Source organism: Rhinopithecus roxellana, chromosome 3 (genome assembly GCF_007565055.1).
Source record: "Rhinopithecus roxellana isolate Shanxi Qingling chromosome 3, ASM756505v1, whole genome shotgun sequence".
Classification (NCBI taxonomy): domain Eukaryota; kingdom Metazoa; phylum Chordata; class Mammalia; order Primates; family Cercopithecidae; genus Rhinopithecus; species Rhinopithecus roxellana.
In genome coordinates, this window is record NC_044551.1 from 146,756,667 (window position 1) to 147,333,382 (window position 576,716).

General features: G+C 41.2%; 7 protein-coding genes, 1 non-coding gene and 3 pseudogenes across 14 annotated transcripts; 5 read left to right on the forward strand and 6 right to left on the reverse strand.

Annotated features, from left to right (window-relative positions):
- Positions 1 to 11,830: 11,830 nt before the first annotated feature.
- LOC104662968 lies at positions 11,831 to 13,983 on the reverse strand (annotated as a pseudogene). The gene is made up of 2 exons (XR_748066.2): positions 13,727 to 13,983; positions 11,831 to 13,422 (listed from the first exon to the last, which is right to left on the reverse strand). The product of XR_748066.2 is annotated as a methionine adenosyltransferase 2 subunit beta-like (transcript).
- A 15,978-nt stretch (positions 13,984 to 29,961) lies between these two features.
- On the reverse strand, positions 29,962 to 118,232 carry JMY (junction mediating and regulatory protein, p53 cofactor). Of its 2 annotated transcripts, none has more exons than XM_030927534.1 (11): positions 117,171 to 118,232; positions 77,764 to 77,937; positions 66,317 to 66,467; positions 65,001 to 65,170; positions 57,846 to 58,011; positions 57,303 to 57,490; positions 51,753 to 51,839; positions 44,458 to 44,553; positions 42,150 to 42,747; positions 40,696 to 41,006; positions 29,962 to 34,542 (listed from the first exon to the last, which is right to left on the reverse strand). In XM_030927534.1, exons 1-10 carry the CDS (start codon positions 118,197 to 118,199, stop codon positions 40,699 to 40,701), a joined length of 2,967 nt encoding a protein of 988 aa, XP_030783394.1. In that variant the 5' UTR covers positions 118,200 to 118,232; the 3' UTR covers positions 29,962 to 34,542; positions 40,696 to 40,698. The 2 variants fall into 2 exon arrangements, with proteins under 2 accessions (XP_030783394.1, XP_010362402.2); XM_010364100.2 differs by having other exon boundaries at positions 29,962 to 35,463.
- Positions 44,695 to 45,881, forward strand: LOC104671931 (prothymosin alpha). The gene has a single exon (XM_010375572.2). It carries the CDS (start codon positions 44,869 to 44,871, stop codon positions 45,199 to 45,201), a length of 333 nt encoding a protein of 110 aa, XP_010373874.2. The 5' UTR covers positions 44,695 to 44,868; the 3' UTR covers positions 45,202 to 45,881.
- Positions 118,233 to 118,416: 184 nt separating the features above from the next.
- LOC115896493 lies at positions 118,417 to 271,003 on the forward strand. 5 transcript variants are annotated; one of them, XM_030927536.1, is made up of 4 exons: positions 118,417 to 119,060; positions 162,489 to 162,608; positions 164,033 to 164,091; positions 167,464 to 167,485. In XM_030927536.1, exons 1-2 carry the CDS (start codon positions 118,452 to 118,454, stop codon positions 162,519 to 162,521), a joined length of 642 nt encoding a protein of 213 aa, XP_030783396.1. In that variant the 5' UTR covers positions 118,417 to 118,451; the 3' UTR covers positions 162,522 to 162,608; positions 164,033 to 164,091; positions 167,464 to 167,485. The 5 variants fall into 5 exon arrangements, 4 of the variants coding, with proteins under 4 accessions (XP_030783396.1, XP_030783397.1, XP_030783398.1 ...); XM_030927537.1 differs by lacking the exons at positions 162,489 to 162,608; positions 164,033 to 164,091; positions 167,464 to 167,485 and adding exons at positions 228,752 to 228,864; positions 233,852 to 234,223; XM_030927538.1 differs by lacking the exons at positions 162,489 to 162,608; positions 164,033 to 164,091 and adding an exon at positions 227,877 to 227,991 and having other exon boundaries at positions 167,464 to 167,550.
- On the reverse strand, positions 124,245 to 133,499 carry LOC115896471 (annotated as a pseudogene).
- On the reverse strand, positions 141,246 to 141,377 carry LOC115896695. The gene has a single exon (XR_004056599.1). It is a non-coding gene; the product is annotated as a small nucleolar RNA SNORA18 (small nucleolar RNA).
- Positions 216,928 to 237,559, reverse strand: BHMT (betaine--homocysteine S-methyltransferase). Its single transcript, XM_010364101.2, has 8 exons — positions 237,427 to 237,559; positions 233,254 to 233,386; positions 229,821 to 229,939; positions 228,664 to 228,855; positions 227,864 to 228,011; positions 223,210 to 223,392; positions 221,451 to 221,679; positions 216,928 to 218,283 (listed from the first exon to the last, which is right to left on the reverse strand). Exons 1-8 carry the CDS (start codon positions 237,457 to 237,459, stop codon positions 218,100 to 218,102), a joined length of 1,221 nt encoding a protein of 406 aa, XP_010362403.1. The 5' UTR covers positions 237,460 to 237,559; the 3' UTR covers positions 216,928 to 218,099.
- BHMT2 (betaine--homocysteine S-methyltransferase 2) lies at positions 261,851 to 282,037 on the reverse strand. The gene is made up of 8 exons (XM_010364102.2): positions 281,945 to 282,037; positions 273,723 to 273,855; positions 271,838 to 271,929; positions 270,007 to 270,198; positions 267,906 to 268,053; positions 267,484 to 267,666; positions 266,999 to 267,227; positions 261,851 to 262,462 (listed from the first exon to the last, which is right to left on the reverse strand). Exons 1-8 carry the CDS (start codon positions 281,975 to 281,977, stop codon positions 262,381 to 262,383), a joined length of 1,092 nt encoding a protein of 363 aa, XP_010362404.2. The 5' UTR covers positions 281,978 to 282,037; the 3' UTR covers positions 261,851 to 262,380.
- A 78-nt stretch (positions 282,038 to 282,115) lies between these two features.
- DMGDH (dimethylglycine dehydrogenase) lies at positions 282,116 to 359,374 on the forward strand. Its single transcript, XM_010364103.2, is given in 17 exon segments — positions 282,116 to 282,245; positions 287,522 to 287,696; positions 295,601 to 295,699; positions 297,181 to 297,345; positions 299,982 to 300,186; positions 307,236 to 307,484; positions 309,334 to 309,532; positions 317,135 to 317,304; positions 317,712 to 317,865; positions 319,549 to 319,714; positions 320,533 to 320,663; positions 321,907 to 322,124; positions 323,969 to 324,126; positions 326,525 to 326,584; positions 351,902 to 352,036; positions 358,687 to 358,875; positions 358,877 to 359,374. Coding segments are annotated over 17 exon segments (2,601 nt in total). The 5' UTR covers positions 282,116 to 282,144; the 3' UTR covers positions 358,904 to 359,374.
- On the forward strand, positions 356,230 to 358,133 carry LOC104662972 (annotated as a pseudogene).
- Positions 359,375 to 377,837: 18,463 nt separating the features above from the next.
- Positions 377,838 to 576,289, forward strand: ARSB (arylsulfatase B). Its single transcript, XM_010364104.2, has 8 exons — positions 377,838 to 379,406; positions 394,777 to 394,963; positions 402,960 to 403,150; positions 413,136 to 413,343; positions 481,196 to 481,439; positions 513,780 to 513,850; positions 571,527 to 571,649; positions 572,818 to 576,289. The coding sequence occupies exons 1-8, from the start codon at positions 379,101 to 379,103 to the stop codon at positions 573,081 to 573,083; spliced, it is 1,596 nt and encodes a 531-aa protein (XP_010362406.1). The 5' UTR covers positions 377,838 to 379,100; the 3' UTR covers positions 573,084 to 576,289.
- The last annotated feature ends 427 nt before the right edge of the window (positions 576,290 to 576,716 follow it).

Consider the following 576,716-nt stretch of genomic DNA (forward strand, 5'->3'; position numbering starts at 1 on the left):
TACTTTTTTATTTTTTGTAGAGATGGGATCTCTCTATATTGCCCAGGCTAGTCTCAAACTCCTGGCCTCAAATGATCCTCCCACTTTGGCCTCCCAAAGTACTGGGGTTACAGGCATGAGCCACTGCATCCAACCAGCTTTTCTTCATGTGTCTGAATTGTTTCATATAACCAGGAAACTTCACATGCTTTTACTTTTTCTAAGAGCCATGTGTTCCCCTGCTAAATGGTGGTGTGCGCCTGTAATCTCAGCTGCTCGGGAGGCTGAGGCAGGAGAATTGTTTGAACCAGGGAGGCGAAGGTTGCAGTGAGCTGAGATCATGCCACTGCACTCCAGTCTGGGCAACAGAGCAAGAATCCATCCCAGGAAAAAAAAAAAAGAAACTTGTTAAATTTTTGTGGGCGTAGAAACTCAGAAGAACGCTGACCCAACACTTTGAGATGACAGCAAAAAACTACACAACAGACAAAATTGAACTTCATAATGGAGTGCAGGCAGACTTAGCCTGAGAACCAGTCCCTTCCGACCTCCCTTTTGTGCAAAGGTGTTTAAAAGAGTTTTGACAATGACTCCTACTTGCCATTCACTTTTTCCATTGTGGGATGGGACCAGCAACCTGGGACATGTCTATCCCAGCACCAAGGGACACCAAAACCCATCTACAGGGTGACTGACTAGTGACACTTTTGGAGAAAAATCTTGATCAAAAGAGGGAATGTTTTGCTTATGGGAACTAACAATAAAGTATAATAAAGATACAAAACAAACAAACAAAAGAGGGAATGTGAAAATTAGCAGAATCAAAATGGAGTCACTTGTGTTAAAAAGAAAAAAAATAAAGCCTAAAAATAGAGCGAGGGTAGGCTGTGAAGAGAGGGTTCTCATTTATACGTCTAATAACAAAAGCTATCACAAAAGACTACAAAAACCACAGCCTTGCACAAAGGCCATTTTAGCATTACACGAAAAATACTTCTGTGTAGACATCCACCCAGCAACTGCCTGTCCAACCTCCGACTGGCCTCATCCTTGTTATTGATCTTTGTAGCCAAGGATAATAATTTCAGAATCATTATGTAATCCTCCTCATTTCTCCTTTAAAAGCTTTTGTCTTCATTTTTACGTCCCTGAGTACACACACACAGTTTACTGTGGCATGCATATTCCCATTGCAATGCCCTATTCCCAAACAAATATATGTTTGTTTCTTTTTGAGAGCCTCCCTCTGTTCTTTAGAATGACAAACTCAACAAAAATAAATAATAAAACATGTTCCTCTGTGCTGTGTTATATTCATAACTTTGGACTTTCATTCATCCTATGTCTTAGACTGTCATCTTTTTTTTAGGTGCTGGGATCTATTTTTGTCATCATCAGCCAGGAAGATACAAGGCCTCTTCCAAGATGAAGACGAAACTATTGACAGATATTTTGTCAAGACTAAATTTTCCCTAAGAGCCCTGTCATAGATTGCTCCCTGGGCAGGATGCAGCCTCCTTCACAGAGTGAAGAATACACCAAAAGATCCTCTACTAAATTAATCATGAAGCTGCACGAGCCAGGCTGGAATACAGTTACCAATCTGCTTTAATTCTCCCACTTAGATGGCCCAAAGCCGCCTGAACTGAAAGTTGGATGAAGCTCTGCTTTGGGTTTCATCGTGGAGCATCGTGTGGCCTAGGTCCTTAGCCAATGCCTGCTAAATATTAGCTTGAGTCGCAATAAAGAGAAAAGGTCCAAACACTCCCCTTGGCTAATGATTTATTCATCAAACCAACATGTCTCAAACCTGTAATTCTAGTTTTGTTTTCTGAAAAGATATCATTCTATTTGAAAGAGAAATAGCTGTAGGGAAGGAGAATAAGAACTTTCATGGAACACCCAGTGTGTGTTGCGCACTTGGCATGTAAATTCACTCAGCCCTTACTCCAGCCCTGGGGAGGTGAGCAGTGGCTCTGCTTCACAGACAAGCACCCTAACACTCCAGGAAATCGGTCATCACCCAACACCCTGTAACTAGTGAAGGATGGAATCTGATTTGAACTCAGGTGTGCTTTTTTCCTCCAGGAAGCATACTTTCCTTTGCCAGCCTCAGCGATGAGAGTAACAGAGACAGAAAGATAAGATAAAAGGAGTTGGCCGGGCGCGGTGGCTCAAGCCTGTAATCCCAGCACTTTGGGAGGCCGAGACGGGCGGATCATGAGGTCAGGAGATCGAGACCATCCTGGCTAATACGGTGAAACCCCGTCTCTACTAAAAAAATACAAAAAACTAGCCGGGCGACGAGGCGGGCGCCTGTAGTCCCAGCTACTCGGGAGGCTGAGACAGGAGAATGGCGTGAACCCGGGAGGCGGAGCTTGCAGTGAGCTGAGAGCCGGCCACTGCACTCCAGCCTGGGTGGCAGAGCAAGACTCCGTCTCAAAAAAAAAAAAAAAAAAAAAAAAAAAAGGAGTTGACTGCTCACTTACGAGGCTGTTGCTGGACTTTTTAGGTCAGTCACTGGAAGATTCTAGTGTGTCTTCTGAATTACTGACCATAATTCATTCTCTTCCCTCTTTTGCCTGGTTTGTTATTTGATCCCAAGACTGTGCTATAAGTTTTGGGTTGATAAAAGAGAGCTAAGAGTCCATGAAGCACTCACACCTCCCATCGAATACCTGATTCCTACGACACCTGCTTCAAACATAATGGAGAAAATATTTGCAAGGAAGTTTCATGGAATGATTAAACTGCATTCCAAATATAATTTTCCTCTTGTGCCAGAGGAGATTAATTCACATGGACTCAAAAGAGCCTTGGGGACAGGTTTTTTGGAAAACCAGGCCCCGGCATTCCGGATGCTAAAATGCTGTCAGTAATACGAAGAGTGCTTAGGCCTCCTGTCTCCTCAGCCCTCTGGAAAGAGCCCCAGGGTTATTCGAGTTGGGATCAAATAAAGGGGGGGTCATTATGATAAAAAGTGGGTGACACACCCCCATTCCTCACCTAGAGAACTTTCTTAGCCTTCCCATACACCTTCAGTAAAAAGCTCTCTTCAACTTAGATTTCAATGTGAAGATTTTGGTTCCACCTTGACTGAATACTGGAATAGTTTTTATTGCAGATTGGGAGTCAACAGTTTACCTTCAGAGTGAGAATATGTATGGGTTCCTTAAAAACATGCAGTAAAGCCAGGCAGCGTGGCTCATGCCTATGATCCCAGGACTTTGAGAGGCCAAGGCGGGCAGATCACTTGAGGTCAGGAGCTTTAGAGCAGCATGGCCAACATGGTGAAACCTGGTTTCTACTAAAAATACAAAAATTAACTTGCCACGATGGCGGGTGCCAGTAATCCCAGCTACTTAGGGGGCTGAGGCAGGAGAATCACTTGAACCTGGGAGGCAGAGGTTACAGTGAGCTGAGATGGCGCCACTGCACTCCAGCCTAAGCGACAGAGCAAGACTCCGTCTCCAAAAAAAAAAAAAAAAAGCAACATGGAGTAGCATGAAAAACACAAAAATGCCTTTGGGATTCAGTGTAATCTTCAGGCTATAAAAGCAACAGCAATGATGATGGGGGCTTTTTTCACCACAGAGCCTAGGATGCCTTTGAGAAAACCGACAAATTTGAAAACGTGATAAAGATAACATCTCTCAGTAAGTTGTTATTTATTCCTCTTTATTATTTGGGTCAAACAATTTTGGCATTTCATTTCAATTCCTTTCACTTTGTGAAGAGAAACAGTCATTCCAGGAAACCAATTCTAAGTCATTCCGTTCTAACCGATATATTCTTTTCATATCATGAATTCTCTTCTCAATGTTGTGTTTCCTAAAGGAATGAAGTAATTTTATTTGCTGTTGAGGTTATGGTCAAATACTTCCAAGTGACATGTTTCTTCCTCAAAATATGCATTTTTTAATCTACCTGTTTGTAACACTTAAAATATCATGCATCAATCAGCGTCCCATCTAAAATAAGATTTGCTATTTTATTGTTAAAAGTGATCTTATCAATATCCCTCCAGGAATCACGCATGCTATTAACAATAGACAGCAAACATGAATTAATTTTTTTTTTTTTTTTTTGAGACGGAGTTTCACTCTTGTTGCTCAGGCTGGAGTGCAATGGTGCCATCTTAGCTCACCGCAACCTCCACCTCTCGGGTTCAAGCGATTCTCCTGCCTCAGCCTCCTGAGTAGCTGGGATTATAGGCACGCAACACCACAGCCGGCTAATTTTGTATTTTTAGTAAAGACGGGATTTCTCCATGTTGGTCAGGCTGGTCTCAAACTCCTGACCCTAGGTGATCCACTTGCCTTGGCCTCCCAAAGTGCTAGGATTACAGGCGTGAGCCACCATGCCTAGCCAAATTGATTTTTATAATTAGAATTTTATGAGGCTTATGTTTCAGATTAGGAAAGAGATGTGGTCAATTAAAGAGTTCATTCCATTTTTATTGCAAACGAGGATGAAAAAGGAACAACTATTTCCACTGGATTCTACTTGAAGGAATTCAAAGTTCACTACTGGCAGTTTCACATTTGGCAAAGCTGTGAGGTGTTTCCACAGAGGTGCTGACCTCCTGGAACTGCAAAGGCCTAGCTGTTTGAGTGAGCAGCGCTGGCCTGGGACAAAGTGACGGTGGTCTTTCCACTTGTCTGTTAAGTCTCAGGGCTGGGGTTCTGTCAGAAACTCATGCTGAAAACTGCTTTTCCTCATCAGATTCGAAGTTGAGATGATGTGATATCCAATATAAATGATGACTAAGGCCACTCCCCGCTGTGACAGTGCACAACTGTAATAGTGTGAGCCAGCTCCCAGAGCCATGGGGCTCTTCTTGCATTTCCTTCCATCAAGAACTCCGCACATTGGCCGGGCGCGGTGGCTCAAGCCTGTAATCCCAGCACTTTGGGAGGCCGAGACGGGCGGATCACGAGGTCAGGAGATCGAGACCATCCTGGCGAACACGGTGAAACCCCGTCTCTACTAAAAAAAATACAAAAATCTAGCCGGGCGAGGTGGCGGGCGCCTGTAGTCCCAGCTACTCGGGAGGCTGAGGCAGGAGAATGGCGTGAACCCGGGAGGCGGAGCTTGCAGTGAGCTGAGATCCGGCCACTGCACTCCAGCCTGGGCGACAGAGCGAGACTCCGCCTCAAAAAAAAAAAAAAAAAAAAAAAAAAAAAAAAGAACTCCGCACACATGTATTTGCCACGCGGTGTTCTTCACACATGTTCTTCACCTGCCACAATCTTCCATACAGCCTGTAACTCTTTGTTGTTATTGTTTTTGGGGTTATTTTTATTTTTTAATCAAGCATGATTATTGTTTTTGTTTTTGAGACAGGGTTTCACTCTGTTGCCCAGGCTGCAGTGAAATGGCATGATCTTGGCTGCCAAGGAACAGGTGATCCTCCTGCTGCAGCCTCCTGAGTAGCTGGGATTACAGGTATGCACCACCACACCCAGCTAATTTTTGTATTTTTGGTAAAGACGGGGTCTCACCATGTTGACCAGGCTAGTCTCAAACTCCTGATCTCAAATGATCCACCCACCTTGGCCTCCCAAAGTGCTGGGATTACAGGTATGAGCCACCACGCTGGCCTTGTTGGTTTTTTTTAGACAAGGTCTCATTCCCATCACTCAGGCTGGAGTGTGGCTCACTGCAGCCCCGACTTCCTGGAATCAGGTGATCCTCCCATCTCAGCCTTCCAAGTAGCTGGGACTCAAGGCGTGTGCCACCATGCCCAGCTCATTTTTGTATTTTTTGTAGAGACACGGTTTCACCATGTTGGCCAGGCTGATCTCGAACTTCTGGGCTCAAGTGACCTCAGCCTCCCAAAGTATTGGGATTACAGGCATGAACCACTGTGCCAGGCCTGTATGTAACTTCATTTTTGACAGGTACCTTCATCTTACCAGGCCCTAATTTCCTCCTCTGCAAATGAGGGAAATGATGTATAACTTGTTAAAAGCTCTTCTTCCATCCCTGTTATATTCAAAACATTCAGAGAAAAAGAATGTTAAAAATCAATGCCTCCAAAGAAACTCTAACCTTTTCTTCATTGAGAGCAAAGGTGTGCCTGGCAATCATTTATTGTTTGCCTCAGGATTTTGTGAACTTTCTTTTTTTTTGAGATGGAGTCTGGCTCTGTCACCCAGGCTGGAGTGCAGTGGCCGGATCTCAGCTCACTGCAAGCTCCGCCTCCCGGGTTCACGCCATTCTCCTGCCTCAGCCTCCCGAGTAGCTGGGACTACAGACGCCCGCCACCTCGCCCGGGTAGTTTTTTGTATTTTTTAGTTGAGACGGGGTTTCACCGTGTTAGCCAGGATGGTCTTGATCTCCTGACCTCATGATCTGCCCATCTTGGCCTCCCAAAGTGCTGGGATTACAGGCTTGAGCCAGTGTGCCCGGCCTGTGAACTTTCTTTAAACATACACCTACCATATGATCCAGCCATTCTACTCCTATTTACTCAAGAAAAATAAAAATACACATCCACACGAAGACTTGCACATGAATCTTTATTCATAGCAGGCCCTGGAAACAACCCAAATGCCCTCCAAGGGGTAAATGGATAAATAAAACATAGTACATCCGTACAATGGGTTACTATTTAGCGATGAAAAGAAACACATATTGGTACAAGCAACATGAACAGATCTCATTATGCTGAGTGGAAGAAGCCAGACACAAAAGGACATACTGTTTGATTCTATTTATGTAAAATTCTAGAGACTCAAACTGATCTGTGTAGTGACAAAAAGCAGGTTGGTGGTTGCCTGTAGGAGGGGATGGAAGACAGGACTGCAGAAAAGCACAGGAATCTTTTGGTGGCAATGGCAGTGTTGTAATATTGGTGGCGATGGTAGTTTCATGGTGTATACAACTGTCCAGACTCATCCAGTTGTATACTTTAAGTCAATACAACTTGTATGTAACTTATGTCTCAATAAAGTTACTAGGGGAATCTTTTTTGTAAGCTGCTGACTGTTGAATCTGGGGCTAGGAGAAAGGTGTCATGGGCAGCTGAGAAGTTGTGTGGAACCACGTCATCCAAAAAGCATTGATGAACCCCTGCTTGATGAGTCAGTGGGTTTTTTTTGGGTTTTTTTGTTGTTGTTGTTTTGTTTTGTTTTGTTTGAGACGGAGTCTCGCTCTGTCCCCCAGGCTAGAGTGCAGTGGCATGATCTGGGCTCACTGCAAGCTCTGCCTCCTGGGTTCAGGCCATTCTCCTGCCTCAGCCTCCTAAGTAGCTGGGACTATAGGAGCCCGCCACCAAGCCCAGCTAATTTTTTTTTTTCGTATTTTTAGTAGAGACGGGGTTTCACCGTGTTAGCCAGGATGGTCTCGATCTCCTGACCTCGTGATCCGCCCACCTCAGCCTCCCACAGTGCTGGGATTACAGGCATGAGCCGCCGCGCCCGGCCTGAGCCAGTGTTTAAGAGTCATGTGAAACATTGTGGAAAGCCCTTTGGTTTCTGGGAAGCCTATGTGGATTTGTAGGAAAGGAGTTTATCTTATGAATTGGGGTAAAGCCCCTGAGCAAAGAACTAGCTGGGGACTGAACAGGGTCTTGGGCTCATGGAGCCCTTCTCTTTCTCCAGTCCCCTGTGCAGCCCTGAGTGCCAGCTGCCGGCGGCGGGCATCCTTTGGGTTTAGTGTGTCAGGCCTCTAGAGATTTATTTCTTCCTGCGCCCTGCCCGGCAGTGGTGTGACTTCCGCAGGGGTAGATTCCATACTACTTCTTCAACGTCATATTCAGAAACTAGAAGGCTGGGAGCGTGTTCTTGTTTTATTGCCCGTTGGAGTAACCTAGTTCAGTCGGAGTGGCTCAAAGAATCATAGGTTGTGGTTTTTGGAAGAAATCTCAGAGAGTCTACTATCCGACCTCCTCATGTCCTGAAGGAGGAGACTGAGGCCCCGAGAAGCTAAGTGACTGGCCTCAGCTCACACAGGACGAAAAGCCACTGCCCTCCAGGAGTTGCCCCTTCACCATGCTCTCTCCACGACAGGCTGAAAAAGTGCAAGTCAAAATCTTTCACTGTCTAAACCCAGATCCTAAGCTGCATAGCTTGCTGCATTTGTACAAAACAGAAGCTGGAAAATGGCAGGCTTCTAGCTGAGAGAAAGACACCAAAGTCTCAGATGTGCTGCGAGGACGCGTGAGGGTCAGGCTTAGCATGTGAGTGAATGAGAGGCATTTATGATTATTGTGGAATTTGGCAGCAATTATAAAAGCCTGCTCCACAGTGGAAGTGACCATGTTAAATTTCCATTCTTATTTGCATTTGCAAAATAGAATAAAATTATTTCTTGGGTGGAAACATTTTCTGTGACTGAGCAGTGCTTCTAACTCATTGCTGCTCCTTTTACTTTTCATAGATTTTTTTTTTCCCATGACGGCTGTTGAAATAGGAGATACTTTATACAGAGAGAACATTCATCACAGCACATTCTGGATCGACATTGAATCAGATTCTTCCAGTGCCAGGGAGTAACCTAGGCCTTTCTGGAAACTGCACTAACACTCAGTCCAACAAGGCTTGAATTTTCAAAGTGCAGTTTAGCAGGCTGAGGTCTTAGTGGTGTTCCTAACCCTCTCCACTCACCTGGCTCTATAATACCTGGGCAGGAGTGCTGAGTTCCCAGGGCAGAGACACTCCCCTGGCAGGTCACGATGTTCTCTCCCGGTGAAAGCCACACAGTGAGGCAGTGCTGGGACAGGGGAGGCAGAAATGACAGTTGTGTAAGTGAGCAGTGGGCTCCCCCCTGGGGTTGACCTACTGTGCTGGTAACATGTTTTGCTCTTCACACAGATTTCCCGGAAATCAGTTGCAGAGTTTGGCAGAAGACTTCAGGTTGTAAGAGAGTCAACCCCCACACAAAAGCGGCACCAGCCTTTCCTAATCCTCTGGGGGGACTCCTAGGTTCCTGAGGGACAGCACTTCCCCAGGTGCTGCAGGGCTGAGGCTACAGCCTCTTCCCAGTGGATCCCTCTTTGCTTTCTATGCCACACTGTCCTCTCCTGATGGCCCTGCTGTGTTGTGGCTGCAGCAGATACCTCTTGCGTTTCAGCCATGGGAGGTGCCTTGCATGGTTCTCACACAGGTGTCCAGCACTTCCCACCTTACTGAGCATGGTGAGGGCAGAGGCCTGGCCCTTGCAGCTTGTCTCTATCACCTAGCATTGTAGATGCGTGTACCCTGCCATATTGTAGGGGCTGAATGAATCCTGTTGAATGATTAAATTACTTGTTGAGCAAATGGATAATAAAATTACTGATCTGGCCGGGTGTGGTGGCTCACCCCCGTAATCCCAGCACTTTGGGAGGCCGAGGCAGGCAGATCACGAGGTCAGGAGTTCGAGACCAGCCTGTCCTATATGGTGAAACCCCGTCTTTACTAAAAATACAAAAATTAGCCAGGGGTTAGTTTCTAGAAAAAGTCTAGAAACTTTTTCTAGAAAATCAGTGACCAGACTAGATCTATGGTTATTTTCATATGTACTGTGTAATTATGGAGAACTGAGGCAGGTATATGGGGGGAAAAAGTCATATCCTTCCTCATCTCTTATAATCCCTTGAATTTAAATCTTCCCCATCATTGAGGTCAAAGGTGTTTAGGCACCAGAATTCCTGAATTGGAAATTTTCTTTTCCATTTTCTTTTTATTTTCTTTCTTTTTTTAGAGACAAGGTCTTGCTTGGTCACCCAGGCTGGAGTGCAGTGGCATGATCATAGTTCACTGTAGCCTGGAATTCCTGGGTTCAAGTGATCCTCCCATCTCAGCCTCCTGAGTAGCTGGGATGATGGGTGCATACCTTTTTTTGCAGAGACAGGGCCTTGCTATGTTGTCCGGGCTGGTCTCCAACTCTTGGCCTCAAGCGATCCTCCTGCATTGGCCTCCCATAATGCTGAGATTACAGGCATGGGCCACCACTCCCAGCCCTCTATTTTCTTTATTATTTATAAATGTGAGACAGGCATGGTGGCTCACCCCTGTAATTCCAGCACTTTGGGAGACTGAGATGGGCAGATCCCTTGAGGTCAGGAGTTTGAGACCAGCCTAGCCCAGCATGGCAAAACCTTGCCTCCACTAAAAAATACACAAATTAAGCTGGGCACAGCAGCTCATGCCTGTAATCCCAGCAGTTTGGGAGGCTGAGGTGGGTGGATCACCTGAGGTCAGGAGTTCCAGACCAACCTGGCCAATATGGTGAAACCCTATCTCTACTAAAAATACAAAAATTAGCTGGACATGGTGGCACATGCCTGTAATCCCAGCTACTCGGGAGGCTGAGGCAGAAGAATCACTTGAACCAGGGAGGCAGAGGTTGCAGTTAGCTGAGATCACACCATTGCACTCCAGCCTGGATGACAAGAGTGAAATTCCATCTAAAAAAAAAATACAAAATACAAAAATTAGCCAGGTGTGGTGGCGTGCACCTGTAATCCCAGCTACTTGGAAGGCTGAGGCACAAGAATCGCTTGAACCTGGGAGGTGGAGGTTGCAGTGAGCTGAGATCGCACCACTGCACTCCAGCCTGGGAGACAGTGAGACTGTCTCAAAACAAACAAACAAACAAACATATATATACACATATATATAAATATTTACACACACACATATATATATGGTCTTCTTTACCTCAGAAACAGGAATACAATTGCTATTTCAAGCTACTTTTACTATTTATTTTTAAAATCATCATAGAAGCATGTCCTAATGGCTCTTACCTTTAAAAAAAAATCCTCCTCGAGATCAGGCAGCAATATTTGCTGTTCTGCAATATTTGCTGTTCTGCAGCCTCTGCTGGTGATACTTAGGCAAACAGGGTCTGGAGTGGACCTCCAGCAAACTCCAATAGGCCTGCAGCCGAGGGAACTGACTCTTAGAAGGAAAACTAACAAACGGAAAGGAATAGCATCAACATCAACTAAAAGGACATCCACACCAAAACCCCATCTGTAGGTCACCCGCATCAAAGGTCAAAGGTAGATAAAACCCCAAAGATGGGGAGAAACCGAGCAAAAAAGCTGAAAGTTCTAAAAACCAGAGCGCCTTTTCTCCTCCAAAGGATTGCAGCTCCTTGCCAGCAACCAAACAAAGCTGGACGGAGAATGACTTCGACGAGTTGACAGAAGTAGGCTTCAGAAGGTCGGTAATAATAAACTTCTCCAAGCTAAAGGAGGATGTTCGAACCCATCGCAAGGAAGCTAAAAACCTTGAAAAGAGATGAGACGAATGGCTAACTAGAATAAATAGTGTAGAGACAACCTTAAATGACCTGTTGAAGCTGAAAACCATGGCACGAGAACTGCGTGACGCATGCACAAGCTACAATAGACGATTCAATCAAGTGGAAGAAAGGGTATCCGTGATTGAAGATCAAATTAATGAAATAAAGCAAGAGGAGAAGTTTAGAGAAAAAAGAGTAAAAAGAAACGAACAAAGCCTCCAAAAAATATGGGACTATGTGAAAAGACCAAATCTATGTCTGATTGGTGTACCTGAAAGTGACAGGGAGAATGGAACCAAGTTGGAAAACACTCTTCAGGATATTATCCAGGAGACTTTCCCCAACCTAACAAGGCAGGCCAACATTCAAATTCAGGAAATACAGAGAACACCACAAAGATACTCCTCGAGAAGAGCAACCCCAAGACACATAATTGTCAGATTCACCAAAGTTGAAATGAAGGAAAAAATGTTAAGGGCAGCCAGAGAGAAAGGTCAGGTTACCCACAAAGGGAAGCCCATCAGACTAACAGTGGATCTCTCAGCAGAAACTCTACAAGCCAGAAGAGAGTGGGGGCCAATATTCAACATTCTTTTTTTTTTTTTTATATGCCAGCAGTACATATTTATTATTATTCATGAATGGTGAAAAGACTTACAAGGCCCATTATTATGAGTATAACCACACATATGAAATATCACTTACTGGTGACATGGGATGAAAAGGACAGTTATATATTTATATTAAAAAATACACATTTGCATTCAATGTTTACCTAGGAAAAATATACATGTACACACGCTCTTTCAAGTGCTCCCCTAAACTGCTATAAAAGCAGGAAGCATCAAGCTGTAGAAGCTCCAATATACATAACATGTTGAAATATCTCAAGCATAAAAACTGTACGTAACTTGCAAAAATAAAGTTCCTTTCTTCAAACATTTTGATCTGAGCTCAAGCAAAGCAAATAATGAACACCAATGATTTTTATACCATTTCACACAGTTTAAAATAATGAACATGAAAAGGTCAACAGCTTCAAAAATCCTGAAAATATGGAGGTTATGAGAATGAACAATGCATTTCATCTGAAAAGTCTACAGCAGATCTGCTTCATCCTGGCTCTCAAATATTTAAGGATCTAATTTACTGTACTCAAACTCCAAGTTTAGCCAGGACAAACAAAATGACAAAAAGAAAAATTACTGCAAACAGGGCAACATTGTCCTTTAGTTTCTTTAGACAATTTCACTAGTGCAAGAGCATCATTTACCTGAAAGATCCTAAGAGTCACAATTAAAGTACTCATACAAAACTATTTCGTTTGTTCTTTAAAAAGTGCCACACACTATACTTTTCATTTAAAAAAAAAAAAAACCCAACACAAATAAACTAATGAAAGACCATTTGTCTCCATCTCTTGTCAATGAGGAAAGGCCAAAGTGATTCTTTGATTCCAATTCGAAATGGTGTTCGTTGGCCAATGCCCAAGGTCTCCAATTTGGAGCAGTCAAGCTGAGCATTTCTTGGACGCTGTGCTCCTAGGACAGGGCTGTCAGTAATAGGTCTTAAGTGACTGCTGGGGAGGTTGAAGACATCTGCAATTGCACATGCCATTTCATACTTAGTCATCTGTTCATTGCCAGACCAGTGAAAGGTTCCCTTAATTGATGTATCCAGCATTGTCTTCTCTGCTAGCTGCCGGCACACAGTGGCCACCTCTTTGACATGTGTGAGGAACCTCTGCTGCCAGTGATCCATGTTTGCTGACTTGTTGCTGCACTGCACTTTATCAAACACAACAGTCACAGCACATTCTTCAAGCTTTTCAACTTCCCCATACAGAATAGGAATCCTCAAAACAGCAGCTCCTAAAGTGTTCTCCAGGACAGCCTTTTCTCCATCTAATTTTGTTTTGCCATACAAATTTAGGGGAGCTGGTATGTCTTCCTCTCTTTAAGGTGGATTTGTTCCATCAAATACATAATCTGAGCTAATGTAGATGAGAAATGCCCCAACAGCAGCTGCTTCCTTTGCTAAATTCCCAGAAGCATCCACATTAAGTTGAAAGGCAGCATCTGGCTGATTTTCTACAACATCTGGTCTTCTCTCTGCTGCACAATGCACTATAACATGGGGCTGAAAATCATCAATGATGTGATGAACTGCATTAGAATCCAACAGATTGGCCGGGCGCGGTGGCTCAAGCCTGTAATCCCAGCACTTTGGGAGGCTGAGACGGGCGGATCACAAGGTCAGGAGATCGAGACCATCCTGGCTAACACGGTGAAACCCCGTCTCTACTAAAAAATACAAAAAACTAGCCGGGCGAAGTGGTGGGCGCCTGTAGTCCCAGCTACTCGGGAGGCTGAGGCAGGAGAATGGCATAAACCCAGGAGGCGGAGCTTGCAGTGAGCTGAGATCCGGCCACTGTACTCCAGCCTGGGCGACAGAGCGAGACTCGGTCTCAAAAAAAAAAAAAAAAAATAGAATCCAACAGATTAACCTGTTCAAATTTTGGTCTTGCTCTTCTAAAACCACAGCCAACAGCATGCCAATTATTCTGCTGAAATTATTTGTGTACAGCTCTGCCAAGAAGCCCAGTGGCACCAGTAACCAGAACCCTCTTATTAGGGATGTTAACTTCCTCCTCCACCAGCCGGCAGCTCCCGGGAACAAAGTGTATAGAGAGCTCTTTCTCCCGCCCCACCATGCCCGCTGTCTTCACGCTGCAGCCTCACTGGCCGCCACCTCCTCCAACCCAGGATCAATGCAGGCCTCCTCAACATTCTTAAAGGAAAGAATTTTCAACCCAGAATTTCATATCCAGCCAAACTAAGCTTCATAAGTGAAGGAGAAATAAAATCCTTTACAGACAAGCAAATGTTGAGAGATTTTGTCACCACCAGGCCTGCCTTACAAGAGCTCCTGAAGGAAGCACTAAACCTGGGAAGGAACAAACAGTACCAGCCACTGCAAAAACAGGCCAAATTGTAAAGACCATCAATTCTAGGAAGAAACTGCATCAACTAATGAGCAAAATAACCAGCTAACATCATAATGACAGGATCAAATTCACACATAACAATATTAACCTTAAATGTAAATGGGCTAAATGCATCAAGTAAAAGCCACAGACTGGCAAGTTGGATAAAGAGTCAAGACCCATCAGTGTGCTGTATTCAGGAGACCCATCTCATATGCAGATACATATAGGCTCAAAATAAAGGGATGGAGGAAGATCTACCAAGCAAATGGAAAACAAAAAAAAAAAAGCAGGGATTACAATCCTAGTCTCTGATAAAACAGACTTTAAACCAACAAAGATCAGAAGAGACAAAGAAGGCCATTACATAATGGTAACGGGATCAACTCAACAAGAAGAACTAACTATCCTAAATATATATACACCCAATATAGGAGCACCCAGATTCATAAGGCAAGTCCTTAGAGACCTACAAAGAGACTTAGACTCCCACACAATAATAATGGGAGACTTTAACACCCCACTGTCAAAATTAGACAGATCAATGAGACAGAAAGTTAACAAGGATATCCAGGAATTGAACTCATCTCTGCACCAAGCGGACCTAATAGGCATTTATTAGGAACTCTCCACACCAAATCAACAGAATATACATTCTTCTCAGCACCACATCACACTTATTCCAAAATTGACCACACAGTTCGAAGTAAAGCACTCCTCAGCAAATGTACAAGAACAGAAATCACAACAAACTGCCTCTCAGACCACAGTGCAATCAAATTAGAACTCAGGGTTAAGAAACTCACTCAAAACCACACAACTACATGGAAACTGTACAGCCTGCTCCTGAATGACTACTGGATAAATAATGAAATGAAGGCAGAAGTAAAGATGTTCTTTGAAACCAATGAGAACAAAGATACAATGTACCAGAATCTCTGCTACACATTTAAAGCAGTGTGTAGCAGGAAATATCTAGCACTAAATGCCCACAAGAGGAAGCAGGAAAGATCCAAAATCAACACCCTAACATCACAATTAAAAGAACAAGAGAAGCAAGAGCAAACAAATTCAAAAGCTAGCAGAAGGCAAGAAATAACTAAGATCAGAGCAGAACTGAAGGAGATAGAGACACAAAAAATCCTTCAAAAAATAATGAATCCAGGAGTTGGTTTTTTGAAAAGATCAACAAAATTGATAGACCACTAGCAAGATTAATAAAGAAGAAAAGAGAGAAGAATCAAATAGATGCAATAAAAACTGATAAAAAGGATATCACCACCGATCCCACAGAAATACAAACTACCATCAGAGAATACTATAAACACCTCTACACAAATGAACTAGACAATCTAGAAGAAATAGATAAATTCCTGGACACGTACACCCTTGCAAGACTAAGCCACAAAGAAGTTAAACCTCTGAATATACTAATAACAGACTCTGAAACTGAGGCAATAATTAATAGCCTACCAACCAAAAAAAGTCCAGGACCAGATGGATTCACAGCCAAATTCTACCAGAGGTACAAAGAGGAGCTGGTACTATTCCTTCTGAAACTATTCCAATCCATAGGAAAAGAGGGACTCCTCCCTACCTCATTTTATTTTATTTTATTTATTATTATTATTTTTTGAGACAGAGTCTTGCTCTGTTGCCCAGGCTGGAGTGCAATGGCCGGATCTCAGCTCACTGCAAGCTCTGCCTCCTGGGTTCCCACCATTCTCCTGTCTCAGCCTCCCGAGTAGCTGGGATTACAGGCGCCCGCCACCTCGCCCGGCTAGTTTTTTGTATTTTTTATTAGAGACGGGGTTTCACCGTGTTAGCCAGGATGGTCTCGATCTCCTGACCTCGTGATCCGCCCGTCTCGGCCTCCCAAAGTGTTGGGATTACAGGCTTGAGCCACCGCGCCCGGCCGCTACCTCATTTTATGAGGCCAGCCTCATCCTGATATCAAAGCCTGGCAGAGACAAAAAAAGAGAATTTTAGACCAATATCCCTGATGAACATCGATGCAAAAATCTTCAATAAAATACTGGGAAACTGAATCCAGCATCACATCAAAAAGCTTATCCACCACAATCAAGTCAACTTCCTCCCTGGGATGCAAGTCTGGTTCAACATATGCAAATCAATAAACGCAATCCATCACATTAACAGAACCAATGAAAAAACATATTATTATCTCAACAGATGCAGAAAAGACCTTTGATAAAATTCAACATCCCTTCATGCTAAAAACTCAATAAACTAGGTATTGATGGAATGCATCTCAAAATAATAAGAACTATTTATGACAAACCCACAGCCAATATCATACTGAATGGGCAAAAACTGGAAGCATTCCCTTTGAAAGCTGGCACAAGACAGGGATGCCCTCTCTCACCACTCTTATTCAACATAGTGTTGGAAGTTCTGGCTAGGGCAATCAGGCAAGAGAAAGAAATAAAGGGTATTCAGGAAAAGAGGAAGTCAAATTGTCCCTGTTTGCAGATGACATGACTGTATATTTAGAAAACCCCATCGTCTCAGCCCAAAATTTCCTTAAGCTGATAAGCAACTTCAGCAAAGTCTCAGGATACAAAATTAATGTGCAAAAATCACAAGCATTCCTGTATACCAGTAACAGACAGAGAGCCAAACCATGAGTGAACTTCCATTCACAACTGCTACAAAGAGAATAAAATACCTAGGAATCCAGCTTACAAGGGATGTGAAGGACCTCTTCAAGGAGAACTACAAACCACTGCTCAGCAAAATAAAAGAGGACACAAACAAATGAAAGAACGTTCCATGCTCATGGATAGGAAGAATCAATATCATGAAAATGGCCATACTGCCCAAGGTAATTTATAGATTCAGTGCCATCCCCATCAAGCTACCAATGACTTTCTTCACAGAATTGGAAAAAACTACTTCAAAGTTCATATGGAACCAAAAAAGAGCCCTCATTGCCAAGACAATCCTAAGCAAAAAGAACAAAGCTGGAGACATCATGCTACCTGACTTCAAACTATACTACAAGGCTACAGTAACCAAAACAGCATGGTACTGGTACCAAACAGATATATAGACCAATGGAGCAGAACAGAGGCCTCAGAAATAACACCACACATCTACAACCATCTGATCTTTGAAAAACCTGAGAGAAAGAAGAAATGGGGAAAGGATTCCCTGTTTCATAAATGGTGCTGGGAAAACTGGCTAGGCATATGTGGAAAGCTGAAACTGGATCCTTTCCTTACACTTTATACAAAATTTAATTCAAGAAGGATTAAATACTTAAATGTTAGACCTAAAACCATAAAAACTCTAGAAGAAAACATAGGCAATACCATTCAGGACATAGGCATGGGCAAGGACTTCATGACTGAAACACCAAAAGCAATGGCAACAAAAGCTGAAATAGACAAATGGGATCTAATTAAACCAAAGAGTTTCTGCACAGAAAAAAGAAAAAAAAAAAAAAAAAACTACCATCAGAGTGAACAGACAATCTACAGAATGGGAGAAAATTTTTGCAGTCTACCCATCTGACAAAGGGCTAATATCCAGAATCTACAAAGAACTTAAACAAATTTACAAGAAAAAATCAACCCCATCAAAAAGTGAGCAAAGGATCTGAACAGACACTTCTCAAAAGAAGACATTTATGCAGCCAACAAACACATTAAAAAATAGTCATCACTAGTCATCAGAGAAATGCAAATCAAAAGCACAGTGAGATACCATCTCACACCAGTTAGAATGGTGATCATTAAAAAGTCAGGAAACAACAGATGCTGGAGAGGATGTGGAGAAATAGGAATGCTTTCACACTGTTGGCAGGAGTGTAAATTAGTTCAACCATTGTGGAAGACAGTGTGGCAATTCCTCAAGGATCTAGAACTAGAAATACCATTTGACCCAGCCATCCTGTTACTGAGTGTATACCCGAAGGATTATGAATCATGCTACTATAAAGATACATGCACATCTGTTTATTGTGTCACTATTTACAATAGCAAAAACTTGGAACTAACCCAAATGTCTGTCAATGATAGACTGGATTAAGAAAATGTGATACATATACACCATGGAATACTATGCAGCCATGAAAAAGGATAAGTTCATGTCCTTTGCAGGGACATGGATGAAACTGGAAACTATCATTCTGAGCAAACTATCACAAGGACAGAAAACCAAACACCGCATGTTCTCACTCGTAGATGGGAATTGAACAATGAGATCACTTGGACACAGGGCGGGGAACATCACACATGGGGGCCTGTCATGGGTTGGGGGCAGGGGGAGGGATAGCATTAGGAGAAATACCTAATGCAAATGATGAATTAATGGGTGCAGCACACCAACATGGCACATGTATATATATGTAACAAACCTGCACGTTGTGTACATGTACCCTAGAACTTAAAGTATAATACAAAAGAAAAAAGAAAAAAATCCTCCTAGAATCGCTTGAACCTGGGAGGCAGAGGTTGTGGTGAGCCAAGATTACACCACTGAACTCCAGCCTGGGCAACAAGAGCAAAACTCCGTCTCAAGAAAAAAAAAAAAAAAAAAAAAAAAAAAAAAAATCCTATGGCCAGGTGCGGTGGCTCACAGCTGTAATCCCAGCACTTTGAGAGGCGGAGGCAGGTGGATCATGAGGTCAGGAGATTGAGACCATCCTGGCTAACACGGTGAAACTCCATCTCCACTAAAAATACAAAAAATTAGCTGGGCGTGGTGGTAGGCACCTGTAGTCCCAGCTACTCAGGAGGCTGAGGCAGGAGAACGGTGTGAACCTGGGAGGCGGACCTTGCAGTGAGCCGAGATCGCACCACTGTACTCCAGCCTGGGCGACACAGCAAGACTCCGTCAAAAAAACAAATCCTTCTTGTAGCTGTCGGTTGATTTTTTTTCTCGCTGTAAAACTTGTGTGCGCTCACACATTGTCTCTGCTTCCTTCCATTCGCTCCTCAGACTTCCCTCTGGATTCAGCCCCACTACTCTGCCAAAATTGCTCTCACCAAGTTACTCAGTGACCTCCAAGTTGCCCACTCCAGGAGCACTCCTGAGTCCTCATCTTACTGGAGTGCTCCTCATGACCATCAGGGAATCTTCTGCTGAATCTTCTGCTGCCTGTGAAAGGAAGCCCAACTCCAACTGCTGCAAGCAGAACTGTGAGTTTCTCACATCATTTCTTTAATAATTTTCTCCCCTCTATTTTCCTCTCCCTGGGGCAGTAACCGGGTGTGGGTTTGGGAACTCATCCTCTGGTGGTCTTTTCTATTGTTCAGTTCTTTGGTTGCTTATTCGGCTTTAGGAATTTCTTGCTCTACTTTTAAACTTTGTGTTGAATTTGTAATTTTAGCTCTCATAGTTTTAGTTTCTAAGTGTGGTTCCTTGTTCTCAGAATATTCCTTTTTATTGCAACACATTCTTGTTTCATAGATACAGTATCTCACCTTATTTTTTTCTGATTAAAAAATAATTTTAATTAAACTTTTTTTCCCTAGTTTCTGAATGTCTTTGTTTTCTCAGAATTGCTTTCTTCAGACTGTTTGTGTCCATGCTATGGACACTTTCTGAAAATGCCGCTGTGACTGTAAGTGGTCTGTTTCTGTTCTACAGTGAGATGCTGGAGCTCTGGGGTGGGGACGCTGGCTGACTGGTGGCTTTGGGGATCAACATATTCAGGGAGATTGGGTGGGATGCCAGCTGTGTCATATGGCAAACCTTCCTCTCACCCCCAACACAAACAACATACGGAGGTCTCTTCTGGGGCCATTTAGTTTTTCCAGGGAGAGTCTTCCAGACCCACTGGGTGGTGTGTGCTTGGCTGACTGCCCTCCGAGAACCAGGCAGGAGAAGGCAGCCAGGAGTCTCACGGCTCTGGCAGCTGACTTTGTTAATAACGGAGTCCTCCAGTGTTCCGTGTTGCTTTCGACCTCCTCTTGTTCCTGCTGGTTGAGTCCAGATCTTCTCTGGCTCATTTTGTACAGAAAATGAACTCTAGTATCTTGCAGTGGGAAGGGAGGGCATGGAAGAGGGGAAGGGGCTAACTGCTCCTGCTTCAAACTTTCCGCCAGTCCCTTTTTTCAACTTTTTCCTTCAACCCCACCTTCCAAAGAACACAGTGCCTCTGAGTGCTGGGCTGCAGAGCTGCACTGCAGACCCTCAGGTCAGCCGCCTCCAGTCAGCTAAGTCATTTCCCCTTCGTGCATCTTTCAAGCATTTGTTGGCATTTCTCATCCGTCACTTTCTCCCCTTTGTTCTTTGTCTCTCTGCTGCCATGTTAGGGCCTTAGGAGAATCAAGAAAATCATGTTTCAATTCACTGTATTTAACTCCAAGTTCTTTTGTGTTCATTATATTTTTAGAATAGTTTGATTCTTTTTTTTTTTAAATAGAGATGGGGTCTCGCCACATTGCCCAGGCTGGTCTTGAACTCCTGGACTCAGGTGATCTACCTCGGCCTCTGGAAGTGCTGGGATCACAGGTGAGAACCATCGGTGAGGTTTAGGATCCAGTTCCACAGAAAGTCAGTCAGAAAATAGAAATTCCACATTCTTCAATTGCACCCAGTTCTACAAAGAGCAGACAAGAAGGTAGGGATATTTCTCTGTTTTTATTGTTGACTTAAAGTGTTCCCTATTAAATAACATTCATTTTGTGACATGTGAATGAAGCAATTCCCATTTCTCTTATATAAGGACATGTAGATGATTACTGATGCTTTTTCAGATCTGTCCAGGAGCATCTATTTTAGCCTCAGAGGTTTTTGCTTCTAAATTACTCAGATCTTTGTAAGTCGTTTGTGAATAATTTTGGCATCACATCTTCAGGAGAACAATAATAGCCAACACTTATATAATGTGCCAGGCACTCTTCTATGCACTTTAAATATACTCACTTAACCCATACAGCAACCATGAGGCAGATCTCATTACTGCCTTCAATTTACAGATGAATGAGAAGCAGAGAAGTGACTTGCCCAGCCTCATACAGCTAGTAGGCAGCACCAGAACCCTTGCTCTTAACCACTGTGCTATTTTGAAGCAGCTTTTTTCAAATTAACTTTAAAAAAAGCACACCCACTTCTTAAAGGAGAACATTTAAAATGTTAAAATACCTAGAGCAGGAGAGTTTACAAAACACACACACACACAGCCAATTAAAGGGAGCAGAGAACTGTGTAACCCAGAAGTCTGAGATGAGTTGGCTTTTCCATTGGAGCACTAAATTTAGCTCGTAATTCTTGCCAGCTAATAAAAAAAAAGTGAAGCATGTTAGATTATATGGTTCTCGTTGTTTTGTAGAGTAAGAACACTAATTATTTTGTGGAGAAAAAACTTTTTGGCAACTGAATTCTAGAAGTAATTTCTAGAATTTTAATAAAAAGCCCGGTGTTAGAGGTTTTGAAAAACTTTTTATATTGTGAAATGTAATACTTTAGAAAAATGTGTAAACATCAATGTACAGGTTACTGAATTATTGTAAATTAAACCTTACAACCGGCCGGGTGCAGTGGCTCACGCCTGTAATCCTAGCTCTTTGGAGGCCGAGGTGGGTGGATCATGAGGTCAGGTGTTCGAGACCAGCCTGGCCAACATAGAGAAACCCCGACTCTACTAAAAATACAAAAAATTAGCTGGACATGGTGGCAGGTGCCTGTAATCCCAGCTACTTGGGAGGCTGAGGCAGGAGAACTGCTTGAACCTGGGAGGCGGAGGTTGCGGTGAGCCAAGATCACGCCACTGCACTCCAGCCCGGGCGACAGTGCGAGACTCCGTCTCAAAACAAAACAAAACAAAACACCTCACCACCACCCTGGCCCAGAAGTAGAAACGTGACAGCCTCACAGCAGTCCTTGGTGTGTCTCAGTCATAAAGCTCTCCTCTCCTGCAAAGGTGACCACTGTTCTGATTTTTTTATGGTCATCACCCCCTTGCTTTTCTTTATAGTTTTATTGCCTGAATAATACCCCTAAAACACTACAGTTTAGTTTTGCCTATTTTGAAACTTTACATGACTAGAATCATATTTTATATATTCTCTTCAGCTCCTTTTGTTCAACTTTTTATCAGTGAGATTCATCCAAATTGTTGCATGTAGCTGTATTCGTTTTGCTCTATCTTACTCCATTGCATGACTAGATTACATTTTAGGAATATACCTCAATTTGCCCATTCACCTGTTGATGGACATTTGGGTTATTTTCAGGTGTTGGCTACTAAGAATCATGCTGTTATAAACATTCTTGTCTATGTCTCCCAGTTCAGACATCCACGTATTTCAGCTGCATAAAGATGTGTTGGGCCACAGAGTGAGCGTATATTGAACTTTTGTAGATAATGCCTACCAGCTTTCCAAATAGTTGTTCCACTGTACATGACCATCAGTAGTATATGAATGCTGTTTTCCAAATACTTGCCCATACTTAAAATTGTCAATTTTAAAAATTTTAACCAGTCTTGGGGTTAAATTTGGTTTTAATTATTTTTTGTTACTTTTTTTGTATGTACATTTGGCCATTTGTATTTCTTCTTTTATGAATTGCCTACTCAAGTCTCATGCCCGTGTTTCCACTGCATTGTCTGTCTTCTTTCCATTGATTTAACTTTTCAAAACAATGATACTAATATATAGAAATTCAGTTCATATATATATATATATATATTTATTTATTTATTTATTTATTTATTGACACAGAGTCTTGCTCTGTTCCCCAGGCTTAAGGGTAGTGGCATGATCTCTGCTCACTGCAACCTCCACCTCCTGGGTTCAAGCAGCTCTCCTGCCTCAGCCTCCCAAATAGCTGGGATTACAGTCAACTGCCACCACACCTGGCTAATTTTTGTATTTTTAGTAGAGACAGGGTTTCACCATGTTGGCCAGGCTGGTCTCAAACTCTTGATCTCAAGTGATCTGTCCGCCTTGACCTTCCAAAGTGCTGGGATTACAGGTGTGAGCCACTGTGCCCAGCCTCAGTTGATATTTACTTTTATTACATTTAAAAATAAAAAATAGTTTTATTAAGCAACCTTACTAAACCTCTTAGTCCTAGTAATTTATCTATTGATACTCTTGGATTTTCTACATACGTAACCATTATATATGCCCCCAAAATGTCCATTTCTCTGTCTTTCCCTCCAATTCTTCTTTTTTATATTTCTTGCCTAACTGCAATGTTAGTACCTCTAATACGATGGTGAAACAAAATAGTGACAGAGGGCACCCTTTGCTGCAATCTCAGAGGAGGCTATACTACCTGGTAGTGTACAAGCCCTCTTCATTTGCCACAAAAGAAGAGAAAGATTGGTGCAATCATGGACTTTCCTATCTCAGACTGAAAATGATGCACATGATCTGCTTTTTCATCTCACTGGGTAGAATTAGTTACAAGGCTCTTCTATCTGCAATGGTGCTAGCAGATGTAGGGGGCAGCTGATGGGATATCTGGTGAGCAGGCTCTGCCACACAAGGGGCCGACATAGCGGATAACGAGGGATGTACTTGAGGAAGAGCAGGAAGTCCTCTGTGAGGAGCTGGTATCTCAGAGGAAAGCTCAATGATGATGCATTAGCTTCCAGGGCTGCTGTAACACAGGGCACAGACTGGCTGGCTAACCAACAGGAATCCCTGTCTCACCGTTCTGGAACTCAGAAGTCCAAAATCAAGTTGTCAGCAGGATTGGTTCCTTCTAAGGGCTGTGAGGGAGGGATTTGTTCCAGGCCTCTCTCCTTGGCTTATGGATCGCCTCTTCTTGTGTCTCTTCCTTCTTCTATAAATGTCTGTGTCCAAATTTCCATTTTCATAAAGACATCAGTCATATTAGATTAGCGTCTACCCTAATGACCTCACTTTAGCTTGACTATCTCTGTAAAGACTCTGTATCTCCAAATAAGGACATGTTCTGAGGTACTAGGGGTTAGAACTTGAACATATGAATTTTGGGAGACACCAAGTTGGCCATACTTACAAAAGGGAAGGAGGTGAACAATTCTAGGGAGAGGGCAGAGTTTGCACACAGGTCCTAAGGTGAGAAAGAGATTACACATGTGACTGGAGCCCAGTAAGCAGTGGGGTGGATAGCAGGGGCCAAATCACATCTCCTTGTCGTTTATGGGAAGGACATTTATGACTTTATTCTAACTGCAGTGGAAATTGGAGAGCTTTATGCAGGGGAGAGACATGATCTCACCACGTTGTGGGTGTAGAATGAGTTGCAGGCAGACAAGAGTAGCAGTGGGAAGACAGGGTAGGAAGCCAGTGAAGCGTCTAGTGGATAGATGAAGTAGACTGGGACCCAAGGGTGGCAGGGGACAGAGAAAGAAGTGAGTGTGTGCCAGGTGTATATTAGAGTTAGGTATGACAGGACTTGGAGAATTGGATGGGGGCTGGGAAGTGAGGTTGAGAAAGGTATCAAGGATAACTTCTAAATTCTGAATGGCAGAACTGGAGGAATTGTGAAAGATGGGGAGAAGTGGGAAAATTTGGATTCGGGTTTTAGTGGTGATAGGGTCAAGGAAACTGGGGCATGTTATATTTCAGATATGTGTGAGACTTCCAAAGAAAGAGGTCACTAGGCAGCTGAACATATATGGACCTGCGTAGGTACAGTGAACTGAGAAGAGGCGAGGACATTATGAGAGAGAGAGTATCTGGAACCAATGGGAAAGAGTAACTAGGCAGGGAGGGAAAAGTTATGAAAGAAGCCTAGAAATACTTAGATATTTTTTGTTTCAACCATCCATGAAAGCCAAATCATCACGCTTCTGCGTAACAGTGTGAAACCATGACTGGGGTTGAGATAATGCTGAAGTACTGCCTTCTGATAAGTCAACTTGATGCAATGACAGAAGTTAGACAATGGCAGGCAAAGTTGGAATTGGCATTAGAAAACCTTTCAGCAAATGTTGGGTCACAATAAATGTTTGGTTGCATTTTCTGACAGTTGTTGGAAGTTCCAGAGTTAATCCTGTGTTTCAAAAAGTGTGGGATTGACCCGTGAGCTTGTTGCACAGGTAAGGCATCCTGTTTCTGAAAAGAGGTGGGTCACAAAGTGGCCTGTAGGGAAGACCAAATAATTCCTCTAAAAGGATATTTGAGCCACCAGAATAACTTGAATACCTATTCAAATAAGATCCCAGAAGTTAGGGTCTTTAAGCATGAAAAAGATCATTTTGGTCTAAAACATGGAATGTTGTTGCCACCTGGACTACTTCATCTCAGAGAACCATTGTGTGGCATCTGTATAATATAATTTTGAATACATATATAGATAATGTCACATGTCCTAGGCATATCACAAAATAATATGCCTAGGATGGCTAGATTATAAGTCCCCCTGCCTCCCCTTACTCCTCTCCCATGACTTTAGAGGTGATCTACTTAATGGCATTTATTCATCTGGCTTAAATATACGCTTACACACTGTACAATATCTGCAAAACAGTTCACAGTAGGGTTTCTTTTTTTTTTTTTAATTTTTTGAGACGGAGTCTCGCTCAGTTGCCCAGGCTGGAGTGCAGTGGTGTGATCTTGGCTTACTGCAACCTCCGCCTCCCAGGTTCAAGCGATTCTCCAGCTTCAGCCTCCTGAGTAGCTGGGATTACAGGCACACCACCACATCCAGCTGATTCTTACATTTTTTAGTAGAGATGGGGTTTCGCCATGTTGGCCAGGCTGGTCTCGAACTCCTGACCTCAGGTGATCGGCTCGCCTCAGCCTCCCAGAGTGCTGGGATTACAGGTGTAAGCCACCGCACCTGGCCTCTAAAAAGTTTTAAGAATAACCATATGATTAATTCCTGCTATACTTCCCTTCCATTGAAAAACGTTTACAAACAATATAAGGTTTCTTGTGGAGTTTTCCAATCTCTCGCCAGTCTTATTACACAAAACATCTGTTGATGCACTTGGGGATGAATAACCTTTCAGTTGTTCTTGGTATTAAACAGTTCTTTCTGACAGAAGTTGGCCAGTATATGTAATTGCTTAAGGCTTTTCCTTAAAACCATATTTTCCTCATAAACTTGCAATGACTTGGTAAAAGCATTATTTCCCATTTCAATATAAAGGGCTCCAGATCTCCGGAGGAATATGGCAAGACATTTACTGAGGATGGAAAGAGATCAAACTGACTGCGGTCACTGGAATGTTCTAGCTCTAGAAGCATGTAAATAGAAATTCCTAAGACTAAGGGAAAATTTCAGATACTACAGTTTTCAGAGGTATCACTGGAAGTGAGACAAATAACTGCTGAGGCATTGATGGGGATATATCCCTTCCCTTCCATTCCCTTCTCTTCTCCCTTCCCTTCTCCCTTCCCTTCTCCCTCCCCTCCTTTCCCCTCCCCTCTGTCCCTCCCCACCCCTACCCTTTTCTTTTCTTCTTTTTTTGAGATAGAGTCTTGCTCTGTCACCTAGGCTGGAGTACAGTGGTGCAATCTTGGCTCACTGCAACCTCCACCTCCCAGGTCCCAGCAATTCTCCTGCCTCAGCCTCCCAAATAGCTGGGATTACAGGCGTGCACCACCACACCTGGCTAATTTTTGTATTGTTAGTAGAGATGGGGTTTCACCATGTTGGCCGGGCTGGTCTCAAAACTCCTGACCTCGTGATCTGCCCGCCTTGACCTCCCAAAGTGCTGGGATTACAGGCGTGAGCCACCACACCTGGCTGGGATATATGTTTCTTACTCTCCCTGCAGAAATTACGTTGTGGGGACAGGATCTCAAATCTGGATGGGGGCCAATGGTTGAGCCCAAAACACTTCTAGTTGCCTCTGAAAAGATTTGGACTTAATTGCCTTTTTTCTGTGACTGAATTTAAATTTTACTTGAAGTCACATCTTGATGCCTTTTATCCTTTTGTTCTATCCTTCCTGAACATTTTTATTGACCAAGAGTTTCTATAATCCATCTCAAAAAACTCAAGTCAGGTTTTAGCCTAGAATCAAGAGCTCTTCTCAAAACAATCTGAACTTGGAAAGCTGAGCACTAGTTGGACCTTACAGGTTAAGAGTGAAGCTGACAATGCCATGGGAAGTCATGGAGAGGCTTTGAGGCATAGCTCTCTGCCATTTCATAGTTGTCTCCTTGGACAATTTCATCACCAACTGCTTTTCTCCTCCCTCAAATGAGGATTAGTAACATTTATAGAATTTTTGTGAAGATTAAAGAAGATGCTGTAATACTTCCTTTCCCATCTTAGCTCTTATTCTTATAATGTTCTCATTAAGAACATAGGGAGGGTCAGACACGCACTGCCCATGTGCTTTCCACATTAATACTCAATGGGTAGAAGTGAGACATTGTTGAGATAGGGAAGAGAGGCATTTCAGGCAGACATGTGCAGGTGGAAAGAATGGGATGAGCAAATGAAATGCAGATACTGGGGGGAAAGATTGGAAAGGAGACCAATGTATACCCACAAAAAGCCCTGTAGCATCAGCACATTTCTCTTAGCCAGTGTGGAGGCAGGAAGTCTAGGACACTACTGAATGCAGGGCAAGGACTAGCCATGGAAGTAGTGACAGGGAAGAGCTTGAAATCAGAAAGGTGCTCAGTGGACTGAGTATATGGAATCATTCACAGCAATAGTCAATAGCAGATTGAGGTGGCAGGAAAAAGGCAAGAGGAAGATGTGGTTAGATGATAGATATGTATGGCCAACGTAGATGAATTAATGGGCCAGGTTAAGCAGTTGACGATTAGCCAAGTTCAGAGAATCATGACAGCACACAACTCGTGAACAAAAGGATCTTGTGAATGGGCAAATTTATTGGTAGAGATTTGGAAATGTTAACAGTGAAGAACAAAGTTCCTGGTGAGCAAGTGTTGAGGTCTCTGTGGAAGGGTAGTCTCTTATGTATCCATGTAGTAACTTGGCAGAGGGATAGAGGGCTATGAAATATGGTTACACTTTTTTATCAATCCGTTTAACAGTGGGAATGTAATTGCATATTGGTATGTTTGCACCAAAGGATTTTAAACGTCTCCAAATAGCTTCCTGTGCCAAAGAATTCACAAGGATTGTACCCAGCTTATGGAACTCAGCAAGCTCAGGATAATGGACAGAGTCACAAAGAACTAAGAAATTTCAGCGAGGCCTGTTATTTCCAAAATAGGTTTTCACCTGTCTTAGTAAAGGTGAATAACCTGAGACATTTTGCAGAAAGTCCTTTCCTAAGCCAACTGTATCGTGGTTCCACAAAGATTATTCTACAGTCCTGTACCTAAGTTTAATTCAAGAGGTAGATGTTATTCTATCAGTTTGGCTAAAGTTCCTCTATTGAGCCCATTCTTCAGGCCGTCTAGTCATCAGAAACCTCTGGTTAATTTCAAATTTACATTTGTAGAGGGAATACACATCAGAAGGCCCTTCCTTGGAAGAAAGTTCTCATATCTTATTACCTAATCCAGGAGCTGGAAGAAAGTTTCAAAGCTCATCCTGTTAAACCCATCGTGTTTTTTCTTGAGACAGAGTCTCGCTCTGCCACCCAGGCTGGAGTGCAGTGGTGCAATCTTGGCTCACTCCAACCTGACTCCAGGGCTCAAGTAATCCTCCCACCTCAGCCTCCTTGAATAGCTGGGACCACAGGCATGCACCACCAGGGCCTGGCTAATTTTTGTGTTATTAGTAGTGTTGGGGTTTCACCATGTTGGCCAGGCTGATCTCAAACTCCTGAGCTCAGGTGATCAGCCCGCCTCAGCTCCCGAAGTGTTGGGATTACAGGCATGAGCCATCATGCCCGGCCAACCCATCATTTTGTAAATGACTACATCCAGGCACATACCTCCTTGGTTCATGGTACAGGCTGTTCAAGGGGCTTAGCTAATGTCAAAACGAAACAAATTAGTCATGTAGGGACTAGAGAGTCATGATAATTTTTAAATTGGCAACAAAAGTTTCATTAACTAAGGGGAAAAAACTGGCCAGGACTGCCCAGGGTAGAAACGGGAACTGGAGCCCTTCCAGATTCCCTTCCTTTGGGAACTAAGTCCCTTAAAGCAGTGGCCCCCAACCTTTTTGGCACCAGGGTCTGGTTTTGTGGAAGACAATTTGTCAACAGGACAAGGCTGGGGTGGGGAGTGGTTTTGGGATGAAAACTGTCCTACCTCAGATAATCAGGTGTTAGTCTCCTAAGGAGGACGCAACTTGGATGCCTCACGGGCACAGTTCACAAGAGGGTTCATGCTCCTCCGAGATTTTAATGCCCCTGCTGATGTGACAGGAGGTGAAGTTCAGGTGGTAATGCTCGCTAGCCGCTGCTCACCTCCTGCTGTGTGGCCCGGGTCCTAACAGGCCATGGACTGGTACAGGTCCGTGGCCCAGGGATTGAGGACCCTGACTTAAATGACTTGAATGTGTGTTTCTTGTGTGTTATGGGGGGTGTATCAAGTCAACATCAGGTAAGGCTATCTGCTGGGCTCTAGTTAATCTACTTCCATGTTTCAGTGTAAAGCCTAATCCCTGCCTCTCCCCACCCCCATTTAAAAATTTTCCAATTTGGAAGTCAGCACTTCCAAACTTTGTGAATATTTACAAACTGAGAAAGTTCATTAATAGCACAAAGAAGGTTGCCATCAAAATAACGTCATAACAAACAGCACTCAGGAAGCGGCAGAAATACAGGCATGGATAGTCTCTGGATCCTGTTCTCCATGTTATAACTTGTCATAACAGACATACAACTTGCTATGGTCCTTCTATTTCAAATGAAGTGAAAATATGTACCACTGAAATTTTAAACAAACAAAATCAGGTTTAATTCAAATAAATATCCTTTATTAAAGAAAAAGAGGAATATTGTTAAAAGCACCAAAACTGTAGGTTGTTACACTGCATGTACAAGAGAAAGGTGATTGCAATACTTGGTGTACAAGTACTTAACTCTGAAGTCGTGTAAAAAACATGAAATACAAAGCAATACAATTACAATGCAGAAAAGTTGCGCTAAAGAGCAAAAGGCAATGGTCAAAACAATTACTGGAGATTTCATGGTATTGCTATAAATGCTTGGTTTTTTCCTTTGTACTTTTAATACTTTAGAATGTTAATTGAACATATTTAAGTATTGTAAATTTGCAAGAGGTGGCATTTACAATACACTGTGCACACTGTCCATTTAATGTAATGGTATTAAAGCCATCCTTACAAGCCAAGCACAAGTGCTAGTGTTTTGCTTCTACCTTTTATTATATTGCACAAAGCTAGTAAATGTTGAATCAGTTTTCCATTAAAATTTTCATTTACCCAGAACCGATAAAAATCATGGCAGTCTCCTTAGCCCTAATGGACAATTAATTATTCATGCAAAATAATGTGCAGCCTTCCATTTTTCATTAACTACATAGTATGGTTTCATACTTGGAAAGACATACAATACAATAAGAACTTCAATGAGACAATGGAGATTCTGTCAAAGCTAAAAAAGTCAGAAGTCATTGTATGGGTTGCATCATTTACCCCTCTTGGTTCACAAATGAAGGAAAAATGCCACCTAGTGATTTTGCAGACTTCTTAAAACCAATATCATTAGTATTGGGAAAAGCTGGAATAACTTGTTACACCCTTTGATAGCTACCCATAGAACATGCAAGTAAAAAAAAAAAAAATCCCCAAATTTCCCTTTCAAGGTCTTTCCTACCCACCAACTCCCCCAAATTTAGCCACTCTTAGTGTACCTAATTAATTAAAAACAACAAAAAATACCAGCTAAAAACAAAACTTTCCCCTAACCCGCAAAACAAATGACTGCTTTGAGATTCAGTGTGAAATAACATTCATCAATTATTTAACAAGTCAACCTCAGAGGTATTTTCTGTACATGCCCCTTACAGTGGCATAATGTCTCTGCAGAAGAGGGAGACAGTATAAATTTGGAATTCAATCAATTAAATCCTACAATTGCCAAGTTGTACATTTACTGTGGGCAAAACATAGAAAACTTTACAATAAACACATCTTGAGAATAACCCAATGAGGAAACTTTTCATACATTCACACACACAAATGCACACACTCACCGAATCCAGACTCCCTCCCGCCTTTACAAACACTTTGCTTACATAACACAGTTTAGGCAGCAATATAAACTCACTTTGTAGGAAAACTTTTAAATTACACTATATCGGATAAAAAATACCATTGCTTCATTTTACAAAGCAATTAAGCAGTGACCCTTCTTAATGTGCTTTAACTAAAGAGCACTTTGCAGCAAAGTTCAGAAATTACTGAATTGTTCAGTAGCACTAATAGATGCAACATGCTCTAACAGTAAGGTGCTTCCACTTTCTCACCCCTCTTCCATCTGAAATAAATCTTGCTGGTCACTCCTCTAAGCATAGCTCTTTTTCTATGCTAAACAGTAAGTGGGAAATAGAATCTGTTTAAAATGCACACTTAGTTTTTTGTTACCATTTACATTTAGTGCAATAATTAGGTAAAACTTAAGGTTTCTGCTTTCATTATCAAATGGCTGCATTTTAACAATGTGCCTGCAACAGTTTTGAAATGTCTTACAGCTGTTCATTTTTTACAAGTAACCTGGTAAAGTGTATGAAATTTCAACTCCCTGATAGAGGCCTTAAGGACCCAATAGTACTTTTTACACATTGGTATGTGATGTTAAGTTTGTAATACTTCAATAATAAAGCTGAAAAAAGAAAACCCAAAAAACCTTGTATTTAGTGAACAAAAAGCTTTGCCTAGGCTAAAAGCATTGACTTAAATTTATACAAACACACTCATGTGACTGTAACTTAAAAATGGTGTCTTAGGGAATGTGTAAAATTAAATTGTATTAATTGTATACTGATCGCATCCCAGAGAATGCTGCCCATTAGTTTTTGTTTCACTGATTTAAGAATTTTAATTCTTAGTGTCTACAATGGACCAAGTATGCTTTGCAACTTGACACACATTCTGTGACAAAGTAGCCATGCCATGTGTTACCAAATATTACTACATAGTTCAACTTTGTGGAAACAATTGTTTTTCCTCATTACATAAAGTAAAAGTGCCGAAAATTATGTTCTGGTTTCGTGTTATGAGAAAAGCTCTATATTTCTATTCTCACTATTAGAGCTGTGTCTAGGAGTCTCCTTTTAAAAAATGCATTACAGAAATATTTCAGTTCCACAATGAAGAATTAAGGAATGATTGTTTTTATGCTGCTCACAAACTCAATAAGCCTATACAATACAAGCAAAACCATTATTCATCTTTTAAAAGATCCTTTTTAGCCAGGCATTCCTCATACTGCTGTAATCTACACAAGGATTTGCAATCATTAAGAATACCTTTCTTACACATGCTACATTGGTTATAATTTTGGGTGCATTAGGAGCCATTTGAAATTGACAGTCAAGTGGGCAGTAACAATCTCAAAACATCCCAAACTCATTTACTTGTTTTCCCTGTTTTAAATGCATTGCAGTTGAGACCAGATTGGCAAATTAACTTCTAAATTGATTCAGCATAAGCCAACAGCTGCTTGTGGATATAGAAATCATATATTAACAGAAATGTAAGTGTCAAATATTTTGAAGCACATAAAAAGTATGGACGAGTTTGGAACTGGAAATGTGAGCATCTAAAGTACCATCATAACTAAATATACACATATGTAGTATTAAGGCCAAAGATCCTCATTTTATTAGAGGCAAGAAAAAAGGGCATTTAACCAGGTTTACATAATTTTTGTTAGGTTCTGAAGCTACCTTAAGATTAACAGGAGGGTTCCACTGGTAATGTCATCTTGATGGACAAGTAGACTCTAGTTATTTGAAATTTTATTATCATTCGTAACTCCAAAGGTTTCTGACCTGCAATCATTTGAAATTGTGTAGAAGCAGGAACCTGCACCTTAAGGCAAGGAAATGGGTGTGTTGGAAAGTTATTTACAAGAGAATGGGCATAGCTGGCTGCCAACAATACTCTGCTTTAACCTCCTTCTCTTCCAAGTGTGAGGTGACTCTCATGGAGCACTGTAACAGGATGGGTTGAGAGAATTGTAGATGCATCCATGAGGCTGAGTGGAGTTCTGTACACCCTCCACCCTCCAGTCTTTGCTAGAGACCTACTATTACAGCACATTCTGGAAGACAGACCACAGGACACATGTATAAATGAGCCTATTTTATAATAGAATCCCAAAACTAAAAGGGTAGCAAATTCCCTCTCAAGATATGAACGTTCCAGGGTTTTTGGTTAAATTAACACTACATGTGTCTATATTTTTCTGAATTTGAATAAATGAAGAAAAGTAATGAACAAGCACCCAAAGAACTGGATATATGAAATGTTGACACATGGGTACATAAAAATTGGATAGCATAAAATTGATACATGATTTTGTAAAGGTTTGCAAATTTGCTTTAACTTTTTCAAATATATTAATATAACCAATCACTCTTTGGGTTAAGAAATATGCTTTAATATTTTACCAAGGGCAAACAGGACACTATCACCACTCCCATGATGTTGAAGTTTCCATATTACATCTGTATTTCTAATCTTTCCAGACAAGATGTGGGAGTAGTGTGGGAACTAAAACCAATGTATTACGAAGATGCTGCAGAGAAGCTCCCAGTCTCATCAATAAATGTATTACTAACATTTAAATAAAAGATTTTGTCAGGCTGGGCACAGAGGCTCACGCCTGTAATCCTAGCACTTTAGGAGGCCGAGGCCGGCAGCTTGATTTCAGAAGTTCAAGACCAGCGTGGGCAACGTGGCAAAACCCTGTCTCTACAAAAAATACAAAAATTAGCTGGGTCATGGTGGCATGTGCCTGTTTTGTTTTGAAATAATAAAAAAATTTTCTTACATAACCTGTTGCCAGAAAATTTTCTCCCTAATTATTTTCAAGAAAACACTTTAAAATAACAAAGTTGTGAGCATTTCTTTTTTCTCCAGGAATACCAATTCATATACAATCTGGGCTTTTGCTCCAGTACTGCTTTCTGGGTTTAGGCCCGAGAATTGTCTTAAAAGAAATAAAGTTATTTTTGGTATTTTATTTCTTAACTCCCTCCACAGACAGGCTAAGATCTGCTTATGCACAATTGTATGTACAGGGTACTGCACACTGAGTCCAACGATCTACATGTATTCAAGTCCACGACAATCCTGCTGACAATCCGGAACATATCAATGTGTCCTTCAGGACTCCATCGCAGCCAAAATCAGCACCTAAAGCTGTGTATAAGTGTAAAATTTTAGTGACAATAACAAAGGCATTCTCCCAAAATTCCATTCAGTGCATGTGAAGATGGTGAAATGCCAGCCATGGAGACTTGTCTGCTTGTCTACTTCTATCTTTGTAGAGCACATGCTTTTCACTGTGGAGCATAAAAATAAAAACTTAAAATGGTGGTTTGTAAAAAGAGTTAAGATCTGTATCCCTATTACTGAACCTTGATTTTTGATTCTCAATAGGAAAGTCATGTCAGTCATAGCAATCAAGCAATAGTTCACACAAAATAAAAATAATTTGAAATATTATCAAAGTATTGCCTCCCATAAGCAAGGATGCACATAAAATTCAAACTATTATAAATTCAGAAATATGAAGAGTGATTTAAAAGCATGGAAACTTCAAAACCTTACAAAGTATAAGACTCCTAAAAATATGCTATGTTAAATGTATCATGTTGTGAACATATTAATAGATGTATCTCCATGCAGCTTTTCAGATATTGCTGAACATCTTTATGAAAAATCCTTTGGAAATGAGTAATGTGGACATTTCAGGTGTATTTCCATCTGATTTTAATTCCTGACTTACAGCTATCATGATTAACTTTTTCAGAGTGTCACAGTATTTAACATAAGCTGATATGGAAGAAGCTATTTTTTCAGATGACTTTTCAGTGCACCGAAAGATGGTTCGCAAAGCAGTCCCAATACAGCTCACCGTAGATCTCAACCCAGTGTTCTTCCAACTAAGCCCTAGCTTAACTGGCCATTACATGGATGTAAATAGGTGGATGGAAGGAGAATGTGCTTAAAAAACAGAAATCTCCAGAAGGCCTTTTCTTCATTGCAGTCAGGAACATTGCACATGTAAAATTCATGTTAACCATCATCTATTGGAATGACTGGAAAGTGATAACCTGCCAATTGTGCTTCCTTTCTTCACACCACTGAACCAATGCACTTTGGATCTAATGTTATCCAACTGAGGAACCAAGTGCTTAAACTGTTATTTTCCAAAAGAATCAGAACCAATCTTGAATGATATTTTTCTTCTGTTATGTCACCTGTTTACAAACAAAATAATACAGACCATTAAAAAAAGATGACCCTTTAAAGATACAGTGTATTTATGTTCCCTCAAAAAGTATACAAAAGACATTTTTTACAAAAGGCCATGACTGTATTCCTAAAGCAGCAAAAATGAAAACAAAATAATCTAAATACAGATTTTGATCACGTTTAAAAGACTCTTAGATTTTCATTTTTATTCTTTTTACTCTAACACTGTATCAAAACTATATACTAAAAAGGTAAATTCAGTCTAAACTATTTGCCTCATAAACTGCTAGTAGAGTAAGAACAATTAAATGGTGTCTTTAAAATGCAGTGGAAACTGTTTTTGTTAGACTGACATTTAGAGGACAGGATTAATACCAGTCTTTAAATGGATACTTCACTTGGGCATTTTATTGAAAAGTGTTGTGCTTAAGATCTATGGGGCTTATCCACAGTACAGGAGCATTTATATAAAAGACACACTCATCAGATAAAAGCTGACAGGAACATGAATAAAGTACCAACTTAATACAGCTCTGCTTTTCTAATACTGTAGCTACATGTGGCTAATGAGCACTTGATATGTGTCTAGTGTGACTGATTTAGTTTGATTTAAATCCAGTTTGATTTAAAAATCTAAAACAGTAAATAGTATTTTTCCATTAAATACAATTGTACTGTTTTGGTAGGACATTTCTCGTTAAGAATCAAATACTTAGCATTCAAATTGAGATGTGCTACTAGTATATACAAAAACTACACTGAATTTTGAAGATTTAATATGAAAAAAAAGAAATAGAAAGCCATGTCCTAGGTTTTTAATGTTGATTGTGTGTTGAAGGATATTACTTTGGCTACATTGTGTCAAATAAAATATTACAAACATCAATTTCACATGTTCCTTTTCATTTTTGATGTGACTAGTGGACATTTTAAAATTACATGTCTCAAACTATATTTCTTTTGAACTGCACTGCTATAGTTACTTTAGAAGACTCCTACAGGGGCCCAGCACAGTGGCTCAGGCCTGTAATCCCAGCACTTTGGGAAGCTGAGGAGGGTGATCAGTTGAGGTCAGGAGTTCGAAACCAGTCTGGCCAACATGGTGAAACCCGTCTCTACTAAAACTTCAAAAAAATTAGCTGGGCACGGTGGTGCACCTGTAATCCCAGCTTGAACCTGGGAGATGGAGATTGCAGTGAGCCGATATGGCGCCACTGCACTCCAACCTGGCTGACACAGTGAGACTCCGTCTCGGAAAAAAAAAAAGAAGACTCTCACAGGAAACAAACTAGAAGCTTATTTATTTATTGAGACAGGTTTCCTCCTGCCTCATCCTCCCAAGTAGTTGGGACTACAGGTGTGAGCCACCATGCCCAGCTACTTTTTGTGTTTTTGGTGGAGATGTGTTTTGTCATGTTGCCAGGCTAGTCTTGAACTCCTGGGCTGAAATCATCCACCCACCCCCAGCCTCCCAAAGTGCTGCAGAATTACAGGCCTGCAACTTAAAAGTCCACACCCAGCCTGAAACTTATTTTAAATCTCTATGTAATTACACACATTTTAAGAAATTTCCTTGAACACGACTATGGCTATCTCTGGAAAGAGAAGAGTTTCAGAGAGGAATGAACAGGGCAAAACAAGGGACCTGTATTACCTACTTTATGAATATTCAAGAAATTACCTCTTAAAACAAAAGTATATAAGTACATTAATGACAAAATTACAATCAAGAAATCTGGCCAGGCACAGAAGCCTGTTAATCCCAGCACTTAGGGAGGCAGAAGCAGGCAGATCACCTGAGATCAGGAGTTCGAGACCAGCCTGGCCAACATGGTGAAACCCCGTCTCTACAAAAATATAAAAATTATCTGGGAGTAGTAACACACGCCTATAATCCCAGCTACTCAGGAGGTTGAGGCAGGAGAATTGCTTGAATCGTGAGGTGGAGGCTGCAGTGAGTTGAGATCACACCATTGCACTCCAGCTTGGGCAACAAGAGTAAAATTCCGTCTCAAAGAAAGAAAAAAAGAAAAAAAAAAAAAAAAGATCTAATAAATTAATGGGAAATACAAATTGCAGTAAAGCCTTTTTAGCCATTTATAGATAAAAAGTTCACAGCCTTTCAGTCTCCACGATCACAAAGTAGTAATACACAGCTACTTCATCACTGCCTAATCAGTTCATACTAGTCTATGGTTTGCTTCTGGGGTAGTACACATTTAGTAAAGGGTGACTTTGCAGATTTCCAAGCTCATATAAGTGTTTCATCACTGTTTCTCTCTCAACATTGTACCACATATTCCAGCCATCAACAGTCTCCCACATACCTGAAAAAAGTTTTAAGCAATTTTCAAAGTGGTATACACCATGCACCATGTTCTTAACATCTGATACTAAAGCTAAATTAGTAGCCAGAAGCTATGAGTAACATCCCAGTCACTTGAGTATACAAAATGCTGATGCAATGTCTAGGGTTAGGCAGGATATGGTGGAATGGGAGAAGACAGTCAAGGATAGGCTGACTTGAGCAGCTGCTGGTGTGCTGTGAATGGGCCACTGTGGACCATCTGTAATGAAACAGCTAAACACACATTTATGTGAAGGTCCAGCTGTGGAATTAGTGCAAAGATGGCAGTTTTAGGCACAAGCTTAAGCAGCTTCCTGAGAAGCTACAGCAGAAGAAGATAACACATAGTAGCAAGAACTGTAAAGTGGGAGACAACCTACAAATATCCACTATGGAAGAGATTCCCAGTCAGACATACCTGAGAGTCTAGACATTCACACACTTATATGTGTGTGTGTGTGTGTGTTTGTGTGTGTGTGTATGTCTATCTATCTATCTATCTATCCCTTTACAAAGCATAGTGGACATACGTATAAGCAAAAATAACTCGAAGTTACTTTGGGATCCAAAAACAGTAAGTCATACAAAGTGAGTGTTACATGTAACTATATACATAATGGAAAAAAGGCAGGATAATGCTACTACTGAATGTTGGCTGAATCATGGTAAATGTAATATTACCCTTTTTAAGTGATTGATTGATGCAGATGCTGATGGGGAGGGGTACAGTGTAGAGGTACTAGAGGAATGAACCCAAACCCAAAGGAACAGGTGAAACTGCTTTCAGTAATATTTTACCTAATATAACTAATAGAATTTTTCAATATGTAATCAATTGTTTAAAATATGACATACATTACATTTTTGTATTATGTCTTCAAAATCTAGATGTATACTTGCATATACATTAGATCTACTCAGAATTCTTTCTTTTGGGGCCAGGCATGGTGGCTCACACCTGTAATCCCAGCATTTTGGGAGGCTGAGGTGGGCAGATCATTTGAGGTCAGGAGTTTGAGACCAGCCTGGCTAAGATGGTGAAACCCTATCTCTACTAAAAATACAAAAAAAGAGTCGGGCGTCATGGCAGGCGCCTGTAATCCCAGCTACTCGGGAGGCTGAGGCACAAGATTCACTTGAACCCAGGAGGCGGAGCTTGCAGTGAGCCGAGACTGTGTCACTGCACTTTAGCCTGGGTGAGAGAGTGAGACCCTGTCAAAAAAAACATTTTTTTTCTTTGTTGTTCTATTCAGGATTCTTAAGGACAGAATGTCCATTTTTAATAAGCTCCCCAAGTTAATTCTTATGATCAAACATGTTTTTTTAAGAATTATTATGCTAATTGGGGCAACCATAGGGAGACCCTGTCTCTACAAAAAAATAAAAAAATTAGCTCAGCACAGTGGCATGTGTCAGCTACTTGGGATGCTGGAGCCCAGAAGGTTGAGGCTGCAGTGAGCCATGAACGTGCCACTGCACTCCAGCCTGAGCAACAGAGAGAGACTGTGTCCTTAAAATAAAAAAAGAAATTCAACAAAAAGAATTCACAGGGCTAACACATAAATTAATTATTCCTTTACTTATTCCCTTCTAGGACTCGTCTTCCCACTTTGGTGAATGTTTGAAGCCCAGAGAAACATATTCCATCAAGAAAGAATAATAATTAATAGAACATGTTTGTATACTCTATACATTTTATACAAATTACAACATTTCAGTTACCACCGTTATAAATTCGATATACTATTTAATTTATACCATGTTATCTTTACTGATTTATATATGTGGTATAATCTGTGCCATATTACCCTATAATTAGCTTATTAAAATGTAGTCGACTATAGCTCTCTATTATATTAGGAGAATGCTACAGGTGTAACCAAAGAGAATCTTAGTATGTACAGGAGTATTCATTAGATATGTAGGTAATTTTTATATAATGATACCTGCAAATTTATCTAGATAATACAGTAACTGTGACAGGTGTAAGTAGTTTTTTTAAGGGTTTAGAAAGTTAAATAATCAGACAATGCAACAATTTTTCCAGATTGATCTTAGAAAACTCCTTTGAGGTCAGCTAACATGACATCAAAATTGAGTATGCATAACAGTTTGTTACTGAAATACTTTGTCAGAAAAGCCTTTTCTTTAAAAAAAAAAAAAAAAAAAAGATTGATTTCTTTTTACAGACGGGTTATCGCTATATTGCCCAGGCTGGATTTGAACGCCTGGGCTCAAGAGATCCTCATGCCTCAGCCTCTGAGTAACTGGGACTACAGAAGCAAACCATTGAACCTGGAAAGCCTGTTCTTTGTTTTTTTCAGACTGAGTCTCACTTCTGTTGCCCAGGGCAGTGGTACGATCTCAGCTCACTGCAACCTCCACTTCCCGGGTTCAAGGGATTCTCTTGCCTCAGCCTCCCAAGTAGCTGGGATTACAGATTCCTGACACCACACCTGGCTAATTTTTGTATTTTTAGTAGAGAAGAGGTTTCACCATGTTGGCCAGGCTAGTCTTGAACTCCTGACCTCAAGTGATCTGCCTGCTTCGGCCTCCCAAAGTGCTAGGATTATAGGCGTGAGCCATCGTGCCAGGCCCTTTTCTGTTTTTTTTTTTTTTTTTTAGGGCAAGAATGAGACTGTCACTTTACTTGTAATTACAGCTGTATGGCAGAAATTTTTAATGAGGAGGACATTTTAAAAAATCGTATTTACATAGCAATAATCATTACGTTTCTAGAAACTACAGAATTAAGTAAAACCTGAAGTTCACAAATTTGGGCTATAAAACAAACAATATGCCTCAGGCTCAATAAAAAATACCCCAAACCTCATCATCCGATTTAAAACCTGTATTACTGAATGCTACTAAAGACAATAGGGTCATTTACTTGTTAGTTCTCCCAGTCTGTGCAAGGCAAAGCCTCCTCTTCGTCCTCTGACTCTGGGGATGCTTCTTTAATTCTTCTAAGAGCTTCATGGATGCTCCGTGTTAGAGGGTCTGTATCGGGTAGAAGTGTGAAGGATTCTCTCAAAACATCCTTCTGTACCTTCTTCAATTTTACCCCTTTCCTTATTTGTGCCAAGATATTATTACTATCATCTTCATCAGGAAAAGGAGGCAGAGTTCGCTGTTCAACCTTTTTCAGATGAAAACTACCACGCTTCAAGGAGGCTAGCACCTCATCCATTGGTGAGCTCACTTTGGAAAATGAAACAGAAGAGTATTACAGTTAGGATTGCACTTAATTAGAATGAAACTGTATAACCTCTACTGTTTGCAACTGTGAAAGCAAAGGACGCTGAAACACCATCTACAAAACGGATCGTGAAATGTGTGCAGAAGGTGACCAGAACACAAGGGATCTAATTAGCCTTCTTTTTAGAAAATCCCAAGACCCAATCCATGGTGGGTACTATTGGTATTCCTATCATTTCCTATATGAGAGAAGTGACCAGACTGGGAACTGGGAGGTGGTCTTAGTAGTATTATGGGTGCGATTCCCAAAGGATTTCCATATTGCAGTTGCTCCACCCAAATTCAGTTACACGTTTTACTTTTAAAAATTACATTTTTGTTCATTATGGAGACTGTGCTTTTTTCATTTAGTTGTTTTACATGTGAAATCCTACTCAGATTATATCAAGAAATGTTTTATAGAATGGTCCTTCAGATTAAAATGTAATAGACAAGTAATATGTAACATTTATATAATGTTCTCCCTGTGCAAAATGCAAATTCCTTAAAGGCAAAAGGCAAGGGTTATTCTCTGCTCTTTTTAGAAATAATTTTATTTGTGCTTGAATATCTCATAACAAAAAAAAAAGAAGAAAAAAAATAGTAACCTTATTGAGGTACATCTGTCACATTGTAAGCTGAACAGATCACTCCCTATTCTTCTCTGCTTCTTTATACAAATACACACAAGTCCTCAACAAATGTTACATGATCCTGCCAATGTCTTCCCTGTGGTGACAGTCCTGACCAGATAGCTTACCCTTTCTGATGAGTAATTTTTAAAAAATCTCAGGTTTAAATCAAATTTTTTTTCCCTAACACAAAAGGAGCCATCCATTATACATTACCAAACATGTATGTATCGCTTTAGAAGATGTTTTTAAAACATGCCTAACAGCTCAAGAAGGCATACATTTCTGTGTACTTTATGCATTTGTAGATGTGAGTTAATAAGAATTGTCCTCTAGTGTGACTTTGAAAACCTGTTTACTATCAAATAATGTTCAAAAATAAAATGTTTTAAGTTTTGCAACGTCAAAAAATACATAGTTTTTTACTATGCCTGATGTCATACAACAGATGGACCATGAAAATATCTTGCCGTACCTCTCCTCCTCTGCAAACCTTCAGCAGTCTTTCTGAGCTTCTTCCGTGCACTGACCAGCTGGCTGCTGTCAAAGAGGTGTGCTGAGGGGGCACTGGCTGACTTTGGGATCCTCTTTTCATTCCCCTCCTTTCTAGGCAGATCTTTCTCCAGTGTCTCTGGGCCATTGTCTTTAGCAATAGGCAGAGGTGGTGGTGGTGGGGGGGGAGGGGGAGGAGGTGGGGGAGGTGGTGGTGTTGGAGGAAGAGGGGGTGGGAGTGGATTTATGGTAACAGAACATGGTTCGAGGTTATTATTCAAAAGTGGAAGAGATATAGGGGGAGGCAGTTCAGAGGTAACACCACTGAGAGGTAATGAAGTGGCTTCAAGTTGTGTTAATGAAGTATCTTCAAGTTGTACAAGGCTCTGGGGTTCTGTTGTCTGTGATGGCCCAGGCTTGACTCTTCCTTCTCCCACCTCTTCAGTTTTCTCTTCTACCTGTAACACACTTGGTAGAGAGTCACACTGATCCTCTCGGAGAACAGGACTTGCTGCACCTTTTCTTCTTGCATGAGCTAGTCGTAATCTGGTTGATTTAAGTATGACTTGCCCAGGATACCTCTAAAATATCAGAAGTTATTGGAACTGGTTAAATGTTATCGAAACAATTTATGAGCACATGCCTATTTATCTTATCCTTCAAATAAAAGATATTATGTGGCCAGGCATGGTGGCTCACGCCTGTAATCCCAGCACTTTGGGAGGCCAAGGTGGGTGGATCCGACCAGCCTGGCCAACATGGCAAAACCCCATCTCTACTATAAATACAAAAATTAGCTGGGTGTGGTGGCAGGCACCTGTAGTCCCAGCTATTTGGGAGGCTGAGGCAGGAGAATTCCTTGAACCTGGGAGGCGGAAGTTTCAGTGAGCTGAGATTGTGCCACTGCACTCCAGTCTGAGTGACAGAGCAAGATTCCATCTCAAAAATGTTATGTTGCCTTATTGGTTATTTCACTCTTAAAGTTATACAGAAAATCCAAAAGTACCTAATAACTTACAAAAAATTATGAATTTATTATTTGCCTATCAAATCCATGATTAATTCAAATATTCAAAATTATCATGATTAAAAAAAGATTTTTAGTGAATAAAACTACTAAATGTATAAAACAAATAGCATGTAAAATGCAAAACATAAATTATGTCAAATGTATAAATGCTACTGGTATGCAAAAAGAAACTAGTTTCCTATGTTTTCAAATGCACACACATGAGAAAATTAAAATATTCTTTAACAGGTTACTTGGCATTTTTAAAAAGCTCCAACAACTATACATCCATTTTATGACAGAATGAAGAAGAGAGAATTACATTTTTTGAAGTACTTACTGGTAGAACTCTTATACATCTTTTACCATGGTAAAACCTTTTTTTTTTTTCTTTTTTGAGACAGGGTCTCACTCTATTGCCCAGACTGGAGTGCAGTAGTGCGATCACAGCTCACTGCAGCCATGAACTCCCTGGCTCAGGTAATCCTCCCACTTCAGCCACCCAAATGGCCAGAACCACAGGCGTGTTCCACCATGCCAGGCTAATTTGTATAGAGACAGGGTTTCGCCATGTTGCCCAGGCTGGTCTTGAACTCCCCGGCTCAAGCAATCTACCTGCCTCAGCCTCCTAAAGTGCTGAGATTACAGGCGTGGGCAACATTTACTTAATAACAAGGCTTATCCCCTGCCTCACCTCCTTTTTTTCCACTGTAACACTTGTTCAAAAGCCTACTTCACTTATAAAGTGATCCTTCAGCATGCACAACTGAAGTAAGGCTCCAGAGTACTTTAAAAATGAGGCTTCAGCAGAGTTCTGAGGAGATGTGTGGATACTGTGGTATCAGTGTGTGGTCATGGGTTACCCTGGCAAGAGAACTGCTGAAGCATTTCTCAAATATGCTACTCCCCCCACCTCTAATTCTGCCAATGACACAGGTTGATGTATGTGGAATAAATAACAAGTTGATGCTTGAGCTGGATAGTCAGTTGTGATTTAAGCAATTTTTTAAACTCAAGAGGAATCTAGGTTTCCCAGAGGCCTTGATCATTCCTCTTATACTACTGAAGCTGTGGGTCAAAGATCACAAGAATACTAATTCGGAAAACCACCAGAGGAAATGGAGCCATGCCATCAAAACAACTTTAAAAAGGACTTCCATGGTTATAATAGTTTATAAATAAGGGAAAACCAAGTTTTTCCCACAAAGAAATCCTACAGGTGTATATGTAGCTCTGTTTTAAAAACAATGAAAAACAATAAATGGACCATTACTTTTAATACCTGTTTAAATGTTCGAAGTCTATCCAGTGTTCTCTGTCTCTCTTGGCTAACCCAGGCACTTTTTCTTTCTTCTTCATCATGTAATTTTTCTCTCTTCTGGTAAAAAATTAATAATAATTCCATTATGCTGTGTCCCAATTTTTATCATTAATAGGAAAAAAGATGAGAAGTTATCCTAATATGGGCCCAAGGGGATGATTCATTGAACAAAATTTTTATAACATGAAACATAGACTGGCTGCTCTGAAAAGCCATCTTTGCATTGTTCCTCGTCCGCCTCCTTGCTCGCCGCAGCCGCCTCCGCCGCGCGCCTCCTCCGCCGCCGCGGACTCCGGCAGCTTTATCGCCAGAGTCCCTGAACTCTCGCTTTCTTTTTAAATCCCCTGCATCGGATCACCGGCGTGCCCCACCATGTCAGACGCAGCCGTAGACACCAGCTCCGAAATCACCACCAAGGACTTAAAGGAGAAGAAGGAAGTTGTGGAAGAGGCAGAAAATGGAAGAGACGCCCCTGCTAACGGGAATGCTAATGAGGAAAATGGGGAGCAAGAGGCTGACAATGAGGTAGACGAAGAAGAGGAAGAAGGTGGGGAAGAAGAGGAAGAGGAGGAAGAAGGTGATGGTGAGGAAGAGGATGGAGATGAAGATGAGGAAGCTGAGTCAGCTACGGGCAAGCGGGCAGCTGAAGATGATGAGGATGACGATGTTGATACCAAGAAGCAGAAGACCGACGAGGATGACTAGACAGCAAAAAAGGAAAAGTTAAACTAAAAAAAAAGGCCGCCGTGACCTATTCACCCTCCACTTCCCGTCTCAGAATCTAAACGTGGTCACCTTCGAGTAGAGAGGCCCGCCCGCCCACCGTGGGCAGTGCCACCCGCAGATGACACGCGCTCTCCACCACCCAACCCAAACCATGAGAATTTGCAACAGGGGAGGAAAAAAGAACCAAAACTTCCAAGGCCCTGCTTTTTTTCTTAAAAGTACTTTAAAAAGGAAATTTGTTTGTATTTTTTATTTACATTTTATATTTTTGTACATATTGTTAGGGTCAGCCATTTTTAATGATCTCGGATGACCAAACCAGCCTTCGGAGCGTTCTCTGTCCTACTTCTGACTTTACTTGTGGTGTGACCATGTTCATTATAATCTCAAAGGAGAAAAAAAACCTTGTAAAAAAAGCAAAAACGACAACAGAAAAACAATCTTATTCCGAGCATTCCAGTAACTTTTTTGTGTATGTACTTAGCTGTACTATAAGTAGTTGGTTTGTATGAGATGGTTAAAAAGGCCAAAGATAAAAGGTTTCTTTTTTTTCCTTTTTTGTCTATGAAGTTGCTGTTTATTTTTTTTGGCCTGTTTGATGTATGTGTGAAACAATGTTGTCCAACAATAAACAGGAATTTTATTTTGCTGAGTTGTTCTAAAAAAAAAAAAAAAAAAAAAAAAAAAAAAAAAAAAAAAAAAAAAAAAAAAAGAAACATAAAATATTTTTAATATACAATTTTAGTTAAAATACTTCTAGCTACTATATTATGCTAACTTCAATGTAGATGACTTTAAAAATAAAATCAGCAACCGGCCAGTCACTGTGGCTCACACCTATAATCCTAGCACTTTGGGAGGCCAAGGCAGGTGGATCACCTCAGGTCACGGGTTCGAGACCAGCCAGGTCAACATGGTAAAACCCCGTCTCTACCCAAAATACAAAAATTAGCTGGTCGTGGTGATGCACGCCTGTAATCCCAGCTACTTGGGAGGCTGAGGCAGGAGAATCGCTTGAATCTGGGAGGCGGAGGTTGCAGTTAGCTGAGATCATGCCACTGTACTCCAGCCTAGGCAACAGAGTAAGACTCTGTCTCAAAAAAACAAACAAATGAACAAAAGCAATCAAATCAACACTTGGTCAGTAATTTGGATAGTGTACATTATTCTAAATAATATAACCAGTAGTTAGAAAAATATACTTCAAGCATTATCCATGAATCATCTGGTTTACTATCACACCTTATTTCTGGCAGTTATCTAAACAAACTTAACCTTCCCTATAGAGTTGAATCATCTAAAAGCTATATAATAAAATCTCATTTGGTAAAATTAATGTTAGTTAAATAAATGAAAAGGCTTTCTATATAGGTAAATGGGTTATTTTCTTGCTTTGTTTTAAAAAACGAGAGATACCTCCCAGAAGACCAGACCAGATAATTTCATGTGGAAATTACCCTCTCTTCCATTGTTCTGTCCTTTTCAAATCCAACCCCCTATTCTATTCTTCTATCATTCTTCTCCTCTTTCCCATCAGCTTTCCCTAAACAATAAAATTTCTAATGAGAATTACAGTTGCATTTGCACTGGATGATTGTATCATAAACTCCAAGAAGAAGGTATGAGTGGGGAGATAAGAGTGACAGGGAGACAACAGGAAACTGGAAAATAAAGCCAAGTGTGGTGGCTCATGCCTGTAATACCAGCACTTTGGGAGGCTGAGGCAGAAGGACTGCTTGAGGCCAGGAGTTGAAGACCAACCTGAGTGAGACCCTATCTCTATTAAAAAAAAAAAAAAAAAAAGAGTGTGGTAGGCTAATTATTCTGAATAAAATGCAATCTAGTAATATACTACTAATTTACACAAAAGGACACAAAGGTACACCACACATGAACACAATTCAAAGGGGGCTCTTAGAGCCTGAAATAAGTGAGCATGTGCCCAAAAAGAGGCATAAGCCTCCCTGTATGTTGCACATGCTTATAGCCAAGACAAGCATATGCCACCATGCCCAGCTATTTCAAAAATTTTTTATAGAGATAGGGTCAGCCTGGTCTTGAACTCCTGGGCTCAAGCGATCCTCCTGCCTCGGCCTCCCAAAAGCTAGCATTACAGGCATGAGCCACCATGTATGTTTTCTTGGAATGAAAGCCTGGAGTTTTGAGTGTGCTTATAAAAAACAAGAGTTCATTCTTTAATGGGGAAAACAGAATTCTCTCATCCAATTTTTCTCTAGGCTAATAATAATTTAAAATAGTAGTATTAATAAGTAAATCCTCACATTTTATTTCAGAGAGCTTACTATCAAATATTAAAATAAACTTCCTTAGTCTTGCATATTTAATTCACAAGGATGTCCAGGGGAAACTGTTGCAATAATAAGGTTAACATCTAAGAATCTATATTTTAAACAATCCACCACGTAAAGAGGTTCTGACACTGGTGGTTTAAAACTAGCATTGAAAAACAATTACCTATTTTGAGCTAAGCTAACTTTCTTTGTGCTTTATCTGTATGTGTTAAAGATAACTAGTAATACTTAATGGATTCATTTTCTGACAATTATATATTCCAACCAAGGTATTAGGCAAAATTCTAAGGCAGATGACATTTATCTTTGGGATTCCCTTAAGAATCAATTTCTTGGCCAGGCATGGTGGCTCACACCTGTAATCCCAGCACTTTGTGAGGGCAAGGCGGGCAGATAACTCAAGGGCAGGAGTTTGAGACCAGCCTGGCTAATATTGTGAAACCCCGTCTACTAAAAATACAAAAATTAGCCAGGTGTGGTGGCACGTGCCTGTAATCCGAACTACACGGGAGGCTGAGGTGAGGCAGGAGAATGGCTCGAACCCGCGAGGCAGAGGTTGCAGTGAGCAGAGATGGAGCCACTGCACTTCAGCCTGGGCAGAGTGAGACTCCATCTCAAAAAAAAAAAAAAATAAAAATTTAAAAAAAAAAAAAGGAAAAGAAAAATAATCGATTTACTAATTTTTATTCCTGTTGCCCCAAAATAATAGATCTGGGAAAAAGATCTGATACTCATTCATTCTAAAAAGTTAATTAGTTATTCCCCTCCACCAAAATCTTATGTTTTATAAAAAGAAACATATTGGAAGTGTGGAACCTTCATAACTAAACTGATAATGCAAGTACAAATGGTTACAGCAGAGAGCAACTTACCTCAGTGTCATGCTGGTCCCCTGACTAATCTTACAAAGCAGTTTCTGACCCACAGAAATAGTAATGAAAAATAAAAGTACATTAATTAATTTGCTATTTCTAGATTCCAGGAGAAAGGTAATCTTACAGTTTATGGGTAGTTTGGGTAATTTTATGTGGCTAAAATGAAGAGTAAGGGGCAGCATTAGCTAAGAATGTGCCTTAAGGAGTAATGGAGACAAATTTAAGCCTTTTGGCCTTTAGTATGATGCTAAAGAAAGAAAATTTTAAAAATATCCAAATATAGCGATATGGTCATGTTGGCATTTCCGATGTTTAAGTACAAATCACTGGTGTTAAATAATTTAAGACACATCTGAAAAGATGACTGTCAGGACAATATATTGTGTGGGATGAGGCATAGCAATATGGGAGTAGGAGAAGGTTTCTAATGTAATTTTATATACAGTGAACTAATATTCTCAGCAAACTAGGAATAGAGGGAGAACTTCCTCTGCTTGATAAAGAGCATCCATCCCAAAACCTACAAGTAACATCACACTTACTGGTGAGAAACTACACAGCTTTCTTGCTAAGATCAGGAACAAGACAAAGATGTCTCCCTTACCACTCCTTTTCAACATTATACTGAAGTACTAGCTAATGCAATAAGAGAAATAAAAGCTATACAGATTGGGAAGGAAGAAATAAAACTGTCTTTGCGGACAGATGTAGAAAATCTGAAAGAAAACTGACAAATCTGGATTATAAGAAAAAGCTTGATTAACAAAAGTCAATTGTTCTGTAACACACCAGCAATGAACAATTGGAGTTTTCAATTAAAAACATAATACTATTTATATTACCACCTCCCCGACAAAGAAGAGGAAGAAAGACTTAGGTATCTTAGGTATAAATCTTACAAAAGGTGTACGAGATTTTTATGAGGAAAATTATAAAACTCTGATGAAAGAATCAAAGAATTAAATAGATGAAACATATTGTTTGTTCGTGGATAGGAATATTCAATACTAAGATGTTAGGTATAGGAGAAGGAGGTAGAGGTTAAAATAAAAATAATAATTAAAAAGCAAAAAAACCCAGAGGAAAAGTATTTTAAAATGAAAAAAACGAAAAACATATTAGGTCATCCCTACTTGACTTATAAATTCAACACTGTCACAATCAAAATCCCAGCTATTTTTTTGTGGCTACTGACAAGCTGATCCTTAAGCTCATATGGAGAGGCAAAAGATCTAGATGAACAAAACAAAATAGGACACCCAAAAATAGACTGAAGAGACAGAATCATTTGATCTTTGATAAAGGAACAAAGACAATTCAATGGAGAAAGGATAGTCTTTTAAACAGATGGTGCTGGAACAACAGGAAGTCCACATGCCAAAAAAAAATCTAGACACAAACCTTATATACCCTTCACAAAAATTACCTCAAAATGGATCACAGACTTAAATATAAAACGCAAAACTATAAAACTTCTAGAAGATAACATAGGAGCAAATCTAGCTGATTTGGGGACTGGCAATAACTTTTTAGATGCAACACTGAAGGTATGAACCACGATAGAAAGTGCTGGTAAACTGGATTTTGTTAGAAGTAAAACACTTCTGTTCTGCAACAGACACTGTCAAAAGAATGAGAAAACAAGCTACAGATCATAAGAAAATATTTGCAAAACAAAGGGACACATCTGATAAAGGAGTGTAAGTCAAAATAATGAAGAACTCCTAAAATTCAACAATAAGAAAGTAAAAATCCAATTTAAAAAATGAGCAAAAAGGCTGGGCATGGTGGCTCATGCCTGTAATCCCAGCACTTCTGGAGGCCAAGGAGGGCAGATCACTTGAGGTCAGGAGTTCAAGACCAGCCTGGCCAACATGGTGAAACCCTGTCTCTACTAAAAACAAAAATTAGCTGGGCGTGGTGATGCACATCTGTAGTCCTAGCTACACAGGAGGCTGAGACAGGAGAACTGCTTGAACACGGGAGATGGAAGTTGCAGTAAGCCGAGATCGTGCCACTGCACTCCAGCCTCGGCGACAGAATAAGACTCCAAAAAAAAAAAGAGCAAAAGATCTGAACAGACACCTCACTAGAGATATATACAGGGGCAAGTAAGCATTTGAACAGATGCACTCTTTCTCTCTCTGTATATGTATCTATATGTCTATATATCTGCATTAGAGATTTGCAAATTAAAACAACAGTAAAAGCCAGGCACAGCAGTCCATGCCAGTAGTCCCAGGAGGTTAAGCAGGAGAACTGCTTGAGCCCAGGAGTTTGAGGCTAACCTGGGCAACCTATCAAGACTCCATCTCTTAAACATACACACACCCACACACCCCAAAATATACCACTACACACCTGTCAGAATGGCTAAAAATCAAAAATGTGACAACAGTAAAATGCTAGAGAGGATGTGGAAAAACCTGAACTCTCATTCACTGCTGGTGGGAGTTCAAAATGGAACAGCCACTATGAAAGACAGTTTTGCAGTTTCTCACAAAACTAAATACACTTTTACCATACTCTCCAGCATTCATGCTCCTTGTTATTTACCCAAATTGGCTGAAATTTACGTGCACAAAAAGTCCTCCATGGATGTTTATAGCAGCTTTATTAATTGCTGCCAAAGCTTAGAAGCAACCAAGATGTCCTTCAATAGGCTCATGGATAAACAAAATGTGGGACATCCACACAGTGGAACATTATTTGGTGCTAAAATGAGCTATCAAGCCATGACATGGAGCAACCTTAAATGCACATTACTACGTTAAAGAGGCCAACTGAATAGGTTACATGCTGTATCATTCCAATTATACACTGGTAAAGGCAAAATATGAAGACTATAAAAAGAACAGTGTTTGCCAGGGGCTTGGGGAGAGAGAGGGATGAGTAGTGGAACAAAGGGATTTTTTGAGCAGTGAAATTATTCCATACGATACTATACTAGCAGATCCATGTCACTATACACTGTTAAAACCAACAGAACACAGAACACCAAGAAAGAACCCTAATGTAAGCAACAGACTTTGGGGAATGGTGATGTCCAATGTTTCACTGATTTTAACAAATATGCCACTCTGGGGGATGTCGACAGTAGAAAGGCTATCAAATGTGGGGACAGGAGTATATGAGATGCTACAGTAGGGGAGGCTACGTGTGAGGGTTGAGGGTACAGGAACTCTGTACTCTCCAATCAGTTTTGCCTAAAAACTTATCATTATATAAACTGAACTAATGTTAACGTCCAGTTATAAGCTTTTTATCATTCTCTACAGATTTTACCCACTCTAAAACATGTAAAAAATAAAGTTTTGTTCAAAATTTTCGAGTCCAAACTTACTAGCTGTACTGTGTGATGGGTTCTATATTCATCTTCAATCCGAGTGCGCTGTTGGATTTTTTCATTGTGTTTTGCAATACATATTTCCTGTAAATACATAAAATATGTTTTAATACAAGTAAAACTTGAAAGACTCTGAACACCACACCAAGGTTAAGTTTTGATCTTAATATATACCACCTACAGAACAAAGTATCACACTGACCACCTCTTGTTTCTTATCTGGACTACTGAAGCTGTAAAAGCCAAGTAATCAGGATCTTACAAAAAGACTCCTCTATTAAACTGTTACCTTCTATAGACCACCTGGTTTCTCTTTTTTGAAGAAGGAGAGGTGGGGCAACGTGGACTGAAGGGGGTTGTCCTGAAAGGTATCTTTTAGAAGATTCCATGTCTCATTATACTTTTTCTGAGAGACGGGGTCTCACTATGTTGCCCAGACTGGTCTTGAACTCTGAGCCTCAAGTAATCCCCTTGCCTCAGCCTCCTGAATTACTGGGATTACAGGTATGAGTCATGGCACCTGGCTTCATTATACTCTTTAAACATGTCTGGGCAAAAAAGAATAGGAAAGTATTTACTTATATAAAATATGTATTGTTAAGCTCTCTCTGACAAGTTAAAGACCATGAATTTTTTGTCCAGACTGGCTTAAACAGTATGGGATCTGAATCTTTTGGTCACAGACATAAGAGCTGTAAGAGACTTGGAAGACTAGAAAGTCAAAATTATCAAAATTATTTGGAAACTATTTTTAAAAAGCATATATTTTCCAATCACAATATAAAACAAGATTTTTACAATAACTATGAGATATGCACTACTTTATAAAATAATGCACTATATTCTGGCAACTTTTTACCAGCACCAAGCTAAATCTTCATTACCCTGTGTCCTTTCCTAAGTAAACGATTTGGAGAAGTTTTCCAGATAAAAGGGTTAGTCTCCAACATTCCAAAGCAATACTAAAATGATCTGTTTTTCTTTTTTTTTTTAAGATGGAGTCTCACTCTGTTGCCCAGGCTGGAGTGCGGTGGCATAATCTCTGGCTTACTGCAACCTCCGCTTCCCAGGTTCAAGAGATTCTCCCACTTCAGGCTCCCATGCCTGGCTAATTTTTGTATTTTTAGTAGAAATGGGGTTTCACCATGTTGGCCAGGTTGTTCTTGAACTCCTGACCTCAAGTGATTCGCCTACCTTGCCCTCCCAAAGTGCTGGGATTGCAGGCGTGAGCCACCATGCTCAGCCTAAAATGATCACTCTTTGAATCAGAGAAAGTCAAATGATAACCTTTGAAGTCATTAAACTGTATTTTAAAGCAAAATGTCATTTTTTACATCACGTTCTTTACTCACTCTGGTTCACTCTGCTGCCTAGCAAGAATCTATCCAGCGCAATAGGAAAACAAAGGGCGCATTAGATAGCATCATGACAAGGTGATACAGTAACTCAGGTCTCTGAGTGTCATGGACCTAGGACAGAATCTTACCCCTGCTCCATATTAGCTGCTTTTCCTTAGGTGATTTATGTCACTACTAGTAGCGTTGGTTCCCTTGCTTATAAATGAGGATACAGGTTCACAACCCCTTATCTAGAACAGAGGTCAGACATGTTTTGAAATTCAAAGTTTTTTGATAATTTACAGAATGGTGGTAAGTTGTACATACCATATATATCCAAGATCTGAAACCATATCCCATAATAAGTAATAATAGTGAAATGAATTGTCAAAGTGAAAAGAAGACAATAAATAACTTCATGATAGCACAGGTCTGGTTTTGCCACCAAGTGAAGTATGAAAATGATTCTAATTTTCTGAGCTCTCTAGATTTCATTTGACTACTGGGAGGATTAAAGAAGATAAAGAAAATCGTTATTTTTGTTACTCTTCTTGAAATGTTTAATCACAAAGCATTGACTTCACCAGCACAGCTGGAGCCCACCTATCTCCACTCTTTCAAGGGGTGAGGCAGGACATGAACTGTGTATGCAATCTTAGGATGAGTGCCAGAGAAACCAAGAAGCCAGTGCCCTTGGGCACGTCAACATGTAAACGAGGCAATATAGGATTATGTTACATGGGGAGGCATTTGTTTTTCCTTGTATATTTGATCTTCTCAGTAGCTTTTCTTTTAGGACTTAGTGTTTCTCATTCCCTATCTTTTCACCACCCTTCCTTATTTCACTCCTCCTTCCCTCTGCAGTTCTGCCACCTCAGTTGCTGGGCTTGGGGTACAAGCATACAAGTGTAAATGGAGAGATTCTCCAGTGCTGGGTTTCCCTACTTCAGATTTAGATTAACATAGAAATGAAGACTGAAGAATACTGATTAAATTGATATGAGCTAACACTTACCAACAAGGGAAGAGCTGGTATTAAGTTCAGCCTGAGGCTCTTAATGCTGCTAGAAGAGTACAACAGCTTTGTGGGACATGGTCACCAAGGTTGCTCCTCTTCACCCCTCACCTGTACAGTTTCCTTTGCTATTCCATCAGTCACTGCTCTAGCCCTCTGCTGCACTCCCTTCTCAGACCACTGAGATCTACTTCTTGCCCCCAACTTTTCTCAAAACTCTCAACATAAGGCCCCAACAGTCTACCAATATTAGATGTCATGGAGTCATTTCTTTCTCCCTTTACCTTTCTGGAACACCTAAGCCTGCTGACCACCCTGTTGTGTGGAATCATCATCTTCACTTCTGTGACTTCAAGCTCTCCTGCTTCTTCCAACTGCGATTATTTTCTCTTTGATCCCTTTCTTCTGCACACACTCTTAAATGTTCCCCAGCGTTCTTTCCTTAGAGCCTTTCACCTTGCACTACATCATAGCAGCTCAGTCTTTCATGACCTGTGCCCTTTACAATGTTTTCTCACCCCTAGCCAAGAACGTTTTGCTTCCTGAATTACAAATATTAAATATAATGAAGGTTTTTCTTCCTCAAACTATGTATCTTCCCTGCTCCACCACCTTCCCTTGCTCTTTCCTATCAGCCTCCCACCTCCACCCCATCATTCCTAAGAATATCCTTCTCAGGATGGGCACAGTGGCTCACACCTGCAATCCCAGCACTTTGGGAGGCTGAGGATTGCTTGAGCTCAGGAGTTTGAGACCAGCCTGGGCAACATAGTGAGCTCCTGTCTCTATAAAAACTAAGTAAAATATTTTTAAAAATCACCTGCTCACTGTGTTCTTCTGAGACCATCTCATACACTCTTATATTATAAGACCCAGGTGCCCAATTGTCTCAACTGTTTCACAGCCATCTCTACCTGGATGCCCAAGACCTCTTATATGCAAGTCTAAAACTCAGCTCATCACCTCCCACCCATATGTGCTCTTCCTCTGGGTTTTCCATCTTGGTTGGTGACACCACCATCTATCTCAATGTCCAATCCAGAAACCAGATAGCTGATAGAGAATGGCTCTTCCTCCCTCCTTCACCACATCACTAAATCCTACTAACTTTTTCTGCAAAGTGTCAGATCTAGACAGTTCAAGATCTGTCCATCTCTTAGCCTGCACAGGTACTCACTTACTTCACAGTCTTAACCTCTCAACGTTATTGAGGTGGAGGATAATGACACCTTCCAATCAGAACCTTTCCATGTCTTCTCCCTCTAACCTATTTTTCATGTTGCCTTATCTTGCTAAAATGTGAATCTGTTCATATTACCCCTATGCTTAACTTATACTACAGACAAAGCTCAGGCTTGTTAATGTGGTATGTAAAATTTCCTGTAACCTGGTCCCTGCCCTGCAGCATGTCTTACAATGTAGAATGCTCTGACAAACCATCCTGTTTTCCACTTCAGTGTCTTTGCTAAGCACTATTCTGTCCTGCTTGTAATTACCCCAACACCATCAATCTGGCCAATTTTTATTCAGATGTTAAAAGCCAATACAAGTGTCATCTCTTCAGAGAAGCCTTTCCTCACTCCCTGCTCTTGCTCTGTTTTTGGCCAGCAGAACACTCATCTGTTCACCTGGTTTGCCTTCTCTATAAGACTGGGAGGAGGAGGGACTACGCTATGCTCATCTTTGTATCCTAAGTCTAACAATGTGCCTAGCATACTGGTGAATTAAAATGAAATCAGACTTTCAATTAAGTCTGAATTGCATAGCATTTTCAAAAACTTGCAGGTTTGCAAATTCCGAATCTCAAAAGTACTGCATTATACACCTAAAAGTAATATATAAAATACTACTAATATTCCTAAAAAGTGTGCTCTTCTAAAATCTTATTTACTTTTCATTCTCCCCTAAAACTGTTCTATAGGACCTGCTGAAATCACTGCAATTTTTTTTATTTTAGACGGAGTTTCACTCTTGTTGCCCAGACTGGAGTGCAATGGTGCCATCTCAGCTCACTGCAACCTCTGTCTCCTGGGTTCAAGTGATTCTCCTGAGCCTCCCAAGTAGCTGGGATTACAGATGCATGCCACCATGCCTCGCTATTTTTTTGTATTTTTAGTAGAGATGGGGTTTCATCATGTTGGCTGGTCTCGAACTCCTGACCTCAGGTGATCCACCCGTCCCAGCCTCCCAAAGTGCTGAGATTACAGGCATGAGCCACCGTGCTCAGCCTGCAATGTTTACCTGGTTGGTGCAGACTGGAACATGAAATGAAGCTCACAACTAGGGCTGATACAGCAGTGGGTTTCAATTACCATTATCACGGGGAAATTATGTGCAAAGGCACATAATTATGTGAAAGTCATGGCTCTGGATGGCAAGGTAACTGTTCTGTTGATGGACAATGTGATAGAAGGTCCTGGGTTCCTGACTTACTATGGAGACATGCCTGCCTGAGTTTCTTTAATGTGCAAGAGCTATCTATTTCAAAAAGCAAAGGTATTGATTTTCTGTGGAATAAGGAAGTGGTAGCTGTGGAATAAGGAAGTGGTAGTCTTGGAATGCAGTGAAGAGCAGGAAGGTGGGTTCTCAGAGAACATGGCATATTTTATAATATTTGAGCTTAAAGCAAATCAGTACCACACAGTCATCAGTTTGGTCTAGGTTGGAGAGCTAGTTCCAGATTTCAACTCTGCACTTACAGTGACTAGAAACAGCTCCATGATAGTTAACATCTGGACTAGAGTGCAAAACATTTTTTAAGACACAGGAAGAATCACATTTACACAAAATGAGCTATTCCAAATATCAAGAATCAAACATTTTGAAATGTAATCAAAGTTAAATAAAGAAATAACAATCTATAAAACTCCTTTAAGATTAAGGTCAGAATTACAGCTTGTAAAAAACATCCCTGGGCCTCCTTAAACAGAAAGGGAGCCAGGAATCGCATTATTAGGGATCCTGTAGTCGTGCCCTTTAGCAGAGTCAGTGTTAGTGTTTCTTGAGGTAAAGAGAACACTATTGGCTGTTTCAATGTGTTTAAGAGGGCAATTCTCAGAGCACTATAAATGCATTGAGCCCTGATAAGAGATTGCGCTTAGTTTTAAAACATATGCACGTTTTAAGGACAAAACAGATGAGAATAGTAGATATGGATAAAAGAATAAGTAATGAACAAAAGCAATATTTAAATACCTTTTTATTTCTGAGGTAGGATTTCTTGGCGGAAACCCGTCCACGTCTTGCTTCCAGCTGGCGTGCTTTCTGCTGAAGTTTCTGCAGCTCTTCTCTCTGTAAGTATGCAGATGCTGCCATCTCTTCCTTCTCCAGCATGGCCTCCATGCTTTCGTAAGTGTCATAGTACACCACTTCATCTCTTTTTTCTGTTATAGAACAGCAAAAAAGAGTAGTGGTAAAGAATATGGGCTAGGGTTTGGACAGAACAGGGTTCTAATCTCATTACTGGCTCTGTAACCTCAGGCAAAGCCATTACCTCTTAAGCTTCTTTGTAAATGGTGACTATTTAATACACCTCATAGAGTGAATGTATGCAAAGTGTTCAGCAGTATCTGGTAAACAGTAAGTGCTCAATAAATGCTCGAAATCACCCCTCCAACACTATCCCTATAGAAAACAATTTTTAAAATGTCTTAACAGAAGAAACATACCTGGTGTCCATATGTATTTTCTCACATATTCAATCTTTTGTGAACTTAAGTGGTTAAATGCATGCCATACCTGATATAAGTCTTTTGATGCTTTCTAGCTGCGCTGTCAATAGTAACTCTTCACACTTCAAGATTTCAAACTGTACTTCATACAACTGAAGTTGCAGGTCATAATAGTCAGCTTCTAACTGATCCAATCGGGCTATGGCTTCTGTACCACCCCGCAAACTCTGCATCTGCATTGAAAATACAAATTAAAATATTTCTAGCTGGTGGGGACAAGAAAAAAAAATCAAGTTAGTATTAAAAATTAATACTAATCAGATAGCATAAACCTACTAAGTAACTGCTCTCAGAAAGAAACTTGTAGGCAGGCCGGGCGCGGTGGCTCAAGCCTGTAATCCAGCACTTTGGGAGGCCGAGATGGGTGGATCACGAGGTCAGGAGATCGAGACCATCCTGGCTAACACCGTGAAACCCTGTCTCTACTAAAAAATACAAAAAACTAACCGGGCGAGGTGGCGGGCGCCTGTAGTCCCAGCTACTCGGGAGGCTGAGGCAGGAGAATGGCGTAAACCCGGGAGGCGGAGCTTGCAGTGAGCTGAGATCCGGCCACTGCACTCCAGCCTGGGCAATACAGCGAGACTCCGTCTCAAAAAAAAAAAAAAAGAAAGAAACTTGTAGGCATGGAATCTAGACTTTAAAAAAAAAAAAAAAAAAATATATATATATATATATAACATTAATAATCAAGTCATTATATGGTGGAAGTAGGCAAATATGGTAAAAATAAGGTTTTAATATTTATGTTATACTTATGGATATTTATGGTGATAATACATGTATCATCTGGATATAAATGCTTTCCCTCTCAAAAGTGGATGCTAAGTTATGTAGTTGCTCTTTTCATAGAGATATATGAAAATGATGGGGCCATTCTCAGATATTTACAAGAATGGTAAAAGCTGGTTAATGCCACATTTCTGGGGTTTTGCTTTGTTCCATGGTCACAGACTGGTTGGGTTCTGGGATCTGTTGACTGTAGAGTGAGGTGAGAATACGTGAGTGGAACAGCAGAAGACAATTGCTTTAGACAGGAATCCTTGCAATCCGTAAGGTATCACTTTAGATAAATGTAATCAACATCCTAAGCTGAACTTAAAGTGAGATCCAGAAATTTCTGGGCATGGCTCATAAAGTGGTGGATGGTCTTCTGTGAGGTTTGCTTGGTTGGTCGGTTCTTGGTCCTGGAGAGGGAAAATTTTTGCCATGAATCTGAATGAAACCACCAAGGGGAAAGTGTACTTTAGGTAACAGGTTCCTAACCCTACTATTTCTATGGCTTTCTATTTGGCTCTATGGAGAAAGGCAGATAAAAGAAGCCAAAGGAATGGCTTTTCAGGAGTCAGTGAGATGTGAAGGACAAGCCTAGTTCTCTAGAGACAGTAAGCATTCTCCCAAGAACACAGCACCACTGCTTTGGTAGTTTAAAGGTTCATGCTTAGAAGCTCCAGGAAAGCCCCGACATGGGCATCAGTGTGCCCTCAGAGCCAACAGAGCAACGGTGAGGAGCCCTGGATTCAAGTGGTTTCCCAAGGAGTGACCTTCAAAGGAGGACACAGGAGGAACAAAAGGAAAAATTACTAAGATTATTGTTTACGAGCTCATGTGAGACATCACTGGGGTCCCAGAATACCAAAGAAATACTTGACTGACTGTCAGGGACAACCCGCAGGGAAAAAGACAGTGAATTCTTGTTTTCTTAAATGATCCCTTTTGTCTGGTGAGGTTGGTAAAATCTGTCGGCATATAAAAAGAATATGTTTTAAAGAAAATTCCAGCTTTTGCTTTACAGTCTAGGTATCTACACAGTCTTACCCAATAACTAGAATTTTTTTTCTTAAAATATAATTTCAAATCCCTTTCACAAGAATTTTGAACTGAAAAGCAATGGTTAGGCTCCAGTCTAAATGTGCAGTGGTAAAAACTGAAAAATAACCAGGTGAATTAAATACAGTGGTACTTTGTTTTATGAGTATTTTATAAACGGATACTTAATAGATTATCTAAGTGTAAGACTGTGAATGATCCTGCTGCGTTAGGGAATATTTTATGGGTGACAATGAATATAACACCACCAAAGTGGGTTTAATTATAGCGGTTAGGGAGAGGAATGTGAACAATATGAACTCTTGTTTTTGTCCTAAGTCATAAAATAACCAAGGAATAGTGTCTGCCCTGAGACTCGTGGACTTGCCACTTTAGATGATAAACATCCCTTTTCATACTCTGTTGGGCCTCTTGCCCAGCTCTGGAAACACAGCTGCAGGATATACATTGTTCCAATATCTGCGCCCACACTCTCTATAACCACAGCATACAAACAGGTAAGATATCTAATGTTAGAAGGTTTTATTCTCAAGTGGGGAATTGTTAGGTTAAAACCTTAGTGTAAACCAGTCTAAAAACCTTAATCTAAGATTACTTTCCAGTGATACTGTTCAGATTCCGGCTGTTAGTTCATTTTCATTACTCTGGTTTTACCCAACTAAGTGACCATTTTCTGCTACGCGCATGATGTTCTGCTAAGTTCTTCCCCTAGGACTCTGTAAATTTCTCTCTCCTGTCCAATCTCTTCGCTAAGGAAAAAGGTTGAAAGTCCCCCAGTGACATGCTTTTACACTATCAGCTGTGTCAACCACAAAGAGAACAGTACTTTGACTGCAGCCCAGGGCCAGGGTACTTTAAAAGCACTTGAGAAGCACAATGCTACTAGGACACATTCAATATCAAAAATCAAACTGAGAAAGGAAGTGGGTATTCTCTTACAAGAAGTGACCTCACCCTCAATTTTTTGGTTCAGTGAGTTCTTTCTAGACCAAGAGTCCAGAGGTGGATTTGCCAAGGGCTGTGGTCTAAAGACAATCAAAACCTCATCAGAGGCAGACAAGCAGCGAAGGAGTCTGTTAAATTCCAACCTCTGAAAGGACAAACAATAGGTCAGTGGTGGACTTTGGGAAAAGCTAAAGGGTTGTAGAACCAGAACATACAGGGGTTTTATGAGATCAGCAAAGGAGAAAGGGTGCTATGACTCAGAGGAATCTGTGAGGGCAAAATAATACTCTGAGGTCTATCTAATCTTCAACGTGGAGGCAAAATCTTTAGTATAAGAAATGAAGAGGTATGGAATAGGCGCCCTGCTCCAAATTTCCTGTTTTAACATCTGAAATTTCCAGACTGAGTTTTCCTGTCCTCAGCTGACAGCCACAGAACTAAGGGAAACAGAAACCAGAGTGAAAAGAGAACTAATTCCAGATAATGGAGCAGTGCAGGGAAGGTGGGTGCCACAATGTGGTGTCTTTTTTATACCCGAGAGCAGTGCTTCCCTGGGCAAGAAGAAAGAAGCCCTGAAAGTAGTTTAAATACTCAAAGGAAAAATTGGCTACCTTGAAATAGCTCAACTTTTACTCTCCTAAACATACTTCAAGTATCAGGATATCAGTACCCCAAACCAAATTGTAACCTCCCAATGTGATCCAGGTAATGACTAGCAAAGTTTGAGCTAGACTCAATTCTCCTGATTCCTACGAGAGTGCACCTTCCACTAGAAAAAATTAGGGATTATCAGCCAAAAAATAAGGAAAAATATCAAAGTGTTATTGTTATTATTTTACAGTAAATCTAGTAAGGGGATGAAGTACCAATTCATGTCCATACATCCAGGTAAGTACAACATACCCTGCTGACTCCACAATCATTCTCACCATGTGTAATAATGATAAAGTAGTTTTCATGTATACCTATTTTGACTGGTGGCACTTTTTGCAAACTATGCAAATGAATTATGCCCTTGTTGTGCCTTTCACCCTACTGTGCTAGAAAATTCCAAAGACATTCGAGGACTATTAAAAAAGCTACCTGTGGACTGAATCATTCATTCAAAAAATACTAAGCATCCACCACTGTTTGAGTTACAGAAAATATGCAGTCAAGAAATGAAATGAGGGTTTGAAAATAAGTCACAGCCGGGCATAGTGGCATGTGCCTGTAATCCTAGTGACTTAGGAGGCTGCGACAGTAGGGTCTCTGAGCCCCAGGAGTTTGAGCTTGCGGTGAGCTATGATTGTGCCACTGCACTCCAGCTTCGGGGACAGGGCAAGGCTCTATCTTCTTTTTAAAGGGTCATAAAATCCTTGGACAGCATAAGGGGAATGACATTAAGGGCAAGTTTTCAATTAAACCTAGCCCTATTATGTAGAAAGAACGAACATAAGACAAGCCCAGGGGACAGGGCAAGGCTCTATCTTCTTTTTAAAGGGTCATAAAATCCTTGGACAGCATAAGGGGAATGACATTAAGGGCAAGTTTTCAATTAAACCTAGCCCTATTATGTAGAAAGAACGAACATAAGACAAGCCCAAGTATAAATACAGGTTTCACCAGTAACAAATGCACAACTAAGGGTAACACAAGTTGACAGAATTATTTGAATTCCACATGTCAGAAATCCTGGAAAACTGAAAATTCCCATAATTTAATGCCAAACCAAATCTCACAATCCATTTGTGGAAAAACATGATCTGAATTTTTCATAAACTATTTTTAATCCTTATTCCATTTAATGTGACCATGTGTTTCATTAGTGGATTAATAACACTTGTCTGAAGTTATATGCTCTATCTTACCTTTCTAAAATCTAAAAAAAACCCCTAGGATTCTGAAATATATCTGTCTTCAGGGAATTCAGATAATGGTTTTGGGCTTATAGCATAAAAGGTTATGTTTGAGAATTTAACAAGATAATATACATAAAGCACTAAGGACAGGGACTAAAACATTTTAAACTTTTCTCTAACTGCTGCCAAAACAGAATTTATATGGTGAAAACAGAATTTAATATAAACTAAGGCCTTTACAGTGGAACCTACCTTTTTGTATTTAGACTCTTTGAAACACATAGTGTGCACCTATGGAATAATCTACTTATTGACAAATAAAATAAAAACTAAAAACCGATCTCCTTGCCTAGACAAAGACCTCAAAAACCCCACCTCAGCTCAGACTCAGGCTGTGTCTACCACATCACAGCTTCTTACTATTGGAACTTTCTGGCAAGGCCCATACAAAATGCCACATCACCTAGTCAACTGCACGCTTTGTGAACCCTGAAATGTTGGTTGAGGCAAGTAAACATCTTAAGCATGGAAATTATGTATCTTTTTCTTCTCTGTATTCCCTTCTGTGATACTGGCACAAAACATAACATAGAATTAAAGTAATAATCACTAATATTTATCCAGGTCTTACTCTATGTCAAGTGCTACAGCAAATGCTGTATATGCATTAACTCATGAAATCATAACACCCCTAGAAGGTATACAATATTCACATTTCATAGGTTAAGGAACTCACTGAAGCTTTCATAAGGAGTTAAGCTTGCAGAACCGAGATCTACAGAGGTGCTCTGTTCAGTAAGGTAGCCACAAGCCACATGTGGTTAAATTTAATTTAAAATGCTGTTCCTCCGTTGCATAAGCCTCATTTCAAAAGCTCATTAGCCACATATTGCTGAAAACTACCCTACTGGAGAGAGTAAACATAGAACATTTCCACGATTACAGGGCGTTCTGCTGGACAGTACTGTCCAAATCCTAAGCTCAAATCCACCATGGTATATAATCAATGCTCAATAAATACCTGATGAATTAAAACTGAAAGGGGGGAATATAACCTTAATCATAATTTAGCTATATGCTTGTAGGAGAAAGACAAAAATAAGTAGCTAATCTTTAAGACTATTATGTATTCAGCTCAATATTCTAGCAGATCATGTATGTTCACAGAAATTATCAAGGAATTATAAATAGATAGGGAATTGTAAAAATCCTCTGCCAGGGAAAGAAAGCACACTGACATATATATATATATATATAAAAATATATCAGACCTCATCTCTACAAAAAATAAGTAAATAAATAAAAATTTGCAAGGTGTGGGGGGGTGCATGCCTGCTACTTGGGAACCTGAAGTAGGAGGACTGCTTGAGCCCCAAGAGATCAGGGCTGCAGTGAGTTGTGATCGCACTCCAGCCTGGGTGACAGAACAAGACACTGTTTCAACAACAACAACAAAGATGAAGATAAAGGTGGTACTCTTTTTCAAGCAAAAAGAGGGACTTAAGTTTAAAAGTTCTAGAATTTAAGACAACTCCAGAGAGCTAGTAACATGAGAGGAACAAGCTAATTAGAAAAGGATATTACAGTAGAAATGCCTCAGGGGAACATGAGATGGGGATGAAATCCATGCACAGAGATTCTGAATATAAAGTGTGAACAATTTCCTGGATAAGCCTGGTTCCAATTTTACCTTCAAATAGCCAGTAAATAAAAATAAGGGGAAAATGAAATAATGATAAAAATCCATCAACAAAAAGATTTCTAGATTGCAGGCATGATATCTTATAGGTTACTTCATATACTATTTTTTAAACACATGTATATGAGCATAAGCACTTCAAAAATGTCAATGAGAACCATCTTGCTGTACAACCTAAGCCAAAAAAAAATACGTATTTTACATAAAGCTGTATTCTTATAACTAAAGCAGAGACGATGATTTATTTTTCTCTAGAGACTAAAATGTGCTACTTTAATAAATATGTACTCAGTGTTTTCAAGCCAATAGGGACAACCCGCAAAGTAAGTATGAATATTTATACCCAAGTCAATAGTAAAAAAGGATAGACAACGACTGTAGGGGGTAGAGAGGAGGTGTGAGATCGGAGAGACCGGTGTGTTCCAGTAGGAATAAAATGGGAAGTTCCAAAATGTAGTGGTATGAAAGCATTATATAATAAATCCTAACAAAATGCCACTGCCTAAGAAATTTTACTAAATTTCTCTGGTCAGTGAAACTTTTTAAATAATTGCTGGAAAGCTTTATGTTTTTACAGTACAAAAAACTTTACAGAAACTAAGACATTCTGATGCTGGCCCCTCTGATCAACAGTACAGTGCTGCCAACCATCACACTGGGATGCTGTGAAATATGATACGTCTAACTCTTCTAAAGACAACTTAAGTCACAGGACCTATTCTAAGTGTTTTCATCTCATGGAGATGGCATAAAAGTACTGCCTATGGAATAAAAAAAAAGTCTTGTACAAAGATTAAAATGACATATTGTTAACTTTTTCTGATTTTATTTTTCTGATGATTTTTGTTACCTCTTCCTTTAGTGCATGTTTCCGCTGTTCCAAGCATATCTCTTTAGCTCTCATCATCTGCAAAGTTTCCTTAGAAACTGCATACTGAAGTTTTTCCATCCGTTCAGCAGCCGCTGCCCATGATGCTTTACCAAATTTCTTCTGATCAGCTCGCATTCGATCGTACACAGCTATTAATAATTTTTAAAAGAGAAATTAAGACAACGACTTAATACTGAAGCATTTGAAAAAGTTTCACTGACCAAAGAAAAACAAATCCTGCTGTCATGATAAACTGCTTATAACTTTTTTTTTCTTTTTTGAGATGGAGTCTCACTCTGTTGCCCAGGCTGGAGTGCAGTGGCGTGATCTCGGCTCACTGCAATCTCTGCCTCCCGGGTTCAAGCAATTCTATGCCTCAGCCTTCCGAGTAGCTGGGATTATAGGCATCCGCCACTATGTCCGGCTAATTTTTGCGTTTTTAGTAGAGATGGGGTTTCACCATCTTGGCCAGGCTGGTCTTGAACTCTTGACCTCGTGATCCACCGCCTCAGCCTCCCAAAGTGCTGGGATTATAGGCATGAGCCACTGTGCCCAGCCAACATTTCTAAAATATAATTTGAAAGTATCTTAGATTCTAATGTCTTTGATTTGTCCTCAGAAATAACATTCTGCAGTTAAAACACTTGTAAAATTAGCTTTCAGAAACTTTAAAAATACTCTCACATGTCCAGTGTTATTCACTTTCAAAGTTTCGAGGAAAACATTAATTCTGTGAGGTTTTATGCTTTTTTCCTCAGTATCTTAGTAGAAACATATTCACTATTCATATTTAAATTATATATATTTAAATATATATATCTATGAAAAGACTGATAAGACGTGCCTTAATTTGCTAATAGTGGTTTTCTGTAACTGCTGGGATTATCAGTGATCTTTACATACTTTCCTTTTTTTTTTTTTTAGACGGAGTTTCACTCTTGTTTGCACAGGCTGGAGTGCAATGGCACAATCATGGTTCACCACAACCTCTGCCTCCCAGGTTCAAGCAATTCTCCTGCCTCAGCCTCCCTAGTAGCTGGGATTATAGGCATGTGCCACCACGCCTGGCCAATTTTGTGTTTTTAGTAGAGACGGGGTTTCTCCATGTTGGTCAGGCTGGCCTCGAACTCCCGACCTCAGGTGATCTGCCTGCCTCCACCTCCCAAAGTGCTGGGATTACAGGCGTGAGCCACCGCGCCTACCTACATACTTTTGTATGTAATTTTTCTGAACATAAAATACTTAACCACTCATTTTCAAAAATACCTGAAGGATAAATTTACTGAGAAACCTACCTTTTTGAGCTTTAGCTGTTATTTCAAAATACTTGACAGTAAGATCTTGAATAGACAGTACAGCCATGTGAGCTTTCCGCTGCCAGTCAGCATCTTCTTTTTGTAGACTCTCAATTCTTCGAGGTCCCAGATAATCGTTCTCCATGGAAATCTTCAGAGAGAAAAAGAAAAAATTAAGAAGTTCGCATCTTCTACTCATTCCTCAAACATTTAAAGTTTATATACCACAAAGAAAACATGTTCTTCCCTGCTCCAGAGGAGAAGCTATTAGTTTACAAAACAAGTGAATTAATAATAATACTGAAGATATTTGACACAGAAACTATTCCCCATTCTGCCCTTTCTTCCATCCCCCTCTCACTCCATACATAGGCAAAGGATATATACCAATATGTTAAGACTGATTGTTTTTAGGTGTCTCGATGAGGAATTTATTTCCTCCTCTATGATAAACTATCTTTTTTGGTTAAGACTTATTTATGTACCCCCAAAATTATTTAAATTGTTTATTTCCTTAACAGCCACTATATAAAACAATAGAAAACACTGACAATATAAAAACCAGCCTATATGCATACTGAAAAGGCTTTAGATAACGATAACAGAGGAAGGCCAGGCACGGTGGCTCAGATAGCTGAAAATCAAAGGATAGACAGGAATGAACCAGGTGAATGCTAAAACAAAATTTAAAGAAGTGATAATATTAAAAGTATATTTCAAAACACTACATATGTATGTTTTAACATGGAAGAAAGGTACAATCAAGAACTGCAATGGATCACTTATACATACAATCTTGCTTTACCACATATAGAGAAATGGCTATCAGCAAGTTATATATGAAGCCAATGACAACTTTATTAGGATAAATTAAAAAACAACAACAACAAAAAAACAGGCAAAATGTTAATCCACCCATGACACACTTAAAAAAACACTGACCAAGTATCCTTAAGTCACAAAAAAGCTAGTAATGAATTTTGAAGGTAGAAATAATACAACCCATATTCTCCCTGTCTGTTTTTTTTTTTTTTTGAGACGGAGTCTCGCTCTGTCGCCCGGGCTGGAGTGCAGTGGCCAGATCTCAGCTCACTGCAAGCTCCGCCTCCCGGGTTTACACCATTCTCCTGCCTCAGCCTCCCGAGTAACTGGGACTACAGGCACCCGCCACATCGCTCGGCTAGTTTTTTTGTATTCTTTTAGTAGAGACGGGGTTTTACCGTTTTAGCCAGGATGGTCTCGATCTCCTGACCACGTGATCCACCCGTCTCAGCCTCCCAAAGTGCTGGGATTACAGGCTTGAGCCACCGCGCCCGGCCTTGTTTTTTTTTTTTTTTGAGACAGAGTCTCGCTTTGTTGTCCAGGTTGGAGTACAGCAGTGCGATCTTGGCTTGCTACAACCTCCGCTTCCCAGGTTCAAGTGATTCTCCTGCCTCAGCTTCCTGAGTAGCTGGGATTACAGATGCCCACCACCACACTCAGCTAATTTTTGTATTTTTAGTACAGACTGGGTTTTGTCATGTTGGCCAGGCTGATCTCGAACTCCCGACCTCAAATGATCCGCCCACCACAGCCTCCCAAAGTGCTGGAATTACAGGCATAAGCCACCACACCCGGCCTACAACCCATACATAGTCTCTAAACAATGCTGTGAAAGGAAAATAAAATCTCAGGACCCCAAACTCACTGTATCAAAGGGCAAGATAAGCTTGGGAGCCGAGACATGCAAAAACTGCTTTCCTTTTGCTCCCAGACAGACAGGGGGGATTGCTTGCAACCAGGAGTTGGAGACTAGCATGGGTACCGTAGCAAGACCCCATCTCAACTAAAATTAAAAATTAAAAAAAAAAAAAAAAAAAAAGAGGCCGGGCACGGTGGCTCAAGCCTGTAATCCCAGCACTTTGGGAGGCCGAGACGGGCGGATCACGAGGTCAGGAGATCGAGACCCTCCTGGCTAACACGGTGAAACCCCGTCTCTACTAAAAAATACAAAAAACTAGCCGGGCGAGGTGGCGGGCGCCTGTAGCCCCAGCTACTCGGGAGGCTGAGGCAGGAGAATGGCTTAAACCCGGGAGGTGGAGCTTGCAGTGAGCTGAGATCCGGCCACTGCACTCCAGCCTGGGCGACAGAGCGAGACTCCGTCTCAAAAAAAAAAAAAAGAATTAGAATATGAAAAAAAGTCATGAGTGAGCATTCCTAAGACATCAAGGGGAGCATCAGGTGTAGATCTGGGTGCAAAGTCTCGGCAGACTTTTTAAAGGGAATAATGAGTAATATCTGGGAATAATGAGAATTTTATATTAACAGAATTTTAGCCAGATGGTTAAGTGTGTCTCTGGGTAAAACACCTTTGAGAAAAATAAATGGTACTGTGGGGAAAGAATATCAGTTGTGTAGATGAGGACAAACTTCGTTGAGGCTGATTAATTGCAGATGGCTTTGAAGAGGGGGTGGCATTTTGACAGGCACATAAGGAGAGAAAAACCACTGAAACGGCATGCCAGAGGCGAGGAGCAATCTGAGCTAAAGCCTAAAAATTTCTGTGCCTGCTAACGGATGGAAAGCAGTCCAGCCTGCTTGCTTTCAGGAGAGAAAAATGAAAGTCATGAGAGATATTAGGAAAGCAGGTTGTTATCATATGAGGTTGTCTTAAAAGGCATTTAAAATGTCAGGCTAAGGATTGTGTATTTAATTTGACAGGAAACCACTGTGGGATTCTACCCACTAAGTGACATATTTAGACTTCATCTTAGATTTACGGATTCTAGTGGAGTTGTTTGCTATAACAAAATCAGCATGTGTGCTTTCTTTTATTGCAATTACCTCTGAATTTAAAACATACAGGTTTAAAAGCACAGAATTAGGATTTACAAGTATGGGATAGAAATTTAATAATGCTACAAGTCAAAACTTAAATCCCTTACTCAGGATATTATAATAGAAGTTCTTTTCAACGACATGATTACACTTTATTTAACAATACAAATGGAAATTAGAGAAGTTATACCTTCTTTGAAAAGTCTAAATCCTTTGACAATTATGTGAAGATAACATAGTTTGCCACCTTAATATATTCAAATATACGGAATATGAAATACTCGAATGCCCAGTATGCTTTTCTTTTAAGCTGCTGTTTAACTAAGTTTTTCTTTTCTTTAGAGAGGGGGTCTCACTATGTTGTCCCGGCTGGAGTGCAGGGGCTAGTCACAGGCACAATCATTAGCGCACTGCAGCCTCAAACTCTCAGCCTCAAGTGTTCTCCTGCCTCAGTCTCCCAGCAAGCTGAGAGTACAAGGCACACCACCATACCCAGCCTTTAACTGACTTTTAAAACTCAGCAGCTACAACATCTGTCCAAAGGTTAAAGATCTGTAATTAGTCGATTGTACCTAAAACCTTAAGCTAGTTCTCCTTAACTTTCAAAGTCTGAAGATGTGTGTACATTCCTGTCTATTCATCTCCAAGTTCATCCTTCTGTCTTGTGATGCTAGGTTTGAGAATGCAAATCACATTTAGCCTTTGCCAATAGGAGAGTTTGGAAGAGGGAGGAGATATGCTTCTATCTGCATCCCTTGACTTCAACAGGTTGTTGTTCCTGTCAGCATCACCCCAGCCTTATTTCACCCCAGCCTCAGCAGTTCCTTTCTGAAGCAATAACAGAATCTAATTTGCAGTTTTTTCAACCCTAGGCTCATAGTACAACACCAAGACAAACCAACCCCTCAGTACTGAATCCTCTGAGAACTAGGTTTCTCCATTGAGCACCAGGCAAGCAATGCCCTGTTTTTCAGGTCAGCTCCACGGGGTTCCTCCTCTATGCTTCAGTTTTAATAATTCCAACCCCTTCTCTTTGTTTCTCCAACCCAAGGAGTGGTAGCTGTTTTTACAGCTGCTTGCTCTGAGGTACCTTAGAGTTACTTTCTTGCCTTCTCAATTATCTGGTTAACAACTTTATATCTAGTTAGCAAATTCTTTATATTAGATTCTCTCTGTTGAAATAACCAGTTTTTCTGATTAGCTTTCAACAGACACAACTATGGAACAGAAATTTAATAGTGTTCAGAATTCAAAAATCTTAATACAAAAATCATTCTTACTTGCATGGTTAAGTCCATGTACCATTTATTGATAGAGAAGAAAGAAAAAAAAAAGTGTAAAAACTTGCACTCTGGCTTCTTTTTTTTTTAGATGGAGTCTTGCTCTGTCGCCCATGTTGGAGTACAGTGGCGCAATCTCGGCTCACCGCAACCTCCACATCCCAGTCTCAAGCAATTCTCCTGCCTCAGCTTCCCAAGTAGTTGGGATTACAGGAGCATGCCACCACACCTGGCTAATTTATTATTTTTATTTTTATTTTTAGTAGAGATGGGGTTTCACGATGTTGGCCAGACTGGTCTTGAACTCCTGACCTCAGGCCCACCTCGGCTTCCCAAAGTGCTGGGATTACAGTAGTGAGCCACTGCGCCCAGCCTATTACGGCTTTTTGAAGAGGAAAAAAAATTTTCTTAAAAACCTGTGACAAGTTATTTGAAAGTGACTTGTACTTTGTTGTTGGATTAATGTCTTTACCTTTATAATATGAGTACAGCTACAAACACAAAGAACATAAACATGCTTTCTATGCTTTTAAATGCTGTCTTTTAACTGACTTTTCATAGCTTTAATGTTGCAGCCAATTGGTAAGGAACTTGTTTAATAGTTTATTGTACCTAAGACATTAAACAAGGGTACTAAGTACTTTTCCTAACTTGGCAAATCTGAAGATGTGCAGCACTGGGTAGCTGGATCATGTGCTAAAAACAATGACACCTCTGTTTTCAATTTCAGTGCTAGAAAGAAAACAGTGCCTGTTTTTAACATGGAAAAAGAGCGTGTGTCAGCTACGACAGTGAAACTAGTTTATAAATACAAATTTCCTGGCATGGAATTATTATGAAGCATAGTACTTGGATACTGGCTTTTACGTAAGAAACATAGTAGGGGGAAAATCCACCTTAGATTCTTTGGTAAAACAAATGCCAAGATAAATCTGTGAACGTACCATCACAAAGATGGGGGGAGAAAACTGAATATACTAACGTAACAGCACCCAAAATGCAAATTTTCCGGACCCTGGAGTTGCCTGAAGATAACTCTTGAATGATCTAACAACATGATTAGCTTAGTATCTATTCATGGGTTTTTATATTCAGAGCAAATATTAAGAGATTTTTATAGCCAAGACAAGTGTGAAACACTATGCTTTTTAAAAAAAAAAAAAATTAAAGAAATCGAAACTCAAGTGAACTAAAGGAAAATATAGCTCAGGTGAGATATGAGTATCTTAATGTACAATGGTGGCACCACCTAGTTCACAGTGTGCATGCAGTGGATGCATACAGTGGTAAAAACTGCACCCTGCACAATAAATAGCACCTGATCAAGGGGGCAGAGTAGATACTGAAATGCAGCCCATGTTTTGCAGGCCATGTGCATTTCTACACTTGATGAAAAAGGGCTCTTTCCTAATTTGTCTGATGGGCTAGTGGCAGTGGGCGGGTGGAGGTGGGGGAAGGGAGGGGGTGCAGTTTTCTGTTTCACAGAAAGGCACCTACAGACTTGCCCTGGGGGCTAGGATAAGAATGAAATGCACATTCAAGAATTCACTAGGAGACAACTGGCAAAATGAGGTGACTCACTACAAGAGAAAAAAATGCAAGTGCCTTCCAGTTTCTAGCTTATTTACTTTCAGGAAGTATTTAAAAATAAATTGGACAATCTGTTTGAAGTGCTTATGGTTGATCAAGATGATGGGTACAGGCCAACTGGCTCTGACCCACTAAAGACACTGGATTTAAAAATCTAAAGGTTCATCTAGTTCAACTTCATTTTACTTTCATTTGAAAGTAACTTGTACCTTGTTGTTGGATTAGTTTAATCTCTACCTTCACAATGTGTTTATAGCTACAAATACAAAGAACACAAACATGCTTTCTATGCTTTTTAATGCTATTTTTTAACTGACTTTTGAAGTTTCATAGATTTAATACTGCAGTCAATTGGTAAGACCCAGAAAAACTCACACCCAGAAAAATTGTAACCTTCAGTTCAGTATGCTAAATCCCTAAGTTGTTTCAAGTCCTATTTTATTAGGCTAGTGGTTCTCAAACTTAAGTGTGTATCATAATCACCTGGAAAGTCTGTCAGAACAAAGATTGCTGAGGTCCATTCCTAGAGTTTCAGTAGAGAAGATCTGAGGTGAAGCCCAAGAATCTGTATTTCTAACAGGGTTCCAGGTTATACTGATACTGCTAGTCAGGGGATCACATTTTTGAGACCCAATGTGGGAGACTTAGAATCTGTGAGCTCCCTAAAGGGGTGTCTATCTCAGAAAGACTTCAGGCCTAAAATAATGCTGGGTAGGCAGGAGCTGCTTAATGCTTAACAGGTGAGATATTATGTTAATATCATAAATATTAAATGTAAAAACAAATATAAATACATTATACACTTGGGATGTCAAGTTCTCTTCCTTCCTATCATAGTTTAATACCTAGGTTAATGAAGCCCTTGGAAATCAAGCTCTTCATAAAGAGAAAAGGTCAATGATTTGGTTAACAACTTTATACCTAGGTAACAAATTCTTTATATTAAATTCTCCTTGTTGACGGCTGGGTGCAGTGGCTCACACCTGTAATCCCAACACTTTGGGATGCAGAGGCGGGTGGATCACCTGAGGTCAGGAGTTCGAGACCAGCCTGACCAACATGGAGAAACCCACTCTCTACTAAAAAATACAAAATTAACCAGGCATAGTGGCACATGCCTGTAATCCCAGCAACTCGGGGAGGCTGAGGCAGGAGAATTGCTTGAACCCGGGAAGCGGAGGTTGCGGTGAGATCGCACCATTGCACTCCAGACTGGGCAACAAGAGTGAAACTCCATCTCAAAATAGTAATAGTCATTATTATTATTCTCTGTTGAAATAACCGGTTTGATATTTTGATTAGAACCCAACAGACACAACTGTCCATAGATATAACATTCCAACCGTCTTTCCTCTTATCTCCTATAAATCCTTGGACTAAAAGCATACCAAACAATTCACACCCTGTGGATAACAGCAGGTTTTGCTACCAAACACGTGTGTTCAATCCCAACCATGCTACTTTCTGGCAACCATCAATGGTGCTGGATTGGTGTGAAGATTCAATTCAGTTAGTGCCAATACCACATCGCCTGGTTAAAACACAAGCACTAAGTATAAGCACTAAACCATTCCTCTTTGTACATCTCTTCATTGGGAATATTCTCCATTCCAATCTCCGACAGAGATTGTAACATACCCACTTCCTACTGAAAATTCTTGTTCATTCTTCAATAGTGAAGCACTAGATAGTCCCTCTTCTTACTTATCTTTAATCACCCCATTTTGTGTGCTTCTTATTTAAGTGTGTACAGTCTTCACATTTAACTTTTTTTTTAAAAAAAACCACCTTTATTGAGATGTAAGCTGCACACAAAAGGCAACATTTTGAGTGTAAATTGTGATCGATTTTGACAAATTTATACATTCATTTTTCCCACTAAAATCTAGATTTAAAGAGTCACTCCAAAGAAGTCTGTGGTGCCTGCTCCCTGTTAATTTCCCCTAAACCCAGGCAACAATTATTTAGCTTTCTCTCAGTACAGATCAAAATGATCATTTCTAGAATTTATTTTTTTTTTTTTATTTTTATTTTTTGAGACGGTGTCTCACTCTGTCTCCCAAGTTGGAGTGCAGTGGCTTGATCTCGGCTCACTGCAAGCTCTGCCTCCCAGGTTCATGCCATTCTACCACTTCAGTCCCCGGGGTAGATGGGACTATAGGAGCCGCCACCATGCCTGGCTAATTTTTTTGTAGTTTTAGTAGAGACGGGGTTTCACCGTGTTAGCCAGGATGGTCTCCATCTCCTGACCTCGTGATCTGCCCGCCTCAGCCTCCCAAAGTGCTGTGATTACAGGCGTGAGCCACCATGCGCGGCCTAGAATTTCAAATAAAGGTATCACAAAGTTTATGCTCTTTGGGTTAGGCGTCTTTTCCTCAGCATATTTCCTGTAAGCAATTTTAATATCGCTTAATTTATATACAACCAAGTGAATCCATTTGGAGTGGTCAACTCAATGAGTTTTGACAGCTGTATACACCTCTGAAACAACATTAATCAAATACTGACCATTTCCATCAACTCCAAAAGATTCTTTGTGTCCCTTCTAAGTCCATCCCCCTTTATACATAATATATTCTTTTGTATTTGGCTTCTTTGACTTAGCATGATTTTAAGATTTACCCATGCTGTGTCTATCAGTTCACTCCTTTGCATTGCTGAAAATTATTCTATTGTAGTCACGTGCTGCGTAATGATGTTTCAGTCAACAATGAAAAACATATACAATGGGGGTTTGATAAAATTATCTTGGAGCTGAAAAATCTGTTTGATTGGTCTAGTGACAGCGCGATGATCCTGATCCTGGGTAGGCCCTAGGTTAATGTGTGATTGTGTTTCAGTTTTTAACAAAAAGGTTTTAAAGGTAAAAAAATAAAAATTATTTTCTTTTTTTTCTATTACTAAAGCAATTACTTTGCTAAATCAATTATAATTGCTTTTTTTTTAGCTCCTCCAGATCTAAAAAATCTGAGTAGATTTTTTTAACTTAAAAGTAACAAGTAACCAGTAATGCAGTTAAAAAAAAAAATCTTTGGAATCAGAAATGCCTGATTTGAGTACTGTATCAGTTCTACCACTTACAAATTAGCTGTGAACAAGTACATAATTATCCCAATATTAGTTTTCTTATCTATGAAGTAGGAAAATACAAATAATAAGAGTACCCAACTTGCAAGGTTGTGTGATAATTAAATTAGCGGATCTTTTTAAAAGCAACACAACACACTCAATCTAATGCAATGTACGAGCTGCTAACTAAATCTAGCTGTTGACTAACAAAAACTTAAATTTGCAATTCACAAGTAGGATCAAGAATAAAATAATAGTCATGATTGACGGGGCATTTTCTCAATGTCTTAGAAAAAGAAATGAAGTGAAATACCATTTTTACCATCAGAAAAGACACAAATTTTCAAAATATGTTTTCTGTTCCTCTTCACCTACACTCTACTTCCCAGGAAAAACGTAGCAGTTAAGTGATGCTAGTGGACAATACAGGCTGACAAGTAGGGTCAATCAATTTGCTAATATTAATACTCAATGCAAATCATGATATAATTATATAAAAGAATGCGTACAGGTTCTGAATAGTCACTGCTGTGCTATAGAGATTATGTCTGTTAAACAATGTAGCAGTCTAAAGTAGGTGGGTGTCCATATCATCCAGTTTATTCCTGGCCTTCTTCTAGTCAAGTTCTTAGCAGACAGCCATCTGTAATTCATTTAAAGAAACAGGAATTTCCAGGCTGGGCAGTAGCTCATGCCTATAATCCCAGCACTTTGGGCAGCCAAGGTGGGCAGACTGCTTGAGCTCAAGAGTTCAAGACCAGCCTGGGCAACACAGGGAGACCTCCATCTCTGCAAAAACTACGACAAAAAACAGCTGGGTGTGGTGGCATGCACCCATAGTCCCAGCTACTTGTGGGGCTGAGGTGGGAAGACTGCTTGAGCCCAGGACGTCGAGACTGCCGTGAGCTGACATCATGCCACTGTACTCCAGCCCGGGTGACAAAGACGCTATCTCAAAAAAAAAAAAAAAAAAAGAAACAGGAATTTCTGGCGTCTAAAAATGATTTGTTCCATGTTGCCGTTTTAACCCAAATGCCAAGTTTACGATAAAACTGACCAAAACAAACCACCCCCCCACCCTGCAAAAAGATGACAGCACAGTATTTTTCAAAGGTACTGATAAAGGAATACGTCTGAGTCGTGTGACTGTCCTACTCTCCACCCTGATACATTAGTAAAGAGAAAATAAGACACACAGAAAACCTTATTTTCTCATACATTCTCAAATATACTCATCCCTGTCCCCATGCATAAGGTTCTCAAAGGAACTGCTAATTTTCTCAAATGCTCAATCTTACATAATGATATTCCAATTTAACCTATTATGTAAAAAGACAATTTTAATGTTCTAGTCCAGCAACATTTATATGTGAATTACACATAACATTTAAGGTCAGCTATAAAATCAAACCCTTAAATGCTTGCCTCAGAAAATGCTTTTTCAGCCATGTTGTGGGGGAAAAAATTACTTTTATTTCTGAGACAGAGTCTTGCTCTGTCATCCAGGCTGGAGTGCAGTGGTGCAATCTCGGCTCACTGCAACCTCCACTTCCCAGGTTAAAGCGATTCTCCTGCCTCAGCCTCCCAAGTAGCTGGGACTACAGGCATGCATTACCACACCCAAATAATTTTTGTATTTTTAGTAGAGACAGGGTTTCACCATGTTGACTAGGCTGGTCTTGAACTCCTGACCTCAGGTGATCTGCCTGCCTCGGCCTTCCAAAGTGCTGGGATTATAGGCATGATCTGCAGCCGCTGAAAAAAATTTTTTGTAATGTACTTCTTCACATACTACTAAAAAATATCATGTATTTAAAGTTCTGTCATTAAAAATTTAAAACTTTCCTAACAAGTTCTTCTAAAAGAAATGTTCCCAAAACTAGATGGGTGTGGTGGCTCACACGCCTGTAGTCCCAGAACTTTGGAAGACCGAGGTGGGCAGATCACTTGAGCCCAGGAGTTAGAGACCAGCCTGGGCAACATGGCGAGATCCCATTTCAAAAAAAAATAAATGTTCCCAAAACTTTTTTTCCCCTTGGAGACGAGGTATTGCCCAATCATGGCTCACTGCAGCCTCGACCTCCTGGGTTCAAGCAATCTTCCGCCCACCTCAGCCTCCTGAGTAGCTGGGACTATAGGCATGCACCACCACATCCAGCTAGTTTCATTTTTTTTTTTTTTTTTGTAGAGACGGGTTCTCCCTATGTTGCCCAGGCTGGTCTCAAGCTCCGGAGCTCAACTGATCCCCCTGCCCCAGCATCCCAAAATGTTGAGACTATAGGTGTGAGGCACCATGCTCAGCCTGCCCAAAATTTCTGGTAATGAAGTCTAAGACTACAGAGTCTCCAAAACATTAAAGAGACACGACTAGAGAAGGAAGGAAACTGCAGGAAAGGGAGAAAATAGGGATCCTCCCAATGTATTTATAACTTTGTGCTAACTTGAACACATTACTTTCTGGGCTATCCTCAACCCTGGCTACTCAGCAGAATTGCCTTTTGAGGTGCTTTAGAATGGATGCTCAGGCTACAACCCTAATCTACCAAATAAGAAACTTCACAGAAATAGGACCAGGTACCTTTATTTTTTTTTTTTTTTTAAGTTCCTCTAGTGGATAACGCATGGCCTTTCAGGCTGAGAACTATGAAACAGGCAGGCTACTAGTTAGGATTAATTAAAAAAAAAAAATACCTTGATCTGCTGTCTTCGTAGCATGGCAAGTTCTCTCATGTCTCGGAATGGCTGTAGTAAATACTGATAGAGTTCAGTTGTAGCTTCTGCAAGGCTGCTGTAGGCTTCATCCTCCATCTGATACAAGTCCAGAAGCTCCACCATGCTCTCTGTATTCTTGTGCTTATCCAAGAGCTGTGGAACAAGACAGTTTCACAACAACTAAGAAAATCAATTCTAATAACCTATAAATACTTGCTCTGAATTCTCCCTATCATGTCAGGGCCTCGGAACCCTAAAACACAGAAGCAAGAGGGAATGAAAAGCATTGACTGCTTTTCATCACTATCTCCATACTTCAGGTGTCTCACTACTCAAGACCACTGCCTGAATATTTCTTTTGAGGCTCAAAGTATTGAGCTCATCAGCCTTAACTCTTCCAATTTTTTATTTTCCTTTTTTTGTTTTTTCAGACAGGATTTTACTCCTGTCACCCAGGCTGGAGTACAATGGTGCGATCTCAGCTCACTGCAACCTCCACCTCCTGGGCTCAAGTGATTCTCCTGCATTAGCCTCCCAAGTAGCTGGGACTACAGGCACACACCACCACACCTGGCTAGTTTTTGTATTTTTTTTTTTTCTTTTGTAGAGCCTGGGTGTCACCATGTTGCCCAGGCTGGTCTCAAACTCCTTGGCTCAAGAGATCCACCCGCCTCGGCCTCCCAAAGTGCTGGGATTAAAGGTGTGAGCCACTGTACCCAGTCCCAAAATGTTTCTACTATCTAGTAGAATGAAAATCATCTGAATATGGAACATTTCCAATAAATTTCTTTAATTTCTACCTGTCACCTCCTTCAAAATCATGTCAGGCACTGGCCTAGGAGCTGGACATACAAAAACATGGTCCTGGTCCTCAGAGCTTATAGTGTAGTGAATAAACAGAAAACAATTTTTAAATAATTTAAATTTTATAAAAAATTATTCTTTTCCCAATGGTTCTTTTAGAGACAAAGAATTCCAAACTGTGATAAACATTATTAAAATTATAAATAAAAGTTTTATAAAAGAATAAGGCCAGGTGCAGAGGCTCATGCCTGTAATCCCAACACTTTGGGAAGCCAAGGTAAGAGGATTGCTTGAGGCCAAGAGTTTGAGACAGGCCTGGGCAATGTAGTGAGACCTTGTATGTATGTATAATTGGTTGGGCGTGGTGGCTCATGCCTGTAATCCCAGCACTTTGGGAGGCCAAGGAGGGTAGATCACAAGGTCAAGTAATCTAAACGATCCTGGCCAGCGTGGTGAAACCCCGTCTCTACTAAAAATACAAAAACTAGCTGGGCGTAGTGGCATGTGCCTATAGTACCAGCTACTCGGGAGGCTGAGGCAAGAGAATCAATTGAGGCGGAGGTTGCAGTGAGCCGAGACTGCGCCACTACACTCTAGCCTGGCAACAGAGCGAGACTCCATCTCAAAAAAACAATAATTCAATCTTAGGCATGATTTCTTGGGAGAAAAAATGTAAAAATTAGCTCATAGTCCCAGCTATGGGAGGCTGAGGCATGAGAATTGAGCCCAGAAGGACAGATCTGCAGTGAGCCGTGATTGTGCCACAAAACTGCAGCCTAAGTGACAAAACGAGACCTTGTCTCAAAAAAAAAAAAAAAAAAAGAAAAAACAAAACCAAAAGCAGCTAGGCACAGTGGCTCACGCCTGTACTCCCAGCACTTTGGGAGGCTGAGGCAGGCAGATCACTTGAGGTCAGGAGTTTGAGAGCAGCCTGGTCAACATGGTAAAACCCCATCTCTACTAAAATTACAAAAATCAGCTGGGCGTGGTAGCACGCACCCATAATCCCAGCTCCTCAGGCGGCTGAGGCAGGAGAATCACTTGAACCAGTGAGGCGGAGGTTGCAGTGAGCCAAGATTGTGCCATTGCACTCCAGCCTGGATGACAGAGTGAGACTCCATCTCAAAAGGCAAGTAAATAAATGAAAATAACAAATGAAAAGAACTAATACAGAAAGACATTAATTTACATATGCATACATGGACATCATTTACCATCATCTCCCCAAAGGCACAAAATTCTTCTATTCCCTTTCATACCTATAGTTTGCACTGCTATCTTTCTCCCCACTTATTTGTGTTTTAGCTTCGTATCAGTTCATACGTGTAACCATGCTGAAGAGACTTCAGACTCATTTCCTGTTCAGATTTTTGGCACAACATGTAGCAGCACTGTATCATTAACAATTATGATAAATCAGACAATCTACATTAAAGTGCTTTTATAACAAAAAAAGTGCCAAATATTAGCTATCATTCTGTTTTTTTAAGGCTGCTGTTGAAGCTAATATGGAGAATTTCGACTTCTCTAGTATTAACTGAGCAGTTCTATCAGACCAACTTTTGTTATTGATAAAAATAACAAACCGTGGGGCAAAATATTACAAAACAACTGCCTGTAGGCACTACAAAGTGACCAAAATAGCTATAAAATGGAAGGGACATCAACAATACCTTGGAAGCAGGGAGGGCTCTAGGTGGTTTTTTGTTTGTTTGTTTGTTGTTTGTTTTTTTGAGATGGAGTCTTGCTCTGTCACCCAGGCTGCAGTGCAGTGGCGTGATCTCGGCTCACCGCAAGCTCCGCCTCCCAGGTTCATGCCATTCTCCTGCCTCAGCCTCCCAAGTAGCTGGGACTACAAGCGCCTGCCACCACACCTGGCTAACTTTTTGTATTTTTAGTAGAGACGGGGTTTCACCGTGTTAACCAGGATGGTCTCGATCTCCTGACCTCGTGATCTGCCCGCCTCGGCCTCCCAAAGTGCTGGGATTACAGGCGTGAGCCACCGTGCCTGGCTTGGGTGGTTTTTTCATTCATGCCTTTCAGCCTGAGGGTGTGCCCCAGTAGATGCCAAAAGGGGAGAGGTACAGCTAAAAACTCAGAAACCCACAGTCTTGCTGGCTTGAAGAATCTGAGGACAGAGTTCAGGACAACCACAGCAGCTAGAAAGCCAGAGGACAATGCTGAAAGGGACACAGCCTAAGAAGAAGGAACTCCAAATTCATATATAAACTCTACTCAAATTTCTGGCTGATCACTGGAACTATACATGCACAGGACAGGTACTAAGCAATCCAGATAAAACAATAAATATTTCATCTGCTGCCTTCTGTTGATTGACATCTGAATCCAATCAACTTGACTGCTGAAAATAAGACTGTAAAAATCAACATTCTGAGGGAACATAACAGAATCCAGAGGCTCTACAATGTATCATCCACAATATCTATTATATAATCCAAGATTAACAGACCTGCAAAGAAATAGGAAAACAAAACTCAGTCATCAAAAAGCAATCAATGGGGCAGGTGCGGTGGATTAAGCCTATAATCCCAGCACTTTGGGAGGCAAAGGAGGCAGATCACTTGAGGTCAGGAGTTCGAGACCAGCCTTGGCAACATGGTGAAACACCATTTCTACTAAACATACAAAAATTAGCCAGGTATGGCAGAGCATGCCTGTAGTCCCAGCTACTTGGGAGGCCAAGGCAGGAGAATCACTTGAACCCAGGAGGCAGAGGTTGCAATGAGTTGAGATTGAGATTGTGCCACTGCACTACAGCCTGGGGTGATAGAGCAACTCTGTCTCAAAAAAAATTAAGAAACTTTTTTTAAAAAAAGCAATCAATGAAGACCAATCACAAGATGAAACAGATATGGATTTAACAGACAAATATTTCAAAGAAGCTATTATAATGCTAACTGGACATAAAAGAAATACACTCATCAAGAATAAACAGGAAATCTCTAAAAATAGAAACTAATTCCAGAACAGAAAATTCACTATATGGGTATAAAGTATGGTTGTAATTACAGTCAATGAACTTGAAGATAAATAAAGATAAATTATCCAATCATAGAAAAAAAAGAAAGCCTCAGGGACTCATGAGGCAATATTAAAAGGTTTTCTCCCACAACCTGAGATGAGGTCTCACTATATTGCCCAGGCTGGTCTCAAACTCTTGGATTCAAGCAATCCTAGTGTCTCAGCCTCTCAAAGTGTTAGGATTACAGGCATAAGCCATTGTACCTGGCCAAAAGGTCTTAACATAATTGAAGTTCCAGAGAAGAGAAAATGACTCAGAACAAAATATTACAAGAAAAATCCCAAATTTGGTGAAAGAAGAATCTACATATGTATGAAGCTCTAATAGCCTCAAGGGGATAAACGCAGTTACCCACAAGTAGGTTTACCATATTACAGTCAAACAACTAGAAATCAAAAATAAAAGAGAAATTCCTGAAAACAGCCAGAGAAAAATAACACAGGAGGAACAAGTACACCTGTGAATGCTGACTTCAAACTAGAAACAACAGAGAACAGAAGAGAAAAAAAAAAAACACGACAAAACATCTGTCAACCCAGAATTCCATTTCCAAGAAAATATCCTTCCTGAACAAAGAAAAAGTAAACAGTTAAATTAAGAGAACTCATTACTAGCAGATGGACACCATAAGAAATGTTCTTTAAAATGTGTTCAGATTGAAGGAAAATGATACAAATTTTCATAAAGGTAGAAAGATTACTGGAAAGATTACAGGTGTATCTGACTATAATAAATATGAAACCAACAGCATAAAGAACAGGGATAGAGATGAATCTACACAGACACATATGAGTTCTTAAGTATAAGATGGGCCGGGCGCAGTGGCTCGTGCCTGTAATCCCAGCACTTTGGTAGGCCGAGGCAGGTGGAGGTGGATCACTTGAGGTTGGGAGTTTGAGACCAGCCTGGCCAACATGGCAAAACCCTGTCTCTACTAGAAATACAAAATTTAGCCAAGTGTGGCGGCACACGCCTGCAATCCCAGCTACTCGGGAAGCTGAGGCACAAGAATCACTTGAACTCAGGGAGTTTGAGGTTGTAGTGAGCTATGACTAAGTCACTGCACTCTAACCTGGGAGAAAGAGCAAAGCCCTGTCTCTTAAAAAGAGATGAAGTGGCATAATATTAACTTCAAGTATGGTTTAATCTCTATGGCAACCACTAAAAGAATAATAATTTAAGAAGGTATGCTATAAGCCCCAATATGTTCAAGTTATTAAATTAACCCAAAAGAAATCAGGAAAGGAAGAGGAGAAAAAAGAAGTAAAAACCACAGGCTATTTTCATATACATACTTCTATGTCAAAAAAAAAAAAAGAAAAGAAAAAATAAATAAATAAATAAAAGGAAACCAAAACAGAAGATATAAACAGAAAACAAGGAGACATAAATCCAACCTTGTCAAGAATTATATGAAATATAAATGGACTAAACTCTTTAATTTAAAGGTAGAGTTGTTGGAGTGGATAAAAAAGGAAGCCACAATTATATGTTGCCTAGAAGAGATGAATATTGAAAACAAAGACACAAATAAGTTGAAAGCAAACAGTAAAGCGTAAGAAGGGTAGAGGGACTATATTAATATCAAAGAGTAGACCGTAAGATATAGAGTATTACTGGAGATAATGCAGAACTTTTTTTTTTTTTTTTTTAAGACAGAGTCTCACTCTATGACGCAGGCTGGAGTGCAGTGGTGTGATCTCAGCTCACTGCAATCTCCACCCCCCGGGTTCAAGCAATTCTCCTGCCTCAGCCTCCCAAGCAGCTGCGATTACAGGTGTGCACCACCAAGTCTCACTAATTGTTTTGTATTTTAGTAGAGACAGGGTTTCACCATGTTGCCCCCAGGGTGGTCTTGGACTCCTGAGCTCAGACAATCCACCTGCCTCGGCCTCCCAAAGCACTTAGGATTACAGGCGTGAGCCACTGCGCCCAGCCCAGAACATTTTATAAAGACGAAAGAGTCAATTCATCAGGAAGGCACGACAATAATATGTGTACAACATACTTAACAGAACTTCAAAGTACATTAAGTTATAATGGAAAGAATTTTTAAAAAGAAGGAAGCAAGTTCACAGAGTTGGTGATTTTAACACTCCTCAGTCACAACATCCTCATTAGTATAATGGTGACTAAAAGAAAACGAAACACAAATGTACAAAAAAATTCAGTAGAAACAACAGGTAATCTGAACCGACCTATATCCACGCAAGCGATTTAATCAATTAATACTCTTCCAAAACAGAATGCATCAGGCCCAGATAGGTTCATGGGTAAATTCTACCAGATATTTAAGGGAGAAATTATGCCAGTTCTCTCAAATCTCTTCCAGAAAACAGAATTAGAGGGAATACTTCCTAACTCATTTTATGAGGCCAACTTTAGCCTAATAGCAAAAACAGACAAACATTACAAGAAAGAAAAAACTACAGGCTGAGCATGGTGGCTCGCACCTGTAACCCCAGCACTTTGGAAAGCCTAGGCGGGAGAATCACTTGAACTCAGGAATTCAAGACCAGCCTGAGCAACATAGTGAGACTCTCTTAAATACCCAGGTGTGGTGGGAGACTTGCTTGACCCTGTGAAGTCAAGGCTGCAGTGAGTCCTGATCGTGCCACTGCCCTCCAGCCTGGGCAACAGAGCGAGGCCCTGTCTTAAACTACAGACTGACATCTCCCATTAGCACCAACACAAAAATCCTCCACAAAATATTTAGCAAGTCCAACAATATGTAAAAAGAATTATATACCACAACTGAATGTGATTTATTCCAAGTATACAAAAGGCTAGTTCAACATTCAATAATCAATTAATGTCATCTATTACAAAAACAGGCTAAACAAGAAAAATCACATGATCATATCAACAGATGCAGAAAATGCATTTCACAAAATCCAACACTCAATTCATAAAACTCTCAGCAAACTAGGAATGGAAAACCTCCTTTACCTTGATAAAAAACCTTGAGCTAACATGATACCTAATGGTGAGAAAGTATTTATATATATATAAAATACATATGATATATATATATATAAGATATAAATATATATATAAAATACTATTTTTATATATAAATAGAAATATTTATATAAATGTATTTCTATAACTATATATAAGTTTATATATATATAGTGGTGTTCTCACTATGATGAGGCAAAAGGCAAGGATGTCCCCTTTACTACTCCTATTTAACACAGTACTGAAAGGCCTAACTAATACAATAACAAAAGAAAAGGAAATTCAAAATGTGTAGACTGGGAAGAAGGAAGTAAAACTGTCACTGCTTGCAGATTACATATTTGTCCACGTAGAAAATGAACTCACATACACACACCCACTCACCCCTCCAGGCCAGGTGCAGTGGCTCATGTCTGGCAATCTCAGCACTCTGGGAGGCAGAGGCAGGAGAATCACTTCAGCCCAGTAGTTCAAGACCAACCTGGGCAACATAATAGGACATCATGTATACAAAAAAAATTTTTTTTAATTAGCTGGACATGGTAGCACGTGCCTGCAGTCCTCATGGTAGCACATGCCTGCAGCCCTATCTACGGCAGAGGCTGAGGCAGGAATACTTGAACCTAGGAGTTCAAGGTTGCAGTGAGCTATGATTGGAACACTGCACTCCAGCCTGGGTGACAGGGCAATACTCTGTCTCTTGAAAAATAAATAAATAAATAATAAAACACATTAATTAATTTCAAAAAAAATTCCAAATGTTATTTCTATTAGCACACCAAAAATTAGGTATAAATCTAACAATATATCTACAAGATCTATACCAAGAAAGTTATAAAACTCTGATGAAGGAAATTGAAGTAGATCTAAGGAAATATTCCATGTGTATGCATAGGAAGACTCAATACTGACAAGGTATTAGTTTTTCCTAACTTGATCTATAAATTCAATGCAATCCTAATCAAAATCTCTGCAAGTTATTTTGTGGGAATCAAAAAATAAATTCTAAAGTTTATACAGAGGTGAAAAGACTCACAATAGCTAACACAAGATTGAAGAATGTTGAAGGTCTGACACTACTCAACCTCTTTTAGATACTATAAAGCTACAGTAGTCAAGACAGTAGGATATCTGTGAAAGAACAGGCAAGTAGACCAATGGAACAGAGTCCAAAAATAAATCCACACAAATACAGTTAACTGATCTTTTGACAGAGAGCAAAGACAATTCAATAGAAGAGTCTTAAAAAAGAATCTAGACACAGACCTTGCACTCTTCACAAAAATTAACTCAAAATTGATCATGGAATTAAATGTGAAACTCAAAACTATAAAACTTCTAGAAGATAACATGGAAGAAAATCCAGCTGACCCTGCCTTGGCACTGACTTTAGATATGACACCAAAAACACAATCCATTAAAAAATTGGTAAGTGGGACTTCATTTAACTTCTGCTCTGCACAAGACACTATTAAGAATGAAAAGACAGGCTACAGATGGAGAGAAAACATTTGCACAAGACATCTGATAAAAGACTGTTACCAAAAATATACAAAAGAGTTCCTGAAGCTCAACAGTAAAAAAAAGACCCAGTTTACAAATGGGAAAATATCTCATTGAAAATATACAGATGACAAATAAGCATATGAAAAGATGCTCAACATCATATAGCATTAGGGAATTATAAATTAAAATGAGATACCGGTCGGGCGCGGTGGCTCAAGCCTGTAATCCCAGCACTTTGGGAGGCCGAGATGGGCAGTTCACGAGGTCAGGAGATCGAGACCATCCTGGCTAACATGGTGAAACCCCGTCTCTACTAAAAATACAAAAAAAAAAAAATTAGCCGGGCGAGGTGGCAGGCGCCTGTAGTCCCAGCTACTCAGGAGGCTGAGGCAGGAGAATGGCGTGAACCCGGGAGGCGGAGCTTGCAGTGAGCTGAGATCCGGCCACTGCACTCCTCCAGCCCGGGCGACAGAGCAAGACTCCGTCTCAAAAAAAAAAAAAAAAAAAAAAAAAAAAAAAAAAAAATGAGATACCAATACATACCTATTAACATAGTGAAAATCCAAAACCCCGACATCAGAAAATGCTAGAGAGGATGGGGAACAACCAGAATTCATTCACTGTTGATGGAAATGAAAAATTGTACAGCTACATTGGGAGACACTGTAACAGTCTTATTTTTTATTTACTTTGATAAATGACTGAGAGACAGACAGTCAGGATCTCACTCTGTTGCCCAGGCTGGAGTGCAGTGGCACATTCATAACTCCCTGCAGCCTGCAACTCCTGGCTCTAGTGATCTTCCCACCGTAGCCTCCTGAGGCGCTGAAACTACAGGTGTGCACCACCACAATCATTAATTTTTTAAAGTTTTTATAGCGATGGGGTCTCACTATGTGCCTCAGGCTTATCTTGAACTCCTGGCTTCAATCAATCTTCCCACCTCAGTCTCTCCCAAAGTCTTTGTATTACAGGCATGAGCCACTATGTACAGTCCACTCTGACAGTTTCTTAGAAAACTACACATACCTTACCACCTAATCTAGCAATCATGGATCATTAATATTTATCCAAATGAGTTGGAAACCTTTTTTTTTTTTTTTTTTTTTTTGAGACAGAGTCTCACTCTGTCGCCCATCTGGAGTGCAGTGGCCGGATCTCAGCTCACTGCAAGCTCCGCCTCCTGGGTTCACGCCATTCTCCTGCCTCAGCCTCCTGAGTAGCTGGGACTATAGGAGCCCGCCACCTCGCCCGGCTAGTTTTCTTTTTTGTATTTTTTAGTAGAGACGATGTTTCACCGTGTTAGCCAGGATGGTCTCAATCTCCTGACCTCGTGAACTGCCCGTCTCGGCCTCCCAAAGTGCTGGGATGACAGGCTTGAGCCACCGTGCCTGGCTGGAAACCTTTATCCATACAAAAACCTGCACACTAAAGTTTATAGCATTAAACTGCCAAAACATGAATGCAACCAAGATGTCTTTCAACAGGTAAATGGATACGCAAATTGTAGTACATCCATACCATGAAATGTTCAGCAAGAAAAAGAAATGAGCCAGGTGGGCACTGTGGCCCAGGCCTGTAATTCCAGCACTTCATGAGGGCAAGGCATGAGGATTGCTTGACCCTGGGAGTTTGAGACCAGCCTAGGCAACACAAGGAGATACCATCTCTATAAATACTACTTTTTAAAAGGGAAAAGAAATGAACTATCAAGTCACAAAAAGATATGGAACACTTTATATGTATATTGCTAACTGAAGCAACTAATCTGAAAAGGCTATGTATTATACGATTCCAACTACATAACATCCTGGAAATGTCAAACTACACAGAGTAAAAAAATCACTGGTTGCCAGAGGCTGAGGAGAGATGGAGCACTCCAATGAACAGATGGAGCACTCCAATGAACAGATGGGGATTTTCAGAGCAGTTAAACTATTTTGTATGATATTATAATGGTGCATACAGGACAGCAGGACATTATGCATTTGTCAAAATGCAGAAACTCTAGGGTTCTACATTTTATAAAAAAGGAAAACAAACCCAGAACTGTACAAAAAATTAATTTTAATATAAACTATGGATTATTCAATAATGTATTGATACTGGTTCATAAATTATAATAAATGTACCACAGCAATGCAAAATGTTAATAATAGGGAAGACTGAGGGCAGGAGAGAGGGATTAAGTATGGAATCTCTGTACTATCTGCTCAGTTTTTCTGTAAACGTAAAACTGATGTAAAAACTCAAGTCTATTAATTTTTAAAAACAGATGACACAAGCCTAAAGACATGTTATAGTTCATAGTATGTGTTAAACTATTATAAAAGTAAAACAAAGAAATTATTCAAAATAAAGCCATAATAACCAATTAACACTGATTTTCATACCTGCTGACACCTATTTTTTATAACCTGATCAAAGCTATGTCTGTCTGTCCACTTTGTTAGCAGGTGGTTTTTTGGTTGGTTCTATTATTTGTTTTTAATAGAGTCACCTAGAGCAAAAAGAAGCAATTCAAACATCAGTCTGGGGTTTGGTGAAGAGAAGTTATTAATGGATACAAAAATACAGTTAAAAGGAATATATTCTGGTATTCAACAGTATAGTAGGAAAAATTATAGTTAACAGTAATTTATTGTTTATTTCAAAACAGTTGGAAGAACTGTAATGTACCCAACACAAAAAGATGATAAATGGTTGAGGTGATTGATATCGCAATTACCCTGACTTGATCATTACACACTGTATACGCATATCAAAATATCACATGTACCACCTAAATATGTACAACTATATCAATTAAGAATACAAAACGCCCCTTGAACACTGGTCATTTAACAAGTATTAATACATGATTTACATACTTAGCTAGTCAAGAAAGAACTATATTTGTGGACTGCCCACTCTGTGCCCAGCATTGATTTATCTGACAAAAACTTCTGTGATTCTACTACTAGGTAGACATTCTACCAGACACTAAGGACACAATGCAGCACATTCTAATAAGCAGTGAGCCCATCTACAGAGTGGGAAAATAGAACATTGCATGTGGTCAATCTGTCCTGTTTAGTCTACAGAGTTCAATTCATCTAACTAAACGACCATATCAAAGCAACGGTACCTTGCTACTCAAAGTACGGTCTGGGACCAGCAACACTGGTATCACCTAGGAACTTGTTACAAATGAAACCAGAACTTCACTTTTAGATCTACAGAATGGGAATCTGAATTGTAGTAAGACTGCCAAGTGGTAAGTGTACACATTAAACTTTGAGAAGCACTGCTATCATAAATATCTTAATATCCCCATATTAACCATCAGTTAGTGAGGCAAGTATCTCTGTGAAGTTACATAAATTATGTAGTCAATTTACTTATCTATAAAATTAAAACAGGTAACATTTTTCTTGAATCAAAAACAGCTTTTTGGCCAAGCACGGTTGCTCACGCCTGTAATCCCAGCACTTTCAGAGGCCGAGGCGGGAGGATCACAAGGTTAGGAGATCGAGACCATCCTGGTTAACACGGTGAAACAAAACTCTACTAAAAATACAAAAAATTAGCCGAGCGTGGTGGCAGGCGCCTGTAGTCCCAGCTACTCGGAGGCTGAGGCAGGAGAATGGTGTGAACCTGGGAGGTGGAGCTTGCAGTGAGCCGAGATTGCACCACTCACTCCAGCCTGGGTGACAGTGACAGTGCAAGACTCCATCTCAAATAAATAAATAAATAAATAAAATAAAACAAAACAATTTTTCCACTCTTTCTCTCACTGCATTTACTGTCATTCTGTGTTAGATCAATGACTACTATTTAAACTAAAATTGAGCCAAAACTCATTTCTTATGGTTCAGTTCCTCTACTGAAGCATTTTTAGTTATTCTAAGAAAAAACACTGTTATGACTGAATCACAGAATGATCTTCAGCATTAGAAGGCAGGCACAGAGTGACAGAATCAGTCTAGTCTCTTCTCCAGCACTGGCCAGGGTCTTATCTCCAGTGAATGGGTCATTCAACAAAGTTGGCCTTAATGCAATGGCCATTAAAATTGTATTAACTCTTTTCATTCTGAAGAGATACTATTTGCTTTTAAAAATCATGATTTATGCCACGTGCAGTGGCTCATACCTGTAATTCTAGCACTTTGGCAGGCTGAGGTGGGAGGATCACTTGAGCTCAGGAGTTCAAGACCAGCCTGGGCAATATAGTGAGACCTCATCTCTACAAAAAAAAATTAAAAATTATGGCCAGGTGAAGTGGCTCACACCTGTAATCCCAGCACTCTGGGAGGCTGAGGCCAGTGGATTGCTTAAGCCCAGGAGTTCGAAACCAGCCTGGGTAACACAGTGAAACCCCGTCTCTACTAAAAATACAAAAAATTAGCCACACATGGTGGCACACGGCTGTAGTCCCAGGTACTCAGGAGGCTGAGGTGAAAGAACGACCTGAGCCCGGGAGGGCCAGGCTGCAGTGAGCCAAGATCATGTCACTGGACTCCACCCTGGGCACCCAGAGTGAGACCCTGTCTTTAAAAAAAAAAACAAAAAGGCCAGGCACGGTGGCTCATGCTTGTAATCCCAGCACTTCGGGAGGCTGAGGCAGGCTGATTACCTGAGGTCGGCAGATTACCTGAGGTCAGGAGTTTGAGACCAGCCTGGCCAACATGGTGAAACCCCGTCTCTACTAATTAGCCGGGTGTAGTGGCAGGCACCTGTAATCCCAACTACTCAGAAGGCTGAGGAAGGAGAACTGCTTGAACCCAGGAGGTGGAGGTTGCAGTGAGCCCAGATCGTACCACTGCACTCCAGCCTGGGCGACGAGAGTGAAACTTTGTTTCAAAAAAAAAAAGACGCCCATGGTGGCACACATCCAGACGCCAAAGTAGGAGGTTGAGGCTGCAGTAAGCCATGATTACACCGGTCTAATCCAGTCCAGGCAAAAAGACCTCATCTCTATAAAACAAATTTAGTGGTCACAGGCAGTGGCTTACACCTGTAATCTCAGCACTTTGGATCACCTTGGGGTCAGGAGTTCAAGACCAGCCTGGGAAACATGGTGAAATCCCGTCTCCACAAAAAATTGAAAAATCAGCCAGGCATAGTGGCGCACACCTGTTGACCCAGCTACTCAGGAAGTTGAGGCTGGAGGATCACTTGAGCCCGGGAGATGGAGGTTGCAGTGAGCTGAGATCACGCTACTGCATTCTAGTCTGGGTGACAGAGCACATCCTGCCTGAAAAGGAAAAAAAAAAAAAAAATCAAAAAACCTGTTTGTAACAAAGACCGTGCATACTCAAGGATACCTGGGTCTGAGTCTTCTCAGCAGCTGTCCTTACTTTGGCCCAAGTAAACTCTTCAAATTATATTTTGTGCCTCAGCCTCTTCCTTTTAGGTCAACAAAGGCAACAATTCCCTCCTTCCAAGAATATGTACATACAAAGAAGCCCTTTATCTTATACTTCACTTGAAAACGAACACTTTCTTCCAGATAATGGTTTTCTACCAGGTTTCAGGAATAGCAAAATTGTTAAAAGAATGAAGGGGAAAAATGGTGCCAACATCTTTCAATAGTAAAATCCCCCTGAGTCATTTACAAGTGATCATATGCCACAATTCAACAGTAAGAGAACCCTCAAACACTAGGCTTCTTTGGGCTCTTCTTACAGGGTCAATAAAGTAAATGTAATACAAAGTTTAGATACTATTTTCTGCCAACACAAAAACATCAAATCATTATATGATTATTAATTAGTCACAATACCACTCTACACAAATATGTGCAATAACTGAGGACAGAAAATCAGTTATTCTATCCAAACATTAACATTTTTATCAATTATTTCCAAGATGCTTTTTGTCCTCAGACAGAATAATACTTTACAAAGCTACTATGCCACAACTAAACTTAATACTCTTGCAGAGAAGCCCAGGGCATCTCACCTAACACTATTAATTTATTAATCTGCCTTTTTTCCTATAAAGTTTCATGTCTTTCCAATACTAGATTACCTTAAAAACAATTATAATTTCAATTGGTCAATCTACTTTAATCTAAGTATTGGCAAATAATCTTAAAATACAGGGAATGCACTTTATAACTTCATTTCAAAAGACGCAATTTACTAAGCAGTAGACTTTACTGTAAACCATTTTCTATAATTCATGACAAAAGAATTCAACAGGTGAAAACATAATCACTAACCTGATATAATTATAAAACTTAATTTTTGATTTTGCTAACTAAAAACTGACAAAGTCCAGGGAATAAATAAACTGAGCTATGGGCATCTGCAGGTTATAAACTGCAAAATGTGCAAGGTGCTATAAATCATGCATATAAAAGACTAAAAGGATTGTAAAGAAAGTCGAATTATTTAGGATTAAGAATAGTCGGGATGAAGAGGGAAGACCTTAACTTAAAATGCAGACGATGCACCTAAAATGTGAAAGATGCAGGTTTGCTAAATTTGAGAAGATTCACTGAGAGCTACAATGAATAAGAATGCAGATGGAGAATACAACTGCAAAGGGTTTCAGAAGGCTGAAGCTTAACCAACACAACATAAAAACGGCCACAGCAGGATTCAGCAGAAAGGAAGGACAAAGAGCAGCGGCCTGGAAAGTAAAGCTTTGATAATTTCTGCTTCAAAATCTGACGTATCTCTTGTACGATTTTAGAAAATGATTTTGCTCTATTGATTCATTTAAGAGACATGAAGCAGAGGTCGGGTGTGGTGGCTCATGCCTGTAATCCCAGCACTTTGGGAGGTCTAGGTGGGCGGATCACTTGAGGCCAGGAGTTCAAGAGCAGCTTGGCCAACATGGTGAAACCCTGTCTCTACTAAAAATACAAAAATTAGCCAGGCGTGGTAGTGCACACCTGTAATCTCAGCAGGTTTATTTGCCAAAGTTAAGGAAATGTGCGCGGAAGACAGGTCTATGCCTTTCTCTGAAGATAATTTTGAGAGTTCCAAATGTAAAGGGGAAAGGGCAGGTTACTGAGAAGTACACAATTTTCATGTAAGGACGGTTAGGGAAAATAGTCATTCATGCCTTTGTCTGGCCCAGTGAATCTGCACTTTTTTTACTTTTTAAGGGAACATTTTATTTATTTATTTTTTTAGAGACAGCCTCTCGCTTTGTCACCTATGCTGGAGTACAGTGGCTCCATCATGGCTCATTATAACCTCAATCTCCTAGGTTTAAGTGATTTTCCTGCCTCAGTCTCCTGAGTAGCTGGGACTACAGGCATGTGCCACCACACCTGGCTAATTTATTATTATTATTATTATTATTATTTTTGTAGAGATGGCACTTTTACATAAGATAACACAGACGAAATGGGGCAGGAGAACAATCAGATATGCATTTGTGTCTGGTGGGCAGGGGGGTGACTGCACCTGTAAGGATATGCTATCAATTTACATTGCCATAGTGAAATTTTAGCAGAAAAACCTCAGGGTAAAGATCTTGGAGCTCACTACGAAATCTGCTTGTGGGCAAAATACAGGGACGCATGTAGCTTTTCATCTTGTAGCCATCTTATTTGGGAACCAAAAGGGACAGGTTTGTGTGACCCAGTTCCTAACTTAACTTTTCCCTTTGGCTTAATGAGTTTGGGGTACCTAGATTTCTTTTCCTGTCATAAAATCTCTAAGTAATATCTTCACCATTAATTATTAAAACATGCAAATAATTACTGTGAAAGGGAGTGACTTAGGATACTTGGATGGAGGGAGCCTACCCCAGCAATGATACTGCATCTGCGGCCCTGGGAACTGCCTTTAGGTCCATTTGGTCTGTTTCCCCTACTGACAAATAAGGACAAGTGCCTTACATTTCCACATTTACACTGCCCATCTCTGTTCTTGCTTTGTAAAACTACTGAATCATTTAAAAATTATTCCTGCTAATTATTACTTGTTAATACTAAAATCTGAGAAAAAAAATATGACTCAAGGGACATAAAATCAAAAAAGAAAAAAAATCTGGGGCCAGGTGTGGTCACTCACGCCTGTAATACCAGCACTTTGGGAGGCCAACGTGGGTGGATCACTTGAGCTCAAGAGTTTGAGACCAACCTGGGCAAAATGGCGAAAATCCATCTCTACAAAAAAACCCCACAAAAATCAGTTGGGTATGGTGATTCACGTCCATAGTCCCAGTTATTCAGGAGGCTGAGGTGGGAGGATCGCTTGCTCCCAGGAGGTTGAGGCTGCAGTGAGGCAAGATCAAGCCACTCATGGCAGTGGCGGTCCATCTAGAGTGACTGCTGCCATCACATCAGCTGCAGTGGAGAGGCATGAGCGTTAGTGGCAAAAGCGGCTGTGGGAGCAGCAGTGGTGGCAGTGGGTTCCCCGTGCCCCATGTCCCAGGGGCACCCGACTGAGCCACTCCTACCCTCACAGGGCCAGGCAGGAACCATTCCCAGGTCCGGAGTCTCCGCCACAGCCACAGCCTTGCTCCCTGCCCCATCTTAAGGGTCTGCAAGCACCTGGCTGAAGGGTACAGCTGGGACTTGTGAGGCCAACCCCGAGTGCATCAGGTTCATTTGTGTGGCGCTGGCCAGGGCCACCATGCCACCCGTACCTCGCCCATTGTCCTGGGAGCCACTGCAATGGGGCCAGGCTGAGTTGCCTGCCAGCAGGGTAGCAGTAAAGTCAGGCACTGAGGGGCAGGCAGAGAGGCGCCCTGAGGCAGAGGTGGGCCCACGGTGTGCATATGCCACGCTCCACGGAGCCAGTGGGAGCCAGGGGTATGCAGGAGTCTCACCCTCCCAGGGCCTATAGCTGCTCAAGTTACAGCTGCAGATCCAGGCATCTCCGCACTCTCGGGGGCCTGGGAAGGCCCCATTTTGCCCCTGCAGGCTCGGAGGTGTCTGCTCCCACTGCCTGGCCTCTCCTCACTGTCAGCACCTGTTCCACTCACAGGGCAAAGTTGAGGCCAACCCCAGGTCTGTCACAAACCGGCTGCGTGTGCGCACACTCGGGGCAGTGCTGACATACCAGCCCCCAGCCAACGAGCACAGAAGAGAGGCCAAGGGGGTGCTGGGGGCAGCTCAGCGCTGGCCCACAGACAATCCTTGGCACAAAAAGCCTGGGCACCATAAACGGCAGCAGGAGGCAGACAAGCTCCTAGGCATGAGTGGGTGAGTCCTTGGTGAAGCACCACCTTCAAGTCAAGGAGGGCCTGAAGCCTGGGTGTCAGACTGCTGATCCTGCCAACTGGGGTGGGAACTTGTGGTGCCTTTTCCAGGCACCCGCCATGTTTGCCCATGGACCATTCCACATGCACTTCCTCCCCTGAGGCCCATAAAAGCCTCAGATTCAGCCAGATGATGGGAGACCAGCTGCAGAGAGGAGCTGCCCACCCCAGGTCTCCTTTCTGCTGAGGGCTGAAGAGATGACCAGACAACCAGCTGCAGAGATGAACTACCCTCTCTGCTGAGAGCTGGACACTCATCGTGATAACCTCCCCAGCAGAGAAAAGCTACCCTCCCTACTGAGAGCTAAAGAACTGATGGGACAACCAGCTGCAGAGATGAGCTACCCTCTTTGCTGAAAGCTGAACACTCATCGGGACACGTTGGCTACAGAGAGGAGCTGGAGAGGAGCTGCCCACCCCAGGTCTCCTCTCTGCTGAGGGCTGAAGAGATGACCAGACAACCAGCTGCAGAGATGAACTACCCTCTCTGCTGAGAGCTGGACACTCATCGTGATAACCTCCCTAGCAGAGAAAAGCTACCCTCCCTACTGAGAGCTAAAGAACTGATGGGACAACCAGCTGCAGAGATGAGCTACCCTCTTTGCTGAAAGCTGAACACTCATCGGGACACGTTGGCTACAGAGAGGAGCTGCCCACTACAGGTCTCCTCTGAGTTCTTCTATTGCTCAATAAAGCTCCTCTTTGTCTTGCTCACTCTCCTCTTGTCTCTTATCTGTGTACTTCATTCTTACTGGACGCAGAACAAGAACTCAAGACCCAGTGAATAGCACAGCTAAAAGAGCTGTAACACAAACAGGGCTGAAACACCCTTGCCCACAATGTTACAGGCAACAAGAGAAGAGGATAGAAGAGCTGTGGCCCTTTGGGAACTCCAGACCTAGGAAATTCCCAAGCCAGAGCTGTGACACCCTTTTTAAGGCTCTGCAGTTCCTGGAGTCTCCAAGCTTCCAGGCACCACACTGCGTTCCCTGGTGTCAGCCGTGGAAGCTGCTTATTATATCCCTGGTTCAGTCGCAGCCTCACAGGAGCTGGTGCCAGTACTGGCACCTGGAGCTGCCCACCCCACCACAGCCAGAGTGCCTGGTTGTACGCAGTGGCCAGACCCCACGCTCACTAACACACCCCTCACGGTTCCATGACTGGCTCTCCCTTGGCAAGTGTGGGACTCAGACTGGTAGCAGGAGCCGAGCACAGCCTGCCAGGCTGAGCGGGTAGAATGAGCCCAGCAGGTCAGAGCAAAACTCAGGCAAAGGCACCACTGGTCACAGAAGTTTCCGGCTGGTGAGGTGACACCCCAAGGATCCCATAACACCACTGTACTCCAGCCAGAGGGAGACCCTGTCTAAAAAAAAAACAACGAAAAAGCCCTAATATCTGAATTTAGAAAGTAATGCTCCAAACTGGTATTTTTATTTCTTTTCGTTCAAAGACAAATATTGTACAAACTGATATTTAAAATGATTTTCAGATTCTTTGCTTTGTAGATAAGTAGTAAATTTGATTGACTGCATTCTACTCCTGGGAAAATACACACCTCTCATTAAAATGTACAAGCACACTCTGTACATACATGTTATATATAAAAACCAAACCAAAGGCAGGGCACAGCAGCTCATGCCTGTAATCCCAGCACTTTGGGAGGCTGAGGCGGGTGGATCACTTGAGGTTAGGAGTTCAAGACCAGCCTGGCCAAAGTGGTAAATCCCTGTCTCTACTAAAAATACAAAATTAGCCATGTGTTGGGGTGCATGCCTATAATCCCAGCTACTCAGAAGGCTGAGGCAGGAGAATTGTTTGAACCCAGGAGGCGGAAATTGCAGTGAGTTGAGATTGCACCACTGCACTCCAGCCTGGGCAACAAAAGTGAGACTCCGTCTCAAAAAAAAAAAGAAAGAAAATCTGTCTTCATCTCTTAGGGACTTACAATGCACTTTAAGGGGCACAAGTGGTCCATAAAGAGAAAAACCAGGGTGGCAGTTACGGATGATATCAGCTGCCAACATAAAGCCTCTTTGATTTCTGAATTTCTAACACAATTTCTGATTTTTCCTTGTTTCTTTGAGACAGGGTCACACTGCTGCCCACGCTACCATGCAGTGGTGCAATCATGGCCTACTGCAGCCTCAACTTTCTCAGTTTCAGGTGATCCTCCCACCCCAGCCTCACCACGCCCGGCAAATTTTTGTAGTTTTTGTAGAGACAGGGTTTCACCATGTTTACCACGCTGCTCTCGAACTCTTGGACTCAAGCAATCTGCTCACCTCAGCCTCCCAAAGTACCAGGATTACAGACATGAGCCACCATATCCAGCCACTGATTTCTTACAGTGGTCAGAAATGACTTTCTATAGGAGGGGGACCTAATCTGGCCCCACCTAGAAAGAAGTATGGAACTTAGCCAGGCATGGTAGCTCACACCTGTAATCACGGCTACTTGGGAGGCTGAGGTAGGAGAATTGCTTAAACCTGGGAGGTAAAGGTTGCAGTGAGCCGAGATCGCACCACTGCACTCCAGCCTGGGTGACAGAGTGAGTGAGACTCTATCTCAAATAATAATAATAATAATAATAATAATAATAATAATAATAAAATAAATGTGGAACTTAAGATACCCCCCCCCCACAAAAAAAAAAGGCAGTGCAGTGGTGATGGTGTGTATAATGGAGCAAAAATAGGACTGTGTATAGTGACTTCAGCAAATAATGGGATTTAAAAGGCTTGGCTATGGCTGGGCCTGGTGGCTCATGCCTGTAATCTCAGCTAGCTACTAGGGAGGCTGAGGTGGGAGGATGGCTTGAGCTCAAGAGTTTGAGACTACAGTGAACTACGATCGCAACCCTAGGTGATGGAGAACCTGTTGAGCAAGAAAGACATGAAAGGAAGGGTGGGGGAGGGAGGAAGGCAGGAAGGTCAGCACAATGGGAACAGGCACAGAAAGAAAGAAAAAAGGACAGGTGCAGTGGCTCAGGCCTGTAATCCCAGCACTTTTGGAAGTCAAAAAGGAACAAGCACTTGAGGCCAACAGTTCGAGACCAGCCTGGACAACATAGTTAGACTATATCCCTAAAAAAAATTTTTTAAGTTAGCTAAGGGGAGTAAGACAGAGCAAGATGACGCGAATTACCTTTTACGAGACTCAGCACATTCTCATCTGTGGTAGCTATGGGGCGGGGCAAAACTACTACTTCTGCTTGATTCCTGGTACCAGGTTAGCTACCAGGTCAGTCACGGGGGTGCATAGAACACCAAGAGGGCTCGTGGGGTCCCTGATTCCAGGACTTGACTCTTGGATGGCATTTCTGAACCTGCCCTGGGCTATAGGAGAAGCTACTGCCCTGAAGGGTGGTTGAAAGGTGAGTCCCAGGCCAGGCAACATTCACCACAAACTGACTTAAGAGCCCTTGGGCCCAAAGGGAACACCAGCAGCAGTCTGCCAGTACTCCCCCTGGGCTTGTTGCTCTGGGATTAGGTTCCTCTGCCATTGGGAAGGGGAGGGAAGAGTGGGAAGGACTCCACCTTGTGGCGTGAGTGTCAGCTCAGCGGCCATACAACAGAACACCAGGTAGACTTCTAAGGTTTCTGATTCTAGTCCCTGGCTTCCAGAAAGGATCCACCAGGGACCTGGGGGAATTCATCCCTCTGAAGGGAAGGGCAGAGGCCTGGCTGGCTGGCTTTGCCATTTGCTCATCGTAGAGCCCTAGGGCCTCGAATGAACGTAGGCGGTAGCCAGGGAGTGGTTATAGCAGGCCATGGGTGAGACCCAGTGCTGTGCTGGCTTCAGGTCTGACTCAGCACAGTTCCAGTGGTGGTGGCCACAGGAGTGCTTGTGTCCCTCCACTCCCAGGTCTAGATGGCTCAGAACAGAGAGAGAGACTCTGTTGTTAAGGAGAAAGTAAGGGAAGAGAACAAGAGTCTTTGCCTGGTAATCCAGTGAATTCTTTCACATCTTGACCAAGACCATCAAGGTGGTACCTCTATGAGTCTGCAACAACCACAGCAATATTGAGCTTGGGGTGTCCCCTAAAACAGATACAGCCTACATCACAACACCCGAGTCCTTTTGAATATGTGGAAAGCCTTTCCAAGAAGGACAGGTACAAACAAGCCCAGACAGTGCAGACCACAGTAAATACCTAACTCTTCAATGCTCAGACACAGATGAACATCTACAAGTACCAAGATGTTCTAGAAAAACACGACATCACTAAATAAACTAATAAATAAGCCACCAGGAACCAATCCTATAGAAACAGAGATATGTGGCCAGGTGCAGTGGCACACTCTTGTAATACCAGAACTTTGGGAGGCCGGGGGAGGCTGATCACTTGAGGTCAGGAGTTCCAGACCAGCCTGGCCAACATGGCAAAACCCGCCTCTACTAAAAATACAAAAATTAGCCAGGCGTGGTGGTGCGCGCCTGCAATCCCAGCTACTCAGGAGGCAGAGGCAGGAGAATCCCTTGAACCTAGGAGGTGGAAGTTGCAGTGAGCCGAGATGGCACCACTGCAAGACTGTCTCAAAAAAAAAAAAAAAAAAAAAAAGGGAGAGAGAGATATGTGACCTTTCAGACAAAGAATTCACAGTAGCTTTTTGGGGGGGGGAAACTCAAAGAATTTCAAGATAACACAGAGGAGGAATTCAGATTTCTGTCAGACAAACTTTTTAAAAGAGACTGTAATAAGAATCAAGCAGAAATTCCAGAGCTAAAAAACACAACTGGCATATTGAAGAATGCATCAGAGGCTTTTAATGGCAGAACTGATCAAGCAGAAGAAAGAAATAGTGAGCTTGAAGACAGGCTATTTGAAAATGCAGTAAAGAGGAAAAAAAAAAAAAAGAGAAAACAATGAAGCATGCCTGCAGGATTTAGAAAATAGCCTCAAAAGGGCAAATCTAAGAGCTATTGGCCTTCATGAGGAGGCAGAGAGAGAGAGATGGGGTAGAAAGTTTATTCAAAGGGATAATAACAGAGAACTTCCCAAACCTAGAGAAAGATACCAATATCCAAGTAAAAGAAGGTTATTATAGAACACCAAGAAAACTTAACTAAAGACTACAAGGCATTTAATAAGCAAACTTCCAACAGTCAAAGATAAAGAAAAGATCCTAAAAGAAGCGAGAGAAAAGAAACAACATACAATGGGGCTCTAATACATCTGGTACCAGACTTTTCAGTAGAAGCCTTATAGGCCAGGAGACAGTGGCATGACACAAAGTGCTGAAAGAAAAATCTTTTACCCTAGAATACCAGCAAAAATATCCTTTCAAACTTGAAGGAGAAATAAAGACTTTCCCAGACAAAAGCTGAGGAATTTCATTAACACTAGACCTGCTCTACAAGAAATGCTAAAGGAGTACTTCAATCAGAAAGAAAAGGCCATTAATGAGCAATAAAAAAGTCATCTACCAGGCCAGGCAAGATGGCTCATGCCATAATCCCTTTGGGAGGTTGAGTCGGTGGATCACGAGGTCAGGAGTTTGAGACAAGCCTTCCCAACATTGTGAAATCCTGTCTCAACTAAAAACACACACACACACACAAAATAGCTGGGCGTGGTGGTGGGCACCTGTAATCTCAGCTACTCAGGAAGCTGAGGCAGGAGAATCATCTGAACCCGGGAGGAGGAGGTTGCAGTGAGCCGAGATCAAGCCCCTGCACTCCAGCCTGTGCGACAGAGCAAGACTCTAAAAAAAAAAAGTCACCTACCAGCACTTTGAGGGGACAGGACGGGTGGATCACTTGAACCCAGTAGTTCAAGACCAGCCTGGGCAATTGGCAAAACCCCATCTCTACAAAAAAATAAAAATAAAGAGTGGTGGAACACACTTGTGTTCCCAGCTACTAGGGAGGTTGAGATGGGGGGACTGCTTGAGCCTGCAACTCCACTGCATGCCACAGCACTCCAGCCTAGACAAAGAGAGACCCTGAATTTAAAAAAAAAAAAAAAAAAAATCTGAAGGTACAAAACTCACTGGTAATAGTAAGTAAACAGAAAAACAGATTATAACACTGTAACTGTGGTGTGTAAGTTACTCTTATCTTAGAAAGATTAAATGATGAACCAGGCTGGGTGGTGGCTCACGCCTATAATCCCAGCACTTTGGGAGGCCAAGGTGGGCAGATCATGAGGTCAAGAGATCAAGGCCATCCTGGCTAACACGGTGAAACCTCATCTCTACTAAAAATACAAAAAATTGGCCAGGCTTGGTGACGGGTGCCTGTGATCCCAGCTACTCAGGAGGCTGAGGCAGGAGAATTGCTTGACCCTAGGAGGTGGAGGTTGCAGTGACCCAAGATTGCACCACTGCACTCCACCCTGGGCGACAGAGCAAGAAGCCATCTAAAAAAAATAAAAAAGAAAAAGAAAGAAAGATTAAATAATGATGAACCAATCAAAACAATAACTGTTAGACAACTTACAATAAGATATATAGAAACAACAAAAAGTTAAAAAGTGGGAAGACAAAGCTAAGATTAGAGTCTTTGTTAGTTTTCTTTTTGCTTGTGTGCTTACGCAATCAGTGGTAAGGTGTTGTCAGCTTAAAATAATGGGTCCTGAGATAGTATTTGCAAGCTTCATGGTAACCTCAAACCAAAAAACACACAATGGATTTGCAAAAAGAAAAAATCAAGTACCACCAAAGAAAATCTTCAATAAAAGACATGAAAAAAGAAGACAGAGAAGACCACAAAACAAACAGAAAACAACAAAATGGCAGGAATAAGGTACTTACCAATAACATTGACTGTAAATGGGCTAAACTCTCCAATTAACAGACACAGATGGACCAAATGAATTAAAAAACAAGACCTAATGATCTGTTACCTACAAGAAACACATTCACCTATAAAGACATACACAAAAAGATATTCCATGTCAATGTAAACAAAGCAGGAGTAGCTATACTTAAACAAAATAGATTTCAAGACAAAAACTAGAGACAAAGAAGGTCATTATATAATGATAAAGGAGTCAATTTAGCAAGAGGATATAGCAATTTTAAATATATATGTACCCAACACTGGAGCACCCAGATATATAAAGCAAATATTAGAGCTAAAGAGAGAGAGGCCCCAATACAATAATAGCTGGAGACTTCAACACCCCACTTTCAGCATGGGACAGATCTTCCAGACAGAAAATCAACAAGGAACACTGGACTTAATTGGCACCATAGGTCAAATGGACCTAACAAAAATTTACAGAACATTTCATCCAATGGCTACAGGATACATGTTCTTTGCCTCAGCATATGTATCACTCTCAAGGACAGGCCATGTTATGTCACAAAGCAAGCCCCAACACATAAAAAACAAACAAACAAGAAAAACCCCTGAATGTCAAGCATTTTCTCTGACCAAAATGGGATACTCTAGAAATCACTGACAAGAGGAATTATGGAAACTATACAAATACATGGAAATTAAACAATATGCTCCTGAGTGACCAGTGGGTCAATGAAGAAATTAAGAAGGAAACTGAAAAATTTCTTAAAACAAATCATAATGGAAACACAACACACCAAAACCTATGGGATACAGCAAAAGCAGTACTAAGAGGGAAACTTATAGCTAAAAGTGCCTATATCAAAAAGAAGAAAAGGCTGGGCATGGTGGCTCATGCCTGTAATCCCAGCACTTTGCGAGGCTGAGGCAGGTGGATCATTTGAGGTCAGGAGTTTGAGACCAGCCTGGCCAACATGGTGAAACCCCATCTCTACCAAAAATACAAAAAATCAGCTGGGTGTGGTGGCGCGTGCCTGTGATTCTAGCTACTAAGGAGGCTGAGGCAGGACAATCGCTTGAACCCAGGAGGTGGAGGCTGCAGGGAGCCAAGACTGTGCCACTGCACTCCAGTATGGGCAACAGAGTGAGACTGCCTCAAAAGAAAAAAAGAAGAAGAACTCCAAATAAACAACCTAATGATGCATCTTAAGGAACTAGAGGCCAGGCGCGGTGGCTTACGCCTATAATCCCAGCACTTTGGGAGGCCAAGGCTGGTGGATCACCTGAAGTTGGGAGTTCAAGACTTGCCTGACCAACATGGAGAAACCCCATCCCTACTAAAAACACAGAATCAGCCGGGTGTGGGGGCGCATGCCTATAATCCCAGCTACTTGAGAGGCTGAGGCAGGAGAATCACTTGAACCCGAGAGGAGGAGGTTGCGGTGAGCCAAGATTGTGCCACTGCATTCCAGCCTAGGCAACAAGAGCGAAACTCTGTCTCAAAAAAAAAAAAAAAAAAAAGGAACTAGAAAAGCAAGAGCAAACAAAACCCCAAATTCAAATTATTAGAAGAAAATATTAAAGATCAGAGCAAAAATAAATGAAAATAAAATGAAGAAAATAAAAAGATCAAGGAAACAAAATGTTGGTTTTTTGAAAAGTTAAAATTGATGAACCTTTAGCCAGACTAAAAACAGAGAAGAGCCAAATAAAATCAGAGATGAAAAAGGAGAGAATACAACTTATCCTGCAGAAATTCAAAGGATCATTAGTCGCTTATATGAGCAACTATGTGCCAATAAATTGGTCTAGAAGAAATGGACAAATTCCTACACACAACATACTACCTACCAAGATTGAACAATGAAGAAATCCAAATGTAAGCTCACCAATAACAAGTAATGAGATTGAAGCCATAATAAAAAGCCTGCCAGTAAAGAAAAGCCCGGGTCCTGATGGCGTTCACTGTTGAATTCCACCAAACATTTAAAGAAGAACAAACACCAATCCTACTCAAACTATTCTGAATAGAGGAGAAGGAATACTTCCAAATTCACTCTACAAAGTCAGTATTACACTGGTACCAAAATCAAAGACACATCAAAGAAAGAAAACTATAGGGCCAGTATCTCTGATAAATACGGCTGCAGGCTGGGCACAGTGGCTCACGCCTGTAATCCCAGCACTTTGGGAGGCCGAGGCGGGCGGATCACGAGGTCAGGAGATCAAGACCATCCTGGCTAATACGGTGAAACCCCGTCTCTACTAAAAATACAAAAAAATTAGCTGGGTGTGGTGGCGCGTGCCTGTAGTCCCAGCTACTCAGGAGGCTGAGGCAGGAGAATGGCGTGAACCCAGGAGGCAGAGCTTGCAGTGAGCTGAGATTGCGCCACTGCACTCCAGCCTGGGCGACAGAGCGAGACTCCGTCTCAAAAAAAAAAAAATATGAACGCAAAAATACTCAACAAAAAACTAGCGGGCGAAATTCAACAATACATTAAAGGTGGGGTGCAGTGGCTCACACCTGTAATACAATACTCTAGGAGGCCGAGGTGGGAGGATTTTGAGCTCAGGAGTTCAAAACCAACCCGGTCAACATAGTGAAACCTCATCTCTACTAAAAATAAAAAATTAGCTGGGTGTGGTGGTACATGCCTGTAATCCCAGCTGCTTGGGAGGGAAGGCAGAAGGACTGCTTGAGCCTAGGAGGTTGAGGTTGCAGTGAGCCAAGATCGCACCACTGCACTCCAGCCTGGGTGTCAGAGTGAGACTCTGTCTCAAAAAACAAAAAACAAAAAATAGGAGCCCAAACGACTCTTTAGGAAAAAAAACTTAATAATATGATTGAAAAATGGGCAAAGATTTGAATAGGTATTTCTCAAAAGACACACAAATGTCAAACAGTCATTTGAAAAGGTACTCAACATCATTAATCAGAGAAATGCAAGTCAAAAGTACAATGGGACATCATCTTACTCCCAATTAAAATGGCTTATATCCAGGCTGGGCACAGTGGCTCAAGCCTGTAATTCTAGCACTTTGGGAGGCCGAGGTGGGTGGATCACCCGAGATCAGGAGTTCAAGACCAGCCTGGCCAACATGGTGAAACTTCATCTCTACTAAAAATACAAAAATTAGCTGGGTGCAGTGGTACATGCACCCCAGCATGTACCTGCAATCCCAGCTACCCAGGAGGCTGAGGCACAAGAATCGCAACCCAGGAGGTGGATGGAGGTTGCAGAGAGCCAAGATCGCACCACTGCACTCCAGCCTGGGCAAGAGTGAGACTCTGTCTCAAAAAATAAAAAAAAAGACCGGCGCAGTGGCTCACACCTGTATTCCCAGCACTTTGGGAGGCCAAGGCAGGTGGATCACCTGAGGTTGGGAGTTCAAGACCAGCCTGACCAACATGGAGAAACCCCGTCTCTACTAAAAACACAAAAAGTAGCTGGGCGAGGTGGCGCGTGCCTGTAATCCCAGCTACTCGGGAGGCTGAGGCAGGAGAATCGCTTGAATCCGGGAGCCAGAGGTTACAGTGAGCTGAGATCTTGCCACTGTACTCCAGCTTGGGCAACAAGAGTGAAACTCTGTCTCAAAAAAATAAATAAATAAAAATAAAAATACAAAAATAAAAATCACAACAATTGAACTCATGGAAAGAGAGAGTAGAATGATGGTTACCAGAGTGTGGGAAGGGTAGGAAGGAAGTTGAGGGGAGGTAGGGGCGGTTAATGGGTTAAAAAAAAAAAATAGAATGAATGAGACCTAGTATTTGATAGCACAACAGGGTGACAACAGTCAATAATAATTTAATGGTGTAATTGGATTGTTTGTAAAACAAAGGACAAATGCTTGAGGGGATGGATTCCCTATGTTTCATGATTTGATTACTGCGCATTACATGTCTGTATCAAAACATCTTAAGTACTCCATAAATATATACACCTACTATGTACCCCCCAAAATTAAGTTAAAAATCAGCTGGGCATGGTGGCGCATGGCTGTAGTCCCAGTAACTCAGGAGGCTGAGATGGCAGGATCACTTGAGCCTAGGAGGTTGAGGTTGCAATGAGCCATAATTGTGCCACTGCACTCCAGCCTGGGTGATGGAGGAATATTCTGTCTCAAAGTATAATAAAATATATTTACAATAAATAACTATAAATATGCTCAGCTATCTTAAATCACATTCATTTTTCCCTCCTTCCCAACCAAACAGGAATGTGCCTTTTCAAATAAACTGACTTTTCCAATCTTCCTCCTCACCCTCCACAGTCAAATAAATTGACTTGTTAAAAAAAAAAAATCAGCATATACAAATACCTACACACTCTTCGTAAGAAATACAAATCTGGATCCTTTGAAAACCACACTAATGAAATAAAAGTGAAGAATTATATATAGGCAGTTCTCAATTATTAAATATATTGTACCCTAAAGGCACATTTAACTTTATTTTTTCCCATAGACAATATTTTAAGTTATGGTTAGACTTTACAAAGCTACCCCAAACCATGGTAAACATGTAAAAGTACAATGAAAGATATTAAAATACAACATCTTGCTAGAGTAAGTATGAAAATACTAATCAGAAATGCCAACATTAAAAAAAAAGTAGGTATAATTGGAAATAATTAACAGTTGGATAAAATTTGTAGTGAAGTGTAACGGGCTGTTAAAAGCACCTGGACAGACCTTACTTCAAAGGCCAAAAAAAAAAAAAAAGAAAAATAATCAAAAATTTAAAAATACCTAACAAGATCTATTTATTTATGTATTTATTTTTTTGAGATGGAATCTCACTGTCACCCAGGCTGGAGTGCAGTGGCACAATCTCGGCTCACTGAAAACTCCGCCTCCCAGGTTCACGCCATTCTCCTGCCTTAGCCTCCCAAGTAGCTGGGACTACAGGCGCCCGCCACCATGCCCAGCTAATTTTTTATATTTTTAGTAGAGACGGGGTTTCACCGCATTAACCAGGATGGTCTCGATCTCCTGACCTCATGATCCGTACACCTTGGCCTCCCAAAGTGCTGGGATTACAGGCGTGAGCCACCACACCCAGCCAAGATCTATTTATTAAATAACAATTGTTGAAGGAGATTTAAAGGTATTTTTAATGTTTCCAGAGGTTAACACTTACCATTTCTTTAATAGTCATTTCAACTGGAATATGTGCAAATCAATTGTGATCAGGGTTGTCTGGAACACTTACAAACAGTGAAGGGGAATACAGAAAAAAATGGGGAAAAGCTATCAAAAAAACTGACAAGAAAAAATACTAGAATCACCGTTTTAACTGACTGTATCAAAAGGACCACCTGTCCTGTGACGTCAACAAAAATAATAATGTGTACATGAAGCAGCAACAAGGGACTTGGGAAGCATGTACTAGGAATTCCTATGGAGGGTACAAGAGGCTGAAGATCAACCTGTAACATTTTTGTTGTTTTGACGTTGTATCAGCTTGGAAATATTTTACCTGTACAGCACCAGCTTCCATTACAAACATGGTTTTTAGTACAAACAAGTTTGGGTTTAGGAGGAACCCAGCATCAGTATGAGTTGCTTCAGGAAAAAGTAGATGAAAAAGTATCACAATAGCAGCTGACATTTATGACGGTTTCTATATCAGATACCATTCTAGGCACTTCACATATATTTTTGTTCTTCCTAACAATCTTATGATGTAGGTATATAGTTATTATGCCATTTTAGAGATGAGGAACCACGGGCAGAAAGCTCAGTTACTACCAAGAGTTAAGCTAGTGGAAAGTAGAAGTGAGGCACAATCATGGCTCACTGCAGCCTCCTGCCTAGGCTCCCAAAGTGCTGGGATTACAGGCGTGAGATACTGTGCCGGGTCAACATACCTATTTTTAAATCCCTCTATGAGGCAGCAGTATTAATCTCTCTACAGATGAAGAAGCTAAGGCACTGCATCAGGTAACTTGCCCAAAATCACAGCTATTAACATAGAGAAGTCAGGTCTCAATCTCACTTGCATCCTACCTCTTACTGTCTATCTATGTGTTAACTGAGATAATGTACACAAAGATCTCTGTAAAGTGCTTGGCCCACAGTAAGCATTCAATAAAGGTTAACTAACTATTGCTGCTATTTAAAACTTCTTATATACATCCTTATACACACTCCAGTTATGGCCCCATAGGTGTGGATAGAAACTCATCTAGATAGGATGGCAAGGAGAAAGACAGGCTTAAAGAAATAATTTTAATAAATAAGCATTCATTTTGCAAGTATAAGTTTCAGTTATCAAAAACTGATCGGAAAAGCAGTTTTAATACTAAAAACCACAGGGAGAAGTGAAAAAAGAACAGAAAATTTGAAGCATAGGTAATGAATGATGTAAGGATAAACACACACAAGAAGAAACACTATTGCCATATTCAAATGCCCTCTGTACTTCAAAGTGAATTTAGGCTTTCTCAAAGCCTAAAAACACAAGCAATATTAAAAGTGCTATGACTTCAACATTCATCTTACTGCAGGGAGATCTAAACCTGGATACAGGGCGGGCGCAGTGGCTCACACTTGTAATCCCAGAACTTTGGGAGGCCAAGGCAGGCAGATACCTGAGTTTAGGAGTTCGAGACCAGCCTGGTCAACATAGTAAAAACTCGTCTCTACTAAAAATACAAAAATTAGGCCGGGCGCGGTGGCTCACACCTGCAATCCCAGCACTTTGGGAGGTCGAGGAGGGCGGATCACGAGGTCAGGAGATCGAGACCATCCTGGCTAACACGGTGAAACCCCCATCTCTACTAAAAATACAAAAAATTAGCCAGGTGTGGTGGCGGGTGCCTGTAGTCCCAGCAACTTGGGAGGCTGAGGCAGGAGAACTGCATGAACCCAGGAGGTGGAGCTTGCAGTGAGCCGAGACTGTGCCACTGCACTCCAGTCTGGGCCACAGAGTGAGACTCCATCTCAAAAAAAAAAAAAAAAAAAAATTAGCTGGGTATGGTGGCAGACGCCTGTAATCCCAGCTACTCAGGAGACTTAGGCGGAAGAATCATTTGAACCTGGGAGGCAGAGGTTGCAGCCAGCCAAAATCACGCCACTGCACTCCAGCCTGAGTGACAGAGCGGGGCCTCGTCTCAAAAAAATAAAAAAACCAAGTTTCTCAGGTCCCAACCCTTGCCACACTGTGCCTGTCAACTACGGTGGGTCCTTTAAAAAGAGGCTATACTTACCTCACTTTACAAACAAAAAACTAAGGCCCAAAAAGGCCAGTTAACAGCCTAAGGTCAAGCAACTTGTATCACAATCAGGACAAAAATACAGATTTTTCCTGAGCCATATTAATTTAATTTTTTTTTCCACAAAGCACCTAAAGACAGTGTAGTGGGATGCTTCTGAAAAAGCACCCTGCCTCAACTAATTCCAAGCACCAGGATGACTTCGTAACCAATTTTATTTAAAATTTCTTCCCAAAGAAAGTGTTCATCACTACATTTTCCCAGTGCCTATATTACTATTTGTTGAGCAAACTAAGACCCTAGACACTACCCTCAAATCTGAAAGTTACAAATAAAACCCCAAGTAACTTCATACATTTATCCTTAAAAATTCTCCTCTGTGAAATGTCTAACCCATCAGCCCTATTTTTATTTCACAGCCCATTTTACAGAACCTTCGCTACAGTCTGAAAAAGAGTCTACTGTATAGAACTGTAAGTATATTTAATTTAAAATTCAAGGACAATCCCCCACATTTAGGAAAACAACTCAAAATTTTCTGGCCTTATGCTGAATAAGTTCTTCTCTGCCCCTATGCAGTTTAGTAACTTAGATATGCTATGTTAAGGCTATTTGGTATTATCAAGTCCCCTACAAGAAGCCTGAAAAACCAAGTGAACTTCACCATCTCTACCAAAAAAAACCAAATAGTTACAAGAACTATTATTTAGCCTTCAGTGCCTATGTCTCTTACCCTTAGAACTTAATAATTTTTCTCCTACCAAAAACTGAGTGAATCAGGCAGATTCAGAGGAAGCAGGTCCTGGCCTTTTAGACAGTGAAAAGAGCCACAGGAAACTTCTCGTTACAACAACAACAACAACAACAACAACAACAACAACAAAAAAAAAAAAGGTAGGCACAAATACATTTAACTATCAATGGAGCAACAGAGGGCTCATCTTGTGCTTTCAAGACCTACTGTCAAAAATATTTTACAGTTAATGAAAGGTCAAATAAAGCAGCAATGGAGAAGGTTAACAGATCTATTAAAATTACATGTGAGAATTTGCAAAGATAAGATGGCTATTTCAAATACAGCAGCTGCTATGTTTGATAAAACAATTTTCCCAACCATCTTCTCCTTTCTCTTCCCATCTCTCTCAGACACACATACACACTCCCTTATAATAACATTACTGAAGTGTTGTCTAAGTTAACCTCATTTTAGCAAGGAGGAAACGTCCCCAGACTTCATGTCTATGAAATATCTGGGCCAGGGGTGGTGGCTCAAGCTTGTAATCCCAGCACCGTGGGAGGCCGAGGCAGGTGGATCACCTGAGGTCAGAAGTTCGAGACCAGCCTGGCCAACATGGTGGCCCATTTCTACTAAAAATACAAAAGTTAGCCAGGTGTGGTGGCACATGCCTCTAATACCAGTTACTTGGGAGTCTGAGGCAGGAGAATCGCTGGAAGCCGGGCAGTGGAGGCTGCAGTGAGCCGAGATCGTATTACTGCACTCCAGCCTGGGTGACAGAGCATGACTGTCTCAAAAAAAAAAAAAGAAAAAGAAAAAACAAAGAAATACCTGGCGGACTGGGCATCTTGTGATGTTAACTGGCAAGCAGAGAAACCATCACACAAATTACCAAGAAGATTGACATCCTACTACCAGGCTCCATGTTTTTGTTTCATAGAAGCCCTAACCTAGGATATATTCATTTTTCTATACTTATATCTTTTTCAGTGATGCAAAAAACTGTCTAAAAGTACATTTTGGGTACAGGATTGAAGAAAATGATTAGCATCAAAATATTGTAAATGCTTCCAACTTTCGTCTTTCATCAATACTTTAAGAATCCCACAAATTCACTTAGTTTCATTATTCTTTAACTGTATTTTACAGTAAAAGAGCAGTCTGCAATATTTTCATGAGAGTATAACATGGTTAGACAAGGCATCAAGCTACAATGTTGACATATCCCCTGTCCTAAAAGTCTACAGCTCCCATATGTCCTCAACATGTAATATCCTATTTTTCAATACTTCCAGTCAATGCGGTCAAGAACTTCCCGACAGAACAGCCCTCTCCATTGCAATCATATTATAACCTTCCCTACAAACAGCAGACTGCTCCCACCATTTATTTATATGTAATCATGGGTCATAGCTTGCTGGCCCAGTGAAAGACAGATGGCGTCCCAAGACTCCTAAAGTACTGTCGTTTCTCTAATGTATATAGTTGGGGTTTCAGCAGGGCTTGAGTTTTATAACTAATCTAATTTTCAAGAAAATTAGAAAAGTTATTTTCTAAGGACCCAAAGGTATCCTTGGGAGGACACCTGTTAAACAAAACTTCCTCCTAGAGCTCCTTGCCCCTTCAGTTAAATAACCTCAGAAGTCAGGACCTGTTTTTCAGCTTAGCCATTAAGATATAAAAACAAAACAAACAAAAAACCCCCACACGATTGGTCACTCTTCTCTAACATAAACCTATCCTTGCACCACCAGGCAACCCCTTTCTCTAAAACACAACATTCAGACTTCAACATTCAGACTTCAACATTCAGACTTCAACATTCATGTTTGTCATAATTAATTTGAAATGAGTTATCCTAATTTAAAAGTAATTATTGAGTGGTGGCATGCACGTGTAATCCCAGCTACTTGGGAGGCTGAAGCAAAAGAATTGCTTGAACTTGGGAGGCAGAGGTTGCAGTGAGCTGAAATCGTGCCATTGTACTCCAGCCTGGGCAAGAGCGAGACACTGTCTTTAAAAAAAAAAAAAAAAAAAAAAAAAAAAAAGAGTCATTGAACTGACTGCATTTTCATATAATACCACTCCCCAATTCTCAAGAGTAGAGACTGATGTCCTTTCTCTTTAAGGAAGGAATATAGTCCTTTGGATCAAGAACTCCAACAGGCCATAGGCATGGCAGAAAAGGCACATATTTGGATTAAGACAAATCTAGGCTTTCATCGGAGGTTGGTTACTTAGCTTAGTTTAGCCTTTGTGAAGTCCACAGGACCTCTTTAAGTCTCAATTTCTGCTTCAGTAAAACAGGTATAAAACACCCACTGATCTCAACAGATAGTGAAGCAAATGGAAGGAGATAGCTAATGTAAAGAGCCCAATACCTAAACAGTGCTAATAAATATTAGTTACAATCCCCACAAAAAGGGCTAAATGGAAAACCGGATAATCCTTGTTACACGAAAAAAGGGAAAATAACACTTCCTGGAAGCCTCTTTTGTAAGTGCCAGGCACTTTGCTAGGCCCTTTCTCATACTGTCTTACTCAAATCTTAAGACATCCTTTATTTTCCCCCCTTTCCTTTTTAAAAGAGGTTAAATAACTAAGCAGGTCATCAGAAGTGGTGAGTCCTATTTTCAACCTAGGTCTTTCTGACTCCAAACACTCAATAGGCTATTTATTACGTGGCTTACACAGATAATTTTGAAAACACACGCTACATCCAAACCGTGGTTTCAACTGAAGAGAAGTTAGAATTGAGCACATCCTTATAAACATAATAAATTCCAAAATGAACACTGATGATTAGATCTTAATCAAGCCTACCGTCATAATTAAGGTTTACTATCTAAAGCATCACAGTTAATTATCTTGAGAATAGCTGTCCTTATACAGAAACCATTATTTATAAAATCCAGGTCAAACCTAAGCTGCAGTATGGACCACCAACGCACACACACTAATACAAACCTCAGCTCTGACCAACAACCAAGGCTACTGCTGAAAACTGTTCATAGAGGTCTTGGTGGCACCTGCATTCATTTAAGGACTGATTCAGTGCCTACTGTATAAATAGTGCTTCCAAAAGTAAACCCTTGTAAAAGTGCGAAGTCAAACACATCAGTAACAAATTTCACCTTTCATTTGGATTTAGCCCCTAAGTATAACGTACATTACAACATAAACATAACTTTTAAATGCAATGTGAAACCAAAACATTCCTGTGACTGACATTATTGCCTTTCTCTCTAAAATGTACACAGGCCCACACATATAAAACTCGGCAGGACACCCCATTAAAACCCATCCACAGCCCCTCTTACAGGGAATTCACCATTCCCAGGTAAAAACCTCTTATTGAGGAATTTATTTACGTTTTAAGAAATTTTCCTTTGAAGAACTATTGGGTACATTTAAAAAAAAAATTTCTCCTCGTTTTAAAAACACTGTCCTTTGAGAAATTTACACTTATCAATTTATAAAAATCCTACTTACAACTTCACATTAAAAGGACACATCTTCTAAGTCCTTTAAATTCTTGCAATAGTAAAAATAAATTAATTAATTTTAAAAACTTCTCTAGTTTCCTTTATCCACTAATTAAGAGTGCTCACAAGATGTGTGGTCCTGAACTAGGGGTGGCAAAGAAGAGAGTTCCAAGGTATTGTCAAAGCCAAGGACCTTGAAAAGTTTACAATCTAGTTGTACAGTGTGTTCTATTAAAAACAAACAAACCTTTCAACAATTTACTATTTTGAACAAAAACAGGTGGTTTTAAGTCGAAACCTTTAAATGGACAAGGAAAGGAATACTGTAGGAAAAAAGACCAAAAAATAGATTCATAGAAATTAAAGACGGAAAAGGACTAAGCATTCCAAGTGACCAAAGGACTAAGTATTCTAAGTAACATATCCTCAAGAATGTATTTGATTTATCAGATAAATCTAGCTTGAAAAGCCATAGCGAATTCCACAAAGTCAATAGAATAAAACAAACATGACACAACTTCTATAAAAATGTTACCTTAAAAAATGTTACTGCAAACTGTTAAGAAAGCAGTTAAATTTAATTAGCTAAAGACAAATACATGGCTAGCATCCTATACACTTTCATTATCATGTCCATGGCAGACATCACCAACCAATCACACCACACTTCCCTCCCTCCCCCCGCAACATAATCGAAGAACACAATCTTCCAGTATAAGTCAGAGTAGGCATTATTACCAAATCTATTTGTTGTCCTTGATAGCTATTTTTCAAATATTGAAGTTGCCGGGTACAGTGGTTCATGCCTGTAATCCTAGCACTTTGGGAGGCCGAGGCAGGCAAGATCACCTGAGGTCCGGAGTTCAAAACCAGCCTGGCCAACATTGGGAAATCCTGTCTCTACAAAAATACAAAAATTAGCCAGGCGTGGTGGCCGGCACCTGTAATCACAGCTACTTGGGAGGCTGAGCAAGGAGAAATGCTTGAACGCCAGAGGTGGACGCTGCAGTGAGCTGAGATTGCACCAGTACAGTCCAGCCTGGACAACAGTGTGAAACTCTGTTTCGAGAGGCAGTGGGGGAGAAAGGTCGGGCGGAGTGGCTCACACCTGTAATTCCAGCACTTTGGGAGGCCAAGGCAGGCGGATCACGAGGTCAGGAGTTTGAGACCAGCCTAACCAACATGGTAAAAACCCGTCTCTACTAAAAATACAAAATTAGCCAGGCAAAGTGGCACGCGCCTATAATTCCAGCTACTCAGGAGGCTGAGGCAGGAGAATCAGTAGAACCTGGGAGGCAAAGGTTGCAGTGAGCCAAGATCACACCACTGCACTCCAGCCTGGGCGACAGAGGGAGATTCCGTCTCAGAAAAAAAAAAAAAAAAAAAAAAGTATAATTTTCTGTTAAAGAAAACAAATCATTAGGGTCAAGAGAACCTTAATTAGGAACAGATTTTTTTTAAAATGTAATCCCCTTTTTAAAGAGTTCTAGAAAATTATATATTTTGAGAGCTTATTTTTGACTCATTTGAATTAAAAAACCAGAGACAGTCGCTATTTCTCTTTCTTTCTTTTTTTTTTGAGACAGAGTCTCGCTCTGTTGCCCAGGCTCGAGTGCACTGGCAGGATCTCATCTCACTGCACGCCCCGCCTCCCAGGTTCCCGCAATTCTCCTGCCTCAGCCTCCCCAGTAGCTGGGACTACAGGCGTCCGCCACCACACCCGGCTAAATTTTTTTTTGTATTTTTAGTACAGATGGGATTTCACCGTGTTAGCCAGGATGGTCTCCATCTCCTGAACTTGTGATCTGCCTGCCTCGGCCTCCCAAAGTTCTAGGATTACAAGCGTGAGCCACCGCTTCCGGCGTGACAGTCGCTTTTTCTGAGTATCCAAAAAGTCAAAACCAGACATGCCTACTCATTATGGGATTTTTAAAGAATATATAGTTTAAAAAATATATCTGTAAATCTAATAAATGAAAGAACCACTAACTTGGTTCTTGCAGTTTAAGAGAAATACAGGTCAATATTAACCAAACACTTCTGAGAATATATGTGGTCACTTAAGATTTGTCACTTCCTTCAAAAGAATTTAAGGTAGAACAGACTCCCGAAGTGAGGTGATAAAAAAGGGAAATATAAACAGATACCTGGAACTCTGGGATCATGTTATAGTGGGTGACATTTGGCATAGAGTAAACCAACAGGAAGGACTGAAAAACTGGATTCAGGAAGTTGTAAGACAGTACTATTGTATAAGAGAGAAACAAACATTTCTTAAATACTCAAGTCTAATAAAGAAAAAGATCTCATATTCTACAAAAAAAAAACAAGACACTCTAGCTCCCTAGTCTAACAGGGTTCAAGTATTATATATACATAGGCAGATAACAACACAATCTCAGGAATATAAACACCATAAAAAGGGGCATTTCAGGCCGGGCACAGTGGCTCACGCCTGTAATCCCAGCACTTTAGGAGACCGAGGCAGGCGGATCACGAGCAGGAGATAAAGACCATTCTGGCCAAGATGGTGAAACCCCATCTCTACTGAAAAAAAAAAGGAGCCGGGCTAACATGTGTGATGCGCACCTGTAGTCCCAGCTACTGAGGAGTCTGAGGCAGGAGAATCGCTTGAATCCAGGAGGTGGAGGTTGCAGTGAGCCGAGATGGTGCCACTGCAATTCAGCCTGGGAGACAGAGCGAAACAGTCTCCAAAAAAAAAGGTGGGGGTTGGTGCATTTCTCCACCAATCTCAATTGCATTAATAGTAAAAATAGTAACTTGCTTTGAGAAACTACGTGTAGTATCCGTTAGGGAAAACTAAGTATATTTTAAAAGACTTTTTTTAGTGAAGTTCCTCCAGCAGAAGCCAGTAAGCAGGCATGAATTACATATTTCTTACACATTCTAGAGCCCCGTATGTATATCCATTCAGACCCTTTTTTCCATTATTTTTTGTTACTTTAAGGATTAGTTTGAAAAGGCTTTTGTACTTCTACAGTAAGTAAAAAAATACAACGAACATTCCTGCCCAGAGCCTTTATTTCTCCCTAAAACAGGAGTGAAACCTGAGCCATCTGTAAAGATCTGAGGTAGTACAAAAAAGAAGAAACAAAACACTTCCAAAAAATATTTTAAAAATAAATTTGCATCCAATAGTCAGTAGGTGCTTTTTCACTTGGACAGGTCACCCGTTTAAAAATGAATTTAAAATTTGCGTAGGTTGCCACACTGCATAAAGAAGAATCAAAACAGAAGATCAACTTTGCTAGGTAAGACAAACTATTTTAAATAAAGGTGACACGGACAAAGAAGAGTTGATATCTGGGCAGTTATTGCTGGAAGAGCTTTAGGGGTAGAAAAATGCTCATGTAGCCTATGCTTACAGAACACTTTTCTGAGTGGCTTTAATTGCGCATTACCAGTACTGAGTAGTACACAGAGCGCATTTGATAAATGGGGGAGGAAATAAAGACGAAGGTCCTTCAGGGAGTCAATTAAGCAGCCACCGAGAGAGATGAAGGGGAAGGTATATCAGCAATCCCTGTTGGTTTCCGCTTGACCAGAAAAGCAACCGTACTACCTGCGCACACCCGAGACCGAGGCTCCAGCCTTTCGTTTGGCCAGTAAACCAAAAGCGACCAGTAGAGCCCAGACTAGAGGCTCACTCAACTCACCTCCTGGATGCGCTTCCTGGCCCGCTGAAGCACTTCTTCGTAGCCCTTCTGCCGCAGTTCGCTGAGGCTTTCGTAATACTCCTCGGGATCGTCGGTCTCGGTGAAGAGCACCTGGGAGAGGATCTTCCAGCCGCAGGTGTCCAGGCCGTGGCCCAGGTAGACCTGGAGCTGATAACACAGACTGTCGATTTCCTGCTCGGTCATCTCGGGGGCGCCCCCAAAGAGCACAGTCCACATGCCCGAAGGTTCCTCGGGGAACACCGGCAGGCACGACTCCAACTGCGAGTTCACCGAGCACAGCTGCTGGTGCACGGCGCGCAGGTCCTGGAAAGAGAAGAGTCCGGCCCAGCTGCACTCTTCGGCCGGAGACTCCAGCTCGGCGGCTGGCGGCGGCTGCTCCGCGTCCGACATCGCCAGAGGCGCCTCGTCCTCCTTCACCATTTCCAGCACCTCGATCTCCTCGGAGACCGTCCCAGAGGCGCTCACTATCCGTACAGAGGACACCGGGGCCTCTTTCGGCGCCTGTCTGGCTGCTGCAGCAGCAGCCCCCCCCGCCGCATCGTTGGCTTCAGATGCTCTCTGAACCGGGATGGGTTTGGCCCGCACTGGGCTCCTAAGACGACCCTCCGCCCCTTTGCTGCCAGGACTTCGCAGCCGCGGGTTCCCCAGAAGGCTGCCAGTGCTCCGAGGAGAACCGCCCTCCGCCCAGGCCGAGCTCCGTCGGGGCCCGGGGCTCCTAACCAGAGTTGCAGAGGCAGTGGCCTCGGGCCGGCCCCTGCCCGCCGGGCTGCCAGGCCCGCGGCTCCCGTCAGCTCCGCCGGCCTCGGCGCCCCCTCGCGCCCCCGCCTGCTCCCGGGAGCCGCTCCTCTGCCTCTGGGCCGTCCGGTTGTGGCAGGTTATGGCAAACTTGCCCTCAATCTCGTTCCAGGCTACAATAAAGACGAATTTGTGCTTCTCGCGCTCGTCGAACACATGGGGCCGCACAGCCACCCAGTCTGACTCGAGCGTCTCCTCCAGCGAGAACGACATGGTGGCTCCGACTTAACGCGGGGAAGGGCCGCCGGCCCGGCCCGCTCGAGGACTCCCCGCTGGCTGCGCCGCGCCCCCCGCTCACCCTCGCCGGGCGCTTTCAGCCATCTTAGTGCGCCGGCCGGCTCTCCTCGCTCGTTCGCCCGTCGCTCCGCGCCACGACCGCCAAGCTCCTTTGTGGCGCGGCTCGCGGGAAGGACAATACGCGTCCCGCGGGAAGGACAATACGCGTCCCGGGAGCAGGTAGTTCACATGGTCACGTGCGGCCGGATCTGTTTACAAGCCCCGCGCTGCCGCAGCGTCTCGCGGCCGCCCGCCGCCCCCAGCGCGAGGCCGTGGAGCTGCGTCTGCGGCGCTCCGGAGGTGAGGCGCGGGTCCCGCGGGGTCAGGCCGGCGCTGTGTGCGTCCCGGTCGCTCGCCCAGGTCAAGCTCCCCGCCCCCGCTCCTGCTGCTGCCGCAGAAAGCCGGCAGCGAGTCAGACTGATGAACCCTTCTCCTAAACTCTGCGCCTCAGCATCGCCACAATGTTGCCATTCGACTGCTGACGTCGGCGGCTCCACGAGGGACGTAAACACGGGCACGTGCCGCACGCTGGTGACGCGGCGGCGGCGGCGGCGCGCGCACCCCGCCAGCGCGCGCCGGCACCTCCCCTTGGCGTCCCCTGAGCCAGCCCGGGAGCGGCCGCGCTCCCGACTCTCCTTCCTTCCGCGCATCCTCCTGTTCCTCCGGGCTGGAGCTCGCTGCCGACGGGTTGCCGGCTCCGAGGGCGTTGAGAGTGGCAGGTGTGCCCTGCTGCATAGGTGGCTTCAGAACCCGGGAAAAGAGACTGAGGCGGAGGAACTGAGACGTTTCGCACTCCAGGTATTGAGCCCCTCGAATGTACGTTTGTCTCCATTCTCCCGGAGGAAGCCCGACGGGCAGTCGCTCTTGTGTTCAGAAGTAGCCTGTCGCCGCTGGGAACGGTGTGCTGAACTCTGTGGGGCTCGTCCCCAGCCTGTTAAGTTCTCCTGTAATGCCCTTGAGACCAAAATAAAAAACAAACAAAAAAAAATTCCAGAAGCTTTTCTGGAAAGACAAAGTTTAGGATATGAAAGGAAGGTGTCTGAGGACAGCTCAGTAACAGTCCAAAACAAAATGAAAAATGAAAATGCCATGTCCTAAGAGCAAGAATGTTTATATTTCAGTTCATTGGTGTTTTATTGCTTCAGGTTTCATCATTATGTACTTTTCTGTGAACCTCGTTTTGAGGTCACTGGGCTTTAGCCCTTTTGAAGTTGTGTTCAATTATGGGAGTTCCCAGAATGCATATACAAAAAAACTCATATCAATCTCTGCTATTCTTACTAAAGGATGATGAAACACATTCTTAAAATTAGTAGACTTTATAATCCAGTTTATATTACTGGCATTCTTTTTACGATTAGTGTACAAGTCACAGATATTGTGCACTGTAGTAAAGCACAATGGGAATTAGTTGTTCTTTTACATTTATTCACATTTCTAAACACAAAACCGTTCGGATTAGTCTTGTATTGTTAGGTTCAGTAATAAACAGCTGTTTATTCAGATGACAGAACAGTACTGAACTAAGCTTCAAACTTAGCTCAGTATTGTCTATCTTAAAACTCTAAGCTTCAACACTTGATTCAGTATTGTCCTGATATTTGAATAAACAACCCCCCAAAAAATTTTTGAGACAGAGTCTCACTCTGTGGCCCACGCTGGAGCACAGTGGCACGATGTCAGCTCACTGCACCTCCGCCTCCCAGGTTCAAGTGATTCTCCAGTCTCAGCCTCCCAAGTAGCTGTGATTACAGGCACACACCACCAAGCCCGACTAATTTTTGTATTTTTATTAGAGATGGTGTTTCCTCATGTTGACCAAGCTGGTCTGAAACTCCTGACCTCAGGTGATCCTCCTGCCTCGGCCTCCCAAACTGCTGGGATTACAGGCCTGAGCCACTGAGCCTGTTTGGTTTTTAACATTTTGTACAGTTTGTTATGTGGAACCACAGATTTTCAAAGTTTACAACTGTGAATTTGTGTCAAATCTCAAATGCAAGTCAGAGACATGTTTTGAAAGGCAAAAAGGAGAGAAAACCCGTTTCAAATCTGAATTAGGGGGCTGGGAATGGTGACTGACGTCTGTAATCCCAGCACTTTGGGAGGCTGAGGTGGGCGGATCACTTGAGGTCAGGAGTTCAAGACCAGCCTGCACAACATGGTGAAACCCCCAACTCTACTAAAAATACAAAAATTAGCTGGGTGTGGTGGCACATGCCTGTAATCCCAGCTACTTGGGAGGCTGAGGCAGGAGAATTGTTTGAACCCAGGAGGCAAAGGTTGCTGTGATCTGAGATCATGCCCTGCACTCCAGCCTGGGCGACAGAGTGAGACTCCACCTCAGAAAAGAAAAGAGAAAAGAAAAAAGGTTTGAATTACCAGCTAAGCAAACAGTAGCACATTATAGAAAACTTTCTCTTCTTTTTTGCTAAAAAGCAACCGCAAAAAGTTAGTTTTTCTGATAAGACATTACTGACACAAACCCTTTATGTATAATTGTGAATACAGAGAATGAATGTTAAAAGAATTTGTTTACAAGTTCTGTTCAGAGTAGAGGATGAGAAAAAGAAAAAAAATTATAATAAAAAAAATAGTCCGGGCACGGTGGTTCACACCTGTAATCCCAACACTTTGGGAGGCTGAGGTGGGCGGATCACAAGATCAGAAGTTCGAGACAAGCCTGGCTAACATGGTGAAACCCCATCTCTACTAAACATACAAAAATTAGCTAGGCGTTGTGGCAGGCACCTGTAATCCCAGCTACTTGGGAGGCTGAGGCAGGAGAATCATTTGAACCCGGGAGGCAGAGGTTGCGGTAAGCTGATATCGTGCTGTTGCACTATAGTGCCTCGGCAACAAGAGCGAAACTCTGTCTGAAAAAAATTTATAATAATAATAATAATAATAATAATAATATGTTGGCTGGATGGCTGGACACAGTGACTCATGCCTGTAATCCAAATGCTTTGGGTGAATTGCTTGAGCCCAAGAGTTTAAGACCAGCCTGGGCAACATGGAGAGACACTGTCTCTACAAAAAAATAAAATAGGCCAGGCACGGTGGCTCACGCCTGTAATCCCAGCACTTGGGAGGCTGAGGCAGGCGAATCACCTGAGGTCCAGAGTTCAAGACCAGCCTAATCAACATGGAGAAACCCCGTCCCTACTAAAAGTACAGAATTAGCCGGGTGTCGTGGTCCATGCCTGTAATCCCAGCTACTCGGGATACTGAGGCAGGAAAATCTCTTGAACCCAGGAGGCAGAGGTTGCGGTGAGCGAAGATTGCACAATTGCACTCCAGCCTGGGCGACAGAGCGAAACTGTGTCTCAAAAAAATAAAATAATAAAATAAAATAAAATAAATAGCTGTCCATGGCGGTATGCACCTGTGGTCCCAGCTATTTGGGAGGCTGAGGTGGGAGAATTGCTTGAGCCCAGGAGCTCAAGGCTGCAGTGAGCCATGATCGCACCACTGCAGTCCAGCCTGGGCAACAGAGTGAGACTCTGTTTCAAAATAAATAAATAGGCCAGGCGTGGTGGCTCACGTCTGTAATCCCAGCACTTTGGGAGGCTGAGGTGGGTGGATCGTTAAAGGTCAGCCATTCGAATCCAGCCTGGCCAACATGGTGAAACCCCATCTCTGCTAAAAATACAAAAAATTAGCCAGGCATGGTGGCAGGCACCGGTAATCCCAGCTACTCGGAAGGCTGAGGCAGGAGAATCACTTGAACCCGGGAGTCAGTGGTGGCAGTGAACCGAGATTGCACCACTTCACTCTAGCCTGGGCAACAGAGCGAGACTTCATCTCAAAAATAAATATATAAATAAATGTAAATAAACAATGTTAAATATTTTATGTACATGTATATTAAAATTATAATATTTTGTTAAGTGGTATTAGGAGTAAAACAACATGAAATTATATTTATTCATGGATATAAAATTTTATCTTATCAGAATAGTGCTAGAGAAAATTGGTTCACGGTTACACGGGTGTTAAGTATTTGCTCTCAATACACTGGCCACTGTGTTTTGTTGAACGAGATGTTTCAGTGTTTCTTGTTTGTGGTATCTTAGTAATTGTTATCCTAGAAATGAAAAGAAACAAACCAAAATTCCCATGATAGGTGACTATAGTACTCTACAATTCTTTATTTAGGTCTGTATCTGATTGCCAAGCAAGATCTCTCAGTGTATAAGTTACGCCCTGGGAATAAGCAAAGCTACAGAAAAACCCCACATGCACCATACCAGCCTTCAAATGGCTTAAAACTATTATCTGTTTGAAGTTTTTAGAACTATTGTGCATCGTTAGGTAATTCGGAAACGCTTTAACTCTTTAGTACTTTTCATAAAAACTATAATAGTTTATTTACATAGTGATTTTCAAATTATATAGCATTTTCTTACCTCATAATAGCCATGAAATGTAACTGTGAAAGGAATAAGCATCTTTAATTTATATAGGAGAAAACAGCAGTCCAGATTAGTTAGGTCACACATCCCAGGGTTGGGAGCAGGGAGCAACTTCAGTTCCCAGGTCCATTTGCGAATCCACTGATGTCTCAGTTAGATTCTCCCAGAAGCAGACAGAGAAGTCAGAAATGCAAAAAATGTATGGGGTGCTTGGCGCGGTGGCTCATGCCTGCAATCCCAGCAGTTTGGGAGGCTAAGGTGGGCGGTCGGTCACTTGAGGTCAGGAGTTTGAGACCAGCCTGGCCAATATGGTAAAACCCTGTCTCTACTAAAAATACAAAAATTAACCAGGCATAGTGGTGCACACCCGTAATCCCAACTACTTGGGAGGCTGAGGCACAAGAATCGCTTGAACCCGGGAGGTAGAGGTTGCAGTGAGCCGAGATCGTGCCACTGCACTGCAGCCTGGGCATCAGAGCGAGACTCTGTCTCAAAAAGAAAAAAAAAAAAGTATGGAGGTGACACCTGTGAAAGAGAAGGGGCAGAGGCAGAATCGGGCAGGCTAATCCAACAGGGATTAAACAAGTTCCTCATAGCTGGGCACAGTGGCTCATACCTGTAATCCCAGCACTTTGGGAGGCCAAGGCGAGTGGATCACCTGAGGTCAGGAGTTCGAGACCAGCCTGACCAACATGGAGAAAACCCATCTCTACTAAAAATACAAATTTAGCCAGGCGTAATCCCAGCTACTTGAGAGGCTGAGGCAGGAGAATCGCTTGAACCCAGGAGGAGGAGGTTGCAGTGAGCCAAGATCACACCATTGCATTCCAGCCTGGGCAACAAGAGCAAAACTCTGTCTCAAAAAAAAAGAAGTTCCTCATTGGGTGGATATAGCCAGGCCTTGCTCAGTCATTGGCTGGGGACCACCCTGAGAAAAGTACAGGATAAAAACCTGAAGCTGACGCTGAAGACACTAACAGGTGGGGACTGTCCACTTACCACACTCCTTGCAGCTGGGGGGTGGCTCCTTTCTAGAAGGGGGATCTAATTGATGCATCTCCACAACTGCCACAGTTTACCTTGTGTGCCACACGGATCCACTTCATAAAAACACGTGGGAACCATCTCCTCTAGGTCTCTGCTAGGCCTCTTTTCCTGAGGGAAAACAAAAGAGGGAGGTTATCGGGGCAGACTACAGCCTCCATAGCCATAGTTGATCTCACAGCCACAACTGGTACTGCTTTTTCTCTTTTCTTCTTAATTTTTGTTTGTTTGTTTGTTTAAGACAGAATCTTGCTCTGTCACCCAGGCTGGAGTGCAGTGGTGCAATCTCGGCTTACTGCAGCATCTTCCTTCTGGGCTCAAGCAATCCTCCCACCTCAACATCCTGAGTAGCTTGGGACCGTGGGTATGCACCACAACGCTCAACTAATTTTTTTTTTGTAGCGACGGCTGTCTCCTTATGTTGCCCAGGCTGATTCCGAACCCCTGAGTTCAAGCCGTCCTCCTGCCTTGGCTTACCAAGGTGCTAGGACATTTATAAGATACACAAGCAGTAAGGGTACACCTAGCCCAGCAATGGCCCTCGGAAACCAAAAGTGTTCTCCCCACTGGAGGCCACATACAAGATTCCATCTGTATCTTTTTCCTTCTAGTAAAACTCTCCTATAGTTAGGCTGGACTGTTTTTTGTTTGTTTGTTTATTTTTTGAGATGGAGTTCCGCTCTTGTTGCCCAGGCTGGAGTGCAATGGCACAATCTCGGCTCACTGCAACCTCTGCCTCCCAGGTTCAAGCGATTCTCATGCCTCAGCCTCCCGAGTAGCTGGGATTACAGGCATGTGCCACCACGCCCAGCCAATTTTTTGTATTTGTAGTAGAGACTGGGTTTCTCCATATTGGTCAGGCTGATCTCGAACTCCCGACCTCAGGGGATCCGGCTGCCTCAGCCTCCCAAAGTGCTGGGGTTACAGGCATGAGCCACCATATCCCGCCAGGCTGGACTGTTTTATCCACAAACAGAAGATGCCTTTTCAGAAGGAAGATGGATTCTTTTCCATCTTCATGATGATCCACATGAACTGAGCCACAGATGGAACTGAATGGCTGTCAGATGGAACCAAGTTCTTCTGTTTGTCAATGTCAACAATCTGAGAGCCTGAGACTTTTTTCTTCCACAATCACTGGAACCCGGTCAGGTTGTTTCACTCTGATCTTCAGGAACTGCATGCATCTGTTTTCTAGCGAGTGGTTCTTCTTGAACATCCACTTCAGGGTGGTGGCAGGGAGGGGACATAGCCGGCTCTAGAAACCACAGAGCTCAGCGCAACCACCATGACAACAATGGCAGTGGCAACAACACACAGGCCTGTTGTTTACTCTTAAGGGAATGTCCTGACCACAGGATGTGCAGAAACTTTACGGAGGTAGCAAGTACCTAATTTTTTTGCGGTTTATCTTGCTCTAGAGTGCATGTGCCTTACCGGCATTTCCAGCATGTTAGTAGTCTCTTACTTATCCTGGCCTCATCAGCATGATGTCATCATTGTAATGAATGAATCAACATGATATTCTGCAGTTTGTCCAGATGGTCCCAATGTCTTCAGGCTATATTATGACGGATGGTCGAAAGTTAACATAGCCCTGGAGCACATTGTTGCTGATCATCTTTCCTAACTGATAGAAAAGAACACATTTGCCAAATCAATGGCTGCATACTCTGTACCAGAGATTGTATTATCTGTTTTAGCAAAGATACCACATCTAGCCTAGCAGCTGTGATCAGGTCTATTTCTTGGTTGAACATTACTCTCCAGATCTGTCTGGTTTTTGCAAGGACCAGACCAGCAAGTTAAAGAGAGGTAGGACAGGGACCAGCATGCCTGCATCTTTAAGAGTGGCCCTAATTTCTGCCATCCCTCTCCAGGATTATACTGGTTTTGATTCACTATCTTGGTGGGAGGGAGGCAGTTTGGGAGGCTTCTACCAGACCTTCCCCACTATCATAGCCCCCACCAACAAGTACAGCCTGTGGGTTACTCTGCCACAGTGTCAATCCCAATGAGATATTTGGGGACCAGGGAAATATTCACCAGGTGATTTTCATAGACCACTGGACTCACTCTTGGGCCAGGGCTTCACTTACTGGCCCCTGTAGGCCCCCACTCTAACACAGCCCATGATGATGTTTCCAGTCATTGAGTATCTGTGTCAACTTGGACCCTGTCTCCAGAAGTCCTTGGAATGTTGGAGTAAATCCCTCACTCCAGTGAGCAGTCACTCATGTCTTCCACAGAAGAACTGGAAAAATCACTATGTATTGCAGGGTTCTTGGTACTGGGATCTGGCCATCTCTTAAAGCAATGAACATTAGATCTGAAAACTGATTTAGGTGCAGAAACTGGGCAAGAGAGATCCTTTTGGGTAACTGCCCTCAGCCTCCTGCTCATCTACTCTTGCTCTATTTTGATCAGTACATTAAGCTGTGCCTGTTGGCTGCCCAGCTATTCTGCTCCTAAGGATGTTGTTTTCCATTAACCATAACTGTGGACATTGTGACCCTCTGGATTTTGATGGTCAAGTGGTAACACCTGGCCTCTACTGCGGGTCTTTTCATCGTCGTTGCTATTTGTGAGCCAAATTATATGACTGCTTCACTGACCATTAACCCTGGCCTGTGGAGGAGAGCCACACTGAACTCATGACCATGCTGGGGCCCCTCCCACCATCACATTACTAGTGCTTTTGGTAAATAATGTGTCCTTTGAGCTTTCCTGGAGAACATTACTCTTTATTTTGCCCCGTGTAATTTATCCATTCCAGCATTCCCACTTCCTGAGCCTTTTACTCCCTTTCTCTTCCCTATACCATGGGAAGCATTTTAATAGTCTCTGTGAGGGCCATTGCTTTTTTCAGGTTTCTAGGAGTACCCTGGTAGCAAGTTTCATTATCCCCTGGATGCAACCTCACTCCTTGCAGTTCGGTAGCAAATACTTTCTTGAAAGGGGGTTTGAGCAGTTCATATCCTGATCTGCTATGAGTATGCTTTACATTATGTCAATTGTGGTCAGTTATCCTTATTTTCAACTCCCGAGTGGCTAGAGAGGAAAAGGAAAGAAATGATTTGAGGAAAGTTGGGAAGCTCTGGACAGTGATGCCCAAGAGACCTGGCACCACTTTGGGAGACATGGTAATTCACTCTGCACATGTTCTTCCTCAGCAAGGGGGGGTTTTCTCAGAAGGGACACAAGAGGAAATCGTACTCAGTGAAGTAAATGGAAAGAAGAGGGAGCGTGTCTGCCTGGCTCCTTCTCTCTGCTTTCCTCAGAGTCAAGTTTCACCCCACAGGGAGTTCACACTTCCATGTTTCCTCATCCAGCCTTTCAGGAAGCCAGAGTCTGTGGTCTAGTGTGGCATTTCAGCCAACCTAGAAATGGAGGGTGACTTAGCACAGAGAGGTTCGACAAAGTGGGGTATGCAGGCCACTGACCTCTGCAAGGGCAGCAGTTCTGGGGTGCTCTGGAATACAGGCAGTGCCTTCGGAAAGTAGAGCAATTGAAGACGGTTGAGAAGGTGAACAAAGTTTACATCTAACAAATTTTAAAGTGTTATTATTTTTATTTTTGTATTCTTGGGTCTCACTATTTTGCCCAGGCTGGAGTGCAGCAGCTATTTGCAGGTTGGATCCCACTACTGATCAGCACTGGAGTTTTATTTTATTTAATTAACTTATTTATTTTGAGACGGTCTTGCTCTATTGCTCAGGCTGGAGTGCAGTGGTGCAATCTCGGCTCACTGCAGTCACGCCCTCCCAGGCTCAATTGATTCTGCCACCTCCGCCTCTGGAGTATCTGGGACTACCTGTGGGTGCATGCCACCATACCCAGCTAATTTTTTATTTTTTGTAGATACAAGTTATCCTATGTTGCCCAGGCTGGTCTCTAACCCTGGGCTCCAGCAATCCTCCCACCTCAGCCTCCCTAAGTGCTGGGATTATAGGTGTGAGTCACTGTGCCCAGCCAATAGAATAAATTGGACTATTCTAAAGTTTAACAGTGCCTAAGAGCATTATGCTTAATTAAAGACTAGCTGGATGTGGTGGTTTACGCCTGTAATCCCAGCACTATGGGAGGCCGAGGTGGGCGGATCCCTTGAGTCCAGGAGTTCAAGTCCAACCTGGGCATCACGAAGAAACCTTCATCTCTACCAAAAATACAAAAATTAGCCAGGCATTATAGTGTATACCTTTAGTCCCAGCTGCTTGGGAGGATGAGGCAGGAGGATTGCTGGAGCCCGGGACGTGAAGGTTGCAAAAAAATAATGACTTTTAGTGTTATAACAGATACAACGCATGTTCACTGTAGACCAATTTAAAACTATAGATAAACCAAAGCAACAAACTTTTTTCTTTTTCTTTTTTTTTCTTTTTTAAGAGACAGAGTCTTGCTCTGTCGCCCAGTCTGGAGTGCAGTGGTGCAATCACGGCTCGCTGCAACCTCTGCCTCCCAGGTTCTAGCAATTCCTGCCTCAGCCTCCTAAGTAGCTGGGACTACAAGTGCACACTGCCGTGCCCATCTAATTTTTTGTATTTCAGTAGAGATGGGGTTTCACTGTGTTACCCAGTCTGGTCTCAAACTCCTAAGCTCAGGCAATCCATCCGCCTCACCTCCCAAAGCGCTAGGATTTTAGGTGTGAGCCACCGCACCAGGCCAAGAAACTTTAAATACTACCTAGAGACAACCACTTTTAAAACTTTAGTGTATGTCTTTTTATACCATTTTCTAGGCTTCTAGGCTCATTTGCAAAAATGAGATACCACTGTAAATACTTAGTCTGTAAATTATCTTTTTCAGGAGTCTCTCTGAACCTACTCTTCTGGCTCAGGGAGCTGTCTTATAACATAAATAAGTAAATAAACTATTTTTTTTACAATGGTTGTTGAAGATACTAACAAATATTCAGGGCTGGGCACAGTGGCTTATAGCTGTAATCCCAGCACTTCAGGAGGTCAAGGTGGGAGGATTGCTTTTGCCCAGGAGTTTGGCACCAGCTTGGGGAACATAATGAGACCATCTCTAGAAAAAGAAAATTAAATTCACCTTTGGTATTATATTATTAAAATTCCATTGGGCCAGGCGCGGTGGCTCACGCCTGTAATCCCAGCACTTTGGGAGGCTAAGGAGGGTGGATCACAAGGTCAGGAGATCGAGACCATCCTGGCTAACACGGTGAAACCCCATCTCTACTAAAAAAATAAAAAAAATTAACCAGGCATGGTAGCGGGCACCTGTAGTCCTAGCTAGTCGGGAGGCTGAGGCAGGAGAATGGCGTGAACCCAGGAGGCGGAGCTTGCAGTGAGCCATGATCACACCACTGCACTCCTGCTGGGTGACAGAGCGAGGCTCCTTCTTAAAAAAAAATGATAATAATAAATAAAAAATAAAATAAAATTCTGTTGTGCATTTACACAATAATTTACCTTATCAGTCCCTTCAGAAGAACATTTAAGTTGTTAGCACTTACATCCTTGCGGCTAAATCTTTGAGCATATCCTAATATCTCTCTGTTTTTAATGACCTATCTAAGGAATCCTTTGAAATCTATACATTTAACTGCTGTGTTAGCTAAGAGCCTCCAAAAAGGCTGGGTGTGGTGGCTCGTGCCTGTAATCCCAGCACCTTGGGAGTCCGAGGTGAGTGAATCACTTGAGGTCAGGAGTTCAAGACCAGCCAGGCCAACATGGTGAAACCATGTCTCTACAAAAAATACAAAAATTAGCTGGGCTTGGTGGCTCACTCCTGTAGTCCCAGCTACTCAGGAGGCTGAGGTGGAAGGATGGCTTAAGCCCAGGAGGTGGAGATTGCAATAAGCCAAGATTGTGCCACTGCACTACAACCTGGGCAACAGAGCCAGACCTTGTCTCAAAAAAAAAAAAAAAAAAATTGGCCAGGTGCAGTGGCTCGCGACCATAATCCCAGCACTTTGGGAGGCCGAGGTGGGCAGATCACCTGAGGTCAGGAGTTCGAGACCAGCCTCAACATGGAGAAACCCCATCTCTACTAAAAATACAAAATTTGCTAGGTGTGGTGCTGCATGCCTGTAATTCCAGCTACTTGGGAGGCTGAGGCAGGAGAATTGCTTGAACCTGGGAGGCGGAGGTTGCGGTGAGCCGAGATTGTGCCATTGCACTCCAGCCTGGGCAACAAGAGTGAAACTCCATCTCAAAAAAAAAAAAATCCTCCAAGAAGCAATTACAAAAATGGGATCAGATGTGCAAGCAATTTTGGGGGGAAATGCCTATGGAGGAAAATGAGAAGGAAGCTGGAGCAAGAACAGAGCAAAGATGATCCAGGTCAGACCCATATGAAGGAGAGGGAGAGGAAAGGAAATTTCAGTAAAAAGCATCTTAAGAGTAGAATCCGTCTAAGAAAGTTTTCACTAGGCCAATGGGGAATCCTCAAGGCAAAGTTACCTGACTTTTGAGTCTCACAGAAGCGGGCCTGCCTGTCTCCCTGCCACACTCAGTCATTGGCTGAGAGCAGCCTAGGGGGGTGTGGTGGATTCTGAATGTGTCAGTCAGGGCCCTCAGTCTATCATGCTGGGAGATCTGAAAGGAATGTTCTCGTGGCTGCCACAAACACCATCTGTGCTTTAAAAAGATTTGGTACTACTCATTCACTGATTCATGACACATTGAGAACACAAATATGAATAGGGATGTGGTGTTTACATTCTAGTAATTCACTTCAGTTTGAGTGGATTATCACAAATCATTTTTTTAGAAATAGACTTTCAGAATCTCCTAAGCAGATTTTCAGAGTATGGCTTTATTCCGTTGTTTGAAATAATTTTTCAAATTCTAAGCTAAATAATAAATGGAGTTTGAGTTCTTCCTCACTTTGTAGTACTCCTTTCTCTATTCATCTTACCTAATGTCAAAAATCTGAATATAACTTAATAAGGTTTAGAACCGAAAGCACCTTTGCAAAATTATGACAGTAAGAGGAATCTGACATAGTTGACTTCGTCTTGCTTCTGACCTCCAAGCTGTCCTTGGTCATTCTAGTGCATCGGCCAAGCTAACTTGGGGAGAAATTTGTAGTTTAACTTGAAAGCAAGGATGATAAATAGTCTCTCCCTCCCTTCTTGCTCAGGGACTGACAACTGCCTTTGTAAGACTAATGAAAGGCCACAAGAATAGGATTATGGGAGGGGTCTGAACTCTGATAAAATGTAGGTGTAGTTTCTATAATTTCTTACTGCTCAGGATTCATGTGGCCAGAGGTCACATGATAGGTATAGTCTCTATAGTCTCTTACAGCTCAGGAGTCATGTGGTCAGAGGGCACAAGATTTGTGACTTCCCCAGTTGCTCCTATAGATAACATCACTATTGTAATACCTAAGATGGGTTTTTTGAGAGATTTTTCAGACTCAATCCTACCTGGCCGGGTGACTCAACTGGTTCTGTGGCCCCATCCAGAAGCAACTCAGCACAAGGACCATTTTTCAAACCCCTGGGATTTCCATCCCCAACCAATCAGCAGCACCAATTCCCTAGCCCCCGTCACCAAATCGTCCATAAAAACTCTAACCTGCAAGCCTTCGGGGAGACTGATTTGAGTGATAACCTCAGTTCTCCCATGTGGTTGGTCTCATGTCAATTAAACACTTGCTCTACTGCAGTGAATTCATTTTATCTGTGCGGTGGGCAAGAAGAACCCATCTGGCAATTACAGAACCTAGAACAATAACTGCATTTCTAAAAAGTATTTTTGAGGAAAAGAATAATATACACATCCCCATATGCACATTTATCTTACTTTTTAATCATTATATGCCTTATATATATCATATTGCAATATATTTATGGTACTTTTTGTTTTTAAGATAGAGTCTCGCTCTGCTGCCCAGGCTGATGTGTAGTGGTGAGATCCCAGCTCACTGCAAGCTCCGCCTCCCGGGTTCAAATGGTTCTCCTGCCTCAGTTTCCCAAGTAGCTGGGATTACAGGCGCCCACCACCATGCCCAGCTAATTTTTGTATTTTTAGTAGACACAGGGTTTCACCATGTTAGTCAGGCTGGTTTTGAATTCCTGACCTCAAGTAATCTGCCCGCCTTGCCCTCCCAAAGTGCTGGGATTACAGGCATGAGTCATGGCACCTGACCAATATATACATACATGGTTTTGAGTTAGAGTTTTATAGCTGCTTTAACAAATTACCACAAACTTAAAGACTTAAAACTCAAACTTTTTAAAGTTCAAGAGGTCAGAAGTCTGAAATGAGCCTTACTGGGCTAAAACCAAAGTGTCTGAAGGGCTGCATTCCTTCTGGAGGCTCTAGAGCAGAATCCATTTCCATGCTCTCTCTAGCTTCGAGATGCTCCCCACATTTCCAGGCTGTGGCCTCCTTCCTTCATCTTATAAGCCAGCAACAGTGGGTGAAGTTCTTTTCTCAGTACATCAGTCTTTCTCAGGGACAGATCCTACTTCTATTACCAAATCTCTTTCTCTGACTCTTGACTTCTACCTCCCTATTCCATTTCTAAGGACCCTGTGATTACATTAGTCCCACCTGGATAGTCCAGGATGCTCTATTTTTGTTTGCCTTTATTTTTAATTTTTATTATTTTTTTAAACAGAGTCTCACTCCATCACCCAGGATGGAATGTGATGGTGCAGCCTTGGCTCACTGCAACCTCTGCCTCCTAGGTTCAAGTGATTCTCCTGCCTCAGCCTCCTGAGTAGCTGGGATTACAGGCATGCGCTACCACACCTGGATAATTTTTGTATTTTTAGTAGAGATGGGGTTTAGCCATGTTGGCCAGGTCTCTCTCAAACTCCTGACCTCAAGTGACCCACATAACAGCAGAGGTACTGCTCCTTGCAGAGAAGGGCTACCCCATAGGCAATGTGCCCAGAGTAGCCATGGATAATCTATTTTAAGATCAGATGATTAGCAATCTTAATGCCATCTGTAACCTTCATTCTCCTTTCTCCCTTTGCTAATTAACTTACATATTCACAGATATCAGCGATAAGCACATGTATAACTTGTGATGCGGGAGGTATTATTCTGCCCCCAGGTGTTATAACCAAAGCCTCCAATACAGTGTTGATTAGGAACACTTCTGGTGTTTATTAGTAATCTTCTGGACAGTCATGAAAATAATTCTACAAATTTATCATTCTTAAGGTACTTGGCATAGATAGCTTTTCGTAGCTATATGTTATTATATAAGTTTTCTACTTTTTTTTTTTTTTTTGTAGAGGCAGGTTTTCCCCATGTTGCCCAGGCTGGTGTGGAACTCTTGGCCTCAAGTGATCCACCCACCTCGGCCTCCCAACGTGTGGGATTACAGGCATGAGCCACCACACCTGGCCAGAAAGTTTTCTTCTATCCTTTTTTTGTTGTTGAGACAGTGTCTCACTCTGTCTTTCAGGCTGAAGTGCAATGGCGCAAGCACAGCCCACTGAAGCCTCAGCCTCCCGGGTCAAGCAGTCCTCCCACCTCAGCCTTCCTAGTAGCTGGGACTACAGGTGTGCACCACCACGCCTGGCTAATCTTTGTATTTTTTGTAGAGATGGGGTTTTGCCATAGGCTGTTTTCTTCTATTCTATGGTTCTCATACTACTACTTTGTAACAAGCCATTCTAAGATTTAAAGTGATGCAAAACAATAATTTATTATTATCTCTCTTGTCTCTATAGGGTTTACTTGGTGGTTCTGGGCTTGCTTGGGTGGTTCTCACTTGGGGCTTGACCAGACTGGATGTCCAATATGGCTTCTCCACTCACGTGTCTGGGGCTTCCGTGCTCCTCCATAGGGCCTCTCTCTCCCACAGAGTAACTTGTAGCATATATTGAGATAATCATATTTTTCTTCATTAATCTGTTAATGTTGATAGAATTTAATGCAAAGGTTGTTTACTAGGGTGTGCCCTTTGTGGAAAACAATGGGAGGGAGCGGAGAGGGAAGATGAACATGCCGTGATGGGGACCCAATAGCCCTGACTCCATGGGGAGCTATGGAGCTAAGTTGCTCCTACAGTGGATCAGCTGTTCATGCATTTGCCCAGTCATGGGATGTGGGTTGTCCTTGGAAGGGTCAACCTTGGGTGAAACTGAAGTGATTCTGTAAAGGGACTGAAAGCTGAATGAACGTTGTACACTGACAGCACTCTCAGCAGTTGAGGCAACAAACCTTTCCTTGAAAGAGGATCTGGGCTGTGCCTCTCCATGTCTGCCGTAAGGTTCATAATATTATTATTAAGTCAATAAATTTTTATTCAAGAAATTTCATGTTGAGATTCCTTCCACTATCCATCAAGTTCCCTTTAGTTGCTCTAAAGAGTTGGAGTCACTCAGGGGGCGGAGCAAGATGGCCGAATAGGAACAGCTCCAGTCTCCGACTCCCGGCGCGAGCGACACAGAAGACCGGTGATTTCTGCATTTTCTTTTTTTTTTTTTTTTTTTGAGACGGAGTCTCGCTCTGTCACCCAGGCTGGAGTGCAGTGGCCGAATCTCAGCTCACTGCAAGCTCTGCCTCCCGGGTTCACGCCATTCTCCTGCCTCAGCCTCCCGAGCAGCTGGGACTACAGGCACCCGCCACCTCGCCCGGCTAGTTTTTTTTTGTATTTTTTAGTAGAGACGGGGTTTCACCGTGTTAGCCAGGATGGTCTCGATCTCCTGACCTCGTGATCCGCCTGTCTTGGCCTCCCAAAGTGCTGGGATTACAGGCTTGAGCCACCGCACCCGGCCGATTTCTGCATTTTCAACTGAGGTACTGGGGTCATCTCACTGGGGAGTGCCGGACAATCGGTGCTGCTCAGCTGCTGCAGCCCGACCAGCGAGAGCTGAAGCAGGGCGAGGCATTGCCTCACCTGGGAAGCGCAAGGGGGAAGGGAATCCCTTTTCCTAGCCAGGCGAACTGAGACACACAACACCTGGAAAATCAGGTAATTCCCACCCCAATACTGCGCTTTAAGCAAACAGGCACACCAGGAGATTATACCTACACCTGGCCGGGAGGGTCCCACGGCCACGGAGCCTCCCTCATTGCTAGCACAGCAGTCTGCAATCTAACCGCAAGGCAGCAGCAAGACTGGGGGAGGGGCGCCCGCCATTGCTGAGGCTTAAGTAGGTAAACAAAGCCGCTGGGAAGCTCGAACTCGGTGGAGCTCACAGCAGCTCAAGGAAAACTGCCTGTCTCTGTAGACTCCACCTCTGGGGACAGGGCGCAGCTAAAAAAACAACAGGGAAAGCAGCAGAGGCCTGTGCAGACCCGAACGACTCTGTCTGACAGCTTTGAAGAGAGCAGTGGATCTCCCAACACGGAAGTTGAGATCTGAGAACGGACAGACTGCCTGCTCAAGTGGGTCCCTGACCCCTGAGTAGCCTAACTGGGAGACATCCCCCACTAGGGGCAGTCTGACACCCCACACCTCACAGGGTGGAGTACACCCCTGAGAGGAAGCTCCCAAAGTAAGAATCAGACAGGTACACTCGCTGTTCAGCAATATTCTATCTTCTGCAACCTCTGCTGCTGATACCCAGGCAAACAGGGTCTGGAGTGGACCTCAAGCAATCTCCAACAGACCTACAGCTGAGGGTCCTGACTATTAGAAGGAAAACTATCAAACAGGAAGAACACCTATACCAAAACCCCATCAGTACGTCACCATCATCAAAGACCAGAGGCAGATACAACCACAAAGATGGGGAAGAAGCAGGGCAGAAAAGCTGGAAATTCAAAAAATAAGAGCGCATCTCCCCCTGCAAAGGAGCGCAGCTCATCGCCAGCAACGGTTCAAAGCTGGTCAGAGAATGACTTTGACGAGATGAGAGAAGAAGGCTTCAGTCCATCAAACTTCTCAGAGCTAAAGGAGGAATTATGTACCCAGTGCAAAGAAACTAAAAATCTTGAAAAAAGAGTGGAAGAATTGATAGCTAGGATAATTAATGCAGAGAAGGTCATAAATGAAATGACAGAGATGAAAACCATGACACGAGAAATACGTGACAAATCCACAAGCTTCAGTAACTGACTTGATCAACTGGAAGAAAGAGTATCAGCGATTGAGGATCAAATGAATGAAATGAAGCGAGAAGAGAAACCAAAAGAAAAAAGAAGAAAAAGAAATGAACAAAGCCTGCAAGAAGTATGGGATTATGTAAAAAGACCAAATCTACGTCTGATTGGGGTTCCTGAAAGTGAGGGGGAAAATGGAACCAAGTTGGAAAACACTCTTCAGGATATCATCCAGGAGAACTTCCCCAACCTAGTAGGGCAGGCCAACATTCAAATTCAGGAAATACAGAGAACGCCACAAAGATACTCCTCGAGAAGAGCAACTCCAAGACACATAATTGCCAGATTCACCAAAGTTGAAATGAAGGAAAAAATCTTAAGGGCAGCCAGAGAGAAAGGTCGGGTTACCCACAAAGGGAAACCCATCAGACTAACAGCAGACCTCTCGGCAGAAACTCTACAAGCCAGAAGAGAGTGGGGGCCAATATTCAACATTCTTAAAGAAAAGAATTTTAAACCCAGAATTTCATATCCAGCCAAACTAAGTTTCATAAGTGAAGGAGAAATAAAATCCTTTACAGATAAGCAAATGCTTAGAGATTTTGTCACCACCAGGCCTGCTTTACAAGAGACCCTGAAGGAAGCTCTAAACATGGAAAGGAACAACCGGTACCAGCCATTGCAAAAACATGCCAAAATGTAAAGACCATCGAGGCTAGGAAGAAACTGCATCAACTAACAAGCAAAATAACCAGTTAATATCATAATGGCAGGATCAAGTTCACACATAACAATATTAACCTTAAATGTTAATGGACTAAATGCTCCAATTAAAAGACACAGACTGGCAAACTGGATAAAGAGTCAAGACCCATCAGTCTGCTGTATTCAGGAGACCCATATCACATGCAGAGTCATACATAGGCTCAAAATAAAGGGATGGAGGAAGATCTACCAAGCAAATGGAGAACAAAAAAAAGCAGGGGTTGCAATCCTAGTCTCTGATAAAATAGACTTTAAACCATCAAAGATCAAAAGAGACAAGGCCATTACATAATGGTAAAGGGATCAATTCAACAGGAAGAGCTAACTATCCTAAATATATATGCACCCAATACAGGAGCACCCAGATTCATAAAGCAAGTCCTTAGAGACTTACAAAGAGACTTAGACTCCCATACAATAATAATGGGAGACTTCAACACTCCACTGTCAACATTAGACAGATCAACGAGACAAAGTTAACAAGGATATCCAGGAATTGAACTCATCTCTGCACCAAGCGGACCTAATAGACATCTATAGAACTCTCCACCCCAAATCAACAGAATATACATTCTTCTCAGCACCACATCGCACTTATTCCAAAATTGACCACATAATTGGAAGTAAAGCACTCCTCAGCAAATGTAAAAGAACAGAAATTATAACAAACTGTCTCTCAGACCACAGTGCAATCAAACTAGAACTCAGGACTAAGAAACTCAATCAAAACCGCTCAACTACATGGAAACTGCACAACCTGCTCCTGAATGACTACTGGGTACATAACGAAATGAAGGCAGAAATAAAGATGTTCTTTGAAACCAATGAGAACAAAGATACAACATACCAGAATCTCTGGGACACATTTAAAGCAGTGTGTAGAGGGAAATTTATAGCACTAAATGCCCACAAGAGAAAGCTGGAAAGATCTAAAATTGGCACTCTAACATCACAATTAAAAGTACTGGAGAAGCAAGAGCAAACACATTCAAAAGCTAGCAGAAGGCAAGAAATAACTAAGATCAGAGCAGAACTGAAGGAGATACAGACACAAAAAACCCTCCAAAAAATCAATGAATCCAGGAGTTGGTTTTTTGAAAAGATCAACAAAATTGACAGACCGCTAGCAAGACTAATAAAAAAGAAAAGAGAGAAGAATCAAATAGACGCAATAAAAAATGATAAAGGGGATATCACCACGGACCCCACAGAAATACAAACTACCATCAGAGAATACTATAAACACCTCTATGCAAATCAACTAGAAAATCTAGAAGAAATGGATAATTTCCTGGACACTTACACTCTTCCAAGACTAAACCAGGAAGAAGTTGAATCCCTGAATAGACCAATAGCAGGCTCTGAAATTGAGGCAATAATTAATAGCCTACCAACCAAAAAAAGTCCAGGACCAGATGGATTCACAGCTGAATTCTACCAGAGGTACAAAGAGGAGCTGGTACCATTCCTTCTGAAACTATTCCAATCAGTTGAAAAAGAGGGAATCCTCCCTAACTCATTTTATGAGGCCAACATCATCCTGATACCAAAGCCTGGCAGAGACACAACAAAAAAAGAAAATTTTAGACCAATATCCCTGATGAACATTGATGCAAAAATCCTCAATAAAATACTGGCAAACTGGATTCAGCAGCACATCAAAAAGCTTATCCACCATGATCAAGTGGGCTTCATCCCTGGGATGCAAGGCTGGTTCAACATTCGCAAATCAATAAACGTAATCCAGCATATAAACAGAACCAAAGACAAGAACCATATGATTATCTCAATAGATGCAGAAAAGGCTTTTGACAAAATTCAACAGCCCTTCATGCTAAAAACGCTCAATAAATTCGGTATTGATGGAACGTACCTCAAAATAATAAGAGCTATTTATGACAAACCCACAGCCAATATCATACTGAATGGGCAAAAACTGGAAAAATTCCCTTTGAAAACTGGCACAAGACAGGGATGCCCTCTCTCACCACTCCTATTCAACATAGTGTTGGAAGTTCTGGCTAGGGCAATCAGGCAAGAGAAAGAAATCAAGGGTATCCAGTTAGGAAAAGAAGAAGTCAAATTGTCCCTGTTTGCAGATGACATGATTGTATATTTAGAAAACCCCATTGTCTCAGCCCAAAATCTCCTTAAGCTGATAAGCAACTTCAGCAAAGTCTCAGGATACAAAATCAATGTGCAAAAATCACAAGCATTCTTATACACCAGTAACAGACAAACAGAGAGCCAAATCATGAATGAACTTCCATTCACAATTGCTTCAAAGAGAATAAAATACCTAGGAATCCAACTTACAAGGGATGTAAAGGACCTCTTCAAGGAGAACTACAAACCACTGCTCAGTGAAATAAAAGAGGACACTAACAAATGGAAGAACATACCATGCTCATGGACAGGAAGAATCAATATCGTGAAAATGGCCATACTGCCCAAGGTTATTTATAGATTCAATGCCATTCCCATCAAGCTACCAATGAGTTTCTTCACAGAACTGGAAAAAACGGCTTTAAAGTTCATATGGAACCAAAAAAGAGCCCGCATTGCCAAGACAATTCTAAGTCAAAAGAACAAAGCTGGAGGCATCACGCTACCTGACTTCAAACTATACTACAAGGCCACAGTAACCAAAACAGCATGGTAGTGGTACCAAAACAGAGATATAGACCAATGGAACAGAACAGAGTCCTCAGAAATAATACCACACATCTACAGCCATCTGATCTTTGACAAACCTGAGAGAAACAAGAAATGGGGAAAGGACTCCCTATTTAATAAATGGTGCTGGGAAAATTGGCTAGCCATAAGTAGAAAGCTGAAACTGGATCCTTTCCTTACTTCTTATACGAAAATTAATTCAAGATGGATTAGAGACTTAAATATTAGACCTAATACCATAAAAACCCTAGAAGAAAACCTAGGTAGTACCATTCAGGACATAGGGATGGGCAAGGACTTCATGTCTAAAACACCAAAAGCAACGGCAGCAAAAGCCAAAATTGACAAATGGGATATGATTAAACTAAAGAGCTTCTGCACAGCAAAAGAAACTACCATCAGAGGCCGGGCACGGTGGCTCAAGCCTGTAATCCCAGCACTTTGGGAGGCTGAGGCGGGCGGATCACAAGGTCAGGAGATCGAGACCATCCTGGCTAACACGGTGAAACCCCATCTCTACTAAAAAATACAAAAAATTAGCCGGGCGAGGTGGCGGGCGCCTGTAGTCCCAGCTACTCAGGGAGGCTGAGGCAGGAGAATGGCGTGAACCCGGGAGGCGGAGCTTGCAGTGAGCTGAGATCTGGCCAGTGCACTCCAGCTTGGGTGACAGAGCGAGACTCCGTCTCAAAAAAAAAAAAAAAAAAGAAACTACCATCAGAGTGAACAGGCAACCTACAGAATGGGAGAAAATTTTTGCAATCTACTCATCTGACAAAGGGCTAATATCCGGAATCTACAAAGAACAAACAAATTTACAAGAATAAAACAACCCCATCAAAAAGTGGGCAAAGGATATGAACAGACATTTCTCAAAAGAAGACATTCATACAGCCAACAGACACATGAAAAAATGCTCATCATCACTGGCCATCAGAGAAATGCAAATCAAAACCACAATGAGATACCATCTCACACCAGTTAGAATGGCAATCATTAAGAAGTCAGGAAACAACAGGTGCTGGAGAGGATGTGGAGAAATAGGAACACTTTTACACTGTTGGTGGGATTGTAAACTAGTTCAACCATTATGGAAAACAGTATGGCGATTCCTCAAGGATCTAGAACTAGATGTACCATATGACCCAGCCATCCCACTACTGGGTATATACCCAAAGGATTATAAATCATGCTGCTATAAAGACACATGCATACTTATGTTTATTGCAGCACTATTCACAATAGCAAAGACTTGGAATCAACCCAAATGTCCATCTGTGACAGACTGGATTAAGAAAATGTGGCGCATATACACCATGGAATATTATGCAGCCATAAAAAAGGATGAGTTTGCGTCCTTTGTAGGGACATGGATGCAGCTGGAAACCATCATTCTTAGCAAACTATCACAAGAACAGAAAACCAAACACCGCATGTTCTCACTCATAGGTGGGAACTGAACAATGAGATCACTTGGACTCGGGAGGGGGAACATCACACACCGGGGCCTATCATGGCGGGGGGAGGGGGGAGGGATTGCACTGGGAGTTATACCTGATATAAATGACGAATTGAGGAGTGCTGACGAGTTGATGGGTGCAGCACACCAACATGGCACAAGTATACATATGTAACAAACCTGCACGTTATGCACATGTACCCTAGAACTTAAAGTATAATAAAAATATATATATATAAAAAAAAAAGAGTTGGAGTCAAAAGTTATCTTCAATAGATTTATCTTCAAATTAACCCTTTTTAATAGAACTGAGGCTTAATCCAGTTATCCTGTCAGCCCATAATTATTTTATTGTGGCTTCTTTCATCTCCTTTTAATATGGATATATTCACAAAGACTTCAAAATTCACCTATGGAAAAATCAATAATCTTTGGGATCTAATTTCTATAATCAATTTACTTTAGATTCATTTTTAGAGTAGGTGGATCTACCTGGTTCTCAATTTGATACCCTCTCTAAGCATGAATGTGTTCAATCATACTCATTTCTAAGCTATCACACTCAAGAATAATAGTACAGATCTGTGGAATATGCCAGTATCTACAGTAAAAGATAAATTATTAGGTCTTTCATAATTTTAGCAACTGTCTTGTAGTTCCTTCCTGCAGATCTAACAAGTAGTCCTGCGAGTAAAGCAAAAGCACAGAGTTAGTCTATGAGGAGTTTCCAATGACATGCAGCTACAGGAAAAGCCCCATTGGAATAGACTTCGACCAAGTAATATTATCTATGAGAGTAAAAATCTGGAAACAACCTCAATCTCCATCATACAGTAATCAATAAATGTATGTAGGATAGTCCCTACAATAAAAACAGAAATGAAAATGAATGAACTAATATAACATCTGTGAAAAACTAAATTTACCATCTTTCAACATGGCTAATTCTCAGAAACATGATGTTAAGTGACAAAAATAAAAAATAAACACAAACAGAAAAAAGCATGTAGGCCGGGCTTGGTGGCTCATGCCTGTAATCTCAACACTTTTGGGAGGCTGAGGAGGGAGGATCCCTTGAACTCAGGAGTTTGAGACCAGCCTGGGAAACACAGGGAGACCCCATCTCAAGAAAAAAAAGAGGTATATATATTATTTCTATAAAATTTTAAAACATTTGAAGCATAGCTATATATTGTTTACAGATCCAAAATATGTAGGAAAAGTATAAAAATATTCATAGAAATTTTAAACACTGAGGCTGGGCGTAGTGGCTCAAACCTGTAATCCCAGCACTTTGGGAGGCAGAGGTGGGCAGATCATGAGGTCAGGAGTTTGAGACCAACCCGGCCAACATGGTGAAACCCTATCTCTACTAAAAATACAAAAAAATTAGCCAGGCTTGTTGGTGTGTGCCTGTAATCCCAGCTACTTGGGAGGCTGAGGCAGGAGAATCATTTGAACCTGGGAGGTGAAGGTTGCAGTGAGCTGAGATCATGCCACTGTACTCCAACCTGGGCACCCGCCTCAGCCTCCCAAAGTGCTGAGATTACAGGTGTGAGCCACCATCCCCGGCCAAAAAGAAATTTTAAACACTGAATTCCTCATAGTGTCTACAAAGGAGGGGTGAGGACTAGGCTCAGGGTAAGGGATTCAGGAGGCCACAGCTGTATCTGTAAGTGTTGTTTCTTTAAAAGCAAAATCTGTATTCGGGGAAAGAGAAAGAAAAAAAACAATAAAGTCTGAATTAATATGGCACTACATAGCACAATGATAATAGATAATGAAGTTGGGTGTTGAGTACTTCAGTATTCATTATAATATTTTATTTATTGCATTTTAAAAGTACTCCATAATAGAATTATAATTAAAAAACAGGCCGGAGTGGTGGCTCACGCCTGTAATCCCAGCCCTTTGGTAGGCCGAGGAGGGCAGATCACCTGAGGTCAAGAGTTTGAGACCAGTCTAACCAATATGGCGAAACCCTGTCTCTGCTAAATAAATATTAGGCGTGTGTGGTGGCGGATGCCTGTAATCCCAGCTACTCGGGAGGCTGATGCAGGGAGAATTGCTTGAACCCAGGAGGAGGAGGTTGCAGTGAGCTAAGATCGCGCCACTGCACTCCAGCCAGGTGACAGAGCAAGACTCCGTCACAAAAAAACAAACAAAAAACCAACCAACCAACCAAACAACAACAACAAAAAAACGAGGCTGTGCTGTGGTGGGTCACACTCATAATCCTAGCACTTTGGGAGTCCAAGGCGAGCAAATTGCTTGAGCCCAGGTGTTTGAGACTAGCCTGGGCAACATGACGAAACTCAGTCCCTATTAAGAAAAAAAAATAACAAAAAAACCAAGAGGCCATTAAAACACAATTAATTACAACTACATTTGTTAACATGGACGTGGCCGGACATAGTGGCTCATGCCTGTAATCCCAGCACTTTGGGAGGCCGAGGCAGGCAGATCAGTGGAGGTCGGGAGTTCGAGACCAGCCTGACGAAAATGGAGAAACCCCTCTACTAAAAATACAAAATTAACCAGGTGTGGTGGTGCATGCCTGTAATCCCAGCTACTTGAGAGGCTGAGGCAGGAGAATCGCTTGAACCCGGGAGGCAAAAGTTGCGGTGAACTGAGATGGTGCCATTGCACTCCAGCCTGAACAACAAGAGTGAAATTCTGTCTCAAAACTAAAAACAAAAAACAAAACAAGAAAAACGCCTGGACATATTTCAAAAGCAATGTTACATGAAAAAAAAAGTTGCAGTATAGTATATACATTATGATGCTATTTCTTTCAGTTTTAAAAATAAAATGATGTTCGATATTATTTATGGATCTATACTTATATGGAGACTTACATGGTAAAAATATTTTTCTTTCTTTTTTTTATTTTTGAGACAGGGCCTCTGTCACCCAGGCTAGAGTATAGTGGACATGATCGTAGCTCACTGCAGCCTCAACCACCTGGCCTCAAACAGTCCTCCCGTCTCAGTCTCCTGGAGCAGCTGGGACTGCAGGCACACACCAGCATGCCTGGCTAATTTTTTTTTCTTTTCTTTTTCTTTTTTTTTTGAGATGGTGTCTTACTCTGTCATCCAGGCTGAGTGCAATGGCTCGATCTTGGCTCACTGCAACCTCTTCCTCCCAGGTTCAAGTGATTCTCCTGCCTCAGCCTCCCGAGTAGCTGAGACAACAGGCACCTACCACCACGCCTGACTAATTTGTTTATTTTTAGTAGAGATGGGGTTTCACCATGTTGGTCAGGTGCTATTTTTTTTTAATTTTTATTTTTATATAGACAGGGCTGTCATCATTTTGTCTAGGCTGGTCTCACTCTTGGGCTCAAGGGATTCTTCCACCTTGGCCTCCCAAAGTGCTGGGGTTACAGGCATGAGCCACCGTGCCCAGCACCCCCCCCCTCCTTTTTTTTTTTGGTGATTGCAAAAGAGTTAAGGGTTGCATGAATAAACTTTCTTTCTGGCAAAAATATTTCCAAACTAAAGGGCATGACACACACCAAGATCCAAATAGTTTTTCCTCTGAGAAGCAAGGGAAACGAATAGGATTGAGGAGGGATGCGAAAGAGATTTCCAAATATTTACATTAGTTAAATCTGGATATTAAGTATATGGGTGTTTATTATATTACCCTTTGTACTTCTTGGTATGTTTGAGATTGTTCTTACTTTTAAATAAATTAACCCTTCCATTCTGCATGGTATTTCCCTTTGGTGGTAATGCGAGTAACCACATAAGTATATCTCGCCACTTGGTTGGCATAAAAAGGGAAGGCCGGGCGCGGTGGATCACGCCTGTAATCCCAGCACTTTGGGAGGCCGAGGCAGGAGGATCTCGAGGTCAGGAGTTCAAGACCAGCCTGACCAACATAGTGAAATCCCATCTCTACTAAAAATACAAAAATTAGCCAGGCATGGTTGTGCCCGCCTGTAATCCAGCTGCTCAGGAGGCTGAGGTAGGAGAATCGCTTGAACCCGGGAGGCAGAGGTTGCAGTGCGCTGAGATCGTGCCACTGCACTCCATCCTGGGTGACAGAGCGAGACTCCATCTCAAAAAAAAAAAAAAAAAATGGAAAAGGTGTCCTCTATCAGTCTGTCATTTCCTTTTGTTCTGGTATACCCATTGCTGCATACATTTTTTTCAATGACTGATTTGATATCATTAGTTAAAAACTATTCCCAGAATGCTTATGCTTCCACTTATTTCTGTGGGTATGAAACTGCATTACTGTCTTGGGAGAACAGTGGAGTATTCAGGCACAGGCAATTAAGAGAATAAGCTCGATAGTTGATTCCACTATACCCGGGCCCTAGATGTTCCCTACAAAGGCCGAGGCGATGACAAGGTTTCTCTGGAGTGCAGTGGTACAATCACAGCTCACTGCAGCCTTGACCTCCTGGGCCTAAGTGATCCTCCTTGGGCCCAGGCATGCGCTACCATGCCAGGCGAATTTTTTTTTTTTTTTTTTTTTTAAAGACAGAGTCTCAAACTCTTGCGCTCAAGTGATCATACTGCCTTGACCTCCCAAAGTGCTGGAGTTACAGGTGTGAGCCACCTCGCCTGGCCAGTATTCCATATGTTATTCTCTGATCTTTCTTAATTCACATATCTGTTTTGCATAGCTGCCATATGTATGTGAAGGGCCAAGGGAAAACTTCCCCTTTGCTCTTGAAGGTTTGCTGAAATCAGCTGACAATAGTCAGATTAATAGGATAAAAGACATACACAATTTTATTTTAATGTGCATAGCATGGAATTGCAGATTGAGTACCCAGTAACCCAAACCCAAGTACCAAAGCTTAGATACTCTTTTTCAAAAAACATTAGAATAGAGGCAGAGTCTCGCTCTGTTGCCCATGCTAGTCTCGAACTCCTGGGCTCAGGATGCTTCCTCCTGTTCCTCCCAGAGTGCTCGGATTACAGGTGTCTGCCACTGGGCAGGCCTACATACTCTTTTTCAAAAGGGAGAGGGGAGATAGGGAATGTAGACAATTCATTTGAGAGACAGAAAATGATTTTTTTTATTATTTGTTGAGACAGAGTCTTGCTGTATTGCCCAGGCTGGAGTGCAGTGGCACCATCTTGGCTCACTGCCATCTCTACCTCCCCAGTTCAAGCGATTCTCATGTCTCAGCCTCCCAAGTAACTAGGATTATAGGCACATGCCATCACGCCTGGCTAATTTTTTTGTATTTTTAGTAGAGACAGGGTTTCATCATGTTGGCCAGACTGGTATCAAACTCTTGATCTCGGGTGATCCGTCCACTTGGCCTCCCAAAGTGCTGGGATTATAGGCATGAACCACCGTGCCTGGTCATGCCACTGAGGGTTTTTTTCTATTTTAATGTAATTTTTTGAGATGGGTGTCTCACTATGTTGCCCAGGCTAGTCTTGAACTCCTGAGATCAAGCGATCCACCCGCCTTGGCCTCCCAGTGTGCTGGGATTACAGACGTGAGCCACGGTGCCTGACCAAATGATTATTATGGAGAATAAATACACAGGAATTAACTTCTAATGATCCTGTTTGTGAAAATGTCCCTCCAGGTGTGGTTGAATTTCTTTCTTTTCTGAGATAGACAATGAGATTTCAGCAAGGGGAGGAAGGCAATTGTGTTTTTTGTTTGTTTGTTTTGAGACAGAGTTTCACTCTTGTCGCCCAGGCTGGAGTGCAGTGGTGCGATGGCTCAGTGCAACCTCCGCCTCCCGGGTTCAAGCGATTTTCCTGCCTCAGCCTCCTGGGTAGCTGGAATTACAGGCGCCCGCCATCACACCTGGCTAATTTACTTTTTTTTTTTTTTTTTTTTGTATTTTTAGTAGAGATGGGGTTTCACCACGTTGGCCAGGCTGATCTAGAACACCTGAGCTCAGGTGAGCCACCCACCTCGGCCTCCCAAAGTAATGGGATTACAGGTGTGAGCCACTGTGCCCAGCCTTTTTTTTATTTTTATTTTTATTTTTATTTTTTGAGATGGAGTCTCGCTCTGTCGCCCAGGCTGGAGTGCGGTGGCATGATCTCAGCTCACTGCAACCTCTGCCTCCTGGGTTCAAGTGATTCTCCTACCTCAGACTCCTGAGTAGCTGGGATTACAGGTGCATGCCATCACGCCCTGCTAATTTTTGTATTTTTAGTAGCGACAGGGTTTCAGCATGTTGGCCAGGCTGGTCTCAAACTTCTGACCTCAAGTGATCCACCTGCCTTGGCTTCCCAAAGTGCTGGTATTACAGGTGTGAGCCACCGCACCTGGCCCCCAATTGTGTTTCTTTTGGAAAGAAGCTCTCTTGATCAGATAGGGAAATTCCAGAGAGAGTCCCTCCCTGCACTTGGAGTGCAGGGGACAAGACAAGGTTTCAGGGACCTTGATTCTGAGGCAGCTTCTAAACCTTCTCAGCATGTCAAAGCACAGTCTTTAGGGTATCTCTTTCTGAGGATCACCACCTACGTAAGGATTTTGTTGTCTTTTTATTAAACTTCAGCTACCACTTTCGTGTGTCCACCTAGTTCATACACTAGTCAGTGTTTCATAGTTTTCTGTCTTGACAATATACCAGTTTGCTCAGCCTTACTTCTATTGTTGAACTTTTGAGATTTTTCCAATTTTCCAGTTTTATAAATAGCATTTCTGTGACCATCTTTGTACACACTACTTCTTTTCTTTCTGGTCATTTCCTTGAGCTTAATCCTGCAAGTAGAATTAGTGGGCTAAAGGGTATGAATAATTTTAGGACTCTAAATCCATATTCCAATATTATATCAACTTACCTTTGACCTAACAATATTGAGTTTACTCATTGTCATATATTTCAAAAAAATGTAATAGACATATAATAGTTATTAAAAGTTTCTTAATTCAAAATTTTCCCAGGCTGGAGTGCAGTCGCACCAATCTGGCTCACTGCAACTTCCGCCTCCTGGGTTCAAGCAGTTCTCCTTCCTCAGCCTCCCGAGTAGCTGGGACTATAGGCATGTGCCACCACACCTGGCTAATTTTTGTATTTTTAGTAGAGTCAGGGTTTCACCATGTTGGCCAGGCTGGTCTCGAACTCCTGATTCTCAGGTGATCTGCCTGCCTCGGCCTCCCAAAGTGCTGTGATGGCAGGCGTAAGCCACTGCACCCAGCCCTTTTTTTCTGATTATTGAAAATAATACTCATTGTGGAAAAAAAAAGTAAGTGAAAGTGCCCCAGAAACCTCCACCCCGCCAAAAGGTGACATGTTGCCATTTGGCTTACAATCTTTCTCTTATTTCATATACATGGGTAGTTTCATTCTTTTGTTGTCGTTTTTGTTTTGTTTTTTGAGACGGAATCTGGCTCTGTCACCCAGGTTGGAGTATAGTAACGTAATCTTGGCTCGCTGCAACCTCTGTTTCCCAGGTTCAAGCAATTCTCCTGCCTCAGCCTCCCCAGTAACTGGGATTACAGGTGCATGCCACCACGCCCAGCTGATTTTTTGTATTTTTAATAGAGGTAGGGTTTCACTATGTTGGCCAGGCTGGTCTTGAACTCCTGGCCTCAGGTGATCTACCTGCCTTGGCCTCCTAAAGTGCTGGAATTACAGGCATGAGCCACTGCACCCGACCAGAATACTTTCATTCTTGAAACATTTGGAAGTTCTTTAGAAACCCATCCAGTCGGCTGGGTGTGGTGGCTCACGCCTTTAATCCCAGCACTTTGGGAGGCCAATACGGGTGGATCACTTGAGGTCAGGAGTTTGAGACCAGCCTGACCAACATGGTGAAATCCCATCTCTGCTAAAAATGCAAAAATTAGCCAGCATCGTGGTGCACGTCTGTAGTCCCAGCTACTTGGGAGGCTGAGGCAGGAGAATCACTGAACCCAGGAGGCAGAGGTTGCAGTGAGCTGAGATCATGCCATTGCACTCCAACCTGGGCAACAGAGCGAGACTCTGTCTCAAAAAAAAAAAAAAAAAAAGAGGCCGGGCGCTGTGGCTTATGCCTGTAATCCCAGCACTTTGGGAGGCCAAGGTGGGTGGATCACGAGGTCAGGAGATTGAGACCATCCTGGCTAACACAGTGAAACCCATCTCTACCAAAAATACAAAAAATTAGCCAGGCATGGTGGCGGGCGCCTGTAGTCCCAGCTACTCAGGAGGCTGAGGCAGGAGAATCGCGTGAACCTGGGAAGCGGAGCTTGCAGTGAGCCGAGATGGCGCCACTGCACTCCAGCCTGGGCGACAGAGCGAGACTTTCAAAAAAAAAAAAAGCATGGGGCCCAGGTATCTACACTTTAAAAAGTGCTCTGAGTGATTCTAGTTTTAGGTAGGGTTGAAAAACCACAAGTTATTCTAATTTCTAGAATGACTGGTCTACACCTGCTTGTTTGTACTTTTTTACAAATCACTTTCTTCTTAATTCCCTACAAATTGGACTGTGATTCTTGTGATTTTTTTGAAACCCATGATTTCCCTTAGATCTAATTCAACAGTATTCAGTCCTAAGAGTGGGTGGTACATCTAGAAGCTGGCCTTTCTGCCTCTGATATACTTTCGGTATTAATTTACAAGTTTCATATTTGGTTATTTCAGAGTTTTATGTTTGCTAGTGTATGATTTTTCTTTTATTTATTTATTTTTTTGAGACAGAGTCTCACTCTGTCGCCCAGGCTGGAATACAGTGGCACCGTGTTGACTCACTGTAACCTCCGCCTCCTGAGCTCAAGCAATTCTCACCTCAGCCTCCCAAGTAACTGTGATTACAGGCACCCGCCACCATGCCTGGCTAATTTTTGTAGAGACGGGGTTTCACCATGTTGGCCAGGCTGGTCTCGAATTCCTGACCTCAGATGATCTGCCCGCCTCAGCCTCCCAAAGTGCTTGGATTACAGGCATGAGCCACCACGCTTGGCATCTTTTTTCTTTTCTTTTCTTTTCTTTTTTTGAGATGGAGTCTTGCTCTGTTACCCAAGCTGGAGTACAGTAGCACAATCTCGGCTCACTGCAACCTCTGCCTCCCAGGTTCAAGTGATTCTTTTGCCTCAGCCTCCTGAGTAGCTGGGACTACGGGTGCACACCACCATGCCTGGCTAATTTTTGTATTTTTAGTAGGGACAGGGTTTCACTATGTTGGCCAGGCTGGTCTTGAACTCCTGACCTCATGATCCACCCGCCTCAGCCTCCTATAGTGCTGGGATTACAGGCGTGAGCCAACGTGTCTGGCCTTTTTTTTTTTTAAACAGAGTCTTGCTCTGTCGCCCAGGCTGGAGGGCAGTGGTGCAACCTCTACTCACCGTGACCTCTGCCTCCCTAGCTTAAACTATCCTCCCACCTCAGCCTCCTAAGTAGGTAGGACTACAGGCGCATGCCACCATGCCCAGCTAATTTTTGTATTTTTAGTACAGACAAGGTCTTGCCACGTTGCCCAGGCTGGTCTCGAATTCCTGAGCTCAAGAGATCTGCCTGCCTCAGCCTCCAAAAGAGCTAGGTAGGATTACAGGCGTGAGCTACCACACCCAGCCTAGTGTATGATAATTATTTCTGTATTGCAAACTGCCCCCAAGATTTATCAGCTTAAAACAGTAAAAACCACTTATTTGTTCTGATGCTGCCATTCAAGCAGGCCTGGGTGGGGCCTGCTAGTCCCTGCTCCATATGATGTTGCCTGGACATGCTTTACTCACACATCTCCTGCCTCACTTGCCTTCAGTGCTCTAACAGAGTAGTTGGACTGATTTATACAGTGGCTCAAGGGCCCTTGAGACGGGGTAGAGACGGGGTTTCACTATGTTGAGAGGAAAAGTGAAAGCCACCAGGTTTCTTAATACCCAGGCCTGCAATGGGAATGGTGCCATTTTTGTCACATTCTGTGGATGAGAGCAAGCTCCAGGCCAGCCCAGATTAAAAGAGAGAAGAAATAGATTCCGCTCTGGATAGAGAACAACATATGTGAAGATGGATAGTAGGTTTCAGACAAGGAAAGTATACCAGCCACATGGAAGATAATATTTTGAATCATGGATTGAATAAATAGATTAATGGATAAAATAGGACAAAAATATTTAAAAATATACAAATAGTCCTTAGACAAATACAGATTTAAATCTTTTATATAAGGGAATGTATTATTTTTTATTTATTTATTTATTTAATACACAGTCTTGCTCTGTTGCCCAGGTTAGCATGCATTGGCGTGATCTTGGCTCACTGCAACCTCTGCCTCCCAGGCTCAAGTGAGGCTCATCCTCTCACCTCAGCATCTCCAGTAGCTGGGACCACAGGTGTACGCTGCCATGCCTGGCTAATGTGTGTGTGTTTTTTAAAAATTTTTTGTACCGACAGGATTCACCATGTTGCCCAGGCTGGACTCGAACTCCTGGGCTGAAGTGATTTGCCTTCCTCAACTTCCCAAAGTGCTGGGATTATAGGGGTAAGCCACTGCACCCCGCGAAGGGAATGTATTTAATAATAGAGACTGTATTTCATTTTGCACCAAAAGAGAGGCTGAGGGAAGCGATGGATATGTTACATCAAGACAGACTGTGTGAGGCCAGCCCAGATTGTGGAAGCTAGGGATACTTCAACTGGAACAGAAGGATGTATCCTTAGCAGGCCCCTAAGTGAGGTAGAACAGAGGTCAGGTCCAGTAAGGTCAGATCTGAGAGTGCAGAGCAGGGACTGGATGTGCTGCAGGTCCAGATAGCAAGTCTTCATCAGTGAAGTCAGACCCTTGCACTAGAAACCTGGAACAACTGAAGGATAATGATCTGGGGGCCCAGGCCAACAGGAGACAAGCACTAAGCATGGAGATTGACCCTGGGCACACTGCCCTCTGAGCTCCTTCTCCACCCCCAGCCCGGGGCAGCACTGGCCTTAGATGGTGTAGGGCCTCAGTCCGTAAAAGGAGACAGTATGGCTGGAGTACAGGACTGAAGAGGCCAGAGGCAGACAGTTCCCGACAGGTTGGGCCCAATGAAAGCCATTATCTTCCCTTTGATCAATAACTCCAGAAGGATGCCACAGTATTTAGACCATCCATTTCAGTGTTTTATCATGCTGCTACAAAGGGCCTTTTGTACAGCCGCATAGTCTTTGTCTTACAAAGCCCCAAAATATAGGAAATATGCTGAGTTTTCCTAACTGCCTAATGAATAACCATTTGTAATCAACTGTCCATACTGAAAACCCTTAAAGGTATTATGGAACACATTTTATTTCCTGCCAAATGTAACAATTCCATTTTGGAACTGAATCTGGCCAAAAGTATAAAGTAGGAAGAGTTTCCTGTGGTGCTCTTGGCATATCCTTTCTTAACCCTTCTCTCTCATTTCAGAATCTCTATTTTTGTTTGTTTTTTCTTTTAAAGACTGGTTCTTGCTCTGTCACCCAGGCTGCAGTGCAGTGCATGATCACCACTTAATGCAGCCTCGACTTCTGGGCTCAAGTGATCCTCCCATCTTAGTCACCTGAGTAACTGGGACTTCAGGTGCATGCTGCCATGCCTGGCTAAATTTTTTTGATTTTTTTGTAGAGACGGGGTTTCACTATGTTGCCCAGGCTGGTCTCAAACTCCTGGGTTCAAGTGATCCTCCTGCCTCAGCCTCCCAAAGTGCTGAGATTACAAACAAGAGTCACTGTGCCTGGACTCAGGACTTATGTTTCCTTGCTGGTTCATCTGTTCTCTCTACCCTCTTTTCCAGAAGAAGCAGCTCTTGGTATATGCTGGTGATAATTGTTTTTGCCAGAATAGCTCAAAGTGTGATGCCGTAGCCAGACTACCAGATGGCCCCCTGTGATCCCCACTTCCTGATATTCACAGCTTTGTCAAATTCCTTCCTACACTGTATGAGGGTTGGTCTTTGTGACCAATAGAATATGGCAAAACTATGTCCCTTCCAAGGTTATTAAAGACTAGGGCTTCCTTCCAAGGTTATTAAAGACTGGGGTTCTATCTTGGGTCTCTTTCATTCTATTTTTTTTTTTTTTTTTTTTTTAGAGATGGTGTCTTGCTATGTTACCCCAGCTGGATTTGAACTTCTAGGCTCAAGGGATCCTTCTTCCTCAGTCTCATGAGTAGTTGGAACTATAGGCACAAGCCACTATGCCCAGGCTTGCAATCTATATTCTTAAGATGCTTATGGGGCAGTCGTTGCAAACTCTTAAATTTGAGATGTACTGTCATCGTCGTCATCTTCTTCTCCTTCTCCTCCTCCTTCTCTTCCCTCCTCCTGCTCCTCCTTCTCTTCTCCTTCTTCCTCTCCTTCTCCTCCTCCTCCTTCCTCTTCCTCTTCTTCTTTTTTTTTGGGGGGGGGATAGAGTCTCACTCTGTTGCCCAGGCTGGAGTACAGTGGCACTATCTCAGCTCACTGCACCCTCCGCCCCCCACGGTTCAAGTGATTCTCCTGCCTCAGCCTCCCAAGTAGCTGAGACTACAGGCACGTGCCACCAAGCCCGGCTAATTTTTTGTGTTTTTAGTAGAGATGGGATTTCACCGTGTTAACCAGATGGTCTCAATCTCCTGACCTTGTGATGTGCCCACCTCAGCCTACCAAAGGGCTGGGATTACAGGTGTGAGTCACTGTGCCTGGCTTTTTTTTTTTTTTTTTTTAAGACAGAATCTTGCTCTGTTGCCCAGGCTGGAGTACAGTGGTGTGATCTCGGTTCACTGCACCCTCCGCCTCCTGGGCTCAAGTGATTCTCCTGCCTCAGCCTCCCAAGTATCTGGTGTTATAGGTGGGTACCACCACACCTGGCTAAGTTTTTGTATTTTTAATAAAGACGGGGTTTCACCATGTTGGCCAGGCTGATCTTGAACTCCTGACCTCAGGTGATCCACTTGTCTCAGCCTCCGAAAGTTCTGGGATTATGGGCCACTGCACTTGGCCTTACTGACTTATTTTAATTCATTAGTATTACTTCTTCCAAATGTGTTAGTATTTTAATTCTAATTTATAAGACGTAAAGCAACAAGTATTATCTGGGGCTTAAACACTAAGTCTAGAGATTCTTGATGCTTCTGAATTCTATACATTATTTTCTTTTGAGACAAGGTCACACTCTATTGCCCAGGCTGGAGTGTGGAGTGCAGTGGCACAATCTCTGGTGTACTGCAAACACAGCCTCCTGGGAGAATCAAGTGATTCTTGTGCTTCAGCCTCCTAAGTAGCTGGGACTACAGTCATGTGCTACCACGCCCAGCTAATTTTTGTATTTTTAGTAGAGACAGGGTTTCACCGTGTTGGCCAGGCTGGTCTTGAACTCCTGACCTCAAGCAATCTACCCGCCTTGGCCTCCCAAAGTGCTGGGATTACAAAACATTATTTCAAATACTGTTGGTGATATGCTTGAAGCAGTTAAAAACTAAATGAATACTAGGCAAGTCAGAAATGACTACGATTCAATTCAGTCACTCCTTTTTTTTTTTATTTTGAGACGTAGTCTTTCTCTGTCACCCAGGCTGGGGTGAGGTGGTGCAATCTTGGCTCATTGCAGCCTCTGCCTCCTGGGCTCAAGTGATCCTCTCACCTCAGCCTCCCGAACAACTGTGACTACAGGCACACATTACCACGCCCAGCTAATTATTGTATTTTTAGTAGAGACAGGGTTTTACCATGTTGCCCAGGCTGATCTCAAACTCTTAGACTCAAGCAATTCACCCGCATCTGCCTCTGAAAGTGCTGGGATTACAGATGTGAGCCACTGTGCTGGCCCCAGTCACTCATTTAGTGTATCCTTGTCTACAAAAGTGGATATCCACACAACACACTTCTCCCTTGGTTATACTTTAGCCCGGTGCTGCTGTTTGAACAGCACAATTTATTACTTTGTATGTGTTCACTCATAAACTAAAGGGGCCAAATTTATTCATACTTCAGCGAGATTATGCCAAGCTTTGTGCTGGACATGAGTTAGGTCTCACCATTATGCATTCTGTTATATGGTCTGTCTTATGTCAGGCTCTATGCAATGTTCCACTGGTAAAAGATTCAAACTGTTTAGAACCATAGCCCAAGCTCAGCATTAGAGATGGTTGTTATATTAGAGTTCTGACACGAAAAAGACTTCACATTCAAACTGTGATGCTTTAGGAATAGTTTAATGAAAGGACTAGAAACAAAGGTATGAGATAAGTGTAGGGAAACTGCAAGGCATAGTGCAGCACCCAGAGGCTAGTAACTGCACAGCGCTGTTACCACCCCTCATGGCAAAGGAAGGGATCACTTCCTGGAACTGGAGACAGAGACAGGGGCTGTGTGTAGAGTCACCTTAAAGGAGCTGAGATCTTTGGTAGAGAAAGGTATCCAGCATCCCAACCACACTCTTCCTTCCTCTCATCTCCTGCCACTGCTTTTCACTGGCCAAGCCCCAACAGGAAACCAGAGGGCAAGAGAGTCCCTTGAAGCACTTCATAGAGGTCAGCTTGCTGGAGAAGAGGGGAGAGTGGATCTAGGGGTGGGATGAAGGAAATAGAAGATACCTGGCACAGCCATCTATCCGTCCATGCATAAAGTTATCAGCATTTTTTAGTTCCAAAATCAACGACCAAAACTCACTAAGATACAGCTTACTTCATAATGGAGAATTTGATGAATGCTTGTTTGCTTTTCCAAACCTCATGATCACGAATATCACAGATATATCATCTTTCAGGCTCTATATTTTTCAGCAGAGTGTTAATTTTTTTATTGTTTTAATATGTGACTCTATCTCCTTATCTATTTTAATTAAAAGTATTAGAGGAAATGGGCTATTAAAAGCTGTATCTATATAAGTAGAGGGCAAACTACAGGAAGATGAAGGTATCCTAGACATATGGTGTTGAAGAAGGTTTAGAGGTAGAAGTGGGATAACTGGAATAAATGGTCCTCGAGTACACAGGCCTAAGGTGAGTGGAAGGAAAGAATGAACCAGGAGACAAGGAGATGGTAAATAGCTCAAGGTACATTTCTAAATATTTTTGAACACAAGAAACAAATGGTTTTATTAACTTACCAAATCTTCATAGTCACTAAACATGGTTAGTACATGTTTTTCTCTTCGCCAACTTTGGAGGTCGTCAGGGGCTTTATGAGTAAAATTTTAGTATCCAGTATTTCTTTACTTTTATGGACTTCAAACCTCTGAAATGTGGTATGGGTGGAGAGAAGGTACCTCTTTGAAATGAGAATAATAAAATCTGGGATTTGAAAGAGATCTTCCACTAGTATAAGAATCTAATTTACAACATTCTTGCTATATAACTTTCCAGTCATTTAAAGGAGGCCATTGCTAGGGAGCTCAATGTTTCCTTAGGCATCGTTTCAACTTTGCCTGCTCAAGCAAAGCATTTTCTCCTAGAAGCAGAGATACATTTTTACAGCTTCTGCCTATGGGTTCTGGAGAAGAGAAAAAGTAATATTTTCCCTCACCCATTGCCAGGTACATGGCTGAGGTACATATAACAAGAGACAAATTAACAATAGAGAAACATACTAATTTGTTTAATAAAAATTTTATGTGACATGGGAGCCTTCAGAAATGACCCAAACAAAAGGAAAAATCCGTATTTTTATACTTAGGTTTGATGAAGAGTAGACAGTCATGCGGAAATATAGTTGGATAAAGAAAGTATGACCTAATATTAATAAACTAAGGGAAATTTAGCAAGAGCTGTTGGTTGAAATTCTTCTTGACATCTCTGAGTCTTCGAAAATAAGGATGTTTCTTTCCTCTGAGTGTAGGGAAGCTACCTTTGTAATGAATAGTTTATGACCAGCTTCAGGCAGAGGAGAAGGACCATCAGAGACCTTCCTGCTTGTGCTATTTTCTCAAATACCACAGTGCCATATTTTGGGGTTAATGTTCTCCCCATCAGCTCTCCTGCCTTTGGATGGGTTTATCATAGTCTATTCCCTCTTCTATACAAAAAGCTCTCATGATACTCCTCTTCCTCTTTCTTCTAGCTTTCTTTTACCCTGGTGAAATAATTAACAATAATAAGAGAGATGCATAACGTTTTATTTGCACACGATGAACTAGACAATGGGCTAGATGTTTTATACATTCCATTGCCAATCTTTACAAAAACATTACAAGATTGGTATTTTTTTTTCTTTTTTTTTTTTGAGATGGAGTCTTACTCTGCCTCCCAGGCTGGAGTGCAGTGACGTGATCTTGGCTCACTGCAACCTCCGCCTCTCATGTTGAAGCTATTCTCTTGTCTCAGCCTCCTGAGTAGCTGGGACTACAGGTGCCCACCACCACACCCAGCTAATTTTTGTATTTTTAGTAGAGACAGGGTTTCACCATATTGGCCAGGCTGGTCTTGAACTCCTGACCTTGTCATTTGCCTGCCTCCGCCTCCCAAAGTGCTGGGATCACAGGCGTGAGCCACCATGCCTGGCCAAGATTGGTATTTTCATACCCATTTTACAGGTGAGAAAGGTCATGAAACTTCTAAGTGGCTGAGCTGGGATTAGAAAACAGATCTGAGACCTGGCAAGGTGGCTCACACCTGTAATCCCAGCACTTTGGGAGGCCGAGGTGGGCGGATCACCTGAAGTCAGGAGTTCGAGACCACCCTGGCCAACATGGTGATACCCTGTCTCTTCTAAAAATTAAAAAAAAAAAAAAATTAGCCAGGGGTGGTGGTGTGCACCCATAGTCCTGGCTACTTGGGAGGCTGAGGCAGGCGAATTGCTTGAATGATTCTCGGGAGGAGGAGGAGGTTGCTGTGAACCGACATCGGAGGTTGCAGTGAGCTGAGGTTGCAGCCTGCTGAGATCATGCCTCTGCACTCCAGCATGGGCGACAAGAGTGGAAACTCTATCCCAAAAAAGAAAAAAAAAAGAAAGAAAAGAAAACAGATCTGAGTTCAAGTGCACATTCTTTTCCCCAATCTCAGTTCCTTCATTTCCCAGACATCCTCAGCATCCTGGTCACTCTCTGGGTTAGTGTTTCTCAAACTGATGATTTTAAAAATCTGAATAGGGTACAGTGGCTCACGCCTGTTGTCCCAGCGCTCTAGGGGACTGAGGCCGAAGGATCACTTGATCCCAGGAGTTCGAGACCAGGCTGGTAACATGGCCAAATCCTGTTTCTACGAAAAATACAAAAATTAGCTGAGTATGGTGATATGTGCCTGTTGTCCCAGCTACTTAGGAGGCTGATGGGGGAGAATGGCTGTCCCTGGGAGGTGGAGGCTGCAGTGAGCTGTGATTGCACCCCTGCACCCCTGCACCCCCGCCTGGGTGACAGAGCAAGATCCTGTCTCAAAAACTAAAAATTCTGGTTGAGTAGGATCATCATTATGTTATTACAGAACTAAAAGAAAAAATATATTTGGAAAGTAGTGTGCTAAGCAAAATGAAAGAAGTTTCTATTTCTATTAGCACTTCCCAGAGCCTTGGATATGCTAAGTGCATTGTGAAGCTCTAGGAGGAATATAGAGGACTCAGGGTATTCTAATCCTATTTGACTCCAAGACTCTTTTTTTTTTTTTTGGTAGAATTATGGTCACCACTATTCTTTTTGGTGAGCACTGCTCTGAATTTATTTTTCTTTATCAGTATTGTTTTGAAAATGTGGGCTGGGCGCTGTGGCTCACGCCTGTAATCCCAGCACTTTGGGAGGCCGAGGCAGGCGGATCACAAGGTCAGGAGATTGAGACTATCCTGACTAACACGGTGAAACCCCATCTCTACTAAAAATACAAAAAATTAGCCTGGTGTGGTGGCAGGCAGCTGTAGTCCCAGCTACTCCGGAGGCTGAGGCAGGAGAATGGCGTGAACCCAGGAGGCGGAGCTTGGAGTGAGCCGAGATGGCGCCACTGCACTCCAGCCTGGGTGACAGAACAAGACTCGGTCCCAAAAAGAAAAAAAAAAGAAAATGTGGTATCTGCTGGTTGTGGTGGCTCATGCCTATAATCCCAGCACTTTGGGAGACCGAGGTGGGTGGATCACGAGGTCAGGAGTTCAAGACCAGCCTGGCCAAGATGGTGAAACCCTGTCTCTACAAAAAATACAAAAATTAGCCAGGCACAGTGGCGGGGGCCTGTAATCCCAGCTATTCAGGAGGGCGAGGCAGAGAATTGCTTGAACCCGGGAGGCAGAGGCTGCAGTGAGCCAACGGAGATCGCACCACTGCACTCCAGCCTGGGCGACAGAGCTCAACTTTCTGAAGACTATAGCTGTTTTCTTACTTGTATTAGTTTAAAAATTTTATTCCTTGTTGTATGTTTAAATCTTCTTTTTTCAAAGATGGGGTCTTGCTATGTTGCCCAGGCTGATCTTGGGTTCAAGCGATTCTCCTGCCTCAGCCTCCCGAGTAGCTGGGACTACAGGCATGTGCCACAATGCCCAGCTAATTTTTGTATTTTCAGTAGAAAAGGGGTTTCTCTATGTTGGCCAGGCTGGTCTCGAACTCCTGACCTCAAGTGACCTGCCTGCCTCGGCCTCCCAAAGTGCTGGGATTACAGGTGTGAGCCACAATATATATATTTTTTTAAATTTTTATATATATTGGCCTAAATATACATATTAATTAAATGATAATGTCAACTCATTAGATTTTTTTAAAAAAGAAAAAAATAAATGATGAGAAGTTTGAAATTGCCTATTAATGTAGATATAGTCTTCCATAGTTTTTGATAGATTGTTGTAAAATAATATAAATTACGCCCCTACTAAAAATACAAAAATTAGCTGGGCGTGGTGGTGCATGCCTGTAATCCCAGCTACTTACAAGGCTGAGGCAGGAGAATTACTTGAACCTGGGAGGCAGAGGTTGCAGTGAACAGAGATTGCGCTACTGCACTCCAGCCTGGGACAGAGTGAGACTGTCTCAAAAAAAAAAAAGAGAGAGACAAGGTCTCATTCTGTTACCCAGGCTGGAGTGCAGTGGTACAAACATGGCTCACTGCAGCCTCAACCACTTGGGCTTAATCAGTCCTCCTACCTCAGCCTCCTAGCAGCTGGAACTACAGGCAGATGCCACTACATCCAACTAATTTTTTATTTTTTGTACAGATGTGGTCTCACTGTGTTGCCCAGGTTGGTTTTCAACTCCTGGGCTCCAGCCATTCTCCCACCTCAGCCTCCCAAAGTGCTGGGATTACAGGCATGAGCCACCATATCCAGCTGCACTGCAATTTTCCCAGCTTGAATAGGGCCTGAGTTGATAGTATAACCACTTTTCTAGTACGTTGTTGTCTCCAGATTCAAACTTTAATGTCGCACCACTGCACTCCAGCCTCAGTGACAGTACGAGACTCTTTTTCACACACAAAAAAATAAAAATAAATAACATAAAATAAATTAGCTGGGGGTGGGGGCGCACGCTGGCCTCTCAATGTGCTGGAATTACAGGTGTGTGCCACCATGTCTGGCCTGAATCTTCAAGGATTGAACAGAAAACTCTAGTCTGAGACATTTTAGAAATTAATGACACAAAATTGAATCTTAGAAGATGGGAATTTTTTAGTATTAAGCTGTTTTGAAGGAAGAACAATGGACTATGATTCAACAGATTTTACAGCAACAACACCAACAAGAGTCATCAGGAAACTGTTTCTGAGACCCTGCTTCACTCAACCCAAGAGGTTTATGATTCTGAGTTGTTCAGTGACAAAAAATACCATTTTTCTTGAACAAAATGGGGCACTATTGAATTTGACCTGAGCCTTGTAATCCTGGAAAAAGGTTAAAGTTAATAAATTTTCCTACCTGGCTGGGCGGGGTGGCTCACACCTGTAATCCCGGCACTTTGGGAGGCCGAGGCTGGTGGATCACCTGATGTCAGGAGTTGGAGACCAGCCTGGCCAACGTGGTGAAACCCTGCCTCTACAAAAAATACAAAAATTAGCCGGGTGTGGTGGCACATGCCTGTGGCCTCAGCTACCCAGGAGGCTGAAGCATGAGGATTGGTTGAACCGGGGAGGCGGAGGTTGTAGTGAGCCAAGATTGCACTACTGCATTCCAGCCTGGGTGACAGAGCGAGACTCTGTCTCAAAAAAAAAAAAAAAAAAAGAAATTTCCCTACCCTTTGTGTACTGGAAATGGGCTTATTGCAAAGAATCACCCTTCCCCCTAGGATTTAGATAAGATTCACAGATGCCTCTCTTGTTCACCTATGCCAAGGCCAGATCCTCCAGGTTCCCATTCTCTGCCTCATAAAGCCTAGTTGAACCGCTTATGTCCATGGAATCAAAACTGGAACAGAGTGCTAGTTAATCCAACTTTGGTTAAGTTTCTCCCCTTCCCCCAGGCTCCTAAATTTTGGCTGCCCTTCAGTCTAAAAGTCCTTCCCTAAAAGGCTCTCCCAAAAATAGGCTCACCTCAGGGTAAAACATCCTCTGATCTACTAACCAGTCATGCTACCCGCATCCTTTAATCCCACTTCTCCACGCCTGGTCCTTTCTAGCCTTGTTTACTCCTCTCTAAAAAAGAAAATCCCTTTTTGCCTAACCTTTCTGACGCTTGCAGATGTTATTGTCAGAGAGTTCTCCCAGTTACCATTATCTTTCTCATACCCGCCACTTACATTAATCCTTTCGAATAAGTTGTCTCCTTGTCTTAATCGAATTTGTTTTCTAGTTGAATCAAACAACTATTTTATTCCCTTGAAAGCAATGAGTTAGGTGGACACAGATAACGTTTTAATGGAAACTTTTGAGGATACAAGAAGAAATAGTTTCAAAGATTTGTTTATGGTGGTAACGTTAATACCACAAACAAAAATAAGTAGTATAATAAAAATTCATTATAATAGGAATTTTCTGACAGAGTTGAAACTTAAAAGACTAGTCATAGTATAAATTAAATACTGACATTTTCAATTCCAGGACTTAACTCTTAAAAAACTTACTCTGAAAATATTTTAATTAAAAAAAAATTGAGGTCTAAGCTATTTTGAATGATAGTAAATGATGAATACATGTCACTATACATTTTTCAAAACTCATAGAACATTCAACATCAAGAGTGAATCCCTAATGTAAACTGTGGGCTTTAGTTGATAATGATGTGTTGGCGTTGGGCCACGGATTGTGACACATGTACAGAATGGCAATGGTGGGGGAGGCTGTGGGTGTCCAGTAGAGGGTGCCTGTGGGAACTCTCTGTACTTTCCCCTTCATTTTGCTATAAACCTAAAGCTGGTCTGAAAAATAGTCTATTCGTTAAAAAAAAAAGTTACAAAACTAAAGCTAAGAAAAACAAAGTTCAATTGATTTTCAAATTAATAACAAGCTCAAGCTCATTTTATACTGCCATATCAAAAGGATATAATGAAATGGAAAACTTCTGAACTGAGTTTTAAATCATTGTTTCTTAGGTATATAGCTCTCTCTCTCTCTCTCTCTCTCTCTATATATATATATATATAAAATATATGTAAAGAAAATCTTGTTTAAAGATTTTGCAAAACTTGGTCAGATTGAGGAGGAAGGAAGAGAATATCAGATATTTCTAGTATCTTGCTTTTCCTAGAAAACAAAGTAGAGGCCAGGCGCGGTGGCTTACACCTGTAATCCCAGCACTTTGGGAGGCCGAGGCGGGCAAATCACGAGGTCAGGAGTTCGAGACCAGCCTGGCCAATATGATGAAACCCCGTCTCTACTAAAAATACAAAAAGTAGCTGGGCATGGTGGCATGTGCCTGTAATCCCAGCTACTCAGGAGGCTGAGGCAGGAGAATCGCTTGAATCAGGGAGTCGGAGGTTGCTGTGAGCTGAGGTCGTGCCACGTCTCAGAAAAAAGTAGAGCAAGAATGAAGAAACAGAATTGCTAACCATTAGTAATATGATAATAACAACAAAACCACCCACAGTAATAATGTATTTAGAGAACACTTGCTAACTGGTCTAGCAGAAAATGAATTACCACAGTTTTGCAGAATTTATAGCCTCTTCCACCTAGAAATAAAGAACCATGTGTAACAGAATCGGGAACCTCCGGAGGGCTGGATCCATTAGGATGGAAGTAGAGCCCCTTGGCTGCTCTCTGTGTGCCAGCACAGGTGACCACAAACTCTGCTGACAGCAAGACAATAATTTTAGGAGGTAAGAATGTTTTCCTTCTGTTATTGCATCAACAATCCCTAAGGTTTGAGAAAAATGAAAAAGCAATTCAGTTCCTTTTTTACCCCCCTTAAATTGTAGACAGTAACTCTGGAGAACCTATCACTAGTTTGTCGAATATTTCTTCCAGTTTTTACTCCTCCCCACCTCCACTGGGAAGTATAGTAGAGTGGACAAAAGCCTGCAATTTGGGTGGATTCTAGCTTTTATTTACTTGGGTAAGTTATTTACATTCCTAGTACCTCTGGGCCTTCATTTGAAAATTGAGGATAATAAAATTCCCTCCCTAGGACCATTTATTAAATACTTAGGACACCCAGAGCTGTTTGGGAGCATTTCATGTGTATTAACTTGTTGAATCCTCACAACCGATCCTATGAGACCAGGACTATTAGTAATCTCCCTTTACCGAGGAAACTGAAGTTAAGTAGTTTGTCCAGGTTTGTCTTATTAACACTTCCTTAATCACTCTACTTATTCAAGTAACCTTTGAAGCTTTGTCACAAAATCAATGTTTCACAAATTTCTATAAAATCATGACATTGGAGAAGCACCTAATCCAGCGGTCCCCAAGCTTTTTGGCACCAGGGACTGGTTTCATGGAAGACAGTTTTTCCATGAACTGGGAGGGCAGTGGACAGGGGTTGGTTTCAGGATGAAACTGTTCCACTTCAGATCATCAGGCATTAGATTCTCATAAGGAGTACACAACCTAGATCCCTCACATGTGCAGTTTGCAATAGGGTTTGTGCTCCTATGAGAATCTAACGCTGCTGCTGTTCTGATAGGAGGCGGAGCTAGGGTAGTAATGCTCACTAGCCTTCGACTCACCTCCTGCTGTGCAACCCGGTTCCTAACAGGCCATGGACCAGTACTAGTCCGCAGCCTGAGGGTTGGGGACCCCTGACCTAATCCAGTTATTCTCAAACATTAATGTACATGAGGATCACCTACATGGCTTGTTAAAACTTAGGTTGCTGGTTCCCACCTTCAGAGTTTCTGTTGCCCTAAGTCTGGTATGGGGTTCAATAATTGCATTACTAACACATTCCCAGGTGATGCTGACGCTGCTGGTCCACACTTTCTTTGAGAAAGCTACAGCTCTAAACCAATTTCGTCAACTGACCAGTCTGCTTGTTATGACCCTTTCGTCGCGTCTGCTCTGAATGTTGTTGGCAAATGTGCAGAATGGCCTCAGGAGTGTGAGGCTGATTCATCTGGTTACTGTGACCTGTATTAGCTGCAGCTGGTGGCTGATTTCAAAATGGAGCAATTAAAGATTAAGACATCAAATTACAGGAAATTAAGATGAAGCACCACCAAGTATGAAACCCATAAAATCGCTAACATTCCCCTGTTTTTCTCACACACGTGCATCCTGTTTTGCTCTGTTACTCTGACATAAGACCACACCCAGAACAAACAAAAGACTGTCTCTGCCATCAGGGACTGATAAGGCTCACAGGTGGGCAAGAGAATCGATATATATTCAATGAAATATGATTCTGGTGCTGATAATTTTAAAAATGACATTATAAAAATGACTTTATATTACCCAAATTTTATAAATATCCATACTGTAACAGTGGCAGAGTTTGAATCTGAATTTCTGTTGCCTCCAAAGAGTGGCTTCTTTATGCCAAAATAATTTCTCTGCGTGTTTTCTGAGTTAGAACTTCATGTAACCATTTCATATGGATTCATTATTGACTTACATGATAATGGCTTCTTAGAATAAAAAACTGAAGCATATTTTAAGACAAATATATGAATTTGAAGTATAGGCTGAGATGGAAACAAGATGAAATTTCATAATGTTAATTAATAATTCATTTATATATACTTCATTTCTTAGAAGTTTATCTTCTGGGCCAGGCGCAGTGGTTTATGCCTGTAATCCCAGCACTTTGGGAGGCCAAGGCGGGAGGATCACCTCAGGTTGGGAGTTTGAGACCAGCCTGACCAACTTGGAGAAACCCCCGTCTCTACTAAAAATACAAAATTCGCTGGGCGTGGTGACATGCCTGTAATCGCAGCTACCTGGGAGGCTGAAGCAGGAGAATCACTTGTACCTGGGAGGCAGAGGTTGCGGTGAGCTAAGATTGTGCCATTGCACTCCAAAAAAAAAAAAAAAAAAAAAAGTAATGTATCTTTTGCATTTTTTCTTTTTTCTTTTTTTTTTCTTTTTCTTTTTCTTTTTTTCGCAGATCACAGAACTTTATTAAGATGGAATCACGGCTGGGAGCAGTGGCTCACACCTGTAATCCTAGCACTTTGGGAGGTCAAGCAGGCAGATCACCTGAGGTCAGGAGTTCAAGACCAGCCTGGCCAACTTGGTGAAACCCCATCTCTACTAAAAATACAAACAAACAAACAAAAAATTAGCCGAGCGTGGTGGTGGGTGCCTGTAGTCCTAGCTACTCAGGAGGCTGAGGCAGGAGAATTGCTTGAACCCGGGAGGTGGAGGTTGCAGTGAGCTGAGATCACACTACTGCACTCCAGCCTGGGTGACACAGCTAGACTCTGTCTCAAAAAAAAAAAAAAAAAAAAAAGGATGGAATTACTTTTAATTACATAGAAGCTATTTGCCTAACTCAAAACCCATGAGGTTCACATAAACTCATAGTTACAAAACTAGAAACAAATGTCATATTCAGAACCATAAGGAAATATGAGTCTGCCCATTTATTTTGAGCTGTTATTATCACCTGTCTTATCTGCTGGTGCCCATTTATTTTAAGCTGCTGTGGGCCATGCAGTAGTCGCTTGCATACAAGAAGTCTCATCACAGAGCTATAGCTGCTCTCAGGCCCTTGCTCTTTTCTCCACCTGCTGGCATTGCTCTCTCACTGTTGTTAGGAGATTCACTCATTCCTCTCCCTTGTCCTCTCCTTGGGATCCCTTGGCCAAGTCAGCATCTTTTGCTTGTCCTCCACTCCCATGTCCAGCTAAAGTTCTCAATTCGACAGCATCAGTGGCACCTAATCTACCTCAGGATCAACAGGCTGCATTTCTTTTTCTTTTCTTTTTTTTTTTTTTTGAGTCTGAGTCTCGCTCTGTTGCTCTGTTGTCCAGGTTGGAGTGCAGTGGCGTGATCTCGGCTCACTGCAAGCTCTGCCTCCCAGGTTCACACCATTCTCCTGCCTCAGCCTCCCAAGTAGCTGGGACTACAGGCTCCTACCACCACGCCCGGCTAATTTTTTGTGTTTTTAGTAGAGATGGGGTTTCACCGTGTTAGCCAGGATGGTCTCGATCTCCTGACCTTGTGATCCGCCTGCCTCGGCCTCCCAAAGTGCTGGGATTACAGGCGTGAGCCCCTGCGCCTGGCTGCATTTCTTTTTTTTTTTTTTGAGACGGAGTCTCGCTCTGTCGCACAGGCTGGAGTGCAGTGGCCGGATCTCAGCTCACTGCAAGCTCCGCCTCCCGGGTTCACGCCATTCTCCTGCCTCAGCCTCCCGAGTAGCTGGGACTACAGGCGCCCGCCACCTCGCCTGGCTAGTTTTTTGTATTTTTTAGTAGAGACGGGGTTTCACTGTGTTAGCCAGGATGGTCTCGATCTCCTGATCTCGTGATCCGCCCGTTTCGGCCTCCCAAAGTGCTGGGATTACAGGCTTGAGCCACCGCGCCCGGCGCATTTCTTCTTATATACACTCATTTAAAAAATTTAACTTGATTAGCACCAAGTAAAATGAATTCATATAAAGTTGATGAAACCTAGTTGGGTTGATTTGACAAAAATTAGTTTGAAGGATTTCTTCATATTATGTCCTTTCTGTGAGGTCACAGAGTTGGATTTCATATCACAGACTTCCCCAAATAGTTACTTCTTCCCTAATGTTTTTCCTAGAATTAGAACACTATGAGTTTTTATTTTTGTTTTTCTGTTTTTTTTTTTTTATGTGCTTTTTTTAAAAATCTTTTTTGAGACAGAGTCTCCCTCTGTTGCCCAGCCTGGCGTGCAGTGGTATGATCTTGGCTGGCTCACTGCAACCTCTGCCTCCTGGATTCAAGCAATTCTCCTTCTTCGGCCTCCCAAGTAGCTGGGATTTACCACGCCCAGCTAATTATTTTTATTTCTTTTTCTTTTTCTTTTTTCTTTTTGAGAAGGAGCCATCACGCTCAGTCCCTAGGTGAATTTTTAAATTTTTATTTTACTTTTTAAAAGAATTCCAAGGGGAATCAAGACAGTTTTATAAAAAATTCATTCTACTAATCTGTGAGTAGTACTTTTCTGAATCTGTTCAATCTACTATTTCAAATGACTGCAGTGATGCATATAATTTAGGATGGAATTGATTTAAATAAAATTCATCTAAAATTCATCTACATTTAGATTTAGATTACTACCCAGGAAGGTGAAATGTAATGTTTGCAGCTTCCTATCTTGTATTTGATTTAACCATAATATGATTCTCAACTCATAAATGTAGTTTCATTTTTGGAAGGCCTATACAATACATTTCAAGTGGTGATTAGTTTTAATAATTTCTCCAATAATTTTTCCTCTCTAATCAGGAAAATGAAGCATTTGAAACAAATAGTTGTGAATTCATTTGGGAGGTTTCATCACAGCTGAGTCAGTAGGCTTATCATGATTTTGTTTGGCATGTTTTACAATTACATTAATATATCAACCAACACCTGAAAAACCATGTACATGTAAATGTTTTGTTTGACTATAGCAAAAAATGCTGAAATTTTTCTGAAGACACACAAAAATGTTGTCTTTCATACAACTTGGAGAACAAATCTTTTGCCTCCACCCCCTGACTCCTTGGGCGCTGAGTATAGCACGGGAAGTTAGTAAATCCTCATATTTGCAATCATTCCTTTGCAGAAATTAACATAGGAGATGATAGATGTCTTGCTGCTGAAACTAATGCTGCTTAAAGAAAAAACACTGCAGTTTCAGCATTTTGGCTTGGTATGTATACAAGATAATAAGCTGTGTGAGTTTAGAAGCTTGGAACTAGTTCAACAAACAGATGCCAGTATGGCTCAACAGTAACGTGATGTGCCGTCTCCACTGTGATCTACATCTGTGTGCTGATCATCTTGTATTGAAAGGGCTACTTTTACTCTTGATATACCTTATTAGAAGTACACTACCTTTGGAAATTATTGTTTATCCTTAGAAGAACGTTGTGTGTGTGTGTGTGTGTGTGTGTGTGTGTGTATGTGTGTATGTGTTTCATTTAATACACAGCACCAGGATGCTCTAGCGTGAGGGGACATATCTTCAGATTACACTGACAGAAGGACTGCAGAGCCCTGGTTCCTGGAATACTGAAGCTCATGCTAGGCTGTCCTGGACTGTCTCAGACATTTAATTGCTACCCTGTGATTGGACTTGAGAGATTTTTCAAGTTTCCTCAGCAAAACATTTATAAATCATCTCTCAGGGTGAGTTAATTTTGCAGAACTAATGCTACCTATAACAAAAGCTAACATTAAATGCTTAGTATGGGCCGAGAACAGCCAAGCACAGCAGCTAACACCTATAATCCCAGCACTTTGGGAGGCTGAGGTGGGAGGATTACTTGAGCCCAGAAATTTGAGACCAGTCCTGGCAACATATAGAGACCCTGTCTCTACAAGAACAGCAACAACAAAATAAGTATGGTTTTTGTTTGTTTGTTTTGAGTTTCACTGTGTCACCCAGGCTGGAGTACAGTGGTATCATTATAGCTCACTGCAGCCTCGAACCTTGCAGGCTCAAAAGATCCCTGACATTAGCCTCCTGAGTAGCTGGGACTATAGGCATGTACCACCATGCTGGGCCAATTTTGAATTTATTTTTTTAAGAGACAGGGTCTTGCTGTGTTGCCTAGGCTGGTCATGGACTCCTGGCCTCAAGCCACATCGCTACAAAAAAATTTAAAAATTAGCTGGGCATGGTGGTGCATGCCTGTAGTCCTACCTACTAGAGAGGCTGAGGAGAAAGGATCACTTGAGCCAAAAAGTTTAAGGCTGCAGTGAGTCACGAGTGAGTCATTGCACTAGTAGGCTGCCCACTCCAGCCTGGGCAACAGAGTGAGACCCTGACTCTTAAAAAAAAAAGTTCCTATTGCACATGACTGTTGGGAAAGCAAAATTAGTTAGCATATATAAGCTCTTTAAAACAGTGCATAACACTTAGTAAGCACTCAGTAAATGTTAGCTTTTAATACTATGGGTATCTGTTGTAGTTTTGGGATCAAACTTTACATAACTGTGAATATTTAAAAATGTCAACACTTTGGATCCTTTTTCTTGGTCTTTCTTGGTTAGGAGCCTTAAGAAATCAGAATTCTCGGCCGGGCGCGGTGGCTCAAGCCTGTAATCCCAGCACTTTGGGAGGCCGAGACGGGTGGAGCACGAGGTCAGGAGATCGAGACCATCCTGGCTAATACGGTGAAACCCCGTCTCTACTAAAAATTACAAAAAACTAGCCAGGCGAGGTGGTGGGCGCCTGTAGTCCCAGCTACTTGGGAGGCTGAGGCAGGAGAATGGCTAAACCCGGGGGGCGGAGCTTGCAGTGAGCTGAGATCCGGCCACTGCACTCCAGCCTGTGCGACAGAGCGAGACTCCGTCTCAAAAAAAAAAAAAAAAAGAAATCAGAATTCTCATTTCATTCTGTCTCCACTCCTGCCCAAGCAGGAACTCCCAACTTTAAGATATTGCGTAGGCAGGGATTCAAACAGGTAAAGGCAAGAGTTTGAGCAAGAGGAGGAGGAGGGAGGACAATAAGCTCAGAAGAAGGGCTGAGTGCGTTAGTACAAGATGGGCATATCAAGGAACCAGTTACATACCAATACATTTGAAGCTTGTTTCCTATACACAAAGTCAACGCTAATAATGAGCTTGGCCAGCTGGAGGTGTCACTCTGTCAGTGGGTCCCACCCATTCCTCTGCTACCACCTGTTTTACTCCTACCTCCTGTCATTCTGATACTCTCCATTTCCCCGAAACACTGGCCATTGCCACCACCTTCATGTTACAATGTCAAGGAGGTGTCCTGATGCCACTGCAGAAAGTACCTATCTCTGTTCAGCCTCAGGAGAGGAACTTCATAAATCCAAGACATCGCCAGAGCTAGGCTCATCCTCCTGAAAAGGGTGACCAAAATGAGATATATATATTTTTTAGTAAGATGGGGGCTGGGCGCAGTGGCTCACTCCTGTAATCCCAGCACTTTGGGAGGCCAAGGTGGGCTGATCACTTGAGGTCAAGAGTTCAAGACCAGCCTGGCCAACATGGTGAAACCTTGTCTCTACTAAAAATACAAAAATTAGCCGGGTGTGGTGGCAGGCACTTGTAATCCCAGCTACTTGGGAGGCTGAGGCAGGAGAATTGCTTCAACCCGGGAGGTGCAGGTTTCAGTGAGCTGAGATCGTGCCACTGCACTCCAGCCTGGGTGACAGAGCAATATTCAGTCTAAAAAAAATAAAAATAAAAATAAAAATAAAGATGGAGTTTTGCTACATTGCCCCATGGTCTTGAACTCCTGGCCTCAAGTGATCCTTCTGCCTCAGCCTCCCAAAGTGTTGGGATTATTGACCTACCCAACCACACCCAGCCAGATAATTTTTTAAGTTGATTCATTTTATTAAAAGCCAATATTTAATTTAATATTTGTTTATCTTTTAAAGCCAGTATTTTAAAGCCCTCTATCAAACAAAAACTGTTGGGGTTTTCCTTTAAGGTATACTCATGTTCAAATACATCATTATAGACTAAGACATAATTTAAATTATGACATGTCCCATAATTTCAAATATATATTCCTTAATTTAGAATATATACTTTTTTTTTGAGATGAAGTCACGCTCTGTTGCCCAGGCTGGAGAGCAGTGGCACTATCTCAGTTCGCTGCAACTTCTGCCTCCTGGGTTCAAACCATTCTTGTGCCTCAGCCTCCTGAGTAGCTGGGATTACAGGCGTGTGCCACCACACCCGACTAATTTTTGTATTTTTAGTAGAGACGAGGTTTTACCGTGTTGGTCAGGCTGGTCTTGAACTCCTGAACTCAGGTGATCTGCCTGTCTCGGCCTCCCAAAGTGCTGGGATTACAGTCGTGAGCACCAGCGCACCCAGCGTGGAATATATCCTTCTTACACCTTTGAATTTTAGGAATAAAAGGTACTGTTGAGAGCATTCCATTTCATGTTAGCATTTTTTAGATGAGGAAACTGAGAGGTGGTGAGGTAAAGACATTTGTCTTTGTTCACAGGGCTAATTAGTAGAGCTGAGACAAGAACAGAATTATCAGTCAAGAGCAATTTTTATGACATCATAGAGGACCTGTCCTCCAAAGTAATTACTGTCATTTCGAAGGGTTCCAGAATGTGAGGATATGTGGAAAAGTAACATCAACAGTTCATGCAGAATGGGAGTTAGGGGTACTAGTGTGTGGTCTTGGGAAAGTTATTCCCACCTCTTTGCAAGTCACAGTTTACTTGATTGTAAATGTTTCAGTGTGTTTGTAGAGTGTCTGCTCTATATTAGGGACAGAATCAGTATTACATGCATGTATTTTGGCACCCAATAATTGTTAACTGTCATTTCTGAAAGGCATGTTGTGGAAATCTAATAAAGTAACACTTTCCATCTTTGCAAAATTGAGAATACCTAGGAACATCTACATCCTGGATCCTTTTCTAGGTCTTTCCCAACTGTGAGAAATAAGAATTCTCTTCCTAACTCCAGCCTGTCTCCACCTTAGCCCAAGCAGGCACCATCCAACCAGTGCTCAGTCCAGTGCCTAAAAAAGAAATGTTTGTAAAAAGGAAATGCAATGGTATCTCTGGAATTTTTTTTTTCTTTTTCTTTCTTTCTTTCTCTTTTCTTTTTTTTTTTTTTGAGACAGAGTTTTGTTCTTGTTGCCCAGGCTGGAGTGCAGTAGTGCAATCTTGGCTCACTGCAACCTCCACCTCCCAGGTTCATGTGATTTTCCTGCCTCAGCCTCCTGAGTAACTGGTATTACAGCCACTCACCATCATGCCCACCTAATTTTTTGTTATTTTTAGTAGAGACAGGGGTTTCACCATGTTGGCCAGGCTGTTCTCTAATTCCTGACCTCAGGTGATCCACTCACCTCGGCCTCCCAAAATGTTGGAATTACAACCATGAGTCACTGCGCCCGACCTAGAATTTTTTTTTCTTGGCTCACTGCCACTTTCGCCTCCTGGGTTCAAATGATTCTCCTGCCTCAGCCTCCTGAGTAGCTGGGATTACAGGTGTGTGCCACCACACCCAGCTAATTTTTGTATTTTTAGTAGAGACAGGATTTCACCATGTTGGCCAGGTTGGTCTTGAACTCCTGACTTCAGGTGATCTGCCCACCTTGGTGACATGAGCCACTGCGCTCTGTCTACAGTGTATATACTTTTTTCAAAAAATCTTTTCTTTGAGACAGGGTCTCTGTCACCAGGCTGGAGTGCAACGGTATGATCTCGGCCATGAACACTGCAGCCTCCGCCTCCAGGGTTCAAGTTATTCCCGTGCCTCAGCTTCCCAAGTAGCTGGGATTACAGGTGTGCACCACCATGCCAGGCTAATTTTGTATTTTTAGTAGAGATGGGGTTTTGCTTTGTTGGCCAGGGTGGTCTCGAACTCCATACCTCAGGTGATCTTTTCACTGACTGTAATGCACCCAAATGGTGGCTCAGCCTTAATCCAATGAGATGGTTAGCAATTTTTGAACTGGTAGTGCTGGCTTTAAATTCTTGTTTTACCACCTATTCTTCAAAGTGGTGTGAGATTAATGAGATAATTTCTCTGAACCGTTTTACATCTTGATGTGAAAGAAAATCATATGTATGAGCTATTATTGTTCTGTTTATAATCCAGAATGATCTGATGAGGTAGCATGTTTAGACACCTAAATGATAATGGAGAGTTTGCATTGCTTTTAATTCATTTGATTGATTTGTTGAGTTTTTAATTTGTATTATTATTAATTTTTTAAAATATTTTTAACCCAATGGTTCTTTCAGAGATATAATTTGAGTTTTTAATTGAACAGTGAGTTTTTAATTCACATGGAACCAAGAATTACTCATTTTCTCTTTGTTGGCAAGCTCTATCTTATCCATTTAATGCTGATCTCTTTTTTGTTTTTTGGTGGGTTTTTTTTTTATTTATTTTTATCTCTATCTGGAAACTTGTCTGACTGGTCTTTGCTTCTGAAGACATTAGGTTATTAAAAAGTCTTGGCGTTCCTTCCTTTATGATTGCCCAAATGACTAACTAAGTTTGAGGCAAATTCTTTTTCTTTGTTTTTTTTACTTTTTTAGTTCACTGCACAGATGTATGAGGCAAAGTCTTGTTACCTAACTTTGTCATATAATTCCAGAGAATCAACAGATATCGGTCATTAAAGTGGGTTTTTTTTTTTTTTAGTACAAAAGACCACTGTATTTATTAAAATTTATTAAATAGAATAAAGCAAGACTTTATTCTAGACTTTTAGTTTGTCTTCTTTGGTCTTCATGGTTAGACTTTCTTTAGAAGATTGAAAGCAATTTTTCCTCTGTTGCTGAGGCCTTTTCCATCTGGCAAATGCTGCCTTTTCAATGGAGCTGAAAAATGGCTTGATTTATTTTTGTTGTTTCTGAGTTTATTTATCAACGTAATTAATATTATCAAAACTGTTCTTGGAATACAGCTTAATCCCTCAGCTTTTGTTTTTGATGCTAGGATGATTAGCTCTGGAAGAAAAAAATTGTACACCAGGCATAATAGCAGCGGTAGCATTTCTTAATCTTTCTCCTTCTGCCCACGTTTGTTTACTCACACATCCATCTGTAATTTCTCAGAATTAATCACTGTTCCTTTAGTCTGAAGATAATTGAGAGGCCTCTTTTCTGAGACTTTACAATTGAATCTCTTCTGATAAATGGACCATAGGAACCATTCACTGACACAAATTCCCTCTTCTGAGAAAAGGAAGTCACTTTTTTGTTGTTTGTTTGTTTGTTTTTGAGACAGAGTTTCACTCTGTTGCCCCAAGCTGGAGTGCAATGACACAGTCTCAGTTCCCTGCAACCTCCAACTCCTGGGTTCAAGCAATTCTCCTGCCTCAGCTTCCTGAGGAGCTTGGACTACAGGCGTGTGCCACCACAACTGGCTAATTTTTGTATTTTTAGTAGAGACAGGGTTTCACCATGTTGGCCAGGCTGGTCTCAAACTGCTGACCTCAGGTAATCCATCCGCCCCAGCCTCCCAAAGTTCTGGGTTTACAGGCGTGAGCCACCGTTACCGACCAGAAGTCACTGTTTTTTAACACAGCACTCCTTAGCCCCTTTCAGCCTGAATATTTTATTGTCATATCCCCACTTAAAAATGTTGGGTTATTTAATAAAAATCAATTTCAGCAATGCTGTTTTCATTCCATGTGTCTTCCCTTCCTCTTTATTTTTTAGAGACGGGGGCTCACTGTGTTGCCCAGGCTGGGTTTGAACTCCCGAGCTCAAGGGACCCTTCTGAGTAGCTGGAATTACAGACGTGAGCCACTGTACCTGGCTGTCTTCCCTTTTCTTTTTAATTCCATGCATAACCCTTTGTGACCCTAGCAAAATTATTTCCATAGTCCAACAGGCTGGGATTCTGGACTAACAGGACCTAAAGTGCCAAATGTCCTGTGTTAACTTGTAAGTTCCATTGATAAATTGTGCAGTAAACAGTGCAATAGTGAGTTACTGATTTTTCTGCCAAAAGGAGGCATTTCTTTTCTCTATAAGAGCACCTGATTTTGAGTTGTTAAGAACCACAATTCAGTCCATAATGGCTATTTTCTTTATTTGACTCTTTCTCAATTATTCCTGTATTTCCTTTAGTTCATTGTTCTTTTCTGCCACTAAAGTAACTTTTTCATCTCTGCATAAGATCTTCTTTTTCATCCTCTCTACTTTGGTTTCTAAAGAAAACTTAGAAAAGGAAAGTGCAAAGATAGAAGTCCATGGTCAAGACAGTGAGAGAAAGAAATAGAGGAAGGACAGGCTGAGGAGGGCTGGTAGCTGGTGAGTGGGTGGAGTAGATTGTCATCAACACTTCGGGGCTCCTTCTTCCTCAGCTAGCTAATCTAATGCCAGGATTTAGCCACTACAACTCCCTAGGGCTTCTGCTCACAACTTCAAGACCATTTGCAAGGCAGCCTGCCTTAGAAGGCAGTCGGTTGGTTATCTCCCTTGTTGGCCCACAGTGTGATTTTGCCACAGTACCCGCTGGCCTGGCATGATGGAAATCTGACAGACCTGCCTCGTGGAGACCTAACAGACCAGCTTCTCTCTCTTTCCTTTATTACAGTCTGAGAGAGGCCCAGAGGAGGAGGAAGCTGCAGGCATAAATGTCTCCCTCTATGAGGGAACACTTGTGAAATTCACCGTGCAGAGAAAACAATGCTGTGGGGGTGTCATTTTCAGTTGTGCTATTGCTGGCATGGCAATTTAAACAGTACTATTTCCCTGATCTGTTTGGGCTTGGTTTCCACTCTTGCATAATGTACATGCCAGGTTCTTTATACTGTGGATAGCAGAGTGCCCACAGATATCTGGGCTTGGAGAGCTGTAGGGTTCTCTAATTTTATGAGTCAAGCAGAGAGAGAGAGAGATAAAATCTCATATTCTTATTTCTCAAACAATATATCAGCATCAAAGGCCAGTTTTAATTGTTCTTACATATTTTATTGATTTATTTACGTTTAGACTGGCTTATTTTCATCCATAATCTGTCAGCATATCAATAGTTGTTTCAGATATTTAGATACTTTGATAATGCATTATTTACATTTCTCTTGAATGACAAAAACAAAACATAACATACGGTGCTATTTTAATCACAGTAATGGCTCAAAGATTCTAAAAGGAAAAAAAAAGGAAGCTCTTAACACAAGGAAACAGTGTGCTGTGCTCTTGCTTATAGGAATTTATTGGAAAAAATGGAATCAGAGATATTTGCCCTTTTTATTAAAATCAGCTTAATAGTTCTTAGCACCACTTGCTAGCACATTGTGTAATTAATCTTGGGGTACTAGATTTTCTCCAGATGTGTAGCTTTTTGTTTTCCTGGGGATTGTGACTTTTTTAATTGTATTTTTTTTAAATTTAAGGTTTAGGGGTACATGTGCAGGTTTGTTATGTAGGTAAACTTGTGTCACGAGGGTTTGTTGTACAGATTATTTCATCACCCAGGTATTAAACTTACTAATCAATAGTTTTTTTTTATTTTTTCTGCCCCCCTCCTCGATCCCACCCTCCACCCTCAAGGAAGCCTCAGTGTCTGTTGCTGACTTATTTTCATGATTTGTCATCATTTAGCTCCCCCTTATAAATCAGAACATGTGGTAGTCGGTTTTCTTTTTTTTTTTTTTTTTTTTTTTTGAGACGGAGTCTCGCTCGGTCTCCCAGGCTGGAGTGCAGTGGCTGAGTCTTGGCTCACTGCAAGCTCCGCCTCCCGGGTTCACGCCATTCTCCTGGCTCAGCCTCCCAAGTAGCTGGGACTATAGATGCCCACCACCACACCCAGCTAATTTATTTATTTTTGAGACGGAGTCTCGCATTGTCTTCCAGGCTGGAGTGCAGTGGTGCAATCTCGGCTCACTGCAAGCTCCGCCTCCCAGGTTAACGCCATTCTCCTGCCTTAGCCTCCCGAGTAGCTGTGACTACAGGCGCCCGCCACCATGCCTGGCTAATTTTTTTGTGTTTTTAGTAGAGACGGGGTTTCACCATGTTAGCTAGGATGGTCTTGATCTCCTGACCGCGTGATCTGCCTGCCTGGGCCTCCTAAAGTGCTGGGATTGCAGGCGTGAGCCACTGCGCCCGGCAATTTTTTGTATTTTTATTAGAGACGGGGTTTCACCGTTTTAGCCAGGATGGTCTTGGTCTCCAGACCTCGTGATCCGCCCGCCTCGGCCTCCCAAAGTGCTGGAATTACAGGTGTGAGCCACCGCGCCCGGCCCCTTTTTTTGTTTTGAGACGGTTTCCCTCTTGTCGCCCAGGCCAGAGTGCAATGGCACAATCTCGGCTCACTGCAACCTCCGCCTCCCAGGTTCAAGCGATTCTCCTGCCTCAGCCTCCCGAGTAGCTGGGGTTACAGACTCCCACTAACATGCCCAGCTAATTTTTTTTTTTTGGTATTTTTAGTTTTTAGTAGAGTCAGGTTTTCTCCAGGTTAACCAGGCTGGTCTCGAACTCCTGCTCTGAGGTGTTCTGCCCCCCTCGGCCTCCCAAAGGGCTGTGCTGGGATTACAGGTGTGAGCCACCATGCCCAGCCCTGGGTTCTTTTTACATCTTTATTTATTTATTTCTTTGAGACAGTGTCACACTCTGTTTCCCAGACAGGAGTGCAGTGGTGTGATCACGGTTCACTGCAGTTTCAACCTCCTATTTTATATATAAATATAAAATATATGAATATAAATATATAAATTATATATAAAATAATATATACATATATACAATGTACGTACATATATATAAAACTTGTCCAAGTGAGCCACTGCACCCAGCCTATATATATGTTTTATATATATATTTTTTATATCTATATGTGTATATATATATTTTTGAGACAGAGTCTCGCTCTGTCGCCCAGGCTGGAGTGCAGTGTCATGATCTTGGCTCACTGCAACCTCCACCTACCAGGTTTCAAGCGATTCTCCTGCCTCAGCCTAAATAGCTGGGATTACAGGTGCATGCCAACACACCCAGCTAATTTTTTTGTAGTTTTAGTAGAGATGGGGTTTTACCATGTTGGCCAGGCTGGTCTCAAACTCCTGACCTTGTGATCCGCCCACCTCAGCCTCCCAAAGTGCTGGGATTACAGGCTTGAGCCACTGTGCCTGGCCATATATATATTTTTTTTAATTTTAACTTTAATTTTATTATTTTTTTTTTAGAGACAGTGTCTGACTCTGTTGCCCAGGCTGGCGTACAGTAGTGCCACCATAGGTCATTGCTGCCTCAAACTTTTGGGCTCAAGTGATCCTCCTGCCTCACATTCTCACAAGTATCTAGGACTACAGGTGTGGGGTACCACACTCAGCTTATTTTTGTGCTTTTTTTGGTAGAGATAGGGTCTCACTGTGCTGCCCAGGTCTTGAACTTCTGGCCTCAAGCAATCCTCCTGCCTTGGCCTTCCAAAATGCTGAGATTATATATGTGAGCCACCGTGCCTGGCCTTTTATTTAATATTATATCATGCATTTCTTTCCATGATTTTATATATCATAATGATTATATAATTTCTTTTTATGTTTATTTGTTATAATTTACCTAGCTATACCCCTAATATTTATCTTTAATATAGTTTGGGGAAATGGCGCTGGTAATGCTATAAGAAAAATTTTGGGGTATGTAGCTTTATTCATTTTGTTAAATGATTTCTGGAGGATAGCTTTTCATAAGAAAGATTATTGAATCTAAGACTTTGAGAGTGGGATGTGAAGGTGTGTGTGCCTGCAGTCCCAGCTACTTGGGTGACTGAGGCAGGATGATTGCTTGAGCACAGGAGCTCGAGGCTGTAGTGTGCAGTGATAGTGCCTGTGAATAGCTGTTGCACTCCAGTCAAGCCGAGGCAACACAGCAAGACTCAGTCTCAAAATAAAAATGCTTTGAACTATTTTATGATTCTTGATATATTTTGTAATATTGTTTTCCAAACACACCTTTACCATCTCTGGATTAATGCTAGATTGTTTTGTTTCATGGGAGAACAAACACTGGAAAGAGTTCCTGGAACTGAATCTGTTTAAAAATAGACTAAAGCCAGGCCTGGTTGCCTGCGCCTATAATCTCAGCTACTGGGAGGCTTTGAAGCTGGAGGATCACTTGAGCTCAGGAGTTTAAGACGAGCCTGGGCAATATAGTGGGAGCCTGTCTGAAAAAAAAAAAGAAAGAAAAGAAAATAGACTAATGTGCAAAGCTAAATAAAATAGCAAATGCACAATAAATAGCAAACACTTTGGGTAATAAACTGGTTTCAGATGTGATCTAACAAGGATAATTGAAAATCCCATCCTCAAGTTGCCTAACCTTTTTACTAAACCTCAATCTCTTTATCTGTAAAATGGGAGTAATAATAGGCCAGGCATAGTGGCTCACGCCTGTAATCCCAGCACTTTGGGAGACCAAGGCAGGCAAATCACCTGAGGTCAGGAGTTCAAGACCAGCCTGGTCAACATGGTGAAATCCCATCTCCACTAAAAATACAAAAATTAGCCAGGCGTGGTGGTGCATGCCTGTAATCCCAGCTACCCTGGAGGCTGAGGCAGGAGAACCGCTTGAACTCTGGAAGCAGGGGTTGCAGTGAGCTGAGATCACGCCACTGCACTCCAGTCTGGGTGACAGAGCAAGCCTCCGTCTCAAGTAATAATAATAACAATGAGCAACACAACAACATTTTTACAGTTTTTATCATATGCTAGGCACTGTTCTAAACACTTTACATACGCTGGCATTTAATTTTCATAATCCTACTAGGTAGACATTATTATTATGTTTATCCCTATTTTATATTGTTGAGGAACTGAGGCGTAGAGAGGTTAAATGACTTGTCCAATGATTACAGCTAATAAATGACAGAGTTGGAATTCTAACTCAGACAATCTGGCTCCAGAGTTTATGCTCATAATCGCTAAATAAATAAGATAGTTCGTATAAAAACACCTAGTCCAATTCCTAGCATATAGTAAGTATTCAATAAATGTTTGCTATTATTATTATAATGTATTTTTTAAAAACCCAACTAAACTAGTAAAGGGAGTGGCAGAATTGATTCAAAAGCTCTGCAAAACAGAGTCAATGAGTGCAAGTTTCGGCAAAGTAAATTTTGGCTCAGTGGCTGTAGTTTTGCTCTGGGACGCTGGATATAAACAAGGAGAGGCTGAATAACCACTTGTCAAGAATGTTGTAGAATAAATTTCTTCATCAAGTGGGTAGCTGAACTGGATGACCTCTAAGGCACTTTCCAACTTTGTATAGAGTTCTATGATTCTAGGCCAGAATCTTTTCTTTTTCCATACAGTAAAGCTTCATTTTTTTTTTTTTTTAACACAAGGTTTGGTTTACCAACTTTGTTGATGTTATTGCCATTTTAATTGTCTGAATCATTTGCCAAGGAGATTGTGACTTTGTAGCATGCGTAAGTCTTTGGCAGTCTCTCCTGTTGTAATATTTGATGTGTTACAACACCTGAACATTATAATGATAGGTGCTGGGGAAACTGACTTGTAAACATGTAAGTAACTATGCAGTGGTGGTCAGCCCTCCCAGGCAGGGATCTTCAGGATTACTGTCACTTGACTAAATATCATTTGGAGTCTGTCGTCTTTATCCAGATAACTTGTAGGCCCATGAAATAATCACAGGGGTCTTAAAATTGACATTAATAAATTATGGGATTATGATTGTGGATGAGAGTTCATGTCACATTTATAACAACGTTGTTTGCAAGTGACTCAGGGAAGTTTCGGTGAGTTTCCTGCTGGGAAGGGGAATTGCTCCCTTGACGGAAGTAATAGTTTTGCTCAAGTCATGGGAAGCTCCACTTGATCCCATAATTTGTCTTCCCTTTGGATTTTAGTCTAGGTAATTATTTGTCTTTGCCATTACATCTTGAGCAGTCCTTCAGGATAATGTACAATTTTACCATCAACTTTACGTCATTTCTCCAAGAGGGGTGATTTAAAGGGCATAGCTAATTCTATTACAAAAATGTTGATGATGGAATCTAGATCAAATGTACCAGACTGACTCAGAGTCGGTGCTTAGAAAATAATTTCTTTTTGGCTATGTTTTTGTCTTTGGTCTAATGCTTTACAGTGTTCTTAATGTAACTAAACCAATGTAACTAAACACTGGTTTTGTTACTATGGAGATGGATGAAAATAGACATGGAGCTTTAGGTATCAAACTGTCAATAAATTTACTATGTAAAAATAGAACGTAGAGTCAGAAGGAAGGCCAGACAAAGGTTTTCAAAACAATGTTAGGAGATTTAATCTATAATATAGTAGGAAATGAGAAGGCCAGGGAGCAGAGAGACCTTTAGACATTGGATCCTCAAAATGTTAAGCAGTTTGAAATGATCATTTTTGAATCACTATCACTGAGACACATAATCCGCCTTATAAGGAAAATAATCTTTTTATTTGGTGAGATTTGATTATTTTCAACATTAGTAATAATTATCCTAAAACAACAGTTGTTACATGCTAACTTTCATTAATAATGGTACTTTTAAGTTTATGTATCCATGCATATACACTGTGGTTTGTTTTTGGTTGTATTTTTTTTTTGAGACAGAGTCTCGCTCTGTCACCCAGGCTGGAGTGCATTGTTGTGATTCCGGTTCACTGCAACCTCCTGGTCTCCTGGGTTGAAGCGATTCACCTGCCTCAGCCTCCTGTGTAGCTGGGATTACAGGTGCCCACCACCACACCTGGCTAATTTTTGTGTTTTTAGTAGAGACGGTGTTTCGCCATGTTGGCCAAGCTGGTCTTGAATTCCTGACCTCAAGTGATCTGCCCCCTTGGCCTCCCAAAGTGCTAGGATTACAGGCATGAGCCACTGAGCCCAGCCTCCTGGGTTTAACTTAGAAACATTGTCACTCAAATTTTTAAAATGAACAAATGCCATTTAATTTTGAGGAAGCTAAAATTGGCTTTGTAAGCTGACCAACTAATAAACAATTGTGAGCACACATTTGGAGCATTTTGCTTTTGGGAACTTCAAAGAAGGTGGCAAATTGTCAGTAATTACAAGCATCATTATCCTTGTGTTATTCATAATGAATCAAATAGAATGAGGGTGGTGCCTCCAGTCACGCAGGAAACTTGAGCTGGAACCCTCAAGACGTGAATGACAACAGTAGGGTAATTAGAATCAAGGCTTTTTTAGAATGTAAGTAGCACTACTTACTGGAACATGTATTATTTACATACACAAAGTAAATATTGAAAGATTGGCTTAGGCTAAAAATACTCCAGGTGAGGTTGTAGGACTGGATACTGAAAGAATGAGCTCATATTGTGGGCTTTTTCTTTTTTTGAGACAGAGTCTCACACTGTCACCCAGGCTGGAGTGCAGTGGCGTGATCTCCACTCACTGCAACCTCCGCCTCCTGGATTCAAGTGATTCTCCTGCCTCAGCCTCCCAAGTAGCTGGGATTATAGGCGCCTGCCACCATGCCTGACCAATTTTTTGTATTTTTAGTAGAGACGGGGTTTCACTATATTGGCTAGACTGGTCTTGAACTCCTGATCTCGTGATCCACCCCCCTTGGCCTCCCAAAGTGCTGGCATTACAGACATGAGCCACCGCGCCTGGCCTTGTGGGCTTTCAAAATAGAAAAATACTTTTTTCTCATGTTTATTTAAGATTAAAACCATTTTTTAATTCAAGACACATAGGCAAATGTAATTTAGAAGAGAGTTGACAAAAAGTTTGTCCAAGAAATGACAAATGTAGATTATAGCCAAGTACATGTCTCAATTTATAATATTACAATCTTAGGCAAATTATACTTTGCTACATTTTAGACATCTTATCATTATAGGTATTATATTATTTTGACATGCTCTGTTTTGTGTAACATTTTTTTAAAAAGTATCCTGGGCAAGGCAATTTATATATCATCTATAAAGGAACGGTGAAGTAATTCAACAGAGTATTTTTCTGGTAGGTTAGTTGAACAGATAAAGATAAAACTTTCCTATAGATCGCGAAGTTGCCATTGGTCTTTCTGCCCATAGTAAAGCCTTGAATAGGAACAAGGTGCTTCATTTGGAAAGGAAAGAAGGAAGTGTCTCTCCTCTCTGCCAGGGAAGGAAGCACACAGTGATTGAGGCAGCTTGAATCCATGCTTTCTATTTTAAAAAGTTCTTCCTGTATAGGCATTTGTCTTTGCCTTTGACACTTTCTGTTGTGGGATAATCCTGCCAGAGTGTTACTTAAAAGAAGATAGATAGATAGATAGATAGATAGATTATATAGATATATCTGTGGGTTTTTTGTTTTGTTTTTTATAAAAAGCCTCCAGTGGGCTATATCTATATCTATATCTGTGTGTGTGTGTGTTTTAATGTAGGGAAAGCTGCTCTATAAACATGACAAACGTATGGCATCATTCATTCCATTAAAATAAAAAAGACAAGTGTGCTGTGAAAGTCTTGATATTCTTTGGTTGAGTCTTGAGGATTAAGGCTGAGGAAGGTGACACCTGTAAGCTCAGCAGCGTGCAGCAATAGTGAAGAGAAATCTGGCCAGTGCCATCTGGGGGTAAAACTTCCCTATCAACCTCATGGTGGTCTGACCCTGCAGACTCCTGTCTCCCAGCCCACCCCTCTAGTCAGCTGCCATTTCGGGGCTGCTTATGCACCTATGAGGAAATAACAGGTTTCCCCTCTGCTCATTTTATTAAGGTGGCATAAATTACTCCTATGAACAGACTCTTCCAAAGATTAGGGAAACTCTTCATTAAATACTCATGCAACTTGACAAACTGTGTAGGTGACTTGATACTCTAATCCACTGGCTGGAATTCAGGCCTGAATCAAAGGACTGGGAGCTGGAGGGAACTTTAAGGACTTAAAAAAATCCAATCTCAATTTACACATGAAGAACTGAGACCCTGTTACAGCCACAGAGTCAGTTAGTGGCAGAGAAATGGGACAGGAATGGAGTGTCTTGACCAGGATTCTTGTAAATAAAAGAGCAACTGAGTGTCTCAGAAGAACTGACAGTGCTGCCTCCAGGCCTATGCACTGTCCTATGTGTAGTAACTAAGCAATCTTGGTAGGAAACATAATTTTAGATGAGTTGATTTGGGGATTCATATTTAAAGAAATGAATTGTGAGCCTGTCATATGCAAACAGTGCCAAACAATTCTCTTCTCACTGTTTTATAAAACAATCATACGCCCCACAGCTTTTCCTTATTGGGATGTGTCCTTAAGTGAACTCACGCAGATTAAACACTTCATCTTCTATCCCTTTGAGTGTCTCACTCACACATCGAGGAAGCTAAACTTGAAATCCTGAGTTCTCTGGACTGTATTTAAAGATAATTCCCTTTCTAGAAGATATTCTTTTTTTTTTCTTTCTTTCTTTTTCTTTTTTTTTTTTAAGAGACTGAGTCTCTCTATGTTGCCCAGGCTGGTCTCAAACTCCTGAGCTAAAGTGATCCTCCTGCCTTGGCCTCCCAAAGTCCTAGGATCACAAGTATGAGCCATCATGCCCAGCTCCTAGAAGATATTACTTATCTTTGCCTTAAGACTAGACAGCTGATTATATATAGTGGGAAGCCCCACACTTTGTTTTCCAAGGCATCCTGCCCTACTAACAAGTTGGAAATTCTTGCAACTCTGTCTTTCATTTTGTCTGATATGTTTTTTGTGGTCATAGTAAATTTACACAAAGCAAAGTATGTTCAGGAAGCAGAAACAGACAAAAAGAAACACTTTAGTACTGGCATCCTAGCAGCAAATTACATTGCTTTGGTCCTGCTCTCCATAAATGCATAGAAAGGCAGGTTGCAGATATTGACTGTATGAAAATCATAAAGCAGATGAATTTTTATAAAATTGTGAACCTATTATGTGCCAGGCATTTCTCATATGTTCTTTCATTCTGGAAAATGTTTTATTTTTCTACTGGTTGATATCTGTCATAAAATCTTATTCTTGGAAAGGATTTTATATTGGTTATTTGTATTTTAACTTATGCATTTATTTACCCAGTAAATATTTCTTGACCACTTCTGTGTACCAGACACCATGCTAGGTGTTTGGATGTAGTGGGGAGAAAAAAAACTGGACATGATCTGTGACTTTATGGCTTAGACTAGTGAGGAAGACAATATAATAACACACACACACATATATATATATATGTCAGATTACAACTTGATGAGCACTATGAAGGACTATACAAAGTACTAGGAGATAGGAATTTGACCTGGTAATAAAAACCAATAAAAGTTTCTCTGGGAAACTGATGCTTGAGCAGAAAAGTGGAGGAGTTGGAGTTATTAAGGAGAGAAGAGTGTTTTAAGTCAAGAAAACAATATATAGCAAAGTTTCTGTGATAGTGGAGGTCAAGGGGTATAATATGTATTAAAAATTTTGCAGGCCGGGCAAGGTGGTTCACGCCTGTAATCCCAACACTTTGGGAGACTGAGGCGGGCGGATTGCTTGAGGTCAGGAGTTCAAGACCAGCCTGGCCAACATGGCGAAACCTCGTCTCTACTAAAATTACAAAAATTAGCCGGGCGTGGTGGCACATGCCTGTAATCCCAGCTACTTGGGAGGCTGAGGCAGGAGAATCTCTTGAACCCGGGAGGCGGAGCTTGCAGTGAGCCGAGATCTCTCCACTGCACTCCATCCTGGGCGACAGAACGAGACTCTGTCTCAAAAATAAAATAAATAAATAAAAATAATGCGAACAAATGAATTATACCTCAATAGTGTTTGTAACTTTTTTTTTTTTTTTTTGGAGATAGAGTCTCGCTGTGTCACCCAGACTGGAGTATAGTGGCACAATCTTGGCTCACTGCACTCTCCACCTCTTGGGTTCGAGCGATTCTCCTGCCTAAGCCTCTGGAATAGCTGGGATTATAGGCACCTCCCACCACACCTGGCTAATTTTTGGAATTTTTAGTAGAGACGGGGGTTTCGCCATGTTGGCCAGCCTGGTCTCCAACTCCTGATGTCAGGTGATCCACCTGTCTCAGCCTCCCAAGTAGGTGAGATTACAGACACCTGCCACCATGCCTGGCTAATTTTTTTTTTTTTGAGACAGAATCTAGCTCTGTGGCCAGGCTGGAGTGCAGGGGCACGATCTCTACTCACTGCAACCTCCACCTCCCAGGTTCAAGCAATTCTCCTGCCTCAGCCTCTGGAGTAGCTGGAACTACAGGCAGGTGCCACCAAGCCCAGCTAATTTTTGTATTTTTAGTAGATATGGGGTCACCTTGTTGGCCAGAATAGTCTCAATCTCTTGACTTCGTAAACCACCTGCCTCGGTCTCCCAAAGTTCTGGGATTACAGGCGTGATCCACCGCGTCCAGCTGCCTGGCTGATTTTTTGCGTTTTTAGTAGAGACGGGGTTTTGCCATGTTGGCCAGGCTGGTCTCGAACTCCTAACTTCGGGTGATCCGCCCGCCTTGGCCTCCCAAAGTGTTGGGATTACAGGTGTGAGCCACTCTGCCTGGCCATTATTTTAATTTTTAAGGAGTATATCAGGCTGGGCTCAGTGGCTTATGCATGTAATTTTAGCACTTTGTGAGGCTGCCAGGCTGATCACCTGAGGTCAGGAGTTTGAGACCAGCCTGGCCAACATGGCAAAACCCCATCTCTACTAAAAATACAAAAATTAGCCAGGCCTGGTGGTACATGCCTGTAGTCCCAGCAACTCTGGAGGCTGAGGCACAGGAATCACTTAAACCTGGGAGAGGAGGTTGCAGTGAGCTGAGATGTTGCTACTGCACTCCAGCCTGGGGCAACAGAGCCAGACTCTTGTCTCAAAAAAAAGAAAAAAACAAAAATTAGAAAAAATCAATAAGGATATTCACATTTAAAAATCATGAGCTGGACACATTACTAAATATTCCTCAAAATGTTGTTGTTACATAATATCATATGCAACAATTTAACCATTCGTTTGTTGTTCTAATTTTTCGTTATTTTTCATTACAATTACACACACAAACTTTTTTTTTTTTTTTTTTTTTTTTTTTTTTTTTTTTTGAGACGGAGTCTTGCTCTGCCGCCCAGGCTGGAGTGCAGTGGCCGGCTCTCAGCTCACTGCAAGCTCCGCCTCCCGGGTTGACGCCATTCTCCTGTCTCAGCCTCCCGAGTAGCTGGGACTACAGGCGCCCGCCTCGTCGCCCGGCTGGTTTTTTGTATTTTTTAGTAGAGACGGGGTTTCACCGTATTAGCCAGGATGGTCTCGATCTCCTGACCTCGTGATCCGCCCGTCTCGGCCTCCCAAAGTGCTGGGATTACAGGCTTGAGCCACCGCGCCCGGCACAAACTTTTAAAGTATAGATTACTAGAATAGAACTATTGGATTAGGCAGGCACCATGGTGCATGCCTGTAATCCCAGCTACTCAGAAGGCTGTGGCAGGAGGATCGCTTGAGACCAGGAGTTTGAGACCGGCCTGAGCAACATAGACCGTGTCTCAAACAAACAAACAGATAAAAACTATTGGGGTCAAATGAAATAAACACGTTTGAGGTTCTTGCCAAATTGCTTGCCAGAAATGCTGTCATAATTTTTCATTTCCACTAACAGTGCGTAATGGTATAGATCTCTTTGTATTTAAAATACTTTACCTTTTCAAAGTTAATGGAAGAAAAAGAACAACAACAAAAAAAATTGAAACACAAAAAAAGGGAAATAAATGTTAGTGGGCCAGGTGTGGTGGCCCACACCTGTAATCCCAGCAGTTTGGGAGGCTGAGGCAAGCGGATCACTTGAGGTCAGGAGTTTGAGACTGGCTTGGCCAACATGGTGAAACCCCATCTCTACTAAAAATACAAAAAAGCTGAGCATCGTGGCACCTGCCTGTAGTCCCAGCTACTCTGGAGGCTGAGGTGGGAGAACTGCTTGAACCCGGGAGGCAGAGGTTGCAGTGAGCTGAGATTGCGTCATTCCACTCCAACCTGGGCGACAGATCGAGACTCTGTCTCAAAAAAAAAAAAGAAAATAGTGGAAGAAATAGCTGGGCACAGTGGCTTGAGCCTGTTATTCCAGCACTTTGAGAGGCTGAGATGGGAGGATCACTTGAGCCCAGGAGTTAGAGACCAGCCTGGACAACATAGTGAGACCCTGTGTCTTAAAAAAAATTAAAAAAAAATTAATCCAGGTGTGGTGGTGCACCCCTGTAGTCTTAGCTAGTTGTGAGGCTGAGAAGGGAGGATTGCTTGGGGCCAGGAGTTTGAGACTGCAATGAGCTATGATCATGCCACTGCACTCTGGGCTGGGCCACAGCATGAGAACCCCTCCCCGTTCCAAAAGAATTTTCTGAGCTCGGCCTGGTGACATGTGCCTGTTGTCCTAGGAGGTTGAGGCAGGAGGATCACTTGAACCCAGGAGTTTGAGTCCAGCCTTATTTTCTAAGTTTTAATAAATTTGCTGCACCTGACAACATCAAATAGAACACAATTCACATTTTTCTGTGTTTGTTACGCAATAGTAAGATCTCTCACCAGTCAATTTTGCATGCAAGAATAATTCACTTGGGTGTGTAAAAAACTACAAAGACTTAGAGTGTGTTCTGCAGAGTTATTTTTAAGTTCATGCAAAATATTTTGTTAATATAATTTTCAGATTACCCATCTAAACATTCAAAAGAGACAATGAGGCCTTTAACATTGTCAGTGCAAGGCTCACCTGTGCCTTCTTTGACCTAGGAGCTAGAGGGACTCTTTTTTTTTTTTTTTTTTAGATGGAGTTTTGCTCTTGTTGCCCAGGCTGGAGTGCAATGGCACCATCTCGGCTCACTGCAACCTCCACCTTCCGGGTTCAAGCAATTCTCCTGCCTTAGCCTCCTGAGTAGCTGGGATTACAGGTATGCACTACCACACCTGGCTAATTTTGTATTTTTAGTAGAGATGGAGTTTCATTACGTTGGTCAGGCTGGTCTTGAACTCCTGCCCTCAGGTGATCCACCTGCCTCGGCCTTCCAAAGTGCTGGGATAACAGACATGAGCCACCGCACCCAGCCATAGAGGGACTCTTCAGATGCTTTTTAGTTCAACCATCAGCTTGACCCAATTTAAGCCATGTCCAGCAGATACCTTCTAGAATTGCCCATACCTTCTAGAATTCCAGATATTCTAGGCTTACTGAAGCAGAAAAGTTCCCAATTTTTTCTTTTTGAATATATTCTTTTTTAGGCCAAAACAAACTTCTTTATGTGAGTTAGAAAATTACCTTTGTGTTCTGTTTTAAAAACACCCATGAGCATTTCTCTAAAAATAATTTACATTCATGAAAACAGGTTCCCCTTTTCCCTTCACTTTAAAAATATTTAAATTTTTATTGATACATAATAAATGTACATATTTTCAGGGTATATATGATATTTTAATACTTTCATGTAATTTGTAAAGATTGAATCAGTGTAATTGGGACATCTATCATCTAGAACATTTGTCTTTTCTTTAGGCTGGAAACAATCCAATTAATCTCTTCTAAGCTATTTTGAAATATACAATAGAGACCGGGAGCGGTGGCTCATACCTGTAATCCTAGCACTTTTGGTAGGTTGAGGCGGGTGGCTCACCTGAGGTCAGGAGTCTGGCCAACATGGCCAAACTTCGTCTCTACTAAAACCACAACAATTAGCCAGGTGTGGTGGCAGGAGCCTATAATCCCAGCTACTCTGGAGGCTGAGGCAGGAGAATCGCTTGAACCCAGGGTGGAGGTTGCAGTGAGCTGAGATCATGCCACTTTACTCCAGTCTGGGTAACAGAGCGAAACTCTGTCTCAAAAAAAAAAGAAAAGAAAAGAAAAGAAATATACAATAGATAATTATAAACTGTAGCTATCCTACTGATCTATCAAACGCTAGGTCTTATTTCTTCAATCAGACTGTTTATTTGTATCCATTAATCAACTTCTCTTCATTCCCTCCTTCCACCTACTCTTCTTAGCCTCTGGTAAGCATCAGTCTACTCTCTATCCTCATGAGATCCACCTTGTTGTTTTTTTTTAAGCTCCTACATATAAGTAAGAACGTGTGATACATACCTTTCTGCCTTTCTGCGCTTGGCATATTTCACTTAACATAATGACCTCGTTCTTTTTTGTGTGTGTTTTTGGGACAGGGTCTCACTCTGTTGCCCAGGCTGGAATGTAGTGGCTTGATCAAGGCTTCTAGGTTCAAGTGATTCTCCCACCTCAGCCTCCCAAGTAGCTGGGACTACAGTGGTAACCCACCACACCTGGCTAATTTTCATATTTTTTTTTTTTTTTTTAAGAAATGGGGTTTCACCATGTTGCCCAGGCTGGTCTTGAACTCCTGGGCTCAAGCCATCCACCAGCCTCTGCCTCCCAAAGTGCTGGGATGACAGGCGTGAGCCACAGTACCCAGCCCTATTCTTTTTTATGGCAGAAAACTATTCCATTATGTATTTCTACCACGTTTTCTTTATGCAATCATCATTGATGGGTACTTAGATTCATTTCATATTTTGGCTACTGTGAATAATGCTGCAATAAAATATGGGAGTCCAGATATCTCTTCAGTATACATATATCCAGTAGTGGTATTGCTGGATCATACCATGGTTCTATTTTTGGTTTTTGAGGAACCTACATACAGTTTTCCATAATGGCTGTACTAATTTACATTCCCACCAACAGCATACAAGAATTCCCCTTTCTCCATATCCTTGCCAGCATTAATTATTTCCTGTCTTTTTGATAAAAGCCATTTTATCTGGGGTGAGATGATATCTTCTTGTGGTTTTGATTTGCATTTCTCTGATGCTTAGTGATGTTGAGCAGTTTTCCATATTCCTGTTAGCCATTTGTATGTCTTATGAAAAATATCTATTCAGATCTTTTGTCCATTTTTAAAGTGAAATTTTTCTTTTTTTGCTATTGAGTTGTTTGAGTTTCTCATATATTCTAGTTATTAATCCTTTGTTGGATGGGTAGTTTGCAAATATTTTCTCTCATTCTGCAGAACGTCTCTTCACTTTGTTGATTGTTTCCATTTCTACGCAGACACTTTTTAGCTTGATGTAACCATTTGTCTATTTTTGCTTGGATTGCCTGTGCTTTTGAAATCCTTTTTTTTTTTTTTTCTTTAATTTGAGACGGAGTTTCGCTCTTGCCTAGGTTGAAGTGCAATGGCATGATCTCTGCTCACTGCAACCTCCGCCTCCTGGGTTCAAGCGATTTTCCTGCCTTAGCCTTGCCTCCTGAGTAGCTGGGATTACAGGCATGCGTCACCATGCCTGGCTAATTTTGTATTTTTAGTAGAAATGGGGTTTCTTCATGTTGGGTCAGGCTGGTCTCGAACTCCCGACCTCAGGTGATTCGCCTGCCTCGGCCTCCCAAAGTGCTGGGATTAGAGGCATGAGCCACCGCACCTGGACGCTTTTGAAATCTTACACAAAAAAGTCTTTGCCCAGACCAATGTCCTATTTTGCCTATGTCTTCTAGCAGTTTTATAGTTTGTTTCTTACATTTAAGTCTTTAATCCATTTTGAGTTGATTTTTGTATATGGTGAGAGATAGGGGTCAAAGTTTCATTCTTCTGCACATGGATATCCAATTTCCCCAGTATATTTATTTATTTTTGAAAAATCCATACAAACACTTATTCTGTCACTGCCTGGGGGTCAGGGGACAAGGGGATACAGAGAACCTCCCAGAAGAGAATGAGCTTTTGGTGAAAAGACTTGTCCAGAGGCTGGTGGACCCAGTACCGTTTATTGAAGAGGGTGTCCTTTCCCCAGTGTATATTAGTGCCTTCGTTTAAAATCTGTTGGCTATAAATATGTGAATTTGTTTCTGGGTTCTCTATTTTATTCTATTGGTCTGTGTATCTATTTTTATACAAATACCATGCTGTTTTGGTTAATATAGCCTTGTATGTATACATATTACACATATATACATATATATGTATGTATGTTATATATATGTATACATATATATATATTTTTTGAGACAGGGTCTCACTCTGTTGCCCAGGCTGGAGTGCAGTGGCGCAATCTCAGCTCACTGCAGCCTCCACCTCCTGGGTTCAAGTGATTCTCGTGCCTCAGCCTCTTGAGTAGCTGGGATTACAGGTGTGCGCCACCACCACACCAGGCTAATTTTGTATTTTTAGTAGAGCTGTCTTGCCATCTTGGCCAAGCTGGTCTTGAACTCCTGGGCTCAAGCAATCCTTCTGCCTTGGCCTCCCAAACTGCTGGGATTATAGGCCTGAGCCACCATGTCCGGTCTATAGCCTTGTCATATATTTTGAAGTCAGGTGTTGTGATGCCTCCAAGCTTTGTTCTTTTTACTCAGGATTGCTTCAGGGTGTTTCACGGTTTCATATTAATTTTAGGAATTTTTTTCTATTTCTTTGAATAATGTCATTGGTAGTTTGATAGGGATCGCATTGAATCTGTAGATTGCTTTGGGTACTATTATCATTTTAACAGTATTAATTCTTCCAGTCCATGAGAATGGACTACCCTTTCATTTGTGTGTGTGTTCCTTTCAGTTTTCCTTGTATAGATTTTTTCTTTTTTTGAGATGGAGTCTCACTCTGTCACCCAGGTTGGAGTGCGGTGGCACAATCTCGCCTCACTGTAACCTCCACCTCCCAGATTCAGGCAGTTCTCCTGCCTCAGACTCCCAAGTAGCTGGGATTATAGGCGTGCATCACTACGCCCGGCCCCTTGTATAGATCTTTCACTTCTTTGGTTAAAATGATTCCTAGGTATTTTATATTCTTTGTAGCTATTGTAAATAGAATTGCTTTCTTGTTTTCTTTTCTACATTGTTTGCTGTCTGTGTTTACAATCAGTTGCTATTGACTTTTTGTATCCTGTAACTTTACTGAATTTGTTTATTAGTTCTAAAAGGTTTTTTTGGTGGAGTCTTTAGGCTTTTCTTTAAAAAAATTTTTTTTTCATTTCCACTTCAGGAGGCTTTTCTAAGTATGCGATCATGTTATTTGTGAACAAGTCTAATTTGTTTGTTTTTTTGTTTTGTTTTGTTTTTTTCCGAGACGGAATCTCCCTCTGTCGCCCAGGATAGAGTGCAGTGGTGCAATCTCGGCTCACCACAACCTCTGCCTCTTGGGTTCACGCCATTCTCCTGCCTCAGCCTCCTGAGCAGCTGGGACCACAGGCATCCGCCACTATGCCCGGCTAATTTTTTGTATTTTTAGTAGAGACGGGGTTTCACCATGTTAGCCAGGACGGTCTCGATTTCCTGACGTCGTGATCCGCTTGCCTTGTCCTCCCAAAGTGCTAGGATTGCAGGCATGAGCCACTGTGCGCGGCCAACAAGTTTAATTTGACTTCTGGCTTTCTAATCTGGATGTCCTTTATGTTTTTCTCTGGACTAATTGCTCTGGCCTCCCCTTGCCAGTATCTTTAAATGTTCCTTTGTATTTCTGGCCTTTTCTCTTATTCTTGAACATATATGCTTGCATCTTCCTAGATAATTCAATCAACATTTACAGAACACCTATCTGCCAGATGTTGGGCTAAGATCTGGGAATCCCTTCAATGAACCATCAAAGAGAGGAGTTGGCAAACTTACTGGACCAAGTGTTTTAAGCTTTGGGAGCTATGCCATTTCTGTCCCAACTATTCCACTCTGCTGTTGTCTGTGAAAGCAGCCATGGACAATATGAAAACAAATGGGTGTGGCTGTGTTCCAATAACATTTTATTAACAAAAGCAGGCCATGGGTCCCTGAACAAACTAGAATGTAACATAAAGAGTGCTCTATGTGGGTGTGGTGGTGCATGTCTGGGGTCCCAGCTACTCAGGAGGCTGATGTGGGAGAAGCATCTGAGCTCAGGAAGTCAAGGCAGCAGTGGAGCCAGTCATGCCACTGCACTCCAGCCTGGGTGATAGAGCAAGACTCTGTCTCAAAACAAAAACAAAAACAAAAAAACACACACAAAAAGAACGAACAAAAGGAGTGCTCTACACTAGCAGTACAGATGTGATGTGATAAGTAAATTATATTAGCAGTATGAATTACTTGCTATGAGTGAATGCTGCATAAGGAATAATTCATTTTGCCTGGGGGAGCTGAATCAGTTTTCCTTTAGAAGGTAAGTTTTAGGATTTAAACAATTTCAGGAGGAGGAAATAATTTCAAAAAGAGAGTTCCAAATCGTGTGATCAAAGGATGTGGGCATGAAATAACATGCCATGTTTGGGAAGTCTTGAGTTCTCCTTTTGTGGCTAAAACACAACATGTTTTATAGAAAGATTTTGGGGAAAGTGATGCTGGAGCCAGACTGCAAAAGGCCCAGATGAACTAGATTTTTGCTGTAGGTAGAGATTGGGACATAGCTCTGTTTAAAAACTAATTCTGAAGGTCCACACTACATGGAGGGCATTTTGGAGTGGGAGAGAGTAGAGATGGGGAAACGAGTTATAAATCTGTTTTCATTGTCTGGGTGAGAGAGGATAAGGGCTTGAATGGAGTTAGTAGCTATGGGATAGAGAAGTGACACAGTGGGAGGATGAATCGACAGGTTATAGTGACTGAATGATGGTTTCCAAAATTCTGAAAGGTCAACTGGCTGGCTAGCGTGCCAATTATTTAGCTCTCAGATTTGTTGCAGGCCCATTCCCTGCCCTTTCCCTGCTCTGCATCTTGGGGAGCAGATCCCTGCAAACTATATTTCCTAGCTCACTTGTCAACTGGCTTCTGGTTGGGAACAGCCAAAAAGGAGCTAGAAGAAGGAGAAGCCAAGGTGTCTCTTCCTGTCTCCCTGCACCAGTGTTACTACCAGCAGTGGTTGAGTCTCCTTTGTATGTTTAGCTGCCGTTGTGGTCTGAAATTCCAACTCCTTTGACTCAAGCAGTCTCACCACCTTGGCCTCCTAAAGTGCTGAGTTTACAGGCATGAGCTACCACATCCAGCCTCTACTGTCTTTTTTGATGGAAATCTTGCTGTAATTTCAGACATATTTTTAGTTGAAACACTTAAAAAGATCTTAGCTCTATTAAAGCAACTGTGAATATTTTTGCTAATGTACAGAGACAAGTTTTGAAAGAAACCTTAAAAGTAGGCCTTAAAAAAATTAAAAAGCATTAATCATCTGCTTCCCCCAACTCCCTGTCTTTTAAAAATTAGGTATTCTAAGAAAATTTATGTGAGTGTTTGGCACATTAGTTGCTCTTCTCTGTGCTCCCATGTTTCTGTGTTCCTTCTTGTTCTTCCTCTTTGTATGTATGTATGTATGTATGTATGTATGTATGTATTCATTTATTTTGAGATGGAGTCTTGCTGTGTCGCCCAGGCTGGAGTGCAGTGGCGTGATCTCGGCTCACTGCAGCCTCCATCTCCGGGGTTCAAGCGATTCTCCTGCCTCAGCCTCTGGGGATGCTGGGATTACAGGCCCCTGCCACCACACCCAGCTAATTTTTGTATTTTTAGTAGAGACGGGGTTTGACTATGTTGACCAGGCTGGTTTCGAACTCCTGACTACAAGTGATTTGCCCGCCTCAGCCTCCCAAAGTGCTAGGATTATAGGCGTGAGCCACCACACCTGGCCCATCTTGTTTTTTTAAAAATAGCGTATTGCATTTAATTGTACCTCCATCTCCCGCATTAGACGTGAGCTCCTCTGGGGCAGACTGGGTCTTAACTATCTGGATTTGTCAGTGCCTGATGCAGAGTTGTTTCTCAAAATTTGTTGAACGAATGAAATGTCATTTTCAGCTCCCAGCTGTTGCTTGGCTTTCAGCCTAATTATTTTTAATTCCTAACAAGCACTAATTCTTAATCAGATCAAATCTGCTCAGGCTCACTTTTACTAAAAGAAGTGCAAATTAAAACTCTACTGAGATACCAATTTTTTTAATCTGTCGCATCCTTGCTCTTGGTTATGTAAATTAATACCACTTCTAGGGAGGGCATTTTCACAGTATCTATCAGGTTTCCAAATGAGCATGCCATTTGACCTAGCAATCCCATTTCCTGTAATTTGATAGATATTCTCCCACATGTGCCAATGATATGTGTAAGAACATTCGCTATGGTATTTTTTGTAGTAGCAAAAGCCTGGAAATGACCTAAAGTCTATTAAATACTAGTTAAATAAATAATAGTATTTCCATACAATAGACAATCTAGTCCAGAGGAAGAGGAACGAGGCAGATCTGTATGCACGGATGTGGGATGATTGCTAGAATATATTAAGTTAAAAAAACAAGATTCAAGATAGTGTATACAATATGCTGCCATGTATTATTACAAGATGAAAAGATAACATACTTGCATGTGTATACATAGCTATCTCTGAACAGATTTATAAAACCCTAGTGATATTAGCTGCCTCTGCAACTAGGCAGATAGGTAACAGGGAGCATGGTTTTGGTCACTCACAAAACAAAAAGTCCTATTTGACCCACTTTTTAAACTATTTACCATTTTCCCATTGCTCTTAGGATGAAGTGCAAAATCCTTATGGCCTTACAAGGTGCTTTGTGAGAGAACCCTTGCCTACCTCTCCTGCCTCATCTTCAGTCCCTCTCTCTTTTGCCTTAATCTTCTTTAGTTCCTCAAAGGCCATTCTTTTTCCCATCTCATGGCCTTTGCAGATGCTGTTCCTCTACCTGGAATTAGTGGTCCTTGAGACAGCACCTTTGAGGCCACTTCCTGAAAGTGACTTTTCCTAATTGCCCAGAGTAGGCTAGTTCCCTGATAGATGCTCCTATGGCATCCCAAACTCCTTTTCCAGTAGCAAACACCACCGTTGCAGTCAGTAAATTATTTGCTTGATGTCTGTTTCCCTTGCTAGGCTGCAAGCTGATATCTGTCTTGGTTGCCTGTGTGCCTGTACCTAGCGCAAAGCAGGCACTCAATAAACATTTGTGGGAGTGAGAGAAGAAGAGAAGAAAGGAAGGGTGGAAAGAATGATGGTGGAAGGAAGGAAGTAGGGAAGGTATCTAGCTGGTAAGGGAGAAGGGAGGGAAGGAAATAACTACCAGGACCTTAGAGCCCATTGTACAGAGATAGCTCTGTGTGTTTTGTTCTTCATTAGTAATTAGTTTGTGGATTAGTATTCTCAGATTTACTTGAAAATTACATTGTTGGCCAAGTGAGGTGGCTCATGCCTGTAATCTCAGCACTTTGGAAGGCAGAGGTGGGCAGATTGTTTGAGTCCAGGAGCTTGAGACCAGCTTAGGCAACATGACAAAACTCCGTCTCTACTAGTAATACAAAAATTAGCTGAGCGTGGTGGCATGCACCTGCAGTCCCAACTACTTGGGAGGCTGAAGTGGGAGGATTGCTTGAACCCAGCAAGGTCAAGGCTGCAGTGAACTGTGATTGTGCCACTACACTCCAGTCTGGGTGACAGAATGAGACTCTGTCTCAAAAAAATACAATTACTTTGTTAAGTCTGTGACCTAGAATTTATACTTTACAGAAACTGAGTATTTTGGGCTTGTTGTTTAGTGAAAAAATTAGTTAAGCCCAATGGATTTTTGTTTTATTTTAGTTGAGAAATCATGTTATTCTATTTTTTTAAGGCACTGAGAGACAGTAACTTTTCACAAAGAAAACAATGATATTTATTTCTTAGGAGTGGGAAGATGGTTCAGTATATACATGTTAGGACTTTGGGCTGTTTTTAATATTCTGCAATTTTTACATCAATGCTGCTATGTTTAAATATGAATCAGAAGGTCACAGGTTGTGTTTGATGTGAGATTCAAGCTTCTCGCCCAGTTCCAAGGCTCTGAGTGAGCTGGCCGCTGTCCCTCTCCACTCCAGCCATGTTGGCTTCTCCAGCCAGGGGCGACAGCTTCTTGTCCCTCCAGACCCTGTCCCTTGTTATCTCTTCCTGGAATGTTCTGTTCATTTGGGTCAGCAACTCAAGAAGGGCTTTCCAGATCCTTCCTTCTAAAGTAGCTCTACCCAGGGACCAGACAGGTTTTGTAGAAGCTGAAGCTTATATAAATTATGAATATAAAATTATGAATATATAATACGAATACACATATAATTTGAATATATAATATGAATACATATATAAATTATGAATAAAAATTATGAATATAAAAATTTATACAAAAGTGAGCACTTATTTAAAATAATAAATCTCAACAAAGAACAAAATAAAAAAGCTGACAAATACCCCAAGTACCTGAAAGACTGTTAAAACAACATATATTTTTATTAATTAACTGCCTGACAGAATACTTTTTTACCTACAATTTTGGCTTCATTCTCTTTGATTACCTCTTCATTTGAAAATGATTGTGTGATATTTTCTATACAGCAAGTAGAGAGATAATTCAGTCTTCAGCATATTATCATTGATTGGAAAATGTTTGTTTTTGAGAGACAGAATTTCACTATGTCAACTTGCACAGGCACAGTCATAGCTCACTAAAGCCTTTAACTCCTGGGCTCAAGCAATCTTCCTGCCTTAGCCTCCCCAGTAGCTGGGACTACAGGCTGTGCTACTGTGTCTGGCTGAAGGGTGTGGTTTTTGTTTTTGTTTTGTTTTTTTTACGTTTTATTTTACTTTATTTTTTAGTGATGGGGTCTCATAGTTGCCCAGTCTGGTCCTGAACTCCTGGCTTCAAGCAATCCTCCTGCCTTGGCCTCCCAAAGTGTTGGTATTACAGGTGTGAGACACTGCACCTGGACTAAAAAGTGTTTTTGTGATTGATAGTTTAGAAAAGTTTCTTTGGTTTCATTACTCATTGTTGGTAATGTCATGTAAATTTTTAGGATTGTTGTAAAAATCTGAGAGATCTATTATGCTTTTTTCATATATGAGCTGTAAGACTTTAGAGTGTTTCAAGTGTGTTGGCTTTGGTTGTGTAGTGTGTGTTCTGTGTAGCTGTGTCTGTATGGTGGGTGTGTCTGTGTGGTGTGTGTGTGGCGTATGTGGTGTGTGATTGGGTGTGTGTGTGTGTGCATGTGGTATATGTGGAGGCATGTACACATGTGCCTTCATCCTGGGGTGCAAAGGTCCCTCTGGGGCCTCAGAAGGGGCCTGTGCAGATGAAGAGCTCTGAAACTGCAACTTCATTAGCTTCACAGGCGATCCCACTCCGTCTGTACTCCACAATTACTTGTTAGCACTCTGCCTGGTTTTCATTTTCTTCCGCACTTAACATAATCTGACGTTGTTTTACTGATGTGCTTGTCTGTTTACAGACTGCCTTCCCTGAACTGCTGGCAAGTAGCAAGGCCCTGATCTCTGTGGTTCAGGCTGCATTCCTGGGGCCTCCCACTGTGCTCCGCCTAGGAGAGGGGCTCAAAAATTTGTTGATTGAGTGAGTGAATGAATTTTAGAGGGATTTAATGTCAGACTCTAGAATTTGTTCTTGAAATTTATGAATGTTGATTTTTTGTAAGTGCTATTTTAATTAAACTTGATTGCATCTCAAGTGCTATGAGCATTAATTGGACTAATGGGATAATTTTCTGAAACGGTAGTTTTTACCTGATACCACAGTGTGTTCATTTCTTTGACTAGAAGTCTTGAAATAGTAAAGCCACAGATTATTTAAAGTTTGTATGAACCTCAGATCTTTGATAGCAGCAACTTTTAAATGTTTTTGCTCCCTTCGTCCTCCACATAATTTTAAAACAAAAAATTGAAACCCTCACATATTTTCAAGTTACTCATTTTTTTAAAGTCATAAGTTTAAATATTTGCAAAGACAGAATTTTATTTATTTATTTATTTATTTATTTATTTATTTATTTATTTATTTATTTTTGAGATGGAGTCTCACTCTGTCGCCAGGCTAGAGTGGAGTGGCATGATCTCGGCTCACTGCAACCTCCGCCTCCAGGGTTCAAGTGATTCTCCTGCCTCAGCCTCCCGAGTAGCTGGGACTACAGGCGCATGCCACCATGCCCAGCTAATTTTTGTGTTTTTAGTAGAGATGGAGTTTCACCATGTTGGCCAGGATGGTCTCAAGCTCTTGACCTCGTGATCTGCGTGCCTTGGCCTCCCAAAGTGCTGGGATTGCAGGCGTGAGCCACCACACCCAACTGCAAAGACAGAATTTCTAACAGTGTAAATCGATACCTAAAAAAATTTTATTAAATATCAAAATCAATTTGATTTCTGCTTTCATTCCTTTAAAAAATATACTAATGAGCTTATCTTTAACAATGGAAAATATTATAGTGTCCATTTTTTCTGCCTTAATCCTGTTTTGTGGTGGTGTTGTGTTTTGAGATGGGGCCTCACTATGTAACCCAGGCTGTGTGAGTAACTGGGACTACAGGCACGAGTAACTGCTTCTGGCTAAACCTGTGTTTTCATTCCACTTCTGCTCCCCCTCCCAATGTCATATATTTTTATGTCCAAGTGTTTTCTATGGGTAGACCTATCAAACTTTTCTACAACTAAAATATGTGTATACATTTAAATTTAAATGTTTGAAGTTTTTGATGCTGGGTGTGGTGGCTCACACCTGTAATCCCAGCACTTTGGGAGACTGAGGCGGGAGGATCACTTGAGGTCAGGAGTTTGAGACCAGCTTGGCCAACATAGTGAAACCCCATCTCTACTAAAAATACAAAAATTAGCCAGAGTGATGGCAGGCACCTGTAGTCCCAGCTACTCGAGGGGCTGAGGCAAGAGAATCGTTTGAACCCAGCTGGTGGAGGTTGCAGTGAGCTGAGATTGTGCCACTGCACTCCAGCCTGGGCAACAGAGCAAGATGCCATCTTAAATAAATAATGAAAAATTTTTGGTGATCGCAAGTCTCAAAGTGTTGAAAATTTCCTCTGGATTGAGTTATTATAATTATTAGTATATGGATGATCAAAAATACAAATACATGAAACATGTTTGTATGTAATTATAAAATGGACAGTAAAATTTTATTAGAAATACATTTTTTTTTGAGAGAGAGAGTTTCACTCTTGTTGCCAGGCTGGAGTGCAATGGCATGATCTTGGCTCACTGCAACTTCCGCCTCCCAGGTTCATGTGATTCTCCTGCCCCAGCCTCTCGAGTAGCTGGGATTACAAGCATATGCTACCACACCCTGCAAATTTTGTATTTTTAGTAGAGATGGGATTTCTCCATGTTGGTCAGGCTGGTCTCGAACTCCCGACCTCAGGTGATTCGCCTGCCTCAGCCTGCCAAAGTGCTGGGCTTACAGGCATGAGCCACCATGTCCGGTCAGAAATACATTTCTTAATTAGATGGGTGGAACTATTTTTTCAATTAACTGATGTATCCATGTTTGAATATTATTTGTTGTTAGAATGAAACAGTTTAGCATTGATTCTGTGCTTGCTTAGTATAGATGTAAGTTCTGAGAAACCTTGTGCACATAAATAAGCAGATGGGAAAAAAGAGTATTTTGTTATCATAACATCACTTAATTCTCTGAACTCATGCCAAAGTTTACATCAGAAATAATTCAATGATATATCACCAAGAATTATAACTAATGCTCTATCAGCTAACATGTTCTGCTTCAATTATATTGAGAGCAAATAATTGGGAAAAACCTGACTTGCAAAAAAATTATTTAACCAGCCTGGGCATCCTAGTGAGATCCTGTCTCTACAAAGAAAATTTAAAAATTAGTGTGCCATGGTTATGCATACCTGTAGTCCTAGCAGCTGGGGAGGCTGGGTGAGAGGATTGCTTGAGCCCTGGAGTTTGAGGTTATAGTGAGCTATGATTGTGCCACTGCAACAGAACGAGACCACATCTAAAAAAAAAAAGATTTCATCAATCCTTAAAGTCATTCACTTTCTCAGCACCAGTATTTAGGATTCTGCCCGTGTGTGTTACCTCAGGGTTTTTACCTCTCAAGGCAACCCCAGGTTTTACATTAAGGTGCCATAGAAAGATCTGGGGTGAGTGGAAGGTGTGTTTTTTTTGTGTTTGTGTTTGTGTGTATGTGTGTGTGTGTTTGTTTTTTAAGTGTTGGGCAGTGGTTCTTAAAGAAAAGGTGGGCGGGAGAACCCACACAACACCTGGACCGTAAGTGTGTTTTCAGGCAGATTAATTGTAGGAAACAGTCCTTCCAAATGGAAATAGATTCCCTTTCAATAACCTCTGTCTGTGTACCCCAGAGGAGAGTCTTAGAGTCACACAGGCAGCTGGAAGACTGTTCATTCTGAACCTATTTCAGAATCAGGTGCAGACGGGCACACACCACTAGCCCATCGCAGACCTGGAAAGGGACATAAGCGTCCCCAGGCCACAAACCTTTCCTAGCCCTTCACTCTGATAGAAATTAGTGTTTTTCTTTAAAATATATAAATAAATGAAATGCTTAATTTCAATCAGCTTGTATAGCTCCAGTAACTTCAGCCAAAGTAAAATATGAATAGTCTGTGAGGGAGAGGAGTGCTAAGCTCTGGAATCATACTACACACACTTCTAAATTCTGCAACTTACTCTTTAGACCTATTTAATCAGGAGCTTCAGGCCTGGCTTCTGTAGCAAGACTTTTACATGTGACCAACACAATATTTGCAAGCAGTTGGCAAGATTATAATTATTTACAATCACATCCACCAGAGTAAGTAGGTAACACATGGTTTTACACAAGCCAAAATTAAAATACAAATTTGGTGACTCAGTTTCCATTCATTTAGCAAATATTTATTGAATCTGCTATGTGCTGAGAATATATTGGCTCCTAGAGATTTTGAAATAAATTCTACACTAATTAGCTTCTTGCAGGAAGGTGTGCATGTGGTGCTTAAGAGCAGCAGGTCAGATGCGGTGGCTCATGCCTGTAATTCCAGCACTTTAGGAGGCGAAGGCAGGCAGATCACTTGAGATCAGGAGTTTGTGACCAACCTGGCCAACATGATGAAACCCTGTCTCTACTAAAAATACAAAACTTAGCCAGGTGTGGTGGCAGGTGCCTGTAATCCCAGCAACTTGGGAGGCTGAGGCAGGATAATTGCTTGAACCCAGGAGGTGGAGGTTGCAGTGAGCCAGGACCTCACCATTGCACTCCAGCCTGGGCGACAAGAGTGAAACTCCATCTCAAAAAAACAAAAAGGAACAGCAGATACTGGGCCCACCTCTGGCTTCACTTTTGCTCCATCTTCGGGTTTAAGTGGGTTCAGGCAGGTCTCAGTTTCCTCTTCTGGAAAATGTAAACAATAATATGTAGCTGTTTCTCTTGTTGTGAGGTTTGAGGAGATAGTCATGTAATAAGCATTCAGGAAGTGGTAGTTATTATTACCATTATTTTTATTCCTTCTTCCACCCCAGCGCCTGGCATAGTGTCTGCACATTGGAGTAGACATTCAATTAATGCTACTGAGTCAACGAATGGACAAATGACAACAACAAATATTTGAATGTGCCACTCCATTTGTAGACAAATTGTGTTGATAAATTGGGCACCATGACACATGCCTGTAATCTCAGTTACTTGGAAGGCTGAGGCAGGAGGATTGTTTGAACTTGGGAGTTTGAGAACAATCTGGGCAACATCACAGCAATATCCTTTCTCAAAAAAAAAAAAAAGAAATTACATTTTTGCCAAAACAAGTTAATTCTCAAAAGTACGGTTTTATTTACAACATTTAGGGCACTCTAATGCTAAATATCTTTAAAAATATTTCTTCCTTCCTTTTACTATTCAATGGAGTCATAGTTCTTACTTCCAGAAAGCTTTCTGTGTATTCAAACATTTTCCCATCTCTTTCATTAGTAGAATCTGTCATGTAAAATTTATTGTAGTTTTAAAAAAAATTATACAAAATAGTTCCAGGAAATCCAAAAGTTTCCTAGAAACATAATGATCTAGCAAGAAAAATATTTTAATATTTACTTTACATTGACTTGGATTCTGTTTTTTGCTCCTAATCATTAAGTAGGGTACTGGGTTATTAAAATTTGGAAACATAAATAAAGCCGAGGAACTGGAGAGCAGGCTTGTTAATCACTCTACCCGGTATTATGAATCCAGTCCTGAGTGTGCTTAAGGAAACAGTTTAAATTTATTTGAGCTTCGCTCAAAATAAATGTCATTAAGGCTGGGCACGGTGGCTCACGCCTGTAATCCCAACACTTTGGGAGGTCAAGGCAGGTGGATCACTTGAGGTAAGGAGTTCGAGACCAGCCTGACCAACATGGTGAAACCCCATCTCTACTAAAAATACAAAAATTAACTGAGTGTGGTGGTGCATGTCTGTAATCCCCAGCTACTTGGGAGGCTGAGGCAGGAGAATTGCATGAACCCAGGAGGCGAAGTTTGCAGTGAGCCGAGATCGTGCTACTGGCCTCCAACCCGGGCGACAGAGCAAAACTCTGTCTCGGAAAAAAAAAAAAAAAGCCATTGTTCCTGATTATACTTCCTTTCACATGCAAAAATATTTAAGCCATTCTTTAGGTTATGTTAGTACTGTAGGTGATGTTGTTACTTTCCATCTCTCATCCTGTTTGGAAACTTAAGCCCAGCTACTGAATTGCACAAGCAGTTGAAGAAAAGAATTAGGAATTTGTTTTGTTCTTTTTCCTAGTTCTGTTTTTCATTTTCTGCACGCCTACTCCTGCCCACAAATCCAAGGCTACAGCCTTTCTCTTTAAGACATATTTCTGCCTACAGTGTACCCACTGGTTAATTTACACAGCTCTGATTCATCTTGACAGTCATATGTTTCCGACAGGTGAATACCTCTGGGCAGTCACCTGGAGACACTTTTCTGTAATCATACATGTTTCATGTTGTGCTGTGTACCACCCTTATTTTGCAGGCATAGGTGTGACAGAATTCCCAGTTCTTGTCCTATACCCTTAAGATATTTGTGCTTTTTTCCCCTGTTTCTTATGTGTGCCTTGGCAATCATTTTTAGTTTTTCCAACCTTTGCAATGTTCTTCCAGATAGTTTATTGACCCTGTGTTGTTTTTTCTTTTAGCTTGTAATACAGTCATATGTTGCTCTAGTAATACGTTAGTCAAAGATGATTTCTGTGGGGCCATATAAAGTATATAATAAATGGAGAAACCTGCAGATAAAAATGTGGAAGTTACAGGAGGAAATCTGTTAACCAAGAAGGAATAAACTTGAGCTGGCTAAATTTAGATAAGTGAAGAGTATCTTTCAGCTTCCCTTTCTTTGTCTTGCTTCTTTATTCCTTTCTACCTGCAACAATACTTAGCTTATCAGAAGCTCAGCATTCCCAATTTGTCCCAATTTCCGATCAGGAAGAAAAGAAACTCCTGGAGAACCACCTCTAAGGTGGCTGCTATACTCACCATCTCTCTGCCTGTCTTGTAAGCCTGACTCCCTCCTTCATGGGGTGGCTACCTGGTAGCCATTTTGACACTAGATAACCCAGCCCTGGCCATGGTGGATTGTACTAGGAGTGAACATCTGACCCAAAGTGATTCTCAGATTCTTTCTCCACAAATCCTGATTCCATTTTAAACTTCAAGTTCATGTTTGATTCAAAGTTCTTCCCTTTCCCTCAGTACATACCAGGCTTGTAGCCTCGGTGACTATGTGTGATTTTGTGTGTGTGTGTGTGTGTGTGTGTGTGTGAGTGAGTGAGAGGGGGTAGGGTGTGTGCTGTTATTTCACAAGAGCCCACCCTTTTCCATCAGGTACACTTCTAGCATGGGGAGAGGGAGGAGGGAAAAGGAAAAGATACCTCCTGAGGTGAAGTTGCAGTCAGCATTGCTGTGGCGCTCATTGTCTCTGAGAGACAAGGATGGAAGCCCTAAAGGGAATCAAGCCCAAAAAGTACTGGAGGTAGACCTTTGAGAGACTACCTTTAGGGCTTCCACCTGGTGGAACCACCTTATTCTAAGGCCGGAGCCTCTTTGCCTCATGCTGTGATGGCTTTGACAAGGCCATGGCCTCCAATCTCACATACTTTCCAGGACTCCAACAATGGGGCTTCTGGGGAGGAAGCAGCCTCATGTTCTCTACTTTCAGGGAACTGGGAATTTGAGGGGATGTTATCTAGCCCCTTTTTCTGATCGTACCAGACCACTTTTGGCCTCAGTGTTCCTTCTCCTGCTGGTAGCTCGAGGTAGATCGGCAAGAACAGTGTTCACAGGTCGTGCAAGCAGGGACCAGAGGAAAGGCTTCCCTCTTCCCTGAAACCTGTAACCTTGGATTGGTTCCATCGAGTTCCTTTTGAAGAGGAGGCCAATCCAGGGACTGGGGTCTCTTATCAAACCTTATCTTTGCCCCCAAAGGGGAAAGTTCTCCTTTTAGACATTTTCATAATATTACCTGGCAAACCAGTCTAGTCTCTCCTAGAAGTACAGGAGTCTCTAGTTAGTGACTGGGCCCTCTTTATTTTAGCTCTGAGAATTTCATAATTTTTTCTCGATACGGAACTAACTGCACTATTCTGGTAACAATAGGGTAGGACTAGCTCTCAATCAGGAGCTAGATGTCAGTGTGTGTCCCAAAGGAATGATCTTGAATTGGTGGTATTCTTCAAATGCCACTATGTTAGCGCCTTATGTAAGACTCATTCTCATGAGAAAGCTAATGGTTTGGTGATTTTCCTCCATCAGAATTCAGCAGCTTCCTTATAGGAATGGAGAAAGTATGCAGCAGGATTGCTCCAAGGCTGAGGGGCTTTTGGGAAGTATGTGGCAGAGAAGAAAAGAATGAGGAAGTGAAGGTGCACTGGAAATCGGTTAAAGTGATGAACCATGGAATCCAGGTTGCAGGGCACTGAGTGGTTCTCCACCGTGGCTGCATGTTGGAATCAACTTGGGGGGAGCCTTAAAAGTCCTGCTGATTGAGCCCTTCCCCCAGAGTGTTTGATGTAATTGATTAAGCTGGTTTAGTCATCCTGAGTCATGAAAGCTCCCCAGGTGATCTAATATTTAGCTAAGGTTGCAAACCAACGCGGTACATCAGGAAAAGAAGAGAAGTTAGATTGGGGCTAATAGATTGAAAAAAGAATGAAAGGGCAAGGGATTGGGGTCCTGGATGTAGTAGGACTCATTGAGGCCCAGATTCAGGAGGGAGGCTGCCTCTGAGAGTGGGATGTCAGGGTGGAAGGTCATTATGAATTTCAGGTGTGGCCTAGCAGGGAGTGGAGGCAGTTGTGGTGAGCTGGGAGGGAGACAAAGTGGCTGCTAAGACAGCTTCAGGCTGGGTCACCTTCATGGGTGTTTGGAGTTCTCTGGGATGATGGCTGGGGCTGATGGAGTTCGTAAGGAGGTGTTCAAGCTCTTGCTGACTGTGATGGAGAGACATGGAGGCAGAAGGTTGAAAGAACAAGGATGGGAAGAAGGTGGGCTATTGGAAGAGATGATCCTCAGAGGAGAAGAGGCTTTTGATGGGGTGGTGCAGGCGGTGGGAGAGGAATGGTTGGAAGTTGCAGTGGGAGCGTGGAGGAGTTGCAACCAACTCCTTTGCCTGTGGGGAATTTTGCAGAAGGTAAGAAAATGAGCAGTTTGCCATAAAACAGAACCATAACAGAAGTGAGGTTCTGGAAATTAGAGGTACTCTTTACTATTATTATTATTTGCTTTTATTATTTTTATTATATTTTGAGACAGGGTCTTACTCAGTCACCCAGGCTGGAGTGCAGTGGTGCAATCTTGGCTTACTGTGACTTCTGCCTCCCAGGTTTAAGCAGTCCTCCTGAGTAGCTGGGACTACAGGCACATACCACCACACCCAGCTAATTTCAAATTTTTAATTTTTTTTTTTTTGGTAAAGACTGTGTTTCACCATGTTTCCCAGGCTGGTCTTGAACTGCTGGACTCAAGTGATCCACCCATCTTGGCCTCCCAGAATGCTGAGATTACAGGCTTGAGCTACTGCACCTGGCTATTATTTTAAATTGAGTCATAATTGTATATATTTATGGGGTACAGTGTGATATTTTGATACATATATGCAATGCATAAAGATCAAATCAGATTATTAATATACCCATCACCTCAAACATTTATTATTTCTTTGTATTGGGAACATTCAAAATCTGCCCTTGTAGCTATGTGAAAATATGTAATAAATTGTTTCTTCAATATTACTGAGGTTTGGTCTCCAGACGGTTGAGGATATCTGTGTAAATATTTTTCAGAATAGAGTGCATAGATTATTTGGGATCCATGTCTTAGCCTATGGGGTTCAGGGGTCACAAACTGACTGAATTCAGGCTCTGGTGTGTTTAGCTCACACCAGAGTTTGGGGAAAAAATAAAGTTAAGTATTTTTTATGCAGAGCCTGCAGTTTCCAGTTTATGCGGCTCCACCTTTGGGCTGAAAACAGAGCTATTTCATACATCTATATTACTTACTTGCCCCCAAGACTTTTGTTTCCTTAATTTTTTATCATGAAAAATTTCAAGATACAAAAGTTGAGAGAATGGTATAATGAATCCCCGTATCCCGTTACCCAGACCTGAAGACTTCTGATGTTGGGACTCCTGGGGAGATAAAAAAACAGTAGTGCATTCTGGAATCTTCACAGAAAGGGCAAGGTATTTTAAAAAGGAAAGAAAGAGAAAAGAACAGTGCAGGCCAGGCACAATGGTTCACACCTGTAATCCCAGCACTTTGGGAGGCTGAGGTGGGTGGATCATCTGAGGTCAGGAGTTCGAGACCAGCCTGGTCAACATAGTGAAACCCCATCTCTACTAAAAGTACAAAAAATTAGCTGGGCGTGGTGGCGGGTGTCTGTAACCCCCAACTACGCGGGAGGCTGAGGCAGGAGAATCACTTGAACCCAGGAGGCAGAGGTTGCCATGAGCCGAGATCACGCCACTGCACTCTAGCCTGGGCAAAAAGAGTGAAACTCTGTCCAAAAAAAAAGGCAGTGCAAACCATTTCTTTGCAGAAGCTTTTCCCTTAATGTGGAATGTGGAATGCTTTGCTCTCACACCCACCCTGACTTCCTAGTCACTTTTTTTTTTCCTTTTTTTGAGATGGGGTTTCGCTCTTGTTGCCTAGGCTGGAGTGCAATGGCATGATTTCGGCTCACTGCATCCTCCGCCTCCCAGGTTCAAGCAATTCTCTTGCCTCAGCCTCCCAAGCAGCTGGGATTACAGGCACCCACCACCACACCCAACTAATTTTTGTATTTTAAGTAGACATGGGGTTTCACCATGTTGGCCAGGCTGGTCTCGAACTCCTGACCTCCAGTGATCCACCTGCCTCAGTCTCCCAAAGTTCTGGGATTACAGGCATGAGTCACCAAGCCTGGCTGCTAATCTTTCTCTCTGTCTCTATAGGAGCATTATCTTTTTATTCATGTTTCCACACAGTCATTCAATAAATATTGTTAAGTCCCTTGTGTGTGTCAAGCCCTCTCTTGTAGGCATTGGAGTTGGGACAATAAGTAAGAAAAACAAGGTCCCTGTCCTCTTAGGACTTATAGCACAGGGAGGAAGAGACAGACAGTATACAATAATTAAATAACCAAATAGATCTTGTGAAGTGCTATGAAGAACAAAGGTACCTGGGTGCAGTGGCTCATACCTGTAATCCAGGCACTTTGGGAGGCCAGGGTGGGCAGATCACATAAGGCCAGTAGTTTGAGCCAGCCTGGCTAACATGGCAAAACCCTGTCTCTACTACAAATACAAAAAAAAATTTAGCTGAGCATGGTGGTGCGTGTCTGTAATCCCAGCTACTTGGGTGACTGAGGCACAATAATCATTTGAACCCAGGAGCCAGAGGTTGCACTGAGCCGAGATTGTGCCACTGCACTCCAGCCTGAGTGACAGAGCGAGACCCTGTCTCAAAAATGGAACAACAACAACAACACTAAAGCAAGGCTACTTGACAGAGTGACCAATCAAGGTTTAGGGGTTGAGGGGACTGGGGTGGATGGAGCACTTTAGGTATTCAAGAGGGCCTCCCTGAAAGGGTGACACTTGATCTGAGACATGAATAACAGGAAGGTACCACCACATGAAGATCAGGAGGCAGAGGGAACAACCAGTGCCAAGGCTCTGAGGTAGGAATGAGCTTAGGGGGTTTGAAGAACAGAAAGAGGTGAGCAGAATGGAGGTGTTTCTCTGGGCTTCCTCAGGCACCCCAGCCCTCTCTTACACAGAGAAAAGTGTAAGCAGCTTTTCTCTGTGCCTTCACAGCATCATTTGTGGCATTTATGGTCTTATTCTGTTTAGGTTGCTATAATGGAATACCTGAGACTGGGTAATTTATAAATAAAAGAGGTTTATTTGGCTCATGATTCTGGTGGCTGGAAGTCCAAGATCAGGCAGCTCATCTGGTGAGAGTCTCCTGCTGCTTCAACTACTGGCAGAAAGCAGAAGAAGGAAGTGCAGAAGAAGCAAAGAGACACATAGGAGAAGTTAGGCTCACTTATAACAACTTGCTTTCTTGAGAACTAATCCATTCTCATGAAACCAAGAACTCACTCACTCCCACCAGAAGGCGTTAATCTATTTATGACAGATCTGCCTCCATGACCAAATACCATCGCTAGACCCTACCTCCCATGACTGCAGCACTGGCAAGTAAACTTTAGCATGGGTTTTGGTGGGAGCAAACCACATCCAAATCATAGTGTCTATTAGAGCACTTAACTCCTTTAGTGAGGGCTTTTCTTCCTCACTGATCCAGGGACTGACAGAAGGCATCTTTGTACTTCTCAGCCCTTAAGTCCAGTGTCAGACCTCATAGAAGGTGCTCAGATATATGGAGCATAAATATGTGCATGTAGGAATGAAGAGGATGGGAGTCTGGGTTCAAATTTGGAAGTAAGTCAATCACAAACATTTTCAGCTCCTAATATTCTGATGTCTGAGAAAAGGTAATGAAATGTTTCTGTAACTTTCAAGTTTTCTTCTTTCTAGCAAGGGTCTCCCAAGTATGCATTCATGTTTTTTCATTCATCAAATATTTATTGAGCTCTTACTATACCCAAGGCATTATTCTAGGCACTCGTGTATGGAAGTGAACAAAGTCAAGTTCCTGCCTTTGAGGAGCTTATATTCTAATGTTTGGGGAAACAATGAGTGAGTGAATGAATAAAATATGACCAAAAATGCACAGCAAGTGGTAACAATCACTATGGAGAAGAATAAGCACACCAATGAAGACAGAGAATGTAGAAGAGGGGTGTGTTGATATTTCACATAGGGCAGTCAGGGAAAATGAGCCATTTTTGGTCCTCTGGGAATCACATGCTGAGAAGGACATAGAAATGCAAGATTTTGCTGGAGGGGCAGTGGAAATACTAGTGAAAATTAAAGGGAGAAGGCACAGGAGTAGGCAGAGACACCCTTCAGACTGCAGTGCAGTCTGACACCTGTGAAAAGAGAGGAAGAGGAGATAGGACTGCACAGAAGTAGAAGCTGAACTGCAATGCAGGTCAAAAAATGCCTTGGCCAACCTGGTGGTGAGTTCTGGAGAGAATATCTCCTGTCACAGTTGCCACTAGTCAGGCCAGAATGCCAGGGTTTTATGCCCTTGCTTCGCTCAGGCATCAGATGCAGGCTGGCCTGGGAAGGATGTGACTTTGAACAGAGTCTGCAGCTTTGACCTTGAAGGGGCTGGCAGCTGGGGGCTGGAGTCACATAACCCACAGATGGGCAGCCTGTCCTTCCTTGAAGGGACATCTGAGTGCATGACCCAAAACCTGTGACACAAGCAACTGGAGAGTTTGGAACTGATGAGTGACATGACATGACTTAGTTCTTCAAAGAATCATTTAGGACACTCTATGGAGAGTAGATCTGAGGGAGACTAGGGAGGAATTAAGGGGACTTGTAGAGACATTTATTGTGCAATATTCTAGGTGAGAGGTGATGGCAGCTTAGTCCATTACTCCCTAGGTAATGAGGAGGAAGTGGAATGTGGTCAAAGTTGGATATATTTTATAGGTAGATCTGACAAGCTTTGTTGATGTATTGAATGTGAGTATAAGAGGAAGAGAAGAGTCAAGGATGACTTCAAGATTTTGGCTTGAGCAACTAGAAGATTGGAACTTCCATTTTTCAAATATGAAAGATCCTGTGGGAGGGGCAAGTTTAAGTGGTCAAGGGAAGATCAGGACCTTGTTTTCAGAGTCCAGCTGGGCTGCTCCTTGGGTGTGGAGAGCTCTGGGAAAATATTTTTATGGGGCACCTATTTATCTATAATTACATTTTATTTTTAAATGTGTTTGATTTAAAAACATATCTAAACATTCATGGGCCTGTGTGAGGTATAGTGAGTGACATGTTCATGAGGATTTAGAATAATGGGTTGAGAAGAGGTAACTGCTTGTTGTCCAATTAGTGCACATAAAGATTCTTCATAGTATCCAGACACCATCTGTCCCTATTGAGGAACAGGGACAATCTCTTGTTCTTTATTGTCACGTGTGGTACTTTCATATCTCCCATTGTGAGAAAAACATAGCAATGCCATTATTACTCACAATGCCATGCTTCTTTGGAAACTGTATTGAGACAATATGGATCTTGTTTCTGCAGCTCCCCAACACCATTTGTTTAATACTGGTTACATCATTACTCCTGATGCTACATTAAGCATCACTGGATGCTTCTGAATACTGGCATTCATTAAATGACTCTCTGTGAGGTAGTTACTGTGCTTTGTTGATGATGACCACAAGTGCAAGTCTTACCAAGAATACATGGGAACAGGCCAGGCACAGTGGCTCATGCCTGTAATCCCAGCACTTTGGGAGATAGAGGTGGGCTGATCACTTGAGCCTAGAGTTTGAGACCAGTTTGGGCAACATGATGAATCCCCATCACTACAAAAATATAAAAATCAGCCCGACTTGGTTGTGTGCACTTGTAGTCCCAGCTACTTAGGAAGCTGAGGTGTGAGGATCTCTTGAACTCATACTACTGCACTCCAGCCTGGGTGACAGAATGACTGTGTCTCAAACAAATACACACACACGCATATATATGTATATACACACATACGTATATACATATATGCATATATATGTATATACACACATTATATATATATGAAGTATCAATAATTCGTTTTATGTTAGATTCCTGTTTTCCCTTGAGTGCTGCAGACCATAGGTATTGCTGCAGTCAGAACCCCCACAGGTGAGAGCCAATGAAGGCCTACGTTCACTGCTTAAGGCAAGGGCCAAGGGTCCTGAACTTGTCTGTGACTGATGTGAGTCATCCAAAATCAGAGTGTCAGCACCATACTGGGTAGCCCAATCTCACCAGATCTTGGGATAAAATAGAGTTCCTGCCAGCAGGAGCCATCCTGTCACCAGGGCCCCCTCCTGGAACCAGGACCAACATAAAGCCTTAGGCTTCTTAGGGCACTTGGTCACTCCAGGAGTGGGGTGGGTGTGAGGGACATGGTAAGGGGATGTAGAGGGTCACTGAACACCCAGAAGGAGACAAATGAGGACTGGGTCCCATGCTGACTGGTCCAGGCCTGGGGTTCCCTTTCCAGATGGCACAGCTGGCCCTAGCTGATCTCAACCACTGGAGGAGGATGTAAACAATTTTGAGGAAGGTGCCTCTGACAACCAGGACCCATGTGGGACTGGCTGCAGACCTGGGGCACCTGCCTGAATGGTCATGGGAAGGAGCTCAGGGCCTGAGGTACAGGGTCCGGGCCAGGGACCGCTGGCTTGGGTCTATAGGCCAGGCTGATATCACATGCCTGAATGCTGGGGAGTAGTCCAGGCTGGAGAGAGAAATCTGGGAGTCATCAAGCTGCTGAGAATGGCTTGATGGAAGGAAAAAAAAATCCTGAGATGTCTAGCTCCCAAATTCCACTCTCTTATTCTCAAAATGTGAGAAGCCAGCTCTCTGCCTTCCTAGATAGATGAAAGACTCTAAGCCAGAAATTACTCACTTGATGGTTTTTAGAATATTTAGCTTATGCAAATCTACAAAGAATTCTGAACCCTGAAAATAGAAACAGTTCATAATATGAAAAACCACAGACCAAAATCTCCTGAGGAAACAGTACCTGTGGGGATGAATGACATTTTCAGTTTTCAGCACCAGGCTGTGTCTAGGGTAATAACATTTTCCTTGCCCTCTGAACAGTGTTACTTGTTTTAGTCAGCTGTCTGTTTAGCCAGGGGAATAATTAATTAACAATTAAGTCTGCTGGAAGCATACCAGCAAGTGACACTCAGTAAATACTTATTGACAATGATGAGGCTATTATTTATTTATATCATCAAACCAGAAACAATTGTGGAGTTTTCCAGCAAGGCATTAGAAACTTGTCTTGCTACAGTTGAGAAAATTGAAGGCCAGAGAAGTAGAGTGATTTACCGAATGTTTTACAGGGAGATGGGGGCAAAGCTAGGACTTGCACCCCAAAGTCTTGATTCTAAATGTCTTCCTTGATTTTTCTGCTATGTGGCACTAGTGTTTTTGAGCCATAGGTGAATTCCGCTAAGTTACCTCAGATGCTTAGTACGTTAACCTTTGCAAAGAACAGTAAAATCTCATTAAGTCAGAATAATTGGAAGAATGACTAGGCTGACTTGAGAAAAAGTCTGAACTATTTAAAAAGATATTCAACTTTTTCCTTTCAAGGCCATGTAGTAAATTAGAACAAATAACCACAGAATGGGGCCAAGCAGAGGTCTTACTGAACCTACCCAAAGGAACAAACTGGAATAATTTCTGAATGGTACATTAACAGTTTGCATGCAAGTAATGACTGCTAAAGATAGTTCAGGCATTTAGAGAAATACCTTTTTATTAAAAATAAGGAAATGTTTCCCTTAATACATTTCACGTAAGTCTTTACATAGGAAACTTTCATAAATTTATTTATTTTTATTTATTTTTTTGAGATGGAGTTTCACTCTTGTTGCCCAAGCTGGAGTGCAGTGGTGCAATCTCGGCTCACTGCAACCTCCACCTCCCAAATTCAAGTGATTCTCCTGCCTCAGCCTCCCGAGTAGCTGGGATTACAGGCGCCTGCCACTACGCACAGCTAATTTTTGTATTTTTAGTAGAGCCAGGGTTTCACCATGTTGGCCAGGCTAGTCTTGAACTCCTGACCTCAAGTGATCTGCCCGCCTCGGCCTCCCAAAGTGCTGGGATTATAGGCATGAGTCACCGTGCCCGGCCTGGAGACTTTAATAAATATAAATGTAAACATCTAACCATCTAACCACAAGTTAAAATCATCATGTGTTTGATTTCATGACATATAAATTAACCTGTTTTTACTGTTTTGCTATACATGACTTGTTTCGTATTATTCCTGTAACTCACAGCAGCATAAATGATGGCAAATGTCTCTCTCACTTTCCATCATCTTAATTTATCTATCCAATCCAATGCCAGCAGAATGTCTCCAGCTACTTGAAAACTGCAAACATTTTCTGGCCATTCCTTTCTCTCACCATACTCCCACCAATTTTACCAAAGGATCCTACCCTTCCTGTTACCATTTTTGAGAATTATTTGCATTTGCCCGCCTTTCGTCATTTTCTGTTCAAACACTAAATATTCCTTCCTGAAGATGTTTAGAAATACTATACCTTGTTATCTCTAATTCTGTCTTTTAATGTCCCACCAGGCATACTATTTCTGAAGTCGTTCCTAAGGCCTATTTTTCGCTCTTGAAATTGACTTCTTCCTCCTTTGTTATCTAAGAGCCAGGGTCCTTGACCTGGCAGATAACATGTGGGAGGTTCCAGACTGACTGAGTGGATGTTATTGACTAACAGGGAGGCTATTTGGGAGAACACACTGTAATGCCCTCAAGCCCTTCAGTGTGCTCAAGACTGGAAAAAAAAGGTTTCTGGGGAAAATGGGGATCTAGTTGGAGATGCATAAAGCCTGCCTGCCCGCCTGCTCTCCCACAGTCCCTCCCCGCCCTCCTTCCTCCATCCCTCCGTCTCTCCTTTCTTTCCTTCCCTCCCTCCGTCTCTCCTTTCTTTCCTTCCCTCCCTCCCTTTCTCCCTCCCTTTCTCCCTCCCTTCCTCCCTTCCTTCCTTTTTTTTTTAATTCCTGACTCAAACTTGTTAAAGGCTTTTCTTGATGGGTGCTTTGTCTTGGATGTGATTCAGATCCACATGTCTTAAGAAAAAACTGACCAAAACCAAAAAGAGGGCTTCAGACATTTCTGTCATTTACTGTTACAGCTTAGCCTGATGAAATAACTTAAGTTCAAACAAAATAAGGCTACTCATGCATTTCCTGCTGACAACCTGCTGCCCCCATCTGGAGAAGTTGGGAACAGACGTTTTTGATCCATTCCTGCGCAGTTCTTGTTTCCTTTAGGGGTCTGCATTGGCTTGGCTATCTTATCAAAGGTGCTTTGCTACAGTGTGTAGAAGTGTCAGGGCATAAACTGCAAACAGTTTATTTAGTGAGTTTATGTTTACTCTGAGTAATGCCAGAAAACTTTATTTTATTCCTGGCTGGAGGATGACTCCTTAGTTTTGTGGACCATCTGTTGTGGTACTGCCCCCCAGCTCCCCCAACCCTTCCTACAAGAAGCCGTCTTTCTTGACAGCCTTGGACTAGCAAGAAGTGCTTCCTGACTTTGCATCCTGCCTTGGTAATCTTATCCTTGAAAGGATAGTTTGGACTTTTGATCTCTAAGGTCCCTCTGGCTTGGAGTCCATAAAAAATATTTACCAGTGAGAAATGTCTCTATTTAACATAAATCAACCCTTAGGTATTAAATGAGCATTCTCTCTTGAACAAGATTTCTGGACATAAAATTCACGTGCTTCGAGGAGGGACTGAAATTTTAAAAACCATTTCAAAATATGTACTATACCACTAGGAGGCAGTGTTGACATATAATTTAATTCAAGAATCTCTTCACCATAGCTTCTTTTCAGGGAAATATTTTAAAAAATCAATGGATATAAAAATGATTAAAGGTTATAATATTTTGGTGGCAATAAAATTCTGAAAAGAATATTAAAGGGACATGCATTTTACACAGTAATAGAACAGCAAGTCCAATAACATATCATCTGTGAGTGAAAGCTTTAAATACTGAGCTTGGTTTGAGAATATAAGAGAAATGATAGATAACAACTTTGCCAAAAGAAAAAAAAACAAAAATAAAAAGGGGAGTTCACTCTTGTTTCATCTTGGTCATATGCAGCCTCTGAAAGTTGTGCTGCTTTGGCTCTGTTTCTATGCATTGGGGGATTAGGGGTGGATTATTAACTCTTAGTAAGAAAATTCTGGCAATTTCTTTGCCTTTCCATTTATTTGTTTATTTGACAGAGTCTTGCTCTGTCTCCCAGGCTGGAGTGCAGTGGTGCAATCTCGGCTCACTGCAGCCTCCACCTCCCAGGTTCAAGTGATTCTCATGCCTCAGCCTCCCGAGTAGCTGGGACTACAGGCACATGCCACCACACCCGGCTAATTTTTGTATTTTTAGTAGACACAGGGTTTCACCATGTTGGCCAGGCTGGTCTTGAACTCCTAACCTCAAGTAATCCACCCACCTCCCAAAGTGCTGGGATTACAGGCGTGAGCCACCACACCTGGCCTATTTTTGTTTTCTAGAATTCCCTGTCTGGCTCTCCAGAAAGAGCCAGTAGGGCCTCTTTTCCTTTAAAATACTGCCAACCTGCTCCTTTAAAATTCCAGCCTACTTGTGAAGTAGGTTTTTCTTTTAAATAGGTGAAGAAATTGAGGTATAGAGGTTTCACGTAAGACTTAGCAAATTGTAGAACCAGGATAAGAATAAAATACAAGCAATATAGTCTCATTGCTCTTCTTTTTAATAGCTGAAAAGAATTACAATTTCAAAACAGTTCAAACAATTCAAGAATGTTTATGAAAGCAGCATGACCTCTTTTCTAATACACTGAGGGTAGCCATGTTTCTTCTAATAGTCTTGTATCTTCAGGCTTGAGCTTTTGTAGGAGAGTAGATATTAATTATCAGAGAAAAATATCGTAGTTCTCAATCTAGGAAACCAGGCTAGAGTTTGGAGAATCTCTACTTTTTTCTTATTATATTTTTTAAAAGCTACCAACTAACACAAGCTCACTCTGCTTAGCCTTATGGCCCAGAGGCATCCAGTGTTGACCAGGATGGAGAGGGCTGAAATATCCATCTCTCCTCCCTCCTCCCCATTGGTCTATGTCTTTTACTGGTAGAAAAGTGGGTCAGGAAACAGAAGAACTCTGGAACTCTGAGAGCAGGACTCTGGGTATTGGATATTTATTGATCAAGTCTCATGACTGACCTGCTTATAAGAATAAACTTAAACAGGATGGTCTCCTTATCTGAAGTGTCCTACAGCAATGTTTTTCAAACTGTGAATCCAAACCCAGTAGTGGGTCTTAAAAATCCATTTGAAAAGTCTCAACTAGTGTGTTTTGTAAATGAAATAGAATGAAAAGGAATGGAACAGAAAATGCTAAGATGGATCACACATTTAATTTTGACAGTAAGATGTGATGTGTTTTGTGGGTCATTATATAAATTGTGTTTCTTACTAAGGGTCATGTTCAAAAGAGCTTGGAAGTCCCTTTCCATAGCACTTTCTGTCCCTGGCTGGTTGCTGAGTTCTTTATGACAGTTCGTGTCTCATCCTCTTTGCTAGCCTACCAACTTCTTTAAGTGGGATTAACATCTGAATTACTTTTCCTGTGCTCCAGTGATTTCCATAATACCTTACACAGAGTGGGTGCTTAGTGAACCTGTTCAAGATTTACTTTGTACTTATTTTGCTCCTAAGAAAACTTCTAAAACATACTTTAAAATTGTCAAGTGCTATTTGTAATTCTATTTTGTTCAGGTAATAGCAATAATATGTGTAGGATGGCATTCATGAAAGTACTGCTTTTTAACCCTCTTTTCCTTATTTGTAGGAACTGTGGCTCAAACACCTAGAAATTTATCAAAAATAGCCTCCATTGAGGTTACTGTGATTTGAATTTTTGTTTTTCAAAGAGCTCTTTCAGCTGCTGCTCAGTTGTGGCTTCTTTCTGCTGCATCAGCTCGGCTGTTCCTTTGGTCACTCCCCAGCCATCTGGCTTTGACATTGAGGGGTTGTATGGCCGGCCCGAGGCTATCCGAAGATTCTCCCAGTATTCCTTCCTGGCCCTGTGTGAACAAAACACACGACATCAGACTCCTCCCCTAACTTTGGTCTTTATGTCATGGAACCATTTAAAAATTATATAATATTTTAAATAATTTCATGCAGCACACAAAGTTGCCTATCAGACATTAAAAAGCAAAGGTGTCAATCTCAGCCACCGGTGTGGACAGTCTGTGTTGTTTGGCTTCATCATGATTCCTGACTCCAAATTTATATGCTACTGATAAACAATCATTTGCTTACACTTATCCACACATTAATACTTAACAGGAAAAGTATGACATACCATTAACACAGTGAAAAAATTATGTGCTCAGGGTAACTAAGCAGCACAGTAGCATCACTAGAATACCTGTGGCAGCTGCTGAACAGCAACAACCAACAGCGGCAGGCTTTCTCTCCATCCGTGATGCCATGTTTTCATTAAAAGGTTACTGTACATTGTATTTTACTTCTATAGATGAGAAGAAACATCAGAAGCAGTGGAGGGACTGGGAAGCGGTCCACTCTGCTGGATGGCTTTTTACAGTGTTTCCTCTAGAGGCATCTGCCTCATTAACAACGGATTTGTTGGGAGGCCGAGATGGGAGGATCACAAGGTCAGGAGATTGAGACCATCCTGGCTAACCCGGTGAAACCCCGTCTCTACTAAAAAATACAAAAAAACTAGCCGGGCGAGGTGGCGGGTGCCTGTAGTCCCAGCTACTCGGGAGGTTGAGGCAGGAGAATGGCGTGAACCTGGGAGGCGGAGCTTGCAGTGAGCCAAGATCAGGCCACTGCACTCCAGCCTGGGCGACAGAGCGAGCCTACGTCTCAAAAAAAAAAAAAAAAAACCAACGGTTTTTGTCCTAGAAGGCGCCCTTTGATGTAAAAACTGACATGATTTCTTGTTCTGTTATAAATGCATATTGAGGGAGCTGTCTTTGGATTCTAAGAGTGCATCCATTAAAACACACATTAATCTGGACTAAAAAATCCACCCCCTCACCTCAATCTGTAAGTCTAAAATTACTTTGAATTTCCTTTTTGAGACAGGGTCTCACTCTGTCACCCTGGCTGGAGTGCAGTGGTACGATCTTGGCTCACTGCAACCCCTACCTCCCAGATTCAAGTGATTCTCCTGCCTCAGCCTTTTGAGTAGCTGGGATTGTAGGTCTACACCACCATACCCAGCTAATTTTTTATAGAGACAGGGTTTCACCCTGTTGCCCAGGCTGGTCTCAAACTCCTGAGCTCAAGTGATTCGCCCACCTTGGCTTCCCAAAGTGCTGGAATTACAGGTGTGAGTCACTATGTCCACTTCGAATTTCTTCTTTTAATATATGCACAGGAAAAATTTGGGATAGGAGTACTGTCTATTCCACTTACACTACCTCTCCTTCCTCACATCCTCATGAGCCAGCTGAGTTCACCTTGGTTGTTCCTCCCCAAACCCTGGATAACTTCTGCACCTCTCACTCTGCAGGTTCCACTTCTGCCCTTCGATTTCCTTTGCTTCCTTCTGGCTCAGGCCTCAACCTGTCTGCTGTCCCTCCTAGCAAGTCTTCTTCACATGGCAATTACAACTTGCTGACTTTCTAATCTAACCTTGCCCTGGATTACCTGAGACCCCACCCCAGGCTCCTCTTTGCCTTTGGGATGGGGTCCGACGTAACTCATGAGCACAAATAAAGAGGCTGCCTCCTCCTCCTTCTTCCAACAAATTCTGTCTCTGCTATTCTCAAATTTCTAGTTTCTCAATGTGTCATTCTCTTTCCACTTCTCAGTGCTTTCCTGAGGGTTGTTCCTCTAGCAATGTAATGCCTGTATCAGAATTCAACTCAGGCATCAGCTTTCTTATAAATCCTTCATGCACCCTCCCTCTGCCTTTTGCCCCATGGGACATTAGCTCAGGCCCTGCACACCTGTGCACATCTTCATCCTTGGACTTACTGTATTGGACATTACCTGTTTAGCATTCTGCCTGCTAGATTGCTAGCTCCTTGTTTAGCTTGCTACCTCAGCATCCACAACAGCATCTGACAGATAGTTGTGCTCTGTTAATAGCTGCTGAACAGAGTGAAACTGCTACCTTTGCTTGGAGCACCCGTCCTCTACCTGCTTCCTAGTTCTCTATATGGTAGAAGCCTATTGAGCCTTCAAAAGCCAGCCCCAAAACCCTTCTTTTAAAATATCTTTATGGTAGGCAAAGATAGTCATTCTCTTCTTTTGTTACTTTTCTATCCATACATCTACTAAAGCAGCTACCACAGTATAATACATTGGCTTTCGTATTCGTTTACCCAGTAGACTGTGAGTCTCTAAGCCACAGCTTTTCATTTCTGTATTCCTACTGCCCTGCCCAGTGCCTGACATAATTTTTTTACTAGTATATTATTCATCTTCCCCATTGGAATGTAAAATCTGAGGGCAAGGACCTTGCCTGTCTTATTTGCCACTGTATTCCCAGCTCTGAAAATCATGCTTGATATAGTATTAGCTTTACTTAAGTGATCCTTAACTCTTAAAAATCAATGCAATTTAAGATTATTGTGCACCACATTAATGGTAATTTACTAGAGCACGAAATCACATTTCATTGCCACTTACATTTATTTATATTCTATATATATATATATATATTTTTTTTTTTTTGAGACAGAGTCTCACTCTGTTGCCCAAACTGGAGTGCAGTGGCGTGATCTTGGCTCACTGCAACCTCTGCCTCCCGGGTTCAAGCAGTTCCTATGCCTCAGCCTCCCAAGTAGCTGGGATTACAGATGTGCACCACTATGCCCAGCTATTTTTCTTTTTGTATTTTTAGTAGAGATGGAGTTTTGCCATGTTGCCCATGCTGGTCTCAAACTCCCGAGATCAAGTGATCCGCCTACCTTGGCCTCCCAAAGTGCTAGGATTATAGGTGTGAGCCACCGCACCCAGCCTATATTTTTACATTTTTTTTTTAATTCTTTTTCTTTTCAAAATCCAAAATCAGGCCAAATACATTCTATATTCTTAAAACAATCTCCAGAAATCACCTAGTAAGGATGCTTTATAAACATCTCTGGGAGAGAATTTGGGGATGACTGATTCTTCATCATCACACAACAAATTCGCTGCACTCTTCTAAACGGCCCCACTTGAACATATTCATAATCTAAATTAGTTTGGGATAGTAAAAGACGCTTACCTTGCTCTAACCCAGGGTTTGGTGTGCATGTCCAAACCACTTCCCCAGCTGCCATGTTTTTCCGAAGCTGGTGGCAAAAAGCCCCTTTCTGGGGCCAGCTCCTCTGCAATTGCCCTGATGTGGTAGGGCTCAAATCCACAGCACCCGCCAATGTATCGGACCCCCAGGTTGTAGGCTTCTCTGGCGTATTTTTGAATATCCCATCTGGTGGCAACTCTGGGTTCCAGTCCTGTAATAAGTGGCATTATGCCATTAGGCATTATACATTCTTTTCATAAAAATTCAAGATAAGTAGTTACAAGTATGTAATTTTCAATAAATGAATTGTTTTCAATATTCAATTCTTGCATTTAAGAAAAACTTTGCTACTTTGTGTTATATGTTCACTTTTACATGCTGTGGTATCCAGTCTTCAGGAGAGTTCCAAATGACCCCTGCCTTTTGATGTTTTTCCCTTTGTGCAGTCCCCTCTTGCATTATAACAGGGCTGGTCTGTGAGATCCATAGAATATGGCAGAACAGGCATGTGACTTCAGAGGCTAGACTATACAAAAAATTATGGTTTCTACCTTGTACTTTCTTGGAGCACTCACCCTGGGGAAAGCCAGCTGCCATGTTGCAAGCATCACATGTTGCAAGCATGTTTTCCAGCATCACAGTGAAAAGGCCCATGAGCTGAGGAACTGAGGCCCCCAGTCAACAGACAGCAAGAAACTGACACTAACTCCCAAAAGCCAATTAAGTGAGCTTGGAAGTAGATCCCCCAGCTCCCATCAAGCCTTCAGATGATAATAGTCCTGGCCAATATCCGAACTCCAACCTCTTAGGAGACCCTGAACCAAAACCACCTAGTTATGCTATCCCTGAATTCTTGACCTGGAGAAACTGTGAGATAAGAAGTGGTTTTTCAAGCTACTACATTTTGCATTAATTTAATGTGTTATACAGCAGTAAGTAACACAAATGCCTTGCCTTTATTCCTTCGTGGTTCCTCCAAAGTGATTGTATTTTATAGTATCTTACTTGCCTAAGGGTCCCTGTAAAATATAGGATAGGGTGTAAAGACCTTAGAAGGAAGTAGGAGGCTGGGCATGCCCTGCCCCCATTGACCGCTCTGGCTTAATTTTTGACATCAACCCACCCCCTCTTCCCAAACCTGCTGGGAAACTTTTTCCTTCTGCCTGGACTGCAAGTATCCCCTCACTTCATCTGCTTGGTCTCTTCATTAAAACTTGTTATACAGTCACTCGATTATTGTATCTTGCCTGCAATCCCAAAACTCTGGAGTAGCTGAGCCATATTAAAAATTGGAGAAAAGGACCTTAGAGATAACTGGTCTAACTTTATTTTCCCAATAGGGAATTTGAGAGCTAGAGGAATTCAAAGATTTTCCTAAAGTGACGGGACTTAGCAACAGAGCTGGAACTAGAGCTAAATATCTGTTGATTCCCCCATGGGAGGGCATCCTCACCAACCCCAAAGTATGACTCATTGGTTGCCTATTTAGATACTGATTCACTTCAGGTTTTATATTTAAGTTGAAAGGTCTTTTTTGCTAGCCAGGACCATCCTTTCCTTCTGCTCTTCTCTAATACCCAAGGGGCTTTTGGCTGCAGGGACAGAAACCAGGGACAAGACATGAGGAGACACCAAGCCATCTCTTCACCATGACAAAAGATCTCTGGGTATAGATTTACTTGAGTTTTTACATGAATATCAAATGAAGATATTGAGATGATTTATCAAATGTTGGTCTTACCAAACGGGAATTCTGGGAGATCGATGAATCCCTGCTTGTTGCAGTCGGGAGTGTGATAAACCAAGGGCTGGCTCATCAGGTGAGCTTTCAGTCGGGCAGCCTCCAAGGCCTCTTTCATGAGCTTCACTGTTTGTAAACTAATGGTGGGGTCAAAGTGGCAGTTCACACCAATGATGGATGCTCCTGTGGGTGGGGAGAACATGATAGCCTTAGGGATGCACCACAAACCAGCAGGACCAGCTCTCCTCTCTTCATCAGGAATCAGGAAGCTTTTTTTATTTTTTAAGGCAAAGTCTTACTCTGTCGCCCAGGCTGGAGTACAGTGGTGTGATCTCAGCTCACTGCAGCCTCCACCTCAAGCGATCAAGCAATCCTCCCACCTCAGCCTCCCAAGTTGCTGTGACTACAGGTGTGTGCCAACACGTCTGGCTAATTTTTGTATTTTTTTTTTAAATAGATATGGGGTTTCACCATGTTGCCCAGGCTGATTTCGAGCCCCTGAGCTCAATTGATCCAATAGCCTCCTAGACTGTTGGGATTACAGGCATTAGCCACCATGCCCAGCAGGAAGATTTTAATTGGAACAATGAACTGGAAGCATAGCACTGGGTCCTCATTCCCCACAAACCTCTCTTACCTTTGAGTGAGAATGATTACTAGCAGGCAGGAAGTGCTTTCTGTGAAAAATGCTTTGAAGAGTCTGGTATAATTGAAGTGTCATCTTTTTTTTTTTTTTTTTGAGACAGAGTCTTGCTCTGTTGCCCAGGCTGGAGTGCAGTGGCGCGATCTCAGCTCACTGCAGCTTCCGCCTCCCGGGTTCAAGCAATTCTCCTGCCTCAGCCTTCTGAGTAGCTGGGACGACAGGCACGTGCCACCACGCCAGGCTAATTTTTGTATTTTTAGTAGACACAGGGTTTCACCATCTTGGTCAGGATGGTCTCCATCTCCTGACCTCATGATCTGCCCACCTCAGCCTCACAAAGTGCTGGAATTACAGTTGTGAGCCACCACGCCCAGCCCTGTCCATCTTTTTTCAAAACAAAAATTATTAGTTTTTTTAAACTTCAAATTTTAGTAGTCAAACTTTCAACGTTTGACATTATGTTGCAAGCACAATAATTTTTAAACACTCCCAGCTGCTAGATTACACCTGTGTTTATCATACTGCTTACTTGAGGTGTAAATAAATGTTCCTTTTCACCAGGCCAGCTTAATAAGTTCATTAGCCTTCTTGGGCACAGCAGCAGAATGTAATTTAGAAAAAAGTTTTTTAGACATGTGTTTTCTAGAAGGAATTTTGTGTCTAGGATTAATAGTTTGGGGAAAAAGAATCTTAAAAATCCTTTGACTTCAGCTACTCAATGTGGTTACTAGCCTATCAGTCATTTTGACAAGCTTTTAATTTACATTTCAGCCTCCCCAGACTCACAACTATATGGGATTGTCTTCCTATAGTATTCTTGTAAAATTTGGTGTTACGAAGTTTGATTTAGTGAGAACAAAATATGTTTTAGATATTTCATTTTCTTCAAAAACTTTCTTTATAGTCGTTATGTTCTTAACTATATTTGGACCAAAGATGATTTACCATGGCAATCACTAGACATGATTTTGGAAGTTTCCTCCTCCAGAAGATTTGAGAAGGCATCATGACATAATAATTCTTTTACTCTATCCTCTCAAAGTGGGAGGAATTCCCAAATAGGAGTTTTCTTTCTTTTCTTTCTTTTTTTTTTTTTTTTGAATTTTAAAAATTGTGGTAAAATATATATCATGTAAAACTGGGCATTTTAACCTTTTTTAAAAAATTTATTTTTGTAGATACAGGGCCTCATTATGTTGCCCAGGCTGGTCATGAAATTCTGGCCTCAAACGATCCTCACACCTTTACCTTCCAAAGTGCTGGGATTATAGGCATGAGCCCCTGCATCTGGCCCATTTTAGCCATTTGTAAGTGGCATTAATTAGGTTCACAATGTTGTGCAACTATTATCACTGTTTCCACATTTTTTCGATACCCCAAAGAGAAACTGCACCCATTAAGGACTAACTCCTTATTTTCCCCTTCTGCTAGCCCCTGGTAACCTCGAATCTACTTTCTGTCTCTGTGGATTTGCCCATTCTAGATATGTCATATAAACAGAATCATATGATATTTGTCATTTTGTGAGTGGCTTAGTTTACTTAGCATGATGTTTCCAAGGTTCATCCCTGTTGTGGCATGTTTGAGAACTTCATTTTTTCTTATAGCTGCATGATATTTCATTGTATGGATACACCACATTTTGTTTTATCCATTCACCTGTTGATGAACTCTGAGGTTGTTTCTAAAGGACTTTTTTGGGCCAGGTGTGGTGGCTCATGCCTGTAATCCTAGCACTTTTAAACTTCCTTTTCTGTTGTAGACTTTCAATACCATCTATACCCAGATCTCTCCCATATTTCTCTCTCTTACCCTGACCTTCCCATTGGGCTCCAGACTTGAATATTGTGGATATATACAAGTTTCCAGAAGTAAATATACTTGTATGTGTGTGTGTGTGTATACATATATATCCAGAATATGTGTGTGTATATATACATATACTTGTATGTATAGATATACTTGTATGCTTCATATATATTATATATATATTCATCAGATTGTGTATACATATACTCACAAGTATATATATCCACAATATCCAAGTCTGGAACCCAGTAGGAAGGTCACTGATATCAACTAAGCTATAAACTGTTGAAAACTTTTGACTACCTTTTTTTTTGGATGTTGTGCTGCCAGAGTTTCTCTTTCCTTGCTGAACTTCATTCTATTAATAAATTAATAATATGTTGGCTATTTATTGGATGTCTTTTAGGTGTAAGCCTCCTTGCAAGAGATTATAGAGAAGTAGAAATAGAGGACATTGTTCCTGACATCAACAATTTTATCATTTAGCACAGGGTTTTCCGAGGTTTGGTCCATGGAAATAATGTTCCACGATCAATTAAGTTAGGAAGTAGCTGTTCACTACATCACCTTCTTGAAGACTAGGAATATATGTGAACATACCAAAGATTTTGATAAGTTCCACAGTAAAGATATCTGCTTAAGGCTGGGCGCGGTGGCTCACACCTGTAATCCCAGCACTTTTGGGAGTCTGAGGCGGATGGATCATGAGGTCAGGAGTTCGAGACCAGCCTGGCCAACATAGTGAAACCCCATCTCTACTAAAAAATACAAAAAATTAGCTGGGCATGGTGGTGGGTGCCTGTAATCCCAGCTACTCGGGAGGCTGAGGCAGAAGAATCGCTTGAACCTGGGAGGCGGAGGTGGCAGTGAGCAGAGATCGCGCCATTGCACTCCAGCCTGGGCGACAGTGTGACAAGACTCCATCTCAAAAACAAAACAAAACAAGATATCTGCTTAATTCGGTTCAGCGCAGCCTTTTCTAAATGTATTTAACCCCAGAACCCTGTTAGCATTCTCGCTGACTGGAAACTAGACTGAGGCTATTCTTAATGAGTGGTATAAACAGCAGATGTTACAATTGCTGAGAGGAAAAAGTGATCACTTGGGGTAGGAAAAATTATGTAAGGATACATGGAAGTATAATTGGAACTAAACATTGGAAGATGGACTAGATTTACTAGACAGATTATTTGTTAAGGACCTATTATGTGCTACATGCTACGCTAGACACAGGATACTCAGTACTGAACTAAACAGTCTCTGTATTTATGGATCTTATAATCTAGTGAGGGAGTCAGCCATTAAACAGTTAAACAAATGAGATAAGTGAGAAGTGCTATGAAGAATACAGGATACAGTGATATAAAAAACTGTAGCCATCTACTCTGTACAGAATGAGGGAAGAATTAGATGCAGGCCATGCATTCATTCCAATTAACAATGGGGATAATGAAGGCCTCCTCTGATCTTTCTACAAAAAGTTAACTTGCCTCTCCCCTAGTTGTTGTATTTCCCCATGAAAAATTATGATTATACAATTTCGTCCCTAAATCTAAATATTTGTTATTATTAATGACAAGTATGAAAGTTATTTTCACGAAAAATCAGGAGTTAGGTAAAAATCAGAGATTAAACAAAATGCTAGTCAAAATTTCTCTATTATACAAAGTGAGTCAGGCTTTTTCCCTGACAATTATTTTCTGGGTTTAAAATGGGGCAGTTTTGAAAACAGTCTGTGGGTTTCTTCTAAATGAAATGAAACCCAATATTTGGAATGGATTTACAATTATACAAAAGATATACTGGGTTGTCAGTGTTTTATATCAAGGATTTTCTGATTTATTATACCAATGATAAAAAGCAAAATATACTAGTAATTTATGAGACTGAAAAACTTTGGCAAACAGGGCAACTAACTTAAAAGTTATTAATGTTTAAAGACCTTACTTGTAGATGTTAAACCTCCAGCTAGGGCTAGTTGCTCCTTTCAGAAGCCTAGTGTGTGTGTGCATGTGTGTGTGTGTATGTGTGTATTTTTAAAACTTTTTTCCATCTGGGATTCAATAATATCAATATTCTTACAAAAGTAAATTAATGGTTTTTATGTTAATGAAAGTAGTATACACTGATTTGTAGACAGATGTGCACTCGCGTGTTCTTTTAAGACTTACTAATCACAAACTGATTGAAATCTGTCATCACCTGCTTTCACCAGGCGCACTGCACACTCGCCGGGGGGCACACCATGCAAATCTCCTTCCGGGCCAATGCACATGGTTGCTGCCACAGGTTTACCAGATGCTATCAAGGTTTCAACTGCCCACACAGCTTCTTCAACATGTTCAAAATACTGGAATCAGTTAAGGTTAGAGTACTTTTAATATCGTTTCTTCCAAAACAATTTTTTTTTTTTTTTAAGACAGTTTCACTCTTTCACCCAAGCTGGAGTATAGCTCACTGCAACCTCCGCCTCCCATTTTCAAGCAATTCTCCTGCCTCAACCTCCCAAGTAGCTGGGATTACAGGCGCCCACCACCATGCCCAGCTAATTTTTGTATTTTTAGTAGAGATGGGGTTTCACCATGTTGGCCAGGCTGGTCTCAAACTCCTGACCTTGTGATCCACCTGCCTTGGTCTCCCAAAGTGCTGGGATTACAGGCGTGAGCCACCACGCCCAGCCTCTCCCAAAACAATTTGAAAACGTATTCTATTGCTTAAAAACTTCATTATTACTGTTTTCAAACTTTGAATTGTGACCCATTAGCATTTTTTAAATGAAATAGAATGATTTCTTACGGTAAATTGCAGTCAAAAAGTTGGAAAAACACCATATCAGATTAACTGAATCAAATTTATCAGAAGCCCTGAATTGGGAAACGATTTCAAAAACTATTACTATTACTAGTTATGATCGTCACCTAACCCCACACAGTACTCTTGAAAGCCAAAGGTAGAGAAAATGTACTAGGTGTATTTGTCTTATCTTCCACATTATTCTTTACCTCTGCAATCAAGAAGTCCACATTCTTCTTCATAAAGACCTCTAACTGTTGCAGAAATATTTTTTTGACTTCAGTTTCACTCTTGCAGCTAAGGTACGAAGGTGTCTGACTCACTCCTCCTGCTACCAAAGCATCTCCTTCATCAGCCACTTGTCGGGCAATGTCACAAGCAGCTTCACTGACTTTCTGCCCCTAAAATGGGTGAGTATATGAGACTTCTAAAATTTCATGTGAAATTGAAATAAAATTATTATTCAAACATTCACATCTTAGTTGTATATTTACAATAGTATCTTATTCCAGAAAATGACTGCTATGGAATAGTTCAAAGCTTTACCAAGCTGAACAGTTTGCAATAACAATAACACTAATAATAGTGATAGTAACAATAAATATATATTATATATGACATTACATTATACCAAAAATGTGTGAGATGGTAAAAGTGTTTACATTGAAGGATGTTATCTGGTATCTTCCAGTGCCTAAGATGCACTTAGAAGAGTACCTAACAAATAGTAGTGGTGGTGATGATGATTTGCTTTTATGAAATTAAATTTAAATAACTATAGAATTCAGGACATTTTTGTATATATATCCTCAATTAACAGATAAGTGCATAACTAACAAGGTCTTTTCTAATTATTTAGACTTTATAAGTTGTTTGTTATGCTCAACAAACAAAAAGCTCCCCAAACCTAGCACTGTATACTCATGGAATTTTGGAAACCTCAGCCTTGATGGGGTAAAGGGGTTGGTCCAACATCACAAAGTAGATGTGGTTGAGTCAGGCACTGTTCCAGGTTTACTGATTTATTATGCCTACGATCTTTCCTCTAGCCATGCTACATTTAAAAACGTTAAGGATGAAAGAATTTGTAAGGATGCCCAATTTACTCAGCAACTTAGTCAGGAGACTAGGAGAATCATAAATCATTAAATACCTCTTCTTTCATCTGCTTTGCTAAATGCCTCTTTGTTAATTTTGGGGATTACAGCTAAATAAAACCTAAGGCTGTTATTCATGCCTCTCATTTTTGTATTATTAGAAATAAAACAAAACTCTGAAGAGGCTGAACCCTTTTCTCTATGGGAGCTTTGTTGATGCAATGGGTCAACAATATCCTTCTAAAAGTTCCGCAGCTGGTTTTACTCACAGATATCTTCTCTAAGACATAGTTTCCCCTGTTCTCCAGCTTGTCTTCACTTGCATAGAAGGTGAAGGTCTGCATGACGTTTGAGCCAGCTCTGAGGAACTCTCGATGAAGCTGGCGAACTGGGAGAGTGAAAGAGGAAATGTATAATTTCTATCTGTTTATTAACCCACAGTGTTTTCAAATGGCTCTCAGATAAACAAGCAGGAAAATAACTGCTTGAATTTCTGGTTGCTTGACATTTACACATCTTAGGGGTAGATGAGAGGTAGATCTGAAGTCTCTTGGCAACTCCTGCAAAGGGTGGCCAGGGGGTGCTCATATTCCTGTATTTGCTCATCTTGTTCATTGTTTAACTTTGTTTATCATTCATTGACTGTATTTGTGGATGGCACCCATGGACACAAGGGTGAACAATCCATTATCCTGTCTTTGGACAACTTTACAGTCTGTCTAGAAATAACTAACTACAGCACTGCATGGTTGGGTTGTGCAGGAAGAAGGGATCATTTCTACCCAGGACATGGGGCAAGGAGGTTAAGGAGGTCCGAAGATGAGGAATCATTTGAGCTGCACTTGGAAGAATTCTGTGCTATTGCCAGGCAGAGAAGGTGGGGAAGGGAATTCCCTCCAGAGAGAATAGCCTGAGCAAAGATAATAAGGCAGGAACAGGCATGGCATTTGGGGGAATGACAAGTACTTTGAATGGCTGGAGTTGATGAATCAGGGAAATATTTAGTTTTTAAGCAACTAGATGATGTAATTAGTACAGTCTTTTCAAAAGATAATTCTGGTAGCGGGGTGAAATAAGAATTGGAGCAGGATTTCCAAGCACAGATCCATGGATGCATGCCAAATGGCAAAGTTTTTTTTTTTTTTTTTTCTGAGAGTTTCATTCTGTCTCCCAGGCTGGTGTGCAGTGATGTGATCTTGGCTCACTGCAACCTCTGCCTCCTGGGTTCAAGCAGTTCTCTTGCCTCAGCCTCCCGAGTAGCTGGGACTACAGGCGCCTGCCACCACACCTGGTAATTTTTTGTATTTTCAGTAGAGGCAGGGTTTTGCCATGTTGGCCAGGCTGATCTTGAACTCCTGACCTCAAGTGTTCTGCCCGCCTTAGCCTCCCAAAGTGCTAGGATTATGGGTGTGAGGCCTCTAAATGGCAAAGTTTTATCAGCTGGAGGAAATATGGTGGGATTTTTTTTTTCCCATATAGCTAAATGTATTCAGTTTAAGAAATTATCACTTGTTTTAAAATAGCTGTCCTAAGCTATGGTTGCCCATTAGATCCCCTGCAAACTTATTTTAAATTATGGATTGGAATGTCAAATCCATAGATTTTCTGATTTAATTGGTTTGGAGTAAGGCATAGGCATCTTCTTTTAAAAGTTTCCCCAACCCATCTTTGTTTTCAGCCTTGTCAAAAACTGCCATTGTAAGATTGTGGAAAAAAACTCCTTTTATAAAATGATAGTGAAACTTGGATGATGGTTGTTTTTGTTAGGAGAATTAACTGGGCAAAGTAAGAAATCAGCATGCTATTAATATATCAGCTCCTGAAAATTATTTTGAAATTTCAGAGGTTTATGAAATCCAAAGGTCCAGGAGCAACTATATGAGAGGGTAGGAAATTGCTAGGACGCTGAAGTTCTTAGCCCTTGGGACTAACACCGGAGATGAGTCTATACTCATCTCTTGTATCCCAGAGGACTAGTACAGTAGAGTGCCTGGAACATAGAAACCTTGGTTTTTGTTTGTAAATAGATGAATACATAAGTGAAAAAAGCTTTTAAATTTTAGAAAATGGATTTGTAAGCTTGTAGTCATTTTCCATGATTTTTTAAATCATAGAAAGTTCTCAGTGGGACCTCAAAAGCATCCCTAAATTAGTGGGCTGCAAACTTGTTTTATAATAACAGAACCAATTAAAAATGTAGGGAGTCCCATATATCAGTCAGATAAACCCAGAGCTGCTGTGGTTGGAGAGGACTGAAAGGCCTATATACTAGGTTTCTGGATGCTAGGAAGAAATGGTTTATAACTATGAAGTCCACTCACGTGGTCCTTGGGTGGATTTCCAGAGGTTTCATGGAAAAACCCTGGAAATGTGTGCAAATTGTTATGTGTAAATACATTTTACAGTGCAGAAGGTCTATAAACTTTTATCAGATTTTTCAATAGGGCAGTGATCTCAAACAGTTGAAGACAACTCCTCACTCTTGATTATTCATCATGCTTCTAAAACTGCAGTAATTCTCTAAGTATGATCCATCTTAGAGTCACCTGGGGGCAATTATCAGAAAGGCAGATTCCTCAAACTCTTCCAGACCCCAATAACCTGAATTCATTGCTGAATTAAAACTGCTTCCACTGGGTGCAAGAACTATAACTTTGGGCATAAACTTTAGCAAGAGAATGAGGCTGGTAATTTCTGAGTATCCTTTCACCTACATTTTCCTGATCACAAGGTTCCCAGGTTCATCCTCTACCCATAATACGATAGGACTAGTCCCTTTTACACAATGATGTCACTTATGCTAATTGATTACCTTTTATGGCCTTAACTCCTCATTATATTACTTATTTTAACATCATAGAAGCTAAGTATACATTGATACATGATTACATATGTACATAGCATAGTTGGAGATTAGCCTTATAGATTTAGCTTGAGAAATGCAAGTTTTTGAAAGTCCACAGTAAACTCTAAAAGGTCAAATAAAATTCTGAAGTATTTCTTCAGTTGGGTAAGTTTGCAGCAAAACTATTTGGGGGCAAAATATGAACTGAACCAACATGAAGGTATTGATAAACATGTTTCAGTTAGTAAAGGTAGTCATATATTTTGATGCAAAAATGTATTAATGTGTTTCAATGGGGGCTGCTTCAGGGTCCATTGGGAGTGTTACATAATATGCTACTGTATTAACTTTCTAACATCCCCAGATTCCTGGATTCCAAGACACATTTGGCCCCAAAATGTGGTTTGGACAGGGGATTGTGGGCCTGTAGTATAACCACTCCTTTCTTGTTGCCTAGAACATGAAAAAGTCAGGCCCAGGCACCGGATATATAAAAATGTTGCAGGTGAAGTCCAGCTTGCAGGAAGACTCTTCAGGGGTTTCCATCAATTCTAGCTACCACTCAGTCTCAATTACAAAAGCACTGCAAATACACACAATCATTTGCATAAAATAGCTCAAGCGATCCTCCTGCCTCAGCCTCCCAAGTAGCTGGGACTACAGGTATGCACCACCATGCCCAGCTAATTTTTTAAAAAACTTCTAAGAGACTGGGTCTCCCCGTGTGCCCAGGCTGGTCTTGAATTCCAGGGCTCAAGTGGTCTTCCCACCTCAGCCTCCTGAGTTGCTGGGATTACAGGTGTGAACCACCACACCCAGCTCCTTTATGAGAACTTACAATAGTGCTCTGCACCAACCTGCTTCTGGGTGCTCAACAGCAGCTTCAGGAGTCCAGGGTCCTGCCTTTACGTAGCCCCTCTTCTCCAGTGCAAAGACAAACCCTCCATCTCCAATCACAATCTCTCCAGCATTTAAACGTTCTAGGATGCCCTAAAATTACAGATGAGGGAGGAAAAGGAGTTACTTGAGTGTTTAAGAGAATTTTCTATTTTTATTACTTTTGCTAACATATTCTTGTAGAGGTGTGGTTATTTTAGAATTTTCAGAGAAAAAATTATATTTTATGTATACATTTATGGCTATCTATAAGACAAACAACCAGAATGCTCATAAAATAAACATTTGTGTATTCCTTTGTATGTGATGGGGGTGGGGGTCTTTCAGAACATGTTAAAGAGTGTTTGAAGAATACCATGGGAGGTGTGTTTCAAGAACTATCTGCTGAGGGATTAAATGAAAAGATTTTGTTGTAAAGCCTCAAATCTGCACTTAAGCACAGATTCTTAAAATGGTAAATACTAGTCTTCCTACTCTATCAACAAGCTAAAGAGAGGGTTAAAATTGTTAAACAAGTTGAAATGGCATAGAATGCTTTTTTTTTTCTTTCTTTCTTAGAGACAGGGTCTCACTATGTGCCCAGAGGAACTTGAACTCCTGGGCTCAGAAGATCCTCCAGTCTCACCCTCCCCAGCAGCTGAAACTACAGGCTTGTGCCACAGTGCCCAGCAATGCTATTAAGCCATTTTATTTTAAGACTGAAAAGGTGGCCACATCACTCAAAGACTTCTATCTTTGGTGTTAACATTGAGTTTCCGCAACAGTAGCTGTGCTATACAGACCAGGTTATAAGTGTGCGCATTCTGTACTCTATGATGAGAACAAGGAAGAAACAACTAAATAAAGTATTTGTTGAATGATTTTCAGCCCAGTCTCCGTACTTATTCCATTTACAATACTGTGCAGTAATCACCCTGTTGTTCTATAGATAAATTTGGAATTAAGAATTTTGAAAGGGTTTTGTGAATTACAAAGTAATTCTCTAGTTTAATAGTTTTTTTTTTTTGTAATTTCAAAGAATTATAGACTTTAAAAATAAATAGTATTCAATTCAACTGAGATCTCTCTCTCATTTCACAAATGAGAAATCAAGACCCAGAGTCCCTGGGTAATTTATACATGGTCTTCCAGATGGGGAGCATAGGGCTTCCTGACTCTTTTATGCTTAAATAATATCTGTATTTGATTTTAAATGGGATTGGGGGTGGCAGGACAGCCCTGAAAAAAACTGCATAGTGTAAAGGAATAACTTGGGATGTATTTACCCAGTGTGTTCCATTTACTGCCAATAACAGTGGATAAAACAAAAGCTGACATAATAACAAGCATTCCAGAAATCTGTGAGAGGCAATCACAGGATTTTGTATCCCAATTCCTTGCCGCCTTCTTAGAACCTCCCTCATTTTCATTCTCTTCCCTCCACTGCCCCTTCCCATGCCATTTGGACAGCTGGTGCTCAGAGAGAGGAAACAATTGACATTTCACCAGACAGAAGCAAAGTGGTAGGATTATGATGTGTGTTCCCTAATATACCTTTCAGATCAAAACATTTTCAAGCCATAATGTTGAAGCCATGTTATCTTCCGGGAGCCCATAAAATAACAAAGCACTGCAAAAATATAAATGGCTCACATGTCATTTTGAAATCCAAACATTCGTCATGATTGCAATGTGTCTAAATGTCGCATCTGAAAACTACAACTTTGATTATGATCTAATTAACAAGAACAATAATAAAATTATATATATTTAGTACCTCAACATTTTAATGTGCAGCATAGCTAAGGATCTGATGTTGGGTGGCAGGGTGGGTAGTGGCGATTCAACTACTATGTGGTTCATGCACTTGTTGAGTGAGTCTCTGGAAATACTATCTCTTACATTCTGTTGCATTTTAAAATTATCTAGACTTCAGGATTTTCTGTTCCCAAGCTAAACAGACTTTTTAAAAAACGGAATGTGCTATGAAAAAAATATACTGTTTTGTGAAAAAGTATTACAAAACAGTATGTGTAATATCAGCCCATTTTTGTTTAAAAAGTACATATTTGCCTCAACAACAAACTAGCAGAATATACACCAGAATTTAACAGGCACTGTTCTTTGTGCTTTCCCTAGTTGTTTATAATGAACATGTGCAAGCTTTGTAACATTTGTTTTAATTTTAAACTCAAATGTGTAGACATGTTATTGTCCATATATTGTTTTAACACTGACATATGCATGGAAACAAGTTACTGAGGAAACTGTTTTTTTCCATCTTACATTCATCTGTTGCTTAGATAATTCTGTAAAGATAATTCTTTAAAATGTTATATTTTCTGAGTTTGAGTTTGGGGAATAAGTTAGAATTACATGGCTATGAGAATGGGGACAAACAAAAAATATCTATATCTATATCTATATCTATATCTATATCTATATCTATATCTATAGGAATCATCCTTCCCAGTCTCTACGGACTGTTAATTTAGTACATTTAAGGACTGGCGAAATTCTCACCCTCCTTGGACTGGTGACAGTCCATAGTCCTTTGCCATCTCAGCACCCACTCATGCCATCAACATGATGATGCATTTAGAATCTGTAACCGAATTGACCTTCTTCCTTGTGTAGAGGTCTTTTGATTTGGGAAGCCATCCCTTTAGAAACTGGGCATACCTCAGCTGGTTCTCCAGCAGGGCAGGCACTGGGATGACAGCTGGACCTTTCTCACTGTTCTTACAGCCCAGAGGATGCAGTTGGCCTGGCCCCCTCTGCTGCTTCCCTACCATTTTCCGGGGGCCTCTGTCGTGCCAGGCCTGGGACTGGGCATTTTGATACCAAAAGGTCAAGTTTATTCCCTCCTCCCTCCATGCTTCTCTCTCTTCCCACCCGTGCAGTCTCATTCCACGGCAGTCAGTCCATCTATCCATCCATTCGTTCCCCAAATTAGAGGAAGGCCTACCATCTGGACTGAAAACACTTCTCCCAACAAGCCACTGGCAAAGCCAAGAGATGGATTTGTTAATCTGGAGCTGGAATTGTGTTTTACAATTTCATCGACAGCCCTTCCTCAGTATCTTACCTCCACTCTGCCCATTTTTTCTTTCTTTTTTTTTTTTGAGACGGAGTCTCGCTCTGTGGCCCGGGCTGGAGTGCAGTGGCCGGATCTCAGCTCACTGCAAGCTCCGCCTCCCGGGTTCACGCCATTCTCCTGCCTCAGCCTCCCCAGCAGCTGGGACTACAGGCGCCCGCCACCTCGCCCGGCTAGTATTTTTTAGTAGAGACGGGGTTTCACCATGTTAGCCAGGATGGTCTCGATCTCCTGACCTCGTGATCCGCCCACCTCGGCCTCCCAAAGTGCTGGGATTACAGGCTTGAGCCACCGCGCCCGGCCGCCCATTTTTTTCTTAAACCATGTTTTCGAGGCTGACATTTCGGATGACATTTTTCTGTCATCTCGGACATCAAATTGCCTGTGAAAATCTGCAATCACCCAACCAGCGCCTAGTCCTTGGGTACAGCGAGAACCCGGCGGGGAGGCGGCCCCAACACCCGCGGTGCGGGTCCAGGAAAATGTCGGAACCAGCGCTGCCCACTCCTCCCCGTTATGTGCACGCCGGGTGCAGAGGGCGCTCGCGGCGGCCCCCGCGGACACAGATGCGGAGCACGCCAGGCGCGCTACGCAGCTCAGTGGGGACAGGATATCGCGCCTGTGGAGCTAGGAGCAGTGTCTCTGGGGAGTTTTTTGGTCTTGGGGTGCCAGGTTCAGAAGGTATTGGGAGGCTTGGAGTTCTGGGGACTCCCAGCCGTCGGGGATGGCTCAGAGGGTGCCTTTGGGTCTGAGGGGCAAGGATCACAGAAATCTGGGGCGCACTCTGGTCCAAACGGGGCTGCGGCTGGAGGGGAGAGAGAGGCGCTCTGGGGCCGCGCTCTGAATGTGGGCCAGGCGTGGGGAGGCTCAGAGGTGCCTTGGGGTACCGCTGGAGAAGTTCTGGAAGCACATTCTGGTCTGAGGCTAAGGGACGAGAGCGAGCAGGAGGATGATGGGTCGCAGGCAGGGTCCGAGGGCCCCTCTGAGCTCCCAGAGGCTGGGGTACAGAGCAGGTGGGAGGGGGAGGAGAGCGCCCTCGGGTCCCCTGGAGACTCACCTTCTTGGCCTTTTTGCCCCCAGCGGGTGGCATCTTCGTGGTGTCCAGACAGGTGGTCGACACGGATGCGGACCGACTAGGCGAGCCTTCCCGCTGAGCAGCCCCGACCTGCTCCGAGTCCGCAGCCTGCCTCTTTATACCCACAGTTGGGCGCGGGGAGGGCCTCCCAGCCAAAGCGCGGGCCAGCGCAGGCCTTGGGCGGGAACACGCCCACCAGCCCTTCATCAGGCCCGCCTCCTGTTGGGAACCTAGCTTGCCAAGGAGGTGATCCAGATTGTTCACCCGAATGGGTGGAACCACCGAAAAGTAAGATAAGAAAAAGCGATGTTGCCACTCGCTTAGATTTCAAACCTGCCTAGCGTCCCTTTTGCCTCTTGCACTTTTGCCCTGACCCTAACCGTCCTCTTGCTGGCCTGCACTATGGCCCACTTAGGCTGCCAGAGAGGCCTCTGAGAAGTCCATTCGATGCTCAAATATTTGTCAAAGGCCAAAGCGTCAAGATTATGGAATTAGGGGATGGTCCTGGAAGATCTTCAGCCTGGAGTGTGATCTCTTGTGTGATATACATCCAGTATAACGGGACACAAATGCGGCTTTAATAGAGGAGTCCAATACTAACCCTGAATTGGCGGGTATGTTCAAAATGACCTTCTACACCTATACCCAAACATGCCTTGCAGTTTCTAATAATACAGTAGTTTCTAATAAGAATATGTTTGTAATATTTAACAAGGACAGACTTTTAACATTTATAAATGAAAGCAGAAATGTACTTTGAAGACTTCAAAATTCAGCATGAAAACGATATAAAAACATAGACATTAGAAAAACTGGAGGGAATAGAGATGTTAACAGTAGTTACCTATTGATGACGGAATTAAGGCTAGTTTTATTTTATTCTTCATGTTTCACTGTATTTTCTAAAATATTTTTATAATGAGAATACATTGATTTTAAAATAATAAAAACATTACTTTAAAAAATGTACAGCATGGCCGGCACGGTGTCTCATGCCTGTAATCCTAGCACTTTGGGAGGCTGAGAAGGGTGGATCACCTGAGGTCAGGAGCTCGAGACCAGTCTGGCCAACATGGTGAAACCCCGTCTCCGCTAAAAATACAAAAACTAGCCGGGCGTGGTGGTGGGTGCCTGTAATCCCAGCTACTCAGAGGCTGAGGCAGGAGAATCGCTTGAACCCTGGGGACAGGGGTTGTAGTGAGCGGAGACTGCACTATTGCACTCCAGCCTGGGCAAAAAGAGTGAAACTCTGTCTCAAAAGAAGAAAACATGCGCAGCATGATAGTAAATAGCCTACAGAACAACGAAATATCTGAAACACAGTTCAGAAAATTTTACCCAAATAAAAGCATGTGAAAAATTCTGTATGTGGACAAAGAACCTCCATCTCAACACATGCAGAGAAGAAAGTTACTGCAACACCTGATGAATTAATACAAATTTAACTGCTAAAATGGCGTGTGTTTGAAACACAACTGAGGAAGTAAAAATGTCCTTTTGCTTCTAAGTATGTCAAGTTTAAAATGGAAAAAAGAAATGAAAAGGTGAAAGGATATACTGTCATTCAAATGATCTATTATTTCATGGGCTCCTCCACCCCCAACTGTGATCTGGGGTCAGCAAGAATGAGGCATGAGGTAATGTCATTCTTCACAGTACCTAGATTAAAAAAAAAAAAAAAAAACTATGAAGGCATTGGAGTATCTGAATAGGTAACGGTTTAGTTAGTTAATGCGTTAACTAGTTAAGGTATTCACCTGGTGAGCACTGGTGAGATAAACAGGTCTAGAGCGAGCCCCGCGGTGGCTGCAGGGAGCAGCCACAGTGGTGGGTACCCGGCACCAGGGGGCGGTATCAGCACTCTAACAATACTATTAAGGCTGAAAGCAGACTTTCCCAATTTCAGTTTCCTCAAAATGTGGCACAACTTGGGAGAAATTTTAACCTAGTAGCATTAAATTTACAAATGAATTATGAATTCTTAATAGGTAATATAGACACATGGCAAAAATTTTTACTTTTTCTTTCTTTATTTCTCCAAGAAAAAACATGGAAAAAAAATTTTAGAAGCCTTTCCCCAGCTGCTGTTGCAGATCAAGTCCCCTCCCTGGAGGTAACCACTATTGCCTGTTAACCATTCTTGCAGGGGAATTTTATGCGTACCTAAGCGTATAGATGTATATAAAAGGATTTGTACTCGAACATAGGGAATTTTCGTTTTTTAAAAAAATTATCCACTCCCAGCTTTTCCAGAATGATTTATAGGCACTGTCAAAATATTTTTGTTTTTCCTGGGCCTCTCAATTTGTTGTTCTAACTATCCCACACCCCCACCCCAATTAGGTCCACTTAAAAAATTATTCACCTCCCAGAGATTGCAGTGAGCCGAGATCGCACCACTGCACTCCAGCCTGGGTGACAGAGCGAGACTCCGTCTCAAAAAAAAAAAAAAAAAAAAAAAAAAAAAAATTATTCACCTCCTATTTCCATACTAGATGATAATATCCACCATGTATGTAAAAGGCACTAAGCCTTTTACTCACATATTATTTACCCCCCACAGCTCTGTGAGGTGGGTGTCCACTCTTTGTTCTCAAGAACCACGAAGTTGGGGAGTTAGAAGGATCATTAGCACACTCCCTGAAGTTCCTTTGCCCCGTTCCCAGATAACTAAGTCTGCTTGGATACCACTTAGGAAGTGAGGTTTTTTGCTTGTTTGTTTGTTTTTTGAGACAGAGTCTCGCTCTGTCACCCAGGCTGGAGTGTAGTGGTGCAATCTCGGCTCACTGCAACCTCTGCCTCCCAGGTTCAAGTGATTCTCCTGCCTCAGCATCCTGAGCAGCTGGGATTACAGGCCGGCACCACCACGCCTGGCTAACTTTTGTATTTTTTGGTAGAGACAGGATTTCACTATGTTGGAGAGGCTGGTCTTGAACTCCTGACCTCAGGTGATCTGTTTGCCTCAGCCTCCCAAAGTGCTGGGATTATAGACGTGAGCCACCGCACCTGGCAGGAAGTGAGTTCTGTAATAAACTGTCCTTGGGAGGCTGCCTATGTTCTCTGATCTCTACTGGAGTCGACCAGATGAGGGAGGTCATAAGACTGAAGTCCATGGCTGTGTACAAAGATGTTGGGGGTTAAAAATAAATCACCAAAAGAAGAGGAGACTTAGAGCTGGAGATCCACCCCCTTCATTTTACAACCTCAAAAGAGACTCAGTTATTGTTCTGTTTCCGACCAGTGCTTTGTTCTATTTAAAATTCTATTTATTCACTCAATAAACTTTTAGGTACCATTAATACAATGTTTTAAACCCTATGCTTGGTGCTGGAGGTAAAGGATATCGTCTCCCTTTTTTTTTTTTTTTTTTTTCCCAAGGAGGAGATAGAAACCATCTCAAATAAGTGCTAAAATGTTTCTTTTACCAATATGTAGATGAAAAAATGTCAGGACTTTTCATTTCCCACTCAATTGGGATCTCCTTTAAATGAAACTGACTTTTCACAGGTCTTTTTAGACTAAATATGTTTCATTTAGCCTTAAACCGTTGAAGATATTTTAACACTGTGTTTAATGATGTTTTATATTTTAACATGATGTTTAATGATGTTTTAACACTGTGTTTAATGGTGGTTTTACATTTTAACACTGTACAGAACAGTGTTTGCAAACTGCTGATATGGAAATGGAGCCAACTTTTGTGTTTCCTTTGGCAAGGCCAGTGTTTTTAAAAAATTGAATGTAAATTCCTTTATGTGGTGCTTCCACCCTTCCCATTTGCTGGCTGTACCGCACCCAGCTGCCCTGCACTCTTCTGGATCACATATTTACCTTACCTTAAAGGCATTTGGGCTTTCAACTTCTGCTGTAAATAGAAGGTATATTTGGGGTTATAAAAAACATGTTCCCCCAAGTAGCCCCCAAACCGAAGATTTCATTTGCCTTGCATTTTCTTACTGCCACTAACCCCCGTTATTTTTTGTTGTCAGAATGATGATACTAAAAGGTTGATGGGGTGGATTTGCCTTCTAAAACTCTCTTCTCCAGGTGCACAGGCTTTCCGCAGTTTACCTGTCCTGTCCAATACCTTATCTATTGCAGTGGCCACACACATGCATTTGTCCCAACACACTCATGCATGGTCAACCACAGTGCACAATTACACCCCTTTAAAGGGTCTTAGTGTCTTCATATGGAAAATTAGAAGTTGAGCTGGGTGACTTTTCAGATTTGTCTTTGCATTTGGCTTGGCATAAACTTAGAGTACAAAACAACCTCTTCCCAGGGTGCTTTCATTGCCTTTCCCTTGCAGTCAGCAAGCCCTTCCTGAGCCCGGCTCTGATGGTGCCTGTGGCTCCTGCTGGTGGCTCCTGCTGGTTCCTCCAACTTCTGCCCATGCTTGAGTTTTTGCCTTTAATTTCCTAGTTCTTAGAGAAACAGCTGAGCTTTTTGTTTTTGCTTGATGGCTCAGGGCTTCCTTCCACCACAGGTGAAAATGCTTCCCTCGGGGCTTGCGGATTAGCCAGCGTGTCCAGCACCTCCAGCATCTCCTAGCTTTCCACAGAGGAGTCCTCCAGTTGACATTTCCATTCATTCTGGACACCCCCAGTTTCCCAGAACTAGCCTCCCAGCATGGTAATTGCATCCTGAGTTCCCTTTCTAGCTCTGAAATTTCCTCTCTTCTGCTTTTCCTCGAATGCTTTCTAACAGGATGATTAGCCTGTCACATGCCCTTTTGTGGCTTTTTTTTTAAAAAAGCAGATGACTATAACTTTATGACCACTTCCTATGTGGAGTTAGCTGTGCTAAGTGCTTTGTAAGCGTTGTGTAATCCTCACAATAGCCCTGTGAGGTAGGGATCTCACCAGCCCGATTTTACTATTGACAGTGCTGAGGCCCACAGTGGCCAAATGAGAACTTTCCCAAGATCCTGTCAATAGTAAGCACAGAGCTGAGAGAGGACATTAGCTGGGCCGAATGAAGCCAGAGATCACACTCCTTAGAGTTACTCTATACTTTCTTTTCAGTAGATTGTTTTTCTCAAAATCTCCTCAAACTCTTTGTGATCTCATCCGACTCATGGTCATTCCCACTCACCTGGCCCAACCCAGGGGTCCCTTCTCCTGGTCAGAAGAAGTTCTGATTCACTGGCTATACAGTTAGTGACTGACAGAAAACAGTCTGTCCTGCCCAGGCTGCCCCACCGAATACCCCATGACTTTTGCACTGTGTGTAACCCTTGGGTTGCCTAGTCATTCTGAAACGTTGTTGTTTTAGATAGGCATTGGAAAACAGAAGCACTAAGTTCTTGGAATAGCCATTCAAATCTTCATTTCTGTCACCTTTGTGAGCTGCTAATAGAAGTCTTAGTTCATCTTTCTCTGTTTTAATAGGAAAGGGTTGGAGTGGATGCTATAGATCCCCTTTTTCCCAGGGGTCTGGTACATGATGTTTAGGTGGTCCATCAGCTCCAGTAGGTAGATCCTGATCAGGGGGGTCATACCCCAGGGACAGCCCTGTGACTTGGTCTCAACCCTGCAGAAGAAAGAAATACACAGCAGCCTGGTGGGTGTGTGGTGTGTGAAGAGAGAGATGGCAACAGAAAGATCAACAGCAACTCAGGGGATAGCTGGTTATAGTGGGATAAGATGTGGATTCTAACCCAGGGGAACTTAGACACCAGCACCACACTGAGGAGCTTACATGTGATGGGAAATTCACTACCAGGTTGGAATCCAAGACTCCCCCTAACACCCGCCACTGCTTTTTTTCTCACACAAAACATGCTGTTTTCTCATTTCCACTTCCTAACGGTTTGCACATAACTGTACTAGTCAGCTGCATCTGAAGAGGATTTAGTGAGGGCTTTAGCTGGTGCTGATGCTGGAAATCTTTGCCCATGTAAAGCGTTTCTTTGGGGTAAACTGGTACATGACTTTAGTCTACTTTAAGATTATTATCAGTGCATGGCCCCCTGTTGACTTAGAAAAGTAGTGACACATTTCTGACTAGCAAAATGGTCATCACTCAACAGCTTCTGAACTTTAAGAATAGAGGAACATATATTTATTTTTTCAAGTTAATACATGCATATAATAAGAACCCCCAAATATTAAAAAAGGATATACATAAAAGTAGGGTTCTCTTTAACTTGCATTTTCCCAGTTTCAACTTATTTGATATTTGTAACCTATCCAGCTTAAAGAATTTTTGAAAGAAGTTAGAATTTCCAAAACCAGCTTCCAGTGACATCCTACACACCCACCAGAATAACTAAAAATATATGAAACTTTGGGGGAGAATGGGAGCAACTGAACTCTCATTACTGCTGATAGCAGTGTAAATTGGTACAACTGTTTAGAAAAAAAAAAATTGGCAGCATCTATGGGAGTTTCACATATCTGTATCAAATGATTCCACTCCTGGGGGGATAATGTATGCAAATGTTCCCCCTGAAAGACATGTGTAAGAATGTTCAAAGCGGCTCATTCATAGATGGCCAAGACTGGGAACTATGCAAATAGCCATCAGTAATATAATAGAATAGTATAGCCATAGTAATAGAATAGATTCACACAATGGAATGCTATATATGCAATGAGAATGAATGACTTATAACTACAATATGGATGAATCTCACAAACGTAGTATTCACTGAAAGAAGCCAGACACAAAAGGGCAATACTGTAAAATTACATTTGTATGAGGTAAAAAGCAGGCAGTACAAAGCTATGCTCTCTGAAGTCTTAATATTGATTATCCCAGGGAAGAAGAGAGTGAAAAGAAGGAAATGAGGTGCTGGTAATGTTCTATTTCTTGATCTTACTGCTGTGTACATGACAGTGTTCAGTTTATGAACATTCATCAAGCTGTATATTTGCGACTTGTATACTTTTTCGTATGTATGTTATACCCCAATACAAATTTAAAAGTAAAAATAAAAATGACATGAAACAGCTTCTTGGCATTTTATGAATTCCAGGAAAGGCCCAAAATTAAATAAAATTAAAAAATTAACACAAACCAGTCTAGATTTTGAATACAGTCATTTCACTTGTGGTAAGCAACTATTTAGGTAGGTAGTGTTAATTCCAATAGTTTCTTTATTATAAAGATAATCCATTTTGGAAAATAAATTCAGATATATATGAATAAATTCAGATATATCTATATAACCCAATGTTTAAAAGGTCATTGTTAATGAGATGAACTATACAATCATGATCTAGAATAAACAATAAAAAGGAAAAATTAAAACACTATTTTATATTGCCAGTTTCATTTTATTTTTAAGTGGCTGTTAGAGGAGTATTGCATAATGTATACAAGATTCATGTTTAAAAAGTTAATCTCATTTTAATTAATTAATTTTAATTAATTAAGTAAAATCAGTAAGACAGTCATGTGGCTCAAAATTCGAAAGTTAAAAAAAGGTGTCTTGTCCCTCAAGCATCCAATTCCCCCAGTCAACCAAGTTTCAGTTCTTTCATGTTCAGTCAGAAATGTATGTACAAGAAATATGTATAAACAGTCTGCCCCCATTGAACCAAGTGGTAGTATATTAAAAACACTGTCTCCATTTTTTTTTCTTTTTTAAGAGGCAGTGTTCAGATTTCTCACTCAGACTGCAGTGCAGTGGTGCAATCATAGCTCACTGCAGCCTCAAACTCCTGGGCTCAAACAATCCTCCTGCCTCAGCCTCTCAAGTAGCTATGATTATAGGTGTGTGCCACTGCATCTGGCTTTTTTTCTTTTTTCTTTTTTTTTTTTTTTTTTTTGTAGAGACGGAGTCTCCCTACATTGCCCAGGGTGGACTGGAATTCCTGGCCTTATATAATCCTCCTGCCTTGGCCTCTCAAAGTACTGGGATTACAAGCATGAGCCACTGCACCTTGTCCCATATTGTTTTTTTGTTTTTTGGAGTCAGAGTTTGGCTCTGTTACCCAGGCTGGAGTGCAGTGACGTGATCTCAGCTCACAGCAGCCTTGACATCCTGGGTTCAAGTGATCCTCCCACCTCAGCCTCATGAGTAGCTAAGACTACAGGTGCACACCACCATGCCCAGCTAATTTTTGTATTTTCTTAGAGACGGGGTCTCCCACTGTCCTGCCCAGGCTGGTCTTGAACTCTTGGGCTCAAGCGATCTGCCTACCTTGGCCTCCCAAAGTGCTGGGATTACAGTTCTATACTGGTATATTGTATAGATATACCAGGATTTATTTGACTTGTTCTTACTGATGGACAGTAACTTTATTTTCATGTTTTGCTACTTCAAAAAAGCCAGAATGAATAACTTTTCACATACATTATTTCATATATTTGAATAAATATCTGTCTAGTAAATCTGGAAGACAACATTTTATTATCAGACATTCATTTGCTTCCTCTACTTGGTTATTTTTGTTTAGAACTTAGGACAATCAAAATTGAGTTTTAGGCCGGGTGTGGTGGCTCACACCTGTAATCCCAGCACTTTGGGAGGCCAAGGCAGGTGGATCACCTGGCCAACGTGTAGTGAAACCTCGTCTCTACTAAAAATACAAAAATTAACTGGGCGTGGTGGTGCAAGCCTGTAGTCCCAGCTACTTGGGAAGCTGAGGCAGGCGAATCACTTGAACCTGGGAGGTGGAGGTTGCAGTGAGCCAAGATTGTGCCACTACACTCCAGCCTAGGGGACAGAGCAAGATTCCATCTCAAAAAAAAAAAAAAAAAGAAAAAGAAAAAGAAAGAAAATGTGAGTTTTAGAGTTACAAGTTATAAGTTTTTCAGGTGGAAGAGATTGATTGATTGATTCATTCATTCATTCATACTCCTTCAACAAATATGGAATTACAGAGAAAAGGGAACACTTATACACTGCTGGTGAGAATGTAAATTAGTTCAGCCACTGTGGAAAGCACTTGGCGATTTCTCAACTCAAAGCACAACTACCATTTGACCCAGTAATCCCATTATTGGGTATATATCCAAAGGAATATACATCATTCTACCATAAAGATGCATTCATATGTTCATCGCAGCACTATTCTCAATACAAGGACATAGAATCAACCTAAATGCCTGTCAATGGTAGAGTGGATAAAGAAAATGTGGTACATATGAGATCATGTCCTTTGCAGCAACATGGATGGAGCTGAAAGCCATTACCCTAAGTGAAATAACACAGGAACAGAAAATCAAACACCTCATGTTCTCACTCATAAAAGGGAACTAAACCTTGAGTACAAATGGACACAAAGAAGAGAACAATAGACACCAGGGGCATACTTGAGGGTAGAGGGTAGGAGGAGGAAGAGGATCAGAAAAACTACCTATCGGGTACCATTCTTATTACCTGGGTGATGAAACAATCTGTACACCAAAACCCTGAGACACGAAATTTACCAATATAACAAATTTGCATATGTACCCCTGAACCAAAAATAAAAAAAAAGAAAACAAATATTTATTGAGCCCTACTTTACGTAGGATACTGTTCTCTGTAGTGAACAGAAACGACAAGATTTCCTACTATCTGGTGTTTACATTCTGGTGTGTGTGGGGAGGAAGGGAGAGGAGAGCAGAGCAGACAATACAAAATAAATGAGTCAATGACAGTCATGTGCTGCTTAAGGATGTTTTATTAGTCCCATAAGATTACAATGGAGTTGAAATTTCCTATTACCTAGTGATGTCTTAGACTCTGTAACACCAAAGTGCAGCATCTTACTCGAGTGTTTGTGATGATGCTGGTGTAAATAAACCTATTGCAATGTCCGTTTTACAAAAGTATAGCACAAATAATTATGTACAGTACGTCATACTTTCTTTTTCTGGTTTTTTTTTTTTTTTTTGAGATGGAGTCTCGCTCTGTTGCCCGGGCTGGAGTGCAGTGGCACGATCTCAGCTCACTGCAAGCTCTGCCTCCCGGGTTCACGCCATTCTCCTGCCTCAGCCTCCCGAGTAGCTGGGACTATAGGCGTCTGCCACCATGCCCAGTTAATTTTTTGTGTTTTTAGTAGAGACGGGGTTTCACCATGTTAGCCAGGATGGTCTCGATCTCCTGACCTTGTGAGTCGCTCACCTCGGCCTCCCAAAGTGTTGGGATTACAGGCGTGAGCCACTGTGCCTGGCCAATTTTTTTTTTTTTTTTTTTTTTTTTTTGAGACGGAGTCTTGCTCTGTCACCCGGGCTGGAGTGCAGTGGCCTGATCTCAGCTCACTGCAAGCTCCGCCTCCCGGGTTCACGCCATTCTCCTGCCTCAGCCTCCCGGGTAGCTGGGACTACAGGCGCCCGCCACCTCGCCCAGCTAATTTTCTGCATTTTTAGTAGTGACGGGGTTTCACCGTGTTAGCCAGGATGGTCTCGATCTCCTGACCTTGTGAGTCGCTCACCTCGGCCTCCCAAAGTGTTGGGATTACAGGCGTGAGCCACTGTGCCTGGCCAATTTTTTTTTTTTTTTTTTTTTTTTTTGAGACGGAGTCTTGCTCTGTCACCCGGGCTGGAGTGCAGTGGCCTGATCTCAGCTCACTGCAAGCTCCGCCTCCCGGGTTCACGCCATTCTCCTGCCTCAGCCTCCCGGGTAGCTGGGACTACAGGCGCCCGCCACCTCGCCCAGCTAATTTTCTGCATTTTTAGTAGTGACGGGGTTTCACCGTGTTAGCCAGGATGGTCTCGATCTCCTGACCTTGTGAGTCGCTCACCTCGGCCTCCCAAAGTGTTGGGATTACAGGCGTGAGCCACTGTGCCTGGCCAATTTTTTTTTTTTTTTTTTTTTTTTTTTTTTTGAGACGGAGTCTTGCTCTGTCACCCGGGCTGGAGTGCAGTGGCCTGATCTCAGCTCACTGCAAGCTCCGCCTCCCGGGTTCACGCCATTCTCCTGCCTCAGCCTCCCGGGTAGCTGGGACTACAGGCGCCCGCCGCCACGCCCAGCTAATTTTCTGCATTTTTAGTAGTGACGGGGTTTCACCGTGTTAGCCAGGATGGTCTCGATCTCCTGACCTCGTGATCCACCCGCCTCGGCCTCCCAAAGTGTTTTTTTTCTTTTTAATTGAGATGGAGTCTAGCTCTGTCACCTAGGCTGGAGTGCAGTGGCGTGATCTCGGCTCACTGCAGCCTCTCCTGCCCGGGTTCAAGTGATTCTTGTGCCTCAGCCTCCCTAGTAGCTGGGATTATAGATGTGTACCACCAAGACTGGCTAATTTTTTTGTCTTTTTAGTAGAGATGGGGTTTTGCCATGTTGGCCAGGCTGGTCTCGAACTCCTGACCTCAGGTAATCTGCCCGCTTCAGCCTCCCAAACATAATAGTTGATTATGATAATAAGGGACTTCATTATTGATTTGAGTATTTAAGATACTATACTTTTAATCACTTCTCCTACTACATTGTTATCATGGGAGGTGACAGCTCCATGTGTGTTATTGCCCCTAAAGACCTACCCGTGGGACAAGATGTGGAGGTTGAAGGTAGTGATATTGATGATTCTGACCATGTGTAGGCCTAGGCTACTGTGTGTTTGATGCTTAACTTTTATACAAAAGTTTAAAAGAAAAAAATAAATTTAAAAATAGGAAAAAGCTCATAGAATAAGGATGTAAGGAAAATAATTTTGTACAGCTGCACAATGTGTGTTTTAAGCTGTGTCATTACAAATGAGAAAACGTTTTTTAAAGTTTATAGTTAAAAAGGTACAAAGAAAAAAATTTTGAAATACATTTAGCCTAAGTGTACAGTGTTTATAAAGTCTATGGGAGTGTACAGTAATGTCCTAGGCCTTCACATTCACTCATCACTCACTCACTGAGTCACCCAGAGCAGCTTCCAGTCCTGCAAGCTCCAGTCATGGTAAGTGTCCTACACAGGTGTACCATTTTTAAATTTTTTTTATTTTTTTATTTTTAGACAGAGTTTCGCTCTTTTTTGCCCAGGCTGGAGTGCAATGGCATGATCTCAGCTCACCACAACCTCCACCTCCCAAGTTCAAGTGATTCTCCTGCCTCAGCCTCCAGAGTAGCTGGGATTACAGGCATTCGCCACCATGCCCGGCTAATATTTTGTATTTTTTAGTAGAGATGGGGTTTCTCCATGTTGGGAAGGTTGGTCTCAAACTCCCGACCTCAGATGATTCACCCGCCTTGGCCTCCCAAAGTGTTGGGATTATGGGCGTGAACCACTGCTCCAGGCCCATTTTTTATCTTTTTAACAATATTTTTATTGTATCTTTTCTATGTATAGATACACAAATACTTATCATTGTGTTACAATTGCCTCCAGTATTCTGTACAGTAATACACTGTACAGGTTTGTAGCCTAGGAGCAATAGGCTAGACCACATAGCCTGGGTGTGGGACAGGCTGTACTATCTAGGTTTCTGTAGGTACATGCTATGAAGTTTGCACAACAACAAAATTGTCTAATGATGCTTTATCAAAACATATTCCTGTCATTAAGCATGGGTCCAGTCTCCAGAACCATGAGAAATAGATCTCTGTTCTTTATATATTACCAGTCTCAGGTATTTTGTTACAGCAGCACAAAAATGGACTAAGATATCTGGATACTTCATACAAGTGAAATCAGTATTTGTTCTTTTTATGATTGACTTATTTAACTTAGCATAATATCTTCATGGTTCTTCCATGTTACAGCATATGTCAAAATTTCCTTCCTTCTTAAGACTGAATAATATTTCATTGTTTGTATATACCACATTTTGTTTGTCCATCTATTGATGGACACTTGGGTTGTTTTCATTTTTTTATCTATTGTGAATAATGCTGCTATGAACATGGGTTTACAGATATCTGTCTGATTCCCCACTTTCAATTCCTTTGTGTATACACCCAGAAGTGGAATTGCAGGATCATAAGATAATGCTATTTTTAATTTTATAAGGAATCTTCTTACTGTTTTTCAAAGCAGTTGCACCATTTTATATTCCCACCAATGGTGCACAAAGTTTCCAAGTTTTCCATATCCTTTCCAATACTTGTTATTTTCTGATTTTTTAAAAATAGTATATATCCTAACAGGTGTGAGTGGATGGCTCATTGTGCTTTTGATTTGCATTACCCTAATGATTAGTGATGTTGAGCATCTTTTCATATGCTTTTTGGCCATTTATCTTCTTTGGAGAAATATTTATTCAAGTCCTTTGCCCATTTTTGAATCTGGTTGTTGGTGTTTAGTTGTTGAGTTGTAGGTGCTCTTCATATATTCTGAATATTAATCCCCAGTCATATATATGATTTGTAAATATTTTCCCCTGTTCTTTTGACTTTTTTTGTTTGTTCTTTAGATGTTGGAGCTTAGAGTATGACTTGTCAAGATCATAAATATCTTTATTGGAGTCACTGGAATTTGAACAAGGGTCTCCCTACTCCTTACCTAATCTTTTTTACTATGTGACCTACCTCCTTAACATTTGGTCATATCAACCAACATAAAAAGTAGTTTGACCTATGGCAATTGCTATTATATAGGTAAAGTATCAACTAAAATTTTAGCTTGTCCTTTGGATGACCCAGGTCCTTGCTGCTATTGCCTCTTCATCTCCTTGCCCACCATCCAGTGTGGTGCTGCAAATGCAGAGATGGGACTCAATTGGGTGCTTTAGTTACCTTAATTAATTAATTAATTAAGTTCATTTTATCCATTATATCCTCCTTAAAATGTTCTGTTCTGCTCTTTAAAATGTTTTAAGAATCAGGCTGGGCATGGTAGCTCACACCTGTAATCCGAGCACTTTGGGAGTCCGAGGTGGGTGGATCACCTGAGGTCAGGAGTTTGAGACCAGCTTGGCCAACATGATGAAACCTCATCTCTACTACTTGGGAGGCTGAGGCAGGAGAATCTCTTGAACCTGGGAGGCGGAGGTTGCTGTGAGCCGAGATGGCGCCCTTGTACTCCAGCCTGAGCAACAAGAGCAGAACTCCATCTCAAAAAAAATAATAATAATAAGATAAAATAAAATAAAATGTTTTAAGAATCAGACCATGGTTTCCAAAGGCTATTTATTTATTTATTTATTTTTGAGATAGGGTCTTGCTCTGCCACCCAGGCTGGAGTGTAGTGGTGCAATCATGGCTTCCTGCAACCTCAAACTCCTGGGCTCAAGCAATTCTCCCACCTCAGCCCCTGCTCTCTTAAGTAGCTGGGATTATAGGTGTACACCACCATGCCCACCTAACTTTTATATTTTTTGTAGAGCCAATGGCTATTTGTTTACTTTAATAACTTTTCACTGCTTTACAATGACAGCTGATAGGTTTTTCTACCACATTTTAAAGAAGAGACTCTCTTTTCCTAGATGGTTACAGGCCCTTCGGTGAGGATGTCAAACTTCCATGCCTCAAATTAATCCTATAGCACCAATGCTCATCATTGCAGGCTGCTGCCTAGTATAGTGCTTGGCACAAAGTAGGCCCCCAGTAAATATTTGTCAAATGAATGCCATGATGCCACAAGTAGGGGAGAGGATTTGTAGGGAAAGTGGGGCCCAAACATTTGATTTAGAAGAGAGAAAGGAGCAGTATTTCTACATTATGGCTCCAGTGGAAATTGGTTTTATTTCTCTCATTGGTCATGTTTGTCTCATTCTTCAAGTTTGATGCTTCAGGATACAGCACACCTGGAGGCAGAAATAAATCTCTCCAGAACACAGCAAGCCCAAGTAGCCTTTCTAGTTAGATGGTGGAGGGAGCAAAAACTTGGATCCTTGAGACCAAAGCATCCTGCTTTGGGATGGTATTGGGGGAGGCCCTGCAAAAGGATTCTTAAAAAAACAGTGAAACTATTTTGCCTTTCAACATGATTTCTTTTTCAACCATGACCTTGAGTAAATCATTGAACTTTCCTGAGCCTCTGTTTCCTCACATCCACAATAGGGGAACAATGAGGAAAGCAGGGAGCTTCCCTAAGCCAAGTCACTTGTTCAAAGCACCTAGATAGAAGCGGCAGGGCTGAGATCCTAACTCAGGCAGTCTGGCCCACATCCTTAACACACCTCTATGGCTGTACATTCAGGTCACTGTGAGAGTTTCAATTTAGTTAACACTATTCATATTCTTCATGTTTGAAACTGCTTCCCTCTCATTGTAAAATGGAAATGGAAAGTCAACAGTTGTAATCAAAGCAGGAAAGAATAAAGGCTCCTATCCTTTTTTTTTTTTTTTTTTTTTTTGAAAAGATAAAACCAGCCAGGCGTGGTGGCTCATGCCTGTAGTCCCAGCACTCTGGAAGCCTAGGTGGGTGGATCACGAGGCCAGGAGTTCCAGACCAGCCTGGCCAACATGGGGAAACCCTGTCTCTACTAAAAATACAAAAATTAGCCGGGCGTGGTGGCATATTCCTGTAGTCCCAGCTACTCAGGAGGCTGAGGCAGAAGAATCGCTTGAACCTGGGAGGCAGAGGTTGCAGTGAGCCGAGATTGCACCACTGCACTCAGCCTGGGTGACAAGAGTGAAACTCCATCTTAAAAAAAAAAAAGAAAAAGAAAGAAAAAAACTGAGCACACAAAGCAGACCATTCCTCAATTTCTCTCATCAGGAAAAGATACTCTCCTTGGGCTCTAAAATGCTATATATCTATTTTAGTATTTTATTTGAAAGAAAATTTGGAAACATAAATTTAGCAGGTCTAATAGTTAAATGTCAATACTCTATTTTAAATCAAATCCTCACGATCATTACAATTTCTGGAAAACTTAAATGGATTCCCCTCTCCCATTTATTTTTTTACTTCAATGATCTCTAACTTGTAGTCTTGCTTATGAACCCATATATGTACTAAATATGATATATATCTCATACATAGGATTACATTCTAATGTAATAACCTCATATGAGTATTTCTAGTCAAAATATGATGATAAGACATAAGCCCTGTCTCCGAAAGCCCACGTCTATTGCAAAGCTGAGCATCTATTCTTGGGTGACTTAATAGTTGTAAGAATGCTAAACATTAATGAGCAGTCACTCTGCTCCAGGCACATGGGTTAACTCACCGAATCCTCCCTATGGCCCCAAGAGTAGGTAGAGCTATAATTTCTACAGATGCAGATAGCAAGGAGCTTCCCCAAGCCAAGTCACTTGTTCAAGGCACCTAGCTAGAGGTAGCAGGGCTGAGATCCGAACTCAGTCAGTCTGGCTCACATTCCTAACACCCCCGCATGGCTGTACATTCGTGTTACAGTAAGAGTTTCAATTTAGTTAACACCATTTATATTCTTCATGTTTGAAACTGCTTCCCTCTTATTGTAAAATAGAAAGTCAACAGTTGCAATTGAAGCAGGAAAGAATAAAGACTCCTACCCTGATTTTTCAGAAAAGATAAAACTGAGACCACAGAACAGATCATAACCGTTTTCTCAATTTCCTTTCGAACAACTGAGTGGGACTAGGACTTTCGAAAGGATTATTTAAATGCTTAGCTTCCTTGTCTCTCTGCTCTTACCTCTTTGTGGCTTATTGTTAACACAACAGCCAAAGTAAGCCTGTTCTTTCCCTGTTGAAAACCTTCCAGTATCCTCTCATGTTGCTCAGAGTAAAAGCCAAAAATCCTTGCTAAGACTCACAAGTCCTCACATAATCCGACTCCTGGTATTTCTCAAATCTCATCTCCCATTGCCCTCCCCTCCTCTCACTATGTCCCCAGCAACTGTGGCTTCTTGGCTGTTCCTGGAACATGACAGGGAAGCTCCTGCCTGAGGCTTGGACTTTCTGGACTGCTCTTCCCCAAGATATCCATGCAGCTATTGTCCTTATCTGCTCCAGGTCTTTTCTTGAAAGTAACCTTTCTAGTAAAGGCTTTCTGGCATCTCCCTGGCTAAAATTTCAATCCCGCCTCACTGATGTAGGCTCTAGGATGACCAACATTGGCCCAGGACAGAAGGGGTTCCCAGGACACAGGACTTTCAGTGCTAAACCTGGGTTAGTCTTGGGGCAAACTAGGACAGTTGTTTACTCTATGTAGTCCCAGCATCTAAAACCGTGACTGTCTCATAAAAGCCTTAACATATATTAGTTGAATTGAATGAATGAATGAATGAATTGAATGATGAATGAGCAAGTAGGTAAGAAAAAATAGTACTTTTGGAGGCGAGTATAAGATGGTATTTATTGCCTCTAAAATCAGAACATATAGGTGTATGTGTCCATTAGGGCAAGTTGTAAGGTTTCTTCATCATGGAAAGAGGCCCAGCTTCTATGAATGGGGGATCAACCTTTCTTTATCTTCCTATCAGAAAAGTATGCTTTATCAATTTTGCTATTAATGAAAGTGGTTTGAAATAGTGTGTCCCACACTCATGTTTTAGTTGAACAGTTAAAATGCTTGTGTTGGTTTTACTTTTTTAAGGCTTTAAAATGGTTCCCATATTTTAATTTTAATTTTTTTTTTTTTTTTTTTTTTTTTTTTGAGACAGAGTCTCACTCTGTTATCCAGGCTGGAGTGCAGTGGCACGATCTTGGCTCACTGCAGCCTCCACCTCTTGGGCTCAAGCGATCTTCCCACCTAAGCCTCTCGAGTACCTGGGACCACAGGCACATGCCACTACACTCAGCTAATTTTTCATACTTTTGGTGGAGATGAGATTTTGCCATGTTACCCAAGCTGGTGTCGAACTCCTGAGCTCACGTGATCTATACACTTCGGCCTCCCAAAGTGCTAGGATTACAGGCATGAGCCACCATGCCCAGTCAATGATGCATTTTTGAGTGTGCACTTTTTTCCATTGCTAATGACCCTGAGCCCTAACTCTCTTCTCTGTCCTAAATGCTTCCTCATCTACTCCAGTCTGGGCCTTCTCGGGGTTGTCCCCTGAGCCATTCTGTTTGCACAGCGTGCCATTTCACTTTCTGATGCCCCCCATTTCCTCCTTCCAGTCTCTTCAACTTCAGCTTCTTTAAACTAGCACAATCTGATGCTGGTCTGTCCTACACCATGTTCATGTTCTTCAGAATACTTTTGACAAGAGGATTCAGCAAGGCAACATAAGACAGTGGCTTATTCATGTTTACATCCTTTGACCCTAGCATGGTTTGTACATTCATTTACTCATTCATACATTCGACATTTTTTTTTTTAGTTCTATAATGTGCTGGGTGCTGAGAATACAACAATCAACAAGATGTTTTCACTGTACTGTTGAGTAGGGAACAGGCAAGTAAGCAGAAATGACCAAGGGGGTATTAAAACTACATTTAACTGGCTGGGCATGGTGGCTCACGCCTGTAATCCCAACCCATTGGGAGGCCAAGGCAGGTGGATCACTTGAGCTCATGAGTTCAAGACTAGCCTGGCCAACATGGTAAAACCCATCCTATGAAAAATACAAAAATTAACTGGATGTGGTGGCAGGCGTCTGTAGTCCCAGCTACTGAGGAGGCTGAGGCAGAAGAATCACCTGAACCCAGGAGGTGGAGGCTGCAGTGAGCTGAGATCTTGCCACTACACTCCAGTCTGAGCAACAAAGTGAGACTCCATCTCAAAACCAAAACAAACAAAAAAACCAAAACAAACAAGCAAAAACTACATTGAACTTATTCATGATAAATATAGGGTACTATGGAACATGTAAGAGTGACTATCATAGTCAAGCACTAAATAAATGTTATTTGAACAGTGAATGAATGAATGAGTGATTGAATGAGTGAATAAATGAAAGAATGGTTGAACATGATTAGTTATGAAAGCACAGAACCCTCAAGGTGAGTAGTCACCACCAGATGAAAAGATTCTCCTCCAACTTCACTATTTGGAAAGGCTGGCTCATCTGCACCTGTATCATGGAAAATACAACTTTTATTTCTCTTTCTCTCCTATTCCCACCTCTGTGCTCCAAATAAATAATGAAATGTGACTGCCAGAGTGCCAGCAATCGCACCGCTAGCATGCCCCATCTACTTTTCTCAAAACCCTTTCCTAAAACAACCCTGATGTGAGGCGAAATCGCACCCTTCTGCAACTCTTTTCAACATTTTCATTACTGATTAAACAAAATATGTGCTCACCTTCAAGGCAGCTGACTGTACAGCCAAAGTGAGTTGCTTAACTTTGCTTACAATTTTGCATAAAGTATCAAATCATGGCCGTGATCATTGCAAAGCAGGAATTGTTTTTCCAGCTGACCCTCGCCCCTAGTTTCAATGAATCTCTTCGATCCCTTTCAGGTGGTTTCCATGCCAGCTATTTGCTGGTCTGCATTGCTGAGTCTATGCACAGCAGCATTTATCAGAGGGCCATCTGCTTTTCTTGATAACTCCAGTACAGCAAACATCTGCTGTAGAACTGGAAAGAGCTAGTTCAAGCCAGTTTTTCTTAATTGCACTGTTTTCTTTTTGGCAGACAATTACCTTCTCCTTAAGTTACCCCTACCAAATCAAAACCTGTGGAAATCTTGCCTTTTAAAAAGGCATCCTTTTTATATTCTAAAATATTTAACGTAAATTTTAAATAGTAATCAACATTTAGTATGCATTTTGAAAAATTGTATTATTTCCAAAAATTAAGAACATTTTTCTGCATTGCCAAAATTAACCTGATTCCTTAATCAGATTTCCCCAGTTGTTCCCAAAAGACCTCATATAGCCAGTTTGTCTCAACCAGGACCATGCATTGCATTGGTTTGTCATATAAAGATGAGCAACTCCAACACGCTGACCCATGGAAGAGACTAGGCCAGCCGGCCTGGAGAATATAGGATTCAACTGATTGTGGTGTTTACCTTGTTCCTATATCCCTTGATTTCACTGAATAGGAAGTGAAATCTAAAGGCTTGATTAGATTCCCCCAGAAACTTTTGGCTGGTGTACATCATCGGTAATGTAGCGTTTCCCATTCTGTATCACAACAGGAAACTCATGTTATATGATTTTCCCCCTTGCAATCAAAAATCTTGACATAAATTTTAAAACTAATTTATGTTGTAGAAAAAGTAATACCAAGCCGTATTAACAAATGTAGATACTAAAGAAGGGTGTCAGAAAAGAAATTCTTCCTCCTACACCACACTTTCCATCACCAGTCTTTCTCCCCTAGGAGGGAGATATTCCTCCCTAAAATATTGTATGTACAAGCAATGGGAGCATACTTTCATTTAAAAATATATGGAGGAGATGCTTCCATCTTAGCACATATTGATCTAATGTATTCTTTGTAATGATGCCATGCTTTAACATCCTGTAGATGTTCCATAATTCATTTACTAATATGTCATTGATGGATATTTAGGTGGTTTTCAGACATACACATTTGCCTATATATGAATGTAATTGCAGATTATATTCCTAGAAGTAAAATTGCTCATCCAAAGGCATGTGAATTCTAAATTTTATAAATATGGACAAATTGCTTTCCAAATAGTTTGTACTAGATTACACTTCTACAAAAAGCATATGTATGAGGAAGTCTTTTCTCCTGACCCTCATTGACATAAGATATTATCCACTTTTTGATCTTAGTTGATGATAGGTGAAAAAAGATATCTCATCACTTTGCTGTGCATTTACCTAATTTTGAATGTGTTTATCTTTTTCTATATTTAATGGATTAAGGTAATTATTTCCTAATTTATAGATTAAGGAAAGTATCCCTTAGTTTATCAAATGTATGCAAATATGTGTGGCAGGATATTAGTACTCAGATTGCTTCAGTCTGTAAATGTGTTATTCTGTCCCCCCACCCTTTTTTCCCAGCACTGGAAAGATGTAAAGCAAATATTTCCCCACCTCTAATAAGGATGCCATTGAGAAAAGAGGACTTCATTTTCCTGTTGCTTTTGGAGTGATGTCCTATTTTAATAATAGATGAAGAAGAAAAGAAAGTTTTTCTGAAAACCTTACATAGTTGTGGGGATTGAGGGAGGTGGGGAGGAGGCTGTACAAAGTGCACGTAGGGGCACAGGAGCTGACAGTCAATCCCCGGAAGTTGCCCAACAAAGGACAGGACCCACTTCTTGGGAAGGAGAGAGTCAAGTGGGACTGGCAGGTACCACGTTACAGGATAACATATGAATGCTCAGAAGCTGTCTGAACTCTGTGTCAGTGCCTGCAGATTCAACAACCTGGCCCTCACATCATCTCCACGAGGTGCACTGTGCTTCCTGGGGTACCTGAGCCACAGCCCAAACTCTGTGTCAGTGCCTGCAGATCCAACAACCTGGCCCTCACACCATCTCCACGAGGTGCACTGTGCTTCCTGGGGCACCTGAGCCACAGCCTCATATCCTACACCTGAAATAGTGACCATCAACACGGCTGATGGTGATGATGCTAGTGCTGACTCCAAGGCTTTGCTTGGTCCCAGCTGGGTACACTGCCCTCTCATAACACCCGTAAGCCCAAGAAAATGGAGTGGAATGGGGTTCTGAATGCCAGTCACATAGGTGAATCCCCCTCATAACATCTGTGTGGATTGGGGGAGGTTTGAATGAAAGCAGCTCAAGACCCCTTTACTGGAAGAGTGGTTGCTGACCTCTGTTACGTGCTTTTCCTATTTGCCTTTGCCTTTGTTTAGAGTATTTTTGTGTGAGTGTTCATACATTTAAAGTTTTTATATAGTAAAATTTATCCTTTTTTTTTTTTTTGAGACAAGGTCTTCCTCTGTCACCCAGGCTGGAGTGCAGTGGTGTGATCACAGCTCACTGCAGCTTCGACCTCCTGGGCTCAAGCCTCAGCCTCCTGAGTAGCTGAGACTATAGGCATGCACCACCATGCACAGCTAATTTTTGTATTTTTTGTAGAGACAGAGTTTTGCCATGTTAGCCAGGCTGGTCTCAAACTCCTATACAGTTTAGCACTCCTAAAGTGTACAGTAACTAGATAAAAGCCTTCATTTGTGCTGGTGCAGACCCAAGGAAGGGATTTGGCATGGAAACAGCTCTCCCTCCTGATGTACCTTCTTCACTCTTGCTATTCTCATGATGTCCTGCACTGCCCTCTCCACAAAATCTATGAAACAAGCAGGAGATATTGTGTGAACAGTCCTCCCCTGGAATGTAGTGTTCAGGACTAGATACTAAAAATAAGCAGAGGCTTTGGTACCAGAGTGTTCCCAGAAGAGAGTCACCATGAGGATGAGGGGATTGGAAACCAAGTCAACATAATTATATTATACTATATAATGAACGCCTACTATACGACATGCACTGTTTCTAAGAAACTTATCTCATTTAATTCTTATAGCACCCCAATAAGGATGGTTCTGTTTTACCCTCATTTTACAGATGAGGAAATTAAGACATAAAGCTTAAGCAACTGTCTAATGTCACACAGGTAGTATTTGACAAAGCACAACTTAGCCTATGCCTTTTGGTTGAAGGAAATGAGGACAAGTAAGTACAGGAATGCCATACAGCTATCTTTAAATTTCAAAGAGTTACAGGGAAGAAATCATAAATTTGCTCTATAGGTGCTCCAAGTCTACAGGTGAGGGTCATTAATAAGTAGATTTCTAGTTAATAGATGGATAGCTTTCCAGAGAATGAAGTGTTTCTTAAAAAGGAGTAAGTGATCTCTAGAGGTAGTGAGGTACTATTTAAGGGGTCCAAACAGAGACTGGATGGTCCTGGGGAAGATGCTGGCAAGGATATTCAGGTATTTAATTGCTGGTTTGGATTAGTCACCCTTAAGGACCCCAAAGGCCTTGAGATGATGGTAAATGATTCACTTTCTAATTTCCGGCAGGGTGGGGTTGTGTATTATGGGGAACGTGGCTACATCAAATAAATTCCAGGTTGTCAACATTACAGAAACAGTCATGGCAGGTTTGAAGAGTTAATTCATAACGAGGAAAGTTGATAAAAAATACTTTGAATCCAGCGACAGAAAAATTTGGATAGATTTTTGACAAAAAGCAGCAGCTGTGTGCATGACAGATGCCGTGTAGTGCAGTAGCAAAGGGCATGGATTCTAGAGCCAGCCCCAAAGGTTCAAATGCAAACTTACTAATTTCACATTTACTAATTGTGTGACCTCAGGCAAATTACCTAGCCTCATTAGACTTCAGTTTCCTTACCTGTAAACTACTGTGTTAAACACTATCTAATTTTGAATCCCTGTTGGGGGTATATGTATATGAGGTCATATTTAGAACAAAGCCTGGGACATAGTGAGTAATAAATATTTGCTAGTATTATTCCAAAGAATGTTCATGACATTTTTGACATTCAAACACTACAAAAGGTAAATCACTTTTAATTTTATTGCCACAAATTGATAAATTGTTGTGAAAAAAAGAGAAACTGGCACACATGAAATAAAACAAACATAAGAAAACATTAGACCAAAATAGATTTGAACTCTGTCTCCCAGGCTGGAGTGCAGTGGGGTGATTTCAGCTCACTGCAACCTCCACCTCCCAGGTTCAAGCAATTCTCATGCCCCAACCTCCAAGTAGCTGGGATTACAGGCGTGCACCACCATGCCTGGATAATTTTTGTGTTTTATTTAGTAGAGATGGAGTTTTGCCATGTTGGCCAGGCTGGTCTTGAACTCTTGACCTCAAGTGATCTGCTCACCCTGGCCTCCCAAAGTGCTGGGATTATAGGCATGAGCCCCTGCCCATGGCCTGAACTCTGACTTTTGAAAAGGTTTTCTAAAACTGTTTATTTTGACTTATTTTTAAACAATCAACAGTAAGTATTTCACTGTGCACCTATTAGTATGTCTAACACAATGCTAAGTAAGGAGAATTATGAGAAGCTTATCATGTGATCTTGTCTTTAAATAGTTTATAACCTAGCTACCTGAGATTATGAAGACATATTTTAAAAATTCTAGGACCTAATATCTTTTTTTTTTTTTTTGAGATGGAGTCTCACTGTCACCCAGGCTGAAGTGCGATGGCCTGATATCGGCTCACTGCAACCTCTGCCTCACAGGTTCAAGCGATTCTCCTGCTTCAGCCTCCCGAGTAGCTGGGATTACAGGCACCTGCCATTATGCCCGGCTAATTTTTGTATTTTTGTAGAGACAGGGTTTCACCATATTGGTCAGGCTGGTCTTGCATTCTTGACCTCAGGTGATCCACCCACCTTGGCCTCCCGAAGTGCTGAGATTACAGATGTGAGTCACTTCACCTGGCCGGACCTAATATCGTTAAGTAAAAATCATCTTTGAAAGTAATCACTTTGGATAGTTATACATTTATTTCAATAATCCTACCATTGCTCAAAACATTCTTTACACTTTGGGAGGCCGAGATGGGCGGATCACGAGGTCAGGAGATCGAGACCATCCTGGCTAACACGGTGAAACCCCGTCTCTACTAAAAATACAAAAAAACTAGCCGGGCGAGGTGGCAGGCGCCTGTAGTCCCAGCTACTCGGGAGGCTGAGGCAGGAGAATGGCGTAAACCCGGGAGGCGGAGCTTGCAGTGAGCTGAGATCCGGCCACTGCACTCCAGTCCAGGCGACAGAGTGAGACTCCGCCTCAAAAAAAAAAAAAAACAAAAAAAAAATTCTTTACATCTTTTCTTTTGGGATTGCCTTTGGAGTTATCATATAAATCATTAAAGAAAAGCAGACTCATTGCTTTAGTTTAGTGTTGCTCTATCATCCTCAAGTACCTAACTTAGTCACTTGAATTATTCACTAGCTTTGGGTCTCAGTGACTTCTGATTATTTTAAACTGTCAAATTCACCCTCAAAGACAAGTTTGGCTATTCCTGATGATCTTCAAAGGAATGCACTGCAGCATTATTGGCCAGTAAGTTCTTGGAGGACAAGGTGCCTCTCGCTTCTCTGCATCTCTGGTAGCGTCTGTTGCAGTGCTTAACCACAGCAGGAGCTCAATATGTACGCGCTTGTGGACTGGAAGGGAAGGGGCTGCAGAACCTCAGCTGCTCAGCAGCTGGAGATAGCAGGGCATGGTGAGGATGAAGGCGAGGAAGGGTTCCAGGTCGGGCTTGAGGGCAACTTTTTTCTGTTCTGTTATTTCAGGGTTTTCTTTCACTACTCCTTAGACGTCTGGCTTTGACAGCGAAGGACAGAAAGGTCTGCCTGAAGCTGGCAGCAGATTCTCCCAATAGTCCCTTCGAGCCCTGTGTTTTAATGTATACATAATTAATTAATTAAAAGTCTTGCCTGTAAGTCCAATATGTCATATATGTATATGTGTATGTATATGTACATAATCATACACACACACACACACACCCGAGTCAAAACTTGGCAGATAATCAGGCTAAAGCAGAACTTTTGTTATAACATACAGACAGAAAACTATGTCCATATCCATTAATGCCAGGGGCTTTTCTCACATTTCAATAACAATCATTAGGTTTCATACCACCTTTCAGAAAAAGACAAGGTATTTCAATTTCACATACTTTTTATTTTGAGACAGGGTATTGCTCTGTTGCCCAGGTTGGAGTGCAGTGGCGCAATCTTGGCTCACTGCAGCCTAGACCTCCTGGATTCAAGCAATTCTTCTGCCTCAGCCCCATAGGTAGCTGGGACTACCGGTGTGCACCACCATACCAGGCTAATTTTTGTATTTTTAGTAGAGACAGGGTCTCCCCATGATGCCCAGGCTAGTCTCAAACTCCTGAGCTCCAGTGATCCGTCTGCCTTGGCCTCCCAAAGTGCTGGGATTCCAGGCATAAGCCACCATGCCCAGCCTTAAATTTCATATACTTTTATGAATTATATTTATTCTGAAATTTCTAACAGAGTCCTTCTAACTCTATCAATATTTTAGTGTAATGAGAAGAATATGAGAACAGTTTTTAATGTAATGAGTCAAAGTATAATTCTCCAAAAAGTAACTAAGAAAATAATACAAATTACTTAACCAATATTTGTTTCTTGTTGTTAGACAAAGAAAGAAGAGTACAAGGTCCCTGGTCACAGCCCTTTCTGATAAATATATTTTTATCATTTTTTCTACTTCACTTACAAAACAATGAGTAAATCAATATTTTTGGGTGATAAGATGTCAGAAATCTAGTGTTTATTGTGTAGTCATAAATTTCTGTGAATATCAGTAGGTTTGGGAGTCAGGGTACAAAGGGTGTCTTCTTGCTTTGGTCTATAGAATAATGTTTTAATTCTAATAGCTAATGAATTTTAAGGATTCCTAGCAGATGATAATTAAATAAACTTCTCACCTATTTAAACTATTTTAATCATCAGTAAAGTATGTTTTCCTCACCTTTTAATTATATTTATATTTAGTACTTTTTAAAAAGTATGACACATATACAAACCATCTTCTCTGGTAAATATCCATATCCTCTAGAAGAAAGTTTCGGCTAAATTATTCTTGCCTACTTTTACAACCTAAGTAAATTTGCATTAGGCAAGTTTTTCCAGTCCAAAAATGAAGACTTTCAATCCCACTGAAATGAATAAATAAGCACAAAATGGGTGAAGTACATAAGAGTACTGAACAAAGAGAAGACAGCAGAGATTGAGACTAGTTCTAGAAGATGGAAGGGAGATGGAATTATATCAACAGATATACATACACATGTATATATACATACACATACATACACAAAAGATTATCTATATGGAGAGACAGAGGAGAGAGAAAGAGTATGAGAGTGTGTGTGTGAAATACAATGATCCGTAACAGAACAGTAATTGTAAGACCTCAGGGGAAGTGAAGCCCTGTTATTTTTCTTTCAACAATGAAAAAGGAAGTTAATCAGAAATCTCTTGAAAATCAAAAGCTATACAAAGAAAGTCAGACCAAGTATGAAGCCAATTGAAATATGGCATGGATTTGGACAATATATCCGTGGGAATGTAAGAGAAGAAAATTCATTTGACCTTGATGCTTGGAACATTCTCCAACAGGTAGCTTAAGTTTTGTAAATAGGATTATTTCTCTTTATCCATGGTCCCATGGATAAAGGAACACAGAACACTGCAGAACACTACTTTGTTCTACAGTGAATGTTTTTCTAAATGCAACAATTTTCTATTATTCCTGCAACAGAGTATTAGATTGGAAGTTTGACTGGAAACACCAAGGCATGACGGATTTTAGGTATCAAGGGGAGTTGCAAGACAGACACTGAGCAGAAGTTTAAAGGAGGTGGCCACAAACCAGCCAGATGACTCACCTGACTCTCCCCTGGAAAATCTAGACCACAGGAGAACAATGGGCCAGCTACCTTGCTTGTGGGCAAAAGGGGTGCTGTTAAATTGGGGTCAGACCACACTCTCAGGGCTTGTCTGTAGAAAGGAAGGGTGAAAGCTGTTTTGAGTCTAATGAGAGCAAGAGAGCCAGCCTGAGCTATCTAAAATCTGGCCCAAGAGAATCACCAGGAAGGACAATGGGACCCCCAGATCAGAGTATATCTGGAGTGACCTGGTTGAAAAAGCCACTGTCTGAGGTGGAAGTCACAGTCAGAAAAATGCGTGTGGCATGAGAATTACAGACAAAAGTTTCCAGTGGAAGCCTCTGAAGACCCATGAGCGTGCTCACAAAGATCTGCCAGGCTCAAAGCACGCCGGCTTCCTATCAGAGTGCCAGGCAAGCAACAACAGTCTTACTCCTTCGCCCATCCTCTCTCTTCTTGCTTTGAATCTGAGGAGGCCAGAAACCACGGGTAGCAGATGGGAAGGGAGGGTTGGGAGCATAAGACAGAGAAAGAGAAGCAGCACGTTGGCCTCTCCTGGTTTCCTGTCTGTGGAAGGCTGTTGTTGGACAAAGGGAGAAGCTTCAAGTTTCAAACATGCTCTAAGTTTTGATTTGCCATGAACCTGAACATTTTTGTTTATTTTTTATTTTTGGGGTTTTTTTTGTTTGTTCATTTTGAGGTGGAGTTTCGCTCTATTCCCCGGGCTGGAGTGAAGTGGTGCAATCTTGGCTCACTGCAACCTCCACCCCACTGGATTCAAGCGATTCTCCTGCCTCAGCCTCCCGAGTAGCTGGGATTATAGGCTCCTGCCACCACGCCAGGCTAACTTTTGTATTTTTAGTAGAGATGAGGTTTTGCCATGTTGGCCAGGCTGGTCTTGAACTGCTGAGCTCAGGTGATCCACCCAAAGTGCTAGGATTACAGGTGTGAGTCACTGTGCCCAGTCCTAAACACTTTTAATTACTGAACTGAGACTATCTGTGAAATAAAGTGATTATGGAACTTTTCATTGCCTAAGAGCACCCAGAGAAGTTCTAGAGCATGTCAGTATTTTCAAATAGGAACAAAGGAAGGAATTCATTGAGTAGGTTTAAAGGGATAGAGGGAGACAAAAATAAAAGTGAGTTCTAATTATGTTTCATGAGTCTTGCTTGTTTAATGTAAAAATTATAATAATATTGTAAATGTTATTCATTGATTTTATATTTTTAGGATCAACCTACAGAGAATGCTTGAAAGACAATTATAACTATAGAATAGAACAAAATGGTTATAAACCTTGATGATAGTAAAGTATGGTAAAACTTAAAGACACCAAGGGGTAGATGAGAGAAAGAAAGTGGAAAGAAGCAGAAGGCAATCTATTCTTATTTTACAGAGAGTGGAGTCAAGAGATTCCTGCCTTATAGTGATGAACTAAGAAACAGGTGATTAAATATATAATTTTAACTTAAAAAGATGATATCCAACAGAAGAAATAAAAATGTAACGAATCAAAACTGGAAAAAGGAGAATGGGGGAAAGGGGAAGACTGTGTGATTTAAATCCCTCAGCTTTCATAAAGGGTTATCAATAATAACCACTTAAAACTGATGACGAAAGAAATAGAGGTACAAGATTTCAAACTACAAATGACAAACAGGTTTCCTCTGTGCCCTGGTCTGATCATCCATGTCCCCCACAATGCATATGTTGAAACCTACTCACCAATGTGATGATATTAGGAGGTGGAGCCACTGGGAGGTGATTGGGTCATGAGGGTGGAGCCCTGATGAATGGGACTAGTAGAGGCCCCACTCTAATCCCAGCACTTTGGGAGGCCGAGGCAGGCGGATCACGAGGTCAGGAGTTCAAGACCAGCCTGGGTAACATGGTGGAACCCCGTCCCTACTAAAATACAAAAATTAATCGGGTGTGGTGGTGGGCGCCTGTAATCCCAGCTACTCAGGATGCTGAGGCAGGAGAATTACTTGAAGCTGGGAGGCAGAGGTTGCAGTGAACCAAGATTGCGCCATTGCACTGCAGCCTGGGCAACAGAGCCAGATGCTGTCTTAAAAACAAAAAAAAAAGAAAAAAAAGAAAAGAGACCCCAGGGAGCTGTGGTGCCCCATCTACCATGTAAGAACACAGCAAGAAGGTATCATCTGTAAGGAATGCCTGCTTCCTTAGAGACGACCTTTACCATCTATAAGGCCTTCACCAGACACTGAATCTGCCGACACCTTGATCTTGGACTTTGCAGCCTCTAGAGCTGAGAAAGAAATTTCTGTTTTGTATAAGCCACCCAGTTTATGGTATTGTTCTAACAGCCCAAATGGACTGAAGACAATTTTGGAAATGGGACTGGTGTCAGGAAGGGGATAATTTTTACTTTTCACTTTATACATTTCTATACTTTTTGCCATATGCATGCATAACATTTACAACAATAAACAAAATTAGATTAAAGGAAAATAATAAGAATGTTAATTTAAAAATGCTTACCTTGCTCTAACCCAGGGTTTGGTGTGCATGTCCAAACCACTTCCCCAGCTGCCATGTTTTTCTGAAGCTGGTGGCAAAAAGCCCCTTTCTGGGGCCAGCTCCTCTGCAATTGCCCTGATGTGGTAGGGCTCAAATCCACAGCACCCGCCAATGTACCTGACCCCCAGGTTGTAGGCCTCTCTGGCATATTTTTGAATATCCCATCTGGTGGCAACTCTGGACTCCAGTCCTGTATCACAATAGTTAACAGCATTTCTGTTGTTGTTCTCATTTTCAAAGGATGGATGCTCTAATGAGCAGTTTTTCCGATAAAAAAAAATTGTAAACTTTAGATGATGCATTCTTCTGGTAGCTCATTTTTGGTTAACACTGAATGTTTTGTCATATGCAGTTTCTTATTGTAAAACTGAGCCACAATTTATTATAGCCATTTGGATTTTGTCACAACGAGAAATCAAAGACCTCTACTAGGCACCTGAGCTTACCAAAGGGATATTCTGGGAGGTCAACAAACCCCTCTTTGCCACAGTCGGGCGTGTGGAACCCCAGGGGCTGCACCATGAGGTGCGCTTTCAGCCCTGCCTGCTCAAGACCCTCCTTCATGAGCTCCATCGTCTTCAAGCTGGTCTCGGGCCCAAAGCAGCAGTTCACGCCAATGATGGAAGCCCCTGTGCAAAGAAATAACACTTACATTTTATTACTTATTTATTTGTTTATTTTTTTTTCTTAATAGTTGGAAGGTACCTTAGAGGTTAGCTATCCCCCTCCACCTCCCACAATTTACAGATAAGAAAACTGATTGGAGTTAATTCTATTATTTCCAAACTGCTCTCACAGTATCAAGCACACTTTGTTAAATTTCATAAGCAACAACTGAGCTGTGTATCACTGTATGGGTCCAAATTACCTGCCTTCACCAGCCTCATGGCACATTCTCCGGGGGTTGTATCATGCATGTCTCCCTCTGGGCCTATGCACATGGTAACTGCCACGGGTCTATCGTTTTCTTTTAAGACTTCCGCAGCCCACACAGCTTCTTCAACATGCTCAAAATACTAAGAGAAATGTCACTTGTCCCCTTGGTCCAAACATAAAGCAGATTTTGAATGGTAAAGGTAAATATAGCAAGACAGTTATAAAAATTACCAAATAGAATATAAACATATACAATAAAACTTGCTAAGGAATGTGTGTCTATAAGACTGATTAAAGAATACCTTTCCAAGTAAATATTTTCATTCCTATAACAATAACTTACAGTTTTTCATTCAGGGATCCTTGATTCAGTGAGATGATGCCTATGAGTAAAAAAGAAGAAAACACACCCAGAGATTTTCAAAGTAACTGAGTATTTAAAATCATAATTTTGAAGGAGGAAAAGTTTCGCTAAAAAATTTTAGATTCATCTCTTATAAAACTGGGGTAATCTCTGAAACAATGAGTAGCTTATCATGTGTTACATACTTCAAAGAGCTTTTATATTCGCTTCTACTTAGATATTCATAAGTACTCCATAAAGTAGGAAGGGAAATACTATTTCCCTGGATGAGGAGATTGAGGCACAGCTTGGGAGAGATAGCTACTCCCTTTCTTTGCTAGTGGCAGACAGGACATCTTGTCTGGTAAACCTGTGTCGTTTTCTGGGGTGCTTCCCAGGAACCCCCTTCAGTGCCACAGCTGAAAAGCTGACCTTAAGGCAACTAAAGAAAAGCCAGAAATCTTCCCGTTTCTTCCCTCTTGAGTTAGAAACAAATTCTGCAGAAGCAGTGTGAGCAATGACAGAGAGAATCAAAAGATGGGTTCTTAAACAAACAGAGTGGTGTCATCATCTATCTGGAAAGCACAGAGGGTGGAGTTTGTGCTTGTCCCTGCAGATGTCTGTTCCCAGTGGGGTTGGCCAGGCGTGGGCAGGTTGATGAGGCAAAGTTTTCAGCAGAGTTCAGTGGGGCGACCAGGAGGAATAATGGTGGGGGCTATTTTCTCTCTCTCTCTCTCTCTCTCTCTCTCTCTCTCTCTCTCTCTGTTGAGACAGAGTCTCACTCTGTCACCCAGGCTGGAGTGCAGTGGCACGCTATCTTGGCTCACTGCAACCTCCGCCTCATGGGTTCAAGCCATTCTCCTGCCTCAGCTTCCTGAGTAGTTGGGACTACAGGCTCCTACCACCATGCCCAGCTAATTTTTGTATTTTTAGTAGGGATGGGCTTTCACCATGTTGGCCAGGCTAGTCTTGAATTCCTGACCTCATGCCATCCACCTGCCTTGGCATCCCAAAGTCCTGGGATTACAGGTGTGAGCCACCGCGCCTGGCCAGGGGATATTCTCTTGTTTGGAGTAAAGTTGTGGGTTGAAGGCATGACTCCAGGCAGTAGCAGTTACGTTGGGAAATGGGGAATGAGGACTTTCTTTTTGGAAGTGGAGGAAAGAGAATGTTCTGGGCCTTCATGTCCAATCAATGACCAATACTTACTGATTCTTTCTTCAAAATGTAACTCACATGTCATAGCTTGAGCGAAAGCAGAGAGGCTAGAAGAGCAAGACATGCATGGAGAAGGCTATGGAAACTACTGGGTGCTGAGCATTATTGGTGGGGCCTGGACAAGCCTGGACAGCCACCACCTTCTAGGCCTTGCTGTCTCAGTCCCCAGCCCACACATGCAGTGCCCTCCTGCCTGGCTTCTCCCTCTGGAGAGGGTGCTCCCGGATGCACTGTGCCCTATGCTTCCTTCTAGGTTGTAGAGTCCCCCGAGTCAGCTTCTGCAGCCACCCAGACCTTAGAAGATCAAAGGCTATGGTCAGGCCTCTCCTGGGTCTGTCCTTTGGCTCCAAGAGAACCTAGCATACCAATGAGGGAATGTAGACCTTGACTGCCATGCATTTAAATAAACCTTTGACCACCCACATGGAAGAAATGAGGGCATAAGACTGTCCAGTACCCTCATAGAATGTGAAGACTCTGCAGTTATGCTTGCAAAATAGGCTCAATCCTTTTCCTGTAATACTAGCCTCACCTCTGCAATCAAGAAGTCCACATTTTTCCAGGCAAAAACTTCTAGCTGTTGTCGAAAAAGTTTTTTAATTCTAGCTTCTTCTTTGTGGTATTTGTATATTGATGTCTGGCAGATCCCCCCTGCAACTAAAGCATCACCTTTGCCAGCCACTTCCCTGGCGAGGTCATAGGCAGCAGCATTCACATCTTCCCACTGAGGTCAGAGAACAAGAGTTCAGATGGTGAGCCTAGCAGTTTGAAGGTAAAATATAAAAGATAACCAAAGGAACAATAAACAAGTAAGATGCATATAAGCCACTCTTTTCAATGCAAGCAGAGAAGACCAGCAGAGTTGGGTACAGCCTCCTCTGTTACCATGACCTTATATTTCCATTACTGTACTTACCACATTGGATTTTAATAACTATTTGTTTGCCTCCCATACTTGACCTTGAGCCTCCAGATAGGGTCTATGCCTTTGTATCATCTTTGAATCTAACATAGAGAATGGACTATAACAGATACTCAGTACATGTTGGTTGGTTGAATGAATTAATGGGCATTAATATTTACACGTGTTAACATTTTACATTTGCAGTATATTTCACAATACGTCCACATCTTTGATCTTACTTACTCTTCTCAACAGGTCTATGAACTTAAGTACTACCGTTACCTCCATTTTGCAGAGAGAAAACCAATGCTCAATGCAGGTAGGTGTCTTACACAAAGCCGCAACCAATAGGTGGCAATGCTGGATATTAAACCCATTTTTTCTCATTTCTACACCAGTGTCGTGTTTTTTAGGGCCTCCATGTCTCCAGAAGAGAAAAATGAAATGAGAAGGTAAAAACAGCATCTATGAAGTGCTTTCTCTCTAAAAAATAACACAAGAAGACAGCCATGCCCTTCCAATGGTTTATTTCACCCCTAGTCCTGACCCCTCCTCTACCTAAATGGGGAGAGAAAGCTAATTCATTTAGTATATATTAACTTCTTTTTTTTTTCTGAGATGGAGTCTTGCTCTGTCACCCAGGCTGGAGTGCAGTGGTGTGATCTTGGCTCACTGCAACCTCCATCTCCCAGGTTCAAGCCATTCTCATGCCTCAGCCTCCCGCGTAGCTGGGATTACTGGCACCTGCCACCACGCCCAGCTAATTTTTGCATTTTTAGTAGAGATGGGGTTTCACCATGTTGTCCAGGCTGATCTGGAACTCCTGGGCTCAAACCACGCCCAGCTAATTTTTGCATTTTTAGTAGAGATGGGGTTTCACCATGTTGTCCAGGCTGATCTGGAACTCCTGGGCTCAAGTGGTCTGTCCACCTCGGCCTCTCAAAGTGCTGGAATTACAGGTGTAAGCCACTATGCCCAGCCTAGTTAGTATATATCTTTATGTGACAATACATAGATACTTATATGGAACTTTTGTAATAAAGTATAGTAACACATCGTCAATGCCGTAGCTTCCCATGTAGAGGTTATTATTATTATTATTATTATTATTTTTTTTTTTTTTGAGACGGAGTCTTGCTCTGCCACCCAGGCTGGAGTGCAGTGGCCGGATCTCAGCTCACTGCAAGCTCCGCCTCCCGGGTTTACGCCATTCTCCTGCCTCAGCCTCCCGAGTAGCTGGGACTACAGGCGCCCGCCTCGTCGCCCGGCTAGTTTTTTGTATTTTTAAGTAGAGACAGGGTTTCACTGTATTAGCCAGGATGGTCTCGATCTCCTGACCTCGTGATCCGCCCGTCTCGGCCTCCCAAAGTGCTGGGATTACAGGCTTGAGCCACCGCGCCCGGCCGAGGTTATTTTTTAATAGATGACTCCCTCCCCGCACCCAGCCATTGCCGTTTACCTTGCTTTCCATATTGTCCTCACTGGCAGAAAAGGTGAAAGTCTGCATGACATTTGATCCTGCTCTCAAGAATTCCATGTGAAGTTGACGAACTACAAAGTAGTTGGGTTTTAAACATTGAAATAAATGAACAAAGAAATATTACAGAAGCTATCATTTTCACTGACTCCCATCTCTTTCAATCATACCTCAGTTCAAACCTAGTAGTGATAAAAAGTTATAGATTAAGGTCAGTAGAATTCATAGGCAGGATGTACTGTTTAGAGTAGCCTTGTATTGTTCTGGTGATGGGCCTCAATGACTCGGTGCAGTCACTTTAAGAGATTAAGACCAGATTGGCCAATTATCCGTTGGTCTCTTAGTCCAGAGAGGTTTATTCTATACCTGTGTTGTGAAGGACATAGCTGGTCTACTATAGTCAGCATTGGCAGCCCTCAAAGTAAAGTGAGGGGCTTCTCATAGAAAGCAGAATGCATGTGGGTGGCACCCATATCAGAGTCAGCAGCAAGCAGCTGGGGAACATCAGACAGCAGTCTGGAAGTTTTCCCTGGCTATCCAAAAGTCATTCCTTCCTCACCTTCACCACTTTCGCCCCTCCTCCCGTATCCTTACTCTTGTTATTCCAGCACTTTCTTCCCAGTTTAGCAAAAAGGTCTTTTAACATTAAGAACAAGTTCTTCTTGGGCCAGATGAAAACATCCTGTTAAGCACAAAAGGGACAAAACTTGGTCCTGCTCTACCACAGAACTCTGGGTGTCCGACGCACCAATCATAATGGCCATCGTGCTGATGATACGCAGGGCACTTCACACAGGTTAACTCATGAGTCCTCACACCTAGCCCGTGTTGTGCCCTCGTGAAACAGATGAAGATATGGATCCTTGGAGAGGTCAAGTGACTTGTCCAAGGTCACACAGCTTGTCAGTGGAAGAACCAAGACAGGATCCTAGGTTTATCTGATACGCTGTGCAAATATACATAAAATCAGAGCGAATCAAAAGTTCCAATCTCAGCTAGTGTTCTCTTTCACCCATTTCATTCTTTGGCTTTATTTTCCCACTTTAATTTAGGAGAACAAACACACACAAAAAAGAGTCAGAAGAGAATTAAAGTTCTAATTTCAGGTAACTATCTAATCCCATCACAGTTCTTTACCTCTAGCTCTTTTTTTTTTTCCAGCCAGGAGGATGATATAAAACTGTGTTGACTTCCTTGCCCTCCCAACCCCGGGACCTGGCTGTCTGTGCTCTGTTACACTGTGACTGCCATTAATCACCCTCACCATACACACTGTTCCATTAACCATGCACATTGTCAGCAGGGTGAATCAGAAGCAGGAACAGCTTTGCTGTTTTAAGGAAACTCTGTGTATCTACAAGGTAAATATTCATGGAACAAACATTAAGATGTCTATTTTAGCACTGCCTATACATTAAGATGCAGATGTGTGTGTGTATGTGAGTGTGTGTGTGTATGAGAGTGTGTGTGGGTATGTGAGTGTGTGTGTGTTGTGTGGGTGTGTACGTGTGTTTGTGGTGTGTGGGTGTGTATATGGGGTGTATATGTGTTGTGTGGGTGTGTATATGTGGATGTAGGGTTAGGGGTGTGAGTGTGTGGGGGTGTGTGTGTGGGAGTGTGTGTGGGCGTGTGGATGTGTGGGTGTGTGATGTCTGTAGGTGTGTGTATGAGAGAGAGCAAAAGGAAGAGAGAGGTCACTTTCTTGCATATACTTCCGCCTTCATACTGCCATTGTCTCGACATCTTGGCCATTTTAGCAAGCAAAACACCCCTTTGAAACAGTTGTTATTTTTTTCTTGATCTTCTCTCAATCAGATTTAAATAAAATACCACTGAGACAGACACTCTTGGGGATGTGGGCACCAACCTGCGTCTGGGTGTTCTATCACTGCCTCTGGAGTCCAGAGCCCAGCCTTCACATAGCCTCTCTTCTCCAGACTAATGAGAAAGCTGCCATCTCCAATCACAACCTCCCCACTCTCCAGGCGTTCCAAAATCCCCTGAAGAAGAGAAAAACAGCACCTAAGCTCTGCTCTACCTTTTTTTTTTTCTAAAAGCAATTTCTAATTTTAGGTGAAGATGTATTATGTTCTTAGAGCTGCAGTTTTGTTAAAATAATGTGCTTAATAATATTTCAGAAAGATCGAGCATACTATGTTTCTTGGCCAATCCAGGTACCTATTTTGTACAATGAAAGGGCTGAGACTATTTATTCTTAAATAACATTTAATCTGAGTCAAATTATAGTGCTGATTCCATGATAGTTATTTTGGCTTTTCAACGCGTTTGTGGCAACACGGCTAGTTGTCTAACTAGTGTGCATTCTCTCCCCTTTTCTTGTGTGTGGGGGGACAATGCCCCCAACTTTCAAAAAATTCCCAGGCTCCCTTGCCTCTGGGAGCAGCCCTGTGACACAGTGCTGGCCAGTGAGACACATATGGAAGCTGGTGGAGGATTTATGGAAAAGTTTTGCTTTCCTGACATAGACGCCCACTCCCTTCCTTCTTGTCTATTTTCCTCCTTCCTGGCTGGAATGCCAACATAATGCCTGGGAGTACAGCAGTCATCTGACAGCCATATGAGGCAGATTTCTTAAGACATCCTTGGGTGGGTGCAGCAGCCATGGGCTGCTACCCCTGGACCTCTTATTAGGTGAGAAAAATAAACCTTTTCTTCGTGTCAGTCACTGAACAGAACCGTAGTGGACACAACGCTTCGTAATCATGCAGTGTGTTCACACGTGTGTTATCATATGGCACTCCCAGCAACTCTGCCGGTGAGGCAGGACAGACGGTTTTTATTCTCAGGTATAGATGAGGAAACTGAGGCCCAGAATGGTTGACTTGCTCAAGATCACAGAGACAAGGAAGTAAAAAATCAGACTAGCTTCTAAATTCCTACTCTCTTTTCCTTCTATTTTACCACCTTTCTATTTAGCCCACTCATAATTTATTTAAAAGGTTCCATTCAGAGCAGTTAGCCATGGGATGCAGTTTCCTTTTGATAAAGGAAGGCCTCAGGCCTCTGCCCACAGACCCTGGTGAGGATAGGCACTCCTGTTTTTGCGCCTAAATGTTGCATTTTCCACGACCACCCTGGCCCACCACACCTCCATCCTGTGCCTGTAAAAACCTGAAGACCCTAGCAAACACAAACACAAGCAACTGGACATTGAAAGAAACACACCGGCAGAACACACAGACTTCGGCAGGCCATCAGCGGCAGAATGACACAGACGACGCGGAGGCCAGGGGTGGTTAGAGGAGAGCCCAGCTGCTGAGCGGCCCGACTCCAGGAGAAGCCCACATTCCCACTCCATCCCGCTTCTGGCTCCCCATCCATCTGCTGAGAGCTTCTTCCACTACACAATAAAACCTTGCACTAATTCTCCAAGCCCATGTGTGATCCAGTTTTTCCAGTACATTGGCAAGAACCCTGGGATACAGAAAGTCCTCTGTCCTTTCAATAAGGCAGAGGGTCTAATTGAACTGATTAACACAAGCTGCCAGTGGACAGCTAAGCTGAAAGAGCACACTGTAACACATGCCCACTGGGGCTTCGGGGGCTGTAAACATTCACCCCTAGACGCTGCGGTGGGGTACCTGCATGCTCCGCCTAGGGGTTTAAGCTGCGGGGAGCTGAAGAAGTGAGCCACACCCCCATCACACACCCTGCGAAGGGCATAAGAGAACTTTTCACATGTCACTTGGTCTAAACCACATCTCCCCAGGTGCCTGCAGGGTCATCCCCTCACTGCCTTCAGGTCTTTGGTCAAGTGTCACCTTTTCAGAGATGCTTTCCCTGACCACTGCAAACCATCCCCCCAATCCCCCACAGCAATCCTGATGCCTCTTTTCTAGGCGGCATTAGTGAAAGATACAACCTTTTACTGATAATAGGCCAGTTCATTTCAGGCCTGCCCATAGCCGGACACAAAGCAATGACTGGATCAGGGAGAAAAGCCTCAGATGCCTCTTCTAACTAGTCTTATCTGTTCTGTGAAATCAATATAAACCCCCTCAGTTCCTGAATCCAAGGGAGACATCAAGCAGGGTACAGAGACAGCTTACTGGGCTACATGTTTGGTGTAGGGTGAAACTAAGCCTTGTGAAAAAGAGGCCCCACAAACAGTGGCTTTCCTCTTACAGAGGAAAAAGAAACTAGTTTTATTTAAAGCCACTGTTTGTGGGGGGCTTCTTTTTTATGGAGTGTGCACCAAAGTGCACAGTCCTTTCATCTTAATGCTTTGCCATTCCCTGTGGCAGGGGTCAGCACATGACAGCCCACAGACTAAATCTGGCACATCACCTGTTTTTGTAAAAACGGTCTTAGGTAAAACCCTGCCCAGTGATTTACATACTGTCTAACGGCCACTTTTCCACTACAGTAGCAGAGTCAAGTAGTTACCACCAAGACTGTATGGCCCCCAAGGCTAAAAATAATTACTATCTGACCCTTTACAGAAAGCGTTTGCAAACCCAGCGCTAGGGTACTGTCCTCCTCAGCATGGGGGAAACTTGATCAGAGTCACGTTCATTACTCTGTCTCAAGCGATGAGGAAACAAAGTGTGGCAAGGCTCATCCTAAAGTTTTTAGCTCAACTTAGAAGTGACTCATCTCATTGACATTTACATTTCCTGCGTGAGAGTTTAGTCACATGGCTCTACCTTGCTGCAAGGGAAGCCAGGAAGTATCATCAGTGAATGCCCATGTGTCCAGCTCCAACGCTAATCCTACGGAAGGAGGAGGAACAGATTTTGGAGAGAAACTGCTTCTGTTCTAGTGTCTGGCATCTGCTATTTCTCCTTTGCTTACTCCCCACACAAAGTGACCCACCCAAGGTATCAGGAGCAAGTTTCCTTGGATACCAAGGAACAAAGAGATCTCAAACACATTTTGGCCATATTACTTGATATATTATTGTCTTCAATCTTTTTCCAGGAGGTTGGAAGGCTATAAAGGCAATAAAAAATAAGTGGGAAGCTAATTTGATCTTGGTTACAGGAGTCTTTGTCCTTACCTAGGTCAATCCTGGATCTAATAAAAGCAACCAGAAATTAAAGCAGACGGGTGAGGATCCTCCCACAGAGCCTCCCAGGACAGTCCTGTTAACAGTATGGAACCAAACATGGGAGGTCAAATATGGCTTAAATGATTTCTCAATCGCCATTGAATGGCATGACTAGGGAGGGGGCTTATTCTGGCTTTATCCCCCTGTCCAGTTTAGCTGCAGAGGTACAAACCACTCCGGCTAAGCAGAAAGGAGTTTAATATTGAGAAATGGGTACATAAAAATTTTACACTGAGCTTCCAGGAATGACCCTAGAAAAACATGACTGAATTGACCGCCTGGGGCTGCACCCTCTGCCACAACTAAGAGAAGCCACTAGTAAACTGCTGGCTTCAGGACACAGCTGTCATATAGGGAGAAGGAGGCTGCTCCAGCAACCTCAGCTGCCTCTCACATGACACTGGAATGCTGCACTATGGCCATGCTTGCTATGCTTCCACCTTCCCGGACTCATGCCGGTGCATCTGATTGGGTATCCTAGTTCTTATCCAGATCCTAGCTGCAAAGGAGTCTGGCAATGTGGTTAGTTTTCTTTCCTCTGCAGTGCAAGAAGGTCCATCAGAGGGGGTTTAACTAGAGGTAAATAACTCTAGTTAATGATAGGTCACCATATCTACAGCATCTTCTTTTCACTGCGCACTTGGAGGGCAGGTAAATGGAGCCCAGCTGTGTGAACTATGTTAAACATAAACACTGTTTTGGCAGAGAGAGCTCTCAACTCTGGGTATTTTTCCATATTTTATATCTAAAGCTGAATTTTAGCTGAATGCAGAAGAAATGTTAATATTTACTGTGATTCTCATCTCTTTCTTTCTCCTCCCTGCATAAAATGCAATCCACTCTTTTCAATTTGTACTTTTGAAATATAAAAAAGGCCTTAAATTTTGGATGTTTATTGAGACCTTCCACATGTCAGGTATAATTGTAGGCAAGTGGGATAAACATCAGAATAAGACAAGGTCTCTGCCCTCCACAAGCTCAAAGTCTGGCTACTTTGGGGAAAACCAATAGATCAACAAATAATTACAGCAGAATGTGACAAATAAATGCTACACAGGAATACAGAAGAGAAAGTCAGAGGTACAGTTATTGTGTACAAACTCTTTTCCTGAAAATCTCATACACTTCATTAGGTTCACCATGTTAAGAATCATATTTAGGCCAGGCACGGTGGCTCATGCCTGTAATCCCAGCACTTTGGGAGGCCGAGGCAGGTGGATCACTCGAGGTCAGGTGTTTGAGACCAGCCTGGCCAACATGGTGAAACCCTGTCTCTACTAAAAATACAAAAATTAACTGGGCATGATGGCAGCGCCTGTAGTTCCAGCTACTTGGGAGGCTGAGGCAGGAGAATCACTTGAACCTGGGAGGCGGAGGTTGCAGTGAGTTGAGATTGCACAACTGCACTCCAGCCTGGGCAACAGAGTGAGATTCTGTCTCAAAAACAACAAAAAAAAAGAATCAAATTTAATCAAACAATTGTCGAGGGAAAACACTGGCACAGAATTCAGATGTTGCAGGTTAGCTTCTCACCTCCCACATCCAACCTATCACAGGGTTATGCCAAGTGTATTACACATTTCTCAAATGCCCCAGCATCCTCACTGCATTTGATTATTGAGATGGTCTCCAGTTCTCTCCAGCCCTGCTCTGAACTGTCTTCCATTGCTACCAGAGCACAGGCTCACTGACCCAGTCTCACCTGTGATTACACCTCTTTTGTGTCTCGCTTCACTTCATTCATGCATCCCCCTGTATAGCAGTATCTGGTTACTTACCTGTCACCTCAGTTTGACTGTAAGAGGCTTGGAGGCAGGTGACATATCTTAATGGTCTATATCCCTACCACCTCATATAACAACTAAAATGAGTAGATACTTAAGAAGCTATACCAAGAATTAGCAAACAAACAGGACAGTTTTGAAAATGTCAGATGTGTTGCATATGCTAGAATTTTTGTCCTCAAGAAGAAAAAATGTTACTCTTTAGCAGAAAATCAGGTAGATTTTAAGAAAATTGTAGTATATATGTTTACTGTATCTTGTATCTTTTGACTTTACCAAGTAAAGGGAGGAATACGTTTTCATTTGTTATCTGGATATTTGTCCACCATTTTAAATTTGCCATTTTTCTTCTCTCTTCTTTCTTTCTTTCTTTCTTTCTTTCTTTCTTTCTTTCTTTCTTTCTTTCTTTCTTTCTTTCTTTCTTTCTTTCTTTCTTTCTTTCTTTCTTTCTTTCTTTCCTCTTTCTTTCTCTCACTTTCTCTCTCTTTCTTTCTCTCTTTCTTTCTCTCTCTCTCTTTCTCTCTTTCTTCCTCCCTCCCTCCCTCCTTCCCTCCCTCCCTCCCTCTCTCTCTCTCTCTCTCTCTCTCTCTCTCTCTCTTTCTTTCTTTCTTGACAGAGTTTCACTCTTGTTGCCCAGGCTGGAGTGCAGTGGCACGATCTCAGCTCACTGCAACCTCCACCTCCAGGGTTCCAGCAATTCTCCTGCCTCACCCTTGCAAGTAGCTGGGATTATAGGCACCTGCCACCATGCCCAGCTAATTTTGTTTTGTTTTTGTTTTTGTTTTTTTTTTTTTTTTTGAGACAGAGTCTCGCTCTGTTGCCCAGGCTGGAGTGCAGTGGCATGATCTCGGCTCACTGCAAACTCCGCTTCCCGGGTTTACGCCATTCTCCTGCCTCAGCCTCCCGAGTAGCTGGGACTACAGGCGCCCGCCACCTCGCCCGGCTAGTTTTATTGTATTCTTTTTTAGTGGAGACGGGGTTTCACCGTGTTAGCCAGGATGGTCTTGAACTCCTGACCTTAGATGATCCGTCTGCCTCAGCCTCCCAAAGTGCTGGGATTACAGGTGTGAACCACTGTGCCCGGTCAATTGGCCATTTTTCTACATATCCATTAACAAAATAACTAAGTTATCAAGATTTGAATTCAGAGCATCTTTTAGCCCTTCCTTCACTGCTATTCTACCTCAATTAATTACTATACCAGTATGATCTCTTCTTTAGATTTTTTTTTTAACTTTTAAGTTCAGGGGTACATGTGCAGGATGTGCAGGTTTGTGACATAGGTAAACATGCGTCATTGGAGGTTTGCTATATGGGTTATTTCCTCACCCAGGTATTAAGCCTAGTATCCATTAGTTATTTTTCCTGATCCTCTCCCTCCTGCCACCCTCCACCCTTCAATAGGCCCCAGTGTGTGTTGGTCCTCACCATTATACTAGCATTATCAAAAGTCAGCTGTATAAAGACAGGAACATGTAAAATAAGGAACACTATACATTAATTTTGCAGTACATTTATATTTTCATCCCATCCTCCCCATCAGTTTGGCGGTGAACCTGCCTTGCATCTGATCGCCAGCTCCAGGGTGCATTTATGCCCCCTTTTTGCAGATATCACTACCTGAGACCTCTGGGTTTAAGATCTGGCTTCCAGACATCTCTATTCATACTCGGTGGGGATCAACTTCACTGTGTAGTAGGAGGTGCCCAGAAAAACCCAATCTATCTAAAATATCTCCCCCTCATCCTAGAATTGCCAGCGGAACTGCTCTTTTGGATTAAAGACCTAATTGGAGGTCTTGTCTGTAGCAATTGAATGAATTCTTAAAATGTACCTGCTAGCTGAGGAGAGAGGTGAGATTAGTTCCTTCCCATTAACCCCTTAACTCCCAGGTACACATTCACATGGATTAGTGTGTGACAATCTTGGTGTTGTAACAGCAGAGGCCCCAAAGAAATTGAACAAAAATAGGGCATTTTAAAAACGTTTAAAAAAATGAACTGTAAAGATGAACATAGCGTTAGAGAAAGTTGAGAGAAAAAAGTCAGCACAATGTTCTTTGATTATTTTTTATTAACTATTTCTTTCAATGCTCACATTTGACTTTTATAATCTGAAAAAATATCCTAAAACATGCTTTTTAAACCAATATTCCACATCTTGTGTAACTATTACCATTATTGTGTCCTTCCTTACAGTGTGTATATAAATATTTGTATACGGTTGGGATCAGTTTGTGATATATTTCCTTTTGCAACTTAACATTGCCAAAGCACTTTGCTGGTTCTCATACTAAGTTATTTAATTGCCTAATACCTTAAGTAGATGAACCTTAATTTATTTAGAATCCCCTATTGCAGAGTATCTTGGTCGTTCCTAACTTTTTAGTATAAATAGCTCGGTGATACACATTTCTACGCATATACTGCTCCTCCACCCCTCCTCCCACTCTGAATGACAGGGCTGGCGGGGGTGGGGGTGTCTTTGAATGGTCGTGGGGATGTTCTTCGTCCAAGCTCATGCCCTTCCTAATTTTGCTTAGTCACCCCTTCCTCCCACCCCCACACATACCCGACAAAGAAATGGCTGGGCATAAAACCAACATCTGGTGACCAGACCGGGAAAGGGGCCAGGAGCTGGGGACCACCGGGTGGGAGGAGGTGGAGGGGTCCTAACGAATCCCACCCACCCTCCATCCTGCGCCGCAGCTCTGGGGGCATCCTTATCCAGGACTGGTTTCAGGCCAGCCGGCGACTCACAAGGCCAGGCTGCTTGGCCAGGCTGCTGACTTTTCCAAAACGCGAGGGACAGTCCGAAGGGTTCTGGGGCGGATTAGCCCAAAGAGCTGCGGGTGCTGGTCGGTTGAGGGAAGAAAACGTGCGCGCGACCTGAGTCCGAAAGCTAGACTTCTGATCCTCGCTCCCTGCGGGGCTGGATTCGTGACCCTGAGCTAGTCGCCTGACTCGCTGAACCTCAGTTTCCTCACCTGTGAAATGGGGATAATTGTTAAGATGAGGAGATAACTTGAGCACAGCACTCTGTGCAGCGCCGGGCACCGAGTAAGGCCTCCATAAACGCTAATCAACCTGTGACTGGGAAAATCGAGGCTCAGGGCCGTCCTGTCCAAGTGTTTTGCCGAGGCCCCAGGACTTGGCTAGGGATCGACAGGGAGTGTGAACGGAGTCGCTCACAGCGGCCAGGGGCTCCGTGAGGATCAAGGGGGAGAAAACTCACCTTCTTGGCCCCCGGGCGTCCGGCAGGTGCCATGGTGCCACGGCTCTGTGGGCGCCGGGTTCCCGGGCGCGCGGCCGTCCAGGAGTCCGCCCTCCGCCCGGGGGAGGGTCCGACCGCCGCCCCGCCAGCCCCGCGGCCTCAGGCTGCCCGCTGGCCTTGGAGCAGGCGCCCGCGCCCTCGGCCTCGACCTCTGCCTAGTCATGCTCCGTCCCGGCGCGCAGCGGCTGCGGGGCCTCCTGCTGCGGAGCTGCCGGCGGCGGGGCTCTCCAGGGCGCCCGCGCTCTGTCTGCGGCCGGGAAGGGTGAGTGGGGCCCCGGCCTGCTCAGACGCGAAGGGGTGGCTGCGGGGGTGGGAGCCAGAGGCTGAGGCAGGCTCTGGGGTTAGAAGCGCTCGGGCCTTCAAGAAATGCGCCTTGATATATCTTCTCGAATTATCTATTAATTATAAAGTGAAACAGTATCCAAAGGTTCCCCGTGTAAAGTCTCTCCTGCCCCAATCCCCTTGGTCAGTGAACAATTGTTAACAGTGTGTTCTGAATCTAACCAGAGACAGTCTATGCGTAGGCAAACACAGGTGAGTATAGGTTTTTTTTTTGGCTTTTTGACATCTTGCTTTTTACAGTTATCAATATATCTTGGAGATTTTCCATATCAGCACACACCGACTTGTCTTGTTCCTTTTAACGGCTGCATAGTTTTCCATCCTGTCAATATTCTACACTATCGTTAAACAGTCTATTCGTTAACATTTAAATGGTTTTTGGTTGTTTATTGTTGCAAATAACGTGCATATGAAAATTCTTATGCATCTATCTTTGAGTACATATGGGAGTCGGTAGCACCAATTTTTAAAGGTGAACTTGTTAGGGAAAGGGTTACATGCATCTGAAAGATCGATAGACAGCAACACATACTCCAAATGGGTGGCAAGAGTTTGCATGCGGCACACCAGTGTGTGTCTGTTTCCCACATCTTCCCTAGTTCCCAGAATAGCCCATTTTGTTATCTTTGCTAAATCTGATAGGTAAAAATGGCATGTCCTTGTTTTGATTGGTCTGTATTTAAACATGAGCAATGCTGAGCATCTTTCGACTTCTTATGTTTGCAGATTATTCCTGGCTGCCAGGTAAGGCTTGTTTACCAGCATCACTCAACATTATTATGAGTTGATTCGAATTTTATTTTATGTCCTATGACCTGAAATTCTGGAATCAGAAGACCTGCTTTTGAGTTCCATCTATCCATCCAACACATATTTACTGGGTGTTATGATGTGCTAGGTTTGTCTCCAGTGCTGGACGCAATAGCCACCAACTCACAGTTCCTGCGCCATCCATTACACAGAATGTGACCTTACACTTCTGAGGTTCAGTTTCCTCCTCTATAAAATGAGGATACTGATTTTGCTCTATGTAACTCACAGGATTGCTGTGAATATTAAATAAGAGAATGCATGTGAAAGTGCTTTGAAAATTGTAAAGCATCACAAAAATATTTATAATAATCTTGTTTTTAATCCAATGCAAAATAAAATGGAAATTTAACAAACAAGTTAATCTGTTTAAAACTGATTAGATAAATAAGACACAAATTTCAAGACTATCCAAAAAATTCATATTTTGGCTGGATGTGGTGGCTCATGCCTATAATCTCAGCACTTTGGGAAGCTGAGTTGGGCAGACTACTTGAGGCCAGAAGTTTGAGACCAGCCTGATCAACATGGTGAAATCCTATCTCTAATAAAAATGCAAAAATTAGCTGGGCGTCACTGTGTGTACCTATAGTTCCAGCTGCTTGGGAGCCTGAGGCGGGAGAATCGCTTGAACCTGGGAGGTGGAGACTGCAGTGAGAGCCGAGATTGCACCACTGCACTCCAGCCTGGGCGACAGGGATTCCATCTCACAAACAAAAACAAAAACACCCAAAATTTGAGTTATTTCAATTGCATATTCTTTATATACCCAATTTCAAGCTATCAAAAAAATGTTTTATTTTGGAAAGCAGTTGAACAAGCACACAGTCAGGTTGTGCTTGTCATTTCTAATATAGAAGATAACTGACCTGGGTTTTCTGCATGGCTCCTAACTTTTATTTCAGATACCTTTATGACCATCCTCGACTACATTAGGAAGGATTTTAAGATAGTTATCCACATAATCAAAAACACTATACCTAGCCTGAAGCCTGTGATGGCATGCTGGGCAGAGGAAATACTATATATTTGATAATGCTTTATCATATGTTGCCAAACAGAACCTTCACAGCTCCATTTTGCAAATGAGAAAACTTTGTGTAGATTTCTTTAAAATAGCTATTCAATTGGACTGGGGACTCAAACCCAGGTTTCCTGATCTTAAGTTCTCTTTTGTTGTTGTTGTTTCAACTGACCACTGTCCTGAAAGAAATAATTCTTTCTTTTGAACACACAAAAAAGAACCTTTAAGATTATTATTTTTGTCACCACTGTAATGGTTTCAACTAAAGTACAAGATATGCCCAGTCTATTTAAAAATGGATTTCTGTCCAAAGTAGTTGGGTCATATGTACTTTATTTTTTTTCTTACACAACACACAAAGAGACATTAACAGTCATCTAAAAACTGGTGAAACAAAAGTACTGAAACACGTTGTGGCACCAGGAAATAAGGACATGCTCTAAGAATTACGTAGCCATGTCAAAAGCATACAGGAGTCAACTTAAAGAACTTGATGGCCAAATCTAGGACAATTTGGGATTAAAATAAATGGTGACTAGTAATGGATTGGAAACCACTGAAAACAATAAATATCCATAAATTCGTATTAATATAAACAACCAACCAACAAGCAAGGGTGAAAGAAAAGCACTTCCTTACAGTAGGATGCCATCTATTAAATATAATAGGAATGATGCGGTTAGGAAATAATCAATAGATGTTAAAGTCACTCAGTAAAAGTTTGATAAGGACCAGGATATTTACATGGTCTCAAAGTAAAACTTCACATTATTACTTATACAAAGGAAAAAATGGTAGCTTTACTGGATAAATCCGACAGACACCACCTTAAGCAAGTCATCAGATAGAAACAACACCAATATCAGGACAAACCAACATCATATGCTTCCTAATCATATACACTGGGAAGGAGTCCACATCAATTTCATGATGTTTTTGTCAAAAATACATCATGAGGAAACACCAGACAAACTCACAGTGAGAACTGTTCTACAAAATAACTGGCTAGTGCTCTTCGAAAATGTCAAGGTGATAAAACACAAAGGAAGTATTAGGAACTGTTCTAAATTAAAGGGGATTAAAGAGACAGAATCCTGGATTTCATCCCTGACTGGAAAAAACTAGCTGTAAATACATTACTGGGATAATTGATTAGATTTAAATATGGACTATAGATTAGATAATAGTATATCAATGTTAAATTTCTTGACTTTGAGAACTGTACTGTCGTTATGTAAGAGAATGTCCTTTTTCTTACAAAACTAGTACAAGAATATTTAGAAGTAACTGGGTATGATACCTACAATTTACTCTAAAATGTGTACACACATAGAATATACATGTTATAATATACATATATGTATAGTCATGTGCCTTATAATGATGTTTTGGTCAATGATGGACCACATATACAATAGTGGTCCCATGAATCATAATGGAGCTGAAAAATTCCTATCACCTGGTGATGTCATAGCTGTCATAATGTCATATGCAACACTTTTCTCACATGTTTGTAGTGATGCTGGTTAAACAAACCTACTGTGCTACCGGTCACACAAAGGTATAACACATGCAATTACGTACAGTGCATAATGCTTGACAATGATAATAAATGACTGTGCTACTGGTTTATGTATTTACTACACTATACTTTAAATCATTATTTTAGAGCATACTCCTTCTGCTTATAAAATAAAAAGTTAACAGTAAAATCAGCTCAGACAGGTCCTTCAGGAGGTATTCCTGAAGAAGGCATTGTTATCATAAGAGATGACAGCTCTGGCCAGGCATGGTGGCTCATATCTGTAATCCCAGCACTCTGGGAGGCTGAGACTGGAGGATCACTCGAGGTCAGGAGTTCAAGACCAGCCTGGCCAACATGGTGAAACCTCATCTCTACTAAAAGCACAAAAATTAGCTGGGTGTGATGGTGCGCATCTGTAATCCCAGCTACGTGGGAGGCTGAGGCAGGAGAATTGCTTGAACCCGGTAGGTGGAGGTTGCAGTGAGCCAAGATCGAGCCACTGTACTCCATGCTGGGCAAAAGAGTGAGACTCTGTCTTGGAGAAAAAAAAAAAGTTTGAAAAGTTAAAAAATATATGGCCGGGCGCGGTGGCTCAAGCCTGTAATCCCAGCACTTTGGGAGGCCGAGACGGGTGGATCACGAGGTCAGGAGATCGAGACCATCCTGGCTAACACGGTGAAACCCCGTCTCTACTAAAAATACAAAAACTAGCCGGGCGAGGTGGCGGGCGCCTGTAGTCCCAGCTACTCGGGAGGCTGAGGCAGGAGAATGGCGTCAACCCGGGAGGCGGAGCTTGCAGTGAGCTGAGATCCGGCCACTGCACTCCAGCCCGGGCGACAGAGCGAGACTCCGTCTCAAAAAAAAAAAAAAAAAAAAAAAAAAAAAAAATATATATATATATATATATATATATATATATATATATATATAGAAAAAAGGTTCCAGAATAAGGATATAAAGAAATAAAATATTTCTATATAGCTGTAGAATGCATTTGCATTTAAACTGTGTTATTACAAAAGTGAAAAACATTTAAAAGTTTATAAAATAACAAAGTTACAGTAAGCTGTTAATTTATTATTGAAAAAAGAAAAATATATTTAAAAATAAACTTAGGGTAGCCTAAATGTACAGTGTTGATAAAGTCTACAGTAGTATACAGTAATGTCCTAGGCCTTCACATTCGTTCACCTCTCACTCAGACTCATCTAGAGCAACTTCCAGTCCTACAAGCTTGATTCATGGTAAAGTACCCTAGACAGGTGTACTGTTTTAAATCTTTTTTTTTTTTGTTTTTTGAGACAGGGCCTCACTCCGTCTCCTAGGTTTGAGTGTAGTGGCACAGTCATGGCTCACTGCAGCCTCAGCCTCCCACGTAGCTGGGACTAAATGCATGTGCCACCACGCCTGGATAATTTTTGTATTTTTTATAGAGATGGGGCTTCGTCATGTTGCCCAGGGTTGTCTTGAACTCCTGGGCTCAAGCAATCTTCCCACTTCAGCCTCCCAAAGTGCTGGGATTGCAGGTGTGAGTCACCAAACCTGACCTGTTCTCTAGAGTCTTTGAAAAAGAAAAAAAGCTACTTGTTCATTTCTTTGGCTATAGTAGCTACAATGGACCAGAGTCATTATATGGAATGGGGCTCAAATACCCCTCCCCCAACCAGGTTGCCTAAGTCACAGTTTAGATGCTCCAAATTGTTAAATCAGTATCATGCAAATCTCAGTCAGTGGGTGTTAAGTACTAGAGAAACAGGTAAGGGAAAGTGCATTAGTCAGGCCAGAACTAGAGCTGCCATAGCCGAGTAAAGTTCCCATTTAACTTTCCCTCTTCCAGAGAGGAAAAACCACCCTCATCTGCAGAGACGCAATGGAAAGACAGAGCAGAAACAGTGATAATTGGAGGTGGCTGTGTTGGTGTGAGTCTGGCTTATCACCTGGCCAAAGCAGGAATGAAGGATGTGGTCCTGCTGGAGAAATCAGAGCTCACGGCTGGATCTACCTGGCATGCAGTAAGAAAAGCACCCCAAACTGTCTGAAGGGTGGAATTGTGCATGAATATAGTCCATTTCCTTCCCGTTCACAACTCCCAACTGTGAGTTCTTTAGAGTGTGTTCCCTTTCAATAGGGTTGGAAGTGCAGTTGTAGTTTAACTGGTGTACTTGCAGATGACAACCAATATTTATGATGTCTTCATCTTGATCATATGGCTTCTGGATTCAAATCCCGGCTTTGCAATTTTCTACCCTTGTGACTTTTGGCAAGTTATGTAAGTTTCCATTTTCTGGTATCTTAATAGGAATATTAATAGTACTTACCTAATAGGATTGTGATGAAGATTGAGTTAACGTATAAAATTATTAAACACAAAGTATCGAATAATAAATGTTAGCTTTATATGGAGGGATACTGTCTGAGTGAGCCTGGATATGGGCCCAAGGTCTTTACCTACACTTCCCTCACCTGCATTCGGTGGTCCTTTTATTTATTTATGGTTTTATTTATTTTTATTTTTATTTTTATGTTTTTTGAGATGAAGTCTTGCTCTGTTCCCAGGCTGGAGTGCAGTGGTGCGATCTCAGCTCACTGCAACTTCTGTCTCCCAGGTTCAAGCGATTCTCTTGCCTCAGCCTCCCGAGTAGTTGGGACTACAGGTGCATACCACCACGACCAGCGAATTTTTGTATTTTTAGTAGAGACAGGGTTTCACCATGTTGGTCAGGCTGGTCTCGATCTCTTGACCTCGTGATCCGCCTGCCTTGGCCTCCCAAAGTGCTGGGATTGCAGGTGTGAACCACCGCGCCCAGCCTTATAATTTTATGCTGTGAGATGATAGTGTGGCCCCCTGAGGACTTGACTATGAGGACTGGAAAAGTGTGGCACAGCTTTTGTGTTACATAAGACACAAGGCCAAGTCAGTCTTGCATTCTTCATGGCATGCATAATTGTTCTAGGGCTGCACCATAATTGACTAGGCTTACCTGGAAAGCTGCTCAAGTAGATGAAGGGATTGACACTGCTGTCATATTGCCAAACCAGGGATTTCTGACATCAGCTCAGGATGGGAGAGGAAGTTTTTATGACTGCTGGTGCAGTTTTCTTTTGGGCAGCATTAGCCCCTGTTCATCATCCCGTTTCATCATTAGCCGTCCTCGGCCGAGAAGAGGTAACAAGAGGGAACCCTGCTTTGAGGGGCTTTTTGACATCTAGCATGTGCTCAAAGTATACGGTAGAGAGTTTAGCGTGAAAAGAGTTGCCTGCTTCCAGCTCAATCTGGGGGAGAGTGCTGCCCAGACTCAAAAGCCCAAAGACCTTGCCTTTGTGGAGCTCACATTCTGGTAGGGCGGACAGAAAACACACCCATCAATGCTACAGAGTAATCACCATGAACAAAAAGTAAAATACAAGCAAGGATGCAAAATAATGGAGGAGGAGAAGAAGGAGGTGCTAGGGAGGATGTTTCAAAGAGGTGACCTGCCAACAGAGACTGGGGAGCAGTGAGCCAGGGGGCCATGAGGCTATTCAGGAAAGGGCATTTAGGCAGGGAAATGTAGGCAAGTGGAAATATCCTTCGAGGGAGGGCTTACACCCTCTCACCACTTCTGAATTGTTACTGAAGGCGTATACTTTAATCTTTGAATGACTTATTTCTCACTTATACACTGATTTAATGTGGCCTGCATTTGATTTTATTACTATTATTATTATCATTATTTTTTGAGACAGGGTCTTTCTCTGTTGCCCAGGCTGGAGTGCAGTGGTGCAATCATAGCTCACCATAAGCACACACTCCTGGGCTCAAGCGATCCTCTCTGGTAGCTAGGATTATATAGGTGCGCACTACCATGCCCAGCTATTTTCTTAATATTTTTTAGAAATGGGAAAATATTTCCCATTTCTAAATGGGAAATATTTTAAATATTTTAAAATATTTTAAATATTTTAAAATATTTCCCAAAATGGGCTCACTATGTTGCCCAGGCTGGTCTTGAACTCCTGGCCTCAAATGATCCTCCAGCCTCAGCCTCCCAAGACTTTAGAATTACAGGCATGAGCCATCACACCGGGCCTGGCCTGCATTTTAGAAGAGGTTACAGGATTCCTTAAGATTTTGTTTCTTATGGTTTATTGTTTCTTTATGTTTAACATAATAAACATATGTTTATTTAACATAATAAACATATGTTTATAAACTTTATGTTTAACATAATAAACATATGTTTCATATGTTTCTTATGTTTCTTATTTATGATGTCTCATAAATAAAAAGCAACATACCCTTAATCTAAAAGTTAACTACGCAAAATATTTTTTTCTTAAACACAAAGATACCAAAGTGAGTGGGGAAAGGCATTATCCTGCTTTGCATACAGGGTATTAGGCTATGGTTTACAAAATGAGGATCCACGCAGTGTGAGTTCAAGGCAGAATCAGGCATCAGAAGCCAGGTTATTTGGCCCCCATGGAATAAAAGAGAGTTGTCCTAGGAAGTTGATTCTAGGGTTTTTTTTGCAAGTCAAAGATGCCTCCCTTTGAGCAGCAGTATGAAGAAATCCAACATATTAGGGTTTTTTTTTTTTGAGACAGAGTTTCACTCTGTCACCCAGGCTGGAGTGCACTGGCGTGATCATGACTCAATGCAGCCCCAACCTGCGGGACTCAAGCAATGCTCCCACATCAGCACCTGTAGCTGGGACCACAGGTGTGCACCACCACACCTTGCTAATTTTTAAAATTTTTTGTAGTGATGAGGTCTCCCTACATTGTCCAGGCTGGTCTCAAACTCCTGGGCTCAAGCAATCCTCCCACTTTAGCCTCTGAAAGTGAAGTGCTGGGATTATAGGCTTGAGCCACTGAGCCTGGTCACATTAAGAATTTTTTTTTTTTTTTTTTTTTTGAGACAGTCTCGCTCTGTTGCCAGGCTGAAGTACAGTGGTGTGATCTCAGCTCACGGCAACCTCTGCCTCCCAGGTTCAAGAGATTCTCCTGCCTTGGCCTCCCGAGTAGCTGGGACTACAGGTGCGTACCACCATACCCAGCTAATTTTTGTATTTTTAGCAGAGACGAAGTTTTAGCATGTTGGCCAGGATGGTCTCAATCTCTTGACCTCATGATCTGCCCTCCTCGGCCTCCCAAAGTGCTGGGATTACAGGTGTGAGCCACCGTGCCCAGCTGATACTAGGAATTTTTAACACAGAGATATTTGTGGAGTAGATCTGAGAATAAGGAAGGTTGCAGAGCCAGCTAACAGGGGCAGACTATAAAAATAAAGGCAGTTTCCCTGAAACATGATATGTGCTCCATGAGAGAAGTGACTAAAGAGTGTGGGAATTAAATGCTTGGAGAGGAAAGTACGCCTGCAAAGTGAATCTTCTAAATGGAATCACAAAACCATAAGGTTTTAACAAGACTGCTTTGTCAGCTCATGATACACCTAATAGTATAGAGCATTTCATGTGGATGCAGGGAAACAAGAGAGGATGGAGTAAGAAGGAGGTTTGGAGCTCGGGATCCCCAGGAGGGGCTGCCCCTTGGGATGGCACCAAAGCAGATGTTTGGAGAGCTGAGGACTAAAGATTCAGGATGAACCATTTGGGGTGTAGGAGGCAATATAAGAACTTTCCATTTGTTTTTGTCTGCAAATATAAGAAATAATTTAAGCTTTACTGATACTTATCAATAGCCCTCACATTTGATGTGGACGATGTGTTGCGTATGATTTCAAGGTTGCCTACGCGGGAGGTTGGCACTTCCTGGTGGGAGTGTCCTCATTCTTTCTCTTGTCTTCCGTGTACCATGACATAGTGCAGATTTCATGCTCTAGAATATCACCGCTGTGATTAGCTTTATAGAAACAGGGCTTTAAAATAATATAATGTGTGATGAAAGGGAGAGGGGTGAACTTTAGAGTGTTGTATTACATAGAGGTTTGCTGGTTATCCACTAGCAGTAGCTAAAAGAGTTGTGAATGCAAATGGCTGCCAGTCATTTCTACATAGCAGATGATATATTAAAAAAATAGTGCAGCCTGTCCCTTCACAGCAAAAGTGATGCTTTGAGTAAGTGAGAAATAATTGCCTTTTGCAAAATAGTCCTGTTGGGAAGAGAGCATTTTGAAAAGGGATGTTTGGAAATGTTGGTATTATTATTAGGTTTTCTGCCCCACAATGATATGTATCGCATAGAAAAACTCTCATATATGTGAGAAATACATTTTTAGCCCATTTCAAATTTTTTCTAAATGAGGAGTTTCAATAGGATTTGTTCCTATTTACTTAAAATACAAAAAATGCGATACCTTCCAACTAGTTTGTAACAACTGGCAGACACGAGAACATGAAATGTCATAGTCAAATGTGAAGAGAAACCTTCATATGAGTGTTGACTGAGGCGGAGGAAGGGGTGTCAGCATGCAGAGACCCAGCCAGTCGTGCCCTTCTCTCACTTGGGTCTGTGCATCACTGAGCGGTGTCTTCTGCAGCTATACAGCCATTAAAAGCAGTCTCAAAATAATGTAAAGCCAGAACCAGGCTTTCACATTGCTGTCTTACAAATGTTAATGTAGCACAGATATTCTAATAATGACATGTGTTAATCACATAGCTCTTGCTATAGTGTTCTTAATAAGCTTCATATGCAAAAACTTTTCTACACAATATATAAAATAAAAAGTGTTTTGAGTACTTCACTTATTCTAAGTTTTTTTTTGTGTTTATGATCTCTATTAATATTTAGTATCACATGTAAGGAAAGAAATACACGTATTTTAGTGGTTATGTTCAAAACTTTGTACTGGGTGTAAATGTATGAGTGAAAGATTTGGAACCACTGGAATATAGGTTGGTTTGACATCGGTCACTGGACTTTTTGAGGTAGTTGAGGCTCATGAGATGGGGGAGGGTTGTTAAAGAGATAGGGGAAGTACTAGTTAGCATCCATTATGCTATCCATTATTTAGCATCCAGTGGTGAATTTTCTAACTCCATCATTCCTTTTATACTAATTAATTGTCAGTCTAAGGAAGAGCTTTACATTCTCCTCTATTTATTTATTTATTTATCTCAATGAAGATTTATAAATTCTTAATTTATTTAAAGGGTTGTATTCTTAATGATTACATCTCTGTTTCATCTTCCCTTCCTTATCTTCCCCACCAACTGCAATCACTGTTTCCAAACGATAGCTAAACTCCTTTCCCATGACGTCCGTGACCTTTCTAGTATCTTCTCTTTCCCGAGTTTCACAGCTACTATGTGTCTGGGACTCAATCATTTACCCGTGATTTAATTGTTTCATGTATGAAACTTTCATAACCTCAATCAGACTATAAAATCCTGAGTGATAAGAATAATGTTTTCTCCTTCTTTCAGACTTCTCATTTAATATGTCCTTGTTGAAGTCACAGAAGAGAAAAACATTGTGCCATCTTCATATTCAAGTCTGGCACTTAAATTAAAAGATATCATGTGTGATGTCACTTTCAAATAACTTAAATAGAAGCACTAATATGGGTAGCCCCAAATTTTAAACAGATTTTAAAAGCCAATATATAAAAGAAAGGGTATAAAAATTAAATAATTTTTATGTCTGAGTGAGAAAATTGAGTCCATATCTTATTTCTGACTATCGCAGCAGCAAGGAAAAGAAGGTAGTGTGAATTGTTTAGTAGAACTGGGTATACCGTTGCAGTAAGGGAGACTAACTTTTCCTTGACAACGAATTTCTAAAAGAATTTGTTACCTACACCAAGTACATTGGTCTAAATGTCTTCAGTAAGAGTTTTTGAAAAATGAACCAATGTGACCTTTTCAAGTGAAAGAGAATTAACTTAAAATTTCTGGAGTGAGGGAGAAGAGGATTGTGTCATGTAGATAGATAATTTTCCAGTGGTCTAGCTTAACCTAGGTATGAAGCTTAGAGGATCTTGAGGAGTGGATGGTGATCAATACCCTAGGCTAGTGCTTGTGATGACCAGATTTCTCAACTGACAATATATATTGCCAGTTTTATATAGGACATATATATAGGACATATGTTGAAGACAAAATGGGGGTCACCAGCAGATACCTGAAGGCCTGGGATTCTCTATTATTGAACCAGGAAAGTTTGCATGCACACTGGATACCAACATGTTAAAGCAGCAGGGCATGTTTGGCCGTGAAGTTTAAGAGCTTGGCTTACAGATGCATTGTAATGGAATCCCTTCTCTGCTTCCACATGGAGCTGTGCTACTGGATGACCTGTAAGCTGGGCCAGGATTTTTCTAAAAAAAAAAAAAATATATATATATATATATATATTTTTGTATGTATGTATATATATATATATCAGCCATGGGTATGTCCAGATGCTTGAACAAGTACTGGATGGAAGCCCCAGGATTTTGGTTATAAAGGATGATTGACAAACTTTAATGGAGTATTTGAGTGCAGGAGGATCAGATGCTCACCACTACCATAGAAGTACCTTATCAATACTTATAAGTAGATTTTACTGTGAACAGATTGTGTTCTGATGAGCTTTCCAGAATAAATTAGCTGCCCAGTGAGGCCCCAGACACTCGAGTGAAACTGCTTCATGTAATTGCTTAGAATTCTTTGTCTGGATTCCACATTACATCTGCCAGATTTGAGAAAAGGGGGTTTTAGTGTAGCTAATGTTTAGATACTTTTTTCTCTGAGAATAATCAATCAATATTATTCAACAAAGATTTTCAGTGTACCACCTATGTGCTCATCAAACAGGTTAAGCTTTGACAAAAGTCTATTCACCTATTCATCAGGCTCTAGTGATAAGGAATTTTCTAGTTCTTAAATTTTACAATTTCAGGAAAGGGCCAGGAGGGCTGCTCCATTTAAGAGAAGGGTGGAGGCTGGATCAAAGAAGATCCTATGCTAGTCCATGGTCCTTCTGCTTAAGGGAACACACACATGGTTTTCCGGCTTGAGTCCACATTGTATGCCATTCACACATTACTTTTTTTGTTGTTGTTTTTTGAGACAGAGTCTCACTCTGTGACCCAGGCTGGAGTACAATGGCGTGATCTTGGCTCACTGCAACCTCTGCCTCCCAGGTTCAAGTAATTCTCCTGCCTCAGCCTCCCAAGTAGCTGGGATTGCAGGCACGCACCACCATGCCTGGCTAATTTTTTGTATCTTTAGTAGAGATGGGGTTTCTCCATGTTGGCCAGGCTCATCTTGAACTCCTGACCTCAGGTAATCCACCCACCTCAGCCTCCCAAAGTGCTGGGATTACAGGCGTGAGCCACCGCACCTGGCCTCCCCAACACTTTTATTGATTGATTGATTGATTGATTGAGATGGAGTTTCGCTCTTTTGCCCAGGCTGGAGTGCAGTGGCATGATCTTGGCTCACTGCAACCTCTGCCTTTTAGTTTCAAGCAATTCTGCTGCCTCAGCCTCCTGAGTAGCTGGGATTATAGGCTCCCGTCACCATGCACAACTAATTTTTGTATTTTTAATAGAGACAGGGTTTCACCATGTTGGCCAGGCTGGTCTCAAACTCCTGACCTCGTGATCTGCCCATCTTGGCCTCCCAACATACTTTTCTATATAGTCATATATACGACTATATAGCATACAGTCCTAAACCTTCCATCTAAATCATCCCATTTCTGAATCTCTGTACAATGCTCTCCATGTTAGCTTTTAGGGACTTAACATGTATGTTTGTTGGCTGGCTCTCACCTTACTCACGTAGTTCACATTGCTTCTTAAAACCTGTCATGAGTCTTATGCTCTGGTGTGCTCAAACTGGTGCTGATGTGTTCTCATTCCAAAGGACTGGCTGGTGCTTCTCAGTTTCTTTCCAGCATTAAATTATTGCTTTACACATAAACTGTCAACTTTTGAGAATGTTAATTTTTTTCAGTATTTTGTTTCCTCTCTGCTTTTAAGGCAGGTTTAACAACTTACTTTCATCCTGGAATAAACTTGAAGAAAATACATTATGATAGCATCAAACTTTATGAGAAACTGGAAGAAGAAACTGGGCAGGTAAAGGCATTTAACTTGAATCTGTTATGTCGGCCTCTCAGAAACATGTAAGATTTCTGAAGGATTTTGATGCATCATTGTGTATGACTGTGTGAAGTGCCTGATGTAGTAGAGGAATATGATGAGAGCTTAAGGTAAGAACCTCTAGAGTTTCCTTTAAAATCAACTTAATTTCTCAAAGTGTATTATTCATGTCATGAACCGTTCTTTATTTTTTAAATGAAGAAAGAATAAAAAGCAGCTTTCAAACGTATCTTTAGCCAGTTACTATATCTAGAAACTAAGAAATCGGAGTCTTTCAGCAATTGCATTGCTAAGGATCTGACAATGGAATGTACCAGATTGTTGCGTGCCTTTGAACAGTACTTCATTAAAAGCTCCTCACTTTCATGTTTATCCCTTCTCATATTTGCTCATACTCTCAAAATAAAATGGCAGGCAAAATAATATCCATAGGCTAAGACTGAGTTCTGCTCAAATTTTCCATGTCACTTCCCTTGCCTAAACCATCCAATGGCTCCCCACAGTCTACTGGACAAAGCCAAAGGATTAGCATGGCCTTAGGAACATGACCTTTGTCAACTGACCTCTGCCTGCTGTCCCAACAGTTTCTTTTGCCACTCTTCCCTCTGCTTATCTGCTTCAGCTACTCTCAATAACATATAGTTTTGGAATGCGCTGAGCTCTCTCAAATCACGGCTTTTTGTTTGTGTTGTGTTTTGTTCTGTTTTCTGCTGCTTCCTCTGAAACAACATACCCCCTGGCCCCATCTTCAGCATCCACCTTCCCCCGGGTAACCCCCTTTGAGAAGCCTTCCTTGACTTTTCCTGCCTGCTAGGCAGGTCAAAGCTGGAGGTCCCATCTCTTGGTTCTCAGAGCATTTGTGCACACTTCTCTTATAACTTGAATCTCTCTCTATTGTAATTATTGATTTACTTGTTGATCCTCCCAAAAGTAACTTGAGGGCAAGGGCTATATCTTTTATCTCTGTAACTGAGTGTTTGGCAAACTGAAGGACTTTAATAAATGTTAAATGAATGTTTAATTCAATTCAGACAATCTAAGCATTGTAACATTTTGATTCTACGTAACCTCTCCTTAAATTTTTTGTCTTTCTCTTTTTCATACAGTTTTTTTTCACTCTGTACGTTAATACTCGTTCCATGCTACTATGATTTTGCATTTAGCTGTCTGTCTTCAACTGTGGGGTATAAATGCCACTTAGGCAGAGTCTTTACCTTTCTTGTTCACTCCGACATCTATGGGGCTTAGAATGGTGCCTGACACCGAAGAGGCACTTAGTAAATATGGTAATTGCTGAATAAGTGTCTTTTAATAAGATGCAAATATTTTAATAGTTATTTCTTTTGCTCATAATAAATCTTTTTGTACAGCTGCATTTTTATTATACTGGAGCAGAACCATGTTTGAGTACCAAATAATGACTCATTTATATGTTTTTATTGGAATTATTGTCACAGGTGGTGGGATTCCATCAGCCAGGTAGTATCAGACTTGCTACCACCCCTGTAAGGGTAGATGAATTTAAATATCAAATGACTCGGACTGGCTGGCATGCAACAGAACAGTATATCATTGAACCTGAAAAAATTCAAGAGATGTTCCCTTTACTCAACATGAATAAGGTATTTATCTTAAAGGCATTTTTACCATTTGTTGACTTAAGTAAAAATTAGAAAAAGTTATTAAGAAGTTAACTAAAAACAGAAAACTTTGTATATACATTTTAAATGTGGCAAAATCATGTGATTAATTTTGGAATTTGGGTAATTTACAAGGTGGGCTGTTATATACAGTAAATGATATATAAAAAGGTAATGATAAATCTTGTTTTTCACCTATGACAATTGATTAAACATTTTCAATACCTTTCCATTATTGTGTTCCCCAGATCTAAGGGTTTCCATACACAAATCTTCTGTTTGAGAACACAGGGAGAATGATAACCTGATATGATAAATGTCTAGAAAGACTGTGGTATTAAAATGTTTTAAAAATCAAATTAAGAAATGCCATGGTACATTGCTTTACAAATATCACCTAGCTTATAGCTGTACTGTCCTTACAGACTCTGTGCCAGGTACAGATCTAGATTTATACCGCATTTGCCTGAGATAATCTACTTGACATGAAATTTAGTGTTTTTTCCTACTGGGTAATAATTCCTTTTGAATAATAATAACAATGACTAACACTTACTATAGCACGTATTTATGTACCAGTTAGTATGCTAAGTCCTTACATGCATAATTTCATGTAATCGTCACAATAATAGTATGAGGCAGGCCAGAGGCCATGGCTCACTCCTGTAATCCCAGCATGTGGGAAGGCCAAGGTGGGGGCATTGCTTGAGGCCAGGAGTTCAAGATCAGCCTAGGCAACATACTGAGACCTCGTCTCTACAAACTCACACACACACACAAAATTAGCTGACTGTGGGGTAGTAGGACTCCATCTGTAGTCCTAGCTACTTGGGAGGCTGAGGCAAGAGGATCTCTTGAGCCTAGGAGTTTGAGGTTATAGTGAGCTATGATTACATTACTTTACTCCAGCCTAGGGAATGAAGTGACAGCCTGTCTCTAAAATTTAAAAAATAAAAATAAAAAAATTCTATCTATATCTGTGTTATGTGGTATATATTATTGTTAAACAAGAAATTTTAGCTTAGACAGTTTACATAGTGAATCCAAGCTCATTCACTGGAAAGAGCTGGAGTGGAGATTTGAACCCAGGCTCTCTGACTCCCTTGCATTATACATACTGCCCAAGTGTATTAGATGGGGCTGTTGGGGAAACACATGCTTGTTTCCCTGCTGGTGACCACTGCAGTGGTTCCAGTCTCTGAAGGTTCATATCATTGACCTGGGCGCTAGGGTTGTTGGCCTTTGCGAGTCTTCACAGGCTGCTGGCACTCCCTTGTCTGTAGTTGTGTGTGATACCAGTGTGATGGCAGATTGGTGTTGCACTACATTGTCTGCATTGAAATTTTACCTCCACTACCAGTAAGGATATACTTATATTTGTTTATATGTCAATCTTGAATGCTTTGCTGGAACTCCTCACTATCATGAATTTTTCTCAAGGGCATTCATTAAGCAATGGGAATATCTGTGAAGGGTATTCTCTGCATCTGGGAGAGGGTACCAAACCAAATGGATGTGGAATCACTACAATGAGGTCATATCCATTATAAAACACCTGTGTGACATTTGAAAGTCTTTAGAAATGTGAATTCCCTTAAAATAGAAAGTCCTTTGTACAAGACCTATAATAAATGAAAGGATTGAATTCGTAATCAAAAACTTCCCATGAAGAAAACCCCAGGCCTGGATGACTTCACTAGTTAATTTTACCAGATATTTAGAGAAGACTTAATACCAATCTCTCTCAACCTCTTCCAAAATAGAAGAAAAGTGAATGCCTCTCAACTCATTCTATGAGGCCAGTATTGTCCTGATAACAAAATCAGACAAACTCATCCCCCCAAAAAGAAAGACTGGTATCCATTTTGAACATAGATACAAAAATCTTCAACAAAATACTAGCAAACTGAATTCAGCAACATATAAAACAGATTATACAGTATGACCAAATGGAATGTATTCCAGGAATGCAGGGTTGGTTTAGCATCTAAAAATTAATCAGTGGAACAATACTACATTAATAGAATAAAGGACAAACTACACAATTATGTCAATAGATACAGAAAAGACATTTGACAAAAGCTCCTTGCTTGTATTTGGTGCTCAGCCAATTTTTGTTGAATAGATGAGACCTGTATATAATATTTCACTGATCATTCTATGAACCTATCCCATCTGAGTTTCATTCTTCTTTGTTCTCCCACAGTACCTTGCCTGAAGGCCTAAAACAAAGTAGATATTCAATGATTAATTGCTGAATTATTGAATCAAACATAAATTTCCTGACACCAGATATATTATTTAACCTGTAATTTATTAACAGTATTAAACAATTAAATATAAATTATAATTGATATATAAACTGGAATTAGATTTGGCTTCAAATGTCAGAAACCAAAATAAGGTGTAAACAAGAAAGAGGTTTATTTCTCTTTCTTTTCAGCAGTCCAGGACTTGAATGGTGGCTTTTTCATGAAGTCTTCAGGGATCCAGTTACTTTCCAGATCAAGAAACAATTTTAATGTCCAGTTTTACTAAACGTTTGCTAGCAGGATGTATTTTTACTGAGTAATAAGTATATATTTGTTTGTATATTGACTCTGCTATGATTGATTTAGGTTTTAGCTGGATTGTATAATCCTGGAGATGGTCACATTGATCCTTATTCTCTAACTATGGCCCTGGCTGCTGGGGCTAGGAAATATGGTGCCCTTTTAAAATATCCTGCACCAGTAACTTCTCTGAAAGCCAGGTCAGATGGAACATGGGACGTTGAAACACCACAGGGGTCTATGAGAGCAAATAGAATTGTGAATGCTGCAGGTAAGCATATCGTTTTTTTTTGAAATTTCTATTTTTTTAAGTGCCAAAGAAAGAAGATATTTAGCCATAATGTTTCATACTATGGATGTTGTCATGAAGCACTGTGATGCTCCCAAATTAAACATTTTGTCTGTTTCTAAGTGACAAAGCCCTTCCTCCATCACTTTGCTCTTGGTGGATGCGCTAACACTCTGTCCTTGGTTATCCATAAAAAGTTGCTTATTTCCTCCATTCTGCATTTTATTTTGCTCCAGATTGTGTTTTTCCAAATTATGCTGCTTTTTCCTTCCTGTGTTCACTGTTTCTGTATATGAATAACCAAATTCTAGTGTTGAAGTTCATAAGCATCCTTTTTGTGTCCAGTTTGCTTTTTAGGGCAGATTTGATCATTTGGGTTCTATCTCATCCATTTCTGATGACTTTTGACTAGTTGAAAAAGTTTTTAAACCCTTTTCCTTCTAGAACATTATTAAACATATTTTATAATCTTCTCTTTTGGTTGTTCTGTTACAGTTTGGACTCAGAGTAGTGAAGCCAAAAGGGATATTTGGGATAATCCAACAACACACTCATTTTCATTTGCAGAGGCAAAGTCCAAAAGGGTCATGTTACTTGGCCAAGTGGCCACTGATCGTTATGTCAGAGCCAGGACTGGCATCTGGCCTTTTGATTCTTGAGTTAATACACTTTCGAATAGGTGGATTGCATGTCAAGTCATTTTGAACTATCACACATGCAAAATAAATTATAGTGAAAATACTTGTGCATTCTAAACTGGGATAATAGTTTATATTTTCCTATGGTTTATAATGTTTACTTTAAAACCTAAAATAAGCATGAGGCAGTGACTGATTTTCTTTGAGAATGAAAATAATCTTTATTATTTATCTGATCAAATGATATCCCATGAGGACAAGCCAGAAACCCATACCCTTATGATTCTTTTCTCTGTATTGTAACTTTTGAGATATATATATATATATATATATACATAAAATATGTTATATATATATATTTTGAGATGAAGTTTTGCTCTTGTCCCCCAGGCTGGAGCACAATGGTGCAATCTCAGCTCACTGCAACCTCCACCTCCCGGTTTCAAGTGATTCTCCTGTCTCAGCCTCCTGAGTGGCAGGGATTACAGGCACCTGCCACCATGCCCGGCTAATTTTTGTATTTTTAGTAGAGACGGGGTTTCAGCATGTTGCCCAGGCTGGTCTCAAACTCCTGACCTCAGGTGATTCACCTGCCTCTGCCTCCAAAAGTGCTGGGATTACAGACATGAGCCACAGTGTCCAGCCAATTGATATAATTTTTTAACAAAGCATTTTTGGTGGTCCTAGAGACAAAGTCATGTCTTCAATATTTAAGTCTAAATTAGTTATTTCCAAATTATCTTACCCATGCCTCCTATTTGAAAAGCAATAAAATATCATGCTTTCTTTAATATAATTTGAAATTTGCAATAATATAAAATAACTTGCCTAAAAAGTAAGAGCAGTGGTATAATACAACATTGCATTGTTTTTGAGCCTCACTTTCCCTCCAGTCTCCATCTGACACTATACTCTCTTAATGCCCTTAGGAATCTCTGGTCTAAATTCTGTCAGAAAACTTAAGGCAATGAAATAATTCTGACTTTTTTCTAAGTAGCGAGGATTCTTTGTAATTTTGCAACTTTTTCTATAGTCTCATGAATTCAGGCCCTAAAAACATTTGACTGTTTTCATCATGATAGCAAATACTAAAGTAACATACTGAGACTTCCACATCCAGCACCTGTGGCAGACATTGCTAATCAATCACTACACTCATTTCAGATGGGCTTGGACAAAGCCCCACCATTTTTCTCAACACAGTACTTTAGGCAATCATACATTCCTTTTTTTTTTTTTTTTTTTTTTTTTTTTTTTTTTTTTTTTTTTTTGAGACGGAGTCTTGCTCTGCCACCCAGGCTGGAGTGCAGTGGCCGGATCTCAGCTCACTGCAAGCTCCGCCTCCCGGGTTCACGCCATTCTCCTGTCTCAGCCTCCCGAGTAGCTGGGACTACAGGCGCCCGCCTCATCGCCCGGCTAGTTTTTTGTATTTTTTAGTAGAGACGGGGTTTCACCGTATTAGCCAGGATGGTCTCGATCTCCTGACCTCATGATCCACCCGTCTCGGCCTCCCAAAGTGCTGGGATTACAGGCTTGAGCCACCGCGCCCGGCCAAATCATACATTCCTGATTGATATTTTGAGAAATAACATAGAAGACCTTAATTTAACACATTTATCCATTGTTTTCCTAAAATGGATCAACATACATACATAATGAGTTGTCATTGTAATACTTTTTTTTTTCTAAACCACATACTGTAACAAATAAGGAATCACTGAGGAGGAAGACTGAATGATCTCCAAAGAGATCTGACCTAAACCCATAACACTAGTTACCAGATGAAGCTTTCTCTGCAGCTGTGAAATCTTGTGGGGTGATGGGGTGCAGGAGGGCAGGGAAAGGAGGTCCTTGAGAACAGCTGTCTCATGCTGGCCTGGAAAACAAGTCCCTGGAATTAGGACAGAGTTGCCCTGCATGGAGTGGTAATGTCTCCCTCTTTCCTTTGTTCTTGTGCTTTTTGCCTAGCCACTTCTACTCCCTTTTCCTAGTAACTCCAGGCAGCTCCTTGCTGAAACTTGTGGGAAGTAACTTATCTCAATTCTTTATCTCATTCAGATCAGACCTCTGCTCCCTAATCTTTTTTTTTTTTTTTTTCTTTTTCTCTTCCATCTCTTTTCTTCCACTGGGTAAAAGTTACCAAGAAAATCTAACTGATTACATATTAGCAGTCCACAGGAGGTGTGGAGGGGTGTGTGTGTGTGTGTGTGTGTGTGTGTGTGTGTTTAATTATCTGTAAGTCTGTTTTCAAAAAATCTTTATTTAAAGCATAGAAGATCCCCCAAAGGGTAAGCCTCAGTAATTGGGAACAAAAGTTTGGATATGCTCCCTTCTGGAACTGAAGCTAACAAAGATCAATTTTATGAATAAAAGCAACCATCTGCAGTAGGCATCATGTTATAATAAAATGAGTGGAGAGTGTGTGGCTGGTGGAATGTTTCTCACAGTTTCTCAGTGACCAGAGTATCTCCCAAATTCGGGCAAGGCCCTCAGACCAGCACTGAAATCTGATTCAAGGAACCAGGATATGGACTTAGAAATACAACCAAAGTGAAAAAGAGGTAAAGGCTGCTGGGTCTGCAGGGTATCCATAAAAAGAAAAGTCTAAGAGTAAAAATTTGTCAGCTGATGTGTTTCTGGCATTGTCCATGGCAGTGGTGCTCTGTGGCCCAGAGACATAGACATTGCCAACTGAGTGACTTGGGTAAGTTACTTATGTGTAAAATGGGCATAATATCCCCCATCTTGAAAAGTTATTATGGGCAGTAAATAAGCTAATAATGTCAAGTACCCAGCACAGGGCTCACCAGGTAGAAAGCAGTAAAAAAATTAGGTAATTATTATGATCATTGCAATTATTTCCTTCATATTCCATGCCCTAGTCTGGGAGACACTAGCATCAGGTTATGATAGCTTCTTGGTACCAGATTTAAGACTGCTCAACTGCTTTGTTTTCCAATTTACTAGCAGAGTGGGTGTAGAATCCAGCACTGATTCTGCTGATAAGTTGACTTCCCAAAGAGCTTGGTTATCAAACTAGTGTGCATAAGAATCACCTTGGGAAGTTTCCCAAGCTTCAAAAAGATTCTAATTCAGGTGGTCTGGGTAGGTTCTCAGAAGCTGCATTTTAAATAACTACTCCAGGTGCTATACTGTCTGTACTAGATGATCTGCAAGAAAATCTTTAAAGAAACACTATTGTGTAGGTGTTTCTACAGGAGACAGAATATAATGACTGTATTCTGAGCTAGCAGAACTGGGGAAGTTTCTGATGCTTCCGACCTCTTGATGGGCAGTAGTCTAACTTGCCTTTAGTTACCGAAGCTTTCCAAATTGGCTTCACGCTACCCTTTCACTCAGGTGCAGCTCAGGGACGCGGGCGGGTACCAGTTATTATGATGCAGGCTTTTTCTCCACGTGGTATTGAACGTTTCTCTTGACCTCATTTCCAATTGACTCATTAAATCTGAGATAACTTTGTAAACTTTACTTAAGAGTTTTCCTAACATGGCAAATCAGAAATGTGATTGGGTTATGCTCACATGAAGTTCAGTGTTCAGCCAAAAAGACTTGCTTAATTGTGTCTGATACTCTGCATTAAAGCATGAGGCCATCACTGTCATCATATAAACCATCTAGTAGACGTAAACTTGTCCGTGAACCTTCAGCCTGCATTTTAACCTCATTTTTATTAATCACTGCATTTTTAAAAAATGGAAGCCCTTTCCAGTAGTCATTTTTAATTGACTCTTCGCTTCAGTTGTTTTTCAGGTGATAATGATAGATTTTAGAATGAATCTTCTACACTTGTCTCTCTTCCCTTGGACTTAGTGGGTGAGTGATCAGGCAGGAGTTGAAGTGTAACTCTAGCTAGATTTAGGTTAATTTGACGTATAGAAGAAGAGAATGCTAAAGACACCAGCCCCATAGATGTCTATGGGTAAAACAGCTTGCTATGGGATTTGAAGTAATATAGTGATATGATACTTCTATATACATTTCTAGTTTATATTAATGATGAATTGCATTAATAAGCAAGCAATTGGACTCAGAAATTCATAAATATGTTTGAATAGGACAGAATTTATTTTTTCAATTTATGTTTTTAATTGAAACAAATATATTGAGGATATTGTAGCAGTTTGAATTGCTAGGCTAAATATTTTGATTTTTGTATATTCAAAAAATGTTCTAGTATATGTAACTAGAATATGTGGCTTTGCTATATTTTTGTATACAGTCCAGACATTGGTAATTCATATCTTCCTACTAGCAAGAGTAAATTAAGTCTCAAAATTACTAAAAGACCAACATGCCTGTACTTGGGGAGACTGAGTTGGGCAGATTGCTTGAGCCCAGGAGTTCAAGACCAGCCTGGGCAACATGGCAAAACCCTGTCTCCATAAAAGATACAAAATTAGCCAGGTGTGGTGATATATGCCTATAGTCCCATCTACTCAGGAGGCTGAGATGAGAGGATCACCTGAGCCTGGGAGGTTGAGGCTGCAGTGAGTTATGGTTGCACCACTGCCCTCCATTGCAGCCTGGGCAACAGAGTGAGACCATGTCTCAAAAACAAAACAAAACAGGCCAGGTGTGGTGGCTCACACCTATGATCCCAGCACTTTGGGAGCCGGAGGCAGTGGATTACCTGAGGTCAGGAGTTCGAGATCAGCCTGGTCAAAATGGTGAAATCCCATCTCTACTAAAAATACAAAAATTAGTCGGGCGTGGTGGCGGATACCTGTAATCCCAGTTACTCAGGAGGCTGAGGCAGGAGAAGGCTTGAATCCAGGAGGCAGAGGTTGTAGTAAGCCAAGATCATGCCGCTTCACTCCAGCCTGTACAACTGAGCGAGACTCTGTCTCAAAAAACAAAACAAAATAACACTGGCAAATAGCTCCAATGCCCACAGTTAGATTTCTGGCTTGCAAATGGGTATCCATTTCTGGATTTATTATACAAGTGTGACCAACTTAGCCATTGCAACAAACAAAATAATAGAATGCAAAGGAACGGTTTAGGTGGTTACAAGGAAATAAACTTACACACACAAGTACATAATCTAGGTTCCCAGACTGATTCATAATTGATGATTCTCTGTCTAGCTTGGAACCTCATAATGATAGAGACTTCAGAACTCCTTATTAGATTCAGAAAAACAGCAGAGACAGTAATGGTTAAAAACTTATTGTGTAACCCCTAAAGAAATAAATAGGATCGTGTAATCATTTCAGTGATCACTCAAAATTATTATGAAACAAACAAGCAAATAGAACTCCGTGCCCCCAGATCATCTAACGATGGTCAGTCAACACCATATCCTTGCCAAATAATAGCATTTTTATTATTTTAGATTATAAAATCCCTTTATACAGTGAAGGTGCCTTGGATTTTAAAAATAAAGTCTGCAGCAAGAAAAACTAATAAGATGTGATGATTACAGGATGTCCAGTGTGGCCTTGGGCATGTCTTACCCTACTAGCCTTTAGCTCCCACATCTGTGTACTGAAGGGTCAGCATGGGAAAGAATCCAGGGTCCTTTCAGCCACAGATTATCCAGTTCTATCTTTTGCAAATGAAAAAAGTAACATTCACCTCCACAAATAAGACAATCTTTGTGCTAACAGTGAAGTGAGAAACATTTGTCTAGGGAACTCCCCGCCTACTTATGAGACCAATCTCCCCTTTCTTGTGGCTTCTCTTTCTACCTAGTTTTGACTTCTGGTGTTTTTGTGCCTTTACAATAAAGGATCTTACAAACTTATTCAAACTAAACTTTTAAAACAACAGATAAAACTTAATGTGCTTTCTTTCCCAAAGTATGCACCATTTTCAAATTTTAACTTAACAGAACAATCTTGTATTTTTGGAATTTTAGGCATCAACAATTTGGGGAGAATAGGGCTTAGTGGATAGAAGAGTTGGCTTGTAGGGCTTTCTTAGGTATATCATTATGTATTAGGTTGGTCACAGCAACACGGGGGCCTCTTCCTTTTCCTGACTGTCCCTGTCAACAAATAGGGGCAGTCTGTAACAGTGCTTCTTATTTACATTTGTACATGTTGTATATTTGGGTTGTTTGTTTTTTCTTTCAAATAAATTTTTGTTTTTTTCCTGCCTACCTTTGCTTATGGGCAACAACATTTTCAGGAATGGAGTTCCCCTAGATCACAGATATCTTCGAATCTCTGGGCAATGCAAAGTATTGTCTTCTCTTTCCCCATTCAGTTTTGAAATGACAAAAAGTTTAAAGATTGTTATGACATTTATTAGACTTTGCCATGAGTACTTAAGCCTTTTAAACATTTTATTCTAATATAAATTGCTATGTGAGTGTCAGTTGTGTATTTATATATGTGCTGACACTTTTAAATGATTTTTTTGTTTAAGGATTTTGGGCTCGTGAAGTAGGTAAAATGATTGGACTAGAACATCCTCTCATTCCAGTTCAACATCAATATGTTGTTACATCAACTATACCTGAAGTGAAAGCTTTGAAACAAGAACTCCCTGTGCTCCGTGACCTGGAAGGATCATACTATCTCCGACAGGAAAGGGATGGGCTTTTGTTTGGTCCATATGAAAGTCAGGAGAAAATGAAAGTTCAGGACTCCTGGGTCACCAATGGAGTTCCTCCAGGTGGGTTCAGCAAATGAAAGTGTGTGCTGGTCAGACACGAATGGTTCATCCTCTCCATGACTGGGGGATGGCTGTAGAATAAGACAACAGCATAATACTAGACTAATTCAGATACCTGGGACATTGGGGGTGATGGGTTTGAGGTGAGCTCTGTTCTCATATCCCTTTGAACAATCACAGCAGGGAGTGGGGGGAAAGAAAGATGTAGCTGATGGTAGAGAAGCTGAAGAAACATTTCTAGCTGCTTTGAAAGGTTCCAGATACATTTTTACCTGCCCACACAACCTCCTGCCTCCCCGTTTTTTCCTCAATCCACTGCCAGCTTGGTCTACTTTCAAGATTTGAATATAGGTGCTATTGTGCTTTTACAGCTGGAAACACAACTGATATCAAAGGCCAGATATCCATCCTACTAAGAATGAAAACCCGAGAGTCTATAACAGAGCAGGGTTTTTGGTGCTGTAAACAGAGTACTTCCCATGCTATGTAAATGGATATGGAAAAGGCTTGTGCCTCTATGCCAAAGCAGGGGATACTATAGTTTCTCTTTCAAGTTCTTTAAGGGAGATGGGTCTGTTTTTGCTTTTCATGAAATACTTCCACAGAGCCAGATTGAAGATTGGGTCATCTAAGGAGGTATCTCAGGTTTTAATCTATAAAAAGAGCTAAAAAATCACTGGGGCACTGAAATATTACAGGGGAATATAAAGAAATGTAGGAAATGGTACTTCCTAAAATTATACTTTGATAAGCTTCTTGAGATAGGAAATGAATCCCTCCATTCTACTCCTCAAAGCGTAGGCCCAAATAATAGCAAATGATCACTAAACTGCCTTTCACAGAAGTTAGGCCAGCTGGTTTCAGGGCTTTGGTTGTGCTGAGTGGGCTCTGCACATTTGGGCCTGAGCGGAATTGCTCCTGATCCCACAGGGAGGGTTGAAATACCACTAAAAGCCTCCCTCTCTGCTGTTCCCCCATGCTGGCAGCTTCTCCTTCAAATAAATCTTGAACAAATAATCAAATAATGCCATTTGGAGGGAGAGCTGCATTGTTAGCTGTTGGTGAGCATGGGTACCCATGTGTGCTAGTCCACCCTGATGGTGTGCAGGCCTCCATGAGGCTGACTCTACCTGCAGTCTGCAGGAAGGGCAAGAAGCTGACTGGCTGCTGTGTGGAAAAATCACCAGTGTTGGTGGAGACATTCTTTTAGAAGCTCATCTGTGGCCCTGCCTGTAATCACAGTGACTTTTAGGACAAGAGGAGGATTGTGCTTCAAGACCCTGCCTCTTTTCAGAACTCTAGCCCTTGGATGTGTGTGGGGGCAGGCTGGAGGAAGGAGGCCTCCAGGCCATTCCTTCCCTGCTGAAAGGAGAGTTAAAAGAGGTCTAAAATCCATCATCTTAGATCCTGGAGCAGTGTTCCACTTTTTCCAGTATTCTACCATGACACTGTAAACTCCCATTTGCCCTCATCTCGGGGGATGAAACAGGTTCTTATGGTTAATTGAAGCATAACGATCTCTCTTGACAAACCAAATTATGTTTTTTTTTTTAAATAAAACTGTGATTGGATTAAATATCAGAAACTATATTATTCATACATTTACATTTTATATTAATTACAGGTTAACTTTTATGATTTTGTTTCAAGAACAATAACATTGTTTTCAGTAATATAAATGGATACTCATCTGTTGATAGTGAATATCAAGTTTAGACTTTAACAAAATATGGCAGTACTTTCCCAACAGGGCATCTTTAAATGTAGGCCATGTCAGAGGCTTAAATCACTTTACACGACTTGTCAGCTCAGCTATGGCATCCTGACCACAAAGGGCAAATCTTTTTAGGTTTTGGAAAGGAACTCTTTGAGTCTGATCTAGATCGAATCATGGAACACATTGAAGCTGCCATGGAAATGGTTCCTGTCTTGAAAAAGGCTGACATCATCAATGTCGTCAATGGTCCTATCACATATTCTCCTGACATTCTGCCTATGGTAGGGCCCCATCAGGGAGTCAGAAACTACTGGGTGGCTATAGGCTTTGGGTAAGTATCTTCATGTAATTCAACATTTATTGTAGAATCACTTATTTTAGCTAAATCTAGTTCCATATTCTCAGGATGCAAAAGGGAAATGTGGGAGGCTGAGAGAGAAACAGAGAGAGATACCATACAATGAATAAAAAGTACTGGTTCAATCACTTGTATATGTTTTAAAGAAGGGCAATTATTTCCTGGAACACAGAAGGGCAATAATTTCCTGGAGCTTTCTCTCTTTTTTTTTTGAGATGGAGTTTTTCTCTCATTGTCCAGGTTGGAGTACAGTGGTATGATCTTGGCCCACTGCAACTTCTGCTTCCCAGGTTCAAGCAATTCTCCTGCCTCAGCCTCCTCAGTAGCTGGGATTACAGGCATCCAGCATCACGCCTGCTAACTTTTTGCATTTTTTTAGTAGAGACAGGGTTTCACCATGTTGCCCAGGCTGGTCTCGAACTCCTGACCTCAGGTGATCTGCCTGCCTCAGCCTCCCAAAGTGCTGGGATTACAGGTGTGAGCCACCATGCCCAGCCTCCTGGAGCTTTCCCTTTGCGTATTTCCTGCCATTTCTATTAATTGTGTCTCATTTTATGCTGTGTATCTCTAGATAGTCAATTTGCTCCAGTTTTACAAGGATGTTTTCATAACACAATGTGACAAAGATAATTCAAAATATCAAATGTATAATATATCTGCTGCATTTTTCACCATAATTCATGTTTGTCCGACATGATTTGTTTCTTTATAATTCTTCAGGTTTCTTCCCATTTATGACTCCATTGCCTCTTTGATGTTTCATTTCTGATATTTGTTCCATTAATTTGGTGAATATTGATGTCAAGCCCACTCAACTATCATATCACAGCTTCTAATATTCTATTTTTCTTCCCCATTTTATTTGGCCATTTATTCAACTAATATTTAATAACTGCTAGCTCTGTGCCAGGCCTAGGGCTAGGCATTGGAACACAGCTGACAACAAGGCAGTGAGGTCTGACCAGAGCTGGAAGACTGCCTGAGGCATAGCTCTGCTGATCCAGTAGAGAGGCTGGGGTCTCCACTAAGGCAGGAGCAGTGAAGACAGAGATGGGAGATAAAATTATCTAGATTTGGTGATCAATTCCATAAGATATTGAAGGGAAAGAGACATGGCAAATGATGGCAACCTTTCTAACTCGACCACCGTCTATATGTTAGAGCCATGGAGAGAGAGCCAAGAAAATAATGAGTTCCATTTTTGATGGGTTGGGCTTGAAGTGTTAAGTTTAGGTACATGGGACATCCAGAGGGAGAAAGTCAGATGGAGATTTGGGATGGGGAGTTATAATGTAATTGAGGGCTTATATAATCACTTATAGAGTCCATATGCAGGCATGTGGAAGTAGGAGTGCTTCTCCTGCACATTACTCATATATCTTCTTTGGAGAAATGTCTATTCATATCCTTTGCCATTTTCATAATTGGTTAATTTGTCTTTTTATTGTTTCGTTGTGGAAGTTCTTTATATATTCTAGATACAAGAACCTTATCAGGTACATGATTTGCAGAACTTTTCTCCCATTCTGTGGGTTGTTTTTTTACTTTCCTGATGGTGTCCAATGAAATACAAAAGTTTTTAATTTTGATGAAGTCCAGAATGCATATTTTTTCTTGGTTCACATGTACTTTTGGTGTCATATACAAGTAACCATTGTCTAATCCAAGTTCGTGAAGATTTAAAACTATGTTTTCTTCTAAGAGTTTTATAGTTTTAGCTTTTGCATTTAGGTCTGTGAGCAGTTTTGAGTTAATTCTTGTATATGACATGAGGTAGGTGTCCAACTTCAGTCTTTTCATATGTATAGCCAGTTGTCCCAGTACTATTCATTGAAAAGACTATTCTGTCCTCATTGAATTATGCTGGCATCTGTAATGTCTTTTTTCTGATTCCTTTTCTCATACCAAACATGTGGTACTTTCCAATACCAACAACCAATTCTCCAATTCTCCAGTACTAACTGGGTGTCCAACAATTCCATTTCAATTCTGACACCAACTCCTGGAATTAACATAGACCCCACAGATTATGGGATCTGTTCCACAAGACCGCTCTTACTTCAGACACCAGTCTCAAGTATTGGGAGACACCCATACTTCTGACCAACTGGGTGTTCCCACAACCCTCTCCTCAGATTTGATAATTTTCTAGAACCAATCACAGAACTCAGGAAAATACTTATGTTTACTCTTTTATTATAAAGGATACAGCTCAGGAGTAGCCAAATGGAAGAGATACATAGAGCAAAATGTGAGGGGTTAGAGGTGGGCCGTGCAGTGGCCCCAGGCCCTTTCCAGGTGCCTTCCTAGCCCATCACTGTGTTCACCAACCCAGAAGCTCTCTGAACCCCATGTCTAGGTCTTTATGGCGGTTTCATTGTGTAGGCTTGATTGATTAAATTATTATTGGTGACTGAACTCAATATCCCTTCTCCACTCCCTGGAGGTTGGAGTAGGGAGTGAGACTGCAAGTTCTAAATCTCTAATCATGTGGTTTTCTCGCAACCAGCCCCCAACCTGAAGCTACCTAGGGCTGCTGTCCTCTCTCCACAAGAGCTATCTCATTAACATTCAAAAAATAGTAAATCTCAAATGTTTTATGAACCCTGTGTCAGGAACTAGGGACAAAGACCAAATATTTAATTTTTATTATACCACAGCATCTTTATAAAAAATAAATTGACCATAGATGTATGGGTTGATTTCTAGACTCTCAATTCTGCTTCTTCATCTGTGTCTATTCTTATGTGACTACTACACTCTCTTTTATTTATTTATTTATTTATTTATTTATTTATTTTTGAGACAGAGTCTTGCTCTGCTGCCCAGGTAATGGCACAATCTTGTCTCACTGCAACCTCCACCTCTCAGATTCAAGCAATTCTCCTGGTTCAGCCTCCCAAATAGCTGGGATTACAAGCACGTATTACCATACATGGCTAATTTTTGTATTTTCAGTAGAGATGGGGTTTTGCCATGTTGGCCAGGCTGGTCTCAAACTCCTGACCTCAAGTGATCCACCCACCTCGGCCCTGCAAAATGCTGGGATTTCAGGCATCAGCCACCACACCCAGCTGACCCTCTCTTAATTACTGTTACTAGAAGTTACTAGCTTTGTAGTAATTTCTGAAATCAGGAAGTGTGAATCCCTCAACTTCGTTCTTTTTCAAGATTGCTTTGGCTGGAAGTCCCATAAATTTTAGGACCAGTTTGTCAATTTATGCAAAGAAGCCAGCTGAGATTTTGATAGAGACTGCATTGAATCTGTAGATCAATTTGGGGACTATTGAAATCTGAACAATGTTAAGTATTCTGATCCATGAACATGAAATGTCTTTCCATTTACTTAGATCTTTTAAAATTTCTTTAAACAATGCTTTGTAGTTTTCAGAGTAAAAGTTTTGCACGTCTTTTGTTAAATTTATTCCTAAGTATTTTATTATCTTTGATATTCCAATTGAATTTTAGTATTAAATAATAGAAAATTGAAGATCATTGACTGTAAGGCATATTCTGAGCAGATAGAGTCACTGATCTCATGTGGAACACCTATTAACTAATTGTTAAGGAAAGTAGAAAATTGCTTCCTCTATAACAAGTTACTTATAACCTAGAAATCATATCTGTTTGCATGTGACTGATGTCAGACTCCTCTCCTGATTGCTCTGGCGAATTTTCTCAGGTCATGGATACTGGGAGGTGGGAGGAGAAGATAACAGGTGGGAATGGGGGTGGGCAAAGTGCCTCCCTGTCTTTGACAGGTTTGGTCTAAACAAAAAGTTTAGAAAAGTTGAGCTTTCTAAGATATTTCTTATGTAATATAATGGAATACCCCCATTAGCTGCCCCTCCTGGCTTATATCAGTACACTCATTCCATGGCTCTGGAGGCCAATGGTTCCCATACCTGGGTGAGGAGCAGAATAATCTGAGGAACACGTTAAAAAGCAGAGTCTTGACCATGTGGTTAGTCACATGCACGTTTTTTATCTCCTATACCTCTCATCTGTGAAATTCCTATTATTTGTCACTAGAACCCATGTGGCTTAGTCTGCTTGGGCTGCCATAACAAAGTACCAGAGACTGGGTGATTTAAACAACAGAAATTTACTTTCTCACAATTCCAGAGGCTGGAGGTCTGGGACCTCATGTTCTGGAGGCTGGAGGTCTGAGATCAGGGACTCTGCTATCATGGCAGAGTTCTGGTGAGGGCTCTCTTCCTGGCTTGCAGATGGCCACCTTCTGGCTATGTGCTCATGTGGCTTTTTCTTGGTGTGTGTGTGTGTGTGTGTGTGTGTGTGTGTGGAGAGAGAGCAAGCTCTCTGGTGTCTCTTCATAGAAGAACACTAATCCTATCATGAGGGCCCCACCCTCATGACCTCATTTAACCCTAAGTACTTCCCAAAGGCTCCATTTCTAAATATCATTACATTGGGGATTAGGGCTTCAACAGATGCATTATGGGAGGACACAAACATTCCGTCTATAGCGCCATGAAAGATGTGTTGAATCAAAACAAGCAAACAAACAGATTTCCAGATAGTACTCCTGTAGATTCTGATTTAGTGGTCTGGAGAGGGGGCCCAGGAATCTGTATTTTATTGTAGTATAATCTCTAATTCTTGGTACAGTCAGTTCAGGGAAGTAGGTGTTTGCAAACTGCTTACATATGTGCCAGTGCCCATTTACCTTACTCACAGAATATCCTCAGCCAGAGCTATCTTACTTTGGACATTTGTTTACTCACAATTCCAACAAGTTTTTCTGCTTCTAGGTGACTAACACAGTGCCCAAAAAATGTCTTATGAATTGTATTTAATTGAATCTGATTTTCTTGGGTTAGAACAGATTATAAACAGCAAAGTTAAAGAGGGGAGAGTGCTGTAAGATGCAACATCCAGTCATTTAACAGAGTTATAAAAACCAGATACAAACACTCAAAAAGCATAGCAGCCTAGGGCCATGGAGAAGAATATGGAATTCTGCAGATTAATGCTAGAGACAGAAGAAGAACCTAACTGTCCTCTCCTCTTTAAGTTCCCTTCTACTTTCACTTCACACCTTACTTCCTTATTAAAATCCTTTCAACTGGTCATACAAGGGCCCAATAGCCACCATGTATTCCTTGCCCACTATGTGCCGTGCAGTGTACTAAGTGCTTTTAAATACCTTGGCAATTAATTCTCCGCCAGCACCATAAAGAAAGTGTGCACGGAAGAATGAAGCGCAGGGTCGTTACATAACTTGCCCAAGGTCATCCAACTAACAGTGGCAGAACAAGAATCATACCCAGATCTTTTCCCCATGCTTTTATACTTTTAGCTACTGAGCCAGGGATTCTCCAGAGATGTTTTCTATCTTCCTAAGATGATGCTTTAAAATCAAGAACATGATGTGGAAAATAAAGGGGTTTTGACATCAGAAAAGGGATCAGTTTTACATTGGCCATGTGTAGTTCACAGCACTCAATTGTATGGAATTTTACGTAAAACTTGTTAATGGTTGGATAACTTGTTTGTAAAATATTTACTTTTCAGAAATAAATTAGATTTGATTCAGGATTCCCCTCCACCCTACTCCCACCCAAATAACAGCGCTCTGCCCATTTATTTGCTCATGTGCATGGCTGAAAGGGAAAGAACATGATGGTATAGCAGCCAGGCCATAGAAAATCAAAGCACCCCTGGCTCTTCCCTGGGAGTCTGTCAAAAATATAGACAGTGCTGTATCTGAGTGTGTGTCCTGGCTGAACAAAGATTGAGAACCCCTGAAGACAGAAAAGTCCAATAACAAGGAGCATGTGCTCCAGGGTCAGATAAGTGAATTTGTATCCTGCATCTACTCTTTACTGCTGTGTTACTTTATTTAGCCTCTGTGTGGGGGGCTTATCTTTCTCCTTAAAATAGATTGCTAAAGCACAAATCAGCTTCTACGTGTTAGATGGAAACTCTGCCTGGTAAATGGGAGGCACTCAGTGTTGGTAGAACTTCATAAGCCTTCAAGTCTTGTCAACAATATAGCTCTCAAAAATGGTACCTGTTCTATATGGACATTGCGCCTGGTTAAGTGAATGTGCTAACTTTAATAAACATTTTAAGCATATATTTAATAATTTTTCTTGCTTTCTTAAAATTTAGAGAGGTTGTTTGTGGATAATTTGGATGCCTCATGTCTATTAAACTGCCCAAAGGAATGTAAATTGCTGTTTTTTTAATTCTCTTTGAGAAAGTCTTCTATAAAATGTAGGCACTCATTTTTATGAAAGCAAAACAGGTGTCTTGTTGTGGGAAAAGTTAACATTTTCAGTGTTTGCTAAAGTTCCTCCCATGCTCTTAGAAGCTGTGGTTCTGGCTAAGTTGTTGTTGTTTGGGATACTAGCATTTCTGTGTCTTGATGTCTCCTTGTGTATCCCCTTTTCTTGGTTCTCTCCCCTTGACTCTCTGCTCATTCAGTTCCTTGGAAGCTCCTGACTTAAACCACAGATGAACCCACGGTAGAGGCCTTCATTAAACAAGAGTGAGTGGGTAGAACTATACATGGCCAATGTAAAACCGATCCCTTTTCTGATGTCAAAACCCCTTTATTTTCCACATCATGCTCTTGATTTTAAAGTATCATCTTAGGAAAATAGAAAACAAGCCCATCTTCCCCATCAAGGGGCCTATTAGTTGCAAAATACAAGAGACAGTGTTCCTTTCTACCTCTTTCCACACGTCCTCAGGTGAGGGCCTCTTTGCCTGAATGTTTCTAAGACAATGGCTCAAGTTCCCTGCACAGAGATCATTGTCTAAGGAGGTCAGAACTAACTTGAGTCTGAGAAGAGATGGATGGGACACCACAGTACACACGTTTCTCCCACCGTGTTTCCTACCAGTCAGGATAATCATACCTCAGGAGGGCTGTTAGGGTACCAGACACGTGCCTGTTTGCATCCTGGCTTCAACCCTTAGTTTTCCTAAAGCAAAATTCTTATTAGTTACTAGTCAAGGATCATCGAGCCTTTTCCCCATAAAGAGCTATTTTGTTTGTTGTTGTTGGTTTTTTTGTTTTGTTTTGTTTTGTTTTTTGAGAGAGGGTGTCACTTCATTACCCAGGCCGGAGTGCAGTGGTGTGAACATGGCTCACTGCAGCATCTACCTCCTAGGCTCAAGTTATCCTCCTGCCTCAGCCACTTGTGTACCTTGTGCCACCATGCCCAGATAATTTTTTAATTTTATTGTAGAGATGAGTTCTCACTTTGTTGGCCAGGCTGGTCTCAAACTCCTAGTCTCAAACGATCCTTCCAAAGTGCTGGGATTACAGGTGTGAGCTACTGTGCCCTGTCCAATAAGGAGCTATTTTGCAGGTGTACCTCTCTTGAAACTGTAAATAAACTAGCTATCAAGTCAGGCACATTTAATTTGGATGCCTAAACATGTCACTTTTAAGGAAAAAATTGTTCCATAGAGATTATGTTACTTGTGTGTTCTGATTAGTGCAGAACAATCCAACTTTGAAGTCCTGTAAAATATTTTGAGCATGTTTCATTTGAAAACTACATGTGTTAGTAATGGGTTTTCTATCCCTGTATTTGAAAGATATGGCATAATCCACGCTGGTGGGGTAGGGAAATATCTCAGTGACTGGATCCTGCATGGAGAACCTCCTTTTGATCTGATAGAATTGGATCCAAATCGCTATGGCAAATGGACAACCACCCAGTACACTGAGGCCAAAGCAAGAGAATCATATGGATTCAACAATATTGGTAAGGTACAAATTTACTGTTGTCTACAAAGTGTTGACAGAATTGAATTGCAGCATCTCTGACTTTAGATGGTCTTTATTCTATTCACTGGGATGGCGGTAGTTAGGGACTCCAAAATGCATTGTGCCCCTAAAACATAACAAGGAATGTATATGGATGTATATATTTAACATGTGGAATGCCTTGCTGGTTTTAAATTTTAAATGTATTTTTACTTTACTCTTTGATGAGTCATATAAATGACAGCTCTGTTTTCTGCATAAATCATTCATATGTATGTATGTATACATGTATGTATGTATGTTTATGCATCTGGATTTTAAGTACTGTATTTCCGTACTTGGAATCCCATCAAAGTATCTTGTTTTGGCTATATGTGATTTATAGTACCAATTTTCTTTTTTCAGTTGGTTACCCTAAAGAAGAACGGTTTGCTGGGAGACCCACTCAACGAGTCAGTGGGCTCTACCAAAGGCTGGAGTCTAAGTGTTCCATGGGGTTCCATGCTGGCTGGGAGCAGCCACACTGGTTCTACAAACCGGGCCAGGACACTCAATACAGGTAGGAGAAGGACTTTACCTGCCTGTGATTCTGACCGAGGGGTGAAACAATGGGACAGCAAAAAGTGCTGATTCCCCCTTATACTCCATTGCTCCACCCTGTTCCAAGGAGCACTGAGCCTTGTCCTACAAAAATTACTCTCTGGCAGTGGTGGCATCAGTCTAGCCCACGGGACACTGGCCCACATCTAGGACTTACGTGGCCCTGCGCGTCCTATAGCCGGCCTTGGCGAAGCCTCTTGGCATTTACCAGAAGCTCAGAGGAACCTTCTGACCCCCTCCAAATTCCCACATGGCTTCAATTGGCTCCTAAAGGTTTGCTGTATTTTAGGATGCTTCGTGGAATCACATCGTGTATGTGGTTTGGGATTTTCTGTTCATCCTGAAATCGCTCAAAGCAACTGCATTCTAGAGTGTGTGCACTGAACCATGCAAATTATATGCACAGTTGATAAATTAGGGGAAAAGATCACTTGCATAGCATTCCAGGTTAAGCGAAAACATAAAGTATGCCACTAAAACAGTTCTCTGAGTTCTGGTAAAGTACTACCTACCATTGTTGTACTTTGGATTAATAGCGATTATATATTTTTTTCTCAAGAGAATCCACAGACCAAGGGAAAACAAGTTGCAAATTTGGAAGTTATGTTATCCTTATTTTTGAGCCGTCATTTTGCTTTTTACAATAGGTTTTGCTATGTTAAGACTAGATCTAATTGGTAAAAGTATAGCAGAGAACCCGTTGTTGATGAATGAATTTGGGCTTTATAGGCAGCCAATCTAGATTATCTAGTGGCCAAATACTGATCTGGTTTTTCCTAAATGACTCTAATATATCACTTCTACTCTTCACTTACTGCTGATTGGATCTGGCCTAAATTTCTTCTGCCATTTAATAATTAAACTACTGAAAATTCATGTTACAGACACGGCATCCTGCTCTGAAGTTAAAATACCACATTAGAAGTCCACTTCGTAAAGCAGAAAGGACCTTTAGTAATGAGTCAAGAGACCTTTGTTCCAGGTCTGGCTCTGTCATTAACTAATGCAAAGGCCTTGGAAATCATTTTGTGCCTTTTCTCTGAAAAATGAAGATTTGGGACCAGATCCTTATGTACCCCACGTGTGGACCAACAGCATAGGCATCTCCTGGGAGCCTGGGAGAATGTAGACTGTGGGGTCCCACACCATACCTGCTGCTTCAGAATGCGGACTTTAACAAGAGCAAGTGATTTGTATTCCCATTAATGTTTGAGAAGCACTGAACCAGATAGCTCCACCCCACCCCCCAACCCAGACACTGATATAATTAGGCCCATTTTAAAAAGCTCTCCAGATGATTCTAATATGCATCTAGAATTGAAAACCATCAGACTGGTTGACTTCTAAACTCTCTTCCAGATCTGAGAGCCCATGAATTGTATCTTATTTTCCAGTTAATCAGCACTTTACTCACTGTGAAATGGGTCAAAGGGATAAATGAGTAACTTTAAAAGATTAGATTCCAACATACATGAATGATTTGCAGAACAGAATTTCAGGTTGCATGGTCCCGCCTCCCAGAGTCCCACTCCCCGCTGCCCATAGGATTTTCTAGATGAGTAGGGCTTATTAAAATATCCTATTCTGTAATTTTTGAAAAATGAACGGCAGTTGTTTTATGACACTAAATGTTGTGTTTCAGGCCAAGTTTTCGCCGCACAAACTGGTTTGAGCCTGTGGGCTCAGAGTATAAACAGGTTATGCAAAGAGTAGGGGTAACTGACCTATCACCGTTTGGTAAGTTTAACATCAAAGGCCAAGATTCCATCAGACTACTGGACCATCTCTTTGCAAATGTCATTCCAAAGGTAAATAGCCTTGTAGGGATACAAGGTCCAGGATTCTGACCTATTTAATTCTTCATCCTCTCATTTCCCCTGCCCCCTGACCAAACCCACATGTTATTTTAGTTCACCTAATGATTTCTGGATGAACACTAGAACTCTTCAACTGACCAAAAGTATACAAGCTAATTTTCTTTCTTTCTTTTTTTTTTTTCTTTTTGAGAGACAGAGTCTTGCTCTGTCACCCAGGCTGGAATGCAGTGGTATGATCTTGGCTCACTGCAACCTCCTCCTCCCAGGTTCAAGTGATTCTCCTGCCTCAGCTTCCCAAGTAGCTGGGACTATAGGCATGCACCACCAGGCCCAGTTAATTTTTGTATTTTTTAGTAGAGACAGTGTTTCACTATATGTTGGCCAGGCCGGTCTTGAACTCCTGACCTCAGGTGATCCACCCACCTCAGCCTCCCAAAGTGCTGGGATTACAGGCATGAGCCACCACGCCTGGCCTACAAGCTAATTTTCAAATTTAAATTTTTGTTGATTGAATTCTCATCCAAGGACCTTATGACTTTGCTTAATTGTTTTGATGGTAACTTAAAATTGAATTCTGCAATTAAATGAAGAATAGCTTTTAAATGACAAAGAGTTTTAAATGATTGTTTAAATGGAGAACTTCAAATTACTGTTGGGTTTAGGTTTACAGATAATTCATACAACTGACACAAATGGTAAGAGTCAGATAGTTTTCATTCTTAACACCCACATTGTTATTTAAATAGGTGTTAAAAGGATGCATGTGATTTTTAGTTCATCCTAAGGTAATTTTAAATTTTTTTATGTAGGTGGGTTTTACAAATATAAGTCACATGTTAACACCCAAAGGTCGAGTGTATGCTGAGTTGACTGTTTCTCACCAGTCTCCTGGGGAGTTTCTTTTAATTACTGGCTCTGGATCAGAACTTCATGATCTTAGGTAAGTGCACACCTAGTAGGAAAATTTTGTACACATTATATATTGACTCAGTCTTACATTGAATTTTTCTTTTTACCCGTACTCGAAAGTACAACTTTATTTCTTCTTAAACCTGATGGTTTCAAATAAACTTTATGTTTTTTATACGAAAATATTAGAAGTGAGGACCTCTGCCCCTCCCAAAGGTAATTCATCCATAGGTTACTGGTTCTAATAATATTAATTCCATTTATTAGGCATCATCAATGTGCCAGAACCTTTTTTAGACATTACCTTTATAAATTCTCTTAATATATTGCAAGATTTAAATGATTCCCATGGTCAGATGAGGAAACCGAGGTTTGGGTTAAGGGAACTTATTCACCCGAGCTTTTTGATTCTGATGTCCACATTCGGTCCACTTCTGTAAGCTGCCTTCCTGAATTATCTTTGTCCTTTGTGATGCTTTGTGCTTTCTGGCCCACAGCTAGATCTAAGTTGCTGACCTGCCAAGTCCAACGTTTACATGAATCTTTATTCTACTGTAAAGTCTTTAGTCTAATATTCCGAAAACATTTGGAATATTATTGTTTAATAAATGTCTTACTCTGACAGATTCTCGCCTTAGTTGTAAAGTGATGCAAATTATATGCTCCAATCCAAGAAGTACTGGGGCCATCTTAATAGCTTAGCTTTGTGTAAATCTAGATGAACATTTTGTGATATACTTAGACAGCTCAAGGACTGCTCAATAAATTAGAAACTAGCCCTATAGCTGGGTCCCAATAACTCATCAAGCCATAGAAATTGAAACTAGAGTTTCTGTCTTTTCCTTGTGATTGTCAGAGCAATTACGTGTCCTGTGGCAGGCACATTATTATCCCTTAGCAACATGAGTACACCTTCTGTGTACAGGTATTGGAGAAAATTTGGGTTTAAATTAATTTTTGAATCATTAGTTTAAATGCAAAAGGGCTGTGTCACTATTTAAAAGAATTGTGCAACAGAGCTTATTAAATTGAAGGATCCTTCTGTACTGTGAAAAATTACCCCCCAAATTTATAAGTGGGTGATTTAAAGAGAATCACTTAACATCTCAGGGGCTCAGTTTCCTCAACTTTAAACATCAGTGTGATTTCATGAAATGACACTCTGGGTACTTTCTGATAACTCTAGACACAAAGCATGTCTTCAGAGAAATAATTTGTTACCAAAGTACATTATTCAAGCAATATTTAACACCATGTTCATGACTGAAACACAGATGGATTGAAGAAGAAGCAGTCAAAGGTGGATATGATGTTGAAATTAAAAACATAACCGATGAGCTTGGAGTCCTTGGAGTTGCTGGGCCACAGGCAAGAAAGGTCCTTCAGAAACTGACCTCTGAAGATCTTAGTGATGATGTTTTCAAGTTTCTTCAAACCAAGTCCTTAAAGGTTTCCAACATTCCTGTCACTGCTATTAGGATATCTTATACTGGTAAGATTGGAAAACAACCTGGAGTAAGTCTCTGAAATTTAAAAGGTCAATTTAAATTTTAAAATTAAAAGGTCATGTCACCAGAAATGTGTGGGTGTGTACACATGTGCACACTCACACTCACTTTTGTCCATGTGACTTTGGAGGAAGGTTTTTGTTCTGCCCAGCTCTTATGTCAAGTCTGTCTATTCACTCCTCATCTTGAAAGTGGTTCCACAGATTTCTAGTTGTTGCTCCAGTCCCACAGCTGCCTACCATCTGGAAGGACAGATAAAAAAGTGGGGGCCGGGTGCTGTGGCTCACACCTGTAATCCCAGCACTTTGGGAGGCTGAGGCAGGCGGATCACCTGCGGTCAGGAGTTCAAGACCAGCCTGACCAACATGGGGAAACCCTGTCTCTACTAAAAACACACAAAATTAGCCGGGTGTGGTGGCGCATGCCTGTAATCCCAGCTACTTTGGAGGCTGAGGCAGGAGAATTGCTTGAACTCAGGAGGCGGAGGTTGTATGAGCCAAGATGGCACCACTGAACTCTAGCCTGGGCAACAAGAGTGAAACTCCATCTCAAAAAAAAAAAAAAAAAAAAAAAAGGTGGGGAAGAGGATTGGCTGAAATAGTCAGGCCAGCCAACTCTATCTGCAAGCATTCAAGATGGTCTCCTGGAGCTAGAATCTCCCATAGAGACCATTTTGAATGTATCAGGTACCTCTCCTAGGGCATTGCCAACAATCCGTCTTTCGTTCCAGACTGTAAGTTCACTGGGAAGTCTTCATCTAGCACCTAACCTTGTACAAGGTAGGTATTTGATGCAGAGATGAATGAATGCTCTTCAGTTCCCCAGTGGTGCTCTGGGCTCCCTTCTAAGTTTTTCTAGAACTCCTTGTCTCTCACAGGAGTACTGCATGCCCAAGCATTCATTCAGTTATATGTTGCTCCTATTCTATGGTATCCCATAAAAACACCTTACCACGAGCCTTCCACCTTGGGAAATGAGAACACAGATTGAAGACCATGGCTCTTCCCTGGGCTGCTGCTATACCTTTTCCCTGCCCTTCTTCCACCCAACCTTGGCAAATTCTAAAATAAAAAATGAGCAGGGCTGGATGCAGTGGCTCACACCTGTAATCCCAGCACTTTGGGAGGCTAAAGTAGGGGGATTGATTGATTGTCCCAGGAGTTCAGGACCAGCCTGGGCAACATAGTGAGACCCTGTCTCAACAACAACAACAAAACAAGACAAAAACAAAACAAGAACAAGAAAAATAAGCAGGATTTTTTGGGTTAAATTTCACTTCTTTTGATTTTTGCCCACAGCCCTATTGGTGAATGAAATGACTAGGGAAGAAGTGGGAGGGGAGAAGTCCGAGAGTGTGGCTTTCTCACTATGAGGATAACTTGAATAATTCTTAGTTGACTATATTTTTAAGCTTGTGATTTTTGGGCAAGGGGTTGGTTTAAACCTTGAACTCATTGCCTTGATAAACTGTGCCATGCTAACTATTCACCTCACGTCATTGTCCCGGAAAACAGTCAAGCCTCATTAAAAAGCTGGGTTCCAGGGTGGAAAATAATTCCTGCATTACAGTCTTTCTGTGTCATGACAAGAGGTGTCCTGCATACCACCACCTACATGAGAGCCAGGATCGGCACGAATGCATCTGTGATATGGTGGGTTTCTTTGCAGTGGGGTCTTGTAACTTTTTGTGAGCTGGTCTTTTTAGAGAATGACAATGCCTATGTTGCTTAAGTGGAATTTCTCCTGCTTTTATGTGTTCTAGCTAATGCACATTAGATCTAGTGATCATTGTTCTTGCTGTGCTGCGGCACCTGTGGGTTTATTTCAGGTGAGCTGGGTTGGGAGCTCTACCACAGAAGAGAAGATTCTGTAGCGCTGTATGACGCTATCATGAATGCAGGCCAGGAGGAGGAAATTGACAATTTTGGAACCTATGCCATGAATGCCTTACGCCTGGAGAAAGCCTTCAGAGCCTGGGGGTCAGAGGTTTGAGATGCTAGCATCTTTATTAATATTTTATGTTTATTTATATCATTTTTATATAAGGACTGGTTTGAACTGCAATAACATTGGTTTTGGCTGTAAGAGAAATTACATATCATTAGATAAGTTTATTTCATTAGGGAAAGAGGTTTTTCTCCTTAATTTCTCAAGTGAAATTTCAGTGGAATTCTGACATCATGTTTATTCTGCCTTAATTCATCCTAGCTGGCTGAGAGCCCTAGACAATCTGTCTTGGACTGTGGGGAGCCTGCCTGCCTCGTGGCATTAGAGTAACACTTTTCAAAGTCTCTCCTCCTCTGTCATTTTGCCCGTCTTCATTTTCTTCTTATCTTGTACCTTTTGGTGAATTAACACTCCTTTCCGAGGGGCAGGGGTGATGGTCCAGAATGTGGTGGTCCAGCCTTCCTCCACCATTAATAATGGTTATTAAGAGTTTCTATTTGTACGACCGGGCGCGGTGGCTCACGCCTGTAATCCCAGCACTTTGGGAGGCCGAGGCGAGAGGATCACAAGGCCAGGAGTTCGATACCAGCCTGGCCAATACAGTGAAACCCCGTCTCTACTAAAAACACAAAAATTAGCTGGGTGTGGTGGTGCACGCCTGTGGTCCCAGCTGCTCGGGAGGCTGAGGCAGGAGAATTGCTTGACCCCAGGAGGCAGAGGTTGCAGTGAGCCAAGATTGCATCACTGCACTCCAGTGTGGGTGGCAGAGTGAGACTCTGTCTCAAAAAAAAAAAAAGGGTTTCTATTTGTATAGTGCTTTAACCATTTACATATTTTCATATGCATGATTTCATTTTCCTTCTCAACTCTCCATTACCTCTACTTTACACATAATAACACTGAGACTTAGAGAACCACTTGGTCCAGATTACCTAGTAAGTGGCCAACCTGTGATTTAAACTCTGCTCTCCTACTTTATTTCCAATATGGCAGGCTATCTCTGGACCCATTCAGTATTTCAGATTTACTAGTTGTTTCTTTGGAAGACACTGAGGTTTTAGGCCTGAAAGGTAAGATAAGGGATAGTGGTAAAAGATGGACTCAGAGTGGGGACTCTTGGGTTTGAATTTTTCCTCCACCACGCACCAGCTATCTGGCTTAACCCTCCAGAACTTCTGTTTGCTTTTCTAAGAAATGGATTTTTTAATGCTACAGAATTATCACAGATAGTAGAGAGAGTCTAGGAAGTGCCAAGCACATAATAAAGTGCATTTGATTGGAGGGGAGAATGTGTTTCAAAGCCCAGGCAGGGACCCGGGGGCATTTAGAATACGCAGAAGCAAGTAGGCAAGGTCTCTGTGAGAGGTCCCCTATTAGGGGATTCTCTAGCTACAACTGGGGACTGAGGCGAGGCTAGGCGCAGGACAGAAACGGAGGACAGCGCTGTCCCCACACTTTCCGGGTAATGAAGCAGCGGGAGCAGCCCTTTGAGAGTCAGACATTTCTCCATCCTCCTGCCTTTTATTTTTTCAGATTTCCTCTCCCTGCGACCTCCTCTGGAGAGCTTTTCTTCTCCAGTCCCTTCAGTTTCCCAGCAGTGCCAGAGCGCCCTCTAGTGTTGGTACTGCAATCCTTTGTGCTTCATTTTTATTTTTTTTCTTTGAAGAAATTCTGAAATTTTGAACAGATAAAAATAATTTTAGAATAGCTCAAATTGATTAAGAAATATGAGGCAACGTTTTATGTCATGTAAAACAAGCATTCCTTCATTTGGTTTATGTAGGTGCTGTGTTGCTTTAAAAGTTTGACTACTTTTAGGGGGTTTAGACTAGTTCCCTCACTGCAAAGAGAACAAAACAAAGAAAGAAACAAAACCATTAACTTCAGGTCTATTACCAAATACTGCCGTTAGCCCTGACTTGGTAGCTATCACAGTGACTTGGCCACATTTGAAGAGATAGCAATTCAAACTCTGCGTATTCCTTTCTCCTCTCCTGAACTCTATCAGCCACCTTCCCACCATCTGCTTTCCCTCCGCCTTACCCTGATTCTTGGTTAATTGTAAGATAAGTAAATTGCTTAATAACTTTTCAAAACGTAGTTATGTAAAATTGTTGCATAAAAACATGTGAAAATCTTGTTTCTAGAAGGAACATCATGTGCATTCCCTCAGATGTTTATTAAAATGAGAGAGCTGTGGAAACACAGTGAATTTTAGTTTCTATATTTGTTATATTCAAATGACCAGTTTTGCTGAAAGGCTACATTGAATTTTGGATTAAAAACTTATTTTCAAAATCAGTCTGTAGTTTGCCTTTCTTTAGAATCTGTGTTGAAAAATCAAAAAGTGTTCTTTCTCCTAAAAACAAATATGAAAGTGATGTTACCGAAATGATTTGCACTCATCTAAGATTTAAAATGTGTGTTTCCTTTTTAGATGAACTGTGATACAAATCCTTTGGAAGCTGGACTGGAATATTTTGTGAAGTTAAATAAGGTATGTTTACATTCCAAAGTGTGCTTGAAGTAAATCTTAACATTACAATGCTATTTTGTGACACAGCCATGCTTTAAACTTTAACCAAGTATGGGTTATAGGAGAAACAAGGTGAACATAAATACTAGCATTGCTCAATTGTGTCATATTACTCTTTTGTCAACATTTGCTTATTTCAAACTATTGGAGTGTGCGTGCAGATTTAAGATAGCAGAATCCAGCATCTTTAAGGGCTAAATCTAAATTCTAAGATAAAAATTAGTAAGGATAAGATGATTACCTGTCAGATTCTAGTAGACATTCATGTTGGAAGTGCGTCATGTTGTGTATTTTACGGTAACTCCTGGTGACGTGGGAAATTGCACATTAGCTGATCAAACATACTGCATTCATTGATCCTTCTGGATACTCACAGCGTGGAGCAGCCTCGCTTCAGCAGATCTGTCCGTCTGCTTGCCAATATCTTTGTGTGTAACTGCAACATCTGAATATAAGCAAATAACACGTTTCAAATGTGTTCAGCATAAAATGGATATTAACTGAGAAACTAATACAAGCCCAAGGAATCATAACTGATAAGACACTCCAAAGGGAACTCCTATGTCAGTGGTTCTTAAAATGTAGCTTTCAGACTAACAGCATCAGCCTCACTGGGAGCTTGTTAGAAATGCTAATTCTCAGGTCCCACCCTAGAACTACTAAATCAGAATCTCTGGGAGTCAGGCCAACAAATCTGTTTTAACAGCCCCTGCAGGGGATTCTCATGCATCTAATGTCTGAGAAGCATTACTCTAAATAATTACAGTGGAAAAGCATATCATGAGGCCAATTTATTAAAGCCAACCTCATATGTACAAGTCTTAAAAATATACATGAGGTTACTCCATTGAGCAGTGCCTAAGAATGATAATAAAAGAACTTAATAGAGCTGTGGTGAGTGGTAGTATTGAAGAATAAGGGCAGCAGTGGCTACTGTTTAGGACATTTGTTAGAACTCCAAAAATAAAACATCCTGCCCTAGGTGGTTATAAGCTAAAGACTGATTTCCCATCCTGTGGAAATACGTGAATACATGTATATGACTCAATCAGGCCAAGGAAACCTATTTCATGACCCTGCGTCAGTTCCCAAATTCTCAGCTATAATATTAACATAAAACATGTGTATTTATAGTATGAGATTTTAGGAAAAAGAACCTCCTAAAGGGTTTTAAAGGGAATATCTTTCTGTACACTCTCCCCATGGCTTTTATTTTTATGATGTACCATCTGCCTCCAGACCAGAGAAAGCAGGTGCTTGGAATTTGGGCAGACCCTAGCAGCAGATTGCTCCCTCTGATAGCAGAAGCCTTACTTTAGCTATTTCAAATAAGGTTAAAAATGGCCCGACTCTTGAAAGTGCTAAATTTCTGTTGTTGGTCACCAATAGGTAGATAGATAACTGATTCTTTTGCTTCAGTGTTCAGATATTATTGTTTAGGAATAAGGCATAGATAAATAATCCCTTTGTATTGAAATGGGATTTTCAAAAATCTTTTATGATTATTAGCAGAGGTGGATTGTGTATTTGTTAGTTAAGTTATATGGCCAAATAACCAAAACTCATCTCAGAATGAAGTTAGTTGTTTGACAGATACTAGTTTTGATTTCTGGCATGTTTTTATAATTTCTGAATTGTTGTTTCCCATTCAAGTGTCACAAAGTTAATTCCTAATGATTTTATAGGGTAAAGGTCCTTGTAGCCCAAGGACCTGGCCCCAACTGAGCCAGTCTTTTTCAATTATGTCAATTCAAGTGGCTAGTTGGTATTAACCTACTCATAATGATGCTTGCTAATCTCCAAGAAAGGTGAATAGATTAGATCAACTTTGGTGGTTTTCGTAGCAGTCTATATTATGAAACAGATTCCTGGAAAACTTATTAAAATTACAAACTAAGCTTTGTAGCTTGAACATTCAAGTCCTGTGCCCAAAAACCAAAATGGTATCCAAACTGGCTTCATACAACATTTTAAATACTGTAAGCCTATATTGCTTCAGAAAATCGATGCTGTAGGAGAACAGAAGCAACAGCTAATACAGAGAGAGATTTATATTTGATACCAAAACAAACACAGCAAAAACCTTGGCATTTTACAATTGCTTGAAATCAGCTACTTTTTTCCCTTCAAAGCAAACAAATAGAATTCTCTGGTTTACCCTTAGGCATTTACACAATGATCATTTAAGCCATGATGTGAAGAAAAGGTAGAAGCAGACTATGTCAGAGCTAGATCGGTCCCGGGGGATCAGCTGGTACTCCCCTCCCCCATCTGAAGCAGGGAAACTGAAGCACAGAGAGGGAAAGTGACCTGGGGGAGGCCATTGCTTTAGCTCAGGTTGAACGCCACCCTCTGACCTCATTGTGGAACTTTCCCACCCACCACTTTCCCCCCACAAAGTCCTTTTCCACAGTGGGCTTAGCAGACTTGAAAGACTCCCCAGGAATTTCTCCCTCTGGCAACATATATTATTTGTATGGACTACCTTTTATTAATGGACACTTCCCCCACATATTTTTGCTGTAACTAATTTTGTGTTTTATGATAGGATCAGAATAGCTGCTTTGCCCATTTTAAGAAGGAAAATGGCTGGGTGAGCAGATGGGCCATCAGGCCTTATTAGGGTGAATTGTGTTCTTGTCGAAACTTGTAAGAAAGCAGGGAAAGAACAATGGAGTACTGAAGAACTCTTTCATCACAAAGGGAGACAGTGCAGTGGCCCTTGCTTCCTTCCCTCTTGGAGTTGTCCCAGCCTCCTTCCACTGGTGTTGGCTTATGTGAAGTTGATAGACATGTGTCATTCATTCATCTAGAAGACATTTATTAAGTACTGCTGATTAGACATCTTGCTAAACTATAGATCTAAATGTTAAAGATATACTCCTGATAGCTCTCAGATCTCATGAAGTTGGAAACAAATGGTATTTCAGGAACTAAAGCTGTAGGGATACGTTCTTAGCCATGAAGATAACCCTTCCACAAGCAGAGGGCTCTCTAGCCACATACAACACTGCCATCTTGTGGGAAGTGCACCATAGAGCCCTGCCAGGAAGCCTTGACCAAAGCTGCGGTAAAAATAATTGAATCTGTGCTTTTAAAATCTCCTTAACTAAAAATCCTTCTCCTGAAACAACCCATATCATTGTTCTCCATGGTATTTTTGGTATGTTCCAAAGGAAGTAACTTTTGGGGGGAAAATCAGTGGCCTTTTTTTAGTTGGAAATGGAAGAAATGCATTAATCAAGAGCAAAAGGAAAATCAGCTGCCTTTGGATGGAGTCATAGGTATTCCTGGAATTTTCCTTGTGGAAATACTGAATTTTTGTCCATTTCTGAAGAACTTCCATGAAGATTCACAGAGACTCAAGTATTAAGCGTAATGTGTTGAAGCAGGTCAGAAGAACTTGTTTTCTATAATATGTTTCTCCCTCTCTTTCTCTTTCCTTCTCCCTCTCTTTCCCTTTTTCTCTCTCCTTCCCCTCTCTCCCTGTCTAGAGCTTCTAACCAGTAGAAACAGGATAAAATGTGATCTCTATTAACTATAAGTTGTAAGACAATGTTGATTCTAGAAAATGCAGGGTCTCTTTCTGAGGAAAGATTTAAAGCATAACTGTTGAATAACCAAAAACAAAACAACCAGAAACACCTGGTAAAGAGGTAAAACACTCGGCACCAAGCCTTCTACACCCCAGGTATTCAGTAAATATTAGCTATTATTAAAACATCAGTGTTAAAAAAACAAAGAAAAAAATCAAAGTGGAATGAAACCATTGTTCATAGACAACAAGTTAGAAAGAAATTGTTAATATAGTGGTCAAAGTATCCAATTCTCTTTGGGAAATTTGAGGTAAATGGTAATAAGAATTGAGGAGGCAGAAAATTTTCAGTGATACTTAGCCCTGACTGGACATTAGAATCATCTGGGATATGATTCTTTTAAATAATATATTGCTGTTTAAAATCCCAAGGCCTAGGCTACACCCAAGATGAATTGAAAAAGAATCAATGTAGGGACTCAGGCATCAGTTGTTGTTTTTAATTCCCAGGTGATTCTCCAGAGATGGAGAATTACTGTTTTCAACCAAAGATTTTCAACTGGCTGAACATATTATCCCGAAGAACTAAAAATTACCTGAACTAAAAGAACTAAAAACTAACCAAGTAGTTCTCAAGATGTGGTCCACAGACCAGCAGCATCACTGTCACCTGGGGACCTGCTAGAAAATTCAAATTGTTGGGTACCATCCCAGACCCCCAAAATCAGAAACTGCCAGGGTGGAGCTCGCTCTCTCTCTCTCTCTCTCTCTCTCTCTCTCTCTCTCTCTCTCTCTCTCTCTCTCTCTCTCTCTCTCTCTCTCTCTCTCCCTCCCTCCCTCCTCTCTCTCTCTCTCCTCTCTCTCTCTCTCTCCTCTCTCTCCCTCCCTCCCTCCCTCCCTCTCTCTCTCGCTCTCCTCCCTCTCTCTCTCTCTCTCTCTCTCTCCCCTCTCCCTCTCTCCCTCTCTCCTCCTCTCCCTCTCCTCTCTCATCTCTCCTCTCTCTCTCCCTCTCTCCCTCTCTCCCTCTCTCTCTCATCTCTCTCTCTCTCATCTCTCTCATCTCTCTATTTTTATTGAGGAGTCTCGCCCTATCGCCCAGGCTGGAGTGCAGTGGTGCAATTTCGGGTCACTACAACTTTCGCCTCCCAGGTTCAAGCAATTCTCTTGCCTCAGCCTCTCCAGTAGCTGGTATTACAGGCGCCCGCCACCATGCCCAGTTAATTTTTGTATCTTTAGTAGAGATGGGGTTTCACCATGTTGGCTGGGCTGGTTTGCACTCCTGATCTCAGGTGATCCACCTGCCTGAGCCTCCCAAAGTGCTAGGATTACAGGTGTGAGTCATCGCACCTGGCCCAACAATCTATTCTAATAAGCCCTCCAAGTAGTTTCAGTGCAGTTTATTTAAGAACACGGACCTACCCCAAATCAATTAGATTTACTCTAGATGTAGGATCCATGATTCCTTTTTAAAGCTCCACAGGTGATTTTTTTTTTTTTAATGCAGTGAATATTGAGAACCACTGTTTTAGTTCTTTTAACTTCATACCAACTACAGTCTTGAAAGTACATAGGAAAGTAGAAAAACAGGTGGATTGGTCAGAGGATGGTGCTATAGAACTGCGGTGGAATGGAAGTAAATTAATAGATCTAGAGCCTATTCCGGCTGGGCTACAGGTTTGTATTCTGCCCCACATCTTTGTTTTTGCTTTTACAACTGGGTAGTAAGTGAATTTTTTTTTAAGTTACCAAATTCTAGCTGTGTGGCCCAGGAAAGCCATTTAACTTGATTTTAATGCCTAAGATTTTTAATCTGTAAAAGAAAGCTACTTTTGCAAGTCTAAAATCCTATGGAATGCCTCCTAGCACAGTGGTTGAAGACATTGGTGTCATGTTATCTTTATGAGCCACATAATTGTGTCATCTGAATTAAGCTATCCTTGTTCTCTTACCCATTTTCACTGCTGAGTGAGAAGGTGAAGGAGAGGAGAAAGGGGAGAGGAAGAGAAGGAAAGGAAAAGGAAAGAAGTAAAACCTAGTGGAAGTGTAGCTGATCATTCCTGAAACACCTGTCAGGATACATTAAACTAAAGCCATTGCATCATTATTTTCACATATATCCCATTTTTGTTATGAAACAGTACTTTGTTTCTACCCTAAAAGCTGAAATGTGATGTTTAGCTGACTGCTTTCAAGTTGGGATATCCATGGAAGCCCAGGTCTAGGAATGAATTGAAGTAATTTTAAAGATTGCTTTTAGTTTTCTTATTATTTTAACAGTGTATTTGAACATGCAATAAATTGACATATTTAAAGTAAGCAATTTGATAAGTTTTAATACATGATACAGCAGTGAAATCATCACCGCAGTGAAGATAGTAAACCTATCCCTCACCCCCAGGGTGTTCATGCCCCTTTGTGATCCCTACTCACCACCCTCCCCACAGCCTCACCTACCCCCCAGGCAACAATTTATGTCTGAGACTATAGGTTATTTTGCAATTTTTAGAATAAATGCAAAATCTATAAAACTGGAATCATAGAGTATATGCTTTTTTGTGTGTGAAGTCTTTCCCTCGACATAACTTGAGAGTCATTCATGTTGTTATGTTTATTAATCGATCATTCCAAGTAGCGTCTCATACCTGTAATCCCAGCACTTTGGGAGGTGGAGGTGGTAGAAGGATCACCTCAGCCCAGGTTTGAAACCAGCCTGGGCAACATAGTGAGACTTCTGTCTCCACAGAAAATTAGCTGGGCATGGTGACGCATGCCAGTAGTCCTAGCTACTTGAGAGGCTAAGGAAGGAGGACTGCTTGAGCCTGGAAGATCAAGGCTGCAGTGAGTCGTGTTTGTGCCACTGCACTCTAGCCAGGGCAACTGAGCAAGGCTCTGCCTCAATAATAATAATAGTAATAATAATAATAATAATAATAATTCATTCCCTTTTATAGGAAGTAGTATTCCATTGCATGGATATACTACCATTTGTTTATATACTTACTCATTAATAAATATTTGGGATGTTTCCAGTTTAGGGCTATTACAAATAAAACTCCAGTAGTGTCTTGGTATACCTGGGGGTTGGTTCTCTGACTGCCCAAGGGTACCAAAATTTTCTTCAAATTCTGCAGGTTGTCTGTAGAACCTGCCTATAGAAAAAGTTGGGTTTTGCATCCTGTAAATACAGTATTTTTGATCTGCTTGGTTGAAAAAAATGCACATATAAGTGGACCCATGCAGTTCAAACCTGAGTTGATCAAAAGTCAGCTGGCACTATGAATGTTGGTGTACAAGTATTTGTATCAACATAGGCTTTCTTTTTCCTTGGGTAAATACCTAGTAGTGAAATGACTGAATAAAATGACAAGTGTATGGTAACTTTGTAAGAAACTGTTTTGCCAAGCTGTGTGCCATTTTATATTTTACAGTCCTACCAGCAGTATGTGAGCTCCAGCTCCTCTATATTCTTGTCAAATACTTTCCATGGTCAGTTTTTTTAACTTTAACTGTTCTAAGAGATATGTAGTGATGTCTTATGATGGTTTTAATTTATTTCCTTAATGACAAAAGATGTTGGACATTTTTTTATGTGCCTGTCTGCCATTTCTATATCTTTTTTTGTGAAATGTCTGGTTAAATCTCTTACCTAGGATTTTTTTTAATTGAGTTTATAAAGTGTTTTCTATATTCTTTAGCAGATACATGCTTTGCAAATTTTTTCCAGATGTCTTGACTTTTCATTTGTCTGATGGTGTCTTTCAAAGAGCCATTTTTAATTTTTGAATTTTAAAAGTTCTTATCAATTGTTCTTTTATGAATCATGCTTTTGGTTCATATCTAGGAAATCTTCGCCTAATCTAAAGTCATAAAGATTTTCTGCTATGTTTTCTTCTAGAAGTTTTATTATTTTACTTTTTACATTTAGGTCTATGAACCATTTTTAGTTGATCTTGTATCTGCTATGAGGTATGGACTGAAGTTTTATTTATTTGTACTTGGATGACCAATTGCTTTCAGCACCATTTGTTGAAAAGACTATATATTCTGAATTTCATTGCCTTTATATATTTGTCAGTTGTCCATATGTTTGTAGGTCTATTTCTAGACTCTGTTGTATTCTGTGTATCTATTTATCTTTCCAAATGCCAGTACTACACTGTCTTGATTACTGTTGCTCAAATAAGGTTGTGATAGGCCTGCAACTTTGTTCTCTTTTTTTTTTAAAGCTGTTTTGCTATTCTAGGTCCTTTGAATTTCATTAATTTTAGAATCGGCTTGTCAATGTGTACCAAAAAACCTGCTAGACTATTGGAATTGCATTTTATCTATGGGTCAATTCAAGTATTCCAATTCATGGACAAGGTCTATCTCTACATTTATTCAAGTCATCTTTTATTTATCTCAGGAATGTTTTATAGTTTTCAGTATACAGGTCTTACACATCTTTTAACATATTTATCCTTAAGTATTTCATGTTTTGATACTATTGTAGATGGTATTTTTAATTTCAATTTTCAGTTGTTTATTGCCAAAATATAGAAATACAATTGGTCTTATATGTTGATCTTATATTTTGGAACTTTGTTCAATCTGCTTAGTGGTTCTAGTAGCATTTTTGTAGATTCCATCGGATTTTCTACATAGATAATCATGCTGTACAAAAATAAAGCTTTTCTTTGTCTTTTCTAATTTGGATATCTTTTATTTCTTTTTCTTTCCTTATATTCTTTTCTTTTATTTATTTTTTTGTTTTTGAGATAGAGTCTCGCACTATCTCCAAGCTGGAGTGCAGTGGCATGATCTTGGCTCACTACAACCTCCGCCTCCCAGGTTCAAGTGATTCTCCTGCCTCAGCCTCCCAAGTAGCTGGGACTACAGGTGTGCACCACCATGCCCAGCTAATTTTTTTTTTTTTTGTATTTTTTTAATAGAGACGGGGTTTCACCATGTTGGCCAGGATGGGCTTGCCTTATGTTCTTGCCTGGAAGTTCTTTACCAAGTTGAAGACATTTGCTTCTATTCCTAGTGTTAACTCTTAACATTTTTTAAAAAGATCAGAAATGGATATTGGATTTTAGCAAATGATTTTCTGCATCTACTGAGATAATCATTTTGTTTGTTTGTTTTACTTTGTTATATAATTTATTACATTTATTAATTTTCTAATATTATGCCAACCTTTCATTTTTAGGATAAAACCCACTTGGTAATGATATATCACCTTTTAAAACATCATTGGATTTTACTGGATAATTTTTTAAAAATTTGCAGCTATATTCTCCTTATAGCACTTAGAGCTTGCCATTATTTTGTTTATTTTTCGTGTTTTTCTTTTGAACAGAAGGTAAGCTTCCTGAGTACAGGTGCTGGCAATACAACATATGTTTTGTTTATTATTTTTATCCCCAACACCTAGCTCAGGGCTGGCACATAGCAGATGCCCAGTAAATATTTTGTTGTTGAAAGTAGTGTCAAAAGATGATGCTTGAAAAGTCCTGGGCCATCATGAAGGGCCTCATGTGCCAAGCTAAGGAATTTGGAGTGTATCCTGGGGAAACTGGGGAGTGACCCAAGAATTTTGAGTAAGGAGTGACACTCTGGTGATGGGAAACAGATCAAAAGTGAGTTTGTCTGGTGACTGGGAGACCATTCTCCTAATTATCAAATAAATCCAGTAGAGAGAAGGCGAAGGCTTCAACTAAAGCAGTGGTCATAGGATGGAGAAGAAAGAGCAATAAGTGCTATTTAGAAGGAAAGGTGGATACCACATGAGGGACTACATGTGAAGGGGTGGAGAGGAGGATGTTAATGAACTGTTGGTTAACTAGGAAACACAGGTGGAGGCGTGTGGGTGGGAAGTTGGGAGGACTTGGGTTGGAGGACTCTGGGGTAGCCAAGCAGAGAGTCCCAGAAGGCATCTGAGCATGCGGGTTTGGAGAGCTTGGCTCTGGAAGTATGGCTTAGGACCCTTCAGATATAGGTTGTCATTCAGGCAGGTAAGTGTTGATAATCCGTCTTCTATAGCACTCTGCACTTTCGTCTGCCCTAGTACTCACTACCCCTTATATTCCTGGCCACCTCCTCAGCTAGACTGTGGATGCTGTGAGGACAGAGGCCAAGAATCCTTAGCCTCACCCCTGTGTCTGATCACTAGTGAGGGCTCCGTAAATATTTGTTGAAGAATTTGAATTGTGCTTCTGCCATATACTGATTTGGACTAGATGAATTGCTTAATCTATGAGCATTTCAGTTTTCTCATCTGTAAAATGAAGAAAATATTCACTCCATAAGTTTGTCATAAGTATTAGATGAGATGAAGAACATTTGGTACCTCACTAAGTGTTAGTTCCTTTCCATCTTATTGAATTGAATCTAAATTAGTCATTTAGAGAAAAGGAACTCTACATGAAATCCTTTTGCTTTTTTTAAGATCTCAGTAAGGAAGATCTTGGGTCCCTATTGAGGCTTCATTTCTTCATGCTTTTAAAATTTCCTTTGATTATTATTTACTTTGCATGTAGGCTTAAGTGCTATACTTAAAATACCAAATGGGCAATTGTTCTTCACTCTACTCTAGAGAGATGAAATCTATTATGAAAACTCTATATTGTAGTTGTTGGCCAAAGCAGTTAAACATAAACCTGATAAAGCCACAGGTTCATTTCACAGTTTTCTTTTTAATCATTACATTAAAAAACTGAAAAATAAGTGTTCTCTTTAATATCTAATCTAGTAAGATTTAATATTAAAGACATGTAATGGGGGCTTTAATTTTGAAAATCTAGTTTGATGTGAATGCTAATTAGCCTGATTACTTGCCTGGCTTAGGAACTATATTTTAGTTATTTTCCAGGTTTCTATTTTATCCCCCTTTTTTAATGAATAGGGTTCCTATTCTAGTAATATTAAAGACTTTTGAGAAGAAATTTTAACTGGTCAGTAATTTTGGTTAGAAAAATGCTATATGAGTGCTTTCTTTTAAATAGCTAAGGGCAGAGAATGAAAACTACCTGTATATGGGAGTGATATGATTTGGATCTGTGTCTGCACCAAATCTCATGTCAAATTGTAATCCCCATTGTTGGAGGTGGAGCCTGGTGGGAAGTGATTGGATCATGGGGGTGGTTTCTAATGAATTATTTAGCACCATCCCCCTTGGTACTGTCCTCACAAAAGTGAGTGAGTTCTCATGAGATCTAGTTGTTTAAAAGTATGTAGCACCTCCCTCCTCTCTCCTGCTCCTGCTCCTGCCATGTAAGACATGCCAGCTCCCCCTTTGCCTTCCACCATGATTGTAAGTTCCCTGAGACCTCCCCAGAAGCCAAGCAGATGCCCACATCATGCTTCCTGTACAGTCTACAGAACTGTGAGCCAATTAAATCTATTTTCTTTATAAATTACCCAGTCTCAGGCATTTCTTTATAGCAGTGAGAGAACAAACTAATACAGAAAAATGGTACAGAGAAGTGGGATATTGCTATAAAGATATCTGAAAATGTGGAAGCAGCTTTGGAGCTGGGTAATGGGCAGAGGTTAGAAGGGTGTGGAGGGCTCAGAAGAAGATAGGAAGATTAGGGAAGGTTTGAAATTCCCTAGAGATGTATTGAATTGTTGTGACCTAAATGCTGATAGTGATATGGACAGAGATGGCCAACCTAAGGAGGTCTCAGATAGAAATGAAGAACTTATTGGGAATGGGAATAAAGTTCACTTTTGTTATGCCTTAGCAAAGAACATGGCTGCATTGTGCTCCTGCCCTAGGGAATCTGTGGATCTTAGAAACTGAGAATGATGATTTAGAGTATCTAGTGGAAGAAATTTTTAAGCAGCAAAGCGTTCAAGATGTGGCCTGGCTACTTCTGACAGCCAGTGCTCATATGTGTGAACAAAGAAATGATCTGAAGTTGGAACTTATATTTAAAGGGGAAGCAGAGTGTAAAAGTTTGGAAAATGTGCAACCTTTTCTACCATGTGGTAGAAAAGAAAAGCCCATTTTGTGAGGAGGGATTCAAGCAGGCTGCAGACATTTGCATATATAAAAAGAAGCCAAGTGCTGATAACCAAAACACTGGGGGAAAAGGTCTCGAAGGCATTTCAGAGACCTTCACAGCAAACCCTATCATCACAGGCCCAGAGGCCTAGGAGGAATGAATGTTTTGTGGGCCAGGCCAAGGTCCCCACTCCCCTGCATGGCATTGGGACATTGCTCCCTGCATCCCAGCTGCTCCAGCTCTAGCTGTGACTCAAATGGGCCCTAGTAAAGCTTGGGCTGCTGCTCCAGAGGGTGCAAGCCATAAGCCTTGGCAGCTTCCACATGATATTAAGCCTGTGGGTGCACAGAGTGCATGAGTTGAGGTTTGGGAGCCTCCACCTAAATTTCAGAGGATGTATGGAAATGCCTGGATGTCCAAGTAGAAGCCTGCTGCAAGTGTGGAGCCCTCATGGAGAACGTCTACCTAAGACAGTGTGGAGGGGAAATGTGGGGTTGGAGCCCCCACATACAGTCCCCTCTGGGGCACTGCCTGGTGGAGCTGTGAGAAGAGAGCCACCATCATCTAGACCCTAGAATGGTAGATCCACCAGCAGCTTGCACCCTCAGCCTGCCAAAGCTGCAGACATTCAACACCAGCCCATGAGAGCAGCTGTGGGGGCTGAACCCTGCAAAGCCACAGAAGCATAACTGCCCAAAGCTTTTGGGCACACCAGTGTGCCCTGGGTGTACGATATGGAGTAAAAGGAGATAATTTTGGAGCCTTAAGATTTAATGACTACCTTGGTGGGTTTCCAACTTCTGTGGGGCTTATAGCTCCTTTCTTTTGGCCGATGTTTCCTTTTTGGAATGGGAATGTTTACCCAGTGCTTGTATCCCCATTGTGTCTTAGAGGTAACTAACTTGTTTTTTATTTTACAGGCTTATAGGCAGAAGGGGCTAGCCTTGTCTCAGATGAGACTTTGGGCTTCGGACTTTTGAGTTAATGCTGAAATGAGCTAAGACTTTGGGGAACTCTGGGAAGGCATGATTATAGTTTGCAACATGAGAAGGATGTGAGATTTTGGGGTTAGAGGTGTAATAATATGGTTTGTATCTGTTTCCCCACCAAATCTCATGTTGAATTGTAATCCCCAATGTTGGAGGTGGGGCCTGATGAGAGGTGATTGGACCATGGGGGGAAATTTCTTATGACTGGTTTAGCACAATCCCCCTTGGTACTGTCCTCACAATAATGACTTCTCATGAGATCTGGTCACATAAAAGTGAGTAACATCTTTCTGCACTCTATCTCTTGCTCCTTCTCCAGCCATGTGAAGTACTGCTCCCCCTTTGCCTTCCACCATGATTCTAACTTTGCTTGCTAAGGCCTCCCCAGAAGCCAAGCAGATGCCAGCATCATGTTTCCTGTCTCAGGTATTTCTTTATAGCAATGCAAGAGCAGACTGATACAGGGAATATTCACTTTCCAGCCAAAACATTGCTTGATAGCAATATTTTGCTATCAAGGAGATGTTGAAATTGTGGTTACTGTGAACTTATGTGGAATGTTAAGAAGTTCTGAACAGTGGAAAAGGAACCAAGAGTCAAGAAGCCTGGGTTTAAGGTTTGGTGCTAACTCACTTTGTCACTGCTGGCAAGACCCATAATTTTGTAGGGCTTTAGTTTTCTCATATGGAAAATGAGTTTGGACTAAGTTTTCTGCTTGCTTTAAGACTCCTGTGATTCTAATTTTGTAAATATGAAATGAATAATGCTGTAATTTGTCTATTATGGGGGTTGGGGGTGTTAAGTGAATTCATTCCCCTAAATGAATGAATCCAGTTTATGGCTTTATTATAAGTTTCCTGAGGCATATACAGTGGCACAGGTGCACAGGGTACTGCACAACTGAGTAAAGAAAGTTCAGATTCACATAGACTGTAGGTGAGTGATGGCCACAGGCTTTGGAACGAGATTCCCACCTGGATTGCTTTAAATGATGATCCAAAATCCATTCTAAATGAGAAGCTTTTCAGGAAAGTATTGAGGGATAGTGGTGCAGCCTGTCATCTGGATTTCCATCTTCATTCTGCCACTTATAGTAGCTGATGACCAGAGTCTCTGCAGCCCTTCCACGCCTATAAGACACAGGAGACTGATTCCACAACCAGTGTGCCTGATTTAAAGGAAGCTTTACTGGGACAGAGGATGTTACACTGATTCCCTTATGTCTCTAGAACTTTCTATGAAGGTGTAAAAATCACAAAAGTTTTATAAATTTAAAACAAAGAATAACATGTGGAGGCAGAAATTCAAACAAACAGAAGCTATGATAGAGGTATGGACAGTGGGGGCCCAAGGAAGAATATGACCCAATTCTCCCTGGGGTGGCAGAGTAGGGCTGGGGACAGCATTCCATGATCACCAATTGGATAGAGAAGTTGCTTGAATTGAGTTTTGAAAGTTGAGTAGATTTTGATGGATACAAAATCAATAAAAAAAATTGATGACTTCTTTGGATTTTCTGATGGGTTTTTGGCTCCATATAAATGGAAAAGAAAAGGTCCAAGACTGTATTTTCATAATCTCTCCCCAGTGTCGTAGCCCACTACCCTGACTCTCCATATCAGACCCTGCCTACCATGCAGGGTCTGTCAAATTTGACTTTAACTACATATCTGAGAGCTCTCCATTGCCCTAAGAATCACGACCAAAAATATACTGATTTTCTTTCATTTACATGTGCTTTTAGGTAATATGGTTCTTATAATAGAGCTAATGAGAGATAAGTAATTATATTTCACTTAAAATCTACTTAATGTTTTTATATAGGTAGATATTATATTTAGTATGTATTACAGGTGGCTGTTTTAATGACTCATATTGCTATTTAAAATTAATAAATTTTAAAAACACAAGCCAAGACTATTTTTAGGCTATAGTCTCAGTGCTCCGGAAATTTATACATTTTTCAAAGATATTAATAGCTATTTATATAGTTAATTTGGCAATGACTTATTAAAGAAATATATTTCTGTTCTTGGGTCATCCAGAAAGCACCAATTTTAATTACAGCATTAACCTTCAGACACATTTTCCTCTCATTTATAATTAATAATTATATAGTACAGTAAAATATATGATCTTGGGAGCAAAGCCAAGTAAAATGAAAATGAAATGCTATCACTTGACTTAAAATCTTCCTAAGTCAGGAGCCTTGATGGTTTGAGACAGGGGGATTGTGCCAATGGGCAGGTGCAGCCTCCTGTCTGTACTTATAGCACTTATTGAAAGTGTTCCAGCTGGGTGAGGTGGCTCACACCTGTAATCCCAGCACTTTGGGAGGCTAAAGTAAGCAGATTATCTGAGGTCAGGAATTCAAGACCAGCCTGGCCAACATGGCAAAAACCCATCTTTACCCAAAATACAAAAATTAGCAAGGCATGGTGGTGTGTGCCTGGTCCCAGCTACTCAGGAGGCCGAGGCAGGAGAGTTGCTTGAACCCAGGAGATGGAGGTTGCAGTGAGCCAAGATTGTAACCACTGCACTCCAACCTGGGTGACAGAGAGAGATTCCATCTCAAACAAAAGAAAAAAGAAAATAAGTGTTCCTTACTTTCAGTGAGATTTTTGTTGTTGTTTTTGTTAGAATATGTTTTATTTCATGTCTGAGGATGAAATTACTGAAAATACCCAATTCCTAATTTAGGGATATACAAATGCAGATATTAAATTGCATTAATATTAACATTCAGAATGTTTTCAGATACTTTTACATAGTACACAAACATTATTTTGTAATAAATGTCATTCAAAATAGGTTCTGGTCACCTAAAAGAAATTTAAAAGAAACATTCTTTATTTACAGTATTTATATCATCTATGCTTTCTAATGATAGACTCCAGGTACAGGCATTTAAAAAAATATGGATAAAATCTAAAAGTGCAGGTCTATCTTGTCTTGTAACTAAGCCTCAGTTTAGTCTTTCATAAACTGAGGATTAAAATATCCATCTTAAAGGGTCGTCATGAGGATTAAATGAGCTTGTGAATGTGAAGCCATCATTTTAGTATGTGACACATAGCAAGGGCATAAGAAATTGTAAATGTTACTTATTAATATTTTATTATTATTATTATTTTTTTTTTAATTTTTTTTTTTTTTATTATACTTCAAGTTCTAGGGTACATGTGCACAACGTGCAGGTTTGCTACATATGTATACCTATGCCATGTTGGTGTGCTGCACCCATCAACTCGTCAGCACCCATCAATTCATCATCTATATCATGCATAACTCCCCAATGCAATCCCTCCCTCCTCCCCCCTCCCCCCTCCCCATGATAGGCCCCAGTGCGTGATGTTCCCCTTCCCGAGTCCAAGTGATCTCATTGTTCAGTTCCCACCTATGAGTGAGAACATGCGGTGTTTGGTTTTCTCTTCTTGTGATAGTTTGCTAAGAATGATGGTTTCCAGCTGCATCCATGTCCCCACAAAGGACGCAAACTCATCCTTTTTTATGGCTGCATAGTATTCCATGGTGTATATGTGCCACATTTTCTTAATCCAGTCTGTCACAGATGGACATTTGGGTTGATTCCAAGTCTTTGCTATTGTGAATAGTGCCGCAATAAACATACGTGTGCATGTGTCTTTGTAGTAGAATAATTTATAATCCTTTGGGTATATACCCAGTAGTGGGATGGCTGGGTCATATGGTACATCTAGTTCTAGATCCTTGAGGAATTGCCATACTGTTTTCCATAATGGTTGAACTAGTTTACAATCCCACCAACAGTGTAAAAGTGTTCCTATTTCTCCACATCCTCTCCAACACCTGTTGTTTCCTGACTTCTTAATGATTGCCATTCTAACTGGTGTGAGATGGTATCTCATTGTGGTTTTGATTTGCATTTCTCTGATGGCGAGTGACGATGAGCATTTTTTCATGTGTCTGTTGGCTGTATGAATGTCTTCTTTTGAGAAATGTCTGTTCATATCCTTTCCCCACTTTTTGATGGGGTTGTTTGTTTTTTTCTCGTATATTTGTTTGAGTTCTTTGTAGATTCTGGATATTAGCCCTTTGTCAGATGAGTAGGTTGCAAAAATTTTCTCCCATTCTGTAGGTTGCCTATTCACTCTGATGGTAGTTTCTTTTGCTGTGCAAAAGCTCTTTAGTTTAATTAGATCCCATTTGTCAATTTTTGCTTTTGCTGCCGTTGCTTTTGGTGTTTTAGACATGAAGTCCTTGCCCATGCCTATGTCCTGAATGGTACTACCTAGATTTTCTTCTAGGGTTTTTATGGTATTAGGTCTAACATTTAAGTCTCTAATCCATCTTGAATTAATCTTCGTATAAGGGGTAAGGAAAGGATCCAGTTTCAGCTTTCTACTTATGGCTAGCCAATTTTCCCAGCACCATTTATTAAATAGGGAATCCTTTCCCCATTTCTTGTTTCTCTCAGGTTTGTCAAAGATCAGATGGCTGTAGATGTGCGGTATTATTTCTGAGGACTCTGTTCTGTTCCATTGGTCTATAGCTCTGTTTTGGTACCAGTACCATGCTGTTTTGGTTACTGTAGCCTTGTAGTATAGTTTGAAGTCAGGTAGCGTGACGCCTCCAGCTTTGTCCTTTTGACTTAGGATTGTCTTGGCAATACGGGCTCTTTTTGGGTTCCATATGAACTTTAAAGCAGTTTTTTCTAATTCTGTGAAGAAACTCATTGGTAGCTTGATGGGGATGGCATTGAATCTATAAATAACCTTGGGGAGTATGGCCATTTTCACGATATTGATTCTTCCTATCCATGAGCATGGTATGTTCTTCCATTTGTTTGTGTCCTCTTTGATTTCACTGAGCAGTGGTTTGTAGTTCTCCTTGAAGAGGTCCTTTACATCCCTTGTAAGCTGGATTCCTAGGTATTTTATTCTCTTTGAAGCAATTGTGAATGGAAGTTCATTCCTGATTTGGCTCTCTGCTTGTCTGTTACTGGTGTATAAGAATGCTTGTGATTTTTGCACATAAATTTTGTATCCTGAGACTTTGCTGAAGTTGCTTATCAGCTTAAGGAGATTTTGGGCTGAGACGATGGGGTTTTCTAAATATACAATCATATCATCTGCAAACAGGGACAATTTGACTTCTTCTTTTCCTAACTGGATACCCTTGATTTCTTTCTCTTGCCTGATTGCCCTAGCCAGAACTTCCAACACTATGTTGAATAGGAGTGGTGAGAGAGGGCATCCCTGTCTTGTGCCAGTTTTCAAAGGGAATTTTTCCAGTTTTTGCCCATTCAGTATGATATTAGCTGTGGGTTTGTCATAAATGGCTCTTATTATTTTGAGATACGTTCCATCAATACCGAATTTATTGAGCGTTTTTAGCATGAAGGGCTGTTGAATTTTGTCAAAAGCCTTTTCTGCATCTATTGAGACAATCATGTGGTTCTTGTCTTTGGTTCTGTTTATATGCTGGATTACGTTTATTGATTTGCGAATGTTGAACCAGCCTTGCATCCCAGGGATGAAGCCCACTTGATCATGGTGGATAAGCTTTTTGATGTGCTGCTGAATCCGGTTTGCCAGTATTTTATTGAGAATTTTTGCATCAATGTTCATCAGGGATATTGGTCTAAAATTCTCTTTTTTTGTTGTGTCTCTGCCAGGCTTTGGTATCAGGATGATGTTGGCCTCATAAAATGAGTTAGGGAGGATTCCCTCTTTTTCTATTGATTGGAATAGTTTCAGAAGGAATGGTACCAGCTCCTCCTTGTACCTCTGGTAGAATTCAGCTGTGAATCCATCTGGTCCTGGACTTTTTTTGGTGGGTAGGCTATTAATTGTTGCCTCAATTTCAGAGCCTGCTATTGGTCTATTCAGGGATTCAACTTCTTCCTGGTTTAGTCTTGGAAGAGTGTAAGTGTCCAGGAAATTATCCATTTCTTCTAGATTTTCTAGTTGATTTGCATAGAGGCGTTTATAGTATTCTCTGATGGTAGTTTGTATTTCTGTGGGGTCAGTGGTGATATCCCCTTTATCATTTTTTTATTGCATCTATTTGATTCCTCTCTCTTTTCTTCTTTATTAGCCTTGCTAGCGGTCTGTCAATTTTGTTGATCTTTTCAAAAAACCAACTCCTGGATTCATTGATTTTTTGGAGGGTTTTTTGTGTCTCTATCTCCTTCAGTTCGGCTCTGCTCTTAGTTATTTCTTGCCTTCTGCTAGCTTTTGAATGTGTTTGCTCTTGCCTCTCTAGTTCTTTTAATTGTGATGTTAGAGTGTCAATTTTAGATCTTTCCTGCTTTCTCTTGTGGGCATTTAGTGCTATAAATTTCCCTCTACACACTGCTTTAAATGTGTCCCAGAGATTCTGGTATGTTGTATCTTTGTTCTCATTGGTTTCAAAGAACATCTTTATTTCCGCTTTCATTTCGTCATGTACCCAGTAGTCATTCAGGAGCAGGTTGTTCAGTTTCCATGTAGTTGAGTGGTTTTGATTGATTTTCTTAGTCCTGAGTTCTAGTTTGATTGCACTGTGGTCTGAGAGACAGTTTGTTATAATTTCTGTTCTTTTACATTTGCTGAGGAGTGCTTTACTTCCAATTATGTGGTCAATTTTGGAATAAGTGCGATGTGGTGCTGAGAAGAATGTATATTCTGTTGATTTGGGGTGGAGAGTTCTATAGATGTCTATTAGGTCTGCTTGGTGCAGAGATGAGTTCAATTCCTGGATATCCTTGTTAACTTTCTGTCTTGTTGATCTGTCTAATGTTGACAGCGGAGTGTTGAAGTCTCCCATTATTATTGTATGGGAGTCTAAGTCTCTTTGTAAGTCCCTAAGGACTTGCTTTATGAATCTGGGTGCTCCTGTATTGGGTGCATATATATTTAGGATAGTTAGCTCTTCCTGTTGAATTGATCCCTTTACCATTATGTAATGGCCTTCTTTGTCTCTTTTGATCTTTGATGGTTTAAAGTCTGTTTTATCAGAGACAAGGATTGCAACCCCTGCTTTTTTTTGTTCTCCATTTGCTTGGTAGATCTTCCTCCATCCCTTTATTTTGAGCCTATGTATGTCTCTGCATGTGAGATGGGTCTCCTGAATACAGCAGACTGATGGGTCTTGACTCTTTATCCAGTTTGCCAGTCTGTGTCTTTTAATTGGAGCATTTAGTCCATTAACATTTAAGGTTAATATTGTTATGTGTGAACTTGATCCTGCCATTATGATATTAACTGGTTATTTTGCTCGTTAGTTGATGCAGTTTCTTCCTAGCCTCGATGGTCTTTACATTTTGGCATGTTTTTGCAATGGCTGGTACCGGTTGTTCCTTTCCATGTTTAGTGCTTCCTTCAGGGTCTCTTGTAAGGCAGGCCTGGTGGTGACAAAATCTCTAAGCATTTGCTTATCTGTAAAGGATTTTATTTCTCCTTCACTTATGAAACTTAGTTTGGCTGGATATGAAATTCTGGGTTTAAAATTCTTTTCTTTAAGAACGTTGAATATTGGCCCCCACTCTCTTCTGGCTTGTAGAGTTTCTGCCGAGAGATCTGCTGTTAGTCTGATGGGCTTCCCTTTGTGGGTAACCCGACCTTTCTCTCTGGCTGCCCTTAAGATTTTTTCCTTCATTTCAACTTTGGTGAATCTGGCAATTATGTGTCTTGGAGTTGCTCTTCTGGAGGAGTATCTTTGTGGCGTTCTCTGTATTTCCTGAATTTGAATGTTGGCCTGCCCTACTAGGTTGGGGAAGTTCTCCTGGATGATTTCCTGAAGAGTGTTTTCCAACTTGGTTCCATTTTCCCCCTCACTTTCAGGCACCCCAATCAGGCGTAGATTTGGTCTTTTTACGTAATCCCATACTTCTTGCAGGCTTTGCTCATTTCTTTTTCTTCTTTTTTCTTTTGGTTTCTCTTCTCGCTTCATTTCATTCATCTGATCCTCAATCGCTGATACTCTTTCTTCCAGTTGATCGAGTCGGTTACTGAAGCTTGTGCATTTGTCACGTATTTCTCGTGTCATGGTTTTCATCTCTGTCATTTCGTTTATGATCTTCTCTGCATTAATTAGTCTAGCTGTCAATTCTTCCACTCTTTTTTCAAGATTTTTAGTTTCTTTGCGCTGGGTACGTAATTCCTCCTTTAGCTCTGAGAAGTTTGATGGACTGAAGCCTTCTTCTCTCATCTCGTCAAAGTCATTCTCTGACCAGCTTTGATCCGTTGCTGGCGATGGGCTGCGCTCCTTTGCAGGGGGAGATGCGCTCTTATTTTTTGAATTTCCAGCTTTTCTGCCCTGCTTCTTCCCCATCTTTGTGGTTTTATCTGTCTCTGGTCTTTGATGGTGGTGACGTACTGATGGGGTTTTGGTATAGGTGTCCTTCCTGTTTGATAGTTTTCCTTCTGACAGTCAGAAGGACTGTCTGTTGGTCTGTTGGAGATTGCTTGAGGTCCACTCCAGACCCTGTTTGCCTGGGTATCAGCAGCAGAGGTTGCCGAAGATAGAATATTGCTGAACAGCGAGTGTACCTGTCTGATTCTTCCTTTGGAAGTTTCCTCTCAGGGGTGTACTCCACCCTGTGAGGTGTGGGGTGTCAGACTGCCCCTAGTGGGGGATTTCTCCCAGCTAGGCTACTCAGGGGTCAGGGACACACCTGAGCAGGCAGTCTGTCCGTTCTCAGATCTCAACCTCCGCGTTGGGAGATCCACGGCTCTCCCCAAAGCTGTCAGACAGAGTCGTTCGCGTCTGCACCGGCTCCCGCTACTTCCCCTGTTGGTCTTCAGCTGTGCGCTGTCCCCAGAGGTGGAGACTACAGAGACAGGCAGGCTTCCTTGAGCTGCTGTGAGCTCCACCCAGTTCGAGCTTCCCAGAGGCTTTGTTTACCTACTTAAGCCTCAGGAATGGCGGGCGCCCCTCCCCCAGCCTCGCTGCTGCCTTGCCGATAGATCGCGGCAGACTGCTGTGTTAGCAGTGAGGGAGGCTTCGTGGGCGTGGGACCCTCCCAGCCAGGTGTGGGATATATTCTGGTGTGCCTGTATGCTTACAGCGCAGTATTGGGGTGGGAGTTACCCGATTTTCCAGGTGTTGTGTGTCTCAGTTCCCCTGGCTAGGAAAACGGATCCCCTTCCCCCTTGCGCTTCCAGGTGAGGCGATGCCTCGCCCTGCTTCAGCTCTCACTGGTCAGGCTGCAGCAGCTGACCAGCACCGATTGTCCGGCACTGCCTAGTGAGATGACCCCAGTACCTCAGTTGAAAATGCAGAAATCACCGGTGTTCTGTGTCGCTCGCGCTGGGAGTTGGAGACTGGAGCTGTTCCTATTCGGCCATCTTGCTCCGCCCTCTAATATTTTATTATTTTTTAAGCTGAATTTACTACTCTAATTTTTTTTCTAGAGAAAGTTTTTGCCCACTCACCCCCAAACTTTCCTATTTCCCTCATGGCTAGCTAATACCTGATATTCCTTCTCAGCCTTTGGTAAAATGTGAATTTGACAAAGGTAGAGTTAGTCTCCCTTTCCAGCACATCTCATCCCTCGCCTAGCTCTGCCCCAATAGCTCTCAGCCAGCACCCCCAGCTGGTCATGGCCAGCTGCCACCATATCCCCTCAGGTGTAGCAGATATTGATTTAAGTGGCCCCGTTAAGGCTGTTCAGAGTAGGCAAAACAAACAGGGCTAGGCCTCCTGAGATCTTGGTTCTTAACCAGTTTGTTGATTGCCTGTCTTTGACTGAGTTAACGCGCTGCTCTTAGACTCCAAACCCAGCATCTGTGGGGTGTTTCTGTATAGATCAAATTATAATGTAAATACAGACACTTTTGGGAAAGGCTGTACAGACAGTAGTTGTTATGAAACCTATTCATCTTTCAAAACTCAGCTCAAAGAATGCTGCCCCGATCCCTACTCTCCCATCCCAGGCGGAACTGGGTCATTTTCTTCCTTGGGTCCCCACTGTCCATACCTCTATCGAGGCTTCTATTTGTTTGCATTTCTGCCTCCACATATTAGATATTCTTTGTTTTAGATTTATAAAACTTTTGTGATTTTTACACCCTAGAACACACAGAACCAACTATGACTCATATTTCAAAATTTGTATTGCTAATTGATATGCTATTATGTGTCATGTTCTGCTATGTTTCCAATAATCTCAAATTGTTCTTTTTTTCTGTTAAAACATTGAGGAAAAACATTTCCTGTTAAAACATTGTTTCCTGTTAATACATTGAGGAGATGTAATAATTTCAGGACTGGGCCCAAGATCATGTTCTCTGAAGCTCTGAATACTCCCTGCCTAACACAGTATCTAATATTCAGCAGGGGCTTAAGAACAGTTGAATAAATAATTGAAAGAAAATTATTGAATAGGAGACTCAGGAAGATTAAGAACCTTCAAGCTGTAAATGTATCTCTAATAGTAAAGATTCAGATTCTATGACAGTAGGTGAGGAAATAATTTCAGATCTGCTGGCATTCCATAAATCACACCGTATAACGCGTTTGGTCACTGACTCTTGTTTAAGTGCTTCTCCACACAATAAGACATAAAACTTTTTCAGTATAGTTATTGATTCCAATGTAGACAAGAACTCTAAAAAGCACCCTTTGTCATCATTATTCTATGATTGCAAGTCTCCTTTTTAAAAAGCAAAAAAAAAAAAAAAAAAAAAAAAAAAAAAAAAAAAACTGTTGCTGTTATAGAATTCTTTCTTAGATATACAGTCATCCCTCTCTGTATGTATGTGGGGGATTGGTTCCAGAATCCCCACATATACCAAAATCTGGGTTTTCTCAAGAACCGCCAACCCATATATACAAAAAGTCATCCCCTCCATATGCATGGGTTTCAAACCCCACGAATACTGTATTTTCTATTTGTGTTTAGTTGAAAAAAAATCCACATGAGTGGACCTCTGCAGCTTAAAGTGGTATCGTTCAAGGACCAACTCTGCATGTTTTAACTATAGTGAACTTTGGTTTGTTATGACTTGTTATCATGAATTTATCCTACATATGAATTCAAATGAATCAAGCTCTTCCTGTGACTCCCTACCCCCATTTGCCCTATATTAGATAACACGAGTCCCAATCTTCTTTAAATTTTCATGATCTGGCTTCATAATAAAGCTTTATAGTTGGTTCTCACCATTTGTATCACCCTGGGGAAGGAGAGAGAATTGGATGTTCATTTTGTACATTATTTTAACCTCAGCTAATGGAAACTTTCTCTAACTTCCTGTGTAGGTCAGCAATTTAAAGTTGGATTATCCATAGACATAATATTTCATTGTGGATTCATCCTAGAGGCTCTAAACTGGGGAAGGAATAGACTGGGAGGGGGACTCTCAGTGAGGGTGTGTGAGGACCCCCGCTGCTGCTTCTCTGGAGGTTAAGGGGATTTATTACACTCAGTCCTAAATGTTTCAAGTGCAGAAAGAACTGTGTAAGTCCTAAATGTTAGTGGTGGAGGACATCTTAGGCATGAAATATTCTTTCTTATTGCCAGTGAAGAAATCGAAGTTTTTGGTTCTTTCCTTTCTTTGCTTTCAGAGAGTAGTCTGTGGGAACTGTTTCGAGAATCTTGTTTTCCACATTGTGATCTCTGATTAAATCTCATTCACTGTAGACGTGATTTATATATCACAAATTTCCTTTCCCTCACATAAGAGATGCTTGTCTAGGCAGAGTATGCAGAAGTCTCACACCAACCTCCCATGGATGTCAGCCCTTCCTCCAGGGCGCTCGCTCTCAGTGCTCTCTCTTCACCTCTGACTAGTTTATCACACTTATCATGTGTCTCCTGGCATTTGGTTGAGTCGAATTCTATCTCCCTTATTAGCTAAGTGTCTCTGCTGAGGAGTCATTGCTCACTTGTGTGTCCTGCTCACAGGTAAGCTGTATTAAGGTGTATTACCAATAAGTGTGAAGTCTTCCAGTTTGCCTGATTACTACTTTTTTTTTTTTTTAATACATAAGAATGAATTCAAGGTTATCCCTATAACAATGTCGCTCTCACTCTCATTCCCTTATATTGATTGCATTGGGAATGACCCTGAGTGTGTCCATGGGAATGTATTAGGAATAGGAATGTCATCTGTCATGTGTTGCATGGAAGAAGTAAAAAAAAAAAAAAAAAAAAAAAAAAAAGGTTGAAAAGCACAGTGTTAGAGAATAAACTCTTGGATAAAAATGTCTGTGTCTAACTCATTTTGTTACCCACACAGGGCCTAGCACTATGCCTCACACATAGTAGGGACTCAATAAATGTTTTGAGAATGAACTAATGAATGCGACCCAATAGGTAAATACTTTCCAGAGACATTATTCTGAAGAAGCAAAAAGAAAATACTGCATTTTGGGGTTGTTTTAGCATCATGTTTCAAAAAAGTGAATTTTCTTCTTGTAAAAGACTTTCTATAGGTAGAAATTGAGTTGCACATTGCTTACTGACAGCCTGTACCACTGTCCAGACCCATTAGACACAAGGGTCACTTTCATAATCCACCATTGCAACATGCCTTATGTTTTTCTGCCTAGGTGGTTCTGGTAAATTGTCATCACAAGTTATTACCCTTAAGTCTAACATATTCTGAAGGAATAGGTGGCTGATACTGTCATTTGAGGACTAAGAAATATTTGTCTAAACATTTGATCCAATCTGTATTTTTATTTAATGTGTAATTGGCGAGAAAATAGCAAAGACAAATTTAAATGCTTGCATCTCTAACCTTGTCACAGTGTCTGAGCATTCATTCATCATCATTATCTTGGATTCCTGCAGCCAGCAGACTTCATAGGAAAGCAAGCACTGAAACAGATTAAAGCCAAGGGGCTGAAACGAAGACTGGTCTGCCTCACCTTGGCAACGGATGATGTTGATCCAGAGGGAAATGAAAGCATCTGGTACAATGGCAAGGTGAGTGCTGAGGACCTCACTGCCAGGGGCTGTGGCGTCTTCTGCAACAGAAACTCCCCTTGTTCCTATTTTCTCTTAAACCCTTTTGCTATTAATTATTTATTGGAGGGATGACACACTTTTGATTTCTGAGCTGACATTCAAAAGACAGAATGCAATTAACTGAAAGGAAAATGAAATGTTGCTCATTTTTGAAAACATAAAATTCTATATATTCTGTTTAAAGAAAACAAACCCAAAGACTTGAAATACATTGGACAATGAGGAGGGTATGATTTAGAGGGTAAATGATCTATTTGCTCATCACATCCATGTCTGTAACTGCAAAAGATGGGTTTTATAAAAAAATTGGCATTCTGATTTAACTTTTTATGGATCTTTCAGAAGGAGACAATTAGCATATTAACAGGGAAAAAATCCAAATGAAAACATCTATGACAATAGAGGGTAGAACCTTAGAAAGTAAAGCAAAAAGTGGAAACCATTTGGCTCTTCAGGAAGAGTAAAATCACCTTCTCATATTGGAATGTTACTTTTCATTCTTTCTATTTGTATTCCGTAAAACCAGGGTAAGTCAGATAACGTATCAATGGGACTTTTTCTCCATTTTTTCTCCCAAGCTTTCTGCATTCAGTTACTGTCTCCATTTTTTATTACTATTTGTAAAACCCAATTTTGTTGAAACTGAGTGTGGGTGTGTTTTTTCCTGGTGTTAGCAGGCACGTGTGGGACACCCAGCTTAGACCACGGGGAGGGAATAGAGCCTTCAAAGCTCATCTAAACAACGGTTCCACAATGAACAGGGTCAGCTTGGTCATTACCCAAGACTCAGAGCTTCTGTGCCTGGGTTTTTTTCTTATTCACTGCAGCCTACTTGATACTTGTTTCCATTTTCTCTGTCTCATCAGTAACACAAACAGTGCTAGAAGTGGAGAAAGCCAGTGGTGTCAAATCACAGCCTTTGGGGCTAAAGCATGGGTCAATTTAACAAAGAACTAACAACTACTGAGTTCTTACTGTATACCAGATATTTTTCATGTGCTCTCCCATTTAACTTTACAGCACGCCTGTCAGATATGTATGATCATTTCCATTTTAAAGATGAGGCTTTGAGGGGCTCAGAAGTAACTTGCTTGAGGTTACATGGCTGGTGATTGATAGAACCGATCTCCAACTCAGGTCTAGTTTCCAGCTTTGAATTTCTGGTCCTTTCTTCTAAGACATAAAAGAAATCAATTTGATCTCTTTTCTCTCTCTGCTGATGTCCCCCTGTAGTTTCTTAAGAATTTAATTAATTAATTAATTTATTTATTTTGAGACAGAGCCTTACTCTGTTGCCCAGGCTGAAGTGCAGCAGCATGATCTCGACTCACTACAACCTCTGCTTCCCAGGTTCAAGTGGTTCTCCTGCCTCAGCCTCCTGAGTAGCTGGGATTACAGGTGCATGCCACCATGCTCGGCTAATTTTTGTATTTTTAGTAGAGATGGGGTTTCTCCACGTTGGCCAGGCTGGTCTTGATCACCAGCCAGGTCATACATCCACCTTGGTCTCCCAAAGTGCTGGGATTACAGGCATGAGCCACTGCCCCCGGCCTTAAGAATTTAATTCTATACCCACATCCTTGTGCATCTGAGTATCAGGTGAATGTTATTAGAGTCTATGAAGCCAACTGACTTTTCTCAGATCTCAAGTGCCTTCACCTGTCTGTAAGCCTGGATGGGCTGACCTCTACTTCCTTCTTAAATTGGGCTGAGTTTGCTCTTCTGTTTGAACTGTTCCTACCTTTCTCCCTGTCTCTTCTTTCTCTTTCTGTTCTGTATCTCTGGTTCAGCCCTCTTTTCTTAATATGTATTCTTCCTCATTTCATATTTGCCCACAATTCACATGATTTCTACTTATAACCAGCTCTGCCATTAATTAACTGTTTGACCTGATCCTGAGCTGATCTCTGGGCCTCAGTTTTCTCATCTGTAAAATGAAGCCATTGGATGAGATAACGTCTTCTTGTCATTACATTTCCTCCCACCTCATCTTTTCCTTTGTTTTTTATTTTTCACTCTATTCCCAGTCAGTTTTCTCGGTACTTCTTAATACGGTCTACACTTACCCTTCCACCAGCCTTCTGTTTTACTCAGCATGGAATGAAAGAGATACTATGCTATATTTTTCAGTATTCCCACATCATCCACAGTCAACTGATTTTTAGCCACCTTAAATATGATGATACCAAAATTAGTTTTAAAACCTTGAAAACCTAAGCTCCAATCTAAAGTTTTTTTCATTTGCCCTATGCATATACTGCATTTACATGCTATATTGTTCATCTTTCCTTGCCATCTGCTTATAAAACTGCTAATCCAATTACAGGATTCTAGCTCTTGGATTTCCTAATATGAATTTGCCTGCTCTTTGATGCTTAGTAAGGTCATCATTTTAACATGCAGATGGTCTTCTTTTTTGATCCTTTTTCAGAGGTTCTCCTTGGATCGTCTTTACTCTGGACTGATATGAAATAATTTTTGCTTTTTATTTTCAGACTTTGTCTTGTGTTGCTTTTAGTATTTTATGCTTGCAAGCATTTCCAGTGCTAGAGATAGGGTACAAATGTATTTGTTTATTGACTTTTTTTTTTTTTTTTTTTTTTTTTTAGTGTCTACTATATGCCAGCGATATTCTAGGCACTGGGGATATAGCAGTGAACAAAACACAAGAATCTCAGACCTCATGGAGTTTATATTCCAGAGGAGCGAGAGATGGACAATGGACAAAATAAATAAAGTATATTGCATGTCAGATGGTCTTTAGTGCCTTGGGGAAAGGTCAAGTCCAACTGGGAGCAGGGCAGTGCTGGAGAAAGGGATTATAACCTTAAATGAGGTTTAATTTTTTTTTTTTAAATCAAGGCATAAAGATGGTCATGAGAAAGGCTTTCTTTATATTGGGTGACTCAGTTATAAAAGATTCTTATCTTGGAAGGAAGTTTTGAAAAAGAGGTTTGTGGAGAGGTTTGGAGAGCTTAAAAGGTTTTTAAAATTATTATTTGTAAACTAAAACACACAGGAACAGTCAAAGAAAAACACAATAGAATATCAAACTTAAATTATGTTAACTTCCTTCAAAGGCCATTCGCCATGTTACCTTCTGGAAGTCAGATAGAGACTTCTCATAATTTGAGAGAGAAATGAGAAAAGGCTAAAAATAGATGAGAATTATTCACATTGGTAAAAAGAAGGTCAATGTTTGTTTTAACAAAGAATGAGAATTTGCCGGGCAGAGGGTGGGGACCGATTGTTCTCACAGTTCACTGAACTAAAAGATGGAATGGATCTAATTGAACCTGGAAGATTTTAGGGAAAACTGTTTAAAATTTATGCAAGAGAAAACATTTCCCTGGAGATTTAGTAATAAGGTAAAAGGAAAGGCCAGACTTCTGAAATGCCCTGGGCTTCTAACCCCTGGATTAGAGAGAAATTCAAGTAGAAATGAAAGTAAATTCTAGCAGAAAGCAAAGCAAACTTTAAAAATAGCACTCATAAATAAGGACTCTCTTTTTTTAGTTTACTGATGCAGAAAACATCAAGACAAATGGCTGCAAGACAAATGACTGCTGGGATGTTAGGAGATGAGAAGGGCTGAGGAAACAGTGTATGTAGTCTCCTAAGAGTGATTGTGGGCTTTTGACCCAGTGAGTCAGGGGATTACAGCCTGAGACCGGCACAGGTCTCTTCCTGTTTTCTGAAGATGCTCAAGCAAACCAGGTTAACTCTCCTAGGGCTCCAAACCCAAATTTCTCTCTTACAGGTGGGGAAATGAAACCAAGGTTACCAAGAAAGTCTTTCAAAAACCAATGATTAAGGCAGGCATGGTAGCTCATTCCTGTAATTCCAGCACTTTGGGAGGCCAAGGCAGGCTGATCACTTGAGTTCAGGAGTTCGAGACCAGCAAGACCAACATGGTGAAACCCCGTCTCTACTAAAAATACAAAAATTAGCTGGGCATGATGGTGTACACCTGTAGTCCCAGCTACTCAGGAGGCTGAGGCAGGAGAATCACTTGAACCCGGGAGGTAGAAGTTGCAGAGAGCCAAGATTGCACCACTGCACTCCAGCTGGGGCAACAGAGCAAGACTCCATCTCAAAAAACAAACAAAAGCAATGATTAGGTGCAGCCACAGAGCTGCTCCCAGGGCCACATGGCTGAGGGGGACGCAGGGGTGACCAAAGGCAGGATGAAGAAAGTGAAGTAATGGCAGCCATTGATGGCGAGGAATGGTGTGTCATTGATGACTGTGCCAAAATATTTTGTGCTAGAATTAGTGATGATATAGATGACCCCAAATGGACACTTTGCTTGCAAGTTGTGCTACCAAATGAGTACCCAGGTACAGCTCCGCCTCTCCATCAGTTGAATACTCATTGGCTTAAAGGGCAAGAACTTGTCCATTTATTGAATAACCTTGAGGAAATACATATGTGGCCGCCCCATTTGGTTCAGAGAGAGTACCTGCTTTGTGTCCCTGGGATCCAGGCTATGTTTCTTTTCCTCCCAAAATATTTAATGAGAAAATAACAGAATATTGGTGAAAGTATTCTTTACCTGTGAGTGGAGAAAATAAGAGATGTTCCAATACAAAATCTCAGATGACAGAATCATGCCCAGATGTAAAGAAAGAAACTGAAGAGGAAGATGTTGAGTGAAGATGATCTCATTTTTGCATGTTAGCCAGAAAGCTTGGTAAAAGCACTGGATTTTGATATCAGTGAAAATCAAAGAGAAATAGAATTCTCTGCGATTGATCATGGCATTTCTGTTACAGGCCAAATAAGTACTTTTCAGGCAGACTTGGCTCCAGTAGTTTGTCCCAAACAGGCGAAAATGGTTCTTTCCAACTTGTATGAGAATAAGAAAATAGCTAGTACCACCCACAGCATCTATGCCTGCAGAATATATTGTGAGGATAAACAGACCTTACAGGATTGTGAGGGTGATGGGGAGACAGCAGCTGGTGGACATCTTCTTCATCTCATGGAGCTTTTAAATGTGAGGAATATCTTGGTGGTGTTATCACGCTGGTATGGAGGCATTCTGTAGGACCAGATCACTTTAAACTTAACTGTGCCAGAAACATACTAGTGGAGAAGAACAACACACATTCACCTGAAAATCATCTAAGGCTTTGGAAAAAAAACAAAAAATGTTCATCACTGAGTAATGGATTAAGTGAAAATCCAGGAGTTTTTCCACCTGCAGTTGTGGGCTGAGGTGACAATTCTTCCAACGTATTTGTTAGCATAAATATTATGCCTCAATTTCTGTTGCAAATTGGTGATTGTGAAATTTCCAAAAGTGATTTTCTTGTCTCTGTTTCTTTGTTTAATTCTTATAATATAAAGCAATAAATATGGAGAGTCAGTAGTCTTCTTCCACACCAGGAAAAAAAAAAAAAAAAAAACCAGCAATAATTGAAACTCTAACCTCTCTGACCCTAATCCCTACCTGTATCACTGAACTATGATCTAAAGGAAAACAGCAGTTTTAAAGCATGTGTTATAACTTGGCAGTTAACAATCAGCCAGAGAGAAACTTTTACTAATGAATGTATTCACATTTTTTTTTTCAATCAACCAGTTTTCGCAGTAAGTTTAGAAATCATATGGAGAGCTTCTGATTTGGGGTTTCAAAGAGAATTAAAAACTGGGACTACAGAGATAGGAGTCTGCAATTAAAGTCATGAATGTGTTAGCATCTAAAATACTGGAAGTGCTATAGTAAGATTGTTGATGGTAGCGTGCTCTTTGCTGAGGCAGCTGAATGATCACCAGGCTGATTCCCGTCCCTGGATGTCTTAAGCTCCAGCTATAAGCAGTCCACTGTGCCAGACGGTAAGACTTTAAGGATTAGTGCAATGTAGTGTGGCCAGGAGAAGCCATTTTGAGCAGGGCTATGTATCGTGTTTTACTTTTGTTGTCTTCCTTTTCTTTTTGTTCCATGTAATGTTTTGACAACAGTTTTCTGTATTTTCTGCTTTTCCTTCTTTTAGACCTGATTTCCAATAACTTTCTTATCTTTTAATCAAACTTATTATATAGACTTTTTTTTGAGACAGTCTCACTCTGTCATCCAGGCTGGAGTGCAGTGGCCAGATCTCGGCTCACTGCAATCTCCGCCTCCCAGGTTCAAGCAATTCTCATGCTTCAGCCTTCTGAGTAGCCGAGAGTGTAGGTGCCTGCCACCATGCCCAGCTAATTTTTGTATTTTTAGTACAGACAGGGTTTCACCATTTTGGCCAGGCTGGTCTCGAACTCCTGACCTCAAATGATCCGCCTGCCTTGGCCTCCCCAAGTGCTGGGATTACAGGCACGAGCCACTACTCCTGGCCTAAACTAAGTATTACTGTTTTAAAAATGAGAAATTTCAGAGTAATACAGATGTGTACCTTGAGAGTTACTTTTCATAATTTGTAAGCTTTCATTCATCTTCTCAAAATGTGAAGTTTACCTCCTGTGTCTCTGGCGTTGTGCCTCCAGACAGCATTTCAGAAAACTTCCATTTTGTAAGTTGAATCTGTATTTCAGTTTTTTTTCACCCAGAGATGAGGAGCACAGAGCTGTGACCGAGACACTGAGGACTGTTGGGTCTTGTTTTCCAGGTGGTTGGCAACACGACATCTGGAAGCTATAGCTACAGCATCCAGAAGAGCCTGGCTTTCGCGTATGTCCCTGTGGAACTAAGTGAAGTGGGACAGCAAGTGGAAGTTGAACTATTAGGCAAAAATTACCCAGCAGTCGTCATACAAGAACCTTTGGTATTGACCGAACCAACCAGAAACCGGCTTCAGAAAAAAAGGTGGAAAGGACAAAACTTGAAAAAAGACCTTTAGCAGTCAACTGAATTGGATTTGCCAAGGACTGTCCTTGAAATTATCATAATTGGTTCCCAGGGGAATAGAGGAAACCAGGAATTCATTTCAAAATCATCAAAGTCTAGATTTAGAATCTTAACGAAACCTTTCTGTTAAGTGTTTTCTAAGCAAGACAGAATAATACATAAATGATTTATATTTTTCTTTTAAATGAAGAAATTTGAAATGAATTTTTTTTATTACCCCACATCACCTAATCAGCAAAACATTTAGGTGTTTGCTAATATCTACAATCATTACTATAAATGAATTAAAGGACATTTTATAATTTTAGTAACAAATGCATTCTTTTCTTGATAGCTGAAAACAAATTAATAAGTTATCTTTTACATAAAAACATGTATAATGTTGATGGATTTACTTCATAGAGAAATCTTTCCTTAGATGAATAAATGATAGTTTCAATTTTTCATGATATATCTGTAATGAAAATAGTAAAATTTAACATTGACATATAGCCAACATTTTAATTCAATTCTCTGAAATATTTATCATTTTCTTAATGACTTCCCTGAAAGGAGCTTTATAGGACATCATTATTCTCCTTTCAAAGGTTGTTTTAGAAGAGAAGTTGCAAGAAAGAACAGAGTCTTCCAAAGGAAGCGGTACTTGTAAACTTTCAGAGATGAAGCTGAAACATAAATAGATTGTGCCAGTACAAACACAGTTTGAATACTGAACACCTCTCTTTGGGAAAGAATTAATGCAAGTTGACATCACATGGTGCTGTTCTGAATATCATTTCACAAAGCATTTAACAAAGCAGGTCAAACAAAAGCTTAAGAGCTGACAGTTTGTCCTTAGTGCTATGTACAGCAAGAAAAAAAATCAATTTAGAAATAATTCTTTGATATACTTTTTGAAATTATTTGGGTGTAGTTGATGGAATAAATCAATTTCTTTTGTAAAGGGTGGTTTATCATTTATGATTAATTTATACATGCATACATTTATTACACATTTATAGAAGTTTTCTTAAGTATTAAAAAAACTGTGAAGCATGGTAAGATTCTGTCATTTGAATAAACTTTAAAATGATTTCTTGTAAGGTTTGAAAAGGTGCCAATTTTACGTTTTAAATGTTTTATAACAGTAGTTATATATTAGAACTCTTCACATGTTTGTTTCTCTTTGGCATGTCCTCTTAGATGAGAAAAGAAGGAAATCCCTTTGGTAACAAACAGGGTTCCTAATTATTGGGAATATTATCTAGGTTCTTTAATCCAGTTCATGTTAGTGCTGGGAATTTGGGATATCAGCTTCTCATTCTCTGCCTTTCTATAACCCCATGACCTCAGGATAGTTACATACCATCTCTGGGTTCCTCCTCTGTGAAATAGGTTTAGACTCTTTTTTGGATACTATATTATCAAGAAGCAATAATGAAAGTACAACATTAAATTCATATCATATAGTTAATATAGCACTAAAACTGATGAATAAAAGACTAGATCATTCAGATAAACGTGAAAATTTTAAAGAAATCCTACGCACAGTATAAAAGAAGTCTACCCCGATTTCCTTAAGAAGTTGCCCTCATTCTCCCTTTTGTTGTATGTTAGGTGCTATTAGGTTTCGTGGATTACCCCAGCACCCCCACTCATACTCAGCCAGTCCATCCTGGCCTCAGCACCAGGTTTGGTATCAGCCAATTCATGGGCTGACAATGACCTTCAACACAGCTTGACTATGGAAAGCTGAGAAGAGTTAACCAGATTTCTTCCATGGGAATTTGGATTGTGAACCATCAAAGGAAAACCTGGTTAGTACTAAAAGCTGAAGCTGAAAAGATGGATAGAAATAGAAGCCATAAACCCAAGGGAGCAATGAGAGCTCCCGATAAGGAGGGAGACACTGAGAGAGAAACAGAATAAAAGACCAGTTCCCAAAGCTCTCGGCTCCTGATGGCTTGCTGGCCAGTTCTTGGGTGAGAACCTTGACTTAAAAGGGCCTAACTGAAACCACTAGCTTCTGAAAAGTGGAACATACATGGAGATAGGTTAGTGTCGGCCGTGAACAGCAAACAGCCAGCATACTTGAAAACACTGGTGATGTGCAGAAGTCCGTGTCTACAGTTCAGAAAAACATTCTCAAGAATGTGATGATGAATGATAGGCACTTTCTTCCCTTGAGTGATGAAAACTTCTTGGAATTGCAAAAACAGTTTCTAGTCAACACATTATCAAAACATTTATGGGTGGTGTTATGTTGCTAATGTTAACATCCTAACTAATCTGTGTCTTTCTTCTTTTCTACTGATAAGGAAAGATGACAGAAAAAAACATCTTGAAGTATACTGTGTGGGACATTAAATAACAGACAGACGAGATTCTGGAATTTTACTGAGAGCATGTTGTGCATATTTTAATTGAACAAAAGGAAAGGTTGACATTATCAGGAAACTCAGCAGTTGTGAAAGGAAAAAAGTTTTGGCTACACAAATAGTATTTTTTTCTTTAAATTTAAGTTCTAAGATACATGTGTACAACGTGCAGGTTTGTTACATATGTATACATATGCCATGTTGGTGTGCTGCACCCATTAACTCATCATTTACATTAGGTATATCTCCTAATGCTATCCCTCCTCCCTCCTCCCTCCCCACAATAGGCTCGGGTGTGTGATGTTCCCCTTCCTGTGTCCAAGCATTCTCATTGTTCACTTCCCACCTATGAGTGAGAACATGTGGTGTTTGGTTTTCTGTTCTTGTGATAGTTTGCTGAGAATGATGGTTTCCAGCTGCATCCATGTCCTTACAAAAGACAAAAACTCATCCTTTTTATAGCTGCATAGTATTCCATGGTGTATATGTGCCACATTTTCTTAATCCAGTCTGTCACTGATGGACATTTGGGTTGATTCCAAGTCTTTGCTATTGTGAATAGTGCTGCAATAAACATACGTGTGCATGTGTCTTTATAACAGCATGATTTTTAATTCTTTGGGTATATACCCAATAATGTGATGGCTGGGTCAAATGGTATTTCCACTTCTAGATCCTTGAGGAATTGCCACATTGTCTTCCACAATGGTTGAACTAGTTTACAGTCCCACCAACAGTGTAAAAGTATTTCTCCACATCCTCTCCAGCACCTGTTATTTCCTGATTTTTTTAATGATTGGCATTCTAACTGGTGTGAGATGGTATCTCATTGTGGTTTTGATTTGCATTTCTCTGATGGCGAGTGATGATGACCATTTTTTCATGTGTCTGTTGGCTGTATGAATGTCTTCTTTTGAGAAGTGTCTGTTCATATCCTTTGCCCACTTTTTGATGGGGTTGTTTGTTTTTTTCTTGTACTTTTGTTTGAGTTCTTTGTAGGTTCTGGATATTAGCCCTTTGTCAGATGAGTAGATACAAATAGCATTCTTTAGCTAAAGTCCCAGGAAAGCGGAGCCACCAAAAATCAAATTAATTATATCCTTCTTCTGATGAATCTTCACATAAAAATATAAATTATCATCCTATTTTTATCCCCTGCCATTAATTAATTAGAATACAAGTAGTGTATTTAGTTTGTTTTCTGTTGCTATAACAAAATGCCTGGGTCTGGGTAATTTATGAAGGAAAGAGGTTTATTTAGCTGACGGTTCTGGAAGCTGGGAAGTTCAAGACCTGGTGATAGCATCTGGTGAGGGCCTTGTGCTGCTTCATAGCATTGCAGAAAAGCAGAAGAGGTGAGAGGGCGTGCTTGTGAGAGAAAAAGGGGACTGAAATCCTGCTGTAGCTAACCCATTAGCTATAGAACCCATTAGAAATCCTGAAATAGCTAACTCATTCCTGAGAGAAAGGCATTAATGAGAAATGCCATGACCCAGATACCTCCCACTAGACCCCACCTCCCCACACTGCCACAGTGAGGAATGAAGCCTCCAACAAATGAAGTTGTAGGGAAAAAATCAAACCATAGCATGTATGGAAAGCTGCATTATGAATGACAAAAGGGTAACACATTATTTAATTGTATTTTCTCCAGGAAAAGATTTTGGAAATATTAACATGCCATGAAGCACAGAGGTGGTGGGGTGACACAAAAGCTACTGGGCTAAAAAATCACAAGACCTGCTTTCCCCAGGTCTGCCACCAACCAAGCACAGTCTACATAACGTCTACTAATGCCTTTCCTGTATTTTAAGTTATATGAGTAATTGCTTTCCTTAGTGTTCATTAATCTACGCATGTTTGTGGAGTACTTACTATAGACCAGGCACCGAAAGAGCAGTGGTGAACAAGACAGACATGGCCTTGCCTTCATGAAGTTTATAGACTCGAGAGATCAAGCATTTAACTAAAAAAATAAGGAGATGTTTAATTACAAATCATGATGTCATGAAGGCCGAGGGGAGAGAACATTTTGAGAAGGAGGGGATGGCTAACAGTGTCAGAAGATAAAAAGATGTCAAGTAAAACTAAAGGCTGAAAAGCATCCCTCAGGTGAAGCAGAGTGGTCATGGGTGCTACTGGCATGAATAATTTCAGGATACTAGTGAAGGCAAAAACCAGACTGCATTGAAAAATGAACAGGAGGTAAGGGTTAGAGACAGGGAGCATGTGATCTTACCATCCAGGAGCAGTTTCCTAATAAGACAGGTTATAATGGACATCGGTTAGAAAGCATTTAGCTGCAAGTAAAAACAAAAATCCGATTAACAGTAATTTATTTATTTATTTTTTAAATTATACTTTAAGTTCTAGGTTACATGTGCACAATGTGAAGGTTTGTTACATATGTATACATGTGCCATGTTGATGTGCTGCACCCATCAACTCGTCATTTACATTACGTATTTCTCTTAATGCTATCGCTCCCCCACCCTCCACCCCAAATGGGCCCCAATGTGTGATGTTCCCCACCCTGCGTCCAAGCGTTCTCATTGTTCAATTCCTACCTGTGAGTGAGAACATGTGGTATTTGGTTTTCTGTCCTTGTGATAGTTTGCTCAGAATGGTGGTTTCCAGCTTCATCCATGTCCCTACAAAGGACATGAACTCATCCTTTTTTATAGCTGCAGAGTATTCCATGATGCATATGTGACACATTTTCTTAATCCAGTCTATCATTGATGGACATTTGGGTTGATTCCAAGTCTTTGCTATTATGAATAGTGTCACAATAAACATATGTGTGCATGTGTCTTTATAGCAGCATGATTTATAATCCTTTGGGTATATACCCAGTAATGAGATGGCTGGGTCAAATGGTATTTCTAGTTCTAGATCCTTGAAGAATCACCACACTGTCTTCCACAATGGTTGAACTAGTTTCCACCCCCACCAACAGTGTAAAAGTCTTCCTGTTTCTCCACATCCTCTCCAGCACCTGTTGTTTCCTGACTTTTTAATGATCGCCATTCTAACTGGTGTGAGATGGTATCTCATGGTGGTTTTGATTTGCATTTCTCTGATAACCAGTGATGATGAGCATTTTTTCGTGTGTCTGTTGGCTGCATAAATGTCTTCTTTTGAGAAGTGTCTGTTCATATCCCTTGCCTACTTTTTGATGGAGATGTCTGATTTTTTCTTGTAAATTTAAGTTCTTTGTAGATTCTGGACATTGGCCCTTTGTCAGATGGGTAGATTGCAAAAATTTTCTCCCATTCTGTAGGTTGCCTATTCACTCTGATAGTAGTTTCTTTTGCTGTGCAGAAGCTTTTTAGTTTAATCAGATCCCATTTGTCTATTTTGGCTTTTGTTGCCATCGCTTTTGGTGTTTTAGTCATGGAGTCTTTGCCCATGCCTATGTCCTGAATGGTATTGCCTAGGTTTTCTTCTAAGATTTTTATAGTTTTAGGTCTAACATTTAAGTCTTTAATCCACCTTGAGTTAATTTTTGTATAAGGTGTAAGGAAGGGATGCAGTTTCACCTTTCTACATATAGCTAGCCAGTTTTCCCAGCACCATTTATTAAATAGGGAATCCTTTCCCATTTCTTGTTTTTGTCAGATATGTCAAAGATCAGAGGGTTGTAGATGTGTGGTGTTATTTCTGAGGGCTCTGTTCTGTTCCATTGGTCTATATCTCTGTTTTGGTACCAGTACCATGCTGTTTTGGTTACTGTAGCCTTGTAGTATAGTTTGAAGTCAGGCAGCATGATGCCTCATTTGTTCTTTTTGCTTCTTTTTGCTTAGGATTGTCTTGGCAATGAGGGTTCTTTTTTGGTTCCATATGAACTTTAAAGCAGTTTTTTTCCAATTCTGTGAAGAAAGTCTTTGGTAACTTGATGGGGATGGCATTGAATCTATAAATTACCCTGGGCAGTATGGCCATTTTCATGATATTGATTGTTCCTATCCATGAGCATGGAATGTTCTTCCATTTGTTTGTGTCCTCTTTTATTTCATTCAGCAGTGGTTTGTAGTTCTCGAAGAGGTCCTTCACATCCCTTGTAAGTTGGATTCCTAGGTATTTTATTCTCTTAGTAGCAATTGTGAATGGGAGTTAACTCATGACTTGGTTCTCTGTCTGTTCTTGGTGTAGAGGAATGCTTGTGATTTTTACACATTGATTTTGTATCCTGAGACTTTGTTGAAGTTGCTTATCAGCTTAAGGAGATTTGGGGCTGAGACGATGGGGTTTTCTACATATACAATCATGTCATCTGCAAACAGGGACAATTTGACTTCTTCTTTTCCTAATTGAATACCCTTTATTTCTTTCTCCTGCCTGATTGCCCTGGCCAGAACTTCCAACACTATGTTGAATAAGAGTGGTGAGAGAGGGCATCCCTGTGTTGTGCCAGTTTTCAAAGGGAATGCTTCCAGTTTTTGCCCATTCAGTATGATATTGGCTGTGGGTTTGTGATAAATAGCTCTTAGTATTTTGAGATACGTCCCATCAATACCTAGTTTATTGAGAGTTTTTAGCATGAAGGGTTGTTGAATTTTGTCGAAGGCCTTTTGTGCATCTATTGAGATAATCATGTGGTTTTTGTCTTTGGATCTGTTGATGTGATGGATTACGTTTATTGATTTGCATATGTTGAACCAGTCTTGCATCTCAGGGATGAAGCTCACTTGATCATGGTGGATAAGCTTTTTGATGTGCTGCTGGATTCGGTTTGCCAGTATTTTATTGAGGATTTTCGCATCGATGTTCATCAGGGATATTGGTCTAAAATTCTCTTTTTTTCTTGTGTCTCTGCTGGGCTTTGATATCAGGATGATGCTGGTCTCATAAAATGAGTTAGGGAGGATTTCCTGTTTTTCTATTGATTGGAATAGTTTCAGAAGCAATGGTACCAGCTCCTCTTTGTACCTCTGGTAGAATTCAGCTGTGAATCTGTCTGGTCCTGGACTTTTTTTGGTTGGTAGGCTATTAATTATTGCCTCAATTTCAAAGCCTGTTATTGGTCTATTCAGGGATTCAACTTCTTCCTGGTTTAGTCTCGGGAGGGTGTATGTGTCCAGGAGTTTATCCATTTCTTCTAGATTTTCTAGTTTATTTGTGTAGAGGTGTTTATAGTATTCTCTGATGGTAGTTTGTATTTCTGTGGGGTCAGTGATATCCCCTTTATCATTTTTTATTGCATCTATTTGACTCTTCTCTCTTTTCTTCTTTGTTAGTCTTGCTAGCGGTCTATGAATTTTGTTTATCTTTTCAAAAAAACAGCTCCTGGATTCATTGATTTTTTGAAGGGTTTTTTGTGTCTCTATCTCCTTCAGTTCTGCTCTGATCTTAGTTATTTCTTGCCTTCTGCTAGCTTTTGAATTTGTTTGCTCTTGCTTCTCTAGCTTTTTTAATTGTGATGTTAGGGTGTCGATTTTAGATCTTTCCTGCTTTCTCTTGTGGGCATTTAGTGCTATAAATTTCCCTCTACACACTGCTTTAAATGTGTCCCAGAGATTCTGATACGTTGTGTCTTCATTCTCATTTGTTTCAAAGAACATCTTTATTTCTGTCTTAATTTCGTTATTTACCCAGTAGTCATTCAGGAGCAGGGTGTTCAGTTTCCATGTAGTTGTGCAGTTTTGAGTGAGTTTCTTAATCCTGAGCTCTAATTTGATTGCACTGTGGTCTGAGAGACAGTTTGTTGTGATTTCTGTTCTTTTACATTTGCTGAGGAGTGCTTTACTTCAAACTATGCGGTCAATTTTGGAATAAGTGCGATGTGGTTCTGAGAAGAATGTATATTCTGTTGATTTAGGGTGGAGAGTTCTGTAGATGTCTATGAGGCATGCTTGGTGCAGAGCTGAGGTCAAGTCCTGGATATCCTTGTTAACCTTCTGTCTCATTATCTAATATTGACAGTGGGGAATTAAAGTCTCCCATTATTATTGTGTGGGAGTCTAAGTCTCTTTGTAAGTCTCTAAGGACTTGCCTTATGAATCTGGTTGCTCCTGTATTGGGTGCATATATATTTAGGATAGTTAGCTCTTCTTGTTGAGTTGATCCCTTTACCATTATATAATGGCCTTCTTTGTCTCTTCTGATCTTTGTTGGTTTAAAGCCTGTTTTATCAGAGACCAGGATTGCAACCCCTACTTTTTTTTGTTTTCCATTTGCTTGGTAGATCTTCTGCCATCCCTTTATTTTGAGCCTATGTGTGTCTTTGCACATGAGATGGGTCTCCTAAATACAGCACACTGATGGGTCATGACTCTTTGTCCAACTTGCCAGTCTGTGTCTTTTACTTGACGCATTTAGCACATTTACATTTAAGGTTAATCTTGTTATGTGTGAATCTGATCCTGTCATTATGATGTTAGCTGGTTATTTTGCTCATTAGTTGATGCAGTTTCTTCCTAGAATCGATGGTCTTTACAATTTGGCATGTTTTTGCAGTGGCTGGTACTGGTTGTTCCTTTCCATGTTTAATGCTTTCTTCAGGAGCTCTTGTAAGGCAGGCCTGGTGGTAACAAAAATCTCTCAGCATTTGCTCACCTATAAAGGATTTTATTTCTCCTTCACTTATGAAGCTTAGTTTGGCTGGATATGAAATTCTGGATTGAAAATTCTTTTCTTTATGAATGTTGAATATTGGTCCCCACTCTCTTCTGGCTTGTAGAGTTTCTGCTGAGAGATCTGCTGTTAGTCTGATGGGCTTCCCTTTGTGGGTAACCCGACCTTTCTCTCTGGCTGCCCTTAACATTTTTTCCTTCATTTCAACCTTGGTGAATCTGACAATTATGTGTCTTGGGGTTGCTATTCTCGAGGAGTATCTTTGTGGTGTTCTCTGTATTTCCTGAATTTGAATGTTGGCCTGCCTTGCTCGGTTGGGGAAGTTCTCCTGGATAATATCCTGAAGAGTGTTTTCCAACTTGGTTCCATTCTCCTGGTCACTTTCAAGTGCACCAATCAAATGTAGATTTGGTCTTTTCACATAGTCCCATATTTCTTGGAGGCTTTTTTTGTTTCTTTTTACTCTTTTTTCTCTAAACTTCTCTTCTCACTTCATTAATTTGATCTTCAATCACTGATACCCTTTCTTCCACTTGATCAAATCGGCTACTGAAGCTTGTACGTGCATCATGTAGTTCTCGTGCCATGGTTTTCAGCTCCATCAGGTCACTTAAAGTCTTCTCTACGCTGTTTATTCTAGTTAGCAATTCATCTAATCTTTTTTCAAGGGTTTTAGCTTCCTTGCAATGGGTTCAAACATCCTCCTGTAGCTCAGAGAAGTTTATTATTACCAACCTTCTGAAGCTACTTCTCTCAACTCGTCAAAGTCATTCTCCATCCAGCTTCGTTCCATTGCTGGTGAGGAGCTGCGATCCTTTGGAAGATAAGAGGTGCTCTGGGTTTTAGAATTTTCAGCTTTTCTGCTCTGGTTTCTCCCCATCTTTGTGATTTTATCTACCTTTGGTGTTTGATGATGGTGACCTACAGATGGGGTTTTGTTGTGGATGTCGTTTTTGTTGATGTTGATGCTATTCCTTTCTGTTTGTTAGTTTTCCTTCGAACAGTCAGGACCCTTAGCTGCAGGTCTGTTGGAGTTTGCTGGAGGTCCACTCCAGACCCTGTTTGACTGGGTATCACCAGCACAGGCTGCAGAACAGCAAATATTGCTGCCTGATCCTTCCTCTGGAAGCTTCGTCTCAGAGGGGCACGTGGCTGTATGAGGTGTCAATTGGCCCCTACTGACAGGTGTCTCCCAGTTAGGCTACACAGCGGTCAGGGACCCACTTGAGGAGGCAGTCTGTCCATTCTCAGAGCTCAAGCTCCATATTGGGAGAACCACTGCTCTCTTCAGAGCTGTCAGACAGGGATGTTTAAGTCTGCAGAAGTTTCTGCTGACTTTTGTTCAGCTATGACCTGCCCCCAGAGATGGAGTCTACAGAGGCAGGCAGGCCTTGTTGAGCTGCAGTGGGCTCTACCCAGTTTGAACTTCCTGGCCACTTTGTTTACCTACTCAAGCCTCAGCAATGGCAGACGCCCTTCCCCCAGTCCAGCTGCCGCCTCGCAGTTAGATCTCAGACTGCTGTGCTAGCAGTGAGCAAGGCTCCATGGGCGTGGGACCCACTGAACCAGGCATAGGATATAATCTCCTGGTGTGCCATTTTCTAAGACAGTCGGAAAAGCACAGTATTAGGGTGGGAGTGTCCCGATTTTCCAGGTTCCATCTGTCACGGCTTCCCTTGGCTAGGAAACGGAAATCCCATGACTCCTTGTGCTTCCCAGGTGAGGAGATGCCCTGTGCTGCTTTGGCTCACCCTCTGTGGGCTGCACCCGCTGTCCAACCAGTCCCAGTGAGATGAACCAGGTACCTCAGTTGGAAATGCAGAAATCACCCGTCTTCTGTGTTGATCACACTGGGAGCTGCAGACCGGAGCTGTTCTTATTGGGCCATCGGATCCCTTTTAACAGTAATTTAAGCCATTATTTATTTTATGAATTCACATAACAAGACGTCTGGTGGTAGGCTTGATGACATCATTAAGTATTTCAGTTCTTTTTTATTTACCCTACCAAATCCTCCCCTCCCCCAATTTTATTCTCATATATGCATGTATATGATTAAACTGGCTTTAAATTTTCACATTTTTATGCCTATGCTTTAGCAAACATTGTATTCTACAAGTAAGTTAATTTGGAGAACTCAGCTACACCAATAGGCCTCCAACCCTCATAGACTGAGCTACATGAATTCATTTTGAGAGTTCTTAACTGCTAGAATCATTCAGACTTACCTCCTTGGCCTAACGTTTAGAAATTAACAGTATATTGGAGATTATTCCATATCACCCTTTTTTGTTATACAATATGACTATTTTTATTATTTTTTAATACAAGTGCTCACATTGGTTTTAGATACTTATGCATGGTTAGAAGGAGCTGGCTTAGAACTGATGCTTAAGAAATGGATATACCATGGGCCGGGCATGGTCACTCACACTTGTAATCCCAGCACTTTGGGAGGCTGAGGGGGATGGATTGCTTGAGCTCAGGAGTTTGAGATCAGCCTGGGCAACATAGTGAAACCCCTGTCTCTATTTTAAAAAATTAAAAAAAGAAATGGGTATACAATGTAAAATGTCCCATACAGAAAAAACAGATGCAATTCAGTAGTGTATTTTGAGTATTGTGCCAACTCTAAGGCTCAGCCTGTATGAAAGGTAAGGAAAGGAAAGAAGCAATAAGATAAAAGGCCAACATCCTGTTTCTTGATCTGACTGGTGGTTACATAGCGGTTACTTTGTGATGATTCCTTGACCTATGTACACTTTTGTGCAATTGTCTTATGCACAAAAAAGTGCTATGCCGGAATATTTTTATAAGAATGGTGCTATTTTGCACTGTCTTCTCTCTCTAGTTAGTTTTAAGGAAGTAGGAGATGGTAAGCAATGGGTGGGATGAAGGGGTCAAGGGAGTTTCAGTTTGAATTGGCCATAGTGGTTCTTATCCAGATTACCAATTTCATAAATTTGGAGAATCTCTGAAGTAAAATAAATCTTTCTTTTTCTTTTCTTTTCTGACCCTTTTCCTCCCAACGCGCGCACACAAACACTAATTCAAGAACAAAGCCAACAATAAATTGAAGATGCTTCTCACAAATAATTTTGTTTTTCCTTTTCCCCCCCTTTTTTTTTTTTGAGAGGGAGTCTCACTTTGCCACCCAGGCCGGAATGCAGTGGCGTGACCTTGGCTCACTGCAACCTCCACCTTTCAGGTTCAAGCAATTCTCCTGCCTCAGCTTCCCAAGTAGCTGTGATTATAGGTACACGCTGCCACACCTGGCTAACTTTTGTATTTTTAGTAGGGACAGGGTTTGACTATGTTGGCCAGGCTGGTCTCAAACTCATGACCTCAGGTGATCCAACCCCCTCGGCTTCCCAGAGTGCTGGGATTACATGTGTGAGCCACCACACCCAACCAGAGAATTACCTTTCTATATGCATAGAATCTTGATAGTTCTTAATGCATTAACAGTAGTTAGCACTAATGAATAACTTATATTCGTTAGCTAAAAGAAGGATCAAAGGACCTCAAAAACACCTCTATAAGTTTGGTTTATGATCTTAAAGGCCTTTAAGAAGATTCTCTGCTCCTCACTTAGATATGGTAGTAATAAATCCATTCCTATCTGTTTCTAAAACGAAATAGATCATAAAAATATTTAATAGCTGGCATCTAAATTAACAAAGTTTAGTCTTCTTTCTGATGTTCAAGTCTATCTCCTCTTGGACAGTTCAGGGTAGTAATGAAGCAATAAGTAACACCAACCACAATTTGCCACATGTAGTTAGTGGACTTCAGGTTTTCTCTCTGAAGAAAGACCTCTTACCATGCTTATCTCTCCAGCAAGGAAGCTCTTGCTACTGTAGCCCAACAGTTAATAATTTAGAGATAAAGTATTTAAAATTGTTTAGTCTTTGTATGTCATATTTATCATATTCAAAGACATTGCAACAAAAACAGGAGAAGCACCGAGATGCAGGAATCATGTCTTCTGAATGTAGTTTATAACAAGCCAAGAACCTTGTAAACCCCAGAAATCAAGAGCACGGCATTAGCATCTATGTGATTCTCTTAGTGCATGGCCTGCAGGCTTTACAAAGGTGTTCACTGGGGAAGACTTATTCTTGGTCCTCTGTTCTCAATTATAATGAATTTTACTTTTTGTTGAAATGTAAACTATGTTATTACCATTATTATTATTATTATTTGAAATAGTTGATATATGCACAGAGTTTAACATTTAGAAGGTATAAAAGGGTATATAGTGAGAAGTTATTCTCTTTCCCATCCCTGTCCCCAGTTAACCAGTCTATCCAGAGACAACCAATATTATACTTTCTTCCGTACATTCTTGAAATATTCTATAAACATGCATGCAGCTCTCTCTATATATATCTATATATATGCATATATATATACACATATATTTTTAAATAAATGAGAGCATACCAGCCATAATGTCCTTTGCCTTTTAGAAATTAACAGTATTTTGGAGATAATTTATATCATCCTTTTTAATGATTGGTTAGTATTCCATAATTAATTTAACCAGACTCTATTATTGGCCTTTTTCTATTACAAATAGGGCTAAAATGAATATCTTGTTGTATATTTCTCACATTGAGTATCTCTACAGGATAAATTCCTAGAACTGGGATTGTTGAATTAAAGTGTATGTGCATTTTGATAGATATGCAAAGTTGTTCCCCTTAGAGGTTAAACCAAATTTCACTTTGCTGATGAATGTGTAAGAGGGCTTGTTTCTTTACACTCTCCCCAAAGCATTGAGTTATCACTGGTGTATTATTGATGTTTCTATTTGAATTTCTCTTTTTGAGTGAGGTTGAGCATCTATTCATATATTTAATGGTCACTTGTATTTCCTCTTCTGTAAACAATTGTGTTCCTATACTTTACCCATTTAAAAATTGGTTTGTTGGTCTTTTTCTTACTGACTTTAGGAGTCATAAAAGATTTTCACTATGGGTTAAATAGGTTTTGTGAGGGTTAGAATGCAAGCCAGGTGATTATGTATATTATTTCTATGTAAAAAGTATGTTCAGAGTTCCAGGCACCCCACATACCAAACAATGAGCTTTTATCTCACTTCTGAATTGGGAACTGCTTTTATTTCTGTCCCAATTTTCGCACCTTCTAACTGACCGGAATAGTTTTTACTGATATGACTATGTACTGGGAAAACCCTAAAAGAAACTAATGATTAAACCAACTCAAACAATACAAGAGTTCAGTAATTGGTAGGATACAAATTGGTAGATACCATAGCCTTCATGTCCACGAATAATAGCTAGTTAAAAGTTATAATGGTAAAGAAAGCCCCATTTCAATAGCAAAAGAGAAGATAAAAATATTTAGAAATAAGTTTAAGCACAAAACTGATATGAGGAAAACACCTCTTTTTTTTTTTTTTTGAGACAGAGTCTCGCTCTGTCGCCCAGGCTGGAGTGCAGTGGCCGGATCTCAGCTCACTGCAAGCTCCGCCTCCCGGGTTTAAGCCATTCTCCTGCCTCAGCCTCCTGAGTAGCTGGGACTACAGGCGCCCGCCACCTCGCCCGGCTAGTTTTTGTATTTTTTTAGTAGAGACGGGGTTTCACCGTGTTAGCCAGGATGGTCTCGATCTCCTGACCTCGTGATCCGCCCGTCTCGGCCTCCCAAAGTGCTGGGATTACAGGCTTGAGCCAGGTGCAAAAATAGATCTTAAATGGAAAGGCACTCCTTATTCTTAGACATGACAAGTGAATATTATAAAAATTTTGGGGCCAGGTGTGGTGGCTCATGCCTGCAATCCCAGTACTTTGGGAGGCCAGAGCAGGAAGATCACTTGTGCTCAGGACAAGACCAGCCTGGGCAACATAGTGAGACCCCATCTCTACAGAAAAGTTTGAGAAATTAGCTGAGTGTGGTGGCTCACACCTGTAGTCCACAGCTCCTGGGGAGGCTGAGGCAAAAGGATCACTTGAACTCAGGAGGTCGAGGCTACAGTGGGCCATGATTATACCACTGGACTCCAGCCTGGCCAACAGAGGGAGACACTGTCAAAAAAAAAAAAGAGAGAAAGAAAGAAAAAAGAAAGAAAAAGGAAGAACACATGCAGGAATAGCCAGGAAAACACTAAAAGTGGAAAGCTATGAAGAGTCATTAGCCCTACCATACATGACAACATACTGGAAAGCCTCTAAATCTAAGACCATCTAGTGCTATGAGTAAACAGGCAGGCAAGTAGAATCCAACTAGCTGAAAACCTAGAAATAGAGCCAAGTATATGTGGAAATTAAGCATATGATAAACATGGCATCTCATATCATTGAGACAAAAATGGAATTCCCTATGAATAGTGCTGAGACAACTGGCCAGTCATTTGGAAAAAGAAAAGGAGATCCATATTCCACATTGTACACAAAAATAATGCCCATGGATCAGGGATCTAAATGTAAAAATGCAGCTATGCAATTACTAGTAGAAAAAAATGGGTAAAATTTACTTTGACTTTGGTATAAGGATAGTTTAACTGTGACTCAGAATCCAGATGTAACCATAGAAAATATTGATAAATTTGTCTAACCTTAAAAAATAACTTTTCCATGTTAAAAACACCAATTTGACAACGGACAAACTGGAAGAAAATATTTGTGATAAATAACCACAATTAAAGGGGTAACCTGTGTAATATACAAAAAATTCTTAAAATTGAATGGGAAAAGACCAAAAACCCAACTGAAAACAACACGGACAATTCACAAAAGTGACATTAAAAGGGCCCTTCATCACGTGAAAAGATGTTCCATTTTATTCATAAGAGAAAAGCAAAACCAAAATACTACACTGATATATCATTTCTCATATCAGATTAGAAAAAAAGTATAGTACTTTTTAAAAAAGACTTAGGTTTTTTAGAGCAATTTTAGATCACAGCAAAATTGAGAAGAAGGTACAGTGATTTCCCATATAACCCTTGTCCCCACACATGCTTACATCCCCCGTTATCAACATCCCCCACCAGAGTGGTACATCTGTACAGCTGACGAACCTACATTGACACAACATAAGCATGTAAAGTTCAATTTACTTTTGGGTTTATTCTTGGTGTTGTACATTCCATGGGTTTGAATGAATATATAATGACATGTATCCACCATTGTAGTATCATAAAGAGTAGTGTCACTGGTCTAAAACAGGCGTCCCCAACCCCCAGGCCACGGATGGTACAGTCTGTGGTCCGTTAGGAACTGGGCCACACAGCAGGAGGTGAGCAGTGGGCGAGTGAGCGGAGCTTCATCTATAGTTACAGCTGCTCCTCATCACTTGCATTACAGCCTGGGCTCCGCCTCCTGCCAGGTCAGCAGCAGCATTAGATTCTTATAGGAGCGCAAACTCTATTGTGAACTGAGCGTGTGAGGGATCTAGGATGTGCAACCCTTAAGAGAATCTGATGCTTGATGATCTGTCACTGTCTCCCATCACCCTCAGATGGGACTATCTAGTTGCAGGAAAACAAACTCAGAGCTCCCACTGATTCTACATTATGGTGAGTTGTATAATTATTTCATTATATATTATAATGTAATAATAATAGAAATAAAGTGCATGATAAATGAAATGTGTTTGAATCATCCTGAAACCATCCCCACACCCCTGCTGCCCAGTCTGTGGAAAAACTGTCTTCCACAAAACCAGTTCCTGGTGCCAAAAATATTGGAGACTGCTGCCCTAAAAAAATCCTCCATGCTACCTCTACTTATCCCCACTTCCCAAACCCAGCAACCACTGATCTTTTTTACTGTCTTCATAGTTTTGCCTTTTTTGAAATGTCATACAGCTGGAATCGTATAGTATGTAGCTATTTCAGAGTGGCTTCTTTCACTTCGTAATATGCATTGAGTGTTCCACCATGTCTTTCATGGCTTGATAGCTCCTATCTTTTTACTGCTATATACTGTTTCATTTTCTGGATGTACCACTGTTTATCCTTTCACCTACTGAAGGATATCTTCATTGCTTCCAAGTTTTCGAAACTATGAATAAAGCTGCTGTAAGCATGTGTGCAGGTTCTTGTGTGGATATAAGTTTTCACCTCCTTCAGATAGATACCAAGGAGTGTGACTGCTGTATTGTAGGATAAGAATAGGTCTAGTTTTGTAAGAAATTGCCAAACTGTTTTCAATATACTACTCAGTAGCTAGTGATGAAAACTGGTACAATCCATACGCATATAGAAACGAGGGGAAACAGAATTAGAGGTATTCATGATAAACTCATGGTTATATATATACATGTTTAGATATAGTATGTGGGTGTGGTATATGTATAAACATTTATATGTGTGTGTGTATATATATGTATATATAGTTCCTATCTTTGTCTTGAGAGAGATCGTAGAAGTGATGGCAGCCCAGTAGCAATGAGCACATCTAAAACACAGAGATTGGTTTCTAAATGTCATCCCTAAAAAGAATCAGAGTTCTGGCCAGGCGCGGTGGCTCACACCTGTAATCCCAGCACTTTGGGAGGCCGAGGGGTGTGGATCACCTGAAGTCAGGAGTTTGAGGGCATCCTTGCCAACATGGTGAAACCCCATCTCTACTAAAAATACAAAAATTAGCCAGGTGTGGTGGCATGTGCCTGTAGTCCCAGCTACTCGGGAAGCTGAGGCAGGAGAATCTCTTGAACCCTGGATGCCGAGATTGTTGTGAGCCGAGATTGTGCCACTCCACTCCAGCCTGGGCAACAGGGAGAGACTCCGTCTCAAAAAAAAAAAAAAAAAAAAAAAAAACGGAATCACAGTTCCTTGGAGAAATGTCTGATTCCAGGATTGAGGGAGGAAAAGTGCAAGTTGAGCCTAGAAAATCTCATTGACTCAAAATGTGTGGACATGCACAAAGATTCAAGAGGACATGCCAAAAGGATATGAGCCAGATTGTAGGGGCTCCCACTGGCCAAAACAGAGAAAATTTGAGCATTGAAATAACTGTAGTAAAGGATTATAGTATATTGATTAAAACAGGAATTCACTAGTTCACATATATAATTCCTCTAATAATACAGAGGAAATGAAGGAATTAGAAAATCAGCATTTGGTAGCCATCCTAATTATAACTAATTGAAGCAAGAAGCAAGATACTAAAACTGGTAAGCAAAATAATGTGTGTGAGGCATAATAGAATATTTACATATTCTCAAATTCTCTCTATATATTTATTAATTACAAGAAGAAAATATTAACCTTACAGTGAAGAAATGTTTACCCTAACAAAGTCATCCCATAAGAAAGCATCATGTGCTTCTTAATAGGAAGCACCGAGAAACATGCCACATCACTTTTTGTGGTATTCCTGCACAAATCCATAACCTCTAATCGTGAAGAAACATCAAACTCCAACTGAGATATTTTAAAAAATAACTAGCTTGTACTGCACACTATGTGTTCAATACATAGATGAAAAATAGAATTAACTCTTCTATTTGCACATTTCCAGAGCATATTAACATATGCTTCTATTTAAAAACATAGGACATAAGAATCACTGCAAGGTTAGCTAGTTTCAGAAGAAGTTGGTCAAAGGAAGGACTGTTCCTGCAAATTAGCACCCATCAATTATTTCTTCTTGATTTTTATCAAGGAGAATAGGGAAGAAGAATTACGGGGGAGAAAGACACACAAAACCACAGCGGAAATTTTCAGCCCTTCAAGGTCTTCCACAGGGTGTTTCAATGAAAAGTTCAAGCTTTGACATAATGAGTCAAACAGTTCCTCAAAGTTATTCTTTGAATTTAACTAATGCTAAAATTTTCACTTTTTTCTGCTAAATTTCATTGATTCCACTGGAGATTAAAGTGCATATAACATAATCTACTTCATGCAAAGAAAAAAAAGTGTAAGTATGTAAGAGGCAAACATATCATGTGTTAAAGGATTCTTGGGGAAAAAAAGGTAAAATCATGACCCTCATACAAATATAAAAGTGAATACATGATTTTATTTAACTCATTAATAAGGAAATTGGTAAGGTGTTAAAAGCAATTCAAAGGACAATCCAAAGAACAGATCAGGAATACTAAAACGTGTAAGCGGAGGTGAAACTGTTTTCCTCGGTAGTAGTGGTGGAGGGGAAGGATTGTTACTCTGCTGGATAAAGTTCATTTGTGTATATATAAGAATTGTTTTCCATTGTTATTTATCTATAACTTATAAAGTTGTAAATAACTTCCAAGGAATCAGACTCAAACTGGAAGGGTATGTTCTCTAGGCAATGCAAAAACTTTCCCCTACACCTGTTAACAGCTGTATCTCCAGACAGAGAGTAGACAGAAAGTCTGGATGGCAACGGGAATCTACTGGTCATACGGCTAACTTCCCAATTCAATAAGCACGTGACTAAAGGATTTTTTTCCTTCCACTCACAGATATTTCAGGCTAATTAGATACTGTGTGCTTCTTAGGGTCACTGCTTGGTGGGGAAGCCAGCTCTGAATGGGGTCATAGCAAATGAGCTATTCAATGACCACACAACACTCCAACTCCTCCCAGGGCACCCTGAAAGTAACTGCACCTTCCAAAGGGCACAGTGCAATCAGACTGTGTGTTTGGCCTCCTGTTTGCTAGTGGGGAGGAAGTGGCTTCATGGCTGTACACTACACATAAATGAATGTGAAAGACTATTTAGGTCTCTGCCTTTTCACCATCCTCCCACCTGCCACAGGCTGGGCTCTTGTGCTAGAAATGACTTGCTAGTTAGACATCATGGGTCAGGATCTGAGTCAGAGGTTTAACCATTTATAAGCTTTTTTCTTATGAAAAATTGGCACTAAGTATAATGTCTAGCTGCCAGAGTTGTTGCAGGCTTTACAGGAGACGCGGGCTGTGCAGATGCTTTGTAAATTTTGAAGCGTTATAAAATAACACATCTTTTTTTTCTGGAAACCACGGTGCAAAGTTCATTGCCGGGGAAGGTAACGGCCCCTGGTGCCCTCCAAGCGTCAGCTTAGTTTCCAAGAAGCCGAGCAGCGGGCGCCCGCGGGTTCGTCTCTGGCTCCTCCTCCGCCACAGCGGCCGGGGGCCCGGGTCGGAGGCGGCGGGGGCCGAGCGCCCGGTCTGGCAAGCCCACGGCCCGCTAGGGGTGCCGTCCCGCGCCGGGGTGGAGCAGGCCCCGGCCGCCCAGTTCCTCATTCTATCAGCGGTACACGGGGCTGGTGGCGCCACAGGCGCTGGGACCGCGGGCGGCCAAGGATGGGTCCGCGCCGCTCGGCGAGCCTGCCCCGAGGCCTCGGACCTCGGCGGTCGCTCCTCCCCGTCGTCTTCCCGCTGCTGCTGCTGTTGGAGCCGCTGGGCTCGGGCGCCGAGGCCAGCCGGCCGCCCCACCTGGTCTTCGTGCTGGCAGACGACCTGGGCTGGAACGACGTGGGCTTCCACGGCTCCCGCATCCGCACGCCGCACCTGGACGCGCTGGCGGCCGGCGGGGTGCTCCTGGACAACTACTACACGCAGCCTCTGTGCACGCCGTCGCGGAGCCAGCTGCTCACTGGCCGCTACCAGGTACGCGGCGCCCCCGCCGCCCGCGCCGCCTCCGCCCCGCCTTTCGCCGCCTCCCTCCCGCTACTAACCGGCCCTTGAGGCCGCGGGCGCTGGCAGGCGGGGCTTGGTCCCCGGACCCGCGTATGGGCCCCGGTGGCTTCTCGCCCCGACCTCGCTCCTGCAGGCCGGCAGCCCGTCGTGGCCTCTGCGCATGCCCGGCTCCGACGCCCCGCCGACCCGCGCCCCTGCCGCCGGGTTGGGCGAGTGGCTTCGTCTTTCGTTTTCTGAAGCTCCGGGCGAAGGGGTTTATGGGAATGCCGGGTGCTGGGCGCCGCGGCCGGCAGGCGGAGGGGTCCTGAGGTGGGAGGCTGGGGAGGGCGCGGGCTGGGAGCAAAGACGAGGGGAGAGGTAAAATGAAGGGGTGCCCGCCGTGGGTGCGACCCTGGCCCCCGAGAACCCAGCGGTCATGGGTTAGGAGTGTCCCACCAAAGATTATTTTTTTCTAGTTCTCAACACCCCTGGAGTGAAACCTGATGCTAGGTTGGTTTTTCTTAGGCTGCTGACACTCCTTTCAGATGTAACCTTGTATTGAACTCTTCTGAACATCTTACCTCTTTAAAAGCTTCCCTTTAGGAACGACTCCGAAGTTAACGAAGGAAATATAAATGTGGAGCGTGCATAGATGTTAGATAACTAAGAATAGCAAGAACATTTGCGTAGCACTTTGTTGTTTTTAAAGTGAATTATTGAAACAGCGCATGAGGTAGCTCTCTTTACCCCCTTTTACAGATGAGGCAGGAAGCCTGTATAGGTTCGTTGGCATGTTAAGAATCGCACAGCTAGAAAGTGGTCAAGGCCGTGTCTGTTGTGCTTTTCCTGCATCCACTGGTCGTCTCGGGCTTGGGAAATGGGCCTTTTTTCCCCTCAATCTGAATACGATTGTCATATTTCTAAGACCCTGAAGTTATGACCATATTAAATACAGTAAATGGGTACTGTTGGATGCCACCTGCGTACCTCCACAGAGTACATATGCTGTTTACTCAACAAAAATAATTTGAGCTTACTGTGCTACTGACAGGGGATATATATTTGAACGTTGCCCTCCCAAGTATGTGTTCGCATAACCTTTCAGATCAACCCTAGCCTCACATGGTCCTAAGATCAAGAGAAGGGAGGGCTTACTTGTGATAAAGATACACACAGTGGTCTGAAGGCTTTTATAAAGAGGAAAGATTGAGTGTTGCTAAGGGTGAGAAATAGCTGTAGCCAAGGTTAGAAATGAAAATAAAGGATGCTTCCCTTCACCATCCACCTTAGTGCTTTTGGCGGTTCTGACTTTGGCTGCTACGTGTAATCAGGAATCCCCTACATTGTGCAAATCTCACCCTGGACACTTTCTGGGAGTAAAGGGATGTGCCAGTAAAGAAGAAGGGAAAGGTGAGGTTTGCCCCAAAGGGTTCTGCATTTGCTCTGAAGTAAGAGAACTGAACTCAAATTGCAAAAGAATGGAAGGGCCATTCATTTCTCCAGCTTCCTCCCTTCCAACAGACTCGGACAGGAAAGCAAATACTAACTTCAAAAACCCATTCCTGGGCTGGGAGCAGTGGCTCACGCCTGTAATCCCAGCACTTTGGGAGGCTGAGGCAGGTGGATCACCTGAAGTCAGGAGTTCGAGACCAGCCTGACCAACATGGCAAAACCCCGTCTCTACTAAAAATACAAAAATTAGCCGGCTGTGGTGGCTTGCGCCTGTAGTCCCAGCTACTCAGGAGACTGAGGCAGGATAATCACTTGAACTCGGGAGGCAGAGCTTGCAGTGAGCCGAGATCGCACCACTGCACTCCAGCCTGGGCGACAGAGCAAGACTCCATCTCCAAACAAAAACAAAACAAAACCCATTCCTGTAATCAGTTGCTTTTGTCCCCTAACATCCTCCCCCACCAGTCACCAACATTCAGTCTTGGAGAAGAAACTTTAGTATTTAGAGTACCCCATGGTTATGAAGTAAAGGAAGAATAGAGAAACTGGGCACTCTGAGAGGTTTAGAGACCTCTCAGTATAGCTGTATCTAAAGCAGGCTTGCTTCCCTGAACATTTTTTTTCTCCACTTTTCTCACCCACTTTATTCTGTTAGAGTTCATGGGACCAAGTAGATATTACCCGGGGTGAACAAGTGTCCACTTATAATGAAGTAGATATTTCTGGGAGGGCTCAGGAGTCTCCCTCAGATACTGTATGTTGGTATTGTTCTGAGCACTTACAAGTGTTAACTCATTTGATTCTCACAACAACTCTATCATCTCTGTTCTATAACAAGGAAACTGATGCTGTAAGAGGTTAAGAAACTTGCCCAAGGTTGCAGGGCCAGTAAAGGTTGGACCAGGATTTGACCCAGGCTGCCTGGTCCTAGAGTTGATGCTTATAACCACTACACCATATTGCCTACTCAAAATTATTAAAAATGTCATCGCAACGGCTGCTGCATGCCTACGAAATAATCCCTGTATTACTTTTGGACATTTGGGTCATTCCTAAACAGTTCAATGTAAAGAATCAACCCATAATATTTCTGAGTTAGAAATTGCCTATATTCCATGTAAAATAAAAATAGATTTTGTTTCCGAGTCATTTCTTATGCATAATTTTAGACAATAAAATGAAGGAATTTTTTGACTGTTTCAAAATGAGGTACTTGAAGGAAGTTGTTAAGAGTCATATCTATGAACTTGGCAGTCATGCTTTAAGTTAATATTTACAGACCGCTTTCCCATAATTACTTAACTTCAGAAAAGCACGAGTTGATAAACAAGCCTAGACTGACTGGACTTTTTACTCTCATGAAATCCTGAGTTTTAGTTTTTTTTGGTTTAGAAATTATGTATTGAGCAAAGAGGACTGGTTAGGAACTGAGATGTAGGTTTCAGTCTTGGCCGTGTCAGACTCTGACCTCGCTGGCCATCATTTCCACATCTGTGAAACAGAGGAGCTGCGCTGAACTCTAGACTTTGTCTAGCTCTAAATTAATTTGACTCTAGGCTCTTGTGTCCATTAGGGCAAGTTTCTAACTTGGCAAATGCACATTATCATACTAACCCCATCTACTGGTAGAAAGATTGATCTTGCCCGACACAACGTATCTTAAAAATTGCGTGTACTACTTGTTATGCTGCTAGGAACTTATTTAATCGGGAACCTGAATTCAACCTTTTATATTGAGACATTTAATTTTTCAAAGCCCTCACAAATGAACTATTTTAAACGTGCATGCTATGGTGAAAAATGTGTAGGGACTGGGTACAGGTTGGAGGCAATGGAGGAGACTTAATTAGCAGATGGGGTAAGTAGTTACTGGCCAATTCAAGAACTAGAAATTCAGGTCTCTCTACACTCAGGCTAGGGCCCTTCCCACAGCTCTATGACTCATTCATTCATTATTTGTGAAATCTTTAAAAAAATCTGTATTTTATTTTTAAAATAGAAAATACGTTCACACGGCTTAAAAACTCAAAAGCTGCAAAAGGGCTTATAGTGAAAATCTACACGCACACACACACAGTTCCTTAGACATCCAGTTCCCATCTTTGTAGACAAACAATGCTCTGAAATATATATTTATAGATATCATTTATCTCTTTTTTCTATATAAGTGATAACATACTCTTCACACTGATCTGCAGCTCCTATTTTGTTTGTTTGTTTGTTTTTACTTATTTGAAATCATTCCATTTTGTTGACTAAAGATTATCCCCACAGCTTTTAGGGCTGCATAATATTTTGTTAAATGGATACATTGTAGTTTATTCAACCAGTTGCATACTGATGAACATGTAAGTTGTTTCCAGCCTTTTGATGTATCAAAGAATGGTGACGTGAATACTTTGTACATATGCCATTTTGTACATATTGGAACATAGATGAAGGATAAGTTCCTAGAAATGGAATTTTCTGGGTTTAAGGGTAGATGCATTTGTAATTTTGATAAATATTGTAAAATTACATCTTAAGAGATTGTACCAATTTACATTCCCACTGGCAATATTAAGTTATAGTTCACATCGCATATAATTTACCATTTTAAAGTGTCCAGTTCAATGGTTTTTTGTATATTCACAAGGTTGTGCAACCAATGTTTTCATCACCTCAGAAAGAAACCACTCAACCATTAGCAGTCACTCTTCATTTCCCCATTCCACCAGCCCTTGGAAACCACCAATCTTCTTATTATCTATGTAGCTTTACCTATTTTGGACATTTCATATAAATGGAATACAATAGATGGCCTTTCATCTGTGTTGTAGCATGTATTCTTCCCTTTTATGTCTCAATAATATTCCATTGTATGGACATGCCACATTTTGTTAATACATTCATCCATTGATGGACATTAGGTTGTTTGCACTTTTTGGCTATTATGAATAATGCTGCTGTGAACATTCATGTACAAGTTTTTGTATGAGCATATTTTTTCAGTTCTTTTGGGTTAATACCTAGGAGTGAAACACAGTATTGTTGCAGGACTTCTTAGTTCAGCTAATGCCAAAAGTTCTTGTCTGTCCCACGGCCATGAAAATTCAGGCTCGCAGATGGTTTGAAGGGTAAGCAGAGTTTTATTGGGTGAGAAGGAAAAAAGGGGGAAACAGGGACCCGCTGCAAGGAGTCCCTGCTACAGTGCTTCCCTCATCGCCCATTTGAATCCCAGGTGCCATAGGCAGAGGAGAGGCCAGGCGCGAACCTCCGTGGCTCCACCCCAGTGCATAGTCCAGTTGGAGTTTTGCCAGGGACCCCCTCCCACTTGGCTGTCTTAGTATCATGTGGCAACTCTATGTTTAACTCTTTGAGGAACTGGAAATTGTTTTCCACAGCAGCTATACCATGTTATATTTCCATTAGCAATGTATGTGGGTTTTAGTGTCCCCACATCCTTGCCAACACTTGTCATTATCTTTTTTGATTATAGCCTTCAAGTCATCCTAGTGAGTAGGAAGTGGTGTTTAATTGTAGTTTTGATTTTCATTTCCCTAATGACTAATGATGTTGAACATCTTTTCATGTCTTATCGATCATTTGTATGTCTTCTTTGGAGAAATGTCTACTCAGATCCTTTGGCTATTTTAAAATTGGGTTATTTATCTTCTCATTCTCGAGTTGTAGGAGTTCTTTATGTATTCTGGATACTATTAAATAAACCCTTATCAGATAGATTCTTTGCAAATATTTTTTCCCATTCTGTGGATTGCTTTTTACTTTCCTGATAGTGTCCTTTGATGTAAACAAAAGTTACAAATTTTTATGTACTACTTACCTATTTTTCTTTGGTTGCTTATATTGTTGGTACCATGTCTAAGAAACCATTTTCTAATCCAAAATTATGAAGATTTACCTCTATGTTTTCTTCTAAGTATTTTATAATTTCAGTTTTTACATTTAGGTCTTTGATCCATTTTGAGTTCATTTTTATGTACGATTTGAGGTATGTGGGTGTCCAGATATTTCAGTGCCATTTGTTGAAAAGAATGTTCTTTCCTCATTGCACCCTTTGCACTCTCGTCAAGACTCAACTGACCATAGATATATGACTTATAATTCTATTCCATTGATCTGTATGCCTATCCTTATGCCAGTGCCTCACTGTCTTGATTACTGTTGCTTTGTACTGCAAAGGTTTTAGAATTAGAAAATGTGAGTCTTCCAATTTTGTTATTCTTTTTCAAGATAGTTTGGCTATTCTCGGCCCCTTGCATTTCCACGTAAATTTTAGAATCAACTTGTCCGTATCTATAAAAAAAAAGGGAAGTGGAATTTTGATAGGGATTTCAGTGATCTGTAGAACCATTTGGAGAATATTATTACCTCAACAATATAACTTCCGATTTAAGAATATGAGATGTCTTTCTGTTTATTTAGAGTTTTTTTTTTTTTGAGACAGAGTCTTGCTCGACTCTGTTGCCCAGGCTGGGGCACAGTGTTGGCTCACCGTAACCTCTGGCTTGTGGGTTCAAGCAATTCTCCTGCCTTAGCCTCCTGAGTAGCTGGGACTATAGGCACGCATCACCACACCCACCTAATTTTTGTATTTTTAATAGAGATGGGGTTTCACCATGTTGGCCAGGCTGGTCTTGAACTCCTGACTTCAAATGATCCACCTGCCTTGGCCTCCCAAAGTGTTGGGATTATAGACGTGAGCCACCACACCCAGCCTATTTAGGTCTTCTTTAGTTTCTTTCAACAATGTTTTATAATTTTTAATGTATAAGCATTGTACTTTGGTTAAATTTATTCCTGTTTTACTATTTTCAGTGGTATTGTAAATGGACTTCCTTTCTTAATTTTATTTTCAGTAATTCATTGCTGTTGCATAGAAATGCAACTGATATATTTACATCAATCATTTTGCAACCTTAATGAACTTATTAGTTCTAATTGTGTGTGGTTGTGTAATCTTTAGAGTTTTTTAGTGCAAGATCATGTCATCTGCAAATAGAAGTTTTCCTTCTTCCTTTCTAATCTAGATACCTTTTATTTCATTTTCTTGCCTAATTACCCTGGATAGGACCTCCAGTGCAATATTGAGTAGAAGTAGCATGAGTGGACATACTTGTCGTATTTCCAATCTTAGAGGGGAAGCTTTCAGTCGATCACCATTAAGTGTGATATATTCATTCATTCTTTCATTCAACAAATATTTACTGAGCAGCGAGTTACACCACTGTACTTTGGGAATCTCTTGGTGCTTATAATCTGAAGGGGTTGAGGTAAGGAGAAGGAGTAACCAAGAGGGATGTGAAATAAATACAAACAGACCAGGCGTGGTGGCTCATGCCTGTATTCCCAGAACTTTGGGAAGCCGAGACAGGCAGATCACCTGAGGTCAGGAGTTTGAGACCAGCCTGGCCAACATGGTGAAACCCCGTCTCTACTAAAAATACAAAAATTAGCCAGGTGTGGTGGTACATACCTGTAATCCCAGCTACTCAGGAGGCTGAGGCAGGAGAATTGCTTGAACCTGGGAGGCGGAGGTTGCAGTGAACCGAGATTGCACCACTGCACTCCAGCCTGGGCAACAGAGCAAGACTCCATCTTGGCAGTGGGGGGTGGGGGAAGAAAGAAATACAAACAATTAAGTAAGGTGAATTTAAATGGCATGACAATACATGTGGAGAAGAAAATAAAGTAGATCAAGTGATCTTGACTCAGGAAGGTGTCTTAAAAGAGGTAGTATGAGCAGAGGCATGAATGAAGGGAGTCAGCCATGCACACATCCTAGCAAAGTTTAACGTGGAGGAAGGAGCAACAGAAGCAAAGCCCTTGAGGCTGGAATGAGCTTATTGTAAGAATGAGAGGGTAGCTGAGTGAATGAGGGTGCCAGAGGCAGGCCAAGAGCTGGAGGAGGGAGGCTGGGTCTCCCTGGGTTTAATGCTGCTCACCCATTATAAAGTGTTAAAACTTGAACTTTTTTGTGTGTGTCAGTTTTTAGAGTAAGGTTACATTGAGGCTGTTATAAACTAAGGAACATTTCTGACCTAACAGTGTTCTAAATGGGTATATTTTAAGGAAATACAGTCAAGTGCCGTGTGGCATTCTTTGGATACATGTAATTCCAATTAGAATTAATTATACGTATTCTCTCTTTTTCTTTAAAAGAAATAAGCTTGGCTGGGCGCTGTGGCTCATGCCTCTAATCCCAGCAATTTGGGAGGCCGAGGTGGGCAGATCACTGGAGTCCAGGAGTTCGAGACCAGCCTGGGTGAAACTCTATCTCTCTAAAAAGTTAAAAAAATTAACCAAGTGTGGTGGCAAGCGCCTGTAGTCCCAGCTACTCAGGAGGCTGAGGTTGGGACTGGGGGTGGGGAAGGTGGATGGCGGGAAATTGCTTGAGCCCGGGGAGGCAGAGGTTGCAGTGAGCCAGGATGGTGCCACTGCACTCCAGTCCAGGTGACACAGTGAGACTCTGTCTCAAAAAAAAAAAAAAAAAAAGTAACCTGTTTTTAAAATCGTCTCTAGGAAATACATTCAAAGGTTTCACATATAAAAGATGTAAAAAATATAAATATATAGATGAGGATGTTTTCATCCTTTCTCCCCGCCCTCCTTCCCATAGGTAGCTCCTGTTTGTTGGTTTCTTGATATCCCTTGGAGGCATGTTATGCACATAAGAAAATAGATTTTATATTTGTTTTACCCTTATTTAAAACCTCATTATTAAAAATATTAATTTTAAAATTCTCCAGCTTTTCTAATAGAATTTGTGTACCGCTTTTAGTTCAAATAGAAAACTTAATATTACTAATTTTCCATATTCTTACAAATTGACTTTATTCCATACAAAATACTCATTATGCCTTCGTTATTCCTAGTACACATTTTAATTGTGATTAGTGGTTCTGAGGTCTGACTTCTCCATTAGATTGCCTTGTTTGTCTCTGGGCTAAAGTAGCACTCAGCGTTGGACAATTAAATGATCGAATGTGAGAAGCACTTTTACACAGTTCCTGAAAGAGCTCACCATCTTAATTAAACTGCTTCAAATTGCCATGTCATTTCTAGTCCCCTTACTTCTTTTTTAAGAAATTGAAAAGATTAAAGGGTAAGAAAGTGATAGGTCTTAAAGGAAAACACTCTTCTGGGAAAAAAGTTAAGAAAAGTAACTCTGGTCCTCAGCTGGGAATGTTCTTACCTTGGGTTCCAAGGGGGCAACTCCACCAGAACTCCATAAACCTTGGCACAGAATAGAAGCAATGAAAGATGACTCCAAGGTTTTTTGTTTTTGTTTTTCATTCTTTTTTTTTTTTTTTTTTTTTTTTTTTTTTTTTTTTTTTTTTTTTTTTTTGAGACGGAGTCTCGCTCTGTCGCCCAGGCTGGAGTGCAGTGGCGCGATCTCGGCTCACTGCAAGCTCCGCCTCTCGGGTTCACGCCATTCTCCTGCCTCAGCCTCCAGAGTAGCTGGGACTACAGGCGCCCGCCACCGCGCCCGGCTAATTTTTTGTATTTTTAGTAGAGACGGGGTTTCACCATGGTCTCGATCTCCTGACCTTGTGATCCGCCCGTCTCGGCCTCCCAAAGTGCTGGGATTACAGGCGTGAGCCACCGCGCCCGGCCTGTTTTTCATTCTTAAGGGATCCAAACCACATTTTTCTCAATCACACTGATAAACGGACAAGACATTTTCACGGCTTTTCACTCACTCCTGAGATGGAACCTTGGACAGGAAATATAGGAAGGAGGCTGTACTGGAGCATCGTGGGTAATTTTTGACTTTTGCTTCAAGTTTGCTTCAAGGTGAGCAGGAAAGATGCATGCTGCAGGCAGAAGAGGGCATGGTGGTGCAGGCATTCTGCCTGAGCGTGCCCTCCCTTTCCTGCTTCTCGTCCTCCTCACCCTCACTGTCCTGCCTGCCCCTCACCTGCTGGCCTCTCAGTGGACTCCTGCCAGTGGTTGCCTCTCCCTGGACTTTGAGGTTCAGAAGTAGGGCACAGGAGAGTGCAGAGCTGGAAGAAATGTGTATAGGGTGCAGGGATTGGGGAAAGATGCATGTCTCAAGGTGGGCGCTCCTAGGATCCCCTGGCAAAGGCACAGGAGGAGGGAGCTGTCAGAGAACCATGTAGCCCTGAGACCATGGGTGCCTCCTAAGAGAAAACAGTGTCTTTATTCCTATGCTCATTCAGGGAGAGAAACAAAGGATACATTAGCTCCGTAGGGACAAGCAAGATGGCCTCACTAAAGCACAGCAGAGCCCTGGGGTGACTTTGATGGGTTTGCTAAAGCCAGGCGTCCTTCCTAAGCCTAGCCAAATCCAAGAGGCATTTTCCCAGGAGGGAAGAGGGGTGCGGAGGCCTTATTCTGCAAACATTGCAGCTATTTTAAAGAAACATTTCCAGATTTTATATCTTTTACCTGCCAGGAAATTGCGAATGAGGAAATAAGGAAATAAGTTTAGAGCTGAGTGGAATATGGCCAGTTGAGTTAGAGGATTTTCTGTTTGCTTGATTTACGAGGTTTCTCATTTCAGGAATCACTTGGAGCATAAGCTGTTGCTCTCTGGTCATTATCTTTTGTTTGCGTTTCCTTAATCACGTCACCTTTTGAGAGATTCCTTTCCCTCAGCTTTCTTCATATTTTCCTTCCTTTTCCATTTGGGCTTTCTTTGGAATTATAATTTAAATAGAGGGAGGCGCTGAAACCCTTTCTGACTTGTTTATTCTTTTTTATAAACAACATCCCTTTGTGAGTTTAGTCAGAGATTTGCACTCTTTACTAATCAACACCAAAATAAATAGACTCTTAAAACTGTCAGTGACATGGGCCAGTTCTGCAGCCCGAGTCCTGAAGGGCCAGGCCAGATGGCAACGCCAGGCCCCTAGCACACATAATGCGTGTCTGTAGCTCTTGGCTTCAGCAGCATGGGCAGCTGACTGCTTTTTAAATGGCTTCTGTGGGGAGGGAGCAGATTTTCCACTATCCATTTGTTGTTTGGGCATCTCCAGGAATAAACCCTAAGGTGGCACAAGTGCCACTTGACCATGCTTAAAACTTGCTGTGTACTGGCCGAGGCACAGGCTAGAAATTCTGAAACCCTGCTTTGCCACCAGCATGTTCTGTGATTGCATTCTGATCATGAAGCTTCCCACTAGGCTCTCTGGTGTATAAAGTGGAGGGGTGGAGTGACCCATTTTTCTGAATTTTTAAGTACTGCAGCAGGAGGTATTGCACACATATGTGGGCACATGAGGATATGAGTTCATTTTGCTCAGACCAGACTGACTGGACAGAACCTCCCTTCTGTTCAACGGGATACTATGTCAACACTGTTGAGGTGCGGAGAGAAAGAACATCTATTGCCTTCTGTGCAGCAGTGGTTTGCTTCACTCTTGGGAGAGTTTGAGTGTAGCTGAAATATTATGCTCTGAACTCCCATATAGATAACTAATCGATTGACTGTCTGGACCTCTGAAAGGGGAATTGGAAGAGATTCTGATATGGGAGCTGCCATCTTCCTCTCCCCCAGCAAGAGATTGTTTTTTGTCCTTTAAGCTTATGAGACTATACTGCAGGGATCTCCTAGGTGTGCAGAAGACAGAATAACACACTGGACCAAATAAATTGTTATGTGCAACCAATATGTAAACAAGGAGCTCTCAGTTATGTCACAGAAAGAGCCTAGAACGAGCCAGGTCCTCCACAGGATTTGCAGACCTTTAGCCTTTGTGGAGAGGATTTTTGATGGTCAAGTAAAATCTTAGGAGAAGTTGTTTTTTGAGAGAAGATTTGGTTTAATGAAGAGGAGACAGCCACACATGGTAGATAGGGAGGTAACCCCTTGGACTTTTGTATATTGCATGTAGAACCTTCTTCATTCAAACACACTTCTTTGGACATTGCAGATGAGTGTTAGAATGAAATTGTTTTATATTCTGTTGTGTTTATCAGGACATCCTTATTTTTTTTCTTTTGATTCCTATTGGTGCCCGGTTGCCTTCCTGCCCCATGCAGCATGGCATGGCTCTGTAGTTCTGTGTTAAAGTGCTGGGTTGGAACCAGCTCGGCATTTGCCTGTTTACTGCTTCTCTACACATTATAGCTTCCTTCCTTCAGATAGTGTTTGAACAGACCGAAAACATGTTTTTGGATATCATCCAGGGTTTGGCTTCTGCTTCCCAATAATGCCATGAAAATGCTCTGTCAAATAAATTCTCAGGAACCGAAAAGAACACATTCCCTGCTCCATATGATTGTAGATAATGGAGGCAGGCTTCAGCTGACCACCTGGCTTGGTGCTCATGGCTTAGGGAAACCAAATCGCACAACATCTCTTGGCAGTGCTTTCTAGCGATCAGAGTTAATTCTCTGCATGTGATGGATGAGCTTTCCATTTAAGGAAATTTTCACAGAGTATTTATCTCCACTGGGGCTTTGGATTCCATAAAATATTATCTTTACTGGTCCTGCCTGGTTGTCAATTAGCATACTATATGCAATGAAGTTTTTGAGTCCTAGGGTCAATTTTCTCTTCAGTAAGCTTCCAGAGTTAACCGTGGAAGGAATACTTCTTTGATTTGGGGGAGGTGTGTGTGTGTGTGCCCATGTGCACATGTGCTAAGAGGAATGCTTCCCTTTCCCAGCCTGGATATTACAACATCCTTACCATTCAGGGTCCCAGCTGGAAAGAGGTGGCACATTCAAATTAGGGAGTGTTTATTTACAAAGGGACTATTTTAAAAGGTGTGAATCTGTGGGGAAAAATGCTAGGGATGGTGTAGTAATCCAGTGGAGCTGTTACTGCCCCTAGACCAGAAGAGAAGAAAGGAAGGGCCAGTTACCAGAACCTAGAAGGAGAGAGGCAGATAGAGAAAGAAGTCTGCTTCCAGAGTGACCTTCGGTAGAGAGACTCATGTAGCCAGGCTAAGCAGCCTGTCAACCGAGGCCATGCACTCTCCTTTTTCCCTCTCACTCCTGCCAGGGCTCCCCATTAGCTGAGCCCAATCAGAAACCAAAAGACAAGTGTCCTTTGACTTGATCCTCACAGGTCAGCCTCCTAGGGCAGAGAGCAGGACTGAGAAGGCAGCGTGGATTTGAAGGGCAAACGGAAGGTATCTGGCACATATCCCAATGTAGGTAGGTGTCTAATTATTTCTAGGAGAGGCATAACAATCTCAGTAGAAAACTTAAACTCACTTTTATTTTTAAACAGTTTTATTGAGATATGATTGACACACAATAAACTGTACACACTTCAAGTATACAATTCGATAAGCTTTGATGGGTTTATACCTGTGAAACCATCACCACATCAAGATAGTGAACTTACCCATCATTCTCAAGATAAACCCACTTTAACTTAACACTTAAGATATTCCATGTTGTTCTTTTAGGAGGATGTGGAAAGAGATCATGCAGTAAAGCAATAGCAGGTGCAATTCCTAACTTACTAAAGTTACTGAAGTTAGTGGGTTACTGAATGAAGTTACTGCCCAGGGTTACAAAGCTCATAAGTGATAAAGCCAGGATGGGATTTAATTTTCTCAGCCTTATGCTACTCTGCTTTAAATTATAAGGCAAATAAAATACAAACACTTATAAAAAATCATTTATTAGCAACACATTTCTTGCTCTGCACCTTACAGCTGATGAAGGGACCAGCCATGGCCTGGGTTGAGAACTGGCACTCTTACCTCCCTTGTCCCCAGAGCCTGTTTATTCTATAAATCAAGAGCTCCCAGTACTGGGGAAGGCTTGTGTCTGGTGCAGAGTTGAATTTGAGACCCCAGTCCCACTTCCTACAAAGAAGAGCACCTCCCTGGCTAAGCCAGGACAAGGAGGCAGGAAGTGTCAAGTTTTAGGGAAGGGTGGGACTGGGTAGACAAGGAGTGATACCCTGTCATGCCGCAGCAGGGGCTGCAGTGGCACCCACCAGCACAAGAGCTGTGACAGGGCCACTCTGGGTTCTGGGCTGGCCTTTTGAACTTGTCTAGTAAGCTCAGGTCTCAGGGCCTTTGAAGTTTTTATTCCTTAGGTCTGGATTGCTCTTACACTGGATTTCTCCAAGTCTCACCACCTTACTTTATTCTGGTCACTGCTCAAATATCTCCTCTACAGAAAAGGTTTCTTTCTTTCTTTCTTTCTTTTTTTGAGATAGGGTCTTGCTCTGTTGCCCAGGATGGAGTGCAGTGCAGTGGAGTGATCACAGCTCACTGCAGCCTCGACCTCCCAGGCTCAAGTAATCCTCCCACCTCAGTCTCCTCAGTAGCTGGGACTACAGGCACAGGCCACCATGCCCTGCTAATTATTTTTATTTTTATTTTTAGTAGAGATGAGATCATGGCATTTTGCCCAGGCTCTCCTGGAATTCCTGGAGTCAAGCTGTCCTCCTGCCTCAGCCTCCCAAAGTGTTGGGATTACAGGGATAAGCCACCCCGCCTGGTCCAGAGAAGCTTTCTTTTCCACTCTATCGCAAATGCCACCTCTGTCACTGTCTCCCTCTCCTTCTTTACTTTTCCTCATGGCAGTGATCACTATTGGACATTAGAGTATCAGTTCTCACACTTTTTGGTCTTAGGATCTTTGCACTTGCTTAAAAATTATTGAGGACCCCAGGGAGCATAGATTTAAGTGGGTTGTTACCATTCAAAATTTGCCATAAGTTAAAACAAATTGTAAATTTTTTTATTCAATGAAAAATAGTAATAAACCCACTATATTAACATAAATAACTTATGAAAAAAGCTCTCTTTTTCAAAACCAAGTAGTTAAGTGAGAAGAATGGCATTGTTTTATATTTTTAAACATCTTTTCTACTAATAGAAGTTTGCTAGGTGGTTGTATCTGCTTCTGCATTTAACCTGTTATGATATATTATTTTTGGTAAAAATTGAAGAAGAAAAATCTGGCCCCACACAGATGTGTAGTTGGAAAAGGGAGGGCTATTTTAATATCCTTTTCAAATAATTGTGGGTATTCTATTCGATGTTACACCAAAAGTTAACAAGTGGTCATTGCTTAAAGTTTAGTTGCTGTATGGACCTTATGCCCTGGGCATATATGTGTGAGCCACTCCCAAGCAGCAGTCAGATGGCCGCTTTTTAAAAGGAAAAGTTGAACACAGTCTTTTGATATTAAGATTTACATAAAGTAGAATAAAAAATGGAAATAATCATTTTATTATACTGTTAAATAACTCAGCCAGGCACGGTGGCTCACGCCTGTAATCCCAACACATTGGGAGGCCAGATCACCTGAGGTCAGGAGTTCGAGACCAGCCTGGCCAACATGGTGAAACCCCATCTCTACTAAAAATACAATAAATTAGTTGGGTGTGGTAGTGGGCGCCTATAATCCCAGCTACTCAGGAGGCTGAGGCAGGAGAATCGCTTGAACCTGGGAGGCGGAGGTTGCAGTGAGCTGAGATCACGCCATTGCACTCTAGCCTGGGCAACAAGAGCGAAACTTCATCTCGAAACAAAAACAAAAACAAAAACAAAACCACTTGTAAAAAATCACCAAGTTTTCAAAGATTACAGAAGTGTCTTCTAATGAAACACCAACTTCTTCTGTGCCCAAAATTGGAACTTTTTTCTTGATAGATTCACAGCACATATTATTGCTACTTTTTTTGAGGCAAGAAGTAACAAGTTAATGGTTTCTAACATAGTGCCTTGATAGATGTTGAAAATATCGTTTGTTGGAATGGTTTTATTTGTCTTTCAAATCCTGTTTATGTCTACTACTTTATTTGAATAAGAGAATTCTGCCTTTCAGAAACATCCTCAAGCCAGTACAGGAATACAGTTAAACATCCAAGTCAACAGATATGATCAGTAAGGTAGAGGCCATTTTATCTGCTTGTTTACAATATTTCAGTGTCATTAATCTATAATTTTATGTTTATCTCTGTAAGATCCGTACAGGTTTACAGCACCAAATAATCTGGCCCTGTCAGCCCAGCTGTGTTCCTTTGGATGAAAAACTCCTGCCCCAGCTCCTAAAAGAAGCAGGTTATACTACCCATATGGTCGGAAAATGGCACCTGGGAATGTACCGGAAAGAATGCCTTCCAACCCACCGAGGATTTGATACTTACTTTGGTAATGGAAATGCACATGTTTCTTTAACAACTCAGACTAACTGCAGCCATCTCATAAAACACACCCAAGTGCAATCAAGTGAAATAACTGGAAATTTGAACACAGAGTGAATCAGTCGGCACTGCAATGGGGCTGCTTTCTAATGTTACCTCTGTAAGCGGGGCTCTGTGCTGACCTTATGGTGGGCAAACCCATTACCTTTGTTGGAGTTCTAAATGCCACCTTAGGGCCTTGCAAGAGTTTACTATCCACGTTGGAGACCACTGTACTCTCAGAGACCCTTATTACCAAAAAGGGACATGGATTGATTTTTTTTTTTTTTAATTCCAGGCAAAACCTAATGTGAGAATATTTCCAGGCCAGGTGCAGTGGCTCACGCCTGTAATCCTAGCACTTTGGGAGGCTGAGGCGGGTGGATCACGAGGTCAGGAGATCAAGACCATCCTGGCTAACACGGTGAAACTCTGACTCTACTAAAATTACAAAAAAAATTAGCCGAGCAAGGTGGCGGGCGCCTGTAGTTCCAACTACTCGGGAGGCTGAGGGAGAAGAAGAGTGTGAACCCGGGAGGCGGAACTTGCAGTAAGCCGAGATAGCGCCACCGCACTCCAACCTGGGTGACAGAGCGAGACTCCATCTCAAAAAATAGGAATAATAATAATAAATTTTTTTAAAAAAGAGTATTTTCTTCACAAAGATTTGGTGTGTTTTTTTCTCCCTGTGGAATGTATTCACAATTTTTTCTTTTTTTCTGAAGGGGGTGGGGGAAGACTCTTCCATTGACGTTCCTTCCATCTGTGAAATCTGTTTTTGCAATCACAAGGTTGGGGAAGATAGGTTTTAAAAAATATAAGAAAATGAGGAGACCAAATAACAAATGGTAATAAGAAGGATAATAAGAAATAATCATAAATATTTTATAAACTTGATAGCCCTATGAAACTAAATGTGAAACCTAGAGTTTGTTTTAAAATATGTCCTCTTTAAACCTGTAACAACCTGTGCCTTAATTAATAACCTGTGTATCTCGCCAGTAGCTGTATATCTTTCTTTCAAGTTCTTTTTATAGTGAGCTATCTGTCCAGCTATTTAGCTACCTACCTGCCTCCCATAAGTTTCTTTATTTATTTATAACCTGCCATAGCCAAAAAGAAACACATATTGAACATAAAAAGTTAAAATAGGATTAAATAATCAGGATGAGTAGAAAAAGATGGAACAGGTTAATGACATCAAATTACAGAAAAGTTGCATGGCTCTAGGCTGGCTTCGTATTCAACTCCGAGATTTGAAATTTCTTTCTTTTTTTTTTGTAGACAGAGTCTCGCTCTGTTTCTCAGGCTGAAGTTCAATGGCACGATCTCATCTCACTGCAACCTCTTGAGTAGCTGGGATTATAGGCATGCACCAACACGCCTGGCTAATTTTTATATTTTTAGTAGAGACAGGGTTTCACCATGTTGGTCAGGCTGGTCTCGAACTCCTGACCTTGTGATCCACCCATCTTGGCCTCCCAAAGTGCTGGGATTACAGCCGTGAGCCACTGTGCCCAGCCCGAGATTTGAAATATATTTGTCCAAAGAGGGAGAAAGAAAGGAAAAGACTATAAGAGTTACATTATTTACAAGATAAATGGGAACCAGATGTTCAGGAAAAGCAAAAGCATTTTCTGGCTCTTAGGCCTGAGAGAAATTTCTCCTTTGGGAGAAGGAGAAGGTAAGGTGGACAACATCCTTAAAAATGTCATTTTAATAATAAAGTGGTGGTTTTCTTGTAGATGTTTTGAGGTATTTTCTTCTGTTCAAGCTAGGGCCAGAGCACCAAAGTGCAATTCAGTAAAAGTAATTATATGGTGGCCAAAACAATGCAGCTGATGCACATGACTCTGTAATGCCTCATTGGATTCAGGGTTAAAATCAAGATGCAAGGATGTCAGACAGGAGGGTGTGTGTGCCCTACTCTCATCCAGGTCCGCCAGCAGACCTCACTACTCAATCTTAGCTTTTTTTTTTTTTTTAATGAACCTGGATGTATTCTCAGTACCTCAAATAGCTGTTAAAAATTAAGCTTAGATGTAAGATCACTTCGTCATCTTGGAAATTCTAGAGGAACAAACAGCCTGTACATCCTTAGAAATTTTTCAATCATGCCTTTGCTAACAGATGGGTCAATATCTATACTCTGGGAAGAGGATGGACTGTAGATATTTTGAATTTTTTTATTAAAACCAAGTTAGGTACTTAAATATTCAGCTGGACAGAAGGTAGAAATGATATCCTTTTATTTATTTATTTTATTATACTTTAAGTTCTAGGGTACATATGCACAATGGGCAGGTTTGTTACATACATATACTTGTGCCATGTTGGTGTGCTGCACCCATCAACTCATCAGCACCCATCAACTCATCATTTACATCAGGTATAACTCCCAATGCCATCCCTCCCCCATCCCCCCTCCCCATAATAGGCCCTGGTGTGTGATGTTCCCCTTCCAGAGTCCAAGTGATGTCATTGTTCAATTCCCACCTATGAGTGAGAACATGTGGTGTTTGGTTTTCTGTTCTTGCAGTAGTTTGCTGAGAATGATGATTTCCAGCTGCATCCATGTCCCTAGAAAGGACATGAACTCATCCTTTTTTATGGCTGCATAGTATTCAGTGGTGTATATGTGCCACATTTTCTTAATCTAGTCTGTCATTGATGGACATTTGGATTGATTCCAAGTCTTTGCTATTGTGAATAGTGCCGCAATAAACACGTGTGCATGTCTCTTTATAGCAGCATGATTTATAATCCTTTGGGTATATACCCAGTAATGGGATGGCTGGGTCATATGGTATTTCTAGTTCTAGATCCTTGAGGAATCGCCATACTGTTTTCCACAGTGGTTGAACCAGTTTACAGTCCCACCAACAGTGTAAAAGTGTTCCTATTTCTCCACATCCTCTCCAGCACCTGTTGTTTCCTGACTTCTTAATGATTGCCATTCTAACTGGTGTGAGATGGTATCTCATTGTGGTTTTGATTTGCATTTCTCTGATGGCCAGTGATGACGAGCATTTTTTCATGTGCCTGTTGGCTGTATGCATGTCTTCTTTTGAGAAATGTCTGTTCATATCCTTTGCCCACTTTTTGATGGGGTTGTTTGCTTTTTCTCGTAAATTTGTTTGAGTTCTTTGTAGGTTCTGGATATTAGCCCTTTGTCAGATGAGTAGATTGCAAAAATTTTCTCCCATTCTGTAGGTTGCCTGTTCACTCTGATGGTAGTTTCTTTTGCTGTGCAGAAGCTCTTTAGTTTAATTAGATCCCATTTGTCAATTTTGGCTTTTGTTGCTGTTGCTTTTGGTGTTTTAGACATGAAGTCCTTTTCCCATGCCTATGTCCTAAATGGTGTTACCTAGGTTTTCTTCTAGGGTTTTTATGGTTTTAGGTCTAACATTTAAGTCTCTAATCCATCTTGAATTAATTTTCGTGTAAGGAGTAAGGAAAGGATCCAGTTTCAGCTTTCTACTTATGGCTAGCCAATTTTCCCAGTACCATTTATTAAATAGGGAATCCTTTCCCCATTTCTTGTTTTTGTCAGGTTTGTCAAAGATTAGATGGCTGTAGATGTGTGGTATTATTTCTGAGGGCTCTGTTTTGTTCCATTGGTCTATATCTCTGTTTTGGTACCAGTACCATGCTGTTTTGGTTACCGTAGCATTGTAGTACAGTTTGAAGTCAGGTAGCATGATGCCTCCAGCTTTGTTCTTTTGACTTAGGATTGTCTTGGCAATGCGGGCTCTTTTTTGGTTCCATATGAACTTTAAAGCAGTTTTTTCCAGTTCTGTGAAGAAAGTCATTGGTAGCTTGATGGGAATGGCATTGAATCTATAAATTACCTTGGGCAGTATGGCCATTTTCACAGTATTGATTCTTCCTATCCATGAGCATGGTATGTTCTTCCATTTGTTTGTGTCCTCTTTTATTTCACTGAGCAGTGGTTTGTAGTTTTCCTTGAAGAGGTCTTTTACATCTCTTGTAAGTTGGATTCCTAGGTATTTTATTCTCTTTGAAGCAATTGTGAATGGAAGTTCATTCATGATTTGGCTCTCTGTTTGTCTGTTACTGGTGTATAAGAATGCTTGTGATTTTTGCACATTGATTTTGTATCCGGAGACTGCTGAAGTTGCTTATCAGCTTAAGGAGATTTGGGGCTGAGATGATGGTGTTTTCTAAATATACAATCATGTCATCTGCAGACAGGGACAGTTTGACTTCTTCTTTTCCTAACTGAATACCCTTGATTTCTTTCTCTTGCCTGATTGCCCTCGCCAGAACTTCCAACACTATGTCGAACAGGAGTGGTGAGAGAGGGCATCCTTGTCTTGTGCCAATTTTCAAAGGGAATGCTTCCGGTTTTTGCCCATTCAGTATGATATTGGCTGTGGGTTTGTCATAAATAGCTCTTATTATTTTGAGATATGTTCCATCAATACCGAACTTATTGAGAGTTTTTAGCATGAAGGGCTGTTGAATTTTGTCAAAGGCCTTTTGTGCATCTATTGAGATAATCATGTGGTTTTTGTCTTTGGTTCTGTTTATATGCTGGATTATGTTTATTGATTTGCATATGTTGAACCAGCCTTGCATCCCAGGGATGAAGCCCACTTGATCATGGTGGATAAGCTTTTTGATGTGCTGCTGGATTCGGTTTGCCAGTATTTTATTGAGGATTTTCGCATCAATGTTCATCAGGGATATTGGTCTAAAATTCTTTTTCTTGTGTCTCTGCCAGGCTTTGGTATCAGGATGATGTTGGCCTCATAAAATGAGTTAGGGAGGATTCCCTGTTTTTCTGTTGATTGGAATAGTTTCAGAAGGAATGGTATCAGCTCCTCCTTGTACCTCCGGTAGAATTCGGCCGTGAATCTGTCTGGTCCTGGACTGTTTTTGGTTGGTAGGCTATTAATTATTGCCTCAATTTCAGAGCCTGCTGTTGGTCTTTTCGGGTATTCAACTTGTTCCTGGTTTAGTCTTGGTCCAGGAAATTGTCCATTTCTTCTAGGTTTTCTAGTTTATTTGCTTAGTGGTGTTTATAGTATTCTCTGATGGTAGTTTGTATTTCTGTAGGGTCGGTGGTGATATCCCCTTTATCATTTTTTATTGCGTCTATTTGATTCTTCTCTCTTTTCTTCTTTATTAGTCTTGCTAGCGGTCTGTCAATTTTGTTGATCTTTTTCAAAAACCAGCTCTTGGATTCATTGATTTTTTGGAGGGTTTTTTGTGTCTCTATCTCCTTCAGTTCTGCTCTGATCTTAGTTATTTCTTGCCTTCTGCTAGCTTTTGAATGTGTTTGCTCTTGCTTCTCTAGGTCTTTTAATTGTGATGTTAGGGTGTCAATTTTAGATCTTTCCAGCTTTCTCTTGTGGGCATTTAGTGCTATAAATTTCCCTCTACACACTGCTTTAAATGTGTCCCAGAGATTCTGGTTTGTTGTATCTTTGTTCTCATTGGTTTCAAAGAACATCTTTATTTCTGCCTTCATTTCGTTATGTACCCAGTAGTCATTCAGGAGCAGGTTGTTCAGTTTCCATGTAGTTGAGCGGTTTTGATTGATATCCTTCCTTTTATGAGAATTAAGAAGCCTAACCTGGATTTAGATGAACACACACCCCAAATTCATTTGAAGGGAGTCTTGCAGCCAAGAAGGTTATGATGACGACATAGCTCTTACCACTGTTACATCTCAGCTGTTTTGCTAAACATCAGATGATGGTGGGATAGTTGCACAACCCTGTGAATACACTAGAAACCAATGTCTTTTACACCTTAAATGAGTGACTTGTGTGGTATGTGAATTATATCTCAATGCAGCTGGTAAATAAAGCATCAGGGAAGATTTGGTTGTTCAAGAAGCGTTGTCTATTTTTTTTCCCAAAAGACCAGGCTGCTGTCATCTTTAGGCTCAGTATTGAAGTTCAAATTTGTGAATCCCTGTTATGATGAAAAGCTTCACGTGATTGTCACGTGGTTGCTTGGTATTAGTTTTGCCAAGTATTTGAATAGTTTTATTTCTGGATTTCTCCTATCTGTATTATCTTTTAAATATTTGTAGTTCATGCCTTTGCTGTTCAAATATATCTGTCCTATGTTCTGCCAACTGATAGAAAGCAGCTCACACTTACAGTTAAAGAACCTGAAGTGATTTCCTCAAGCTTTAATGCCCAGTAGTTATTAAAAACCTTAAATAGACCTCCAGTGTTTTGACATTCTGATCGCCCATATAAGGGCTGAAATTATTTTTATGGATATATTTCTTTCTCTGTTACACATTAATTAACAAGTACTTTGTATTTCCTTTTCCATTATATACATAGGAGAAAAGATTGCCTTGTAAGAGTTAAGACCAAAGTATTAATTGTGTTCAAGATCTTGAATTTATTGGGTCATAGAAAAGGAGAATTTAATTTAAAATGAATTGATTTATTATATAAAGTCTATAAAGCTCTTAATTGTCATTATAGGGAAAATTCAGGACTGAGGAAAGAGTTAGGCCAACTTTATCATCCTCATTTTAAGGTTAATAAGCAGTATATGTCAGGAGATAGCCAAGAGTCTAGCAAATCATGTTTCTTTTTAATAACTTTATCAAAGTATAATTCACATATCATACAATTCGCCCAATTAAAGTGTACAATTCAGTGATTCTTTTTTTTTTTTTTTTTTTTTTTTTTTTTTGAGGCGGAGTCTCGCTCTGTCGCCCGGACTGGAGTGCAGTGGCCGGATCTCAGCTCACTGCAAGCTCTGCCTCCCGGGTTCACACCATTCTCCTGCCTCAGCCTCCCGAGTAGCTGGGACTACAGGCGCCCGCCACCTCGCCCGGCTAGTTTTTGTATTTTTAGTAGAGACGGGGTTTCACGGTGTTAGCCAGGATGGTCTCGATCTCCTGACCTCGTGATCCGCCCGTCTCGGCCTCCCAAAGTGCTGGGATTACAGGCTTGAGCCACCGCGCCCGGCCAATTCAGTGATTCTTAATAAATTCAGAAGGTTGTGCCACTATCATGGCAATCCAGTTGTAGAACATTTTTATCACCCCCAAAAAAGAAACTCATCCACCTTAGCAGTCACTCCCCATTTCCCCCTAGTCCCTCCAGCCCTAGGCAACCACTAATCTACTTTCTATCTGTATAGATTTACATGTTATGGACATTTAATACAAGTGGAATCGTATGTAGCACAGCTTATTTTAATACTTTAAAATAGAGAAATGTAATATTTTAAAATACAGAAAATATAGAACATTTGCAGAAACAACTATTAGTTGAGAAAACCCATTTTCTTCCATGTGAAGTCAAAATTATGGGATAGGCCATTTAAATCTGGGGCGAAATTGAAATCATTATAGGTAGAAAAGTCTGATTTCAGTGCTCACTTTAGTTTGATCTGTTGACTCTGTTACATCTAGAGATCCTCTATTATTAAAGGTTTGTATCTTTCACCAGTGGGTGTCAGCATCTGACTAAAGATGACTCTTCCTAGAACCACTTCTGTAAATAACCTTGAAGCCAGTCTCACAACATCAGTAACAACAAAGGTTATTTGAATCCTGCATTCATTTATGTGATCACCTTAGAGTAAAAACCTGTAACAAGTCACATTAATGATACATTATTTTTACCATTATATAGCTTTGAAGGATTAAGATTTTATCACCCTTACTGAATTTCAACTCTGATTTAAAAACAAAACAAAACAGAAAAAACTGTTAGTGTTACATAATAGAGCCTATATTCTAAAGGTGAATGAGGAATAGATTTGAGTTTTTATACAGTAATGTTTTAATGCCTTCTGCTACCAGATACAGACATGTTGAGAAATGGTGCTGATTAGCTTTGTCATTTGATTAGCCTCGTCACGGGTAATCAATTGCATTAGGCAATTAAATGCTGAAACATTAGTTTGTTTAACAAGTTTTATGCTATGCTGACTGTTTTCGTCTTCCATTCTTGCAGGATATCTCCTGGGTAGTGAAGATTATTATTCCCATGAGCGCTGTACATTAATTGATGCTCTGAATGTCACACGATGTGCTCTTGATTTTCGAGATGGCGAAGAAGTTGCAACAGGATATAAAAATATGTATTCAACAAACATATTCACCAAAAGGGCTATAGCCCTCATAACTAACCACCCACCAGAGAAGGTAAGTTGTGCTTCTATTTACTGATAGCAAAATCTTGTTACGCTAATGTCTTTTCAGACAAATGTAGGAAAAGGCCATTGTTGTTTAGGGAAAAATCTAATAAATTCTGGGGAAGTCCTTTTCAAATTATACAATACCCCAGAATCAGCCTAGGAAGCTTGTTAAAAATGAAGATTCCTGGAGCCCACCTCTAGGGTGTGATTTATTGGGTGCGGGAGAAATCTGTACATCAGCATTTTAGAGAAACTCTTAAAAGGTGATTCTTAAGAGTGGTCCCCAGATCATGCTTTGAGGAATACTATGTTGGTAGTATTTCAAGAGAAATATAGTTTAAAATTTTTGGTATATTATGTGCATGCGCTGTGAGTAATTAATAAAATGACTTTAAAATGATTGGCTTGGGTATAAGATGAGGCTTTATTATGACAAACTTTTGGTTAAGGGATCCATAAATTTTGGGATCAGGGCAGGTCCTCTAACCTTGTACTTCCTTCCTACAAGAATATTTTGCTATTGTAGGTCTTTTGCATTTCCATGTTAATTTTAGAATCATCTAGTCAATTTCTCTTTGCCAGCTCTCTGCTCCCCAAAGTGTCTGCTTGGATTTGTATTTGAATCTATAGAACAACTTGGGGAGAATGGATGTCTTAACAATATTGGGTCTTCTAATCCATATACTTGGTACATCGATGAGCTTATTTTTCACATTTACTATACTGATCTATTGTGTATATCATGAATAATCTTATTATTATGATTATTTTATTAACCTAGAGTTAACTTCATGAGGTAAAGTTTAAGCTAAGTTCTTTGAATTTAGCTCATACATGTTTTTGAAATGGGAACAAATATTTATATTGTCAGACACTGGGCTCATTAAGAACACCCATAAAAATAATACTTCAGTGGGACCCTGACATGACAAATTATAGAATATGCATTGCTCCCTGGTTCTTCCAACTCCCTGTACTTTGCCTCTTTGACAATGCCTGGAGGTCCTTGGTGCAGGTCTGTCTTAGTCTGTTTGTGTTGCTATAAAGGAATAGCTGAGGCTGGGTAATTTGTAAAGAAAAGAGGTTTATTTGGCTCGTGGTGTTGCAGACTCTACAAGAAGCGTGGCACCAGTGTTTGCTTCTGGGTGAGGGCTTCAGGAAGCTTCCACTCATAATGGAAGGTGAGGTTGAGCTAGCGTGTGCAGATCACATGGCAGGAGAGGGGAGAGAGAGAGAGAGAGAGAGAGAGAGAGAGAGAGAGGCAGGCCAGGCTTTTTCTAACAACCAGCCCTCTCAGGTACTAATACAGTGAGGACTTACTCATAACTGCAAAGATGGCATGAAGCCATTCATGAGGGATCCACCTCCATGACCCAGACACCTCCTATTAGGCTCCCACTGGAGATCAAATTTAAACATGAGGTTTGGAGGCGGGTCAGATATCTAAACTGTAAGAAGATCACCGTGTGGATTCTGGTTTACATACCTGTTTGGACTTGGTTTGTGGCTGCTGATTCCTTTTTCGGTTTCTGCCTACTTGAGCTCAGTACTGGAAATCTTCTCTGGATGAGTTAAATGCCAGATTGCTGGCATCCTTATTTGACTTCCACAACCTAAGGGAAAATCTTTCAGAAGACAACTTTACCTTGAACTTCAAATTATATTTACACTATCAAATGTTATACAACTCCTGACATTCATTAAAAAATCTGGATATGCAGAAGTGAAAACACAGAAAGAGGTGTCCGTCCTCAGGTGTGTCCCACTTTTTTGGCTATTACTGTCTTATGCTGGTATCTTGAAGCAACTTTGCTTTCTGTGAAACACTAAGAAATGGGAACATTCTCTCAAATATGTGGTAATACACAGATTTAAAATCTAAGTCTAAACAAATATTCAGATAATTGGAAAAATAGTTGCTAGGTAATTGACTTAAATCCTCAGTTTTCTTCTATATGTTTGACATTTTATGGATGCACCTTAACACTTAACAAGATAAAGTCTTAAGAGAACTGTGTATTATTCTTTGAGGGAGCCACCATTTTACACATAAGCAAACTGGCTTAGAGAAGTTAAGTAACTTGTTCAAGGTCACAAAGCTACAGAGAGTCAGAATCAGAATTTAAACTCATGGTTTCTGACTCCAGACCTCATGTACTTAATCAACCTCCCTAGTTCACAGCTAATATCCAAGACCAGAGATTCTGAGTCCCAGCTCATGATTCACCTTAATGATTTCAGTCCTGACCATATATTAGAATCAGCTGGGAAACTTATAAGCACTACTGATGCCAAATATTGTGATTCATTGCTCTGAGGTTGGACCCAGTCATTGGTGTTTCATTATTCCTCCTCCCTGGCTCCTACCAGTGATTCTAATGTGCAGTCATCACTGATGCCTGGTGCAGTGAGAGCCATTCTAGGATGGGTCATTCAGGGCATTCCTCTCAAATATGGAGAGGCAAGCAGAAGCCAGCTACCCATTACAGGTTCACAATCTGCCATACCTTAATCATGCAACAATTGTAATCTGCCCACAATACAAATTCATTCCTACTAAAGAGCAATAGAATATTATCTCACAGGGTTCCATAACATTAAACAGATAAGAGGAAGCAACTCGAGTGAAATAATAGATCTTTGTGGGTGGGCTTTCTTAACTGGGGTGGTGGGGAAAGCACGAAACTGAGGACAATAGGAAGCCCTAAGAGCTTGCTAGCCACGGAAGGAGTGTTATTAGCATAGCTGCTGTTCATAGGTAACTGGAAGTTGCCAGAGGAGAGGATGGTCATTTTCTTGTCGTGTCTGAAACATGCTATAGCAGTATCCAGCATTCCCAGTATCCTCAAAGGAAAGTTTCAGTCATAGACATAAGTGAATGAAATAATCAATAGTCAAGCTATAACCCAAGAATGTTTAAGACAGCTAATACATGTTTACATTTTCAATTCTGTATAAAATGATGCAACTCACCAGTTTGAGGAGCTGCACTTTTCATGATTTTATCCCGATGTTGAATCTAATTCTGGGCTAATTTCTCAGGTACTATATATAGATTGTAGCATAAGGAACTTGTTCTAAGATAAAAATCATTAAAAAAAAGGCACATGCAGAATCCACAGACTAACTTAAAATTGTGCCTATTTTAAAAAGCACTTGAGGAGAAAAAGCATTTGGAGGTAGTTCATAACTGAAACACAGTTGCTTATGCTGGACTCAGGAAGGTACTGCTAATCACCATTTCACGTGTTAAGAAGGAACGTCCTTTCTCTTTTTCAGCAGGATAATTCCCCATACTAGTGACACAGACTGAAAGCAACATATTCATAAAATATCTTTCTTTTAAAAACAGTCCCCCCTCAGCCGGGCGCGTTGGCTCATGCCTGTAATCCCAGCACTTTGGGAGGCCAAGGCGGGTGGATCATGAGATCAGGAGTTCAAGACCAGCCTCATCAACATGGTTAAACCCCGTGTCTACTAAAAATACAAAAATTAGCCGGGTGTGGTGGCACGGACCTGTAATCTCAGCTACTCAGGAGGCTGAGGCAGGAGAATTGCTTGAACCCGGGAGGCAGAGTTGCGGTGAGCCAAGCTCATGCCACTGAACTCCAGCCTGGGTGACAGAGCAAGATTCTGTCTCAAGAAAGAAAAACAAAACAAAACACCCCCACCTCAGCACTTTGCAGAATGGAAGCAAATGTTATTTTATATTCCTGATATACTAGAAGCTTCTTAAAGAAAATGTTAATTTCTAGTGGAAGACTCTTACTTTTCCATGACACAATTTGGAAAATAAATGTCTTAATTTAGAAGTCAAAGAAAAACAATTTCAAAACCTATCATATGCTTTTTTTCATTTATACTTTAAATTAGGCAAATACACTAAAGAAACAAAAATAAGACTTTCATCCTCACTGAAATAAGTTTTCTCAGCGTGGTGAGGATATTTACAGTATATATCTTAGGAACCATGTGGCATAAATAAGAAAGGGAAAAGAACCCCCAGTATCTCAAACATGAATATGCTAATAGCTTTAGGTGATAATGTCTTGCTTTTATGTAATACTTAGATATTTAATAATGATATCATGCCTAGGATTTCATTTCACATTCCTAAGACATTGGAAAGGGTTATAGGTAGGGTTGGTGCAAAGGCAGCAACTGTGACAGTTGATCTGAACAGGGGTCTGGACCTAAGAAAAACCAGGGGAGAGTTCAGGCTCCAGTGATGGCAGCTGCTGGCTTTAGGCTGACAGGGAGCCGAGCTCTGGTTGGCAGGAGTGGGAAAATTGACCACAGCTGCTCACAGGCAGGGTCCCAGGACTAGTGGCTGCAGGTGGGGTCCTCACTGTGACTGGAGAACCTTGGAGCCCCAGTTAATTCTTTCCACTAAGCTACCATATAGTATTAAAAACACTACTCTCTTTTTTCAATTTAAAAATAGTATAGAAATAGTTCAAATTTACCACTGTTGGGGAATAAGTTATAATATTTCATGAATAAAGTTCACCTTCTGAGTGTTGAAACTTTATTTTTTATAGTATGGAATGGAAATATCCAAAATGTGCATCAGTCCTGACCTCTTGAAATGGGCTATACTACTGATACGGACTGGTATAGTTTCTTATTTTTAACCCCTCAAGAGTGTCAACTTAAAATAACCAAAAGGATCAGAATCTAGTTTAAAGAGAGTTTGTTCAAGTACAGAGTTTAAGGATGGCCTCTTGGGAAGCACAGATTCCAAAGAATGGAAGTCTGTGTTTCAAAGTGTAGAAGTTTGGGATTTCTTACTGTATTAGTTCATTCTCATGCTGTTATAAAGAACTGCCTGAGTTCCACTGGCCCTCCAGTGAGCTGAGGGTTTTTGCAAGAAAAAAAAAAAAAAAAAAAAAAAAAACTGCCTGAGACTGGGTAATTTATAAAGGAAAGAGGTTTAATTGACTCACAATTCCACATGGCTTGGGGGGCCTTGGGAAACTTAACAGTGGTGGTGGAGGGGAAGCAAACAAGTCCTTCTTCACATGGCAGCAGGAGAGAGAAATGCCAAGCAAAGGGGGAAAAGTGCCTTATAAAACCAGCAGATCTTGTGAGAACTTATTCACTATCACGAGAACAGTATGGGGGTAACCACCCCCATGATTCAATTAACTCCCACTGGGTCCCTCCCATGACACATGGGGATTATGGGAACTACAATTCAAGATGAGATTTGGGTGGGGACACAGACAAACCACATCACTTACATAGACACCGTTTAGGGGAGCTTAAAAGAATTTCAACATCTTTTTGTGTCAGGCTTACTGCATAGTTACAATGCTCTTATTAGTCAAGGTGGTGTTTTTATTTTGGGAAAGGTATGTTTAACATTCCACACTGAAGATGTAACAGTCATGGTGTTTTTTAAGTCATCTGGTCTGAGTTAGGTACAGGACAATAAAGGAGGTGGTTAATCTATAACAAAGATCTTCAGTAAGAAGGGGAGGAGGCTGGTCTCTGGTCTTTCCTAGTCATTTACAGAACAAGAGCAACAAGGAAGAGAGTTACTCTATAATCTAAGAAACAGAAGTTGCAAACATGCTATGTGACACAGTCTCCAGGACTTAATTTTCCCCTTGACATAATTTAGAGGTTCCTGAAATTTATATTCTTTTATAAAAATGATGGTCATGTCTTTAGCTACTAAGGAATAATTATGGGAAAAATTTTCAGATTATTTTTTGCCGTATTTAACAAAGTGAGTAGAATGATTTCCATACTGAATGTTTATAAGAACCTTTAATAATGGTCCCTAAATCTTTTTTTCCCTTGTCATTGTTTCAGGAACTTCCCTGTCCCCCTTCCCAGCCATTGCCTTTAGTAATCAATTGCTGGCTGGGAATCTACTGCCCTCTTTGCCCTTTCTTTTTTATTTTATTTTATTTTATTTTATTTTATTTTATTTTATTTTTTATTATACTTTAAGTTCTAGGGTACATGTGCATAACGTGCAGGTTTGTTACATATGTATATTTGTGCCATGTTGGTGTGCTGCACCCATCAACTCGTCAGCACCCGTCAATTCATCATTTATATCATGTATAACTCCCCAATGCAATCCCTCCCCCCTCCCCCCTCCCCATGATAGGCCCCGGTGTGTGATGTTCCCCTTCCCGAGTCCAAGTGATCTCACTGTTCAGTTCCCACCTATGAGTGAGAACATGCGGTGTTTGGTTTTCTCTTCTTGTGATAGTTTGCTAAGAATGATGGTTTCCAGGTTCATCCATGTCCCTACGAAGGACGCAAACTCATCCTTTTTTATGGCTGCATAGTATTCCATGGTGTATATGTGCCACATTTTCTTAATCCAGTCTGTCACAGATGGACATTTGGGTTGATTCCAAGTCTTTGCTATTGTGAATAGTGCCGCAATAAACATACGTGTGCATGTGTCTTTGTAGTAGACTAATTTATAATCCTTTGGGTATATACCCAGTAGTGGGATGGCTGGGTCATATGGTACATCTAGTTCTAGATCCTTGAGGAATTGCCATACTGTTTTCCATAATGGTTGAACTAGTTTACAATCCCACCAACAGTGTAAAAGTGTTCCTATTTCTCCACATCCTCTCCAACAACTGTTGTTTCCTGATTTTTTAATGATTGCCATTCTAGCTGGTGTGAGATGGTATCTCATTGTGGTTTTGATTTGCATTTCTCTGATGGCGAGTGATGATGAGCATTTTTTCATGTGTCTGTTGGCTGTATGAATGTCTTCTTTTGAGAAATGTCTGTTCATATCCTTTGCCCACTTTTTGATGGGGTTGTTTGTTTTTTTCTTGTATATTTGTTTGAGTTCTTTGTAGATTCTGGATATTAGCCCTTTGTCAGATGAGTAGGTTGCAAAAATTTTCTCCCATTCTGTAGGTTGCCTGTTCACTCTGATGGTAGTTTCTTTTGCTGTGCAGAAGCTCTTTAGTTTAATTAGATCCCATTTGTCAATTTTGGCTTTTGCTGCCGTTGCTTTTGGTGTTTTAGACATGAAGTCCTTGCCCATGCCTATGTCCTGAATGGTACTACCTAGATTTTCTTCTAGGGTTTTTATGGTATTAGGTCTAACATTTAAGTCTCTAATCCATCTTGAATTAATCTTCGTATAAGGAGTAAGGAAAGGATCCAGTTTCAGCTTTCTACTTATGGCTAGCCAATTTTCCCAGCACCATTGATTAAATAGGGAATCCTTTCCCCATTTTTCTTTGCCCTTTCTCTCCTTCACCAGGTGGTTGCCATGTTGCTGCTAATGACCTGGGTAAGAACATTTTCTCCTTAAGCTGTGGGCTCCCTCTCTTCCCACTGTATCCCCTACTCCCTGCCACTGTTAAGAGTCCAGATCAAAGTCACAAAATCTCGTGTTTGCACTTGAGGGGGATGGGGCCTCTGTTTCTCATACTCCAGCCTTTTGTTACCAGATGGAGTCGTCGGAAATTCTGATTTTTCTCCTAAAATTTTTTTATATAAAAACAGATTGATGTGATATTTCCCGATTTTTTAAAACTTTCTGTGGGCTGCAAATTGTTGTAGCTTTCCGATTTTTAATCCTGTCCTCATCTGGACCTTGGCTGGTGGCTGGAGTTGGCTCAGTCTAGTGCTGAAGACCCAGATAGCAGTACCTAGAGCAGACCCATACTGCACTGTCAGGTCAGCGATGCACCTGCACTTATTCCTTCCGGACGTCGCAGCTGGGAACTTCATCACCCCCAGGCAAGGCATCTGTTGGGATGTCCTGCACCATAGTCTACACGAACATAGACGCTTCAGCGTGACCATGCAGCTGGAGTAGAAGGTGTATGTGTCGAGGGGAAGCAGAGGCAGAACTGAAATGGTGTCAGAGGTTATAGAATAGACTTTTGGAGTGGGAATTTGGAATGTTTCCCCATGGAAGTAATGGAAGTATGGGTTCTATATTATCATCATTTTCATTTCATCACCTCCCTCCTTAGTTTAATAGGTTTTAAAGCAATGACTTTGATATTTAGCAGCTATTTTTAACTTTTTGAGTGTAGGGAAAACATATTTCTGATTTCAAAGACCTGAACAATAAGTAAACTTTTGGGGAGTCTATTTGAGCTCTATGTATGGATACTCCTTTCTGCATTACAAGGATGTGTAATATAAAATTTAAAACAACTTGTCAACAGTGAAGAATGAAATATGAACACCCCCGAAAGTCTGTTTCTAACCATTTTCATTCATTTATGAGATTTAAATGCCTCAGATACTTTAACAGAATTATATGTTTATTTTTGGGTTAAACTAGTCGTTGTCTCTTTGAGGGTTTTCAACTCTAATATTAAAGAATTCTGTAGGAGCACTATGAAGAGAATGCCTTCAGAAAGGCTCATTAAAACGCAGAAGCTGACCTGGAATACCACTAACGCTAAATGTTGCAAATTGATGTAAGTGGTAAAATAGAATCCGTGTGTCATACTTCTTAGTGTCAGGAATTAAACTGGTCTTATGTTTGGTCCTGCATCAAAGACTAACAAGGCATGGTGTTCACTTTTTTTCTCATAAAATGTATTTTTTAAATATACTAAACCTCTTCTAAAAGATGAGGGCTTATTTTCAGCTAAAGCGAAAAGCCAAAACATCTATTGGTACACATCCATATCGTAATAGTGGGTTTTTCCAATAGGAAATTGCTCTTCAATTAATGTGGAGTTGGACAAATCACACATATAACCTTTCTAAGCCTCAGTTAACTCATCTGTAAAATTGCTATAACATAGGGTGGTTTCATTAAATGAGATAGAATATGTAAATTATTATCATACTGTCTAGTATGTAGACAACATTTAATATGTGGTTGCCGTTACTGATATTATTTGTTTGGATTAGATCCATTGAGGCCATTCTGGGACTCTGGCTTTTATTTCCAATTTTTTGTCTTGTGTCTTTTGTTATGTTTTTTAATATCTTTATTGAGACAAAATTTACATACCATAAAATACACTCATTTAAAGATACAATTCATTAGTAAATTTTCAGAGTTATGCAACCATGACCACAATCTAAGTTTAAAACATTTTCATCATCCCCCGAAAAAAACCCTGTACCTGTTAGCAATCACTCACCATTCCTCTCCCCGACAATTTCCTACAGCCCCAGGCAACCACTCTCTGTCTCTATAGATTTGCCTATATTTCTGGACATTTCATGTCAATGAAATTGTATAATATGAGGACTTTTATGATTGATTCATTTCACTTAGTATAATGTTTTCAAGGTTTATCTATGTTGTAGTATATAAGAATACTTTATTTATTGCCGTATGTTGCTGAAAATATACCATATTTTGTTTTTCCATTCATCAATTGATAGATGTTTGCGTTGTTTCTACTCTTTGGCTATTATGAATAATGTTGCAATGAACATTCATGCAAGTTTTTGGGTGGATGTATGCTTTGATTTCTCTAGAAATGGAAATGCTGGGTCATATGGTAACTCTTATGTTTTGCAATTTCAGGAACTGCCAAAATGTTTCTTCAAAGTGGCTACGTGTGCCATTTTACATTCCTGCTAGCAATGAGTGACAGTTCCAATTTCTCCATATCCTCAACAATACTTGTTCTTTTCCATTTTTAAATTATCACCATCCTAGCAGATGTGAAGTGTTACCTCATTGTGGTTTTAATTTGCATCTTAATAATGACTGATGATGTTGACTGTCTTTAAATGTGTTTATTGCCTTCTGTATATCCTCTCTGGAGAAATTGCTATTCAGATTCTTCGCCCATTTTGTAGTTGAGTTGTCTTTTTTTCATTGAGTTTTAAGGGTTCTTTATATATTTTGGAGATGAGTCCCTTATCATATATGTGATTCACAATTACTTTCAATCCTTTCTGTAGGTTGTCTTGATTTTATTTTTATTAATGCATAAATCTGAACTGTATTATCCTTCTATATTTAATGCTTCCATGTCCTCTTAACTGATTTGCACAAACTTTCTTTCCAGCCTCTGTTTCTCTACCTTGCTCTCCAGTCTGTGCATGAGCCCCTTCAGGTCCCTGAGGAATACCTAAAGCCATATGACTTTATCCAAGACAAGAACAGGCATCACTATGCAGGAATGGTGTCCCTTATGGATGAAGCAGTAGGAAATGTCACTGCAGCCTTGAAAAGCAGTGGGCTCTGGAACAACACGGTGTTCATCTTTTCTACAGGTAAGTCTGTTAATAGGAAAATCATCTCTTGGCAAAGAGATGGTATTCGATAGGTGGAATGAAGACAAATTGGAGCAGTTAGCATTGCCTTATTTAAATAAATGCAAACTGCAATAGTGGAGACATGATAATAGTGAATGGAAAGATGTATCTAAGGAAAAAGAGTGATGGGCTTCCCCCTTTCCCTCAGATATCAAAATATTCTGGGGCTATGGCTTGAAAACACATGTTCACTAACTGAGTATGTATGAGTGGACATCACTCATATACAGGGCTGGTGGGTAGTGAATCCCTAGAGTGGCTTGTTCCTAGCTCTCTCTACAACCCAGGAGTTGTATGGCCACAACTCCTGCCAACTAGAAGGGTCTCTGTATCATTGCAAAGAGACAGATTGTGACATTATGAAGACAGATAAATAATGGAGCCATTTAAATCTACACAAGTGTCTCCAAGTTTAGATTTTTTTTTCTTTTGTATTAAAATTGTTTTGGGGGCTGGGCATGGTGGCTCATGCCTGTAATCCCAGCACTTTGTGAGACCATGGTGGGTGGATCACCTGAGGTCAGGAGTTCGAGACCAGCCTGACCAATATGGTGAAACCCCCGTCTCTACTAAAAATACAAATATTAGCCAGGCGTGGTGGTGAGCACCTATAGTCCCAGCTACTCAGGAGGCTGAGACAGGAGAACTGCTTGAACCCAGAGGTAGAGGTTGCAGTGAGCCGAAACTGTGCCACTGCACTCCAGCCTGGGCAATAAAGTGAGACTCCATCTCAAAAAAAATTTTTTTTTTTCTGACAATGAAAGTTATATATGTTATTGTAGACAAATTAGAAAAGAAGGGAGAAATAAAACTCATAATCTCAAAGATTACTTTTGAAAATCACTTTCATTATGGCAATGCCATTCTGATTCCTAATCTGTTACATATGCAACTTCCCCCTTTTATTAGAGACGGTTTTCTAAAATTCCACTGTGTTGTGCTTTGAGTGTAGATCGTCATTTATTCATCATGCTGAGTACTCAGAGGGCACTTTCAATCTGAAAATGCAGATCCTTTTGTTATAGGGAATTTTCTTTTTTTTTTTTTTTTTTTTTTTTTTTTTGAGACGGAGTTTCGCTCTGTCGCCCAGGCTGGAGTGCGGTGGCCGGATCTCAGCTCACTGCAAGCTCCGCCTCCCGGGTTCACGCCATTCTCCTGCCTCAGCCTCCTGAGTAGCGGGGACTACAGGCGCCCGCCACCTCGCCCGGCTAGTTTTTTTGTAGTTTTTAGTAGAGACGGGGTTTCACCGTGTTAGCCAGGATGGTCTCGATCTCCTGACCTCGCGATCCGCCCGTCTCGGCCTCCCAAAGTGCTAGGATTACAGGCTTGAGCCACCGCGCCCGGCCTTTGGGAATTTTCTTGTATGTTTTATTTTGAAATGGTGTGGCCCTCCATTCCACCTTCCCCTATTTTTTCTGTACAGAACTCCTATTATTTGGTTACTAGGTCAGTCCTCTAATTTTTCTTAGTCTTTTTTTTCCCCGTCTCCTGTTTTCTTTATTTTTCTTCTTCTATTTGGGAAATCTTACTGTTTTGTAAGCTTTCTATTGAATGTATTTCAACTGCCATGTCTATTAATTAACGGCAACTCTTTTGTGTTTTCTGATAATTCCTTTTTTGTAAAGTTCTGTTTTTAATTTATAGATGTCCTAACTTGTTTCCCCAAAGCCTGTGCTCTTAACCATTACTCTTATATGTATGTTATGTGTGTATATATATGTATGTATATTTTTTTTTAAAGTTTGCTGATATTGCCAATATTATCTCTCTTCCTTTTGAGTTCTTTTTTTTTTTTCAGTTTGTTTATATCTTTGTTTTAGTCTGTCTTTAATGAGAGTGGTTTGGTTTTCTCAAATCCCTAGAGATTCTTGGCTGGAGTCTAACAATTTGATGGAAACTTCAAGTACGAGGTCAGGCTTGTCATCTGGTGAGTTTTACTGTAAAGTAACCATGTAGGGGTGAAGTGACATGCTGAGGAATTCATCGTGGTGTTCTACTCATACTTTTGTGGTTTTGTTGTTTTACGAGTTGTTTTGTTTTGCTTTCAATCAGGCATAGTTATTGAATGTGGTATTTGTTGAGCAGTTACTGTGTGTGGGACGCAGTTCTAAGTGCTTCCTGCGAATTAGTTCAGTGAATCCCCAGGATAATGAATTCTCTGAGAACTATTATTGTCCCATGTTGCAGATATGAGAACTGAAGCACAAAGAGCATAAGTAACTTGCCCCAGTTCACGCAGCCAGGCAGAGCCTACAGTATCCTGCCTCCCAGCTGATGATCGCAGTGTTCTAATAGGATCTCATGATATAGCAGAGCTTTCCATATGGTGTGCTGCAATATTGATCTACTGAGGAGCCTGGGCAGGGCCGGAGTAGCATCTACCCTGAGCAGCCTTATTCACTTGCGTGGGTGCTATCCAAATACCATAATTTTCTAAGTATGTCCTGCTGTAAAAAAGGTTAAAATTTGTTTTTCTCCCAAAACTTACCCTTCAGAAAAAAAAAAAAAAAAGGGAGACCTATTTCAATCCTTACATGATCTCTCAGATTCTGGGAATCATTCTCAATTTAATTGATTTTGAATATCCTGGTATAGCATTTTGATCAGTGCTGGTTTTGAATGCCTAGAGAAGTTACTAGAAAGAATCAATTTTAAAAAAGATGCTAGGACATTTAACACGGATGTAGTAAAATTATTCCCGGGAAATGACCTAATTGTTGCAAGAATTGGAAGTCATAAGTTTATAAAACAAGTCTTTGTTCTAGAGATCACAATTATACAATTTCAGAACAAATGATTTTCTGAAGTGAAAGTATATATGGATTAATGTGTTGTACCTAGGCTTAAATGTGCTCAGACAGAAGTGAAGATGCTAGTTCTGGAAGACTGTATTAAATATCTCCAAGTGGCTTTTGTAATAACATTCCCATCAAGAATGCATGGGAGGCTGGGTTTGGTGGCTCATGCTTGTGATCCCAGCACTTTGGGAGGCCAAGGCAAGCAGATCACTTGAGTTCAGGAGTTCAACACCAGCCTGGGAAACATGGTGAAACCCTGTCTGTACAAAAAATACAAAACTTAGCCTGGTGTGGTGGCATATGCCTGTAGTCCCAGCTACTGGAGGGGCTGAGGTGGGAGGATTGCTTGAGCCCAGGAGGTTGAGGCTGCAGTGAGCTGAGATCACGCCACTGCACTCCCGCCTGGGTAACAGAGCAAGACCATGTTTCAAAAGAAGGAAAGAAAGACAGAAAGAAGAGTTCATGGAAAGAGGTAGAATACAATTTTTTTCATGATATTTGAGAATGGAAAAATATTTTAAGATAAATATTTCCTTCATTGTATGATTGCAAATATGTATGTATAATTGTACTTTCAAACAGATAGTTGACTATTTCATAAACATCTATATTTATTCAAGCTGGTAGTAATAATATTTGGAACTTCTCACTGAGAAAATGGGGATCACCTTAAAATAGGGTTGTCTTATATTTTGATACTGTATTAATAGATATCTTAATCTTGGATCATCTTTGCTTTGTTAGGTTAAATCCAACTTGATTGTGCGTATGTATTTTTATTATACTGATGAATTCAGTTTGCTAGGGTTTCATTTAGGATTTTTGCATCAATTCAGAAGTGAAAGTGGAGTAAGTGGTTTCTTTTTTGTGTCAGGTTTTGTTGTCTTGGTTGTACTCACTTCGTAAAATAATGTGGTTAGTTTTTCCATTTTTTTTCCTATGCTCTGGAATAATTTACAGAATGTTGGAAAGATCTTTCTGTTTAGCTGGTCCCTGAAGCCTTTTGTGGAGGCATTTAAAAAATTATTTCCATAGTTTACATTTTTCGCTGAATTATATCTAGGTGTATGTGTTTAAAATGTTTTGAAATTAATTTTGCCTGAAATATAGTGAGCCCTGGAACTGCATGCTGAGGTGATTATTCACTCCAGGAGGTTTTCCTTGTTCATATTTTAGTTTATTGCTTTTGTTCTACTTGATTTATGTCTCAAAAATATCTTTAATTACTATATTGAATCCCTGATTCAGCTTTTCTCTCATCCTTTTCATTTTTTTTTTGTCATTTTTCTCAGCCTTTGGAGCTCTTCTGCATTACCAGTTTAGACACGTTTGCAATTTTAATCCTACACTTTAATATCTCCAATATAGATTATTGTTGATTGTATTTTTAGTTTTTTTGTAGTACTATCTCTGTTTCAATCAGTACCCTTTTCTTCCAAGCTTGTTAGTATAGTAGTGATCACCATTTAATAAGCATTAAACCTCAACGTAACCCTGTGAGATAGTAAATGGCTTCTTGATCCCCTTTTACCAATGAAGAAATCGAAACTTCTTTTTGAAAAATAAAATAAAAAAATAAAGATAGGATCTTGCTATGTTGCCCAGACTGGTCTCAAACTCCTGGGCTCAAGTGATCCTCCCACCTCAGACTCCCAAAGTGCTAGGATTATTGACGTGAGCCGCTTAAAGAAATGAAGTGATTAGCCCAAAGTCACACAGCTAACAACTGAAAAATCCAGAATTCAAACCAAAATCTACTTGAGGTCAAAACCCAATTACCCGAATCGTTGTCTTTTTGCATCTCATTTTCTTTTACTTTTATATCATCCCATTGTACTGCATTTCTACACTTGTGTTCACAGGACCCATCCTTTTCCTGAAGCTTTCTGAATAGAACTTTTCTAAAATCTGTATTTTTATAGGAAGTCATTGCCAGCTAGATGCTTTTCCTTGGAGTATAGTGGTGAAGGATCTGCACACACAGAATGTTTGGCCATCTTGTGGCCTCTAGTCACTGTTCCCTGGTTGATTCCTTCTGAAATCTGCAGCTTGAAGTCAGGTTGATGCATACACCTCACAGAGTTCCTGGTGGCATATAGGCATTAAGTGTTCTACTCTGTTGAACCTGATCCATCTAGTTACAGTTACTTCTCCTTTGGCACCCTAATTCTTTGACAGGCTAAAAGAACCCCAGACTCTTCCTATCTCCACATTTTCAGGGCTTTATTTTTGGGGACATTCCTCAGGATACAGTGTGCCAGCACTGCCAGACCTTCTCTTTTCCTGCCTATTGTCTTCTGGGACTTGTGATCTCTAAGCACATAGAAGTAGGGGAGGTAATAATTCTCCTCTGCTTAAATTAGTGCCGTCCCTTCTCAGGCTGTCTTCCTGCCTCTCTTAAGCTAAGTGGAGGGCTTTGTGTCATGAGGCAAAGCAGGGTGGACCAGTTCTTGTTTTCTCAGCCCAGCTTCTTTGGTCTCGTAGTTTATGGACATGTCTCCAAGATTCTGACATTATAAGCTGTCTGTCCATCTTGGTTTCTTATGTTGTGATGGGGTTTCATCTTGTTCTGTGTTTGTTGTTTTAGCAGGGTAGTAGTTCAGAGAAGCAGCACTAGTGGCTGTTACGAAGACACCATTTTTATCTGGATGCTTTTGTCACCATGGCTGATCTTTGTAGCTGCTAAATTCCAGGAACCTGCACAGGAATCTGACCTGGAGTAAAATGAGTTAAAGTTAGAGCCAACTCTTGAGTAACTAGGTCATGAGTTAAAACTAGGAAAACCGATTCTGCAACCCTGAAGAGAAAACAGTGATTGACCTCAACATCTTAATGCAGCCATTGTATATTTACATTAACTCTTTGTTTGTTTGTTTGTTTTTGAGACGGAGTCTTGCTCTGTCACCCAGGCTGGAGTACAGTAGAATGATCTTGGCTTGCTGCAATCGCTGCCTCCTGGGTTCAAGTGATTCTCCTGCCTCAGGCTCCCAAATAGCTGGGATTACAGGCATGCACCACCATGCCCAGCTAATGTTTGTATTTTTAGTTGAGACAAGGTTTCGCCATGTTGGCCAGACTGGTCTCAAACTCCTGACCTCAGACGATCCACCCACCTCAGCCTCTCAGAGTGCTGGGATTACAGTCGTGAGCCACCACGCCCAGCCTGTATTAACCCTTACCAGACTAATTAGTTTTACTTACATTTAGATGAGGGTTTGAATATAAGGAGAAACCTAATTTGCATTTCTTTCTCCAGAGACTTTCTGTGTTTATTGACAATTTCATTTCCTGTAGTTGAAATTAATAATGTGCTATAATAATGTAATTATAACCCAAGGACCCGGACTAACTAATCACAGAGCAGTGATTCCTTTTTTCCCACTTCTCTCACTTTACTTCACTTAGCCCTGCACTTCTTTATAAGGATAAGAATACTGGTTGCATTCACATCAATAAATGTTGAGTCCATTAGTACAGGAAACCATGAAAATAATCTGGCTTCTTGGTGTCAGATTATATTTGGTGAAGGCATAGGCAAAGGCATAATTTTTAGATTTTGATGTTTGATAAAGCTAACTTTTAAACATTTCTGTGATAATCTGAGAGAAATCCATGAGGCTTTTCATTCCTTGCCACCTCTACCCATCATCTTAGTGTAGTTATTCTCAGTGCACTGTCTGGGGACTACCTGCAGCAGTAGCGCATTTGTTAAAAATGCAATTTTCAAGGTGATGGCTGCACAACATTGTGAATGTTCTAAATGTCACTGAATTGGATACTTTAAAATGGCTAATTTTATGTAATGTGAATTTCACCACAATCTTAAAAATTCAGTTTGTCAGACTCTATCACAACTCAGCTGAATTAGAAACCCAGGGACCGAGACCCAAAAATCTCCATTTTTAACAGGACTTCAGGTGATTCTTTTGCACACAGAAATTTGAGAACCTCTGAGCTAAGGTAACTCTTATTCAAACTTTGGGAATTTACCTTACAAGGAATATATGTAGTTATTTAAATTTGACAATATTTGTGTTTATACATATATCCTCCTCACGCGGAGGAATATATATATGGCAGCTGGAAACCAGCTAGGTTTGAAGTTCAACCTCTCCTAGGTAGTTTTCATTTCAGGTAAATGCACTTATTTCTAGAAATAGACTCTTCAAAAAGCTGATGAGGAAAGCTTAAATTTAATTATTCTGCTTTCCATGTTCTTACTGCATATAAATCACAACCTTGATTGATTCATGCCATATTTTCTGCAGTATGTGATTAATACCACTGTTAACAAATGTTGTCTTTCTCATTACACACATACTATTCTGGGGTTGTTTTTTTTATTTCTATTTTTTATTTTTATGGGTATATAGTAGGTATGTATATATTTATGGGGTACATGAGATATTTTGATACAGGCATACAATGCATAATAATCATGTCTGGGTAACAGGGATATCTATGCCCTCAAGCATTTATCATTTCTTTGTGTTACAAACATTCCAATTATACTCTTTTGGTTTCTTTTTTTTTTTTTTTTTTTTTTTGAGACGGAGTCTCGCTCTGTCGCCCAGGCTGGAGTGCAGTGGCCGGATCTCAGCTCACTGCAAGCTCCGCCTTCCGGGTTTATGCCATTCTCCTGCCTCAGCCTCCTGAGTAGCTGGGACTACAAGCGCCCGCCACCTCGCCCGGCTAGTTTTTTATATTTTTTTAGTAGAGATGGGGTTTCACCGGGTTAGCCAGGATGGTCTCGATCTCCTGACCTTGTGATCTGCCCGTCTCGGCCTCCCAAAGTGCTGGGATTACAGGCTTGAGCCACCACGCCTGGCCTCTTTTGGTTATTTTTAAATGTACAATAAATTATTGTTAACTGTAGTCACCCTATTGTGTTATTAAATACTAGATCTTATTCATTCTATCTGAGTATATTTGTGTACCCATTAACCGTACCCACTTCCCCCCTACCCTCACCCCACTACCCTTTCCAGCCTCTGGTAACCATCCTTCTATTCTCTGTCTCTATGAGTTCAATTGTTTTAGTTTTTAGCTCTTACAAATGAGTGAGAATATGGGATGTTTGTCTTTCTGTGCTTGGCTTATTTCACTTAATATAGTGACCTCCAGTTCCCTCCATGCTGTTGCACATGTTTGGATCTCATTCTTTTATGTGGCTGAATAGTACTCCATGGTGTATATGTAGCACATTTTCTTTATCCATTCATCTGTTGATGGACAGTTACATTGTTTTTAAATCTTGGCTATTGTGAATAGTGCTGCAATAAAACATGGCAGTGCAGGTATGTCTTTGGTATACTGATTTTCTTTCTTTCGGATAGATACCTAGGAGTGGGATTACTGGATCATATGGTCTTTTTGTTTTTAGTTTTCTGAGGAACCTTCAAACTGTTCTCCATAGTGGCTATACTAACTTACATTCCCAACACTGTACGAAAGTACCCTTTTCTCCACATCCTTGCCAATATTCGTTATTACCTGTCTTTTGGACAAAAGCCATTTTAACTGGAGTGAAATGATATCTCACTGCAGTTTTGATTGGCATTTCTCTGATAGCCAATCATGTTGAGCACCTTTTGTATACCTGTTTGCCATTTATATGTCTTCTTTTAAGAAATGTCTATTCAGATCTTTTACCCATTTTTTTTTTTTTTTTTTTGAGACGGAGTCTTGCTCTGTCGCCCAGGCTGGAGTGCAGTGGCCGGATCTCAGCTCACTGCAAGCTCTGCCTCCCGGGTTTACGCCATTCTCCTGCCTCAGCCTCCAGGTAGCTGGGACTACAGGCGCGTGCCACCGCGCCCGGCTAGTTTTTTATATTTTTTTAGTAGAGATGGGGTTTCACTGTGTTAGCCAGGATGGTCTCGATCTCCTGACCTCGTGATCCGCCCGTCTCGGCCTCCCAAAGTGCTGGGATTACAGGCTTGAGCCACCGCGCCCGGCCCCTACCCATTTTTAATCAGATTATTAGATTTTTTTTCCCGTAGAGTTGAGTTCCTTACATAGTCTGGTTATTAGTCCCTTGTCAAATGGCTAGTTTGCAGATATTTTCTTCCATTCCATGGCTTATCTCTTCACTTTGTTGTTCGTTTTCTTTACTGTGCAGAAGCTTTTAAACTCAATGGAATCCTATTTGTTCATTTTTGCTTTGGTTACCTGTGCTTGTGGGATATTACACAAGAAGTCTTTGCCCAGTCCAATGTCCTGAAGAGTTTCCCCAATGATTTTTTTTTTAGTAGTTTCATCGTTTGGGTTCTTAGACTTAAGTCTTTAATCCATTTTGATTTGATTTTTCTATATGGTGAGAGATAGGGGTCTAGTTTCATTCTTCTGCATATGGATATCCAGTTTTCCCAGCACCATTTATTGAAGAGACTGTCCTTTCTCCAGTGTCTCTTCTTGGTACCTTTGTTGAAAACGAGTCCACTGTAGATATATGGATTTATTTTTGGGTTCTCTATTCTCTTCGTTTTGTCTAGGTGTCTGTTCTTATGCCAGTACCATGCTGTTTTGGTTACTATAACTCTATAGTATAATTTGAAGTCAGGTAATGTGATTCCTACAGTTTTGTTCTTTTTGCTCAGGATAGCTTTGGCTATTCTGGGTCTTTTGAGGTTCCATATAAATTTTAGAATTATTTTTTCTCTTTCTATGAAGAATGTCTTTGGTATTTTGATAGGGGTTGCATTGAATCTATAGATTGCTTTGGGTAGTATGGACATTTTAACAATATTGATTGTTCCAATCATGAACATGAAATATCTTTCCATTACTTTGTGTCTGCTTCAATTTCTTTCATCAATGTTTTATAGTTTGCATTGTAGAAATCTTTCACTATTTTGGTTAAGTTTATTCTTAGGTATCTTATTTTATCGGTAGCTATTGTAAATGGGATACGTTTTTTGATTTCTTTTGTAGATTGTTCACTGTTGGCACATAGAAATGTTACTGATTTTTATATGTTACGGATTTTTGTATGTTGATTTTGTATCTTGTAACTTTACTGAATTTGCTTATCAGTCCTAATAGTTTTTTTGTGGAGCCTCTAGGTTTTACCAAATGTAAAATCATATCATCTGCAAATAAGGATAATTTGACTTCTTTCTCTCCAATCTGGATGCCTTTATTTCTTTCTCTTGTCTGATTACTCTAGTTAGGACTTTTTGATTCCAGATTTTTAAAATCTAAGGATGATATTTTTAATCCTTCTCTGATAGAACATGATCAGAGTTTGAGTCCCAATTTTCCTGCCAATGAGTTATATAGAGTCTAGCCTCAGTTTCATTATCTGTTAAACGCAAGTTGGTTGACCATTCATTTATTCACTCCGTCTTTCATTGCAGATAAAAAGATAACTAGGACATAATTCTCCCTTATGAAACTCACACTCTAGTGAAGTAGACAGGTACATGTATTATTATTATGCAGTGGGAATACTAGGATGAAGCCCAGGGTACTGTTTGCACACAGTAAGAGCCACCTCCCAGAGCCCAGGGTGTGGGGAGGGTTTCTGAGATGGAAAGGTTGGGAATGGCTTGGCCAGATAAGCAGAGCACAGGCTTCATGAGGAGACTGGGCAGCATTCTAGCCTGTGAGAAAGGAACATAAACAAAGACAGGGAGGTCGGAGAGCAGTCCCCGAGGGGAGTCTACATTGCTGGAGCCTGGACTGCAAGGTGGAGAGCAGTGAGATGTGAGGCTGGAGAGCATGACCCAGGGGTCCACTCAGAAGGGGCCTGTGCACATGCAGGGAGGAATTGCGAAGGGTCTCATGGCGACAGTGAGACACTGAAAAGTTTTAAGCAGGATCAGATTTTCACTTTAGAACTGAAATGGAGAGTGATTGGAAGCAGGCCAACCTTTTAGGAGGCTCTGACAGTAGAGAGGAGAGAGAAGATAAGGAGCACTTGAATAAAGGCAGAGGGAAGTTGGATGGAGATGAGAGGACAGATTTAAGAAATATATAGGAGAGCTTGTACCACTCGATGTTGAGAGCTCTTTTTACTAGGAAAGCTGATGGTTTTGTAATTCTGCCAGTTTTCAGAATGTTGTCAGTGCTAATGAAAGCCTTTGATGGCCTCCCATTGACACTGGATACATCTGCAGAGAGCTGGGAAGAGTGAAGCCCATGGCCAGAGTACCTATGTAATCCACATAGCAGTAGTGCATCAGAGTGCATAGATTCACAGTACATATGAGACAGAGATCAGAAGTGGTTTGGTTGTCACAGTGATTTGAGGGTGAAGTTTCCATTTAGTGAACAGGCATCTGCAGTGCTCAGGCCAGTCCTGCAGTGAAGTGTCCTGCCTCAGATGTCAGTAGCACCACCACTGAGGGACAGTGACTGGATCCTGTTCAATAATACATTTCTACTCAGACAAATAGAGCAATTTATTGCAGAACCTAAACTTTAGCACTTATTATCTGAGCTTTCACAGTATTGCATGTAATTTAATATCTCAAATGGAGTTAATAATCTTAACTAATTCCTCTAAATCTTACATCCCTTTTCCCTTTACATATAAGAATTTCATTCAAAACTGGTAGTTGGCAAAGAGAGAGCTCATTCAAGGTTTTAAATGTACTTATGCAATTGGCAGACTTGTAAAATATTATAGAAATTCTGTGCCAGGAACAAAGTAATATGTGCTAGGAAACCAATCTCACTGGGTTCTTCAGAAACTTAAATTAATTTCTGACAAAGCTAAGGAAAAACTGTTACGTGAATAAATCAGAGAGTTTGTCCACACTCTCTTACTCTTTGCAATTATGCATGTATTTGGCACATCTATCATAGAGGAAAATTACAACCCATGCCTCAAAATAATGAGACTTGAATGAACTTTTCCATAGCCAGTCATTAATTCATGCCACCTCTTTACATTTCACCTGTTAACGTCCACACTGAGAGCATGTTGGATCACTTTAAAATTTTATTAGCAATAGGTACTAATTTGTTGATTATTTTATTGAGTGAAAATAATAACCAATACGTTTTACTGAACTGCCACCCTGATTTGGTGTCTCCGGCTGAGTTACAAAGCAGAGATTCCAGGGCTGGGGATGGTAGTCCCACCTCCCCTCTTTGTCTCTGGCTGTTCTCAGAGATGTGTTGCCCTTTGGGTACTCGTGATGCTTCCCATGGGTTAAAGCATGGGCAGGTCTCCTGCCAGGGAACCCAGGATGGTGGGGAAACTGGTTGTGTGCCTCCATCTCACTTTTTCCAGTGTAGAAACCGTGAGTTGGGCCACAGTGGGGTGGGGGGTGTTGCAGATATGGACATTTGATTCTCTTACCATCTCCTCAGAGTTTTTCACTTCTCTGTGACCCTGGAAATGGACTCATCCTCATATTTGAGTTCTGGGATATTGCTAGTGATCATCTTGGCCCTTGTATTTGTCTTGGTTTTCTGTGGAGAGGAGTGAAGCTAGATTGTGTCTATGGTACCATTTTAGAATTGGAAGTTCCAAAATCAATAACCAATACATTTTGAAAGCAACCCCACCCCGCATCAAAGGGTCTTGCATTTGTATTCTCTGTGTCAAACCATTGAATTCACAATCCCAGAGTCTAAGGCAAAAATGCCTCTCAATCTCTGTATTTATCAGATCTTCAATGTTTTATTATAGTACTTAATATATGCTATGCTATAATGTCATATTGTTAATATTATGAACTTTTAGCAGGAGAAACATGAAGTAATCATGATTTTCACAATTCTGTGAGAAGAGAGTAGTGTGGCCTTTCTATGAGTTTATAATTAATGGAAGATATATCTATATGTATAGCTATCTATTTGTATATATGTATTGAACTGAGCATATTTATTGACTAAATTGCAAGAAGCTTTCCAATTTGTTTGGGCTTACTTTAATCTCTTCTTTTGCACTCCATTTTAAAGGTCACATTTAAGATGAATCCATTTCTTATATTTTATGCTCCTCTCAGAACTACTGGAGCCAAAATTCTCTGTGAGGCAAGAGGTATGTTATGTTAGACAGGCTGCACTGGAGGATGAAGCAAAATGAAAATTAGATTCTATGTAGAAATAATCACCTGGAAACTACAGTGACAGCAAGAAGAAGGGGCCAAAATAAAATCAGGTTGTCACAAGCTGTTAAAAAAAAATGCATTTACTTACATTGCTTCTTATCTGGTACCTGTATCTGCTGCCTCCTACAGTAGTCTAACCAAATATTTAAAGATATAAAATCTACAAAGACATACTAATTATTAATGTGTCTGTGAACTCTGCAAACAAACGTTATTGAATGCATTACTGTTAGGACTCCTATTTGGACAAGCAGCTAGGTGAGCCCTGTGTAAGCATAAAGATCTATGCAGGGCTTTTCAAACTTTAAGATTCTGCTGACTAGAGATGCAAAGTAAAATCATGAGGGAATTAGTAGGCACCAGTGAGACCTGTAGGCTTTGAGAAATCTCTTGAGGTAAGTGAGAGAGAAGCTTCCTATGTGAGCAGAGGTTCATTTATTTTCATTCAAGTTAAGGGTTAAGGGCAACTTGACATTTTGTATTACACCTATCCCCTCCCCACTCCTCTTTTCTTTTTCTCTTAGGAGTTGTAAGGATCTTACAAGATCATCTGATCTTAGAAAGAAATGAAGACCCTGGCCAGGCACGGTGGCTCCCGCCTGTAATCCCAGCACTTTGGGAGGCTGAGGCAGGCAGATCACTTGAGGTCAGGAGTTTGAGACCAGCCTGACCAACATGGCAAAACCATGTCTCTACTAAAAATACAAAAATAACCCAGCATGGTGCCTTGTGCCTGTAATTCCAGCTACGCGGGAGGCTGAGGCAGGAGAATTGCTTGAACTCAGGAGATGGAGGTTGCAGTGAGCTGAGATAGCACCACTGCACTCCAGCCTGGGCGATAGAGTAAGAATCCATCAAAAAAAGAAAGAGACAGGAAGGGATGGAGGGAAAGACAGAGAGGGAGGGACTGAGGGAAAGAGAGAGAGGGAGGGTTGGAGGGAAAGAGAGAGAGGGAGGGAGGCAGGGAGAGAGAGAGAGAGAAAGAAAGAAAATAAAAGAAAGAAAGAGAAAGAGAGAAAGAAAGAAAAGAGAGAAAGAGAAAGAAGAGAGAGAGAGAAAGAAAGAGGAGGAAGGGAGAATAGAGGAGAGGAGGGGAGGGGAGGGCAGGAGAGGGGAGGAGAGAGAGGAAAAAAGACCCAGAGAGGGACGTTGGAACTTTTGTAAATACTCAGGAGGCAGATGGCCTGTGTCCAATACTCACCTCTTCCACTGATGTCTATGCAATCTTGGGCAAGATATATAAACTTCCAGTGCCTTATTTTCTTTATCAGCGAAGTGTGGATAAAAATTATAACTACTTGATAGTACTGATGAGATCGCAGCACTTCCTGACACATACTAAGTGCTTTATTGTTATTAGGTTGTGTCATATAATAATAGCTAAGTGGCTAGAGATGAAACTATTTCTAGCCTTTGGTCTCTAGTTTGCTTTTTGTTTGTTTTTAATGGCTTCTATTTCCTCATGTTTCTCTCATCAGGCTATTTGCTACTACCTGTGCTTATTATTCATTCATTCATTCATTCATTCATTCATTCATTCACTTGTTCACTCATCAGCGGCATACCTGCCATGGGCCATGCTGTCAGCTAGGCCCTGGGAAACAGTAGGGAATGAGGCTGACCATGCACAGGACCAAGTGACTTATTTCCTATTTCAATAGTCTGTTGATGAGCATCAGGAATGTCAATCCTCTTTCTTCTACTGAAGATGCTTAGCAGTCTCTAGCAATTGTTATGACACATTTTTCATTTATATTTTTAGCATCCATCTTCTGAAAATCATGAGGAATTTTTTTTATTCTTTTATTTTTTTTATTATACTTTAAGTTCCAGGGTACATGTGCATAACGTGCAGGTTTGTTACATATGCATACCTATGCCATGTTGGTGTGCTGCACCCATCAACTCGTCAGCACCCATCAATTCATCATTTACATCATGTATTACTCCCCAAGGCAATCCCTCCCTCCTCCCCCCTCCCCATGATAGGCCCCAGTGTGATGTTCCCCCTCCCGAGTCCAAGTGATCTCATTGTTCAGTTCCCACCCATGAGTGAGAACATGCGGTGCTTGGTTTTCTCTTTTTGCGACAGTTTGCTAAGAATGATGGTTTACAGCTGCATCCATGTCTCCACAAAGGACGCAAACTCATCCTTTTTTATGGCTGCATAGTATTCCATGGTGTATATGTGCCACATTTTCTTAATCCAGTCTGTCACAGATGGACATTTGGGTTAATTCCAAGTCATTGCTATTGTGAATGGTGCCGCAATAAACATACGTGTGCATGTGTCTTTGTAGTAGACTAATTTATAATCCTTTGGGTATATACCCAGTAGTGGGATGGCTGGGTCATATGGTACATCTAGTTCTAGATCCTTGAGGAATTGCCATACTGTTTTCCATAATGGTTGAACTAGTTTACAATCCCACCAACAGTGTAAAAGTGTTCCTATTTCTCCACATCCTCTCCAACACCTGTTGTTTCCTGACTTCTTAATGATTGCCATTCTAACTGGTGTGAGATGGTATCTCATTGTGGTTTTGATTTGCATTTCTCTGATGGCGAGTGATGATAAGCATTTTTTCATGTGTCTGTTGGCTGTATGAATGTCTTCTTTTGAGAAATGTCTGTTCATATCCTTTGCCCACTTTTTGATGGGGTTGTTTGCTTTTTTCTTGTATATTTGTTTGAGTTCTTTGTAGATTCTGGATATTAGCCCTTTGTCAGATGAGTAGGTTGCAAAAATTTTCTCCCATTCTGTAGGTTGCCTGTTCACTCTGATGGTAGTTTCTTTTGCTGTGCAGAAGCTCTTTAGTTTAATTAGATCCCATTTGTCAATTTTGGCTTTTGCTGCCGTTGCTTTTGGTGTTTTAGACATGAAGTCCTTGCCCATGCCTATGTCCTGAATGGTACTACCTAGATTTTCTTCTAGGGTTTTTATGGTATTAGGTCTAACATTTAAGTCTCTAATCCATCTTGAATTAATCTTCGTATAAGGAGTAAGGAAAGGATCCAGTTTCAGCTTTTTACTTATGGCTAGCCAATTTTCCCAGCACCATTTATTAAATAGGGAATCCTTTCCCCATTTCTTGTTTCTCTCAGGTTTGTCAAAGATCAGATGGCTGTAGATGTGCGGTATTATTTCTGAGGACTCTGTTCTGTTCCATTGGTCTATATCTCTGTTTTGGTACCAGTACCATGCTGTTTTGGTTACTGTAGCCTTGTAGTATAGTTTGAAGTCAGGTAGCGTGACACCTCCAGCTTTGTCCTTTTGACTTAGGATTGTCTTGGCAATGCGGGCTCTTTTTTGGTTCCATATGAACTTTAAAGCAGTTTTTTCCAACTCTGTGAAGAAACTCATTGGTAGCTTGGTGGGGATGGCATTGAATCTATAAATAACCTTGGGCAATATGGCCATTTTCACGATACTGATTCTTCCTATCCATGAGCATGGTATGTTCTTCCATTTGTTTGTGTCCTCTTTGATTTCACTGAGCAGTGGTTTGTAGTTCTCCTTGAAGAGGTCCTTTACATCCCTTGTAAGCTGGATTCCTAGGTATTTTATTCTCTTTGAAGCAATTGTGAATGGAAGTTCATTCCTGATTTGGCTCTCTGCTTGTCTGTTACTGGTGTATAAGAATGCTTGTGATTTTTGCACATTAATTTTGTATCCTGAGACTTTGCTGAAGTTGCTTATCAGCTTAAGGAGATTTTGGGCTGAGACAATGGGGTTTTCTAAATATATAATCATGTCATCTGCAAACAGGGACAATTTGACTTCTTCTTTTCCTAACTGGATACCCTTGATTTCTTTCTCTTGCCTGATTGTCCTCGCCAGAACTTCCAACACTATGTTGAATAGGAGTGGTGAGAGAGGGCATCCCTGTCTTGTGCCAGTTTTCAAAGGGAATTTTTCCAGTTTTCGCCCATTCAGTATGATATTAGCTGTGGGTTTGTCATAAATAGCTCTTATTATTTTGAGGTACGTTCCATCAATACCGAATTTATTGAGCGTTTTTAGCATGAAGGGCTGTTGAATTTTGTCAAAAGCCTTTTCTGCATCTATTGAGATAATCATGTGGTTCTTGACTTTGGTTCTGTTTATATGCTGGATTACGTTTATTGATTTGCGAATGTTGAACCAGCCTTGCATCCCAGGGATGAAGCCCACTTGATCATGGTGGATAAGCTTTTTGATGTGCTGCTGAATCCGGTTTGCCAGTATTTTATTGAGGATTTTTGCATCGATGTTCATCAGGGATATTGGTCTAAAATTCTCTTTTTTTGTTGTGTCTCTGCCAGGCTTTGGTATCAGGATGATGTTGGCCTCATAAAATGAGTTAGGGAGGATTCCCTCTTTTTCTATTGATTGGAATAGTTTCAGAAGGAATGGTACCAGCTCCTCCTTGTACCTCTGGTAGAATTCAGCTGTGAATCCATCTGGTCCTGGACTTTTTTTGGTTGGTAGGCTATTAATTGTTGCCTCAATTTCAGAGCCTGTTATTGGTCTATTCAGGGATTCAACTTCTTCCTGGTTTAGTCTTGGGAGAGTGTAAGTGTCCAGGAAATTATCCATTTCTTCTAGATTTTCTAGTTGATTTGCGTAGAGGTGTTTATAGTATTCTCTGATGGTAGTTTGTATTTCTGTGGGGTCGGTGGTGATATCCCCTTTATCATTTTTTATTGCATCTATTTGATTCCTCTCTCTTTTCTTCTTTATTAGTCTTGCTAGCGGTCTGTCAATTTTGTTGATCTTTTCAAAAAACCAACTCCTGGATTCATTGATTTTTTGGAGGGTTTTTTGTGTCTCTGTCTCCTTCAGTTCTGCTCTTAGTTATTTCTTGCCTTCTGCTAGCTTTTGAATGTGTTTGCTCTTGCCTCTCTAGTTCTTTTAATTGTGATGTTAGAGTGTCAATTTTAGATCTTTCCTGCTTTCTCTTGTGGGCATTTAGTGCTATAAATTTCCCTCTACACACTGCTTTAAATGTGTCCCAGAGATTCTGGTATGTTGTATCTTTGTTCTCATTGGTTTCAAAGAACATCTTTATTTCTGCTTTCATTTCGTTATGTACCCAGTAGTCATTCAGGAGCAGGTTGTTCAGTTTCCATGTAGTTGAGCGGTTTTGATTGAGTTTCTTAGTCCTGAGTTCTAGTTTGATTGCACTGTGGTCTGAGAGACAGTTTGTTATAATTTCTGTTCTTTTACATTTGCTGAGGAGTGCTTTACTTCCAATTATGTGGTCAATTTTGGAATAAGTGTGATGTGGTGCTGAGAAGAATGTATATTCTTTTGATTTGGGGTGGAGAGTTCTATAGATGTCTATTAAGTCCACTTGGTGCAGAGATGAGTTCAATTCCTGGATATCCTTGTTAACTTTCTGTCTCGTTGATCTGTCTAATGTTGACAGTGGAGTGTTGAAGTCTCCCATTATTATTGTATGGGAGTCTAAGTCTCTTTGTAAGTCTCTAAGGACTTGCTTTATGAATCTGGTGCTCCTGTATTGGGTGCATATATATTTAGGATAGTTAGCTCTTCCTGTTGAATTGATCCCTTTACCATTATGTAATGGCCTTCTTTGTCTCTTTTGATCTTTGATGGTTTAAAGTCTGTTTTATCAGAGAGTAGGATTTCAACCCCTGCTTTTTTTTGTTCTCCATTTGCTTGGTAGATCTTCCTCCATCCCTTTATTTTGAGCCTATGTATGTCTCTGCATGTGAGATGGGTCTCCTGAATACAGCAGACTGATGGGTCTTGACTCTTTATCCAGTTTGCCAGTCTGTGTCTTTTAATTGGAGCATTTAGTCCATTTACATTTAAGGTTAATATTGTTATGTGTGAACTTGATCCTGCCATTATGATATTAACTGGTTATTTTGCTTGTTAGTTGATGCAGTTTCTTCCTAGCCTCGATGGTCTTTACATTTTGGCATGTTTTTGCAATGGCTGGTACCAGTTGTTCCTTTCCATGTTTAGGGCTTCCTTCAGGGTCTCTTGTAAGGCAGGCCTGGTGGTGACAAAATCTCTAAGCATTTGCTTATCTGTAAAGGATTTTATTTCTCCTTCACTTATGAAACTTAGTTTGGCTGGATATGAAATTCTGGGTTTAAAATTCTTTTCTTTAAGAACGTTGAATATTGGCCCCCACTCTCTTCTGGCTTGTAGAGTTTCTGCCGCGAGATCTGCTGTTAGTCTGATGGGCTTCCCTTTGTGGGTAACCCGACCTTTCTCTCTGGCTGCCCTTAAGATTTTTTCCTTCATTTCAACTTTGGTGAATCTGGCAATTATGTGTCTTGGAGTTGCTCTTCTCGAGGAGTATCTTTGTGGCGTTCTCTGTATTTCCTGAATTTGAATGTTGGCCTGCCCTACTAGGTTGGGGAAGTTCTCCTGGATGATATCCTGAAGATTGTTTTCCAACTTGGTTCCATTTTCCCCCTCACTTTCAGGCACCCCAATCAGACGTAGATTTGGTCTTTTTACATAATCCCATACTTCTTGCAGGCTTTGTTCATTTCTTTTTCTTCTTTTTTCTTTTGGTTTCTCTTCTCGCTTCATTTCATTCATTTGATCCTCAATCGCTGATACTCTTTCTTCCAGTTGATCGAGTCGGTTACTGAAGCTTGTGCATTTGTCACGTATTTCTCGTGTCATGGTTTTCATCTCTGTCATTTCGTTTATGACCTTCTCTGCATTAATTAGTCTAGCTGTCAATTCTTCCACTCTTTTTTCAAGATTTTTAGTTTCTTTGTGCTGGGTACATAATTCCTCCTTTAGCTCTGAGAAGTTTGATGGACTGAAGCCTTCTTCTCTCATCTCGTCAAAGTCATTCTCTGACCAGCTTCGATCCGTTGCTGGCGATGGGCTGCACTCCTTTGCGGGGGGAGATGTGCTCTTATTTTTTGAATTTCCAGCTTTTCTGCCCTGCTTTTTCCCCATCTTTGTGGTTTTATCTGTCTCTGGTCTTTGATGATGGTGACGTACTGATGGGGTTTTGGTATAGGTCTCCTTCCTGTTTGATAGTTTTCCTTCTGACAGTCAGGACCCTCAGCTATAGGTCTGTTGGAGATTGCTTGAGGTCCACTCCAGACCCTGTTTGCCTGGGTATCAGCAGCAGAGGTTGCAGAATATAGAATATTGCTGAACAGCGAGTGTACCTGTCTGATTCTTCCTTTGGAAGCTTCCTCTCAGGGGTGTACTCCACCCTGTGAGGTATGGGGTGTCAGACTGCCCCTAGTGGGGGATGTCTCCCAGTTAGGCTACTCAGGGGTGAGGTACCCACTTGAGCAGGCAGTCTGTCCGTTCTCAGATCTCAACCTCCGTGTTGGGAGATCCACTGCTCTCTTCAAAGCTGTCAGACAGAGTCGTTCGCATCTGCTCAGGCCTCTGCTGCTTCCCCTGTTGTTTTTTTAGCTGTGCCCTGCCCCCAGAGGTGGAGTCTATAGAGACAGGCAGGTTTCCTTGAGCTGCTGTGAGCTCCACCCAGTTCGAGCTTCCCAGGGGCTTTGTTTACCTACTTAAGCCTCAGCAATGGCGGGCGCCCCTCCCCCAGCCTCGCTGCTGCCTTGCTTAGATCCCCGCAGACTGCTGTGTTAGCAATGAGGGAGGCTCCGTGGGCGTGGGACCCTCCCGGCCAGGTGAGGGATATATTCTTCTGGTGTGCCCGTTTGCTTAAAGCGCGGTATTGGGGTGGGAGTTACCCGATTTTCCAGGTGTTGTGTGTCTCAGTTTCCCTGGCTAGGAAAAGGGATTCCCTTCCCTCTTGCGCTTCCCAGGTGAGGCGATGCCTTGCCCTGCTTCAGCTCTCGCTGGTCAGGCTGCAGCAGCTGACCAGCACCAATTGTCCGGCACTCCCTAGTGAGATGACCCCAGTACCTCAGTTGAAAATGCAGAAATCACCGGTCTTCTGTGTCGCTCGCGCTGGGAGTTGGAGACTGGAGCTGTTCCTATTCAGCCATCTTGCTCCGCCCCCTCCGAGGAATTATTTTTTAATGCAGTCTTTGATTTTGATTACTGAGAATACAAGATGTTTTGAGAACCTCATTATTTCCTCTGATACTTTCTTCTTTTCTTCATATTTATTATATTTTTTATGTTTAAAATGAAGGTGATTTATTATGCAAGCTATTGGATATGATTTTGGAGTTTTTTGTACCATTAATTATTGAGGGAGCAAAGTTGAAATTCTGCTTTTAATTCATCTCCTTTTTTTGAAAAATTTATGACTTAAAAATGAAATTAAATAATCAAAAATTAAATGTGATGCTTAAAGATCATTTTGTTTAATGTGATGAATGCTAGTTTACTAAATACTACTAGAAAAATCAAAATTATATCTATTTTGCCATGTATTATTTTAGTACAATATTTATGATTTTATAAATATTTAATTTTCATAAATATTTATGATTTCATAAAGATACAAGGTTCTTCCTAAAGTTATATGTCTACCACATTTTCTCATTTATTTATTTTTATTTTTTATTTTGGAGACAGAATCTCGCTCTGTCACCCAGGCCGTAGTGCAGTGGTGTGATCTCAGCTCACTGCAACCTCTGCCTCCCCAGTTCAAGCAATTCTCCTGCCTCAGCCTCCATCTCACAAGTAGCTGGGATTACAGGTGCCCACCACCATGCCTGCCTAATTTTTATATTTTTAGTAGAGACAGGGTTTCACCATGTTGGCCAGGCTGGTCTTGAACTCCTAGCCTCAGGCAATCAACCTGCCTCGGCCTTCCAAAGTAACATTTTCTCTTTCATTAACTATTCACTCATTTTCCTATTTTTTAACTCTGAAAGTTCTTAAATATATATATTATTATTATATCAGCCATCATATTTATAACAAAATATTAACCATTAATGATTGTAGTATTTTATTTTTATTATACTAAACATCTATACTTTGATTACAATTGTAACATATATAGTAAAGGACACAGGAGGTTTTTTGCTCTAAATGACATCCAGAATGCATACGTATATTTGAAAGAGACTATTCAGATATTAATTCTAACACCAAATAGTGTGCCTTGTTTTACTGTGATATAGCTACACTGATTATCAGTGATGGTAAACTGTACGTCACCATTATTGATGTTCCAGGATGCCAGAAATGGCATTGAAGTAGGCATTGGGCTATTTGGTCTTCCAGGGCTAACGCAGAGGCCATTTGGGCTTTTTGGCAGAACTCAACTCCCTGTGGTCCTATGACCAAGACCTTTATTGTCCGGCTGTCAGCTTAGGGCTAATTCTAGCTTCTGGTGGCTGCTGCCCCTTGTTCTTTGACTTTCTCCTTCCACTTTCAGAGCCTTTAACAGTGGGTTGAGTCCTCCTCATGTTTTGAATCTCTCCTCCTTTTTCTTCTCTCTTGTCACTGTAATCTATTCTTCTTCCTTCTTTAACTTTTAGAGCTCATAACCTATGCGCTCTCCAATAATCCAGGATAATCTCCCTATATTTAGGTCAGCTAGTTAGCAACTTTAATTCCATGGCAACTTGAACTCCCTTTTGTCAAGTAAGTTAACATATTCACAGATTCTGAGATTAGGACATCTTTGGGGACCATAATTCCATGCAGTCACTTTGGAATGATTGAAAATTTTTAGTATTCTTTCTGATGACCTCCCGTCCTCTACTAGTTCTGTTCCTAGAAAATACATTCACTACACATGCAAATGCTCATCCTAATGCTTGTGTGATAGTCCCAGTGTCCCCATCTATAGGGCAGCTCAGCAGATTCCTCTGAAAAACAGACAATAGTGACTCTATCACCATTGACCTCCACAAAAAAAAGTAATTGTTGTAGGCCTGGGGATAATTAACTGTTTAAAATATTGTGATTTGTGAGTGATTGTGAAGATAAGAACAACTTTGGGCAAATAGATGTTTTTAACAGCATCGCACCTCAGAGCCTTTGAAACTTGAGCAGGAGCTGGCTCTAGTTTTCTTGGGAATCCATGGACTGATTTCTTCTACTTAGGGATTTTGTTGTAAATCCAGAAAAATACATAGGAAGCTGTAAATATTTATAAAAATTGAGGCCCATTCTTCAATCCACAGGTATATATTTGACACCTTGGGAACTTGCATTAATACGTTTTTGGTAAAATAAAAATGTCAACTCACCTGCATTTATTGAGCATCTTCTGTGTGATAAGCAGTGTCACCTCTGTGTTTATGCACATATAAAAGTTCCAGGTTCTGCTTTCAAGAACCCATATTCTTATCTGAGCAGTAAGGCTAGCTATCTAACCCACTTGCTAATAGTATAAGACTTTATACAACTAATTTCTAAATGGTGTGACATTGACAATGACAGTAAGTGCTGTTTCATAGCAGGGAGGGGAAATATGAGTGGAGTCATGTGGGAAGACTTCACAGAGGAGCTGGGGCTTGTGGTGTTGATGAAAGGATGCTAGAGTTTGGATAGGCAAAAGGAGAGAGAAGGGTCCATTCTAGATGCCTCCATGGAGAAAATAATGGGGAATGATTATGATAGTAACAGCCAAAAATTTATGAGTACTTCCTGTAACCTAGTTGTTGTGCTAAGCACTTTACATATATCTACCCATTTAATAGGTACTACTATTATCCCCCATTTCTAGATGAAGAAATAGGTGCTTAGCAAGTAATATAACTCATTCAAAGCATAGCGCTTCCTAAACAGAGGAACGGAATCAAACTTAGACCTGTCTGATTTCAGAGCTCAAGCTTATAATCACTGTGTCAGTAGGCTGTGATCCAGGTTGCTTAGAGTATGGGAGCCATGCAGAGAAAGCCTGGATAATTGAAGTTCTAGAGAGATAGAGCTGGAAAGGGTTTTAGAGACAATCCCCATGCAATGTTTTCATTTTAAAAACAGAGACCCAGAGAGACTTAAGTGGTTAACTGATGTTGGAATGGAGACTTAGCCTTGTCTCTTACACTTGCCCTCCTACCAGTTGGGTGAGTCCATCTGATAATGATGCAGAAAGGTTAGTGTTGCCCTAATGACTGCCAGAAGGCAGCTGTAGGCTGCCTTAGTCACATGGGAGGTAAAGCAATATCTTATATAATACCCCTGGGAATGGATTCCACTTTGGGAGAATGTAGTTCACTGAATTCCAACTAAAACAAAGAGCTATTAGACTGCTCGTGACTTTTTGGCTGAAGTATGTCTTTTTGATACATATGCAGCCATCTTCTGGAATTGGGTGAAGATCAGTGTGTTAGTCCATGCTCACACTGCTATAAAGAAATACCTGAGCTGGGTAATTTATAAAGGAAAGAGATTTAAGAGCCAGTTCCACATGGCTGGGGAGGCCTCAGAAAACTTACAATTGTGGCGGAAGGGGAAGCAAGCACATCTTACATGGTAGCAGGAGAGAGAGAGAGAAAAGTGAAGGGGGAAGAACCCCTAATAAAACCATCAGCTCTTGTGAGAACTCACTCACTATCACGTGAACAGCATGGGGGAAACAACCCTCCCACCAAGTCCCTCCTTCAACATCTGGGGATTATAATTCGGATGAGATTTGGACAGGGACACAGCCAAACCATACCAGTCAGCATAGGTAATTGCCTATGAATTGCCAAAGAATAATGAAATTTTACAGAGAGTCGTGTTTTCATATGAAAACATATTCTTTTCTAGCTTGCATTCTACCCAGAAACCAGTGGTAAAATGGGCTAACTGTGTTTTTATCTTTCTGAAGTTCTCCTCCTATCCCAGTAGAAATATTAATGAGCAGTGAAATGGCCAGAGACAGGCAGCTAGAGGAAGACAGGGGCACTAAGTGAGGAATATGCATTCGTGAATGAGCAGAAAATAGATGCTGGTGTTTTTGTTCTGGAATACTTTTATCATTGTTATTAGTAGTAGATTCAAGATAGAAATTTAGGTTTCAAAGGGGACACCGGTATTATCAGTTGAAAAAACAAAAGTGATGCATTGTTTATACTCATCTCTTCTAGAATGTAAAAATGAGGATTTACCCTGTAGTAATATTTCTAAGAAAAAAAAAATTGGTTAGATTTTAGCTGCTAAAGAACCAAAACAGGCTAATGCTTTCCCATTTTACTCTCCTTGTGTGGGGTTCTCCTTGAGGGCAGTGGTAACTGCTGCACAAATGTGTGGAATATACTTGTATCAAGGCATTCACTCCAAAAAACGAGAGAGAGAGATTTCCCGGGCTAGCCTTTGTCGGCATTCTGTCCCAGATTCCTCTCCGCTTTGGGGTTATACAAAGATTGCTGTGGTTTTCTGACTTAATTTGAAGCTCTGACTTAGTCCGCTGAGGAAAGACTACAGTCGCCTTCCTCCCCAGGAGTTTATCGGAGACTTGCTCTTCCGTGGAGGGCCTGGGAACGCAGTGCCTGAGCTCTTGGCGGGAGACCACCCCGCTGTGCTTGGCTTCAAACAGGCTGCTGTCCATTGCTTTCAGAAGCATAAGATTGCCCCATCAGGCCTAAACACAATAATAAAAATATGTTTGAAAAAAATCCCCAGTCACTTCTCTTGCTGACTTTGGCAGTAAGATACAAAGCATCAACAAAATGTTGTATACAGAAATTCTGCCTTCCAGGCTTGTTCCTTTCTTACAGAACAATCCTTAACCTTGTAGGACTCTTTTTTCATGTTTTCTTAATGAGAAAATATTTCAGAGATTATTGGCACCACAGGTTTATTCCTTTCCAGTGGTTTACACTCGTAACTGACTGTAATCTTTATGATCTTTTTTTGTATTTTTTTTTCACAGTATGGGCCATATCTAATCAGCCTCTCCTACCATGACTATTCAAAGAAAAGGATGTTTTTTTTTCTTTTTCTTTTAATCGTTTCCATCTCAGAACACTTTCTTGTCTATATCTTTTTTTAAAAAATGAGGATTATGGCAAAAATTTAACAAATGTTAAGAATGACATCCATTACTGTGGAAGCTACCAAAAAAAGTTATATACCTGTCCTCAAAATAGCCTGTGATCTGGTGAAATATTCAAATACATTCAAATTAGTCAAAATATAAACGAAATAAGGGTGGGGAACAAAGGGAGTGCTGTGTTTGGGCTGACAATCTGGCTGTATGGTGCCATTTTAAACTCCCACTTTGGTGTCCCCTTTTGTTTGAAGGTCCTTCTGGAGTCCCTAGGTAGTAGAGCAGGCTGAGTAGTGGGGCCTGAGGAAAACTCAGGCCTGCACAAAGCCCTGTGTGCAGTACACTCAGATCACATCTGTGAGTCCCTGGAGGGAATGGCCTGACTGATTGGCGTCTGTGGTGGGTTGTGATCACGAGGCTGGTCCCAGGTGAGGTCACCTGACCACTCATTATTTTCTTTTTGGTAACAGGAATTAGTTAACAAACATAACTCTAACAAGCATGACTCTACTTGTTATTTAAGACAATGTACTGTCCTGAGGAGTTCTGAAGATCAAGGAGATACAGTCTCCTCTCTTTTGTTTTTTTCTGAGACAGAGTCTTGCTCTGTCGCCCAGGCTGGAATGCAGTGGCGTGATCTCGGCTCACTGCAACCTCTGCCCCCAGGGTTCTAGTGATTCTCCTGCCTTAGCCTCTCTAGTAACTGGGATTACAGGCACCCGCCACCACGCTGGGTGAATTTTTTTGTATTTTTAGTAGAAACGGGATTTCGCTACATGGGCCAGGCTGGTCTCTAACTCCTGTCCTCAGGTGATCCACTTCCCTTGGCCTCCTAATCCCTTGCTAGGATTACAGGAGTGAGCCACTGCACCCAGTCTCCTCTCTTAAAGCACACCTAGAATCGTAGTAGTGATCTCTAATTCAGTGTGAGGCACAAGTCTCAGATTCCTCTAGGGGTGAAGAGGGGCCAGGCAAGTATGTGGTATGGAGATTTCCTTTCCCATGTCTGAGTCCATGATCCATCCCATGTAAAGACTGTGTTGATTCCTTGCCCTGTAGACTAAAAATCACTTAGTATGAGGAGAAATGTTACTGAAGGGAATATGAATTGTAAGGAGGGGACCAAAAATACATCAGGCACTAGTCTAGCACAATGCCTAGCAAAGAACTCAGGGACTGTGTGAGGTACAGGAGTATGCCTGGATTTAAGATTCAGCTACACATCTGCAGGAGCCACAGTGCCAGGTTAAGGGCAGAACAGAAAGATGAAGTCTAGACAGCAGAGGGGTCATTGAGGAGCTTCATAGGGGAGATGGAACATCCGTTAAACTATGCTTGAATGATTGTTAAGATGTAGGTAGGTGAATGGACACGGGGAGCAGGACGTTTTGGGCATGGGGAGTGAGCAGGGATATAGGAAGAGGAAGTGAAGGTGTGTTCTGAGCATGTTGGCTAGGCCTGTCCAGCCTTTGGTGTTCAAAGAGGCACGCAAGACCACAGGAGAAATGGGGCACATCTTCCTGGAGCATTCATTTTGCTTGAATGTGTAGAAGGGAAAATAAACAATTTAACCAGTTAATAATTTAAAACATTGTTATATTAAAACAGGTAAATTATGGAACAGAATACAATTAACTTCATAGTTTTTTTTTTTAAGTTCAAAATCTCAGGTTTCCATTGTATTCTGTTGATCCTTTGATGGAAGAATTTTTGATTCTTTAAAAGAGATCAACTTTATTCCTTCATTCACAAAAATAGCCAAAGCAGCCGGGCATGGTGGCTCACACCTGTAATATCAGCACTTTGAGAGGCCAAGGTGGGCGGATCACCCGAGGTCAGGAGTTCGAGACCGGCCTGGCCAACATGGCGAAACCCCGTCTGTACTAAAAATATTTAAAAATTAGCCAGGCATGGTGGTATGTACCTGTAGTCCCAGCTACTCAGAGGCTGAGGCAGAAGAATCGCTTGAACCTGTGAGGCGGAGGTTGCAGTGAGCTGAGATGGCTCCACTGCACTCCAGTCATTTTGAGACAGAATGAGACTCTGTCTCAAAAAAAAAAAAAAAAAAAAAAAAGCAAAAGCAAATGGCAATCACAGTTGTCCATGGATTCTTACTCATATCGTGAGGCATGAACTGTGGTTTCCCTTAGCTCCCTGTGGGCAGTGGGGAAGCAGTCTAGCATGTGGCCATGGGGTTTGCTTGGCTGTTAGATAGCCCTCTTCAGGTCCCAGGCCTTTGGACCGATCATACTCGTCCTGTGCTTCTTGACACCGGCAAATCTTGATGATGGTTAATGTGACTCCCTGAAGGATATGCCTCCATCCCATATGACAGATATGAAGTCTGTCTGTGCACAGTCTGGGCCATGGAGTCTGCACTCTTACTACGAATGCACAGAGGCCTGGCTGCCTTGGTCTCCTGAGATAATGAAATTAAGAGTGTTCAGAGGCATTTCTTGAGTCTTCAATTTCGTCTCCTTTTTCCCCTCCTAAGCATGACATTCCTGTCTCAGCTTTTTGTGGCCCCTGCTGTCTCTGGATTCTGGTCTTGTGAGGTTTCTTTGTTTGGGTTGTGAATCGTTAGGCAATTTAGATAACAGATTCTGTTTTTCATAGGCAGAGGCAAACTCCTCTGGTTCAAAGCTGCCTTTGGCCTTTTCCCAGCTTTGAGAAAGCCGCATACAGCCTCTTCAAGCTATTGTGGCATCAGAGGCCAAGCGGAGGCAGAATTGGTGGTGGGTAAAAGAGCCTCTATGCCTTTCTTTACCATCTCTGTTTTGATTTCTCTTCTTTCTGGTATGTGTTAGATTGACCTAAGATTTTCTTTGTTAGAACACCAAACTGCCCAGTGTTAAAGATAGTGTTTTTATACTATAGTTATCTACTCATAAGTTGAAGGAATTAAGAAAATGGCAGGAAGAGCTCAGTTAATCAATACTAAATAGTTCCCTGGCCTTCATTATTCAGGGGAGAAAAAGGCGTGGGTCTGTGCTATTCAACACGCAGCCGCTAGTCATATATGGCTATTGAGCATTTGAAATGTGGTAAAGTTGAACTGAGATGTGCTATAAGGGTGAATTTCAAAGATGATATGAAAAAAGAATGAAAAATAATATCTCCATAATTTTAATATGAATTACATATTGAAATGATAATATTTTTATATATTGGGTTGAATAAAATATTAAAATTAATTTCAGTCAGACAGGCGTGGTGGCTCATGCCTGCAATCCCAGAACATGATCACTTGAGCCCAGGAATTAGAGACCAGCCTTGGAAACATGGTGAAACCCATCTCTACAAAAAGATACAAAAATTAGCTGGGTGTGATGGCACATGCCTGTGGTCCTAGCTACTTGGGAGACTGAGGTGGGAGGATTGATTGAGCCAGGGAGGTCAAGTGAGTGGTGATCATGCCACTGCACTCCAGCCTGGGCAACAGAGCAAGACCCTGTCTCAAAAAGAAATGAATTTCAACAGTTTATTTTTATCTTTTCATGATCTGGCCACTAGAAGACTTTAAATTACATTTGTGGCTCACATTTTATTTCCATTAGACAGTGCTGCTTTCGATTGTAGCTTCATAAGTGCAATAATTCATACCTCTTGAGAGTTCTCCAGGGATTATTTTGTTGAAGATTTTCTCTTTCAATGATCAGGCTGAGTGAGAATAACACATGGTAGACTGTAAGAGTCTTCAAGGCAAAAGCTGTGTCTGTTTAATGTACTTTGGAGGCAGGAGTGGTAAAGTCATTTTGCTTAGGAGACTCATAAACTGGCTTTGAAGGCAATTCCAAAACCAGTTTTGAGCATCATCTTTGAAATAAGGGTATTGCCTCCCAGTGACTCCACTGAAAGATACAATTCATTTGGTTGCATAAGACTGGAGTTGGAATGTTAAAGAAAAAAAAAGCAGGGGAAGCAAGTTTCATTTCTTACAGTCCATACCTCCAGTGGGACCTCAGCATGTAGAAAGGCGCTTGGACAGGAACCATAATCATACCTATTGTTATTTCATCAATGCAGAGTGCAACATAATGGAGGCAGAAAGGGGGAAGAAAGCCTTTCCAGCTGCTTCAAAGAAAACTCAGTTCTTAACTTGTTTGCTGCGATGTGCTATCCTTTCCTCCTTGGTGCCAGAAGAGAAATTATTACAACATATAAAAAATAGGATTCTGGCCAGAAGAAAAATTATTATAACATATAGCAAATAGGATTGTGGGATCTTGGATCAATATGTTATTCAGTACCCATATTGTAAAACATATTTTCTTTGAAATTTTCATCATTAGAAACTATATAGTTCAAATATATTCCCAAGGCTAATCCATCCATATTCAGGAATCTTTCTTTTTTAAGATTATAAAATCTTACTATGGACAAACTCACGATTAGTAAAGTATTTCCCCGTAAAATAGAATTAATCTTTTTTTTCCAAAAAAGAGGGTTATTATTATTAAGGTCTTTTAAAAATACTTTTTGTTCTGGAGCATCTTTATCTTCTACTTCTCTGGGGTAGGTTAGAAATAATCATCACCTTTTTTTAAAATAGGGAAATAAACACAGGGAAGTTATTTGTTGAAAAGCACAGGGGACCAGTGCCAGAAATGGTTTGAAAATTTAGATCTTTTACTTTCCATTTCAGGTGCTGCAATCATAGTATCACATGGCTATGTGAATAGTAAAGTGTCTTCTTTACAACAGAACATACTGTTCTGAAAAGTGGAGAGGTATATCTCATTTTTAGGAGCATTCCTTTTTCTTAAATTCTACCCTGTGCTTTGCTTAGTAATACAGTTATTTATAAAAATTTATAGAACAGAGGTAAAGAAGAATTCTCAATCTTGCTACTTCTTTCCTCCCAATAGTAATAAAAAGGATTTAGGCATCCTTGCTAGCTTCTCAGAGGCAGTCCCTGTGAAGCTATGAGACCTTCATTAGCACATTCCCACTGCTTTGTCAGCTTATATTTGTGAGGAATTTAATCAGTTTTATTGCTGTATATGACTGGAAGCGAATGGCATTTATTTTCTCTGCAGGAATTTATTTGCTTTTTTCCTTGGGTGGCTATTCCTTTGTTTATAATATTTTCCCAAGTCTTGAAGCACTAATTGATTTTGGGACTTAAGCAAGATCACTTTTTACATTGAATGCAGAAACTGTGTTCATGTGGATTAGGGTACGGTCTGTGTAGCCATGAACTGGAGATCCTGCTGAGAATTGTAAATGAGGAGTAAATTATGGGTCATGATAATAAGGTGTTCCAAGTCTCCAGATTCAGACAGGAGCAGACATAAACAGCCTCTTCCTTGGAGATACGCAACCAGTCAGCCAAGGTATGTTTTCTTAAGCATTCAGGCCTTGAAAAATGTATGGAACTTTGAGAATATGTTTGCAGGTGTAAAAATAATGGTTGGTGGATCTTTCTCCCTGTCATGTATATATACAATGTGTAGAGAGTAAGAGACACATTTTGGAAAAGAAAAATGATTTTAAATGTTGGTGTTTCAGCACAATGCTTTGATTTTAAAATTACATGTCATTATCTCAACCCCAATTCATTCTATTCCCTGAAGGACATTCTCCTTGCTCTCTTACTATTCTTAGCTTTGGGCATATATTGCTCATCATAGGAACTTGGTAATAAACCTAGATTTAATCCTAACTCTGAGAACACATGAGGAATTTATATCACTTTTTAACTTCAAAGACTGCCTAAGTCAAATGACTGATAGGGAAATGTACCAAAAAGATTCCAGGTCCAGTCAATATAGAATTCCTTGGAAAACATTGTTAATAGTAGACTCAACTTGGCATGTTGGGAAGGGAGAAGGTGGGAAGCCAAAGCTGAGCAAAGCCATAGATAGGAGGCTGAGCTGGCTATAGGACAGGCTCCAGAAAATTGACAGGGAGTCTGACTTATCATGGCCAAGTAGACATGGCAAGTTTAGGGCCTGTCTTGGAGAGACTGTGTAGCACAATGATTAAATCGGAATAGAGGCTCTGTAATTGCACAGACCTGAGACTCGGGCCCTCATTCCACAACTTACTAATTTGGTGACTATGGATAAATTACTTTTCTGAGCATCTGTTTTGTTATCTGCAAAATAGGGACAAAGCTTGCTCATAGGACTATTGTGAGGATTAAATGAGAGATTTCACATGAAGCACCTAGCACCAGGCCTGGCATAAGCAGGAATTTAATAAATACAGCTATTATTATTATCATCATTATCATCATCACTATCTGGACTTTTGCCATTTTGCACTGGTTGGTGAGGAGACTGTAGCAGTAATCTCTGGGCAATTACAAATATTATATCCATGTTTATATTCCATAGGTCCAGGAAGAAGCAGGATCATATTCAGCCATGCTATGTGGACAGAGCCCAGCACCCCTGGAAAAGGAGGTTCATAAGGGCTGGGCAGGCCTTGGGACCTTGCTTTCAGGAAACTGGAATGCACATTTGGAAAGCAGGCGGATGCCCACACAAAATACTGTAGGGTAGCAGAGAAAACTATAGACTCAACATGAAACTGTCAGTCTCTAGGGCCTGAGCAGAGCTGAACCTATTCATTGACTTCCTCAGAATTCGCAACTGGGCAGGATTGGGGCAGGCAGGAGCTAATGACTCAATAGCCAATTGCTGTCTTTAAATCTTACTAAAGTTCTTAAAAACTATTGAATGGCAGCATTCTAGTTTTAAGTCTTTTCCAGAATGTGAGGTAGGTATGTTAGTCTCTATTTTTCAGATGATGACGTGAGCTTAAGGGACTGTGATCCATAGTTAAAGCAAAAGCCACAATTGCATCCTTCAGCTCCAGGCTTTCATTTAGAAACCACACTTATTAAGACAGTGTCTGTTGTAGACACCTCTGTGCATCACTGCAGATTCTTGAAGCACCATATTTTGTTCTAGCTGCCGCTATGGTAACTGGGTCAGAGCAGGCTTTGTTGAGTTTCTCACAGGGGCAATCACAGTGCCTTGCCCTGAGCCCATGTTTTCTGACACTGAGGGATTCGCATGTGCATAGCCCAGGTGTGCTGGGAGACAGTGCCCATGGGGCCACACTTACTCTTTGGGAACCAGTGGATACATGTTTCCCCCATGGATCCCCCAGCTGTGAGATGAACCTTATTGGAATTCTCAAAGGGTCCCAGTGAGATGGAGCATGAGCCACCTGTGGCAGTGGCCAGCCAACTTGATAACACATCCAGGTGTTGCTTTTTCCCTCCCTCCCTGTTTGGCTCTCCCAGCCTTTCTCTCCTGCTCTCTGGGATCATTTCCAACATAAACTACCTGCATGCAAACTTCGGTCTCTGGCCCAAGCAAAGACAGTTTCAAAAAGCATTTCCTCATAGTCGCATGTTCATACTGACTCCCTTGTCCTCACCAACTCACTGCAGGTTGGAGCTTGAAAGATTAAGAATCTGTTGTTATAGGCCAGGCGCAGTGGCTTATACCTGTAATCCCAGCACTTTGGGAGGCCGAGGCGGGAGGATCATGAGGACAGGAGATGGAGACCATCCTGGTCAACATGGTGAAACCCCATTGCTGCCCAGGGGCAGCTCCAGAAATGATAAGAACCAAGGCCTCGAATCAGGGATATCAAGAGTCAGCTTGGTACTTTACCTCACTGTGGCTGAGCTGTTGCTTAAGCTGCAAGAAGAAGTCCCCTTTACAATTCCCTCTCCTTTTCTCAAGCAGAAGGCTTCCCTCCTCATAGGCATCACAGCTGGGAATGTGCTGGGTCACACCTGAAGCCAGCCTGGCTCTGAATCCTGTTCAAGGCCTACTGCAAGTACTGCCTAGGTATTGCTGCTGACCTGAGTCTCACAGTGTATCTTTCTATCCCTCACTTCCATCCTGTCTGCTGTTTGAAGTGTTCCTCAGATGACTGCACAGTAATCTTATTCCAGATAAATGACTTCATCCAGAGTTAACTTTTAAATAATAATTTATTTTATTTTTTATTAGAGACAGGGTCTTGCTATGTTGCTCAGACTAGTCTTGAACTCCTGGGCTCAAGCGATCCTCCATCTCGGCCTCCCAAAGTGCTGGAATTACAGGTGTGAGGCACCACATCCAGCCTATTTTATTTTTGAACCAACAGTGCATGAAGTACAAACTTTTAAAATGACAAGAGCATCTGAATGAAAAGGAAGTCTGCCTCCCTCCAGCCACCCAATTTCTTTTCCCAGAGAACACGCTTGTTACCCTTTCCAGAATTCATTTGTAACAGGTGGCTCCTCTGTCCCAATTCCCTCCTCCTATCTCTTGGGGGTTGGGATGTGAAGCTGGGCTTTTTTTCCCTGAAAATGCGTTCTGCTTCCTTAGACACTGGCTTGCTAAACAGGAGTCTGGGAACTTAGCAGCAACTGCAAACCAGCCAGTGCTCTGAATTCAGATGAGAGCTTTGTGGCTGCCTTATTGGAAAGCCCTTGACTCCTGGGCTTCTAGAGGTGTATATCACCCAAAATCTCTGCAGTTCTTTTAGGGGTAAGTGAACGCTTCACTTCTTCATCTATTAGAAAATTATTCTCTCGGCCAGGTGCAGTGGCTCATGCCTGTAATCCCAGCACTTTGGGAGGCTGAGGCAGGCAGATAACAAGGTCAGGAGTTCGAGACCAGCTTGACCAACATGGTAGAAACCCCATCTCTACTAAAAATACAAAAATTAGCTGTGTGTGGTGGCGCGTACCTGTAATCCCAGTTACTCAAGAGGCTGAGGCTTGAGAATCGCTTGAATCCGGGAGGTGAAGGTTGCAATGAGCCGAGATCATGCCACTACATTCCAGCCTGGGTGACAGAGCGAGACTCCCTCTCAAAAAATAAATAATAAATAAATAAATACATAAATAAATTACTCTTTCAGTGGTTCCTCAGTGCAGGGCTCCACATTAAGCATACAAAAGTCAATCAAACTTGTCCAAACTCCCTTGGGTGTTTGGACCATACGTGAACTCTGCCTGAAGTCTAGTCCCAGGCTAGCTACTGGCACTGGCAGCCTCTCCACGTTCAAGAACCACAGGGATGTTGCAAGTGCGCTGATGTGTGTGGTAAGTAGACACTGATGGAATAAGGACTATGTGGTCCCCACAGCTTTCCCTGTCATGATCACTCTCTAGTGTGGGTCACAGGTTCACCGGTATGTCAGCTAACATGCTGTATAAAGTCGCAGCAGGTGAGCCCATGAGGGAGTACTGAGCTCCATTCTCTCTGCAACTCTACCTTCTTCTCTCAGATTGGAGAGTGGGGTTCCTAGCTTCCTGTATTGAAATTGTGCCCAATCAATAGGAAATCTCACACTTATGGAAAATCCCAAATCGTAATTGACTCTGTTCCTTCTCCTCTACAACCAGTACTCAACTGCAGCATGTTCTGTTGGTGTTGTCATGCAGAAGAGAAAGGATTAATTAGGGTAACTTTCATCAGCAGAGGGGTGAAACAAATGAAAAAAATGTTCAGGCACTTAATGCATCTGTGAAAACCTAATTAGCACCCCTTTACGGTTATAATTTCTAATTACTTTTTGAACTGAGAAAAAATGTTTTTGCTAATTAGATAATTATTAAAAATGTCTGAAGAAGAGTTACTTAATTTAATAAATCACTGTTATTCTAACATTTTAGAAAATCAGGCATTAAGAAGAGGTCTTGAAAGATTCTAATTTTCAGAAATACCATATTGGGTTGAAAAGTCTTTAGATGTGTGTATGTGCATGTGTGCGTGCGTGTGTGTGTGTGTGCGCGCACATGAAATTGAGATTTTTGCCACCTAAAATTTATGAGACTAATGTCAGTTGTTAGCAATAGAGGAAACCGGACTTGGGACATAAGGAAACTTTCCGCAACATTGCTGTGTATCTAAAACTATTCTAAAATAAGGAATTTATTTTTTTCAATGTAAGAAAGTCCCTTAAAATCAAATTTGATACATTCTGCAATAAACTAAATTGAAACATCCCTGAAAAGTTTCTGTAAAGTTTAATTCCACGTGGAAAATAACTAATAAAAAACCTGACAATGTGTTGCCTTCCTAAAGCTTCTGACTTCAGCTAACAGAAGTATTAAGAGTGGTGGTTTTCACAGGTATGTAATAATGCCATCAGAAATCCCTAATGTGCAAGTATATTAACTATACAGTTACATGTCAAATATTTAGTAGCTATATTTAGAAGAAGATACAATTCCTAAGAGAAACAATAACGCTACTATTTACTAATAAATCTATTTTCCACACCTCTGTCAAATTTATAGTTAAAAACTAGAATGAGTTGTGTTTAGGGTTGAAAACCTGTCTTATGATGCTGATGGGCCAGCGTAAGGAAGTGTGGTGACCGTTTGAGTTGTGTCTGTCTCTTGGTCTGTTCCCTTATAAGTTTCTAAGAAATTAACTGATGGTGGCCAAATTTGATTGAAGTGTATCTGGTTTTCCTTGATTCCCCCTTGAACCTGTGGTTTAATATTCCACTTTTAAACATAACTGCAGGCTGGGCACAGTGGCTCACTCCTGTAATCCCAGCACTTTGGGAGGCCGAGGCGGGTGGATCACTTGAGGTCAGGAATTTGAGACCAGCTTGGCCAACATGGCAAAACCCCGTCTTTACTGAAAACACAAAAATTAGCTGGGCGTGGTGGCACACAACTGTAAAGGCTGAGGCATGAGAATCACTTCAACCCAGGAGGCAGAGGTTGTAATGAGCCAAGATTGTGCCACCACACTCCAGCCTGGATGATAGAGCAAGACTGTCTCAATAAGATAAAATAAAAGAAAACAAACATAATTGCATTTTAAAAAGCCAATGGTTTAATTGAGAAAAATGCATAGCTCAGACAAAAAAGAAAAAAAAGATTTCAGATGGGCATGTATCCTATCATATAAATAAATTTCAATAAAATTAAGTAGGTGGGTTATACAGATAATGAGAGAGGAGTAACCATAATCACAAAATTTGAGTTAACGTTCTTTTGTGCTTTATATATTTAGCTTAAGTTTTTCTTGACAACAGAAAACTATAGGAATATAGTTAATATAGTCTGTAATTTAAAAGGAACTTTGGCACAGTATATCCTACTACCTAATATTGTATTAGAGAGGGCCTTTGAACTTGAGCTTCCTCTGCCTAGAGCTCCCTTCATCCCGACCTGACCAAGTTGATTCCTGGTCATTTTAATTCTCAGCTCAGAAGTCAACTCCTCTTTATCTTCTGTACCCGCTCCCTTTTCCCTCATGGTCTGCCCCATCACAGTGTTTGGTTTCTGTCCTGGCACTTACCACAGTGGGAATTCTCTCAATGTTTATTATTTGCTTTCCTTATTTATCACCTGTCTCCTTCACCAGAATTCAGCTTTATAGGAGCAGGGACCTTGTCTGTCTTGTTCACCACTATATCATTCCCTGTGCTTGGAACACTGGCACATAGCAGGTTGATAAGTTAAAAGTTTCACATTGAAATACATGTATGTATGTATCTATGTATTTATAATTACTGGCAGAAACAGGCCAAAAAGATCCTCCCATGAATGAATAACAACCTCCAGTTACTAAACCTTTGTCTGGTTCTTTGCTCCATTTCAGATTTTCTTACACACTTGTATTGCTTTTAGGACATGATAAATGATACAACTTAATAGGAAAATGATAAATCTCGAGGAGAAAACTTGCATTAATGTAACATTTAATCTGCAGAACAAATTGATGTTGTAGCTTCCTTATCTTTTCGTTTTTATCAATAAGAGAAAGATGCCTTTGGGGATGGGAAGGAAACAGAGGATCTTGAGGTAAGATTCCCAGTGGTCCTCATCTCAATGACCTCTTGTTCTACCTGCATTTTCCCAGAAGGCAGGCAAGTTTAGTGTTTTACCACATTAACGCAGAAATCTGATTAAGTCTGTTCTCCACTTTAGACTAAAGAAAGTTTGTGTGCCCAGGCCCAGTTTCCTTTCTTCTGGAATGGAACAGGCCAGGAAGGATTTCTAGTCCTTTGTTCTCTTTCTGTCAGTAGTCAGGGCACCTGGCCATGGCTTCACCTCTTATCTTGCCTTTGAACTTGCATCGGAAGCTGTCATAGACCTCCTACTGAGAGCCTTAAAAGAAATGTGAGATAGAGTGTGTGATTATTATCAGCTGTTCACATGTGAGATGTAGGTATCTTGGATATTTTGGATTTTATAGAAGTCATGCCCACTTACCACATGTTATATTCATCCAGAACTTCAGTAATTTTACAATGAATCATTGATCTTAAGGAAGACTTGTAATAAATGCTAATCTCAGAGCATTAATGAAGACACAAACTAAGACTACATAAAGGCTGTGCAGGTTGAGCATCCCTAACCTGAAAATCTACAATCGGAAATGTTCCAAAATCTGGAACTTCTTGAGGCAACATGATGCCACAAGTAGAAGTTTCCACACATGACTTTCTTTGACTAGTCACATTCAAAATGCAGTCAAACTTTGTTTCATGCACAAAATTATTTAAAATATTGTGTAAAATTACCTTCAGGCTATGTGTATATGAAACATAAATGAATTTTATGTTTAGACTTGAGTCCCAACCCCAAGATATATCATTACATATATGACAATATCCCCCCAAAAATTTAAATCCCAAACACTCCTGGTCTCAAGCGTTTTGGACAAGGAGCACTCAACCTGTAGTATCCACTTAGATCTGGTAGGTGTCAGCTTCCATTTTACCTTCTCATTCATACCCTCACTCTCCTTTCTTTTCTCCCCCACATTAATGTAATATCCATATTTAGTAGAAAACCTATTTGACCTCTCTTACTATTGCCTGTCGGACATCTTTTCTTTTAGTGTATAGAGTTAGCTTGCCTCCGACTGACTTTAACAACGTGCTTTCCTAATCGTGATCCTCAAGGAAGATAGTCTTTTCCTGGAATCACTGGTTTTCCTTTTAGTTACAGTAGCAATGCAGCTCAGAAAAGTCCTGAGGTAATGACTGATGAAACTTAAAAAATAATAATAGTAAAAAGCCAAGGGCCTAGAAATTGTGTCAATTTTAATTGATTAGAGGTGGCAGCAGTAGTTAGTTGGTCAAGTAATTATCAAATAACCAGTTATCCAGGAAATGACTGGGAAACAGCAATCAAGCTGATTGTGCATTGATAGTGAAAACCAGATTGGTTTGACAACAGGGAAACTTTCTGCCAGAATTGAATTCTGTCTCTTCTAGACAAAAATACACACATACGGAACAAGGAGCAAGCTCAAAAACTAAAGAAAGTAGCCCATTGCCTGGCAAATTACTAAAAAATTAATAGGAACATTTAATGTCCATAAGACTTTCATGAAGCCAGGTGCGGTGGCTCATGCCTATAAATCCCAGCACTTTGGGAGGCCGAGCCAGGCAGATCACTTGCATCCAGAGTTCTAGAACAGCCTGGCCAACATGGTGAAATCCTATTTCTACTAAAAATAGAAAAAGTAGCTGGGCCTGGTGGCAGGTGCCTGTAGTCCCAGCTACTTGGGAGGCTGAAGCAGGAGAATCGCTTGAACCTGGGAGGCAGAGGTTGTAGTGAGCTGAGATCATGCACTCCAGCCTGAGTAACAGAATGAGACTCTGTCTCAAAAACATGAAATAAAATGAATAATGAGGTATCGTTAGCATCATCTGATGACTCTGAGTATTTGTTGGACTGTTCCATTCTGATACGTGGGCCATTCTGTCCAACAAGATGTGGCATTGAGGAGGATTGGTGGTCACATTAAGGGCTGGATTTCTTTTATATTGTTAAATAATAGACTCTGAAATGTTACTTTTCTCTCTGAAACAAGGTAGTACTTCCTAGTTCATTTCTTTCTTCTTTGTAAATTAACATTTAAAATAATGCTTTCTAACTTTTGGATGACCAGATTAGACTTTATTATACAATAAACCACACTGATTTTAGATTTAAAGTCAGTTTTTGAAAGAAATCCTTATTATTTGTTCATTAATTTTAATTAAAAATTTAATAATGTTTCTGATAAAAAATACTAATATATGGATGCTAGGCACAGTCATCCCAGCACTTTGGGAGGCTGAGGCATCCCAGCACTTTGGGAGGCTGAGGCAGGAGGATTACTTGAGGCCAGGAATTTGAGACCAGCCTGAGCAACATAGTGAGACCCCGTCTTGAAAAAATTTTTAAAAATATTAGCTGGGTATGGTGGCACATATCTGTAATCCCAGCTACTCAGGAGGCTGAGGTGAGAAGATGGCTTGAGCCCAGGAGTTTGAGGTTCCAGTGAACTATGATTGCACCACTGCACTCCTGCCTGGGTGATAAAGTGATACCTTGTCTCAAAAAAAAAAAAAAAAAAAAAATCATAGTATTGAAAGGTATAAAGAGGAAAATGTGAATTATTATTATTCTACTCCTAAGGTAAATATTTAACCTTTTATAGTGAAAATTTTTCTGACACTAAAAAGTTTTTTAGAAACATGAGTTTTAACAATAGCAGTCATCATAAGAAATAATTATTTAGGTGACTACAGCTAGCAAAGAATTTTTTTTTCCCCAGCTGAAATCTTGGGTACCTTAATGTGATACTTCGGTATAAACATGTACACATAGTGGCAGAAAATAATTGTGATGCACTAAGCTGGCAGGTCTGTGGATTTCAGTTCCAATCACAAATATGTAACACTGAGCCTATATTGAAATATGGATCAAGAGGCTCTAACTCACTTTTGTAAAATAAAATGATAGGAGCCACATTTGTGTTTAATTATAGCATGAGAAACCTGAGAATCAGAAGAAATAAATAAGTTCCGTCACACAACAGGATAGTAAAAATACAAAGTCTACCTCACACTGCTGCATTTGGCTGTAACTTGGCCTACTTTATGAAACTCAAAGTGAATTAAAAACTGCATTTTAAAAGCCTGGTTCTCATCACAGTTTTTGGCTGGTAGGGATAGGACTGGTGAAGGCAACTCCAACTGACCAGGAAATCGTCTTCCAGAATCCCTCTTATTTACTGAGCCCTATCACCTAGCTTTGCGTGGGTTTTGAGTAACCATGAAAAAAAGCTTTTAAGTGATCAAAATGATACATTGATTCTTTCTTTCTAATGCCTTTTCAGCAAAGCTGCTTTAAAAATAATTTGTGATTGTCTATTTGGTTTTTATCAAGACATGGAAATGGATAGAGGTATTATGAATTGATCCCAAGAGGGAGAAATTCCTGTAAAATGTAGATGCATTGGTCACATGGGGGAGAAGCTCCTGTATGACCTCTATTCCATATTGTGAGTTCAAAACATACCTTCTCATGGGTCGTGTGACGTCATGTTTGGTTGGGCAAAATGTCAATGTTGCAGTGATTGGGATCAGTGCTGTGCTTCCTGACCCACCTGCTGCATTGGTAAACCTGAAACCACCGCAGCAAATATGTTTATTTGCTTTTCCCTGAAATGTGCTGTTCCTTTTTACCTCCTACAGATAAAACTGACAGGCCCTTTTCCTGCTAGCCAAAAACAGTGATGATAACCAGGTGGAAGACACAGGTTTTAAAATGTAGTTTTAATTCACTTTGAGTCCCATAAAGTAGGCTGAGTCACAGACAAGCTGTGGGCTTCACCAAACCACTCCATGACCTCACTTTCCTTCTGGCAAACCTCTCCCAGTGCAATATGTTGATATCATTGGTAGAGTATGAGAAACAGCTTGCTGGAGAAGAGCTTGCCTGTGATCTTGTAAGGTTGCCAGACAACATCACTGTAGTCCATCTTCTCTCTTTTTCCTTATGCTTCAATTTCCCATGGTCTTTGTGTACTACAATTATGTTAGTAACCAACCTCACTGGAACCACTTAGCTTGTAGATAGTGAAAGGTCTGTTTACATTAGAGGTAGTTTCAGAATTGATGAAAGCCTGTGTTGACTTCTCAGTTTCTTAAAGTGGATATTTTGAGTGAAACCACTGGAATCTCCAATGTGATAATTGACCTTACTGTTGTGTACTGAGATCTCAATTTTAGATTCTCCCCAAATACCACCTTTTTCTATTTTTAAAATTATTATTGCAAATTCAGTCAAATAATATGATAGAAAGAAATTTGGATGGGCTTCAGGAAAAGAGGTTTAATTGTAGATTTGCCCCGAACTAGCTATACAGCCTCTTGTATATCATTTAATCTATCTTGACTTCATTGTCTTTATATTGAGATTCTGTGGTCCAGTCACGGGATTTCAAATCGACATCCATAGAAAGCTGTGTCTCTTGTCTCTGTGATTCAACACTTCATCTTTTCTGCAGAGTAGAACAACTTGTAGGCAGGTTCATAATCTTCTCTGTACTTGGAAATCACCCGGAAAACCCCCTTTCAAGTTTCTGATTGCCCAAGTTATTCTTTTTTTTTTTTTCAGAGGGAGTCTCACTCTGTTCCCCAGGCTGGAGTGCAGTTGCGTGATCTCAGCTCACTGCAACCTCCGCCTCGCAGTTTCAAGCGATTCTAGTGCCTCAGCTTCCCGAGTGGCTGGAATTACAGGTGTGCGCCACCATGCCTGGCTAATTTTTATATTTTTGGTAGAGACAGGGTTTCACCATGTTGGCCAGGCTGGTCTCGAACTCCTAACCTCAGGTGATCCACCCACGTTGGCCTCCCAAAGTGTGCCCATGTAATTCTATAATGTAGCCAGGATGAGAACCACTGGTATCAGATCTAGACCCAGGGACTCATTATTATAAAACCTTCCCCTTTGCCATACCTTTTCATCCTTGAGTCAGGACAATTTTACCTTTCAGAAGGTAGCTACAGTACTTTAATAATTTACTCCTCGCCAAAGGCTGGGTACATCTGTTTTCTCTGTGTGTGACTTCTGAATATTCTGCACTGATTCAATACCCCTTCGTTTTTTTCTTATTTTTTCATTCTCACTATTCAACCACACTTGATACTTGAATCACTTTTGTTGATTTAAAAGAACAACAACAAAAATACAGAGTAAGATCATTTGACTTTAAGGTATTAGCCATTAAGTCTCTTTCTGGAGCAGTAGTTCTCTAAGTATGGTCCCCGGAGTAGCAATATTGCTATCACCTGGAAACTTGTTACAAAGGCAAATTCTCAGGCCCCTCCCAGGACCAGAAGCTCTGGTGACCAATCCCAGCAATCTGCTTTCACAAGACCTCTAGGTGATTTGACACACTATTGCTTGAGAGCTGTTCTAGAGAGATTTTATATCTTCAGATAGTTAGATTTTTAAAAAAAAATTTAGTGTGCTCAGATATTTTTGAAGTAATCATTGTCTGAATTTACTTGGTCTAGAGATAGAAGAGATGTTCTATTTCTGAAGGGTATAGTTCCCAGTCCTACCCATCTTTTTATCCTTTAGAAGTTTTCATCTTCTTTTCTGCTCTTAGAAGACCTATCCATATCTCTCCTATTTTTACACTGAAATGTTAGTGTTACTTTCTGTTATCATGGAAACTTTGATAATCAATGCTATTTCAATGATATATTATGATGTGATATAACAATAGATGGGGAAGCGACTAATACAACATTAATTTCTACTTCTTCATTTGTTTATTTTTATTGGTCCTTCAGATGGCATTATTCTTACTTTAGAACACAGACACAGATTATTTTTTAGAGTTATTCTTAAACATGTGGAATTAAGTTATAATAAACCCAAAAGTTGCTCTTGTTAGAGGGAAAATTTTACTAAGTCAAGCACTCTCTGGAAAAAAAAAAAAATGTGTGAGCATAAGCTAATATCATAAATTAAATGATGAAGAAGAGGATAAGGGCACATGGTCCTAAGTGAGGAAACTGACCCAGAAACCTTTTGCAGTGACAGAAGTAGACCAAGAGTCCCAGTCTCCATGCTTCCAATTCAGTATTCCTTGCATGAAATGTCACTGCCTTTAGAGACTATACCGTTTACCTAATTGGTTGGATCTTTGTCAAGAGCTTGATCCAAGTGGAGTTTCTTTGTTTAATATATAAAGCATTTGCAAGTCCTTTCAAGGGCAGCACATAGTTTTATTTAACTCCCTCAAGCCCTCTCACCTCTGTCAAGTTGCACCAGGAAATTCAAGGTCTAGCCAGAGGCCCCCAACGAGTTAAAAACCCAACCATCCTGCAGAGTAGAAGAAATTAATGTCAAAACCAGATGTTCCTCTGTGGGCCTTGCTGGATTCATAAGTCAGGATAAAGCCAGCGTGGATGCATGCATGTCAAAAAAAAAAAAAAAAAAAAAAAATCTTGGCCAGTGTTGTAGAGAAATGAAGTGTTGTTTCATCTGCAGTTCCTCTCCAGTACTTGCTGGTTGGGAGCACTGGCTCCCGGGAGACTGGTGGCCGTGACACTCGAGCCATTAACTGAGAATGCTGTCTAATCCCTTGTTTTCATTGTTGGTGTTCCGGCCAGGCTGCCCGCACAGAGCCTGCCCGTTTTCATTGGCTGCGGGAATTGTTATTGGAGTGGCTGACAGCTGTCTGCCAGGCTGCCTGAAACTGCCTTCCTGTGCTCTCTGCTGCTGCTCCACTTCACAGCGCTATTGTTCCTGTTGAGCCTTTTTCTTAAAATCTTTCCCAGCTGTATCCTGATATGGTAAACCACTTAAATTAGCTCCAGATTGTTCTGTTTATTTTGTGTTAGATAAGCGACAAAATACAGTCCCAGCGGCAGGCCAAGAGGAGGGTGGAAGTCGGGGGAGGGAGGTCAGAGGACACAAGGTCTTTTACAACACAAGGTAGAGTTCCCAGACAAAACTGTGAAAGGCACAAGTATGATACAGTCACTGGCCTGGCCATTTATATGTGACTCTGAGGGGCCGGGTGAGCAATAACGTTGCATCTGCACACACCTCATTCCAGAAAAGAAAATCAAGACCCCAGCATACAGCTACGCTGGAAGGGAGCTAAATTTCTATTATTGGAAATAGACACAGTATCGCTGTCAGGTTGGTTGCCATGCCACCTGTCCAGGTACCATGTTTGATCCCCTGATTACCACAAGAATTCCCTCTTCCCCCCACTTTCAATTATCCTTCTGTAGTGCAATGTATGGTAACTGACGGGCTCAAAACTGGCCCACGTTTGCCAGTCTCCCTATATGCTCAGCACTTGAAAATGAGTCTTCTCTGCTGTAATCTAAAGCTAGAAATCCAAAGACATTGAGTCACCAGCATAGGTATTTTCCACACAGCTGCAAGTGAAAGTTCACAATGGACTTGGCCGCTATTTGCTTATGCTTGCCATCTGTGCAACTGCTCTACCCATGGCCTCCCCCGCTTTGTGGTTGTCTTCTAACAGGAGCAGTCCATGCAAAGCCTTCCTGAATACTTAACAAAATTTTAAAAAATATAATAGATACCGTCCTAGCATGAAGGCGCTGCCTTTGTGATTTTTAGGAATTAACCCAAATGAAATATGAAAAATAAACTTCCGAGTGCTTTAACACAGTTAAAGTGTGCAAGCAAAACCAGCAACCAGCTGAGTTCCGACAGTTACTGAGAGTTTTGTCTGTGGTAATTCAAGACTCCCCAGGAAAGATCTCATGACTCACTCCAGTGTGGCTGGGCCTCCAGTCCTTAATCTGAACCAAAGTCCTGGAAACACTTTTCCACCACGCCGAGAGAAGGGGAGGGAAGAACAGGGTCAGGAGTGATCAAATGCCCTTAGAAACAGTCTCTTTCTTTCCTTTTGGGAAAACAAACTCACTGTGTAATAAAAAAGTACAAAGCCAACTTTAGAATAATAATCACCCCGCCCCATCCCCTTGCCCTCTGATGGAATGTGCCTTGTCTTCTCCATCAAGGTCTAGCTGGGGGCTTGAACAGCCTCCCTGTTGCCTCTAATTCCCCAGGTTTTACCTTGCTCTCCTTTCTCTGTATCTTTTTTGCCCTTAGTTGTGTACAGTCTTGTATTTTTTCACATAGGCTATGCTTTCTGTAGATGTTGCCTCCCTTGAAAGCAGGGACCATGTGTTGAACCCCTGTTGCCTTTCCCCAGAGAAGTGGGCACCTAGCAGGTGCTTAATTAAGATGTGTCAAATAATTGTTTCCTTTTTTATTCTTACCTGACATGAAGTATGCTCCTGTATTAATTCAGATAAAGGTTTAAAAAATCAAAACGGATATCACAAGTTCCCTTAGTCCATTCTCATTAAAATCATGGGCACCACCTTCCCATGCTCTCCAGGATGGAGGAAGTCAGCAAATACCTTTCTCATTGATTACAACTAAAAACTCTGGATAATACTGAAAGCAACTATCTGAGGCTTCTTAAAGGTACTTAGGTTGGTGCAAAAGTAACTGAGGTTTTCGAAAACTGCAATTACTTTTGCACCAACCTAATATAACAGCAAGGATAAGGAGAATAGGGACAGAGAAGAAAACAAAATCAGGTGAATGGAGAGTGGGGAATAAAGTCAAAGCTTCACAAATCCCTTGTGTGGTGAGTTTCAGAGGTTTATTTTCTTTCCTCTATCTCTTGACTTTGACCCAAGAGCCAGTGGAATTATGGAACTATGCAGCAGGCATTGGCAGCAACATCTCCAAGAGAAACCTCCTACTTCTAACCAGAGGTCTAGGAAAGTGTTCTCTTGCTCAAGAATATGGGGAATTCCTATTTTATTTGGTTTTTCTTTTCTTTTAATTTTTTGACATTGGGTCTCACCCTGTGACCCAGGCTGGAGTGCAGTGGTATAACCTTAGCTCACTGCAGCCTCTGCCTCCTGGGCTCAAGTGATCCTCCTGCCTTAGCTTCCCAAACAACTGAGACTGCAGGTATGCACTACTACACTCGGCTAATTTTTTTTAAACTTTTTTATGTTTTGTAGAGATGGGCATCACACTATGTTGGCTGGTCTTGAACTCCTGGCCTCAAGTGATCCGCCTGCCTCAGCCTCCCAAAGTGCTGGGTTACAGGTGTGAGCCATAGTGTCCAGACTGTCTTTTCTTTTCCTTTCCTTTTTCTTTCCTAACTCTACCCCAAGACAGGCCCCAGTTGAAGATCTGCATTGGTGTTGTGATGGGGTTTGGGTACCTAAAATCCCAAAAGAAGACCCACACTTCTGACCAGAGTGTGAGATAATCTCTGTTATTTTCCTTTTTTTTTTTTTTTTTTTTTTTTTTTTGCTACTTTGCTCCCAAAGGCAACCTCAGTTATTATACAGAAGTGCATGACAGAATGGGGAACTACAACATGAGAGAAACCTGTTTTTCTGATCAGAGAAACCATGTAAAGGGGCCCCTGGAGCAGAGGATGGGGGTGGATCTAAAGGATCAAAAGGGAGGGAAGAACTGGAGAAGAGGATCCCCTGGTTCTGTGTGTGAGCTGAGCCCCAGGCTCACCTCCAAGCTGCATATATGCCACACAGACCCAAAGGGGCAAAGCAGAGACTTCAAAAACTCAACTGCCATGTGAACCACTGCCCAGGTCCTAGACTAACCCCTGAGTGGCACATGTGCTGGGCAAATCCAAACATCATAGCAAAGGCTTTAAAAACTAAACTGACATTAGAACCACTGTCCACAGAAGGTGTGACAAACTTGTGGTCTGAGTCTCACTAGGTTAATTCTCTGCTTAACCAAACAAACATCAATACCCTTGAGACGATTTTAACCAGACCTAGAGGCTCAGAATGTAATATTCAAAATGTCTAGTATATAGTTCAAAATTACTCATTATACAAAAAAAACAGGAAAATATGAGCAGTACTCAAGGGAAAAGACTAAAAATAGATTCTTTATTTCAGCTGCGATGACCTCATTTGAGATGATCATCCAAATACTGGTGGTGCCAGACAAAAAGTTTAATGTAGCTACTGTAACCATTCTCCATGAGACAAAGTTGAACACTCTTGAAATGAATGGAAAAATAGCAGTGAAATAGAAACTAAAGCCAAACAAATGAACAAACAAAACAAATGAAAATTATAGAACTGAAAAATGCAATATCTGAAATTTGAAATTTACTCTTGGGGTCCAATAGCAGAATGGAGCTGATAAAGAAGAGTCGGTGAACTTCAAGATAGATCAATAGAAATTACACAGTCTGGGCTGGGCATGGTGGCTCATGCCTGTAATTCCAGCACTTTGGGAGGCTCAGATGGGCAGATCGCTTGAGGGTAGGAGTTCAAGACCAGCCTGGCCAACATGATGAAACCCCATCTCTACCAAAAAATACAAAAATTAGCCAGGTGTGGTGACACATGCCTGTAGTCCCAGCTACTCGGGAGGCTGAGGCAGGAGAATTGCTTAAACCCAGGAGGCAGAGGTTGCAGTGAGCTGAGATAGTGCCTCTGCATTCCAGCCTGGGCAACAGAGTGAGAACCTCTCTCAAAAAAATAAAATAAAATAAAATAAAATAAAATAAAATAAAATAAAAGCAAGAAAATTATACAGCCTGAAACAGAAAAAAGGAAGAAAAACAGTGTTGCAGGGACCTATAGAACAATATCAAAAGGTCTAGCATTTATGTCATTAGAGTCCAGAAAGAGAGCAGAAATATTAGTGTAGAAAAAATATATAAGGGAATAATGTCTGAAAACTTCACAAATTTGGTGCAGGATACATGTACAAGTTCAAGAAGCTCAGAGAAATCCAAATAGGATAAACTCAAAGAAAACTACACCAACATCATAATGAAACTGCTGAAAACTAAAGATGAAAAAAAAAAAATACCTTGAAAGCAGCCATCTCATTCATGGGAATTTACCCACAAGAAATGAAAGCATGTTCACACAAAAAACTATACCCATATATTTGTAGCATCTTTACTGATAATTACTAAAAACTGAAAAACCTAAATGTCCTTCAACTAGCAAATAAACAGATGTGGTACTTCTGTGCAGTGGACTACTACTACTCAGTAGTGTAATGAACTGTTGATACATTAGCATGAATGAATCACAAATGCATTATGCTGAATGCAGGAAGCCAGACTGAAAAGATTACACACTCTATGATTTTTTTTTATATGACATTCCAGAAAAAGCAAAACCTTAATGATGGAGAAACATCAGTGGTTGCCGGGGCGTAAGGCTGGGTGTACAGTTTGTCTACAAAGAGGTGATACGAAGGAGTTATCACAGTGTTAGAATGTTCTATCCTGATTGTGGTGGTATTTATATGACTCTATTTGTCAAAATCCATAATGATGCACACCAAAATAAGTGAATTGTACTGTATGTAAATTAAAAAATCACCAGCACATGATTTCATATCCGATAGGGTTAATATATTTTCATGACTGTCTGAAGCATAGAAAAGATTCATGTAATCTCTTACCTATTTTGAAGTCATTTTCCATTTGATTCCATAAACTTTCAGGAAGCCAAAAATGGAATAAACAATGATATAGTCTCTGATACATACAGAAAGCTTTCCAAAAAAAGAATTTTGTGTTTCATATGCCAGGCAGATGTTTTGTGGGGTCAGCTTACCACAAAAGGCCTCGCTGAAAAAATGCAATATAAAAGTAGGGATCCGTAAGAGAAAGAGAGGCACATTGACTCCAGAAGAGGTCTACTGTTTTATAAAAGAAGCCAAGCAAATTTGATGGACTGGTGAAAACAGAACAAAGAATCTGACATGTCTTGGAAGCTCTGGGCTTTGATAATTAGGGAAGTATTTAGAATGCTGTCTTGAGGAATCACATCTTTTGTGCTGAGCTATATCCCTGCTTGTGTTCTGAAATATGTATGGAGTGAGCAGGCTTGGACTGTTTAAATGAAGCAGATTTTTTACATTGTTGTGACACTAGGAAGACTTTTCCTGAATGTAGGACTTTTTCTTTAACCCACCTCTCATCCAAATGGCAAAACATGCAGGATGGGTGCTTACTTGCAATGAGATCCCCCCAGGTGACCAGAACTGTATTTTCTGCCACTGCTTATTCCCCCTCTGAAGTTCCATCATCATTTTGCTTCCTCTTACATCATTATGGGTCTTATCAATTTTTACACATAAATACATTAAACAAAACTGTTGGTTTTAAGAAACTTTTGACCTATTCTAAGACCTATTCTCTGTTTTTCTATTAAAGTTTTATGGTTTTAGCTGTTACATTTAGGTCTTTGATCTATCTTCTTTTTCCTCATACGGTATTGTTTTTATTGAGATATAATTCATATACCATGAAATTCATCCTTTTAAAGTGTACAGTTCACTGGTTTTTAGTATATTCACAAAGTTGTGCAATCATCACCATTGTCTAATTCTAGAACATTTAAAAAATTAAAGTTACAAGAAATTCTGTACCCCTTAGCAGTTGCTCCCAACTCCCTCTCCTCCATCAATCACATAATCTGTGTTTTGTCCTTATGGATTTTACTAAGCTAGACTTTTCATATATGTGGAATCATACAGTATATGGCTTTTTGTGTCTGGCTTCTTTTATTTGGCATAATGTTTTCGATGTTCATCCATTTTGTAGCATAAATCAGTGTTTCATTTCTTTTTGCTGATGAATAATATCCCTTTTATTGCTATACATTGCTGAAAATATACATTTTAAAAAATCCATTCATCGGTTAATGGATACTTGGGTTGTTCCTACTTTTTTGGGCTGTTATGAATAATGCTGCTATGACCACTCAGGTACCAATTTTTGTGTGGACACATATTTTTACTCATCTTGAGTATATACCTAGGTGTGGAATTGGTAAATCTATGCTTAACTTTATGAGGAACTGCTAAACTGTTTGCCATGGTTTGAATGTATCTCCTAAAAGATCATGTGTTAGAAACCGAATCCTTCTGTTCCTCATGAATGGATTAATGGGGCTTTTGCCATCATGAATAGATTAATGTCACTATCACAGGAATGGGTTCATTACCTTGAGAGTGGCTTTGTTTTAAAAGTGAGTTCTCTCTGGCTCTCTTGCTCTTGCCCTCTTATCATATGATGCCTTCTGTCATGTTATGACACTGCGTGAAGGCCTTCACCTGGTGCCAGCACCATGTTCTTAGACTTCCCAGCCTCCAGAACCATGAGCTAAATAAACTCATTTTCTATATAAATTAGCCAGCCTATGGTATTCTGTTACAGCAACAGAAAACAGACTAAGACACTGTTTTTCAAAGCAGCTGCATCATGTTACAGTCCCACCAGCAATTCATGAGTGTTCCACTTTCTCCATGTCCTTACCACCACTTAATCCTATTGGGTACAAAGTGGTATCTTCTTATGGTTTTAGTTTGTGCCTCTTGGAAGACTAATGTGGAACATCTTTTTGTGTATCTATTGACCATCTATTTTTGTGTATCTTCTTTAGAGAAATGTCTATTTAAATCCTTTTCCAATGTTTTAATTTGGTTCTTTATCTTTTATTAATGAGTTGTAATATGATTCATCTTTAATTTTTATGTGTGTTATAAAGTAGGGTTGGTCAAGGTTTTGTTTATTTTTTTAACATAGATAACAGAATACTCTAGCATTTTTTTTTTTAACTATTTCCCCATAGGTTGGTTTGGCACCCTTGCTAAAAAGCAAATGACCATTTAAATGTGGTTGTTTTACTAAGGCACTCCATCCCAGTTCTGTGAAATCTTGATTACTATAGCTTTACAGTAGTTCTTGAAATTGGATAGTATAATTCTTCCAACTATGTTCTTCTATTTGAAAATCGATTGCAGTCTTGGGATAAATATCACTTTATCATCATGTTTGTGGTAGGCAGAGTAATCCTCATCTCCCTCCTACCTCCAAACATGCCCTAAAGCCTGGAACCTGTGAATATGTTATGTTGTATGACAAGGGGAATTAAGATTGCAGACCAAATTAAGGTTTCTGATAAACTGACCAGAAGATGAGGAGATTGTCCTAGATTATCTGGTTGGGCCAATGCAATCGGTGACCTTAAAAGTGGAAGAGGGAGGCAGAAGAGGAGGTCGGGTAATATGATATGAAAAGGATTCAAACATCATTGCTGACTTTTGTTTTGTTTTTTTGGGGGGGGTTTTTTTGTTTGTTTGTTTGTTTGTTTTTGAGACAGAGTCTTGCTCTGTTACTCAGGCTGTAGTGCAGTGACGCGATCTCGGCTCACTGCAACCTCCACCTCCTGGGTTAACGCCATTCTCCTGCCTCAGCCTCCTGAGTAGCTGGGACTACAGGCACCCGCCACCATGCCCGGCTAATTTTTTTGTATTTTTAGTAGAGACGGGGTTTCACCGTGTTGGCCAGGATGGTCTCCATCTCCTGACCTCATGATCCGCCCACCTCGGCCTCCCAAAGTGCTGGGATTACAGGCGTGAGCCACCGCACCCGGCCTATTGCTGACTTTGAAGGTGAAGGAAGAGGGCATGAATCAAGGAATGCAAGATTTCAAAATGGCAGTGTAGAAGCAAGCTGGCTTCAATCCCTCAATAGAAGACCAAAAACAAACATACAGCATCGAGAGTTTCACCAGCAACAACCCAGAGTTCAAGTATGAGGATGAGACAGTTCCTAGGGCCACAGAGAAGTGGAAAAACCTTAAGCATGATTGGAGAATCAGACTTCCACATCTGCGAATTCCCTCCCCTACATTCCTTCAGCACTAAGCATGTGGAAAATCTCCCTCAAGTCAGTTTTTACACTGGAAAAAGTGAAATTGAGGTGGTCAACCAGCTTCCTCACCTTCTTGAGTTCCACAGCAGGAGTCCTGTCCCTGCCTTAACTCGTGGGAAGCATTGTGAGTGGCTGTAGGAAGAAATATCTCTGAGAACAGGCAGCAACAAAGGTCAGAAGGTGAGACTACCATCCCCAACCCTGGAAACTCTGCTCTGTAACTCAGCCAAATGAGACACCAAATCAGAGTGGCTGTTCAGCAGCAACACACTGTAGGAGGTACATTCCACAGGTCCCACACTGCTGACTAGAGGTTCCTGCCCAGGAGCCTGTGGAACATACCTGGGATAATCCCTTTGGGACCTCCCCCATTTGGGACAGGCAGTGCTGCAACCCTTTATTAGAGCCAAATTGAACCTGGGCTTATGGCGCCACCTAGAGCCGAAAAGGAGGCAGCAACCTAGTTGCAAAGATTAAGCAAATATATTCAATGAAAAACAAAGCAAGCTGGACAGAGAAAACTAGAATCAATGACTAATCCTTCAGTGCAAAGACATAGACATATACCCACAAGTAACAACAGCAAACAGGGAACCACAGTCTCCCCAAAGGACAAAGCAAAAATCCAGTGACTGACCCTAACGAGATGGCGACTTGTAAGCTTCTGACCAATAATTTAAAATAGCAATTTTAAGGAAACTCAGCTATCTCCAAGATAATACAGAAAAGCTGTTCAGAAATTTATCAGAGAAATCTAACAAAGAGATTGAAATAATTTTTAAAAATCAAACAGAAATCTTAGAAGTTAAGAAATACATTTGCCAAACTGAAGAACTCTTAAGAGGCTCTGAGCAGCAGAATGAGCCAAGCAGAGGAAAGAATCAAAGAGCTCAAAAACTAACTGTTTTAAAATACACAATCAGAGACAAAAAAAGAAAGAAGAACAAAATGTAACAAAGACCACCAGCAATGTGTAAAAAATTACCTCAAAAGACCAAATCTAAGAATTGCTGGTGTTAGTGTCGAGAGAGTGGAGCAAGAACAAGGGTTAGAAAGTCGATTCAAAAGGATAAGAACTGAAAACTTTCCAAAACTTGAGAAAGATAGAAATATCCAGCTATAGGAAGGTCAGAGGACACCAAACAGATTTGACCCAAATAAGACTACTGCAAGGCATAGAAAAATCAAACTCTCAAAGGTCAAGGATGAAGAGAGGATCCTAAAAGCAGCAGAAAAAAGAAGCAAGTAACACATAAAGTAGCTCTAATTCATCTGGCAACAGATTTCTCAAAGGAAACTAAACAGGCCAGGAGGCAGTGGAATGGCATTTTCAGATTGCTCAAAGAGAGAGAAAAAAAGCCTGCCATCCAAGAATATTGTATCCGGCAACATTATCATTCAACTATAAAGGACAGATAAAATCTTTCCCAGACAAACAAAAGCTGAGAGAATTCACCACTACTAGACCCATCGACCCATCTTGCAAGAAATACTTAAAGGTAGTTCTTCAATCTGAAAGAAAAAACACTAATGTGCAAATGAAAACTTTTCAAAGTATAAAACCTACTGGTAAAATTAAGTACCTGGACAAACTCAGAATACTCTATTACTGTATTTGTGGTATGCAATTCACTCATAACTCTAGTATGAAGCTCAAAAGACATGAGCCAAGGAGTGCAAACAGCCTCTAGAAGCTAGAAAGGCAAGGAAATGGAACTTCCAGAAGGGAATGCAGCCCTCTCAACACCTTGATATTAGCCCAGTGAGACCTGTGTCAGACTTGTACAGGCCTCAGCAGCTGAATGGATTGTACAGCCTGTAGAACTGTACAATAATAAATGTGTATTGTTTAAACTGCTAAGTATGTGGTAATAGAAAACTAGAACAATAGAAAACTAATTATCTTTTTATATAAAGCTAGATTTGATTTCCTAAATATTGTTAAGGATTTTTACACCTATGTTCATTGTAGTTTTCTTTTTCTGTAATGTCTTTGTTTCATTTTGGTGTCAGAGTAATGCTGGCCTCATAGAATAAGTTGTGAAATACAGGATTCCTATCTACTTTTTGAAAGAGTTTGTATAGAACTAGTATTATTCCTTTCTTAAAAGTTTGGTAACGGCCGGGCGCGGTGGCTCAAGCCTGTAATCCCAGCACTTTGGGAGGCCGAGACGGGCGGATCACGAGGTCAGGAGATCGAGACCATCCTGGCTAACACGGTGAAACCCCGTCTCTACTAAAAAAAAAAAAAATACGAAAACTAGCCGGGCAAAGTGGCGGGCGCCTGTAGTCCCAGCTCCTCGGGAGGCTGAGGCAGGAGAATGGCGTAAACCCTGGAGGCGGAGCTTGCAGTGAGCTGAGATCCGGCCACTGCACTCCAGTCCGGGGGACAGAGCGAGACTCCGCCTCAAAAAAAAAAAAAAAAAAGTTTGGTAGAATTTGCCTATGAAGGCATTTGGACCTGAAATTTTCTTGGTGGGAAGGTTTTGTTTTGTTTTGTTTCTTTGAAACAGAATCTTACTCTGTCACCCAGGCTGGAGTGCAGTGGCGCAGTCTCGGCTCACTGCAACCCTTGTCTCCCAGGTTCAAATGATTCTCCTGCCTCAACCTCCCAAGTAGCTGGGATTATAGGCGTCTTCCACCACACCTGGCTGATTTTTGTATTTTTAGTAGAGATGGGGTTTCTCCATGTTGGTCAGGCTGGTCTCGAACTCCTGGCCTCACGTGATCCACCCACCTCAGCCTCCCAAAGTGCTGGGATTACAGGCATCAGCCACCGCACCTGGCTTGTGGGAAGAATTTTAATTACTAATTTCAATGCCTTTAATAAATATAGGGCATGTAGGTTATCTATTTTTTTCCTGAATGAACTTTAGATTCATCATTTTTGAAGTCTTAGTTGCTAGAAAAAAAGTTTGAAACTTGGTGAATTTTCTCATTAAAGCAGCTTTCTTTCAGTGCATTTTTTGAATATAGTAAATATAAGTATTTTATTATATTTATAGAATATATTTTAGATCTGAAAAATTATGAGATTTCACATATTACAAAAATACAAATATTATATCTGAGTCCTTATTCACTAGGAGATCTGATTTTAACTTGATTTCCCATACATTTATGCCACTCACATGGGCCATAAACATGCCAGTCACTGTGATAAATTTACTTTGTAAATCAATTAATTGACTTTGTGATTATATATATATCATTTACAGTGATTCTGCTTCTAAGAAGTGGAACCTCTTTCCATATGCTGACAGAATTATTTGTAAGCTTACAGAGGTTTAGGCCAGACCCCAAACTGTGTTAAATTCACAAGGTAATGAGTGCTAACCTGTGAAGCCTCTTGAAAGAGAGATCACTACCTATCACTGGCCGTATGTCCCAATCCTGCCATTGTATAGGGCAGTGGTTTTTACTGAGAGTATTTTAGAAATTCACTTGAGTGTTACTGATACTTAGTGAGTAGGGGGCCCAGGATGCAATGCCCCTAATGTCCCCACACAGTAAGGAATTGTCCCAAGTCCTGTACAACTTACAAAATACCCTGCTGGTTGGTCATGAAGATTAAAGGCCTGTTTATAATTTTCTGAGACCAGAACCTAAGTCTGTTTTACACATAAACACAAAGTAATTTTGTGTGGTTTTAATATATAATTAATATTCTAATCTTTATCCTAGCATTTATCCCTGCTCTCTCTCTCTCTCTCTCTTTTTTTTTTTTTTTTTTTTTTTTGGTATTTCTAGTATAGAATGGCCTTAAGTCCAAATTTATTTCATCTATAATTGTATGCAATCATCTAACCACTTTGCTATGTCTTTTAGGATTGAGCCTGCACATTTTCCTATGAAGTACATGCTATTATTATTTGGCTTTTTCTACTCTGTATTACACTGATAGTTATTTTTTTAGTTAGACATATAGTTACGGTATTGTGTATAAATTCCATTTCAGGACAAAGGAGCATTATAAAATATTTATTATGAAAAGGGTGGGGGTGTTAGATTTGAAAAGCTTGAGAGGCATGTTATAGAAACAAACTTTCTTCTGATTTCAGTACTTTTCCTATCATTATAGTTGCGATTACACAAAAATGTAAAGTCTTGGAATGAGTCCATATTACTGCTTAAAAATAACCAAAACAATAAAAATGGATTTAACTTCTATTTCACCTACAAAATAACCTAACACAATTATTATATCTATCAAATCCAGGACATCCAGCCATAGTGCTCACACATATGCACAGTAATCACAAATTTCAGTGCACAAACTTAGATATGCAAATCATATAACTTACTTCTTTTTTACCCTGTCACTGAACTCAGTACCGCTGGGGTCCCTATTCTGCTGGGTGGAGGAAACCTGGTTACAGTCAATTAAATCATCTCAGTTAATTCATGATCTCATCCTGGCTTCCCTCCAGGGAGCCAGTGCATTGGAGCTGAAGGAAGTGTGTGGTCCATAGTCATCCTTGCACAAGCCTCTGCAGAAACATTCCTGTTCCTGTCTGGCCTTTTGATATCATCCATCTACATCATGCTGCAACCTCCTTGCCTGCGGAGACTCTTTGGACCATCTCTGTGCCACATTTGTGCTCTTCTCAACAGCAAATCCAAAACATTCATCAGTGGAGCTGCAACCCCTTCCTCACTGTGGTGTGAGAAGCCTCCTAGCCTTCCTTCCATCACCTTATGCAACCATTGTCATCTGCTGCTGCCACACTATACTGGACACAGGAACTGCAGGGAGTCTTGCTGTCCTCTCATCTGCCCCCAGGCTCCTCCAGGGAATGAGGCATGGTTCTTTCCATTCTTGTATCCCTACATCCATTATTTCTTCTACACTAGATCCAGTCCTGGGGGCAGAGCCCAAGATGTGTGCTTAAGGTCACAGCCATGTCCTTTAGCTTCGTTTCCAGTCCTCTCTCTTCCCCTGACTCTGAGTGATTGCTTAAGCTAAACCTATTAGCTCATCCACCTGCTGACTATCCATTTCCAGAGCCCAGACATGGACCTCCCTGCCTGCTTCCTGGGTTGAGGGTCACAGGGTGACAGAATTACTAGGAATGAGAAAAGCTGTTACTTACTCTTTGGAAACATCATTCCAGTGGAGATGCAAGGCACATGAGGCATACTGCTTAGCCTGTAATCATTTTCTCTGTTTTCAGTCTGTATGCCTAACTTTATGCCAGGATAGTGAAAGTTTTCATGTGCTTATCGTTGTGACCTTTGCAAGGTATCAAGTGAAGGCAGGCACATTGTATTGCTGTAGATAGATAGGATTAGTGACAGGAATATGGGATATAAACCTTTTTGCTAGGTCTAAACCATCCTTAATTATGCCATGAGTCTCTCACTGTCTTAATGATGTAGGGTCATCATTTTAATTTTTTTATTGTATTATGCATCTTTCAGTGGTGTCTTCAAGATACATCAGTGTGGGTCATTCAATGTCGGAGAAATAGGTAAAGACACTTTGGTTTGTGGTCTACTTTTACGATTTATATTTTTCTTCTCCTTTCCTCCTTCTACAAAGATTATGTCCAGCAGTATGCATCTTCCTGAGTTGCAGATTCTAGCCTGCTGTAAAATTAGGGCACCAGACACCACACATATTGCTAGAACTGTGTCTGAGACTGAATAGGCCCTGAGTTAGCCTCTAATTTCATGGGCTTTGTGGTGCCTATTGTGGTAACTCAGGAGCATTTGTTTTGATTTGTTTGTTTGTTTGTTTGGTTGATTGATTGGTTTGGTTTTTCATCCTGGCCCTTGACTGTTCATCCCTTTGTCTCCTGCTGCAAGGCCTCCTGTTAACCATTTGCCTCTCATTAGGCATGGAGCCCCAGGCTGCTTTCCATGTTCTTGCCTCCTGAGCGGCCTCCTTATCTGCTTGGGATGTCCAGTGTCAATCACTGGATTCTCCCCTCACTCTCACTGTGCATGGCCTGGTCAGAGGTGGGCTGCTGCCCAGGACTCTGGGGGCTCACAGAGTTTATTTTACTTTGTCTTTAGAGCAAGTGTCATCTGCAGATCCGTAGGGGATCTTGTTATTATTGATTTATTAAGTATGCATTCAATATTCAAAATTCTTTAAACAGACTGCTTCATGTTTGGATGTATTGAGTTATTTTTGTTTCTGCCATTAGATGTTTTACTCTCCAGTTATTCTTCAGGGAGGATTGTGCTCATCAGTGTTCTCGTGACTTTTGTTTGCCTCTCTCTGCATTAAACACCGAAACACCAGTGAGATCCTTTAGAATCTGGCAAAACTTCAGAGAACTCTCGGGAAATGAAACTCTCTGTCCACTCAGTTTGGTTTATTGATTTTTCTGAGTAACCTTAAAGGCATATCTTACTACTTAAGAAGTAGAGATTCAGTAAAATGTTGTTTCTGCGCCAAAGATAAAAATTGAGAACACTTAACTTGTATTATATACTTGGAATCATAAAGACAAATTGAAATAGTTGATTTCCACCCAAATAGAATGTGCTAGCTTTCTCTGGCTTAACACTCTCTGAAAACACATTGACTTCAATTTCCATCTTTCTCACCGCGCAAGTTGTTAGTACACCTGTTCTTTTGAAACCACAATTCCGTTTGTTCCTATGTCTTGATGGTATTTTCACTTTTCTCCTGCTGCCCTTGAACTTGCCAGACTCTCCAGCACTTGTGTGGTACTTTTCGCATTCATTACTTCTCTAGTGGCATTACTGAAGGATAAATAGCTGTCTAGTCAAAATCATCTGGCCGCGTTCAGTGGGTTTTAGGTCTGAAAGGGGAGCTGAATAATGTGTGAGTAAACTGTAATACTCTGCAAGGGTGCCAAAAAATTAGTTTGCCCAGAAATCCATTAGTAAAAAATATCAAACATTCCTAAAAATTAAACAATAGGAAAAACAAACAGGGTTTTAGTTGTTTAAAAGGACAGAACAAACATTTGGTACTTTTACTCGCTTAATACGTCAAACATGGGTCTTCTGTGCTACTTGTCAGGGGGATTCTGAATATGAAGATTAAACCTAGCATTACCCATACCTCCTAAGTGAGAGCACCTCAACATTTTATACTTACCTTACAACTTTCATCTAAAGATCTCCAAGATCTGTGACTACTTATGTTTTAAATTACAGGAAAAAGTTAAGTTGTTTGCTTGCCAGTAAGTAATAAATTAGGACACTGTTTTCCAGTTTCCAGTTCCATAACTTGTAGAGAACAAACATTTTCAATCTTTCAACAGACTTTGGAATCTTTTCATCCTTAATAAATGTTAAAGGAGGGATAAAACCCCATTGGTATCTTAGCATTATAAGAAATGGCATTAGCCTCATTAAAGTGAGGAAATATTTTACTACAACCTTTTATAACATTTTTCTTTTTAATTCTCATTCATGCCTGATTTTGCCTTTTCCCTGCATCCATCTTCTTTTAAATCTGAATCTTTTGGTGGCTACATCCGTGTATTAGTCCATTTTCACACCGCTGATAAAGACACACCCAAGACTGGGTAATTTATAAAGAAAAAGATTTAATGGACTCACAGTTCCACGTGGCTTGGGAGACCTCACAATTACGGTGGAAGGTGAGGGAAGAGCAAAGGCACATCTTACATGGCAGCAGGCAAAAGCAAAATGAGAGCCAGGTGAAAGGGGAAACCCCTTATATAATCATCAGATCTTGTGAGGCTTATTCACCACCACGAGAACAGTGTGGGGGAATCTGCCCCTATGATTCAGTTATCTCCCACTGGGTCCCTACTACAACACATGGGAATTATGGGAGCTACAATTCAAGATGAGATTTGGGTAGGGACACAGCCAAACCATATCAGTTGGTTATTTGGTGCCTGGCTGCCAGTTGCACTCCACCAGAATCCTCCTCTTGCTAGCCCAGCTGGACATTCTCCTTGCTGGTGCTCTTAGTCAAGATGTAAAGCCTGGTTAGTGTCTAAGCTGGTGGTCAGAGCACTTATCTACCCTGAATGCTGCAAACCATTTTAAACCCCTACAAATAATCAAATGTGTATTTGAACAAATCTTCAATTTCTGGTGTTTAATTTGAATCTCAGGCCATTGTTATAGTGTTTTTTTCTTTGATAATTGATGTCCTTTATTTAAACTCATGGGAACAGAAAGGCGTTATCCTGGCTCTCCACTGATAGTAACAACACCCCTCACAATTCATTGTGTTGTTGCACTTCTCAAGAAATTACCTATAGAACAGAGAATGCAGGCTGGCGTGGTGGCTCATGCCTGTAATCCCAGCACTATGGGAGGCAGAGGTGGATGGATCACCTGAGGTCTGGAGTTCAAGACCAACCTGGCCAACATGGCAAAACCCTGTCTTTACTAAAAATACAGAAATTAGCCGGGCGTGGTCGTGGGCGCCTGTAGTCCCAGCTACTCATGAGGCTGAGGCATGAGAATCGCTTGAACCCTGGAGGCAGAGGTTGCAGTGAGCCAAGATTGCACCACTGCACTCCAGCCTGGGTGACAGAGCAAGACACCATCTCAAAAAAAAAAAAAAAAACAAAGAATAGAGAATGCAATCTAGGAGGACACTATTCTTAGAATACTTTCATCTTATGAAAACATGATGTTTTGGAGTGTGTCTATAATACTTAAATCTAATATATGTTTAATAAATATCCAGATAGGAGCCTGTTCTGTTCTGTGTACTTTGCTGGTGCTGATGACTGGCATAAATAAAAATAGCTAATATTATTTAGCACTGCTTCTATGCCAGGCACAATATTAAGGTGGGTATTTTGTTATCCTCATTTCTCAAATGAGGAAACTTAGGCTCAGAGATTGAGTACTTGCCCAAACTCACAGTGCTTAGCTCCTCTCAGTTCCCTGCATTTCAGTGAAATTAGACATGGGGCAGTAGGGGTAATAGGGGAAAGTGATGATGGTCATAAAACACCTAGACCTATACCTTTTTGTTTATATCTAGTCATCATTTAGCTCAAGTTTTCCTTAACTTCTGGCAGCAGAGTATACCTAATAGTATAATTAGTCTTTAATTAAGGAGCAGCCTTGACACAGACACCCTAGTCTCCAATGTGTGATTGCATACGGCCTCCTGCTCCCTGTGCCTGGGCTCTCATCTCTCTGATGGTCACTTGGCTGGCTCTGTCCTGTCCTTATGGTTTCAGCTCCTCCACAAAGCCCAGTCATTGCCTACCATGAATGGAGACATCTTATCTCTTTTTCTCACTTACTCCATGAGGGACAGGACCTTGTCCATCATGTTTGCTGCCCTTTTCCCAGATCTGGAGTGGTCTGTGGAACATGGCAGCACTCAAGAAAGATGTGTTAAAGGAATGAGTGAGTTCTTTCTTCCAGGCCAGGACTGATGCTTCATGAAATGCTCCTAATCAACCCTCTTAGACTCCAACATAGCTGACCAGGAACCAGATTAGATAAACAAATCTGATATTTGTGGGTTTGATTTACTTAAATCCTCACTGGGGTCCAAGAGCACCCCTTGCCAGTTCCTATAGATTACACAGCAGTATGTAGAATGGCCAGTGAAAAGGCAAGGTCACAGAGTAGCTGGACAAAGGCTTAGAAAAAACAATGCAGTGACCAAAGTTAATGTTTAGTGCCTTTAACCTCTATTTTTGGTGAGTGGCCTTTTCCCCATTTATTCGTTCCTCCAAGTCATCGAGCCCTTCTCTGTGCAGGTCCTGTGCTAGGTCTTGGAAATACAAACAATAAGAAACTTTTGCTCTTGAGGAGCAGAGTTCGTGGGGAAGACAAAGCCATGAACAACTGTTGAACAATAGACAGAGCTAAGTATAGTAGAAAATGTGCATATAAAATATAGGGGAAATACAGAGCAGAAATGAAGACCATCTAGGGCACTAAGTGGCAGGTTCACAGAAGATGTGATCTTTAACCCGTGGCATTGTAGGCAAGAAAGCCAGCAGGTGCAAAGGCAAAATTAGGATGAAAGGGCATGATATATTCTAACAACAGGGAGAAGTTCGACGTGACTGAAGCTCAGGGTCCTTTTTATGGGGGAGGACAGGAGTTGATGCCCAAAAAGGAGGTTGGGGCCAGATCTGAGGGATTCTATATGTGGGCTGGAAGTTGGAACTTTTTCCTGATTGGAAAGCAATCAGGTCTTTAAACATGCATGTGGCCTGAATGATTTTGGGTTTTACAAACACCTCTGGTGGCAACTTGAAGCAGTATATAAATTAGCCCAGGAGCCCAGATAGAGGAGTGCTTGACCCGAGGCAATGGGCTGTAGAAGGGGGGATGATTGGAAAACTATTTTAAAGATAAACTTGGCAGAACCAAATGCACATTCTGTCAGAAATGATTCAATGTAGTGCAACAGGGAAAGAGTAGCCAAGCGTGGTGGCACACACTTGTAGTCCTAGCTACTTGAGAGGCTGAGGTGGGAGGACTGATTGAGCCCAGGAGATCGAGGCTGCAGTGAGCTGTGATTGTGCCACTGCACTCCATCTTGGTTGGCAGAGTGAGACCCTGTCTCAAAAAAAAAAAAAAAAAAAATAGAGAAGATTTGAGAATATCAGAATGTAATTTGAATATCTTCTCCAAAATCTTTTAGCAGGAGAAGACTGAATTTACTGAATCCTTTAGATGACTACCAAGACATATATTAGCACTCCAGTTTGCATCTCAGTAATTTTAAAAAATCCAAAGAATCAACCATCAACAAGCAGATACTTTTATGGGACAAAGAGACTTCTCCATTTTTGAAATGATGTTGCCTACTTATCTGTCAGTCACCCTTGCATCAGGGCCGTGTTCAGAGAGATGTCCAGGCCTGGTATGAGGCTGGCTGCTAGAGCCTTCCTTGCTTTTCCTTTTGTGATCTTTGAGTCAGGGTGGGAAGGATGGATAGGGTAAGCCCCGGCTGAAGCATCCACAGGGATGGTGGGGTGGAGATGATGTTTCGGGGCAGCCGTCCACGGCCAAGCCACACATTAAATTGTTTGGGGAGTAGTCCTAAAAATTAATGCTGTTGTCATGGTTTCATCTTGATTTTTATCAGCTGGATATGGATGAGGCTTCATTGTCATATACTTAATGTTTTTGCTCAGATCTTTGGCAAACCAATGTTTTTCCATGACTTTTTGACAGTTATTTTTGTTCAATAATGAATAATAAAGTGAGATTTACGGTCTGTATATGATAATGTTTGTCTTATTTTGACATTTCTTTTTTATACAGCAAAGGCCTTATAATTAGATTTTCCCTGTGCCAAAACATTGCTGCAAAACCATCTCCCTGAAAAAACGTTTCTTTGCTTCCTTTAGGAGCTGGCGTCATCTTATTTTGATTTGGAAGTTTTTTCATATGTCAGTCAGGAAATGAAACAAAAATTTCTCTTGAAAATGAATTCTTAACAAGAAAGAAATTACCTTTTGCTGAAAAATAAAACTGGAAGGGAAAACAAGAAGAAACATCTTTGAAATGCTGATGGTTCCATTGTCTTTTTAAATTCTAATTTCTGTTAAACTTCAGTGAGCAATATGGGAAACTCCCTTTTCCACCTTGTTGTAAAAGAGCTTATTTTATTATTGTTGCTACTCCGACCAGTTTTATGTGGAACTCTTTGAAATACCCAGGAGACTGAACTAGAACTTATGGACCTCACCCGATTTCTCATATAGCTAACCAACTAATGGCCTAACTCAGTGGATTCTGCCCCGTTGCTGATAAGTGGCAACCATTGGCCAAGTGCCATCTGTAGGGGTACAAGGACAGGCGAGGTTGAACTGCCCTTCTCCTGAGGCCACATCTGCGGTTGGCGCTATGCCAGGAGAGTCTTGGAGAAGTTGTACATGTGTCCATTGACAGTGCTTTCTCTTTGGAGTGCTCTTGGAAAAAATAGCTGTTGATAGAATCGCTTATTGCTAATGGCAAAACATCACAGAGAGCTAATTGCAAAAACAGTCACACTCACTACATCCGTGGCCTCCCCTAATGATATGTGGAAATACCTTCCCTTTCCTACAGTAGCAACAGTGGCCAAATTCTCTGTACAACCCAGAGAATTTTCCTATCTGAGTCATGATTGAAGAGCCGCTCTTAGAATCCTTGTCGCCATCATCTCCACTCTTATTTCCACCACCATCTTCATCCAGTACTTTCTGTTGAGCACTAACAAACATGTGCAACTGAAGGACACTACATAATATCTCAGAGAAGTGTATCTATTTAAAACAGACAACAGGCTTCTAAAGTATTGAGCCAGCATCACTTATAGCAATCCAGACAACAGAGTGAAATAATCATTCTGTCTCAGCCTTTCTTGATATCATGAGAAGAGTGTAGGCATTTCTTTCCAGTGTATTTTTGTATCACACGAACAGCACCTTCTTCTAAGTTTCGATACATTGGTTATGGGTGACTGTTACTCTGTACAGTATCATGAACATGGAGGAATTTCTTCTGTCTACTGATGGTGACCTTTTGTTGTTTTGAATATACGGGTCTGCTCAGCTTCAATATGAAATGGAATGTGTATTTCAAAAACTGGCCTGAGTGAATGTTTGGGCCTTGAGTTTTTGTCAAGAAGTGCTTTGGGGAGGTTTGAGGAAAGGTTCTTGTAAGTCTGTGATGTCAAATGATGAGATTGTCACCGACCCATGTGTTGAAGAATTGTTTCCTCACCTGATCTAACTCAAGACTCTTCTCTACTCCCTTTCAAGAAGCACAGAAAATAACTGAGAACTGGTGTGTTAAAGGCTCCACCAAATGTCTCTTTGGCAGTAGAGCCTTGAATTTCTTCCCTACCAGCAGCTAAGTTTTCTCTAAAAGGAATTACCATCACCTTGGAATAACTTCCTATGTACACTCACAGGAAGAGTGTACACTTTGCTGAGGGTGACCGTACTTGTGGTTTTCATCAGGAAGTGAAAGTTTCTGTGGCCTACCTGTGTGAGTCCACTCTCTACTAGGGATAGCAGGAGCATGGTGCTCCAGGGGCAGGGGCCTGGGGTGTCACACAGACCTTGTTGGAATCCTAGCATTGCCATCTATTCGCTGTTTGACTTTTTCAAACCTCCTTTAAAAACAGTGACAAAATGCTTATCATACTAAACTATTTGGGTTGCTGTAAATTTTAAGAACAGCAGCAGTTGCTACCATTTATTGAGCACTTAGGTTGTGTCAGGTACCCTGCCAAGAAAAGATCATAAGCATTGTCACTTCACTTCCATCATAATAGATGAAGTAGTGCTATGGTTTGGATGTGGTTTGTTCCCATCAAAGCTCATCTGGAAGTCTAATTGCCAGTGTGTCTTGGGAGGTGGGGCCCAGTAGGAAGTGTTTGGGTCATGGGGGTGGGTTCCTCATGAATAGATCAATACTGTCTCCCAGGAGTAAGTTCTCACTCTCAAGGTAATGGATTAGTCCCCAGGAGAGTGGGTTGTTACAAAGTGAGGTTCTTCCTCCTCTTTGGTCCCTCTTTACCTGCACCTGCTTCTCCTTCCACTTCTCTGCCATGTTGTGATGCAGCACAAAAGCCCTCACCAGCAACTAATGCCACTGCCCAGCGCTTGGACTTGTCAGTCATCAGAATTGTGAGCCAAATAAACCTCTTTTCTTTACAAATTACCTAGCCCCAGTATTCTGTTATAGCAACACAAAATGGACTAAAACAATTAGGGATCGTCATTTCCACATGAAGATGAGGAAACTGAGGTGGTATATCACCCCTGGCCACACAGCTAGTGAGTGTCTGGCCTCAGGCTTCTATTCCAGGTCTGCCAACTCCAGATGCTGTGAGAGATAATGCAAAATCAGAGTCATTCCTAGTGCAGTCAGTGCTTAACAAATGTTCATTCTCTTTCCTCCCAGGTGCATCCTGTAGCTTTGATAGATCTCTAATTTCTTTCTTTTTTTTTTTTTTTTTTTTTTTTTTTTTTTTGAGACGGAGTCTCGCTCTGTCACCCAGGCTGGAGTGCAGTGGCTGGATCTCAGCTCACTGCAAGCTCCGCCTCCCGGGTTCACGCCATTCTCCTGCCTCAGCCTCCCGAGTAGCTGGGACTACAGGCGCCTGCCACCTCGCCCGGCTAGTTTTTTGTATTTTTTAGTAGAGACGGGGTTTCACCATGTTAGCCAGGATGGTCTCGATCTCTTGACCTCGTGATCTGCCCATCTCGGCCTCCCAAAGTGCTGGGATTACAGGCTTGAGCCACCGCGCCCGGCCTAGATCTCTAATTTCTTAATAAATTTTTATATGTAACATCCTATACAGCAGGAGGTCTGTCATACTGCCCTCATGTGGCTCATTTGGGTAATATTTTTGTTTGTTTGTTTTTTAAGTTTAATGCAAAGTATGTGTTATTTTAAATGTGTCTCTAAAGTCACCTAAATATGTGGAAACTTTGGGAGTTTGTATGATTCTATAACCTCAGTATATAAGAAATGGTACTTTTTCTTTTCTACTGTCCACTTTAATGTGTAACTCTGAGCCCTCACCTGGCTGGGCAGATACTTAACTTCAGTTACTCTACTAACTTCTACCCTGTCTTTGCCAAGATCCCCTATTCCCTCTGTTGTCTTGGAGGAGAAAGCTTCTCTTCCTTGGTATTGTACATAATGAAGCTTTATTTCACTATCCTGTCAAGAAGGGAAGAATTTTTTTCACAATTATTTTTTCCATCCAATGCTCTGTTTACAGAAACATTTATCAGCCACTAGAGAAATACTCAGCTTTCACACTTTAGAAAGAGATGTTATTGCCAGGGAATGGAATGTTAATTCATTTTCCAGTTTAAATTGTAGAATTTTTTTTTCCAAGAGGAAAACAAAAAGGTCAGTTTTTTTCCCCACTTATAAGGAGCATTAAGTCACGAAGTAAAATTCACTTAGTTTTCTCTTCACGTATGGGGAGGGTCCCAGCTTCCATGGACTCATTTTCCCATGCTATACAAAGTTACAGAGGTGTATTTGAAGTTTAGTGGATTATTTAGCATAGGGATCTCTCCAAAGTGCATATCATCAAGGGTCTGCTTTGTTTTCCAGTGGCCCTCTCGATGGAGGATTTAAAGGTAGATATGTGTCACACTGGGCCTTAGTTATGTCTGAGTAGTGAAAGGCAATGTCAATGGGAAAAGGGAATTTAGGGTGGGAAAAGGCCAGGAATTTTCGTTTTATTATTATTATTATTTAAGCACCATTTAATAACAATGTACAAACAGTCTCTGGTTTTTCTTTTTTTTTTTTTTTTTTGGATGGAGTCTCGCTCTGTCGCCCAGGCTGGAGTGCAGTGGCGCGATCTCGGCTCACTGCAAGCTCCCCCTCCCGGGTTCACGCCATTCTCCTGCCTCAGCCTCCCGAGTAGCTGGGACTACAGGCGCCCGCCATCTCGCCCGGCTAATTTTTTGTATTTTTTAGTAGAGACAGGGTTTCACCGTGTTAGCCAGGATGGTCTCGATCTCCTGACCTCGTGATCCACCCGTCTCGGCCTCCCAAAGTGCTGGGATTACAGGCTTGAGCCACCGCGCCCGGCCGTCTCTGTTCTTAAATGTATTTAAGAGTTAACATCATCCTCATGCCAAGACCTAACTGTGTTTCAGATAACGGAGGGCAGACTTTGGCAGGGGGTAATAACTGGCCCCTTCGAGGAAGAAAATGGAGCCTGTGGGAAGGAGGCGTCCGAGGTGTGGGCTTTGTGGCAAGCCCCTTGCTAAAGCAGAAGGGCGTGAAGAACCGGGAGCTCATCCACATCTCTGACTGGCTGCCAACACTCGTGAAGCTGGCCGGGGGACACACCAATGGCACCAAGCCTCTGGATGGCTTCGACGTGTGGAAAACCATCAGGTACCTACATCCTTCCCTTTTTCCTCCCAGGACAGAAACTCCAAGAGCAACCTGACTCCAATGAGCAAGAATGATAGCTTTTGTGTTAAAGTGATAGTTCACCTTACAAATACATGATTTTTAAGAAAGATAAATGCCTTTAGAGATATTGTAAGGATATATATTTGTAAATTATAAATTTGAGATTGTGGGCCCGTGTTTTACGTGAAGAACAAGATTGTCCTCAGCCCATCCCCCTCCATGGAAGGTCTTTGAAGCTGTGAAGTTTTGCTTAGAAGTAGGCTAGGGTATTGTTAGCTTCCTGCAGGGGGTCAGGGGACTTGTCCTGTTGCCTGCTGGAAGAATGGAGGGCAAAACAGTGGGCGGAAAGCTGGGATAGGAACTAGGGATATGTTTAGTTCCATTTATTAACAAGTATCTAACAAGTACCTACTATGTGCCATACCTTGTTCTAGATACTGAGAAATTAGGAATGAACAAGTCGGTGAAGATCCTGCCTCTCAGGAAGCTGTATTCTAGTCAGGGGAAAAAGGTGTTGGACAAGTGAACACACACAGATGAGCAAGATGACTGCCAGTGGTGATAAGTGCCAGGAAGGCAAAAAAAGTAGTATGTTGTGATAGATAGAGCGGGCTGCTGTGAAGGAGATACCTCAGGGAGCAGAACCCAGACTCAGATTTGGAAATCATGGTAGTCTTTTTCCTGTTTAACGCCCACAGTATGGAGCAATAGCCCCCAAGGTTGGGAGGCACATGCCTTAGAGAATGCAAGATGTTCCCTTGGAGTATAGGAAGAAAATTTCAATATTGTATTTGTATTGATATCCAATTTCATCTCATCCTTTTTAAAGTATATGTTTTATAAGACACATAATATGTTAGTAGACTTGTATATAAATCTAATTTATAAATAAATATGCATATATTGGAGGTATTATTTTTATGGGTGAAATGACAATTGTCTAGTGCAATGGTTTTCAACCTCTGTTTAGTGTTACAGCTCTGTTTGGGGGTAGCACCTGATTGACTGTCCCTTAGTGGCCAGGGGGAGAGGACTTCCTCATGCCATCTCTTCATCCCACTCAAGGTGTCCCAGCTCAAGAATAGTAGGTTTCAGGTTTCTAGTTAAAGGAAATACACAATGGAGTATTTTGGAGTAAAAAGCCATGATGTATTTAACATATCCTCAAATGGTTCAGAAAAAAATTGTGTGTGTGTGTGTGTGTGTGTGTGTATGTACATGTGTACAGAGAGAATTCAAATGGACTGCAAAATTAAATAAAAGAATGTAGGTAAGGTGCGTAGGTATTCTTTTGTTATGTCTTATTTTTGCAACTTTTTGTAAATTTGAAATTATTTTAGAATAAAAGTATTTTAAAAGTAGGAAAGTCTGACAGTACTGCACCCACATTTCCAGAAGGCCAACAACTGACTAGAATCAAATAGCTGCTGCTTTCTGTAGATGAAGTATCCACCCTTCAAATCTTCAGTCTCTGTTGCTCCCGAGTTCCAATACAGGTCCACTACACCCATTTATGTTACCTACCTAGTCTCTGTAGGCATTTAAGTTTATGGTCTGTGCTGAACATAATCATAGTATTCACCATTCTGGAAATACCATGCTTTAACCAATCTCCAGTTGCAAAATATATAGATTATTTCTTATCTTTTTATATTATCAATTTTTCTGGAATTAATAATTAATGTAAAAAAAATAGTAGGGTTGGCCGGGCGAGGTGGCTCAAGCCTGTAATCCCAGCTCTTTGGGAGGCCGAGATGGGCGGATCATGAGGTAAGGAAATTGAGACCATCCTGGCGAACACGGTGAAACCCCGTCTCTACTAAAAAAATACAAAAAACTAGCTGGACAAGGTGGCGGGCGCCTGTAGTCCCAGCTACTCGGGAGGCTGAGGCAGGAGAATGGCCTGATCCCGGGAGGCGGAGCTTGCAGTGAGCTGAGATCCGGCCACTGCACTCCCGCCTGGGCGACAGAGCGAGACTCCGTCTCAAAAAAAAAAAAAAAAAAAAAAAAAAAAGTAGGGTTGAGCAGCCTAAGATTAGTTTTTACAAAGGAAGTTTGATAGCTATTCAAGTTTAAACTTTAAAGTCCTGTGAGTTCAGGAATGGATAGAAGAAGTGTTCAGCCAGGCCGCTCAACGTCACACAACATGGAGTCTATCGGTTCTTCTATAATGGGCCTCACCCAGAAGGGTGAGACTAGGAAAGGTCCTCATCTCTTACAAACCCAAGGGAAAATCTGATTTCATTAGTTCTATTACCTTCTTTCAATTATTTTGCAACTCAAAGTTCCATGTTTTCCTTGGAGAATTTATTAATTTTTAAAGATCACTTTTCAAGCAGCAACATTTATAGTATTGGGTAGCCATTTCTTCACCGTTTCTAAACATTATTTTGGTTCTTATGAGTCATATTATTTTCATATTATTTTAAAATCCTCACTAGCCTCAAATTGTTTCCTCATATTCTTGCCTGAAAAGTTGATTTGTCAGTTTGGAGACAATGATGGGTTCATGACGTGTCCTTTCGAGAACTCTCTACGGCTTCCAAGTCACAGAAACATTAATGCCACTGAACAGCTCAGCTGAGAAACAAAGCAATAAAGCCTTTTCTCTCACCAGAAATTTTGAAACTTTGTGCTCATTATTTGCTCATTCATATGAGATGACTTTTTTCTTTTTCTTTAAAACATTTCTGCCTCTGTCCATGATCTAAACTTTGTATGTTAAATTTAAATTTATTTTCCTCAAGTGTGAGTACTGTATGTAATTGTAGATAATTTGCAAACTACAAAAAATAAAAATAATTGTCCGGGCATGGTGGCTCACGCCTGTAATCCCAGCACTTTGGGAGGCTGAGGTGGGTGGACCACCTGAGGTCTGGAGTTGAAGACTAGCCTGGCCAACATGGTGAATCCCTGTCTCTACTGAAAATATAAAAACTAGCCGGATGTGGTGGTGGGCACCTGTAATCCCAGCTACTCAGGAGGCTGAGGCAGGAGAATTGTTTGAACCCAGGAGACGGAGGTTGCAGTGAGCCGACACAGTGCCACTACACTCCAGCCTCGGCAACAGAGTGAGACTCCGTCTCAAAAAAAAAATAATAATAATAATAATAATCACTCAAATCTTACTAGAAACAACTACTATAAACATTTTGTCATATTTCCTTATAATTTTTCTTTTCAGCATTTTTTTACTACATCTTTTTTCCTTATTTAACAGACCATTGGTTTTTGATTGTGTCATCCAAGAAACTCAATGCAAACACTATTTGTCACTGCACATTTGATCGCATGGATATACCTTGATATACTTAACCTTCCCTTGACTTTCTTTTTTAGTTTTTTAAAACAATAGCTCTGAAATGAACTCTTTCTACATGAACTCTTTGTCTACATTTTGGATTTTTCCCCTTAGATATAAATGATTTGAAATTAAATCATTGAGCTAAAGAAAGTGATCAGTGTTGGGGCTTGAAAAACAATACCCCAAACTGGAGGCCACAGAAGCAGCCTCTACAACAAAAGTTTTTGTCTGACTTCCTCCTGCTCTCTTGTCTCTCAGTCTCATTTTTTCCTGAGGCAAGCCATAGAAACTAGAATCCTTCTTCCCCAAGGCAGGTTGTAGAAACCAGGACCCCTTCTCCCCAGGGCTAATCATAAAACCTAGAAATATTATTCTAATTTTCCCTCTGCCCTATTTGTGTGAAAAGTGGCCATGAAAAAGTTATCTGGCCTACCTTGTTTAACTGTAGGTCATAACACTCCACATTTGATCGCATGGATATACCTTGATATACTTAACCTTCCCTTGACTTTCTTTTTTAGTTTTTTTTAGTTTTCAGGTCCTACCCCACACCCAGAAGGAAGGAATGCATGCCCAGAGAGGCCAAGAAGAATCTAGACAGACAGACCTTGTTGGGTTTCGCCACTCAGGCTATTAGCATTAGAGCATACCCTTTTGTCCAGTTCTATTTCTACACGGCTGTCCATACTTTGTTAAACCTATACATAAAAATGAACGATTTCCTCTATATCTTTGGGTCTTCATTCTAAAGGCTCCCATGTATACACATTAAATAAATTTGCATGCCTTTTCTCCTGTTAATCCACCTTTTGCGAGTTGATTTTTCAGTGAACTTTCAGAGGGCCGAGGATGGCCCCTACATTATTTTAAAAGCATTTGATAAACATTACAAAACTGCTTTCTAAAAAGGCTGTGCCAATGTTCTCTTGTACAGTTGTAGAAAGTGCTCATCTTCCTCATAGCTTTTCCTTATCAAGCTTTTTAAAAAATCTTTGCTAGTATTATAGACAAAATGGTCTTGTATTAACTTGATTTATTATTATTATGGAGATTAATGTTGAACTTTTTATATTCCATTTGTATTTTCTCTTTTGAAAGTATTCATTCCATGTGCTTTTACACTTATTTTACTGAAAGTGGGTGTTTTCTTGTGGATTTGTTTGCTCCTTTATGTCAGGCTTTTTGACTGTTGTATTTCTTGCAAATATTTTTCCTTTTTTTGTTTGTGTTTTTATTTTGTTGATGTCTTCTACATGGATGTCTTTCCCACGTTTATTTGTCAATGAAATGCTTTTCTCTTGCTTTTTTGTTCAGAAGTCTTTTTCTCAGCTTCAAATGTGCTAAAATATCTACATTTTCTTCTAGGTGTTGTGGTTTGAGTTTCTTCCATGTATTTCTTTTTTCTTTTTTTTTTAAGACAGAGTCTTGCTCTGTCACCCAGACTGGAGTGTAGTGATATGATCTGGCTCACTGAAATCTCTGCCTCCTGGATTCAAGCAATTCTCATGTCTCAGCTTCCTGAGTAGTTGGTATTACAGGTATGCATCAACACACCCAGCTAATTTTTGTATTTTTAGTAGAGTCTGGGTTTCGCCATGTTGGTCCAGCTGGTCTTGAGCTCCTGGCCTCAAGTGATCCACCTGCCTTGGCCTCCCAAAGCGCTAGAATTACAGGTGTGAGCCATTGCGCTCAGCCATAATTCTTAAATTGTTGCAAGATAGTGTGCGTGTTATGTGAGGTCAGAATCCAAATCAGAGGAGTAATTTTTTTTGCAGTTTTTTAAGATTATAGGTCTCTTTGAGACCAATGAAAACTGTGAACTTACAGGAAAAAAGTACCTAAACATAGGCACAAAAACCTAGATATTACCTATTTTATGATATTAGAAATTGATTACACATTCTTTTCTAAAACATTCTTTACAAGCCTATGCCCCTTTTGCTCGTTTTAATGCAAAACTTAATGCCCACTTCATGGTGAAAAGGAAATTAAACAAAAATGTCCAAGCAAAGCAAATCCTGAACTTTAATTCAGGTTATCATCAACTTTCAATGTAAAGGCTGTGAAAGCTTTGAGTGATTTTGAGGTGGCAACATTTGTGGCATGCTTGATATCCAGTCAGTTTTGATTTGTGTTTTGTTTTGGTTTGTTTTGGTGGCAAAAATGTTGTAAACCCTGGCTTGCATAAGGACATAATAGCACATGGAATCAAAGCTTTATAGCACACTTTGCCAGGTGAGGGTAGGATTGAATCGAAAAATAATCGAATCATTTTGAGTCCCAAATTTACTGAGGTTATTATCTTTGGCAAAGTTCACATCATTGATGTTTGTCCATATAGCTAAATTTTGGATTATAAATCCACGTTTCAACCTTAAGATTATGTTGATCAGAAGTAACCTTTAAAAGTTTGGCTCATGTTTGCTTCTGACTGCAGAGAAATTGGGAAAAGTCTAATCACTCTTAGCTCCAAATTGCAGATCTTTCTTCGGTGTTAGCAGGTTCTCCTAGTGGCTAATCTGTTATGCAACGGGGGCACATTGTTCTTCAGCAGCATACATAGTGGTGACTGCAGGGCTTTAACCAAAAGATAGGGCGAAAATTATTGCCCAAGTAGGCTATAATGGGCTTTCTTTTTTTTATTATTATTTAAAAGTAAAGTTTGATCATGCATTTCAAGACTTGGTTTGTGGAAATTCAGCAAATTTCTATTTAGAAAGCAAAAAACTGCTCTCATTCTGTTCCCATTGCTTGAGAAAAATTCCTGAAATAATAATTCAGCCTCCAGCCTAATGAAGTTGGTGCTCCTGGCAGCATTAGGCAAGCCTTCTTTCAGAATCAGTGGCAGGACATTTGGCACCCCTGCCTGCTGATACAGAAATCGCCCAGTCACACTGATGTCTGGTGTGTATTTTCCAAAGCAGCAAAAACAAATAGACAGCCAAATGTCAGAGACACCCGATCTGTGCCCAGAGATCTGAAACTTTTTTTCCAGAAATGGAAATACCACTTTTGAGATGATGGTAGTTTTTGAAAATTTGAAGAGGCTCATGAAATAGGAATGCCAGTAACAGATGAAAAACAGTTGTCTGTGCTGAGAGCATCAGAAGCTTTATTAGCTGTATACTTACAAATTTCTCTTAGGACTGCTTCAAAATATTAAAATGTTAGAAGAAATAGCAGTTCTGGAGTGGGTGACATTATTTACAATAGGAGCTCCTTCAACTCCAGTTTTTCTTCTTTCCAAGCCACAGACCATGTTTGCCATTTCTAGGGGACATGACTTCTCTAAGCTCTTTCCAATTCTGTGTAGTTTTTCTGCTTTTCAACTCCATAAGCAGCCTATAGGTTGTTTGAAGACATTTCGTAAGGTTGGTTGACAAGAAGGAAAACCAAAGGATTAAAATTTTGCAAGTTTCTTTTTAATTATTTTATCTTTAATTAAACAATGTAAAACATAAGCAGACCAGGCGTGGTGGCTCATGCCTATAATCCCAGCACTATGGGAGGCTGAGGAGAGAAGATTGCTTGAGCCCAGGAGCTTGAGACCAGCCTGGGCAACAAAGCAAAACCCTGTCTCTACAAAAAATACAAAAATTAGCTGGGTGTGTCGGCACACACCTATAGTCCCAGCTACTCAGGAGGCTGAGGCAGGAGGATCGCTTGAGCCTGCAGTGAGTTGTGATCATGCCTCTGCACTCTGGCCTGGGCAACAGAGCAAGATCCTGTTTCAGGGAAAAAAAAAAAAAAAAAAAAAAAAAAACAAATCTCCTGATTATAATGGTAGGATTTTTTTTAATCATCAATGGGAAACACTTTTAGATGTCATGACAGTGGTAACAACTCAGTATTAAAAATCTTAAAAATGTAATATGTCATTATAAAGACTTTTCCCCCACTATCAATATCATTTCAAGAAGAAAGTTAAAGGAAAAACAAATCTTTTCACCTCAGTGTTACAGATGTCATGAAGCCAAATAAAGCATGATGGTCCATGAGCTAAATGTTAACCTCTGATCTAAAATGGATACTTCAAGAAAAAAATAAATAAATAAAATGATACTTCATTCCACATACTAATAAGAGAACTCAGACTGATTATTGAATAATATTTCTCTTTTTGCTGACTTATGGCACTATTTTAGGTTTTAAGTTCTTATGAGTACTGTGATCTGTCTTGGGGACCCCTGTTTGAGCCCACTGACTTATGTGTTCTCATGCTGGCATCTGACTATTGTAATCATTGTCTTTTTCAAATATATTTAAATATCTGGTAGAAATGGTTATCAGTCTCTCCTTCATTATATTGTCTTTATAAAATTTTCTTGACAAGTCTCACTTTTTAATTTTTCTTGGTGAACTCTAGAATTATTTTGTTAAATTAAAAGAAAAGCTTCTCATAAATTATACTGAGTGAGATTAAGCCTGTAATTTAATCTGGCAACAATGTACATATTCATGTTTTTCACTTGGACACTTAAAGTTGTCCCCCAGCTTACTGATGGTCTTTTTTTTTTTTTTTTTTTTGAGACGGAGTCTCGCTCTGTGGCCCGGACTGGAGTGCAGTGGCCGGATCTCAGCTCACTACAAGCTCCGCCTCCCGGGTTTACGCCATTCTCCTGCCTCAGCCTCCCGAGTAGCTGGGACTTCAGGCGCCAGCCACCTCGCCCGGCTAGCTTTTTGTATTTTTTAGTAGAGACAGGGTTTCACCGTGTTAGCCAGGATGGTCTCGAACTCCTGACCTCGTGATCCGCCCGTCTCGGCCTCCCAAAGTGCTGGGATTACAGGCTTGAGCCACCGTGCCCGGCCACTGATGTTCTTTTTATTTTCTCGTTATTTCATTTTACCTGGTTCACTTTGCTATAATAGTACTCACCAGTAGACAATAAACTAATGTCTACAGCATCTTGAACAGAAAGAATTTAACAAGAATTCTGTATATTATTAATATTATTTATGTTTGAATATAATATGTTGAATGTATTTATGTTTGAATGTTAGAATATTAATATTATTTATGTTTGAATGTAATTATTTATGTTTGAGTTCTTTCATATGAAAGGATGTATTCTATGGGGAATCATGCAAATGGTGATTTTTTTTTTTCTTTGATCCATGTATTTAGCAGTGCGTTGTTTAGTTTCCAAATTTTGGGTTTTTCCCTAGTTATATTATTGATTTCTAGTTTATTTCAGTTGTGGTTTTGAGGACCACAAATAATTGAAATGCTTTTTATTATTTCAATTATTATTACTTTTTTTTTTAACAGAGACAAGGTCTCAATTTGTCACCCAGGCTAGAGTGCAGTGTTGCAATCATAGCTCATTGCAACTTCTGCCTCCTGGGCTGAAGCAATCCTTCCACCCCAGCCTCCCAAGTAGCTGGCACTACAGGCGTGGACTGCTACACCCAGCTAATGTTTAAATTTTTATTTTGTAGAGGCAGGGTCTCACTATGTTGCCTCAGCTGGTCTCAAACTCCTGGGCTCAAGCAATCCTCCTGCCTCAGCCTCCCAAAACGCTGGGATTACAGGTGTGAGCCATCGCTCCTGGACTAATTCTTTTAAATTTGAGACTTGGCCTAGCAGATGGTCTTTCTTGTTGTCCATATCAGGTGTAATTGAAAAGAATGTGTATTCTGTAGTTGTTAAGTATAGTGTTAGGTTTTTCTTTATGATCCAGTCTGTAATGTTTTATTTTAGTAGATGAGTTTATACATATTTTTAAGTATTTTTATTTCTATTCTTACTTTTGTCACTGTTTTGTTAAATTTACTTTTTGTCTTTGACCTTTTATTTAGTAGTTCTTTAATATTTAGAAAAATTTATATTTTATCCTACTGTTCATCATTATACAAATATCTTTATATAATTCCTTAGTCCCTTTTTTCTTACTTAGGTTCCACTATTTGGTTTGTCATCTTTAAATGACATCTTCAGCTTCCACTTATTACCCGTAAGGAAGTCAAGCAACTTATGCAACTTTATTCATTTTCTTCCAGTTTTGCGATTTAAGTAGTATTATTCCTACTTTATCAGAGCATGTAATATGTAATACTGTTCTCTCTTTATCCACAATTTTGTTTTAGTTTCAGGTCTACAATAATATATTCAATACTGACCACCCATCCACTTCTAAAGTATTCGCAATTATCTCTTACTTGGAGGAATTCATCCTTGAATAGATTTCCCAGGATTCTTTGAATTCTGGCATGTTTATTAAAACATTTTGTACAACCTTGATAATGGAACACCAGCTCAACCAGTTAAAATAAAACCTTTGTCCCACACTTTCTTGCTTTGAGTTTCTTGAAAATGTTACCCTAATCTTTACTTGTTTTCTGTGTTACTGTTGATAAGTCTAATATCAGCCCGATTTTATTCCTTTGCAAGTGACTTTGTGTTTTTTGTCTGAGCACCCAGATTTTTTATCACTATTATTATAGTTATTATTTAAAATCTAAGAATTTTTCCAGATGTGTCACAAAGGTGACCCTACTGTGTCAGTTTTCTCAGATACAAAGTGAGTTATTTCACTTTGTATATTCAGATCTTCTTTTATTTCAGAGTTTTTAAAAATTGCAGTTTTAAATATTATATTCCACTGTTTTGTTTTTCTTCTTCAGGAACTCCCAATTATAGGTATTATTGAATCTTCTTTACATAAATTTTGTTTCTGTCAATTTCTCTCATATCCTCTTTGCCTCTTTATTTTTTCTTTATTTTGAATTAATTATCTTTTCTCTTAATTTCTATTCTCTACATGCTTTCATGTAGAGAATGTCATGTATAATGTCATTTCTAAGATTTTGTCTTTTTTTTCCCAGTTCCTTTCCTTTAAAAAGTGTGATGTCTGAGTTTTACAATTTCTGAATCATAGTTGTTGTTTCTTTAATATTGGCAGTTGCTGATTTCGTTATATTTAATTCATGTTGAAATAGCCTGTAACAGTTTTCCTCTGCCTTATGACTGTTTTTCCATAGCAGGCGAATGTTTTCATTTGCCAAATTTTTGAATTCTAATTTTCTACTTTTTTTTTAAACTCATATGGTAACTTTGCATACATGCCGAGTTCTTTTTGGTTTTGTTCGTGTTTATGTATGTTGGCTTTTCCTGGATCTACGATAGCAGGCAATCCATAGGGGTGGGATTTGGACAATTTCATTTACTTCAGGTGCTTCAAGAGCACTGTCTATTGCTACAGTGAAGTGCAGTTTCTTTGCTAAATGTAGCCCCTTTCTTTTTTGGTCTACCTTCTCACGATTCTCTGATACTGTGTTGTTGTAATAGAACCCTGATCTTTGGCCATGTCCTTCTTTCCCTTTACCACCCATCTTCCAAAGAACACTTGTTCTTCAGCTGCTCCTCTCTCAGCATCGGTACCTGCCCAAGGCAGCCACTCTTGTCCTGCACACTTCCTTATCCAAGCCACTTCCTTGGACTCCCTTTTGACTCCCCACTAGCCAGTGCTTTGATCTGTCAGGTATGAGACCTCTATCAACATTTTGTCCCTTGGGTGCCACCTTCTCTTTCTGGAGTTTACCTTATCAGACATGATTTGAGTCCTTTCCCCTTGATATGGTTTGGCTGTGTCCCCACCCAAATCTCATCTTGAATCCCCATGTGTTATGGGAGGGACCCAGTGGGAGGTAATTGAATCATGGGGCAGGTCTTTCCCATGCTGTTCTCATGATAGTGAATAGGTCTCACAAGATCTGATGGTAATATAAGGGGGAATTTCCGTGCACAAGCTCTCGTTTTACCTGCCGCCATCTATGTAAAACGTGACTTGCTCCTCCTTGCTTTCCACCATGACTGTGAGGCCTCCCCAGCCATGTGATTCTGTAAGTCCAAATAAACCTCTTTCTTTGGTATATTGCCCAGTCTTGGGTATGTCTTTATCAGCAGCATGAAAACAGACTAATACAGTAAATTGGTCCAGTAAAGTGGGGCACTGATGAAAAACTACCTGAAAATGTGGAAGCGGCTTTGGAACTGGGTAATAGAGGTTGGAACAGTTTGGGGGGCTCAGAATAAGACAGGAAAATGTGGGAAAGTTTGGAACCTCCTAGAGATTTGTTGAATGGCTTTGCCCAAAATGCTGATAGCAATATGGACAATAAAGTCCAGACTGAGGTGGTCTCAGACGGAGATGAGAGATGAGGAACTTGTTGGGAACTGGAGCAAAGGTGACTCTTGCTATGTTTTAACAAAGAGACTGGTGACATTTTGCCCCTGCCCTAGAGATTTGTGGAACTTTGAATTTGAGAGAGATGATTTAGGGTATCTGGCAGAAGAAATGTCTAAGCAGCAAAGCATTCAAGAGGTTATGTGGGTTCAGTTAAAGGCATTCAGTTTTATAAGGGAAGCAGAGCATGAAAGTTTGGATAATTTGCAGCCTGACAATGTGATGGAAAAGAAAATTCCATTTTCTGAGGAGAAATTCAAGCAGGCTGCAGAAATTTGCATAAGTAATCAGGAGCCAAATGTTGATTCCCAAGACAATGGGAAAAATGTCTCCAGGGCATGTCAGAGGTCTTCATGGCAGCCCCTCCTATAACAGCACTGGAGGCCTAGGAGCAAAAAGTGGTTTCAGGGGCCAGGCCTAGGGTACCTGTGCTGTGTACAGCCTAGGGACTTGGTGCCCTGTGTCCCAGCCACTCCAGCCATGGCTGAAAGGGGCCAATGTAGAGCTTGGGCCATGGTTTCAGAGGGTGCAAGCCGCAAGCCTTGGCAGCTTGCACGTGGTGTTGAGCCTGCTAGTGCACAGAAGTCAAGAATTGGGGTTTGGGAACCTCTGCCTATATTTCAGAAGATGTGTGGAAATGCCTGGATGCCCAGGCAGAAGTTTGCTGCAGGGGTGGGGTCCTCATGGAGAACCTCTGCTAGGGCAGGGTGGAAGGGAAATGTGGGGCCAGAACCCCTAGACAAAGTCCCTGCTGGGGCACCCCCAGTGGAGCTGTGAGAAGAGGGCCCCCATCCTCCAGACCCAGAATGATAGACCCATGACAGCTTGCACAATGCACCTGGAAAAGCCATACTCAATGCCAGTCCGTGAAAGCAGCCAGGAGGGAGGTTGTACCCTGCAAAGCCACAGGGGCAGAGCTACCCAAGACCATGGGAACCCACCTCTTGCATCAGCGTGACCTGGATGTGAGACGTGGAGTCAAAGGAGATCATTTTGGAGCTTTAAGATTTGACTGCCCCACTGGATTTCGGACTTGCACGGGCCCTGTAGCGCCTTTGTTTTGGCCAATTTCTCCCATTTGGAATGGTTGTATTTACCCAATGTCTGTTTCCTCCTTGTATTTAGAAAATAACTAGTGGCCGGGCGCGGTGGCTCAAGCCTGTAATCCCAGCACTTTGGGAGGCCGAGATGGGCGGATCACGAGGTCAGGAGATCAAGACCATCCTGGCTAACATGGTGAAACCCCGTCTCTACTAAAAATACAAAAAACTAGCCGGGCGACCTGGTGGGTGCCTGTAGTCCCAGCTACTCGGGAGGCTGAGGCAGGAGAATGGCGTGAAGCCGGGAGGCGGAGCTTGCAGTGAGCTGAGATCCGGCCACTGCACTCCAGCCTGGGCGACAGAGCGAGACTCCGTCTCAAAAAAAAAAAAAAAAAAAAAAAAAAAAGGAAATAACTGGCTTGCTTTTGATTTTACAGGCTCATAGGCATAAGGGACTTGCCTTGCCTCAGATGATACTTTGGAATGTGGACTTTTGAGTTAATGCTGAAATGAGTTAAGAGTTTGGGGGACTGTTGGGAAGGCGTGATTGGTTTTGAAATAGGAGGACATGAGATTTGGGAGGGGCCGGGGGTGGAATGATATGGTTTGGCTCTCTGTCCCCACCAGATATCATCTTGAACTGTACTCCCATAATTCTCATGTGTTGTGGGAGGGACCCGGTGGCAGGTAATTGAATCATGGGGCAGTTTGCTCCATACTGTTCTCATGGTACTGAATAAGTCTCATGAGATCTGATAGTTTTATCAGAGGTTTCTCCTTTTGCATCTTCCTCATTCTCTCTTTGCCTGCTGTCATCCATGTAAGATGGGACTTGCTCCTCCTTGCCTTCCACCATGATTGTGAGGCTTCCCCAGCCATGTGTAACCGTAGTCCAATTAATCCTGTTTTTTTTGTAAATTGTCCAGTCTCAGGGATGTCTTTACCAACAGCGTGAAAATGGACTAATACACCCCTCTTGTACCTCCTCACCCTCTTTTGCATAGTTCTGGCCTGACTCTGCCCTTGGATGGGTACCAGCCCTGACCGTTCAGGTCTCAGAGCGTTGTTTCCTCACTTCCTCCAGGATGTAAATAGGCCCTGTCTCCTGCTTGTGTCAGGCTTATGCTTTGGTTAATTTTACTTTCTTTCTTTATCAATATGGTTTTTAAAGAGAATGTATGAAGGGATTTAAAATTTAGATGGCCACCATTATTCTATGAAAATCTAGAAATTCACATGTTCTTAGGATCTTGTTCCACTTTAAGAAAAACAGCACTAGAAACTATAGATAAAACATTTTACATATGGCTTATGAAGATGATAGGAACAACAACCAGTAGCCCTGCATGCAAAGCCTACAAAGTGACTATCTATCTATATTATTATTATTATCATTATTATACTTTTAAGTTCTAGGGTACATGTGCACGACGTGCAGGTTTGTTACATATGTATACATGTGCTGTGTTGGTGTCCTGCACCCATTAACTCGTCATTTATAATAGGTATTTCTCTTAATGCTATCCCTCCCCTATCCCCCTACCCCACAACAGGCCCCAGTGTGTGATGTTCCCCGCCCTGTGTCCAAATGTTCTCATTGTTCATTTCCCACCTATGAGAGAGAACATGTGGTGTTTAGTTTTCTGTCCTTGCAATAGTTTGGTCAGAATGATGGTTTCCAGCTTCATCCATATACCTACAAAGGACATGAACTCATCCTTTTTTATGGCTGCATAGTATTCCATGGTATATAGGTGCCACATTTTCTTAATCCAATCTCTCATTGATGGACATTTGGGTTGATTCCATGTCTCTGCTATTGTGAATAGTGCCACAATAAACATACGTGTGCATGTGTCTTTATAGTAGCATGATTTATAATCCTTTAGGTATATACCCAGTAATGGGATTGCTGGGTCAAATGGTATTTCTAGTTCTAGATCCTGGAGGAATCGCCACACTGTCTTCCACAATGGTTGAACTAGTTTACACTCCCACCAACAATGTAAAAGTATTCCCATTTCTCCACATCCTCTCTAGCACCTGTTGTTTCCTGACTTTTTAATGATCACCAGTCTAACTGGTGTGAGATGGTATCTCACTGTGGTTTTGATTTGCATTCTCTGATGACCAGTGATGATGAGCATTTTTTCATGTGTCTGTTGGCTGCATAAATGTCTTCTTTTGAGAAGTGCCTGTTCATATCCCTTGCCTACTTATTGATGGGGTTATCTGATTTATTCTTGTAAATTTATTTAAGTTCTTTGTAGATTCTGGATATTAGCCCTTTGTCAGATGGGTAGGTTGCAAAAATTTTCTCCCATTCTGTAGGTTGCCTGTTCACTCTGATAGTGGTTTCTTTTGCTGTGCAGAAGCTCTTTAGTTTAATGAGATCCCATTTGTCTGTTTTGGCTTTTGTTGCCATTGCTTTTGGTGTTTTAGTCATGAAGTCCTTGCCCATGCCTATGTCCTGAATGGTATTGCCTTGGTTTTCTTCTAGGGTTTTTATGGTTTTAGGTCTAACATTTAAGTCTTTAATCCATCTTGAATTAATTTTTGTATAAGGTATAAGGAAGAGATGCAGTTTCAGCTTTCTACATATGGCTAGCCAGTTTTCCCAGCACTATTTATTAAATAGGGAATACTTTCCTCATTTCTTGTTTTTGTCAGGTTCGTCAAAAATCAGAAGGTTGGATTTCTGAGGCCTCTGTTCTGTTCCATTGGTCTATATCTCTATTTTGGTACCAGTACCATGCTGTTTTGGTTACTGTAGCCTTGTAGTATAGTTTGAAATCAGGTAGCGTGATGCCTCCAGCTTTGTTCTTTTTGCTTAGGATTGTCTTGGCAACGTGGGCTCTTTTTTGGTTCCATATGAACTTTAAAGTAGTTTTTTCCAATTCTGTGAAGAAAGTCATTGGTAGCTTGATGGGGATGGCATTGAATCTATAAATTATCTTGGGCAGTATGGCCATTGTCATGATATTGATTCTTCCTATCCATGAGCATAGAATGTTCTTCCATTTGTTTGTGTCCTGTTTTATTTTGTTGAGCAGTGGTTTGTAGTTCTCCTTGAAGAGGTCCTTCACATCCCTCGTAAGTTGAATTCCTAGGTGTTTTATTCTCTTTGAAGCAATTGTGAATGGGAGTTCACTCATGACTTGGTTCTCTGTTTGTCTGTTATTTGTGCATAGGAATGCTTGTGATTTTTACACATTGATTTTGTATCCTGAGACTTTGCTGAAGTTGCTTATCAGCTTAAGGAGATTTGGGGCTGAGACGAGGTTTTCTGCATGTACAATCGTGTCATCTGCAAACAGGGACTTCCTCTTTTCCTGATTGAATATCCTTTATTTCTTTCTCCTGCCTGATTGCCCTGGCCAGATCTTCCAACACTATGTTGAATAGGAGTGGTGACAGAGGGCATCCCTGTGTTGTGCCAGTTTTCAAAGCGAGTCCTTCCAGTTTTTGCCCATTCAGTGTGATATTGGCTGTGGGTTTGTCATAAATAGCTCTTATTATTTTGAGATATGTCCCATCAATACCTAGTTTATTGAGAATTTTTAGCATGAAGGACTGTTGAATTTTGTTGAAGGCCTTTTCTGCATCTGTTGATATAATCATGTGGTTTTTGTCTTTGGTTCTGTTTATATGATGGATTACGTTTATTGATTTGCATATGTTGAACCAGTCTTACATCCCAGGGATGAAGCCAACTTGATCTTGGTGGATAAGCTTTTTGATGTGCTGCTGGATTCGGTTTGCCAGTATTTTATTGAGGATTTTTGCATCGATGTTCATCAGGGATATTGGTCTAATATTCTCTTTTTTTGTTGTGTTTCTGCCAGGCTTTGGTATCAGGATGATGCTGGCCTCATAAAATGAGTTAGGGAGGATTCCCTGTTTTTCTATTGATTGGAATAGTTTCAGAAGCAATGGTACCAGCTCCTCTTTGTACCTCTGGTAGAATTCAGCTGTGAATCTGTCTGGTCCTGGACTGTTTTTGGTTGGTAGGCTATTAATTATTGCCTCAATTTCAGAGCCTGTTATTGGTCTATTCCAGGATTCAACTTCTTCCTGGTGTAGTCTTGGGAGGGTGTATGTGTCCAGGAATTTATCCATTTCTTCTAGATTTTCTAGTTTATTTGTGTAGAAGTGTTTATAGTATTCTCTGATGGTGGTTTGTATTTCTGTGGGGTCGGTGGTGATATCCCCTTTATCATTTTTTATTGCGTCTATTTGATTCTTCTCTCTTTTCTTCTTTATTAGTCTTGCTAGCGGTCTATCAATTTTGTTGATCTTTTAAAAAAGCCAGCCTCTAGGCCGGGCGTGGTGACTCACGCCTGTAATTCCAGCACTTTGGGAGGCTGAGGCAGGCAGATCACAAGGTCAGGAGATCGAGACCATCCTGGCTAACATGGTTAAACTTCGTCTCTACTAAAAGAAAAAATAAAAAATAAATAAAAAAATTAGCCGGGCGTGGTGGCAGGCACCTGTAGTCCCAGCTACGGCGGGAACCCGGGAGGCAGAGCTTGCAATGAACCGAGATCACGCCACTGCCCTCCAGCTTGGGCGGCAGAGGCTCTGTCTCAAAAAAAAAAAAAAAAAAAGAAAAAAACACAACAACAAAAAAAAACAGCTCCTGGAGTCATTGATTTTTTGAAGGGTTTTTTGTGTGTGTGTCTCTATGTCCTTCAGTTCTGCTCTGATCTTAGTTATTTCTTGCCTTCTGCTATGTGTTTGCCCTTGCTTCTCTAGTTCTTTTAATTGTGAAGTTAGGGTGTCGATTTTAGATCTTTCCTGCTTTTTCTTGTGGGCATTTAGTGCTATAAATTTCCCTCTACACACTGCTTTAAATGTGTCCCAGAGATCCTGGTATGTTGTGTCTTTGTTCTCATTGGTTTCAAAGAACATCTTTATTTCTGCCTTCATTTCGTTATGTACCCAGTAGTCATTCAGGAGCAGGTTGTTCAGTTTCCATGTAGTTGTGCGGTTTTGAGAGAGTTTCTTAATCCTGAGTTCTAATTTAATTGCACTGTGGTCTGAGAGACAGTTTGTTATAATTTCTGTTCTTCTACATTTGCTGAGGAGTGCTTTACTTCAATTCAACAAGAAGAGCTAGCTATCCTAAATGTATATGCACCTAATACAGGAGCACCCAGATTCATAAAGCAAGTCCTTAGAGACCTACAAAGAGACTTAGACTCCCACACAATAATAATGGGAGACTTTAACACCCTGCTGTCAACATTAGACAGAACAAATGAGACAGAAGGTTAACAAGGATATCCAGGACTTGAACTCAGCTCTGCTCCAAGTGGACCTAATAGACATCTACAGAACTCTCCAGCCCAAATCAACAGAATATACATTCTTCTTAGCACCATGTCACACTTACTCCAAAATTGACCACATAGTTGGAACTATGTTTTTAAGTTCAAACTAAATGTTTAAGGAATGCTACATTATTTAATTCCGTAATTTCCCAACCTTTTGGATAAAAGGGCTTCTATCCTACAGTCACAGTGTGGAGCGCTCTGAGGTTGTTTCAGATTGTTTTGTTAGGTGGTTTCACGTTCCAGGAAGCTACATCTTATGCCTGATCTCTTCTGTGTTAGTCTGCTGCTTGCCGCAGGGGTGGACATAGAGAGGAAAGCAGCCAGTGTTCAGGGTGAGAGGAGACATGATGATGCCTCTCTAAGGAGAGTTCATGGAAGATCATCACTCATTTTTTTTTGGTTAGCGTAGCCCCTGAGTCCCATCATTTGATGGAGGCAAAGCAAATCCCTCTTCTTCTATTTTCTTTGGGATCATTTTTGGTTCTTGTGGCAGAATCCAAGAATATGTTGTTCATCTCTTCAGCATTGGCATTAGTGAAAATCCCCTTGGGACTTTGGCATCTGGTCTTCTCTTTAGTTTCCAACGCTGTTGCCAGTTTTCATCTTTTTGTAATTCTTTGTGGATATTAAAATGGAAATTGGAAGAAAGGCATATTAGTCCCTGAAGTTTATCCTGACATTAACCCAGAAGTCCTACCAATTACTTTTCAGTAATGAATAGGAAAATATTATATTAAGGGTATGATTTAGAGATTTTTGATATTACTTTTTTCTTGAGTAGACTACTTAAAAAACTTAATAAGCCTTCTTAATAAAAATCTACATGAAAAGTATCTTTCCATATATAACTCTAGACCCAGTGAATTCAACTTATCGATTTCCTCACTGAATGTCATCAACATTTTCTAATTTCCATGCCTATACTCTTAATTTATGGTAATACTTGCATGTTGAAATGGCTTTTCAAGAAGCATGGGATTTACACAAACCAAATGTCACCTGCCCCCCATACACACACACCCTTAACAAAGGAAATAAGTCCTGTAAGGAGTTTCACTGGGATAGTGGTTAAAAATGGGTACTCTTTGATTAGATCTGGTTTAAATCCTGTCTCCTCCGTTAATTACTTGTATGATCTTTAAGCGTTGATTTCCTTGTGTAAAATGTAGTAATAGTTACATTTATCTGTAACAAATGTAACAAATAACAGCCTATCCTGTAGACACCTATGTGAGGATTTAGTGAGTGTGTTTGAAACATTTAGCACCATGCCTGGAACATTGTAAGAACTCAGTAGCTGGGAGTGAAGATGATAACAATGATGATGGTGCTTACAAAGGGTTAACAGGTTGGACATTACCCTGTGGATGTCTTGGTCAGTGTTTTCATTAGTAACTGGGGTGTTTTTTTTTTTTCTTCAAAATTTCTTCTCAGAAAGTATTGTCATTGCTATTTCTAAAAATTTGATACTGCCTTTCAGGGTGTGTCTTTTATGACAGATGGTCAGCAGTTAGTGGTAAAAGAAGTATGGAATGTAATAGCATTTCATTTATTTGTGGGAAATGTTTTGTTGCCCCACCCTTCAACTAGTAGGAAAATGAAAATCAAAAACTGGAAACTATTTATAAATGGACAGTGCTGTGATCTCAGTGTCTGAAACTGTAGACTTTTAGAAAATATTTATAGCATATTGGAAACTGGTCACTGGTCAGTGGCTGTCTCCTTGCCCTGTTTTTGTAAGTAAAAATACTCTAGAAAATGTGAAATGTGGGATAAATTTAAACAGAATACTGAAAATATTATCAGAGACAATGATATAAGACTTTATAAGTTTTCAAGAGAAGAGGGTGAAGAAAAATGATGAACTTTTATTAATAGAAGCATTTGCAGTTAATAGAGATATTTGTTTATGGAGCCTTAAAAATAAACCAAATGAATGGTAACACTATACATTCAAGGAGACATGGAAGCCATGTGTACATTTCACTGCACGGAGGATTTAGCATGGTGGTTACAGAAGGGATTTGGGGGTCAGTCTGCCTGAGTGTCAAACCCAGCCCTATTACCTGATTGTGTAAGTGACTTCACCGTGCCATGCCAAGCTTGTCTCTACCTCACAGTGCTGAGGGTTGAATGAAATGATACATGTATGAAAACATACAAGCATTTCAGATGGTGTGTTGCACATAAAAAAAATGTTTTATCAATACAAGCTACTGTTATCCAAACTAGCCTGGCCAAAACAAACGAAACCCCAAAATAACTAGTTAGGTTGTTATAGGCATGGGTAAAACATGCCAGCTTCACCGGTTTAGAGGTAGGTCTTCATCACTAAGTGGCAAGTGGTAAACAAGACAGTTCTGTTATTTTCTTCACATAGGGCTTTGTCTGCTTATTGCCATAGCCATTCATATGTGCTGGGATGGGGGTAAACATTATATGGTGGCAATCCTTGAACCGTCCCATGGGTGCCTACCTTAAAGAAGCTAATTAGAGAGCTCTGCTTTGTTCCTATCAGCCTGGAGCCCAAGTATTTGCTGTCATAAAAATACCCATTACCTTGGTTCACCTAAAACCAGGACATTTCATAAACTTGTGTGATTATTGTAAAAACCATTTATCATTAACACCATCAGTCATTATTTAGAGATTTTTAAGTCACAAATAAAATCAACAGTCTAATAAAGACAGTGTTGCTCATGCAGCTAAACGATACCATCTGCCAAAACCAAAAAATTAGGAAAATACCTAGATAACAGATTGCAATATATATATTTTTAATAATGAGTAGACTGTGTGACTTGACTATATTGACACTGATATTTTTCTAAAAAGAGACTCTCGTATTAGAGAGAATATCATAAAGTGTCTTAGAAATTAAAGTTATATCTACCCCAGTGTGTTTCATAAAGGGAGCCCTTGCTAGCCAGAAGAATAGGTAGGAATATTAATGTTTCATTTTATGTTCATATTATTCTTGTGTCTATGTCCCAGGTCATAGTCTTTGTGGTTATATTATTTCCATATCTGCAGAATCCGGATCTATGCTTTACAGTAAAAGGGGTTTTGTTGCCTCATGCAATTCTCATAACAACTCTAGAAGATAGGTATTTCTATCTAGATTCTGCTAATGAGAAAAACAACACTCAAGTTTATATAGCCAGTAATTGCTGGAGTTGGGATGCACACCCTGAAAGGCTTTGCTCCCAAAGACAATGCTATACTTCTTATGAGAGAGTGATGTCTTCAGAAATTGGTCAGGAGGAAAGTTCATTTTCTGATGATTGTATGGAAATGAAACTTTGGAACTGTATGATGTACAGAAGAATCCTGGAATACTATAGTATTTGTAGCATTACCTAAAAATGAATGTGTGTGTGTGTGTGTGTGTGTGTGTGTGTGTGTGTATGTATAGAGAGAGAGACATATAGAAGATAGAAGCTAACACATGATGATAGTATAGCAATAATCAACCTCACAACCATTTTGTGTTTCTGATAGGGCCACTATTTATTCTGCAAGATCACAAGCGATCCTAAGAGTTGATATTGCTGAAACTGTGTTATGAACATACAACATATACCTTTTCTCCAAACCACTTTGGTATACACACCTTTGTGGAAGAAATTGTGTCATTGTGATAAAGCTTTGTGTTCAAGGTACTAATATTCCTATATGGCATATATTAAGATATTGATTATAGGAAGTTGTCAACAGATTTCTTAAGATACTTTCTGGGAAACCAGGACTTTTCTTCAAGGGGAAGCCATTATCATTATATGTGGACTTCTTACCTAAGTGTCCTAAAAGCTAAACACCCATCTTTTGCTCTATAGAAAAAAACCAAGAATTTGGAACATGTAATCACATATGGTGACCTCTATAACAAGGCCAGAGAGCAGTGATACTTAATCTTAGATGTGTGTTAAAATCAGATTGCATTTTTGACGAGGGTGCCAAGATAGTTTCATTGGGAAAAAATAGTCCTTTCAAAAACGGTGCTGGGATAACTGGCTATCCACATGCAGAAGAATGAAGTTGAAGAAGCATGACATCAGCAAGATGGTGGACTAGAAGACCCTAGTGCTCCTCTCCCTCAAAAAGACAGACAGAACAATGAATAAACAACTTCATTTTAACGAAAATAACTGAGGAGGAGCACAGCAGTGCACAAGAGAAGTAACAGATACCCTGGTGAGCACAGAAACTTGGGATGGCCACATAGAGAATGGGAAGAAATGCCAGGCCTCCATTACCCTAACGCCAACTGGAAGCAACTGGGAATGGACTAGGAGGAATGTCTCCCTACTGCAAGGAGGTCAACAAAAGGATCCCAGCAGCCCCATCAACACCGTGGATACCTAGATACCTGAGCACTGGGGTCCCCTGCAGTCCTTACACGCACTAAGCCTAGCTGAGGGAGCTGCCTGAAGTCCACATGTCTGTGCTCCCCCCAGAGAAGGAGCCGACAGTATGACCCACACCCTGTGGCCCACATAGTTCCCGTGCTATGCCATCTTGGACTTGGAACTATGGCTGGGTGTGTCTTGCTCTGGGGGCAAGTATGCATGGCTCTCTTTCATCCCTGAGGCTAAGCCACTGATGAACTGCCCCAGCCCAATGGCCTGACATCCCCAAGTTGAGCAACTGTTTTGTGCTTCCCTGTGGGGCCAAGCAGAGGTGGAGCTGCTGCACCTCCCACCACCCTTTCCTCCTCAGGCCAGAGCTGAAGCAGTGTCCTGATTCCTGCGAAAACAGTACTTTGACTGCTCAGAGAAATCATGCCCCTCCAGTGCCTAAGTCAAAGCGGCACGCTGCATCCTAGGGAAATGGTGCCTGGTCCACTCAGAACAGTCATACCTCCTGGACTCAAGCTGAAATCACACATTACTCTCTGGGGAATTGGTGCTCTGGCTGAGCTGAATAGCTGTAAATCCCAGGGCTGCGCTGACATGGTATTCTTTGTCCCAGGGAAACTGAGCAGTGGCTGAGCTGAGACACCCCATCCTGCAGGCCAAACAACTCTAGTGTCCTTCCTTCCTGGGGCTGTACTAGCCTCCTGAAGTCTGAGCTGCTGAGACACCCCTCTCTCTGGCGAGTGGAGTCATTGCTGTGCTGCTCCTTGTCTTCCAGGGCCCGAATAACAACTGTGTTCTGTCGTTCTAGGGTACAGCATATTTCTCTGCAGAAACCTGACAAGCCGGGAGGGAAGTGGATGACATATTCAAAGTACCAAAGGAAAAAAATGGTCAGCTAAGAATGGGCTGCCCAGAAAATCTACCCTTCAGAAATGAGGGAGAAAGAAAGTCTCCCAGACAAACAAAAACTGAAGGAATTCATCATCACTAGACTAGCTTTACAAAAAACACTCAAGTGAGTCCTATATCTGGAAGAGAAAGGATGATAATCATTCTCATGAAAACATACACAAGTGTAAAACTCACTGGTAGAGCAGATGCATAAAGGAGAAAGAGAAAAGACTAAAACCTTGTTACTACAGAAAGCCACCAAACTGCAATGATCTCAAATATCTTTCCTGACCACAATGAAACCAATAACAAGAGGAACTTTTGAAACTGTACAAACACATGGAAATGGAAATTAAACATGTTCCTGAATGGTCAATGGGTCAATAAAGAAATTAAGAAGGAAAATTTTAAAGGTCTTAAAACAAATGAAAATAGAAATACAGCATATCAAAACCCTATGGGATACAGCAAAAGCAGTGTTAAAAGGAAAATGTATAGCAATAGATGCCTACATCCAAAAACTAGAAAGATTTCCAATAAGCAGCCTAGCAATGCATCTCAAGGAACTAGAAAAGCAAGAACAAGCCAAATCCAAAATTAGTAGAAGGAAAGAAATAATGATGAAAACAGAAATAAACAAAATTCACACTAAAAAAATACAAAAGATCAATGAAATGAAAAGTTGTTTTTTGGAACAAGTAATAAAACTGACAAATAATTAGCTAGATGAATCAAGAATGTAAACGGTCCAAATAAAATCACAAACAAAAAAGGAGACGTTGCAACTGATACCATAGAAATACAAGTGATCATGAGAGGCTATTATGAACAATTATATGCCAACAAATTGGAAAATCTAGTGGAAATGGATAAATTCATGTATACATACAACCTGCCAAGATTGAACCAAGAAGAAATAGGAAACTTCAATAGACCAATTATAAGTAATGAGATTGAATTTTATAATAAAAAGTCTCCCATCAAAGAAAATCCCAGGACCTGATTACTTCACTGCAGAATTCTACAAAACATTTAAAGAACTAATAACAATTCTTCTCAAACTCTTCCAGAAAATTGAAGAGAACGTACTTCTTCTAAACTTATTCCACAAGACCAGCATTATGCTGATACCAAAACCAGACAGGGATACAAGAAAAGAAAACTTTAGGCCAGTATCCCCAATGAACATAGATGCACAAAGCCTCAACATAATGCTAGCAAACTGAATCCAGCAACACATTAAAAAGATTGTTCGCGGCTGGGTGTGGTGGCTCATGCCTGTAATCCTAGTGCTTTGGGAGGCCGAGGTAGGAGGAGGATCACTTGAACCCAGGAGTTCAAGACCAGCCTGGGCAACACAGGGAGATCCCATCTCTGCAAAAAATGTAAAAATTAGCCAGGCATGGTTGCGTGCTCCTATAGCCCAGGTATTAGGGAGGCTGAGATGGGAGGATGGCTTGAGTCTGGGAGATTGAGACTGCAATGAGCCATGATCAAGCCACTGCACTCCAGTCTGGGCAACAAAATGAGACCCCATCTCAAAAAATAAAAATAAATAAATAAAAATAAATTTAAAAGACCATTCACCACGATCAAGTGGAATTTATCCCAAAGTTGCAAGAATGGTTCAACATATACAAATCCATAAACATGATACATCACATCAACAGAATGAAATATAAAAACCGTATGATCATCTCAATAGTTACATAAAAAGGATTTGATACAATTCAACATCCCTTCATAATCAAAACACTCAACTAATTAGGTACAGAAGGACCACACCTCAACACAATAAAGGCCATGTATCATAAGCCCATAGCAAACATCACACTGAATGGGAAAAAGTTGCCAGCCTTTCCCCTAACATCTGAAACAAGACAACGATGCTCACTTTCACCACTTTCGTTCAACAATGTAATGGAAGTCCTAGCCAGAGCAATAAGGCAATAGAAAGAAATAAAGGGCCTCCAAATTGGAAAGGAGGATGTCAAATTGTCCCTGTTTGCAGATGATATCATCATATACATAGAAAACCCTAAAAGCTCTACCAAAAAACTCTTGCAACTGATAAACAAATTCAGTAAAGTTGTAGGATACAGAATCAACATACGGAAATCAGTGGCATTTCTATATGCCAGCAACAAACTAGCAGAAGAGAACACACAAAAAATGAAAAGATATCTTGTATTCATAGATTTGTAGAATACATATTGTGAAAATGATCTTACTACTGAAAGCAATCTACAGAGTCAATGCAATCCCTATCTAAATACCAATAACATTCTCAACAGAAGTTTAAAAATCCTCGAATTTGTATGGACCCACAAAAGACCCTATAGCCAAAGCAATCCTGAGTGAAAAGAATGAAGTTGGAGGCATCACACTGCCAGGTTTCAAAACATACTACAAAGCTATAGTAACCAATACAGCATGTTACTTGTGTAAAAACAGATTCGTATACCAATGGAACAAAATAGAGAACTTACAAATAAATTCGTGTATTTATAGCCTACTGATTCTTGACAAAGTCACCAAGAACATTTATTGAGGAAGAGAGAGTCTTTTCAATAAATGGTGCTGGGAAAATTGGATATCCATATGCATAAAAATGAAACCAAACCCCTGTCTCTTACCATATATAAAAGTCAACTCAAAATGGGTTAATGACTTAAATATAAGACGTGAAGCTATGAAACTCCTGAAAGAAAACATTGGAGAAATGCTTCAGAACATTGGTCTGGGCAAAGATTTTATGGAGAAGACCTCAAAGGCACAGGCAACAAAAGCAAAAAGAGACAAATGGGATTATATCAAACTAAAATCTTCTGCACAGCAAAGGAAACAATCAACAGAGCGAAAAGACAGCCTACATAATGGGAGAAAATATTTGCTAACTCTTCATTCAACAAAGGATTAATATCCAGAATATATAAGGAACTGAAACAATTCAACAGAAAAACCCCCCAAATAATCCAGTTTAAAAATGGGTAAATGAGCTGAATAGACACCTCTCAAAATAAGAAATACAAATGGCTAGTAGATTTATTTTTTAAAATGTTCAACATCACTAATCCTGAGAGAATGCAAATTTAAAACCACAATGAGATATCATCTCAACCCGGTTAGAATGACCATTATCAAAAAGTTAAAAAATAACAGATCCTGGCAAGGTTGTAGAGAAAGGGGAACTCTTATCCACCATTAGTGAGACTGCAAATAAATCTAGCCATTGTGGAAAACAATATGAAGGCTCCTCAAAAAACTAAAAATAGAACTACCATATAATCCAGCAATCCCATTACGGAGTATATATGCAAAGGAAATGAAATCAGTATATCAAGGAGATATGTGCACTCCCATATTTATTGCAGTACTATTCACAATACCCAAGATATAGAATCAACTTAAGAGTCCATCAGCGGGTGAATGAAGAAAATATGGTATATATACACAATGGAATACTCTTTAGCCATAAAACAAAATGAAATCCTATCTTTCACAGTAACATGGATGAAACTAAAGGTCATTATGTTAAGTGAAATAAGCCAGGCACAGAAAGATAAATACCACATGTTCTCATACATGGAAGCTAAAAAACGTTGATCTCGTAGAAGTAGAGGGTAGAGTAGTGTTTTTCCTGGGGGATGGGAAGGGTAGGGGAGAGGAGAATAGCCAAAGGTTAGTTAATGGATATAGAAGTACAGTTAAATAGGAGGAATAAGTTCTAGTGCTCTATAGAACTATAGGGTGACTACAATTAACAACAATTTATTATATATTTTTGAATAGCTTCAAGAGTGAATTTTGAATGTTCTCAACACAGAGAAATGATAAATATTTGAGGTGATGGTTATGCTAATTACAGACTTATCATTACACATTGTACACATATCTTGAAATATACTGTAGCCTATAAATATGTATATTTTTGTGTCAATTAAACATAATAAAAGCAAAAAAAAGAAAATGAAGTTGGATCTCTACCTCAAAGCATACACAAAAATTAACTTAAAATGGATCGTAGACCTACATGTAAAAACTAAAACTATAAAACTCTTAGAATAAAACTCAGGAGTAAAGCTTTGTGAGCTTGGGTCAGACAGTAGTTTCTTAGATAAAAGCAACACAAGAGAAAATACATAAGTTGAACTACATCAAAATGCAGACTTTTATTCTCAAAATGATGTTCTCAAGGAAGGGAAAAGTCAACCCACAGAATAGGAGAAAATATTAGCAAATCACGTATCTGATAAGGGACTTGCAAATAGAATATATAAAGAATTCATGCCACTCAACCATAGAAAGACAAATAAAATATGAGCAAATGATCTGAATAGACATTTCTCCAAAGAAGATATATAAATGACAAATACATACATGAAAAGATGCTCAACATCATTAATTATTAGGAAAATGCAAATCAAATCACAATGAGATATCACTTTACACCAACTAGAATGGCAACATTCAAAAAGACACATTAATAAGTGTTGTCAAAGATGTGGAGAAATTGAAACACTTATTATTCCTGGTGAGAGTGTGAAATGGTGCAGCTGCTTTGGAAAATTGGCAAGTCCTCAAAATGTTACAGAGTTACCATATGACCCAGCAATTCCACTCCTAGTTATAGACCCAAGAGATATGAAAACAAATGCCCACACAAAAACTTGTACATGAATGTTCATAGTAGGATTATTCGTAATAGCCAAATATTGAAAACAGTCCAAATATTAACCAACTAAATAGGTAAAGAAAATGTGATATCTTCAAACAATGGGATATTATTCAACCATATAAAGGAATGAAATATTTGATGCATGCTACCACACCGATGACTTTGAAAACATTACGCTAAGTGAAAGAAACCAGTCACAAAAGGGCACGTATTGTATGGTTCCAGTTATATGAAATGTCCAGAATAAGCAAATCTGCAGAGACAGATTAACGATTGGCTAGGGCTCGGGAGGGGAGTGGAGTAGAAAATGAAGAATGACTGCTAAATGGGTACGATATTTCTTTTGGGAGGATAAAAATGCTCTAAAATTAGACTGTTGATGATTGTGCAACCATGTGAATATACCAAAAACATTTAACTGTGCATTTTAAATGGGTGATTGTATGGTTTTAAAATTATACTTCAATAAAGCTAAGTTTGAGTACTTTTATAAATCTTTATGCTGATGCTGAAACTCAGACCAATGAACTCAATCTCCTGGGATTGAACCTATGCATCAATATTTTTTAAGAGTTCTCCAGGTGATTGCATTGTGCAGCCAAGATTGAGACTCATTATGTTTGAATCAGCCCTAATCCAAATAAGTTTTTAAGAGACTCCAAAAGAGTTGAGATCCCATGTGGAAGGACTCCAGGAGACTTCCTCAAACCATGATACTACAAGTGTGGTCCTGAGATGAGCAGCATCAGTATCACCTGGGAAACTGCTAGACATGCAGATTATTGGGCCCCATTCAGTTCAAGTACATCAGGACCCACAGTTCAACAAGCTCCCCAGATGATTCATAGGTACGTTAAAGTTTGGGAAGCATTGCTTAGGAGCAGCAGTTCCCACGCTTGGCTGCACATTGGAATCACCTGAAGAGTCCAAAAGTCCCGACGCCTGGGTTCCACCACCAGCGATCTTACGGGTATGAGATGCAGCCTGTGCATCTGGGGTTTAAAAGCTTCCCAGGTGATTCTAATGTGCAGCAAAGTTTGAGAATGCGTACTGTAAAAAACAGGATACTTAATGGCAAATAAGATGGTTAATAAAATTTTCTTATTTTGTTTTTAACAGAAGGATAGAGGAACATGCATAAGAAAGCGAAGATTATTGATGTCAAAAATGTCCAGAGAAGTGAGGAAGGGATGGGAGTGAGACAACAATGGAAAACCTTTGCCCTAAAAAAAAAAAACTAAAAACAACCCACCACACACCAGGCGTTTTCCTTCTAAATGCAAGAGGGGGATCTTTCATATATTATTGGAGACCACTCAAATTTAAGTGGCCAAGAATCTGTGGGTTCTTAAGAGGGTTTTAAAATTATGCTGAAAACATGTGGGTATTTACTGAACTTTCCTGTCTGAATTTATAAAGAGAAAGTTTATTAATATGGTGGTGAACATTTATTCCCAAGCTGTGTACCCATGTCCAGCTTCTTTGGTCTGGGGAAATGTTAACTCCTCAGTAGACAGTGGGCCCTGCGCAGGGTCTGGGGCGTGCTCTTCCTGTATGTGGCGTTCAGCCCTGAGGATTCTCCTCCCCAACAATCGGCCACGTCTCTCTAATGACCATTGTCTCTGCCATTTACTGGTCTTTTCAAAATTATGACTCTAAAATATCTCCTAGGCAAAATTATGAGGCTTGCAGAGTTAGCTTTGAGATTTCCCAATTCGTCACCCACCCCTTCCCCTCCTTCCCACAAGCTCCATTTCTGTCCCATGCCCCCAGATTGTCTTCTCCAGGTGACTTGAACCCACCTTCTTGGTTGCAGTATCAGTACATTGTACCCGTGTCTGCACTGAAATTAACCGTGCAGTTTCTGTACCTTCTTGAGTTGTGTGCGTGTGTGGTGGACGGCGGGGGAGGGGGTATAATTACTTAATTGAATCTGTGTTAATAACGTGTTAACTATTAATGGAAACCCACAGTCCCTCTCTACCTCCCCCTTGGGAAGTCCCTAATGGTGTTTGGTCATTGTTTCAATCACTTGTCACATATTGTGTTTTCTTGGCCTATATCTCTAACCACATCCTTATCAAAATATTCTGATGTGTGCATTTGAAAAGTAGAATCACAACATACTTAAGATAGTTGGAGGGCTTGGCTCCTATTTGCATCACAATGATTCTGCCTATGAAGATTTTCCCTAACAAACAGTCAACTAGGATTATATACAACCTGTGGTTTCAAAAAATCATCTCATCTTATTAAATTTTCGTATTTAAAATACCTGTGACTCTTCTGAATAATGAAAAAATGTCATGAATGAAGAATATGTATATAAACTGTCTCTAAAGTTCTTAGGAAAATATTTTTATTTAACTGTGCCTAATGTTTGGGGGTATTACAGTGAACTCTACTTTTAAAGATGAGTAGTTATATATTAATATATTGGCCCTGAAATTTTTGAGTTTTCACCCTATAGTCCAGAAAAAGCCTTTATTTTTAATAGTTGCCCTAAAATTTTAACACAAAAGTTTTAGTTAGCTAAATCTAAATTTAGTCAGTAGCTTTACCCCACTTCCAAACAATATAAAGACTTTAAAAGGCTTTCATTCTGATTTCCTTTCCTTGCTTGCTATTATTTTCCAGGATTTTAACTCTGTTTGCTTGATTTTGTTTGTTTGTTTTACGACAGTCTCACTTTGTCATCCAGGCTGGAGTGTAGTGGTGTGATCATAGCTCACTAGAGCCTTGAACTCCTGGGCTCAAGGGATCCTCTCGCCTAGCCTCCTGAGTTGCTGGGACTACAGGCATGCACCACCATGCTTAAATTATTATTAGTAGTAGTAGTGGTAGTACAGACCGGGTCTCAGTATGTTGCCCAAGCTTGTCTGAAACTCCTGGCTGGCCTCAAGGGATCCTCCTATCTCAGCCTCCCAAAGTGCTGGGATTATAGGCATGAGCCATTGTACCCGGCTTACTTGCTTGGTTTTAAGTCCACAAATTAGACATCATCATCATTCTATTTAGATTTTCTCATATTTACCATTTTCTTTACATATCATTGCTACTTTCATTCAGAGCTTCTGGGATCAAACTCTAGTGCCTGGCATTTTGGACTGGTTGATAGTCTCCAGGATATTCAGGCAGTTAAGTGCCTCCAAAAGAAAATGAGAAAATAAAGATCCTGGGAAATATGCCTCACTCCTACCCCTGCAGTGCTGCCACTGCTGTCCCAGGACCGTGGGCACCCCTGAGTATCTCCCTTCCACTCTGTCTGATCACTGTGTTTTATGGAGTAGAGGGGGCAATGACATCTTATAGAATACTAAAGTTAAATATGCTCAGTTTAAGGAGCTGTCGTTTAGTCTGAGATTGTGTCTTTCCTACCTTTTTTGCTGTTAACTTTATTTTATAACATAATGGTGATGGTAGTTGAAGTTGGTTATTTTGTTTTGCTTTAAATTAATTAATTAAGATTTGTTTTTATATTTCCTTACTTGGCAAATACAAAGTTGTGAATCACAACCCAGAGATTTTGAAATTGTATTGGGTATTGAAATCCCAAACCACTGCTATAAACAGCTAGCTGTGAGTTTGGGGTGTGGACATTGGGACACGTGAAACCATGTCTTGGTTACGTCAAGAGCCTTATTGATTATTTAGATTATGTATGAATCCTGTGGTGTTAACAGTACTTTGCAACCTTTAGTACTTAGCTGAACTGTATTGGATCAGGGAGTCCTCAATACGCCCTCAATGATTTACATTGTTCTTAGCTACTTCCGTAAGGCTGAGTCTATACTAGCAAAATGACCTGGGTGCTTAATGTGCTCCCTACATACATCTGGTGACGTTTGTGCTCTCAGTTTTTTAAGAACACTGCTTTGAGAGTCACACAACCCAATATTCTACCAATAACTTACTATGTACCTTCATCATTTGTAAGAAGAGGGGGTTGAACTAAGCGATCTCCAAGTCACTTTTCTGCACAAATGTAGGTGGTGATTGTATTTGTGTGTACGCATTTTTTTTAAGCCTTAAAGAGATCTAGGTATTTCTCATGTATTTATATTAAATCTAAGATCCATGTTGCAAATTTGGATGTGGAAGACATTAATTTTTCTGATGTAGGTTACTATTTAAGAGGCATGTTGCATCTGTAATATTGGTGCCACCACTTTGGCAGATGCAGTTTCTTCATTTACTTATAAGTGTTCTGTCTGAAGTCTACATAAGGTGACTTGAGTTCTCATTTCTCTGGTGTAAAAAAATGGTCATGTTTAAATAAGGCCACAATATTTATTTCAAAGGGTCCCAGAATCATTTTTTTTAAATATCATCGTTTGCTTGACACATAAACAAATGATGACTACTTGAAGATGCACCAGCCGTGATTGTGGAGACCTCCAAGTTCATGACAGAGTTGTTAACTGGCAGGTTTGTTATTTCCTATAAGTACAAGGAAGGGAAGTATTAAAATAACTCGTGCCCATTAGAGAGAGGAAATTAACATTCCCTTAAAAATTGTTTTCCAGTGAAGGAAGCCCATCCCCCAGAATGGAGCTGCTGCATAATATCGACCCGAACTTCGTGGACTCTTCGCCGTGTGAGTACCAGTGCATTGCTACTAGATTAAATCTCATTGGCCCACCAAGGTGGTTTGATTACCTAGTGTGTCTCCAGCCTAGCTTTCTCTTTTTTCCTGAGTTGCTATAAAGCTAAACAGTTCTTCAGGACACACCTTCCACTCATCTCAGAGGGCAGTGTGCTGTGAAAGGAACACCAGCTTATCAAACAAGAAAGGTGAATTCTATTCTTGCTCTGCCACTTACTAGCCTTTAAGCCACTGAACTCTTCCTGCCCCAGCCTTCCCCATTTACAAAAGAAGAACTCATGGCATCTCTGAGGCTCCTTCTCACTGTAAATGTCACGTTGCTGCCCTGTTCTTACCTGAGAGCTCCAGAGCCGCCTGCCAGAAAACTCACAGTCCAATAAACCACAGTTGGGTTCCAGCGTAGTGTGAGCAACCACATTATCTGATTGGGCCGGTCAGGTACTGCCCAACACCTGCTGGGTGTCACAGGTGTGACTTTCCTAGCAGTCCTGGAAGTGATTCCGCTTGATCCTGCCTCCTGCCTAAATTAACCTGTAAAGAGCCCTACTATTTCCTTCAGGGCAGGCAGGCATGCATGTAGTGCTTCCGGATCACAATGGACTGAAATAGGCCTGTATAAATACCATGTGAGTGGCCCTAATGCCCTCAGCATTGTGAGCTTGGGCATAGAAAGCCTTAGCAATTAGACCTTTTGCCCAGCTTTCATCATAATGCTCATCTTGCAAACAGTGCCCTCCTATTCCTTTATTCATATGGGGGGCTCCCATCCACTCCTTTCTGGACATACTGCTGCCCCCTTAGTTCAGGCTGTCCTTACTTCTTTGTTTTTTCCAAACTGTATTATAGCTCGCCACAAAATATTCTTGCTCAGAGATTCCTGCTTAGAGAATTACCCCACAGTCATTCTAAATGTGTCACCAGGCACTTAGGTCCCACTTGCCCGGCCAGCCTCACTCCAGGCACTCCTTGTCATGTTCTCATCTCCCAGACACTTGTCATCTCCAGGCATTCAGGTCATCATACTGTCATGAATATGCTTTTCCCTATGCCTGAAACACGTTTTCCTTACCTCTCTACAGTCTCTCTCATCCCTTAAAAACCCGGCCCCATGCCCCCTCTGTGAATGCTTTCCAGAGCCCCAGAAGAAGCAGTCACTCCTTCCTGTGTGCGTGTGTCCCCATATACCATCCCTCACGTGTGCGTGTTTGTGCCTGCATTTCCAAGCTGAGAGCTCCTGGAAGTCAGCGTCTCTTGTATTTTTTTATCCTCGTCAGTTAACACAAATACTGGGCACTTGCTAGGCACTCAGTAATGATTGCTTGATGACTCAGTAGACAATTGGAGAGTTGAGATGCGATAAAGACCAAGTGGATATATTAAGACCTGGACAGGAAAGGGCCCTGAGACAGGCGAGAATGGCTACGTCATGGAGAAATTTCTATTTCTTTTGGAGTAAATCCATGTGAATGAGAGAGGCAAGGGGAAGGTTTGAGCCCTAAGGGCTGTAAGAACAGTCTAGATTTGTGCTGTCCAGTATGGTAGCCACAGGCCACATGTGGCTGTTGGGTACTTAAAATGTGGCTAACTGTGGATTGAGATGTGCTGTGAGTAGAATATGCACATCAGATTTTGAAAACTTAGTACACCTGTGTATTATATGCATACAATATTATAGATTTATTATTTGGTGAAAGGATAATACTTTGGATATATTGAATTAAATATATTGTTAATGTTTTACTTGTCTCCTCTTTTCTTAATGTGGCTAATAGAAAATTTAATTTTAATTAACTTACATATGTGACTTGCATTATATTTCTATTGGCCTAAAAACCTCTTCTAGAAGGTGGTAGAAAGTAAGTTGATCAGCTGAGCTGATCACAAAGCTGTGACTAGTTACTGTGAGGCTACATCAATGACTCCTAAACTTTTCTCTACCCCAGTACACCTAAGAGATACGTTTCAGTCATATCAAAATCTCTAAGGGTGGCTGGAAGAGAATACTGGGGAGGCAGGAATGGCTTTAAAACTTTCTGAGTAATTTAATGCACTGCAAAGCCCAGTATAACCTAGGTCTAGGGGATATGTGGAATATGCCACTCACATTATAATGGTTGTAAATGTCTTCACCTGCTAAATTCCACCTACAAATAAAAAACCTTAAGACCCCTCACTCACTAAGCTGTATTTTCATTTGGCATTTGAAGTAGGAGCTTGGGAACTATACTCCTCTGTGATATGGTTGGGATTTGTGTCCCACCCAAATCTCATTTTGAATTGTAATCCCCAATGCTGGAGGAGGGGCCCGGCGGGAGGTGACTGCATCATGGGTGTGGATTTCCCCCTTGCTGTTCTGGTGATATTGAGTGAGTTCTCATGAGATCTGGTTGTTTGAAAGTGTGTAGCACCTCCCGCTTCGCACTCTTCCTCCTGCTACAGCCATGTAGGATGTGCCTGCCTCCCCTTCTCCTTCTGCCATGATTATAAGTTTCTGAGGCCTCCCCAGCCGTGATTCCTGTACAGTCTATTGAACCCTGAACCAATTAAACCTCTTTTCTTTATACCCAGTCTCAGGCAGTTCTTCATAACAATGCAAGGACGGACGAATACACTATCACCACAGCACTGCGCGCTCCAGGGTTCTTGGTGCAACTTGCTGTGCTTTCTCCTGTCTTACCTAAAGGGCCCTAGCAAAATAACAGCACAGGCAAAAGGTTTCTCCAGTGTAAAAGTTGGTAAGAGTGTGGAAATTAGAATAGAAAATTTTCTTAATCTTGCCACCCATAGACTGTAAGGACATTTACTTCTCTTGGACTCAGTTTCCTACATATTATGTGGAGGACTTATAAGACCCAGTACTGTGGCCCCAAATTTAGGGATCCTCTTTGGCCTTCTGCTGCTCTTTCTCCCCTCTCTGGAGCCCACCCAGGCCTTCATGTTGGCTTCCTCGCCAGCTTGGGACTCCTGGTCTGACTCCTGCAGATAACGAAGGACATTGTCGGCTCTTGCAAGCACGTAGAACCACTTCACTGTTGCTTCATACACACAGGGCGTTCTCTGCTATCTGCGCCTGCAGGTAGCAAGGTGCCACCCACCTCCTCACACATGGCAATTCCATGGGCCTTTTCTGCCCAGTTTTTATATTCACTTCACTCTACTGAGAGGCAGAAGCAGAAAAAAGAAGAGCTAGCTGTCTTTGGGTGCCTGGTCCTTTTTAGGATGATGATACAAGCCCATTTCCTTTTCTATGCAATTCATTTATGAGGAAAAATTAAATCCAGCTATAAAAAACATGTACTTAGAGGACAGCTAAGTCTGGATATCATATTCATAGAGCACAGAGGCTTTTGTGGAGTAAAGTCAGAAAGCAGCCAATCTCAGGTGTAAACTAAGGATTAAGAATGGAGTCACTGTTATCACAGAAGCATTTCTGTGGTTTCTCACTCCAGCTCTTCTCAGATCATTGGTGCTTACTGCGGGACAAGAAGGTAGCGTTCCACCTCCACCTTCCCTAAAGCCACTTCGTCAGTTTCCTCACCTGTGGAGTAAAGAAGGAATTAAATGATCTGCAAGATCCCTCTGGCTTCAGTGTTCTGTGGGTCTCTACATGAATGGGACCTCAAAGGAGCAAATCTGCTGACTCTGCTTCTCTCCTTTTTCTGCCTGCTAGAAGTAGTGTGTCCATTGATAAGCAGTGATGTTGCCAAAGGCATGGTCATAAATAGATGAACACAAGTGAAAATGCTAGAAACATTATATGCACTAGAGGAATTTGAATTATTTTATGAGTTTCTTATTACTACATCCTGGCCACCTTTCTGATCTCTGTTCTAAAACATCACTGTATCAATCCGCTTTTCTATCTCCTCTTTCCCTTAGTGGGTCATCCTGGGGTTTGTTGACCAATGTCTCCTCTGATTCTGAATCATATGAATAGGCGTTAGGCACTTCCCAGGAGATTTCTGCCTTCTGCCTAGCACCACATGCCCCCAGAAGCTGGCTTCTTGGATTTCAGCAGCTACACCTCCCCTGTCCCCTGCCAACACACATCCCATTCCCCTAGTCAAATTATGGGGTACCCAGAGGCCCATCCTGCTGGTGGAGTCAGGACTTTTTTCACGGTCACATACCCATGGTAGGTTGTGGCTTGGATACTAACAGTAAAAATACTCAAAGATTGGCACAAAATATTGATACACATACACATTCACAGAGAAACATGCACACACACCAGGGGTCACCAGATCTCTCGTAGAGCAGGAGATTCACCATTCTGCAGTAAAGCATAAAGTCTCAAGGATGCATACATAAATTACACCATTAAAATGAGGATGACTACAGTTTAAAACATAAAAGAAAGAAAGAAAGAAAAGGAGAGATAGTGGAAGAAGGAAGGAAGGAAGGAAGGGAGGGAGGGAGGGAGGGAGGGGAAAATAAGAAGTGCTGAGGATGTAGAGAAATTGGAACCCTTGTTCACTGTCAATGGGAAAGCAAAATAGTGTAGCCTCTATGGACAATAACATTGTGTGATTACTCAAAATATTAAAAATAGAATTATCATAGGATCCAGCAATCCCACTTCTGGGTATATACCTGAAAGAACTAAAAGCAGGGGCTTAAACAGGTATTTGTACACTCATGTTTGTAGCAGCATTACTCAGCATTACTCAGAATAGCCAAAAGGTAGTAGCAACCCAAGTGTCTGTCAGTGAATAGATGAATAAACAAAATGTGGGATATATATACATATATATACACACACACACACACAATGAAATATTATCCAGCACTAACAGTGAAAGAAATTCCAATACGTGCTACAGCATGGATGAACCTTAAGGACATTATGCTAAGCAAGTCACAAAAGGAAAAACCGTATGACTCCACTTACATGAGGTACCCAAAGTAGTCAGATTCATAGGGACAGAAAATAGAATGGCGATTGTCCGGGGTTGTGGGGAGGGGAGAATGGGGCATGATTTTTGAGTGGGTGTAGAAATGGATGATAATGATGACAGCGCAACAATGTGAATGTATTTAATGCCACTGGGCCATACAATTAAAAATGGTTAAGATAGTAAATTTTATGTTGTTTGTACCACAATTTAAAAATATAAAAAAAAATAAAATGTAACTTTCCCTCCCTCCAAAAGTGAAGACAAACTGTACGAGAATAGGGTCTCTATCTTTTTCATTTACTGCCATATGCACAATAAGCGCTCCGTAGCACAGAACCTAACATCATAGTAAGTTGTTGGGTTAATATCAGTAAATATCTGCTAATGAATGATAAACAGATCAACCTGTCAAAGTCCTTGTTTTATTGTCTTATAGCCTTTCCTGAGCCTAAAAGTACCTCCAGATGGCCGCTTACACTCCTTTTAAACCCCAAACCTACCTTTTGTGCCTACAAGTCACTTATTAAGTTGTAATTGACATTATATACAGATGTTTGAAACTATTCATTCAGCTTCTAAGTGCCCACCCCCATCGCTCCCTGCATTGAAAAGACCGACCAGAAAAGATGATGTGCGATTTCCCTGCCCATCTTCATCCCTTTCTCCAGACCTCATCAGTAGACAAACAGAGATTTATAAAGCCTTTGCCTCTGGCCTGGCTCGGCCTGACTTCCCTCTGAGTCTGGGGCTCTGCCTCTTCTTGCTGTTCTGAGTTCGGTTCTGCTCCTGTTTTCTGGGATGTTCCCTCCGAATGTTTCATTGGTCACTGGTTATCTCAGTGCCCCAACCCTGGCTCCACTTTTGTCCCCTTCCTCCCTCCCCTGCTTTGCAGCTTCATGACCAGTGTCAGACGTGTGGGATGTAATTGCTTTCCTGTGTGCTTTGAGGAGACTTTTTATTCATTTTTGAAGGTTTTGTTCTGAAGTAACCTTGGAAGTGCTTTGGTCTCTGTTCAGATAATACCCTTCTCTTTTCCTCTGTTCCCTTCTGAGAAAATTCCTGAGAATTATTTATTGCCCCATGTCGTTAAAATATTTCCTTGTAGTAGGCTGATCCATCTTTGTGCAGCAGCACAAGGTGGTCAGTGTAAGAAACCCATGAGAGAGCCTGGAGAATAGCACCACTGAAGCTGATTCAGGAGAAAGCCTGGAAACCTCTAAAGTGGTGGGGAACAGCCATAATCCCAGGGTAGGCGTGAGGTCCTACAGGTCTGAATTCAGCTCTCCATGGTTCCAAGGGGAGCTCCAGCCCCAAATTCCACACTCCCCCAAGGTCCCAGCAAGCATGGCTCAGACCACAAGGAGAACCGCTTCAAAGGCATTATTTTGCCTGAGGAAAAACATATACACCTATCCTGCAGGTGCCGGGCTTGATCTTGGCTGTTCTGCAGTAATGGTCCTGCCCCATCTGAGACCACGACTCACTCTGGAAGTCAGACGTGGCATTCTGTGATGGCCGGAACACTAACACAGCCACTCATGTGACACAGGTGTATGTATTTAACACGTACGCACACACAGGAGACACAGAGATTCTGCTGGTAGAAGCTTGATTATAGACGAAGGGCAGTGACAGATGTTAGCATTTTCCACACCACCAAAGGCAGCTCTTCAAAGTGATTCCATACAGCTTTGTTACTATTTCATTTAAAGGCCCTCTTCTCTTTAAAGTTTCTAATGAGATGTTATTTCTGCTCATGATTATAGGGTGAAAGAACAGCCTTCTTCGCGCCCTCTCCTCTCTTACACACACATTTTCTGTGGTGCAATTGCCAAATCCATGCTTGAGATCCAAGAGTCATCCAGGTTGGAATGCCTGGAGCTGCTCCCTGTTTCCTCCTCAGAGCGCCATTCAAAGCCATTTTCCAGTATTATGTTACCATTTCCAAGATTATTTATTCTGTAAATAAATAAATGATGATGGCCTGGGATGCATGAGGTACTGTATAAATACTCGAGATCACTTAGACTAAAGCCAAACCTAAAGGTCTGGCTAAAACCCAGTCTGGAAGAGTCTGGAAGAGGGCATGGACACAGCCTCTCCCCACCCTGCTGGAAGGCTGTCAGTGACTCCCAGCTGTCCACCAGCAAGCCCTCCTACAACATCCACCATTCAGCACCATTGCAATGCCCTCCTTCAGTCCTGTTGATCTCCCTTGTTGCCCTGCTCCTTCTGTAGAGTTCAGTGCACACTCCTACTCCTCCATGAAGCCCTCTCTGATTCTTTTGAACTTGAATCCCTTGAGTTTCTCTGGAGCTTCCCAGGACAGTGAGCTCTTGCTGCCTTATAGTGCAGTATTTATATTCACGTGTTTTCCCCATCCGGAGCTATAAGGAGAGCAAGACTTCATGTGTATAGTTCTCTCCGTGTCTTATGTATAAAAGATACATATTGAAAGAATACGTGCTAATAAATGAATAATTTATCATTAGCTGATTTGATTAGAATCAATCTAGCGAGAACAATAATAATTTCATACATCATTTTCAAGGCATTTTTATTTCTTTTTGGGCATATTAGAGAAGTAGTGACACAGAGGCGTCTTTCTTTCAGCCTGAAATTAGATATTAAGCAGAATTAAAAGAGTTAGGGGGAATACATGGGGTTCATCCTGCTACAGATTGGTCAACATTACATAGAATGCCAGAGGCTAAGGGCCCCTTGGCAGTTTGTGCACTCTTTATAATCCAGGTGAAGAAACTGAGGCACCAGGTCATGCATGCTGTTAAATATCAGAGCTGGAACTCAGGGCTGTTCAGACCCAGCATGTACATCATGTCCTCTGATTTCGCAGGTCTCATCGCTTTGTGTCCTACGCTTGTCTTGTGGGAGAAGGGCACCCAGATCTGAGTTACAATCATCTCACCTATATAATAGCATGTTGATGGGACATGATTCATTTAAAGGAGGCTGGAAAAATGGGTCGAGTAGTGATATTAGCCTTGCTGGATTCACATGTAATCTGACTCTGCAGATGGTGGTAGCTTCTGCTTGTAGAGCTAGTTGTGGAAGCCCTGCCAGTGACTTGTAGTCACTCCACTGGAGGGTGCTGGGGGGATGAGGGAGCTGAGTGTGGGGTGGGCAGTGTCACCTAGTAAAACAGGTAGAGTTTGGGGGTGCCAGAAAGCCCTGGGTTTTATTCAATACCAGCTCTGACTTATTTCCTGTGAGCCTGTGGGTGAGTTCTTCCAGCCATCTGTTTCATCACCTATAAATTGGGAACGATTATAACAATATCTCCTGTAAATATGTCCAAACCACAGTCAACAACAATTACATTCTGGCTGCTAGGATTGGGGCAGGGTGGGAAAGTTGCACTTTTCCCTTTATGTATTTCTCCAGTTTTAGTTTTGAATTATGAGCACATATGACTTCCTTAATCAGGAATAAAGCCATAAAGCTTTATTTGTGAAAACCAGCTCCAAGGAGGGTTCCGGTGAGCCTGGAATATCTGAAATCTGCTGGGTTCTTACAGAGTGGGAGTTGCTGCTTCCGTGCCTGCCTGTGCTAGGTCAGAGCAGTTAGAATTTTGTGTCGTCTCTAGCTGCCAATATTTGTCTTTAGCAGCTCGTCAAATTTTCCTTGGTGTGGTTTGCTACATGCCCTCAATCACAGAGCCAAAACACAGATAGCTTTCTCCTTTTTAATTTTCAAAGGCTTCTAGTCTGCCCCCTCCGCTTTGGGGAGCACTAAAGTCTGTTTGGAAATATGGCCTTTTTGATGCCAAAGGCGATCCCACAAGACTCGTATCCCCTCCACCCCACTTCACACAGCACATCTCAAGGAGCACGCATGAAACCTTCACTGTTAACACTTGGTGCTGGCATCCTGGCTTTCATCCCGAGAAAATACATAAACCAAACCAAATCCACAGCACTTTAAAAACACTAATGAACTCTCACCACTGGCCTAGGCTACGCAGAAATGGCAAATCCCACTGCCCCAATCTTATGTTTGGAGAAATTAGGGTAAGCAACGTTTTCTAGGGCTTCTGTGAGCCAGATCACAGAAGCTGACCTGAAGGGCTTGACCTGGCCCCACTTCTGGAGTTAGGCCATTTGACCAAGGGCCACCTGCCTCACCAGATCCCTTCTCTACAGCACCACGTGATTAACGTGGTTAGTGGCCCATAACTCCATTTGCACATCAACTTTTATATTTTTTCCCCACGGTTACTTTTATGCCAAACTGTCTCATTTCCAACTGACTGTTTATTTATTTGCTTACTTTTCTTTAATTCTGGTACAGTCTAGAAATTTTAGCCATAGCTTCCAAGTGTAGCCTGTTAATTATAGTTGATTAAAGGTTCTATGCTGATTTTGAATTTCAACACAAAAGCAGACTAACTTCCAAACAGCCCCTCTCAGGTCCAGTGGCTCTGCCCCTTCCATCTTCTACCCGGAGCCTCCCCAGGTCTGGCAAAGATTTGAGGGTGTCCAGACACTTTTTTGCCTCTCCCAATCTGGACCAGTCATCCTCCTACCTCAGTTCCCCAGTCTTACCATCTGTGAGGATAAATATATCCACCTTTCTTGAAAGAGTCTACCATAAAATTCTGTAAAAACATAAAACCTCACAAAATTGTATGGAATATATCCAATGGAATTAAAATTTACAAAGTAAATCGACTTTGTTAATATTTATTGATCTTGTCAGAATTTTTAGGGGTTTTAGGGTGCTTGTGTATAAGGCTGAAGTAAAACTTTTCAAAACATTTCTGGGAAGTTGTTGAAAACAGACTAAATGGCCTGTTTAGTAACCCATAATGTAAGATGTTAGTAATCAGGCATTTATAGACTGAAGTCTGTTACCTCTGGCAGCAAATACCTAGGGAATGAGTACATGGCCCCTGCTTCTAAAGAGTCTTTTGAATCAGAAGGAAACATATGCCCAGGAAAGGATATTAACACAGTTGTAAAATAAAGTAGAACAAATGATAAGTGATATAATATAAGCAGTAAGGACAAATGAAGAAGTGACAGCATTTGGGAGTGATTAGGCAAGGTGTTCTCAAAAAGGATATCTTTAAATTTGTCCATTACTTCAACAACTTTGGTTTTATCTTTCTTGATTTTAATGTGAATGAAGGAAAAGAATATTTAACACTATTAGTTTTCTATCACTGATCAAACAAATTACCACGAACTCAATGGCTTAAAACAACCGATACTTAACCATCACTCTATTTTCGTATTTTTTGGATATTTTCAGTTCTATAGGTCAGAAGTCTGACACAGGTCTCACTGGACTAAATCCAGGGTACCGACTGGCAGGGCTGCAGTCCCTTCCAAAGGCTGCAGGGGAGAACCCATTTCCTTGCCTTTTCCTGCTTCTAGAGGCTGCCTACATTCCTTGGGCCATGGCCTCCTTCCTCCATCTTCAAAGCCAGCAATGGAAGGTTGAGTCCTTTTCTAGCACATTCTTTGAACCTGGCTTCTATCATCTCATCTTCTCTGACCTGTTTTGCCTCCCTCTTCAACTTTTCTGGACTCTTGTGATAACATTGGGCCCACCTGGATAAATAATCTAGAATCACCTCCCTATTTGAAAGTCAGCTGATTAGCAATCTTAATTCCATCTGCAACCTGAATGCCCCTTTGCCATGTAACCTAACATGTTCACAGGTCCTGAGGATTGGGACATGGACATCTTTAGGGGGCCATTATTCTGCTACCACAAATACCTGCTCTGTTGCCCTAGACTTTATGAAAAATACAACAAGTCGTTTATAACCTAGTTGGAGAGAACAAGAACATACAAAAAGTTAAAAGAAAATCAAATAACAGTTGAAAGCTATGGTGGTAGAGACATTACAAGCTGTGCTTAATTGTCAGATCATTTCCACAGAGTCTGATAGTTGCTATGAGAGTGAAGGAGAGCTAAACCACTCAGGCCCTCTTTCAACTGCGCTGAACCTCAGAGTTCCTAGGTGGAAAAGACCATCACAGGAAATAGAAAAGGCTGTGAGCAAAAGGTGTGTGAGCCTATCTGGGGGACAAAGGGGAGGCATGAAAGAAGAGGTGGGAAAGCTAAACAAGGACAGTATGTCCCACTAAGGAGATGGGATTTCATCCTGGATGCAACAGGGAAGCTCCCTGTTTGCTTTTATACAAATAATAGATGGAGTGGTGCAAGAAATTTTTAAAAGTACAGAAAAGCTCAAAATTTCTAAAACTGCAGAAAAAAAAATCACCGTAAACCTATTGTTCTGCTACCCAGAAATAAGCATTGTTAGTATTTTGGTGGGCTTTTTCTATTTCTATTTAGGGAGAGCTTTCAACATTTCACCGTTCAGTATGATATTGGTTGCAGATTTTTAAATACTCTTTATCAGTATAAGAAAACTCCCTCCTATTTTTAGTTTGTAGAATTTTTAAAACAGCTATTGCTGTTGTCCACAGGAAAGTCCCTTTGTTTCTGCACTATTTTAATCCCAGAATAAAGAAAAATCTGCTAATTCCACAGGTGGTTATATAGATGCTGAGGTTTCAACACTTCCTGTTTCACAGGAAACTCTCAATGAAGTTAAAAAAAAAAAAATTCAGAAATTGTGGGAGTTTATTTGTAGAGACTCTTGTTTTGCACTTAGGACTGTGGGTCCCAGAATTCTTTGGAATGACAGCCCTAGTCAAAGTCTAGCAGTTTCTCTCCCAATTATCCAAACAAAGGCTGGTTTAGGCACTGCCTGAAAGGATTTGGTAGATGTAATCCAAGTCCCAAATCCTTAAGTGCCTCAGTCAAGAGGAAGTCCTGGGTGGGCCTGATTCAGTCATATGGGTAAGGTATAAATTTTCCTTTGTAGGCTGGTTTTTACTAAAAATGATATAGCTGGATTATCTTTGGAATCCATCTCATCAAAGTGTTAGAATAATCTCAAGTATAAAGGCAGGAGGGGCTGGGCACAGTGGCTCATGCTTGTAATCCCAGCACTTTGGGAGGCTGAGGTGGGTGGATTGCATGAGGCCAGGAGCTCAAGACCGGCCTGGCCAACATGGCAAAACCCCGTCTTTACTAAAAAATACAAAAATGTAGCCAGGCATGGTGGCACACACCTGTAGTCCCAGCTACTAGGGAGGCTAAGGTGGGAGGATCGCTTGAACCGGGGAGGCAGAGGTTGCAGTGAGCTGAGAGTGCACCACTGCACTCCAGCCTGGGTGACAGCAAGATGCGGTCTCCAAAAAAAGGCAGGAGGAGTAGTTTATGTAAGATATTTATAACTAGTTTAGTGACCTATGGATGAGAAGTGAGTGGTATAGTGGGCTATCCTAGAAAGAGAGAATCATGTCTAGGTGGGCTCTATTTGATGGAGCCATTGATCTGGGGCCAGGTTTACAGTCTCTTGTCACTATCTGGACTCTATTCTAGGTATGCAGCTGGCTGTGCCCCTATTAGGATGAACCCCCTGTAGGTGCCCTTTCCCTCTGGTATGCCAGGGATGCTCTGGGGCTTCCTGTCGTAGCTGATTCCCAATGCTCCTGACCCATGGCAGCCAAAGAGGTTCCCCCTTGGAGGCTTCCATTCTGCCCTGTAACCTGCCCTTATTTTCAAGTTTGGAATGTTTGTAGAGGTCTGTTAGTATCTCTCTCACTTATTTTGGGGGCATCATACTGTTTTCCCAGCAAAGGAGCTTGCAGTCAGCTTTAGCGTCTTCCTTTAAAATGTGAGGGGTAACACCTGTGCTATTTGTCTTCTTTCCTAAATGCCTTCACAGAAGCAGTTTTGAACCAGAGAATATACACGATTAAGTATATATTAATACTTATTATTATAAGTATTATAATAACACTTAAAAGGAGTTGAGAGAAATCACATGGAGAGCAATAAAGAAAAGAAACTAACCATTGTTGACAGTGCAGTGTATTCTAGGCACTGTGTAGCTACCCCCTGCCCCCAATACCTGCCTTTTCTTTATCATCATCTGGCACAATTATTTTTTAAATATTTATTTATCATCCTCCTCTCTCCATTAAAATACAAGTTCCACAAGGGCAGACAATTTAGTCTTTTGCGTTCTTTTCTATACCCAAACATCTAGAACAGTAGCACAATAAGTAGTTGTTGAATAAATGTCTTTTCTTAAAGAAAAAACGAAAAAAGTGGCCAGACGTGATGGCTCCCACCTGTAATCCCAGCACTTTGGGAGGCCGAGGCGAGCAGATCACAAGGTCATGAGTTCAAAACCAGCCTGACCAAAATGGTGAAACCCCATCTCTACTGAAAATACAAAAAGTAGCCAGGCATGGTGGCGCACACCTGTAGTTCCAGCTACTTGGGAGACTAAGGCAGGAGAATCACTGGCACCCAGGAGTCAGAGGTTGCGGTGAGCCAAGATTGTGCCATTGCACTCCAGCCTGGGCAACAGAGCGAGACTTCGTCTAAAAAAAAGAAAAAAAGAAAAGAAAAAGGAAAGACATGGAGTTAACTTTTTTAACCTTTAAAAAAGATCCATGGAAAAGACTGGATAGATGTCAGAGGTACTTGATTGTAATAGCTAATGCTTGTTTGTAAAGTGAGACGTAAGAAAGCTTAGATTTGGCTTAATCGACGGCAAGTTTAAGAGACTCAAGTTTACTTGAGACTGATATTACTATAAATTTAAAATGACTTAAACAGGAAGTCATGGGTATTTGAACTATTTATATTCATTTCAGATCCTTTCTTTTACATCATTTTGTAAAAACTCCTTCCAAAAAAATAGTTCAGTGCTTATAGCTGACTTTTAGCTTCTTTCTCAGAAAAGAAAAAAATAATAAAAGAGGAATGAGAAAGTCAGCTTAAGTACTACCTTCCCTTATCTTTTGACTGAGATATAAGAATGATTTGTGACATAAATACACTTTATTTAAAGAAAGTTGAAGATTGGATCTGGGTTATTTTTTGGACAAGTTAGAATATAGTACTTGATTTCTAATTGTTAACAACTAATGTTTTAAAAAACAAATGTTAGAGACTGAAAAGGAATCTAAACCTTTCCCTTTTTCTAATTGTAAGCATATTTTCAAATGTATATGGGATTTTTTTCTTAGTTTTTCCAGAAATTATAAAGAGCAGCATTTACCCTGCAGTGAACAAACATCTTTTAAATGAAAATAATGACAGTGAAAACCAGTTTAGAAAAGAAAGGAAAAAGATGCACATAAATCACGGACACTTGGAAGTACATAGAAAAAAAGCTAAGAACTACGTTTGTCGTATTTTACATTTTCCCTTTTAAATCGTTTTCCAGATTGTTGATGGTTTGGCAGCTCCAAGGATGACATCAACCCTTCCATTGTGCAGTATCTGCTTGCTTTTAGATAACTTGGTGGCACTTTATCAGGTTTTGGTGATTAAGCTGAATTAAAAACCAACTGGATTTGAGTTTAAATTCTCCAAACTGCTAAACCAAACACATTCCTGACCCCAGGCCTACTTTTGAATACTTTCGAAAACTTATATTGCCCATAGGCTGTTTTACTTCTAGAAACAAAAGTAAGCAAGTGAGAGAAAAAATGCACTCCTTAGAGTTACTAACCACATCTGTCAAAATGCAGTATATTACCAGTGCAGCTGTTAAAACGATTTTAAACCAGCCATCTTATTTTCTGCCTATCTTAACCTGACTGAAAACCAAGAAGACAATAATCTATTTCAGAAAATCACAGATAGTTATGAGCTACTGTCTCTCTCAGCAGTTGGGGGCAGATTCTGCTGATTAGTAAAGTCATGATGAAAAGATAATAGCAGAAATTAGGCTATTAATGGGGAAGAAAAGAGCAGGCTGTGAACAGGTCTAATAGCTTTCCTGCATATCCTAGGAACCCACCTGGGAATACTAGGTGAAAACATTGGCATTCCACACGTCTGGTCTACTACCCTACACTTAATGCCTTTCATGCCCGAATGTGCACACGAATCACCTGATTCAGTCGGGCTGGGGCGGGGCCCAAATTCAGCATTTCTAACACACTCCTGAGTGGTGCCAATGCTGCTGGGTCTCTGACTACAATTTGAATATTGAGCCCCTAGTCTTGAGGACTTTCACCCCATTTGAAGCTCAATCTTTATAATTTAAAATATTTGCATGAGTATGTAAGACTAAAGATTTTTTCTAAGATATCCAATTAAAGACAGAGATGTAAGACCTTGAATTTCAGAACTGTTTTATAAATTGTATTAGTCTGTTTTGCCTTGCTATAAAGGAATACCTGAGACTGGGTAATTTAAAAGAGGTTTATTTCACTCATGATTCTGTAGACTGTACAAGCATGGCACCTGCATCTGCTCAGCTTATGATGAGGCCTCAGACAGAAGGCAAAGGGAGAGCAGGTGTGCACATGGCAAGAGTGGCAGCAAGAAAGACGCCAGGCTCTTTTAAAGAATAGCTCTTTAAAACATGAACAGAACAAGACTCAAGGAGGGCATCAAGCCATTTATGAGAGATCTGCCCCCATGGCCCAAACACGTCCCACTGTGCCCCTGCGCCAACATTGGGGATCACATTTCAACACGAGATTTGGAGGAAACAGATATCCAAATTATAAGTATTTATAATCTCTTCCCCCAAATTTCTATTTAAGCTAGTTGTGTAGCAATTCACATTATCTTTCAGATTATCCAAATACCAAAATCTTTTCTGATCCTAAAGTAACATGATGCATTTGCTGAAAAAAAGTTTAAGATACATTCAAGCCAGCAAGACATGAAGATTTTAGAGCTCATCTCAGAACCTAGTTCTCTTTTCCTTTTGTTCCTGGTTTTCTCATTATGTGAACATTCAGAAAGAAAACCAAGCTTCTAAAAAATGGCAAGGAGCTGAGTATCCACCACCCTAGAAGAAGGTCCCTGGAAATCAAGAATCAGGTAGCAGACTTCTCCTATGAACATTCTTAGGGAAACCCACTTAGGCTATGGGTTCTGACTTCTTTCAAGTACTTCCTCTGATCTTGCAGAAGTACTGAGGATGGGTGTAGGCAAACCCCAAAAAGTCCCCAGAAAGAGTTTTAGTAGAGAAACTAGGTGATTAAGAGTGCCACTACTGTGTGCAAAAGAGGAAACTTCCCCATGCTCATGCCTCTTAAATGGCTGAGAGATTTCTGTGGCCTGGTATTACGTACCATGCATTTGTTTGGGTAGTCAAAGTAGTCACTGGGACAGCCATTGGACTGGAGTTACTCTGCCTCCACGGGACACGGAGTAACGTGGAGTTACTCTGCCTCCATGGGACATGGAGCATCTTGCCCAGTGTCATCATTATGTGAGCTTGGCCTGCCTCCTGGACTCACTGAGCCTGTTTTCTCACCTCTCAAAAGCATAAACACAACTACAATGTCAGAGCATGTGAAAAATGGATCTAATCATCACATTCATAGGGACAATGGTAGAATTGATTAATGTTCCTATAGTTTTCCTTTAAAGTGTTTTGAGATTAGAAACAAAACATTATATGCAATATTTGAAAGGAAAAACCACAAAATAATAAAATTTTGTATTCACCATCTCAGTTGTGTAAAAATAATACAGACATTAAAATAGGATTAGAGGCCAAGCACGATGGTTTACGCCTGTAATCCCAGCACTTTGGGAGGCCAAAGCTGGTGGATCACGAGGTCAAGAGATCGGTACCATCCTGGCCAAAGTGGTGAAACCCCGTCTCTACTAAAAGTATAAAAATTAGCTGGGCGTGGTGGCATGCACCTGTAGTCCCAGCTACTCGGGAGGCCGAGGCAGGAGAAGGGTGTGAACTCAGGAGGAGGCGGAGTTTGCAGTGGGCCAAGATCACGCCACTGCACTCCAGCCTGGGCAATAGAGCGAGACTCCATCTCAAAAACAAAACAAAACAATCAAAACAAAAAAACAGGATTAGAAAAAATATACCAAAATGTTATAATGGTCAGTTAGCTTTAGAGGGTGAGATTATGGATAATTTTTAGTATCCTTTTCATTAAATTCAGTATACCTGTTACTTTTGCAACTAAATTTTTGAAAAAGAACAAGGAAAAAAATGCCACAAAGCAACACTGATCAGGCTGAAAGTCTCCTGGGCCTAAACCTCCCACCACCAAGAGTGTCAAAATCTCTGTTGAGGGACTTGGGTCTGTAGTTAATTGTTGGACGTTTTTATGTGGTATAAATCTGTGTACTGCCTTGATGACAGTAATAAACTAGAGTGTCTTGCTAAAGACCAAACTCATCAATTTTCCAAAATCTGTATTTGATTAATTCTCCAAAAGTCCAGGTCAGTGTTATTCCTCAAACTTTATTATTTTAACATAGAAGCCCAAAGTTTCCAAGTCTGTCAGAAAATTCATTATCACTGTAAAACAGCAAAAGGTCACAAAATGTCTCTTTCTACAATAAAATAGCATATAAGAAAAATCTCTTTTTCTCAACAGTTCATTACCCCAGCAGACACCAAGAAAAAACCTTTGACATTTCAGGACTTTTTGCTTCAGGGGAAACAAATGTTCCATAGATCATGGAGAAAAATGACAAACAAATTAATGAAAAACAAATACACTCCTGCAGTATCCCTGGCCATGCCAGACCAAACAAGTCAGAGTCAGCCTTTATACTTGGGTCTTTCCAACTCTGAAGAGTGACAGTTTCCACAATGGCATCAGCACTTTAGTTGGAGAAAGCTGTACACACACCAAAGAAACACAAATTAAAGAAACGTGGTAGAAAAACAGAAAGAGGAATTCTGTCATTTCATGCATATTTAACTCTAGTGGGAAAGTCATTGCTGGCAAAGCATTATTGAAATCTTGAGCTAATAAGTAGAAGCATTCTGGAAGATATGCACCCCCTCCTCATAGTGCTTTATACAAAATTGTAACTTGACTGAATTTAGCAGTGCTCCATTTTCCCACATTCTAAAAATTCCTTCCTTGAATTCTGCCTCACTCTCACCACTAAACCTTGTCAGAAGTAGTTTGCATGTGCTTTCTCCGTATCTTCAATTTCCATTCATTTTCTAATTTTAACACCAAATACATTTCCATTTTCATTATTTGTTTAAACACAGCCATACAAATAAAACCAAAATTGGCCCAGCACAGTGGCTCATGCCTGTAATCCCAGCACTTTGGGAGGCTGAGGTGGGTGGATCATCTGAGGTCAGGAGTTCGAGACCAGCCTGGCCGACATGGTGAAACTCCGTCTCTACTAAAAATACAAAAAAATTGGGCGTGGTGGTGGTTGCCTGTAATCCCAGCTACTTGGGAGGCTGAGGCAGGAGAATCGCTTGAACCCAGGAGGCGGAGGTTGCAGTGAGCTGAGATTGCACCATTGCACTCTATCCTGTGTGACAAGAGCAAAACTCCATCTCAAATAAATAAATAAATAAATAAAACCAAAATTCACTATGACCCCTATTCCCTGTCCCCCTCCACAGAGGTGACCACTGCTAACAGTTTTGACTTTACAGACCACTTTAGATGTGCTTACGTATACAGTATGGATTTATGGAGCTGTGGTGTATACAATACTTTTTTTTTTACATTGATAGTATCATATAAAATGTTGTCAGGGGGCGGAGTTTTGCCACATACTTTTTTCTCTCAACGATCTGTCTTGGAGATCTTTCCAGATCAGTGAGTACAAATCAGTGGTTTTCAACCAGGGGCTAGTGAGCCCCCCAGGGGAGATTTGGCAATTTTTGCAGACATTTTTGGTGGTCACGACCTGAGTGGGGAGTGCTATTGGCATCTAGTAGGTAGAGGTCAGGGATGTACTAAACATCCCACAATGCGCAGAACAGCCCTGTGACAAAGAGTTTTCCACCTGAAATGTCAATAATGCCAAGGCTGAGAAACCCTGATAAAGGTCTACTTTATTCTTTTAGCTGCTGCATGATATTCTATAGTTTATCTAGCCAGTCATGTAACAGTGTACATTTAGATGATTTTTTTTTTCTTTTTTGAGAAAAGCCAGTCGCCCAGGCTGGAGTGCAGTGGTGCAATTTCGACTCACTGCAACCTCCACCTCCCAGGTTCAAGCAATTCTCCTGCCTCAGCCTCCCAAGTAGCTGGGACTATAGGCGTCCATCACCACACCCAGCTAATTTTTGTGTTTTTAGTAGAGACCGGGTCTCACCCTGTTGGCCACATTTAGATGCATTTTTAAAACATGTTTATTTGTAGGTATCAGTGAACGTTCCTTCCATTTACTTTTGACCCAACTGCAATCAGCCTTCTTTCCTAAATACCCCTAACTCCATTGCTACTACTATGACAAAATACCACAGACTGGGTAATTTATAAATAATGAAAGTTTATTTCTCACAGTTCTGGAGGCTGGGAAGTCTAAGGCTGAGGTGCCGGCAGATTTGGTGTCTGGTGAGGGCTCCTTTCTGCTTCCAGGATCGCGCCTTGTGGCTGCATCTTCCAGAGGAGAGAGACAGTGAGTCCTCACGTGGCAGAAGGGACAAAAGGGGAAAAGGGAAGAACTCTTTTCCTCAGGTTCTTTGATAAAGGCGCTAATTCTATCCATGAGGGTGGAGCCCCCAGGGCCTAATCACTTCCCAATGGCCCTGCCTCTTAATACCATCACCTTGGGGGTTCCAACACATGAATTTTGGAGGCACAAACCATAGCAGCCCCCTACAGGTGACCACTGGGCTTTCTGAATCCCTTGGCTCCTTTTCAGGATGAGCCGACTTGGCTCTTCTGTGCCATTTGCCAGTGTTCGTCACCCTGAAGCACTTGGCCTCCCAGGCCCCTTGGCTCTGCCTTTTTCCTGTCTACTTCTGTGGCCCCTTCAGTCTCTGTGGTTCTGCCATCTCCTGAGCTCTTGCTGTCACAGGCACTGTGCTAGGCATTAGGGATATGAAGAGGAACTGTGGAAGGCCCCAGCCCTGGAGACCCTCTAGTCTAGAAGACAAGCACATACACAAATCTCCCAAAGGGAAGCATCACCTAATCAGGGCACATTTGAAGTGTGCTGAGTGATTGAATAAATAACTAAATATAGTAGATTTTAGAGGACAGTGGGAAATGTTTTTCCTTTATGGTTCAGAATTTACTGCATATTTTATCTTCATGACAAGTTTTCTCACAACATACATTTTTTAAAAAATAAGTCACGAAAAAAGGCTTTCCTCACATCTTCCCTCTGTCTGGAAACAGCAACTGCATTGTTTCACGTACAGGGAATGCACTTGGTCTTTGCCAAGGCAGAGAAAAGATCAAATTTGAGAAGCAGCCCTGCTTGCTGCTGGCTGAGGGATGGAAAGTGAAGTTGACCCTCAGAGCTTCCTTCCTCTGCCCCTTCTTTCAACCTGCTCAGGCTGATAGGACCATCACCTCCCAGCAGCCCCTTCCTTACTCCTGTGTGGAGATTTCAGAAGCAGACTGAGTGGCAGCTGCCGCCTGGCCCTTTTCTCCCTGGATCAAGGGGTCTTAAGCACCTACCTGAAACCTAACAGCAAAGGAAATCTCCACTATAAATCTAACTCCATGTAGAAATTAAACTCCTTCAACAGGTGGTATTCAGTGCTCACTGTGCAGGCCCCAGGGAAGTGTAAAGATCAATGGGACATGGCCCCTGCCCCTAAGGAGCCAGAGAGGGCCAGGGCAAGGGTGGGAGGGGACATCTATAAACAACTACTTACAATGCAAAACAGAATAAAGTTAGTCCTAAAAGGAGGATTGAGCAAGGTTGCTTAAGGAGAAAGGGAGGATTAATTATGATAGGACATTGAGCAAGGCCTTTGAAAAGCATGTCCCTTCTCTCTTAAAAATAAAGGCTTTATTCAATGGGTTCTTTCCATTTAAACCCAAGGAAAGTGGGGTTTCTGAAAGGAGAAATGAAATGCCAACAGTGCAAGATTCTAGATGGCCATTCTGCTGAGCACCGTGTAGTTTGGGTAAAGCCCTGAACCTTACAAATGGGAATTTTTATCTCAGATATGTATCTTAGATGCAGGATTTTTATCTCAGATATCACTAAGAGTATCCAAAATTGCAGCTGTCTCAGCCCCAGATGCTCAAGCCTGTGCAGTCTTAGTTGTATATCAGAGATCTTTCTTTGAGGGGGCGGTGCAGGGGGACGGAGTCTCGCTCTGTCGCCCAGGCTGGAGTGCAGTGGTGTGATCTTGGCTTACTGCACCCTCTGCCTCCTGGGTTCAAGTGATTCTCCTGCCTCAGCTGACTGAGTAGCTGGGACCACAGGTATGTGCTGCCATGCCCAGCTAATTTTTTTGTATTTTTAGTGGAGACGAGGATTTACCATGTTGGCCAGGCTGGTCTTGAACTCCTGACCTCAAGTGATCCACCCGCCTCAGCCTCTCAAAGTGTTGAGATTACAGGTGTAAGCCACTGTGCCCAGCCCTTAGTTGTATATCAGAGATGTTTTTTGTTTTGTTTTGTTTTTGTTTTTTGTTTTTTGTTTTTTTGAGTCTTGCTCTCACTCTGTTGCCCAGGCTGGAGTACAGTGGCGCAATCTCAGCTCACTGCAACTCTTGCCTCCCGGGTTCAGGTGATTCTCCTGCCTCAGCCTCCCAAGTAGCTGGGACTACAAGCATATGGCACCACACCCAGCTAATTTTTGTATTTTTATTAGAAATGAGGTTTCACCATATTGGTCAGACTGGTCTCGGACTCCTGACCTCAGGTGATCCACCCGCCTCAGCCTCCCAAAGTGCTGGTATTACAGGCGTGAGCCACTGCACCCAGCCTATCAGAGATCTTAGTTTGACTTATTTCTGTTCAAATCAGATCTGACTCTTAAAGGCACCCATTTATTGCCCCAGACCTGACCATAGATGTTCTGCAGGATCTACACATACATTTGTCATTATTTATATTTCTACTTGCTTATGTTGAAGCCGAGTGGGTCCTGGGAGCATAAAGGATATAGCTCAAGGAAAGAGGTTTTTACCATAAATTGCCAGAGCCCACCCAGAGAAAGAACAGAGAGGAAGCTGTAAAGGATGTGTGGGTTTGGGGAGGGAAGCACAAACCAGAGAGAGTGAAGCAGTTGGATAATTGGTCAGTGAACAAGGACAACAGTGGTTACCATAGCTCTTGTTATTTTGTGCCTACTAATGATCATTCTTTATCTCTCCCAGTAGAGAACTGATTGAAGTCCAGAAGACAAGGAGGGTACTGCTACAGAAGGGCCCAGAGGGCTGCTGCATTTATTTCCTATCACTGTATAGCAAATTACCGCAAATTTAGCAGCTTAAAATAATACCCTTTTACTACCTCACACTTCTGTAGGTCTGAAGGCTGGGCAGGCTCAACTGGGTTCTCTGCTTAGGATCTCAGTGGGCTGAATTCAAGGTGTCGGTCAGGCTGGGCTCTTACCTAGAGGCTTTGCAGAAGAACCTTCTTCCAAGCTTGTCAGGTTGTTGGCAGAATTCAATTGCTGTGGTTGTAGGACTGAAGTCCCTGTTGTCTCCACAAGGACTACCCTCAGCTTCTCAAGTTCTTGTCCCATTGCCCCTTTCATGGTGAAGTCAGCAATGGAGAAGCTTTCTCTTGTTGAATCCCTCTCACATTTAGAATCTCTCAACTTCCCTTCTGTAACAAGCCAGAGAAAACTCCCTGCTTTTAAAAGGCTCATGTGATTAGGTTAGGCCTGTGCAGATCATCTCTGGTTAGGAAACTTAATGGCATCTGCAGAATTCCTTTTGCCACCAAACATAACATAATCACAGGAGTAACACCAGGGGGAGAAGATCATGGAGCCCTTGGTTCCACCTGACCTTGGAATGACACCTGAAAATCCAGGGTTCAGGGACCAGAAATCTGTGACTGAGGGTGGGACTGGGGAGTGACACACAGAAGGGAAATATTCTCTGGAAGCCAAACAGAGAAGGACTTTTGGAGGCAGAATTTGCTGACAGAGCTAATCAAGCCCCTTTAATCAGTAAGCGTCTTTGTTGAGCACCTTCTTTGCTATGCCCTGTTAGGCACTAGAATAATGAAGGAGACAGTCCTTGCCCTTTAGAAATTCACAGTCTAGTGAGATTGTAAGAATCTCCTGGACTAGAAATGCAGTCCTGACACAACTGTACCCTGAGAAATCGGTATATCTTCAGGAAAGGAATTTCGTATATTTTACAGACTAGCCTGAGTGCTCGCTGCTGTTTTTTGTAGCTACCACCAACTTTCTACTGAAGGTGATAACCCGGGGCATAAGAAATGACTTTAGACCCAAGGTTCTGAAAGGGCCCCTCAGGGTCTTGGGTGGCTCCTGCAGAAGTGGCAGAAGACATGGGAACTAGGAACCTGGCATCACAGGAAAAGTGCCTTCTCCAAGAAAGAAGGGGCCCCAGGAGGCTGTCTTACTTAGATCAACCATAAGCTACCACAAATGGGTCATTTCTTGTATTATTTCAAAATATCTCTGGAGATGAGAATTCCTTCGTGTCCTTATAGACCAAAGTTCTTTGTGTTACCTTTTCCCAAAAGTAAATTCCTTTTCCTTTATTCATTCCTTGTGGAAATAAAATGCAAGTCCTTTATACTTGTCTTAGAGTAATATGGCACATGCAGCTTACTTTCGAGCATCCCAGTGAATAATGTTTGGAACTTTTCTTATTACCTAATAGCATATCGAGAAAAGAGTGAAGTCAGCTAAAAACCGAAATTTTGAAAAGCCATCTTCAGGAAAATGTAGGCCCAGATGCTTTCCTCCACCTTTTTTGACAGGCTGCCACATACAGTTTCACAGGTTGCTAACTGCACAGGGGCACAGCCTGTCCTTCATTTGCCAAGTCACACTTTCTGGCACAGAGAGGGGTGTCTTGTTCTAATTTGTCTTTGTTGACTGCTCTCTTCTATTCTTGAAGCTGCAAACCACAGTGAGATGAATGAAGAGTAGTCAGTCTCATAGAAAAAAGCAGGGAGAAAGCAATAGAGACAAGAAGGAAAGCCAAGGAAAGGATTCTTGGGGAAGGTCAATAGGGAAGGGTGAGAAGAGGAAAGGAGATGATCATTATGATCTTCTAATTAGGAGTTTAGGGGAGATCGTTTGCCTTATTCAGCAACGATGCAACTAGAAAATAAGCAATCTCTTTAAAATAATGCTTTAGTACAGTCAGCTTCATGAAAAAATAATTGGGTTGTGATTAAACTTACAGGCACAAGACTAAATAATCCCAACTCCTTTAATTTTGCACATTGTTTTTTGTTTGGTTGGTTGGTTTTGTTGTTTTAGTTTGGAGTTTTTTACTTTGTGTGCCCTTATATATTCAACAAATACTTCTTGGTATCCATTCTATTCTTAGCACTCTCTTAGTCCTTGTATACAGGGGTCCTCAATCCTTGGTGTACATTAAAGTCACCTGGGCAGCATGCTGAAAATGCAGCTTCCTAGGTCCTCCCTTCATGCAACTTCAGGATCTCTGAGCTATATTTTGATCAAACATCCAAGCAATTTCTGATGATTCAAGGACCACACTTTGAGGAAACTTGCTGTAGGCATGGAAAGCATATAATCCGTAGTTCCTTGTCCTGGAAGAGCATGTAACTGAGTTAGGGAGCAGGAGGTAGACATACATGAAGATAACAAACAACACCCAACAGTTTGTGCTACAGAAGCAAGTGAGTAACAGAGAAAATGATGAGCCGGTGAGATATTAGGTGGGAAGAGGAAGAATGTTCCTTCATGGAATTCCCAGAAGACTTCAGAAAAAGAGAGTGGGCGTTTAAAAGAGAGGAGAGACCATTTGAGTTGGGAAAAATATGTAAATAAAGGCACAGTAGCTTTATGTGGTGAGAGACTTAGGGAAAAACTGACTCGACGTCTCATGGCCTCGTGATGATCCTTTTTGACCCACAGGTTCGTTCTCCTTTCTTATTAGGTTGCTGTTAAGAATATTTCATAAGGGATCACAGATGTGCATGTAAAAAGAGATTAACCACTTTTGAAATGTACGTGCTGACTGATTTGTGTTACACTATTGAAAAACTATATAGACTCCAAATGGCATCTAATTATTAAATTCAGATGCCAGAGTCTTTGATTAACAGCATGTCTTTTTGCTCTGTATATTTTCCTTCAGAAGTAGCAGGGTTTGCAGACATCTCAAGCTATGCCACAGAAGAGTCACATAGAGGAAGTGATCATGAAATTAAATGTGAAGACAGTCTATTAACTTTTGCAGTACAGAACATTTGTTTACTCATAAAATCCATATTTGGAACTCATTCTTTCCAAATGGAATATTAGCTAAGTGTTTTTGTTGGAGACAGTTTGATACTTGTGTTTTATAGTTCTTTTTCTTTCACCCAAACAATTTTGTATATTAGAAAACAATTTCAGCAAATATTTTATATTTTAAAAATCAGAAGAAAATGAAGATGACCCTCTCTTTTGCCAATACTCATAATAAATACAAAATGAGAAGAGATTTTTATAGTACTGCATTACTCCATTATTTGGAGTACAAATCACTGCTTTTTTTGTTTGTTTTTTGAGACAGGGTCTCCCTCTGTCCTCCAGGATGAGCACAAAGGCGTTGTCTCGGCTCACTACATCCTTGAACTCCCTGGCTCAAGTGATCTTCCCACCTCAACCTCCTGAATAGCTGGGACCACAGGCATGTGCTACCATGCCCAACTAATTTTTTATTTTTTGTAGAGATGGGGCTCTTGCTTTGCTGTCCAGGCTGGTCTTGAACTCCCAGACTCAAGTAATTCTCCCACCTCTGCCTGACAAAATGTTGGGATTATAGGTGTGGGTCACTGTGCCTGGCCTAGCTTTTTTTTTAAGTGATAAATAAATGCTGTATAACTTTAAGTAGATATTATATCTAATGTTTAATTTTTATCACTGCCTAAGTAGAAAAACTGTTCATAAAAATATATTGGCTGGGCACGGTGGGTCACACCTAAAATCTCAGTACTTTGGGAGGCTAAAGCAGGGGGATCACCTGAGGTCAGGAGTTCGAGACTAGTCTGGCCAACATGGAGAAACCCCATCTCTACAAAAAATAGAAAAATTAGCCGGGGTGGTGGCACATGCCTGTAATCCCAGCTACTCAGGAGGCTGAGGCAGGAGAATCTCTTGAACCCAGGAGGCAGAGGTTGCAGTGAGCTGAGATCGCTCCACTGCACTCCAGTCTGGGTGACAGAGCAAGAGGAAAAAAAAAAAAAAAAGGAAAGAAAAAAAAAAAGGAAGGAAGGAAGGAAGGAAGGAATTTACTTATTCCATCTCTGTACGCATAATTTGTAAACTTTTTTATCATCAATTATTATTACAAATTTTTTTGAGACAAGATCTCACTCTGTTGCCCAGGCTGGAGCGTAGTGGTGTAAGCATGGCTCACTGCAGCCTCGATCACCTGGGCTCCAGCAATCCTCCCATATCAGCCTCCCAAGTAACTGAGACTATAGGCAGATGCCACCATGCCCGACTAATTTTTGTATTTTTTGTAGAGACAGGGTTTCGCTATGTTGCCCAAGCTGGTCTTGAACTCCTGAGCTCAAGCAATCCACCTGCCCCAGCCTCCCAAAGTGCTGGGATTATAGGCATGAGCCACCACAGTAGCCCATCAATTGTTATTAAACTCATGTGTACCAGTACAATTTTAAGCCCTCTAAGCTGCATTTAATGCTAAATTGTGATAGCATGTGTATGTGTGTGTGTGTTTGAACAGAATGTTCATATGACTTCATTTCTGTAGTAATGTGATAATACTAATATTTGGGGTCATTTTAATCATATTAGCATTTCTCTCTACCAAATTGATCTTGATCGCTGTGTAGCCACTTCTCATCTGTTACATATACACATTTTACATATCATTCAAACTTGACATTTCCTTGAACGATTTCCCCAGCCTGGTTTCGGATGATTGCTTGTTGAGACTTTGTCCATGCTCTGTCCTCCCCTGCCCACTGTAAATACTCTTCTTTTGGGCTAGGGGGCTGTGCCCTCTGGGGTGTTGTTTTCCTTCCTGTTCAGTGCCCGTGCTCTTGCCTGTGTTTCTTCTGTGCCTTTCCCAGGACCTAGCAGATAGCCGAGCGGACCTGCACCTCAAGTGGGGTATCCTCTGTGTACTTTCCCATTTCCAAGTTGATTTGCCTGTGAATCCCGTATGTGAATACATATGCGGATGTCCCTGATGTGTTCTTTCCTGCCTGGAGGCACATGCAAGGATGTGGCACTTTTTCTAATTGCTTGAACAGTCAAGTGGATCTCTCTTAGGCAGCACTTGGCCAACAATTCTGAATATTTAATCAGTGGTACAGGATTAGCTCAGTTGGCCAAAAAAAAAAAAAATGTATAGATGAAATGTGAATACACTGTTAACTTTTTCATCTGCCTTAATAATTGGTATTTTTCTAATATTAAGTTTCTGCTTTTTATACTGAGTTTTTAGGGACAAAATATGGGAAGGATTCCATATTCATTGCTTCACGCAATCTATAGTTCCTGAGATAACTATATAATTCTGAATGTTGATACACCCATAAGAGACTTTGCTTTTTCCTCTCACACATCTGTTTTGCTTTAGGCAAGAGAACTTTCTCATGCCAGAATGGCTGCAGTGGATGTAGGCAATCTGCTTTATGTTGAGCCTCTGCAATTCACAGATGCAAATGTTTAAAAGGTTAACGTGGTTATTTCTTCATCTGAAACAAACGTCCCTAGTCACTACTTTTGTCCTTTAAAAAAGAAATTGTATTCTGTTAGAAATCCATTGTGTGTAATCCTTATACCCTTGTCTCATAATCCTCATATCAGAGCTGAATTAACTCTTTTGTGGCCTCCTGTGATGAATTTCAGTTGTCCTACTAGTTTCTCTTGCTGGTTTGATTGTGTCCTCTTGATGGAATTTAGGTTCTTAGGGAGAGAATGAGGGAAGCAGCTTCTCTACCCAGAACAGAATCCCATTAACCGAAAGAATGCCGCCCCGCAAGAAAGTTTCTAGTGTATCCATGTGTGACTTCAATTATTTAATCAACACATTTTCCAGAGCATCCATTGTTTCACTGCACCAGGAAATGGGGGCAAGACCAGGATAGTACATGGAGGCTAACCTCAGCAACTGCAGTCTGGAAAGATGAAACCTAACGTGAAGATAGGATGGCAGCGAGTTGTGAGTGTCAAACTCGTGCTTCTGCACTGAGCTCCTGCTGCCTCCAAAAGCAAGGGGAGCCTTCAGCTTATCACACCTACAGCTCTGGACATTTTTTCATGTTGTTAAATTTAACATTTTAGGATCTGAATTTTCTATAGAAACTTTACCTAACTTTTCTTGTATTGCGTATTTGTTGTATTGGGTAAGCCTTATGTGTAGAAAACAGTTTAACTATGTTAACAACACTATGTCAAAGATTCAAAGCCTTTGAGAGCTTAGGAGAAATCCAACCCCAGTCATTTTCTGACACAGCTGAACACAGGACTCTGTGGTTGAAAGTTCCAGAAACTCCCAAAGCACAGGAAGGCTGACTACAGATCCTAGTTAAAGATGTTAAACTCAATAGTCCCTGGTGGCGCTTACTGTTTGCAGCTGGAAGGCCTTGTATTTTCTTAAAATGCATCCTCAATAAAAACTCAAAAGCCATTCAATGCTAATTCAAGTTCCGTGGTTAATGGCGCAGCTTTGTTGGCATCTAGAATTAGAACCATGTGGTGTGTCCCCCAGAAAACGAGCTCTCATGGCAAAAACAGACAAACTCTACCCCCTGCCAAACTGTCAGCAGAAATCTGGTCTCCTTTCTGAAATGGGATGTAGGTTTCCAAATTCTCTAGACGATATCTTTCCAAAGCAAATGAGAAACAAATAACTCACAGGCACCAACTGCATTTTCTGTTCAAAGCAAGAGGGGTTTTCACTGTGCTGTTTTTACCTGTCATTTCACAACTCAGTTCTCTCTGGAGCATTTGTACCAGGTGTACAAGAAATTCATGGGATCAGAGAGCTGGTTTTGGACATGAACTTAATCACTCCCATCCTTATTTCCCCCGCTTCCCTGATGCCCTGAATAGTAGGCTCTGTCCCGGAAAGAGAAATAAGAGTTGAAGAAAAGACCACTTAACCTTTTCCTTTGGTAAGGAGGTACTAGGAGGCCAGTGAAACTTGTGGGGGACAGGAAGTTTGAGAAGTGAATGGAGATTAGGAGAACAGAGTTTGCTCCAGATGAGCTTTGGAGCTGTGCCTTTTCTTCTGGAACTCACTACTGGATCAAGGGGTCTAGTGGGGTGCCCACCACACTGGCCACCAGACCAAGCTTGATGGAAAGGGCCCAGAGATGGGTCCTGCTTGTGCAGTCTACAACTGCAGCGTCAGCCACCTATTCCTCTCTGTGGCCCATGGTCAGCCAGAATCAGAGGGCCAAGCAATGGGCCTGTAGCTTGAGAAGCATGTCAGCAGGCTGGGGTTCAAGGCCAGGCCTACAGGCCTGCAGTGGAGAGAGCAAGGCTGGCTCTAGGTCTGACGGGCAGATTGCCAGGACGTGATTTTCAGAGCAGGAAAGCGGAGTGAAGAGTGACTGGTAGTGAGTGTGAGCAAACAGCTGCAGAGTCATCTCTGCCTAGTGTTAGCCCTGGCCGCAGGGTCTGGCAGCCCTCAGCCTGACCATAGGATGGGTCTCCCAGCTTCAGCTGAAGACAAGAAGTGCTACTGACTTGGGGAGCTGAGCCAGACCTGGCTCCTGCCCTCCTCCCTGAACATGCTTCAGGATTATCTGTCTCCTTGTTGTTCCTCACTCTTTTTAGCTCTCCACGGGGCTGGCCCTTGTTATAGACATAGAAGAGAGACACTGTTATGTGCCGAAAGCTCTGTCACAAGACACCTACACCACCCACCATGGGTGGGCCTGAAATCCTCTCTAGGAGAATTACTCACCTGCTTAGAACCCCTCAGTGAGCCTCCAGTGCTTGCTCCAGAAGAAAGCCAGACTCAGTCCACACCACAGAGGCCATGCACAGGCATGGCACCACCCAGTAGTCTGGCCTCATTCCCCAACCCTCTCCTCCGCTAGCTCCCTGCTCAGCCATGCCAGATCCTCCCCCTGTTCTCCCAATGTGCTGCCGTGCTTTTCCTCATGCTGTCCCCTTTGCCCAACTGACCTTTCCTGCCTTTCTCTGCCTGGTAAAATCTGGCTTGTTCTTTGAGATCCAGTTCAAATGTAACCTTCCTTGGCAAGGCCTTCCCAGCCACTCTGACCACCACCTTTCCTGGCAGGATTGCATACTGATTTCACCCCTCTCGGTGCCCGCTCAGTGTGTTCTATGCATCTCTAGCCCATTACGATAGAGTTATTTATTCACATTCTTTGTTACATGCTGAATCCATCCAAGACAGGGACCTGAATATCTGTCCATTCATCTCTGGACCCCTCCCAGCACAGTGCCTGAAACACAGTTTGTCATTTATACATGTCTGTTTTGCAAATCCGTTATCTAAGATGAAAGCCTATAGATTTCATTAACATCTTAGCTCTGACTAGTTGATAAATCAAAAGTAGAGCACATGGCACAGCTAACACATATTGACGTCTTGCTGTGTGCTGCCCTACCCACCCCACATCCAGTAAAAAGTCAGCCAGCACATCATTGACCCGAGCAGAGGGAGCCCAGGGGGCCATCCTGTGTCCCTCCAGCATTACTACAAACAGGGTGGGGGCACCAGTGGGGGCAGGAGCGCTGACCTGTCTTGAAGGCTGGGAGTAAGATGGGTCCCTTGTGGCCTTCAAAAGTATTTGGACTTCTGAAGCTGCCTGTGGCTCCGGAAACCAGGGAAATGCTTTAGTGGGAGTGCTTCTGTGTGCGGGGAGGTGTAAGTGCAATATGAACTGTCTCACTCCACCCAGTACAGGATGTGCCCAGAGAGCATGCTGAGCTACCCTATGCCAGCTGCGTGCTCTAGAACAGCGTCCTCCCAGCCACCCAGGAGGCCATGCAGGCCTCATCAGAAAAGTGGCTTAAAAACCATGTGGAGTCAGACCATTTGAACACTAACTAGAAATGGGAGGCTATTAGGGAATTATCGTGAATGTTTTAGAAAACATTGCTCATCTTTGCACATTAAATTCCTACTAATATAATAGTATCATGATTATGAGCGGTTTATTTTTTTAAGGATCCTTGTCTTTTAGGGGTATATGCCAAAATATTTACAGATGAAATATGATGGTTGGGATTTGCTTGGAAATAATATGGGGAGGAGGGGGTGGTAATTAAAGATAAAGAAGCTTGGCCACAAGTTGGTGATTGTTGGGTACATGGTGTTTATTCTGCTCAGTCTACTTCTGTGCATGTTTGACATTTTTCCTGACAAGGTGTTTTTTAAGTATTTGAGAGATTAAGGGGAAACAGTATTTTCTTCTCATTTGCTCGTTTCTTGGATTTGCTTTATTGTCCCTTTTCCTCACCCCAGGTTACCTCTGAGGATCTCCTAGTTAGAGAAGAGGGTCCAAATTTTTGGTCTATCTACCCTTTTGGTACTTTCTTAAAAGGCCTTCCCTTAAGATTCCTCAAATATGTTTAAAAGGCTTTGGAAATTAGATGCATTTCCTCCCATTGGCTCAGGAAGGGGTGGGGAGCAGCATGTGGTACTGGAAACCAGGCTCCCTTGAAGTGCTGCTTGCCTGGGCTTAGGCTCCATTGAGGTGGGTCACTTGCTTCCATCCCATGAAGAGTATGCCTTCCTGAGGTTGCAGAAGAGAAATGTGCCATTTTCACTGTGCCTGTATCCAAGGGAGCCAGCATGGGAACATTTTAAGAGAAAGACACTTTCATATGGCTAAATCAGCTTGGAAGCCAACTGATGAGGATGTGCTGTCTGATAGAGCTTGGGGACCACCAACCAACTGGGAACATACAATGTGGAGGGCAGGCTTAGCTCTGGATTATTGACTCTCTCAAATGTTCCTATTATGTCTCACTCTTAAGGAGGGAGACTAGAAGCTCTTTAGTCCAGTAGCTTAACATTTTTCAGAGTGGATTTTTTCTTGGCCTTATTTCTACCACCCTCATGTTCCCAGAACACCCCTTGCAACACCACACCCCAACACGGAATGCTCTGTGCTCACTGTATTGTCCTCAGCCATTTCCCACCTTCACGGCCCAGCTTTCTGCCAGTGCAGACCACAGATATGGCGAGAGCATGCCAGCTGGTGGAGTCTTAAATGGAACTGTAGAGTTTTGGGGGACGTCTGCCCATTTAAGGTAACCGTGTTGTCTAGCGTCCTATCCATGTGCCACTTTCCAGTGGTGTGACTTGAAGGAAGCTACCAAAACCATATTTATCACATTTCAGAGACCAGAGGGCCTATGAATAAATCATGAGTATGGAGACGATGAAGTCGGAATCCAGGAGAAGCTGACGGTGAAGAATAATGAGGCAAATCTAATAGGCCAGAATGTCATCAGGTCAATGTAGAGTGCTGTGCGTGGGCCACCTGCAAAGCGCAGGGTGAGGAGGAGTGGCTGACTAGGAACTTAATAGGAGGCAACAGTGTGGTGTGGCTGCACAGACCTACAAATGTTTTAAAATCCAGTCGCATGGATACAGGAGGCTGAAAGCGTCAATCCTGTAATCTATCCAGAGGAGAAGTGCCAGTCCAGGAATCACATGTTGTTTCCTGTAAGCTTCTGAAGGGGGCCATCTCAGTAAGTAATGGTTGTTCATATGAAAGATATTATTATTTCTCTGATGGTATGTGATACTGCATGTTGCATACAGAAGATCTCTAAAGATCTTTACATATTAACAACCTATGACATCCTTCAGGTATACAATTGTTACGCGTGCCAGGGGACACTGTGACTTTGTTATTGTTTTGTATTTTCTCTGCATATGAGTTAATTTTGTTTGATTATTGTCATCCCTTTAGTTCTTAACTTACACACTAGGGTGTTAGAGAGGAAGGTAATCCAGAACAGATTTTATAATAATAAGAATAAAGGCCACCCTACTTTCTATTTTATTGCTCAGCACTTAATGTGCATTAGTGCATTTAACGCTCACAGAAACCCAATGAAGGTAGGTGGTAGTATTAGTCTCATTTTACAGAAAAGCAAGGTATTAGAAAGTTAAACGATTTGCCCCCAAGGCTGCACAGCTAGAAAGTGACAAGGCGGGGACTCCGGGAGCCCAAGCTCGCAGTGCCTCTCCCTGGTGTTGCTCTTTCCACAGCAGTGAATAACTGCTCCCCTGAAGTGCTCATTGCCTGGGGTTCGGGGCCGCGACCAGTTCCACAGGCATCATGTCTACGTGTGACTGTGCCTCAGAGCTCACAAAGCCACCCGGCTGCTCAGTCGATGATAATCAAAAATTTTAAATTTGCTTCCATTGGACATTCCTGCTCATCCAGCCACTTTCCTTATCAGAGGACAAAGGCATGCTGACCATATATTTATTATCATTCCTCCTCTTTCCTGCTGGTTTTTCTAGTCAAGGTCAGAGAGAACCAGAAACACCCAGTGCTGAGAAGAGTGAGCCTTGCTTTCTGAGAAATGGTTCCTGCCTCTGTGGAAAGCAGTGAAAGAGCCTCCAGTAGCCTCTTCCTTGAGTGGTGGAGAGTGGATAGAAGGGAAAGCAATTAGAAATAACAGTAACGAAGAGAAACAGAAAGACATCTTTCTTCCTAACAACCTCATTTTGTTTTCCTTCTAATCATATTAAATTTCACATACTTGCTATAAAATCACTACAGTGTAGGTTCTGATAATGTCTTATAGCTGCCTGTGCGCCTCTTTGGCTGAATTATGCTCTGATATGTCCGTAATATGGCAGATTCTCCATACAGATAAGTGGAAAGTAACTCCACATACAGGTAAACGTGATGGGACTGTAGGATTAAGCCTTTTGCTTGTTACACAACTCAGCAATTATTAGGAAAAGGCTGAGTGTTTTCAGCAGCCCCTGGGAAATGTGATTCATGACATGACAACATTGGTCGGGATCTCTGTTTCACTCCCCAGTGTGTGCTCATTTGAGTAAGTCTGTGAGGAGCTTCCCACTTGTAAGAAAAGGTATCTTGTGTATTGATGTCACTACACCCTGGAAGCCGGATGCTGTGTCCCCGCTAATGGTCTCTGGTTGGCAAATATACATGTGACTCTTTCTGAGCAAAGTACTATGTGTAATATAAAAGGAGCTTGAAGGGGTAGTCCCTGCCCTCAAGTCCCTGGCCTTGATTTTATAGGAAATGTGCCATGGACCTGGAAGATGCATGGAGCACGGGGCAGCATTTCCCCATTCCCTCAGTGTGCACTGGTATAATGGCCACTGTCTGGGAGCTAGGAGGTTGGAAGCCAATGACTGCACCCAACCATGCTGAGGACAGAAAGGCCAGTCCCTACCAGGCTATCCACATTGGTTAAAGTAGGAACCACCCATTGTTGTCTCCTCTCCAGGAACCACTCTTTGAGAGCATTTGGATAATTACAGCTTGCCTTTCTGCCTTTGGTTGTTAGTTTCAGTGTCTTAATTATCTGCCATGTCAAAAGATTTCTCCTGATTCCTCTGAGCTCTCTCCCTTTTGCTCCTAGTGGTGTTTTCATCCTGCTTGGTAAGTTAGAATTGTACAGTGGTTTCCATTTCTTCTGTCATATAAACAGCAGGCAGTTTCCAACCTTCCCATCCTCTCTAATTTACTCTCTACTTTTTTTCCTTAAGAGAGGCTTATGTGATGACATTGACCAAGTAAGTCCTCTAACCTCAATGATAGGATGGTTTGGATGGGGTGACAAGGAAAGGAAAAAGGAATTCAATCAGTTTTGATTTTTAAAAAATCATGCTGTGAAACCCCGTCTCTACTAAAAATACAAAAACTAGCCGGGCGAGGTGGCGGGCGCCTGTAGTCCCAGCTACTCGGGAGGCTGAGGCAGGAGAATGGCGGGAACCCGGGAGGCGGAGCTTGCAGTGAGCCGAGATCGCGCCACTGCACTCCAGCCTGGGCAACAGAGCGAGACTCCGTCTCAAAAAAAAAAAAAAAAAAAAAAAAAAAAAAAAAAAAAATCATGCTGAGCTGAAGTGACACACTTTTTTTTCCCACAGAAACTGAGTCTGAGGGGATCTTTTTTTTTTTTTTCGTTGCACATTTTGGTTACATCTGTAGTGAGCAGCTGCTAATCCTGAGAGACTTCTCTTCCCTGGTATTTCTTACATTTTGCAAGAGTCTCACTGTGCCTGTGTCTTATGTGAGCTCCTTGAAACGAAAGAACGTTAATGGCTAAAGACTGTTAGAGCCATTTGGGTGCCTGCTTATACCTTTGACACAGCAGCACTGCCGGGGCCCTGTCTAGCTCTGCCAGGTGCCCTCTGGTGGGAGAGTAAGGGCACTGAAACCACAAATCGGCCCTTGCCCCGACCTCCAGCTCCTTCCCTGCAGGGAATAGCACTGGAGTACAGCTTCTAGTACAAAGTAGGTGTTCAATAAATAATCATCAAATGGGATAAAACGAGTTCCTAGCCCAGCACAGGTGCAGGGTAGATGCTCAATAAGCATTTGTTGAAGTAACGAATACATCACTGTATTCCATGGGGGAAGAATTCTGGTCTTCACAGCACTTGCATCATTTGAAGCTCTGCAAGGGCTCTGGGCTGGATCAACTAGGAAAGCAGCCTGAGCAGGGAAGCAGATGGCTGATCAAGCCCTCCAGCCAAGGAGACCAGGACTATTTCTGTGGGAACTTGGATGCCACTGACCTCACTCATGGAAGCTTGCAAGAGTGGTGCAGGCCCCAGTGGAGCAAGGCCAAGGCTCTGTCTCCTCCCTTTGGCAGTTGGAAAGCAGCACACATTTGGCTTTGCCAGGCCCCGGCTTCAGCGGCCTTCGTACCCCAGTAATTACCTCCTGATCAAGGGAGGGAGGGATGTGTGTAGAAATCACTTTTTAGTAGCACATATTTCTCTTGGAAAAGCCCCAGTAAGCTGCCGACTTTCTCTCACGTGTTCAGAGGATACCAAGGGACTGACGGGCTAATTTAATCGTATTAATACAAGAGGCAGCCGTCCCTAGTGCAGAGGGGAGTGCGTTAGGGAGAATTGTCTGTCGGGAGGCTGGAGCTCCAGCTTCGACATGGAATGGAAACACTCTCCGGGAAAGCAGATGAGTCCCACCGGGGAGGAAACTGACTCTCTCCGTGGCCCCCTGCTCTTCCTCTGTCTGAAGAAGCCTCTTCATCGCATTCAGATAAGTGTTTCACTTGAAGGACAGCAAACACAACCAAATAATGACCTAGATGTCCCTTCCTCATGTTTTCAAACAGTCCCCTTTCTCTTTAATCCCTGCAGGAGAAAATATCCTGGAGTTGAGATCTTAGGAGATATTGGTTCATTTAAGTCTGTTATGAGACCTTCACAGGGCACCCCTTAAAGCTGGCAGTAGGACCACAGGTTTATCCTGGCCACAAATTTAAAGACTTTGTTCCTGTTCCCTCTCAGGTATCAATGCAAACAGAACAGTTCTAACATTTTTAATATGGCCTCCCCACCGTGGAGACCAATTGGCTGAGCCAGGGAACTGTACTTCTATTTCCTCATCTATGCAAAGGGGAACTCAGGTTCGATGATGTCTAAGACCCCTCGAGAACTTGAGTGCTCTTCATTCTGTAATAATTATCTCTCTAATTAGTTTCTCTTCTCTAAACTTTATTCTGCTCCACAGCCTCTGTTTAGGGGTGGAAGGTAGATGCTGTACCCTGGTGTGTGTTTCCTGGAGCTGTTTCTCAGCCTGCTGCTCTGTTCTGTCCACTCTCTATCTGTCCCTATTGCGATCATTCTCAAATCTAACCGTGACTGCAGCACTCCAGTTCATTCATTTATTCATCATATTTCTCAAACACCCACACGGTGCTAGATGCTGAATGAACAGTACACGGGTGAACAAGAGTCATGATCCCTGCTTTTTTTGGATCATATACTTTTCTAGGGAGACATGTATTAAAAATATTTAGTTTAATTTAACAAATATAATTGAAATAATATTAAATATATTAAATAAATACATAATGATAAATTTTAAGACGTGTTATGGAAGATGAACAGGGGTTGCCCTGATTTAATTTGGGAGGTCAAAAAATAGCTGCTCTAAGAAAGTGTTATTTGATCTGAGACCTGGAAAAGGAGTTACCAGGCAAGGAGTTGTAGAAAGTGCTCCGGGTAGAGGAAAGAGCTAACACAAAGACCCTGGCAGCTGGGAAGGGCTAGACTGGATGAACCGAGCTCAGTGTGCCCAAAGAACTGAAGGAAACCAGTGTGGTTGGAACATACACAGTGAGAGCAGTGGGGTGAGATGAGACTGGGAGAATGACAGATTAGTTAAGATAACTCTGGCTGCTGGAACAAACCAAAACTGACATTCAAACAGTATAGACTTTTATTTCTCATTCGCAGAAAGTGCAAACTAGATATTCCTGAGCAGTTAGACATCCCTGTTCAAAGCAGTGTCTTGGAGACCACAGCTCCTTTCATTTTGCAGCTCTGCCATTTTTAATGAGCTGCCAAGGCCAGCATGCTTGTCTGCATGGAAGGCTGTGCACGAGAGGGTTTTCTGAGCCCAGACCTGCCTGGAAGTGGTGCTCCCAATCCCACTCACATTCCGCCGGCACATGCCCAATTGCAAGAGAGGCTGAGAAATGCGGTCAGAGTGTGATCCCAAAGAGACGGGGCAGATGATGATGCAGACCCCGTGGGCCATGTTGCAGTTTCAGCTTTATTCCTAGTACGCTGAGGAGTGTGAGTGAGAGTGCACCTGTGGCAAATCCATCAGCACTTCTAAACCTACACGTTCAATTGCTCATGTCATGCAGTTAATCTCCCTCCAAGAGCAACATCTCTCACGTTTTCTTCCAGTGATGCCATTCCAGACCTCGCAGTCTTTTTTCCTGCTCTATTCATCACCTAGACTTACTTGACCAATCCAACCCTGGACTGGTTCAGTACTTGTCCAACTAGGCTCTTCAACTGGTTTCTTTCTGCTCTGATACAGAATGCTAATTTACATATTTACAATGTAGACTATCGCCTTCCAGTGACAGAGTTTTCCTGGCTGTTGTATAGAGCAACTTTTTTACATTGTCAGGTCATCCTGGAAACTTAATTAGTAATCACAATATAATGAACGTGGAGATGTATCTTTCTAAAACACACCTTTCATCGCTGCTCAAAAAATTTTACTTGCTTCCAATTACCTACTGAATAAAGTTCTAACTTCTATATGTTGGAGGTACTAACACAGCCCATCTTTTCCTGACAATTCTTACTTTGTCCTCCTCAAGTCAGCCAGGGTGCTCAACTATCCAGAGTCCAAACAACCTTGGTGAATTCCCACCTCGTACTGTTCCACACTCTGCCAACACTCTGTTCCTGCTCATCCTCCTCTCTGAATCCTACTGATGTTTTAGTGCAAGGCTTCATCCCCTAAGTATCACCCTCTCTGGAAAGTCTCCCTTCCAACCAACCAGAAATAGACTTTCCATCTCTGGAGTTCTGTAGTACTTACTTTTCAAAGTAATTAATGCTTAAATTAAATTGGGTCTTACTACTCCTTTGGCATTTATCATGTATTGCCTTTTATTGACATTTATTCTCCCAATTCATTCTAAGCTTCTTAAGTAGAGATACTTTTCCTGGTATCTAAAACAGTATCTTGCACACCCTCCAAAAAATAATTAACTAATTAATGTTTTTCTGTAATTCCTGTGACACCTTACACAGTTTCTTAAACATGGCAGATGCTCAAAAAATTCTGTTGATTTGTTGTTGTTGTTGTTTTAGTATATGACCCCCTCTAAAATGCAAAGCCTTGGTCAGTTAAAAAGGAGTGCTTTTTCTGGGAATTCCAGCCCCAAATGGAGGTCTGGGTAAAATGCACGGTGGGGAGGGGAGCCTGTGAGTGCTCCTCCAGCCTCTGTGCACAGCCTCCTGCTTTGCTGCTGCTTTTTTTTTTTTTTTTTTTTTTTTTTTTTTTTTTTTTTCCCTGAGACGGAGTCTTGCTCTGTCACCCGGGCTGGAGTGCAGTGGTGTGATCTTGGTTTACTGCAACCTCTGCCTCCTGGGTTCAAGTAATCCTCTTGTCTCAGCCTTCTGAGTACAGGTGCACACCACCACACCTGGATAATTTTTGTATTTTTAGTAGAAATGGGGTTTTCCCATGTTGGCCAGGCTGGTCTTGAACTCCTGACCTCAAGTGATTTGCCTGCCTCGGCCTCCCAAAGTGCTGGGATTACAGACATAAGCCACCGCACCTGGCCCCTACTTTGCTTCTTTTGCTCATTCAGGAAGCCAACTCTGGGTTTGTCACAGATTGTTTGCTTACAAATATTCCCACTTTTTCACTCACAATCTTTCTTTCGCCAAGAAAGAGGTTGGTTGCAAGGTGTAGGGGTGTTGCCCTGGGGCTCTGTCTTAAATTTTCCCTGCTGTCAAGATTTTTCATCTACCAAACCCTGTGAGAGACAGAAGAGGGCATCGGGTCAAGCAGCCAAAGCTTCAAAATCTGCCTTGACTCTGTGGGGTTCTGCTCACCTACACCTTTGTAGGGTACCATCCTCTAGTAAAATGAGCCTCTACTATGATAGCAGGCCCCTCAATTCTATTTCTAAATCTGCCTGGTTCTAAACATTCTTGTTTGAGTCAGATGGAAAATTCAGTTCTGTTTCATTTTTCCTCCCCATCTTAATTGGTTTTCCGTATGCAGGTTCAGAAGTAGGATTTTGCTGTACACATCATCCTTCATGTGAGTAGGCGAGCACCAGCATCAGGGGAAGGAGAAGAGGCAAACTGACTGTTAGGGAGGGAATCTCTTTCCAGACTCGGCTAGCCAGCACAGATCCAGATTCTGCCCCTCACATGAGTCATTTCATGAATGTGGCTGAAGTGTCTAATGGTTGGCGTTTCTCAGGAAGCACGCTGGGATTATGGATGTGAAAGTTAACGTGGGTTGTTTGAGAGAGGACTGAGGTTTCAGGAATCTCAGGATGTCTGTCTGTTGAGCTCCATCATCAAGCTGCCAAATTCAAATCTGCATCTACGAATTCTTGAGCACTTGAGGTGGGTGCCCTCTGAAGCTGAACCTTGTCAAAGCTGCTCTGAAGAGTTGGGTGTCACCTCCTTCATATTTCATTCTAAGTCAATTGTAGAGCTAAGAAACCATCTTTGCTTACTGTCTCAGATGTGTTTCCAGTTTTCACTGGAAAGAGAAATTGTGTTCTGAATCCCAGTTCCTGTGAGACCCTGATAACTTCTCAAAATATAAAACATCCTTAGTTTCAGCAGGGCTGCCGCCAAGAACTAGAGGAGGCTAGAAAGAGTTGTCTCAAATGTTTGCTTTTTTACCTTTGGCAAGCATCACCTAGTGGCCCTCATGTCAGTGATTACAGGGTTTGTGTAACATGCCAGGATTTGGGCCGTGGATAGCAATATTGTGGAGGGCTGCCCTTGGAAGAACGCCAACCAGCTTCAGTTTTCTGCACTGTAATTGTTGCCAATGCTAGCCCAGTGTGGGCTCCCAGGGTCAAGAGGGATAGCATCACCAAGCTCCCCGGAGGGGGCGGGCCCACCTGACAGCCATTAAAAGGCTGATTCCATGGGCAGGGCCCTTTTTCCAAATTAAGTATTAAATGAACATTATTTCATCCTTATCCAAAAATGTGCTTAGAGCCTAGACACGTTTTTCCTGCACACCGGAATATGAACTGTGCAACACAGGGTGAGCTCAGCCTTCAGCAAGTCGTTTTGGATGGTGAGGCTTTGTGGTTGGGATTGCACTAAATGCCATGATGGGGGCGGGGGCCCTTTCTCCTTTCATCCCTCGCCAGAGACTCAGCCTGGGCCATGCTCATCATCATAATCACAGGCTGAAGAGGAATATTTTGGGTTTAGTTTCCCTTTCTTTTTTTTTTTTTTTTTTTTTACACACAATGCCTATTTATAACCATTTGTTGACAGACTCTACCAATTACTTTAAAAAAACGTGTATTTAGAGAGAGACAAACCAAAAATGTGAATTCAGTGGTGGCCCTAGTTCTGTATTCGATTAGCATCTGCTAGTGCCAGAACTGGAGATGGCTGTCTGTTGTCACTTTAATTGGAGGATGATTAGAAAAAAATAGTTGCTTTTCTTCCAATCTTATCTTTGTTGTTACCAGCTCATCAGATCCACAAGTTCATGTTTATTATGGCCATTATATGTTAAAAGCTCCGTGCATTTTCTGTCTCCACATCATCTGTAGCATCCTGTTGCCAAATCCAGTTATCTGCTTTCCTGCTTTCTCATACTTTCCCTCTCTTTGATATTAACCATTTTTTCCATGGAGTATTTTCCCTGACTTCTGAGGCCTTTTTCTAGTCTAACTCCTCCTTCTCAGCCTTTTAGAGGCTGCTTCCCCTCTGCTTTGCCTTTCAAATGGTGGTTCTTTCCAGAATTCCATCCTCCTCCCTGTTCTCTTCTCAGTCCATATATTATTTCCACCTTAAATACAGCCAGAAGAAGTGGACACAAGGCACACAGTTTGGGAGCCCAGGACTTGGCAGTGGACGTCGGATATTAGAGAGGGGTTGCCCATAAAGCTATCTTAGGGGCAGCTGAATATACAGGATCTCTGTGACTCCTACCCCTACCCCCAAAAAGCAGGATGGCTCATGGGGGCAGCAGAAAGGTGATGGAGCCAGAGAGCGCAGGTCAGCTATTGTCCATGGTGGATACCGGGAGAGGCAAGCTGAAGAGGTTGAACCTGTTCTGATGGCCAAGGCCAGGAGATGGATGTCAATATCCCTATGTGAAGTGTAGGAGTGGAGCACCATCGAAGGAGTGATGTGAGAAGGAAGTGAGAAGGCTGGGCTTTGTTTCCTGTGCAGGTTCGCCCGGGCTAGAGGCACCATGGTTGGATACACAGAAGAACAGTCTGGGTTAGAGATAAGACTCTGGAGTCTAGAATGCCCAGCGAAATGTTGGGCATGGAAACTAGAGGAATGAAAGCATTGAAGAGATGAACAGAGAAAAAAGAGAAAAAAGAATAAGCAAATAAGGGTGAAAAGAATGGCAGGTAGAGGCCGGGCACGGTGGCTCACGCCTATAATCCCAGCACTTTGGGAGGCCGAGGCGGGCGGATCACGAGGTCAAGAGATCGAGACCATCCTGGTCAACATGGTGAAACCCTGTCTCTACTAAAAATACAAACATTAGTTGGGTGTGGTGGCGCGTGCCTGTAGTTCCAGCTACTCAGGAGGCTGAGGCAGGAGTATCACTTGAACCCAGGAGGCGGCGGTTGCAGTGAGCCGGGATCACGCCACTGCACTCCAGCCTGGTGACAGAGCGAGACTCTGTCAAAAAAAAAAAAAGAAAAAAGAAAAGAATGGCAGGTAGAAATGAAGGCTAACCCAGATGGAGCATTTTCTCTGTGCCAGGCACTGCAGTAAGTGCTTTGCATGCATTTTCTCACTTAGAGGCTGAAAAGGGGAAGGATACCTTAGAAAGAAGAAAATTTGAAAAAGAGAGACCCTCCTTCTGCCTTGATCATATTTGTCACTCTTTCTTTACCTGGTGCATTGGCCGCCCATAGGCCCTTCCTGGATCCTCCTGGGGATCTGGTATGTCTTTTGTAATCTCCTAGCACTTCGTGCATTTTATTTATTCAGACAACAGATGTTTGTTCCACTATTTTAGAATTTATGCTGGTTAAATAATTTTATTATTACCTGCTGGACTCCAGCTTATTCATTCTAAAGATTTAGTGTCTAACACATATAGTGGTCAACAAAATCGGTTATTTGTTTAGTAAGTAAATGAATAATATGAAATAAGCTATTTTTTTCAAGACTCAATTTAAACCAAAGCATGAGAAGAGCTCTCATCAACCTATTTCAGGTATAGATGGCTTAATTTACTACAATAGTCATGAGTTGAGGATTCATTGAATGGTTGTTTTCTGTTGTTTTTGTTTACACTGCTCAATCAACACTCCGGCTGATGTCAGACATTAACCAGTTGTTGAAGTTCCCTGTAACACCAGCACATTCTCTGAATACTTACTATGCACAATGCAATAATGATTAACATTTGAACTCTGTCTAGGCTGAGTATGCCACATCAAAGCTCTTTTTTCACTAGGACTTCTAAAATATCAAATATGAACTGAGTGAGTAGGTGTCAGAGAAATTGACTTTGTAAACTGAAAATCATAAACTTAAGATTCATTTGAAATACGTCATGTGGAGTGCATATATAAAAATTATGAGTATTTTGATTTGTCCCCTGTAGGTAATAAATAACATCTGTAATATTCCTCCTCACCTTTTTCTGATTAGCTTCATGTCTGGCATATTTTTCCCAACACTCCTATTTCAGGTTATAAGAATTTCACCGAGGACAGACAGGATTCTAAGTAAGTAGTGAGGGTGTAATAGAAAACTTGCGGCAATCAGGTTCAAGTTCAGAAATGAGGGAAATATTTAGTGGTGGTCAGGCCTCCCTATTTTACTCTTCTTTGGTACACGCTGGCAGAGCTGCACAGGCCCTGAGGGGTGGCAGTGCCTGTGAAAGGCGCAGGGTCTGGGGCCCACTACAGTCTAGACCCACAAGCCAGCTCCCACTTCCCCAAAGCTGGCATGGCTCCCAGCCCCCTCCCCACATGTACCTGCACCCACATGGGGGCATCCAGCAGAGTGCCCTGGGCCACCAGCATCCCCCTGGGGTCCATGGAGCTGGAGGACCTCTGGAGACTCCCAAAGGTGAACCAGGGTGGACATTGGCCAGCTCTGCTTTTAGCTGTTTTATGTGATGGGCAGCTGTATAGAGTTTGTTCGGAAGGAAGATTTTGCCCTTAAAAGTTTGAAAACCACTGCCTTAACTGTGTAATTTCAATAACTACTATATGATGATGATGATAATAATAATAACTAACATTTGTTGAGAGCTTACTGTGTGCCAGGGACAAACTATGGGCTTTCAATGTACTATCTCATTTAATTCTCCCGAAAAAACTCTCAGGTAGTTACTGATTTTATCAGTGAGAAAACAGAGGCTAAGTAAAATGCCCATGGTTACAGAGTTATGAAATAGCAGAGCTGGCCTAGTTAGTCTGGCTCCAAAGCCAGGGATCTCAATCTTGCTGCTAATACTGCTATTAATTAGCTCTGGTAAAAGTGAAGAGGCAGCCTGGACAACTGGAAAACAGCAGAGCACATGTTTAGTAATGCCTATGAAAGTCAGGCGTTAAATGATGCTTGAGCCCCAGTTACTCTGAGCTTCACTCTATCCCTCTTACCCCACTGGCCTCACCTAATTTTGGAAAAGTTTGACAAGCAGTGAGACAGATAAACAAGTGTAAAAAGAAAAAATTGGCTTGTAAATACTCCCCAAATATCCTGCCTGATAAAGCATTCTTCCTCCTCTCCCTCCTCCTCCTTCCTATCACCTCTCCCTTTGCCTTTCTCCCCCACTCCACCTCTCTTCTTTGTTTTCTGTTTTCTTTTTGCCTCCCTTATCAGTCCTGTCTCCTTTGCCTTGTGTTAGATTCTTTAGGCTCCTATTTCAGGACAAGTCACATCTACTCTTGCTTCTATACTAGGACACACCCTCCCCTCTTACTACCCAGTGTTAGTTCACTGGCCTCAATAAACACTGGATGTTTTTATTTTATTTCATGTTTGTGCAATTGAAGACTATTGAATCCATTCTGTGTTTTTTCTTTTTTCCAAAATGATATATTAATTAGAATTGCCCTTTGAGCCAAGAACCCTGGTGGGTTTTGTTTTTTTTTTTTTTTTTTTTAAACAGGGCCACAAGCCCAGGAATGAAAAATCAGTTCATAAAATTAATAGCAAGCAAATTTAGAATCCACTACAGCACCTATAGCCAGCTTAAAGTAAGCCTGAGAAGAGACTCCTACAGGATGAGATTGATTCCAGCAGTGTGGTTAGATATTTGGAATTGCCTAAAGAAATGTTTATGCTCAAGTTAAGGTTGCAGCCGAAACCATATAACTTGAGAATTTCTGGGGCCTAAATGTATGGGCTCTACAGAAGGTACTACATTGCTTTGTGCCTGTGCCCAGATCACTCTTCTCCTTTTCTACTTTCCTCCCATGCTGCCCCCAGCACACACATACTTGCCTCATCTCCTCCAAAAAAAATAATAAAAATTGAAATCTTTCTAATGCCTATTCAGCCTTCCAGCTTCATCTAAGACCTCACTTCTTCAGGGATATCTTCTCCTTTCCCTAGACTAATCAAGATCCCCACCTTGCGTTCCTAGAGCCCCCATCCCTGACCACAACACCCATCATAATTGATCATCACTGCTTGTCTCCTCGCCTTCCTCCACTTGGCTGTGTGCCCAGCAGCTAGGACTAGTTCAAGAAGTATTTGTGGACGAAGTAAATGAATCTACTCTGGGGAGACCATGGCCACAGGGTCCAGACACTTCTCAGCTCTCTGCTGTCTCCTTACTCTTCCTTTCCAGACTCTGATTCCCAAGCAGTTGAGAGGACATCTTTTTGTTTCTTCCATTCTGAAATTCACTGACCAACTGAGTACATCCATGCTCATAAACATTTGATTTAGCTATAAAATCTATTTTACATAAAAATGCCAATTAGAGTAGAAACTTCCTGCTCCTCCCTGTCCCCACTATGTGTAAGATAAGTGTGGAGGTGGGAAAAAGAGCATTGTCTTCTAAGGGGTGGGAGTTGAATGTCTCCTAGGTGCCCACTGCAGGCAGCATGGAAATAATAGGGTGGGTAGTATAGGAGGCACATTTGAGATCTTTCAAATTGCTCCAGCTGACCATCTGTGGCATGGCTACCTGGTGAGGCAGAAAGTCCTCTGTGGGACTGTCCTAGGGCAATAGCTGTGCAAAGACCATCATAAGTGCAACAGATGCTGCTGAAGATGGTAATTTCAGGCAGCCCATGTTGGGCCAAACAGGAGGCCAGGGCTCAGCTGGGCTAGACTAAGGGAACCAAAGATAGGTATGAAAGGGGCTGTAGGCTCCAGTGACCCCAAGGCAGAACCAAAATTGGGAATCTCTGTCTCTCTCTGTTTTTTTTTTTTTTTTTTTTTTTTTTTTTTTTTTTTTTTTTTTTTTTTTTTTGAGACAGAGTCTGGCTCTGTCACCCAGGCTGGAGTGCAGTGGCGCAATCTCAGCTCACTGCAAGCTCCGCCTCCCGGGTTCACGCCATTCTCCTGCCTCAGCCTCCCGAGTAGCTGGGACTACAGGTGCCCACAACCACGCCCGGCTAATTTTTTGTATTTTTTTTTTAGTGGAGACGGGGTTTCACCGTGTTAGCCAGGATGGTCTCGATCTCCTGACCTCGTGATCCACCCGCCTCGGCCTCCCAAAGTGCTGGGATTACAGGCGTGAGCCACCACGCCCGGCCTGTCTCTCTCTGTTTTTACAATTCTGGCCAGACCCGTAGTGTGGCATATAGAATTTAAGTGGTGTTACCACATTTTCCCCACATAATTTTCTAACAATACCTTGTTCCCTTGGCAGCTGGTTCAGATTTCACAGTCATAAGAGGGTTGGCCAGTTGGTCACACCTTGACTTTGACAGCTGTCAGTCAGAGACCATAGGTTCAACATATATTGAAATGATTTCTTTCAGTTGGTCAGTCAGTTTTACCTATTTGCCTGGGCTTATGGCAACCGCCATGGAAATTCAGGAGACCTGTACCATGATCTGTGCACTTGCAGTGCACAGAATGCTCACCATGTGTACAATCTTCTTTCCTCTTCATGCTCCTTCTGTCAGGCAGGCAGTATTTTGGTTCTCATTTTGCATACAAGAAAACAGGAACTCAGAGTGGTTAAATGACTTGGTAAGATAAGAAAAAGAGCTTGTTCTAAAGGCTATTGAAATGCCAGTGATTGATTTCTCTGAGTTACTTTTCAGAACCAGAGAGTGATGGCATAGGTCAAGCTTATTCAAACCCACGGCCCACGGGCTGCATGTGGCCCAGGATGGCTTTGATTGCATAACTTTCCTTTTCCTTTCTTTTCTTTTTGGTGACAGTCTCACTCTGTTGCCCAGGCTGGAGTGCAGTGGTGCGATCTCAGCTCACTGCAACCTCCACCTCCTGGGTTCACGTGCTTCTCATGCCTCAGCCTCCTGAGTAGCTGGGATTACAGGCATGCACCATCATACCTGGCTAATTTTTGTATTTTTAGTAGAGACTGGGTTTTACCACAGTGGCCAGGCTGGTCTCGAACTCCTGGCCTCAAGTGGTCTGCCCACCTCAGCCTCCCAAAGTGCTGGGATTACAGGCATGAGCCACCATGCCTGTAAACTGTCTTAAAACATTATGAGCTTTTTTTGTGATTTCTTTTTTTTTTTTTTTTTTAGCTCATCAGCTGTCATTAGTGTTAGTGTATTTTGTGTGTGGCCCAAGACAATTCTTCTTGCAGTGTGGCTCAAGGAAGCCAAAAGATTGGATATGCCTGGCAAACGGCATGCCACCACGCCATCCAAAACAGCTCTGCGTAGCCCCACTTCCCAGCTGTTAGGGGCTTTTTTTGTCTTCAAAAATTAAGCAAAGAGGTTCACTAAAGCATCAGTTCAGAGTGTGGGGCTTCTAGTCAGTGTATTTTAGGGAACTAATTTTAGGGAAAAACTATTTTTAGGTCCACGATGATTTTTAAAAACAAAAATCTAGACAACAGTGTATACGTGCACGTCTGAATATGAAAGCCCTTACCACACAGCAAGATGAGAGGGTGGCCTTGGCTGAAGCCTGCAGTTGTTGGGACATGCAAAACCCAGACTGAGATCTGAGAATGAGCAGACTGGAGATTTGAGCCACATGTGCACCAGCACAGTCGCTCAGACGCAGCCTGGGTGCACTGATCTGGAAGGGGGACTCACGGGCTCTGGGTCTCTGACTTGCTGGCACATGAAGGACCTTAATGACTTGAACCTCCCTTTGAGTTTGAGATCCTTTGAACTTTTGTTAGAGTGAGCCATGAAGAAATGGTCAGCCAATCAGATGTTTAATATAAACTAACCTCTAGCGTGAATAAACTTTTAAGAGACACATTTGATTTACATAATAAATAAACAAACTTTTAGGAACTTTTAAGTACAAAAGTTGAAGATAGTTGCTAATTAAACCTAAATCTTGCCTGTACATTAAAAACATACTCAACAAAGTTTCCAGATTAGAAAATTCCTCAAGAACCAAATTTCTGGGACAACTGGGGTGTTTTTCTCACTTAGCCCAAGTGAGTAAGTTTTACTCTAAGTAAGTATGCATACATCATTAAGTGTGAAGGTGGCATCACACTGGCAGGGAAAGTCAGATAGGTTATTAGCAGAGAATTAAATTTTACTGATCGTCATGAATTGTAAAATGACCAAAAACAAATAGAACTCAGTAGAAATGAATGGCAGGCCAAACAAACCAGACAGAAAAGGGGCTACAAACTAAAAGTGGTAAATTATAGCTTCTACACATAAATCCTTTTTACCTCATCCCTCTTCAAATTCTGGAACATAAATGGGGGAGCAAATATAGACCCTCTCTAAATCCACACCAGAGAAGTGAGTTTGGTTGTTTTTTTTTTGTTTGGTTTTATTTTGTTTTTTCTGATATAATAGTAAATTTTGCCTCCTTTTCTCCTCTTTGTAATGTCTTGGGTAGAAGAGGTTGTAAAAGAAAGTAAAACTCTATTATACTGATGATAATAGCTACCATTCAGTGATAGTTATTGACAGATGTTATTATCTGTTTCATAGAGCAAGGATTAAATGAGTTGTACATAGAACAATTAAAGCAGTGTTTTATGTTTATAAGCATGTAGTGTTTAAGTATTAGATGTTGTTATCTTCAATGTTGACAATAGTCTTAACAATATACCAGCTATTCTACTAAGCACTCTATATGCCTTTTCTCACTTGCTACTGTTATATTAATTTTATAGATAGTAATCTGAGGCAATGCTTGGAGAATGGGGCTTAGGAAGACCTACTGTTGTGACCCTGAAGGAAAGTGGTGCTCGCGATGCTAATGAGGATGGAGGAAAGGGCTATATGATTGATTCCCATCTGAGGCTTGGGAAGTTTAGAAAGTTGCCCAAGATTGCACAGGTGGTAATAACATTTATTGTGCACTTTCTGTGTGCTGTACTTAGTACTAGACATTTTTACTGTATCGTTGCATTTAGACCTCACAACAATACTGAAACTGAGGCCTAGGGAGGCCAGCTAACACCAAGATCACACAGCCAGTGAGTGATGGAGCTGAGATTCAAACCTAAGCAGTCTGGCTCCAAAAGTGCCTGTTCTATACTACTGTGCACTATGGCCTCCTGGAGAAGGGCTGGTAGGATGCCACTTCAATCATACAGCCCTTTCCTCCATCCTCATTACCATCCCTAGCACTGCTTTCCTTCAGGGTCACAACAGTAGGTCTTCCTAAGCCCCATTCTCCAATCATGCCCAGCTCATTGTACTTGAGCAGCATTTCAGAGAGGAAGTGCCCCTAGACCCTCCCGTTCACCCTCCAGCGCTGCTTGTGCCACCCTCACCTCACCACCCTGCCAAGCCCTTGCTTGCACACCTCTAGTGCCAGAAAAATCACCCTCTCCAAGGAAACCCATTCTTTCTGTCTTGGGGAAACTCTGTCTGGTGGAAACATATTCCTCGTATTGACCCAAATGGTGCTATGTGCCTTTAACCTCTCTGTGCCTCAGTTTCTTCATCCATGGAGATTTCACGAAGATTAAATTAGACACAAAGTGCTTAAAACAATGCCTAATCTGTATTATGTTTGCTAAATATTAGCTGCTATTACTATTTTATTATTATTTCTCTCTATGGCTTCCACCCCAAATGCTTTATAGTACAAATTCAGTCCTTCTTGAATTCACTCTTTTTCACCATTTTGTCAGCTGCAGCCTGCCCTCCAGGATACTATGGTGGCCTTTGTGATGACTTTGTAGACTCCCTGCCATTTTACTCCAGTCTGCTGTACATGCATCATTAAGAACTGCCTTTCTGGGATATTGCTTTTGTACATCATTTCCCTCTTCAGAAGCCAAACTGGTTCTTGTTTGCTTTCATACTTTGGATGGATTATTAGGTTCTCTACTAATTTCTTGCTGATCCGCCCATGCTCTTCTCTCTGGGCATGAAAACTTTCTGTCTTCCATGGACTTTCCTCTTCTTATTTGCAGGTCAGCTCACATATTTATTTTGTTTAAGCGTTATGTAGTTAAAAGTCTCAAAGGCTATATACCAAAATGTTAACAGCAACGAATAAATTAACAGGTCATTTTTATTTTCCTTTTCATGTTTTTCTGTATTTTCCAACATATATACAACAAACATATAAATTGCGTTGTTATGAAAAATACTGCGTTTCATAAAAGTACAATCATAGACTGTATGATACAATACTTTCCAAGGTCAAGATGATGCCCTGTGCAGTCAAGAGAGTAGGATTGCCTTTCCTGAAGATCAGAAGTATCTTCAGGCCTCCCTCAGTCCCTTCCCTGTTTGGTGAACCCATTGCCAATCACTAATTCGTATATTTCAAACTATATATATTAGCCATAGACCCTTTCTTCAAACAAAAATGTAGGCCAGGTGTGGTGGCTCACGCTTGTAATACCTCAGCACTTTGGGAAGCCAAGGTGGGAGGATGACTTGAGGCCAGGAGTTTCAGACCAGCCTGGTAACCTAGGGAGACAATTACAAAAATCACAGTGGCCTCTTAAAAAAAAAAAAAAATTTTAATTAGCTAGGCATGGTAGCACATGCCTGTGGTCCTAACCACTCAGGAGGCTGAGGTAGGAGGATCACTTGAGCCTAGAAGTTCAAGGCTGAGGTAAGCTGTGCTCTCACCACTGTATTTTAGCCTGGGCAATAAAGTAAGACCTTATCTCAAAAAATAAAAAAAAAATTTAAAAAAATGTAGAGAAGTCAATATATTTAGCAGATACTATAGATTCCTCCTTAAGGAGTTCAACTACTGTGTTGAAATGGAGATGGCGAACCTGGACGCCTACCCACTAACTCACCATCCTATTTCAAGACAACTTCCGAGTTACTTCCAGAACCTACTTTCGGTCTGGAGAACGCAGTTCTGCACTGAAACCACCAGTCCACTTCATTCTGGTAACAACTCCCAGTTTCTAGGGGTTGCTCAGATAAGGAGTGCTGTAAGTTTACTACGTATTATGTAACATATTTCATCCATCCTAAAATTTTCTGCTGATCTCCTTTTTCCCATCCAAAATCAATACACACGGCTAATCCATCTTATATCTGAATACTTCTGTCTGGCCAGAAAGCTTTATTATCTCAGAGGTGGCTTTCAGCTCAGAAGGAAACGAGAAAAATTTGTTTGTTTGTACTTCTCTCTTAACTCCCTAGTTTCTGCCCATTCATCAAGCTAATAGATGGAATATTTGGCTCTTCTGATTCACCATCTGAAACCCTCTGCTCTCTTGGCTTCTGCGATGTCCTGTTTAACTAGTTCACTTCCTCATATTATTTTCTTCTCTGCTCCGTTTGCTGTTTTCCTTTGGCCCTCAGTGCTCTGTTTCTGGGCATCTGCTTTCTTGCCTCCCTCCCTAGACAGCAAATCCACTTCCAGGGTTAAGCGATCACTGCATTGCGGGTGGTGCTTAGTGTGTGCCTCAGTCTTTCAGACAGCGGCCAGTCCTATAGCTCTAATATGTCGTGGAGACGTCTACCTTGAGCTCAAGTTAATTCCTAAAGTCAGTATGTCTCATTCCAGAATCCTATACTCCCCGCTATTTCCCATCTCAACATCTCTATTCTGCCAATATCAACACTATTCTCTCAATCACCAAATTCAAAACCTTGGGTTTTATTTATCTTTTATATTCTTTTGTCACCAACTATCTTGGATTTCACCTTGGGAACTTCTCTTAGATGTCTCTGCTCATCACTTCATGTCGTAGAATTCCAGAACACAATGCTTTGTTACCACATACAGTTGTTAATCAACAAATATTTCTTAAATCAGAATCTAGTCCAACTCTGTCAAAGAAATTTTAAAAGTTTGTTAACATTCTAAGAAACCTCTGCCTCCTGTCTCTGGCCCTGACAGTTTATCCAATACACTGTCAAGTTAATAATGAAAACACCCAGTGTAGCCAAAGCAATCTTGGGAAAAATGAAATGGGAGGACTCAGGCTTGCTAATTTCTTTCTTTTTTTTTTTTTTTTTTTTTGAGACGGAGTCTCGCTCTGTCGCCCAGGCTGGAGTGCAGTGGCCGGATCTCAGCTCACTGCAAGCTCTGCCTCCCGGGTTTATGCCATTCTCCTGCCTCAGCCTCCTGAGTAGCTGGGACTACAGGCGCCCGCCACCTCGCCCGGCTAGTTTTTTGTATATTTTAGTAGAGACGGGGTTTCACCATGTTAGCCAGGATGGTCTCGATCTCCTGACCTTGTGATCCACCCGTCTCGGCCTCCCAAAGTGCTGAGATTACAGGCTTGTAATACGCGCCCGGCCCAGCTTGCTAATTTCTAAGGTTACTACTAAGCTTGACAAGCCCAGGTAGTGTGGTACTGGCATAAGAATAGACATAGATCAGCTGGGTGTGGTGGCTCACACCTGTAATCCCAGCACTTTGGGAGGCTGGATTGCTTGAGGCCAGGAGTTTGAGACCAGCCTGGCCAACATAGTGAGGCCCTGTATCTAGATAGATAGATAGATAGATAGATAGATAGATAGATAGATAGATAGATAGATATTGATTTTTTAAAAATTATAGATCAGTGGAATGGAATTGAGAGTCCAGAAATAAACCCTCATGCTTATGGTCAGTTGGGTTTTGACAAGGATACCAAAACAATTAAAGAGGAAAATAATACTCTCTCAAACAAATGGTTCTGAGACAACTGAGGCATCTACATACAAAAGGATGAAATTGGGTGGGTATGGTGGCTTATGCCTGTAATCCCAGCACTTTGGAAGGCTGGAGTGAGAGTATTACTTGAGGCCAGAAGAAAAGCCTGGGGAATGTTGCAAGACCTTCATCTCTATAAAAAATTAGCTGGGCATAATGGCATGTGCCTGTAGCCCCAGCTATTCTGGAGGCTGAGGTGAGAGGATCACTTGAACGTAGGAGTTTAAGGCTGCAGTGAACTAAAGCTAAGATTGCACAGCCTGGGTGACAGAGTGAGATCCTGTCTCTAAAAAAAATAAAATTGAGAATGTGATACAGACACATTTCAGCCATTTTTTAATGCTCTGCAGTTACACAAAAGGTTAAACATAGACTTGCCATATAACTCAGCAATTCTACTTCTAGATATATACCCAAGAGAAGTGAAGGCATACGTCCACACTGAAATTGTACATGAATGTTCATGGCAGCATTACTCATAGTAGCCAAAAAGTATAAACTAAGAAGTGTCCATTAATTGATGAATAAAGAAAATGTGGTATATTTTTGGCAACATACAGGAATGAAAGGAATATTATTATTTAAAAAGAATGAAGTACTGATATGTGCTACAAAATGGATGAACCTTGAGAACATTATGCCAAGTGATAGAAGCCAGACACAAAAGGCCACATATTATCTGATCCTATTTATATAAAATGTCCAGAATAGGTAAATCCAAAACACAAAATGGGTTAAGGGTTGCCTAGGGCTTCAGGGTGTGGGAGTAAATGGGGATTAACTGCTAATGGTGCAGGGTTTCTTTCTGGGGTGATAAAAATGTTCTAAAATATGTTACAGTGATGGTTATACAACTTTGTGAATATATCATACTAAAAACCATGGAATTTTACACTAAAAATGGATGAATTTGATCATACATGAACTATATGATACACTCTTTTAAAAATATATTTAAATTCCTCTTATGTCTCCCTATTGATTAGAAGGAAAAGTTGCCAGCTCTCTGGCCCTTCTTCTGTGGCCACATCTCCCTCTGACCATAATCAAGAAGTAGTCCCTGCATTTATGAACTAATGTCATCAGATCGGGCCCACCCAGATAAATCTGAGATAATCCCCACATCTTACAGGTCTTACCTATAATCATATCTGCAGAGTCCCTTTTGGCATGGAAGGTAACATATCCATAGGTTCTGGGAGATTAGGATGTCGACATTTTGGGGAACCGTTATCCTGCGTATCACACCCTGTTTTATACTTCTTTCTATTGCATAAGAGTCTCACACATGTTGACAGATGGATGGAAAAAATATATTATGCAAGTACTAGCAGCAGCAACAATGCCAGCTAAAACTGGGTTATCTATACATCAGACAAAGTAGATTTAAAGGAGGAAAGCATTATTAGAATTAAAGAGGGAGTTTTCAAAATAATTATCAGTCATAGGAGAGATTTTTAACATACCTCTCTCAGTAAATGATAAAACAAGCAGACAAGCAAAAATGACCATAAAGATATAAAAGATTTGAACACCATAGTTAACAAACTTGACCTGAATGATATACAGAGCATTGAGACCAACAACTTCAGACTACATGTTTTTTACATTGGTGCTTGGATAATTCATAGTATTAAATGTATGTATTGGAAATGAAAATGTTGAGTATCTGTTATTCAAAAGGCTATAAAAAGAATAACAAATTAAGCCCAAAGAAACTAAAGGGAGGGAAATAATAAAGATAAAAGAAGTTAATGAAATAGAAAACAAACATACTATAGGTAGGATCTACAAGGCCAAAAGTTTGTTGTTTGAAAAGACTAATAAAATCGGGCTGGGTGCGGTGACTCACGCCTGTAATCCCAGCACTTTGGGAGGCCAAGGCGGGCAGATCATGAGGTCAGGAGTTCCAGACCAGCCTGGCCAACATGGTGAAACCCCATCTCTACTAAAAATACAAAAAATTAGCTGGGCATGGTGGCACACGCCTGTAATCCCAGCTACTCGGGAGGCTGAGGCAGGAGAATTGCTTGAACTCAGGAGGCAGAGGTTGCAGTGAGCCAAGATCGCACCACTGCACTCCAGCCTGGGCAACAGAGCAAGACTCCATCTAAAAAAAAAAACAAAAAACAAAACACTAATAACTAATAAAATCAATTAAACACTAGGAAAATATATCTTGGAAAAAAATGAGAAGCATGAGTTGCCAATATCAGGAATAAATAGGCAATATTACTACAGATGCTCCAAAAGTTCACATGTATTACACAAATTCCTAATAAAATACAAGGTATCAAAACTGACACAGGGAGAAACAGAAGATCTGAATAGTCCTATACCTGCTCAGGAAATTAAATCAATGATTTCAAACCTTCCCACAAAGAAAACTCTAGGCCTAGATGGCTTTACCAACAAACACTTTTCTATGGATGAATAGTATTCCATTGTGTCTATATACCACATTTTCTTTATCCATTCATCTATTGATGGACACTTAGGTTGATTCCATATCTTGACTATTGTAAATAGTGCTGCAATAAACATGGGGGGCAGGTATCCCTTTGGTATACTGATTTCCTTTCCTTTGGATAAATACCTAGTGATGGGATTACTGCACTGTATGGTAGTTCTATTTTTAATTTGTTGAGGAACCTCCATACTATCTTCTATAATACCTTTACTAATTTACACTCCCACCAACAGCACACACATACACTGTTAAAGCATAAAACAGTACTATTTATTAACCCTTGGCACATATGTATTCTGCGTTTTAAAATGGCTAAAGGATGGACTGAAGTCACAATAGTAGCAGCTTCTAGAGGAGTAAATGAAAGGACAGGGTTTGAGGACAGGAACAAAGGAGACTTCAACTTCATTTTTATTGTCCAGTTTCTTTTTTTTTTTTTTTAAAAAAGCAAACATGCAAAATGTTAACATCTGTTCATTTTGGGTGATGGCTCATAGGGTGTTAGTCATGTTATTCTTTGTAATTTTCCCTTTGTTTAATTTCTCAAAATGAAAACAATAAAGTCAAGATAATAGTATCTTTCATAGTTTAGTCTTAGGCTTATTTATTGTTTAGGTATTTTATGTTCCTGTTTGTTTTAAGAAAAAAATGTGTATAAATATACGTATAGATGAGATAGTTAAATTTCCTTTTTTTGTTTATGTTCACAAAACATGCTTGTTTTATTTAACATTCTTTGGTATCAAAATGTGGCCTTCATACAAACTTGTGAGGAGTAAACCATGAGGGTTCACGGTTTTACCGCAGTCTGTATGTTAGCAACCACTTCCTGTGATAGTCATCGTCATGCACCTCAAGTACTAGAAGCATCCGTTTGTATTGGAGCCAAAATATCCACAAGCAGAGAAACAAGAAGTCAAAAATATTTTCCTCTTTGGTGCTAAAGATTTGCTGCTGTGTGATTGTTGAGACTGAAGCTCTGAAAGCACCAGTGTTTGCTGGATCTGTCTCCAGCTTGTCTCTACAAGGTCATTTCCAAAAGACTGTCGAAAGAATGGCATGTCCCACCTTTTCCACCACTGACACACCCTGCATGAAAACCGCAGGAGCACAGAAGCCCTACTTGGGTGAGGATGAGGGCTCTCTCAAAGTCTATTATCAAAGGAAGGCAGACAGATGGGTTAACCACTCCAATGGAGTCTATACTTTTACAGACATTTCACATATTATGACAATTAATTATTAGGCTGGTGGTTCAGCAACCTTTCGAAGTGATCCCAAGATGATTGCCATGACCATATTTGCAAAGCTAACAGATAAATGTGGGCTTAAAACAGACTATATGTTATTCACTCCTACCATATGCAAAGGTAGGAGTGAGGTGAGGGCCCTCGTGGACCCACCAGGGTCTTCCGCAAGAGTAGAACTCTCTCCTTGTTCACTCCTTTCATAATCAGGCAAAGGAAGAAGTTACTCAAAAGGAGGAACTGAGTATGCTCAACCCAGACCCTTTTTGCTGGGTCCAATTTCCAGCCAGCTTGTCACCTGGATATATGTAAGCACTCTGGTCTGCTCTCAGCTGTGTGCTCTAAGGGAGGCCAATGGGTGTTCAGCAGATCAGCGATGAGGGTTAAGTCTTTCTAAGTCAAGGGTCAATTACAAACAAGATCACTCTGCCAAAGATCTGAAGCCATATTCTCTCCAATCAATTTTGTCAGTAACAAAAGCAATGTTTTTTGTTCCATCTGTTTATCCTCTACCTCTTAATTGGTTTCAAACTTAAGAGGGGGTAGAGATTAGTAATTGCTCCCCACAAAAGCAAAAAACCAACCTGATGATAAATTAATATAAGATCTCAAACATGATCAATTAATATAATCCATGATACCAGCCAAAAATTTGTATACCACATTTATTCTTACCCCCATAGTTATCCTATCTGAATAGTTAACTGAGCACTGCTCACTTTTAGATTTCATAAGAGTTGTTAAAAAATAAATCTTTGTACTCTGTCATGGCATGCATGAACTCTCATAGCTTGAAATGACTGCATTAGAATGTACATTTTATAATTTCTTATACTATTTACGTAAGTATAAGTACACACAGAAAATGTATTTAAATTTTTAACAGCCAAAAACAAAAACCAAAAAAAAGTCACCCTGCTGTAACAGAACACTGTTCTGCATATGGCTAGCTGTACATTGGCAGAACATAGCGATTTTAAGGATGAATTAGTGTTGTAATCTCTTTGGGATTTTCTTTATATTTGCGGTGGTTTATGACTGACATTTCATGTAACTATAGCTTTCTGTTTGGGTTTAATAAAAGATTCATTTCTGTGGCAAGATACACATTTGCACTCCAGTGTTGAATAAAAGCTACTGTTCTGCAAGAGTATAAAATGCTGATTTATAACGACACGTTCCAATAACAGCGATCTAAGTCTTTCAAACTATTTCTTCCCAGGTCCCGGGAACAGCATGGCTCCAGCAAAGGATGACTCTTCTCTTCCAGAATATTCAGCCTTTAACACATCTGTCCATGCTGCAATTAGACATGGAAATTGGAAACTCCTCACGGGCTACCCAGGTAGAGTGCTTAGCTTAGCAAACTTCCCTTCCTGGGGTAGACAAAGCAGGGCTGTGTCCTCAGAGCAGTATCTCCAGTCTGTCTGCACTCCTGGGATTTTATTCCCACGGCCATTTCTCTGGAAAGAGAGGACATTATCACTCTTGTTCTAACCATTTCCCACCTCTTCCTCTGTGGCTCCTCCTCAAGGCTCCTAAGCCCTACCACTCACCTCACTTTGCTCAGATACCTGAAATCTTAACTTGTCTTTCTAATCTTTCATGATCCCTCCTGATATATGTCCTAGAAAGACAACTATTTATTCAGGGTTTTCTTTTCCCACTTCTAAGACTCTGCCTGTTCCCAGTTACACAGCTTCCATTGTTGTCATGGTGCAAGTAAGCTTTCCCAAGGGATCATCAAGGAGAAGCTTACCAAAGTAACAACTGCCTTTTGCAAAACGTATCTCTGGGGCTGCTGAATGAGGAAATTATAAGAAGGAATGGTTTAACCTACTCATCCTAACAAACAAAAAAAAAAAAAGAGAGAGAGAGAATTAACTGTAGCAGGGGTGAAAGGAATAAATGTCACTCTTATGCCTCATGGAAAATACAGATTTGAAATATGTGTGGTTATCAAGCACAACACATTTAGCTAGCAAAGAGAGTCTCTGAGAGCTACACCCTCAACCAGTGGTATAGCTGGGGAAGGAGGCTGCTCCCTTGATTATATTCTCTAAGAGTAACATCTTTTCAATACTTTTAAAATATGTGGGATGATGGTTAAGGCTGTGATGTAATTAATCAATGTTTCCAATGAGAACATTCTTGGCATTTGCAATAAGACAAGTCTTTTTTGACTGGGGTTGTCCCATGTATTGCAATATATTAACATCACTAGCTCATGCCCACTAAATGCCAGCAGCACCCCATGCTCCAGTCCTTGTGACAAGGACACACACACATGCACACACATTTCCGGGTGTCCTTGCTTGTGAAGCAGTGAGACATGTCTAGTTAGAGCACCGGAAGTCGAGTCTGAGAAGCATCTAGAGACAGCATCTAGGGCCACATCTTTTTGTGTGTCCACACCCACGACCCAGTGCAGCCTTGGCCTCAGTCTCCTTCCCTGAAATTAGAACCTGCCTCTGTGCTTCTCCCTCAGTAAACTGTTTTGTTTTCTTTGCTAGGCTGTGGTTACTGGTTCCCTCCACCGTCTCAATACAATGTTTCTGAGATACCCTCATCAGACCCACCAACCAAGACCCTCTGGCTCTTTGATATTGATCGGGACCCTGAAGAAAGACATGACCTGTCCAGAGAATATCCTCACATCGTCACAAAGCTCCTGTCCCGCCTACAGTTCTACCATAAACACTCAGTGCCCGTGTACTTCCCTGCACAGGACCCCCGTTGTGACCCCAAGGCCACTGGGGTGTGGGGCCCTTGGATGTAGGATTTCAGGGAGGCTAGAAAACCTTTCCATTGGAAGTTGGACCTCAGACCTTTCCTCATGACTCTTGTCTCATTTGTTATCCCAACCTGAGTTCACTTGGCCCTTCTCTTGCTCTTAAACCACACCGAGGTGTCTAATTTCAACCCCTAATGCATGTAAGAAGCTGATAAAATCTGTAACACTCCTGCTGTTGGCCAGAGCATGTGTCTAGAGGTGGGGGTGGCTGAGTTTATCCCGCTTTCCTAAGCTGTGGGACAGCTGGGAACTTAACTTGAAATAGGAAGTTCTCACTGAGTCCTGGAGGCTGGAACAGCTGGCTCTTTTAGCCTCACAAGTCAGACGTTCGATTCCCGTCTGCCAATAGCCGGTTTTATTGGAGTGAATCACATTTCTTACACAAATGAAGGCAGCAGACAGTTATTAATGGTTCTGTTGGCCAAGGCTTTTCCCTGTCGGTGAAGGATCATGTTCAGGCACTCCATGTGAACCACCCCTCTTGGTTCACCCCTTACTCAGCTTCTCTCATCACAGAGCATAAAGCCCATTTTGTTGTTCAGGTCAACAGCAAAATGCCTGCACCTTGATTGTGGCTTATACAATAAAGAAATGCGTTTTTATCCTAATTTATTTTTCCCCAGCCATTGCTCACTTTGTCTAGACTTCCTGCCACTTCCAGTTCTTCTGTGGCTTTTCCTGCCTTTCCTTTTGACCTCAGTGTCCTATCCCTGGGAAGGCCACTTTGCTTCACTACCTGAGCACCCCTGATTTCTGGAACGCTGCCGAGCCCTGCCTTACTTTTGCCCCTCGGTCTGAAGCTAGAGGCCTCCCCGTAATAGGCAGTGGAGTTGCTCTGTGAGGATGTTCATGGTAGACACTGAGAGGGCTGGGTGGTAGATGCTTGGCTCCTGGCGTCTGTTCAGCGAGGCTTTTCCTATGTTTCATGGAGTTAGTCATCGTGATTGTTGTGGCTTTATCTCATAATGTATTAAGACTTGCACTGCTATTTACTAGCAGTGAGAAGAAACCTCAGGAACCAATACAAAAAAGCAAGTGGCCAGTATCTGGGATACTGGGCCTTGGTAAAGCAGAGGAGGGCACACCCACAGTCCTCTTATTCTCTGTTTTACTGCTTGTATTGAGGTTCTGGGGTCTGGGAAAGAGGATGCACAGTTTGACCTGCAGCTCTTTCTCAATCCCACTAATGTCTTACTAATGTGGAACAGTCCATATTAGCTCGAGAGTGTCAAACCCAGATAAATATGTGCAAAAATGACATTCTTTTCTGCATTCGCCCCACCATTTTGTTCACCAGTGCTTGGAACACTGCCTGAAGGCACTCAATACATTTTTTAAGTTTTATTTTATTTTTAATTTTTTGTATCTTTTTGAGACAGGATCTCACTCTGTCACCCAGGTTGGAGTACAGTGGTACAGTCACAACTCCCTGTAGCCTCGAACTCCTGGGCTCAAGTGATTCTCCCACCTCAGGCACCCAAATAGCTGGAACTACAGGCATATACCACCACACCCAGCTAAGTTTATTTTTCAAAAAGACAAGGTTCCCTATGTTGCCCAGCTGGCCTTAAACTCCTGGGCTCCAGCAATTCTCCCATCTTGGCCTCCCAAAGTGCTGGGATTACAGGCATGAGCCACCATGCCTGGCCTCATTTTTTAAAACAAATGAATAAATGGACAAATGAGTAAATGAGAAAGTCTCACACCATGAAAGATGCTAGTCCAGTGAGCTGAATATGGAGGTAATATAAATGTCTTCCAACTGTTGATTTTCGGTTCTCAAACTGCCCCTCCTGGGGTAGGAGCGTAATGTACATCACTGGGCAGTCACAGGACACTCTACAGCGAGGTTGTAGCGTCCTCTCCAGTGCGGGGAGAAAAGGAACTGTGCCTACCAAAGGTACTCTCTTGTCAGCAATTTCCATTTCTATTCTTTATGGGACACTAGAAACTAAAAGCAACAAATAATCTGATATAGGTCCCTGTATAGTCATCCTTCAATTCAGTAGCAATATTTTCTGGTCACTACTAACCTATATTATATTAAAATGAGACTATTGGAAGGAAATGGTGCTGGAACTAATAACATCTCTTACCAACCTTTACCCAACTCCTGGGTTGGCAAACAGCTGGCCAAACTGCCACCACCTCCCACTTGGAAGCGTATGGCTGATAGCATGAAATAACTGAGCCCAGATGTTCCTTCTGCATCCTCCGAATCCCAGGGCTGTGTGTAGGTAGCTGTTGGAGGCCATTGCTACAGGGCACCTATCTATTATTGCTGCCGTCCTCCCAGCAGCTATCTCCAGTTCTAGTTCCTTGGTTGCCAGACACAATGGGGGATGTTCTGTACCCAGTGGACTTCAAAAGAGTTTTGAAGACTAATTTTTTGTAAAATAAGTACTTGAGATTTTGGTTTATCCATAGTAGAATGTATCTCATTAGATTCTCTGATTCTATGTAAGAATGTGAAAAGATTGATATATTGTTGTTAGAAATATTGTTATTTCTTTCCAATTTTTTTTTTTTTTTTTTTTTTTTTTGAGATGGGGTCTTGCTGTGTCATCCAGGCTAGAGGCAGTGATGCAATCTCCACTCACTGTAGCCTCTAACTCCCAGGTTCAAGCTATTCTCCTTCCTCAGCCTCCCCAGTAGCTGGATTACAGGCATACACCACCACGCTTGGCTATGTTTTGTGTTTTTAGTAGAGATGAGGTTTCACCATGTGTTGGCCAGGCTGGTCTCAAACTCCTGACCTCAAGTGATCCACCCACTTTGGCTTCCTAAAGCACTGAGATTACAGGTGTGAGCCACCGTGCCTAGCACATTTTTTTTTACCTCTACGGAAGGTTTTGCTTATTTAATTGTGAGCTCATTTTTCTTTGTTACTACGTGATTGTTCCAGATTTGGGAGACAAAATAAAATTAACCTTTTAAAATGTGTCAGCCATTGTATGGGGCTTCCATTTGGGGTGATGAGAAAGTTCTGGAACTAGATAGTGGTCATGGTTATACAACAGCATAAATGCAATTACTGCCACTGAATTGTATATTTTAAAGTGGTTAAAATGGTAAGTTTTATGTTTTATTACAATTTTTTAAATGTGTCAACCAACTTTATGGTACATAAATTATATCTCAGTAAAGCTGTTAAATAAATAAATATAGTAAAAATTTTAGAACTAAAAAAAGTGTCAATCATTGCCCTAAGAATATAAACTATAAAATAAGGTATTAGAGGGAGGTCAAGGAAGGGTAGGAGTGAAAACAAAGTGACACTAAGAGAGAGTATCAGCTCTCTATTGCTGCATAACAAATTGCCCGAAAACTTAGCAGCTTAAAACAATAAACATTTGTTACTTCACACATTCTATGAGGGTAAGGACACTGGGAGTGGTTTAGCCCAGTGGTTCTGGCTCAGGGTCTTTCACGAGATTGTAGTCAAGCAGGCCTGTGCTCATCCGAAGACTTGAGTGGGGCTGCAGGCTCCACTTTTAAGCTGACTCATTCACAAGTCTCTTGGCTGGAGGCCTCAGCTCCTTGCCATGTGGGCACCTCCACAGGCTGCTTGGATGTCCTCACACATGGCAGTTAGCTTCCTCCAGAGTAAGTAAGCAG

Coding starts and splice junctions, on each gene's coding strand:
- LOC104671931 (XM_010375572.2), top strand. CDS start 44,869: ATGTCAGACGCAGCCGTAGACACCAGCTCCGAAATCACCACCAAGGAC.
- JMY (XM_030927534.1), bottom strand. CDS start 118,199: ATGTCGTTCTCGCTGGAGGAGACGCTCGAGTCAGACTGGGTGGCTGTG. Junction 57,491..57,845: donor CATCAAAAGACTTATATCAG/GTATGGCATGCA, acceptor GTTCTATAACAG/AAAAAAGAGATGAAGTGGTG. Junction 42,748..44,457: donor GACTTCGAACATTTAAACAG/GTATTAAAAGTA, acceptor CTGATATTTTAG/AGGTATCCTGGGCAAGTCAT.
- LOC115896493 (XM_030927535.1), top strand. CDS start 118,452: ATGGTCACGTGCGGCCGGATCTGTTTACAAGCCCCGCGCTGCCGCAGC. Junction 119,061..162,488: donor TGAGACGTTTCGCACTCCAG/GTATTGAGCCCC, acceptor CATGTGTAACAG/AATCGGGAACCTCCGGAGGG.
- BHMT (XM_010364101.2), bottom strand. CDS start 237,459: ATGCCACCCGCTGGGGGCAAAAAGGCCAAGAAG. Junction 229,940..233,253: donor TGTTGAGCACCCAGAAGCAG/GTTGGTGCAGAG, acceptor TCACTCTCCCAG/TTCGCCAGCTTCATCGAGAG. Junction 221,680..223,209: donor TCTCCCAGAATTCCCGTTTG/GTAAGACCAACA, acceptor CACTTATTACAG/GACTGGAACCCAGAGTTGCC.
- BHMT2 (XM_010364102.2), bottom strand. CDS start 281,977: ATGGCACCTGCCGGACGCCCGGGGGCCAAGAAG. Junction 268,054..270,006: donor TGGACTTCTTGATTGCAGAG/GTGAGGCTAGTA, acceptor CATTTCTCTTAG/TATTTTGAGCATGTTGAAGA. Junction 267,228..267,483: donor CCTCCCAGAATATCCCTTTG/GTAAGCTCAGGT, acceptor ATTGTGATACAG/GACTGGAGTCCAGAGTTGCC.
- ARSB (XM_010364104.2), top strand. CDS start 379,101: ATGGGTCCGCGCCGCTCGGCGAGCCTGCCCCGAGGCCTCGGACCTCGG. Junction 394,964..402,959: donor AGGATTTGATACTTACTTTG/GTAATGGAAATG, acceptor CCATTCTTGCAG/GATATCTCCTGGGTAGTGAA. Junction 571,650..572,817: donor ACTCCTCACGGGCTACCCAG/GTAGAGTGCTTA, acceptor TTTCTTTGCTAG/GCTGTGGTTACTGGTTCCCT.